General features: G+C 39.1%; 2 protein-coding genes across 2 annotated transcripts; both read right to left on the bottom strand.

Annotated features, from left to right (window-relative positions):
• Positions 1-10,289: 10,289 nt before the first annotated feature.
• PPM1L (protein phosphatase, Mg2+/Mn2+ dependent 1L) lies at positions 10,290-315,699 on the bottom strand. Its single transcript, XM_059920472.1, has 4 exons — positions 314,532-315,699; positions 117,382-117,556; positions 16,655-16,816; positions 10,290-13,505 (listed from the first exon to the last, which is right to left on the bottom strand). The coding sequence occupies exons 1-4, from the start codon at positions 314,928-314,930 to the stop codon at positions 13,159-13,161; spliced, it is 1,083 nt and encodes a 360-aa protein (XP_059776455.1). The 5' UTR covers positions 314,931-315,699; the 3' UTR covers positions 10,290-13,158.
• Positions 315,700-392,642: 76,943 nt separating this feature from the next.
• ARL14 (ADP ribosylation factor like GTPase 14) lies at positions 392,643-393,221 on the bottom strand. The gene has a single exon (XM_059921965.1). The coding sequence runs from the start codon at positions 393,219-393,221 to the stop codon at positions 392,643-392,645; it is 579 nt and encodes a 192-aa protein (XP_059777948.1).
• Positions 393,222-409,542: the final 16,321 nt, after the last annotated feature.

Genomic DNA, 409,542 nt, shown 5'->3' with positions numbered 1-409,542 from the left:
ATATTTTTTGGCTGTGTTGCGTCTTAGTTGCGGCACATGGGATCTTCTTTGAGGCATGTGAGATCTTTTGCTGCGGCACTCAGGCTCTTCGTTGCAGCGCACAGGCTCTTCGTTGCAGCAGGTGGGCTTCTCTCTAGTTGCGGTGTGTGGATTTATCTCTCTCTAGTTGTGGTGCACGGACTCCAGGGCACATGGGCCCTGTGGTTTGTAGCACGTGGGCTCTCTCGTTGAGGTGTGCGAGCTCAGCAGTTGCGGCACGTGGGCTTAGTTGCCCTGCAGAATGTGGAATCATAGTCCCCCGACCAGGGATTGAACCCGCAACCCCTGCATTGGAAGGCAGATTCTTTACCACTGGACCCCCAGGGAAGTCCCTGAAATTATTTTTTTTAATTGATTGCTTTAGAGCAGGGCTTCTCAACCTTTGTACTATTGACATTTTGAGTCAGATAATTCTTTGTGGGGTATGCTTTCTTTGTATTTTGCTTCATTGTGGTCTGCTGATCTTCCTGGTTTTACACATTGATGTTTTTCATAAAATTTGAGAAATTTATGATTTATCTATCTATTTCTTCAATTATTTTTCTGCCCCATTCTCACTCTTGTCTCTTTCTGGTATTTGAGTAACATATAACTTACACTGCTTTATAGTGTCCTACATGTCTTTGTAGAACATGTTCAATTAATTTTCCTTCAATCTTTATTCTTGTCTTTTCTTCAGACTAGGTAATTTGTATTGATCAAGTTTACTCACTTCTTCTTTTGTCATCTCCAAGTTCTTTCATGCTGATCCAGTGAATTTTCATTCCAGTTTTTTTATTTTTCTCTTCTAGAATTTTTATCTTTAATTTTCCATTTCTCTGTTGAGATTCCTTATCTATTTTCTCACTAAGACCATAGTTGCCTTAAATTCCTTGAACGTATTTATTATAGCTGCTGTAAATCTGCTAAGATTAATATCTAGGTGTCTTGGAGTTGACTACTATTGACTGCTGTTTTTTCTTGACTATTGGTCAACTTTTCCTGTTTCTTTACACGTCTGGTAATTTCTCAGTTTTATATTGTACTGGACAATGTGAGTGATATGTTAAAAACCTGTAAATATTCTGGATTCTATTACCTTTCTCTGAAGAGTTTTGATTTTTGTTTTTTGTTCTCATAAGTAAAGTAGTTCAGTTAATTAGCTAACTACCTTGATTATTTTTTTTTCTTTTTTCTTTTTTTTTTTTTTTTTTTGCAGGGGGAGTCACGGGGAATGTGTTATGGTTTGTCTCAGCAAATCTGTAAAAGCTTAAGGTGTTCCCAAGCCCCTTCAATTTGTTGCAACTCAACTTCCCTACTCTGTCTTTCTTACGGATCTTGTCCGCACTTGGTTTTAGGCTCAGTTAGGCTAGATCTGAAGTGGGCCTTCATTTAGAGAGTGGTCCTTATTCTTAATACCCAACCTAAGTGTCTCCACCGGATGTCTCTCTACTCTGCTTGGGCCAGAACTTGATATTCCCCAGCAATACTCAGTCTCTAGTGTTTTTATTCCACTCTCAATCCCATAGCAGCCACGTTCAGTTGAGCCTCAGTGCTGGACCCTGCGCACGCGCAGTGAGCCCTCGGCTAAGGACTCATGAGGTGCCCACACGTAGACTTCCGAGCCTCCCCCTCTGTTACAGCTCTCCACAGACTCCAGCCACATTCCGTATCTTCGCTTCAATCTAGCTCTGCTTGGACTCCAGCTTGCGGTGCCACAACCAGAAAAGTGTCGCCTCACAGAGAGCTGAGGTGATCGCGGGGCAGCTTGTGATCCCTTCTCTCAAAGATGCTATCTTACACTGCCTGTTGTCCAAGTTGTCCAGTGCCTGAAAACAGTTGCTTAGCACAGTTTATCCAGTTTTATACTTGTTTATGGTGGATGGCCCTAGTGCAATACCGGTTAATCTGGGAAAGCTGGAAGAGGAAGCCCCTGTAGACTCCTTGAGAGTTTTTGAGTCTTTAGGTGTGAATTGTTCCCGAGGCCCCACTTAAATACTTATTGCCTTTGGATTCCATGAGGCACCACTAAAATCCTTATATTAAAGTCCCCTTTCTGTTGTTACCATAAAAAAAACAAATAGATTGTCACTAGTGTATTTCTAAAATAAAACAGGAGGAGGGAAAGAGAGAGAATATAACCCATCACTGAAGTGAAGGTAGGGTGTTTGTGGCTCTTGCTTCCTACTTCTCTGGATCTGTGGTTGGTGTTGGAAATGTCCATAATTCTTACTCTAATCCAGATAACATATATTCATCCTGAAATCTCTAATCACATCCTTCATTTTATGTTAGAAATTTTCTATCCAGAGAAAGGAGTGGAAGACCAGAATTTGCAGACTGCACATTCTACTCTGGCTATCAAATATTATTCTTAATGAGAAGGAGAAAAATAATCCAAGGCCTCATTTTTCTGCTTTGTTACACCCAATTCCAAATTCAGCAATCTGGTGATTAACTTTTATTGTTCTTCTTCTAAGTTCCAAGTGCTGTTCACATCTAAGCATTTCATCTTTAGAATACTTAAAAATAGTATTACATGTGTACATGTGTGTGTGTATATATTTCCCTCTGTCTCTAAATTCCACACTCTTCCTTCCTGAATCTTGTGAAAACCTTTGCAGATGGATATTCTCTTCTGAACACTTTTCTCAGAGGTGTGTCATGTCATGTTGCTGGAGTTTACATGTGTGTATAGCTAGTTATCACCTAATACTGGTTACACTATATAAACTTTGTTGCTGTGGTATAAAGCTGGGATAAAGGTTGCGTTAACACTAAACAATTTTTACTGCATACATTTGTATACTTTTAAAAAAAAATAAGTTTATTTATTTTTGGCTGCGTTGGGTCTTCGTTGCTGCGCGCGGGCTTTCCCTAGTTGCAGGGGGCGGGGGCAACGATGCAGTGCGCAGGCTTCTCACTGTGGTGGCTTCTCTTGTTGCAGAGCGCGGGCCCAGTAGTTGTGGTGCACTGGCTTAATCGCTCCGCGGCATGTGGGATCTTCCTGCACCAGGGCTCAAAACCGTCTGCCCTGCACTGGCAGGTGGATTCTTAACCACTGCGCCACCAGGGAAGTCCCCAAAATATACAAATTTATCTTGCTTTGAATCGGAGCCAGGCTTATTCCTATTCCGAATGAGAGCACCTTAAGTCTCGATATCTCCTATATCTCTTGTTTCTGTTACGCTTTTGTCTTATCCTCAGGCCATGAACTGTTTTTCTGCTTTCTATGTGGAATCCCAACTTAACAGCCACTCCAACGTAAAAGCATTGAAAAATTAGAAAATTCCAGCACAGACATTAGAATGTAAAATGAGTTTAACCAAAAGAAAAAGAATAGCAGCAGCTCTATGTATAAAGTCCAATAGCTTTAAAAAAAAAAAAAAAAAAAGTCCAATAGCTTTAATGTGTTTATTTTTGCTTTAATCTTGTCATCAAGGGTGAATTTTTAGCTGTTCATTTTGTATACAACACAGAATCAGTGATAGCATGAACACATTGGTCTCTACAATGCTGAATCTACCCCTAGCACACATCCAAGGGACCTGAGACACGCGCCATGCATCTTGAATGACCGTGCACTGCCGTATACTCTGAGCTCAACATCAAATTGACATTTTAACTTTTTTTCAAATGTCTCTTAGAGACAAATATAGACTAGTAGGTATAAAAACCTCTGAAGAGTACCAAGAGTAATGAGGTTTTGCCAAGGTTTTGTTGTATTTTGTGGATAGTTTTCAGGGACTAACTTACCAGACAGTCTGATTGATTTGAGCAGTCATTCTGACCCATGGTTTAATTATTAAATACAATTGGGAGATTCCTAAAAGAAAGCATTGTCTAATATCTTATGGATCCTGCTATCTTTTTATAAACAAATAACATCTTATGATTTTTAAAATAGCAAGAAAATGCTGATGGAAAATTTTTCATGATGTTAAAATAGGTATAGTAAATGCATATACAAAGTCACTGTTTCAAAATTCAGCAGGGAACAAGAGCAGAGCTTTTGAGATATACCATTCATGAAAAATACTTCTCGGTTATGTGGGGTTTTTTCTCTTACTCCCTCCAACCCGCCTTTCCTTCCTTAATAACTGGACTCCTCCTATGGTTTTAATCTTAACAAATCAGAAACTGGCTTGACTTAATTTGCATTTCTTGTTGTATGTTCTCGTGATTAAAAACAAAACAACAAAAATTCCACTGCTGACCACAATGAGATATTCCCAATCTCTTATTCACTCTCTGTTATTCTAATTCAATAGAATTCTAATATAATTTGGCAAAAGCTAATATTACTTGGATAAAGAAGCAATTGGAATAAACAGAAAGAGATGTCTAGGGAAGATGACCAGCCAAAGATTTTAGAAAGAAGTGATGGCTTCTGTGGTTAAAAATAAAAGTCTGGCATTTAGTTTTGCTTTGCTATGCAGAAAATAGATGTTGCTATTCTTGTTCAAGATATAAAGCTTAAATTCCATGCCTAGAACCTGGAAAGTCTAAAGTAACTATGGATACCAAATTTATGCTTTTTAAAAAATCTGGCATTTAGTCTTCACAATTAAGATCAAGAAATAATTGTATTCCTGAAATATGTTCATTTTCTATATAATAAATTTGCTAATTTACATAATCAAGGAACACTGATGATAAAAACTCTCAGTTCTGGGTTCTCATTTGGGACATGAAGTTGGTACATAGCCTCTTGGGAACAAAAATAAAAACAAGCCATGGAGAGATGTTCTCAGTGTTCCCTGTTTGCCTTTGCTGTAATTCTCTCCTTCCTCCAGAGGACCTTGTAGAGAGAGACACCCTGGCTTGAATCATACCACTGCTGAGCCCTTGCATGGCTGCTGTCCCAGTGATGGCTCCTCACTGGGACAGCCCTACCCCTGCCCTGGTACCCAGAGGCTCCCTGTCTCACCTCCCCACTCCATCCTTGGGAAGGAAACTAGACGACCTAACGTGGAATAATTATCTGATGCAGTTTGCTTGCGTGTGGGCAAGATATTCCGAATCTGTTACCATTCACTGTCTTTTAAGTGTAGGAGAGAATGACTCTAATTCTGCCCTGTCTTTACACATCTAAACCCATTGGAGAAATTCATGAAAGATGCCCATTTTTATCGCATTCAGCCAATACTGAGCATTACGATATCTGTGAAGCCTCCACTGGGCTGTAAGTGCCAAGGCAGGGATGGTGCCCAAGTGCTCACCTCTAGATACACTCCCTTAGGTGACCTGCACTTGGCATATGGTTGGTGCTCAAAAAAGTAATAATAACAATAATAATAATAATGGAAAGAATATACAAGCCGATTTACTTATAGCAAAAATAGTGTAAAGAAGTTCACAAAAAAATAGTGGCTTTCTCAATTAAATCTGTTCATAACGTAGATCAATGTTTTATGAATCCAATGATGCTTTTTTTTTTTAAACTTGTATATTTGGTATATAGGAATTATGTATATGAACATAGTTCACACTGGGGTGTTTTGGAATGAACTGTTTCATTACTATTTTTCAGGCTTGTTAGAATAATCATTCCTCTTAACTCTAAAATGTCATCGTTTTTTGCTTTTGTTTTCTTTTTCCCGGCTGACCAAGGAGGCATTGCAAAATAGATTTCAACCCTTTATAATCTGAACTGAAATTATGTGAGTGCTATAAATCAAAGCCACTGGCTTTAGTAACTGACAGAGTAAACCAAAAACAATGTTGTAGATGTCAGTGTTTCAATGTGAACATGTATTTCTGACAAAATTTTAAAAAGGCAAACACTGCTTTCTAAAATAGGAGCAAAAGTTATTGGATCTTCTCCAATTCTGTATTTATTACTCCATTTTTCTGAATATATGCCTGAGATAAAGGGAAATCAAGATGAAAAATACATAGACTGGTTGTAGTCTTGGAGCCCAAATAGGGGGAGTATTCTTGCTTAATATCCCATGGTTATAGTTTTTTCCCATGTAGCCAGATTTATATCTTTTCATTATTACACTAAGCAGTCACTGTTTGTCTCTGCATATACTGAGACAGATGGGGATATAAAACGTGCACAAGAGACATCATTCTCTTCAGTTAGAGATGTCTAATACAACATTTCTACAGGATTAAAAAAAAAATTATATGAGCAAACATGACCCTTTTCATTATATGGAAAACTCTCTAGGAAGCAGGAACATTAAATAACCCTGTGCTTTGTCTTTGTGAAATCGTCTGTTTTAAATTGAATACTCACTGGTATTCATGTTGGCATTTGGAAAATTACCAGTTTTAAAACTCGCTCCCAGATGTAGCTGTGACTGTGTTCATCTGACTTTAGTTTTATTGGGGCACTCTAAAATGGAAGGTCTATCATTTAGTCTCTCTTACTAAAAAGGGGTATTCCCTCCTTGAAAATGCACAAATTCTAAGGATTCAGGGTAAAACGATGTCTAGCATTTGGAAAGTAAACAGTACCTAGGACAGTAAAAGTGGTTTAGGAGAACAGTAAATAAGACCACATGTATCTATTTTCACTGGGAAAGAATGGAATAGGGATTGTAATTTTACTAACTTTACAAATAACTCAGAATTCATTCTTACTTCAGTGTTATCTCAACTTCAGAAAGAGCACAAATATCAGAAAGCATGATTCACGATGTAATAAAATGTCTTAATTTAAAATATTTTATATTATTCTTCGATTTTTGTCTTGTATACTTTATTTTTTTAATTAATTAATTAATTAATTATTTTTTTTTTTTAAATGAAACTCTCTAGGAGTTAAGCCAGCATTTTTAAAAATTTATTTATTTTTGGCTGTGTTGGGTCTTCGTTTCTGTGCGAGGGCTTTCTCTAGTTGGCGGCAAGCGGGGGCCACTCTTCATCGCGGTGCGCGGGCCTTTCACTATCGTGGCCTCTCTTGTTGCGGAGCACAGGCTCCAGACGCGCAGGCTCAGTAGTTGTGGCTCACGGGCCCAGTTGCTCCGCGGCATATGGGATCCTCCCAGACCAAGGCGCGAACCCGCGTCCCCTGTATTGGCAGGCAGACTCTCAACCACTGCACCACCAGGGAAGCCCCTAATTAATTTATTTTTATTTATTTATTTGGCTGCACTGGGTCTTGGTTGTGGCACATGGGATCTTCGTTGGCGTGTGCAGGATCTTTCGTTGCGGCATGCAAACTCTTAGTTGCGGCATGTGGGACCTAGTTCCCTGACCAGGGATCCAACCTGGAGCCCCTGTATTGGGAGCGTGGAGTCTTAGCCACTGGACCACCAGGGAAGTCCCTGTCTTGTATATTTTCTTGAGAATGCTTTTCTTTACATTCTGACTTTGATCTCACTGGAAATTAATTTTGCATTTTTTTAAAAAAATGTTCCAAATTATTTTGCTTAAATGTTATTCTACCTGTGCCATCAGTCCTAAGAAAAGGAGCTTTAGAATTGTGTTTGTTAACATGTAAGCAAAGCATTAGCCAATACTCTGAATGGGAAGCCTTGAATCTCAATAGGTGAAAAGTGGGGAAAACTGCCTTCTACAGATGTATGTACAGATGTCAGCAATTGCTATTAAATACAACCTATGCAGGTAAAAGTTTAATAATCTAAATTTTTGATAACCTACTTTTTATGTTTTTAATGTCTGAGTATCCTAAAGGTTTTCTCCACCCCCCCACCTCCCCCAATTCCTTGACTATTACTTCTACCTTTGTTTCTGCACGAACACATTTTAAATTATGCATTGTCTAATTAATACAGGAATATGTTGAGATACTGCATGACATCACACTTAACCTCTGAATTTCTTCATGACAAAAGGTGATGGGAGAGTGTGGCTGAAACTTGGGCCCTTTCCTATGGAGGCAGAGACCCAGGCAGACTCCCCTGCCCCCAACCCTCCCCACAACCACAATCTGCCATTGGAGCCCTCACAGTAATCCGCCTGTGCTCAAACCTAGGGACTCTGGTCCTTGGAGGTTTTGAGATTAATTTGGATTTGGCAAATGTCAGAGGGGATTATAATGCCAGATTATAGGATTTCTAGAGTAAATGGAACCACATCTCTAAATGTAATCTACACTTTTGCTACTTGCTTGCTTTTTGGTGGAGTTTTGAACTGTGCAAATGCTTATAATGATCTGCTAAAATGAACAGTTACTCCATGTTTTCTTCTAAGTCCTTAACTTGTATTTACTGAAATGATTGTACAAATGATGGTGTGGTTACTACTAAACACATAAACATGATCATAATCAACCCTTGGTTAAACAGTTTGCAGCTTAACAGTAGTAAAAATAAAAAATAATGGACAAAGCATCAACATTATTAAGAATTAGAAAATAAATTTACATACTAGAAAACAAGTTTAGAGTCACATATCTAACGGAAGCCTTATAGTGTCAACTGTCACTTGCCCTTTGCAATCTGCCACCTAGTCTAAGTGATTTTACTTTCTGTTTTATACTATTCTGGATAACAACCAGAGGGAGGGTGTATTCCTAAATACTGGATAGAATTTTAAGATAATGACTTTATCCTAAATTCACTTTGTACCATATTTCTGACTAGATTTGCTTCCTCTGTGATTTGGGGATTCTCTCTCCAAATAACTTGCCAAACTTAATTATATATATATAAAATGTGAAAGGTGGGACAACATGGGACAGGGATTTCAGAAAGGATAAGAAAAGAGAGTAAGTGTAAATAGTTTACATTTCCATTATTATACAATGGATACATAATTTTAAAAAATCTAGTTAGAATTTAAAAAATGAATTAATACCAAATATGCCATTCCCCCTTTTCTATTATTTTAAATATTTTTTTTTACTCTCACATAGTGATAAAATGTAAAAATATTTATTTGGATTCCACCTGGAAAGCAAAGATACCTTCAAAAAAGCAACTGAAAGCCCTTGGAACAAATTTGAGAAATCCCTAGCTATGGCAAGGCTCTTGCTTATTATTCACGTAAAAAGAAGGGAGCCCATGTTTAGAGTTTCAAGCAGGATTGTTGGGCTTCTGCTATCAATAAAATTAGATTAAATCATACTATTTCTTAATACTGCTTTCACTAACAAATCAGTCTCTTCCGTGAAAGAATTAGTGCTGCTAAATTGCAAACTATACTGCAACTGCTAAGAGTCATAGTGAATGAGAAAACAGTAATATTTCCATATAGCAGAATTTCCCGAAGTGGGTGCTGTGGAACATGAGCTCCTTGGAGTGTTACTAGGTGTTACGCAAAAAAGTTTGCGTGGTCAGATTAATCTGGAAAACACTGGAATTACATTTGTGGTGTTTATTTATTTCCCCTGGAGGATATTTAAATTAGAACCTTTGATGTGCTTATATGTACTAACTTTCTAGGATAGTATGTTCCCCAAACTCATTTGACCCTGGAGCCCCGTGTTTGGAACAGTATCTTTGGAACTTGTGTCCTGTGGAGCACACTTTGGGGAACACTGTATCTCATTACTCCTGCAGTGTTCAACTAATTAGCTTAGAAGTCTAGATGTGAAGGATTCAATCCAGAGTCAATTAAATAGGACCCAGCATGGTATCTAATGGTCATGTCATTTCTGCAGAGCTGGGTCAGGAATGCTGGTGTGATGAGCTAAGGTAATTTGCGGGGAAAATTAAGAGAAGATCAGTCTAATAATGGGTCAAAAGGAGGAAACAATTTTCTGAGGTCATTGGAAAATAAAACCTTATCCAGAGTATGAATTCCTATACTTACAAGTATACAATGAAATGTTGCCCTTTCTAAAGTTTTTGTGTTCCCAGTTGCAAGAGAGTTAGATCTGGCAACAACTCGGGGGGGAAAATGTCAGGAAAATCAAATTTACCTGGCAAAGGAAAAAGCGATCACTCCCTTTGTGAATCCCTCATGTATTGCCAGATATCCTAGCGATCCAATTCAATCGTGTAATCAACTTCCTAGGATCACTTCAAATAGTGTTGATGATGCCATCACTCATGCAATCCTGTTTGCACAAAATGTTCATGGACTTGAAATCATCACAGCTGTATGAAATATGACCTGTTTTAAATTATCCAGATCACATATGCTCCATCACTCTATAAAACACTCTGTAATACTCTTACCACATAGACAAGATTCTAGAGCCCAATGCCTTCAGTCCAAGGCAAGGAATACAATGTAGCCACTGGTTACCAGTAAGATGTACAGTCATGTTGCATTAGAACAGAGACCTCAGAGTTAAGTGCCTTGGGCAAGTTGGTCGTGTGAAATAAATGCCGGTCTTGGGAACTAGCTTTGGAGTTTTCCATATAAGTATTATTTATTCCTTTTATTAGAGAATTGCAAATACAGTGAATTAAAAAAAAAGTTTCCCTGTCTCTCCCCCCACCCCCCAATCCCAACCCATTTTAAGAGTACAAATTGCCAGTTGAGCAGCGGGAGAGCAGTGCATTAATGAAGACCTGGGCTTGGCATCTTGCTGGGGGCTCATAAGCACATGATCATTGGTTCCCAGCTTCATTTCTAAAAGACTATAAAACCATTCCAAAATTTGGCACCGTGGGGGCTATTGGCAATGCGAACTCAGGCTAGGGGGTCTGGGTGACAATTCCAAAGCTTTGGCAGTGCTGTTTAGGGAAGCTGCACATGCAAACTTCTCAAATCAATTTTCCTAACTAGACTCAACCTTCCCTGTCCCTGGAAAATGGGAGCGGCTGGCCGGTGAGCCACAGGCCATGCCGGGTGATGTCTGCAGACCCCCGACAGCTGGAGGCGGCTCAGGGAGAGAGAGCTCCAGGAGGGTGGGGAAAGGGAACAAAGTAGCCTGATTTGAGACATAACTAGTCATCAAACTGCTACTATTTTGCCTAGAACTTCTGTTTTTCAAGAATCTACAAGCCAAAGTGGGAGAAAAAGAGGCAGAAAGGGAGTAAAAAACACACGCACTACTTGATTAAAGTCAGAAATGAATTAATTCTACAAAGCAAAGTTTAGAAGATGCCTTGTGAACCTCAGAGGCAAAGCCATGCACTCCTGCACTCAGCACCATCTAGTAAGACATTTTGCAGGGCAAATAAACACTAATTTACTAACTTAGTCGCTTTTCTCCTTCATTGTCACCAAAACAGTAGTACCGTTTTCATTTTAGACAATCACAATGATCATAGAATTTAAAAATGTCTTTCCATCGTTATTATGAATTTGGGGTTAAGTTAAAAATAAAAAAGGAAAATTAACTGCATACCGTAAAACGCTGACACTGCTTATTCCTGGACTCCGGTTAGAGGGTGGGCTTTGGTAACTCTCCAGAATCAGAACGTCCTAAAATCACCAAGCAAACTCAGGCCTCCTGGCCTGACTGTCCCATCACTGATCACAACCTGCATGTTTCCCACATTCCCTTCCCAACCCCCGCCTCAAATACACACATCCAAATGCTCAGTGTCTCTCAGTAGGCAGGTACTCCAATCTAACATGGTGGCAGGTATTTTGTACTAGAACATTCTATGGCTTAAAAAAAAGAAGGAAAAAAACCCCGAGGTTCTAATTCTCATATTGTAAATTCTAATGTTATAGTTTACCAAAGTAAGCACGTCTCTTGGGAAACCACTATTAATTCTTTCAGTCAAAGAAAGGTTAAGTGCTTAGAGGAATCCAGACAGATTACAGTCCTTGGCAGCCACAAGGGAATCTTTTCATCCTCCTGAGTTCACTCCTAGAACCCGCTTCAGGAAAGCTCCACAGCTGAAGAAGGCAGGGAAGCGGCATGGTGGGCAGGAGGTGGCCAGTGAATGGGGCCTTTGAGAAGCTATAAAGGCAAATGCTCACTCTGGAAGGGCAAAACCAGGTGGACGCCCTGGCGTTTCAGACACAGAGGGGTGGGGATGCAATGAAAATCTTGTTTGGCTGTTTGAGCCCCTCGGCCAGGGAAACAGGACGACCCAGCGTTTTCTGTAATTAACTTATAAAATACTGAGATTGGAAATGTGACTTTGGTGATAAGAAATGAAAAGCGGCAAGTCTGGCCGCAAAAATAACTCAGTAGTTTGCAACCAAATGTTAAAGACTGCTGCCTTTCCGCTGTCTAGCAGGAGCACATCCCAGTAGTTTACCGCCAAATTCCAGAACTTGTCTGCGAACTCTGTACTCGGCTTCAGGGCGCACACGTGCAGTTCTACACCGCTGCTTCTCAGAACGCTGCTTCAGAGACACCTGAAAGCTACTAGAACAGGAGAGGAAAAAATGCACAAAACTGGGCAGCTGGAGCTCGATTCGAGATGGCAACCTCACCAGCGTTCTCTCTGAATGCAAATAGCAGACCTCCCAATGGGCGCTGTGACTTATTCGGCCATGCCTTCCTCTATCTACCCTTAAAGGTGGAAGGAATTTTGGTACTGTGATTTGCTTTTTTCACTTGGTAATGTAAAAAAGTCGTGGTGTCTGGTGGTAAAGTTTAACAGCTGCCTATTACATTAGGTAAGGTGTAGGCCAAAGATTAAGGTCATGCATGATTAGGATAAACACACAAAGACTGGTCAGGTGGTACACAAAGTCTATTTAACTAATAAAGAAAGCGAGGGAAGAAGGTTACTTCTGCCGTGCAAGCGGCTCTCATCCTCCCCACGTCCCTCAGCCTCCAAGAGCAGCCACGGAATAATAAACCATTTCCGAATCTGTTTCTGCAGGGCTGCTGCAGGGCAGAAAACCTGGGCTCAGGAGGGCAAAGCATTCTCAGGACAGCTCTGCCCCTCTCAGCAAAGGGTGTGGCCACATCGGCCCTGACTCACTGCTCCAATGAGAGGACACAAAGTCTGATGCCTGGAGGGCCCTGTAAGGGATCTTGAAAACAATCGTAAAAGGAGAATATATGGCACATATGCCATTCACTTCATACATGTGACTCTACAGCTATATATTTATATATTTTGAACATTGGATGAAAGAGTTGGGAAAACACGAAGAAACCATTTTCCAGCCTCTCAACTACATTGGCCAAGGGCACCCTCTGTTCATCACGGCACATAGACCTAAGACGGCCGGGGATGGGGAACCCCATGTCTGGGATGGATAATCCTAACTGTAACTCCCACACCTTTCACTACATTAAAAGAGACCAGTGTGTTGAAAGTCCTTTAGTCTAAGGCAGCTGCAACCCCAAAGGGTTCACTGCTCTTCTGTTTTGCTGCTATTCCTGAACTTCACCACCATGACTGTTATGTTGTCAGGGCAGCCTCTGTAAAATGACTGTAAAACTATGCTCTTGGCCCCAAAGTGAGGTTCATCCAAGCGGTCCTTGATGAATCGAACAGCTTCTTCGTTGCTGAAAGCATCCCAGAGGCCATCTGATGCCAAGATCATGAACTCGGGTTGGAGCTTGTCCAGGTCAAAGGTCAGGATATCTGGGTCTGGGATGACCACGTTGAGATTTTTCAGCGGATAATCCCCCAGGGATCGAGACATGGCCAGGATTCCCTGGACCCTCCAGGAGCCATTGAAACTGATGAAACCACCTGGAAAGATAGAATGAGCCCATTAGCTTGACCAGCTGCTCTCTCACACCCCGCGTGTGGTCTGCGTGCATCTGCAAAGGGCTGACCTACTGCATGTGACCTGTGTGCTCCCCTCACCCCACCTTGGCGCTACCAGGAGGGAACAGCGTTCCTCTGCATGGCTTGAGGTTTGACGCTTTACGGGTAGATCCTCAGGCCCTCATCCTTGGTATCTTAAAAGCCTTCAAGACCAAATTAATAAGAATATTGAGGGTAGGAGGTATGGACGGGTGAGGGCATCAGTTTTAACTTAAGGACACCTTGGCAGCTCGGTGACTGACAGTAGGGAGCTCTAGGGTGGGGATCCAGGGACAGCAGCAAAACAGCACTGAAAGGCAGGTGGATGGTACCAGAGAAAACCACTGGGATCCATCATTAGCTTGAGGCTGCCCTTGGGTGTGCCTACATCTCAAAACACCTCCCCAGATAGAATCAGGATTAAAGAATGGTGTATTTTAGCACAGTTGTTAAAGGCTCAGGCTCTCGGGTCAGACTGCTTGGATTTGATTCCTGGCTCTGTTACTTTTAGCTTTGTGTGACTTTGGATGAGAAACTCTTTCTGATCCTTGGTTTCCTTGGTTCCAAAATTGGGACAATATCAGTACCTATTCCACTGAGGAGTTGTGAGAAATAAAGGAGTTAGTTATTCCATATTAATCACCTGGCACAGTGCCTGCATGTACCATGCATTCAGTATTATCTATTATTATTTTTTCTTTAAGGGAGCTAGAACTTTGTCCATTCGCATATTATTTGTCAGATATTTATTAAATATATATTCCATGCAGGGCAATTTGCAGGCTATAAAGTTAGACAAGATCCAGACCTTTCTATAAAGAAGTAGACAGCCTGGCAGGAGGGAAAAGCCACCTGTATCAACAGTTACAAGCACAAAGCAGTATTACTTCAGGGAGAGACTAGCACCTGCTAAATTCTGTAGGCAGATGGGGAGGAGGGAGCGAAGATTTCTGGTTGTGATAATCAGGGAGGAGTGAGCGTTAAAGCTGGGCTTTGAACGATGGGTAGGACTTCCATGGGCAGGGATGTACGAGAACATTCCAGGAAGCGTGGTCTCCTGGGCAAGAGCATGGGCTCTGGAGTCACTGTCCTGGGTCTCAGTTCTGGTCTCACCATTCACTAGCTGTGTGTCCTTGGGCACACGAGCCTCTCTGAGGCTCCACTTCCTTGGTTGTAAAATGAGGATAACATTATCAACCTCGTAAGGTAGGGAAAGAGAAAGTATATGTAAAGCGCTCAGCTTAGCTCCCAGCACAGAGCGAGCACACAGTAAATGGCAGCTGACATCACTGTTGTTGTGGAAACAGCTTAAGGAATGGAGACAGAAAGACCAATGTGTATTTGGCCTAAACTGGTTGCAGCGTACTGTCACACAAAACAGGAGGGGGAGAGATGTCCAGAAGGGAAGGCTGAGGTCAGAGAAAACACACATAAAGATAAGAAAACCAATCGTTGTCCATTAAGCCCTGATGTAAAATACACCCTTGACACAACAGGCGAGATTAACGTCCTTGGAGATGCTGTCAGAATTTGCTACTATAATCACTGCGGGGGTGGGGGAGGGTGGATGGGTACGGCAGGGAAGAGGAGAGAGGATAAAATGGGTTGACATTTCAGAAGAGAGGGCTGGATGCTAAGGTGGCATCTCCACCTGTACCGTATACACATCCCTGCCTGTGCTTCCTCAAGAGCAGGCTGACTGTATCCTAATTCCGGGGTCACAGTGGACGGAGACGCTGTCTTCGTAAGGAGGGAAGCTCGTCAAAGCTCGAGAGATGCTCTTAAAACACTGTTCCATCCCATCAACAGAAAACCTGACCAAAGCTTTCATTAAAAATTATTCTGCATCTCAAGCAGTCACTGAAGCAGGAGGTTGTAATAAAATTCAACGCTTTTGGACTCAACAGTATAGCTTCCAACTGTGAAAACTCAAATGTTGATTAGGTTCTGGGCAGAAGCTGATGTGTAGACATCGAGGGTCAGCCTGTAGATTCCCCCAGACAGCAGGGGCCCTTCTTGGGCTGAGACCCAGGGTACCTGAGCTCCCTCGGCAGCTGGGCCTGCAGCTTAGCATGTGACACAGAGGCTACATGCTGTGGTTGTCAGTCTGGGGAGGGAAGGGCTCCTCCCCTGCACGGGTAGAAAAGAATCCCCCCCAAATTGACTATGAAAATGTAATCATCAACTGATAATCTTCCTTCAAGTCTTCGTCCCAGTGTCACCTTAGTGAAGCCTATGTTGACCACCCCGTGACACTCCCCGTTCCCTAACCTGCTTTGTGTCTCTCCATAGCGGTTATCACCTTGTAATATACTAGATAATTTACCTGTTTTTACTTATTTATTGTTAATGTCTGTCTGTCTACTACGTTCCCTACCTGTTTCTCAATTCCAAGATGTAAGTTTGTACCCCCAGCCCCTAGATGTTGAAAAAGTGAAAAAGGGATTCTCCCCCTCCCTGAACTGAAATATGTACTTATATTAGGCACTGAGCTCAGTGTTGGGAGTATAGAGAGGAACAGACCAAGTTCCTGCCTCAAAGAACTCATGGTCAGGAAGGCAAGACAGACAAGAGGGCCAGGTATGTCCACACGTCGTGAAAGGTGACCCAAGAGGTCCACATAGGATGCCGGGGAAAGACTGAAGGGGGTGACAGGGAAGGCTGCCAAAAGGACACCCTTAAACCAAGTCTTAAAGGACAAGGTCGTTGTTACCCACTAGACGGTGGGGACAACACTTGCAAAGGCACAGAGTTATCAGCTCCATGGTTCATTTGGTGGTTAGTAGTTTGGCACGGCTGGAGAGAAGCGGGGTGTGGCAAGCAGGGGCCCAAAGACTCATTAGCCTTTAAACTAAGGGCTTTTTTTGGGATCTTTTGGAATCTGTGGCCACGAAGAAGGGCAAATTCAGTAGCCACTCATTTGATAGGAAATGTTACAAAGTCCAGTCCCAGCTGCCTCAGCAGCAGCCTCTGTACTGATCTACTCATCACTGGGTAAAGGAACATCTTCATTCCCAGGGGCTCTCCCAGCAAGCCACCGTGCCCACTTGAACAAGACAGCACAAAGTCCTCGGGGGCACTCACAAACTCACCGGCTCTCTTTATCCTCTTCCTTTCCTTCAGCTGGTAAGGCTTGTGATCATGAGACAAAGGAATGGCATTCCCGTCCTTGTCACACAGGACCCCACGCGAGTCACCCACATTGGCCACGGTGAGGTCTTTATCTGACAACAGAGCAATCAAACACGTTGTGCCTGCAAAACAGGAGAGAGAGGCAATACAGGAGGTCAGCGGTGCTTTGAGGTTAGGCTGCTTCTTGTGGTTACTGGTTCTTCAGTCATTAAAACTGCTCCTGCTGGGTGACAATTTGACTCCAGCCACTCCGAGAATGACAGCTGTTCACTTCAACAACACGGATCAGATCTGAGAGTCAATTTTCTTAACCATGTTGGAGTCTCACTGAAATAGGCTAGGATAACATTATCATTTTCCCAAATCATTGTTGTCTCTGCTACTCTTGATTTAAATGCATATCACACTTAAAAGGATTCGGAGAGAATCAGAATCAGCTTGAAGCTTCAGACAATTGACATTTATCTTCTGCTGCTTTTTGGTGCTGAGTTTCTGTGAAATCCCTGTTGAAAGTGGGAAGGATGGGGGTCGGGTGGGCTCTTCAAGCAGGAGGGCCTGGAAGGGCCAGTAAATGACAGATGCCAACAACCAGGTCCTGTGGAGCCACGGGGAGCGGTGGGGAGCAGCCTATACAAGCTAGCCTGTATGAAGTCTGACAGCAAAGACCGGCGGCCAGAAACAGGTCGGCGCCAGGGTGTGATGCGGGCGGACTGTAAAGGCAGAGGCAGGAAAACCCAATATGAGGACAGAAATGAGGTCCATGTCGACGGGCAGTGGGGGATTGGGGTGGTGGTCAGAGTCAGGAGGGAAGCAAGAGGGAAGAGCTCTTTGCCTGGAGCCCACACAAGACACAAAAGGACGAGCTCTCACTCCTCATGGAATGAGAATGGATAAAAGCAAGGAGAGCTGCACAGTCAGGTCTAGTTGGAGGCCGCCCTTCTTACCTGCCCAGTGCCCTCTGTCCAGCCCCTCTCCTTTCTCCTCTCCCCCTTTCTTGACAGTGTCACTGAGTATGCAAATACCTGCTGAAACGCACAACCCATTAAGCTCTGGATTCAAACCGATAATGCCTTTCCTTGTTAAAATTATTCATCAATTAGTCTTCATTAATATTTAACCTCCTCATTAAGAAGGTCAGATTCAATAACAGAATGCAAACTGCTTTTTATCTGCACAGAATGACAAAAAAGACTGAATTCTTAAATAGACATAAAGAATAAACACAGATTGATATCAAGAGCGGGGAGCGTAATTAGCATTTTCAGCTATTATAGTCCTATTGGAAATTCCATTCTAAAGCCTGGTTAACTCAAAAGTGCCTTGATCAGAAATGGAAACACATGAAATGCTGGTTAACTCAGGATGTCTGATGTGAAAAGCCTTGTGAAAGGAGAAAAGACTAATCTCAGGATTATCAAAGCAAACAGCAAATCTTTCACCTTAAAAAGAGCTGTAAGAATGAAAATGTAAGCACAAGACGGACAATTCATATGATTAGAAATCATTCTTCTCAGTTTTTGATATTAGTTGCATTTTGGTCTTCAAGCATCCTCACTCTGTCCTCAAGCATCTGATTGTGTTAACCTGTCTATCACAATGAGAGCACAGATTCTCCATAAGGCACACTCTTGGAGTTTGAAAGGTGAAATGGAGACACTGCGTTATTGGATGTTACATGGCTTGGGGGCATTATATCAGTTCAACTCTTGGAGTTGTGTCTCTCAGAGGCCCTCTTCCCTTCTCGCTCTGTGCACTTCGAGAGATCATGGCCCTGACCTTTGCTCCCACCACCATGTCACCTACACCGCTAGCCTGGTTGACACTCCTGGGGTCCACGTCAACTGCCTGCGAGGCATTTCCATTTGCGCGTACAACACGGGATCCAGAAGAGGCTTTGGGGTCTCCATGTGAGGGGGGTGAAGGGATCCACCTGGATGAGCTATAAGCCGTTTCCCCACCCCCATTTCAGCCACAGCAGCGCTACATCCATTGTTAGCTTCATTGAACTGCTGCATGTTCTTTCTGTCTGTCTTGTTTTTTTTTTAAAGAGGGAAGAGGTAATTTCTATAGCTAAAAAAAAAAAACCTTTGAAGCTTAATTGTATATGTGATCAAGAACCACTGAAGGGTTTTAAGCAGGAGAGTGACATGACGAGATCTGTGTTTTAGAAGATCATGTCAGTGGCTTTGTGGAAGATAAACTGGAAGCAGGGGGAACAGGGAGAGTTCATGAGGATCTGAATTAATGTAGGAAACACAGGGATTGAGGGTCGGGGACAGATTACTTAAGAGCAGAATGGATAGGTCATAGAGAATAAGGAAATAAAGGAGAGGGGGAGGTCTAGGATAATGTCCTGGCGTCTAAAAGGGGGGCACTGGGTGCGCCATGGACAAGCACTTAAGGAGATGTCGGCTTGGGCTTTTGGGAAAGGCTTTCTCACTGAAAGAGACATGATGCAGAACACGACCCATTTCTGTGGCCTCCTGTGGCTCCTGTGTTTCCCGGGGCTGTGGCAGCCATATTGCACCACGAGGGGCTATGGCTCAGAGTCAAGGCTCTGTGTCCAGAAGGAGGAGCGGAGAGGTGAGGAACCCGAGTCCCTGAGACATCACAGAACTGCTGAACCAGCCTGGACCCGTCCTGCTCTTGTTTTGCAAGACGCTAAATGACTTGACTACTTAAGACTTTTTACGTTGGATTTTTTATTGTTGTTGTTCCTTGTGGTATCCTAAGTGGTTCAGGGGCTTACAGTTCAATAAGGGGCTTCTGGATGAGAGATTTAGAGAGGGACTGCTTTGCTTCACTCACATGTGAAGATTCATGGCCTGTTGATTCCTCTGTCAAGAACACGATCCCATTGTTTCTACGGGTCTATAAAATCTACCTCCTGATGTGGATTTCAGGAATGTACTGCTTGAGAAAGTGGAAATTGCCTGTGTCAACAATAGACTCTTAGACCAGGCCGAAATGGGTGAGCCCCAGGTGGCAGAAGGAGAGCTGCAGGCTGTGTTTAGGATCACTGAAATGTCACTATTCCCGCTCCATAGACACCTGCCTGCGTCCTGGGTGGAGGCCCAAGCATGACCAAAAACACTGTAAACAACTTATTGTTTGGGCTTTACGGTCTTAGCTCAGGATTACAAGAGACAATTTATAATCTAATCTTACATTACAGCAGAAACTACCTTGTGGCTGAGGAAAACTCCAGAAAAACATTATGCCCAAGAGGAAAGGAGAAAATCACTTTTTCTTTTGTATGTATGAGAAAAAACACTGCCAAGACTCTGGTTATTAGTTTTGAGATAAACTTAGCCATCATAGTACTATTGATCAGAAATACCGGGGTCTGACAATATCACTTAACCCTGAACCTCAGGATTGTCTATATTAATAATTTAATCTAGGTGATACCTTAATTGCAAATCTGGACAATATTCTGGAGCTTTAACCTAATAGTCTGACTTAGATTAAAAAAAAAAAAAAAAAAAAAAACCAAACTGAAAAAGTAAAGTCACACAGAATAGACTTCAAAATCCTAGCTGAGTGAGGGCTGGCAAGTTATTTAACTTTTAAACCTCAGAAAATGGTACCACTATCCACTTAGTTGCTCAAGCTAGGAAACATCCTTAGTTTTTCTCTCTTCCTCATTCCTGACATTCAATCCATCGTTAAGTTCTGTCACTCGTACCCTCAAACACCTCTTAAACCCCTTCCCTTCTCTTGTTCTCATCGCGCTGACTGTTGTGCAGGCCACCCACCATCTCAGCCAGCAGGCTATTTCAGCTCTCCAGGTCCTGCATGATCTGCCCCTGCCCAACCTGTCCAATGTTATGGCATACCACCCTCCCCTTGCTCAAGGCCTCCCTTCTGTTGCCCAAACATGCCAAGCTTTTTGTTGCCCGTGGGCCTCTGTACGCAGTGTTCCCTCTGCCTAGCGTAGCTCCTAGTCCTTGGCACTGGCTGACATGCACGTGGTGATGTCTCAGTTCAAGTGTGACATCTTCAGAGGCCTTCTCTGATGGGGGGGGGTCTCATTTCCTCTTTATGTCCTTTATTGCCCTCCCAACACACAATTATGTAAATATCTTGGGTATTTCTTTAAACAATTTATTTAATGCCAGTCTTCCCCTGTACGATGTCAACTTCACAAGGGTAAGAATATCATCTGCTTGTTTTTCTTCCTATAATGCTGAGGTCTAGAACATCACAGACCTCATATTTGCTGAAGAAACAAATTAATAGAGGAGTGATAAACAATCACACACTCTCTTCCTTGGTCCTGATCTGACATTGTGCTAAGCTCCTGCTGTCTTGCTCTGAGTATGTCAACTCAGTTCAATACCACACTGTACCACATCTTCTAGATATTGCCACAGCAGGGAGATAGCCAACTGTAGCAAAATACATTTTACACATTGATCAAAACATAAGGACCCTCCTGTACATGTATAACCATGCTCACAGGCACACTGTTAGTAAGTGGAGAGAAGTTCCAGCCCAGGCCTGTCCCTAGCTCTTTCCTCCAATCCAGGCTCCTGGAACAATGTTAATGAAACATGAGCAGGACATCCATCCTCACCAGCTTCTAAAGCCGTGGCACCTCAGGAAGCAATAAAAGTGCATCATGGTGGTCATTACATGAACAATCTCTGTCTACGTCTGACCTCAATTTGTACTCGTACAAAGCAGGCACGTTTTTGTGTTGTTCTATTAATTCTTGTTCTCCTTAGGGAAAACACACGAATGCCAATTATTCATCAGTCTATTCCTCTAAACCAGCCTTCTCTCTCTTGATTTAATTTCTAGGATGCAGACAAAGTAAAGGTACACAAGAAAATCTATTCTGGACTTATCTAAGTATTTTCTTTGGATAATATTAGGCAATGAATTCATTGGATGAGTTGAGCTTGAGAAAAATGTAAATCCTAATGAGGATTACGCAGTTTGGGATATCTCAGCCATCTTTTAAAACTCTAGCTAAAAACTTTCCCAGTTCAGTTAATAACAAGGTAGTAATAACAATTTGTTCAATGCTACAAACGCCACGAAGTGGCTAACAAACACACTTGCAGTTGAGTTCCTGACACCTTAGGGTGGGGGAGAGGCAGGTATTATTCTTCCCTTTAAACAGATGAGAAAAATGGGACTCAGCGACTTCGTGTCATACTCATGATTACACTGCTCAATGTGTATGTACGGAATGACCAAATGACTAAAAACCCTGGGAATCCAGAATTATTACTTTAGTAATAATAATAATGATAGACCTACTGCTTAAGCATTTTACTATAATGCAAAACATTTTATTTACATTACATAACTTAATCTGCACTACCTGTGAGAAGGCATAATTATCCCCATTTTACAGATGGGGAAACCAGGTCTCAGACAGTATAGCAACCTGCCCAGGTCACACACATGGACTGACTGATTCCACTGGGCCAAACCTTTGATAATCGACACTCCTTCTTGCTTTAAACTGTTCTCTTCCTACCCCCAGAAGGAATGATTTCTGTGACCAGTTTCTACATTTCTGTGTTTTGAATAGTCCCCATGAACTCCCCCCCTTTTGTAGTATAAACGTGGCGCATGTCACAGAGAAGTTTGTAAACCAGGATAAAATTTGATCAGTGTGATGTGAATTTCCTTTAATATAATTGTGATTCTGGATTAACTTAAACAAAGCTGGTACATTTCAAATTCTCAATAATAATCAATCAGAAAGCACGTGAACCTCTGCAAGTAAAAAAAAACAAGTGACTTGGATTAGTGTCAAGTCCTTTTCACCTTGAATATTTTGCTGGTTTTGAACAGGAATTGTAAACTCCGACGCCTTCGGGTAAGTAGGCCAGGTATAAGAAAAAGCTTATGACCCTCTTGGAGTAGCTTTATCCCTCTACTTTTGACAGAAACATGGGTTCTGAAGATGTTTTTCTACTCTAAGAATGGGCAAGCATGATGATAAGGGACAACTGACATCAGGTTTCAGTGTTGGGTCCACAACAGGGAGTGGTGTGGCTTGTGGCAAACTAGAGAACACTTGCTAAGGGGGCAGCATATCCTCAGCAATGAAGAAAATTGCCATGTGGGAATGCAGGCCCACTGTAACCAGTTACTCAGATTTTTCAAGGGAAGCCATTTTTATGTGAACTCTCCTGACTTTTCAACGTTGACAACTTTTATTTAAAAAAACAATGCAAGCCAAACAAAAGGTAACTGTAGGTCAAATGATTCTTTGACCCATTAGACTAGCAGCTTCTTTTAGGACCAGGGGGATGCCTTATTCATTGCTGTATTCTTATCGTAGTGCTTTGTACCCTGCACAGACCCTTAATGCTGGGAGGGGCGCTAAGGACTGAGGTGGTGGTGAGGAAAGTGGAGGTGCTTTGGTACAACTTGTACTAATTGTAGTATTTGTACAATTCACACCTTCATACTATGTAAATATATATAGTCTTATTTTTTGAAAAATATTAACAAGGTTATCTAGGTGATGGGATGTTAGACCACTTTGTTTTCTTCTTTATGCTTTTCTGTATTGAGATGAATTTAACATTACTTAAAACCACAATGGTTCAGGAGCATATCCACTGCAAAAAGCAAAGTATTCAAGACATAAAACAGAAAATGCAGAATTGACAATCATGGTAGTAGAAGGGTACAGGTAAAAAAAAAGGCCCAGAGGAATAAGGCAGTGACAATGATGACAGCACCACTGTTGACAGACCGTCAAGTTCAGATTCACGTTCGCCCACCAGTGACTATCCATCAGTGACTCCGTGACAGACATGTGAGCCTCGGCTGCCTTCAGGTTCCCCCTGAACAGCCTTACCTCACCTCTGAGCAGTGCCATCTACAAAGAACAACCTGCCCTGAGTGCCAATCAAAGCACATTACCCTCAACCCCTTGCACTCCCCTCCCCCTCTTCCTGTATGCACACAGCTATGATTTAAAAGTTGGAGTCATGAGAATCCTTATTTTATGAAAGTTCAGCTTACTGCAACATTTTCTTACGTGACTGACACTGCAGTTTCACTTTTTCTGGGGTGGGGATGGGAGGCTGGGCAGAGCAGAGAAAGCCGAGTGCAGTTAACATGCCTTAGGAGTCCTGCTTCACAAAGCAAGTGGACTCTCTCCCAAACAGTGAATGCCACTCACTCATGCTAATAGTGATTCCCCTCAGTGACAGAAACTCTTTTGTAAGAGAATAAAGGAAACTGCCATTTTTTTCTTCAGGAAAGAAAGAAAGAAATTGGGGGTGGGTGGAGAAGAGGTGACAAGGGGAAAGGAAGCGGACACACCCACAAAGAAACAGAGAGAAAGAGAGAGAGACAGACAGAGAGAGAATGAATGAATGAATATTTCAGTGAAGGTGTTACAACAGCCTAAAAGCCATTCATTATACCCAGCAAAGGAGATTCAACACATTTATATGATAAGGAAAAATAGGTTTATCTTGAAAAGATTTGACAATGAATGTTAGTTCAATAACACAATTCCAGGGCCTAGATGACATCAAGGCCTGGAAACTGACAGAAATTATACTGGTGTGCAACATATTGGAAAGAGAGCAGGCAAAGCCAGTCATTAATGAAAGCACCATGGGGAATGATAAGATCAGTGCCGGCAGGGCTTCCAGCCGACACTGATCTCCCAAAGCCAAAGCTGTGATGAGCCCTGAAACACAGATAAAGTAGCAGGCAGCTGGCAGGTAAGACTGACTCCCCGTGGCCCCATCCCCTGTCTGCACAATCTCTAAGTCTGCCACAGTCTGACCTGCTCAGACTCTGTTCACCAGTCTTGTAATAATTAATGCCATGGCAGAGACAGACCTGGCTGGGATGATCCAACCTTTGGAAAACTAAAGAGTAAGCTCTAATCTTTCCTTCTTTTTTTTTTTTTTTTTTTTTTTTTTTACTTGGTGTAATTAGAGCTTTATTTTATTTTATTTTATTTTTTAAATTTTATAGCTACTTTATTTATTTATTTATTTATTTTGGGCTGTGTTGGGTCTTCGTTTCTGTGCGAGGGCTTTCTCTAGTTGCGGCAAGCGGGGGCCACTCTTCATCGCGGTGCGCGGGCCTCTCACTATCGCGGCCTCTCTTCTTGCGGAGCACAAGCTCCAGACGCGCAGGCTCAGTAGTTGTGGCTCACGGGCCTAGTTGCTCCGCGGCATGTGGGATCTTCCCAGACCAGGGCTCGAACCCGTGTCCCCTGCATTAGCAGGCAGACTCTCAACCACTGCCCCACCAGGGAAGCCCTAATCTTTCCTTCTTTATGCCTTTTCTCTCATCTATTGCCTGAATCCTTACACTTCCCTGCTCTACATTCTCTTGGAGGCGGGCCCTCTTTAGAATTATATTAACGTGCATGGCTGGAGCCGGAGAGTCACCGGACACAATTGTCTAACTCCATGCAGGAAGGAGGCTACTGAAATAATACCAACTAACAATTCATACTATTAAGTCAGTAGCTCCACTGTGATGAGTCTTATAGTGAGAATCTGAAAGTTATTTTATGCTATGAGAGCCATGAATGGAAAGTGACTGGAAAGAAATCTATGTGTGCAGAGAGACACGTGCGGGCCAAATTGTGGGAGCGGCCATACACCGTCCATTCACCCCATGCCAGGCTCCGTGCTCAGTCCTTGGCATAGGCAATTTCTTTAACCCTAACAGCCTATGAGGTACTATTATTCCCATTTTACAGATGACAAAACTGAGGTTAAGGGATCAGCCCAAGGTCATGTGGCTAGTGAGGGACAGAACTTACCCAGTGTGTTGTCAGAGTGTTACTTTCAACCTTGAAGCAGGCTGCGGCTAGTCCATAGTTACTGTTTCTGGGCAAGCCAGAAAAAGGCATCTCTTCCTCAAGACACTTTACTAGCATCTCCATATAAGGGCCATAACGCATGTTCAAGTTGACGACAGTGTGAACGGCGCCTCCTAGAGCCGTGTAGTCAAACATGTACAGTGATGTAGGCAGCCCTGCTCCTGGGCTATACCCTGCCCCTGCCACCCCACTCCCAGCCCCGGAGGGAAGAGACCAGAGGAGAAGGTCACTCAATGAGGAATTTCTGCAGGACAGCTCATGAGAGGTTGTCTACTTCACACAGAGACTGGCAGCAGCCCTAGAGCCCAAACTGGAAGAGTGAAATACTTTTTTTTTTTCTTTAATACATCGTTATTGGAGTATAATTGCTTCACAATGCTGTGTTAGTTTCTGTTGTACACCAAAGTGAATCAGCCATATGCATACATATATCCCCATATCCCCTCCCTCCCACCCTTCCTATCCCACCCCTCTAGGTGGACACAAAGCACCGAGCTGATCTCCCTGTGCTATGCTGCTGCTTCCCACTAGCGATCTATTTTACATTTGGTAGTGTATATATGTCTATGCTACCCTCACTTCGCCCCAGCTTCCCCCTCCCCTCTATGTCCTCAAGTCCACTCTCTATGTCTACCTGCCTAGCCACTAGGTTCATCAGTACCTTTTTTTTTTTTTTAGATTCCATATATATGTGTTAGCATACGGTATTTGTTTTTCTCTTTCTGACTTACTTCACTCTGTATGACAGACTCTAGGTCCATCCACCTCACTACAAATAACTCAATTTCATTTCTTTTTATGGCTGAGTAACATTCCATTGTATATATGTGCCACGTCTTCTTTATCCATTCATCCGATGATGGACACTTAGGTTGCCTCCATGTCCCGGCTATTGTAAATAGAGCTGCAATGAAATACTGATAGCAACACATCTGAGGCCACATCTGAGTGTTCCTGAGAACACATTAAGGCCTTCTTCCACCAAGACCTAGTAGGATGGCAAACTATCTTTGCGGGTTTCCAAATAGAGGAAGCAGTGATAGGACATACCATATAGGGAGGGAGGCTCATGTGAGGCCCCCAGACCGGGCCCAGAAAGAAGCCCCCCACCATAAATGGGACCCCTTTGGGTCTTCCTTTGCAACCGAAGCTGGCTCAGCTTCCCTTCGTCACATGCTGGAGCGTAGAGTGGCAGGAGTAACATTTTGTGAGAAAAAGGTCTATTACAAATTATAATTTTCTTCTCCTCTCTGAGATTTTTGCATAAGCAAAAAAATCAGCCATTGAGTGGGACACTGGCTGAATGTGAGGCAATCAACTTGATGGCAAACTCTATTATTTTAAACCCTAGTACTAGGAGTCTAATTCCAGATGTAGATCTACTTGGGCTCTTCCTCAGCAAACATACGGTAATTAATAAAATGACTAGAAGAAATAAGAAACAGTGTACAAGTGTCAGAAAGGTCTTTTCCACAAATGAAGTGTGCCACCCTAAATAAGACAAACAATCTATTTTATGAGGTGATGGGAGATCGGGGGAAGAGGTCATAATTCAAGCTTTTAGAATCTGATGGAGAATTCATTAAATTTTCATACTTCACCGAAGTTAAAATATAGATGCATCATCTGATGTTCTTGGACACCATTTTTATTTTTATTTATTTATTTATTTATTTTAATTTTTAAAAATTTATTTATTTATTTATTTACTTTTGGCTGTGTTGGGTCTTCGTTTCTGTGCGAGGGCTTTCTCTAGTTGCGGCGAGCTGGGGCCATTCTTCATCGCGGTGCGCGGGCCTCTCACTATCGCGGCCTCTCTTGTTGCGGAGCACAGGCTTGAGACGCGCAGGCTCAGTAGTTGTGGCTCACGGGCCTAGTTGCTCCGTGGCATGTGTGATCTTCCCAGACCAGGGCTCGAACCCGTGTCCCCTGCATTGGCAGGCAGATTCTCAACCACTGCGCCACCAGGGAAGCCCTTGGACACCATTTTTAAATCGAAGTGTTCTTTAACTTCACACTTCAGCTGCAGTAATGATGTTTACTTCATACTTGAGTGTGGCCTGTGGACACCCTTCTAACCCTTCCTTTTTAGTTCAGTATGAACATGTTAAAGAGAGTCACTTCCTATTAAACTGATCACATGTACTGGGGAGTCTTAGAAGAACCACAGCATGTCCTTTTGCTGCAGGAGCCTTCATCTCTCCTCTCTGGCATGACTATTGTGAGGTACAAGTAAGCACACAAGCTTCTTTGAAGCCCATTAACATACTTCTCATAACTCTTGCTGACATTTAGTTCAGATGATAACATGCTACTGAAATTAATTTCTAATTACATAATCACAACCTGGATTCTAAGTTCAGTATCTTTTAATGGTAAATAAAATTAATTTCATGGTTCTTTGATTCTTCCTACATAAGCCAGAGATGGACTGGCTGTATTTTTTCAAGTCTTCATGTTATTTAAGAATTCTTCAGTGAGATATTTCATTTCTCTTTAGGGTTCCCAGCAAATTACAAGTACTGTTTCTGTTTCTTTATGAATGCTATGGGAGTGAGGTACAATAGGAACTTCTGAAATTGAGCTTTATTAAAAGGGATACTTGCTTTTTAATAAAAGGCAGAGAGGAGAAAGGGCACAGAGAGAAAAGGGGAGAAGGCTGGGAATGAGAGGTGCAGCCTGATTCATCTGGTGCTTAGCAGAGAATTGCACTTTCTTTGACCTTTTTTATCTCAGCGCAGAGTCAACCCTTTTCCCTATTCTTTCCATTAAAAACAAACCTGGTCTTTGAGGTGATTAAGTTATCTTTATTTAAATTACCATACAGCTAGCCATCTATTTAAGCATATGTGTTGGAAGGATGACATCTGGAGATACTAATGAAAGTTCCTGCCCCATGTGTGTACATGACTGTCTTTCATTCAGTGTGAGGCACTCATTGTCCCAGGGAAGATTAGGATTGCTATGGCTGAAGTGCAAAGAGAAAGAAGTAGTCAGGTTTAGCTTTTGAATTTCAAGGAGATTGGAAACTCACAGAGAGACAATATTCTCAAGAGAAAAAATTTTTTGAGCATCCATCAGCCTCAGTTCTGGACTAAACCTCAGGCATATGAAGATGGAGCGAGTTTTCCTGCCCACGGGTCCTCTCTTCTTGCTCCCCTGACACGTAAGGCTGGGCAGGAAGGAGGGTAGTGATGGGGGGAGGTGGAGGGAAGACAAAGAGTCTTTGATGTGTGGATCTCCAAGAATTACATGAAGCTCAAAGCACAGGGGACCTAGACCTTGCTTTCCAAGGCACAACCCAAGAAATCAGAAACCTTTGCCCCAGTATAGAGAGGCAATGGCTGAATGAGCTCACTTGGACAGCCTAACGTGGAGTAGAGAGGACAGCTGAGAACTGCTGGGCTTCTCCTGAGGGAGAAATGGCACCTTTCAGGAGCTTCGGAGCCTTCCAACCACAGGTCCTGGAGACCCTGGGTCATCCCAGCAGGTGCCATCCCAACATCCTGACACTTAGATCACCCCTGGGGAAAAGGGTGGGGGCAGTGAACACATAAGCTCAACTTGGTATTTACACGTAAGAACCTGAGGGAAAATCGGGAAATTACGGTATCTTCATGGAAATGAATACAGCAAGATTTAGTAACAGATCCAATATGGACTCAAAATCTGCTACATTCAGTCCTATGGAAACAAATTAAATTAAACTTCAACACATGTTTATTTTGTAGCTGTGTAATGTGTGTGTGTGTGTGTGTGCAGGTATCTGCCTATCGCACGTTGCACATCTTAAATTTTACCCTGGCATAGACACTAGGAAATTTAAATTTTAAAATGCTACAGCTAGTACCAACAATGTCTGATAACCAAACAAGACTTCCTTGGGCACTGAGTTAGTTAACACATACCTATCACTGAAGAATTCCAGATGGAAGGAGAAATTGTTTCCAAAGCCAAATTTGCCCTTGTGAATGAAGTACACCGTTGGCAGGTTTTGCAGTTACACATAAATTATTTTCAGATGATCTTTTCCATCCAAACAGAACAAAGTCCCATTTAAAGGGACAAAATAAAAGTTGTACAATTATGTTCATTTAGGATAAATAAATAAAACCAAATATGATTTGGGGCCGATCTGATCCAATAATTAATTCTCCAACTTGCTTTCGGCTTAGTGGGCTACAAAATTGACTCTAAAGCTATGTCTCCAGGAAGGCTGCTTCCTCAAAGATCTGATAAAATCCTGACTTTAATTTCATCTGGCCCATCTGGACACATGCCAAAAAAGTGGTATCCCATCTCTATATCTACAGCCAAGAATATACAACCATGTTACTTCTTGAAAATGACCGTCTTTCTCCTCTTTCTCTCTCACACCTATATGTCCTGTACCTAATAACAGTATAAGATTGGAAGGGTGTGTGTATTTTGACTAAATAGTTTTATGGTCTTTGTTCCCTTATTCAGTGCCAACTGTGTGTAAATTACGAGGCTTGGTGCTGGAACAATAAAGATGAACAAGATATAGTCCTTAACCCCAAGCACTTACTGCCTAATGGCGAGATGGAATCAGACACTTAGAATCCAGCATGGTAACTGCTGTGACAGTGCTATGAGAGGCTGGGCATGTGGATGGGGGTGATGGTCTAGGGAGATAGTGGGTGGTGGGGAGAAGTGCAGGGAGGATTACTGGGAAGAAGTGAGACCTTAACTCTCTTTAAGATGCAATAGGATAAGGAATTCACGTAGCCTAATTTGGTTCTTGGCACAAAGGAGGAGGTAAAGAAAGAATCTGTAGGATAAAAATGAATAAAGAGAGTAGGTCTCTACAGGGGACTTCTTTATATTTCATTTCAAAACAAAGACTAAAACAAACACTTGTTTAAACTCTGACTCGACAATGTCAATTCTTGAATTTTATCCTAAGGAAATAATCAGAGATATGAACAGAACTTCATGTATAAGGATTAACCTCACAGAATTAATTTAAACAACAAGACAATAGAAATAACCAAAATGAGTAGATGTATAATGCATCATGAAATATCCAAATAATAAAGTACTGTATGAACATTAAATATAGTGTTTCTGAAGACCATACATTCTTCAGTGCTCATAAGTAAAAAATAAAAACTGTACATAAAATTTCTTTAAAATATAACACATTAGCATTTTACTTGGAAAAAACTGTACATAAAATATTATTCCAATTTCACTTCAATAAATACATATGTGTATAAATGTATGCAGAAAAATGTTAGAAGGAAACAAAAAGAGAAGATTGGTTATTAAAGTTCATTTAAAATTTTTTTGAAAAAATTTTCTGAAATCTTCTACATTTAATGGGACTCATTTATAGAAATTATTTCACTTTTACCAAATTCAGGGCTTTTTACTTTCATGTTCCTTGATGTTAGGCCTTTTTATCCTTCTGAGGGTCTTCTATCATGGTCTGCAATGACTTGACTGGATTTTTGGTTGAGCTGTTTGATTTTAGTCACTGAACCGACTTGGCATTTTAGTAACAAGCCTGAGGCTATGCCTCCCCTGTTTCCATTTTGGCTAATGTAGTTCCAGGAAAAGAAGGAACAGTATCGGGGGAATGCCAGGCCCCAGACTCATCATGGGTATGGCTCAGAAAGCTCCAGGTTTGTGACACCACACTTGTGTGACACCACCATGCTACATGATTAGATGCTGCTGCCCAGAAAGGGACAAGGGATGACCCTAGAGGGCGGAGGGCAGCAGGACCAGGCTGATTCGGACACATTTCCTGCACAGGAAGCCTTGACCACGGAGAGCCAGTTCCTCAAGGCAGCAGATGGTGAGTCTATTCTTCCTACGACCATTGCCGAGTGGGTGTCACATTATTGGAAGTGAGGCTGATGGTGGGTGTGGGGGACAGGAGACAAAGGAGGAGGAGTCTCAGGATGCCAGAATCTCAAGTCACAGAGGGAGATGTCATTAACTAGACAAGCTACAGTGGGCCAGACACTCTGCTTGTTGCTCACACATGCCTGACTTTTTTTTTTCACAAAAATCCTGCAAGGTATACATTATCATTATCATCATCACCCCTATCCCTCCATTCTACAGATAAGGAACAAGAGGCTCACCAAGGTCACACAGCTTTTGAGTGGAGGAGCTGGAATCTGAACCCAGGTCTGACACCCTCAGTCAGGCTTTAAAAATTTTCTCTAAGAAAATTTTATCAGGGGTGTGACAAGGAAGCAGTCAGTTTTGCCAGCAAACAGCTTTATCTAAGGATTCTTTAAAGTTTGTATTTGCCTCCGCTGAAGAACAATACAGGGCGATATACAAACTAGGTATTCAAAGAAATGCTTCTGGCACAGTATGCAAATGATGTATAAAATATTTTTTAAAATTGTTTTTTAATTCATGGCTGAGTTGGAAGATGAGTAGGTGATTTTCTAGAGAGGCTAGAAACAATATGAAGGTGAAAAGCCCAAGGAGTAAGTAAGGGAGAAAGAGCTTCTCAGTTTGGAAACACCATCAGACACACACCTTCTCCCAGGTCTCTGAGGCTAAGTCACTTTGGAAGGGGCTCTGGGGCATTTAGGATGTAATGTTTACAGTGCATCTGAGGGAGGGCTAGATAGTCTGCAGAGTTTGCAAAGGAATACCAAATACGTCTTCTAATGACCCTGCATGATATTAATTTTCAGACGCAGCCTAACCAGAACTTAGGCTGCGTTTCAGCTGTTCAGTCTAGTACTCGGGGCACCTCCCCACAACTGGGGCGTATTCCAGGCTGCTGGCTTGAGCCTCCATTGAATAAAACCTAACGGCTCATATTTTCCAAGTGTGAAAAGAAAGCCTTAGCAGTTATAAGCCCAAGGGTTTAAATAGACACTCAAGGCATCAACTACATGAACATAACTGATAAAGGAGCTGGCCAGGTCAGTTAAGAACAAGGAGATTCTGTAATCAATTAGGAAACATTGGGCTCTAAGTAGGTTTAAATCCCCTCTTGACCCTTGACTGTTTAATATGGGAACTGCAGGAGACATCTTTTGAACTGAAAAATAAGAACCTATCAAGGAGCATACATAACCTCCATTTATCTAAACACTATTCTCAGGACCCCTGGAAAGTCCTCCCTCTGGTTGATAGCTGAGAAATGGAGCTTCTCACAGCCCCACTGCCCTTTGGGACCCACCCTAAGTTGAACTGGCTTCTGAAGGCAGTTTTTTCACTGGTCTCCAGTCTATTTTCCAGGCAAATGTAATGAAGTCAACCTCTGACTTGAATAGAAAACAAGGTTTTTAAACATTAAGTATGATTCATGGAAGTGATTTTGTTTGGGGCTCCTCCAAGGGACTGTTTCCTCTACCTATTTTACTTTTTGGAGTTCCCGAATAAGCAAAAAGTTTGTAGGAGCCACACACAGAAAGTTGGTTGTGGCCTACAGACAGCGCAAAACTGCTAGGCAGCAGGGACCTGAGGTGGGAGGGCATCTCAGCATGTGGTTTCCGTGTTGGTTTGGCCTCATACAGCCCCTGAAGGAGCTCTAAAACCCAGGGTGGCATTGTTGTCGACTTGCTGGGTTTCTGCCACTCTGGCTGCAACAAGATTCTGGCTGAGTTTATAAGTGATGCTTATTTAGCCTCTGAACTCCTCTGCTAGCTAGCCTAGAGGCTGAAGTTATTCATTCATTTAGCAGGCTTTTAAGAAGCACTTTCTGCTGTGCCAGACATTCTGACACGAGCTGGGGACTCAGAAGCAAAAGATGTAGTCTCTACGTGAAGAAGTCACAGTTTAATGGGGTGTCAGTGGGGAGAGAATAGAAAAACAATTCTATGATGGCCGAAGTTGAGAGGCAAGCACAGAAGCCCACCTGCAATCATATGAGGAGCAGATAGCTGAGCTGAGTTTTTTTTTTTTAATTTTTATTTATTTATTTTTATTTTTGGCTGTGTTGGGTCTTCGTTTCTGCGCGAGGGCTTTCTCTAGTTGTGGCGAGCGGGGGCCTCTCTTCATCGCGGTGCGCGGGCCTCTCACTATCGCGGCCTCTCTTCTTGCGGAGCACAGGCTCCAGACGCGCAGGCTCAGTAGTTGTGGCTCACGGGCCCAGTTGCTCCGCGGCATGTGGGATCTTCCCAGACCAGGGCTCGAACCCGTGTCCCCTGCATTGGCAGGCAGATTCTCAACCACTGCGCCACCAGGGAAGCCCATGAGCTGAGTTTTGACTGATGAATAGGAGTTAGCCAGACAAAGTTGGTCGGGAGGAAGGCTTGGATTACGTGTATGTATGGATGCTCTATGTGTCTATGCATGTGTGTGTATGGGGTGGGGGGAGTTGAATAAATAAATGAATGAAAGGGGATTTTTTTCTCTTCTATACTTGAGAAGGATTTTTAAAATATTCTTTTATTATGATGATGACTAGGACATCTGATTTAACATAAGTCCAAATATGTCAAATCTCAATATGGAAATTAGTGACATTAAGAAATGTCAAAGCTCTCAAACATTGTCAAGCTGCAAATATGATTATATAGACCCACATGCTATTTAAGAAAATTATGTTTAGAAAGAAAACATGATAAAGCATTCCCAACTTGACTTTAGAATGTTCACAAATCATCCATATGGAATTTTCTGTGATTACTTAATTAATAGTAAAGATTTCCACCATATGCTATACTGCCCCATTTCAGCACTGTAGTTAGTCAATTACTGTACTTAATTTTGGTCTATTTTCAGTTCATATGTTTAATCTTATAGAGAGTTAGGGAACACGTGCTCTTACTCGCTTGCAAATGTAATGTGTAATGGGAAATTCCCAGCCTTGAAAAACTTAAATTAAGAGCACATGCTATATCAGTCCTTTGTTATGATGGCTGGAAGACATCCAGCTGAGGAGTTCTGAAAAAGGAGGAGGAGTGTTTAAGCACTACTTACTAATTAAATCTCTAAGGCTATGATTTAGAAACAATTTTAAAACTACGTATTGTACTTCAAAATTTTGATTAAAAACTGCTGAACTGTCACTCCTTGAAAGAAATATCTTAATGTAAAGAAGAAAGTAAAGGGTTACCCAGAGGTAAAAGAATGTATTTCACTAAGCACCAAGCCACTGGCCAGCTAAGTTTTCAAAGTATGATCCTGAACTCTGGCACATCCTTGTCGCCTTAGAGAGGGTACACAAGTGGAATAACCCATCTTAGACCCAAACCTGGTAGGTTCATACCCAGTTTCCAAAGGGAGTAGATGTTGCTTGAGATCCAGGACCAACTTTCTGGAAGTCAATGTTTAAAGATCCAAAGGCTTGCAGAAATCAGATTTTAGCATTTATATTGGAGAAATTTATTTAATTCAGGCTCCATTTTGCTCAGCAGATGGGAAGCAGTTTTGTTCAATGCTTTCTACCTAAATTTACCAAATCGTAGAAATTTAAAATACAGTGAGGTATGAGCCTCATAAAATTCCAAGAGAAATTGAACCTTGGAAGTTCCAATGCTAAAATAGCTTCAAATGAAAAAAATCCATGCCTCCTCCTTACAGCTTCCCCACTCAGTCAGTCTGCTTTCTAAGAGGGCAGAGCACCAAGAACCTGGATCATTTTCCCAGGAGAGTCCTCAAGGCTGTCTCTTAATTGATAAGAGGCAGAACCACTGAAGAAAATGGAAGACTTTTCACATGATTTTCAGACTAATTACTGACGAGGAGAAACTGGATTATAATACACACCAAGGAGATGTGCTTACAGTAAAGAATGAAAAGGTGTTAGGATGTAATCAACTTTGCTTTTTAAAAGAAAAATAAAACTCTCAACTATACTAACTGTTATATGCAACCTAAAACTAGCCCTCTGCTATAAATTTATGTGAGGTGATGTGACTTAGCCTCTTGCTGAAGAAATGGACACAAGAATATAAGTGTTAGCCACTTATATTCTTGGCAGGAAAAATGGACTTGTCAAGTATCTTTCTAGCTTTAACAGAAATCCCTTAAAACCATGGATCTCTGCTCTGAAAGCCCTTTGAATTTCCAGTATTAAATGCATGTAGAATGCCCTGACTGGTGACCACAGGTTGATAATAACTAGGCAAAGGGACTGAAGGAAACATGAAAAAGGAGAAAAAAAAAAAATAGATAAACAAGAAGGAATCTATACTCTGCATCAAAAATTCCCCCAAGCTCTGCAATGTCTTAACCAGCAGGAGACAGGCTTGACTTAACCAAACTCTATAACTATCTAGGTAAAATTCACCATTTACTGAAAGATAATAATAACAGCTCACGTTTATTGAGCATCTACTCTGTACCAAACATTGTTCTAAGTACTTTAAACATATTAATTCCCATAGTCCTCACAGCAACTCAACTACTAATACTCTCATTATCCCCACCTTACAGATGGAGGAACTGACACAGAGAGGTTAAGGAATTTGCCCATGGTTACACAGGTATTAAAGAGAGAAGATGGGACTTGCACTCAGGTACCCTGGATCGGAGGTCCACGATATTAACTTCTGCGGGGTCTGGTCTTCTGTACTTAAATCCAAATCTTTAAGTTCCAGTTTCTCCCTATATTACTACTCCATATATGCACTCATAACCAGCCATCCCCAGAGGTGAACAACTTATCAATAAAGATATGTCAAGTCAGTAAGTAGATCGCATAAAGAGGATGATCACGGAATATCTCTATACCCCCTCACTGACTTAAATAATTAATGTTGTCCCAAAAGTAGTTCTGTATTTAAGATAGAACAGGTCAAAGTAGATTCTGATCTTCTCTTCCTTAGGAAATCTGACTCAGCTTGATTCAGATTTCCTGAAATACCATTTCCCTTTTATTTCTGTGGTTTCTGGTGATGAAAATAAAAGAGAACATCACATGTACAGCCTATTAACTGGAGACAACCAAGAAATGTTTAAATCAGCTGGCTGGACTGCCACAACCCTTTCAGAGTGTGTGAGACTATAAATCAAAAAGCACTACAAAAGAGACTAACGTGTTCAAACCTGAAGGATGTCCTGAAGATGGCAAAATCATCCATTAGGATGTCCTGGAACTGGGAAAATGGAACGATCTGTGTAGTCACTTTAACTCTGGTATTCCTAGCAAGAATCGCCATTTATATCCATCCAAGACATGATCTTATTCAGTTGAGAAATACACCAATCATTCTGAGATGAGGTAAGTTTTAGCCTTGTACTTCTCCCATTCATGTCATGAGAATCCTGCATCTCCTATTCTTTTGATTCATTCTTTCAGCAAGTATTTCTCTATCAACAACAAAGAGAAGCTGTAAGTATCTTGCCTTTAAATGATGAGACACAACAAGCCCTCTGCACTTGTGAAGACAGTCAAAACAACTTGCTAGAGACCTGAAAGCAATAGTTACTTCTCTCAGAATTACCTCTTTCCCCTTTTGGCCAAGGGGGCCTGTACCATGTAAACCATGAAAACTCTACATGTGTTACATCAAGTTTGAGAGCTTCCTGCATTGCCTGCCACTTCTCTTAGTTTAGGTTCCTTACCTATTCAATAAGGAGAAGCATGCTCAAGCAAAACTGTGAGATGGCCTCATTTTGTCTCAGAGGATCTCATACTCTCTCTCCTCCTTGGGGGTGACAGTGGGGTTGGGTGTGGGACCTTAACCCCATTCCCCAGCACCCAACACTTTAAGGCTTTTCTGTCTACTGAGCCACTCTACTCGGGTCTGTTTGCACACGGAATGCAACAATGCTCCAAGCCTCCAAAATCTCCCACTTTTCTACCCCTTCCCTTTCCACCATCCGCTCCACCGCCCACCCCTGTCCGCCTTAGGATTTCTATTACCTTGGTTTGAAGATCCTAGGTGTTAGGTGAACACTGAATAATAGAAACTTGATCTACCAACACAAGGTTAGGAATCTGCAATGGTAGGATTTCAGGGATTGTCATATACCAGTAGGATCTATGTATTTGAGTAAGGGAATCTTTCTTGTGTTTTTCAAAGTGTATCAGGTAGGTGATGACTAACTCCATTTATGTCTAAGGACAGTCCTTGTAATAAAATTTTGAGTCACTTTGGGTGTTCACAAATTGCTCAGGGGTGACCTGTTGACTGATGGACAACGAACCAAAGCGAGAGTAGGAACTCTCTCTTTTTTTAAAATTTTATTTATTTTATTTATTTATGGCTGTGTTGGGTCTTCGTTTCTGTGCGAGGGCTTTCTCTAGTTGTGGCAAGTGGGGGCCACTCTTCATCGCGGTGCGCGGGCCTCTCACTGTCGCGGCCTCTCTTGTTGCGGAGCACAGGCTCCAGACGCGCAGGCTCAGTAATTGTGGCTCATGGGCCTAGTTGCTCCGCAGCATGTGGGATCTTCCCAGACCAGGGCTCGAACCCGTGTCCCCTGCATTGGCAGGCAGATTCTCAACCATTGCGCCACCAGGGAAGCCCAGAACTCTCTTTAAAATACTGGGATACCCAACCCAACAGGATGGAATGGAGGCAATTTCATTGTTTCCACTTATGGGCAAAGGGACGGGCTCCACTTTACCCATTTGGTTAAATCTACTGACACTACTACAAGAAAGTACTTTAAAAATTGGCCTCTTGTGTTCAAGCCCTAAAATAAAATGGGCTGGGGGAAAATTAGAGGTGGAAGAGAGACAAAAGGAGAAAAGGCCAGCTCTGTTAGACTTTGCTATCTCTTCCCCTTTTTCCCCCAGGCAGAGAAAGATGCTACTGAAGCACCCTTGTTGCCCAATTTCACACTCCACGGCCCCTTGACAGAAAAGCTGTTTCGGATGTGACGGCACCAGAAGCAGGTGAGCTAAATAGGCTGAACCCTTATCACAGAGCGTTGCTGTTGCTGCTTCAGGATGCAGAACACATGGCTGCCATCAACAAAAACAGGGAAGAGTGTCATGGAAGGAACATGAGCTTTGGATCGGACAGCCTGGCCTCACAGTCTAGCTAAATGCCCTCAGGCAAGTGAACCAAGCTCTCTTGGTTTCAGTAACTCATAGCAAGGCCTGAGAAATTATCTGGCACATAGTTGTTGCTCAGTGGTTGTTTGCTCCCTGTGGTTTCCTTTCCACATCACTACAAGGTCACCTTTACTGCCAGCTTGCACCTGTGGTATCTTCCTGAACTTTCTGCCTTAACTACACCTGACCTCTTGCCTAATTAGACAGATAAAGGGCATCTGATTCTTCCTTAGTACTTCTCAGAAACACAAGCCTCTCACCTGCCTGAATTTCTGCTGTAAGGGACCTCAGCGGTTGCAGCTTATGAAGGTAAAGAAACAGAATGGGGGGTGAATCATTTTGGGTCCCCATTTCAGGAGGGAGACTGGGATATAGTCTTTACGGACGAGTCTACTAGCCTAAGATTTCTTTCTCCTGTTCTTTTACTCGGAAGTCTTGTTTGACATCCTATTCCTTTTCTGAGGTCTGATGGATTACACCAAATGAATGACCTCTGGAAACCTTCCTTTCTGGTTCAAGGCGGGGGGCTGTTTCTATAACCTGTGTTGTGACTACAATATAGTAAGTACATTAGGGACCACCTTTCTTTCATTTCATGTAAGTTAGGATTTTGATATATGGATTCTGTTTATGGGGCAGGACATATATAGCTTTGAAAAACACATTTGGAAGCAAAATTGTTGGAAGCTTGGGCCCATCTACAAGTCTGACTCTAACTGGTGGTTCTCTAAATACCTAAATTCCTACTTCTGTATCTCCTGCTAATAGATATGACTGTAATGGTGACAGGAGGAGGCTGCTGATTGGGAAATGATGGAGAGGTTATCTTAAAATGCAAAACAGGAGAGAGTTTGGAAGGTTTCGTCTGAGATAGGCATGAAACAGCTCATGGTGTGCTCTCATGGTATCAGCGGGCAGGGGCTCAGGAAAGCTTCCCAAGCTTCCACGGGCCAGGTTGGGCCCAGTCTTTTCTCCATGGTTTCCCAGGACCCCAGGGAGGCCACAGGTGGGAGGTGGCGTGGGGTACTGATACCAGGAATATAATCAAGTCACATCCTTTTATTAAATAGTTGCTGAGGCAGAGAGGTTAAAGGCTCACTCTCTTCTGGTTTCTCTTCACCAGTACTGCCCTCTATCCTAGCAGAATAGCCAGGAAGGGAGAAATGCTATGGGGTGTATGTCTGATAGTAGAGTGGGGAGATGGTTTCCACAAAATGGTATGTATAAAAATGAGCTCTAGGGGTAGTGATAAACAGCAAAGTCAAGAGAAAATGGTAATATATTAAAATTCTTTTCTTGGGGGGCCATCAAGAATGTACTTTTAGAGATTATTGTGAAGTGTCTTTTATGCTTTCAGATACTACTTTTGATGTTAATAGTGGAAATTAAAAATATCCTGCTTGCATATAGCTTTCTTGTCTAAGTGCTTTCACGTACCTTATTTATTTGAATGTTATGACATCATTCTAAGGCGTGCAGGTTGATTTCATATGATTCCATTTTGGCATCATTAGTGGAAATAATTAAGCTTTGGCGTGAGATGGGCAGGAGTTTCAAATCTTAGCTCCTTATTTACTAGTTGTATGACCCTGGCCTTGGCAAGCTATTAGCCCTCTGAAACTCAACTTCCTCATTTGCTCACTAAATCTGGCTCTTTCGCATAACTGCCTGAGAGGGTGCTTCACAGGACACAATGAGATAACCTCTGTAAAATGTTGGCCATGAGGAACACTCAATAAGTGTTATTTCCCTTTGTGTGAGACTTCAAATCCATATCCGCCCTTTCACATGTGAACTGCTGTTAGACTGTATAATTAGGTGTTTTGTTTTCTGTGTGGTGGCTCTGAGGCTAGAATTGAGATGAGTAAACAATAAGCAAATGATCACTATAAATGCTTAATGGCACTGTGAGTGTAATATAAAACCACAAGTCCATTCAATGTGATGAATTAGACTTCTATTAGTACAGATGACCTCCCTGAATCCACACTGACCAGAGTCCATCAAGATTACTGCTATTACATGGAGTCGCATGTTAAGGCGTACAATCCCCCCAGTTAAAATTTTGTAGGGCATGCGCACTGACATTCTGTCAGCACGCTGATAATTTTTTATTAATGACCGCCTCAGGCTTAGGGCACCCTCTCCTAACATTCTGCCATCTGGGGGAGCCTTTCTGTCTTTGGTGTCATGTACCCTAGTTTACTCACAGGGGAAGGACGGTAGGAAAAGGGATGGTTATCAGATTCTGCTTTGCAGTATGGCCGGGATTCTTAGTAACAGCTGATGCTAATCTAGCCCCTCTTAATCTGCCAACCTGGAGCTGATTTTCTCCTAGATTTCTGGGCCCCTCCTCTTTTCCTTTCCTCCTTTATCTCTGCTCAGCGTCCTTTTACAGTCTACTTTGCAGAAGTTTCTTCCTCCACTGGTTTCCCAGCATCCTGTCCTTGGTCCCCTTTCCTGTCTTCTTCTGTACTTGCCTAGGATGGTCCCAGCCACATCCCCACCTGCAGCCACACCCGCCGGTATCCTTCTGTCTGCCAAATCTGTATTTCCAGCTCGAATATCCAACCTATCAGGACTCTGCACTCTGTTTTCCTACAGAGACCTCAGAAGTTTATTTTAAACATTTAAAAATTAATTTTAAAATGTCTTTGCTTTACCCTTGCTCCCTATTGATTTAGCCTGAATCAGAGAATGGCATCAACATTAATCCAAATTCAGAGACCTAGGAGTCAACATTGACACCTCCCTCTGTGCCCAGAGCTAATTACCCAGCAAGTCTTGTTAATTCTATCACTTTACTATCTTTGAAATTCCCCCTTTCCTCTTGGCACTCTCTGATTAGGAGAAGAAGAACATAGTGGCTAAAAGCATCAGTTTGGGGTCTGATTCCTAGGGTTTCTACTAAATAGCTGTGTGGTTATGAGTAAGGACCTTAGCCTTTCTGAGCCTTGGTTTCTTCATCTGTAAAATACGGATAACATCTGATTCGTTGCTTAAACGATTAAGTGTTTGGTATGTAGGCCACAAGGAGCCCTCCACATAGTTATGTTTTAATCAGTTTCTCATCTCAGTTACACCAGTGCTTTGACTTGGGTGCACATAAGATTCACCTGGAGGGCTTGCTGAACCCTACATTGCTAGGCCCTATTCCAGAAAATCTGCATTCCTAACAAGTTCCCAGGCGACGCTGACACCGCTGCTCCTAGGCCCACACCTTGACTAAAGAAAGGCCTCTTGGCCTGCAACCTTCCCACTCCCAGGCCCATCTCCACCCCATACACAGCCATCTTTTTAAAACATTATCTCATCTTTACATAAAAATTGCTTGAACTTCCTAGCAATTGCTAAGCACTTTTTCTGTGGTCAGACATACTTCTAAGTAAGTGCTTGACATGAATGAACTTATTTAAAGCTGAGAACAGCTTGTGAGATACATATCTCCATTCTACAGATGAGGAAACCGAAGCACAGAGAACTTAAGGAACATGTCTAAGGTGACACAGGTAGTAAGTTTCAGAGACAGAATTTGATACCAGACTCCAGCCCTTGGCTCCAGAGGCCAGAATCTTAAACGTTATAATCACTGCCTTTCTGCCCTGTCATTTCCTCATCTTAAGATCCTCCAAAAAACAACAGTCTATGGGATTTAAATCCATCCCTTTGCATGGCCTATGTGACCTCCAAGTGTCCTTTTGCACCACTCACTACATTGTTCCCTGACCTCTAGACTGGTTACAAACTGGTTTGTCAAGTACACTTTACCCCGCATGAAACACCTCCCTACCAACTCCTATTCATTCTTTATAAAGCTCAGCTAAGATAGTACCTTCTTTGAGAAGTCTTCCCAGCTCTTCCCCACCAACTGTGGATTAAAAGCCCTTCTTTTGTGAAAGTTCCCCTAGCACTTAGCACTTAGCTCTCTTGAAGCTATTCCACACACACCTGCTTACTTGTTGGACCCTTCACCAAAGAGTGAGCACCCAGTTCAGGGCAGGGCAGACTCTTGTCAGTGCACCTAGAAGGCAGTTAAATATCATCTGTTAATGAGTGAATGTAAATTACATCCAATGGCACTTTCAGGCTCTCTTCTCTTAATTCCTCAGTGAGTTCCTTCTTTGGGCTCCTTCAGGCTTGTGTGAAAACCAGTCTTGATGACATTTCTTTAAAAAAGATTTTATTTATGTTTATTGTTGAGTATTTCCCTCAAGGATAAAACATAAAATGTAACAAATATCCATATACCTACTATGCAGCATTTGTTTGGTTTTTTTTAATTGAAATATAGTAGATTAACAATATTGTGTTAGTTTCAGGTATACAGCAAAGTGATTCAGTTATATATTTTTCAGATTAATTTCCATTATAGATTTATTACAAGATACTGAATATACTTCTCTGTGCTATACAGTAAATACTTGTTGCTTATCTATTTTATGTATAGTAGTTTGTTAGTCCCACACACCTAAATTGTCCCTCCCCCATCCCTTTCGGTAATCATAAGTTGGTTTTCTATGTCTGTGAGTCTGTTCCTGTTTTGTATATAGATTCATTTGTATTATTTTTTAGATTCCACATACAAGTGATATTATATTTGCCTTTCTCTGACTTACTTCACTTAATATGATATTCTCTAGGTCTATCCATGTTGCTCCAAATAACAATATTTCCTTCTTTTTTATGGCTAATATTCCATTTTTTGTGTGTGTGTGTACACCACATCTTCTTAACCAATTGTCTGTTGCTGGGACTTGGGTTGTTTCCATGTCCTGGCTATTGTAAACAGTGCTGCTATGAACACTGGGGTGCATGTATCTTTTCATATTAATTTGCCTCTTTTCTGGATATATGCCCAGGAGTGGGATTGCTGGATCATATGGTAGCTCTATTTTAGATTTTTAAGGAACCTCCATACTGTTTTCCATAGTGGCTACACCAATTTACATTCTCACTAACAGTGTAGGAGGGTTGCCTTTTCTCCAAACCCTTCCCAGCATTTATTATTTGTAGACTTTTTAATGATGGCCATTCTGACCGGTGTGAGGTGATACCTCATTATAGTTTTGATTTGCATTTTTCTAATAATTAGCAACGTTGAGCATCTTTTCATGTGCCTGTTGGTCATCTGTATGTCTTGTTTGGAGAGGTGTCTGCTTAGGTCTTCTGCCCATTTTTTGATTGGGTTTTTTTTTTTTTTGGTATTGAGTTGTATGAGTTGTATTTTGGATATTAAGCCCTTGTCAGTCACCATTTGCAAATAATTTCTCTCATTCAGTAGGTTGTCTTTTTGTTGATGGTTTCCTTTGCTGTGCAAAAGCTTTTAAGATCGATTAGGTCCTACTTGTTAATTTTTGCTTTTATTTCTTTTGCCTAGGGAGACTGACCTAAGAAAATATTGCTACGATTTATGTCTGAGAATGTTTTGCCTATGTTCTCTTCTAGGAGTTCTATGGTGTCATGTCTTATATTTAGGTCTTCAAGCCATTTTGAGTTTATCTTTGTGTATGGTGTGAGGGAGCGTAATAATTTCACTGATTTACATACAGCTGTTTTTGGGGGGCCAGAAATTGGCAAGCTGCTTCTAAAATTGATATGGTAGTACAAAGGACCCAGAATAGCCATGTTAAAAAATGAACAAGTTGGAGGACTCAGACTTCTCAACTTCACAAGTTACTACAAAGCTACAGTAATCAAAGTGCGATATTGGGCTTCCCTGGTGGCGCAGTGGTTGAGAGTCTGCCTGCCAATGCAGGGGACACGGGTTCGAGCCCTGGTCTGGGAAGATCCCACATGCCGCGGAGCAACTAAGCCCGTGAGCCACAACTACTGAGCCTGCGCGTCTGGAGCCTGTGCTCCGCAACAAGAGAGGCTGCGACAGTGAGAGGCCCGCGCACCGCGATGAAGAGTGGCCCCCGCTCTCCGCAACTGGAGAAAGCCCTCGCACAGAAATGAAGACCCAACACAGCCAAAAAATAAATATAAATAAAATAAATTAATTAAAGAAACGTTTAAAAAAAAAAGTGTGATATTGACATAAAGATGGACATACGAATCAATGGAATAGAATTGAGTGTCAAAAATAAACCCTTATTCTTATGGTCAATTGATTTTTGACAAGAGCGCCAAGATAATTCAATGGGGGAAAAGTAGTTTCTTCAAGTGGTGGGACAACTGGATAACCACATGTGCTACAAATAAGATGGATCCATGTGGATCCTTACCTCACACTATATACAAAAATTAACTTAAAATGGGTCATAGATCTAAGAATTAAAACAATGAAACTCTCAGAAGAAAACATAGGGGTAAACCTTTGTAACCTTGTATTAGGCAATGGTTTCTTAGATATAACAGCAAAACACAAGTGCTAGATAAATTGGACTTCAAAATTAAAAACCTTTGGCTTCAAAGGACATCAACAAATAAGGGAAAGACAACCCACAGAATGGGAGAAAATATTTGCAAAGCGTATATCTGACAAGGAATTTGTATCTAGAATACATAAAAAACGTTTACAACTCAACAATAAAAAGACAATCCAATTTTAAAGTGGGCAAACTTTTCTCCAAAGAAGATGTACAAATGGCCAATAGACACATAGAAAGATGCTCAACATTAGGGAAATGGAAATCCACAGTAAGATACCTCTTCATACCTACTATGACAGGTAAAATTAAATAGACAATAACATCTGTTGGCAAGGATGTGGAGAAATTGGAACCCTCATACATTTCTGGTAGGAATGTGAAATGATGCAACCACTTTGGAAAACAGTTTAGTAGTTTCTGAAAAAGTTAAACATGGAGTTATCATGAGACCCAGCAACTGCACTCCTAGGTATACACCTAAGAGAAATGAAAATATGTCCACACAAAAACTTGTACGTAGTTTACATACTGGATATTCATAATATCTCAACAGTGGAAACAACCTAATTGTCCATCAATTGATGAATGGATAAACAAGATGTGGATATCCATACAATGGAATATTATTAAGCTATAAGAAGGAATGGAGGACTGTTAGATGCTATAACACAGATGAACTTTGAAAACATCATTGTGCTAAATGAGAGAAACCAGCCACAAGAGATCTCAAATTGACTCCATGTATATGAAATGTCCAAAACAGGCAAACTTACAAAGATAGAAAGTAGTTTAGTGGTTGCCTAGGGCTGGAGGGTACGGAGGTGGAAGAACAGGGAATGGCTACTAAAGGGTACAGGGTTTCTTTTGAGGGTGATGAAAATATTCTAAAATTGAAGAGTGAACCACTGACTTGGACACATCAAAAGCATATATTTTATGGTCTTTGAATTATGTATCAATGAAGCTGTTTTACAGATAAATAAAAAGAAAACAAGCACGTATACTTCAAGTTACTCTGGCATCTCCTGAGATCCTGAATAATCTTTGCTAAGAAGCAAAATGTGGTGTCAGACACCAAATCTGTTCCTCTAGAAAACTAAATCTGGTAGAAGTAATGTAATTGTCAGCTAGAAGCTAAGCACCCCAGCTGGGAGTCTGTGATGTTTCCTTTCATTGTCTCGCCCTTTCTGCAGCTGTTTACATGGTCCCCCTCAATCTGGACTGTATGTGTTGTGCAGAGGCTGCCTCTCTCTTCCCCCTTCATTCTAGTTTCTGCATGTATGGTAGCACATGGCCACATTTATCCAACTGAAGTCAAATGCAGACGGAGATGCAGACGGTTGCAACATCAGTAATGGTGTCTGTAGTTGAAGCTTGGAGAGCAAAATGATCACTGTGAAGCGAAATGAAAGGATCGACCTAAGTGGACTTTTATGTGATATCTTACGGAGCACAGTCAGGAAAGCTCAATCCTAAACAACAGAATGCCTCTGGGGGCCTCTTCACCTTCTGAATGTTCCCTCCACAGAGGCATCAAGCAATTTATTTCAGAACATTGCTAAGAGGACAGCAATGAAACCAGTCCTTGAGCCAAAGGCCAACATTAAGCTCTTTTCTATCACTGTTTTTATATTGTTTTTGTTTTTTGGGTTTTTTTTTTTTTTTTTTTTAGAAATGCCACCTCTAAGTAACTTGACATAGGTTTAAGGTTTAAAAGAGTAGAAGAAATGTTTGGGTTTGCTTAGTTCTGTGCTTGCTTTTCCTTAACTGTGATCCAGGGACTTTGAAAGGACCCCATTTTAACTTGAAATTCTAAGTACTTGTAAACAAATTCCTTCGGATGGCAGCAACTTATTTTCCTCACATTCATCTAACTTTGGTTGAAATTGCCCAGATATGCTGCTGCAATCTAGAATACGTAATTGTCAGAAGAGCTGATGAGTGACGTCCTGTTGAACGCGGCATTTCTGTATTTAAGACGCGCTGCGAGCGTAAAAAACTCTAATTATAAAACTAGAAGCATCAGCCACGGTAGCAGCTGCAGGCATTAGTGACAAATGATTGTTTTGTACTCCTGCCACTTTTAATGTTTCAGGATGGTGTTTCCGAAATCACATTCAACTGACTTAGGATAAACAAACTCCACCCTTGGAAAGCACAAAAGATATCATCAATGGCCTGGCTCAAACTTACAGGGAAATGCAGGCCTAAACACCAAATCTGCTTCCTCCACAACCTGCTCTCCTTCTACGCAATGATTCATAAATCAGTTTAAAAGAAACTCGTCACTTCTGAACAGCAACTTAGTGATTCAAACAGAGAATCAACCTCTACTGAACCCAAAGATTTTATTTTTATAGGATGCTAATGAGTGTGTATGAGAAAATGGAGAGAGTGGGTGTGTGACCACAGGGAAAGGAAGAGATTCCAGCATAATTACCTTCTTCTCTCTCCCACTCTTGAGCTGCTAGTCGAAGAGCACAGAAATTACCATGTGGTAATTTGTCTCCACCATTAAATAGTGAGCTCCTTAAAAAGACTGCATTGTCTTTATCTCTGCAAGCATGGGACATAGCAGAGCTTCTGCTCAAAAAATGTTCCTGAAGGAAGGGAAGAAAGGGAAAGGTAGGAGAAAAGGAAGGACATTTGACTTGTCTTGCCTAGTGAGCAGTGCTAGTGTCGGCAGCCTGTCTCTGGCACATGATGAGGGTGTTTCTTGGGGAGAGGCGGAGGCAGGATGTCTGGAGTACAGGCTTTAAACTGTGGCATTCTTTTTTCTTTTTCATGATCAAAGAGGATATCAATTCTGGCTTGGACCGAGAAACTGATAACTTTATGGAAATGTGAGAAAAGGAAAGAAAGGAGGGCCAAAACAGGTTGGCAGCCTAGGCTTTGCAGCAGTTAGACACAATAATAGGGGGTGTAGTCATTTTCCCTTGCTGTGTAACAATTTATTGCAAATTCAGCAGCTTAAAACAACACACATTTATTACTGCACAATTTATTTGGGTCCCAGAAGTCTGGGCATAGCTCTACTGGGTCCTCTGCTCAAGAGTCTCCCAAGGGTGCAGCCAAGGTATCAACAGAACTGTGGTTCTCATCTGGACCTTGGTGTCCTCTCCAAGCTCATTCAAGCTGATGGCAGAATTCAGTTCCTTGAAGTTATAGGACTGAGGTTCTCATTTTATTGTTGGCTGTTGGTGGGGTGGGGGTGGGGTCCCTGTCAACTCCTAGAGGTCACCCTTAGTTCCTGGTCACACGGGCCTCTTACAACGTGGTAGCTTCAAAGCCAGCAGGAGTAGTAGGCGATGACTGCCCCATCACCTTGCTCATATGAAATAGCCCAAAAGGGAGCCACTAGCCCAGCATATTTGCACGTCCCTCCCACACTCAAGGGGAGGGAATTATACAGGGTGTGTACACCAGGGTGCTGGAATCTTGGGACCATCTTACAGTTCTGACTACCACAGGAGGTTCTGACAAGTGCCAAAGGAGGGCCAACTCATTCATCACTTAATAGAAAAAGGTATAGACTTTTTCCCTTGTGTTTCAGATTTTTATTGTTTGTTAGTCATTAAAAGATATTTCCCTTATTGTGGGCCAGGAATCCACAAACTTATTTATGGAAGAATTATAGGTAAATGAGATACCAGAGTGATGGGAGTCTGGGCAGTTGCCTGGAGGTTGTGGAGCTTGAAACTCCTCTCTCCACACCAACAAAAGAAGATCCTTTTCTTTTTCTTATCAAGGATACTCAGACCTAACAAAAACGTCAATTAGGCACCACAACAGCCAAAGGCAATCTAAATATCCTACAAAACCAGTGCAGTGCGCTAAGGCTGCACCGCCAGAGTGACTGGGAAGACTTTAGCATGCCCTTCCCTGACCTCCTCCTGTTCCCTCCCACCCTGAAGTTGGTCTTTCCAATTCCCTTGCTTTTCATTACAGTTTAATCACATAAGGATGGCTCTCTAAGGAATATATTGTTTAGTTTAGTCATGTTTTAACTTTTCAAAAATAGAACCCTTCTTTATATATTCTTCTTCAACTTGCTTTTTTCATCTAATATTATATTCTTGAGATTTACCTATGTTGACATATGTAGCTGTAATCCGTTCATTTTCACTGATTTATTGTATTCCTTTAATTGTACATACCATATTTATTTATCCATTTTCCTGGTGATAAGTATTTTTGCTTCCAGTTTTTCTTTTCTAATTATTAGCAAGTGACTACAAATATTCTTGCACATGTCTTCTGATACAAATATACACATTTCTCTAAGAAAAAAACCCAGAAGATGGGTCTGTTGGGTCATGGCATGTGCACATTTTCAACTTTGCTAAACAGTGCCAAATTATTTTTCAAAGTGCTTCTACCAAATCACATGCTCAACTGCAGAACTCTTGTTGCTCCACATCTTTAGCAACACTTTATATTGCCAGCTTTTTAATTTTTGCTAATCTGATATGGATAAAATGGTGTCTCATGGTGGTTTTAATTTGCATTTGCTTGATCAGTAATGAGGTTGAGCAGCTTTTAAAGAGATATTTCTATTTCCCCTTCCCTGAAATGCCTGGTCATGTTAAAATCAGGTTCCTCAATCAGCTTTATCAAAATGAAGCTGTTATTTTGATTGCTACTTGATTGTCTCCTTTGTTTTATTTCTCAATTGCTTATAAAGTTAAGAAGGAAAAAAGTATTGTGTCCCACTGAAGAAATTAAATAATGAACAGGACCAGGAACCAAGATGGCGGAGTAGAAGGACATGCTCTCACTCCCTCTTGTGAGAACACCAGAATCACAACTAGCTGCTGGACAATCATCGACAGGAAGACACTGGAACTCACCAAAAAAGATACCCCACATCCAAAGACAAAGGAGAAGCCACAATGAGACGGTAGGAAGGGCGCAATCACAGAAAAATCAAATCCCATAACTGCTGGGTGGGTGACTCACAGACTGAAGAACACTTATACCACAGAAGTCCACCCACTGGAGTGAAGGTTCTCAGCCCCACGTCAGGCTTCCCAACCTGGGGGTCCGGCAACGGGAAGAGGAATTCCTAGAGAATCAGACTTTGAAGCCTAGTGGGATTTGACTGAAGAACTTTGACAGGACTGGGGGAAATAGAGACTCCATTCTTGGAGGGCACACACAAAGTATTGTGCGCATCGGGACCTAGGGGAAGGAGCAGTGACCCCAGGGGAGACTGAACCAGACCTACCTGCTAGTGTTGGAGGGTCTCCTGCAGAGGCGGGGGGTGGCTGTGGCTCACCTTGCAGACAAGTACACTGGCAGCAGAAGTTCTGGGAAGTACTCCTTGGTGTGAGCCCTCCCAGAGTCTGTCATTAGCCCCACCAAAGAGCCCAGGTAGTCTCCAGTGTTGGGGTGCCTCAGGCCAAACAACCAACAGGGAGGGAACCCAGCCCCATCAGCAGTCAAGTGGATTAAAGTTTTACTGAGCTCTGCCCACCACAGCAACAGTCAGCTCTACCCACCACCAGTCCCTCCCATCAGGAAACTTACACAAGCCTCTTAGACAGCCTCATCCACCAGAGGGCAGACAGCAGAAGCAAGAAGAACTACAATCCTGCAGCCTGTGGAACAAAAACCACATTCACAGAAAGAAAGACAAGATGAAAAGGCAGAGGGCTATGTACCAGATAAAGGAACAAGATAAAACCCCAGAAAAACAACTAAATGAAGTGGAGATAGGCAACCTTCCAGAAAAAGAATTCAGAATAATGATAGTGAAGACAATCCAGGACCTCGAAAAAAGAATGGAGGCAAAGATAGAGAAGATGCAAGAAATGTTTAACAAAGACCTAGAAGAATTAACGAACAAACAAACAGAGATGAACAATACAATAACTGAAATGAAAGCTACACTAGAAGGAATCAATGGCAGAATAACTGAGGAAGAAGAACGGATAAGTGACCTGGAAGACAGAATGGTGGAATTCACTGCTGCGGAACAGAATAAAGAAAAAAGAATGCAAAGAAATGAAGACAGCCTAAGAGACCTCTGGGACAACATTAAACGCAACAACATTCACATTATAGGGGTCCCAGAAGGAGAAGAGAGAGAGAAAGGACCTGAGAAAATATTTGAAGAGATTACAGTCAAAAATTTCCCTAACATGGGAAAGAAATAGCCACCCAAGTCTAGGAAGTGCAGTGAGTCCCATACAGGATAAACCCAAGGAGAAACAGACTGAGACACATAGTAATCAAATTGGCAAAAATTAAAGACAAAGAAAAATTAATGAAAGCAGCAAGGGAAAAACGACAAATAACATACAAGGGAACTCCCATAAGGTTAACAGCTGATTTCTCAGCAGAAACTCTACAAGCCAGAAGGGAGTGGCATGATATACTTAAAGAGATGAAAGGGAAGAACCTACAACCAAGATTACTTTACCTGGCAAGGATCTCATTCAGATTCAATGGAGAAATCAAGAGCTTTACAGACAAGCAAAAGCTAAGAGAATTCAGCACCACCAAACCAGCTCTACAACAAATGCTAAAGGAACTTCTCTAAGTGGGAAACACAAGAGAAGAAAAGGACCTACAAAAACAAACCCAAAACAATTAAGAAAATGGTCATAGGAACATACATATCGATAAATACCTTAAATGTGAATGGATTAAATGCTCCAACCAAAAGACACAGGCTTGCTGAATGGATACAAAAACAAGATCCATATATATGCTGTCTACAAGAGACCCACTTCAGACCTAGGGACACATACAGACTGAAAGTGAGGGGATGGAAAAAGACATTCCATGCAAATGGAAATCAAAACAAAGCTGGAGTAGCTATACTCATATCAGATAAAATAGACTTTAAAATAAAGAATGTTACAAGAGACAAGGAAGGACACTACATAATGATCAAGGGATCAATCCAAGAAGAAGATATAACAATTATAAATATATATGCACCCAACATAGGAGCACCTCAATACATAAGGCAACTGCTAACAGCTCTAAAAGAGGAAATCGAGAGTAACACAATAATAGTGGGGGACTTTAACACCTCACTTAAATCAATGGACAGATCATCCAAAATGAAAATAAATAAGGAAACACAAGCTTTAAATGACACAATAGACCAGATAGATTTAATTGATATTTATAAGACATTCCATCCAAAAACAGCAGATTACACTTTCTTCTCAAGTGGGCACGGAACATTCTCCAGGATAGATCACATCTTGGGTCACAAATCAAGCCTCAGTAAATTTAAGAAAATTGAAATCATATCAAGCATCTTTTCTGACCACAATGCTATGAGATTAGAAATGAATTACAGGGAAAAAAATGTAAAAAACACAAACACATGGAGGCTAAACAATACGTTACTAAATAACCAAGAGATCACTGAAGAAATCAAAGAGGAAATCAAAAAATACCTAGAGACAAATGACAATGAAAACACGATGATCCAAAACCTATGGGATACAGCAAAAGCAGTTCTAAGAGGGAAGTTTATAGCTATATAAGCCTACCTCAAGAAACAAGAAAAATCTCAAACAATCTAACCTTACACCTAAAGGAACTAGAGAAAGAAGAACAAACAAAACCCAAAGTTAGCAGAAGGAAAGAAATCATAAAGATCAGAGCAGAAATAAATGAAATAGAAACAAAGAAAACAATAGCAAAGATCAATAAAACTAAAAGCTGGTTCTTTGAGAAGATAAACAAAATTGATAAACCATTAGCCAGACTCATCAAGAAAAAGAGGGAGAGGACTCAAATCAATAAAACTAGAAATGAAAAAGGAGAAGTTACAACAGACACTGCAGAAATACAAAGCATCCTAAGAGACTACTACAAGCAAATCTGTGCCAATAAAATGGACAACCTGGAAGAAATGGACAAATTCTTAGAAAGGTATAACCTTCCAAGACTGAACCAGGAAGAAATAGAAAATATGAACAGACCAATCACAAGTAATGAAATTGAAACTGTGATTTAAAATCTTCCAACAAACAAAAATCTAGGACCAGATGGCTTCACAGGTGAATTCTATCAAACATTTAGAGAAGAGCCAACACCCATCCTTCTCAAACTCTTCCAAAAAATTGCAGAGGAAGGAACACTCCCAAACTCATTCTATGAGGCCACCATCACCCTGATACCAAAACCAGACAAAGATACTACACAAAAAGAAAATTACAGACCAATATCACTGATGAATATAGATGCAAAAATCCTCAACAAAACACTAGCAAACAGAATCCAACAACACATTAAAAGGATTATACACCATGATCAAGTGGGATTTATCCCAGGGATGCAAGGATTCTTCAATATATGCAAATCAATCAATGTGATACACCATATTAACAAACTGAAGAAGAAAAACCATATGATCATCTCAATAGATGCAGAAAAAGCTTTTGACAAAATTCAACACCCATTTATGACAAAAACTCTCCAGAAAGTGGGCATAGAGGGAACCTACCTCAACATAATAAAGGCCATATATGACAAACCCACAGCAAACATCCTTCTCAACGGTGAAAAACTGAAAGCATTTCCTCTAAGATCAGGAACAAGACAAGGATGTCCACTCTCACCACTATTATTCAACATAGTTTTGGAAGTCCTAGCCACAGCAATCAGAGAAGAAAAAGAAATAAAAGGAATACAAATTGGAAAAGAAGAAGTAAAACTGTCACTGTTTGCAGATGGCATGATACTATACATAGAGAATCCTAAAAATGCCACCAGAAAACTACTAGAGCTAATCAATGAATTTGGAAAAGTAGCAGGATACAAAAGTAATGCACAGAAATCTCTTGCATTCCTATACACTAATGATGAAATATCTGAAAGAGAAATTATGGAAACACTCCCACTTACCATTGCAACAAAAAGAATAAAATACCTAGGAATAAACCTACCTAGGGAGACAAAAGACCCGTATGCAGAAAACTATAAGACACTGATGAAAGAAATTAAAGATGATACCAACAGATGGAGAGATATACCATGTTCTTGGATTGGAAGAATCAATATTGTGAAAATGACTATACTACCCAAAGCAATCTACAGATTCAATGCAATCCCTATCAAATTACCAATGGCATTTTTTACGGAACTAGAACAAATCATCTTAAAATCTGTATGGAGACACAAAAGACCCCGAATAGCCAAAGCAGTCTTGAGGGAAAAAAACGGAGCTGGAGGAATCAGACTCCCTGACTTCAGGCTATACTACAAAGCTATAGTAATCAAGACAATATGGTACTGGCACAAAAACAGAAACATAGATCAATGGAACAAGATAGAAAGCCCAGAGATAAACCCACACACCTAGGGTCAACTAATCTATGACAAAGGAGACAAGGATATATAATGGAGGAAAGACAGTCTCTTCAATAAGTGGTGCTGGGAAAACTGGACAGCTACATGTAAAAGAATGAAATTAGAACACTCCCTAACACCATACACAAAAATAAACTCAAAATGGATTCAAAACCTAAATGTAAGACCGGACACTATAAAACTCTTAGAGGAAAACATAGGAAGAACACTCTTTGACATAAATCACAGCAAGATCTTTTTTGATCCACCTCCTAGAGTAATGGAAATATAAATAAAAATAAACAAATGGGACCTAATGAAACTTCAAAGCTTTTGCACAGCAAAGGAAACCATAAACAAGACGAAAAGACAACCCTCAGAATGGGAGAAAATATTTGCAAATGAATAACGGACAAAGGATTAATCTCCAAAATATATAAACAGCTCATGCAGCTCAATATTAAAGAAAGAAACAACCCAATCCAAAAATGGGCAGAAGACCTAAATAGACATTTCTCCAAAGAAGACATACAGATGGCCAAGAAGCACATGAAAAGCTGCTCAACGTCACTAATTATTAGGGAAATGCAAATCAATACTACAATGAGGTATCACCTCACACCAGTCAGAATAGGCATCATCAGAAAATCTACAAACAACAAATGCTGGACAAGGTGTGGAGAAAAGGGAACCCTCTTGCACTGTTGGTGGGAATGTAAATTGATACAGGCACTATGGAGAACAGTAGGGAGGTCCCTTAAAAAACTAAAAATAGAATTACTATATGATCCAGGAATCCCACTACTGGGCATATACCCAGAGAAAACCATAATTCAAAAAGACACATGCACCCCAATGTTCACTGCAGCACTGTTTACAATAGCCAGGTCATGGAAGCAACCTAAATGCCCATCAACAGATGAATGGATAAAGAAGTTGTGGTACATATATACAATGGAATATTACTCAGCCATAAAAAGGAACAAAATGGGGTCATTTGTTGAGACGTGGATGGATCTAGAGACTGTCATACAGAGTGAAGTTAAGTCAGAAAGAGAAAAACAAATATATTAATGCATGTATGTGGAACCTAGAAAAATGGTACAGATGAACTGGTTTGCAGGGCAGAAGTTGAGACACAGATGTAGAGAACAAACATATGGACACCAAGTGGGGGAAAACCGCAGTGGGGTGGGGATGGTGGTGTGCTGAATTGGGCGATTGGGATTGACATTTATACACTGTTGTGTATAAAACTGATGACTAATAGGAACCTGCAGTATAAACAAACAAACAAACAAACAAAACAACTAATACTAAACTTTCATTGGGTTATTTGTATGGAAATATGTTAATATATATGTTTCAGACATTACATGAAATTTCTAAAAATCTTATATGTTCAGGTGTAATGTTATAAGTCATAATTCTAGTTATTACTTTAAAATGTATATCTCAGAAATAACTAAATTTCCTTGTCAATTGCATTATTATGAACTTTCATCAAATCTTTAACCATGGTCATTTTTAAGTCTTTTGTCATTTACAGACAGTTCTGGGTGTACTCTGATGCTTTTGCAAATATGTTCCTATAAAAGGGTTTCATCTTCAAGGAATTCATGGAAAAGACTATGACAAGTACAGGTTTCTGGTAACTGACTATACTGCTGAACTGAATGAATAAGCATTTTCAGAACTCTAATGGAAAACTGATTAATTCATAAAAGTGCTAACAAAAGATCAAGATGAAAAAAAAATTAGTTACATGGGACTGAGTGAACTGATGAGGATGATTATAATTTTTTGAATTTCTGTTTGAATAAAAAGAATAATGAACAAATTTGACTACATAAGATTTCAGGACTTAAGTACATGTTCAAATAGTTTGAAGCACTAGAATACTTCAGAGTATAAACTTGAGTTATGCAGTATCTTGTCTTTTCTAGGTTGACCACATTTTACAGTTAGCTTGCCTTAAGATTTTAGAAGTTAAGGCCAACTTGCCTTATGACATATTGTCTCATTAATGTGTTATTGTGATCCTAGTGGACATACATCATGCAATAGACGCTCAGCAAATATGAGCAGATTGACTGATGATACAGTATGGCAAATAATACAAACTACTCAAATTTATTTGTGAATTCATTCTATATACGAAACTCTTTCTAATAAATAGTGCTTTGATTCTGTTTTACTTCTGAATGAATTTCCAGGTTTGTAATATTTAAAAATCAGCTACTGACCTCACCAAAAAGTATCCAGAAATTATCCTCCTAGTTTTAAAAAAAACTCAGAATTACCAAAAATGTCTGAATTTGGATTGAGATTTTCAGCATCATATATAGTATTATCTAAAGTTGATAATCAACTAAATTCAGCAAATAGCCTTATCCTACACTCCAGTGTTTTCCAAAGTGGTTTCCATGCAGTACCAATTCAGCTTTACATAAATAGAGGTTATTCACTAAAAGGGTTCAGGCTTTAGTAAGTTTGGGAAAACCAGGTTATCAAGTTAAAACAGTTAAACTCTCAGTCTTTATAGAGCCTTTAATGTACTGTCAAATGGTGGATCCCAAGTAGAAACATGGTTATACAACATACCCCAAATGTTTTTCTAGAATACCTGGGTCCCAAGGTACATACATTGAAAAATGTGCAGCTCTGCTTTGATTCTCTTGTCATCAGCTTCCTATAATAAGATTCTTTGTTAAATTTTTTTCTAACCATTAAGTTGTATTTTTTAAGAAATATTATTCTTGGATTTAAATTTTGTATCAGTTTTATAATAGGCAGTGTGTAATAAATATTTACACTACAAGAAAAATAATCACATTCCTGAAATTCTACACACTTCTTTTTTAAAAAGGTATGATTCAAGTTCATTAAAATGCTACTTAAATCTAATCCTAAACTAATTATTCTTTGTCATCAAGTGTAGTTTGACATTTTACATAATATGGTATCTTAAATCCAAATAATAAAAAAATACCCAAAGCAATAACATTGGAATTTCATTTATAAAAATATCTATGCCATCTTTCATGTTAATAGAAAAATGACAAACTATGAAAGCCACTTGATATTATTACTGTTGAAGAAACAAAATACATTTGAAAATTTCTACTTGAAAAATTCCTGTTTAGAGCCAATTTACTTGTAAAATGAAAAGAGTGCTTTTTAAAATTGACTCATCACGGTCTTTTACGTGTAAAGGCAAATCCTGTATTTGTGATTTGCCATGGAGCATTCTTCTATAAAGACGGTCCTTCCTGCTGCAGAGAACAGGCTTGCCAGCATTTAATCTATGAGGAAGCAAACACATTCACACACAGTCTACATGCAAATTTAATTTGGTTTATTATCTGCTCAGTTTCTTTTAAGATTGATACCTGAGTTAAATAATGCCAGGATATAGACCCCATTCATTCTTATAAAGACAGGCTGGCACCTTTGCACCAAGGACAAAATGGGACACGGCAGAGGATTTAAACGAGCTAATTACCCTCTCTCTTTGACCACTGAAATGTTTTCAACTTCCCATGACAATTCTGAGCTTAGTAAAATTATAACACAGTAGGCATAATGGGCACTTTACATCTGAGGATGGCATATACTTATGAAGATGGAACCCAGTGGACTTTCAATAAAACACTCAAATGTAGGCAGTTCATTACGCTATGTGCTAGAACCTTGAGGGTTTTTGGCGAATAGGAAAATTGGTGAAGAAATGAAAATGCTGCTGAAGAGCCAATCAGCGTAATAAGTTGCGTCAAGATGCTCAGACTCCGTAATTGGGCTGAAAAGAAAATTGTAACCCTGCTCTATATCTAATCTCCCTCAAACTCCTTAGCGTTCCAACAATTTGCTGTTTACTGTCTTCTGTGACATTCCCTTTTCTCTTTAATTTTCACCATGGCATTGATTCAAATGTTCTTTAACTTGAACTCATTTGGGCGAGAGTTTTACCATGTTCCCTGAGCTAGCTGGAGACACACTCTCAACTCCCTCTTTCTAAGGCGTCACATGCAAAAACGAAAGCTATGAATCACCTCTATTCATAGTTCTACTTTAAAAATAATGACATATCCCATAAATCTATTCATTTCCAGATAGAAATACCAGCTGAAATATTTTAAACTAGTTCTTTCATGATCTGGCAAGATAAGCATAAAAAGAAGAAAGTGAATTGTGTTTGGTTCAGACAACATTCCAAACATCATCTTCTAAGAAACTGGGAGATAGACTCTTCTCCTCCAAATGAATACTTAATCCACGGGCATATGCTATACTCTTAAAGATTCATTCACCGGTTAACCCTTCAGAAAGTTTCCAAATCATGGACATATCATTCTAATCAGGGCCCAGTCTAAAGAAAATTGAGAATTAGTAAAGCTGCTCTTGACAAGCTTCCCGTTCCCTAGTCTGGTGTCCTATCACTGTGTCCTTCATGCTCAACCCTTTTTCTCTCCTACCAAAACCTATTTGTACTATGCCTTACTTCTCTGACAGGGACATGATGAAATAATAGTTTCCTGCAAAAAAGCAGTTCCTCATGTGTTTTCTAAGCCCTATTTAGAATTGCCCACTAGACAGTACAACCTGGATGCCCTGTGAGCACCTGAAACCCAAATTAACATCTTTCTCCCTCTCTCCCCTTCCTGCAACCTGTTGCTACTTCAGCGTTCTATATCTTGGTTAGGGCATCATCATTCACTCATTTGCCTCATTTAGAAATCTGAGAGACAATTTATCACATTGTAGTAGAATTATTTGTTTGCATAGTTGTTTCATCCACAAGACTGTTAGTTTTTTTTATTGTGGTAAACTATACATATTTATCATTCTTTTTATTGAAGTATAGTTGATTTACAACATTGTGTTAGTTTCAGGTGCACAGCAAAGTGATTTGCTTTTATATATATATATTCTTTTTTTCAATTCTTTTCCATTATAGTTTATTACAAGATATTGAATATAGTTCCCTATGCTATACAGTAAACCCTTGCTGTTTATTTTATATATAGTAGTATGCATCTGTTAATCCCATACTCCCAATTTATCCCTCTACCCCACTTCCCCTTTGGTAACCGTAAGTTTGTTTTCTATGTCTGTGAGTCTGTTTCTGTTTTTGTAAATAAGTTCATTTCTGCTATTTTTTAGATTCCATATATAAGCGATATCATGTAATATTTGCCTTTTTCTGTCTGACTTACTTCACTTAATATGATAATCTCTAGGTCCATCCCTGTTGCTGCCATCGTATATATATACACCACTTCTTCTTTATCCATTCATCTGTCAGTGGACACTTAGGTTGCTTCCATGTCTTGGCTACTGTAAATAGTGCTGCTAGGAACACTGGGGTGCGTGTATCTTTTCAAATTAGAGTTTTCCGGAAAAGATGAAAAGACCGTTAGTTCTTTAGGGGAATATGATGAGTCTCTCCCAGAATACAGCACCACACAATACTGCCTAATACATGTTTGATGTTGATAGAGATCATAGTCAAACGCAGTTAACTGCATATATATATATATATATATATATATATATATATATATATATATATAATTTTTTTTTTAATTAGCTGCTAGAATGCTCCCAAAGGAATTACAGAGTTGGGAAAGCTTCCATAACTGGGTATCCATTTTGCATGAAACTTTGATAAATGAGTATAAACGGCTAATTCCAAAGCATCTCGGGAAGCCAGATGTATTTCTTGTTGACCTGGCCAACCATGAAGTTAAAACCAGGACAATCCTTTCCATAAGATTCCAAGACTGGAAATTCTGGGCCCTCCTTTTTCCAAGTGGGGATATACTTTCACAAGGGCATGCAATAAAAGGCATACACTGCATTCAGATTGGCTGGGGGTAACTCACAATACCCACCCGTTCTAATGAATAAAAAGGGTACTCAAGTTGTGTGAAGGGCAGTATTTGGCTTGGAGGCTGCCTGCACACACACAGAGCAGGTTTTTTTTTTTTTTTTCATTCAGCAAATGTTTATTACTTAAGATAAATCATATACTTTGTCACAGTCTATGATTTTAATAAGATAGGCTAACATAGCTTGTCACAGATTTCATACTGAGGTATGTGTGTAGTGGGGAGGGCAGCTAATTAAGATGCAGTGTGTTAAGAGCTAAGATATATGTTGTAAAGGGAACTTTTTATGCACAGGGGCATCACTCCATACCTGAGTAGTAGAGAGAAGTGATATCTAGGCAGAGATCACCATCTTCTAAATACTTTGTTAATTAACTGATTATTTGTTGCTTTGCCTTCTTTTCTTTTTTTTTGGCCTTGTGGCGCAGCATGTGGGATCTTAGTTCCCCAACCAGGGATCAAACCCGCGCCCCCTGCAGTGGAAGCGCAGAGTCTTAACCACTGGACTGCCAGGGAAGTCCCGCTTTGCTTTCTTTCTAAAGGCAAAATTGAGCAGGTTTTAATTAGCCACTCCAAATAACAGCTAGCTTGGTAAACTGACTCTTGCTGAAGAAATACAGCAAACCAATAAGAGAATCACTGAATCCAGTTGGACAAAAAGAATTAGAGCTAAAATATTTACTCTGACATGAAACAGAAGGGCCCAGACCGGGCTCAGCTGCATGTCACAAGAAAGCCTTCTTCTGAAGACAGGTCCCAGGTGGTAGGTGTTGGAGCTAACTCAGAAGATTTAATTAGTGAATGCAGTTGAAGGATATAAATAATGACCAGTTTAGCTATGTGGCTGGCGTCTTCTGATCAGTCAGCGCCAGCATTAATAGAACACATCTGCTGGGAAATCCCCTTTAGGGTTTCAGATCACATTTAACAAATTGCTTTTACTACAACTGCGCTATCTCCAGGCCCTGGCACAGAGGTTTTATGAAGAACTTGCACATATCAGTAGCACAACCATATTTCAGTCCACTGCTGACTTCACTGAGGTACCCTGTAAATACCTACTTAGTTTTCCAGTGAGTCTGGAAGCACTGAACTGAAAGAAGGATCACCAGCATTATCTCGAAAATGAGACCGGCTCTGCAGTGGGATTCTAGGCTCAAACTGCTAAAACCTGGAAAGTAGACTCAATATAGTGCATGATTACATTATAATGCTTTTGGTGTGTATGTGTATGGGGGGGGGGTAGAGAATCCACTAACGATTTTCCCCATTCACTCCCCCTTTGCTCTTCTCTCTACCAACTACCTTCCACACACCACACACACCTAGACTTATTGCTCCTTAATTTACAACTGTGACCTCTCCCCAGGGAGCAACTCTCTCCTATGCCAGCTCCTTATATATGGAAGTGGCGTTGCCAGCACACAGCACAGGGGAAACTCAGGCGTACTTATTTTGCTCCAAGCCTGGTTGAATTCGATTGCTTGGAGGTGGTATATTACACCTCCCCACACATCCCCAGCCAGAAGATGAAGGCAAAGACAGAGATAATCTGAAAAGTTAGTGTTTATCCTACTAATCTACTTTCTACTACTATTAAAAATCTTGACTTGGAAAAAGGAAGTGTTATTGTTTGGCTTTGTGAGCCAATGGCATCAATTCCCTAAATTTGAGAATCTGGAGCATAAAAACAACATGGATATTTAACATTTGGGGGTTGATGTGAGAAACAATTCTGTTAAGTGACACATTGAATGTGAATATCCTGTGTAATAGAATTTTAGGGAAAGATAAATCCTGGCAAGCATTTCTTCCTGCGTGTAACTAAGAGGGTGTAGCAAGCCAAAATGTTTGCTTTTAAAGTACAACGGATTCAGTAGGACATATAGCTTGCAGCTGGTTTTGAGCTTTGCTCTTGTGACTTTCTAGTTTAAAAAAAAAAAAAGCTTTGGGAAAGAATAGGAAAGTACAGTCTATATAGTCTTTTTATCTCACCACCTTTTCTGACTCAGACTAATTTGTGGTCAGAGGCAAGGGAGGAAGGTGCAATGAGTGAAATCAATAGGTTCTTACACTGCTTTTTAAGAGGCTGCAGAAAGGCGGTATTGACTTCAGAGGGTGAGAGATGAATGAGAAGAGGGGTTAGGTAACAAATCTGGTCAGACTGAGATGTCAAAACATTTTCATTGAGATGATGTAGAAGGTCGATCTGCATCTGATTTAAAAAAAAAAACAAACACTGCATCTCTAATTGTTATGGGTACTATGTGGTCACATGTTTTTTTAATTTCTGAGTAAATTTATCTTAGCTTTCCATATGTAAGCTTACATAATAATAAATGTTTCATTCTAAAAAGAGGGGAAAAATTGAAACCACCTATGGGGACAACACTGTGGGCAAACTAACCACACACTTCGTTTTACAATTCATCAACACCACCCAAGTACCCGCCAACTGATAAAACACTGCAGAAATTCCTATTAGCATTGACTAATCAAAACGTCACTTGCAAAGGGATATTTTTTGAGACATTTCTCCCCCTTCACTGGCTGCTCCTCAGGCCCTTCAGTTGCTTATTTCCCCATGTCGATGTGGGCACCCTAGGGCTCAAGTTCACAGAACTCTTCCTCAATTACACTTACTCCCTAGCTGGTCTCATCCAGTCTAATGGTTTTAAATATCATCTATCTGCAGATGATTTCCAAACTTTTATTTCCAGCCCTGATCTTTCCACTGAGCTTCAGACTCATATATCCAATTACCTGCTTGACCTAACTCAGCATCTCAGACTTAACATGTCCAAAACTAATATCCTGATATAATCCCAGCAAGTGTGTTCCTCTTGCAGTATTTCCTGCCTCAGTACAGTAACTCCATCCCGATAGCAGCTTGGGCCAAAACACTTGGAGTCATCCTACACTCTTCTCTCTCACCTCACATCCAATCCATTAGAATCCCCACCGGCTCCACCTTCACAAGGTACCCAGATCTCACACCTCCTTGCTACCATTTGGTCTCAGCCACCTTCATTTCGCTCCTGACTTGCCTCCCTGCTTCCCTCTTCTCCCTCCTACAGTCTATTATCTGCTGCCAGAGAGACCATCTTGCTCAGCATTCTCCAATGGCTCCCGTCTGATCACAGTGAAAACAAGGTCCATATAACGGCCCATGAATGCTCTGCCCCCAGCTTATAAATAGTGCTGCTATGAACACTGAGGTGCATGTATATTTTCAAACTACAGGTTTTTCGAATATATATCCAGGAGTGGGATTGATGGATCATATGGTAGCTCTATTTTTAGTTTTTTAAGGAACCTCCCTACTGTTCTCCATAGTGGCTGCACCAACTTATATTCCCACCAACAGTGCAAGAGGGTTCCCTTTTCTCCACACCCTCTCCAGCATTAATTATTTGTAGACTTTTTGATGACAGCCATTCTGACAGGTTTGAGGTGATACCTCACTGTGGTTTTGATTTGCACTTCTCTAATAATTAGCAATGTTGAGCATTTTTTCATGTGCCTGTTGGCCATCTGTAAGTCTTTTTTGGAGAGATGTCTATTTAGGTCTTCTGCCCATTTTTTGCTTGGGTTTGTTTGTTTTTCTGATATTGAGTTGCATGAGCTGTTTGTATATTTTGGATGTTAACCCATTCTTGGTCGCATTGTTTGTTAATCTTTTCTCCCATTCCATAGGTTAGCTTTTTGTTCTGTTGATGGTTTCCTTTGCTGTGCAAAAGCTTGTAAGTTTGATTAGGTCCCATTTGTTTATTTTTGTTTTTATTTCTTTTGCATTGGGAGACTGACCTAAGAAAATATTGATGCAATTTATGGCCAAGAGTTTTCTCTACGTTCCTTTCTAGGAGTTTTATGATGTCATGTCTTATATTTAGGTCTCTAACCATTTTGAGTTTATTTTTGTATATGGTGTGATGGAGTGTTCTAATCACAATTTTTTACATGTAGCTGTCTAGCTTTCTCAACACCACTTGCTAAAGAGGCTCTTTTCTCCATTGTATATTCTTACCTCCCTTGTCTTAGATTAACTGATCATAGGTTAATGGGTTTGTTTCTGGGCTTTCTATTCTGTTCCGTTGACCTATATGTCTGGTTTTGTGTCAATATAATACCATGCTGTTTTGGTTATTGTAGCTTTGTAGTATTGACTGAAGTGTGGAAGGGTTATGCCTCCAGCTTTGTTCTTTTGCCTCAGGATTTCTTTGACAATTCTGGGTCTTTTGTGGTTCTACAAAAATTTTAAGATTGTTTGTTCTAGTTCTGTGAAAAATGTCATGGGTATTTTGATAGGGAAGGCATTAAATCTGTAGATTGCATGGGGTAGTCTGGCCATTTTAACAATATTAATTCTTCCAATCCAAGAGCATGGGATATCTTTCCATTTCTTTGAATCATTTTCAGTTTCCTTTATCAATATCTTATACTTTTCAGCATATAGGTCTTTCATCTCCTTGGTTAAGTTTATGCCTAGGTATTTTATTTTTTTTACACGATTTTAAATGGGATTTTTTTTTAAACTTTCTCTTTCTGCTATTTCATTGTTAGTATAAAGAAATGCAACAGATTTCTGTATATTAATCTTGTATCCTGCTACCTTGCTGAACTCATTTATTCTAATAGTTTTTGTACAGAGTCTTTAGGGTTCTCTATATAGAGTATCATGTCATGTGCAAATAGTTACAATTTTACCTCTTCCCTTCCAATTTGGATACATTTTATTTCTTTTTCTTCTGATTGCTGTGTCTAGGACTTCTAATACTATGTTGAATGGAAGTGGTGAGAGTGGGCATCCTTATCTTGTTCCAAAATTCAGAGGGAAGGCTTTCAGCTTTTCACCATTGAGTATTATGTTGGCAGTGGGTTTGTCATAAATGGCTTTTATTATGTTGAAATATGTTCCCTCTATGCCCACTTTGGTTAGAGTTTTTATCATGAATGGATGTTGAATTCTGTCAAGTGCTTTTTTGTGTCTATTGAGACAATCATGTGTTTTTTGTCTTGTCTTTTGTTAATGTGGTATAATCACACTGATTGATTTGCATATGTTGAACCATCCTTGGGACCCTGGAATGAATCCAACTTGATTATGGTGTGTGATCCTTTTTATGTATTGTTGGATTTGGTTTGCTAATACTTTGAAGATTTTTGCATCTATATTCATCAAAGACACTGGCCTGTGATTTTCCCTTTTTGTAGTGTCCTTGTCTGGTTTTGGTACCAGGGTGATGGTGGTTTCATAGAATGAATTTGGGAGTGTTCACTCCTCTTCAGTCTTTGGGAATAGTTTGAGAAGGATAGGTGTAAGTTCTTCCTTGTGTGTTTGGTAGAATTCCCTAGTGAAGCTGCCCAGTCCTGGACTTTTGCTTGCAGGGAGATTATTATTATTATTATTACTTTTTTTTTCTTTTATAGATTCTATTTCACTTCCAGTGATTGGTCTGTTCAAATTATCTGTTTCTTCTTGACTAAGCTTTGGCAGGCTGTATGTTTCTAGAAACTTGTTCATGTCTTCTAGGTTGTACAAATTGTTGGCATATTCATATTCATAGTATTCTCCTATGATTTTTTGTATTTCTGCAGTATTGTTTGTTATTTCTCCTCTTTCATTTCTTATTTTGTTTACTTGGGGCCTCTCTCTTTTCTTCTAGGTGAGCCTGGCTGGAGGTTTGTCAATACTGTTTATCCTTTCAAAAAGCAGCTCTTGGTTCTATTGATCTTTTCTATTGTTTTATTGATCTCTATATATTTCCTCTGATCTTTATTATTTCCTTCCTTCTGCTGACTTTGGGTTTTGTTTATTGTTTTTCTAATTTTTTTTAGGTGGTAGGTTAGGTTGTTAATTTTTCGTTTCTTGAAGAAGGCCTGTATCACTATGAACCTCCCTCTTAGAACTGCTTTTGCTGCATCCAATTGATTTTGTAAGGTTGTGTTTTCATTTTCGTTTGTCTTGAACTATTTTTTGATTTCCCCTTTGATTTCATCCTTGATGCATTGGCTTTTCAATAGCATTTGGTTTAGTCTCCATGTGATCTTTTTTTTCCCCCTGTGGTTGATTTCTAGTTTCATACCATTGTGGTCAGAAAAAAATGCTTGAAATAATTTCTATCCTCTCAAATTTGTTGAGGCTTACTTTGTGACCTAGTACATGGTCCATCCTAGAGAATGTTCCATGCACACTTGAATGTGTATTCTGTTTGTTTTTTGTTTTGTTTTGTTTTTGAGGTAGTGGCCTGTAGATATCAATTAAGTCCACCTGGTCTATTGTGTCATTTAGGACCTCTGTTGCCTTGTTGATTTTCTGCCTGGAAGATCTGTCCATTGATGTCAGTGGGGTGTTAAAGTCTTCTATGATTGCATTTCTGTAAATTTCTCCCTTTATGTCTGTTAGTATTTGTTTATACATTTAGGTGCTCCTATATTGGGTGATATATGTTAATGAGTATAATATCCTTTTCTGGTATTGATTCCTTTATCATTATATAGTGTCCTTCTTTGTCTTTCTTTATGGTCTTTGTTTTAAAGTCTATTTTGTCCAATAGAAGTATTGCTTCCCCTGCTTTCTTGTCGTTTCCACTTGTATGAAATATCTTTTTACATCCTCTCGCTTTCAATCCATATGTGTCTTTTGCCCTAAAGTGAGTTCCTTGTAAGCAGCATATTGTAGGTTCTTGTTTTTTATCCAATCTGCCACTGTTTGATCAGTGTATTCAGGCCATTGACATTTAAAGTAATTATTGATAGGTATGTACTTACTGACATTTTAAACCTTGTTTTCCAGTTGATTTTGTAGTTGTTCTTTGTTCATTTCTCTCTCTCTTTTTTTTTCCTTTTGTGGTTTGGTGGTTTTCTTTTGTATTATGCTTGAGTCCCTTTCTTTTTGGTTTTTCTGAATTTACTGTATGTTTTCGATTTGTGGTTACCCTAGTTTTTAAGTATGTTGACCCATAACTATATCTACTTACTTTACACTGATAGTCATAAGTTCAAACACATTCAAAAGATCTACATTTTTTTACTCCCTTCCCCCATATTTTGTGATTTTTGATATCCTATTTTACATCCTCATGTTTATCCCTTTGTTGTTCTTTGCAGTTATAATCATTATTACAAAATTTTTTTTGTTTTTAACCTATGTACTTACTTGTTTAAGTGATCTTCAATCCTTTCATATATTTGCCTTTCCTATTGTGATTTTTCCCTTTCCTATAGATTCTTGCTTCTCTTCTATTCAGAGAAGACCTTTCAATATTTCTTTTAGGTTAGGTTTAGTGTTGTTGTAGTCTTGTAGTTTTTCTTTGTTGTTGTTTGTTTGTTTTTGTCTGAGAAGTTCTTTATTTCTCCTATTTTAAATGATAATCTTGCTGGGTAGAGTATCCTAGGTTGCAGGTTCTTTCTTTTTAGGACTTTGAATATATTATGCTACTCCCTTTTGGTCTGCAAAGTTTCTGCAGAGAACTCAGCTGACAGCCTTATGGGGATTCCCTTTTAACTGACTCTTTGTTTTTCTCTTGCTGCCTTTAGAATCCTCTTTATCTTCAACTTTTGTCAGTGTAACTATGAAATGTCCTGGTGTGGGTCTGTTTGAGTTCATCTTGTTTGGGACCCTCTGTACTTCCTACACCTGGATATCTATTTTCTTCTTTAGGTCTGGGAAGTTTTCAGCCATAATTTCTTCAAATATATTTTCGATCCCACCCCCCCTCTCTTCTCCTTCTGGAACTCCTATTATGAATAGGTTGGCATGCTTTATATTATCTTACAGATCTTGTGTGTTGCCTTCATTTTTTTTTTTCATTTGCCTTTCTGTCTGCTGTTCTGATTGGATAAATTCCATTATTCTATCTGCCAGATCACTTATTTGTTCTTTTTCATTATTTATTCTGCTATTCATTGCTTCTAGATTGGTTTTTATCTCAGCAATTGAGTTGTTTAATTTTGATTGGTTCCTCTTTACAGTTTCTACTTCCTTGTTATGGTGATATGCCTTTCTAACAATAATCTTTCTTAGTTCTTTTAGGATTTTTATTACCTCCTTTTTGACTTGGGGTGTAGTAGACTAGTGAGGTCTGTTTCATTATTTATTCTTTCAGGGGATTTCTCTTGTTTTTTTAATTGGGAGTAGTTCCTCTGCTTTTTTATTTAACTTAACTTTCTCTGTCTCTATGAATCTAGGAGAAACAGTTATCTACTGTGGTCTCAAAGGGGTATTTTTAAGTGGGACCATCCCTGTATAGATTGTGTGAGTCCAATATTTTTGGTGCAAGGGCTGTTTTTGGTATGAATGCCAGCCATGTCTTTCCTCAGAGTGTGCTGGCCATTATCCCCTTAATAATGGGTGTGATTGGTATTGTGGTATCCAGAGCCTGAACTGGATTTTGGGCAGGACCTCCTCTTTGCTCTGTGGCTGCCACAGCCCCATCAGGGTGGGGTCTGCTCCCCAGTTGTTGCAGTAGAAACCCTGGGGCCAGATTTTATAAGCCTCCATTGCCCAAAGGAGCAATGCTTTGTCTCAAAGGAGTGCTGAAGCATGTGAGGCCCCTGCAGTCACAGCGAATCTATGTGTTGCTTGTGTAGGTGTCTGAAGTTCTACCCAGAAGGAGTCCAAGGTCGCATCCCTTTCTATGTTGTGTTTGTCCCACACCTAGTGTTAGGCTGGTGCTGGGGACTGGGGCATTGTGGCTGCAGGAATTGAGGTGATTGTGCTGCCGCCTGGGACCTGGGCTGCCTCTGAGAGGGCTATTCTAGGACCTAACCCCCCTGCCTCCCACCAGATCCAGCTCCAAGTTGTGGTGTGAGGTGGGTGGAAGTGGACAGCTCCCGCCAGGAAAGGAGCTGCTGAGTATTCCTCCCCAGAGGCTGTCTGCTGAAGACACACAATTCTGTGATGCCACCTGGTGTATGTGTCAACAAAGTCTGCCATTGCCAGACCCACCCCCCCCAACCCTATTCCCTGCCATGTGAAAGCAGACAATGGGCTCCAAGGTTCAGCTTGGATCACACCCCAGGCACTCTGGGTTTCTCTGGGCAGCTAGACTGAGTCCTCTCTCAGGGCCTGTCTGCCCAAGTTTCAGCACCTAGCTGCTGTGCATACTGGCACCTCTGCTTGGCACACATGTTGAGCTGGGAAGTGCAGTGAGGTGGCAGGTGGCAGCACACTGGTCTCTTTTGGCACTGATTGCTAGCAAGCCAGCATGTGTGCACTCCTTGGCATCAAAATCCAGGCTCCTCCAGCCCCTCTTTCTGTGCCAGTGGACCTCCCAGAATGTGAGGGGCTTCCCAGAGTAAGGGTGTGCCTGTGCAGACACTCCCTCCTTCACAGGTCCCTCCCATGATGCCTTTTTTTCCCCGTCCCACCCAATTATGTGAGGATCTTTCTTGCAGGTTTAGTTGTATAAGAGATCTTCTGCCAGTTTCCAGTTGGTTTGCTGTGAGAATTGCTCCACATATAGATGTATTTTTGATATCTTTCTGGGGAAAGGTGAGCTCCATGTCCTCTTACTTCACCATCTTGATCAGTCACCCCCCACACTGCCCTTAACTATTTTTAGGTATACTTTTCAGTTGTATTAACTATATTAACATTGTTGTATAAGTAGAACTTTTTCATCTTGTAAAATGGAAACTCTACACCAATCGAACAAGTTCCCATTTCCCCCGCCCCTAGCAAGCACCATTCTACTTTGTGTTTCCATAGATTTAACTACTCTGGATATCTCATAAGTGTCATCATCCACTATTTAGCTTATTTCACTCAGCATAATGTCCTCAGGTTGATCTATATTGTAGCATGTGATAAGATTTCCTTCTGTTTAAAGGTTGAATAATATTCCACTGTATGTACATACCACATCTTTTTTATCCATTCATCTGTTGATGAACACCTGAGCTATTTCTACTACCTGGCTATTGTGAATAAAGCTGCAATGAACATGGTTTTGCCAATACCTATTCAAGATCCTGCTTTGAATCATTTTGGATATATTACCAGAAGAGGAATTGCTGGATCATATGGTAATTCTAATTTTAGGTTTTTGTGGAACCTCCATACCGTTTTCCCCAGTGGCTACACAATTTTACATTCCCACCAGCAGTGTACAGGATCCCAATTTTTCCATATCCTCACCAACACTTGTTATTTACTGTTTTCTTTCTTTGTTTTATTTTTTGATAGTGGCCATCCTAATGGGTATGAGGTGATATCTCACTATGGTTTTGATCTGTACTTCTCTAATGAGTAGTAATGTTGCATCTTTTCATATACATGTTGACCATTTATATAATCTTCTTTGGAGAAGTGTCTATTAAGGTCTTTTGCACATTTTTAAATAGGTTTTATTGTTGTTGAGTTGAAAAAGTCCTTTGTAAATTGTGGGTATTAATCCCTTAATAGATGTATGATTTGCAATTGTTTTCTCCCATTGTATAGGTTGCCTTTCCATTCTGTTGATTGTTTCCTTTGATGTGCAGAAGTTTTAAAGTTTTTTTAAATTTTTAAAAATTATTTATTTATTTATTTATTTTTATTTTTGGCTGTGTTGGGTCTTCGTTTCTGTGCGAGGGCATTCTCTAATTGCGGCAAGTGGGGGCCACTCTTAATCGCAGTGTGCGGGCCTCTCACTATTGCGGCCTCTCTTGTTGCGGAGCACAGGCTCCAGACGCGCAGGCTCAGTAGTGTGGCTCACGGGCCTAGTTGCTCCGCGGCATGTGGGATCTTCCCAGACCAGGCTCGAACCCGTGTCCCCTGCATTGACAGGCAGATTCTCAACCACTGCACCACCAGGGAAGCCCCAGAAGTTTTAAAGTTTGATGTCGTCCCATTTGTCTATTTTTGTGTTTGCTGCCTGTGCTTTTGGTGTCATATCCAAATTATTGCCAAAATATGATTGTTTACAAAATACAATTACAAAACACAATGTCATGAAGCTTTTCCCCTATGTTTTCTTCTAGGAGTTTTATTGTTTTATGCTCAAAGTTTACTTTTTAAAAATAATCACATAAGCAGACAGTTAATTATTAAGTTCATCTTTTTTTGATCTTTATTAAATTCTGCAAATTTTTAGTGTTACTTATGGGTTTTTTTTGTTTTGTTTTGTTTTTTTGAGGCAAGGAATAGTGACTTTATTCAGAAAGCCGGGTGTCCGAGAAGATGGTGGACTAATGTCCTAGAGTACCATCTTATTGGGCTCTGTATGCTAGTTTCTTTTATAGAACAGAGAGGGGGAGGAGGTGAGGAAGTAAAGTAAAAAGGCCATAAGTCTTGCAAAACATCTCCTGATTTGGCCAGCCTCGGGGAGGGGGTGTGTTAATTTCTTCTTTCTTGCAGCCATTCACAGGTGGGCAGGGTCAGAATGTTTCCCTATGAGCAACATTTGTTACTTGTAGACTTTTTGATGATAGTCACTCTGACAGGTGTGAGATGATATCTCATTGTGGTTTTGATTTGCATTTCTCTAATAATTAGAGATGCTGAGCATCTTTTCATGTGCCTGTTGGCCAGCTGCATGTTGTCTTTGGAGAAATATCTATTCAAGTCTTCTGCCCATTTATGATTGGGTTGTTGGTTTGTTTTTGATATTGACTTTATGAGCTGTTCAATGTACTCTTTTACTTCATCTGCTAGTGTTGGAGGGTCTCCTGCAGAGGCAGGGGAGGGGGGGGTGGCTGTGGCTCACTGTGGGGACAAGGACACCAGCAGCAGAAGTTCTGGGAAGTACTCCTTGGCATGAGCCCTCCAGGAGTATGCCTACTTACGGTATTTTTAATGCAGTTTTTTGGGTTTTTTTAATGGTAAATTCATCAACCCTTTCATTTACAGCTTCTGGATCTGAGGTCATACCTAGGAAGGCCTTTCCTACCCTGAGATTATAAAACTTATTCAGATTTCTTCTAAGGTTTAAGTTTTTATACTTTATAATCTTTGCTCCTTCTGAAATTTATTTCAGCCTGTCTCATTTTTGCTTGTCTAAATCCTATCTATCCTATCTTTCAGGCCCAGTCTAAAGAATAATAGTTAATCCTTTGTGGAGGACTTATATTATGTTCTAAGTACTTTACATGTCATAACACATTTAATACTCAGAAGAGATCCATAAGGTAAACACTACTATTTTCATTTCATAGATAAGGAAACTGAGTCACAGACAGCTTACTGAGTAACTTGCCCAAAGTCATTCAGTAAGTGACAGTTAGGATTTAAACCCAGGTAAGGCTGGTTGAAGATCAGATTTTTAATCATTATGCTGTGCTAACCTCTCAACTACCACTCTTTCCATAACACTTTCCCACACCGAGCTTGAGATGGACCTCTCCTTTCCCTAAACTCTAGAAAATCTGTACTCCTCACTTTTTAAAATCTTAGCTCATGGTTAGTTGCATATGTTTAATGCCACTTTAAAAAGTAGTAGCTTTCATATCTAGTTCACCTGATATTTCTCACAGAAACTAGTATTATGCAGAAGGCTCAATACGTATTTATTGGGTGAATAAATACATAAATTAGAAAAATGCCTAAAATGTAAATACCTTAGGAGGATTCATATTAAATTCACATTAAGTTATGAATGGTTGATAAGAGATCCTTTCCAATACTAAATAGGAGAAGAAAGGGAGCTTGAGGGCACTGATAGCTAGTGATGTTTTGATAGGAGGAAAAAAGAAGGCCTGGAGGCATCTTTAATTATTTTTAGTATATATAGCTAGCTAGCTAGCTAGCTAGAGAGATAGTTTTATAGCTGGGCCTGATATACAAATATATAGTATAGAGTTTTATATATTTTTCCTATCATTGGGAATAGCTGGTTTTATTTGCTTTAAAACTACAGGGTTTTAGTTCCTAGGGTGTTTTCTGCAATCTAGTCTATAGCATACTCAGAGAATTGGCCAAACAATAATTAGCCTGTGATTCTTAGAAGAATAACAAGTGAAAGGAAGAAACAATTATTGTTATTAGACAATCAGAAATTACAATTATTTATAGAAGATCGTAAATCTTAATAGTTTGAAGTAGACTCAAGCCATGTTACTGAAATTAAATTCTTAGGAAGAGTTTATAATACACCTGGCTTTTAGGAAGTAAAATTAATTCTTCAATGATCTGGAATTTTTTTTCAATTGAGGTATAATTGACATACAGCACTGTATTAGTTTCAGGTGTAGAACATAATGATTCAGTATTTGAATATATTGCAAAATGATCACCACAATAAGTCCATTGCCACACAGTTACAGATTTTTTTTTCTTGTGACGATTTTTAAGATTTTCTCTCTTAGCAACTTTCAGGTATGCAATACAGTATTATTAACTATAGTTGTCATGCTGTACATACCCCTACCTCTACAGCCACCAATCTGTTTTCTGTTTCTATAAGCTTGTTTTTGGTTTTGGGGTTTTTTTTGATTCCTCATATAAGTGAGAAATGATGTGGTATTCTTATCATTCCCTGAAAGAAAGCACCCAGCATAGCCTTTAACATGGTCATTGATGGATTAAAGTCAGATGTATCTTTGAGCTGCGTAAAGTGTTGACAGAAAGAAAAAAAAAAAATCAAATGATTTGTTTAAGAATGTATTCCACACAGTGCTACTGAGGAGAAATTCCTAAAATGATTATTTCTAACTGGTAAATTCCTCTAGCAACTCTTATAAAAATGGCAAAAGACGACATACTGGGAAATAGTTTTTGTTAGAAATCAATGCAATCAATGTAAATAAATGAGAAATGTGAAAAACAAACTACTCCACTGGAAGTGTACTTTTAAAGGCTTCTAATAACATTTTGTTGTTGCTGTTGCCAAATTCACTGGCCTTCTTGCCCTCATTTTTCTTGATTTGCCTCATATATCTGACCCTACTTACTGGTCATGTGTTTGTGGGTTTTTCCTGGTCACTTTTTTTGTGTGATTTTTTTAATAATTTTTTTTAAAATTGAAGTATAGTTGATTTACAATGTGTTAATTTCTATTGTACAGCAAAGTAATTCCATTATACATAGATATATATTCTTTTTAAAAAATATTCTTTTCCATTATGGTTTATATCATAGGATATTGAATATAGTTCTCTGTGCTATACAGTAGAACCTTGTTGTTTATCCATTCTATATATAAAAGCTTACATCTGCTAACCTCACTCTCCTATTCCATCCCTCCCTCAACCCCCTCCCCCTTGGCAACCAGAAGTCTGTTCTCTATGTCCGTGATTCTGTTTCTGTTTCATAGATAGGTTCATTTCTGTCACATTTTAGATTGCACATATAAGTGATATTATATGGTATTTGTCTTTCTCTTTCTGACTTCACTTAGTATGATAATCTCTAGGTCCATCCATGTTGCTGCAAATGACATTATTTCATTCTTTCTTATGGCTGAGTAGTATTGTATTATATATGTACCACATCTTCTTTATCCATTCATCTGTCAATGGACATTTAGGTTGTTTCCATTTCTTGGCTATTGTGAACAGTGCTGCTATGAACATAGGAGTGCATGTATCTTTTTGAATTACAGTTTTCTCTGTATATATGCCCAGGAGTGGGATTGCTGGATCATATGGTAATTCTATTTTTAGTTTTCTGAGGAACTTCCATACTGTTTTCCACAGTGGCTGCACCAACTTACATTCCCACCAACAGTGTAGGAGGGTCCGTTTTCTTCACACCCTCTCCTGCATTTGTTATTTGTAGACTTTTTAATGATGGCTCTTCTGATTTGTGTGAGGTAGTACCTCACTGTAGTTTTGATTTACATTTCTCTAATAACTAGCGATGTTGAGCATCTTTTCATGTGCCTATTGGCCATCTGTATGTCTTCTTTGGAGCAATGTCTACTTAGGTCTTCTGCCCATTTTTGGATAGGGTTGTTTGTTTTTTCGTTGTTGAGTTGTACGTGTTGTTTGTATATTTTGGAAACTAAGCCCTTGTCGGTCACATCATTTACAAGTATTTTCTCCCATCCTGTAGGTTGTCTTTTCATGTTGTTTATGGTTTCCTTTGCTGTGCAAAAGCATGTAAGTTTGATTAGGTCCCATTTGTTTATTTTTGTTCTTACTTCTGTTGCCTTGGGAGACTGTATTGCTCACTTTTTGAAACTCATTTCTTTCCTAGCTTCTGATAGATGCATGTTCTTGAACTGCTTCTAACCTCTCTGAATGCTGCTTCACTAGCTCCTTTGCTACACCACCTTCTCCTATACTTCGTGTGTTTTCTTCAAGGTTCACTCTTTGCTTCCCCATCCTTCACTGCTTTTCTCTTTAAGACATATTTTGAATTACAGCTTCAACTTCAAACTCTTTATTAGAAATGTGTCTGTATGTGTAGTTCTGACCTCTTATCTAATTTCTGACCTCTAACCTCTAATTACTTAAAGAACACGTGTTTTCTTTCATTATCAACTTGCTGTATCAAGGAGCTGTTCCTTTCCATGACCTGTTTATTTAATCATCTGTTCATATAACAAACATTTACTAAATGTCTACTGTGTGCTAGATTATGTGGCTGCCAAGGTGAGCACCAAGATCCCTCCCTGGAGTACCTCAGTCTTGGGAAGGAAAAACACCTAAATTAGTACTTAGAATACAAATACACAAAAGATGTTGAATCCATAAAACTGCCATTTTAAGGGTTACAATTAGACTTCGGCTGTACATCCTCTCTTGATTCTGGGAAGGAGATTTTTGGTAAGACAAATGTAAGAACCTGAGCTTTGTTTTTGGTGAAGTCCTGAGCAAGCAAAATGACCCAAATTATAGAAGCTTCGGGTCAAGACACTGGTATCATAAACTGGGCAGGTGAACAGAACTCTGAAAGTTACTAGGTGAACTCTGAGGAACTACAGGAAGCTATGTCCCTCCTGAGGTCCAAGTTGGGGGATTAAGGTGGCTGCATCCAATACATAATGATGCCTGGCATAGCGGCAACCTCCTAAGAGTACAGCAGATGTGAGGGAGGAAGAAATTTTCCGCTACCTTCTAAGTGCTTCTGGCTGGTCAAAGAATTAAATTGACATGTGACAGATCAACAAGAGAAAATCAAACAAAAGTTTAATAACATGTGTGCATGGAAGAGAGCCAGGAAAACTGAGTAACAATGGCTGAAACCCCTACCTTAAATGCCATCTTCAAGCTAAAAACAAAAGAAGATGTTGGGGTAGTGGCTGGGGACTTCAAAGGGCAGGAAGGCAATTCACATGGAGATGGAAAGCAAATGTTTGGTAAACACATGTTTGCTGGCCTGCAGAGACAATGGGACACAAAATGGACCCTGACGAGTTTCCCCCACTACACCTGACCTATGTTCTTTGCAGATATCTCTGGTGATGGCTCTATTCCAAGAACAGCCCCTCAACTAAATTCTTTTAGGCAGCTAAGGGACAGGTAACAAGAACTTCCTGAGTCTTTTGTTTTTTCAAAAATAATCAACTTAAATTAATCTTTATGCCAAAGAGACATATTTTGGGGTAGCAAATTTTGCTCCCTATACAGAAATCACAGCGGCAAGGTGAGAAGGCTGGAAAGAAAACTCTGAGCACATGTGAAGTGATACCCTAGGAAGCAATAGCTGGGTTTTGAGAGATTCTTATTTCCCTCTGTCTTGTTGGTACAATAATCTGGATTCAAAATGAATATTATGAGTCATAAGCAGATTAGGGCACTGAAATATGGCTTACTAAGTGTAACACAATACGACACAGAGCTTTACTAGACTATAGGCTCTGGAACCAGACTATTAGCAGTAGAAGCCCAGTGTGGCCACTTACATGTGTGTGGTCTAGAGCAAGTTACTCTACCTTTCTGTGCTGCCGTCTTTTCATCTATAAAAATGAACATATTAATTATTCCTTCCTCATAGGGTGTTTGTGAAGATTAAATGAATTACTACATCTAGAATGCATAAAAGAGTGCAGGCACATAGAATGTACTAAAAAATCTAAACTATTATTAGTATATTTGCATTGTACCCCTCATTGCACCATAATTGAGTTTGTTTTGCCAAGAGGTAGCAATCATGTCATATTTTGAGTGGCATTTACTGAGAAAGTGTGGCTCCGTTCACAAGCAGCTTTTTAAAATTTCAATAGAGTCATAAAAACTAAAATCAATTCTCTTATAGGGCAAGGTCTTTATTAAAAGCCATGTACCTTTGTAACTCATTATTAATAAGTGCAAGTATGAAATAACTTTCAGGTCAACCCCATCAGTTCTGGGCTTACTGGGATCATATCACTTTCTACCCACAATGCTTTACGAATTATCCCTGTATTACAGTGATATAAATTAATGGTCAATATTTATTCTTCATAAAAATGTACACTAAAGAAAAGGTTTCTAATAGTCTTGCTAACACTGCCAATGAGTTTATTCATTCTTGCTCAATTTCCTAAAGTGTCACCTAGATGCTCCAAGTCTCCCCAGACATCTCTTCAAAGATGCCTGTCAAAAATCTCCCTCGAAAAAGTCCTTTTGAATTCTGTGACTCTAATGAAGGTGACAACAAAGTCACCTTTATGATTTGCTGTGAAAGAAAAAAAAGGGGAGGGAAGAGAGAGTGAAGTACAAGAATAACAGTAAGAACTACATCAGATTAAATAATATTTTATGTGTTTTGTTCCTGTTATATTAATTTGTACATACTTTTTGCTATTTGGCAAATAAATACATGCTCTAGCAGGGATGATAATAAAAACATTAACAACCAGCAAGGCACAGATGCTGAACAATTAGAACAGATGCTGGCTGTAAACAACTAGAACAGTGAGTCCCAGGTGAAAATCAATCCTGTCGTGCATAAGTATGGCATTTGTGGTCATTTCAAATACAATGTGAGGCACTTTCATTACATTGTTTTTAATGTGGAAACTGGATTGTAGAAATGTCTTCCAACACATAGAAATTTTTTCAGTAGTGTTATTTGTCTTGAATGCAAAAGCTACTTACTTACATATTCAAAGTAATTTCTAAAATAAGAGCCTTTAGTTACATATCACTTTCCTTCTATTATATTTTCTATTATAGCCTTCTATTATATTTTCCAAATAGGCTCTATGATATTCTCTTCTGAATTTTTTCATCAAAACTGTTTCCTTGTGTATGAGACTGGGATCCTGCTTCCTGTGGTCCTGAGCCATTCTAAGTCCTGGTAGGTTCTTCAGGACATGAATAATTTTATTTTGAGATTGTTAGTAATAGGTTTTTATTATTTAATCTAGAAGAGAAGAAGTAATTTATAATACTAGAAAAGCAAAACTGCAAAATATATCTGCTTGTTTGCTTCCTACTTGTCCAACTGATTCTTTTTTTCCCCCCTTTAATCCCATCAAGAGAATTTTAGAGCCAGAATAAAACCAGCTACCAAGACCTGGAATTACTCAGTCTTGTTCCAGACTGATCTAAGGTTTTCCTTAAGATGACAAGTTAGTCATTAAACCAGACCACTTCGCATCTGACAATGTGACTGCTTGGAACTGCCCAGATTATCCTATGCCATTCTTAAATAGCCATAAATGACACACGTAAAAGAATACAACAAATAGTTTCCCAAACTGGTTTCCCCTGACAGCATCCTAACTTCTGCCAACAGCATTATCATTCTCCCTTTCACTCAAGGTCAAAAACTCAAAAGTCATCTTCAGCGGATACTTAACAGATACAGAGATATCTTCATCACTTTAATAATGGGTCGGAGGCAGAGTCTACCTCCTGCTACAGACACTGAAAAGCCCAGACACTCAGTTTCACAGCCTCCCTTGACAGGGAACAAAATGTCAGGGAACAAAATTTGCCACCCCAAAATATCTCTTTGACATGCAAATTATTTGGAGCTGAAAACAATCAAGACCCAAAAGACTGAGGAAGAAACTTCGACCTTCTCCCTAACTGCCTGAAAGAATTTAGATAGAGGGCCTGTTCCTGGAATAGAGCCATCACCAGAGATATCTGCAAAGCACATGGGCCAGGTATGGTGGGGGAAACAGCAAGGCTGAGAAATAGAATCCATTTTGTGTCCCCTTGTCTCTGTATGACCCAACAAACATTTGTTTACCAAACATTTGCTTTTCCATCCCCATGTGAATTGCCTTCCTCCACTTTGAGGTTCCAAACCACTACCCCAACATCCTCTTTTGTCTTTAGCTGAAGATGGTATCTAAGGTGAAGGCTTCAGCCATTGTGACTCAGTTTTCCCGGGTCTCTAAGGACAATAAAAACTCCATTAGCCAGCACATTTGAGACTGGTGGTTGCCTGATATCCAAGTTCCAGATTGTCTTTTCACATAAACCACATCCATCAGGTATTATCTGGAACAGTTCTTTTCAAAATGTGTTCCCTGGACCAGCAGAGTCAGTAACACCTGGGAACTTAACAGAAATACAAATTTTCAGGGCCCACTCCAGACTCACTGAATCAAACCCCAAGGTGGTGCCTAGTTCTCCAGATGATCCTGACTGAAGTTTGAGAACCACTGATCTTGACGATCCAGTTTCAGGTTCTCTAAGCAGAGTAAAATGTCATCCATTTAAAGACAAGTGCAGAAAACAATCTGCGCGCAGAATACTTCTTGATTTTTTATATATTTCTCCCTATTTATTCATTCAGTCAGTCATTCAATAAATGCCACGCATGTTCTAAAGCACTCAGTATTTAAGTTAAATTAGACACAGAAAACTCCTAGCAGAAGGTGTGGAGAAAAGGGAACCCTCCCGCACTGTTGGTGGGAATGTAAGTAAGTTGATACAACCACTATGAGAACAGTGTGGAGGTTCCTTAGAAAACTACAAATAATAGAATTGCCATATGATCCAGCAATCCCACTGCTGGGAATATATCCAGACAAAACCATAATTCAAAAAGATACATGCACTCCTATGTTCATAGCAGCACTGTTCACAATAGCCAAGAAATGGAAACAACCTAAACGTCCATCAACAGATGAATGGATCAAGAAGATGTGGTACGTATACACAATAGAATATTACTTAGCCACAAAAAGAATGAAATAATGCCATTTGCAGCAACATAGATGGACCTAGAGATTATCATACTGAGTGAAGTAAGTCAGACAAAGACAAATATCAAATGATATCGCTTATATGTGGAATCTAAAATATGGCACCAATGAACCTATCTACAAAACAGAAACAGACTCACAGACATAGAGAACAGACTTGTGGTTGAAGGGGAAGGGGGGGAGGGAGAGGGATGGACAGGGAATTTGGGGTTGGTAGGTGCAAACTATTACATTTAGAATGGACAAACAACAAGGTCCTAATATAGCACAGGGAACTATATTCAGTATGATGTGATAATCCATAATGGAAAAGAATATTTTAAAAAAGAATGTAAAAGAAAAAAATACAACTCCTAGCCCCAGTGGAACTGGCATTCCAGCAAAGTATGTTCCAGAGAGCAGCTGTCTTCGTGGGGGTCCAGCTTCCCATGGATGTCCATCGGCATGTTTTACATGGGGGCCAGGAACACTTAGTTAACCTCACAAGTCAATTAAGTGCAGGTTGGTTAGAAGAACCTCCTAAATAAACTTAATTTTTTAAATATTGGCTTATTTATTTCTGATCTCTCATATAATTCCTAATTCATGTTTGACCAATTATTCCTACTGCTGTCAACAGCGAAAAGTAAAAACAACCTGAATGTCTAATAGTAAATGAATGACTAGTCATAACAAATTAAAGGCCATTACAGGGACTTGTTGGAATAACCGAAATACCCCAAATTAGTGGGTGGCTTAAATAAATGATAGTAAAGTTATAAAACAGCATGTACAGAATAATTCCAATTCTATAGAAAATAATAATATATGATTACGTATGTATACCAAAAGGATTCTGGCAAAAAATATATATGATGGTAGAAGCAGTATTTGTCTCTAAACAGAATTATGGATTTTTAAATCTACTTTCGGTTGTCTGTACTTTCTGATTTCACTAGAACAAACCTCTATTGCTTTTATATACATAAGATAAACATTAAAAAATAAACCACACCCCCTCTGCCAAATCTGAGCTTATAGGGGATTTGTGGTATGTTTTCTATTTTAAGTGTTCTAATTCATTTTAAGGCAATTATGTTTTCTTGCCCTTATTTGTTCAATTTTCAATTTTTATGTATAAGGCCGAAGTACATTTAGCTCATTCTGATTTTTAGACAAATTTTTTTTCATTTTTCCTTCTAATCCTTTAATTTGAAGCACTGAAGTTGTTCTGACTAATCATCAGTGGGTGGGTTTTTAGGTTATTACAGGTTATTTTGAACCTTTAGCTTACTACAATTCTTCCCTACTGTTGGGCATATAGATTGTTTGACTTGATGCTAATGCATGCAGCCCAGATACTCCCTTTCTCAGCCTTCCTTGACAGCTGCAACCAGCACATGGTCCAAGCCAGGAAATCAGGCAAACCTGCTCTAGACTCTGAATCCCAAGCAGTCATACAAAGTCCCACAAGGCCCCATGTGGCTGCAAGGAAGGCTGGCAAATATAGTTTTTATTCTAGACAGCATTGTGCCCAAATAAAAATCAGAGGTTCTAAGATATGAGGGTGGGCAGCCAGCAATCCCTAGCCCAGAAAACAATCCCTAAAAGGAGGTTACACTCAAGTTCCCCTAAAAGATGATCATCATTCACAGCATGAAAGTAGAAATCAACCACAGGAAAAAAAAAAGAGAAATGATTACATGGAGACTAAACAACATGCTACCAAAAAACCAATGGGTCAACAAGGAAATCAAAAAGAAAATTAAAAGATACCTTGAGATAAATGACAATGAAAACACAGCCATACAAAATCTGGGGGATGCAGTTCTTAGAGGGAAGTTCATAACAATACAGGCCTTAGAAAAATCTCAAACAACCTAACCTACCACCTAAAAGAAAAAGAAGAACAAACAAAATCTAAAGTCATCAGAAGGAAGGAAATAATAAAGATCAGAGAGAAAATAAATAGAGATTAAAAATCAATAATACTAAGAGCTGGTTCTTTGAAAGGGTAAACAAAATTGACAAACCTCTGGCCAGGCTCACCAAGAGGAGAGAGAACCCTAATAAACAAAATAAGAAATGAAAAAGGAGAAATATCAACCAATACCACAGAAACACAAAAAACCATAAGGGAATACTATGAACAATTATATGCCAACAAATTCGACAACCTAGAAGAAATGGACACGTTTCTAAAAACGTACAGCCCACCAAAAGTGAATCAAGAAGAAATAAATAATTTGAACAGACCAATCACTAGAAGTGAAATAGAATCTGTAAAAATACAAAAAAACAAAAAAAACTCCCCACAAACAAAAGTCCAGGACCAGATGGATTCACAGGCAAATTCTACCAAACATACCAAGAAGAACTTTTACCGATACTTCTCAAACTCTTCCAAAAGACTGAAGAGGATGGAACACTCCCAAAGACATTCTATGAAGCCACCAAAACCAGATACCAAAACCAGATAAAGACACCACCAAAAAAGAAAATTACAGGCCAGTATCTTTGATGAATATAGATGCAAAAATTCTCAACAAAATATTAGCAAAACCAAATCCAATAACACATTAAAAAAAGATCATACACCATGACTAAGTGGGATTCATCCCAAGTTCCCAAGGATGGTTCAACATATGCGAATCAATCAGTGCAATGCACCACATGAACAAAAGAAAAGACAAAAGTCACATAATCATCTCAATAGATGCAGAAAAAGCATTTGACAAAATTCAACATCCATTCATGATAAAAACTCTTACCAAAGTGGGTACAGGGCTTCCCTGGTGGCGCAGTGGTTGAGAATCTGCCTGCCAATGCAGGGGACACGGGTTCGAGCCCTGGCCTGGGAGGATCCCACATGCCGCAGAGCAACTAGGCCTGTGAGCCACAACTACTGAGCCTGCACGTCTGGAGCCTGTGCTCCGCAACAAGAGAGGCCGCGACAGTGAGAGGCCTGCGCACCGCGATGAAGAGTGGCCTCCGCTTGCCGCAACTAGAGAAAGCCCTCGCACAGAAACGGAGACCCAACACGCCCAAAAATAAAATAAAAATAAATAAATTAAAAAAAAAAAATAAGTGGGTACAGAGGGAACATATCTCAACATAATAAAAGCAATTTATGACAAACCCACAGCCAACATAATACTCAACAGTGAAAAGCTAAAAGCCTTCTCACTAAAATCTGGAAGAAGACAAGGATGCCCACTCTCACCACTTCTATTAAACATAGTATTGGAAGTCCTAGCCACATCCATCAGACAAGAAAAAGACACAAAAGGTATCCAAATTGGGAAGGAAGAGGTAAAATTGTCATTATACATAGATGACATGATACCATATATAGAAAACCCTAAAGACTCCACACAAAAACTACTAGAACTGATAAACTCAGTATGGTAGCAGGATACAAAATTACCATACAGAAATGTGTTGCATTTCTTTATACCAACAATGAAATATCAGAAAGGGAAAGTTCTAAAAAAATCCCTTTAAAAATTGCATCAAAAAAGAAAAAAACTTAGGAATAAACCTGACCAAGGAGGTGAAAGACTTATATACTGAGAACTATAAGACATTGATAAAGAAAGTTGAAGCTGATTCAAAGAAATGAAAAGATACCCCATGCTCTTGGATTGGAAGAATTAATATTGTTAAAATGGCCATACTACCCAAAGCAATCTACAGATTTAATGTGATCCCTATCAAATTACCCATGACATTTTTTAAAGAACTAGAACAAATAATCCTAAAATTTATATGGACCCATAAAAGACCCAGAATTGCCAAAGCAATCCTGAGGAAAAAGAACAAAGCAGGAGGCATAACCCTCCCAGACTTCAGACAATACTACAAAGCTACAGTAATCAAAACAGTGTGGTATTGGCACAAAAACAGACATATGGATCAATGTAACAGAACAGCAAGCCCAGAAATAAACCCACACACCTACGGTCAATTAATCTTCAACAAAGGAGGCATGAATATACAATGGAGAAAAGACAGTCTCTTCAGCAAGTGTGTTGGGAAAGTTGGACAACTGCATGTAAATCAATGAAGTTAGAACACACTCTCATACCATACACAAAAATAAACTCAAAATGGCTTAAAGACTTAAATATAAGACATGACATCATAAAACTCCTAGAAGAGAACATAAGCAAAACATTCTCTTACATAAATCATACCAATGTTTTCTTAGGTCAGTCTCCCAAAGGAATAGAAATATAAAAACAAAAACAAACAAATGGAACCTAATCAAACTTATAAGCTTTTGCACAGTAAAGGAAACCATAAACAAAACGAAAAGGCAATCTATGGAATGGGAGAAAATATTTGCCAACAATGCGACAAACAAGGGCTTAATTTCCAAAATACATAAACAGCTCATACAACTCAACAACAAAAAAACACACAACCCAATCGAAAACTGGGCAGAAGATCTAAATAGACATTTCTCCAAAGAAGTCATACAGACAGCCAATAGGCATATGAAAAGATGCCCAACATCGCTAATCATTAGAGAAATGCAAATCAAAACCACAATGAGGTACCACTTCACACGAGTCAGAAGGGCCATCATTAGAAGGTCTACAAATAACAAATGCTGGAGAGGGTGTAGAGAAAAGGGAACCCTATTACACCATTGGTGGGAATGTAAGTTGGTGTAGCCACTATGGAAAACTGTGGAGGTTCCTCAAAAAACTAAAAATAGAATTACTGTATGATAAAGCAATCCCACTCCTGGGCATATATCCAGAGAAAACTATAATTCAAAAAGATACATGCACCCCAACGTTCATCGCAGTGTTGTTTACAATAGCCAAGACATGGAAACAACCTGACAGATGAATGGATAAAGAAGATATGGAACATATATACAATGGAGTACTACTCAGACATAAAAAAGAACAAAATAATGACATTTGCAGCAACATGGACAGACCTAGAGATTATCATACTAAGCGAAGTAAGTCAGACAAAGAAAGACAAACATATGTTATCACTTACACATAGAATCTAAAAAAAGATACAAATGAGCTTATTTACAAAAAAGAAACAGACTCACAGACTTCGAAAACAAATTTATGGTTACCAAAGGGGAAAGGTGAGGCGGGGATAAATTAGGAGTTTAGGATTAACATACACACACTACTATATATAAAATACATAATCAACAAGGACCTACTCTGTAGCACAGGGAACTCTATTCAATATTCTGTAATAACCTATACAGGAAAAGAATACGAAAAAGAATGGATATACGTGTATGTATAACTGAATCACTTTGCTGTACACCTGAAACTAACACAGTATTGTAAATCAACTATACTCCAATATAAAATAAAAATTATAAAGTAATAAAATTATGAATAAAATTATCAATAATAAAATAATAAAATAAAAATAAAATATGACACAAATGAATTTGCTCATATGCATGAGAAAGAAAATGTTCAAAGTGAAATTAACTGAACTGTGAAAGAAAAAGGGGGAAATGGAGGGGGGATTGGCATGGGGCAGAAAAAAGCAGTCTTTGCATGTCAGTCCCTGATGGGAGAAAAATGAGCTAATAAAAGAGTCCGGAATGGCTCTGTCTTCGAAACAAGGGACAGGTGTGAACCCCTCTATGTCTGGAGATACCATTTGAAGGTTGTTTTTATGCCTTGGGTGTGCCTGAACTGCTGCTCTGTGTTCTTACTATGGCATCTGCTCCTCTATAAATCACAGAGGTTGATTATTGTAGTTCTCATGTCTAGCTGCACATCACTTATCCCGGGAATCTGGGCCCCTCCTCATTTACAAATGACTATCTACGAAACACAAACAGACTCATAGAAAACAGACTTGTGGTTGCTGGGGGTGAGGGAGGGATGGAGTGGGAGTTTGCGGTTCGCAGATGCAAACTATTGCATATAGAATGGATAAACAGCAAGGTCCTACTGTATAGCACAGAGAACTATATTCAATATCCTGAGATAAACCATAATGGGAAAGAACATGAAAAAGAATATATATCTATCTATATAAACACACACATATACATATATGTATAACTGAATCACTTTTCTGTACAGCAGAAATTAACACAACATTGTAAATCAACTATACTTCAATTCAAAAAAAAAAGAAAAAAATCATCATTCACCATTTTGTACGTCCTGTTTTCCCTGTCATCATGAAAAGTCTAAGCCTCACTGTCAGGACTCATCCCAATTTGCCTCTAGACATCCCCTAAGCTGCCCCCCATCTCCTATTTCTCCCCTTTGCTATCCCCTTTCTAACCTTTCTACTATGTCCACTGGAACTTCTCACCAGCAAAATCTCCTGATGCTCAGAACTCTTTTTTTTTTTTTTTGCATTTTCTTTGTTTATTTATTTATTTATTTTTAAACATCTTTATTGAAGTATAATTGCCTTACAATGGTGTGTTAGCTTCTGCTTTATAACAAAGTGAATCAGTTATACATATACAATATGTTCCCATATCTCTTCCCTCTTGCATCTCCCTCCCTCCCACCCTCCCCATCCCACCACTCTAGGTGGTCACAAAGCACCGAGCTGATCTCCCTGTGCTATGCAGCTGCTTCCCACTAGCTATCTATTTTACATTTGGTAGTGTATATATGTCCATGACACTCTCTTACCCTGTCACATCTCACCCCACCCCCTCCCCATATCCTCAAGTCTGTTCTCTAGTAGGTCTGTGTCTTTATTCCCGTCTTGCCACTAGGTTCTTCATGACCTTTTTTTTTTTTTCCTTAGATTCCATATATATGTGTTAGCATACTGTATTTGTTTTTCTCTTTCTGACTTACTTCACTCTGTATGACAGACTCTAACTCCATCCACCTCATTACAAATACCTCCATTTCATTTCTTTTTATGGCTGAGTAATATTCCATTGTATATATGTGCCACATCTTCTTTATCCATTCATCTGTCGATGGACATTTAGGTTGCTTCCATGTCCTGGCTATTGTAAATAAAGCTGCAATGAACATTTTGGTACATGACTCTTTTTGAATTATGGTTTTCTCAGGGTATATGCCCAGTAGTGGGATTGCTGGGTCGTATGGTAGTTCTATTTGTAGTTTTTTAAGGAACCTCCATACTGTTCTCCATAGTGGCTGTATCAATTTACATTCCCACCAACAGTGCAAGAGTGTTCCCTTTCCTCCACACCCTCTCCAGCATTTATTGTTTCTAGATTTTTTGATGATGGCCATTCTGACCGGTGTGAGATGATATCTCATTGTAGTTTTGATTTGCATTTCTCTAATGATTAATGATGTTGAGCATTTTTTCATGTGTCTGTTGGCAATCTGTATATCTTCTTTGGAGAAATGTCTATTTAGGTCTTCTGCCCATTTTTGGATTGGGTTGTTCGTTTTTTTGTTATTGAGCTGCATGAGCTGCTTGTAAATCTTGGAGATTAATCCTTTGTCAGTTGCTTCATTTGCAAATATTTTCTCCCATTCTGATGGTTGTCTTTTGGTCTTGTTTATGGTTTCCTTTGCTGTGCAAAAGCTTTTAAGTTTCATTAGGTCCCATTTGTTTATTTGTGTTCTTATTTCCATTTCTCTGGGAGCTGGGTCAAAAAGAATCTTGCTGTGATGTATGTCATAGAGTGTCAGAACTCTTTTTTGACCATTCCCTTCATCTCCTTGTTCCAGCTGAAGCCTGGCTACGTCTTCTCTCACACCCCTAACACCAAAGGATCAAAGGGCAGGGCCGAGCTCTTCTTTTTCTCTTCCCTCAGTGCTGCTTCCACACCATTTCCCTTGCTGCAAACATCCAGCTCCTTGGAAGCACCTGCAGGTAGACTATCCGACCCCCTGCTGTATGTTGCGATCATTTACTACTGTCCTCCTGGTGGACATGAGGATGAGCACTTCTCCTTCTATCACCTTCTCTGCCACTGCCATTGTCACCATCCACATAGAGCATCCATTTGAAGCCCTGCCACGTAGTGAACCTCGAACCACTTCAGAAATCTTGACTTGAAGCATCTTTTTCTCCAACCACCACCTCCTAACTTTCTAGATCATTCTCACTGGCACTTGGACTCCCAAAATTTCTTCAGCCCACCAAAGTTCTGATCCATTAACTCCATCACTTTTTCAGTGTCCCTCACTCCCGCTTAAGTCCTCATATCCCTCTTACCCTGCCCAACATAGAAATTCTTCCCTTGTTCTTCCCTCTGTTGCCTTGCCTGGAAAATCTCCAAATCTGGTAAAATCCAACCCTCTTTTGACTTCATGTGTATACTGTATAAATGCAATCTTCCTGGCTGTCTCACCTTGAATTTATGATCATAAATCTCAGGACACTCATCGCTGAATTTTTACTATATTCTCCTAGTTAATTCAGTCTCAGTCTCTGAGTGGACTATTTCATATATTTCCCTCTTTTCTTAAATTTCCAAAACCACTTTCCTTATTCTCACTCTCAACTCATGACCTCACCTATTTTACTAAAAGAGATGCAATCAGAGAAAATGAAGATATTCTCCCACAATCAATTTATTAACCCACAGAACCAAAAAACCCTTGTCTGCCTTCCTCCCTGTTCCCATCTCTCTCACCTACTCAAGCGTTCTCATCTTGCAATTATTATTCTCTCTCCTGCATCGCCAATTTCTCCCGTTCTAGAGGGTCATTCATTAGCATATCAGTATGTTGTTATTTCTATCATCTTCAAAAAAAATCTCTACCTAAATACCTAACCCTCTAGCTACTGGCACATCTCTTTGCTCATCCCTATGGCACATTGAAAGAAAAACTCATCTTTACTTAAAATTTCTACTTTCTCACCTTCCACAATTTCCCCTTAAACCACTTCAAAGAGGTTTTTGTTCTCACCAAAACTGGTCCTATGGAGGAAATGACAAACTGTATCTGCCCCAACCCAACTGTCAACCTTTGTTTTTCACCTTATACCACCACTAAATAGTATCTGAAATAAGCCTCACGACTTTCCTCATCCCTGCAAACTTACATCCTACCATCCTCTGCCTTGCTCATTCTGTCATTTCTTGAACAGACCAAACTTACTCTTGCTTCAGGGTCCTTGCATTTGCTGGTCACTGGGCTTGGAGTGCTCTTCCTGCAGGTCTGAGAAGGGCTTCACTTCAGCGCATCAGGCCTATGTTCAGGAGCTTTCCTTGCCTGCTCCCCTCGGCCTCTCCTGGGTCCCACCCACCAAGCTCTGGTGCTCTGTCCCGCTTTATTTTTCTACACAGCACCTACCTACATTCTGTGTGCTATCAGTTCATCATCATGTTGTCTCCTTCACTACACTGTAAGCTCCATGAGGGTAGGGAACTTGTCTGGCTTGCTCACTGTTGAATTTCTAGAACCTAGAACTATGCCTGGCACATACTAAGTGCCAGATAACTATTTTTTGAATGAATGAATAAAATTTATCAATATATTTAAGGTTACTTTTATTCATGAATAAACAGAATATTTTCCCTCCAAAACCAATCATGAGTAAGATTTGCAAAAGAGACCAGAAAAGGTGTCAGGATGAATTTGCTCATATGCATGAGAAAGAAAATGTTCAAAGTGAAATTAACTGAACTATGAAAGAAAAAGGGGGAAATGCAGGGGGGATTGGTATGGGGCAGAAAAAAGCAGTCTTTGCATGTCAGTCCCTGATGGGAGAAAAATGAGCTAATAAAAGAGTCCAAAATGGCTCTGTCTTCGAAACGAGGGACAGGTGTGAATCCTCTATGTCTGGAGATACCATCTGAAGGTTGTTTTTATGGCTTGGGTGTGCCTGAACTGCTGCTCTGTGTTCTTACTATGGCATCTGCTCCTCTATAAATCACAGAGGTTGATTATTGTAGTTCTCATGTCTAGCTGCACATCACTTATCCTGGGAATCTGGGCCCCTCCCCATTTACCAAATAGGTCTCCAGGGTTGAGGTCCGTGAGCTATAGTTTTACAAAGCTCCCCCAGCCACCCAAGGCAGGCACTGCCAATGATGCTTTAGAATCATTACCAGAACAATACTTTCCAACTGGCAGACCTGCGGCAGGCAAGAGGCAACTTTTTCTCCACTATTCTAACCCTCTTTAGTATGAAAGGTTGTAGTTCAGCTCCCATATTTTCTTATCCGACTTCCTTTTCCCATACCCAACTCTGCTGTAGCGAATCAGATAATTTATCAAACTCTAAAGTAACAGAGATTAGGAAATCCTGCTCCCTAATTCATCTAATTGCTGACAAGCCTTGGGATATTGTTGCTAGGCATCACCTGAGACCGGAATACTCTATAATAAGTTTTTTGCTTGACATTCATTATTGAGGCAATATCAGAAATATCATTTTTACTTTTAGCATAGAATAATATCAGCTAACAACTACCCTATGCCAGGCACTGTTTATAATTCTATATCCTCATGTATAAAACAAAACAAAGGAAAAAAAAAAACCTCGTCATGACAAAAGTGAACACTGTACCTGGGTCAACAATTCAGTTACAAGTTGGAGACGAAACGGCCTGGAAATACAGAAGTAGTAGCAGTCAGGTTCTGGCTTAGCTTATGTCCTGGAAGCAGTCACCTGTGGTTTTAACCTGTGCAGCGCTGCTTTCCCCTGGGGCGCCACCTGTCTTCTAAGCCATGAGGTCCACGATGTCTGCCTACCTTCCCACGGAGGGCTGAGGTAGATGAGCACATGACTCAGGCTGGCCAATCAGAGTTCTTTCTCCTTGGCACAGCTCTTGGTTTCAAAGATGAGCATGTGACCCACAATGGCCAAAGTCTCCCCCGCGGATAACAGAAAAGAGAGGCTCCTTCTAACTCTGGAATCACAAGCTGTGAGTATTCTTTGTGGCTCCAAGGAGGAAACTATTTGCAAGGGACAAGAATAAGGTTAACATGCAAAGAGAAGCAGAGCTCAGAGAGGGAGAGATAAGAGCTTTGATATCATTTGAGACTTCAATCAAACCATTTATAAATCAAGTGTATCCCCTGGACTTTTTCACTTATGGAACCAATAAATTCCACATTCTATTTTTTTTTTTTCTTTGCTTAAATGAGTCAGAATTGAATTTCTGTAGGTTGGAGAGTCCTGGGCCCCAGTTTTGATGAATTGAATGAAGGTGACATTTGCCATTTTCCCAGTTTTACAGACAGTGCTGTTCATGTGCTTCTGGTTACACTGAAATTAACACTGGGAGTTCCCTGTAGACACTTAAGGAATAAAGCTGTAACAGTTTTCTCAACCATTATCACCTCCAAACATTTAGCTTGATCAGACTTGGGAGCAAGATGTAGTTAAGAGGTGCCTCTTTGGGATTTCTCTGGTGATCCAGTGGTTAAGACTCTGTGTTCCCAATGCAGGGGGCACGGGTTCAATCCCTGGTCGGGGAACTAAGATCTCTCATGCCACACGGCGCGGCCAAAAATTAAAAAACAACAAATAAATAATAATAAAAAAGAGGTGCCTCTTTGTGTATTATGAATTGCCAACCCAACCCATATCTTCAGTCTTGTTATTTCTTAAACATGCATAGTATAATGGTTAAGAACTTGGGTTCCAGAAACACAGACTGCCTGGATTCAAATTCTGGCTTTGCTACTTACTAGTTACAGAACCTTAGGCAAGTTACTTAACCACTTTTTGCCTCAGTTTCCCTATGTAAAAATTCCCCATGTAAAATAATAATACTTATCTCTTAGGGCTGTTGAGAGAATTGAACATGTGAAGTGCTTGGAACAGTGTCTAGCACATAGAAGTGGTCAATAATTGTTGTCATTATTGGTTATTATATTACCCAGGGGAACCCAGAGATGGCACTCTCTTCATAAATTTACTATAAATGCATGTACATATACATACGTATAAATGTTTATACTGACTGCAACATAATGAGATGAATGGTATACATTTTAGAAATTAGACTGGTCACTTTCTAGTTAAGCAATTTGGGTTCTCATTAGTACATAAATGGTTTCAGGTTCCTCTTGTGGGTCTTTCCCATAGGCCATAGCTCTTGGGACTACAGTTAATGCCCAGGTTCCAAGAATTCCACAGAAAATGAGACAGTGTGACCTTCAGGAGATTCTAATAGACACACAGCGGATCTCGATAACTCCTAGAAAGATATATATATATATATATATATATATATATATATATATATATATATATATATATATATATATATAATGTAATATAAAATGTAAATAAAATGTATGTAAAATGTATATATATTATATATATACTTAATTTCATAAAATAGTTACACAATTGCCCAAGATATAACTGACCCCATTTTCTGGGTTCCTTAAAATGGTGATTAGGCTTGAACCAGTATCTGCAATTGGGCGTCTTCTTTGCCTAACCAAATCCTAGGGATTCTAATGAAACTCAAATGGTTTTGTGAAAGCTATAAATTTAATGCACTGTATCTAAACCATCACACCACCTTTCTTTTTTCCTGAGAAGATCTTATGGTCTGAAGGTTCCAATATTTGAAAATGGAACAGTGGCTCTCAACATCTCAAAACCAAAGAAAATGAATCAGAAACATTCAAAATGTACTCAGGAAGACTCATCTCTCACCTAAACTTAATTCTTCACCTTTGTTCCAGATTATCTACAGCACTGGCTCTGAATGGGGGCATTTTGAATATTTAGGGGAGCATTTTTGGTTGTCACAATGACTGTGGGTTACACACACACACACACACACACACACACACACACACACAGATGCAACGGTCAGGGACACTAGAGCTTCTGCAACATGATACACAGTCCTGCAAAACACTTTCCCACATCCCACGCTTTCCAATAACAGAGGTGAAAAACCTGTTTATAATCACATGAGCCTAGACCTTCTGTTTTATGTATAAACAAAAAGTGTCTTTGGAGTGGCTTTATTATACACTGAATTTTCCAGGAATGCAACTACTGTGCAAATTAAGAGGAACTTGCACTCTGTTTTGCTTCAAACTTTATGACGAGTTAGTCCCATCTTGGAAAATCACTTCACCAACAACAGCACCATTCACTGTATTTGAGTTGTCAAAATAATTCAACTGTCAGCCTGCATCTGTAGCTGCTGTACTTATGGAGGTATCGCCAGCATTAAGCGCAGGCATCTGACAACTCCATTATGACTTTTAATGTATTGTGGCCTGAATATTTATATATTGAAATACATGCAATTTTACTATACATTACTTTTCCTTTGTTTTTCCCTTTGTATTAGGGCATTTCACTGAACTTTTAAAACATTATGCATGTAGGTAGATTATATTATCTATGGATTTCATTTCAGGATGGTAAATAGAGTGCTAAAAAGTATTTGTTATAAAAAGAAAGTGCTGGTTTGTAAGGGTAAGAATTACTGTTTTAGGTATTAACAGAGTGGAAAGAAATACTCAAATTGTTTCTCTCTAAGACTTCCCACTGCAGAGGAACTTATTACAGAGTAATCATCATGTTGATTTTACAGGACTTGGTGTAATAAATATTAAAGAAAAAAAAGGAAAACTGGACAGGTAAGTAAACAGATTAAGAAATATTGTTAGGAAAAGCTGACTTCAACATGAGACACTGAAGTCCTTATACTCTTCAGATGTCAGATTTTCCTAAGGAATTGTTCATTTTGTTTCAGTCTATTTTCTCCTTTCTTTCCCTTGACATAAGAAGTGAGTACAGATTGGGATTGACATATATTCACTAATATGTACAAAATAGATAACTAATAAAAACCTGCTGTACTAAAAAAAAATAAAATATACTTTTTCAAACTCTTCAGAAAGTAAATCAGTTAACCCTCAAAAAAAAAAAAACCAGTGAATACAACATTCACTTCAATCAATACATTCTACAAAAGAATCATGCCTTCTCCCTTTCCATAGCAAATATCTTTTTCTAGTAAAGGTCTGATTACCCTTAAAATCTGCTGCTCATGAGATCCACAGAACTAGTTTACAAAGTCACAGACATTCCCTAGCCTCTTCTCAAGCATAAAGAATCGTACAGACATCTTTGGCTAACTGCACTACCACTATAAATTCTATATGAAGCAGGTTAGTAGTGCTTAAATGTTGGCTCCCAGTAAAGTTTTGGTAGTTAAACACTGGCTATTCTATTCTACTCAATTGTTCTGAGATCCTGAAAAAAGTTACTTAACCTCCCAAGTTTGTTCTCCCACGCAGAAAGGAAGATTAGAAAACATTCTTTTCTTTTTTAGCGCCTGCTCTTATAGCATACACACCAAAATAAGAACCATGTTTCCCTTTGCTTACTACCCCAGGATGCTCAGCTAAACTTAACTGATCAGTTTAAGCAGCTTGAGAATCTCAGAGGAAAGATATTTCATTCAGTGTTGCTAATTATTGATAAAAGCCAAGAAAATCTGATATTTAACATCTGCTTCTAAAAGTCGGAAATCTACAGCAGCTGTGAAGTGGTTCTATTGTTTTTGATTTTGCTCAAGGTAGAATCTGTTCTCATTTCAAGAACAAGGTTGATCTCCTCCTATCTTTCACTTACCGCTTAACCTAAATGCTTCCAGACCTCACTTTCTTGTGATGTCATATAAACATAAATAACTCAAATGCCATGCTCTTGATAGAACCTGTGTGTTCCATGGGCTTCATTCACCCTACAGTGTTTTCCCTATTTCTTCTCTCTTGCCCAGGTTCCCCCTATTCACCAGAGTGCTTATGGAAGGCGGTAATATGGTTGCCATTCTTGGCAGTGTCTACATTAGAGATCCCATTATTTCTTCCTCAACCACAAGCTCTTTTTAGATAACTTGCCTATTCCAGAGCCAAGGAAGAGAAGTTCTACTAAATATGAAAGCCTGCACCGTTTGCCACAGCTGACAGGACCAGAGGAATTGATCTATATAATGAGCTGAGCCAATCAGTTTCCCTAGGTCAAGAATCTAAACCAAGAAACAAAGTCAAGATGGTGGTCCAGTGTAACAATTTTTTAAAATGGCCACAAATGCTTTGATACTCCTCCCCCCAAAGAGATGGAGTCTCTGTTCCTTCCACGGGAGCCTGGGCAGGACTTTGACTGCTTCGACCAAGAGAATTTGGCAGAAGTGACTCCCAGGCTAGGTAAGTAAGGCACGCACCACCGTAAAGCAATCATACTCCAGTAAGGATGTTGAAAAAAAAAAAAAAAAACAAGATGGTTGAGACATAGAGGAGGAAATATTACTTATCACAATGTCCTTCATTAAGAAAATAGAAATATATTTTTCAATTTTGCATAAGCATAAATTGCTATAATTTATTAAGAATTATCTATTTTGGTACACATTATTAAATATGTACACAATACTCAATATGCATTTTGACTTATCTTGTTCATTCAAATAAAATGATTTCCCCTTAAAACAAACAAACAAACAAAAAAGGCATGCAACTTCTACCCGGATCTTTTGGAATGATTATTTCTTGGACCTTCCCTCCTAGGACACTCCCTCTCAAAACGCTGCACTGCCTAATAAAAAGTCTATCTTTTGGCCCCCGTATTAATGAGTCCATGTGTAGGCACTCAGGCCAACAGTCCCAAGGGAAGCCCAACCTTTTAGCAGTTGTTACCAAGGTGCCAAAAGTATGCGTGAAGAAGCTACGTTGCAAGTGGCTTCCCCAGCCCCAGCCATTTGAGTCTCCCAGCTGAGGCCCACACATCAGGTGGCAAAAATAGGCCATTCCCCTTATACCTTGACCCCTAGAATCCATGAGCATAAGAATATGCTTGTTCTTTTTTTGCCAGAGAGTTTGGGGTGGTATATTACAAAGCAGTAGTAACTGAAACAACTAATCACGTGAATGACAGTGCCCCAGAATGAAGATCCATACAATCCTATGAGGGTTTCTAGAGCTGCCCTGGTTGTATGACTATTCAGCTCTTCCTTAAATTCCAAAAGATTCTGTTCTTCTAATAAACCTTTTTTCTTGAGATAATTTAAACAGATTTCTTCCTTATAATCCAACATGCTGTAAGGGTATGTCCATCACAAATTGTCCACGACAAAGGTGCCATCTCCCGATGCAACCAAAGCCGCCCATTCTCGAGGAACCTAATGGGTGTCAGGGCGTTCCCAAGCAGTGGTGTGAAATTGGTCCTCTACTGCACCTTGACCCCTCGGTCCTACAGCAGCACTAAGTATGCCCAGAGTCTCCCACAATGGGGACTTTAAATTCCTTTAAATTTCTTACCCAAATCCCTGTTCCCATTAATTTCAGATTAATCCCTGTTCCCATTAATTTCAGATCTAGACTAGGGCTAGGATCTAGGGCTCAGATCTAGACTAGGAGTTAAGCAGAGAACAGACAATATCTGTGATTGAAGGAACAGCACTGTCCAAAAGTGACACTGAGGGCTGACTTTAACTGCTTGGATGATGAGCTAATTAAGGACTAAGGAATCTCCCAGCGGGAGGGATGACCCAAACTCAGCTTTCCATGGTATCTGGAATTTCCTCCTCTAGACTGAGGGGCTACAACTTCCTGTGGCCCAAGGGCTTCAGGGTCTGGGAAGCGGGTATTCCCAGCTAACAACTGTAAAAAGCTGGCATCTAAATCTATATAGTCTGAGAAGTTAATGTGTTCCATCACTGAGAAGAATGCTCTCACACTTGCTTATAGAAAAAGGAAAGTAATGTAGGGTGTGAAGATATGGTTTCTCTACATTATATAGACACCATGATGTGTCCAGTAGAGAGCCCTGGCCACGGGCATACCTCTCTGTGGAGTGCTGGAGTATGGCGAACCTAGACCGTCTCTTGCTGCTAATATTGGCCTTAGAAGTTCTTGCCTTCCCTAGTGAAGCCTCGCTATTACTCCATGCTTTGTGATACTGAGAAACTTGTCTTAAATTCTGGTACATGCTAGGTGGTAACTGAGACAGCATCCCTGGCATGACAGTATCACCACCTCTCCTTTGTCCTCAGGTGCACATCCATCCCATATATTAGGAAGCCATTAAAAAAAAAAAAGATCCACTTCTCCGTCCCTTAGCCAAAAGTAAAATAATAATAATAAATTTTTTAAAATCCCATGCATGTAACCCCTGCACGCTGCATTACACACGTATTATGTCATTTAATCTTAACAGCAATCCTATACTGTAGGTACCATTGTTTATTGGCCCCATTTTATATTTTGTTATTTTTCTAGGTTCTCTGATATTTGGGTATTTGTTAGCTCTTTAAATTTATAATTTGTTGTGGTTTCTTTTCTCATGCTAAATAAATCTTCATTTTACACCTAATGTTTATTCTTTTTTTCCTAAAGACGATTCCGCAAATTGTGTAAACCTCAGTCCCCAGAAACCCTGGGCTTGTCCCCGTCCTGCCTGAGATACATGACTGACCTCTAGAACACGAGCAACCTCTGGGCTCTGCAGTCACCACCACCCCCTTCCTCCCTCCCATTCCTTCTGATTACCCCCCAGCATCCACCGACAGACGCTGGGAGCACAGGCGGCAGAGCGGGTTAGTGACCCAAATATCAGAAGGCTCTCCATGAGTAACACCACACTCTGTTTCTTCAAAGAAGCTGGGTGTTTTCCAGAGTTCCACAACCTGATTTCCACTAAGGTTTTGAGACAAATGTGGAAGAGGACAGTTTTACTGTTTACTAGGCAGGTGTGTGCTGGTTTTTATAAATGGAATGGTTTTTACTATATAATACATCACTGAGAATTGTTCAATTTACCCTGACTGTCAAAAGCCTTGAAAGGCATTTACGGTTTTGGGGGTTTCCTGAAAACCTGCATCATCAACACAGGCATCTGAAATAAAATAAAAAGCTCTACGTTAATAATATTTGGAGAATATTTATTTATTTAGGGTGGCTGTCCATGCATTTTAAGATTTAGTTTTTGGTGGGAGAAAATGGTGAAGAATGGAAGGCAAGGGCAAAAATTCATATAAAATATTCTTAGAGAGGATACTTCATATCCTATACTTTGCACAGCACATCCACTCGGGTAGATACAAATGATGAAACTTGTTCATCCAGTAAAAAAAGATACATGCGAAAACTTCAAGGGAAACAAATCAACAATGTTCCAAACATGCCCCAAATGTTATCTGAGAGAACTTTATCCATTAAAGCTACCAGTAAATACTTGCAATCTCCACTTACTAGAAGGATAGAAAGAGCCAAGGGAAACAAACTTCCAATATGATAATGAGAATAGCAGTCCCTCAAGTTATAAGTACTGGGTTTAGAGAATATAAAACGTTGTTAAAAATTCATTTGAACCTCACTATCATACTATAATGGGACATTGCCCAATACGTCAAAGCACATTTCAATGATGCCCTTTCAGGTACTTTAGTAAGGAAAGCATCTGGGTTGATGCCTAAGCTAGTCTCGCCCTCTAAAAATGTTTGCTCTAAGGTAGCGGTTCTCAACCTTGGCTGTGTACTTGGATCACCCGGGAAGATTTAAAAGACACCGAGGCTTGGGCCTTACTGCTCAGATACTCTGATTTAATTGGTCTGGGTGAGTCTGGACAGAAGCCCCCCAAGGTGATTCTATATGCTACAAAAATTGAGAACTATTGCTCTAAGTTTCTCCACCTCAGCACTATCAACATTTTGGGCCAGATAATTCTTCACTGCAAGGGGCTGGCCTGTGAGCATGTTTAGCAGCATCCTAGACTTCTACCTACTAGATAACACTAGCCTAGCCCTCACTCCCACTCCCCTTCCTCAGTTGGGACAACAAAAAAAGGCCGCTAGACATTGCCAAACGTTGGGGGGAAGAGGTAGAGGCAGGTTGGAAATCGCCCCCAGTTGAGAACCACAGCTGTAAAGAGTATTATAGTAAACTGATTTGATTATCTGGGGCTGGTAGAAAACAATTCCTGACAAATAAAAGCAGAGCAAAAGAGAACCTCACCAAGGGGGAAAAGCGGCGAGGGGGGTGGTGGTGATGTGATGAATTGGGAGATTGGGATTGACATGTATACACTAGTATGTATAAAATGGATAACTAATAAGAACCTGCTTATAAGAAATAAAAAAGAAGATATCAAAAAAAAGAACCTCGTTTGAGGCTTTAGTAAGCAGGACCCGGTGGGTACCAGCAAACAGGGCACTGATCGACAAAGCACAGAATGCAACCGAGCACCCCCAAATGCTTAGAGATATGGGGAAATGCTGAGAATGTCATAAATTCAGTAAAACTTCAAAATATCCATTTAAAAATTAGCACAACTGCAGGGATTTACAGATTAGAAGTGGATTTGACTACATCTGTCGTATTTGACCTCATTCCATTTTGTAAAGCTTTCGTATTACCAGAAAAAAACAAATCTGCTAAAGTCTTGTCAACAGGCAACTATTTTTAGACAAGCTCATTTTCTTTGGTGGCTCTGAAATACTAATTTCCCCTACAGGGGAAGGTTTACAAGGAAGAACAGTCAACCAAAGAGGTTTGAAGTTACTAACATTACAACAGAAAGGGAAAATTAACCCACCTAATTGTACTCTGAGCTTCCTACATTTTATTTGCAAATGCAATTACACCAGGCCCATAACACTTTCAGGTATGATTTTAAAACACATGCAGGTCTTCAGACTAGTAGGCAAATTTGGCTGTTTATTTCTTTCTATTTATATGGGCCAATACTTTTCAAAAGCTGAACCTTGAGTGCAAAAATCAAATGCATCTCTAATTCCGTAACGGCATTTTCATTTTTCCTAGTTCCTTAATCTCAGATTGATTTTCCTGTAGATCAGAAAGCTATCTGAAGACTGGTAGGTTAAAAACATATGAGTTTTCTCAACAATAATGTTTTTCTCAAAACATTTTTAACAAATCTAGCCACAAAGAAACAGTCCCTAGGAAATGAGGGGATAGTTACTTGTTAGTTCTATCCACTTTTTTCTTCCACAAATGCTGACACAATGAGAGACTCACTTGTTCACTGCTGTTTTCTTTAAGAACAAAGAATTTGAGATGGGATTTGGTAGAAAAGCAGAAGACCACAAATAAGGGAAATTATGGCATTGTAAAAAGTGGAAGAGGGGCTTCCCTGGTGGTGCAGTGGTTGAGAATCTGCCTGCCAATACAGGAGACACGGGTTCGAGCCCTGGTCTGGGAAGATCCCACATGCCGCGGAGCAACTGGGCCCGTGGGCCACAACTGCTGGGCCTGCGCGTCTGGAGCCTGTGCTCTGCAACAAGAGAGGCCGCGATAGTGAGAGGCCCGAGCACCGCGATGAGGAGTGGCCCCCACTTGCCACAACTGGAGAAAGCCCTCGCACAGAAACGAAGACCCAAGACAGCCAAAAAAATAAATTAATTAATTAATTAAAAAAAAAAAAAAAAGTGGAAGAGACGGACAAGATCTTTAGTGACTTCTTCATTTTCACTTCTTTACTTTTTTCCTACACAATAGAAGAGACAACCAAGAAGCAATAAAGAAAGAACAGGAAACTTTTTTTTACTGAAGATAACAGCTGAGTTAAATATAAAAACAATTTATCCAGTTATTCTACCCATCCATTTTAAAAACTAACAGAACAAGTCATCAAAATTTTTAATAAATATAAAAATTAAAAATGTAATAAATTTTAGAACATAGCCAGTTAAATGAAAGAAACAAAGAGAAAAATAAGATGAGGGGTGGGGAGTGAGGGATTGTAGAAGGATGAGAGAGAGAAGGAGACAGAGATGGAGAGAGAAACTATTACCATCTAGAGGGAAACACCTGAATTTTGAAGTATTCAGGATACTGCTGTGAAAACTAAACTGCAGTTTCACAACTGTTGAGGTACTGAGTGCTATGGTCTGAATGTCTGTGCCACCCACAAATTCTCATGTTGAAATCCTAATGCCCCATATGATGGTATTAAGAGATGGGGCTTTGAGGGGGGTGATAAGGTCATGAGGGCAGAGCCCTCATAAATGGATTAGTACTCTTATAAAAGAGGCCTGAGAAAGCTCCAGAGCCCTTCCACCACGTGAGCACACAGGAAGTCAGAAGAGGGCCCTCACCCGACCATGAAGGCACCCTGATCTTGGCCTTTCAGCCTTTGAAAACCATGTGAAATAAATTTCTGTTGTTTATAAACCACCTAGTTTATGGTACAGATATTCCTTGACTTACGATGGAGTTACATCCTGATAAATCACCCTCGTAAATTGAAAAATCGAAAATGCATTGAATACATCTCCTGAACATCATAGCTTAGCCTAGCCTACCCTAAATGTGCTCAGAACACTTGCATTACCTACAGTTGGCAAAATCATCTAACACAAAGCCTATTTTATAATAAAGTGCTGAATCTCTTATGTAATTGATTGACTACTGTACTGAAAGTGAAAAACATAATGGTTGTCAGAATCGGTTGTTCACCCTCGTGATCGTGTGGCTGACCGGGCGGCGTGGCTCGCTGCCCCTGCCCAGCATCATGAGAGAGAATCCTACTGCGTACCTCTAGCCTGGGAAACGAGCAAAACTCAAAATTCAAAGTACAGTTTCTTCTGAATATGTATCACTTTTGCACGATCATAAAGTCGAAAAATCGTAGGCCGAACCATCGTAAGTTGGGGACTGTCTATATTATGTTATAGCAGCCTGAACAGACTATAACACTGGACACTGTGTTAAGATGCTCTAGAAGGAAATATTCTCATGAGTTAGAGAAGTCAGAAATGATATTCAAAACATTTAATAACTGATACATTGAGGGCACTGCCTCTGGTCAAATGAAATGAAGCTGCAGGTGTGGGAAAGGATGCTGGGTGTAAATACCCTAAGGCTACTTGGTACTGAGTGCAGGACTCAACATTCCAGCTTTGGATTTAGGGAAGCAGGACGTAGGTAGTGATTAGGAAATCAGAGGAAAAGATGATGATACTAGAGAGAGGAGATAGAGGAGCTGGCAGAGTCAAAGTAGGTATGTTTACAATGCAGACTGTGGTAGCGAGCCTCCAAGATGTCCCCAAGATCACCACCTCCTGGCGTTCATACTTTTGTGTAGACCCCTCCCACAATGAATTAGTGTTGGTCTGTGTAACCAATAGTATATGGCAGAGGGACTTCCCTGGTGGTGCAGTGGTTAAGAATTCACCTGCCAATGCAGGGGACACAGGTCGATCCCTGGTCCGGGAAGACCCCACCTGTCATGGAGCAACTAGGCCTGTGCACCACAACTACTCGGCCTGCACCCTAGAGCCCACGCGCCTCAACTACTGAGCCCACGTGCCCCAACTACTGAAGCCCACATGCTCTAGGGCCCGCATGCCGCAGCTATTGAGCCCGCATGCTGCAATTACTGAAGCCCACGCGCCTAGAGCCCGTGCTCCACAACAAGAGAAGCCACCGCAGTGAGAAGCCCGCGCACTGCAACGAAGAGTAGCCCCCGCTCGCCACAACTAGAGAAAGCCTACGAGCAGCAACCAAGACCCGACGCAGCCAAAAAAAAAAAAAAAAGAAAAAAAATACAGTATATGGCAGAAATTATGGTATCTCACTTTCGGTATCAGTTTATAAAAGACTGCAGCTTCCATCTTGGGTTCTCCTGGGCTCTCTCTCTTAGGTCACTTACACCGAGGGAAGCCAGGTAGGTAGCAAACAGGCTGTGGAGAAGCCCATGTGGAAAGGAACTGAAGCCTCCGGCCAAAAGCCACATGAGTAAGCTTGGACGTCACACTTCCAGCCCGTCTTTAAAGACTAGCTGACAACTTGACTGCAACCTCACGAGAAAACCAACCATCATTCTGGACACTCAGAAGCTGTATGAGATAATAAACATTTATTGTTTTGAGCTACTAACTAATTGGTTATGTATCAAGAGATAACTAACATACAGCATTAGAAAAAGTAAAAACAAATAAACATATAAAAACATACTACAAATACACTAAACTCAAGGAACTGCTTTTTTATCCAGGTCAGGGCAAGAAATGTAAAGGAGGTTGATGGGGTCAGAATTTTGCTGGTTTCTGTTACGTCCTGGGTAAAAAAGAAGGTGATCTATGCAAAGTGCATGATAGTTAATCCTCTCTACCATGAAAGCAATTGGAAAAATACACCTATTTACCAAGCTGAGTATACGCCAAGTAACAACAAATAAGAGAGAGGCTATCGTTGTTAGAGTGTCCACCAAATGTCCATCATTTTCCATATGTTATCTTTAATCCTCATAAAAAGCCCCATAAGGTATAGCATAAGGAATTATCATGGAGCCAGTCTGGCTTCAAGACTGGGCTCTTTCCACTGTACTACACTTCCCTGCCAAAAAAAAAAAAAAAAAAAATCAGTAGAGGTTTGGCTGTAGTTGAGGAAAAAGAGGATCTGAGTAAAAGGCCAATTAAAGCAGCAAGTCAGGTAACTTGTCAGCCACAGGAAGACCAAGCTCAGGGTGAAGCAGAGGCAACTAACAGGAAGTGAGATCAGAATCTGCTGAATTCCCAACAGCTTGCTGCCCATGAATCTTGTTCTCTTTCAGATGAACTTTTTTTTTCCCTGCAATAAGGTCAGCCCCCTCCCTGGACTCTGGGATCAGTTCTGTCTCAGGGCATGAAGACTACCAAGAACCCAGGCGCTCACTGGCACAGTACTGAGTTGGTCTCACAGCTGACCTTCTCTGACCTTGCCATTGCAGTTCCATGATGGCTGGCCTTGTCGCTGAGTTCCTTTCTTGACTTATTCCTTGGATATACATAACTTAGAGGTAAAAAGCTTTACTGAAAACAAGAAGACTGGCTTTGTGCCTTATTCTATTCCATTTCCAGTACTGAAGATAAGAAGAAATGTACTAGGAAGGCTTTGTTTATTTTTATTTATTTTTCATAAATTTTTAAAATTAGACAATACATGGACAAAGTTAAAAATTCAAACAATACAATATGAAGGTTCAGCGAAAAAGCAAGTCTCCTTTCCCAGCTTCTCCTCTCCAGACTAACGACTGCTGTACGTTATCTATGGAAGATAATTATTTTTTACACATATGAAAAGCTGAATTTTACTGTGCCACTCAGGTTGAAGGGCCTAGGTACTTGAATTCATTAGTTATAAAAATGAGGATTAGTTAATTATTTTGGTTTGAGCTGGAAAGCTGCCAACTGTCAAATCAAACAAAGCACCCTCTCCTTTTCTTACATACATCTTCTACTACATGTAAGATTTTTCTCTAAATGCTTTTGAACACTCTGCATTGCCACATGCTATACAGGAGCTTTGAAAAACATGAATAATCATGCTTTTATAGATGGTTGTCACACACGAAATGACTATAAGATGAACTCACATGTATTTCCTATAAAGTTGTTTTAAGATTTCATTTGTTGTGCTTGTATGACAAATCTCCTGCATAGCATTTCATACTCTCTCAGTCCCAGCCACTGGTACGGGGACCAGCTCAGCCAGAAGCAGCCTTTGAAACAAGAGGGAAGGGGGCAGGGCACAACCTTTAAAAGAATGACACAGCCATAGGACATTACAAAAATTGGTTAGAACCAACTACATCCAAGATAGCAGAAGATTCAATTTCCAGTAGACCTTGAGCCTCATTATATACTCATGTAATACATTAGCTAAATGACACACCACCAGTGCCATGACAGTTCTGAGGCTAGCCATAAAAGGCCAAAAAGTGGGTGGTGGCCCATTTTCTGGAAATCTCTACCCCTTCCCTGAAATACTTGGAATAATCCTCCCACTCATTAACCTATGAAATTACCCAGCCCATAAAAAACTAGCCACGTCATATTTCGGGGCCCTCTCGCCTTCTGAGATGGCCCACGCTCTGTCTGTGCAGTGCGTTTCTCTCTAAATAAATCCACTTCTTACCTATCACTTTGTCTCTCACTGAATTCTTTCCACGACAAGACATCAAACACCTCCAATTCACCGGGCACACCTTGGCCTGAACCCTTTATCACTTGCTCCCTTCCCTGGAGCTTCCCTGATGCCAAGGTGTGGAATGCCCCCAGAACCCACTCAGCACTCAGGCATACGTAAGTGCGGGGAAGTTAATGTCTGTGGAGCTACCGTTGACAAACGAGGGGATGGGACTAGCTGCTAAATGCTTCCCCCTTCACCTCCTGGCGACGGTTCTGGGATGCTACTCGCAAGCTCCCTTAGTGGGGTTAAGCAGCAGTCACCCTCAGGGGGGGCCAGCTCCATTCTGTGTCCTCATGGCAGCTTCCCCTTGTTTCTCTTTTCCCTCCTTCCTGGTTCACTCCCAAGGCCCCTCACTCCTACTCCTTCAGCTGCATTCCTAGATTAACTGCCTGCACTCAAGCCTTTTGTTTCAGCCTCTGCTTTTGGGAAACTCAAGCTGAGATAATGTTGCTCAATGTCCAAAGTACAAGGTACCTTGTGAAAAAGTCTCCATCAACTTTAGTATTAGAAGTTGTCTCCAATGAATAACTGTTTCATTTTGTCTGTTCTTTATGGTTAGTGCACTTGTTTCCTTCCACCGTTTTGGCTTTGATTTTCTGTTTCTATTTTAACATTATTACTGTATGTATAGCAAATCGAACTTTCAGGAAGCAAGTAGGATATAAATAACAAACGTGTAATTTGTGTTGCCTCCTTGAATGAGAAGAACTGAGATCAGAGGAATGGAAGGCCCTGGCTCAGGTAAGGAAGAAGCCAGCTAAGGTGTCATTTTGAAGCACCTCTTAGAGAACGGATTTATAGAGACAGTAGTCAAGATTAGCAATAAATTCAAAGGGAAAAGACCTCTGACTTGACTGTCCTTCCCCATTTCTTAGACTCTCAGCACCTAGCCAGAACCCGGCACACAGTAAATGTTTGTGTTGAATGAACAGTGTTTGTCCTAGTGATTTCTACGTAGCTGATTTACAGTTCCCTTGGACTGATTACAGAACTACAAGAGCACATTCAGGTGCCTCTTTAGAGTATATACTGCAGAAACTCCATCAAAACAGCATCAGAAATAGCCTAAGCCACACAGCCTTGGGACAAGGACATTAAGTAAAGAAAGAAACACAAAGAGAATTCCTCTGGGCAATAGAAGGTGGCTTAAAAACAATGCCTTTCAGGAGGCAATTTACCAGATGAGACTGGAATACCTAGTAGCTCGAGGAAGATTGAATTTCACCTTCTTGCAAAATGACATTAAACAGCAGTCCAGCTGCCTATGATTACAGATCTTCCGAGTCTGAAAGTCAGCCAGAGGCTGCATTTTGCTTACATCTCACCACTACAAATGGACAGTCACAGTACATTAGAAATTCTGGCACTTCAAAAACTATCCGATTTTTCCCTACAGACTGAAGGTCTTACCATTAACTTGGATCTCATTAAGATTTATTACAAGCATTCCAACAAGATCTATGGAAACTTGGTTACAAAATTCCCATCGTACAGAAAGGAAGAGATACAGATGGCAGCGGCATCCTGTCTCTGGCTGGCCGATGCAGTCTAAATTGTGACCACCTGGTACAATTATTTTCTTTGAAGTGTACACATTTTCTCCAGGCCTTGTAATCAAATACTACTTTAGAGCAGGTAGTAACATTACTTCCCTTGTGGCAAACAATGACAACTTGATTAGAAAGATAAGCACAGCTCCAGTCAAATGTTTTAATCACCAGAGGCAGCACTCCTTATTCTAAACCTCAGTGTTAGCCAGCAGTTTCCAGTATTCTCAGAAAAGTTCTTTACAATTTAAAATTTTATTTGCACACTGCAAAACTTGGATCAATTTATTCTCAGAGTGCATATGAGGCCTTCTATTAAAAAGATAACTTGAAGTTGGAAAATGTGATTTTTAAAAAAATAACTCCCCATCATATCACTTTTACAAAATTTAGCCTGCATTATCATTTCCTTTTTCTGCGGCGGGAGAGATCTCATAAGAAAACAGGTGATGCTGATAAGCATATTAATATAAGCTAATTGATGTAAACTAAAATTAGTTGGACAGCGACACTTAGAATGTGGAAGGTGATGTTACAGCAGAGGTTAAGAATAGGTTTGTAGGGCTTCCCTGGTGGCACAGTGGTTAAGAATCCGCCTGCCAATGCAGGGGACACGGGTTCGATACCTGGTCCGGGAAGATCCCACATGCCGCGGAGCAACTAAGCCCGTGACCCATAACTACTGAGCCTGCGCTCTAGAGCCTGCGAGCCACGCCTACTGAAGCCCACGCGCCTAGAGCCCCTGCTCCGCAACAAGAGAAGCCACCGCAATGAGAAGCCCGCGCACCGCAACGAAGAGTAGCTCCTGCTCGCCGCAACTAGAGAAAGCCCGCGTGCAGAAACGAAGACCCAACACAGCCAAAAATAATAAATAAAAATAAATTTATAAAAAAAAAGAATAGGTTTGTATAGATGGCCAACAGACACATGAAAAGATGCTCAACACCACTAATTATCAGAGAAATGCAAATCAAAACTACAGTGAGGTACCACCTCACATCAGTCAGAATGGCCATCACTGAAAGTCTACAAATAATAAATGCTGGAGAGGGTATGGAGAAAAGGGAACCCTCCTACACTGTTGCTGGGAATGTAAATTGGTGCAGCCACTATGGAAAACAGTATGGAGGTTCCTCAAAAAAATACAGATAGAGTTGCCATATGATCCATCAATCCCACTCCTGCGCATATATCCAGAGAAAGCTAATTTGAAAAGGTGCATGCACCCCAACGTTCATAGCAGCACTATGTATAATATCCAAGACACGGAAGCAACCTAAACGTCCATTGACAGATGAATGGATAAAGAAGATGTGGTGTATATATATACAATGGAATACTACTCAGCCATAAAAAAAGAATGAAATAATGCCATTTGCAGCAACTTGGATGGATCTACAGATGATCATACTAAGTGAAGTAAATCAGACAAAGACATATAAATATAATATGATATCACTTATATGTGGAATCTAAAATATGATACAAATGAACTTATTTACAAAACAGAAGCAGCCTCACAGACATAGAAAACAAACTTATGGTTACCAAAGGAGAAGGATGGGAGAGGGATAAGTTAGGAGTTTGCGATTAGCGGATACAAAGTACTATATATAAAATAGATAAACAATAAGGTCCTACTGTATAGCACAGGGAAGTATATTCAGTATCTCATAATAAACCATAGTGGAAAGGAACATGAAAAAGAATATATATACATATATATATAAAACAATCATTTTGCTATACAGCAGAAATTAATACAACATTGTAAATCAACTATGCTTCAATTTAAAAAATTAAAAAAAAAAAAAAAAGGTCTGTATAAGGCGCTGGCACATCACCACAGTTACTGAGCAAAGAAGAAAAAAAGCATCACTCACAATAAACCTGCCTTTAAACATGCAACTGACATTCAAGACAAACAGTTCAAAAGATTTACGGGTTCTCTTATGATTTTCTGATTTATTTAAGAACTCTTTCTCAATCCCAAACCTAATTCATTCCTCCTCTACCCATTCATTGTCCTCTGAACACACACTCTGTAGCACTAATTCCACTGCACTCTAGTTATCTGTTTCTACCACTGTCTCTCTGTCCTCCCACTCCCACACAGACCTGCACATGCACGTATGCATGTGCGTACACACACCTGGAATGAAGGGCCACATGGGCATCTGGGCATTCCCAGTGGCAGGCACCGTGCCTGGCTCCTAGGCACTCGGTCAGTGTTTACAGAGTAAATAACTGAATGCACCAATGAGTGTTAAATGAACTGAGCACAAAATCACACACATTGTTAAAGCTGGGAAAGACTTCGGAAAATATCTAATCCAATGTCGTTTTTTACAGTCGACGAAACCAAGCAAAGAGAGGCGTAATGTCTCGCCACAGACATAGAAACCAACTCCAGGGCTGGTGAATCACATATTTGGGTACCTTCAAACAGCCGTGGTGGATACTTTTCTAGTTTGTAGATGGCAGAGTCACTCTGTTTAGTTGCTACTCCCCCCCCCCTTTATCTTTTGACTTTTTAAATCTATGATATAAAGGGGGAAATATAAGAATGATAACTGAAACTCAAATCAGTTTGGTTAAAAAGATTGGTGTTACTGGCCAGAAAGAAGTTATCAGTTTATAAGTGGATTTTCACTACCTCTTTTAGTCCTCTGCTCCCACTGCTACATGACTAATAATTGGCTGCATTACGGAAGTCTTCATTATGTTTTTGTTAATCATACCACCATTCTCATCTTTTCACAGATAAGAAACAGACCTCCAAATTCAGGGATTCTATATGGTGACAAGAAATGAAACACGAATAAACGAGAGGGGCCATGCTGAAAATGTTACAAGGTTATGGGAACAATAACTGTGGCATATCCATTCAGTAACATACTGTGCAGTCCTTACGAATTACTTTTGAGTAGCTTGTAAGAGCATTGAGAAATATGATTATATTTCAGTGTTAAATGAAAAGAAAAAAGGTATAAAATTGGGCACAAATTATTAAAACCCAGCAGAGGAAAATGACTAGAAGTAAATATACTAAAAGATGGTGGTTATATTTTGGTGGTGGAATTAGAGATTCTCTTTCCCTTTTCTATTTTTCCATATTTTAAAAATGTTCTAAAACGTATTTAAATTACTCTCATAATGGAAAAATAAAACAGATTTAACTTTTTACAGAAATTCAGAAGTTGCTGTCAGAGGTTACACAACCAATATTAAATTTCCCTTTATGACGTTTTTCTTAAGTTTCCCTGTTTTTCTCTTCCTTCCAAATCCTGACAGAAAGCCTCTGGTGAGCACATCTTTTGAGCCCAGAAATAAGGTCCTGATTGAAGATATAAATTAAGGAAACCTAAAGCCACCTCTTCCCTTAGGACCTGTTTGAGAAACAGACTGAGAAATTCACTATGTTTGTTAGAGTGAAGAACGTCCTGCAAAGGCCTTTTACTGAATTTTTTATGTTCTTAGAAAACCTGAAAGGGCCCTAAATAATTTACAGTGTCTTTCCTGGGTTTGGTTTCTCGATGTGTGTTCAATTTTTTTCTCCATGACAGTAAATGGTTTTCCTTTTGAGATCACTGATTACTCTGACACTAATGGCTCAATTAAATCAGAGGTGTAACTTTTAGGTACCATCTATATTAAGAAGAATAAAATAAGCTCAGTAGGAGGGAACCCTCCAGCTACTTCCTAAATTGCTTACAGCACATTTGCCACCCTTTTAAAAAGCTATTTCTCCAAAAAGTACAGTACAGTACTTGGTGTCTCTTCATGACAGGTAGCTTTGCTTGGGCTCAGCTCTCATGCATTTCTAATGTCAGGCTGCATCAGGCAATCACCAAGCAAAGGCTAACAAATTAATGCTACTCCTCCTTCCTCACCTCCTCTGGGAAAATCCTACATGATTGCCTGACACCTGTCAATGGATGTGCAGGCACCCAGCTTTAACTGATGCCCAAATGAACACAATAAACAGCTGGCTGAGTTTTCTCCCTCATCTGCACTGTCTGGTCTGCTTTCTACTCGTAAGTGTTCTTTCTACGTGGTAGAAACATGTGCTCATTGGAAAGCTGTCTGGGTTTCTAGTGAACTGTAAGAACAAATAAAACCTTTGCTGGTCTTAGGTTTAACTCTGAGAAGGAGATCAAAGCAGCAACTTAGGCAACTATCCTGAGACTCGAAGCAAGATACCACCGCTGGACTGTCCACCCTCTTACAGGCATAGCCAGCTCTTCCCAAAGGGAGAAGGAGGCGCTTTCTACTTCCGTTTCCCATGCCTTAGGGTTCTGGATTGTGCAACAGAGAGTACCACTGTCAAATAAATGGGCCTACTCTCCTCACAATTCCCTCAAACACAAGGCATTACAAATCACACTACTTTAACAAGGGAATGTGTAGATTATTTATGCCCAAACTTAAGAAAAAATTATAAACGATTTGAGACTGCTTAGAGAAATATGAATAATGTACAAGCATAAAAATAAATAATGAGAGAAAAGATTCCCTCTCGGGCTATTTCAACCCTTCAACTTTTGCCCACTATGACAAATTATAAATATTTAGGTTCATGATGCTCTCTGAGACAGTGTGAAATGCTATTTTGATCTCTTCAAGTCACGCAACTGTTTTCCTTGGAAATTTCTCTCTGCTAAACCCAGTCTATTGAATTGTGTATGAACTTGTGCTCCCATTCAAATAAAAACATTAATGGATCAAATGCAAACCATATCTCCTCATGCTAGATTTTGCTTAGCATTAGTAAGTGCTAATAAAAATATCTAAGCAATCTTAACAAGAATCCATGAACGATGGCTCAGAACCTTTCCTTCCAAAATCTAGTTTTGCTTCACTCATACAGTCTCACTGCCCATCCCACCAACAAAAGCATGCCTGGGCAAATTCATGTGCAGATTCCAGGATAGCTAAGCGGTGGTCTTCTTTTAGTCAGATATTATAAACAAATTACATGGGCTGTCTGGGGAGAGAGGAGAAAAGCAACAGAGAAAGCAGAAGATTCAAGAAGAAGCTAAGTGCAACCTTGCAGAAACTAAGGCTACCTGAGTTTTCCACTGTCAAGATACCAGAATCATACTTTTAGAAATGGAAGACATCGATGAGATCCTGTTCATACGTTCTATTTATAGGGAAATAGGCTTTAGGGAGGTTTGGTGACTCATTCAAGGTCATATATCTGGTTGGCAGCAGAGCTAGGAATAGAATCTGGGTCTTTTGGCTCCAAGACCTCTTTCAATTATATTACAAAACATCTTTACTCCTATTAACAGTCAAACTTAAAAATAAACCATTTGGATGAAAATCTTTATAAACTGGTTTATACAATCCCTATTTTTATATACAGAATATAATTAACATTATTGAACCGTTTCTCTGTGAATGAAGGCCACCGTTATGGAGATCAATGATGTCAAGTCTGTAATACAGGGTCTGTGAATGCTGATCTGACTTAGAGTGTAGTGCAATGCTGGGGATACGATGACTACTTTTTATGGATTTCTATGGATTTGCTCTTTGCTCTTATACCTTGCTGCTCTGTCTGCTCTAAGTATCATCCCCTTCCCTCACCTTCTAATTCTAATTCTAAACCCACGTTTTCTAAAGTCTGTTCCCTAGAGTCACATGAAATGCAGACAAATGTATATATTCATTGCAGCATTACACATAGTAGCAAAAACAAAACCAAAAACCATAATTGTCCAACATAAGAAACGTTTAGTGAGTAGTACTTTCAAAGAACAGATATTATGCAGCCATTAAAATTACCTTCACATGAAGAGGTTTTAATAAAATGAAGTGCTTAGCTAATAATGTTAAGTGAAAAAAGCAGGATATAAAACTGCAAGACATGAAAAAATGCTCAAAATCTCAAATCTCAAAAATGATTAGAGTGAGGGAAATATACCCAAAATGTTTACAATGGTAGGATTACAGATAATTATTAGTCTCTTATTATACCCTTCTACTTATTTCTATTTATTTCTGCAATAAAAGTGTAACACTCAAATTCAGAAAAAGAATTTTTAAAAAGAAAATGTCACATTGGAAAATATAACCTAACTGGTCAGAACTATATAAAATAATAATATATAAATCCTAGGTAAGAATCTATAGCCTCTGTGACATGGTATGGTTGCATGTGGCTTTAGCTTTCTTCCCATTTTTTGCTGGATTTCAAGTATGTCAGGTTGCTGGAGAGTTGAATTGTGAATGAGTGAAGCATTAAGATATATATGTATTTAAAGGGGGCGAGAGGATACTGAGAGAGAAAGAGAAAGGAGGGAGAAAAGGTCGTGAGCCAATGCTTTTAGACAAGCATCTAGGGATTTTTTTTTCACTAACTGTTTTTAGAAGTTTAGAAGCCACAGATGGTGGTAACTGTCATTAAGTCACTCAGGCTGATTTATCAGTGGATGAGCATTAAAGACAAATTAACCTCTCAAGAGACCAGGATATTGTCTAATTAACAATTAACTACTTCCTAAAACTCGGAGAGCTGAATTAAGAATGCAAGGAAGTAAAGCTGGGAAAACATGGAAAGAAGCTAAGCAGTTTAAAGCAAATGAGTGGCTTAGTGTAAGATGTTTGTATCTGAAGTTATTAGATATTATTACCAATTTTCTGTCCTGATTCCTTTGTATCATGATGAAATTGTTTTCTGTTAGATAGTAATAACTTCTGATATTTTCTCCTCTTTTTTGGAATAAAAGCATTCATATGTTCATATATGGGTAGTGGAGGAGAAGGCAGTGTTTTGATTTCACAACTCACAGTGACATTCATGTGTCACCTCATGCAGGAATGACCAAGGGCAAACGGAGCCTGGAGCGGGTGATTTAAAGGTAGTTGTTGCCTGACTTCTCAGAGCTTCTGAAGATATTTTTAAGAATTTGCCTCTGTCTCCCCAAACACTGCATGTCAAGAAAAAACTCAACTAGCACTTTAAACTGGTCTCAGTGGTAGACAAGATCCAAATCTGTTCTCATTCAGCACTAGTAGCATTTGCAATATGAAGGACTAAGGACTTCCTCAAATATAATATATTTTACTATCATAATAACCCTGTGAGATTTTATTAGCCCAACTTTATACATGAAGAAACAGAGGCTCTAGGCATTAATCATACCAGTATTAAGCTAGAGGAAAGGCTGGGAATTTAGATCCTCTAACTCTCAATCCTGTAGTTATTTCCACTATTTCATGCTGTAGAGTTTATTGATAGATTAATTCCATGGCAAAGTATTTGTTCCTAAGGGTCACGTACAAATGTACCTCTGCAGATTAGATTAATCATTGCTCAACAACAGTGCAGATGAGTGGAAAATTATTCCTGAGGAAGGAAAAGTTGAGTGGTGGGAGGTTGCAGCTGATGTTGATTCCCATCTTGGCATCCCCTTGGGACCCTTCATCACATGGACTGCATCTCTCTTCTCCTCACAAACCCATGTTCATTGTTTGTCCCTCAGGGTTTAGGCAAATGCCTCCCCTAAAGAATTCCATTGAAAACTTGAGCCACTTTCATTATTCCTTTATGCCACATCCCCTCAGCTTAACTTAAATAGCTTGTGCATATTACAGAGCATACTTATTTCAAAATCCTCAGGAATTTTTCTTCAGAAGTCATATATCTATGTTTCAGCGCCCACCCAGACTTCATTAAGGAAGGTCTGTTTTCCTTTTCTATACTCATACCCCTTTCTTCCAACTGCCTAGCATATTGCTATGCATTCAACAAATGACTACTGAGTGAATGAGAACCTGCATTAATATGGTGAAAGCCCAGCTTGATTAGCAATGAGGAGGTTGGAGTCCCAGCTCTACAACTAAGTAACTGTGTTACTTCAGGCAAATCTGTGGGTCTCAGTTTTCTCATTATAAAATGGTTATGGGTAATCCTAATATTTATATGGACCCATAAAAGATCCAGAATTGCCAAAGCAATGCTGAGGGAAAGAAAAACAAAGGAGGAGGCATAACCCTCCCAGATTTCAGACAATACTACAAAGCTACAATAATCAAAACACTGTGGTATTGGCACAAAAACAGACATATGGATCAATGGAACAGAATAGAGAGCCCAGAAATAAACCCACACACCTACAGTCAATCTTTGACAAAGGAGGCAAGAATATACAATGGGGAAAAGACAGTCTCTTCAGCAAGTGGTATTGGGGAAGTTGGACAGCCACATGTAAATCAATGAAGTTAGAACACTCCCTCACACCCTACACAAAAAATAAACTCAAAATGGCTTAAAAACTTAAACATAAGACATGACACCATAAAACTCCTAGGAGAGAACAAAGGCAAAATATTCTCTGACATAAATCATACCAACGTTTCCTTAGGTCAGTCTCCCAAGGCAATAGAAGTAAAAGCAAAAATAAACAAATGGAACTTAATCAAACTTATAAGCTTTTGCACAGTAAAGGAAACCATAAACAAAATGAAAAGACAACCTACGGACTGGAAGAAAATATTTGCAAATGATGCAACCAATAAGGGATTAATTTCCAAACTATACAAACAGCTCACACAATTCAATAACAACAAAAACAACCCAATCGAAAAATGGGCAGAAGACCTAAATAGAGGTTTCTCCAAAGAAGACATACAGATGGCTAACAGGCACATGAAAAGATGCTCATCATCACTAATTATTAGAGAAATGTAAATCAAAACTACGATGAGGTATCACCACCTACTCCAGTAAGAATGGCTATTATTAAAAAATCTACAAATAATAAATGCTGGAGAGGGTGTGAAGAAAGAGGAACCCTCCTACAGTGTTGGTAGGAATGTAAATTGGTGCAGTCACTGTGGAAAACAGTATGGAAGTTCCTCAAAAAACTAAAAATAGAGTTGTCATATGATCCAGCAAGCCCACTCCTGGGCATATACCCAGACAAAACTATAATTTGAAAAGAGACATGCACCCCTACATTCATAGCAGCACTGTTTACAATAGCCAAGACATGGAAGCAACCTAAATGTCCACTGACAGATGAATGGATAAAGAAGATGTGGTACATAGATACAATGGAATATTACTCAGCCATAAAAAAGAACGAAATAATGCCATTTGCAGCAACATGGATGGACCTAGAGATTATCATACTAAGTGAAGTAAGTCAGAAAGAGAAAGACAAATACCATATGATATCACTTATATGTGGAATCTAAACTACAACACAAATGAACATATCTACAAAACAGAAACAGACTCACAGACATAGAGAACAGACTTGTGGATGCCAAGGGGGAAGTGGGGTGGGGGAGGGAAGGATTGGGAGTTTGGGATTAGCAGATGCAAACTATTATACATAGGATGGATAAACAACAGGGTCCTACTGTATAGCACTGGGAACTATATTCAATATCCTGTGATAAACCATAATGGAAAAGAATATGAAAAAGAATATATATATATATATAACTGAATCACTGCTGTACAGCAGATATTAACACAACATTGTAAATCAACTATACTTCAATAAAATTTAAAAAGTGATTATGGGGTCAGGAAGTAGATGGACTATTTGACTTCTATGATCTCTGAGATGCTATGAAAATTTAAATATTATTTTGATTGGGCTGATCATAGCCTTACTTTACTCCACTGGGGATGAGAGAGGAGATGAATGAGAATTCCAAAGAGAAGATTGTTAAACACAAGAAAAATACGGAGACCAAATAAATAAATACCCAACAGGCAGAAGAGAGCCATTGTGTCTGGAAAACATAATAAAGCAAAGGAGAATCAGAGAGAGTAGAGATGTCCTGGGTGAGGCTAGAAATGGGTATCTATCGTGTGGATGTAAAGAGGTTAAAAGGTTGAATGAAAATGTGGACAGCTTAATAACTAGAAAAACTGCATCAGTGGTTAGGCATGTGCAGCATTTTTTTAAAAATCTGCTCTTCTGTTTGCTATTCAAGCTTGAAATCAAATGTTAAGAATGTCAGCATTGAGACTGTTTAGATCATGTGAAAGAAAATAAGATGTAAAATAACAACTTCCTTGTAGAAATAAAAACAGAAGCTCCTGGTATTAAAAAGGAAACTAATACTACCAATGTTTGACCATTAGAAACCTATTTTCCCATACTTTTTTCTCCATTTCTGGGGGGAGGGGGGCAGGGGTGGTATGACAATTTTAATCAAGATATTTTTCCTGAATAAGTTTAATTTTATTAAAGATTTTAATAATTCCAAGTAATACTGTACTGGTTTCATTAAAATTAGGTTTTAGCCGACAAACCATGTAATAGATAAAATGGTGTTGTAAGGAGGTCTATCCAGGCCTTCGTTAATAAGCTCCTTCGGATAATATGAACTTATGGAAGGCAGTGAACCGACGTGTCCAGTGTGGTGTTAGGGGCTAGGATTCATCTGAGGAGCTTAAGGAAAAGAAAGTCAAGTTCAGCTTGAAACTTCAGGAAAAAAATGGTACCTCTTTAGAAAAGAAGATCTCTGAAATTAAAAAATAACACTTGAAGCAACTAACGGTTCTTGGATTACTGGATGTAAAAGTTTTCAGCTGGTATCCAAAATTGAAGTGACACTTTAAATGATTAAATCAACAGGAGCACATGGTTGATAAAAGGGCAGAACAATTCCATTTAAAAAAGAGCCAAAATTTTAAAGGGATTTGATATTTAAGAGCCATTTTTAGAAATCTCCTGATGAAATCTTGGATACTAAAACTGCAGAGAAGAAATTTACTGTTAATCCATGTTATATAACTTTGAATCCAGTCTGCCCTTCATCTTCTATCAAAGTAAAGGACCTAATTTAACCAAAATCTAAAAAGAAATTTTTTCAGGGAAAAAACATTGTGTGTGTGTGTGTGTGTGTGTGTGTGTGTGTCTATTAAAGACCAACATACCTGCTTCATCATAGGATACAGTCAATTTTTCTAGCATTTCTCGGTCAATTGATAGAATCTGCTGTTCGAGGATGGTCTGGTAAGACAATACACTATTTTCTTTGTCTTTCTCGTAGTCTTGAAGATGCTGTTTAAGGGCCTCTGGGAGTCGAGATTTTACATATTCAGCTGCCGTCTGCAGATAAAACAAGTAGAGAACCCCATTAGTATTTCTCATCTTAGGCTTTTCACTTCCCCTCAGGTGCTGTAGTGAGAACTCAAAGTACTGTGGAACCAGCCCTTTAGACAATCACATCTTTGTCACTGTTGTCATTTTTAGACTCCACTGTACCAAGTAAGGCTGATCTTCAAATACACAGAATTACAGACCTCTAAGAGTTTTCTATCAGGTTTAAAGGTACAAAAGATGATGGATTGGCATTCATGGAGTTGAACTCAGAGTTTCAGCTATTCCACTGAACCCAGAGGGCCCTCTGATAGTGATTTTACTGGATATAAATCTGACTCGCCCTAATCTAGAATGCATAAGCTAGTAACTCATCTCAGCAGTAAGCCCTCCTATGCTGTGGCATCCAAACCTCTGCTTTGCTTTGTTGTTCTCTGCTCATTAATGCTTATGCAGGAACTCTTGTGAAGTAAATAAAAAGGAAAGCCCTCTGCTAGGGCTGATAACGGAATCATAGGAGAAACAGAAAACGAAGAGACCTAAAACAAAGATGCCTCAACCTGAAAAGAACTGTTCACCACTTAAATATCTTGGCCTTTATATATATTATTCTTAACTTTTTTTCCCCTGCTTCTACATTATCTGCACAGTTTACTCCCAAGTAGTAACATCTGAAATTACACAGTGACTTTCAACCAGGTAAGCAAGCTTCCCTTGGAGGTAGGAAGGAAGACATCTGTACTTTGAAAAAGACCTTCCCCAAGATTCTGATACATTCTTCTGGTGGACTGGGGCCACAGCACACTCTTTTCCCTTCCAGTTAAGAACCACAGTTAAAGTTAAATAGAACTTTAAGGGAGAAATTAAGTAATACGGCAGCATATATGACTCAGGAGAATTGAAATTCTTAAAACATCTCTCTTGAGAATGCCAAGAGTTTTGGCATCTTCTTACACTGCGGTCCTCCATCATATGTATAGGGTCTAAAGTTGATAAATAAATGAAGGCATACATCTATTGTTTAAAGTTATACTCACAATCAGTAGAAAACTAAAATAAAAGAAACTGTTAAACAGGATTGTCTCTGGGGTATGGGCCCAGAATAAGGTGAAGACACATCTACATAGTTTAATATTTTTTTTAAAATTCCTGTAATTAAAAAAAATTATCTTTAAAATATGTTCTTTTGGTAAAGAACCTTCGTAGTTTTCCTTCTAAATGTTAGCACAGTTTAGGATGAAAAGAAACTTGCCAGAACAATGACAACTGACTTCTCAGGAAAAACTCACTGGGAAGTGGTGGAAAAAGTTATATTTCAGTCTTCAGAGTAGCCAAATATAGCACACAACACTTCATTTCCAGATTTATATTTGGATCCCCTAAGTCGGTTGCTGATGAAATTACAACTTTAAAATATCACCAGTATATCAACAGTGAAATAACACTGTTCATTTTCTCTGCCAGCCAGCTAGTGCAGAACAAATAAAATTATTCCATAGAATGTAAATGGACTCAGCACATTAGCACAACATATTTAATTCTAGAGCTTAACAACAATTTTCTCCTGACAATGGAAAATGAAGAGACATACTGCAGAATAACTATTTTAAAATTCACACTACCTTGCTATTCAGTGTAACACGTGTCTTTAATTTTTTTCCTTGGAAATATCTATGCAGTACAGGAAATAATTCCATAATGCACGTTTAACAAATATTGGTGTATTCAGTATAACTGAAAGCATACCACACATTTCCTTCCTATTGTGTTCACTGATTTACTCTTTTAATTCAAATCATGGTGGAGGTCTTGGAACCGGGCCTATATTTTTTACTACAGTGGAGTTAAATTTTGGCATTTCATTTCTAAAACAGTATAACTTCATGTATAGTCAGCCCTCTGTATCTGCGGGTTCCACATCTGTGGATTCAACCAGCTGCAGACAGAAAATATTTGGAAAGAAACCCTGCCCCACCAGCCCAGGTAGGTGCCCTCAGCCAGAACCAGAGCTTCTCCAACGTGGCCCTCAGCCTTGCCCATCCCATCGGGCACCCTTGGCAGGCACCGGCATCCCCCCAAAGCGGCTCCCGCCCCAGGGGTCAGCCCTGCACACCAGAACACCTGCAACAGTTGTAGCCAGTCCTTACAGCCAGCTGCACTGGGGGCCAGCCCTGCACACCAGTGTGGCCTCAGTAAGAGGACCATTTTCTTACACCATATACAAAAATAAACTCAAAATGGATTAAAGACTTTAAGGCCTGAAACCATAAAACTCCTAGAAGAAAACACAGTTAGTATGCTCTTTGACACTGATCTTAGCAATATTTTTTTTGGTTCTGTCCCCTCAGGCAAAGGAAACAAAAGCAAAAATAAACAAATGGAACTACATGAAACTAAAAAGCTTTTGCACAGCAAAGGAAACCATCAACAAAACAAAAAGGCAACCTAATGAACAGGAGAAGCTATTTGCAAATGGTGTATCTGATAAGGGGTTACTATCCAAAGTATATAAAGAAGTCATACAATTAAATTTTAAAAATCCATTTAAAAAATGGGCAGAGAACCTGAATAGACATTTCTCCAAAGAAGACATACAGATGGCCAACAGACACATGAAAAGATGCTCAACGTCATTAATCATCAAGGAAATGCAAATCAAAATCACAATGAGCTATCACCTCACACCTGTCAGAATGGCTGTCATCAAAAAGACCGCGAATAACAAGTGTTGGTAAGGATGTGGAGAAAAGGGAACCCTTGTGCACGGTTGGTGGGAATGTAAATTGGTTCTGCCACTATGGAAAACAGTATGAAGTTTCCTCAAAAAATTAAAAATAGAACTACCAAACGATCTAGCAATTCCACTTCTGAGTATTTACCCAAGGGAAAAAAACCCCACTAATTCAAAAAGATATATATACCCCTATGTTCACTGTAGCACTATTTACTATAGCCAAGATATGGAAGCAACCTAAAAGTCCAGTAATAGATGAATGGATAAAAGAAGATATGGTATATATATGTACAAAGGAATATAACTCATCTATAAAAAAGAATGAAATCTTGCCATTTGCAACAAAATGGTATTATGCTAAGTGAAATAAATTAGGCAGAGAAAGACAAACACTATGTGATCTCATTTATATGTGGAATCTAAAAAACAAACGAACAAACCAAAGAACACAGAAACAGACTTATGGATATAGAGAACAAACTGGTGGTTGCCAGAGGAGAGGGAGTGGGAGGTTGGGTGAAATAGGTGAAGGGGATTAAGAGGTGCGAACTTCGAGTTATAAAATAAATAAATCATGGAGATGTAATACACAGCATAAGGAGTATATAGGCATCCCTTATTTTATTGTGCTTCAATTTATTGCTTTTGTTTTTGTTTGTTTGTTTTTAAGAATTGAAGGTTTGTGGCAACCCCACATTGTAAGATAATGGTTAGCATTTTTTAGTAATAAAGTATTTTTTTTCAGAAAGTCTTCATTTTAAGCCATGAAATTGTTTCTGCAAATCTTTTTTTTTTAACTTTTAATTTCATATTGGAGTATAGTTGATTAACAATATTGTGTTAGTTTCAGGTGTACAGCAAAGTGATTCAGTTATACATATACATGTATCTATTCTTTTTCAAATTGTTTTCTCATTTAGGTTCTTACATAATATTGAGCAGAGTTCCCTGTGCTATACAGTAGGTCCTTGCTATAAACCCTGTAAAAGGACTCAATGGATGAAAAAGATAAAAGAAGCATCATTTGGTTAGCTATTTTAAATATAGCAGTGTGTACATGTCAATGGCAAACTCCCTAACTATCTTACTCAGTGGACTCAGCGGATGAAAAAAAATAAAGTATTTTTAAATTGAGTTACATTACATTGGTTTTTTAAGACATAATGCTATTGCACACTTAATAGACTACAATGTAAAAATAACTTTTACACGCAATCGGAAACCAAAAAATTCGTGACTCACTTTATTGAAATATTTGCTTTATTGCGGCGGTCTGGAACCAAACCCACAATATCTCGGAGGTATGATTGTAGTCGATAATACTGTAATAATTTTGTATGGTGACAGACGGTTACTGGACTTACTGTAGTGATCATTTTGTAACGTATTTGATTGTCAAATAACTAGGTTGTACACCTGAAACTAACATAATACTGTACATCAACTATACTTCAATTTTTTTAAATTCCAAAAAAATACCAGAGTTCCCAAAAGCAAAAAGTGAATTTGTCATGCCAGCAACTATTTACATAGCATTTACATTGTATTTAACCACTATTTACATAGCATTTACATTGTATTAGGTATTATAAATGATCTAGAGATGATTTAAAGTATATGCATAGGTTATATGTAAATATTACACCATTTAATATGCAACTTGAGCGACTCATATTTTGGTATCCAAGAGGGTCCTGGAACCAATCCTCTGTGGATACTGAGGGACTACTGTATAGAGGTCTTTCCTCTGGGAAAGATTTTTAAGAGGAATAGAAAGAAACAACTCTAGCAAAATACTAGCTTCTATCAAGATATTTCAAGAAATCACCTTTATACTGAGGTGATTCTCTAAATGTATTCAAATGTCAGTCAAAACCTTATGTTCAAGCATAAACCTATGCCAAAAAACAGGATGTCATACAAATACCTTATGATCTCACTTACATGTGGAAAATAAAACCAAAACCAAAACACAAAAACCAAACTCATAGATACAGAGAATAGACTGGTGGGTGCCAGAGGTGAGCAAAATGGGTGAAAGTGGTTAAAAGATATCAAACTTCCACTTATAAAAAAAATAATAAGTCCTGGGGATATAATGTACAGCATGGTGACTACAGTTAATAAGGCTGTATTGCTTAGTTGAAAGTTATAAGAGAACAGATTTTAAATGTTTTCATCACAGGGAAAAAATGCATAACTATGTGTGGTTAACTAGATCTTACTGTGGTGATCATTTTGCAACATATACAAATATTGAATCATTATGCTGTACACCTGAAACTAAGATGTCAATCATAGCTCAATAAAAAACAGGCTGTCATATTATTAACTGAGATTGGAATTATTGCACAAGTGATAGATAATACAAATAGCAATTTAAATTTTAAAACTTCACTAGAATTCTAAAAATGAAGTGAAAAACAAAATTAAAATATAGGATTACTTATCTATTCTTTAATCAATGATAAGTGCTACTAGAAGTTTAAGTCCTAAATTGCATATTCTTATAACCTAACTATTCCAGAAACAGTACTTTGTTACCATTTTCAGTGTCTTGTCTTGTGCGGTACTTTATACTTTTCTGAGCAATTTATGCTGTTATCATTCTGTATCTTCAAAATAACTTTGAGTGAAAGTAGGCAAATTATGGATTTGGCCAATCCTTCACATCCTTCAAAGTAGGCTCAAATGCTATAAACTCTGTTAGTGAACCCACGTAATAGCAACCAACAGTCTTTCAAGTATTTATAGAGGTACAGGTATTTTAGCTCCCCAGTCTGGCTGATGTAAGACTGTATCTTAAACATCTTGTGTTCTCCCAGCACCCAGTTCAGTAGTTTCTACCATAGAAGCTTAATATCTTCACTGTATCCAAGAATCAGGGACTTTGAGATAGCTTTTAGAGAAAACCTTTGGACAGTTCATAATTCTTTGCCTGCAATCAGAACTTCCTTTCATGATTCTAGAAACAGCATACAAATCTGGTTTTCTACTGGCAAATGGAACTACACCTGGTCTTCAATCATTATTGGAGCCATTATTTTAGGAAGTAAACGGCTGAAACCCAAATCATCATTCACATGCCAACATGGTAAATTATGTACTTCATATACAAAGCTGTATATGAAGCTTTATTTAACGACTTCCTCTCCATAATTGTTTGACCTTTTCCATTCTTGCCTTTATTTCGTCATTTGGCAATGAACTCAGTTCTGCTAGGGACTCTCTGAGCAGTCATGCAGAATGCCTCAGAATTGTGTCCGAGGGAAGGGTTGCCTTGAGGGGTGTCAACTCCTCCTGGGCATTCAGGTTTTGCTTGTCTGAACTGCTGAGTAGGTTCCCAAACATACCCCAGGTGGTGGCAGAGAAGCCTCAGGACAGAAAGGGGAAGACACAGGTTCGTCAGTTCTTCCGGTTACACCTGGGAAGATGGTGAACAGCTAGAATAAAAAGATGAGCTAAAAGCTTGAGGTAGAGCACAAGAGGTGCCCAAAGCACCTTCTTACAGAATGTGCATACATTCATATTACCCATGCCAACTGCAGTCTGGAAGACAGAAAAGGGCTAGAGTATAAACCCTGTAAAAGGACTCAATGGATGAAAAAGATAAAAGAAGCAGAACGATTGAGGATCTAAATTCTGGGAACCTAGTGGATAGAATGCTGACCTAGTAGGTCATTATGCTAAAACGCTATTTACTATAACAGTTGAATGTTCTTTAAGAAATAACCAATGTATATGAAAGAGTGATGGGGGACAGGGAGGGAGAGTGCAAAAAAAAAAAGTGCATTTCAAAAGCTGCTAAACGCTTCACAGTTCATCTTAAAAAGAAAACCTGTCAGCCAGCCAATTCTAATTTATTGAGCGTCTGCTGAGTGAAGCACATTAGATTTGACACTGTTGGGAGAACAGACCTCTGCCATCAACCTGCAGTTTTAGCATGCAAACAGCACACACAGGTGAAACACTGGAAAAACACATTTTACAAACCAATACAAAAACAGACATGAATCTTGAGGTGAATTTTGTTTAACATATGAGCTACTGTGAGTGCTGAGCGGCCTCTAGGGAGAGAAATTAAAGAGGGCACAAGAAAAAGAATCAGGACATCATTTCGGCAGAGTTTAAGGATCAGTTTCGAGGTAAGAAGTTCTTGCTGGAGGAAAGAAAAGCAATCTAGAAAGTAGTGAATGTGAGTTCACGGGGAGAAATCATAAAAGAAGGTGATGAAACTAGGAGTCTGAGAGAGCTGGCAGGTGGAGAAGTTTTAACTCCCTGTTAAACCAGGGAGCTTTGATTTGTAGCAGTAACAGGAAACAACTGAAACATCAAAAAGAGTGAATAAATTATCAAATCTTGTCTGAGTAAGAATGTGCTTGGAGTTGAGCTTAAAATGCACTGAAAGAAAAAAAGATTAAAGCAGGGAGACAAGTAAAAAGTCTGAAGGAAAGGAAAATGGCCTTCTACACTGTGATTGGAATATAAATCGGACACTTTGGGGACAGCAAATGAAAAAAAGTAACAAAAACGTAAAGTAATTTACACTTTTAACCTAGTAATTGTCTTTCCAGGAAGTTATTTTAAGAAAAAGTTAAAGATGAGCATAAAGACTTGTGTAGCAAACATGTTTATCAAAGTATTATTCAAGATAATGAAAGTCTGTCTACAAATTGGTTGATTACATCATGGGATAGCCAAGAAATGGAATACAATGCAGCTATTAAAAATCATGTCATGAAAGAATACTAATAATGTAGGAAAACGTTCATAATGAAGAGCAGATTACAAAGCAGTTTGTTTACGACACACATGAGGGGGAAATGGTTGAATTATGTTAATATGCATCATTAGTTATGTCAGACTAGTAAGAGTTTGGGTGATATTTTTTCTCTATGCGGTTTTCTTCATTTTCCAAATTTTCTAAAATAAAAAAAATAGAAAAATGATTGACCACTTTCTATGTGCCAAGCACTGTGCTGAATGCTTCACATGTGTTCACTTATTTCACCCTCACGAAAACACTTATTGGTTTTCACAGATGAGGAAACAGACTCAGAGAGGTTAAGTAATTTATCCTTGGTTACGCAGTGAGTCGTGGATTGGAGCAGGAATCACCAAATGCTTTTGAACCAGAAAAGAAAAAAATTTTTGTATTTTAAAAAGAAGGCAATGCCTACTGTGGTCCCTTCTTTTGTAGGGTAAAGCAGACCCAGACTAGGATAAAGCCGTTGAGAAGAGAATAAAAGAGCACATGAGCAAATCTTGGTGACAGATGGAAAAGCAAAACCCATAAAATGGCTTCAGTGTTGCAAAACTGGAAGCTAAAGATGATGGAGATGCTATTGAAAACAACGGGAAAACAGAGTACAGTGAAACAAATTAAATTTACTTTGAACACTTAACTGTAAGCCTGAAAACCATCCACCTCTCTGTATTTTATGGAATATCCACCACCCCTTTAAAAAAGAAAAACCTCTAGGAGGAAAAAGTATTATTTTATAGAACTCCAAAGAAAAATATCATACTAATGATTTTGGTTACAAGTTCCAGGGAGGCAAAAGCTATTTCCAAGAAAAGATATTAAATGATATTAAATTAAATTCCAATAGAGCCTCCATTAGAGAAAGATCAGGAGTAAATAAGAACTATGTTCAAAACACTTTTAGTATTTTTCTCTAGGACTTTGCAAAGGGTAAGTTACTATTCATTTTAACTTTAATAGATTTAAAATAAAAATAGGCTTCTGATGTCCTTCACTATGAAAACATGCCTTACAATTTTTATTTAGTACTGCATATTTCATAGTTGTGGGAGGTTTTTATGCCCCCTTCTTTTCAATCAAATGTTCTATTTTATTACCAAGTCTAAGACCTAGTATACAGTATACAATTTTATATTTTAAAAAATTAGGTATGGTATCCAAAGCAAAGAAAGCTTCCCCTACACTCAATAAATTCTTACTTAGAAGATATTTTTAAAATCAAGGAATGGATTTTATCATTAAGTTTGTAATGAGTGGTTATAAATGTTGATCCTGATGTAAAGACCCAAGTTCAAAGCAAATTTGAAAAACCAACAGATGAGATTCTAAGATTACAAACCTGGAAAATTCATCTTAAGAAGAATTATCACTTTTGCCTCAAGGATGGTACAGGCTGTGCTTTGCCAAGATAAGAAGTTTCAGGATTTTAATATCTTTCCAATTATCTGATTTTATAAATTACCCTTCCCCCTTCATTTTACTTAATGTGCACACACACACACACACACACACACACACACACACACACACACACACAGAGTAATTTGGCAGAGAGACATCCCCAAGCTCCACTGAAATGAATGGGACGAATAATTGATGGCAGCGCCTTTCAGTTTATATTTACACAATATATGCCTGGCTTGGAACGCACAGTGCTGCTGCTTCTGATATGAGTGTCGATTATGAATGGACACAGGCTTCTAAGACTGGATCAAAAGGAGACTAAAGCAAAGGGGCTGATCCTGGGACCCATGCTAAGGCTAAAGTTAACATTGATGCCACACACAATAAGGTGCTATATCTGGCTCCGAGGGCATCTGATCAGTGACCCTCGGAGGAGAAGCAGATTTTGACACTGAGGAAGACACACAAGGGAGGTTAGGTGGGAAATCAATTCTGCAAATGCTGAGTAGAAAAGAGCTGAATTTTAGGAAACAGTACCTCAGGGATGAATCGCTAGGTATTCAGGAGATAAAAGAGAGATCATAAAAGAGATCATTCAAAATTCGTGCCACAGGACGACAGAAGAGAGAAGGGAGTAATATTTTTATTGCAGACAAGGTTGCCCTGCCCTTGAAGGGAGGTGATTGCACATGTGCTGAGTTGACAGCAGCCAGCATGGAAGGCATGTGAATTTACTTAGGTCCACCTTGGCATCCATCTTTCTTAGGGTAACATATCATTAACTTCTGACAAGGGCTCTTTGGCTCCAGGCACTTCAAAACAAAGTCAGAGTGAGCGCCCTTGCCCACCAGCAAGAGGGCAGAGGCAAGGGAGTTGTTCTTTTCTCTCGCCTGCCAAGAGTGTCATTTCTTTCCATTTTTAGTCTTTGCCACTTCTAACCTGGAGGGGTTATTTAAATAAGAAAAACCTCTTAGAGAGGACCATTTTGCACTCCTGAATTCATAATTCTGCCTCAAGAAGGCAAATTTGATTCCTTCAAGACACACGGCATCAGGAAAAAGTCTCAGACTTAAACCTGAAGTGTGTCAATGCTATCCTATGCTTATTATGGAGATTTGAGATTGCTCTGGAGAACCAAAGCTGTGGACGTGCAAATGCTGGTCAGTTGTGTGGCACAATGACCACCACAGAGGGCATAACACTCAGCATGGTAGGGACTCAGAGCCATATAACCTAACCTACTTAATATGGAGAGTGAAGTTTTCATTTAGCTTAAACACTAAGATGACGACTGCTAAGTTATAGGTTCAGGACAATTCCTCCGGGATTCCTCAAGGGACAAAACTTTAATAACTCTATCAGTCATCTGATCCATATGTAATCTGAGGCATATTCACATGGTAGCACCAAGCATGCTCTAGCACGAAAATATAATTAAAACTCCACTTCTTGACTGATGACTTCCCTGACAGCAGATGGAGGCTTTATATATATATCTCTCTCACAGTATGGCGGTATCAAATACTGTTTAGCCATGTGGTCCATTTTCCTAATCTTATTATCTTGGTGAAATCTACATTCAAACTCTAAGGGATTAAAAATTTATCTTTTTACAGTCTAAAGAAAAGTTGAGGTTATTTCGCTACTACTACTACTAAAGTGATGATTAATAAATTCTTTGGTCCTCAGTTGGTCCAGGAAGATCCCACATGCCACGGAGCAACTAAGCCCGTGTGCCACAACTACTGAGCCTGTGCTCTAGAACCCGCGAGCCACAACTACTGAGCGCGTGTGCCACAACTACTGAGCCCACGAGCCACAACTACTGAGCCCATGTGCCACAACTACTGAGCCCGTGTGCCACAAGTACTGAAGCCCGTGCGCCTAGAGCCCGTGCTCCGCAACAAGGGAAGCCACCGCAACGAGAAGCCCACGCACTGCAATGAAGAGTAGCCCCCGCTCGCGGCAACTAGAGAAAGCCCACGCACAGCAATGAAGACCCAACACAGCCATAAATTAATTAATTAATTAATTAATTAAAAAAAAAAGAAGAAGTGCCTTCAAAACCAGTATGAGATTTAGGCTCCTTGTATGTGCAGTGGGGGGCTGGAAAAGGGTTCATCTTTCTGTCCAGGAATCTGGTCTAACAGAGAACCCGAAAAGGATCCCTGCCCCCAAATCATTTTACCTTTTGGCTTTGAGCCCTAAAATTCTAACATTACAGCTTGCAATCTCTGGTTTATGCCAGTTCTTCCCCTTCTCAAAAGGCAAATATTTTAAGGAAGAGTAATACACCAAGAAATGGTCAGTCTTAGTGTGGACATGTTGATCAGATTTTTACACACAGGGAGGGGGAATGAGAAGCAGGAAAGCACCCAGAGAAATCCCTGGGAATAAGGTGTAAAGTTGGCAAGTAAAGGTCAGGAAAGACAAATGTTGTCTACTCTGAAATTTAACCCTGTATAGAGGAAAACACAAAAATCTGTACTGCCTGAAGGTTTTATTTAGTCTTCACCACCACTGGCTCTACCCGCAAGACCAACCATCAAAACTATTTTGAGGTTAACCTGAGAAGGAAAACGTAATTTGTTGCATTTCACACATAGGTCAATAAAGAATACATTCGGTAGCCATCTACCGTACATTGTTTTTCTTTTTTTTCACGTACTAAATTTATATTTTACCCCTTTCCAGACAGGATATGAGGCAACTGATCATAACACGGTACTTTCTATGTTTATTAATTTATAACATTGAAACTAAAGATGGAGTAACTTTAATATATTCTAAATATTACATCTTAAGGAGCCTTCACAGTGCCTTTTATGTTAAAGGTGCACAATATATGTTTTTTATATAAATGAATGAATGAAGTCAAACAACATGACCAATCTCAGTGGCACATTGTTTTAAAACTACTCCTGTATGGATAGGAGTCAGCGCTTATGTTGCAAACGTTATCTTCCAGAACAAAAGCTATTGTTGCCTCACCAGAGCTGCCACAGCACTGCCCTTCATCAGACCTCTACTACAGCTCTCTACCACTTAATTCTTAGTGTCTCCATCTAGTCAACTATTTGCCTCCTCACTAATTTATGAGCAACTAGCAGGTAGGACAAAGTTTTTTCACATATGACGGTTTCCCTAATATCTAGCCCAGTGCAGGCATGCTGGAAGAAAATGATGGGGAGGGGGTGCTTTAAAACTAGGCTTAAAACCCTGTGAGTGATAATTCTATATAGCCACAAACATAAAAGAGAAAAGGACCAGGTCCCCCTGTGATTCTTTCTATCACTCTGACATTTGCCATAAGGCATATAGATGTCATACTATTTTATATTTCTTGGGCACCAAATCTTGTTTAATACCACAGAAACAGGATGGCTGGTTTAGGCAGAGCCAGAGTTTGTTTTATCTCAAACCAAGAAAGTGTTTCTTGTAATTTATGTATAATTTCGAACCTAAATGAAAATCTGATGAGAGCAATGGATCCTCTTCCCAGAAACACACACAAAGTATCTAGTGTCCCATTTTAGGAACCCAGGTATAAAGTCCATGAACCGGCTCACCCTGAAGTCTTATTAGATCCAAGCATGAAGAGGGCACTAGGTACAGGGCTGTAGTTTTTCCTACAAAATGATGTGGTCAGACGTGATCAGTATTTCTCAAGGGTGGTACTCCAACCAACTGCTTCCAAAGCACCTGGGAGTGGGGAGGGGTGTCTTAAAAATGCAGAATATGGGTCCTGCTCCATAGTTAGTAAATCACAATTTTTCAGGTAGGACCCTAGAATCTGCTTTTTAAACTTGTGCTACATTTCAATAAGCTCACTGAAGGGTGAAACCCACGGTCTCTACCCCTTAGAGTTCTGATTTTATAACATCTAGGCACATGTGTTCTTACAAAGCTAGACAACAAATTCTGATGTACATCCAGAGTTGTACCAGACTCTCCACAATAACAGCCCTCTGCATCCCCCAGGACTCAGTTTGGCAAATAAACATCTTTAATTCTTGTAACAACCTTGACTGTGTGCAGCGACATTCCCACACAACCTGTCTACCCTCAGTGCCATGGGCATTTTTTACGGCATCAAATTGCCAATCTGCTCAGCCTCTGAAAGGGTGAGCCCTCCCTAAAGCAACCTAACTGACCTTGAGTACTTCTGATACCAGGAGGACCTGGAACCCTTTTCCAACAGCTTGTGGGCAATCAAGCAAATCTCAGCAAGCTGTGTGAAATAGGCCACAGGATGACCTGTAGCAAAGCACCTTGAAAACACAGTGATTTCCTCTTGACCAAGCCCGGGCATGATCAGAGCACTAAGCTGACCTCTGCCGGGGACGGCCAATGGAATTGTGAAGCCTGGATAAGAGAAGCAAAATGCAGCAGAGAGGAAAGCAAATCAGCATTCCCAGCAGTGTTGCATAACTTTGCATACAGAGTTTGAAAGGGTATCTTATTTTAGCAAGAGAAAAATGGGATACCTAATTGTGTGGAAAAGCTATAATTTCAGCAGTGAATGCACCTGCTTGTGTAAATATAAAACGACACATTTTAAAATCTGAATGGGCAAATAGTTCAGAGAAAAATATACCCTTTCCCAAGTCCTGCTTCACCCCCAAAAGACGACAGCAGTATGAGCAGGCGTGCAGTCATGGGCTAGAACTAATCCTTTCAATTAATACTTGAGTGTCTACTATGTGTCAGGCACTGTGCTAGCCGCTAGGAATAAATGGTGGGCACAAGTCAACATGTCTCTGCCCTCATGGGCCATTAAGCCCAGAGCCACCCTGAGAATCCTTCTCAATACAGTATTCCGGGCAGCAACCAATCAACCAAAGTTAGCGTAGGAGATGAAACCCGTTCATGAGCCTTGGTCTAAATCCAGGGTGGCCAAATACAGTAAAAACACCTGTTTTTGTGAATAAAGTTTTATTTGAACATGACCCCACCCAATTGTTCACATATTGTCTATGGTTGCTTCTGAACTTCAACGGAAGCATTGAGCAATGAGATAGAGTCTGTATGGTACACAAAGCCTAAAATATTTACCGTATGGCTCCTTACAGAAAAAGTTTACCAAACCCTGGTATAGATGAATTGCCAAACTAAAGCAAAATTAGCAGACGTGTGTGTGTGTGTGTGTATACAATTGACGTTGTTTAGCTTGCATTTATTATTTGCCCTCATGTATTGAGCACTATGTTGGGTTTCAGGTGTACTAAAATCAGTTGTACAGAGTTGTCACCTTGAAAGAACTCACAATCTAGCTACAGAAATGACTAAACAGATAATCACAAAACAATTTGATCAGTTCTAAAACATAAGTACATACAATTCGCTATGTAAACCCAACAAAGTGATTGAAAACTCTAACACCCCAGAGAGATTTCTTAAGCATTCTATTGCTTTCCACTTGACCACACAACCTAAAAAGTCAGGGAGAGTCTTGGACATTGCAGTCCTGTGGCAATCCTCAGAAGAAATGAGTGGATAAAAATGTAGCCAGACAATATAAAGAGTGGCTGCTTGAACTTGATGTAACATTAAAAATGAAAAGGTCATTAGGCATTCTAAAAACAATGGGAAACTGGTGATGCCTCATAAAAAAACTAACTTTAGCAACTTTGGATTCTCCAAACTGTCGTTTGTCAGGAACCACATAATCAAGAGAAAATGAATAAGGTTCCAAAGAGACATGTAAAGTTTGAATTAGGATTCACAGTAGACTGGCAGGGACATAATAAATTCATAATTATAGTAACCCACAGCTGCTTCAACCTTAGAAAATAATGAATTGCTTAGTGAGGGCTGCTGTCTCTGAAATGGCAAGCAAAAGCCATCTGCTATGGAACAGTGTCCTGTCTTTAGGTCCTATATCCAGACAGTCGATATCCAAGGGAGACCCACCTCGAGATTTACTGTTGCAACAAGCAATTTCCAAATGTCATAAATCAGTATGGAAATTGTTACACAAGAAAAAATATAAACTTTGCCGTTCACAATACTCAATTATTAGTTTCCTTTTATTCCCCAAGGTAGTACCTGTGATTCTTCTTCAAAACATATTGATCTGAATGCCCTAGGATAAAGAAGTCATTAAATAAGTCAACATGACTTATGACACCCACTCAACAAACCAAGCTTTCTTTTCTAACACAAATCATATGTCCACATTCAGGCAATTAAATAGTGAAGGTTAACAGAATGTTAGAAGACAGGTGGCTGGCCATTTTTGCTTTGGATAGCTATTTATAAATTGAGTTGCCAGCTCTGAAATCATTCTTTCGAGAGATGTATGAAACAAAAGTTTATATATAACACATTTTAACTTAACACTTTAATGGTACCCTTCCAAAGAACTAGATAAATTCTCAGGGCCCTTTTTTGGTTCTTCAGTTAAAGAGAAAATTAAATTTGGATATATATGTGTGTGTCCTATGTAATTTTTCAAATGAAAGTTCTATAAATGATAGCTCAATTCCGTAATACCTCATTTAACAAGTGCCATCAGGGAATGAAGAGTTCCACATAAATGAATGTCCCATTTAACTCAACTTTACTACTCTAAATGATGAAAAATTATTTTAACCTCTTTTGATGGAAATGTTTCTAAATTGAAACACATACTTCTGCAGTTTTTCAAAGAGAATGCATGGAAGAAAATTCAGCATTTGGGGGGTTGATTTAAGGCCATTTTTGGAACATGGAGGGAGGGTTGTAACGTACATGTCTCCTGCATATGAAGTTGATTCCCACACCAAATCACCCTGGTTACTGTAAGAAGCTCTGGGTTCTCCTTCCATAGGCAGATAATGCTGCTTCTAAGTGGCTACTTTAGGCACAATTATCTACCCTAAAGACTTGGAAAATGTTTAACTTTCTTATTGGAGAAAGGTGCGTGGGCTTTGTGATGTTTCCCCTTAGTACTTTTTTGTTAACCTCCTGGTCCATTATAGTGCTCCAGATAGCTGAAATGGAAAAATAAGGTCTATCCATCAGATAAGTGGAATATAAAAAGTCAGCAATGTGAATATTGAATGCATATCTATACTTTTTATTAGAAATCATAAAGAACTTCCCTCTAGATTCATATACTCCAAGAAAATCCATCAAAACGGCATGAATAAAACTGGTATCTTTTTTTATATAAATTTATTTTATCTATTTATTTAGGCTGCGTTGGGTCTTCACTGCTGTGCGGGGGCATTCTCTATTTGCAGCGAGCGGGGGCTACTCTTTGTTGCGGTGCACAGGCTTCTCATTGTGGTAGATTCTCTTGTTGCGAACCACGGGCTCTAGGCACATGGGCTTCAGTAGTTGTGGCTCACTGGCTCAGTAGTTGTGGCTCACAGGCTCTAGAGCACAGGCTCAGTAGTTGTGGCACACGGGCTTAGTTGCTCCGCAGCATGTGGGATCTCCCCGGACCAGGGATCGAACCCATGTCCCCTGCATTGGCAGGCGGATTCTTAACCACTGCGCCACCAGTGAAGTCCCCAAAACTGGTATCTTTATATCTGTGATGTTTATAATGCACATGGATGGGTCAACCAACCTAAGGGACTCTTATGAAAATCTAAATGGTGTTGGTATGATTTGTCTTATGAAAACTTATATAGCTTTACATTCTTACCCAAATATTCATTAATTGAGCCAAAATTGAAAATACATCTTTCATCTCTGGTTCTTTAGCAGTTTGTACAATATCAGGCATTAGGTAGGCACTCAAATGCTTGGTGAATAAATGAATCAAAAGACTTCAGTGTCACAGAAACATTTTAAAAATTCAATATCCAAATTTTAGGTAATCAGTTTACTTTAAATCACTTAAATTACTAACTATATCTTTCTCCATTTTATAAGAAAAAAAATCATATGCAATCTCAGAAGTTAGAGCTGTATACACTGGATGGACCATTTGCTCTAGTACCTGTGCTACTAGTTTTCACTATTCTCTATATGAGCTAAAGCAATTAGAAAAGCAGTTAGAGTCTGGAAAGTTCCTAAAGTCATAGTTTAAATATTTTTATAAACAAGCATTATAAAACTTTCCAGTTCTATTCTATTACATACTGGAACATATAAATAATATTTAGTTCCATACATCTTATTTGCCCAATGTTTGAAAACATTATTTGTGATTGACCAACTTCTTAAAATATTAAGAAAACAAATGTACAGGAACGAAAGAACAATACCAGGGAGTTTTTCTTGACTCTTTTTCTGGAAACCAACATGAAACAGTGGAAATCTCATATAAAGGAACAGTAATCATCCTCTGTATGGTTTTAGTTAAGCATGAACCTGTAGTTACCCTTTTCTTCCACCAGATGGCAACCATGAATCAAGTGAAATAACTTTCATGATACTCAAGAGGGAAACTAAAAATGTAGTGAGGGATGGTTGTCCTCGGGTAGACTAGAGGAGCAATTGCTAAAACTCAGTTATGAAAAGCGGATAGCTGCCTGTACTGGGCTGCAAAGCAACCTTAATAATTCATTCAAGTATTCATTCCTTCAACATAATTACTGAGTGTTAACAATGCTCCTAGCGTTGCGCTGAATATAGAGAGCAAAAATAAAGTCCTTGCCCTCAAAGAGCTTATGACTTCAGGAAGCAGGTGAGCGGTAAAGAGATAACTACAAATGAGTACAATAAATTCTATAAGTGAGAAGCCTTGGAAACACCACGTCACAAGAGATACATGAGCTGAATCTTGAGAGATGTAAGCGAGGAGAAGAACAATGGCCTGGGTAGCAATCCAGGCAGACAGCATAGCCCATACAAAGACAGAGGCATGAAAACGCCCGGTATGTTTCAGGCGAAAATTGGGTGGTAAGGCTAGAATGAAGAGTGTGTATGTGTGTTTCAAGGGGGGAGGAAAAAAATGGAGGAAATGGAAGATGCAGAACTAACAGCAGGCTGGAACCAGGTATGTATACTTAGAATTTTATTTCTATGATAATAAAGAATAGTGATAGCTAATACTTATTGCAATTTTTTATATGCTGAACACTAGGCTAAACACTCAAATGTAGTCTTATTTACTTCTCATTATGACACTCAAAAATATGTACTACTTTTATACACATTTTTCAGATAAGGCCAAAAATATTACTTAACTTGCTTAGCTTAGTAAATGGTAGAGCTGGAATTTCAACCCCAAGTCACTATTTGATTCTATGACCAAATTATTAAATCCGTAGCTTGAAAAGAAACTTCTTGTAGAGTCTACAATACAAACAAATCCCTAAAGTGTTTTAAACAAAAGAATGGACCACCAGGTTTGTGATTTAAAACAGCAAATGGGGCAGCAGTGTGGACAATGCAATGATACAGGAAAAGTTCAGCAAGAAGGAGATCTGAGGTAGATATACGTACTAAGGTCATCATATTAAATCAGATGGAAACAGAAATTATTTTCAAACACAATTGCCTAATAAGGCCTTAAACTGTCTTTATCATGTTGAGATTAAAAATTTTTTTTTTTATATACAATTTCTAGGCTGCAAGGTTAACTATACTTTGGGGCCTTATAAACTAAATATTTCTCAGAGAAATTCCAAGGTATGATTGAGTCAAGTTTCAGTTGTTCTTTTCTTCAGCTTAATTGAGGTATAATAGACATATAAATTTGTAAGCTATTTAAAGTGTATATCATGGTGATTTGACATACATTTACAATGTGAAAGGATTCCCCCCATCTAGTTAATTAACACATCCATCACCTCATGTTTTCCTCCTCTTTCTCATTATCCCCCTCCTCCTCCTCCTCCTTCTTCTTTTGTGGGGGTGGGAACATTTAAGTTCTACTCTCTTAGCAAATTTCAACTATATAATTCAATTGTTCTTTAAGTAGGCAATAATCAGGGAAGGGATGACATAAAATGACCTATATGATAATTTACTTTTCTAATACACTTGGTGGAAGAATGAAGAAATATAACATTCTTGTTGAGCTATCTCATGGATTTGTGCAGCAAATGTGATAGATGGATCTAAGTTTGAGAATGTATGAAGAAATGCAGTTATTTTCTCTATGACTTTAAAAGAACAGTTGAACCAATTTATAGATGTTACTTCAAAAAATAAATCTCCCAGCTAATTCCCAGCATTCTAAACAATGTGTTGGAGCATTGCCATTGGTCTGTCCTTAGGTTCCCACGGTGGACCGGCTCTAATAACAGTTTCTCCTGCCACCCACCTACTTTCAAAACCTTTGGAAATGGCTAGGCATGCTTTCCTTGGGCAAGTCATTCTATGCCATAGTAAACTGTGGGACAATAAAGTTTTCCATTGCTCTAGCTTCTTCTGGAAGGAGTCCCCAACAGAACTAGGAAATATGCGTTCCAGGTCACACTGCAATTTGCCGCCTCTGTTGGCTATGTGCTCCTGCACACACTCCTTAACCTCTTGACCTTCAGTCTCCTCATCTGTAAGACAGGGGAGTGGGCTGAAGGGAAAATACTGGGTTGGAGGATCTTCAAAAATCCCTTTCTGTCTTAAATTTTATTCCACGAATTTTTAAGCTGTCTGTATGTTTGTATGTATTTAATATTTCCCTCTGTCACACCATCCTACTTTGGAGGTGCTAATGAGTAATTTAAGGCAGGATACAAAAAAATCTATAAAACCTATGTAAGTGTAGAGCCTGAGAATTAACTATAACTTGATAGACTAATCACAGAGAAAAAAATAATAGTTCACAAGTTGCTTATATCTGTTTTGCAAACTTTCTGTTTTGCAGGTATCATGCTAAGTAGTAATCTCTCAAAGTTAAATTGCATAAGCCTAATGAACAGAAGGCATACTGATTATCCAGATGGTTAAAAATATGCTTATATTTTCATGTATCACTGGAACAGAAGTTTCTCCAAAACCTCTATGTTAACTTCAGTGACTTAGCAGCCATCAGTTGGCAGTGTGAAGCCATTACTGAATTAACAGAACCAACTCAGAAATCAGATGGCTTCAAATTCCTGCTGTCACATTAGCAACAATGAACAAATCCATTTATTAAATAACAGCAATTCTCTTGTTGAGTCTTAACGAAGGCAGCAAAAACGAGACCTAGTGTGACTGATTTTCAATACTACAAGAGTATGGTGTTAATAAGCAGTCATGAGTTAAGAATCAAGTAGGAAAACACGTGTTAAGAATTCTAAAAACACAACACTTTAGGGCAAGCACCCTTGATGCCAGTTTAAAAAAAAAAAAAAGATTGACATATCATCAAACTTAAACCACACACTCTTTATTTTATGTATATCTATACCTGTAAAAATAATATTCAACAATAATTTAAATATTGAAATACACACACTTAGAAGGTATCCTGAACTTGTGGCATAACAGTTTCTACAGTTCTATGACTCTTTATGCTAATTCACTGCCCTTTGGAGCATAAAACATTTGGATGAATCTAGAATTTTAAAAATAGTACAAAGTGTTGAAGTGCTTTAAACAGACAATAAGCATTTTATTCCTGTTGTGTCAAATATTTCCCTCATGTGGTTTTGCATTCTTTTATCATTAAGTGAAATGGATGATAAATGAGAAGAGTTTTAATTCAGAGATGACTATGAAATGAATTTAAATTATTTTACTAGCTCCTGGGAAACACATTTTATTAAAATTTATTCAGAGTTTACTTTTAATTCTGTGAGACTCTGTAAATACTTGGAGATTTAATTATTTCAAACAAAAACATATGAGCTGCTATTAGAGATTAAAAAGTGAGCTGAAATATTCTGGAAAACAGAATGAAAATGTTCACAAGCGCAAACATTTTTTGAGCATTTACTATGGGCCAGGCACTGAGCTAAGAACCATACATGTATTCCCACAATGAAAGTAAATAAAACTTGGGAAGAAATAAAATCCACTTGGCCAGCCCCAAAATTACACTAGATTGGCTTTCTTGAGTGAAATCATTCCACTTCAGAGTTATTCTATCAAACGCTGCATAATTATTACTCCATATGGGAGCAATATTATTTCACCTATGTGAAATAATAAAAAAATAAGTAATTTAAAAGGTCATGATCAATAAAATAATTATGGTGACCAATAAATTAAACTCTCCTAAAAGGGAAATAAAATAATATTAGGCAGGACTTATTAAGTCCATTTGGGAAACATAAATCTCAAACTATTTCTAATGCTTCATATTTTAGGTTGTTTTGCATTATAATGGACCTGCCATTAGATCAAAGTACCTTGTATGTTAAGAAACAATTCTGTTGGGGCTTCCCTGGTGGTGCAGTGGTTAAGAATCTGCCTGCCAATTCAGGGGACACGGGTTCAAGCCCCTGATCCAGGAAGATCCCACATGCCGCAGAGCAACTAAGCCCATGCGCCACAACTACTGAGCCTGCGCTCTAGAGCCCGTGAGTCACAACTACTGAAGCCTGCGCGCCTAGAGCTTGTGGTCCACAACAAGAGAAGCCACCACAGTGAGAAGCCCTTGCACCACAACGAAGATTAGCCCCCGCTTGCCGCAACTAGAGAAAGCCCACGCACAGCAACGGAAGACTCAACGCAGCCAATAAATAAATAAATAAATAAATAAAATCTATTAAGAAAAAAGAAACAATTCTGTTAATGCTGCCACCATATTTCAAAACACAAGACAAAACACACCATTGGGAATACTAAACAGCTGAGAAATTCTAGTCACTTACAGCTGTTTAGAGAAGACACTGCGTAAGTTCTTCACGTGTTGTTAGAATGATACTTAGGGTTGAATGAATCTTGAGCCATTAAAACAATGTCAAAAAATTCAATGAAAAATTCTCCCTCAATTCCCCACACATGACAGTTGTAACAGAGGAGAGAAAGAAACAGATAAACAAAACACCTAGGTCAAGGATCCACCTCAAATTTGACCCAGATGAGTTTTAGGTTATTGCTGAACCTTCGAATATGTTTCTTTTACAGGCCTTGTTGGCAATGGTGAGAGCACTTGGAGAGCAACGGTGGCCTAGGGCACAGCAGCTGGCACCTCCAGCTTTACTAAACATTTACTAAAATGTTTCTCTGATCTTTCTACCGGGCAATAAAACATGAACCATTCAAAGGGAAAATGCATTCTTTAAGGGCTGATTTAGCACAAGGGTCTGATGACATTTTCCGGCAGTGGTGCAGCTAGCAATTAAATATCAAGGGGTTAATGACCTGGCTGACTCAATGAACTCTGATTTGGTGCAATTAAGACTCCTTCACTGAGGCTCCTTCTTCGCTGGGGTTCCTGAGGTGCAGAGCTCAGGACGAGTAGCTGGGAAAAGCAAAGGGGAGCAGCAGCTTCTACTGTTTATGCAACACTACTTCAGCTCTGCCTAAGCGTACACTATCTGCACATTTCCCAACGTCTCTGCTGCAGTGCAGCATTCCTGGCCGGCCAAACTGTAACTGACGGATCACTATTCTTTCGAACACACGAAACACCAAACACAAGAAAGACGCATTTATATACATATACAGATGTCTGCGGCCAGTCACTCACTAGCCTCCTCCCTGCCAGAAAGGTTACCCCAGCTGTTGCAAATCACACCGTTATTCAAAGACGGAGCTTGAGGAGAGATGAGATTAATAGATTAGAATCTAAACTACATCCTGCAGGATGAGAGAATTAAATGATTGTCAATATAAAGTTCATAGGAGTCGTTATTTATAATTAAAAGGAGTTGAACAGTCCTGCAGACTACACATTCTCATGACTTTAAAGAAAAAAAAATTGTATATAAGTTATCTTGTACACTTTGAGCAATGATAGCTGAGAAACCCTCTCCCAAGGCTTTTTTTTTTTTTTAGCCACCAAGGAAGCAAGGCACCAGGCACGAAAAAGCAGAGGTGGAATAGTCCAGACTTTCCTCAAAGTCCTACCATTTCAGTTCCCTGCACGTCCCAGCAGCCTGGCCTTCAGTGAGCTACACCCAGGTCCGCACAGGTGCATGGATTGTGCGTGGATCCTTACACGGATTGTGACTTACCATCAGGGTTTGGGGTGTGAAGCTTTTGTCTTCAAAGAAATATTTTGTCCCTGTCTGGACACATTTATATGATAGAGAGAACACCATACAACCAACAAAAATGATGATGTAAAAGAAGTTTTAATAATGTGAAAAATTTATAGTATTGCTCACTGAAAAAACAAAAGTTTACCAAACTGTCGCTCTGGTGTGAACTCACACACAGATAAAATAAGGATGTACATCACTACACAGAACTACTATCAACAGTGGCTCTCTCTGGTGGAGGAATTACACGTGATTTTTTTTCTTCCTTACGTTTTTTGTATTTTTAAGGATTTCTACAATGAATACATATTACTTTTGTAACAAAAAATCTTGGATGAAAAGAAGGGAAGAAGGAAGAAAAAACAATAGGTGGATAGGTGGTACCACCTCTTTCTCCCAGAGAAGAGTAAGCAAGGGAACACTAAATGTGCAACATCTTAAATTTACCCCTTAAATGTTAACCTTCCCTACTTTCCAATCATTTGACTCTGGTCTCAGCAGGAAACCTACCAAAAAAGCATTTGGGGTGGGGAAAAGCAGAGCAGGCACAGATGTAACCAACAGAAAATCAAGGTCTAAAAATAGAAGAGGCAGGAAGAAGTCCTTGTACACTGTATAATAGCACAGAGGGGGATGCCATGAGGCATGCATTTTGAACATGGCTTAATGGTTTCTGCTTTTTAAAAAACTGATCATCTAGATCTCTTATTTTTCATATCCTCAATTTGCCAACTTACATTTAAAATGAATAATGTGCTAAAGTTGAGAACACTCTTCTTACCCACTAGCTTCAGAAGAAAAAAAAAAAGAAATTCCCTGTAGGAATAGGATTAATGACATATGGTAATTACACCATTAGGTTGAAATATCCATAACAACATAAACCTCCATTAAACACATTTCTCAAGAGGCACTTTTATTAAAGAGAAATTCAGCCATTTAAAATTCATAAACAGAAGGCTTTGCGTCAAAATCTTTTTTTCTGTGATCAGATTGTCAGAAGTCATTTGTTCCACCATTCCTGGCCCAGAAACATTTCAGATAAAGAGAGAAAGTTAGGTTACAGCCCAGGCAAGAGACTTGCAGATGCAATATCTGAAACTCTGAATTCAGGAAAAATTGTCAAGGCAACAAAAAGAATGTACACTTTCTATCTGTGTACTATGAATTCTTGGTCAGCTGTGGGTCATTTCCCACCACCTCCCAGGCTCCCGAGTCTCCCATTCCTGCAAATGATGAGTGGCCTGCGCAGGGAGGGAGGGGAGGACACTCAAAGAGGGACAAGGAAAACTGATGGTCGAATGACAAGAAATGCAACACAGTAGAGCCCTTGCTCTCCTCTTTCGGAGGTACTTTGCACCACGTATCATCAGGTTTCTGAAAATACCTAACTCCTTTTCTTTTGGTTTTCTAATAGTTAAAATTAATTTATTCTTTTTTTAAATTTTATTTCATTTATTTATTTACCTATCTGCTTTTCTTATTTTTGTTCCAACTTCATTTTTAATTGCTTTGTTTTCTATTGGGCTTAATTTTGTAAACCATTTTAAAACTTGTCTTAAAATAGGTAAGATATAAACCCCACATAAACAATAAAAATCATTTATTCAGGTTATAACATTTCAAATGGTAATAAGATAAAAATAAATTGCTTCCTATAATATTTCTATCCAACAGCTCTACTCAGTTCATAATCAGTATACAATACAAAGACTACAATGTTTTAAAATATGATGTTATTAGAATCCCTTTTAAAATTCTATCAAAAATTAAAATAAAATACTTAGGAATAAACCTGATCGAGGAGGTGAAAGACTTATATATTGAGAACTATAAAACGCTGATAAAGGAAACTGAAAATGATTCAAAGAAATGGAAAGATATCCCATGCCCTTGGATTGGAAAAATTAATATTGTTAAAGTGGCCAAATTACCCAAAGCAATCTACAGATTTAATGTGATCCCTATCAAATTATCCATGACATTTTTCACAGAACTAAACAAATAATCCTAAAATCTATAGGGAATCACAAAAGACCCAGAATTGCCAAAGCAATCCTGAAGAAAAAGAACAACGCTGGAGGCATAACCCTCCCAGACTTCAGACAATACTACAAAGCTACAGTAATCAAAACAGCATGGTACAGGAACAAAAACAGACATATGGATCAATGGAACAGAATAGAGAGCCCCCCCCCCCAAAAAAGTAGAGAGCCCAGAAATGAACCCACACACCTACGGTCAATTAATCTTCACCTAAGAAGGCAAGAATACACAGAAAAATATGGAGAAAAGGCAGTCTCTTCAACAGATGGTGTTGGGAAAGCTGGACAGCCACATATAAATCAATGAAATTAGACACACCCTCACACCATACACAAAAATAAACTCAAAATAGCTTAAAGACTTAAACATAAGACATGACACCATAAAACTCCTAGAAGAGAACACAGGCAAAACATTCTCTGACATAAATTGTACCAATGTTTTCTAAGGTCAGTCTCCCAAGGCAATAGAAATAAAAACAAAAATAAACAACTGGTACCTAATCAAACTTATAAGCTTTTGCACAGAAAAGGAAAACATAAACAAAACAAAAAGACAACTTATGGACTGGGAGAAAATATTTGCAAATGATGCCACTGACAAGAGCTTAATTTCCAAAATATATAAAACAGCTCACACAACTCAATAACAAAAAAACCAAACAACCCAAGCAAAAAATGGACAAAAGACCCAAATAGACATTTCTCAAAGAAGACATACAGATGGCTAATAGGCACATGAAAAGATGCTCAACACCACAAATTATCAGAGAAATGCAAATCAAAACTATAATGAGGTACCACCTCACAAGGGTAAGAATGGTCATCATTAAAAAGTCTACAAATAACAAATGCTGGAGAAGGTGTGGAGAAAAGGGAACCCTCCTACACTGTCGGTGGGAATGTAAGTTGGTGCAGCCACTATGTAAAACAGTATGGAGGTTCCTCAAAAAACTAAAAACAGAATTACCATATGATCCAGTAATCCCACTCCTGGGCATATATCAGGACAAAACCATAATTTGAAAAGATACATGCACTCCAATGTTCACAGCAGCACTATTTACAATAGCCAAGACATGGACGCAACCTAAAGTCCGTCAACAGATGAATGGATAAAGAAGATGTGGTATGTGTGTGTGTATATATATATATATATATATATTTATATATATATATACACATACACACAATGGAATATTACTTGGCCATAAAAAAAGAATGAAATAATGCCATTTGCAGCAACATGGATGGACCTAGAGATTATCATACTAAGTAAGCCAGACAGAGAAAGATAAACATCATATCATTATGATATCGCGTATATGTGGAATCTGAAAGAAAAAAAGATACAAGTGAACTTATTTCCAAAACAGAAAGAGACTCACAGACACAGAAAACAAACTTATGGTTACCAAAGGGGAAAGGGGGGTTGGGGGAGGGATAAATTAGGAGGCTGGAATTAACATATACACACTACTATATATAAAATAGATAGGACTTCCCTGGTGGCGCAGTGGTTAGGAATCTGCCTGCCAATGCAGGGGACATGGGTTTGAGCCCTGGTCCAGGAAGATCCCACATGCCGCAGAGCAACTGAGCCCGTGCGCCACAACTATTGAGCCTGTGCTTTAGAGCCCACGAGCCACAACTGCTGAGCCCGTGTGCCACAACTACCGAGGCCCGCGCACCTAGAGCCGGTGCTCCGCAATGAGAGAAGCCACTGCAATGAGAAGCCTGCGCACTGCAATGAAGGCTAGCCCCCACTCGCCGCAACTAGAGAAAGCCCGCACACTGCAACGAAGACCCAACTCAGCCAAAAATAATTAACTAAAAAAAGAAAACAAGTGCAGATGTGCCTCACTTTCTCAGCTGCAGCAAAATTTTAAATGACGCTGAATTTGTGTTATCATAACCCCTCATGAATGCTTTTATAGAAAAAAAAAATCTGTTTTGCAAATACTGGGATTCATACTGTTTTGTTTTGTTTTGCTTTTAAGGGGAAGAACACTAGCACTTATTAAAAGCCTATCATAACCAGCAGTGGGTTAGGTGCTTTCATCATTTTTATCACTTAATGCTCAAAGCCATTTCACAAATGAAACTGAAGCACAGGCAGAGTAAATTCCCCTAGGGTCATTTAGCAGTGACAGCTGGGGCTGAAATTCACACCCAGTTCTTCTCTGCTTGGAAAGACAGACTTTTCTAACATGCGTGACCCTCAGGAATACCTGCATTAGGAGCAACCATGTCAGAAAACGTTTACCCGATCAGGTACACGGGCAAGATGTCATGAACTCTGGCCTCAGGATAAATGAACTTGGGAAGAAAATTTAGGCTAACATCAGTCATAAGCACAAAACTCAAAAACAGACAAATGGCAACGATAATAATTTATCAAATGTGAAGGTTTTTATTATCAAAGAACATTTTAAGGTTTCTTCACCTATCCCCACAACACTCCTGAGAGGCAGTGAGGCAGGTACTAGCGCTACCCTCCTTCTTGTAGCTAGGGACACTGAGGAATAGGGCACCAAGTGACTACCCAAGAATGACCATTAGTCAGGGGCAAAACAGAAGCCAGAAACCAAGTTCCTTAATGTGGTGTCCAGCGCTACTTCTCCTATGTCATCCAGCATTCAGGAAATGGTTTCTATCAAAATGAAACTGACAACCGATAGCCTGAACAGGTGTCAAGCGTTCTCAGTAGTCCACACTTTAAGCAGATATTGCATCGCAGTGGAAATACAGTGGAGTTTCTCAATTCATCCCATTTCTGTCTGGCCAAATTGTTCTATGTCACAATATACTCATTACCATATTCATTTTCTTGCTTTCTTGAAGAAAACCTCAGGTAATTTGTCTTGGAGAAAACATTGTTATTAGTAAACTATTCATAGCCAAAAAGGCTTTCCTCACTCATCCTACTGACCCTCTCCGTTTCTCTGGGATCCCTGCTTTGAAGTAGAATAAATAAACAGAGGGATTAACGGCTTAGGATGAGAAAGCAGAAAACAAAATGACTCCTCTGGGAGAGCTCTTTAGGTTTCTGATAACTAGAAGCTCTGAGAGGGCAGAACTGACCACCTAGAGAAAATATTATACACAAACTTCTATTCCGGTAAACATGGATGATTCCCAAAGTAGTCTTGTTAAACAAATTCTAAGCTCTACTTGGGAAAACAGTCAAGCACCATCTGAAGAAGACGACAACATTTTGGAAGAACAGACTTGAGTCGTGCTCCTGTAAAACACTACGTCCTAACCAAATGTAATACTTCATTTAGCATTAGTGACTACTGCTATTTAATTAGGGATACATGTGAACTGCAAACTTGGACAAATAGTGATACCTACCCTTCATACTCCCTCTGTCAAGAATGCCTCCCCAACCCCGAACTAAGGTAGGTGATCCTGCCTCCCCCAACCCCATCCTATCATTTTTCTTATCCTATTTGCAATTGTACACTTAAGTGTTTGATGTTTGTTTCCACTACTAGATTGTAAGCTCTGTCTGTTTAGCTCACCCCTATAGACCTAGTGGCTGATGTAAGTGCCTGGGGAAAACAGTAGGTGTTCAGTAAATAATTGCTGAATAAACTTAATAGATGAAGGAGGACTTGTGAATTCCAAGGGGCAAGTGCAGCTTCCCACTGGATCTCTACTTTTCTATAACAATTTTTCCAACCCTTGAATGAAGAAGGTTCTTCTCTGAGTGAGGTATATAGGTTGGTCAATCAGACTGTGCACCTTGGCAAAGTACCACAACCACAAAAGTCTACGCCGAGGGTGTGGACATGGCATGTATTAGTACAGACTGCAGGCTGCTGAAATTAAAAGGGAGAGAAATGCTGTCTCCCTGGGTGACTCTCATTTTTCATTTTAAATGTTTGTCCCCCACTGTCTTGATTACTGCCATTTATACATTTAGTTAGGAGAGCAACACAAATTGGAAGCTATGTATTATTAACAATTCTACCTTAACTAAATAATAAAGCATGCATTAACTAGACACAAAACAAAGTCCCCTGGAACAACCTATATAAATCTGTTGGAAATGTTTGCCTCTTCAAGGACAGTTTATTCTCTGCTCTGGCTCATTCAGTCCCTGTACCTCTTCAGAGCAAAGGGAGTCAGTTCCCTACACTTGTATAGCACTTCATGGTTTACAAAGTACTTTTTTTTAAGGTCTGCTAAATTGAAAGTTTCAACTGAGATACCATGGTCATGAAATTCCCACTTGAAGTTCCAGGCCCACAGGCAAATTTGTAAAAGAAACATTTAACAACCCGCTTGTGATTCTAAATAGACCTAACCCACGTTCAAAATGAAAGGGTCAAAAAAAAAAAAAAAAAAAAAAAGAAAGGGTCAAGAGAATGACAATTAAGGGTTTCCGAGGAAGATTTCTTGGGAGAGTGCTGTTTTGTGTGTCCCTTCCCACACATAACACAGAGGGCAGGGTGCAGGTGGTGGATTCATCTCCCTTCACTTCATGTCAGGAAAGAGGGGCTTCAAAAGGACCATTCGGAAGGCCTAGCATGTGTCCCTCAGTTTGGAGTTCAGGGGATGAATGTCTGGCTTCCACCTGGGAGAGCTAAGAGCACAAGAGCTGAAGGAGAGGTGGGAGGACAAGGTGACCATGCTGGACGAGCCTGCGCCCTGGCACTTGTGCGCCCTTGAGTACTTCCTGTGGACAGATGTGGGCCACACGGGGAGAGAGCTGGTGTGACAGAGAAGCCACTGGATATGTCCCTGGAGGATGGCCTGGAGGGGTGAAAGGACTCCAGACAGAGTCTGTATGGAATGGATTGCTGAGAACCAGGAGGTAAGGAAAAGGCACTGCTTACAGCACGACTAAGTAAAATGTAGGGGGCAGGGGAGTGGCTGAAAAATTCACAAAAGTGGCCAGGAGAGAAAGAGGAAGCACTGAAAGCGTGAAGCCATTTTGTGTCACCATCAGTCAAGAGCACTTCCCTGCCCCTCTCTTTCTTTTCCTCCCTTTTCCAGCTTAGACCTTGGCAAGATCAGAAACTTAAGGTAGGGTTCCCAACTGCAAAGGTCTTACCTGGGAGAGGGAAGCAGGAAGATTTACTTTCAAATCACGTTTGAAGTTGTAATTACTTCATCAAACTGGCCATTTTACCCTCTGATCTGAGCCTGTATTTGCAACTTAAAAGTCCCCGTAATCAAGTATATTACTTACAAATTGTCAGAAAGTCATAGGACTGCCCGAGCTTTCATCCTGGGGTAGGGGAAGAACTTCCTCTCCTGAATACATTCTAATTGGACAGTGAGAAACAAAAATCAAGATGCTTTCTGATTAGATCCCATGAACCTTGTCTGTGGTTACCAGACTAACTGAAACTTTTTCAGTAGCAAGTCATATCTGAAACCCAACAAAATATCTGTCATGGACTCAGTTGTATCCCCTAAAACTTGTATGTTGAAATCCTAACCCTCAGTGCATCAGAAATGTGACTGTATTCAGAGATAAGGCCTTTAAAGAGGTAATGAAGTTAAAATTAGGTCATTAAGGTAGGCGCTAATCCAGTATGACTGGGGTCCTTATAAGAAGAGATTAGGACACAGATTCACACAGAAGAAAGACCCTGTTTAGACACAGGGAGAAGACAGCCAGCCATCTGCAAGCCAAGGGGAGAGGCCTCAGAAGAAACTAGTCCTGTCAACACCTTGATTTTGACTTTGTAGTCGCTGGAATTGTGAGAAAACAAGTTTCTGCTGTTTAAGCCACCTAGTATGTGGTACTTTGTTACCAGCCTATAAAAATCACATAAAGTGTAACAGTTTTGCCACCAGCATGTGTAAGTCTCCCACTTAAAAAGAAAATTCATCAGCATCAGAACACAGACACAACTACAAAGTAAAGGCTGAAAACAAAATTTTAGGTAGGTTATTTTTTAGGCCTTAAATGTGGTTGTTCAAACAGTTCCTCTGTATATCACTGTATAATTCTCCCTATTTTAAAAATATCCACAGTATGTATTAAATACCTATGATACCACACCAGACAACTTCAAAGACACAACTGGAAGTTATTCTGCTTTTCCAACTGTACTTTCCGGAGAGCTTCTGGTTAGAAGAGATAACACAGCCTGGCTTTGATTCTGGGCCTTTACTGAGGTTGGTTTATTAAAGTGACACAGGTTAGGGTTTTTTTAGCTTTACTTTTAGGCATGAGACGTTCCTTATACACACATCTGGCAAAGGCAAAGATGCAGAAAAAGGCCTCCTGGTCCATCATCTTTCAGAGCATCTATTTGCACGACACCAACCCATTTGCCTCAGGTAGGAAACCTAACAACTCTGGCTTTCTTGATTCACCTGCAGAACAGAAATACTTGCTGTGAGGCATCCTGGGAGGATCAATGATTATTTATAGGGCTATAACAAGCTCCTTGGAATATACTTGAAATAAAACAAGCACAAGTGACTTGCCTCTTAAAGAAGTGCCTCTATCAGTTCATGCTCTACCCATGCAATATTCAAAACAAGTCAGGAGGGCTCAGGAGAATGTCGTCACGAAGCCCATCTATTTGGGTCAGAGTGCAGGCCTGTGACATTAGTATTTGATTTTTTAACCCATCACCTACAGCCACCATTGCCACAGCAAATTCATAGCAGAGCCAGAAAAGAGCGTTCTCAAACTGAGACAAATATCCCCCTACTTGGTTGAAGGAGGCCACAGCCAGCACAGCTAGCAGAATTCTTCTGCTCCAAAGTCAACTCAGTATGCACTTCCATGACTGGAATTTTTCAGCACTTGTGTAGCTATCTTGGGGAGATCTAAGAAGTCCTCGTCCTCAAAGAGCTTAAATTCTTGGTGTGGAGTCGGCCTTATTGAAATGAAACTACAGAGAGCAATCATGTGGTGGAAAGAGATATAAAATAGCTCTGGTTCCAGGCCTACTATTTATTAGTTGTCTCATCTCAAACATGTCAGTTTCCTCACTCCACTCACCTTTGAACAAAGGGCCTGGCCAGATGGTCTGTAAACTTCAGTTCCCAAATTCTAGAACTCTAATCAAGCATCAAAATGCATGGTACAACCTATCACGGTTCAGAAGTCATAAAGGGAGGTGCCACTGCAGCCCTCTAGAAAGAGAGGGATTCATTTGAGTTATGATATGAATTAGCAGAGAAAAAGAAACCAGACGAACAGGGCAAAGGGGCACTAGTTACAGAGCCAGCCTTTCTGGCTCCATCTGCATTAGGTCCCTGAAGGAGACCCTTAGTCAGGACCCTTGTCTCAAAGGCTCTCTCTCTCTCTCTCATCCTGCTTCCCTCACCTCTGTCTCCACTTTGCTATCAATAGTATTCCTGGCTGCTAGGTTTGTGAATCCAGAGGTTTATGGCTGTGAGGTTAGCTTGCCTTACAGCTTGAGTAGGCTTAATCTTCTACCACCATCAACCCTGGCAAGAGCATCCTGTAAAGAATGCTAGCTCCCTGTAAGAGTGGGAAGAGTAGAACTAGAAGGTGGGATTTCTGTCCTCTCTGGCCCTACGCTTAACTAACTCTTCAACCCTGGACCACCAGTCACTTAACCTCTCTAGATTTCAATTCCCTCCTTCAGAATATCTGCTTTAGTTATATCTCCACTTTCATTTGAGGAACCTACATGACATGATAGACAGGACTAAACCTTAAGGTTCTCTAAAAACTTAAGGGAGTTATTTTTTTTTTCTTATTATTAATGGTACAGATGTGAGGACTTACTGAGATGATGAATTAGTAAAAGAGTTTGGTATTCTTACTTCCAGTAACAGCGGACTAGTTTACAGCAAAACAGTCTCCTGAGAACACAAGGACTCACTTACTAAAAACACTTTACAATTGCTGTAAAAGTTGAAGACCACAGATTTTGTTAACAATGACTAAATTCAAATAATATGCCCAACTCATCTGAATTGTTGCTTTGATCACCAAATGGATAGCTTAAAGTAAAACTGTATTGCATTTCCATCTGTGTGCTCTATAATATACACATACTAAATAAATTAAAAACCTCTCAAAAATGTCATGATTCCTATTTCCAAAACTCACTGGCAGCATGAATTGGAATGAGAAATTCAATTTTATGCATGCAAATGTGACACTTACAAATAGGGGTTTTAGTGAACTGGTAAATCAGATCTGCAGAACAGCAGCTGTTGCAAATGGCCATGATGTTCCTTGTTTGATAACAACGTGTGGTTTCTACATTGAGAATTCTAAGCTGATTTCAATGATTAGAAGTAGCTTCCTGATTTTCTGAATTTTACAAGTTGAGTTTGTTTGGACAGATGCAGTTTATGCTTAAAGGGAATATAAAACAAACAAGAGGAGATAGTCATTTTTCCTACTTTTGCTGAACCAGGTCAAAATGGACTTCCAGCACTTCTACAATGAAGTTTTATGTCAATAAACAGCTGACAGAGGATAGCAGACCTGAAAGAAAATCTAAATGTGAATTACTTTGTAGCATCAGACATGAGTCAGAATTTAGCTTGTCACCTTGCAAAAAATGTCGTAACTGACCTATCTTGGTCCCATATGGAGAAGTCAGCCTAACTATTATATGACTGCTCTGTGCTTTATGGTATGCCACAAGGTGCTATATATTACAGTTAGATTGTGGCGGGCATATGCCAGTACCTGTATCAAGCCTTGAAATAGCAAATGTTTTCCAGGCACCAACTATGCTGAGGATGCTGTATTTTTCTAACACTTAAGCCCCATGGCTTATTAAACTGTTTTATTCTGTCCTTGAGAACAATGTATAGGTAGGTACTGACTTCCACATCTAGAAGTTGCCCCATTCATTATAAGGGTAGATTTGGCTGGTTAGACTTGATTCTCTCTCTCTCCCTAGGATAGAACTTGCCAAAACTAAGGATGATTTCCTCTCTGGGCTAGACCTTCCTTTAATTCTAGAAGTTTTAGAATATAAAGAGATGAGGAACAGCCAAAAGTTTTTAATGTTCCTCTCAAATACAATATTTAACTATTTCCCACACTGCTTTAACCCTCTGCAGAAGATTGGATTCTTCAATGTATCCAAAATTTCTAGGCTTCAAGTTGATGTGGCTGGGTTTTTCTCATAGCTCATAGCCAAGCACTGTGGGAGTCATCAATTGACTGTTCCAAAGAGGATCATGATTTTCCCTAGGGCAGAAATCATGGCTCAATGGCAACACCCAATCACATCCTCTTTTGTCATTTAGGAGAGAGGTTAAACCTTAACTAATTTCCTTTCTAAAATAAACAGAAACAGTGAATCTAATTTCTAAAGAGAGACTTTTAACAAGGCATTTGCAGAAAAATGTATACCTTCTTTGCTAAAGTAGCTCATCCTCTGGGAAAGGGACACACAGATCCTGGTTTAACTTGCCTAAGAATAACAGAGTTTGATAATTCCACCCACTTCTCCTGAGAAGAAAAAAAAAAATCATCTTCTGAAGGTGTCAGGAGTCCCAGAATCCACGAAGATTGTCCTGAGACTTTATCATGCTCAAAGGTTCAAATGCACCCTTACAAGCTTTGTTGAAAGACTATTTTGCCCAGCAGAGAATCATTCTTAGATCATATCAAACAAGGGTAAGCCCCTACACTGCCTGAATTTCTAACTCAGCCTCAATATTCAATTAAAAGTGAGGATGACTGAAGAGGAAACTGATATTTCCTTATGGCTAACTACTTTTCTTTTTTTCTTGAAGTACAGCTAACTAGTTTTCTATTTAATATTCTAGCACTCAGGTCAATATTCTTTGATGTCACATGATTTGAGAGCAGTGGTGAGACAACAAAGCTATTTCCCAAGTGTTGTCATGAGTTAAACCCACTTAATAAACCAGTTGTATATACTATGCAATGACCTAAAACTTGATAAAATAAGGCCACATTTTCTAAGTCATCTTTTTTTCTTTTTAATAAATTTATTTATTTATTTATTTATTTATTTGCTGTGTTGGGTCTTCGTTTCTGTGCGAGGGCTTTCTCTAGTTGCGGCGAGTGGGGGCCACTCTTCATCGCAGTGCGCGGGCCTCTCACTATCGCGGCCTCTCTTGTTGCGGAGCACAGGCTCCAGACGCGCAGGCTCAGTAGTTGTGGCTCACGGGCCCAGTTGCTCCGCGGCATGTGGGATCTTCCCAGCCAGGGCTTGAACCCGTGTCCCCTGCATTGGCAGGCAGATTCTCAACCACTGCGCATCTTGACTGACTAACTTCTAAAGCCCTTTCTTAAGAATCAGGAAATACAACATGGTTCTCATGAAGCTCTTCCAGAACGATAAAGTATTCATTCAAAAAAAATATCTTCAAGTGGAAATAAGGCAGGAATCAGCCTAACTGGGCTCTGTAATGTGTGACTCATTTCAATTTCCTGACTGACTTCAAGGCGAGCTGCCCAAACTCCTTATGATCAAGCTTTATTGTGACATCTAAAGTGAGATCTTAAAAGGCAGAGTAACTTCATTTTCAAATAAAGCTCATCAGTGAATAGGGAATACATCGATTGCTTTTAGAAGTGAACTTTCTCCTTTGTTCCATGAGGTTACTCTTGATATAACCAGACACAAATTGTAGTTACTTTGCTAGTAAAAATAAATAAATAAATATAAAAGTTAATTTTATAGCAACTCCAATTGGACAGGCATTAATTTCACTTCAGAGAAGGGGTAAATTAGTACCTTTAGTAGTTTATTCATTGGCGATTTATTGGCAATCAGTTTATTTACTGGCAAATCAGGCCCAATATACAAATACCTGTCCTTATATTACCCAAATTTCACTACTAGGATATGGTCAACCTCACTTTATCACATACTTTATGAGGAGAGAATCCACAACTGTCTTAACTATGATTGTATTCCTTTTGCCTAGCACAGAGCCTGACATATAAGCAAACTATATAACTTTTATTTTTTAAGAACCATCTAAGTTTGCTTATCTGAAAATACCCAAAATGCATAAATTCTTTCAGTTTTTACTGCTGTGGGAATGACTACATAAGAGGTGACTTCAAGGTAGATACTGAGATATCCAAATTCAATCTATATCATTTAAGTATTGTCAGCGTTGTATGGTCCTAAGAATAGGAAAGAATATAAGATCCCATCTAGTTTGTTAGACTTAGACGGAAGAGCCACTTACATAACAGGAACCAAAAAGATGCAAGCCATGAACCTGGTGGATGATGGAGGCTTTTGGATCGTGTTATAGTCAGTTTCTAATGTATGAAGAAAGTCTGGGGGATGAGTAAAATAAGTTTATAAGATTAGCATTCCAAGACAAAGATTCTCTCACCACCACTTTGATTGCTAAAAGAGATTGTCCAAAACTAATATTCTCAGTCTTTAAAAAGTGTGTGTGTGTGAGTGTGTGTGTGAGAGAGAGAGAGAGAGAGAATGGCACACCAGTCTTTTTTTTAAGACTATGTGACAGCCACACACTTGCAAGGCATATAAGACCCTGAATTCTTAAGCTGTAGAGCATGCATGATTAGCCTTGCAGAAACTTGGGTGGGGCGGGGGCGGGTGGGATGTGGGTGACTGAGGATTTAATGTGGCAGGATATGAAAACTAAATGCATAAATGCAACTGCTGGGTTTCAGCTGTCTCAACAAAATATGCAGTTCATCCTTGGGGGATGGGAGACCACATACTGCATTCCTAAAAACTAAGACCTTCTTACGTACCGAAAAGTAAATGGGCTTTTGTGGTCCTAGAGTTTTATCCATTTAGAGCTTCCAGATGGGTCATAAACCTCATTGTGAAAGAAAAGGCCAAGAAAAGTCCTTCCAGAGTGGAGGTACCAGGAGCCTGGGAAGGGGGAGGGGCAGGCTGGGGGTGCAGTGGGTCCCTTAAGTTGAGTCTGGGGGGGGTCTGGCCCTTACTTCCATAAGGCCTTCAGACCTCTTAGCAGGGTGACCATAATGAGTATTCTGGCTCTGGAACATGCTGCCCTTGGCTGGCACCATGGAGCCTTCCTGCAGGGACAAGGACCGTGGGCAGGCACTTCAGAGAGACCCTCACAGTGAGAGACGCAAGCAGTGGAGCGCCACTTCCGCCTTGGCAAAGTAGACAGAAGAAGCCATGGTGACCATGACGACAGCTCAGGGCCAGACCTCTCCTTGTGTTCCCAGGACCATTTAAACCCTGGACGATATAGTGTGTGTGCACGTACGCAGCAGTGAGTGGGGGAGAACGCCAATAACAACTGACATCAGATTCTTCAACAACCCTAACAAGAAGAGCTCAAAAATCAATTTAATTTGAATGATAAAAAAGACAAGTAATGTTTTCTTGAGCCCAAGTTTCACAGAGCAATTCACACCAGCTACTCACTTATTAACGTTCTAACACAAAACAGGAAAAGGCAGACATATGACATTTGGATTGCAGCTATTTCTGACAGGGGAAAACTTTTTCTTCAGTCTGAAAACAAACTATTAAACTTTTAGCTTTTGTATAGCAAGTAAAACAATATGTATAAGACACCCTCTCCCTTTCTAAGAGCCTTCTCTATGCCTGAGCCTAGGAGGGTACATACTGTAGGCGGCATGAGAATACAGCCCGGATATACCTATTATATCCATTGGTTATTTTTTTATCTTTAAGACAACACTGTCAAAATGGTCACAACCAAATATCCTATTTAGGAAGAAAGCCCAGTTCTTAAGTGGCCTCAATTATAACCTCAGATAAATGAAAATGCAGAAGAACACAGTGGTCACAGGCCAGATGGAGGGGAAAAGAAAGGAGGAAAAGAAGCCCTTGGAAAAGGCTTCTCAGTCTGTCCTCCTGCTGAATCAAAGGGTGTACAGAGCTGGCCCTAAAAATAACCCGTCTAATCCGACTCTTCCTGTATTTAGTGGGTTTCACCAATTTTATTCTAAAACTAAACAGAATAGTGGTTATGATTCTCACGCATACAAAAAAAAGGGGATTTCAAAGCCATTATCCTAGTCTGAGAAGATTTCACAATCTTTTTCATTAACCACCCAGGGTTTAATAACCCTTCTCCACAATCTCTGTTTTATTCCTGGCACTGCACTTTAAACCTGTCTCCTCTTCATTGGTGTGTATCATTGTGCTTCCAGGTCTAACGACCTGAACACGGCATTTTGAAATTTAATGCTTATTGCCTAATGTTATCTATGGCCATCTAATTTCTGATCATTAGCAAACTTGTTAGGAATAAGTTTTGTCTCTTTTCTGGATTCAAATTATTCCAAACAACAGTAGTTTATTAGTTACTAGATCTATGAAATAACATATTTCTTATTATTCTCTTTCAGCCAAGTCAATGGTGAACTATTCATAGTCCCTAAAGTATCATTTTCCAAAATATTTTTTAATTATAGAAATATAATCTATCCAATTGTGTGTTTTGATGTGGACATTTTTAATATCAAACAAAAACTGTTAAGGAAAGATACATTTAATCTATAATTTGTCTATTATGTTAGAATATTTACGCATGGTACCGCTTTTTATATTCAGTTTTGTTTTTCACATCTGAAAGACATCCCCGATCCTACTCTGAATTCTTTTTTTTTTTTTTTTTTTTTAGATTGCTTCTCTCTAGCTGCAGTGTGTGGGTTTTTTCTTCTCTAGTTGTGGCATGGGCTCCAGAGCACATGGGCTCTGTAGTTTGCAGCACGCAGGCTCTTTAGTTGAGGCATGCGAGCTCAATAGTTGTGGCGTGCAGGCTTAGTTGCTCCACGGCATGTGCGATCTTAGTTCTTGGACCAGGGATCGAACCCGCGTCCCCTGCCTTGTAAGGCAGATTCTCTACCACTGGACCACCAGGGAAGTCCCCTAATCTGAATTCTTATCTGCTGTGATGCTTTGCAAACAGATTAGAACACACATTTTCTAAAGGTTTGGGCATGCTGGTTTTCCAAGATACTATACAGACAAATCTTGGCTACCCAGAAGTTATTCTGGACTCATTCACATCTGTTCAGCCATTCATTTATTCAGGAACTATTTGTTAAGCATCTATTCTGTGCCGGTACTACTGTGCTAAGTGCTGGGCGTATACATCAGTGAATAGCTTTTGGTCTGGTGGGAAAGATGAGCAAGTAAACAGGCAATTACCATATGGTGTTGTGAATGTCATAAGGATACATACAAGAAAAGGGTACTCAAAGGAGGGGCAGCAAACCAATTTTTCCTAGGGAAAATGCCCTTAGCAGGTGAGGGTAAGGAGTTAGTGTGCATGCGTGTGTGCGTGCAGGGGATCGGAGGGAGGGCCCAGAAGCATTAGGACAGGGAGCAGGGGAAAGTTTACCTGATGGTCAAAGGCCTTAAATCTTGATGTATAACAACTTTTACTTAATGATTTTGGTTTGAAATCTACCTAGAATTTTATTACAAAGAACAAAAGGATGATAATTTAATATATTCTTTATAACTCAGGGCCATCACGTTGTTGGTATGCCTTATATCACAGGGATGTCCTTGGGGTTCGTTGGGACTTGCTACACCTATACTATATGGTCCCAAATTGGCTTTGAAATCACGTCCTTTTTTCATATGGTGGTCTCTTCCTCTGATCTGCTGTCACTGTTTCTGAATGTAGGAGTCCCTCACCACCCCACCTTCCTTTTTGCTTTTAATATCTGTGGACATGGAAACCAGAGAACCAGACTTATGAAAATCATGTTTAATAGAAAACATAAACTCTGAGTGAAGCTGGAAAGGACTTTAATGATATCTATTTTAGTCATCCAGGGATCACTTTGCTTACTGTCCACTGATTACTTATATTCAAAGTAATCAAGGCCAGAAATGCAAGTTCTAGAAAGGTCAACAATTTCTAAAAGAAGAGACACTTTCACTGATCTGTAACTTTATAGTTTACATAACAATGTAAGTTTAGATGAATCCAGCTAGAACAGACTATTTATAATGTCAGTAGACTGGGAGGTTTCTTTAATACCTTTCAGCAACTGTGGGCCTGTGAGACCAAATGTGTCCCACTAACGCACTTGCAGAATGCCTACTCAATGTCACTGAACCAAATACTGTCATGTAAGCCTCTAAGTCAACGAGAGCAGATGAGGATAAGTTGCAGAAGGAACAGAAACGAATGGCATTAGAAGCATTCAAGAATCCTAATTCCTTCTCTTGTCCTCAGCATCTGTTCTCTAAGTACTCTTGGGAATTATGTCTGTGTTGTCCACCATTAAGTTAAGCTTAGACCCATGCACAGAGATGGCACGAGAAACAGCTGATGAGCAAGTGTCCCTATAGCTTAAAAATTAAAGTCACAGACGGAAAGAGGTATGGCGCATTATGTTTCTAAGTCACTTTTTAAAAACTGGTAGTGGGCAAGTTCACTTTTCCCTCCTATATGGAGGGCCTGCTTCCTCCAATAAGCTCCATGAACTTAATCATGCACATAACCAGCCCAAATGCCTTTCTGATACCTAGAAATGGAACAAGAAGCATATGGAGCAAAAAGCAGTAGCTGAAGTTGGAAGCATATGTTTTTCAAAGGTGTTGCCAGAAAAAAACTGGAATGTGAAATTAGAACTCAACTGGCAGCTGTCTAAAAAAATATACTTTTTAAAAAAAGGTGGATTCCAGAATGTACTGAAAAGAGACACATAGGCAGACATCTTGTTTGAAATCTGAGATCATGAAAGTTGAGGATGACAAAAAGTATTTTTAATCTATATTTTTCTATTATACTCAAATGAGCTACAACACAGCAAATGTGCTACACTTTAGCATCCAGACCAATATTTTTATTTCGATTATGCATTGAAACCACTACTGTGGCAAGATTTTCAGTAATTTCTAGTAGCCAAAAATTAGTTTCAGTATTCTTGGTATCTGATAAAGAATTTATATCCAGAATATATAAAGAACCATTACAATTCAATAAGAAGAAGGCAAATAACACAATAAAAAAAAAAACTGACCGAAGACTTGGGCACTTCACAAAAGATATATATAAATAGCCAACAAGCACATCATTAGTCATCAGGGAAATACAAATTAAAACCACAATGATATACCACTACACACCTATTAGACTGGGTAAAATTTTAAAAGAATCACCATGCCAAGTGTTGGCATAGATGTGGAGGAACTTGAATTCTCATTCACTGCTAGAATGAAAAATAGTACAACCATCTTGGAAAGCAGTTTGTCAGTTTCCTATAAAAGTAGACATATACTAAATATACAACCTAGTAATTCCACTCCTAGGTATTCACCCAAGAAAAATGAAAACATATTTCTGATCAAACATTTGTACATGTAAGCAACCTAAGTGTCCATCAACAGATGAATGGATAAAGAAGATGTGATATATATATATATATATATATATATATATATATATAAATATATATATATAAAATGGAGTATTACTCAGCCATAGAAAAGAATGAAATAATGCCATTTGCAGCAACACGTATGGACCTAGAGATTATCATACAAGTGAAGTAAGTCAGACAAAGACAAATATGACATGATATCACTTACATGTGGAATCTAAAAAATAGACAAATGAACTTATTTACAAAATAGAAACAGACTCACAGACATAGAAAACAAACTTATGGTTACCAGAGGATGGGGAGAGAGGGATAAATTGGGAGTATGGGATTAACAGAGACATATTACCATATATAACATAGATAAACAACAGGATTTACTGTATAGCACAGGGAGTTATATTCAGTATCTTATAATAAACAACAATGGAAAAGAATTGAAAAAAAAAAGAATATAGATATACCAAATCAGTTTGCTGTACACCTGAAACTAACACAATATTGTAAATCAACTATACTTCAATAAAAAAAATTTGTAGGGCTTCCCTGGTGGCGCAGTGGTTGAGAGTCTGCCTGCCAATGCAGGGGACATGGGTTCGAGCCCTGGTCTGGGAAGATCCCACATGCCGCGGAGCAACTGGGCCCGTGAGCCACAATTACTGAGCCTGCGCTTCTGGAGCCTGTGCTCCGCAACAAGAGAGGCCGCGAGAGTGAGAGGCCCGCGCACCGCAATGAAGAGTGGCCCCCGCTTGCCGCAACTAGAGAAAGCCCTCGCACAGAAACGAAGACCCAACACAGCCATAAATAAATAAATAAATAAATAAATAAATAAATAAATAATTCCCATTTAAAAAAAAAAAATTTGTACATGTATGTCCATAGTAGCTTTATTAATGGTAGTCAAACATTGGAAACAACCCAAATATCCATGAACAGCTGAATGGATACATACTACTCAGCAATGAAAAGGAATGAATTGCTAATATACAGAACAACATGGCTGAATCTCAGCAACATGCTGAGCAAAAACAAGCCAGGCATAAAAGAGTACACATTGTACAACTCCACTCAGATGAAATTCTAGAAAAGACAAATCTAATCTACAGTGACAGAAAGTATCAGCAGTTGCCTGGGGCCAAGAATCAAGGTAGGAAATAACTGAGAAGGGGTACAACGGAACTTTTTGGAGTGATGAAATGTTCTGTATCTTGATTGTCGTGGTGATTACACAGCTATACAAATTTATCAAAAATCACTGAAATATACTTAAAATGGGTTTGTTTTATTGTAGGTAAATTGCACCTCAGTAAAGCTGATTTTAAAATGTTTCATGCTAACAAAACTAAAAAGTATTACTGAAATCATATTTTCTTCAACCTCTCACAATACAGTTCCCTGTCTACTTCTAGATAGCCTAGGTCCCTACACTTACCTGGAATATAGAATTTATCTATTCTGCAACCTCATAATTTCACTTTTTGTACATTACCTCCTTTAAAACTCATTAATCCAACTCTACTAGCTGTTGAGAGGCCAAGAACTCTGTGTACTCTTATTTGAACCTCTGATCTTCTTCCTCTTAAACATAGCCCAGGTATATCTCATCTATTTTGAAAAATTCATAAGTCGTTTGCATGGAATATTCATATGTTATCCACAGAACATTTTAGCTACAGGACATCCCACTAAACAGCTCATCTGTCCCCTGAAAACCTGTCTCATATTCAAGTTACCCCATCACAGCATATAATGCCGCCAAATACACATCTCAAAATGGTTATCAAATCCAACTTTTACAAAAGGAAACTCAGAGTTATCTATCTCACTATTCTTCATTTCCCACAGCCATTCTGTTTCCCAATCACCCTCTCTCTCTACCGGAGGGTCCTGTACTACATTATAAAATCTTTTGGGAAGGAATCATTTATTATTTTGCACTTTATCCCTCACAGTACCTAGAGCAGTGCCCTGAAGTTCACAAATTCTTAATAACTGTTTGTTGCATCAATTAGTACATCAAGCTATCAAACAATCTGCTATAATTAACACTTCTTCAACAATTTCTATCTGACACACTTCAATCTGAGCAAATAACTCTCCAGCATGGATAGTCACATTGTTATAGAAGGTGACAGGAGACTCAGAGAAGTAAATTGGTAGAATCGGTGAAATTTCAGGTCTTAGTAGAGGAAAGGGAATGCCTTCACAATCCCGCAGACAAGTGCCTCTTAGTATCTTTTTCCCTACTTTTAAGAGTTTGTTCTCCTAGTGCAGAATCCTGTTAACAGAAGGCAGCTCCGAGGTGGTATAAAGAGCACCAACCCTGAACAAGGCTTTGCTCTAAGTGCCTCAATTTCTCCCTCTGTGATTAATGGGTAGGCTTAAAAGTTAAGATAAGAGAAAGCTCTTTGAAAATGCAATACCAACAATTATAAAGGATTATTGCCTAACAAGTAAGAGGTGAGGAGGCATGGATTTGCTCAGAAATGGCAAATAGATCCTACCTTGCATAATAATTTGCCTGACTGAAGCACTACTTTAGGAAAAGCTTAAGTGAGGTTTGTCCTTGGCCCAGGAGGGGGCTTGAAGACTAAATACCCCAGGTGATCTCTAAATTTCACTCAACTTTCAGGGTGTGTGAGTCTAGCCTTAATAAAACCACACATCTTATGGCTTTGCACACATCATTATCCAGGTCTTCCCAAGCTTTTTAAATCCCAACTATCCCTTCTCACTACTGCCCCTGATTTAACACAGATTAATCTCATAAACTGAGAAGTCTTTTCTACCAGCTTCTCTGCTTTCCTTCCTGAATGTAGAGATACAAACAACCCTCAGGGGTTCAAGACACCCCCTCCATCATCACAAGCAGCAGAATCGGTATTGCGATGGGATTAAAGCCAAATGGTCCGCACGTTAGGAAGTGGGACAGATCATAGCTCTTGGTCCACTCTGCATGCCCCTTTCGGATTCTTCTGTTAGATAGAGTCTATAGAGGTTGCCGATCCGCCTTTGAAATGCCTCCTCCCATGTGTAATAAGGCTGCCTCTTGCTTGGTAGGACCCCTGCCCTGTGAAGGCCTAGACTAGAAAGTAATGCTAGTGCACTCTTCTTTCTCTTCCCTGGGGTTTGTTTTCCCATACCACAGGGCAAGAACCTAGGATAAAAAGTGGAGGATTGGACCTAGTGAAAGGAGTGGAGCCCCGGGAGCCTTCTTTTAGTCGAAGTCATAGATGAGACGGATAAAATGAGTACTCACAAGCGGTAGAGGCCAACCCACCAGAGGCAGGCCTTCCACAGAGGGCTTTGGGATCAAAGCCCACCAATAATGAACAATGTGCATTTGCTAGGAAGGGCAGCACTGCAGAGCTCCCTGAAGAACCGACGGTAGTACGAGATGGCTGGGGTTGACAGCTGGGGTCCTGCCTGGCCACCCCTCCAACCCTCTCCATTGGAAACATACAATACAACCTTCCTCTAAATGTCATCACCCTAATAGTGAGGTATACTCCTACTAATAACACGCTCAACGACATTCATCTTTATTCAGATCCCTTACTTGTATTCTGCCAAACCTAACAGAGAGGGAAAGGGTGAGGTTATTTGTATTAGAACAGTACAGTCATGGTAGGAAAATACCAATAAGAACCCTAGTCGTCCATGAAGCTACAGATGTACAACCCTGATACTCAACCATCACACATGACAGCTATTTTTTTTTCCTCATTATAAATGATTGGATGCTAATCTATCCTGTTTGGTTAATCTCTTTAACCTTCAAACTCTATAAAAATACCATAATGTTGAAGCACTTTATAGAGTAAGTTCAAATTTCAGCTCCTGAATCCCTGAGTTCAAAAAATGCCTTTTGAGTACCATAAGAAATGGCTCACCATAGTGTATATCATCTTGGTTACCTGCTGCAGCCTGCAACCAAGATGCAACATTAAATAATGCTATTTCAATGTCTCTGAAAAAACAAAAACAGAAGCACGAAAACCAAAAGAAACACATCATAAGAGCTCACTTAGCACACGCAGTTGTTAAGAAAACTTTTAAACACACATACATAAAAAAATTAAATTAGTTTAGGAAACAACTGAGTTTAAAAAAAAATAAAGATAGAAAAGCCATGGAATTAAACTGAAAGATGCTTGGAAAGTTTCAAGTTTTGATTATATTTTGAGATTGGGAATCCATAATAGAGAACATTATTGTTCTTCCTACATGTTCAAGGTTTTAACAAAACAGCCAGATTTTTCTTTTACTTGTGGCTTGAAGGGGAAAATAGTTAATTTCCATGACAAGATTTGACACCACATGATGGGACCTATCATGACAAGAAATGGATTCTTCAGCCACACGCCCTTCTTTCTTCCCAGGACTAAGGGGTATTAACTAGGCCAGAGCACCACCTCAGCTACAGGGATTCCTTCATGGTTTTTAGAGAACCACTGGTTCTCTAAAAACTCCTGCAGATGCTGAAGATCCCCTCACCTACCTCTATGGGCAGAATTTAGAGCTCCTGGGAAAAAAGAGCTGATTTGCAAATTGCTATAAACAAAGCTCTTAATGTTGCATTGTTGACTTCTAGCACTCCCTCCCCCTGGCTTCTATGACAACTGCAGCTCTCTGATTTTCCTCCGAACTCTTTAATTTCTCCTTCTCTGTCTTCTTTATGGCCTTTGGTCCAACCTCTCTTTAAACAGTTCTCTCTTTAGCCATTTCTTCACCCTGAACTCTCTCCATGGGAGAGAACTCATTTATTCTCATGGTTTAAAAAATCACCTTCAAGCTGATGTTCCCAGATTTCTATCCTGAGCCCAGGCAACTCCTGAGCTCCAAACTCCAATCGGTCTAATGAATATCTATATGAGACCAATGCTCCAACACCTCAAACTCAAGAAGTCTAAAATTGAACTTAGCTTCCTTCCAGGGCCAGGTCTTTGTCCTCTATTGCCTGTTAGGTGACAGCAATCATCTCAAATGAAAATTAAGAAGCCCTCCCCACATCTATTATCAGCACCTATGATGTGTCATATCTGTGGTTCCCATGCCATAGCCTACATGCAAATCCCTCCTCATCCTTCCTGCACTGTTGCCAACAACAGCCTCTCTGCACCATTCTCTGACATCTCAAGTTGATCCCTTAACTTTACCACTATTTATCTCCCTTTCCAAAAAAAAAAAAAAAGTCCTTAGAGGCTATTTAGAAAATTTAAAGTTCTTAGCAAAGCACTCAAGGACCTTAACAATCCAGCCTTATTCGCTCTTGCTAGACTAATCTTTTATCAAATGTTTCTGAGCACCCTTTACTCTTGTCATTGTTTGTACATATAGGGGTTCACCCACCTTCACATTTATATTTTTATTCATTTGTGCCTCTTTCATGCCATCCCCTGAGCCCACAATGAATTCCCTCTCCTCACTGTAACATCATATTCACTGTTCAAGCCCCAGCTCAAATACCAACACCTTTGTGATCACTCTCTGAACTCTTGTAAAGGAAAGCAGAGAGCCTATACCTCTAACAGAGTACTTATGGGACCCTGCCCATCACTACAGTTAATTGTTCATGCATTTAACTGCCTTACTTGGTGGTGAACTGTTTGAGAGCAAGGACTCTGTCTTGGTAATCATCATATTCCTACACTATTTATCTCCGTGCATTCACATTACGTAGGCAGGCCTCCATAAATATTTGGTGAGTAAATTTCATCAATCCTCTTTGCTTCTCTGTTATGATTACGGTTTCTAAATATAAGGCATGCTTTTTAAAAAGGAAAGTAGTGGTAAGTGGATTACATATAGTCTCAACTTCTGTCAAGCAGACTTTCTTCCCCAAGTTTATGGGTGTTTACAAAATAGCGCTCAAAGAAACTGATAAACAACTATCCAACAAAAATTATTTGTTTGTATAAACATGACATCCATTTCTTATTGCTCCAATAAGAGCAAGAGTAACAAGGATCCATACTTCTTCTTTGTAAGTCATTTTAAGGTCAAACATCCACAGTAAAAGCAATTCTTAGGTCATGACTTTCACCATAAATAGACCCTAATATAAACATGATCTAATACTTAGAAAAGAAAAGCTAAGGCCAAGTTTCTTGAGTTGACTGTAACCATTAAGGGTCATTCAAGTTTAAAGACTAGCAAAAAGTCAAAACTTTTTAAGGTAAACAGTGGATACATTCAAATAGGTTCATATTTCAAACAAGGACAATATAAAGAAATAAAAAGATTTTCCTTCTTTGCTGAATATTCTCCTTTTGCCCCTCCAGAATCATCCTCCAACTTCTACAGTGCTCTGCCCTGAAATGCTGATCTGTACAGCCAGTGTCAACTGGACTCCCTGCCTCCTGGCCTCTCACTGAGTTTGACTAATGGGAAGTAGGAGATCAGAGGGTGAGAGGACAGTTAGGTTGAGACATTTACCTCCTTGGACACCCCCCTGCCAGACCACAGACTGGCAGTGGCTCTGTTCCTGCTCCTGTTGAACAGTCCCCCTCTCATATCTTCAGCTCTTGCTGTTTTCCAGGAACACGATACCTCTTCCCCTTAAGGCTTAGGGGTAGTAACAGCCTCCCACTGTTGCTAGCCCAGAAGTCCTTCACCATCCCTTTTTGATTTCTCTTAACTCTGTCACACTTTTGTAAATGATCCTTCCATTAAACATAGTGACAATACTTGGAAAGGAATTTGGCAAGATAGTTTATGACGAAGAAGATAATCGCATCTTAGCAATAAATACAATAAAACAAAATATAATACACACATACCTAAGAGCAAAAAGACTACACTGCCAATTCAGAAAAATGAAGAAGCACAGAACAAATGAAACTATAAACTTGAGAGAAAAAGAAGAAAGCATGCAGATACTTTTTAAATTTTTATGATAACCTCATATCATAAAAAACCTTTTTATGATAATCCAACAAAGGCCCTCTTCTGAATGAACATGTTAGAAAACTGGAATATACATATTCATCCTTGTCCACCTTTTCTCGAAACTTCTTTAGCTGTTTATTTTGGCTGAACTTCAAGTTTTGAATTATGTTCTCAAAGTATTCGTCTTCCCTGTAGCTCACTACATTAATTTAAAAGATTTGGGGAAAAATATTAAAACCTGTATCTTCAAAGTTTTTGCTAAATAACATTAAGAGATATTTTCTTAAATTCTATCACTTAATAAAGTTAACAGAGAAAATTAAAACTTGCCAAAGAAAAGTTAAGTTCCAGCTAGCTTAGTTCCATATTACAGATCACTGCTGCGCTGGCTGAATCACTACTTCAGTCTATTCTTTTGTAATGAATCAAATGAAACTAAATGTCAAACAAGCTTTTCTATATTCATATTAATCCTTACAGGACAGACAAGATAAAAGCATTCGTATTTAGTACCTACTATGTTATAAGGACACTGTTATAAGAACTTCATATATCACATATATGATATAGGATATGATAACCTCCTAAATATTATTGCTTAATTATTCTTAGTTTTGATGTGATTTTTTTCTAAGTAGACTGGAATTAATGTTGATAAGAAAGTTTTCTTTAATTTTCATCCTAAACTACTTATTTCTCATTATGTATATTTTTACAAAGCCCTGCTACTGTTCTAGTGTTGTAACCCAAGATATTATCTCAAACCTGTCTTCCATCTCTGTTCTATGGAAGCTATGCTTTTGTTGCATCCAACTATGTATTATGTTATGTTCCCAACATACATAGAGTCGTATGTGGCCCCAAAGAGTGCCCCCAGTAATCTCTGCCTCCTGGTATTTATGCCCTTGTATAATCTCTCCCCTTGAATGTGGGCTGGACCAAGTGACTTGTTTCAAACGAATAGAATATGGCAAAAGTGATGCTTCTGGAGTTATAAAAACACTATGATGTCTATCTTGGGTACTCTGTCTTGCTCTCTCGCTTGCTTGCTCTGAAAGAAGCCAGTGCCATGTTGTAATCTGCGCTATGAAGGCCCATACGGCAAGGAATTGTGAGAAGCCTCCAGGCAACAGGCAGTGAGTAACTGAGGCCTTCAGTCCAACAGTCCACAAGGAGTTAAATTCTGCCAACAACCACATAAGTGAGCTTGGAAGTGGATCCTCCCCCAGACAAGCTTTCAGGTGAGGCTTCAACATCAGCCAACACTCTGACTGTAACCACATGAGAGATCTTGAATCAGAAGCACCCAGGTAAGTGGTGCCTGGATTCCTAAACCACCAAAACTCTGAGAAAATAAATGGTTATAAATGGTTAAGCTATAAACTTCTAGGGTAATTTGTTATGCAGCAATAACACAATACTAATACACATATATCACCAGATATGTAAGTCAGTTCTTTTTTGTTTTTTTAATTGATAGCGCTATAGACATACAATCTGCAGAAACTAATAGCACCAAGGGAAAGATATAAAATTTTAAAACGTCAGAACATATGGTGTTTCCTTAAAATTAATATTAAGAAGCAGCAGGAAACAGAAAGAAATCTAGCTAAAATTAGGGATTATTCAATGAATAGAAGCCCAATAGGAACCCCCTGAGAAATGAGAGGCTAAAACTGATTGATAAAGGAAAACTAGAACTAAGATTTTAAAAGGCTTAAATGAGAAATTAAAATGTAAAGCACTCAAATAAAGAGAAAATTGTCTTACAAATACTGTGATAGTTTAAGAAGATTTAAAAATATGTTTTCTCTAGTTCTGTTTTTCCCATCAAAAAGCAATGGGAATAGGGTTAACCAATACTAGAATATTAAGAACAGAAAGCTGTTCTTAAAGGGAACCAGGTCTAAGAAAGAGAAAGAATGAAAGATAATACAAAAAGCTACACAGATTCCAATCTGTAGATTTGATGACTTGCTCTTAGGATACTAAAAGAAGGTACATAAGTCTCTTGATGACCACTTGTCATAACTGTTTAAAACAAAGTATCTGTAATGTATATAAATTATAAATATGACTGTGGTTTTGAGTATGACTATTAAAAGAAGGTAATCCTAGAAGTTACTGATTTGTAAGTTTAATTTCAATGATGGGGGAAGGGGGAGGAGTCACAAAAAAACTAGGAAAATAAAATAGAGTTCTTGGGGCTTCCCTGGTGGCGCAGTGGTTGGGGGTCTGCCTGCCAGTGCAGGGGACGCGGGTTCGAGCCCTGGTCTGGGAGGATCCCACATGCCGCGGAGCGACTGGGCCCGTGAGCCACAACTGCTGAGCCTGCGCGTCTGGAGCCTGTGCTCCGCAACAGGAGAGGCCGCGATAGTGGGAGGCCCGCGCACCGCGATGAGGAGTGGCCCGCACTGCCGCAACTGGAGAAGGCCCTCGCACAGAGATGAAGACCCAGCACAGTCAAGAATAATAAATAAATTAATTAATTAATTAAAAAAAAAATAGAGTTCTTGGAACTATTAAATAGGCACTCAAGTGACTGGAAGGTCAATATTCCACATTTATCAGTGAATCAGTGTCAGCCTGTAAGAACATAATGGTCCAAGGTGAACAGGGTTCAGTTTGGAGTGTAATGAGATTGAGAAGGACCGATAGACAGGTCATGCTCTTTATAGTTGGAGTGGTAGGGCCACAATGAGAACACTTATTCAGAAAGACATTGTTGTATATTAGAACTAGAAGGAAAATGCAAAAAGAAATTCAGTAGAGTAACCTTATATGAAGTTAGATTAGCAAATCACACAGTCAAAATTACCCTGAAGATCCTTAGAAAGGGTCATGGAAATACAGACAGTAACATCTCTGTGAGTCTAACTCAGCCAGTCTTTCCTCTAGCCCTGGAACAGACCTTTATTTTTCTGCTGTGAACGAGATGAAGAAGTTGGAGCATGTTGCACAAAATCACATATCTTTCAACACCAAAATCACACCCATCACGGCAAAAGGCTCACAACTTAATAGTCATTAGGCAAGCAAGATGACTGAGGAACAGCAGGGTCACATCTCACATCACAGGTGCACTCCAGGAATAGCACAGGGGAATCTCTCGTATCATGAAAGATGTCTGTCTGTCTCTCTCTCTCCTGTCTCTATCTCAATCTCTCTCTCTCTCCTCTCCCTCCTTCCATTTCCTTCTCTCCCTTTCTTCCTCTCTCTCTCCACTCCCATAATATCATGTGCACATGACAATAAGCTACTGCAGTTGAACATGGTGGAAAAGATCTAGTTATAATGGCAGCTGATAGCAATGCAGCACTGATACTTTTAAAAGATAAGGTCAGTTAAGAATTTGGCCCAATGACTTGAGCTCACCTTCCCAATGCAATAGACCATAGTCTTGCCCTTATCATCTTTCCCTCTTCTACACTAGGATTATACTAAGTACCCTACAACAGAGGATAGACACACCAAGGGGATGGAATCAACACTGCTCTAAAAGTCGAGAGACCTGGGCTCTAGATTGGTTCTATCCTACACTAGTTGTGTGAACAGGAACATGTCCCAAGACTTTTCTTGGTCTCAGCTTTCTCTTTTTAGAAACATAAGTATATTATCCTAGACAATAATCTCTCTAAGGTAATTTTCAGCTCTGGATTATGTCTTTATTTCCCATATATCACGTTTTGAAATCTTTTTTTTCCTAGTACATAATGAATCTCTTGTGAAGTGTTACAGCCTAACGCTTAAGAGCTTGGGCTCTGAAGTCCAATAAATCTGGGTTCAAATCCCAGTGCTGTCACTTTCTAACTGTGGCAGTGGGCACGGTTGCTAACCTCTCTGAGCTTCTGTTTCCCCTTCTAAAATGGGGACAATAATATCCCTTTTGCAATAGGATTGCTATGAAGACAAACCAGATAATATATATAAATCACCTACTACAGTGTCTTGTAAACTCTAAATAAATGTTATTATTGATGATGATGTTGTTACTGGAATTAAAATGTATTAAATGTCTGGTTAAAATGATGCCCCAGGCCTTACCTAAAGAACAGGAGAATGGGAAGCAAATGATTCCTAGGATATCAAACCAACACCCTTGCTTCATTAGCTCCTTGTGCCAATCCACAAAGCTCTCCAAATCAAATCCTGTCCAAGGTATCATGTCTATTCTGGCTTCATAGTCTAGGATAGGCTTCCAAAATATGGATAGTGGTCTATACTTAAATGGAAGTAGAAACCTGTTTAAAACTGAGATTATTTGCATGTATGAGAAAAAGTCAAAGAAGGTTATCTGGGATTTTATTCTGCTATAACAATCACACATACCCCTCTTATCAATTTTTTTTTTCTTAAGTTTAAAAGGTATATTTTAAAAGGGAGAGGAAAAAAGAGGTGAAATACCTAGAATTAAAATTCTGCTAATAGAAAGGTTGAGGACAAGAATTTGCATGCCATACAAGACAGTTAATTAAAAACAAATTATTTAAAAGGTATTATGATTTTTAAAAACCATAATTAGCGTGTTTATTTTAGTTAGCTTCTGTCCATCAAAGACAAATTTAATCCCAAAACACAGAACTACTTCAAATTCAAAAAATGTAACTTAGTGACATTGAAATGAATAGTTTTTTTTAAAGCCTGTTCTTCTAATAGATATTAACCTAAGAAAACCCTGCTCTTACATGGTATGTACTATATATCCAGTTTGTATAAGAAAATGGATTCATTTGCCTGATAAATTGCTTTAGCTGATGAGTTTTCCATTCATATCAGTTTCTGGAACACTCTGAGTTTCCACTGTTCTTACTATTTCATCTAAGTAGCATTGTATTTCAGTATATTTTATCCACAGCTTGTGCTGCCCTAAATCTCAATGGATTTTTGTCCTCAAACGCCACGTTCTTGATTTTTGTTGCTGTTGTTGACTTTCACTTCGCCACAGCTATTGGAAAATAAATATGACTTCAAAGGAAAAAAAAGATGAAATCAAATAAATGTCTTAAACACTTATCTTGATTTGTCTTACCTTTGAAGGTAAGACAGGGCTCAGTAAAAAGTAATTGCTAGAGGACCTTGGTTCCCTAGTCTGATTCTAAGGCCCCCCAAAAAGGTTTTATTTGCCAGTACAGGGTACCTAGAACTAAGAATAAATAGCAATGGGGTGTGATAAACAAAAGAGCAAAATAACCACAAGACAATTTTTAACTAATTAACAATTTTAACTAATTAATATTAATAACCTTTGGATAATTAAAAGGAAAACAGAACAAAAACATCAACAAAAGTCTTCCATGAGTAATTTTTACAATTTGTCAGTTTGTTGACAGGAAAATCTGAGCACGTATTGTTCCTGCAGATAGAGTTCTGAATCTAGAAGACCTGATTCTACTTCTGACACTACCTTCACAGCCTTTAAACATTTATTTAAGTTTTATGCCTCACATTCCTTTGAACCTCTGATCAATCAGACAGAGTAAAAAGATACAAAATATCCCCTTCCTATAATACATATATAGTAAAGACTTTCAAACAGAGCAAAAAACAGAGAGGAATACTACAGATATTAAATTTCAAGTTAAGGACCACTTCCTACAGAATAATGGTTCTCAAATTTTAGCATGCATCAGAATCACCTGGAGGACTTCTTGAAGGAAGAAGACTCCCTCCCCAAGTTAAATTTGCCTCCTAACAATTTCCAGGTGATGCTGATGTGTCTAGTCAGGGGACCACACTTTGAAAACACTGTTTCAGAATTCGGGATGGTAAGCCACATCCACTATCCCCACTGTCGCCCTACCCAGGAGAGTTGGGGTAGATAACCAACAACCAAACAAATTCTAATCCATTCACATAATACCCAGTTATCTTTCTCTCTGGCTTTCATTCATTCACTACAAAACAATCTTATAATACCCGAGAGATCCTTTCATTATAAAGTGAAAGATAGAGCCTTTCATTATCCATCTTTCCTATAAACTCTAAGCAACAAGTTTCTTAATAAAGCTCATTAGCTTTTGGTAGGCAGCCTCTCTTTTATCCATTACTGTCAATTCAAAAATCTCACGAAAATTTATACATGGTGCCTAGCTTTCCTTTTCTGAATTTAGTAACGTCAAATGCTGCAATACTTAAATACCAAGACAATTTGTAAATATGGGTAGTTTTCATGTTATTTTATACAAACTTGTGTATTTTGCTTAACCATATATTATATCAAAGAAACTTAACTGCTCCCCTTCAATTCCATATATGTTTTTCTGATATATAAGTAATAGGAGAGAATTCTGATAAAATGGCAGAGTAGGGAGCACTGGAATCGGTCTCTTCACCTAGACAATAATTGCACCAGCAGAATCTGTCTAATATAATAACTATTTTGGAACTCTAGACTCTGTTGAAGGATTGTAATTTCTAGAGGAAGACTTGCAGAATCAATATCAGCTCTTAACATAGTAACACTTGCCCATCTCTCACCCCCAGTCACATGGCAGGCAGCTGTACACCTGTTCCTGAAACAGCTTACACACAGCTTGTGGGAGTTAGGATGAGAAAAAAGAACCTTGTCTTCCAAATATTGGGGATCTGTGGACTGATTGCTGCTTGCTGCTTGAGATCACAGAGGTGCAGACAAAAAGTTGGGCAGCCATTGTTGTTGCATCTCTCCCCATTCTTGTAAGCCACTCCCCCTCCAGCAGAAGTGACTTTTGGGGGGATTTAAAGGGCTAGCAACCTTTTCCCCCCTTCATTTTTAACTTTTTCCTCTTTTGGAAGCCAGACATTAAGAACTAGGGCATTAAAAAACACAGGGAAAATTAGAAAGTGACTGCACATGCCCAGGGAGAGGCTCAGAAAAGACCTAAGAAGACATTACGTTTATATCTCCTGATGATACTTGGCAAAGAGACAGCCTACAACTATCAAAGAAAACAATAACAAAAAACAGCAAACTCTTGGGAAAGGGGAGAATCTGATTTGAGTTACCACATTATTAGTTTCAAATGTCCAGTGTTCAACAACAACAACAAACAACAAAAATCACAAGGCATTCAAATAAATAGGAAAATACGGCCCATTTAAAGGAAAAAAATAATAACAAATCAATAGAAACTGAACCTGAAAGAGACCTAACGGAAGATATACTAGATAAAGACTTGAAAACAACTGTCTTAAATATGCTTAAAGAACTAAAGGAAGATGTGAAGAAAGTCAAGAAAAGGATGTGTGAATAAAATGGAAATATCGATAAAGAGACAGAAAACCTAAAAAGAAACCAAAAAGAAATTCAGTAGCTAAAAAGTACAACAATCAAAATGAAAACTTCACTAGAGGGATTCAAAAGGCAGGCTTGAGCAGGCAGAGAAAAGAATTACTGATCCTGATGACAGAACAATGAAAATTATTTAGACTGAGGAACAGAAAGAAAAAAGATTACAGAAAAGTGAACAGAGCCTAAGGAACCTGTAGGATACCATCAAGTGGAACAACATATGCATCATGGGAGTTTCAGAAGTAGAACAGAGAGAGAGAAAGGGGCAGAGAGAATACTTGAAGAAATAATAGCTCAAATTTTCCCAAATTTGATGAAAGACATGAATATACTCAGCCAAGGAACCCAAGAAACTCCAAGTAAGATGAAATCAAAGAGACACACACTGAAACACATTTTAATCAAACTTCAGTAAGACAAAGACAAGAGGAGAATCTTGAAAGAAGCAAGAGAGAAGCAAGTTATCACATACAAGGGATTTTACTACAATTTTTAAAAAAAGGGAATAAAGTAATAGACATTCATATTAAAAAATTTAAGAAACACAAAAACATATAAAACAGTCAGTCAAAACCAACTATAATCCCTCCACCTGAAAATAGCTACTGTGAACTTTTTGAATATATTCCCTTCCAGTCATTTTCAATGCATATAAATAACATTTTATATTAATTTTTGCCTACCTAACAAATTGTAAGAATTTTAAATATTCTTTTAGAATGACTTAATAACTTTGTAATATTTTATCATATGGATGAGCCATAATTTAACCGTACGCAATAAAACCCATAGAGAAGTAGCACTTTAGCCTTGGTACACACAGGAAAAGTGTTTTATTCATGCATTGCTTTTGAAGAGGGTCTTTGCAATACCTTTGTAAACCACATAGCTGCCTGACACACTATAATAATGGTTGGAGTTCATGTTTGCACCGACATCGACCATTGCTTATCCACAGTAGGGTCATCCAAGACAAGTTTTTTCTTCCCTCCAAAACAGGGCAAAGATGGAAACAAGGCCTGGCTAATTAAATGGATGAATGGATGAGTGGATGGATGGATATATAGAATTTGTAAAGATAAACATAAGTATAGGTATAAATATAAATATATACCAATAGCATACATATATATTTTATAGTGTTATATATCTATCCATAATTCCTAGTATATTATAATTTCTCTTTGACTTGCTGTCTCTCCCATTAAAATATAAACTCCTACAGAACAAGTGGCATATCCTATCCTTATTTATCCTCCCCCACCACATATACCTAACACGTGCCTGATATATGGTAAACGCTTAATAAATGTTTAGTGAATTAAAAAATGATAATCAAAGTAATAGAAAATATCATCCTTAAAAACAATAGCTACGGAGCTTCCCTGGTGGCACAGTGGTTGAGAATCCGCCTGCCAGTGCCAGGGACACAGGTTCAAGCCCTGGTCCGGGAAGATCCCACATGCCGCAGAGCAACTAAGCCCATGCACCACAACTACTGAGCCTGCACTCTAGAGCCTGTGAGCCACAACTACTGAAGCCCGCGTGCCTAGAGCCTGTGCTCTGCAACAAGAGAAGCCACTGCAATGAGAAGCCCGCGCACCGCAACAAAGAGTAGCCCCCACCCACTGCAACTAGAGAAAAGCCCGCGCACAGCAACAAAGACCCAATGCAGCCAAAAATAAATAAATAAATTTATTTATTAAAAAAAACAAATAGCTACCATTTATTAAATATCTACTAAGATGGTTAAATTTTATATGCCTACTTGACTAGGTTATGGTGCTCAGTTGTCTGGTCAAACGCTAGTCTAGATGCCACTGTGAAAATATTTTGTAGATGTGATTAACATCACAATCAGTTGACTTTAAGTGAAGAAAATTACTCTCAATAATGTGGTGGGCCTCATCTAATCAGTTGAAGGCCTAAAGAGCATAAACAATTTCCTCAGAGAAGAAGGAATTCTTTCCCAAGACAACATAGAAATCCTGCTTAAGTTTCCAGGCTGCTGGCCTGTTCTACAGATTTTGGACTTTCCAGCCCCCATAATCACATGAGTCAGTTCCTTAAAATTAGTCTCAATACACACACACACACACACACACACACACACACACACACACACTCCTATTGATTCTGTTTCTCTAGAGAACCCAACACGCCTACTATTTCGTACCTTACCTTAGGCAATGAATCTCATATACATTGTCTCCAGTCTTCACAACAGTCTAACAAGGTGGGTATATTATTCACCTTTTTACAGATGTGTAAGACTTAGAAAGGTTAATTAACTTGTCCAATGTCAGACAAGTGAGTTCACAGGTAGCAGGGATGAGTCCAACCTCCAGTTATCTGATTCCAGAATCCATGCCCTTTCTTTCATGCTTTCTCTCTTTTCAGAGCAAGTGAAATGTTATCTAAAGCCCCTCAGTTCTTTAACTTTGCAGACTCTGGTATTCAGTGTTAGCCTAGCGATGTAAAAGCCTTAAATGGCATATACATGAAGGGCAGAAGAGGAAGGAGCATCAACAAGTAACACAGGAGAGATGCAACTCAAGGTTTTCCACACAAATACAAAAATGTCTTCTGCGTCTGATGATTGAATCTAAAAATGTTGGAAAAGAAACTAAATGTGTAAAAAAGTAAATCAATAAAATTCTTTTTTAAAAAAAAGAGCTGTCTCCTTCCAAACTTCATTTTTAGGACATGCTAATTCCATCTTCAGAAAAATCACAAAGCATGCAAAAAATTACTATTTAAATTCTCAGCATCACAAAATGGTTTGAGTGTGAACTGTCTCCAGAAATCTAGCCAATGTAGAACACTGGCTATATATATATATATACACACACACACACACACACACATACATACATATACATATATATATATATACACACACATACACATATACACACACACAAACACAATAACAACAAAGATGGAAAAGTAAAATAGGTGTCATAAATAGGTACAGTTCACATACTATGTGAACTGTTCTAACAGTGCCTTTCAAGCTCTCTTATCAACCATTTTTTTCTATAGTCTCCAGAAAATGAAGGAAAATGTTATCTTTATAACATTTCTGAAGAGCTGCCTATCCTTCTTTTTTCCTGTACCTGTGTTCCTTACCCTGAATTTTCTAAGATATTATCGGGGAAATACCTAAGATGGTTTTGGAGTATGAAACAAGAAGATTAAAATACTCTACTCCTAAGAGATACCACCTAGGAACTATGCTTCCACCATTCCTAACAACTGTGTTTCTGCTATATATTCATAGCAATGGTTTCAAATACCAGGGCTGTGGAATTACTGCAAAAGGTTCTGAAAATCCATGCACACCACCAAGCATTGTCATTAGACTTAACAAATTAAAACAAACATACACACTCTGAGAAATATTTAATTTTTCAAATGGATAGATATGTTTGGAATTGGTTAAATCCAAACTCATTTTATGTATTTCTGTTTTAAAGATTCAGAATTGAGCTATACACTTACCTCCCATCCTTCTAAGAAACCCTATGAAAATAAGACAAATAATAATTGTAAGCATAAATATAGCATTGAAAAATCAATTCTGAGGAAATTTTTGGAAGATATGAGTAAATGAGATCAAACTTATCCAAAACAAGCACAGAAGAGTTTCCTCACACCCTATGAAATAAGATGACCACTTTTCCCCAAAAGATTCTTAAAAATTGGTCTGATCAAAGTTCTAAGAAAAAAAAAGGACATAAAATTTTACACCAGTCATGATAAAAATCACTTTTCAATGATGCACAGACATCCGCAATATGTATTAAGGAACTACAACTCATGAGACACGGTCCAAGCACTGGAAATAAGGTGACCTATGAGCAGAGACCAGAAGGAAGTGAAATCTGGGGGAAAGCACTCAGGTGGAAAGAAGAGCAAGTGCCAAGGCCTGAGAATAAATATTGATATATGCTTGCTGTGAAAGAAGAACAAGGAGATCAATGTGGCTAGAGAAAATTGCGTGAGGAGGAGACTTTTAGGGGAAGATGAGTTTAGAGTAGGGTAGGTACAGATCTTGTAGTCCATTACAAGGATGTGGACTCTTAGTGGAAATGGATGCTGACTGGCTGCTGTGGAGAATGGGCTGTAGAGGGCCAAAGGCGGAAGAAGAGAAACAGCTAGGAGGCTACGCAAAAATAGCAATAGATGGTAGTGGCTTAGACTAGGCGGTGTAATCAAAGAGATGTCTAACTATAGATATATTTTGGAAGGTAGAGCCTACAAAACTTTCCAATGAATTTGATAACCTCAAGGTTTTTGGTGTTTTTTTTAACATCTTTATTGGAGATAATTGCTTTACAATGGTGTGTTAGTTTCTGCTTTATAACAGAGTGAATCAGCTATACATATACATATATCCCCATATCTACTCCCTCTTGCATCTCCCTCCCATCCTCCCTATCCCACCCCTCTAGGTGGTCACAAAGCACCGAGCTGATCTCCCTGTGCTATGCGGCTGCTTCCCACTAGCTATCTATTTTACATTTGGTAGTGTGTATATGTCCATGCCACTCTCTCACTTTGTCCCAGCTTACCCTTCCCTCTCCCCATGTCCTCAAGTCCATTCTCTACGTCTGCGTCTTTATTCCTGTCCTGCCCCTAGGTTCTTCAGAACCATTTTTTTTGTGTTTTAGATTCCATATATATGTGTTAGCACACGGTATTTGTTTTTCTCTTTCTCACTTACTTCACTCTGTATGACAGTCTCTAGGTCCATCCACCTCACTACAAATAACTCAATTTCGTTTCTTTTTATGGCTCAGTAATATTCCATTGTATATATGTGCCACATCTTGTTTATCCATTCATCTGTCGATGGACACTTAGGTTGCTTCCATGTCCTGGCTATTGTAAATAGAGCTGCAATGAACATTGTGGTACATGACTCTCTTTGAATTATGGTTTCTCAGGGTATATACCCAGTAGTGGGATTGCTGGGTCGTATGGTAGTTCTATTTTTAGTTTTCTAAGGAACCTCCATACTGTTCTCCATAGTGGCTGTACCAATTTACATTCCCACCAACAGTGCAAGAGGGTTCCCTTTTCTCCACACCCTCTCCAGCATTTACTGTTTGTAGATTTTTTGACAATGGCCATTCTGACTGGTGTGAGGTGATACCTCATTGCAGTTTTGATTTGCATCTCTAATGATTAGTGATGTTGAGCATCCTTTCATGTGTTTTTTGGCAATCTGTATATCTTCTTTGGAGAAATGTCTAGTTAGGTCTTCTGCCCATTTTTGGATAGGGTTGTTTGGTTTTTTGATACTGAGCTGCATGAGCTGCTTATAAATCTTGGAGATTAATCCTTTGTCCGTTGCTTCATTTGCAAATATTTTCTCCCATTCTGAGGGTTGTCTTTTCGTTTTGTTTATGGTTTCCTTTGCTGTGCAAAAGCTTTTAAGTTTAATTAGGTCCCATTTGTTTATTTTTGTTTTTATTTCCATTTCTCTAGGAGGTGAGTCAAAAAGGATCTTGCTGTGATTTATGTCATAGAGTGTTCTGCCTATGTTTTCCTCTAAGAGTTTTATAGTGTCTGGCCTTATACCATGTTCTTGGACTGGAAGAATCAACATTGTGAAAATGACTATACTACCCAAAGCAATCTACAGATTCAATGCAATCCCTATCAAACTACCAATGGCATTTGTCACAGAACTAGAACAAAAAATTTCACAATTTGTATGGAAACACAAAAGACCCCGAATAGCCAAAGCTATCTTGAGAAAGAAAAACGGAGCTGGAGGAATCAGGCTCCCGGACTTCAGACTATACTAAAAGCTACATTAATCAAGAGAGTATGGTACTGGCACAAAAACAGAAATATAGATCAATGGAACAGGATAGAAAGCCCAGAGACAAACCCACGCACATACGGTCACCTTATCTTTGATAAAGAAGGCAAGAATATACCATGGAGAAAAGACAGCATCTTCAATAAGTGGTGCTGGGAAAACTGGACAGCTACATGTAAAAGAATGAAATTACAACACTCCCTAACACCATACACAAAAATAAACTCAAAATGGATTAAAGACCTAAATGTAAATAAAACCTCAGGTTTTATTTTGCCTGATGAACTGGATAACTCGAATGTTTTTTGGCTCGAGCACTGGAATGTTAGATTTGCCACTTAATAAAATGAGTAATACCTAGGAAAGTTCAGGTTTTCAGTCTGGGGGCATGTTATGTTTGAGATATCAAGTATACAATGGGAGAAGGGCATTCACAGGAGAGGCTGAGCTAAAGAGGTAAACTTTGGGTTTATATGGATGGCACTGAAAGCCATGAACCTGGATGAGATCACCTATGGAATGAGAGTAAACAGAAAAACGAGAGTTGAGGAGTGAGCCCTGGGACATCTCAGTATAAAGAGACTGGGGAGATGAAGATAAACTAGCAAAGAAGTAATATCCAGTAAGCTCAAAGGAGAATCAAAAGAAAGGGGCATGCATCTTAGAAGCCAAATGAGACAAGAGAAAGCGATCATTTGTCAGTTGCTACAGAGAGCTTAAGTAAGCTGCACAAAAAGAATTAATTGCAAGGTATAGCGATAGCAAAGTCACTGGTGATACCAATGATACTGTCTACTCGTTTATCCCTTCTGGAAAAATTACTTGAGGGAATGCTTCAGCCAAATGACAAATTAATCCAGATTTAAAACTCAAGAGGCCTTCCTTGGTGGCACAGTGGTTAAGAATCTGCCTGCCAATGCTGGGGACATGGGTTTGAGCCCTGGTCCGGGAAGATCCCACATGCCGCGGAGCAACTAAGCCCGTGCGCCACAACTACTGATTCTGCGCTCTAGAGCCTGTGAGCCTCAACTACTGAGCCCGCATGCCACAACTACTGAAGCCCTTGCGCTTAGAGCCCGTGCTCCGCAACAAGAGAAGCCATCGCAATGAGAAGCCCGCGCACCGCAATGAAGAGTAGCCCCCGCTCGCCGCATCTAGAGAAAGCCCATGCACAGCAACGAAGACCCAACACAGCCAAAAATTAATTAATTAATTAATTAATTTTTAAAAATAAAATAAAATAAAACTCAAGAAATGGATGTTATAACAGGTATGAAATAGTTGTGAGCAATGAATCCAATAAAGCTCAAAGTTAAATATATGTAATTATTATACTGTAGCTGTAAATGTTTATATAATTTAAAATAAGAAAATATTTTTAAATAAGAAAAAACATAAAGATATATAGGTTAAATACACCTGTATGTGTAGTGATGTGGAAATAAAATTTTAGATTATTTCTATAAAATATTTGAAGTTTTGCAGGAAGGGGGCAAGAAGAAAGGATAAATTAAAGCATGCTAAATAATATGTTCATTTAGAGGTTACAGATTTTTTTTATTTTGATATTTATAAAGTATATATGTATTGATTAAAAGCCCACCACTAGCAGAAAAGTAAAAGAATATATAATTTTCAAGCATTTTAAAAAAAATTAATAAAGTCAAAGAGAAAAGGAAGCTAAAATAAAGCACACCAAAAAAGTATCAGAAAACACAAATAAAATGGCAGGCATTAGACCTATCATATCAGTGATCAAAACAAATGTTAATTGGTTAAATTTTTTAAAAGACCATCTGACTGAGTAGAGAGCTGTTAATATAAAAGACAACCCTAAAACCAAATAACACAAAAGGGTGGCCACAATGTATCTGGTATACAAACAGATTAACTATGACAATATTCATAATACTGTAAATTTAAAGCAAAAAAAAATTAAGTGGAGCAAAGATAGATATTTTACTTTGATAACAGGTATAATCCAAGAAGATATAATAATCACAAACTTTTATATACCAAAATACAGAGCATCAGATTATATTAAGTAAAAACTGAGAAATATGAGAAGAATCTCATGAATCCAAAATACCAGTCGGAGATTCTTGTCTCAGAATTTGTTAGCTCCTCAAAGAAAAAATATGTGAGGATCAGAGTAATCCAATTAATAAACCTGATTAATAAACAAGTTTGTACTTTTGACTCTTTAGAAAATTCATCTACATTTGAATATTCTTTTCAAATATCCATGGAATATTTCCAAAAGTTGATAATTTAATAAGCCACATAGAAAACTTTAATAAATTCCTAAACTAAGAATGATTCAATGATGTTCTCTGACCCAAAGACAATACAAATCAAAACTGCTAAACAGATAACAAAAATTCTAACCAATTAGAGATTTTGACACTAGAAAATAAGTCATGAGCCACTGAGAAAGATTTAATTCAAACTATTTGAAATTAATAATAAAAACATTATACTCTCAAATCTAAGGAAAGCAGCCAAAGCTATACTCAAGGGGAAGCTAATTCCTTGGTCTGAAATGTGTCTCCTTTCATTCTTTGTAGTTTGAAATCCAATTCATTAAATGCCTCCAGCTTATCAGCAAAACAGTTCTAGACTTTCTATTTGACGTTAATTTTCCTAACTCTGTACTTCTCAAGCACCTTTTAAAAAATCACTTAATTTCACATTCACATCATTCTGCTTGGCTTTACAGACACTTGAGTTCATGTCCACCTCAACCCACTGGACTTCCTGCTACTACAGTATAGGGACCATGCTCTTATCATACTTCTACCAACTCAGGGCACAGCACAGTTGGAGTCACTGTCTCTAATGGTAAGAGCATAGGTTTGGAAGGTCAGGTAGACCTAGGTTAGAATCCTAGCCCTGCTGTTTTCTAGCTGTATGACTTGGGCAACATGCTTAACCCTCTAGGCCTCCTTTCTCATTAGTAAGTGGAACTAGTATCATCTATTTAGCAGGTTTACAGAATAAAACACCAAGCACAATATCTGAAACATAGCCAGTGCTAGATAAAGGGAAGCTACGGGGAACACTGAGAAGTTAGATGAATAAAGGAAAAACCTAAGGGATAGATAAATAGTGGAAAACCATGGCTACTGAAGCCAAACACACCTATCAAATCTGGTTCGGCCAGTTACTTAACATCTCTGAGTCTCCTTCCGCACATCTCTAATTCTGTACGGTTGTTGTAAAGATTAGAAACTGGAAATACAAGACACTTAGTAGGGAGTCTGGCATATATTAAGTGCACATAAATAGTAGCTCTTGTCATCACTCCCATATTGCCTCAATTATAGGTCTTCATCAATGTCTGATGAATTGAATTAGAACTGTACTGTCAGAATCTCACTTGGGTTAGCCTGGTCCCCTGATAACCCAACAAGGACGAGAAATGAGAGCAAGCTATCAATTTAGTGAGGCAAGTCCTCAAAACTCTGCCCCAGTATGTGACTGTGGTTCAACAGGGGTCAGAGTAACTGAGGCCTCAGGATTAAAAAACAATCTCAGATGAGGTTGTCTTGCTGAATAATTTGTTAGGAATCCTTTTCATGAAGTTAGATCATTAAAATTGGCACCAGAGCAATCTATGAGAGAGCCCTAGGCAGGTCTCACTCCTCATTAATATAAATTAAATTCCTCAGGAGACACTGAGTCTTCCCACCTGACAAACAGTGTTGACATTTTGCTGGATTTCCCTCTGACCTTTCTGGACTTAAGAAATATCTCCAAATATTAGCTATGAATAAGCTATTATTTTGGTTTTTACTTCACCACTATCCCTGAGAGTAAAGCAATTTTGTCTACACTTTGTTTTTTAGAATGACCCTTCATTTAATGTGTCACCTTCCTATTATGCTTACACTTGAGGTCCTGCATGCCAAGAGAGGAGCAAGCGTGAAGGGAATGACAATTCTGAGGCATTTTCTTTATTGGAGATCTTTTTTCCTCCATTAAGTAAAGACAGGTGATTTTTTTTCTTCCTTAAAAGTCAAAGCTAAAAAATCTTTCACTTGGTTTCCCAAATCCTAGAAATATTAAAGGTATTAAAATATCACTGTTACTCCGTTTTGTTGGTACTAATGGATTTCATTAAATTACACAGTTGTAAAATGTTAAGGGGGAGAAAGGTTCTTGCTAAGTGAGTGATTGGGTGGAGGTGGGATGCTGAGAATATTGTTATTAAAATATGCAAAGATGAATGTTCACCAGGGATAGTGCAGACTGGAACTTTTAGCTCTGCCATTTCCCTGTACCCAGCTGTCAGTCTATCTAATTATCACAGTGCCACTCTAGCAGATGAATTTTGATGAATTATAGAATCTTAGAGTCAGAGGGATCTTTGAGATCACCTAATATAACCCACATATTCCAAATCAGGAAAATGAAGTCTGGAGAGGAGAAGTCATTTGCTCAAAGCTTTAGCTGTCAGAGCATTAGCCAGCATTGAGCTCTCTTGGTCTCTTTGCTCTATTCCACGTTCCTTTACATTAGGATGAAGGTAAAGACTACCTCCACTCCAGAGGTGCATGGTGGGGTCATTGCAGAAGACTAAGAAAAGCAAAAAGGGACTATCTAGTCAGAGACTTCAGAGGCATCATCTGATAATGAATCTCTACAAAAGTCAATAAAAATAGAAACGTCAGCCATTCACTGTGACTAGACTAGTAATCATCACAGGTATAAGAGGTGTTAACAGTCAAAGAAAGGGTGCGTATAAAGCTACACTCATTGTGAGCACCCAACGGTTAAAACACAAAAAATAAAGCACTATTTCTGCTTGGTCATGGAGCCATCTGATTATCTAAAATTTCGAAATGACCTTCTAATAAGGGTGGACAAGACCATAATGAAGTGATTCCCATTAATGTCGACTTGAGTTATGATTCTGTCAAAATTTCCTTCAGAACTCCAGACAAAGCTATCAGAAACACAAGGCTCTCAGCCAATAAATATCTTTTGTTTTTGACCATAATATTGTAAAGAATGATTTTTGTCACTTTAAAACACTCTGGTAGTGGAAAATGAAATGTGAAGCATCATTGCTCACAACGGCTCCTATACTTATTTTTTTTTTTTAATTTTATTTATTTATTTGTTTATTTGTGGCTGTGTTGGGTCTTCGTTTCTGTGCGAAGGCTTTCTCTAGTTGTGGCAAGTGGGGGCCACTCTTCATCGCGGTGCGCGGGCCTCACACTGTCGCGGCCTCTCTTGTTGTGGAGCACAGGCTCCAGACGCGCAGGCTCAGTAGTTGTGGCTCACGGGCCCAGTTGCTCCGCGGCATGTGGGATCTTCCCAGACCAGGGCTCGAGCCCGTGTCCCCTGCATTGGCAGGCAGATTCTCAACCACTGCGCCACCAGGGAAGCCCTATACTTACTTTTTAAAGGGGGTAGGAAGGTTACCATCTTGAACATGTCATCAATCTTCAAGATAACACATTTTTATCCTAAGAATTGATTTCCTATGAGTAAATGGAAGTAAACTTCCTTTTAAAAAATAAATATAATTTTTGAGGAATTATCTGCCCAAGATTCAAATATGTCTTTGAAAACTTAAATATGATCACTAGCGAAAAAAGAAAACCATGAAGGAAAAATAAGATTAAAAATTTAAGCTTTTAATTTAAAAAGTACAGCTGAATTGATTTATAAAATAAACTATAATCCTCTAAAATACCACTTTTTTTTTTTTCAACCTCTGAACTTCCAGTTAATATACTGAAAGGCACTGGAAGTTAAAGGTATTTTTCCCCACACTATTGCTTAACTCTAGGTAAATAATTCAAAGTAACATTATACAGAAGGAATTCAGAAACAATGCTAAAAAATGCATTTTCCCCCAAGATCAATCTAACAAATATGACTGAGCAACTTTCTCCTAGATGTTTCATGAAATCAGTCCGTGAAGGAATTTTCAGTCTAGCTCTGGACTAAATTAAAAAAATAATAATAATAACTATGATACTCAACCTAATGTGGGAGGGGAGAGGTGAATCAGAGAAGCTTAAAGAAACAGCAGCATTGGAGAGGGGACTTCAGGGGAGGGCAAGATGTTGACAGATAACAGAGGGCAGCAAAGAGCAGAATGAAGCAATGTCTTGGTCCTAACATAGCAATTAAAAAACTTTGGTTGGGGGCTTCCCTGGTGGCGCAGTGGTTGAGAATCTGCCTGTCAATGCAGGGGGCACGGGTTCGAGCCCTGGTCTGGGAAGATCCCGCATGCCACGGAACAACTGGGCCCGTGAGCCACGATTACTGAGCCTGCGCATCTGGAGCCTGTGCTCCGCAACGAGAGAGGCCGCGATAGTGAGAGGCCTGCGCACCGCGATGAAGAGTGACCCCCGCTTGCCGCAACTAGAGAAAGCCCTCGCACAGAAACGAAGACCCAACACAGCCATAAATAAATTAATTAATTAATTAAAAAAAAAAAAAAACTTTGGTTGGGGGGTAGGGGTGTCGTACTAACAATATTAGACCACTTTACACTGTCAATTTATATAAAGCATTTTCTCCCCCTCTTCTTCTTCCTTAACAGATATTGGGGGGTTGGGTGACACTCTTGATGTCCCTACTAAGACAACATACCCAAAGGATGAAGAGCCCCAAACAAAACAAGGCACTCTTTTATAAATTTCTCAGAAAAGCTATGAGTGTCCCATTCTAAGATACAGAATGGATAACTATTATTCCCATTGGTCTTTCACGAAACAGATTCAGAAGGCACAGTGAGGACCCAAATGAAAACCAGAGGTGAAGAGTAGCACTGCAGGAACTCGGACAGGTCTTCAGAAATGATGAATAAAGAGCTTTTCCCACCAGGCTCACCAAAGTGAGGACAAAGTTCAGAGTGAGGCTGTACACAGTAAGGTCCCAAGATACATCTAACCCCTGTTCTTAAGCAATAATGTGAATGTAACATCAGATAGAAGCTATGAAAATTGCCTTTTCTTCCCCAAGGCACAGTATAATAAAAGTCATAGGAGAAAAAAATAGAAGACATGTAGTTTAGCAAAAAGAATTTAAAAAGAAAATAATAAGTTAACAAGGTTTTATGAAGTGAATTACAATACCATACTAATCTAGACTTTCAAAATCATTAGATCCACACTTCTAAATTGATCATGATGCTTGATTATGGGAAAAGCAAATCTCCTGAAGGCAGATTTGTTATTCGTTGAGTATACTTTTTATGCAAAAAAAAAAAGAAGAAAGAAAGAAAAGGAAAAAGAAAGGTATACTAACAAAATGGGCAAAGCCAACATGCTTTGTGGTTGTTCGCCTTGTTGCTAAATAAGATTCCACATCTACTGGACTGAAGAATGAATAATAAGCCAGGGATCTGGGGATTAGATGGTTCCTATCTCAGCTCCACCACTAACTAACTGGCTTTGTAATCTTGGGCAAGGTACCTCACCTCTCTAGGTCTTTGTTTCTGATCTGAAAAATGAAGTGATTCAACAGGATAATATTTATGGGTCTTTCTTCTCTAATTGAGTCTATTAATTACTAAGCGTTTGGACATATGTCAAGGAATTCAAAAGACTACATGAGCCATTTTCCCTTAACAGAATGTTATAAAACTTGTACACGCGAAAACCTAAAATGCACACAGAACAGGTAAGTCAAGCTCCATGAAACCAATATAACACCCAATACTTACACAGAACTTTGCTGTTTCAAAGTACATTTTCATGTATCTCCCACACCTTGAAGACACACTCATATTATAAGTACTTGGAACAGAAACAGAAAGCAATCTAACTCTTTCTTGCAATGCTGGAGATATTAAAATGGCAATAGAGTTTCAGCGTAATGTTTGTACAGGTGCTAGAAGTATTTGCTACAATGATTATCCAAGGCCTATAATAATTTTACTTTGGCAAAATTTACAAAACAAATTACATAACTCAGCTAAAATGTCCTCCAAGTATGGTATATTGTCTTAAACAACAATGAAGGTTATAGATGACTTAGAAACTCATAGGGTCAAGCCTTTACTTTGGGATCACTGACCAATCTATTGGGGCATGGAGGGCAGGGTATAATCTTGGTCTATTGGTTTGATTTAGGAAGCTCTGTAAATAAAAACAATTTCATTCACTTTCACCTTCATATTTTGACATCTGGAGACCAGTTTGTGGAATCAGGAAAATGACAGATGAGACTGAACAGGAAATGCTATTTGGTTCATGTCCCAGGGATCTTATTTAACAAAAATGTTGAGTGAGCTATTTCAATAGCTCAGCTAGAGGGAAGGCATTCACTACATGCTATTTATAATGCTTTTAGAAACATCCCAGGAAGTATACATTTTGGGAACTTATACACATTCCTTTAGGCATTTCCCTATGTTGGTTCCCTGCCTTCTACATAGAGAAAATTTTTATCCATAACAAAAAGGAGAGATGTTATAATTTCCAACAAAAAGTATCAATATATGCATTTTGATGATGATAAGAAAGCAAGTTCAGTATATTTCGAGGTACTCAGTCAGGAAGTGAAGATATCTCACTTCTGAGAATTACTGAAGACAGCCTTCTTTGGTGTGCTCTGTGATACTATATTTAACATGCATTGATTATATATATACATAATGTATATGTATACATTTTTATAGTTTTACACATTATATATGTATAAATTATATGTATATTATACAGTTTTACCTGAAAACTATTAAGAAAAATTACCATGGGGATCTTTTTCAAAATACCACACACTTAGATTTAAAAAAGAAATACAGTTATACAGCCAAAAGAATAGTGATTTCTACTGAAATGACTGATACCTATTATCCTATTATCAATAAATTCTAGGAATCTAATGATTAATTGTAATCTCCCCTGCTTCCAGAAATGATGACATGTGGTAAAAACTTGAATTCTATCTTCTTTCTGATCTTTTTAAAAAGTGCTAAGAACTTGGGGCTTCCCTGGTGGCGCAGTTGTTGAGAATTCACCTGCCAATACAGGGGACACAGGTTCGATCCCTGGTCTGGGAAGATCCCACATGCTGAGGAGCAACTAAGCTCGTGCGCCACAACTACTGAGCCTGTGATCTAGAGCCCATGAGCCACAACTACTGAGCCCGCATGCTGCAACTAGTGAAGCCCGCGTGCCTAGAGCCCGTGCTCCACAACGAGAGAAGCCACCACAATGAGAAATCCGCACACTGCAACGAAGAGTAGCCCCCGCTTGCCGCAACTAGAGAAAGCTCACGTGCAGCAACGAAGACCCAACACAGCCAAAAATAAATAAATAAATAAATAAATAAAACCTATTAAAAAAAAAAAAGTGCTAAGAACTTAAGAAACAAAAGAAACATTCAAAGAGAAGTAATATTAGTTGTTGAGCAGATCCTTGATAATTCTAAGCCAAATTATAAATTCGTTTTACTGACATTCATTTCAGAATATCAAACCTCAGTCTGCAGCAGAAAGTTTTCTACACTTTGCATTTTTGGTTTGAAGATACATTAATGTGAGTTTAAAATATTCATAGGGAAGTTAATTAGGCTTAGAAATAAACTTGTAAATTCTAAAATATATTTCCTTCACATGATAATAGTCCAGGCATGTTACAGTCTATTCCAATGATCTGCTGCTATTCTAGAGGTGGTCAATAACCTACTTGGCCTTTGCTTCCATGTTTATATTTATATTTTTCTTCACAACTTTTTTTTGGTGGGTGGGTGGGCAGGACATGCGGCTTGTGGGATCTTAGTTCCCCGACCAGGGATTGAACCCAGGCCCTGGCAGTGAAAGTGCCGAATCCTAACCACTGGACCACCAGGGAATTCCCCACATCTTTTTATAAAAAATTTATTTATTTATTTATTTATTTATTTATTTATTTATTTATTTATTTATTTATTTATGGCTGTGTTGGGTCTTCGTTGCTGCACGCAGGCTTTCTCTAGTTGCAGCAAGCGGGGGCTACTCTTCGTTGCGGTGCACGGGCTTCTCATTGTGGTGGCTTCTCTTGTTGTGGAGCATGGGCTCTAGGCACACGGGGTTCAGTAGTTGTGGCGCTTGGGCTCAGTAGCTGTGGCGCACGGGCTTAGATGCTCTGCGGCATGTGGGATCTTCCCGGACCAGGGCTCAAACCCGTGTCCCCTGCATTGGCAGGTGGATTCTTAACCACTGCGCCACCAGGGAAGTCCCTCCACAACTTTTTACTAAGGTTTTTCTTATAAAAGTTTAGCAATTAGGGATGAGGAGAGTGAGCCTTAACTGTTCATGCAACTGACAGAATGATTTATGATACCTTAGGTCTGGTCAGAGAAGGGGTGGAGACAGGCAGTGGGAGGCTGGAGGCGTGGACGGGAGATAGCAGGACTGCCAGAGCCCACATGCTCCTAACCTTCTGAGTGCCTGTCTCACCCCTGCCCTGCCAAAAGTCTGATGTGCTGGAAGGGGATACAGGTAAGGGAAAGGATAAGTAGAGCATCTGCTTTTGACAAAGCTCCACAGGTAATAAGAATACTGACCCTGATGACTGGAAGAGAACATCTTGGGGAGATGTTAATATAAACTCGGGGAACAAAGCGTTCTGAGGCCCTATAAGCTCAGGGAATGCTACACATCAAATCTCCCTCCACGGGACTCTGCATATTGGCGCAGTAAACTTTCCAAGGTTAAGAGTAAAGAAATCTGTTTTACCTTATTTAGTGGTGTTAAAACTGTATTCATCTATTAAGCTTTCCCTCAACCCTAATTTGGGAAGATAATTTAGAAACTCTGAAATATTTATGAAAATGGCCCAATTCCATTGTATGGGGGCTCTGTGCCAGATTCTATTATGTGTATGGGCACTTTAGTAGAGTGACCACATTTTTAAGAACATCCAGCAAAAACTAAATTTCATTCAAGTACAAGGTTATTTACTTGGTAATGGTGCCACAGTGATTACTAAACGCATTAGTCTACTCAAAAGCCATCGACAGCATTGCTAAAACTATCTGTGCCACTGGGTCCCTTACAACACACAGGCCACAAAGCAAAATGGCTGCTTAATTGCTACTCTGGAGAACTAAGGCCACTTGCTATTCCTTAAATGTCTTTTCTTTCCCATCTCCATACCTTTGCTCTTGCTTTTTGCTCTGCTTGGAATATGCTCCCCACTATTAGGTCTCCAAATGCCAGTCTTACTAACTCATGTAGACCTGCCTGTCTAAATGCTAGCTCCTCCATGAAGCCTTTCCAGATTGTCCACAACTGGCTGGCTTCTGCCTCCTTTAAAATATAACCCCAACCACTGTGTATATCTCTTAAAGCAATAATCATAGTCTTGTTACATGACCATAGTTCTTCTAATCTCATCCTCGAATTAGATGGTAAATTCTTCAGAGATAGGAACTACATCTTTCCCTTATATAGGTAAAGAAAAATGCAGCCATTTGTCTAAGGTCACATAACTAGTACATGGCAGTGTTGGGATTCACACCAGATCTGTCTAATCCTAAAATCCAGGCTCTTTCTCCTATCCTCCGTCGCCTTACCACCTCTTAGACAGCAAGGCAGTGGTTCCTATGGCAACAAAAAGAACATAAGTCTCCTCCTATTGGACACAGGCAGCATAAAAGTTCTACCTTTCTGCCCTAATTCATTGCCTGGCTTCTGATTCAATGTTTTAACTCTACCTTCTGCTTTTAAACCTTTATTTCTCCAAGCATATTCTGGAAAATAACAGTAATGAGAGGTATAATTGTTTTTTTTTTTAAAAATAGCTTTATGGGAAACTGTAGGCTAAACAAAGTTAGACACGTTGGTTGCTTACTGCAGGACTCTGCAGATCATTTAATATGCTACTATGCAGCAATATACACAGTTTTTGTATATATATTTTATATTTTTAGAAGGTACAGGATATTAACACATATTTTGTTTTGTATCAATGAACAAAACTATCCTTCATAAATTTCATCTAATTCAATATAGCTGTTACTTATTTTAACAGCATCATTTTCACAATATAATACATACATACAATACATAGCAAGAAATTCATTTCAAAACCATTTAATAACATATTTTAATAAGAAATCTCACAACCAAATACTGCAGGATTTAATGTTACTAGTATTTAAAACTAGCAACAATCTACTTTGTGCCAGCAAGTGAGTGATTAAGTGCTACCCACACAATGTATGACATTTAATGAGGGAGTCACATGGATATAGAATATGTTTCACTCAATGATTAATATAGGCTCACAGTATTTAGTTTGTACTTGAACATTTCATCTTTTCTTCCCCATCGCTGAACCCAGCCGAGGACATGGGACAAATGTGATGACTAAAATCAGGAAGTTTTGATGAATGTAACAGATGAGAAAAAGACTGACTCTTCAAGGAGCAAATGAGACTTTCCCCCCGTTATCATTTTTAGACTAGATGCATCTATTTAAAATAAACTAAAATAACATTGGTAACCTCTGAGGAGGGCAACTGGGTGACCTGGGGACAGCAAGAGAGGGAAACTTTTCATTTATACACTTTTACATCTGTATGGATAGAACTGTATCCCCCAAAAAGAGAGACGTTCAAGTATTAATATCCCCGATATCTGTGAAAGTGAGGTCACAGTGGATTCAGGTGGGCCCTAATCCAATGACTAATGTCTTTATAAGAAGAGAGAAAATTGGATACAGACACAGAGGGGTGCACAGGGAGAACCCCATGTGATGACAAAGGCAGAGACTGAGGTGATACAGTTTTAAGCCAAAGAACACCAAAGATATCACCTAACCAGCAGAAGCTAGAAGGGGCAAGGAAGAATTCTTTCCTAGAGCTTTCAGAGAGACCAGGCCCTGCCAACACCTTGATTTCAGACTGGTAGCCTCCATAACTGTGAGAGAATAAATTTCTGTTGTTTAAAGCCACCCACAGTTGTGGTACTCTGTATGGCAACCTTAAGAAACTAATACAATACCTTTTAAATTTTACACAAAGTGACAATACCATGTATTCAAAAATAAGTCAAATTAAGATAAAGTAAGCTCAAGGGAATGAAAACACAAGCCACAGACTGCCAGAATAGCAAAAGATATACCTGATAAAGGACTTAACTAAAATATACAAAGAACTCTTAAAACTGAACAATAAGAAAACAGACAATCCTACTAAAAACGGGCTAAAGACCTTAATAGATACTTCACCAAAGAAGATATAGAGATGGCAAATAAGTATATAAAAACATGCCCCACATCATACGTCCTCAGGGAAATGCAAATAGGGAGGGTGGGAGGGAGGCTCAAGAGGGAGGGGATATGGGGATATATGCATGCATATGGCTGATTTACTTTGTTGTACAACAGAAACTAACACAGTATTGTGAAGCAATTATACCCCAATAAAGATCTATTAAAAAACAAAAAAAACTTGGAAACAGAGAAAACAACAACAACAACGAGATACCACTATACACCTATTAGAATGGCCATAATCTGGGACACTGACACCACCAGATAAATGCTGGTGAGGATGTGAAGCAACAGGAACTCTTTCATTGCTGGTGGGAATGCAAAATCATACAGTCACTTTGGAAGACAGGCAATTTCTTACAAAACTAAATGTACTCTTACCACACAATTCAACAATCGTGCTACTTTGTATTTACCCAAAGGAGTTGAAAATTATGTCCAGACAAAAATCTGCACGTGGATATCTATAGTTGCTTTATTCATAATCACCAACACTTGGAAGCAACCAGGATGTCCTTCAGTAGGTAAATAAATAAATAAACTGTGGTACACCCAGACAGTGGAATATTATTCAGCACTAAAAAGAGATGAGCTATCAAGCCATGAAAAGCCACGGAGGAACCTTAAATGTATATTATTAAGTGAAAGAAGCCATTCTGGAAAAGTTATATACTGTATGATTCCAACCACATGACATTCTGGAAAAGGTAAAACTATGAAGACAGCAAAAAGATCAGTGGTTGTCAGGGATTAGGGTGGAGGGAGGGATGAATGGGCAGAGCTCAGAGGGGTTTTAGGGCAGTGAAACTGCTTTGTATGATACTACTATGGTGGATGCATGTCATTATACATTTGTTCAAACCCACAGAAAATACAACATTGAGGAGTAAACCCTAATGCAAACTATGGGCTCTGAGTGATGATGTGTCAGGGTGGGTTCATTAGTTGTAACAAATGTACCATTCTAGCGGGGGGGTGTTGATAATGGGGGAGGCCATGCAATGTGCAGAAGCAGGGAGTATATGGAAAATCTCTGTACTTTCCACTCAATTCTGCTGTAAATGTAAAACTGCTCTAAAAAATAAAGTCTAATAAAAAATTGTTTTAATTATTAAGAAGCCAAAAGTTCTACCCTTTGTGATATTATAGTTTAGTAACCATCTTGAACCCATGACTAACATATGCATACTTTTCCTCAAAGCTTTTGATGTTCCGTTGTTTGTTCATTCATTCACTCAAACGTCAACTAAGTGCTTACTTTAGGCCAGATGTGGTAACCTGGGAAAGGTTCTAGAGAATTCAGAAATCAGATACTTCCTGTCCTTTTAGGATGATATCTACTCTTAAAAATAATCATAGAGGAAATATATCAACTAGTAGTAAAAGCATTATTCATGTATCTTGGGGAATTAAGATTAAGATCAAATTTTCAAGTGCTATTCAACCATGTATATGAGACGGATTCTATTTCTCTTTCCCTCTGTTCAAAGATTAATGATATCAAATATATATTATTTACTTGACTGGTTCAAGAAGCATCTTGGGAGATAAGACAAAAATTACAAGAGGGCTTCCCTGGTGGCGCAGTGGTTGAGAGTCTGCCTGCCAATGCAGGGGACGCGGGCTCGAGCCCTGGTCTGGGAAGATCCCACATGACACGGAGCAAGTGGGCCCGTGAGCCACAACTGCTGAGCCTGCGCGTCTGGAGCCTGTGCTCCGCAACAAGAGAGGCCGTGATGGTGAGAGACCCGCGCATCGCGATGAAGAGTGGCCCCCGCTTGCCACAACTAGAGAAAGCCCTTGCACAGAAACGAAGACCCAACACAACTAAAAATAAATAAATAAATAAATAAATAATTAAAAAAAAAAAAAAAAAATTACAAGAGAGTGAGGTCATTGGATATGTACCCTGGCATGGAAACTCTATCAAGAACTCTGAAAAAGGAAGAATAAATATTAAAAACAAAACAAAACAAAAAACCACTCAAGAGAGTAGTTGAAAATGGAAGCAGACTCTGAAATCACTAAAACTCTAGTGTTAAGAGAATGAAAACTGGAGATGAATGAGTCATATGACGTTGGAGGATTCTACTACCTTAAGAAAGAAGGGGAGGAACGTCTTAAAATTATTCTGAAAAGATACAGGTCAAGAACAGAATTATGTACAAATCAGGCTCAACTGTCCTCCCCTACCCTCTGTTCCTATGCTCTTGCCAAATTAAGAAAAAATTGGTAACTCAGTTTCCAGAAATTGACAGTATAATTCAGTCGTTTCCTCATCATGAAAAAAACATTGGAAGAAAACATTTAAAAGAAATGGTGCCCTTTCTTGGAACCAGGTCCTCAACCTTCTTAGAAGTAAAAATACAGCAAAAGTAATGGACATCATGTAACATGCATCTTCACATCCAGACGATTACTGCCCTGTAGTGAAAACCTTTGCAAAAAAATAGTACATTCCTCCTTAGTGCCTGATTAGTTGTACACATTGGTATGCTTCAAGATAGAATAACATTACCTTAGAGAGAGAGTGGTATTTTTTAAATGCTGCTGAAAAAGTAGGAAAAAAATAACAAGCTGCTGTCTATATTAAGAATCACATGCAAGTAGGCATTTGAAAAATTACCATAAAGGAAAACAAAGAACTACTGTCCTATGAAATGCACACCAAGTTTCACTATATCCCCAAATCCTAATATCACTATATTTGGGGAGTTGAATGTGCATCACTGGAAGAGAATGGAGGAAAGGGATAAAGCTGCAGAATCTGGGTTGGAGGTGAGTAGGACTGTTGGCCTGCACCCCGCAGGCCTACAAGGCCTATGCTTGCCCAGCTTCAAAACTGAAGAAAGAGCCCAGAGTCAGCAACAGAGACATCAATGGTTTAACGGATGGGGGAGCTTACACATCTGAAGCAAGGTCCTGGAGCAACACCCCACCATGTGAGGCTAATGGCGGGCAGGACATGGTAGCAGTCTTCGCTCCCACTCCCAGGGGTAAGGAGAAATTACCAGTTATAGGGGAACTGACGTCAGGTGGGCTCATTGGTTACCAGGGAAACCAGTAGAGGGGCACGCCCCTCACCGCCTCTTTGATAAGAATGATCACTAGCTGGGACCTGGGGCAAGTCCATAGCAAAGTCAGTCTTGTGCGTAGGGTATCCATGAAGCAGACACTGGTTGTGCAGGGGACGTAGAGAGCCAGAGAACAGCCATCTTGAGTGGCCTGACCCTACAAGGACTAGTGGTAACGTGTTCCTACTCAAAATGCCCAGAATCAACTTCATTAGATCAACCTTAAGTTATTGGCAGATTAAGAGCTGGTTTTAGGGCTTCCCTGGTGGTGCAGTGGTTCAGAGTCTGCCTGCCAATGCAGGGGACATGGGTTCGAGCCCTGGTCCAGGAAGATCCCACATGCCGCGGAGCAACTAAGCCCGTGCGCCACAACTGCTGAACCTGTGCTCTAGAGCCCGTGAGCCACAGCTACTGAAGCCTGTGCGCCTAGAGCCCTGCTCTGCAACAGGAGAGGCCACTGCAATGAGAGGCCTGCACACCGCAACGAAGAGTAGCCCCCGCTCACCACAACTAGAGAAAGCCCATGAGCAGCAATGAAGACCTAATGTAGCCCAAAATAAATAAATAAAATAAATTTTTTAAAAAAAGTTATAAAAAAAAAAAGAGCTGGTTTTAGCAGAGGACAGAGATACTGTAGGAAAACTTTTTATTCTGCTTGTAGTGGTATTTGATAGAAACTTCAGATGCATTTAAGTAAGGCATCAAATGCATTTAAGTAAAGATTCCTTGCTTTAAAAAAAAAAAAGAAGAAGAAAGAAACTGCAGAATGCTGTTTCCCAAGTAATACAAAGTAGTAGGAATACATATTTGGGAATAGAATCCTTTGAATTGCTACTAACTTAACAGCAATGAAACCTCCCACCACTTCGCTGCAGTAAAACATTACGGCAAACCCCCTTCTAGAGGATGGGAAACTGTTATTGCATGTCTTCTCCAGGAATGTATATACACAATCAGCAAGTGTTCTTCTCAAGAGCACCAAATAAGCCCTTGCAAGGAAGCTTGTTGTTTGAACTCTTCACCCTACGTAACTTCTGAATTTTTCTCCTCTCCATTTTCCTAATTTTAACTTAATTGGGTATGAATCCCAAAACACAGTGTTTCCTATTTGCATTTGGCTGCAGAAAAAAATTCTTAATGTACTTTAGGGAATGTAGGTGTGAATGCTGGAAGTAAGAGAATGGTAAAAGAGAAAATAATAATGGCTAAACAAAACCAAGAATACTGTTTCTCTCCTTCTACTGTTGCCAAGAAGACGGTATAAATTTCCTCTCCTTGTGGAGAAGTATCTAATTATAGGAAAAAGCAGGCTCTCTGCTCATGATATCAAAAGTGGATATTTTAGAGTGCTACAAGCTGTCCTCTTAAAATGGGGCCAGAAAAAAGAAGCGTGGGTACTGCAGCACTTGGGGCAGGAAGCGCCATCTCAGTACACATCAATCATACCTTTGTCATCACCTCTCTGTTCCCTGATCTCCTAGAGCAGCAGTTAGCAATCACGGTCTCCAGATCAGCAGCATCAGCACCAGCTGGGAACTTATTGGAAATCCAAGTTATGGGGCCCCACCCTAGACCTACAGAATCAGAACTCTGGGGGTAGGACACAGGAGTCTGTTTCAACAAGCATTCCATGGGATTCCGACTTGATTAACCATGTCCTACAGAAACTTACTATCTTTCAATTTATTCTGGCTTTTAATCACAAGTGACTGGAATTGTTACTAAACATTTTCATGTGTATACATTCTCCAACTAATTTATACGATCCTTGGGGCAAAAATTCTCTCTCTCCCCTTGTCCCCTTTGCTTTCCCTCGCCCATCAGTACTTTACATAGAGCCAGTAAGCAAAAGGAAACATAATGAACATTCATAATGACAGGAACGGGGGAGAGGTCCCTGGGGAGAGCTCTCTTTTTGAATATGATACTCCCATCTACCTGAGATAGATCTATTTCTCTTAACTATGATCTAGGAATAAAAGGACCCAGTTCTCCAATATACAGTCTAGAGAGGATTCATTCATTCTACAGATAGAACTGCTCACCCTCAGAATTTGGGTAATCCAACTGAAAAACAAATTAAAAGTTGCACAAAATATTTCCCCCAAAGGCTTGGCAACCCTGAATACCGAGGGAAGAAAGAAGAGGTAGCACTTCTTTTTCAGAAGCACACAGTAGGGGTCACATACATGGGAATGTTCATTAGTTACCCCTGCGGCTAGATATAACCTTCCAAACTCTTTTAATATGAAAATGCTATTCTGTTTGCCTGCTCTTTCTTTGATATGTCCAAAACATAAAAGGTGATTAGTTCCCCTCACACACAGGGTACCCTCACTATCCCTAAGCAAAGTGGAACTAGTGGCTCATTTGCTAATGATTCAGGTTCTGAGTTTAATAAATGTCGGGAGCTTAGTGGTGGTTCCTGGGGAGGCTTTAACCACATGGGAATTCCTCCACCTAACATGAATAAATGAAATTTGTTCAGATGTGTTTGTTAGATTTGAGCATGTATCCTATTAAACTGAATGTGCAGAGATGTTCCACATTATGATAGAAAGGATCACCTGTGCCTCCCCTGTCCTGGACCTGTTTTTTTTCTTGGGGGGTGGGCGTGGGGATTTGTACAACTTTTTTTTGGTAACTGAAGTATAGTTGATTTATAGTGTTAGTTTCAAGTGTACAAAGAGGTTCAGTTACATATATATATATATATATATATTTTTTATATATTTATTTATATTCTTTTTCAGATTCTTTTCCATTATAGGTTATTACAAGATGTTGAATATAGTTCCCTGTGCTATATAGCATGGACCTGATATTTTTAAGACGTGTCTGCACACTTAAAAGTAAGGCTTCTCCTAGGTTCTTCCACTTCTCAAATTAATACATCTGTAGGTATCCTCTTTTGGACTAAATGTTTGTGTGCCCTGAAAATTTACATGTTGAAACTCTAAGCCCCATGGTATTTGGAGGTGGGGACTTTGGGAGGTAATTAGGTTTAGATGAGGTCATGAGGGTGGGGCCCTCGTGATGGGATTAGTGCCCATAAGACATCAGAGAGTTTACTCACACATAAGCTCTCTCTCCCTCCACCATGCGAGGACAAAGCAAGAAGGCAGCTGTCTATATACCCGGAAGAGGGTTTTCACCGGGAACCAAATCTGCTAGCACCTTGATCGTGGACTGCCCAGAACTGTGAGAAATAAATATTTGTGGTTTAAGCTACCCAGTGCATTGTATTCTGTTACAGCATCCTGAGCAGACTAATATAGACCCCAACCGTGAACTTCCCTTTCATGGCTTCTAGCTAGACCTCTGGTCCCAAATCCTTAGTAAAGATAGGAAAACCTTTTGTTTGCATATGCCAGTGCATGTGTGAGCTGACTCATCTGCATGTAGTCCAGCTGGACCAATGTGAGCAGTGACCTCTGGAGAGGAGACGGTAGGCACTGGGTGCCTAGACTCAAAAAACAAAATAATTTCCATGAGCCAGGCATAATCAGAAGCAACAGAGGGCTGCCAGACTGAAGAGGAAGTGTACACTGAGGCAAGAGGTGTCTCAGCAGAAACGACTGCCATCCTCAGCTTGCCAGGAACTTGGAGTTGGGAAGAACTCTAAAACTGACAAAGGTCAAATTTCTCTCCACCCTGGTGGAAATGGGGAAGGTACTCTGCTGAAAATTAAGCTATCCAAAAAGAATTTTTAAAGGGTGAATATTTCTAACTGACCTGAGTTTGAAGACAGATTTATACCCGTGACACACATGGCTCATAATAAATAGCCCCCTTAAAGGAGTATTCGTGTCAAATCTAGGTCTCTGCAGTGAAACACCAGAGCAAATATTAGACTTAAAAAGTAATGCAAAGCTTTGTCCTTGGCTGGATTCTTGCAAACCTAGATGCTCTAGAATGTGGCAATGTCCATTTCTCTTTGGCTACTTAGTAGAACTTTCCTTTTCCTCTCTAGTTAGGGGTCTTTAGCCTATGATTGGTTGCCTAGGTGCAGAAGTCATTCTCAAAGAATATAAAAAGAGCAAGAGCTTTTTGTCACATGCTAGGTCCAGGTTGCTGTGTGCAAGACAAAAACAACATGAAGTCTTTTTTCATTCCCTTCTCTGTCATTAGGGAAAATGGGACACGCCCACCTCCCAATAAGGCAACTTCGACCACTGTAGTTACGCCCTCACAAAACCTCTGTATTAAAAGGACTTCTGGTAACTCGATTCTGAGTATTTAGAAGTACTGAGCTTCCAGGGGCTTGTTGTTTGCTAGTAAATCAATTCCTCTAAGTATAAAATTCACTGGGGCTGACATACGTAATAGCATAGCGTCTGCAGTAATATACAGGAGCATTTCAGAGAGGAGATTTGGGCTTTGGTGAGGAGCACAGAGATGAATTTCTTCTAACATCTTGTTTGCCAATTTTCTCCCATAAATCATCTATGCTGAGGAAGCTAGGCAGGATGTACATATTAAAAAAAACACTAAAGTAATCAGGATCTCATTCAATATCAATATAATTTTCCTTGTTCTCCTTCGACTCTATGTCAGCATAGTTTGCTGACATCATTTCAGGTAACAAGCGTGGCAGGGAGAGTGCACACACACGCAAGACATACAAAACAATAGTCTCCACGTCCTTCCCTCAGAAGCCTTCAAACCCTTGAATTACTGTCACAAGTCACTGAAATTTGAAGTATCAGAGGTAGAAATCTTCTACTGGAAATACTTAACAATTAGTGTCATCATGAAGGGTAAATTATTTTGCATGATTTGTATACAACTTGTACACTTCCTACAAAAAGCAGACTTGATTCAGAGAATTGCTGGACACAGGTGCCACAGAGGTCGTCAAGATCCCCATAAAACTTATGTTCTCACACTTTTCCTAAAAACGGGGAGCCCCTTAAAGCACATCAAGACCAGGGCTTAGAGCAAATGGGAGAAGGTGTAAAAAGTGTATCTTTGATTCTGAAAGGGAAATGCTCAAAAAGGGCTAAAATTTGTGTGTGTAGACACTGAATATAGGGGTCTTAAAGGTAATCCAGGACGAGGAAGAGGAAGAAATGAGCTAAGATACTGAAGCATCACTCATAGCCATTCTGGCTGTACAGCATGATGGTTACAAATACACTGATCCTGGAGATACACACAGCCCTGGGTTCAAATTCCAGCTGCTAGTTCCATGACCTGGGCAAGTTTTCCTTATCCTAAATGTGCTTTCTCACTTATAAAATGGAGTGAGAGGAATAAAATCCACCTCATAAGAGTGTTGTAATGATTAAGTGAGAAGACCTGGAAGCACTGAGCATAGTGCCTGGCACACAGTAAATCCTCAGTAACTTTTGCCTCTTTTTATTTAATTTCTAAAACTCCCTCCAAATCCTCTTCTGTTAAGTGGGCATCCAACCCAAAAGAAGAGTTTTCATCTTACTTCTTGAAAGGTGTGTTAGAATCTTAATAGGGGGAATGAATTGACATTTAGAGACATATACGCAGGGCACTGCCAAGCAACATTTTATCATGACCACAATGGAATCAGATGTAAAGCTGCTACAAATATCCAGAAAACTAATATTTTTAACATCTCAATATTGAAGATAGCCTTGATATTTTATAAAGCTCTATAATGTTATTCCAGCCAAGTAATTCTACAAAAGACCAACCAAGTACCACTCTCTTAATCTATAAAATGCAAAAGGGGGAAACTAGATCAAAAAATTCATTCCATATCAATAACTCTGTCTTTTAAGAACCTGAAAGCATGATTCTATGCTAAGAGTTGCAACTCAGGTGTTCTGGTTTGAATATTTATAATAGCCATAGTTCCGGATATATAATGCTGTATAATACACCCAAAGTGGCTTCAGACAATAGCAATGTTTATTTTGTTCATGAATCTGCAATCTGTACAGTGCTTAACAGAGACAGTTTATTTCTGCTCCACTCAGCATCTGCTGGGCCAGCTCAAAGACTGGGGGCTGAAATCCTCTGAAAAGCTTACTCACTTATATGCCTGTACATCATCTAAACTGGGAAAACTCAATCAGCTAGGAGCTGGAACAGCTGGGGCTCCTCTGGCATTCCCCCTCTAACTCTGTGTAGTCTTCCATGTGATCTCCCCTACAGGGCAGATTCAGGGACCCTGGACTCAGGACTCACAAGGCACAGGTCACAAGAAAGGAGGAGAACCAGGAGAAAACTGTATTGTCTCTTATGGCCTCACCTTGGAAGTCACCCATCAGTAATTCCACCACATTCTATTGATGCACCCAGGTTTAAGGAGTGGGAACAAAGATCCCCCACCTCTCACTGGAGGACTGTGAAACGACAGTGTTTCTGTAAGCTCTTTCCTGTAAGAAGAGCATACAGGATAGGATATATATTAGTGGGACCATTTTTGGAAAATGTAATCAGCCACAGTTAGCTTTCACACAATGAATCAGTCAGGGTAGTTGGTTACAAGCAACAGAAACCAAGTTTAGCAGACTTCAAGAAGAAAAAAAGAGTTGATCTGAAGGGTATTGAGAATTCTAAGACTTGAAGGAAAAGCTGGAAGCCTGGCCTGGAAATGAGTCAGAATCAAGCAAGGCTGAAGGGAGGCTGAGAAACAGGAGTCTGAGCCACAGAAGAATTCAGCTAAGACACCTTTCTCACCACCAGTCTTGACTGAACAGTGATGTTGGTGAGCTCTCAACACCACAACCACTAACAAGAATAAACTGTCTATGATTCTTTGAATCACACCCTCAAGATTCAAAATTCTGAGTGATTCTGATTGGCTTAGCCTAAGTCACGTGCCTGAGACCTGGCATCAGGCACAAGGAGGATCTGGTTCTGGAGGAGGAATCCTGCCTCCCACAAGGGCCCGTACAGTAAAGAATTCATCCCAAATAAGAAGAGAGGTTCGGTAGCCAAAATCCCAACAGATGTCTGATACACACAGAAAATTAACAGTCCTCTACAGCTTTGAATTGAGGGAATTCCCTGGTGGTCCAGTGGTTAGGACTCCACGCTTTCACTGCCAAGAGCCCGGGTTCAATTCCTGGTCGGGGAGCTAAGATCCCACAAGCTATGCGGCGCAGCCAAAAGAAAAGAAAAAAAAAAAAAACCGCTGCATTGCGAGATCATGCCATTTTCTGGCAGTAAAGAATAAGAATGGAGCCTGGTTAATAACCAGGTTTCAACCTGGAATAAAGGCCAAATCCTCAATCCACAATGCAATCCACGAGGATAAGAAAATTCCTCACAGTGAACCGTATTAAGTTAACTAAAATCATAATTCTACTGGAGCAAGGTTGAATTCTAACACCATGGATATCCTACACATAGAAATGTGCTTATTTTCTTCATAGAGGATAGGCTTGTACATACCCAGTGCAAGAGTGGGTAATATTTCAAAGTCTACCTATAGGTCAGCTGTTCTGAATTTAAAGCAAAATTTTCCAAACAATGATTAAATTTCCAGGTTGGTACATAAGCATCTAATTAGTCTAAAAATGTCTGCAGCTGACTAGAGCCAGTAATATTGTCTACAAAATGTAAGCAGTATTTAGAACATGGCTTGTACATGGGAGGGATGCCCACATGCTTGAACACCCTTGCCTTAGTCTTGGCAACAGAAAGACTCTCCTTGCCTCGTCTTTACTAACAGCAGGAAAGGAGGTGCCCTGTTATGGTAGGACAAAAAGATTTTCCATGCCAAGGTGACTGTTCCTTTGGAAGGAAATTTCGCACATTGATTTTTTTAAAAATCATGTTAAACACCACCTAAATATTAAGATAAAGGAGCTATCGAAAGACTTAATAACTTTTGAATGCAAATGTTGATAAATAATGGATTCTCCCAAACCCTAAACAGTACCGTCGACCCTCTGTGTCGGTGGGTCCGCATCCGTGGTTTCAGTCAACCGTGGACTGAATTTCTGAATCCGCGGTTGCGGAACCTGTGGATACGGAGGGCCAACTGTACCATGCCATTCTATATAAGGAACTTCAGCACCCACAGATTTTGGTATCCGTGGGGGTCCTGGAACCTGGAGTGACAACTTATAGCTAATATCTTTATTGAATATGTAAAACTAGTAGTATATTTAGTGTTTTCTTATATTAAAAATAAATTAAAACAGTCGAAATATTTACTGTGTGCTATGTCTCAGGCACTAATTCTAGTTATTCCTTGTCCTATAAGTGAGCACAAAATAACGGAGAAAACATCACCTCTATGAGGGTAAGGACCTGACCTGTCTGTCCTGTTCACTGCTATGTGCCCATTTCCTAATATGCAGCATATGGCGGGACTCAATAAATACCGAGTTGTTGTTGCAGCTTTAAAGAGATGGAAGAGAGAGAGGATAACAGAAAAAAGAAAAAATAATAATAATGGATTATTTTTTAAAAGATATTCAGGCCAACAATATCGTCTGTAAGGATTGTTCATTCATTTCTTCTGGACAGGTGGATGCAATAAACAACGCCCTAAACTATTCTCCTCCAAAATTCAGATGCCTCATCTCTTTGCCCCCCAAAAGGACAGAAAATGACCAACATATACTTCTTAAATCCGAGTGATTGCCAGCTGTTAGCTTCAGTGCATACTAAAAGCCCGTATAGCCTTTCAATACTACAGGAATTCTCACTTTGGGTAAAGACTTATTTCTCTGGAAATTGTTCTGAGTAAGATGGAGAAAAGATCTGTGTTACATATAACATAACTTTAGTGTTCAGGGACTGCTTGAAAAAATAAATAATAGATTAAGAGGATGCTTTAATTAGAACACAAAAGTGGACATTTCCTGCTCAATAAAAATATTCCAATTATGATATCTAAATATACCCCATGAACCATAGTAAAAAGGGACACTTTAACATGAATTTTTTAAATGACACCTAAAGGTAAAATACTGTTCAGTATTATACAGAATAAGAAAGGGGTGGGGGGAGGAATGAAGGGAAGGAAATAAGCACATAATTTAGCTACAGAGCCTGCTGAAATAAAATAAATCACTAAATTTTAGGATTAGAGATAAGCTTGAGACATATCTGACCATCCCATGTCAGTTTAAATACTATCCAGGGAGATTCAATATTCTACAACCTAGTCAGGTTAATAGGGTAGAATTATTGGTATTCTTAGTCTTCTTTAGATGGTTGAGGTACTTCGTTTAATAAGCAAGTATTTCTAAATGATTTCCTTGTCTAAGCTTAATCTCTTCATGTCTCAGTCTTAAAATCATTTCCTTTTATTTTGCCCTTAGCAGAGATGAAGAACAACTAATCCCCAAAGGCTAAAATCAAGACACTTCATGTGTATGAAGACTTTTACGATAACATATCACCTTTCTACTCTCCCTTCTCTGGAATAAATCAGATCTGTCCCTTCAACCTCTTTTTGTTTTGGTTTTTAGATCCCACTGCTAAATACTTCTTGATTCTTCCAAACCATCTTCTCTTCCCACTCAAGTTCAAATCCAAAAAGGATTAGAACAGTCCAATTATAAGAAAATAGTTTAGACAAGTGTAGCAGCAGACTTTGAAACTCAAGCCGTGACATTTATATATAAATATATTTTTAAGTATATATTTTAAAGCTGGGGTAAAACAGGAATAAAATTTCTAAAGCATCCCAGAATAGATTCTTGGATTTCAAACCAATTACTCTGAAGTTATCTATTTAAATTTCCAGCTCTGGATTCAGTCAAAGGGTAATGCTATTTAATTTCTGAGAAATTACAAAGGTGTGCTCAGTACATGAGTGGGCGGGTCCCACTCACCTACCGAGATTTAAAAATAACTACTCTTTCACACAGCTGCCTTCACTCTTTTATTATTGTTATTATTATTACAGAATTTGCCAAGAGCTAAAACCATGCCACAACACTTTTTAAATGAAATATTACAAATATAAATTTAAATAATGCTCTATTATTCTGTTTTCATAAACTATGTGTAAATGCCTATCTTATGTGGGAGGACCTCAGGAAGTCTAATTACCAGCTTCAGACAACAAATTACAATCTTAAGCCTTAAGAATCAATGGCTGTAAAGCCATTACCTGCCCAAATACAGAAATGACAAAGAACTGTCACAGTTCATGAGTTACCATGGAGACACACCAGTGTTCTGTGCGTGTCCACCACCTGGTCTGTATTGTGGGCCTTAGGCCACTGTGATGTCATCAGCTAATGATTTGTTGGTGATTACTATGCCCTGCACCAGAGCCTGTGGCTCTTAATTATTACAGTGGCAAGACTTTTTAAATGTATGATGAATTTAAACTATTTAGACACTTGTGGTATCTTGACTCCCCAAAAAACTATCTTGTATTATATTCTTATATTCTTGGGTTACTTTAGGAGGATGGTTGCTTGTTGGCCTTTGACCAACCTTGACTCAGTTTTGGCGAGGAGGGCAGGACAACTTCTTACTGTGATGAAGAGGTAGTTACAGCACTCTGCCCTGAGAGTCTTTACCTGGTATTTGAGCCTTCTACTTTGTGGCCTGATTTACAGGGTTCGTCACCCTCCTCCCCCTCTTTCTCCTATACTTCAGGGCAGGAGCTGGCAAGAAATACTCATCCAATCCTCAGGGGCAGATTCTCAATTGTTGCTACTACAAAGATAGCTATCAGGAGGGACCGAGTTACAGTGACAGCTGGACAAGAACAGCATGTGATTCTGGCAACAATGGACAAGGCAAGACTAAAGCACCCCACAGCAAGACCTGAAGTACATGCAGGGCTTCTGAGCTCTATGCAACTACACTCTTTCTAGAATTTTCTTGACTAGAGAAAACATTCACATACCCAATGATGTCCGCAATATCCTTCTTTTGAGTACTGAAAATAAGCCCAATTTACATCCATACAAACATTTGTATACACAAACACACACACCCAACACCAAAGGCAGGAACTATAAAAGAAAAGATTCATATTTTATTTTATTGAATATGACTTGGTTTTTTCACATTTTCACATCTCTAAAAGCAATATATGTCATCTAATCATGGTTCTCATATCTGAAGAAAAACAACAGACCTCATGAAATGAAAACACAAGTTTAAGTTTCTACATGGAAGAAAACACCATATATACCGTTAAAAGCAAAACAGAAAAAATATTTACAACATGCCTGACATAAGGTTTATATCCTTAATACATAGGAGCTTTTACAAATCAAACCAAAGATGAGCAAACAACAGGGAACTAGGCAAAGGATATGAACAGGAAATTCACAAAAGAAGAGGCAGAAAATTTTATGTCTAAATATATAGTTGTGTTGTTACTATTATGATCATTTTAAAGCCCTACCTCTACCCTAATGCTCCTAAAAATCCAGTTATTAATGTGAGCTGGAGAAAAGGGAAAAAAGAAAGCACCTTCTCTGTCCCAGGCACTGTACTACTACACTTCATGAACATGAGTTCATGAAAACCTCACAACACCCTGGGGAGCTGGATATCATTGTACAGATGAGGAAATCTAGCATTAGAGAAGCTGAATGATTTAAGCAAATTCTCCAAGCAAGTGTGGTAAAGCCCAGATTCCAAGTTCAGAGCTCTGATACAGCTTCTGCTCACAGCACAACTCTAGAAATCCTATTCCGACAAAAGAGTCCCCCCCTGAGAACAAGGGGCTGGACCTCAGAGTTTTAAACCCAAAGCACTAACTTAAGGCCAAAGGCATCAAGTTTCATAAATCTGAAATGTTTGTATCCAGCTACATAGGAGATTTCTTAAAGTCCTGTTTGCAATTTTCTCACTTTAGAAAAGGAGAAATTGTCATACTAACTATGTTTAGATTCAAAGATTGTGTGTTTGATTTAAAATATAGATAACTTTGTACTAAGAGTGAAACCATGACTTGAAAAACACAAAACAATTCTTAAGTGTCACTAAACTTTGTCCACATCAGTTAAGATAAAGCAGTTGCAGTTACTAGATCCCTATTCCTCACATTTAGTTTTAGATGGAAATAAGCCAATGGGGGGAAAAAAACATACTTTTATTGACACACATTCAAGGAAGAGGGGCAGTGACAATTAGGTCCTGCTCTGGTGTCCAGGAGGGAAGGAGTGTTAATGAATGGGCTGAAACAGGCCAGGACTCCTCGAGTGACTGTTGTGGCCATGTGGCACAGGTGAGGCCTGAAACTTGACCTTAATGCTCCAACTGCCCCCGCACTTGTCTTAGGAGGGTGCCTTGAAGACAAGCCACGGTCCAGGAAGTCACCAATATGGCATCTGCTGCCAGCCACCTCTCTCACCAGGTGAAAAATGACAGAACCTTCCTTCTGAGTCCAGAGTTAGGAGAACAGAGGAGACAGGCAGGAGGTGTCACTTGCGAATCTGTCCACTATACAGAGAAAAATAGGCCTCCTACCCTTTTAAAAAATATCAGGTATTAAGGGTGCTCAGTTTGATGCATGTGACTGGATTACAGAGGATTAAAACAGAATGCCTCCACTCCCTCAGTCTTAGAAGCCATTCTACAATATCAGCCTAAGGCTTATATAATACTTCTCAACTTCCATTAAAGATTGGTATTTCTCCATAGCCTTTTTGTAGACCAGCATGCTCCTTTAAAAACCAACTCTGTTTTTTTCTGGACAACCAAAATGTAATCCAGTAGGAAATCAAATAGTTTAGGGTATTTAGCCTGAATTCTGATCATTTTTGAGAATATGTTAAATATGTTAAAGTGTCATAGACATTCTGTCCTGGAACTCAGCCTCCAAAAAAGTGGCCAGTTAAAACGACTAAACCAAAATGACTCTTTTCAGCCCAGCTGCTTAACCTTTAGACTGATGGCATGCCACCAACTGCACTGTCAGCCACATTTCACCATCCATTCATCAAAACAGTATCATTATTTTTTTTATATAAATTTATTTATTTATTTTTGGCAGCATTGTGTCTTCTTTGCTGGGCACGGGCTTTCTCTAGTTGCAGTGAGAGGGGGTATTTTTTGCTACAGTGCGCAGACTTCTCATTGAGGTGGCGTCTCTTGCTGTGGAGCACAGGCTCTAGGCGCACAGGCTCAGTAGTTGTGGCTCGTGGGCTCTAGAGCACAGGCTCAGTAGTTGTGGCGCACGGGCTTAGTTGCTCCACGGCATGTGGGATCTTCCCGGACCAGGGATCAAACTCATGTCCCCTGCACTGGCAGGCAGATTCTTAACCACTGCGCCACCAGGGAAGTCCCAAAACAGTATCATTATTTTTTAACCATCATAACAAAGGAGAAAATGAATGCTATTTTCAAGTACTTCATCTACAAAGATGAAGTTTACAATTGTCTGTTTGCAATACTGACTAAAAAATATTTTAGGCAGGACAAAGGTTTCTTCTAGATTTAAACATCTAAGGAAAAGGGAGTGGAGGGAAGAAGGCCAGGAAATATGAGGTGTCAAGGAAACTAATATAATTCTAGTTACATCATAACGGTGCAAAGTGTGTGTTGGGGGAGGGAGGGGTGAAGACAGAGAACCTAGGGTAATGCTTAGATACGTGTCCTCAAAATCTGAAATAAAAGGATAGAAATGCAAACAGCTTAACAAGCCTGTTTGCCCTCCGGTAAGAAATAGAATATGGAACTGATTTTAGGCCAAAATGTAAATAGGAGTCTTATTTTCAGATTCCTACTAAAACAATTAAGGCAACAGGTACTTTTAAAAGTTCATGAAAAATTCAAGAACAGTCAGGTAATTTCCAGTAACAATATATTATTTGCTGATCATCTTTTCTCTCAGTTCTTTTAAAAGCTGCAAAATAAATGGATTCTAAGAGTCTAAAAAGACAATGAGAAAAAGCTTTTGTTTGAGTCTAAAAATTAGTCTGAGAGATTATGAATGAGAAAAAGAGAGGTAATCAGATGTCTTATTAGTTGCTCAAAATACCTGATGAATAAAAATAAGGCACCTAAAATACAAGGGGGAATGAGTTCTTTGGGGACAGATGGTTTACCATGAATATCACACTTCCAACTTTTAAGACAGATCTATTAAAGTGGTTTTAAGCTGAAAATCTTAAAGACAGTCAATGCTTATATTATATGGTGATATATATCATTATTTCAGTATTAATATTCTCATCAGGAGCACATCATCATCTACAATATGAACTAAGGCTTCAGTAGCTTAAGCCTATGATAAAATCTAGCAAACAACTCCACCGGCCTCTATAATTTATAAAACTAATAAAGTTAAATCATCCCATTAATATTAAAATCCCAAAGAGTGTGTCTGCATGACCATTCTGCATAGCACTAAATACAAAGCAGGTATTTTGTAAATAGAAGGCTTTACTCTCTTGATATTCAGAAGAGCTTTAGCTAAGTACCTTTCTGGGCATGGAGAGGACAATTCCCTGACTATGTCTGATGGGGGGAGGAAAAAAGCCACAGCAACTGTAATAGTTCAGGGTAACATAAGAGATGCCTTACTGAATGAGACTAATGTCAACTTGGTATTCTGTCTCTGACAGAAATATCAAAACGCATTTTAAAGTGCTGGTCGGCAACGTAAAACAGATAGCTAGTGGGAAGCAGCCGCATAGCACAGGGAGATCAGCTCGGTGCTTTGTGACCACCTAGAGGGGTGGGATAGGGAAGGTGGGAGGGAGGGAGACGCAAGAGGGAAGAGATATGGGAACATATGTATATGTATAACTGATTCACTTTGTTATAAAGCAGAAAATAACACACCATTGTAAAGCAATTATACTCCAATAAAGATGTTAAAAAAACAAACAAACAAGAAAAAAAAACGCATTTTAAGAAAAAATACATTGGCTTTCCATGACAACTTCTGATGCTAAGAGACACACATGTAACATTGTCTATTTCTTTAATAATCCACTATGAATCTACCATCCACTACTTAATGGATATTCATTTAATAAGTCCGTATCACTCACTGGAATAAAGAATTTCCTAGTTGTATCTTAAAATCTGCTAAAAGACCCATTTACCTTATAATTAAATTCAGAAAAAGGCAGAACAATTTTGAAACTAATCCAAGGGGGGGCTAATTACCACAATAGCAAAAGATATTTATCCTAAAATGGTTTCATCTTAGGCAATCTTACAGCTTAGACTTTAAAGCCAACAATAAAAATACAATCCCCATGACTTTTCATCGACCCTAAAATTACTTTTTCAAAGGTTTAAAATGTTTTCATGATTTGAGGAGAAAGTTTGTTATTTGCCCTATTCACGTACTTCATGATTTTGTAAACCTGGATCATGTCTCCTCTGGGACTTCGTCTTTCTGGAAAGTCAGTCTTCTTGGTTAGTCATTATACTGAAGCTACTTTAAAGCCTCAATTACTGACTTTTCCAGAACACCTCAGCTCTATGCTTTACGATATTTGGCATCAGAACTGGATACATTAGAAACAAATTATGGCTAAGACAAAAATACTAGAATTTTAAAATTTTTCCTCTTTTTTTCAAAATCCCTTCTTTGGCTGGTTTTTACTAGCCTGTATAAATCTACCATGGGTCATCTTCATCTACAGACAACACACAGTAGATTAAAGTGCTAGACTTTTACCTGAAGCTTAGACACTTGACAGGTTAAAGTCCATCTTTTTGGATTTTTCAGTATATGCATTTCTTTAAACTTGCAACTCTGAATTCATTACCAATTTTTCTACCCACTCATAAGATATAAACTTCCTACACAATCTTGGTTAATACTTTATCCAGAAATTTCTGCAATCTGCTACCTTTAATTTCCTGTTGAGAATAAATTGCTCTAGTTTCCCTGATGAAGACTCAGCCTTCCTTAGGCCTTTCCCTGGAGATAGGAAGGGTCTTTTCTGGAAATGGCACCATGTCTGTGGTGATGGTTTCCATGAGGATAAGACTCATGTCTTATTGATCCACTTATGCCCAGCACCAGCGAATAGTAGTTGCTCAACAGTAGTTGCTAAAAGAATTGATCAAGATTTGAAATCAACTATGATGAAGTGTAAATAAATGGATTATTCTGGAATTCTGATTTTTATTTATATATCCTTTGACACCTACCTTCTGGGGCAGTAGCAAATGGAGGTCAAGAAAGACAGGGGGGGAAATGAGGTTCTAAGATCTCCTTGGAACATGATTTTTTTAAAAAAAGAGTCAGTTGGACCGCTATAGTTCAATATAGGGTGGTAGCAAATCTAATAGAATTCTGAGAGAGGGAGGTAGAGACTCTGAGATGGTCTGTCAGGTAACTTTCAGGCACTGCTGCAATCAGCCTCCTCACCTTCTCAGGCTTCCTTCCTCTCCTCACATCCATCCAGCTGCTTTTTCCAACTCAAATATTACAATTAGATTAGTTAACTTCCTCACAGAATGAACATTCTCACCCTGAGTTCTCCACAGGAGCTTTCAGGGAACTATGAAATCCCTAGAACTGCACCCTCGACACCTGGAAGAGACGAGTTTTCAAGGGGAACCGGGGGACATAAGGTTTCAGGCAAAAGGAAGAACCGCTTACTTGAAGAATAGGGCTTGTGTGATCAAGAAGCCAACTATTGATTATAAACTGTTAAGGTTCAAACTGCAGCAACATACTTGATAGCTGTCCAACCTATACGGTGCCCCTCCCAATCTAATAACTTCAGAGTCACACTTGATGCAGGTACTGGACACTTTTCACAATAGCACATGACCTCAATCAGGTCCAGGACCAGGGGTTGGAGCTTTAAGAAGAAATGTTAACCTGTTTCACCACTGCCTGATGAGAGCAAAGCTTTCTCCAGATGGCAATAATGATGGATGATGTTAAATTTCTGTAGGAAACTATAATTTAATAATAAAAGGCAGTTAGTGAGGGGAAGGGGAATATACAAGTGCCAAGCAGAAAAGAGTGAATTAGCTGACTGGCAGACAGCACTGGATATCCCAGGAGCTGAGAAAGAAGGCTGGAAGGCTAAGGTAGAACCAGATACCTGAGGACCTCTGGTTTGCTATAGAGTGCTCTGAACGTGGTCTCCTCTCCAAGTCTGCATTTGTAAAATGCTACACACTTCATCTTAAAATCACTATTTTAATATGTAGTCTTTTATTTGAAGTTAAAAAAATTTTAATTTATACTTGTCAAAAATTGACAAAAATACCCAATATGTGAAAATGTATTAGTGGAAGCATCTGGCAAAATAAAAGCCATGCAGGTACTGTGTCTGAGAAAGGCTAGTAAATGAACACATTGAATGACTGTCAAAATTAGTAGAGTATCCTCCTGCTGTATACCAATTTGTCTGACTTGTGTTTTTAAAGGAAATGACAGTCTGTTCTTTATTTTTCTCCTTAGCAGAACTATAATTTAAAATAAAATAGAAGGAAAATTAAAGCAAGAGGTATTCTTTACACTAGTGTTTTTAAAAAGCTAATCATCATTTTATTCTATTGCCACTTCACTCAAGCTTTTTTTTTTTTAACTACTTTCCCGAATATAACCTCTTCGTTTTTATCCATAGTTTTCCCTGAAAACTAAGACTCATGTGGAAATTTGACAGTATTACAGTTTCAGAATTCTGTGCGTGTGTGTGTGTGTGTGTGTGTGTGTAGAAACAAGGATAGAGACTAAAACTTTCTGTGCATCTTCTGTGTAAGACTGTCCCCTCATTTCAATATTTCAAATATAATTATTGATCCTCTGCTATGAACAATTATTTTATCTCATTCTAAATCAAAACCCACCTGTCCTGTTTCACATCTCCTCAGCACCTCACTTGATTTTCCTAATAGTCACTTGTGCTAGACTGATAGTTCGTTTCTTTCCAGAAAACATAATAGTACTTTGCTGGCCTTTCAATGCCTGAATCAAAAGGATGACTAATGTAAACATTCCATGGGTTTCCAGGCAACCCAGTAAAGGAAGACATTTTTGACTGCAGGGTAAAGACACTTTTATCAAATCAGAAGTTCAATCCCCTTATCAGGCCATCCGTGCTCTTCTTACATGTTTTGGGATAGAAGAGCTTATTTCCTTCAATGAAATACTAGAAGTAATTTTGGGAGTAGTTGAAATAATAATAGTAGTAACTATTATTCCTCATCAGCTTCATTAGTATCATCATTATCAGTGTGGTAGGCAGAATAATGGTCCCCAAAGATGTCTAAATCCTAATCCCTGACACCTGTGCATGTTACTTCACATGGCAAATGGGACTCTGCAGATGTGATGATGTTAAGGGTCTTGAGATGGGAAGATTATCCTGGATCTTCTGACTGGGCCCAAGATAATCACAAGGTCCTTCTAAGAAGGAAGCAGGAACGTCAGAGTCAGAGGAAATTTAATGACAGAAGCAAAAACTGAAGTGACGCCACTGCTGGAAGGGGGCCATGAGCGAAGGAATGTGGGTAGTCTTTAGAAGCTGGAAAAGGCAAGAAGCAAATTTCCCCTTAAAGCCTCTAAAGGAATACAGCCTTGCTAACACCTATTAGCCCCATAAGATCCATTTTCAGAAGTGTGACCCCCAGAACTAGAATAATAAACTTATATGGTCTTAAGTCACTACAATTTTGGTAATTTCCTGCACTAGCAGGAAACTAATGTAATCAATAGGTACATCAACCCTATAAGGTAGGTGTTATTATCCCCACTTTACAGATGAGGAAACTGAAGCTCAAAGGCACCTCAGACAGCAAGTAACACAGCCAGGAATTGAATACAGAACTGTCTGGCATCAAAATTCACCTTCTAAATATATAATTACACTATAATGCCTATAAGACCAGCTGGCATGAAGAAAAGAATGATTTAGCATTTCTTTATATCAGCCACTAAGCACTTGATGAGCCAGCTTAGGTAGGTGACTACCTAACCTATCTAAATGGTCCAACATCTTGGCTTTTCCGTGTCAAAGCTACCAGTATCTTCAGAGTTGTATCCATCCAATAGTAGGGAATTACACTATATTCTGCCTAGTACATAGTTGGTCCTCGTTAAAATCCTTACTCTATCATTAAAGCTTCCATTGTTATCTTTGGGTTGATGGCACAAGAAGGCTGTAATGGAGAAGAAAGAACACTGGCCTTGGAGTCAGCAAATAAACATTCTACTCCTAGCTGTGCTACTGACAATATACTATGTAACCTTCCACTTTGATTCAACCTCTTATCTGAAAAAAATCAAAGCCAAATGATGTCTTAAGGACCTGCTATTGACTGAATATTTGTGTCCACTGCTCCCCCACCCAAATTCATATGTTGAAGCCCTAATACCCATTGTGATGTTATCTGGAGGTAGGGCCTTTGCGAGATAATTAGGTCATGAGCATGGAGTCTCCTGAATGGGATGAGAGCCTTCAAAAGGGTCATGAGACACCCTGCTTCTTCTCTCTTTCTGCCATGGGAAGCCACAGCAAGAAGGCAGCTATCTGCAGGAAGAGGGCCCTCATCAAGCATCAAATCCACCAGGACTTCCCATCCTCCTGAACTGTGAGAAATAAATGTTTACTGCTTGAGCCATCCAAGTCTGTGGTTATTTTGTTACAGCAGCCCAAACTGAATAAGACAAGATGCTTTGAGATACAAAGTTCAATGACTTCATAACTTCTAGATCTACACAGGGACTCCATTCCTTCCACTAAGTGCTATGCCTAAATCTGCAACTTCCGATGCAATGATTCCAGATGGGTGTCTTATCACCCATCATGGGTCCCTTATCAATCTGCCTCCTGTTAATAATACCACCACTGTCCCAAGTCTCTCAGATATATTTTTACTCTATATTTTTACCTATCTTTCATTCCCTGTATTCTATCAGTCACCACATTCAGCTGCCTTCTTCATGTAATTAGGGTATGTTATTTTCAGGAAGATAAATATGGCAACAGGAATTTGGATATGGAATAGACTGGCATCCACAAGGTAGGTCAGGAGTTTGTACTGGTTGTGGGAATGAAGAGAAAAGAACAAAGTTCAAGAAATGATCTGGGGGAAGATACCTGGAAGTGGTAACTGACACTCACTTCTTTAAACAAGTTTAAACTCCTCAGGCTGGATTTCAAAATCTGAAAGTAACTTTATATCTAATCTTATTAGATATTTCCCAAATTTGGTCTTCACTGTTCCGACGGTTCCAACCCAGTCCAGTGTCTTTTATCCAGAGATGTGCATATGACCCAGTGCACTACCTCCTCTGGCCACTGTGGTTGGTTAGAGTTGACAGGCAACCCAGGCTGGATGAATCAGAAGTCAACTTCTGGGCTTTGTCTGGAACTGTTGAGAAGAAGCTTACTTTTCAATAAGGTTCCTTATATTTCCCAATCTGTTGCTTGTGGCACAATTCATCAGTGAAACTCACTGAATAAACTAGGTACATTCATTCCTAAATGATTTCAGCCATCATCAGGTTTTATATGCAAACTGCTTCCACACACATTATACCACATCATCCTCACAACAACCCAAACATCTGAAAGATGAGGGAAGTTTACAAGACTCGATCAAGATTACCTGGGCTTCTGCATCCATGTTCTCCCTCTTCCACTTCACCACCTCATGAACCCTCTCACAAATGCTTATAATTTTTCACGCATCCTTCAGGTGTTCTCTTTTTCTCCATTCTCATGCAGTATTCTTAAAAAGTCATCTTCCCAAAATGCTCATATTAAGCTAGGGGTGGGGTGACTCAGAAAGGGATCATTTGTGTATGTGATTCAGAACGGGATAATTTCTCACATCAAGCAGAGTTTTGCTTTTCTTTTTTGTTTGTTTTATTTCCGAGGCCCTAGAGAGTACAACTGGACCAAAGGTGGATAAGAGTCACAGAAGGTGAAGTATGCTATAAAATAAAGATAAATGAGATCAAAATGTAGAACAACTACTCTTGACCTTCCACTGATATTTCTCAGATGGGGAAATTACTTCTCCTGTTAGACAGTGGTTACTTGTCTAACCTCAATCAATCAAAGTAATCTAACTTGCATGCAATACAGGAAGGCAGAGAATCACAGAATGTGGACATGGAAAGGCTATGGTGGTTAACGAACCCAACTGAATTAGCCTGGACCTTGCCATTTGCATGTGACAGAAGAAAGGACAACTCAAACTGACTTTAAAAAAACAACAACAAAAAGACTTTATTGGTCAAATATCTGAAAAGGCAGTAGCAGATCCAAGTATCTACTGGGTCTGCTTTCCTCCATAGAGGTTCCATCTCTACTGCTCCTCATGCGGAGGTTTCTCCACAATTCCAGCCTTCCATTCTACTTAACTTAGGAACCTTACTGAAAAGTAAGTTTCTTCTCAACAGTTCCAGACAAAGCCCAGAAGTTGACTTCTGATTCATCCAGCCTGGGTTGCCTATTGATTCTACCCATCCACAGCGAGCGGAAGAGGAGGTAGCAATTAATTGGCTGGGCTGGGTCACATGCACATCTCTGGATAAGAGGGACTGGACCGGGTTGGAACCATCTGAACAATGAGGACCAAATCTGGGAAAGCAGCAACTCCCTAAGAATAGTGAGGAATGGAAGCTGAGCAGAAAAAACAAATGTTTACCACACCGACCCCTTATTAAAGATGGAGAAACTGAAGCGCCCAAGGTCAGAGGGTTAGGACTATCCTTCACTCAGTAATTCATTCAGAATTTAAAGAGATAAATTAATACCACCTACACTGACAATCTTGGATTTTATTTACCTGTTCTGCATTGTTTAACAAACACTCTCTTAAGCCTGTATTTTTACTCAAAATATAACTAATATAAATAAAGGGAGAGACTTCCCTTTAAGGGTAATTTATTCCCTTTCATTTTAAAAAACAAACATAAGAATAAAGAGCTAAGATTCTACTATGAATCATTACACTTAAAGCTGCTTTGAAAGCTATTTGTCCTAAAATTGAGGCACTGTTTTACTTAACTGCATATACGTGTGTGTGTGAACTTACATATATATCTGGTTCCATATTCTATAAATAGCTCACATTATATAATATGGATAATTTTCCTTTTAGGACCCTAGGCTCTGCCATTTTTCATATCAACTGTGATACCCTAAATGCTTCAAAAATAATGAGACACATTATTTTTCTCTCTGTTAACACTTAAAGGCAAAGCTGGGATATTAGAGAGAGCTACCTAAAGAGTCAGGAAAGGGAGAAGACACAGGAAAAGGCTTTCACACCTAAAATGAGGAAACCTGGAGCAGAAAAGAATAAGCAAGCAATATCTATATGTGTGTATCTGAAAAAAGGGCTGAGAGACAGGAGAAAAGATCCACAGAAGAAAATAATCAGTTGGGGAATGGGGGCTAGAGAGTTTAAGCCACAAGGAGGACTTTGTCTTACCACTATAACAGCATTTATTATTTTAGGCTGTAATTATTTGTTTATATGCTTGCCTCTCCCACAAGCCTGTAACCTCATTAAGAACAAGGATCATGCCTTGCATTTCTGTATTCACAGGACTGGCACAGAAAAGATACTCAATATGAAAGAATGAATGAATAAACAGAATATAAATGAATGGAGTCCACACAAAAAAGGACTGTTATACATATGAAGTACAGAAAACAATATGGTCTCAGTTGTAAGACAAAAGACAAGAGATGACTGGGTGTTGGCATTACATTTTTAAGGCAGCCACTTTAATTACACGACTCACTCACAGAGTCTACCCTTGACGATCCAACCAGAAACAGAACCAAAACAATTTTAGCTATATATCAAAGTTGGAGTTCTGTTTTGTTTTAATTCGAAACTTGTGATTTTTCTGAATGATGGTTTAAGACCTAAGGACTGTTAAGGCGAAAGATCAAATGTGTTGAATTTTATGAAAAGTACATTTAAGAGTTATGATAGTACAATTTTCAGGGCCCACACGGTCAGAATTTTAAAGAATGTAATTAGAAAGAAGAAACCATGACCTTTTGGAAGCAAAATTTCCATATTTTGTCTGGAAACAAAAGGCATTTTTTAAAAAGAAGTATAACATCAAGAATACTGACCTCTTTCTTTCTTGCTTTCTTTCTTTTCAAGTGGTAGAAACTCTCAAAGTTCAGGGTTTCTTTGTTACTTTTGGCCAAAAGAAAAAGGTGGGAAATTTAGAATCAAGCATCAAAATACACTTTTGGAAAGGAGTTTCAGAAATTTGTTTAAAATTATAGAAAGGAAAACACTACTGAAAAAGCAACTACAAAAATAATCTAAGTAAATCCACTATTATCTAAGAGGAAATAAATAGGGAGAAATAGATTACATGAAGGCGTAGAGGATCAGAAAAAGAAGAAAATCCACATTTCTAAGCCCGGTATTCAAGGCTTTCCATGATTAGGATTCAAAGAATGGTTCCACCCTTAACTTTCACTGTTCCCTGCAAATGCCTCCTGTGGCACCCAGACAGGTACTATACTCTAAAAACACCTTACCCTGTACATTTACCCCCATACACAAGGAATGGGAAAACACCACCCAGACAAGAGTCTAAGATCAGACCCCAGAGATATACCAACTGGCTCTGGCTCCTTCAAATGAGTTCCTGCATTTCAGGTAAACATGGGCAACAGGGCAATTCTTCCCCAGAACTCAGTCTTCATTTTTTTTAAATTTATTTTATTTTATTTTATTTATTTATTTATTTATTTATTTATTTATTTATTTATTTATTTATTTATTTATTTATTTATTTATTTATTTATTTATTTATTTATTTATTTATTTATTTATTTATTTATTTATTTATTTATTTATTTATTTATTTATTTATTTATTTATTTATTTATTTATTTATTTATTTATTTATTTATTTATTTATTTATTTATGGCTGCGTTGGGTCTTTGCTGCTGCTCGCGGGCTTCCTCTAGTTGCAGCGAGCGGGGGCTACTCTTCGTTGCTGTGTGCGGGCTTCTCATTGCAGTGGCTTCTCTTGTTGTGAAGCATGGGCTCTAGGCATGCGGGCTTCAGTAGTCGTGGCTGGCGGGCTCTAGAGCGCAGGCTCAGTAGTTGTGGCGCACGGGCTTAGGTGCTCCGTGGCATGTGGGATCTTCCCGGACCAGGGCTCAAACCCGTGTCCCCTGCATTGATAGGCGGATTCTTAACCACTGCGCCACCAGGGAAGCCCCCAGTCTTCATTTTTAAATTAACTAAACCACATGATGGGGGTCAAGCTATCTATCTGGTTTACATGTCTCGGACATTTCTACAGTCTGAAAGAGAGATCTCTCTGAACAACTTGGTACTGCCTGCCTAGCATGCCAAGACCACCTGAAAATTCAGTAAACCTTACTAGTTGGGCACACACTAACTTGACACTGCTGTCAGCAACTGATGTGTGTGGATTCATAACTATAAATACCTGTATGCATAGGGAAAGTCCAGGTATAGGCAGAGAGAGGTTAACAAAGGTTTGACATTACATGCTCTCTTCTTTCTTAGTACTACGAAAAGGAGAAACGTTTTGTTGGCATCTGTCAAAAATGAATTAGGGCTTCCCTGGTGGCGCAGTGGTTGAGAATCTGCCTACCAAGGCAGGGGACACGGGTTCGAGCCCTGGTCTGGGAGGATCCCACATGCCGCGGAGCGACTAGGCCCGTGAGCCACAACTGCTGAGCCTGCGCGTCTGGAGCCTGTGCTCCGCAACAAGAGAGGCCGCGATAGTGAGAGGCCCGCGCACCGCGATGAAGAGTGGCCCCCACTTGCCGCAACTAGAGAAAGCCCTCGCACAGAAATGAAGACCCAACACAGCCATAAATAAATAAATAAATAAAATTTTTTAAAAAATGAATTAAACTGTAAACAAATCCAGTGCAAACTACCTTTACTTTCACAAATACTTTGTATCAAAATACTCCTGCTACCTTGCTCATAATGTATGCACCTTGTGGATTATTTCATTGACAAAATTTCAATCCCAAATAAATTATTTTCAACACCTAGTCAGCATAACCCAAATGTACCCGTTATCACTCAATACTTCCAGGTGTATAAATTATGGTAAAAATGATTTTTTATATTTTAATGATTTTAGTATTTTTATACTTGTATAGTTAACCAAGATCAAATATAAATGGTACTAGGATTATCTTCCTTTTCATATTTTCTATTTTTAATTTCACTAGTGTGACCTATAGCATGAAAAATTAAATCTAGGTTGATTACTGGGAAAGGTTAAAAGTTCATATTTTCATCTCTATTTAAATCTATTCAAAATTTAGAAAGATTATGATGGTATATTCCTAACGTAGGTAGAATAGGTAGATTGAACATTCCAAGTCTTACAGACCAATAAATAAGAAAGAACAAAGTACTTTCTTTGTCTGAATGATGGCCCCCCAAAAGATACGTCCACGTCTTAAACCTGGGAACATGTGACTTTTACCGTATATGCAAACGGTGTGATTAAGGATTTTAAGAAGAGGAGTTTACCTTGGATTATCAGGGTGAGCCCTAAAAGCAATCAGAGGGGATTTTCAGAGGAGGCAATATGACCATGGAGGCAGAGACTGGACCGATGTGGCCACAATCCAAGGAATGCCAGGAGCTTGCTGAAAAGGCAAGGAAAGGATGCACCTCCGGAGCCTTCACAGGGAGCACCGCCTTGCCAACACCTTTATTTCAGACATCTGGCCTCCAGAACTGTGAGGGAATGAATTCCTATTGTTTTAAGCCACCAACTTTATGGTAATTTGGTAACAGCAGCCACAGGAAACTAATATAATACCCTAAAGAATATGTTTTTAGTTAATTGGGGGAATAACACTGGTTTTGGTGAGCCCCAAAGAAAATAGATACTATTGTATTATAAACATAAATTCTATAATAAACCACCTGAAGTGCCTACCTAAGTATCCATAGGATACAATTGGAAAAGCACAATATTAAGTACAGTCAGCATAGTTGCTGACTGACTGACAGTGAAAAGCTGGGACCCTTCCAACTAGCTTGTTCAAAGGAGATGAGCTGATTTTTGCAGCATAAGGGTCTGACTTTGTGCATTTGGGTCACATGCTTCATTGGATGAATAAGGTCAAGATAAAATTACCAACCCACTGAATCCTGAATCAATATATTACTCAAATGTAAAGATTTTATTTGAGGGGAAAAATAATAAGACAACAATTGGGGGAAGCTCTCCCACTGGTATCCCTTGTCATTGATCTATCTCCTTCAGGAATTAACATGCTTCATTAAAATAGAGTAGGCTTTTAAAGAGTAAATACTTTCCTTAATTGCTTTGCGAAGAAGACTATACAAATACATGTTTGTTTGTTTTTTTTGTAAGACAGAAGACTGCACAAGAAAAATGTAGTTGTCCCATTTGCCCTTGATTGTCCTGGATGCTCAGATGCCCCAGCTTCCCTTCTGATGTTGCCATAAATCTTACTTCTCAAAATGGTTTCTTATCAACAATTTCCTTCTGAGGAGCGATAATAGACAGCATCTTCCTTTATGAAACACTTGTCATGAACATTAAACTCACAGAGTTTAATACATCCTAACTAATCTCCATTTGCCCTGAAGATTAAAGCTGAATTTCACTTGATGGTTCAGAAAATGATTATCTATTTGCCCTCAAGATTAACGCTTGAATTTCACTTGATGGTTCAGAAAATGATTATCTATAAAACAGATTATAGGACCTTTTCTTCATCAGAGAGTTCTAATGATCCATCCCTTGAGGGGGAGAAATCGACATGATGTCAAAACAACAATGAACTCATTGCTTTCTATGAAGAACAAAACCAGGGTTTATACTTGTAAGAGAACAGAAGGTCTTGTCTCAGAGAATACAGGCTCCAGCAAGCCTCACTCTAAGGAATAATGGTATAATGTCCTTCCCACCCTCCTGCCCCTTTCCTGGCTTCCTCTCTCTCCATCCCCCGAATATCTGATCTTTCCCTCTAGCTAACTAATGTCCTACTAAACACTTTACCCAAGATATCTGCTTTATAAAACGTCCTGTTCTCTAAAATTTATCTCTTTTCCTCCCCCATCAAAGCTTCATGTTATGGACCTAGAGAATATTATGCTTAGTGAAGTAAATCAGACAGAGAAAGACAAATACATATGATATCACTTACATGTGGAATCTAAAATACACTACAAATGAATTTATATACAAAACAGAAACTGATTCACAGACATAGGAAACAAACTTATGGTTACTAAAGGGGAGTGGAAGAGGGACAAATTAGCAGAATGGGATTAACAGATACAAACTACTATACCTAAAATAGATAAGCAACAAGGATTTACTGTATAGCACAGGGAATTATACTCAGTATCTTATAATACCTATAATGGAATATAATCAGAAAAAAATAACTGAATCAGTAGGCTGCACACCTGAAACCAACACAATAGTGTAAATCAACTATACTTCAATAAAAAAAGGTTTTAAAAAAGCTTTATATTAGATGTTCAACAAATGCTTTCATGATTTTAATAAGCTATTTTTCTCAAAGATAATGTACCTCTTCCAGGAATATCTAACTTCCTAAAAGGAATAATTAACCTCAACTTAGAAAGCACTGGACTGGAGCAAATTACCCCTGCCAAGCAGCCATGGAATCCACTGGCAGAGGTAATTTATTTCTATTTTTTTTAAAAAAAACGGCATTTGAATTGCCGATTTTCACATAGTTTGGGCTTACCTTTGTACATAGCCCTAAGCTTTTCGAAGAAAAGAATAGAGTCACTGCTTTGATGCCTTTTTTTAACCCTAGGTGATAGACAATCAAAAACGCATCTACTTAGGTAAATAGATTCATGAGAAGCAGGTACTGTCTTTAATTTTTTTTTCCCCACATCTTTATTGGAGTATAATTGCTCTACAATGGTGTGTTAGCTTCTGCTGTATAACAAAGTGAATCAGCCATATGTATACACATATCCCCATATCCCTTCCCTCTTGCGTCTCCCTCCCACCCTCCCTATCTGACCATTCTAGGTGGTCACAAAGCACCGAGCTGATCTCCCTGTGCTATGCGGTTGCTTCCCACTATCTATCTATTGTACATTTGGTAGTGTATATATGTCCATGCCACTCTCTCACCTCGTCCCAGCCCACCCCTCCCCCTCCCCATGTCCTCAAATCCACTCTCCACGTCGGCGTCTTTATTCCTGTCCTGCCCTTAGGTTCTTCAGAACCTTTTTTTTTTTTAGATTCCATACATATGTGTTAGCATACAGTATTTGTTTTTCTTTTTCTGACTTACTTCACTCTGTGTGACAGACCCTAGGTCCATCCACCTCACTACAAGTAACTCAATTTCACTTCTTTTTATGGCTGAGTAATATTCCATTGTATATATGTGCCACATCTTCTTTATCCATTCGTCTGTCGATGGACACTTAGGTTGCTTCCATGTTCTGGCTATTGTAAATAGAGCTGCAATGAACATTGTGGTACATGAGTCTTTTTGAATTATGGTTTTCTCAGGGTATATGCTCAGTAGTGGGATTGCTGGGCTGGCTGTCTTTAATTTTTAATCATCTCTGATGGAAGGGGCTACACATCTGATTTTCTAAACAAGATTCCATTATCCCATTCTCCTATTTAAAAAAAAAAAAATCCTGCCTACAAGATAAGTGAAATTTAACATCTCTCAGGACTTACAGCTGTGTAATATTTCAAATCCTTTGTGACAGAAGGAGGAGAATAAAAATAATGTGCAAAATAACATATTTACAAGGATGTCTCCTTAGGAATGGGGACTGAAGGGATATAGAAACACTTGCAGGAATGATTAGGAAAGAAATTACTCTCTGACGAGTATGGGGAAGGACAGAGAAAGGATGATGATAAAAAAGCAACCTTCCTTAAAGTGCAGTAAGCTCCCACCTCTGGTGGATTCAGCAGTGAAGCCTTGACATGGAGCTACAGACTGAGGGCCGGCTAAGCAGCCCTGTTCCCTGCACAGCCCAGAGAAAATTGAAACTGTCTCCAATTCCAGCCCAGGCTCTGGGACAACCTAGAAATTGCAGGTTGGGACTTCCCTGTTGGTGCAGTGGATAAGAATCCGCCTGCCAGTGCAGGGGACACGGGTTCGAGCCCTGGTCCAGGAAGATCCCACATGCCATGGAGCAACTAAGCCCGTGGCCACAACTACTGAGCCTGCACTCTAGAGCCCACGAGCCACAGCTACTGAGCCTGCATGCCACAACTACTGAAGCCCGCGTGCCTAGAGCCCATGCTCCACAAGAGAAGCTACCGCAATGAGAGGCACGCACACCGCGAAGAAGAGTAGCCCCCGCTCGCTGCAACTAGAGGAAGCCCGCGCACAGCAACGAAGACCCAACGCAGCCAAAAATAAATAAGATTAAATCTTTAAAAAAAAGAAATTGCAGGTCTCCTGGACCAGAGGCCTCTGCCTGCCACTCAAATACAGGGTAATGCCGAATGTGAGAGAAGGTTTGGAAAATATTCCCTACTGGACATGCCATGCGGCTCTGGAAAAGACTCGAGACTTTCTAGGTCTAGGGCAGCCCAGAGAATTCTAGGGCAGTCCAGGCCAGCCAGGAAATTAAGAAATAGTACATGGAGAGGTGAGGAAAAAAAATATAGAGTGATTCCAGAAATGTCAGGGCCAGAAAACGGCACAAATATTTATGTTTAATAACTGCCCACATAACTGATAAATCGTTTATTACTAACCTGACATAAAAAATGAAGTCACTGGGCTGTAGGGTGTCAATTTCTCCACTCCCCAGATGCACTCTCCACTCTGCAGAAGTACTGGAGAGAGAAGGCAGTAGTTTTGGAATAATGAAATTAATTTGTAAAATGTCTGGGAATAAAATTGACAGGTCCTCATGGGTAATTTGAAGGGGATAACTGAGGACGAAGGATCTTGGAGAACAGCTAGGTTTCTAGCTTCAGTACTTGAGTAGATGGTGGTTTCGACAAATGAGGGGGGGGAGGATATAGAAGAAAAATTAATTCAGCAGGAAAGAATGAGAATTTCATTTTACACATGTAGAATCTGTGAAGCTTTGGGCTATCCTGGTGGCAGTGCGAAGGAGACAGGTGGCAAGATTAGAAGCATGCTCACTCAAGACCCCAATCTGGGGATTATGGTCAGAGAACAGAAACAAAGGGAGTGGTTGAGATGCCCCTCTGTGTACACAAAAGGGCAGGAGCCCAAGACATAACCTGAGGACACCAACAAAAACTTAAGATGCAGTCAGAGGAAGAGGAGCCTGTGGGGATGTGATGGTTGACATCAGGAGACGTGGGAGAACACACTGTTCCAGAAAGAAGAGAGTTAAGAGCTTCAAAAGTGGAGAAGTTATAATAGTGTCAAACGCAGCAGACAGCTCTAGAAAAATAAAATGGGGGGGGAAAGGTACACCAGATTTGGAAAGTGGGTCATTGTTGACCTGGCAAGAGCAATTTCAGTACTCTGTTGTGTGCTAGAAGCCTAACGACAGCGCACTGAAGAGGGAATAAATGTACAAAAACTCCATTTATCCTGAAATTAAAAAAAAAAAAAAATCTACCAAGCCCCCCAAAACAGAATTATCTGTACTCCACAAATCACTGTCACCCAGAATTCATTCATTAATTCAAGAAAACATTTAGTAAATATCTACTATGTGTCAGAACCCATATGATGCACCAGGATATACAGATGAATAAAAGATGAGCCCCGCCTTTGAGGAGTCTACAGTTACAGAGCCACACATCCATTATCACCTCTTTCAACTTAACCACACTGCCCTAGACTCCATGACAATACATAGTGCTAATTACAGCAACAGAGCAGGAAGAAAGTACCTGGAGAACATAGCAACAGGGGACACCAGGACAGAAGTTACACATGTACTTGGAATGGAGGAAGGGGTGGGGATGGGGGGAAATAGGAAGGGTCATGTGGGGTTGACAGTGGGGGCATTCCAGGCAGAAAGGATCTGGAAAGGACTGAATATTGGCCCAGATCTGGGAGATACTTAGCATATCATGAAGGGATTTTATACCAACCCAAGAATTTGGGGGTAGGATTTGGGGGTTTGTTGGGTTGTTTTGTTTCTGTATGTGTTTGTTTGGTTTGGTATGCCAGAACTTCATCATTATTTCCAAAGCAGAAACACCAGTGGCAAAGAGAGAACATGTACTAGGAAGGGTAGAAGGGTTCCTAGGATCAGATCCCCTATAACTGAGATCAAGAACAACGCTTATTTGAAGTCCTACGTTGTATTTCATGCAAATTCTGCATTCTACCCCATGTTCGTTTTCTATATTAAGCAATGTTTTTAAATTAATATAAAATATTGGTTTTCCTCTAAAATTTTTAAGTATAATTGATGCCACAGCAGATGCACCATATTTACGCCCCTCACATACATACCCCTACCCACCCACCAGTTTCAATATACATGACCCTGAATGAGTCTCATATATTAACTTGAAACATGACTTTTGACTGTGGGAATCAAGAGGGAGTTTTAAAGAGGAAAGCACTGTGATGTGACTTTTCACGAATATAATTCTGGATCCATGATAGAATATGAAACACTATCAGGTTAGGAGTTTTAAATTTACATACTTTGCTTAACAGCAACATTACATTAGCTTCAGTCTGAGTTTTTGGTTTATTTATTCCTCCCTCCCCACTAATGTTTTTGATCTCTTATATCATACTGAACCTGTTATAATAAGTCTGTTATTGTAAACCACCTCAAATCTATTTTGAGGTAAACTAGGCATATAAAATTAGCAAAAAAATAAGTCATATGAGATTGGCAAATAATCAACATCATGATGTTCTGGAATTAGATACTAGTGATGGTTGCACAACTTTGTGGATACACTAAAAACCACTAAATGATACATTTTAAAAGGGTAAATTTTATGGTATGTGAATTATAAAATTATATGCCAATAAATAAAATATTTTAAAAAGAGCACAGCAAAAGCACTATGCACACAGTTAATGTCAAATATACTTTATAACTAACCAACTGATTTCACTGATAACCCACATACAGTTATATGGTAATTCTCAGTTATTCAGCTATCCTAGGTAACAGGAGGTTGTTGTACCTTTAAAAGCTTATCTTATATGTCATAATCATTTTTTGAAATATATCTTTCAAACTGAGCAACCGAACGATACAAACTTTTAAAGGAACCTGATGAGGTATAAAGTATCTAATGCATGACTGTAAAACTTAAGAGACAATGAATAATATAAAACAAATATAAAGTATCTGCAGAGATTTCCCAAGACAAAAAGGCCAGACTTTTATATAACAGAAGTTTGTCTTAAAGCAAAATAACTGCAAAGAAAGAAGCAACAAAACCACATGGAAAATTTATATTCTATTAATGAGGTGTAACTTCACCATATGTCCACCAGCTGTTCACAAACCACCTAATTAAAGCCATGGACGAACAAAGTTCCAGACAAAAAAACTTGAAATACGAAAAGCCAAGTCTTTTTTATTGTGGTTCATTATTCTAGCTTGAAGACTTTAGAACTTTTAAAATAATATATGTGTTTCATCTTCAAGGAGAAACTTCCTTTCCATTTTCTTTACTGGGAGATAATCTTATCAGATGAGACAGTTAAATTTTAACCTAAGAATTGTATTTGAGATCAACAAATGGTACTGACACAACTGGACACACCTACAAAAATTAACTCAAATGGATCACAGACTTAAATGTAAAATGTAAAGTTATAAAACTTTTATAAAAAGCATAAGAAATACAATGAGTAAATTCTGAGCATAAATGCACAGCGTGGTGACCACAGTTACCAATATTGTATTACTTGAAAGTTGCTAAGAGAGTATATCTTAAATGTCACTACAAAGGAAAATGATAATTATGTGAGGTGACAGGTGTTAACCAACCTTACTGCAGTAATCACTTCACAATATATATGTATATCAAATCATCATGTTGTATACTTTCAACTTATACGATGTTATACGTCAATTATATCTCAATAAAGCTGGAAAAAAAATTTTAAGTGTTAGAAATATTTATACCATGCCCAAATCTAATTGAAAATGGACCACAAACCTAAATCTAAATGTAAGAGTTAAAAATATGACTCTTAAAAGAGAACACAGGGACTTCCCTGGTGGCACAGTGGTTAAGAATCTGCCTGCCAACGCAGGGGACACGGGTTTGAGCCCTGGTCCGGGAAGATCCCAAATGCCACAGAGCAACTAAGCCCATGTGCCACAACTACTGAGCGTGCGCTCTAGAGCCCACGAGCCACAACTACTGAGGCTGCATGCCATAACTACTGAGCCTGCATGCCACAACTACTGAAGCCTGCGCACCACAGCCCATGCTCTGCAACAAGAGAAGCCACTGCAATGAGAAGACCACACACCACAACGAAGAGTAGCCCTGCTCACCGCAACTAGAGAAAGTCCACGCGCAGCAACAAAGACCCAATGCAGCCAAAAATAAATAAACAAATAAATAAACTTATTTTTAAAAAAAGAGAGAGAGAACATTGGCGTAAATTTGTGACTTGGCTCAAGCAATGCAATCTTAGACATAACAACAAAAGTACACAAGAGACAAATATATAAATATATATTTTCCCAATGGATTTGACTGAAATTAAAAACCTTTGTGCTACAAATGATACCATCAAAAAGTGAAAAGAAAGACAACCCAAAGAATGGTAGAAAATATTTGCAAATCATATATCTGATAAGATAATTATACCCAGAATATATAAGGAACTCTTACAACTCAACAATAAAAAGATAAATAACTCAATTTAAAAATGGGCAAAGGCATAAAAAGGAACAAAACTGGGTCATTTGTAGAGACGTGGATGGACCTAGAGACTGTCATACAGAGTGAAGTAAGTCAGAAAGAGAAAAACAAATATCGTATATTAACGCATGTACGTGGAACCTAGAAAAAATGGTACAGATGAACCAGTGTGCAGGGCAGAAATAGAGACACAGATGTAGAGAACAAACGTATGGACACCAAGGGGGGAAAGTGGCGGGGGGGTGGGGTGTGATGAATTGGGAGATTGGGATTGACATATATACACTAATATGTATAAAATAGATAACTAATAAGAACATGCTGTGTAAAAATAAAATAAAATAAAATTCAAAAATTTAAAAAAAAAATGGGCAAAGGAACTAAATAGACATTTCTTCAAAGAAGATACGCCATATCTTTTCATGTGCTTATTGGAGATATATATATATATATCGGGGTCAGGGAGCATGGGTAGGGAGAGAGGGATTCTCATTAGGGAAATGTTAATCTAAATATATCTCAATGAGATATCACTACACACATGAGATTAGCTAAAGTTAAAAAAAAAAAAAGTGAAATACCAATTCTGGTGAGGACTCAGAGAATGCAAAGAACCTGGTCTTACTTTGCTTATAGGAATGTAAAATGCTACAGCCACTCTGGAAAAGAGTATGGCAATTTCTTATAAAAGTAAACATACACGTCTTACACTACCTAGCAATTACAATCTTGGACATTTATCCCACTGAAAAGGAAACTTATGTTCACACAAAAACCTGTACACAAATGTTCATACCAGCTTTATTTGTATTAGCCAAAAACTGAAAACAATCCAAATGTCCTTCCAAAGGGTGACTGGCTAAACAAACTATAATATATTCATACCATGGAATACTACTCAGCAATAAAAAGGAATGAACTATTGATACACACAACTTGGATGTATCTCAAAGGAATTATACTGAGTGAAAAAAGTCAGTCTCAAAAGCTTACATATACAATAATCACAATAAAAATAGCAATTAATAAAAAATTCATGCATATCAGATTTATGTATTTTCTTTTTTTTAAAGATTTTTTTGATGTGGACCATTTTTAAAGCCATTATTGAATTTGTTACAATATTGCTTCTGTTCTATATTTTGGTTTTGTGGCTGCGAGGCATGTGGGATCTTAGCTCCCCGACCAGGGATCGAACCCGCACAGCCCCCTGTATTGGAAGGCGAAGTCTTAACCACTGGACCGCCAGGGAAGTCCCAGATTTATGTATTTTCATGAACATCTCTGTGAGGTAGGGAAGCTATCTAGAGCCTGGAGGATTAGCTGTTCCTTGTCCTTCTCTCTGTGGTGAATGACTAAGACTTAAACAGAGGTTCCTAGGCCCAGAGTGTTTACCAAAAAAAAAAAAAAAGATAACATACTGCATGGTTCAATTTATATAACATTCTTGAAATGGCAAATATGGAGATCAGATAAGTGGTTGCCAGGAGTTAGGGAAGAGGAAAGGAAAGAAGTAACTGTGGCTAAAAAGGGTAACACGAAGCAGTCTTGTGTTGACGGAACTGTCCTGTATCCTAACAGTGGTGTGATCACATATACATGTGATAAAACTGCATAGAATTACACATGCATACACACACACTCACTCACTTACAAATGGGTACATGTAAAGCCAGTGAAATCTGAATAAGCACTGTAGATTGTATTATAGCCAATTTCCACATTTTGTGATATTATACTATAGTTATTCAAGATGTTACTTTTGGGAGAAAATGGATGAAGAGTATAGGGCATATCTCTGTATTGTTTCCTACAACTGCTTGTGAATCTACAAATATCTCGAAATAAAAATCTTTTAAAAATTCAGTTGAAAAACCTAAATGGATGGTGAAAAACAGAAAAAATCCAAGAGTTTTTGCAATAGCACATTTTAGTACATGAAAGAATATTTTCAGATGTGTGATCATTTTTACATATTTGTTGTTACTGTGATGTGGCATATATTTTACTGAGTCTGACTCTCGGAGTTCTAGAGGTGATGACTAGTACAGGTATTTGTGATGGCAAAGCAGAAACTAGCACTATGTGTATGTCAGTTGAGGCTGTGAGGTGAGGCACTGTTGAGATCATACCCCAAATTCTAAGACTTCACTACTGTAAAAAGAAATAATGGTAATATTAGATTGAATGATTACAAACAAAATCTTAATCTCTTTAATTGCAAAGTGAAAATGCTTTATAGTAGATTAAAAACTAAGGGTAAAATATTCTACATAAGAATATCAGTGAAATGAAAACACATTTATAGAATATTTAAGATGATTATACGTCCATGAGAAAAATATCACAATTGGTTCTGTTTCCATGGGGACACCGGCCTAAGACACAGGAGCATAGTGAATGCCCTGGCAGAGGCTGTTGGCTATCCATCAAAACCTGATCTTCCCTCTTCCATGGTAATGGCTACGCAGGGAGGAGACTACATTTCCCAGCTTCCACTGCAGCCAGGCATGACCACGGGACGAAGTTCTGGCCAATGGGATGGAAGTGCATTATGTGGTAGTTTCCTGGCACCTCCCTTAAAAGACAACTCTGATCCCTAAGGCTTTTTGTTTGTTTTTTCTCTCTTCTAGCTCAAGATCCTAGGCTCTGAACACATCCACATCCTACAGGGTAGTAGGAAAGGAAATAAAATACAGGAAAAAGAGGGGCACAGCTAAAAAATCAAAAATTAATTAAATTAAACCCACCCAAATCCCACCAACCACTATAATAACAGCTACTATTTTACAGAGTGCCCTGAACAGACGTAGCATTGTACGAAATTATCTATTTTTATCTCCATAATAACCCTATAAGGTAAGTATTATTCTCCATTTTAAAGATGAAGAAGCTGAGGCTCAGAGACAACAAGGGCTTGGAATCTGAAGAGACATAACCCTTAACCCCCCTTTTTACCCAGAGACTCTCTCCACCTCCTCTAGTCTGTATCCCAACAGGTCTCAGAAGGATTCTAGGCTGAGACGCCCTTAAAAGTCTGTTTGTGTTTTTATCCATACTCTGCCACTGTGATTCTCGGAATAAATTCCACTTATATAGAGACAAAAGAACCTGCTTTAAGTTCTACCCATGGAACTCAAAAAACGCTGTGTCGTAGTAGTAATACGTTCAGGTCACCCAGGCAGTGAGTGGCAGAGGGAGGATTAGAAACCGGATTTTTCTGGCTCCAAAGCTTGCACTATGATCTACTTATACCCACACCACAACTCCTGCTGCTAATACTGACACTGTCCTTTAGAACTTAATTTTAGATGTTTAAAAGTCTAACTTCCATCAATGCCTCACACTTCAAAAAAAATTCCATTCCTATAATTTGTGAGATATGAAATAGGAGGGCCAGGAATAAAATTTTTTTAAAGAATTGTCACCTAATATTTGGAGAAATTCTTTTTATAAATATAACTTTTTAAGTATACTGGAAGTCAAAGACTACTCTAGGAAAAAAAATGGAGTGCAGAGGAATCTAAATATTCTTGGCTCTGAGTTATATGCCTTTTGAGTCTGAAAGAGCCAGACAAATATTTAAGCAGAGAAGGAATAAAACATATACTTTTAGTTAACTGGTGAGTTATAACTAGGCCACATCTCATTTTTATGTCCCAAAGTGCTTAATTTAGAATCGGATTTTAAAAACAATCCTCCACAGGCCAGGTCTGGCCCTTCCAGTTGGCACCTGGACATCAAACTCATGACAATCTGGAACAACTGAAAATAGCTCTGGGCATTCAAACTATCATACAGTAAGGAAGGTCAAATTTGAATTAATGTATTTTAAGCCTGCAAAAAGCGTTTTATACAAGCCTTAAATGAGAACAGGAAAAATAGAGAGAAGAATGACTATTAAGCAGCCAACCCAACCTACATCCCCATCAGCAGCAAAGCCAGAGCTTGCTCACATTTTCACCACTGTCTTCATCATAAGGCACCTCAGTTCCTAGCTGTGTGCTGTCGCTGCTCTAACTACAAAGCCATTTCTTGCATTTTCTACTTATTCTTGTCCAACGACCTTCACTATTTATACATTTTCTACCGAATAAAGTCCAAATTCCTTTGTCTGGCATTCAAACCCTTTCTGACTTGAATTCAACCTACCTTTCCAGGTTTATTTCCCATTATTCTCCTTCATGAGTTCCCTATTAGAGCCAAACAGGTCTACTCACTGTTGAAAAGGCAGGCACATTCCAGCCCAGCCGCCTTTGGTAATGCCACCAGCATCCCTCCTACACTTCTCCACCTGGCTGAATCCTTCCCATCCTCAGGGACCAGCTCAAGGTCCAGCTCCTGCACGACTCATCCCCAGCCACCCCAGGATGCATAAAAAGTCTCTCTCCCTCTGAAATCCTATGCCAGTTATGCAATATTCTAAACCACTCGTTTGGGACTCATCATAAACTCTCTCATAGTAATATTTCTTTATCTTATTTCTATGTTTTAATTCCTCAAATAGATCTTAAGTTCCCTGAGGGAAAGAACTTTAGTCTTCTTTATCACTATATTTTATATTACCTCTAACCAGGAACAAATTAATGTTACATGAGCTCCAGCTAACAGGATTTTAAAGCATTCACGCAAGGATGCTAAGCAAACTGTTATTTGTAAGCCAAAGAGGGGAATATATATCATCAGAAAATTTCAATATTTCATTGTTTCCACATTTCATAATATAAGACAATAGTTTCTTTAATCAAACTAAAACTAAAGAAGTCCTAGTGTGTTATCAAGCCAGGAAAGGGTAACTACTGAAGACAAAGCTATTTGCACTTGCTGAAAAAAGCAGCAATAAGTTTAATCGCAGCAAGTAGGTTTCTCTGCTTGACTCCACATAAAATATGACTGTGCTGCACCCTGCAGTCTATGGAAGAAAAGGATTACAAGAAAGCCTATTCAAAGATTAATCAATGTTTGGGCAGGAAATAATTTTCCTGCTGTTTTAAAAATACTAATCAATTTTCCTCCCAATGTTGTCATTACACACTGAGAATACACAACTGAGTTGTACCTGCAATCACCATTTCATATATGGAAATAGAGTTCTGCATTCATTTTCCTTATTCTAGAACCAAAGAAAGTGACATGAGTGTCTATAAAACCACAGTACTTTATAATATGACCTCTGATCCTCTGAAAATAATCTCAATAGTTAAACCACCGTGTTCACCGAGTCCTCCCTGTGAGAATACGGCTGAGTTCTGGGATAGGCCTTAATAAGCAACCTCCCAAGCTCCCTTTTAAGAAATATGCTATCAGGAGAAGAAATATACAGATAAAGGAAGTCTTGGACTCTGGGAATTCCACGCTGACCCACAAGTGTAGAACCAAATTCCCAAGACCAGATTGCCAAATTCCATTTCTGCCCGGGGTCCACACTGGGATAATTCCAGGTTCAAAGACCTTGTAAGCAAATGGTCACACTAGGCCTTCCTATGGATTCCAGAACACTCAGGTAGACCTTATGGAACCCGATGCAAACTGGGATTCAACAAAAAGTCCCCAAGATGAGTAGACACACATTTTCCCCCCCAAGAGGATTCCAGAAATACCTCAATATCAGTGCATTCTTAAGACCATGTTTTGCAAATATTTCATGGTGTTTTCCAAAGGTGCTGCCAAAGGAAACATTTTAAAGGTACCATTAGCAAATGAAGTTGATGTTCCTACTGGAGACCACTCGTAGGAAGATGGTATGTGGAATCTAAAAAAAAATGATACAAATGAACTTATTTACAAAAGAGAGAGACCCACAGACATAGAAAGCAAACTTATAGTTACCAAAGGCGGGGGGGGGGAGGGGTGGGGGCGGGTAAATTAGGAGTGTGGGATTAACATATACACACTACTGTATATAAAACAGATAACCAACAAGGACGTACTGTATAGCACCAGAACTCTACTCCATATTTTGTAATAACCTATAAGGGAGAAGAATCTGAAAAAGAATAAGTAAATAAATAAATAAATATATGTATCTCTCTGAATCACTTTGCTGTGCACCTGAAACTAACAAAACATTGTAAACCAACTAAACGTCAATAATAAATAAATAAATAATTTTTTAAACAAAGAAGATGAAATGCTCTGGGAAAAATCCTCTTAAAAGAAAACAATTTACCTTCACTTAAGCCAGCATTTCCCCAGCTTATCTGAAATCCTACTAATATTTCTCTGGGGCTATCCCTCTTCACCCCATGGGTTTTATGCACTATATGTCTCATCTCTACTACTAAAGAAATTCAAATAGGAAAGATGCATACATTCAAGTTGTGTATATATATATATATATTTTAACATCTTTATTGGAGTATAACTGCTTTACAATGGTGTGTTAGTTTCTGCTGTATAACAAAGTGAATCAGCTATACGTATACATATATCCCCATATGCCCTCCCTCTTGCGTCTCCCTCCCACCCTCCCTATCCCATCCCTCTAGGTGGTCACTAAGCACTGAGCTGATCTCCCTGTGCTATGCAGCTGCTTCCCACTAGCTACCTGTTTTACATTTGGTAGTGTACATAAGTCCATGCCACTCTCTCACTTTATCCAGCTTCTCCTTCCCCCTCTCTGTGTCCTCAAGTCCCAAGTTACATTTTTGGTGTCACTTAGGGAAAGGCGTGCCAAGGCGCCTCCCAAAGTGACATTCATTACTTTCGCAAATTTGCCATAGTATAGAGTCCATGCAAATTCAAAACTGAATGCATCAGCACACCAGAGATTCCAGACTTCACTGGCAGATCCACGGTAACCACAGTCGTAAGTACAAAACCAGAATGTCAATTTATTAAATTACAATTAACAATAAGTACTCACAGAAACACCTACATTCTAACCTGCAGAACCCATGCATCTCCTTCCTCTGCTAGATTCACTTGGGAAGCCAAGTCATAAAAAAATGGTGAGCACACAAACAGGGGAAAAAAGTGGTTAGATGAACTGCATTTTTAATGGCATCAGACTAAGAAAGGGAGCCTGATGTGCCCATCTCATAATGTCTTGTTTTACCAATAAACCATAACAGCAATGAGCAAAAGATTGGTCTGGGGGTAAGAAGCTTTTACTCCTCTTTAATCTCTAGCAGCCCTAAAGCTCTTCTGTCCATTCCTGCAGATGGGCGGTTGCTGCCTTTTCAATCTTCTCTAAAGCGTAGGGAAAAACATTAGAAAGCTGAATTAATTTTTATGATCTATGTCATACAATTTGAGTAAAAACAGTGAGTTTACTATGCAAACACAGCTCCAAAATAGGTCTCCTAAAACCAAGCCCCCTTTTAACCCCGAAGCCCCTCCAATATAGAAAATCTGGAACTCCTTCTGTATCATAATCCTCAACATCCATTGGCAACTCTGGCCCTAACTCCATCTCCTTACTAGGGATGGCCTCATCAAAGATATTAAAGTTAGGTCCATTACTATGGCTGCCTCCCCTAAAACAGTAATTTGGTCACTTCCCATGTTTACCTTTAGAAAACAAGGTTTTTGGGTTTGTTTTTTTTTTGGCTGCGCGGGCTTTCTCTAGTTGCGGCGAGCGGGTGTTACTCTTCGTTGTGGTGCGTGGACATCTTATTGAGGTGGCTTCTCTTGTTGTGGAGCATGGGCTCTAGGCGCACGGGCTTCGGAAGTTGTGGCACACAGGCTCAGTAGTTGTGGCTCGCGGGCTTAGTTGCTCCGCGGCATGTGGGATCTTCCCGGACCAGGGCTCGAACCCGTGTCCCCTGCATTGGCAGGCAGATTCTTAACCACTGAGCCACCGGGGAATTCCAAGGGTTTTTTTAATGTCTATTTAAGGATTGAAATGAATTTGACATGTTTTAGTCCACACGGTATTTTTCTTTAATTGGAAAATGTCACAGTCAAAAACAAATCAAGACTTCTGGCTTCTGACTTCAACTCTCCTCCTAAAAAACCTGGAGAGTTTAGCCAAATTGGACAAGGATGCGGCTAAACACAACAAGCTGAAGCAGAACACAGCTCTTCCTTTACATGGGTCATGCTTCCTCTGGTGCTCACCCGGACTGCCCACCACTCCCTGCTGCCTTACGGTCACTCTTGGTGGATATCTACACTTGCCAGCCCCTGCTTGATCCAGCATGGGTTGATTTCACAATTTAATTCACAGAGCCCAATCTTACTGCACAATGTTTTCAAGTTCTTAAGGGTGAGTTCACTGCATTGCTCAAGTTTTCCTTATATAATTTGCCATTCCCTCTGTTACTCTATAACCATGAAAGGAAGGCAGGAAGGCAGAAAGGCAACCAGTCTGCCTAGGAGTTTAAGGCAAAACGAATCCTGGAATCCAGTGTTGGATCCTTTAATCTATGAGCTAAGGTCAATCAGAAGGGACCTACCACGTAGTACCCGAAACCTCCTTCTTGCAACTCATTTCTAGTTTTCACTCTTCCATTTCTACCCCATGAACCTAAATTATGACGCTTTCTGTAAATATCTCCCTACTCTACCCCAAGAACTAGCTATATTTGCAGAGCCCAGTGCAGAAGGAAAATTCAGGGCCCTTTTTCACAGATTGTTAAAAATTTCAAGATAGAGACAGATGAGCATTAAACCAAGTACAGGGCTCTTCTAAATGTGGGAACCTGGGCAACCACACAGGTCACATGCCCATGAAGCCAGCCCTACTCTCTTCCTTCCTTCTAACCAAGCTCTACAATCTGTTTCTGGCCTCCAAGGATCCTGCCCTTGGCTTGGCAATCTGAATCTGACCTCATTTGCTTCTGACTCTGCTTCCTGCAACAAAGACAAGAATTCCTTTCCCTGGCAAAAAGACTGGCCTTCTTGACAAGATGTACAGCACAGCATTTACATCCACATGGTCTGTGACCCCAGTGCTATTCAATGAAGCAAGAGTCATTAAAAAAAAAAAAGAGGGCAAGCATTTAAGGCCCAAATGAAATGTCATTTTGTTAGACTTCCTTCTTTACATGCACAATTTTACCTTGACAATAACAGGGACTTGAAGTCAAGGAAACTCATTTGTTTGTCTTTTATAAACTCGTGTTTCCGCTCTTATTTATCACCTATATAATTTATACACTTATGACAATATCATTTTTATTTACCTTTTTTTATTCCTCCCTTCTTTTGCCATTCAACCAACAGACCCAGATGGTCTTACATAAGGTTTTCCAAAGCACAGCACATACACACGAGATGTTTTTAGATGACATAAGGGTCTTATTTTTATATGTAGTTAATGACTTTAAAGTGAATTGGAAACAATATAATGAAACAAATATGTAATGAACAATTTGAACAAATATAATGAACAATATAATGAAATCAACCTGTGAATAGAGTTATTAAAACTTTTTAGTGTATTTAAGTAAAATAAAGTCAATTTAATGAAAAATATTAAGAAAACAACAGTAGGAGTGGAGCTCAGAAAGTAAAAAATATCAAGATGGGACTCAAATAATTAAATGCAGAAAATACTGCCTTAGATTATAGGGCAAGAGAACTCTGTTTCTTAAGATAAAATGAGCATTTGTGTCTTTTTCCTCCAGTGAAGCTGATATCTCCTTAAGAGCAGTGGAATACCAATTTGCATTTAGAGAACATTATTTGAGGTTTCCATAATCCTTATCAAATGAGACTGGTAAAAATCCACAGAGAGGTCAAAAAGAAACCAACCAGCCTAAGGACCTTAGAAATGCTTGGAATGTACATGGTAATAACCAAGAGTGCTTCATTGACTAAAGCTGGGCTGACCAGAGGAGTCCATTCAGAAAGCACAGAAGGTGTCCAACCTCCACTAAGCTAGTCTACTAGTCATGTACAAGGCAGGTGCTACAGGGACACCTATATGCAACAATGACACTAAACTTCCAGTGCTGGCCCTGTCATGGGTGAATCATGTGACCTTAAGTGCTACGGAGGGAATGTTTGTATCCCCCCAAAATTCCAGTGCTGAAGCCCTAACCTCCAATGTGATGATATTTGGAGGTGAAGCCTTTGGGAGGTAGTTTTAGAGATGAAGTCATGAGGTGGAGCCACTATGATGGGATTAGTGCCATTATAAGAGGAAGAGGAGGAGACTGGAGCTTTCTCTCTCTCACTACCAAATGAGGACACAGCAAGAAGGTGGCCATCTGCAAATCAGGAAGAAAGCCCTCATCAGACACAAAATCTGCTGGCAATCAGACACCTTGGTCTTAGACTTCCCAGCCCTGGTCATCATTTCCCAGCCAGGGATCACTAGGAGTTAAGGAGAGACTACCAACACTGGCTTGGAACATGTCAGGCACTGCGCTAGGTGCTTTGGATTTAATCTTCACAACAACCTATAGATTTAAGTACTACGATATCCATTTTACTGATAAGAAAACCAAACCTCAGAGAACTTAAGCTTTGTTAAGATAACATAGGTGGCAAATAAGAGGGAGCTGGGACTCAAATCTAGATTTCTTATATCTCTGCTCACTGCTTCACAGATTCTAAGCTTCTCACAAACAGCCTGTCTGACCCTGGAAGGTGGCCTAACAGATTATTGGTGGAAAAAAACAAAACAGTTCCCATGAACTAGCAATGCAGAGGGCCTTAGCCACCTGGCCCTCATCCTTTCTGTACACAGCTTTGTGTAGCAGGGGTCATCCTAGCTTGCTTAGATTAACTTGAAATAGTATTTTAAACAAAACATCTTATTACATAATTTTGAGCTCTTTAAGCTTAATTCCACTCAAATTAGATCACGATACTGGGGTATCCCAAAGGACTGCTGGCAAAAAGAAAATATATAAACAAAGCCTCTATTGCCATCAACTCATATTTGAACCACACCTAATACTCCCTTGCCCCCAACTCACCACTGATTTTTATTAAAAAGTTAATTCAGACCATACACAGGTTGATTTTTAATCATGTGGCCACTAATGAAAAACCCAGATTCTTCCTGGCAACACATGAACCATGTTTAAACAAGTGCATTCCAATGCATCTAATATTAAACCCTCTTGGGTGCTGTCCAAGGTAGGTGCAGGCTATAGCTGATACTGTTTGACTAAATTCCATCCCCAACACCTAACACAGTTCCTGGCATGGAACAGGAATTTGCAAAATGTTTTACTGATTTGTAATCTGTGCTAAAGTGGGCAATTAGAAAACTTCTTTAAATAGTTCTTAAATACTCTTAGGTCTGCTACTGCTGTAACCTTAGGCATGCTTACAAGTAGCAAACTTAAGGCTATTTTTAAACTACTTAAACTAGTTTTGAAATTGCGTGAGAAAATATAACATCAAGACTCATCAGAAAAAAATCTGGAGTATAGTTTTTAGGTCTTAATTTTCCCCACTATAGAATGTGTAACTGTAGATTGAGGATAGAATCTGACCTATCAATCTCACATGGATCTTGAGGTCAAAAAATTCATTGATAAATGCAAAGACCTTAGAGTCTAATTTCCAGAACAACAAAGTATAAGTATGATTTGACTTATTTCTCTTCTATATGAGTCCAAACTCCTCTAATCCATTTAGAAAACAAAAAACTAAACTTTCAGGGTGGCATGGGATTACTATAAAGTCCTCTCACTCCCAGGAAAAAGTTTATAAATTACCTCCCTTCGTGGCTTTACCCTACCTCAAACTCATGCCTCCACAGGAAAATTTATATGGTTTTTCTTTTTTTTTGGCTGCATTGGGTCTTTGTTGCTGCGCGCGGGCTGTCTCTAGTTGTGGCGAGCGGTGGCTACTCTTTGTTGCAATGCACGGGCTTCTCGTTGTGGTGGCTTCTCTTGTTGCGGAGCACAGGCTCTAGGCGCGCGGGCTTCAGTAGTTGCAGCACACGGGCTCAGTAGTTGCAGCACACAGGCTCAGTTGCAGCACGCAGGCTCTAGAGCGCAGGCTGAGTAGTTGTGGCGCACAGACTTAGTTGCTCCACGGGCATGTGGGATCTTCCCAGACCAGGGATCAAACCCGTGTCCCCTGCATTGGTAGGTGGATTCTTAACCACTGCGCCACCAGAGAAGTCCCTATATGGTTTTTCTTTCTGATCTAGTACCAGATTGTGATTTAAAGCTCAGGGTCAATCCTTCCTGGGAAGGTTATAGAAGGATTAAATGACCTAATCCACGTACATCATAAGGACCACAGCTGTCTCAGAGTTGACATTCAATAAATAGCAGCTTTTATGACAATGACCAAAAGGATAACAAGGATGAGAATGATGATGAGAACAGAAGAAAATCTTTCAGTTTCATTTTAAATTAAACTAAAAACCACTGTACCCAGAGAAACGCCTAACAGAGAGGAAGCTAAGTGCACAAAGCCAAGATTCATCACGCCAGGCTTTTGAAATTCCTTCCTGTTTTCTCAACTGCCCAAAGGATTTCAGTCCTGTTTATGTGACAGGTCAATCCACTTGAGTTTCCCAGGGCTGAGAAGCAGCTGTCAGGCTGCACCTTTGCAGGCTGAGGTGCAACATGTGTAAAGGACACCCTAATGTGTTTAAGGAACAGGCCAGAAAAAGTGTGCAGATGATGGACCCAAAGCTTGAGATTTCTGCTCTCATTAATGAACTGGAAAATATCTGTATATTCATTCTGTACCTCCCACCCCCTGATAAACCAAAGCTACTGCTCCCGTAATAACTCTACCTCCCAAACCCCTCTTAAAACTCAACCAGATCTCTGCCAGCTGACGAGTAGAGCTGACAGGCTACAAATGCAATCCTGTTCCAGTCTGTCTACCTGCAGGATGCGAAGGGAGTTAGTGAGGCAAGAAGGGAACAGAAGGCCCCCAATAAGGGAAAAATAAGCCATTTTTTAAAGGTAGATGGAAAAGAGTAAACTGTATTTGACGTCCACTTCAGAAACATGAAAGCAAAGGAGCCTCCGTCTCTGGTAGTTGAGTTAGTTGTCTGGCAGCCTCCTTAACCATAGCTTTGCCTTGTTTTATTTTTTTTTGTTTTGTTTGGTTGGGGGTTTTTTGGTTGTTGTTTTTTATTTATTTATTTATCTTGCCTTGTTTTAATTAGAGGAATGTGAAAGGAAGGAGAAACTAAGACAAGTCAAAGGTGGTACAAAACCTGGAAATGCCACTTCTACCAGCTATTTGTGGACTGGAAAGTGAGGTGGGTAAATGCCAGGTGGCCTCCCCTCTCTCATCCCATTCACTCATTCATGTAGCACACATTTATTGGCCACTTACTGATGCCAGATACCACAGAAGCTGTCAAGGACACAGAGATAAAGAGCTGGGTCCCGGGACTTCCCTGGCGGTCCAGTGGGTAAGACTCCACGCTCCTAATGCAGGGGGAGCAGGTTCAATCCCTGGTCAGGGAACTAAGATCCCACAGGCTGCGTGGTGCGGCCAATAAATACATAAATAAAGAGAGCTGGGTCCCTATCCTCCAAGAGATGGGTGTTTTCATAAACAAAAACAAGAAAGGAGAGCATTCCAAGTTTAAAAACAAGAGCAACACTTAACTGGTAGGGGAAAAAAAGATATGCAGAGGTAGGCAGCAAGTGCAGAGCATGTTCTGGAAGACTGAGGAGACCAGAGTCTTCTACTACTCGCTCTTCGTTGGGCCAGTAAATGACAACATGTACCATGTTCTCACTGTGTGATATCCCTGCCCTAGAATTGGCGCTTTCTTCTAATCACTGGTCTCCTTTGTTAAGGCAAGAATGGCAATGCTATTGGAGGTACAAAGATTCAGACTCAAATGCTTGAATTAAGAGCTTTTTTTTTTAATTACACAACTCTCTCAGGGTATCTAGATACTTATTACTTAGTTGTTTTAGCCAACTTGGCTATAAATAAAAGGTGTTTGGGGTTGTGCTTTGGTTTAGTTTTTAGTGGTTCTACCTAACTCTGTATTATGAAAGGTTTTCTTTTCTTGAGGTCAGAGCAGGTTATGGAATCTACGGAAATAGTGCAGGAGACTCAAGAGCTATGGGTGGGCAGAGCACAGAGATGGTATCACGTGTCCCAGGTATGAATATGGCTCACTCCCTACCAAAAATTACAATTCCTACACACCCCCAGCAACATTTGCTGGCCCCTTTCTATATGCTTAGTTTTCTCCCTAGTACCCATCACTATCCAACTTATCCTACCTTTTTTTTTTAACTTATTTATCTATTTATTGTCTATTTCGCCCTTCAGAAGATGAGGGATTTTGTTTTATTCTATCACCACTGCATCCTTCTCACCCATAATAGTGCCTGGCATACAGGAGGCATTCAGTAAGTACCCACTGAATGTATGAATTCTGTGGGATAGTCCCAATTCTAAATGCTTTGTCACACTGTCCCTGTAAACATATCCCTACTTACATCATGTGTCATGATTTAGAGTTTGGCAATTATGGTCAAGCAAGACACAGAATATGTACATGTATAGGTAAAGTAGTTTAATATCTGCTATTCATAGTTCAAAGTATCTTATTACCTGCTATTTGTAGATACTTAAGTATCATCCTTACATAGCATCAAGAAGTACTAACCTACTAACCCACATGGTTTCTACACACATTAATCTACACTTAATTAATCACATTAAGTCATTAGTCAATTGGATAAGGTGCAGAAGCCTGTTTGAAAACACAGTCTAAAAGCCAGCCCTTCGTCAGCCACTGTGATTTGGCCACATTTATACTTCCTGTGCTACCTCTCCAAGTATCTTCTTTAAAAGTAGAAGTCTTTCTGGATACTACAGTATGCAGATATTTTCCCCAATTCTGCCACTCCTACCCTTGGAATTGAACACACACACACATCTTATACCAAAACTCTTCCCCAGTAGGCATTCGGTATATGAAGGCATGCATACTCCTAAAAAGGGGGAAAGGAAGAGTGTAACAAGAAGAAATATTCCTGTTACATCTAACGAAGCCTCTTTAAACATTAAGATTTTCAAAAGAAAAAAAAAATCAGCCTGTGAAAAAGAATCTCAGAGGAAAAGAGGATTCTGCTGGAGGCCAGCCCTTGCAGAGGCTGACCACATTTGTAGATGCAAAATTCCATTACCTCCTCAACAACCTAGCCACATTAGTCTCTGGTCAAAGGACCAGAGGGGGAGGGAGGGGGGCTGTCCGCCGTTCTAAATGGGGAAGGAAAGCAGCCAAGCAAAAAGAGTCTGAGAAAGAACAATGGCCTCCTGGTGAGAAAGCGTGTTATGTAGGTCAGTATTGGAACCGCATTTTGTTGCACACAAATCCATCACTGTTCCTTTGTATTTTCTTTTCCTTTTCTTTCCCCCTTCTTTTCTCTCCTCTGCCCTATTCACTATAACTGTCATCTTATGTGAGTTTTTTTAAACCATGATATATTTGTTCAATTATCTGTAGAGCTAGAGCCTCTTCATCAAATTAGCTGATCTCTATTTATAGCTGATAATTCTGTACAAAGAATCTAATGAAAATTCCTGAGAGTGATAAAACTAAGTCAAATTTTGCATTGCTGTTTTTGACCCAAGGATTGTTGCCACTATCCAAAAATTTGTTCCAATGAGTGTTATAAATATACATTTTCTTTTAAAGATGGTACTTTCCAATAAGAAAAACTAGGCTGAGTAGTATCAGGAGATGACATTTCCACAATTTCCTTCACGCCTTGCTCCAAGATCACATTATCTTAAAAAATTAACTTTGAGAGACAAAAAGACAGAATAAATCTAAATAGACTTTGAAAAATGATTCTATCAGGGAGGGAATTCATCTATACCTGGTAAGTATAATCACAGAAAATGTGCTGATATATTTTTAGCAATTAAAATGTAAAACTGCCAAAGAAACTCATCTATGCTCAGTTCTCTAGTGTGACTTTTTTGTTGTTCCTATTAACACATTTCCATAGTCATTAGTTACACAAAACATTTTATTTCATTTACTATACTTGACTTACCAATTGCCCTAATGGCCTCTAATGATATTAAAAAGTGTCATAAAGAAAAAATTAAAACATATAGTATCACTAAGCCAGGGTCTAACAAAGGCCCCAAACCATGTTCTGAGCCATGGATCAAAACCTACGTTAAAGCCCGAGCTGCAGTTCATCATAACTCTTTCAACAATTAAGGTTAAAACACCTAAATGCCAGTGCACTCCTATGTCCATCGTAAGACTCATCTCAGAAGCAAGACTAACACTTTTACCTACGGTGAGACCACGTCTGAAAACAACGAATCCTGACAGTCAAGTCAAGGCGTGGGTAGCCAGGCTAACCAGGAGGGTCAAGACTAAGCATCCTCTTGCAGAACAGGGTCCAGCAGATTCCACAAGACTAGGCAGAAAGTGATCAGATCCATGCAGATCAGCTAGGCAGTTAGGAGCAGCTGGGTTTCAGAAGTCTAAGCAGAGGAACTTCCCTGGTGGCACAGTGATTGAGAGTCCGCCTGCCAATGCAGCGGATACGGGTTCGATGCCTGGTCCGGGAAGATCCCACATGCCGCAGAGCAATTAAGCCCGCGCACCACAACTACTGAGCCTGTGCTCTAGAGCCCACATGCCACAACTACTGAAGCCCGCACGCCTAAAGCCCGTGCTCCACAACAAGAGAAGCCACTGCAAGGAGAAGCTCGCACACTGCAACAAACAGTAGCCCCCCGCTCACCACAACTAGAGAAAGCCCACACGCAGCAACGAAGACCCAACACAGCCAAAAATAAATAAAATTAATCTTAAAAAAAAAAAAAAGTCTAAGCAGAAAGGCAAGCTCTCACCTAGAATATTCAAAGGTTGGCAAAAGCAACCAGAATGAGAAGTAATAATAAACCCTGCTCATACGGCAGAAGCTGGCTGCATCCTGCCCTGTTTTATAGCAGTTACTGGGTATGAGTGTTAAGGGTTCACAAATATCAACCAGAGCTAAAAAGAAGCCAGGAGCCTTTATGCATTTCTCTTCCAACTAATGATAAAATTATTGCACAACACCAATGGCTCAAAAAGCGTCAAAAATGATTCTGGCTCAAAAGTGTCGAAGCTGTTTTAACAGTCAGATATTCTCATCTTCCGTCTCATCCTGTCAAATTCTACTGACTCAGTCAGCACTGCCAGCCAAAATAATGAGGGGGTTAAACAGCTAAGAGTGCTGCTCTCAGTGACTTTGAAAAGGTTACTTAACTTCTCTAACCTATTCCTCTGTCTGGGAAATGGGGAAAAATAATACTTGTTTCACTGGGTTGGAGGATGCAGTAATGCATGAAAGCACTTAGGGCAGTCCAGGCATATAGTACAAGTAATCAGTACAAGTGAGCTGCTATTGTTACCAGCATTTTAGGTTAAACCATTAAAAATGCCATTTGGGGGACAGCTACATGCAAAAGAATCAAACTGGACTACTTTCATACCATATACAAAAATAAACTCAAAATGCTTTAAAGACTTAAACGTAAGACCTGAAACCATGAAACTCCTAGAAGAAAACATAGGCAGTATGCTCCTTGACATCAGTCTTAGCCACATATTTTTGGATACACCTCCTCAGGCAAGGGAAAGAAAAGCAAAAATAAACAAATGGGACTACATCAAACTAAAGCTTTTGCACAGCAAAGGCAACTATCAACAAAACAAAAAGGCCACCTACTGAATGGGAGAAGATATTTGCAAATATCTTAATATCCAAAATATACAAAGAACTCATATAACTCAACAGCAAAAAAACAAACAACCCAACTAAAAAATGGACAGAGGACCTGAGTAGACATTTTTCCAAAGAAGACATACAGGTGGCCAACAGCCACGTGAAAAGATGCTCAACATCATTAATCATCAGAAAATACAAACCAAAGCCACAATGAGATACCACCTCATACCTATCAGAATGACTATCATCAAAACAACAACAAATAACAAGTGTTGGCAAGGATGTGGAGAAAAGGGAAGCTTTGTGCACTGTTGGTGGGAATGTAAATTGGTGTAGCCACTACAGAAAACAGTATGGAGGTTCCTCAAAACTTAAAAATAGAACTATCATACGATCCAGCAATTCCACTTCTGGGTATTTTTCCAAAAAAATAAAAACACTAATTCAAAAAGATATATGCACCCCTATGTTCAATGCAGCATTATTTACAACAGCCAAGATATGGAAGCAACCTAAGTGTTCATCCACAGATGAATGGATAAACAGGATATGGTATGTATACATACACACACACACACACACACACACACACAATGGACTATTACTCAGCCAAAAAAAAAGAATAAAATCTTGCCATTTGTGACAACATGGATAGACCTAGAGGGTATTATGCCAAGTGAAATAAGTCAGAGAAAAACAAATACTGTATGATTTCACTTATATGTGGAATCTAAAAAACAAAAATAAAACGGAAACAGACTCATAGACACAGTGAACAAACTGGTGGTTACCAAAGGAGAGTGGGTGGGGGGGATAAGTGAAATAGGTGAGGGGATTAAAAGATACAAGCTTCCAGTTACAAAATAAATGTCATGGGGATGTAAGGTACAGCAGAGGGAATACAGTCACTAATATTGTGATAATTTTGCATGGTGACAGATAGTAACTAGACTTACCATAGTGATCATTTTGTAATGCACAAAAATATCAAATCACTATGTTAGGCACCTGAAACTAACACAATTTTCTAAGTCAATTATACAACATTTCAAATTGAAATAGGTTTTCCAATCTACACTGCTCATGAATAATTACTATCATGATGCTCAATAAAGTTTGGAAGAAAGTCTAATTATGGAGAAGCAATAGGCAATTTTTTTAAAAGACAGAGACTTTTAAAGAATCTAAAGATAATGGCGTTACATTAGAAAGTAAATGCACAAACCAATTTTTTTTGGACCTAGAAACACTCTTGTAATATATAAGCATATATATATAAATTACATATATATATATTCTAATGCATATAAAATATCCTTAGGAATTTTTTCCTTTGAGGACTATAATCATGGCAGGTGTCCTGTAAGGAATGGCAATAACTAAAGAAGTAAAAATGAGAAAAGATAAATATTTTGGTTTATTCAAATGATAGAGCTCTTGAGTCCTTTCTTTAGAACCAGAATCCAGGGATGACTTCATATTTTCAATAAAAAAACACTTATTTCTTTATACAAAGAATATCTCATTTAAAAGAAGCCAGCTTTTAGAAAGAGAAGCTAAAAGATTTCAAAAGAATGACAATTATGTTGGGTGATTTCTCCTCAATGTTAGATAGCTTATAATTAACACTGTTACCAAAAAGTACAAAAATAAACATATACACACAATATTATGAATCTCTTTCAAATTTTATTTTTTTTAAAAAAAGCCCAGAACTTTAACACCCCACTTGCATCAATGGACAGATCAACCAAAATGAAAATAAATAAGGAAACAAAAGCTATAAATGACACATTAAACAAGATGGACTTAATTGATATTTATAGGACATTCCATCCAAAAACAACAGAATACACTTTCTTCTCAAGTGCTCATGGAACATTCTCCAGGATAGGGCATATCTTGGGTCACAAATCAAGCCTCAGTAAATTTAAGAAAGTTGAAATCGTATCAAGTATCTTTTCCAACCACAACGCTATGAGACTAGATATCAATTACAAGAAAAAACCTGTAAAAAATACAAACACATGGAGGCTAAACAATACACTATTAAATAACCAAGAGATCACTGAAAAAATCAAAGAGGAAATCAAAAAATACCTAGAAACAAATGACAATGAACACATGACAGCCCAAAAACCTATGGGATGCAGCAAAAGCAGTTCTAAGAGGGAAGTTTATAGCAATACAATCCTACCTCAGGAAACAAGAAACATCTCAAATAAACAACCTAACCTTACACCTAAAGCAATTAGAGAAAGAAGAACAAAAAAACCCCAAAGTTAGCAGAAGGAAAGAAATCATAAAGATCAGATCAGAAATAAATGAAAAAGAAATGAAGGAAACAATAGCAAAGATCAATAAAACTAAAAGCTGGTTCTTTGAGAAGATAAACAAAATTGATAAACCATTAGCCATACTCATCAAGAAAAAAAGGGAGAAGTCTCAAACCAACAGAATTAGAAATGAAAAAGGAGAAGTAACAACTGTCACTGCAGAAATACAAAGGATCATGAGAGATTACTACAAGCAACTATATGCCAATAAAATGGACAACCTGGAAGAAATGGACAAATTCTTAGAAAAGCACAACCTTCCAAGACTGAACCAGGAAGAAACAGAAAATATAAACAGACCAATCACAAGCACTGAAATTGAAACTGTGATTAAAAATCGCCACTAGATGGCTTCACAGGCAAATTCTACCAAACATTTAGAGAAGAGCAAACACCTATCCTTCTCAAACTCTTCCTAAATATAGCAGAGGGAGGAACACTCCCAAACTCATTCTACAAGGCCACCATCACTCTGATACCAAAACCAGACAAAAATGTCACAAAAAAAAGAAAACTACAGGTCAATATCACTGATGAACCTAGATGCGAAAATCCTCAACAAACTACTAGCAAACAGAATCCAACAGCACATTAAAAGGATCATACACCATGATCAAGTGGGGTTTATCCCAGGAATGCAAGGATTCTTCAATATACGGAAATCAATCAATGTGATACACCATATTAACAAACTGAAGGATAAAAACCATATGATCATCTCAATAGATGCAGAAAAAGCTTTCAACAAAATTCAACACCAATTTATGACAAAAACTCTCCAGAAAGTAGGCATAGAGGGAACTTACCTCAACATTTAAAGCCATATATGACAAACCCACAGCTAACATCATTCTTAATGGAGAAAAACTGAAACCGTTTCCACTAAGATCAGGAACAAGACAAGGTTGCCCACTCTCACCACTACTATTCAACATAGTTTTGGAAGTTTTAGCCATGGCAATCAGAGACGAAAAAGAAATAAAAGGGATACAAATCAGAAAAGAAGTAAAACTGCCTTTTCTTTAAAAGTAAAACTGTTTGCAGATGACATGATACTACACATAGAGAATCCTAAAGATGCTACCAGAAAACTACTAAAGCTAATCAATGAATTTGATAAAGTAGCAGGATACAAAATTAATGCACAGAATCTCTTGCATTCCTATACACTAATGATGAAAAATCTGAAAGAGAAATTAAGGAAACACTCCCATTTACCATTGCAACAAAAAGAATAAAATACCTAGGAATAAACCTACCAAAGGAGACAAAGACCTGTATGCAGAAAACTATAAGACACTGATGAAAGAAATTAAAGATGATACAAACAGATGGAGAGATATACCATGTTCTTGGATTGGAAGAATCAACATTGTGAAAATGACTCTACTACCCAAAGCAATCTACAGATTCAATGCAATCCCTATCAAACTACCAATGGCATTTGTCACAGAACTAGAACAAAAAATTTCACAATTTGTATGGAAACACAAAAGACCCCGAATAGCCAAAGCAATCTTGAGGAAGAAAAACGGAGCTGGAGGAATCAGGCTCCCTGACTTCAGACTATACTACAAAGCTACAGTAATCAAGACAGTATGGTACTGGCACAAAAACAGAAATATAGATCAATGGAACAGGATAGAAAGCCCAGAGATAAACCCACGCACATATGGTCACCTTATCTTTGATAAAGAAGGCAAGAATATACCATGGAGAAAAGACAGCCTCTTCAATAAGTGGTGCTGGGAAAACTGGACAGCTACATGTAAAAGAATGAAATTAGAACACTCCCTAACACCATACACAAAAATAAACTCAAAATGGATTAAAGACCTAAATGTAAGGCCAGACACTATCAAACTCTTAGAGGAAAACATGGGCGGAACACTACATGACATAAATCACAGCAAGATCCTTTCTGACCCACCTCCTAGAGAAATGGAAATAAAAACAAAAATAAACAAATGGGACCTAATGAAACTTAAAAGCTTTTGCACAGCAAAGGAAAACATAAACAAGACCAAAAGACAACCCTCAGAATCAGAGAAAATATTTGCAAACAAAGCAACTGACAAAGGATTAATCTCCAAAATATACAAGCAGCTCATGCAGCTCATTATCAAGAAAACAAACAACCCAATCAGAAAATGGGCAGAAGACCTAAATAGACATTTCTCCAAAGAAGATATACAGATTGCCAACAAACACATGAAAGGATGCTCAACATCACTATCATTAGAGAAATGCAAATCAAAGCTACAATGAGGTATCACCTCACACCAGTCAGAATGGCCATCATCAAAAAATCTACAAACAATAAATGCTGGAGAGGGTGTGGAGAAAAGGGAACCCTCTTGCACTGTTGGTGGGAAGGTAAATTGATACAGCCACTATGGAGAACAGTATGGAGGTTCCTTAAAAAACTAAAAATAGAACTACCACATGACCCAGCAATCCCACTACTGGGCATATACCCGGAGAAAAGCATAATTCAAAAAGAGTCATGTACCACAATGTTCATTGCAGCACTATTTACAATAGCCAGGACATGGAAGCAACGTAAGTGTCCATCGACAGATGAATGGATAAAGAAGATGTGGCATATATATTCAATGGAATATTACTCATCCATAAAAAGAAATGAAATTGAGTTATTTGTAGTGAGGTGGATGGACCTAGAGACTGTAATACAGAGTGAAGTAAGTCAGAAAGAGAAAAACAAATACCGTATGCTAACACATATATACGGAACCTAAAAAAAAAAATGGTTCTGAAGAACCTAGGGGCAAGACAGGAATAAAGACGCAGATGTAGAGAATGGACTTAAGGACACGGGGAGGGGGAAGGGTAAGCTGGGACGAAGTGAGAGAGTGGCATGGACATATATGCACTACCAAATGTAAAACAGATAGCTAGTGGGAAGCAGCCACACAGCACAGGGAGATCAGCTCGGTGCTTTGTGACCACCTAGAGGAGTGGGATAGGGAGGATGGGAGGGAGACGTAAGAGGGAGGGGATATGGGAATATATGTATACGTATGGCTGATTCACTTTGTTATAAAGCAGAAACTAACACAACAATGTAAAGCAATTATACTTCAAGAAAGATGTCAAAAAAAAAGCCCAGAGACTATGGGATGAATACAGGCTTTGCAGCCAGAAGACCGCAGTTCTAATTCCACCTTTGCCTCTTTACTCCTAAAGCTATCAAGGGAATTAAATAAAATTACATAGGTAATATATTTTGTGCAGTACCAGACACCTAGTAAGGGCTCCATAAATAACAATACCGTAACCATTAAAAGAAGCACATTGAATACGTAATTCATTTTGTACCCTCCCAAAATTCTTCAACAACGCTGGAATCCAAATGAAAACTTAAGTCTATAGTCTACCTCCACCAAGTGGGTCTTATGACTCAGTTTCTTATGCTATATTAAATGACTCTATATAATGTCACTAAACCATACATCTCAGTGTACATTAGAAAGTTCCATTTTTTAAAAAATTCTTATAATTTAAAAGAATAAATTTAGACCAATGGAAATTGAGCAATATGTCTGAAATCAGACCTGTTAAAGACTGGTTTAGAATCTTAGACTCAGAGAATATAATTTTAGACTCAGTGCTACCATCTACCATAATTACAGTACTCAGTTTATACTATGGTACATTTCTTTTCAGCTGCTGTTCAACTTTGCCACCAAGGTTGTTAAACACCAATATATCTATCACTTTTGACCAAACTCTAAATATCAAGGCAAGACTTCTGGCAGCTCACCAAAAGAGACAGGGGAACAGAAGTTAGAACTGTGCACAAGTAAGACAAAGGAAGGCTTGTTTTTGCTTCTCCTGAAACATATCGGAAGATACCATCAAATGAGAGCAGAAGAAAAGCAGTGTGACAAGACCAGTGGAAGCTGAAAGGCAAAGAGAATCAGATTTTTAATAGTAAAACTGTTGCATTTCTCTGTGGGCTATAATTTTCAGAGTTTAAAAAACTACCAATTGATTATTTTAGTCAGTATTTTGATGTACAAGAAACACTACTAAATGGGATAAGGAGTTGAAAGAATTGTAGGGCAGTGAGCTCAATAACTCAGTTGAACATTAGATCAAAGGCATTTCAGTTTACTAGACCTATGTTGCAAAGGCTTACTTAGGTAGACAAAGGCTTTCAAATAAATATACTGTCCCAGCGGTCTGCATGAAGCACTAACTTTATACAAAACATATCCTGGATTATTCTTCTTCTTAAGCTTAATAGTTTCAACTTCACCACCAACCGTTCTTAAGCTGCAGTCCTGTCTTTGCTCCATAACCTTTCCTTTGTGTTGCATATTACTCTTGAAGATTTCCTAACTCTAACAAATCCAGTTCGCTTTGCCATCTTTGCAGCATCTGGCAATATTAAACTTTTTCTTCAAACTCTTTCCTCCTTGAACTTCCCTGACTTGTACATTCTGGTTTTCTCATACTACGATTCCATCTCTCTTTAAATATTCCTTTTCCTTCCATCTGCTGACTATTCCTTGATGAACAGACTGCATTCCATGATTTTAACCAACAACTCCACACAGTTGGTTCTCAAATCTCGTGTTCCAGTCCCTGTTTCTACCACCCATTCCAGGCTATAGCCAATAAGAGACACTCATCTGGCCAACTATCTCCTCAACCTAAATACTTATGTCTAAACCTGAACTCCCTCTTCCAAACCATGCCCCTCCCTCACTCAAACCAACTCCCTTTCTCAACTTCCCTGTCTTCCTCAATGGCACCACAGCTCTCTCAGTTACTAAGACACAGATATTTAGAGTCACCTCTGCCCCTATGTGTACTTCAGTCCATTAAGGTACTGAAGTCTTTACTTACAGAACCAAAATTAGAACATGATCTACAAAAATAAGAAAAAAGAAAAGTGCCACCACAGAAGTAAAGCAATTAAAGAAAAACAGTGTGAATATTAAAATATTGGGATTTCCCCCAAATTACTACAGTTTGAGGAACAGAATATCTGAAGTACATGCTATGTAAAAATCCCGATGTATGGTTACCATACACATCCAATGACCGTCACCCCTATTTTAGCAATTCTTGTCTTCACAGCCATCTCTTCCTCATTACTAACCAACACCACTGCTCTAGTTCAGGCTTTCATGACCTCCCATCTCAATAAGTCTTGCCCCTCTTCCAATCCATTTTGCCCAACAACCTCTGACATCAATCAGTGCCTAATATTTATTATGCCATTCATTTACCCGAAGACCATCAACGACTCCTCAAGCTCCTCAGTCTGGCATATAACTGTATATCCCCCTCCTGGTGGTGGGGTCGGGGAGCTCTTCCACTTCAGATATATCCTCACAGTTCACAGTTCTCATGCAGGTATGCGATCAAGAAATAACTGGTAGATTCAACTCGCATCTACAACTTCCTTTTCATTTTCTTTCTCTCCTATTTTTCTCTTCGCAACTTTTCTTTTCTACCACTTTCTTGTACTTAATTTCTTTTTCACCTCCTTCCCTATGCTGATGGCTCCAACTGGAATTTCTAATCCCTAGGAACGCTAAGAACTAAAAAGATTATCAATAATTGTTCTAATCAATAGTTAAGAAGAAAGACTCAGAACAGAATGGAAAGTGGAAGGAAGGAAATCTTGGCTCTGGAATAATTGTGTCCCCCAGGTTCTCACTGAAATTCTAAAACAAAGTCAGGAGTGAGGCCATAAAGCTCTCAGATCTGACAATGGAGGCCTCTTTGAGGATGAATGGTATGGCTTGCTGCCCTTTTATTCAGGAATACAGAGTAGCATGAACAGAATTCTTCTCATAGTTTTCTAGATTTTCCCCTATCTCTCATCAGAAGCTAGACAGAGCCCTGGGCTTTCCTCTGGTATAGATACGTATCATATGGAAAAGAACTCAATATAAAATTAAGGAATCTTGGGAAATGTATACACTATACGTTCCTCTCTCCCATCAAACCAAGGATATCTTATCCTTACAGAGCCTGTAATTAGTTGGGGTTGGGTTAAAAAAAATACCTTCTCTGCCTTTCTTAAATCTCAAATTTTAACTGCATTTTCTTAGGCCAAATTTACATCTTCAAAGGAAAGTGAATTTTCTTTCCTTTATAAAATGCTCCATTTTTCACAGAAGAGAAATACAACAATTCTCACTGTACTCACAAATATTTAAAGTCCCAATCAAAAGTCTGTGGGTTCGCCTAAAAATGAAATTGCTGTTCACTGCAGATATACTCACATATACACACAATTCTTTCTCCTTGTCCCTGATACTTTTTACTCTAAAGAAGGAGAAGTCAGTTCATTGACACCTAGGTATTTTAAAACTTCTCCCTTCCTCTGTCTCTTCTTTCACTGAAGGAAAAACTGGGGGCTCTGTGCAAAAGGGAAGGTCATTTTTATTCCAACAGCATATTTCTGTGAGAATGCAAAGAGTACAGGAGGAATGAAAGATGACGTCCAGGTAACAGAAAAGGAGTGTTTACATTTAGGATTTCTCTTCCTTTCAGCTCTTGGCATTTAACTTAAACACGCTCTCCTTGCTAGGGAAAAAGGGCCCAAAATAATTATAACCTTTCACGGCTCCAGTATCTGTCCAGAGGGTTCAGTGTATGCCCAGCCCTGGGCAAAATGTAAAATGTTTGGTTTGTTTTAGCAAAAGTCTTTTTTCTGCATTCTTCATCCTTCCCTTTCTCTTTGATTATAACTATATCTCCCAGAAATCTGGTGCTTTCTGCACAGGTCCTGGGAATAATTTCTAATGGTAAAATGGCAGATATTATATTATGAGGTTATAAGGCCAGTTAGTCATTGAACAAATGTTTATTAAGCACCCATTATGGGGCTTCCCTGGTGGTGCAGTGGTTGGGGGTCCGCCTGCCAACGCAGGGGACGCGGGTTCGAGCCCTGGTCTGGGAGGATCCCACATGCCGCGGAGCAACTGGGCCCGTGAGCCACAACTACTGAGCCTGCGCGTCTGGAGCCTGTGCTCCGCAACAAGAGAGGCCGCGATAGTGGGAGGCCCGCGCACCGCGATGAAGAGTGGCCCCCACTTGCCGCAACTAGAGAAAGCCCTCGCACAGAAACGAAGACCCAACACAGCCAAAAATTTAAAAAAATTTAAAAAAAAAAAAGCCAAAAACTTGATAATGACCCCTGCCTCTTTAGCTCTGTAACCTCCCCTCCAACTATGCACCTCTTCATTTAAAAAAAAAAAAGCATCCATTATGGACAACTTGGACCTTCCTCAAAATGTCAATCCTTGTTCCTGGGAGAGAAAGGTTCTGTAATCAAAAGGTTTTTTTTTTTTTTTAAACATTGGATTAAGCAGGTTTCTCAGAACCTTTAACATGCTAATGAACACCTGGGACTCTTTAAGAGGCCGTTCAGGCACGCAGGGGCTCCCAGGCTTACTGACCAGCACTACTTTTATTGAGCACCTATTTGCAGCTCTGCAAAATGGTTTGGGAAAAGTTGTGCTTGGAGAATTCAGGGACGGCAGAGAGCATCTACACTGGAGTAGAAGATTTAGAAATAGCCTCATGGAGGACCATTTGAGCCAGGTCCTGAAGGATGGGTAAAATGTGACTGCGCAGAAATGGGAATAGGATGCCAAGTGCGGGGAAGCCCTGAGCAGTGCCCCTCTGGTCACTCCCTTTGGGTCATCTACCCACTTCGCTTGGGCTGAAGCTAGTCTGCCCTGTCCCGCGCCCCAGGCTGAGGGAGTGTCTAATGCTCAGAGCCCACCAGGCCCCAGCCGCCCAGACAGGCATGAAGACCCAGCTCTGAGGAGGAGGGGAAGGCAATGAAATGTGAAGGTGGAAGGTTGTGAGTTTACTTCTCATCCCTCCCCGACCTCCTTCCAAAGATTTCCTTATTTTAACTCTCTTTTGGTCTAAGCAAGTTAATATATCTTGCCAGTTAGTTTTTAAAATATAAAATCCTTGAGAATAAAAAACCTTTACTTTCCTTTGTATCTCTAAACAAAATTTCTCAAATGTGTAAACTATACTATTGCCCCATTTTATTTGTTTCAGATGTAGAGAGCTGTATGGCAAGCTGTCAAAAATTATTGCTTTCTAGAATAAAGTAGACGTATAGTGTGTGCAGATTGCTCCATTGACTCAAACTCACTCCCTTCACTTCTGGCTCTCTAAGGCAAGGGTCATTAGAGAATAATATTTTTGAATTTAAAAATAAAAATATGTGGCTTAAATGCAGGCATGAAGCTAAACCAATGGGCTGCTACAGAAGTGTGAGGGGGTAGGGAGTATTGTTAGTGTTTGTAGGACTGTGCCAAAAATAAATTGTTTTTATCTGATTATAAACGCAATGCCTATTTATCATTCAAAAAAAAAAAAAAAAAAACAAGCAACAACAACTTAGAAATGTAAAAAAGCCAAAGAAGAAAATTAAAACTACCAAGAGATAACTTCTACTTAATAATTTCTTTAAAACTGAATTCTGGTAATTTAAAAGAGACTTTTAAAATTATGGTACAATACACATAACAAGAAATTTACTCTCTTAACCATTTTTAAGTGTACAGTTTAGTGGCATTAAGTACATAAAATAGATTTTGATGTCCAGAAAACTTGGGTTTCTCAAGCCGTTTCAGGAAAAAAAAGCCATTTGGCCCTTAAACAACAGCAAAATGCTATTTATTAACACTACATAAGGGGATAAAAGGGATATCCTTACAGAATATTTAAGTAACATCTTAATAAAGCCATTCTGTCTTTGAAGGAAAAATGCTACATAAATAAAAGGCATTATAAACATGACCTACTTTCTCCTAAGGTTGGCAGGGACTTTCTCACATTCGCGTTTCTTCACTTCCTGCCAAACACAGCTGTGTCCTACAGGTGCAGAACCCTAATTTAGCATTTGCTACCTGTAACCAGAGTGTTAGAAATCCTGGCCAGCAGCCCCATCACTGACGTCACACACTAAGCACACCTCTAAGGCCACACTTGCCAAGCAGTCCCACCCTTCCAGGAAAAGGAGAACAGCCTTATCTTTGCACACCCTCTTGGTTACACTGCTCAGAATCTCATAGATTAAGTGCAGTTCTCCAAAGGAATCATTCAATTAAACTTGTCCTTGGAAAATCAAGCAATGTATAACTACACAATCAGAGAACCTCTCGGCCCCTATCATTTCAAAACAGCAAGCATAAAGAAGACTTTTTCTAAAACCACACCCATGACTTCAGCCTCCACGGAAAGGTACCCAGGCACTCTCTTCCGAGAATGCAATGCTTCTGAGTCTTCCTGGTATAGAACAGAGATGTCATCTATTTCATTTTATGAAGAAAGAAAAAGGAACAACAGTTTGAGTCCCCTGCCTGGAATCACTTGGAAATCACAGTGACAACTTAGGAAAGGGACAGTTAAGGATCATATTCTTTTTGACCCAATTAATGGACACACTGTCCTTAAGGAAAAGCAGGAGGAGAGAAGAAGGAAGAAAGAACAGTTCTTGGCCACAAGTCACCATCAAAGGCTCAAATGTTCACACGTATTTGGCTAAGTGCCCAATGCTTAGACTCAAAGACACAAACATCTCTGGGCAGCTGAAGGGCATGGAAGGCACCAAAGTAGTGAGCTGAGAGAAAAGTGTCCTCCACAAGGTCTGAAGCAGGGACCAGCTTAGGAGGAGCAACAGCAATGCCACAGTCCAGGGGAAGCTGCTTTGGGATTGAAGGGATAAGGTGATGCCCACCCAGTGCCACGCCAAGTGCCTGGAACGTCCAATTTGCCCATTTGTAGACAAGCCTGCTGCGTTCTTTTTACAGGTCTTCACGGGCTTTACAGATGGTCGAGAATTATTGTTTGCTATGATCCTACTAAGTGCAAGGGTGGCGTTACCACACCCTGGGGAAGCTGAGGCTTAGAGGAGTAAAGTAACTTTCCTGAGGTTCTCAGGTAGAAAGTCACACAGCCAGGATTCAGAACCAGGTCTGCCCGGCTCTGAAGCCCACACCTTTTCCACTCTTCCACTGTGCTGACCTCACAGAGGACACAGGTTAGGCCGTTCAACTGAAGCTCATAAAGAGAAATATCTTATTCATAATATATTAAAACAGGAGTTGGCAAATAGAAAAAATTCACTTTTGTTTTCTCTTACAACCCTTCAAAAACATTAAAAGAAAAAAAATTCTTAGCTCATAAGGCTGTGCCAAAACTTGGTACAGGCCCAGTTTACCAACCCCTGGGTTAGAAGACATGGTCCAGGCAAAGCTCAGTGATTCTGATGGATGAGAACTGTATCACTGACTCAATCTCTTGATTTACCTAGGCACTTTTCACTTCAGAATGGGGAGAAAAAGAGGAGGCTAGAAGAAGATCAGTACTCAATTTAGTCACTTCTTATACATTCCATTATTAAGTGTAAGGAATAGCGGTCCCTTATATAGACTCCTTCATTAGAATGGTTTTAGAAGCTATCCAGCATTCATTTCATTTATCTCCTCATTCTATTTCCACGCTTTTGCATATTCCAACTTAGGCATTAATCTGTCACTGAGAATCAATGCTTTCTGCAGCCTAATTAAAAGTGACTATTTCAGGGGCTTCCCTGGTGGTGCAGTGGTTGAGAATCTGCCTGCCGATGCAGGCGACACGGGTTCGAGCCCTGGTCTGGGAAGATCCCACATGCCGCGGAGCGACTAGGCCCATGAGCCACAACTGCTGAGCCTGTGCGTCTGGAGCCTGTGCTCCGCAACAAAAGAGGCCACGATAGTGAGAGGCCCGCGCACCGCGATGAAGAGTGGCCCCCGCTTGCCACAACTGGAGAAAGCCCTCGCACAGAAACGAAGACCCAACACAGCCAAAAATAAATAAATAATAATTTTTTTAAAAAAAAAGATCACCTGGAAGCCTTGTTAAAACACATTAAAAAAAAAAATGTTTAAAAAAAAAAAGTGACTATTTCAGAGGGCCATAACATAATGAACAGAAACCTAGGGAGATTCGAGTTGACCATGGGCTCTTTCAGTATGATCAAAGACCTCTCTGGGGTTCTGCTATTTGAAATTATAGAAAATATTTTCCATTCACTTTATGACACTTGTAAAACAGGCGTTTGAACACTCCCTGCAACTTGCAATAATCATTAAGTCAACCTAACAGATGTTGCAAACTGGATCCAGTTCATCAACACTAGAGCACATATGAGATGCATTTTAAATGACATTCAGATTTCACTATGCAAGCAAAAATAATCTACAATTTATGACCTCCTTAATATTCTCGTTAGATACTAAAACTTGCATCAAGGATTTGCTCTCAGACCATCCTTAAGCATACACTAGCCATGTGCCTTGTCAGTTGTTGGCTGGCCGACCTCTGCCTTGGTCTGGGCAATACAACTTTAGTGCCAGGTCCAAGTGTCTCTGGTTAAAATATTTTCAACTCTGCTGATTCATGCCCAGCTGCTTGGTAGCTACAGAGTGGAAACAGAAGATGGCCACCAGAGACCAATTCAACAGCAACAAATGTTATTTTCACTGCTGAGCTAAACATGTTGGTAACCAGAAGATTCCAGATTCCAAAGGCCAGGGCCTAATTTCATAAGTCTGCATGTAGAACCACACAGCCTATCCTACAGGTAAATATATACAGCCCAATTTTGATCACAGGAACAGCCAGCAAACCAGGACAGAAGTGAGAGCAATAAAAGCAGCTCCCTTCTTGAATTTTGCCCCTTTTGTCCAATTGCATAATACCCTCTTATGAAACCCAGGACAGACGGGAAAAAGACCTGGCCCAAGACCTACTAACACAGATTAAAACAAGACTGGAAAAAAGTGACCAACTGCAAAAGCCAATTAATTACAAGGCGCAATGAAACAAGGAAAGTGCTTCCTTGTCTACAAAGCGCATGGCAACCTCGTTCATGATGAAGACTCCCAGCACCTAAGGGCTTGGAAGTGTGCATTTTACATACAGTATATCGTATAATCATCATTAACTTGTAAGATAGGAAATAGCACCCCCATTTTACAGACGAAGAACTGAGGCTGGAAGAAACACAGCCAAGATCACACAAGTAAGAAGGCCAGGCCAGGGATTCAAACTGCGTCTGTCTGGGATCAAACTCGCCCTTTCATTTCATCAGGCTTGTTCTCCCACAGGAAAAATAACAAAGCAGAGCATGGAATAGAGAACATTCAGGAGTTATACAGACAAGTGGTATTAGTAAGCAGCAGGGCTCCAAGCTCAGGCCAGGACTCTACCATTCCATGGGAGAGATGGCAAAAGCAAGCCAGGATGCAAGGGCCATAGCTGCAAACAACGTCATACTTGGCACCAATCATCTTCCCAAAGTCAGTTCCCAACACCCAGCACTGTCAACATGAAGCTAGAAACCAAGGTGAAAGTGCAGAGAGCTGGGACTCAGCGCCACGGGAGTCACCTGTCTGGAAAGGTAAGATGGACCCCACCAACCGAGAGGCTGAAGCTGTTTAAGTACTGTCTGTCTTGGCTCCAGGTTGGTCCGGCAAGTAACGTTGAGCCTTCAGGTGAGAAACTCAAGACGGAGAGGAAGAGGGAGAGGGCAGGGGTTATGACAAAGGACTGGCAATTTTTAACTCAGGACCATGGCAAATACAATCAACTTTCCTTTCATTTCTTCACGTCAATGACCTTCGCAGAAGGCCAAGTCTCTGCAATCAAAAGAACAGAAGGGGACTTCCCTGGCGGTCCAGTGGTTAAGACCCCGCGCTTCCACTGCAGGGGGCACAGGTTAGATCCCTGGTTGGGGAACTAAGATCCCGCGTGCCACCCGGCGCAGCCAAAAAAAGAAAAAAAAGAAAAAAAAGAACAGAGGGAATCAGAATAATGATCTAAGCAAACTAAAAAAAAAAAAAAGTATTTTGCCAGAATTACATCAGAATTTTATATTTCCCAACACCAGCCCCGTGCTGGCAGAGCCGGGCCTCGGGAGCTGATTCCGAGAGAACCCTGGCGCCAGGCACACCAACATCAGCAGCTAGCATCCCCTCCCCCCCCGCCCTTGCTACCAGCACTCTCACCCTTCTGCGGGCTACTGCCACACTTCCTACCCAAGTCATCCAATCAAACATATAAAGCCAGTCCTGAATTGTGGGAGGTGGAAGGCAAGGAAGCTGGGCGCAGGGGTGGTGAACAGAAGGGGAGGTGTCCAGGAAGGTAAAATAACCTTCCTCTTCTCTCCAGAAAGAAGCTACTCTACAAATACAGGGGGGAAGGAAGGGGCAGGATTTCAAAATTCAACCCCTGATTCACTAGGCTATGACTGAGGAGAGATCCAGCTGAGTGCACTGGGCTGACTAGATGATTAATCAGTCCCCTTCTCTGCTCTGTGACGGAAGCCACTGTCTCAAGACTTGTAATTACATCCCAGGTGTCCTCAGGCACCTGAAGGTGACAGCCAGGCCTGGCAGAGCTTCGGGTCTGGCCCTTCTGGGCTGGGTGCCTCTCCCTCCAGGTCAAGTGACACCACTGTCACAGGCCTGAGAATAAGTCAGGCGGGGTCAAGGGTGGGGCTGGAAGGTGAGGTCAAAGGTCCTCAGGCAGCCCCACTAACCTGACTCTATCCCGTTAATAGATTCCTGCATCTCTCCAGAAGCCCAGCACCCCACTCACTCCTCCCACAAGGAGGAGAACCCCAGCGAAGGGAGAGGGGAACAACCAGATCCCTCCCCTCTACCCTCAGCCCGAAGAGGGAAACAGAATTGAACAGAAAATCTTTAGAACATCTAAAATCCTACACCAATAAAGTGCAATTGCTGGATTCAATCTAGATAAATCAACTTTCTCAGTGAGATAAATGGGCACTTTGAAAAAGATCACTTGCTTCAGATACAAAAGATTAATTGGAAGAGATTTTTTTTTTTGATCATAGAGATAAAACAAATCTCAACAAGTTATCTGGTCAGACAGGCAGTAGTCAATCTTCTTCATAAAGCTCTCCTAGAAAAGAAATCCCACGGTTAATACCACTATCTAACAGCCTTTGTAAACAAGAAATGATTCTTTAGACATAAATCTCTAAAACTGCTTTAACTTTACACCAAATGCCTACTACTTCATTCTCAGTGGAAACAAAAGATACTATCCACAAAAAAGTATCGATACAGAAATTTCTTTACCTCAGTCTATTCTTCTCCAAAATAAAGACATCCCAATTCATAAATGTTTCCTCAATTCTTTCACTATTTTCTTTCTTTCTTTCTTTTTTTCCTGAACCCTCTCCAAACTAATTATGAGCTCAGGACTGATCATTTAATTATTAGACAATACCGCTGGTGATAGTTTTCACCAAGTTAAAATGGTTTTTATCTCAAGTGTGTTTTCCATGCAACACCAGTTAATGTTTTGTTTTTGTCTATTTTCCAACTAGATGTCCCAATATAAACAAGGAAGAATATGCAGAAAAGAGAAGCAGTTGGTGTTGAAAACTCAACAAACGCCTAAGCTAATTTACAGAGTGACTGAAAAATAATCCACTTGAATCTTAAATCAAAATGCAGTAAGCTGGAAAATGGCACATGACTACACAACATAAACTACCAAAATTATAAAAACTGTTAATGTACTGCAATAACGTTGCTGCTTAGCTGTTTGTCACCATTACAGCTTGCAGAATTATTTCACTGTTGCAGGAGAAACTGATTTTTTGAAGACAGGCCTCAATTTGTTTAAACACCTATGTGCTACCACAGTTAAATAAAAATGTTCATCGCAGGTGGACTTTCCTAAAATCATCACGAGATGTTCTGATCCAAAACTAAACATCATGGCAAATTGCTTTTCTTAGTCACATGTATTAGACCAGTTTCTCTCAACCTTGGCTGCACGCTGGAATCACCTGAGGAGCTTTAAAAACTACTCATGCCTGAGCCCCACCCTCAGGGATTCTGATGTAATTGGTCTGACATTTTTTAGAGCTCTCCAGGTGATTCTAATACGTGGGTAAGGCAGAGAACCACTGCCTTAGACAATATTAAACATATCAATTAAAAATAATGTATTACAAGCTTACTGTATGCCAAGAATTGTGAGTTACTGAGTAAAAGGAAAAGTGTAGGACAGACCCTGCCCTCAAGACCCCCAGTTTAAGGGGGAAAAAGACATGTAACTCAACAGTTACCGCAGAGTGTGCTAAGTGCTATGACCAAGGAGCAGAGAGCAGTGAAGGGAGCCCAGCAGCAGGGCATCTAACCCAACCAGGCAGAGAGGGAGTGGTGTCAGGGGCAGCTTCTCCAACACCACCATCAGGCTGGGTCGGCCAGGAGGAGAAAGTGTGGAAAGGCATCTCAGGAAGAGTGACCAGAATGTGCAAATACCCGGAAGCTCTCCTTGGAGCTCTGCATTTGGTTCTTTACAGGTGAGGCAGAGGGTGGATGTGAAACCAAGAGGGAAATGAGGCCGGAAGGGTTTTCCAAGGTGCCAAGAGGCCCCCAACTGGTAATATGAATGGACCAAGTAGTCTGAGTGTAAGGCAACAGTTGGTGTAGCACCTGGCCCAACCCAAGGCAGAGCAGGGAGGTGGGGGGAAGGGGGCGTGCAGGGAGGAATGGCTGCTGCTTCTTAGCTCCAGTCAATGTGAGAATAAAGGCTTAATATTGACACATCTTCCAGATTCTCAAGGGATGCCAAGAATCTGGTCCTTAAGTGAAATCTGCAGGTTTTAAAACATGGAGCAGGAGAAATAAACAAGTCTGCAGGCCAGATACTGCTCACAGAGCTGCAGGTATGGGCCACACCTTTTCACTACATTATGGAAAATGACTTAAGGATTTTAAAGGGGTGAAGCCAGCAGTATCCAATTTAGGTTCAAATACATGTTTAAACGTGAAATTGAACTGCAGTGTTGCAGATAGCAATCTGATAAGTCCAATCGCATAAAGCTTTCACCCCACAGTAATGCTAGTCAAGGTGCCACTGTTCTGAAATTAGGCCCCCTACTTTTTCATTTTTCAGATTCAATACAGGACCTTCTTACTTTTCACTGTAGAGAGAAAAAATCTGGTAAATATTAAGACCACACTTATTAGGATTCAAGGTAATGTAAATTATAGTCAGATTTGAATTACATATGCAGCTGGAGTACAGAGGTGGTAATCGAAAATCACAGATGATCTGCCACACTGGGCTAGGGCTCTAGGTCCCGGGCAGGGATCCTCTGTAGGCTGGGAACACAGCCAGCTGTCCAAGCAGGAGTGGAAAACCCAGATGCCAGGAGAAGGTCACCCAGTCCCCAGAGAGGACTTTGCTTCCTTCATTTGGGCACCACCTCGACCTCCTCCCCAAAGTCAATTTTGCAAATGTAAGCGAAGAGGCAGATCCCTTACACAGGGTGATCAGTTGTCAAATACTGTAAGGGCCAAATGCAAACAGGAATTCTCCACACTCTTAGTATCCATTTAAAGTCACAAGGCAAAAGCTCCATGTGAAGCAAACAGAGCACTCATAGAAGATTCTCAAAAAATCTATAAAAAGGCACTTGGCTTAAACGTCCCAAAGGTATATTTTACAAACATAGTTGTCTATAAACAAAATTAGGAAGTGAGAACATTTGTATGACGTTATAGATTTTTAGGAAAAAAAAAATCCTAAATCAAAAACTGGGCAGTGGTAAGAACACATCACAGACACATGGCTACAAGTGATTCTCAAATCAAATAAATGGACAGAAGTACTGTCCAAAGAAAGACAGACTGTTTATCTAGTAAAATGCTGTTTGATTTTTTTCCTTCAGGTTTTAACAAAAAGAGAAAACATATCATTACCATGTCTGGTAAAATGCCTGTAGTCTCTGCATGTCATTTCTAATTTTAGATATGGAAATGGGATTCTCTCAGGCATTCTGACTTCCAAAGAGCGGTTGCTGAGCTGTGAGATATTAGACTCTCTGAAAGCTTGGAAATTACATAATAACATTTATAATTCAGCAAAAACAATGGTCCTTTCTTTCACAGGAAGAGGCTGTTTAAAGTTAAATTACATTTAACAATCTCTACACTGTCTCTCAAGCACTTTTTAAAGATTAAATGTTACATAAACTCATAAAAGACCTCTAAAGGCAGAGAAGGGGAAATACCTTTAACTATGAAGACTCAAAACTTAATTTGGAAAATTGTTCTCCATCCATCAATTGTCATGCACAATTAAACAGCTAAATAAAGAAATCATAGCAGTAAAATCATTAGAAGAGTTTCTTTTTTCAGCAAGAAAATAGTCACCTTAGTGAACCCATAAAGCATGTATTAGAATGTATTATATGTTAGAATGTATCAATAACATGAACACTTCATTAAGTCCTATCTAAACACATCCAACATACAATTTTAATTTTTTCCTTGATATAGAAACTAATATTTGTGCAAAGTTTTACCAGTGGTTTCTTTAAAATATGACACAAGTCCTTAATTTCTGAAGTTGTTATTCAAAGAGGATGTAACTTTGATTAAACAAATCATCAGATGCTGAAATAGGGATGGTCCTTCCAAGGAGAGGGGCCTAGATTAATGACACCACGTAGGGAAGAAGGAAAATGGATTGTATGAGTATATGACTGCCTACTGGGGATGGAAGGGGGACATACAAACAAACATACCTCTTTCTACTGGATTAGCTTTTGAGAGCAGCCTAAATTTCCCCTTTGCGTATTTTACACTCAAGGGTTACCACTTTAATGCTGCAGCCAGACCAGCTGGCCAGCACTGTTTCTTCCATTTTCACCTGTTTGGGCTTACTGAAAACTCTACGAATCTTGCAGTTAATCCATGAGGGGATTTTGCCATTCTCTTTAATAGAGTCAGTGTTCTACCTCCAAAGGGCCTGTACAATCACACCAGTGGTATGAGTAGTGAGATTTTTTTAATTGTGTTTTTTTAACCAAAACTCTGTATTTGTTTCTTTAAAAAACATAACTTTCTAAAACTGCTTTGCCCCAGGAGGACTATTGCTTTTGCCTAGACAAAAGTGAGATTTAAACTCAGGTCTCTGTGACTTTCCAAAGCCCATACTATACCATTACTGTCTTTCTATCATACCACACTGTCTTCTAGTGTGACTTTATTAGGCATATTCAGAATTTACAATATAAATAATGTGTGCATATATTTGTATCCATATGCATGTTTTCCTAAATACATCTGCCACTTACTTGCTCCTCCACAGGAATACTGAGGGCTGAATGAGAACAGGGCTCTATAAACATTCATGCTCTTCCCAAGACCTAGTCACCTACCTTTTAAATTGAAAGAATCTAATGAAAGACTGCTTCCCTGGGCTTCCCTGGTGGCGCAGTGGTTGAGAATCTGCCTGCCAATGCAGGGGACACGGGTTCGAGCCCTGGTCTGGGAAGATCCCACATGCCGCGGAGCCAGTAGGCCCGTGAGCCACAATTACTGAGCCTGCGCGTCTGGAGCCTGTGCTCCGCAACAAGAGAGGCCCGCGCACCACGATGAAGAGTGGCCCCCGCTTGCCGCAACTAGAGAAAGCCCTCGCACAGAAATGAAGACCCAACACAGCCATAAATAAATAAAATTTTTAAAAAAGAAAAAAAAAGATTGCTTACCTGCACAGAATCACATCAGCATCTTTAAACCTCATTTCTGAACTCTGGCTCATAGATTTCTAGCCACTTGCTTAGACGGACGGCATACCACAGCCTAGCCACACGACCACCACAGCCTTCTCTCCTAATCACACCACCAGGCACTACCACAGACCCCAGAGAACACCTGTGAGATAGGCTGATACCTGGGATCCTCTACCAGAGTGACTGCACCTGGACAAATGTCTTCTCAAGCAGCAGAATACAAAGAAACTTTAAGGGACTAAAAATAACTGCACACGGGGACAGCTGGGGCAATTATGAACAGTAAGATGCAAAAAGGCCACAAACCAACTGCCATTTCTGAGGTGCTGGTAGCAAAAGCAGGGTACTGCTTATGATCCCTGCACACAGCACCACCAAGGGGCGGGGAGACCACCTAAGCTACGCCTCCTGCCCAACCCATAGAGCGGCCTCTGTTGTTACCCCGTTTAAGGACCCAAGCACCTCCTCTCAGGGAGAAAGCAGGGGCACCTGTTTCTTGTTCTCGCTCCCTCATGCTGCAGCATGAGCCCTGATAAAGCCTTATCTGGAATTCTCACCTGGCCTCTTATCAATTTCTATTGATTAAAGGGTCCAAGGGCCTGGTTTGTAACACCTGGGGTGAGTTTGGGGACCCAGGGTAAGAGAAAGTAGGGCAAAACCATGAGGGCAGAGTTGTGAGAAAACTACAGCTTTCCAAAACATTATAGAACCAAAAAGACAAAGATGAGCCTTTCCAATGTAAGGAATCAGTTCAGGGAGGAGGACAAGGCATCCTAGGGGGTGCCATCTAAGTAGAGGATGCTGTCTTAATTCCCAAGACAGGACGTCTATGGAGGGGATACTGGCAGAACACGATGAGACACCAAGGTGCCTTCTGTGAAGGGACAGGGAAAGCACTTCTGAAGCTAAGGATGGGAGGGGAGCTAGAGCTTGCTTTCCCAGTGACCAAGGCAATGGATAGAAATAGCTCCAGCCCAGATTAGACAGTAGAGGAAAATAAGAAACTGGAAGGGGAGCTGGAAGTGACTATATAAGTTCAAACCATGTGTGACATGGAGCCAATGAGAAGTGAGCAATGTGAATCTATATAATATTCTAATTTGCACAGAAGTCCCCAAGTTCCTGTACACTATAGAGAGTTAAATTATCTCAGGCTGAGACACTGTGGAAGAGGGAAAACACTAAAAGAGAAGTGCACTAGAGGCAGAGGACACCGCTTGGAAGGGAAAAACAAAAACCAAAAAAACACTGCAGAAGTCACCTGAGTAAATGCAGGAGCATACAAGTTACCTCAGCACAAAGAGCCAGGCACTGCGCTGGAGCTGTGTCGAGTGTCATCACATCAACACAAGAAGCCCTTGGCACAGGGATCATTTGCTGATGTACAGGAAACTTAGAAAACGTCGATGGTTCTGCTTTAAGCACTCCTCCTCATGCGAATGGCCAGGGACCGACAGTCTTCAATGGACAGTGCTCTCCACCCAGGTTGCAGAAATTAAGTATTATTACTTCTCCAGCACTGCAAGATATAAAATCTATTTACTTAAATTTTGCTTTGCTCCAAGTGCAAAATGTCCTTCAAAGCAAAGGCTTTACGTTCATATTCAGAAAAGGTTATTTGGCCCTAAAATGGATAAACCTCCTAGATAAAAATCACCGATGTTTGAGATGATCTAGGTAGGTACGATAAGTAACCTGGTAAATATTTTTGCCTTTTCTCTCATCATTACTAGAAGGGAAAAAGAAAGTGCCTTATGAATATTACTAAACATTCAGTAAATGTCATCAATCCCACATTGAAAAGACTTATTTGTAGGTCCATGTTTTCTCAAATAAATTGTGAAAACTGACTTATAGCAAAGTATAACACTCGCTGGATGGGCTTGATACACAGAATAAACAGAAAATTAAAACTGTATGCAGTCTTATTTAAAAAAAGAACGGAACTTGTGAACTAGCTCATTAAAAAAAATCTATCTTATCAAAGTTTATTTTAAAAATTGTTTAAACTGCTAATCACTCTTCCCTACCCAAAATAAAAATACAGAAAATATGTGAAAGCCATAGACTGATAAGGATACAAGATATTCCTGTCTTTAGAGTACTTTGTTAACCCAAAAGAGTCTAGGTGCAGAATCAGAGGTGAAGCATCAAATAGGGTGGAAATAAAACAGCATCTTAGGTGAGAGTTGTAATACATGGCAAAACACACGTCTGGCAAGTGAAACTATCAGCAGAATTGCTAAAATAAAAATGACCACAACTCTGGTTGTTTAAATATTGCATGCTATTCTTTCAGGAGTAAACAGAGAAATTTTTTTTTTTAATTCAGCAGATTTTTTTCCCCACAATGGCCCACTGGTTTTTGGCCACAAAAAAATCTTTTGATACTGCTTTAGGTTATTAAGAAAATCTGCCTCAATAGATCATGTATTTTCAGAAAAGAAAAAAGTACTGGGATTTTGACAATCAGCTGAAGGTCACAAAAAATTGATGTAAGTAGAACATAGGTCTCTCCCTGTTTTCCCAATCCACCACACAACAGTGACCTACAGACAGGAATGTTAATGATACAATTAAAAGTTCTCTAAAATTAATACTGTATGAAGGGAAAAAGCCTCAGAAGAAATCATATTTTAATATAAAAACAGTGAAGGCTAAAAATGGTTACCTCTACATTGAATAATATTTTGAGGTGATAACAATGAGACAATTTAAATATTTTAACTATTTTTAAAATCAGTACACATGTTTTTTCTTGAAAAACTGAAGGAAAATTAGCATGCATAAAAAATAATATTCAATTATTCATGCAATAAATAATTTGAATAAATAAATGTTCATTGAGAACCAAATCCAGGCCAAGTATTGTCCTAGGCACTGAGCATAGAGCAATTAACAATGAATCCCTGTCCTTAGGAGGTTTATTTTAATGGGGGGAGACAGATAATACAGAAACAAAAATGTGCCAATAGATGCTGAGTGGCATGGAGAAAAATAAACAGGGTAAAGGGGATGGGAAATACCAGGAAATAGAGGGCAAGTCCTATTTTATATATAATGGTCAGAGAAGGCTTTTCTGATAGGTGACATATGAATAGAGACCTGAAGGAAGTGAAGGAGTAAGCCATGTGGATATCTGGGAAGCACAGTCCAGGCAAAGGGAATAGCAGAAGCAAAGGCCCTGGGGCATGAACATAATTGGGGTGTTGAGAGAAAGGGTAGGCATGGTGACGGGGTGGGGGGGTGGTGATGGGAGATGTCCTTTTGTTTATTCTGGATTATCCAAAGCATTTAGAATTAACTGGCTTCAGAAGGTAAAGGGTAAGAAAAGCAGGAAGTGAGAGTGAAAAGACAGGAACTACATTTCATTGAGCTCCTACTAAGTGACTGATAAAGGACATTATCTCATTTAACCCACTCCTATTACAGGTGTTGTTACAAATGAGGCACAGAGAAGTTAGGAGACAGCTAGTAAGTGGCAGAACCTAATTTAAATGCAGATCCTTCCAACTCTAAAGTTGAAGTCCTTAATCATTATGCTTCTCTGTTTCCTTTAGACAGCCAAAGGTATCAGCTGTAAAAGGGAGAATCTTCAAACTAACTGAGGTCCCACAAAGGGAAAAGCAAAATTACACAGCTGACACCCATGCGATACTTCTATGTGTACATTCTTGTCAGCGTTTATTTCTTCAGATCACACAAAACAAGGCACATAACATGCTAATTGACGTCTTCAAAAACTGAGGATGAAGGTTGAATTAGGAATCGAAGTAACAGAGTTGCAGCCCAAAAATACCTGTCACCGAGTCTAGGCAGCTCATTCTTCCCCTTTCCCAGGCCCCACCTCTACCTCCATCTCCTTGGCAGATGCAACCTCCCAGAAAGATAGTTATAAATATGGAAACCCAAAAGGAAAAGATGATGGAGGCAAGAGATGCTTGCAGCTTTTCTTTTGCTTTACTCCATTTTTACGTAAGGGCACCCATGCAAACACCATATACCTTTGTCTACAACGTACATAAGCTGTTCAACGAAAGTAGTAGAAATTTATTCCTTTTAGTATTTCCAGACCAGCCTTTTCCTCAGCTCCCAGATTTGAATGAGGAGGAGGCTGAGAGGGGGAAGTCTTTGGTTGCTGGTTGGTTCCCTGATTGAAAAGAAAATATTCCCACTCTCTGCTGTAAGTTCAGATTTAGGGGAAAGTAGTAAAGGGATTTCCCTGAGATCGACCTCACCAGTTATTTCTCTAGGGAATGTTTTGCATATAGTTGAAATCACTAGCACTGGTTAGCAAAGCCACTGTGAGATCAAAGAGCTGCAGACAAAAACTGCTGGGGGAGCCCTGTGAGCCTCTGCAAAGAGGTAACTGGGGGAAAGTCTGCAGTTTTCCTAAAAGTAAAAAGATAACAAGAATACAATTAAGCAGTGACTGAAGACAGTTTAAATTCACCTGGGGAAATATGTACTTGTAAATATGATTTGGATTACTTTAAAACTGTTCAACATTGTGTCACGATAAATTTGCTATACAAAGTTATTCATTAGTGTTTTATCTTCTAAATCAAACCCGGAAACACCACAAATGGGCACAAGTAACATCTCTCATTTTGCAGCTGGAGGAAAGGAGACTGGTGGTGATGCATGGCACTGCCAAGTTGCACATCATGGTCAAAAGTGGGGACTGAAGACTGTTTTTCTAAATTTAGAGCAGTGGTTCCCACCTAGGGGCAATTCTGCTCCCCAGAGGATATGTGGCAATGAACACAAACAATTCTGTTTGTCACAACTTGGGGTATGAGGGTTGAGCAGAAGCCAGGGATGCCGCTAAACATCCTACAATGCACAAGACAGTCCCCACAACAGTAAAGGATTATCCAGCCCCAAATGCCAACAGTGTCCAAGTGGAGGAATCCTGGTCTAAAGTTAATTAGAAAGGGGGAGTATCTGTTGTTTAAGGGGGAAAAAAAAGGCAAAGTTGGGAAAATTACTGGGGAAAAAATACTTCTTGATGGATCAGAATTTTGAAGGAAAGGTATGGCCATACATTACACAGTCTGCTATCCAGATGGTACTTTCCCATTTTCCAATCCATAAGTGATATTTCTCCCTAGAAGTGTTATTCCCTGCAAGTTTGGTGAGGTTCAGCAGCTATAGCAGAAGCAGCTTTTCTTTTCAGTTAGTTATGGACCCAGTCAAGACAACCAATGCTAATCTCCCAGGTGCAGCCACTGCCTCAGATCAGATCATTTTACCAATCATCCCCTGGGTTTCTTCTTTCCATAAAGTGAAAATACCACTCTTGCTTTCAGAGGGTGTTGTTTGGATTAATCAGCCCCTTAAGAATGTCATGTTTGGGCTTCCCTGGTGGCGCAGTGGTTGAGAGTCTGCCTGCCAATGCGGGGGACGCGGGTTGGAGCCCTGGTCTGGGAGGATCCCGCGTGCCGCGGAACGACTGGGCCCGTGAGCCACAATTATTGAGCCTGCGCGTCTGAAGCCTGTCCTCCGCAACGAGAGAGGCCGCGATGAAGAGTGGCCCCCACTTGCCGCAACTAGAGAAAGCCCTAGCACAGAAATGAAGACCCAACACAGCCATAAATAAATAAAATTAAAAAAAAAAAAAAAGAATGTCATGTTTTATAATGAAAACAAAAGGGGCTAAGTGTTTTTAGATGTTACAAATGATGCTGCTTGGAGCACTTGAAGGAAAAATAATAAAAAGATGCAAATCAAACTACAAGGTGAATAACATCTCTTCCCACCCCCAGACCAAATGCTTTTCAGTGAATATTCTGACTTAAAATTTCATATGATTTGCATACGGCTGAAAGCTAGAGTTTTATCATGAGGAGAGCTGTTTGCAGAAGGACACCAGTCACGGTAGGGTTCTCAAATCCCTCAGCCAACTCAATGCACTTTTCCCCACTCTGCAACTATCAGATTTAATACAGTGCTCCTCTTTTCTCTTAGTAGTTCTACAAGTAATTTGACATGCCAGACCACAGAACCTGAACATATATAAAACATTAAGACAATCCTCCCATAAGCCAAAAGTTGAATCTTCCCAGAAAAAAACAACAAAAACAAGAATCTCCAAATTCAACATCTATGGAGTTCTTTCAAGGAAGAATTAAATTTCATGGAAACAAACGTAGGGGAGCAGAATTTGCCATCTCAAAATGTGTTTCTTTGGTGCATTAATTATTTTAAGCTGGTTCTTTTCTAAGAAACAGCAGACATGGGGAAAACTCTGAAAATGAAGTAGGAGTTACCCTTTTCTAAGAAACGTTTACATTTGTAAGGCAAATTTCCATCGGTAAGGGTGTCTTCCTCAATGTACCATAAAGAGGAGGATGACCAAATCTCTAGAAATTTACCAATGGAAAAAGCAACAACTTAAATCCGCATCACAACCTTACCTGTGTTTACCAAGCTCTTCCTGGAGACCTCCCAGAACTCACTCTCCTCACCCTCAACATCCTCTTTCCTCTTTAGCTGAGGACAGTATTTACATCAGGGCTTTGGCCATTTTGGAGAGTTACTCAGTTCTTCTGAGTCTTTCCCATGTTATAAATGTTATTAACCTTTTGTTTAATTTTCTCCTATTAATCTGTCTCATGTCAATGTAAGTTTTAGATCAGCCAGAAGAACCTAGAAAGGCAGAAGAAAATCTCCTCCTCCCAAACATAAACGCGCACACCACATTATCACCATATTTTCTATCACAAAACCCATGAGAAAGCTGGGGGGAGGGGTGGGGAAGAGGGGGATGATGACAGCTTTTTATTTGGCAGGGTTACCGTAGGTTACTTCACACCCCACCTATAACAATCTGAGGCAGAAACCTGTAAATGCAGCACTTGAATCATCAAAATCCCTCTCTCCAACAGTGAACTCTATCATCTATCAGTCTCCAACTCTATGGCCCCTCCAAGTTTGCTTATCTTAAGAAAGATCCCACTCAGCTCCCAGGATTCCACTTTTCTAACATTTGAAAAAATTAACAGATTCTTAAAGACTTACAAATTTCAAATCTTTTCTTTCTATCAAAAATACCATTATCTTACTCCATACTCAAGGTGATAGAGCATAACTCCCCACTCCTTAAGTGTGGGCTACACATAGTAACTGCTTTCCAAACAGTACAATATGAAGGCGGGGGGGGGGGGGGCGGGCAGTGGTGGATAACTTTACAGTGGAGAAAACTGATAAACACTATCTCACCTGATGATTACGGTCAGAATCAACAGTCATAAGTCATATTGGTTATGTACCCTTGATATGATGGTGCAAAGGAAAAAATGTTGCCTGCCATTCCAGTTCTACAAGGATCAGACCATTAGCCACTGCAGCTGCCCACCAACAGTGTCCCCTGAGGGGAGTACAGGATGAAGAAAAACAGGACGCATTCTGTGCTTTGGATATACCAGCTCCTAGATAGTTAAGATACATATCTAAGGAAAAATGTCAATGACCCCAGATTCTTGCATCTTCCCATACATAGCAAAGCACTAAAGTCATTAAATTCAGATGTCTGTTCTTTGTGATTAGCAGTAATCTTTTGATGTCCAACTACTTTTTTTTTTTCAGCCAAAAAAAAATTATATATATATAATTTTATATATATATATATATATATATATATATATATATATATATATATATCTCTCCTGGTTCCTTTGGGGCAGTTCCTCAGAGCTATCTGAGAGGCTATCTCCTGGGCTAGAGTCCTCAGTAAGGTCCCTGAATAAAATTTAACTCACAACTTTTATGTTGTGCATTTTTCTTTCAGTCTGCAGTTTTGGCAACCACGAAGAGACCCAGAGCAGACATCTCTCCTTAACCTGAACTCTACAAGGATCCAGAGCCTTGCTAACAGCAAGGGCCACTTGTGCCCGTCCGCCTCCTCACTGAGTCCAGATGACTGGGTGAATCTCTCCTGGGTCTTGGATCTCCCATTATTAGCTGATGATCCTAAGTTTTATTTGGTGGTGGATAAAAAACTGACTCCTCAGTTGAGAGACACTGAGGAGGATATACCCAGTTGAAAGACACCAAGGAAAAGTGTCCCAGTTGAAACATTAGATTAATTAATGTTAATTAGGTTAGCAAGGGAACAGGAAGAAGCTGAGAGGAAAGTCAAGTGACTTCTTCCCAAGAAGGTGAAGTCCCAGCAAGATGAAAATCTTTACATGCTTATTAGGAAACAGGATATATAAAACAGATGTTGATGGCATTAAAACAAAGGTTTTAATACAATATTACCAAAGGTTGGGTGGGCCAAAGGAACCCCCTATTGGTCCTCCTAACATTAAAGGGCCCCAAACAAGCCCACTCTTTTTACTCTATTTTTAAAAAAAACAAAAAAAATTAAGGCTATTAAGGCTAGAAGAAAATTACACTGAGATACCTGACCCGTAATTGATTTGCACCATTAATCAAGGTAAAGATTGACCAAAGGGCTTGGGTACCTTGGCTCAACCCTTCACTGGGGACCCCAAAGCCTTTTATACAAACAGATAAAATGGCAGGGAATAAAAGGAAAGTTTCTGGGACTCCTTGTAAGACCAAGACTTGCTGATGGGATCCTAATGGAGGCTAAAGTTAAAGGTATAAGAGTTGATAGACGTAAGATAAAAGTTTATTAAAAATTGGTGTATTTGAATGGACTTTATGTAAGATGGTTACGTCTCTTTTGCCTGATTATACTGTGGGACAGACATTATATCTCACTGGGGAATGCATCCCCTGCCTGCTGTTATAAGACAGGGCATATAAATCTGCCCCTCAGACAGTATTAGACATACTAAAGGAAACCAATAGGGTTACCTAAGCCCACACAATATGAAGTTAAAACTGGGGTCTAATATTCAGGGGCTAATAAGAGCAATAATGGAGGGTTTTTTTTAACCTCTAGGGAAAATTGGTCTGCGTTTGACTTGTACACTCAAAAAGAGGGCCTTTGTTGAATGCCTTGCACAAACTTTTGAAGGCATGATACATTGAACCCTGAAGTTCTAGAACATAAAAATCTTTTGATTTCCAGTTTGGTTGGAAATCTTCTCACTGATAGAGAGAAACAAAATTTTTTAAATGTGGTTAGACAAATCAATCTTTTGATATCATTTGGGCAATAACCCAGTTCTTTGGGGAATTTAAAGCACCTGTCTTTAACTTGCAACTATCTACAAGTCAGAAATGTAAATACAGTCCACAATGACCTGAGACTGAGCTTAATTAGTTCAATCAGGTAGAACCTGAAACCAAAAAGAAAAAAAAAAAAAAAAGAAGGGGGGAAAAGGCCTTTTTAAACTCAAAGTGTTGAAAAGGCTCCCTCACCCAAAATCTAATTCACAGCCTCCTTAAGGATTCATCAAGAACAAATACAAATCATAAGTCTCTTCTGCAAAGAGTAAAAAGCCTTAGTCATTTGAGCAAATAAATTTAACTTATTCCAGCTGTTATTTACAAACTAGTAAGTTTTGTATTAAAATACCTGACTCATGACTAAGTTTTAAAATGAAGCTATGCAATCTCTGGTTATGTCTGTTTATATGTTTGTGTGTCCATTAGAGATATACCAATATTATGTCTCTAGCTCCAGATGGTATTCTCAAAATTAACTTGTAAAAGAGCTCTATTTAATTGACTTAAAAGTAAGTGCTTATACTTGAAGGAAGTATTGAAATTATTATATGCCATTCAATTTGCACTATTCAAAATAAGTACAGCTGGTCCTTGCCTAATCATGTATTCTAAACTATTCAAATTGTTTATTCCTTTAAGATCTAATTCAATTTCTATCTATCCAAATAAAGAATAATTCAACAACTGTTTGAAAAAAAAAAGTAAGTGCTTATAAATTAAATATTTCTAAATGTAATAGAAACTAACCCAAATGAATTTTGAGTTCATGTGATCTGGGAAATATTCAATATTAAAGTTTAAATTTGTTGGTTTAATTAATACAGACGTCTTTTACTGCACCTAGGTTTACTAAAAGTCAAATAAGGTCATATTATCTCTGTTATCAAATTTATCAGCAAGAAAAATAGCTTGGGATGAATGATGACTTGGTCAAGTGCCTCATGAAATTTTCATGGGTAATCCAAACATAATCGTTGGGAACAAGTAAATTAAGTAAATATAAATGGAGTAAGAGCTTTTAGGTGAACTCTTTAAGAATAATTATGTTTTATGGTATGCCTACTTAAAAATAGTTTCTCCAGAGTTTTAGTAACTTGAAACTTTAGAAATTTGCTAAGTTAAATGATGGAAGTTTATTAAATACCTAGATCATTTCCAAATAAAATGAGATACTGAAACATTAATTAAGGAACAGAGGCTTCCTTTTACAAAGAAACTGAAGATATTTAGTTTAACATTAATAAATATGTTTGGTGCCACAATGAAAATTGTTCTAATAAAAACACGTTTTTAGAAATCATAAATAGTATTTATAAGTTTACCAATCTACAAAATGCTAATGTAAAAAACGGTTCATAATTGCTTACTTTTTAGTTTTCATTAGAAATTAAGGTTTTTTTTTAACCTTTCTTTAATTAATTAATTTATTTATATATTTTTTATTTTTGGCTATGTTGGGTCTTCGTTTCTGTGCGAGGGCTTTCTCTAGTTGCGGCAAGTGAGGGCCACTCTTCATCGCGGTGCGCGGGCCTCTCACTATCGTGGCCTCTCCCGTTGCGGAGCACAGGCTCCAGATGCGCAGGCTCAGTAGTTGTGGCTCACGGGCTTAGTTGCTCCGCGGCATGTGGGATCTTCCCAGACCAGGGCTCGAACCCGTGTCCTCTACATTGCCAGGCAGATTCTTAACCACTGCGACACCAGGGAAGCCCAGAAATTAAGGTTTTTAAAGGTTAAGAATTCTAATTAATATATGTAATTAAAACTACTAAATTAGTGAGGAAAACATTTTTGTATGTAAGAAACAAAAAAGTATAAGGAAAGGAAATGCATTTTGTTAAGACAGAGGAAAGTAATTTTGTCCTGGAGAAAAATAAAATAAAAGAAAGGGAAAGCATAGGGCAAAATCTGAAGGTAAAAAAAGGAAGTTATAAAAAAAAAAAAAAAAAAGGAAGTTATAGAAGGTCTGTGGGAAAAGAACTCTGAGAAAAGAGTTTTGTGCACAGTCAGGACTCACTAAGATTAGAACAAAACTTAATTGAGTAAATAAATTTTAATATTAAAAGTAGGCTGATACAAAAGTAGGGTTTGGTTTTCTCTCTGTTTTCTTAGACTATTGACCTGCTTTTGATAACCAACAAAAAAAATTTCTCTACCTTTTAGAAAGTTACTCTACCTTTTAAGTGATCTGTTGTAACTTTCTGTATTTGCCTTTAAAATCTTTATTGTCACCTTGGTTAAGTAAATAAATATTGTTTCACAGTGACCTATGATCCTATTTGACCAAGTGTTTTAAAACTTTTTGATATCTTTGACAAACTTCCCCGAAGTCAAATTCTAAATGAAGTTCTTTTGACCTCGAGCTAACTCTGGGATGCTTCAGAGGGCCCCTGAAACATCCCAAAGAGAGATATTAAACTAATTAGATTTATTTGGTATGTGAATTACATGGGAAACATTGTCAACAAAGTGGTGATAAACCTTCTTAGGGTATATTGTATGGGTAAATGTCATTAATATAGGTATTCTAGAAATTATATGGAATTCCTAAAAATCTGGTGTGTCCTGTATGTTCTGGTATAATGTTATCAGTCATAGTTCTAGTTATTATCTTAAAATGTTGTGTATCATAGAAATAACCAAATTTCCTTGTTAATTGCACTGTAAGCTGATCTTTAACCATGTCATGTTAAGTCTTTTGTCACATATAGACCAGTCATTGTTTTCTCTGACGCTTTTGCAAAATGAAGATCTTCAAGAAGATTTATACAAAGAACTTTTTGACAAATATAGGTTTCTGATGACTTTTAGATCATACCACTAAACTGGGTAAGAAATTACAAAACTCTACTGGAAAACCTGCTCACTTCATTCAGATCAACAAGAATTAATTACCTGGGACTGAATAAACTGATAAATATGATTTATAATTTTATAAATTTTGTCTGAAATATTACTGGCTTTTAATCTTTGTTTTCCAGAAAACCTTTTCTCTTAACGCTATGACCTACAGCAAGTTGATAAAGTATACCTTTGTAAATTTAGATGAAACATTTATCTTTTTCTCTCTACCTGATCCCTCCAGAATTTGGCTTCTCCAGCTGGCTCCCCTCTAGACTTGATGGCTTATCGAGATCCAGACTGCAACTATACTAACAATTGTTTAATTTGTTCTCTCTTTGTTGTTTTCAAACTCCTTACGCTTTGTGTCTCTCTCTGCTGTACTATGACCTTATTAATGTTACTGGCTATATTACTTATATCCTATCTATTTTATAAGACTGTTCTCTCTTGTATTACCTGATGTGTAACCAGACCTCCGACAAAATTAATGATAGCTAAACGTCTTGAGGCAATCAATCACATATATAACTCTATATAAAATTAATTGTAATAGTGCAACTCTAGATATGGGAAGAAGCAACAGGAAAAAATTTCCCCTGGATCATAACAGACTAGTAAGACAGATGATCCAGAGAATTTTAGGTTATTAAGAGGGCCTAATCCAGACAAAGCACGGAGGAAGATCCTCGCCTGACTGGGAATAAGCGTTCCTAGTGGTGTGGGACAAACTGGTCATGAAATGCCTCCCAGACATTGGTAGAATTTATGACCAACAGGGCCACTATAAAGAAAAAACTACTGCCTGCCATTCCAGTTCTACACGGATCAAGCCATTAGCCAGTTTGAATGATCCCAGATTCTTGCATCTTCCCATACATAGAAAAGCACTAAGATCATTAACTTGAGACGTCTATTCTTTGTGATTAGCAGTAATCTTTTGATGTTCTTTGACTATATGTTTTTTTCCAGCAAAAAAAAAAAAATTCACCCTGGCTCCTCTCTCACCTCTTCAGAGCAGTTCCTCAGAGCTATCTGTGGGCCTGTCTCCCAGGCTACAGTCCTCAGTAAGGTCCCGAAATAAAATTTAACTCACAACTTTTACACTGTGCATTTTTCCTTTAGTCAACAATAGGATAAGAATGGCACTTTAACTCTGTGGTCTTCTTCCCAAAAAAACCATAACCCCAATTTAATCAATCATGAGAAAAACATCTGACAAACCCAGATGGAGGGACATTCCACAATGAGTTTTCCTGGCTGGTAATCATCTATCAGTGTGCCTGGAAGCTGATGCATTCTGGGGCTATGGAAGCTCCCCATTTGGGACACTCCCAAACCTCGCCCTAGAGACCTGCTTCTCTTCATTGGCTACTCCTGATTTGCATCCTTTATAATAAAGCTGTAATCACAAGTACAGCACTCTCCTAAGTTCTGAGTCATTCTAGAGAATTATTGAACCTGAGGATCTAGTGGAAACCCCTGGATTTATAGCTAGTTGGTCAGAAACACAGATGGTCTGGAAACCCCAGAGCTTGCAACTGTGTCTGAAATGAGAAGAGTCTCGTGGAGGACTGTTAATAATAGCAGAAACTGGATGTGGAGTATATGGAAACCCTCTGTACTATCTTTGCAACTTTTCTGCAAATCTAAAACTATTCTTTAAAGTTTACTTCTAAAAATATACCTTTATCTTAATTCTAAGCTACCATCAAATATAAGTGATGTTCAGTACAAATTTGTTACCTAAGTGGTCATACTTTTTATATCATGCCACAGTATCTCAAGAATTACTATAAACTAAATGGCAGTAAGAAAAATAATTAAAATTTAATTATATGAGCATATTACTTTAATCACCTCTCATTAGCTAACACAAAAATTAGTTATGTGTATTAGGCCTCACTTTGATTTTTAATCCACTTGCTTCACTATATTAAGATAAGGCTCTCATTCTCATTCTCCCCAAAGGATAATATTATGTATATTATCCGGGTGCATGCTGAGATTTGACTATCACCACAACAGTTCAGCCATGAAAATTAACACATATCCATCAATCTCGGGCTTAGAAGAAACTGCGAACTCCCCTCACACTGAACTCCAGATGCTGGCCTGTGAGGTCCCTCACGATCTGGCCCTTGTCTGAACACCTCCATCCTTCTCTTCCTGGAGCATAACAAGTTCACTGCCACGTTTGCACTATCTTGTCCCTCTGCCTGGAATGTTCTTCCTCTAGATCTTAATATAGCTGGCTCCTTTTTGATATTCAGGTCTCAGTAAAATGTCACTTAATCTCAGAAGACTTTCCTGTCCATCCAATCTAAAGAAGCACTTCTAACACTCTATTTCTATTTCTCCTTGTTTATATTGTTTATCATGTTGCTAATCACCACCTGATATTTTCTAGTTTGTTTTTTTTATCTCTTTCTCCGTACCTAGAACGCAAGTTTCATTAGAACGGGGACCTTGCCTACCTTGATCTATCTCTAATCGCAGCCCCTAGAATAGTGCCTGATACAGAGTAGGCTCTCAATGAATGTTTTCAGAATGAACAAATGAATGAAATGGAACTAGACTTAAAGAAAATCATGCAATAAAACTAAATCAGAAGCTATCAAGAGAAAGGAACTTTATTAAATAAATAAATTTATTAAATGCTAATTATGCTTCAGGTTCTTCAGATACCTTATCTCATTAAATATTTACAAAATCTTACAAAGTACATAATATTATCCCTATTTACTATTCACAGATGAAGGGTAGGAAAAGTCTAATAAGCAGTTCAGTGACAAAAGTGACATGATTTCACATCTGACTGATAAGCCTGTGCTCTTTCCATTCTTTCATGTATAAACCCAACCCAATTCTTCACTTTATGACCCTCTTTTAAAAATGGTCTCATGACAACTAGGAGTCTAGTGGAATGCTGATTGCAGTGACTGGGACCTTAAGCCTGATAAAACTAGTGAGCGAGACCAGAAGACGGAGTAGCACTAATCCAGCTGGGCACAGTAAATGAAAATACCGTGAGCCGGTGAGGTGTTTACAAGTCAAAGACCTTCTGAATTGCTCTCCTGGCCAAAACACTCAGCTCAAATTCAACTGAAAGATGACATCCTAGAGCCTAGAATGCTCTACGAACACCGAACACCGTACAATCTGAAAATAACTCTACCAGGTCAGCTTAACTCTGACTAACCTAATCCTTAATCATTTCCTTCCCAAGTCAAACAGACACACTTTGACTATCATGGATGAGAAAATACAAAAGTTGTTACATATGTAAATCTAAATGCCAACCCTTAAATGACTCAGATTTGGCTGGTCTCCCATGGCAGGCTCTGCCATCCCTCAGTGATTTCCCTGAAGCTTGCTTGACTCTTGTCACTCTGTCCCATCTCCCAAAAGAAGATCCAACTGCACAGGGCATTCTCAAGTAATGTAACCCTCAGCAAGATCTCATGACAGTAATACATCTTGTCCTCAGGGCATTTCCACCATGTCACAGGCTCTCCCTCATGTCCCTCTGCTTTCCAAAATCTATGTTCCCAAATGGGACCCTCTCCACTAGGCAGAGCCTACGCAAAAAAAGATACTCAGCTCTCTGGATTCACTGCTTCTCTGCCAGGCCAGTTTGCCTTCCCCAGCTTACCTTCATCTTATTATATATTTACATATAACATATTTGCAAAAAACTGCATTACGTTTTTATCCTGAAAAATTCTTATAATTCTTATAATGTGTAAACATTATAGTTAAAGAAGCATACCTAATTTCTAAGGTGCTACAGAAGAATGAGAATACTAGCAAAACTTTAAATGCTAAAGATGATCATCTGAACTCTCAAAAACAAACCAATGTCAAATATACAAACATCATGTCATTAATTAGTGTTAGACTTCATCAAAATAGGTTAACAACAGTTCATGTAACTAAGAAATATTATCAAAGCTCTATCTCACAAAGCACCAGGCCCATAGAATTATACAGATGAATTCTACCAAATCTTCAAAGGAAAGGATAATTCCAATGTTTGCAAGTAAAAGGTAAAGAGATTTAAAATTCTTTGTATAATGCCAGAATGACTCTGTTTTAAAAAAGATAAAAAAACCATAGTGCCATCTCACTTATGGATATCATATGATTCATACTGTTATTCAGATTAAAATATCAGTACAGAAATCCTGATGAAAAATGAATCAACAGAATCCATCAATACTTTAAAAGAATAATACATGCATGCTCATGTGAGGCTCATACCAGTAAGACAAAGATAGTTCAATATTAGGGATCTACCAGTGTAGTTTATTTACCTCATTAGCAGGTCAAAGGAGGAAAAAAAAAAAATGATAATGTTTATAAATATGAAAACATGTTTGATAAAACTCAACATAAATTCCTAGCTTCAAAAATTCTTAATAAAACAAAAAAGTATATGTAAGTTCCTTAACATGATTATATATGTATATATGTAAATACAGACATAGTCCAAAGCTTATATCATGATTAATGATTAAATTCTAGAAACAACCCTACTAAACTCAGGAACAAAACAGAGATGTACACTATCATCATTATTATTTAACATTATTCTAGAAGTCTAAGTCAATGCAATTAGAACAGAGGAAAAAAATGAGAGCTATAAACAGCAAAGGAAGAAGCAAAATTATCAGTATTTACAGCTAATATAATTAAATAACAAGAAGACCTATAAAAATCAACTAGAAAAACTATAACAAAGAGTAAGAGAATCCAGTACAGTGGCTTTTCTGTATATAAGAAAAAAATTAGAAAACATTATGCCATAAAAGATCTCACTTATAAGAGTAATAACTAAACAAAAAATCCCTAAGAATAAATTTAGTAACTTATTCTTAAATGTAAAAGATCTATATGAAGAACTTTAAGACTCTAAAAAAGCCATAATAGAAGTCTCAAATAAAGAAGTATCCTGTTCCTGGGTATTGTAAAATTATCGATTTATCTCAATTTAAATTGTAAAGGTAATGCAATCTTGATAAGAATACCAGAAGAATTTTTGTCATTGTTGTTTGCAACCAGATAAGCTGATTCTGAAGGTCAGATAGTAAAATGAAACACACTAAAGTAGCCAGGGTAAATTCTAGGTTTTAAAACATTATAAAGCTATAGTAATTAAAATAATTTGTACTGGGTGCATGAAGAGCAATGAAATAGAAAAAAGTCCTGCAATAGACCCAATGTATATTAAAAACTTAGTATACAATAAAATTGCACTTCAAACTAGTAGAGAAAAAAATGGATTATTCTAGTAGGCTGGAAAAACAAAACTAAATTTCTATCTACGTCACTTCTCATAACAATTTCTGATTGATCAAAGGTAAAAAGAAAACAGTGTATAATCTCTATCTCTTCTAAACGTAAATGTGCTTCCTAAGTGAAACACAAAAATTCCAAAACTATAAAAGAAAATAGCTAAATTTGACAGCATAAGAATTTGTTTTAATCTATAAAGAAAAAAATGCCATGAGTCAAAACACAAACAACAAACTGCAAAACTATAATGGCAGCACATATGACAAAGGGCAATTTTTCTTATATAGAGAGAACTCTTATAACTTGGTCAGAAGACTATAATGCAGTAGTAAAAAGGCAAAGGACATGAACCAGAAGTTCACAAAATATAAATACTAACAAACAGCTTTTATCCAAAAAATGCTCAACTTTAGTCATAGTTAAAGAACTGAAAATTATAATGATATACCATTTTCACCTAACAGGCAAAGGTCAAAAAGTTTAAAAATACACTGTTCTGGTAAGAACGTGGGGATTCAGGAACTCTTACCTAGCACTAATGGAAGTATACATTGGTCAGCCCCCAGGGAGCTCCTTTTGACAATAAATATCAAAATTAGAGCTACAGGGACTTCCCTGGTGGCGCAGTGGTTAAGAATCCGCCTGCCAATGCAGGGGACACGGGTTTGAGCCCTGGTCTGGGAAGATCCCACATGCCGCGGAGCAGCTAAGCCCGTGCGCCACAACTGCTGAGCCTGTGCTCTAGAGCCCGCGAGCCACAACTGCTGAGCCCGTGTGCCACAACTACTGAAGCCTGCACGCCTAGAGCCCGTGCTCCGCAGCAAGAGAAGCCCACGCACCGCAATGCAGAGTAGCCCCTGCTCACCGCAACTACAGAAAGCCTGCATGCAGCAACGAAGACCCAACGCAGCCAAAAATAAATAAATTTTTTTTTTTTTAAAAATTTGAGCTACATACTCTTTGACCTAGAATTCACAATTCACTTAAAGGAATGTATAAAGATACACACATGGGAAAGAGATATCTTAAAAAAAAAAAAAAAATCCAGTGTAGCATAGTCTATTAGAGCAGAAACCTGGGGAAAACTTAAATGTCCACCAGCAAGGAATGATTAAATAATGAATAACAGTTCACCCATACAATAGACTATTGAGCAGCCAGTTTAAAAAAATGCAGTAGATCTGAAAAGCACAAGGATCAGAAGAGTTTATATAATATGCTCCCATTTGTATGAAAAGGGGACTGGAATCACATAGATATGTTTGTACATGCTTAAAATATTACTCAAAAGATGCAAGAAAAACTGATAATGATAGTTGCTTCTGGGGAGGGAGTTTAGAGATCAGGAATAGAAGGAAATTTAATTTTTTATTAAACACATTTTTACACTGTTTGAATGTTTCAGCTTGGGTATTTTTAAGTTAAAAAAATAATATAACTTTTATTTTACTTTCAGACTTAAAGTACTACAAGTCACTCACCAATGTTGCTTTTAGATAAAACTTTTCTTTTTTTTTGATTTTTTAAAAAAATTTTATTGGAGTATAGTTGATTTACAATGTTGTGTTACTTTCTGCTGTACAGTAATTTTTTTCTTTTTAAATAAATAAAATAATCATTTACTATTTCCTTTACAAAGCTTAAAATTATATAGAACATTCAAAATGTTCCAGAAACTGAACTTCTAAAATTCTTTCCTCTAAAAATGTGGATCCTTAGACCCTTAAGCATAATCCTAATGAGTTAACCACTGGTTTTGAATACATAACACACTGGTTAACAAAGAGTAAGCAAACACTTTATAAATGCTTGTTGGATGTGATAAAGAAAAAATAAACTAGATGAAACAAAATATACCCCCCAATACTAGTCTTCAAATATAAGCAGTAACTTTCTGATTATATCAAAGGCTTGGAGAGTTTCCAGTCACCCTCAGAACAACCACAGAGCCAGATATACTGGTCAGAGTGGTTTCTTGATGATACACTCTTTCCCAAGCAATTGCCACTTTTGTCTTTCCACTCAAGCTTATCGAAGATCGAAGATCGGCACATCTTTTCTTCAGCCTCCCCTTAGGTAAGGTTTATCTGGGACAAATAAAAGAAGTACTTTCCTTTCAACTAACCCAGCTGACGACTGATCTATCCAAAATTCAGTGCTTACTATATAGTAGGAGCACAAATAAGGATTTGTTAAGATACATTAATGATTGAAAGGGAGATTACACAAGGCAATGAATTTGCCTTTGGGTGAGAGAGCATGTGGGGGCGGGGGGGGGGGGGGACAAAAACAATGTTTTAAAATACTATTTAATAAGTATTAAGTTCAACTTCTTGTGAACTGTTAAACACACAAGGCAAGCTTCAGAGCCTTCACAGGCCGTCTCTGTTTTATTGGGAAAACAAAGTATGTGTAACCTGACCTCATTTATACTGTGTGGGTGTTTTTTTGTGTGTTTGTTTTTCCCATTTTCTCTTTCAGTAGTGAGTGCTATCTAATATCCATTAAGGCTCCAGATTTTTCTGCAAGGTACTCTTTATACCTGATTAACCATTCATATAGTAGAAGATGGTTTGCTTAACCCTTTACAACTTTTTCCAGTCCATTATCAGTATCAAGTTCCAATAGCCACATAACTCCAGCAAATGATACTATATATGAATGAAACAGTATGGCAGAGGAAACAGTATTAAACTATTTTAAAAATACAGTGAAGATACATATACATTAAGTATCCTAAAATTAATTTGCTACAAGTTACCCTGGTAGAATGAAAACATTGCAAGTTCGAAGATGCTACATCCATTATTAGGTAGTTGCTCAGGCAATAGCTGAATCCAACTTGTTTATTTTAAGTAGTAGTTCACATACAGTATATATTCTTTCTAGATACTTCTGACCTAAAATAAGTGTAGGATTCTCTTCCAAATCCCTTTTTTGGTACTTAAAAAAGCTTACTGCTAGAGCCATCTCTTTACCTGTAAGGTATTTCTTGGGTCCAATACCTGATTCCCAAGAACGAAGTTCTAAAGTCAAGCATCCCTACACAATTACACACAGTCTGGGAAACTCTAGGAGACAGTGCAGAACACTAGGATTCAAGAGTGAAAAAGGAAATATGACAGAGAAACGCTCAAGTGAACATTTCAATAAAAATATGTGTACTGTTTTGTCCAATAAAATATGTAAGAGATTTTTTTTAAACGAGTGAAAAAGGAGAGACATTTAATATCGGGAGGGGGGTGGTTTCTAGTGAATCCAGTCAACTGCGGAATTTTGACACCTCCACTGTTTAATTTCTATACACAGTATATGATAAATACCATTATCTTTCTGAGAATTACTAAAACGTGTGCATGTACAACTTCATCACCATGATGAAATATCTGTGCCTGAAGAGATGCAGTGAGAATTTGGAAGTCATTTGGTCCTGAAGCCTTTGGACAAAAGCTGTTCTCAGAGAGGAGGCCTCTTTAAGAGTTCTGGACTCATGCAGCCTTCTTTGATGATAAACAGACCTAGCTTTGGAAGTATGTACATTTCCATAGTTGCTCAGAAGTTCCACTGGACCATGAACAAGTCATAGTAATTTTCAAGAAAGATTACTTAGAGTTTTGTTTTGTTTTTTAGCAATCACCACTTTAAAAAAAAAAAGTTTTAAACCTTCCAGAAACTTTAAAATAGTGTTAAATTATAGAACAACACAATTCAATAAACAACTGCACTTCTGCAGTATATTTAAAAATTAAGAAAAAACTGGAATATGATCAATAATATTGTAATAACCTTGTATGGGGACAGATGGTTAGTAGACTTATCATGGTGATCATTTCACAATATATGCAAATGTCAAATCACTATGTAGTACACCTGAAACTAACATAATATTGTACATCGAATATTTCAATTTTTTAAAATATTGAAAAAATCTTTGAAAATAAAAATGTTAATGATTGAAAAGCAAAAAAAAATTAAGTAAAAATTAAACAGGTTATATGATTAGACATAAAAATACTTGAAGCATAAACTCTATAGAGAGGGAGGATGACAACTCTTTTTTCACTTAACTCTTCTAAGCTCTGTACATGAAAAAAAAAGGTTTTCAACTAAAACATATTACTTTTGAAATCATAAAAATACAGATTCAAAAAGAACTTTTAATCTAAATGAGGTTTTTAAAATAGGTTAATCACATTCATTTAGAAACAGTCTATTCTAAGCCTTCAGAAATCAACTAAGAGTTAATACAAATACATCTTACGCTTTTTTTTTTTTCCAAAAAAAAACGTTAGTCTAAGAAACAAATAAACCTAAACCTTTCCACAGAGGCCAGAAGAATTGGTTTCTCAATCCATTAAACTCTTAAAGCACAGGCCCAGCTTTGGCAGATTATCAGAAGTCTTCACCATGCTAGTTAGTTTTGTAGAAGCCACTCTGTTGTTCATACGCACTGAAATTTTCATAAGTGATTGTGACTAACATACAGTCATTTTATGTCCTATAACAGTTTCAGTCAACACGTTGTTTGTGGTAGTGCTGAAAAATGCACCCCCAAATCAACTTTATTTTATTTATTTATTTTTGGCCGCGTTGGGTCTTCGTTGCTGCAGGTGAGCTTTCTCTAGTTGCGGCGAGCGGGGGCTACTCTTCGTTGCGGTGCGCGGGCTTCTCCTTGCGGTGGCTTCTCTTGTTGTGAAGTACAGGCTCTAGGCGCACAGGCTTCAGTAGCTGTGGCACACAGGCTCAGTAGTTGTGGCTCGCGGGCTCTAGAGCACAGGCTCAGCAGTTGTGGCGCACGGGCTTAGTTGCTCCACAGCATGTGGGATCTTCCCGGGCCAAGGCTCGAACCCGTGTCCCCTGCACTGGCAGGTGGATTCTTAACCACTGCACCACCAGGGAAGTCCCAAATCAACTTTAGAACAGAAGTTAGGATGGGGCAAACCTCTATGTGAAATGTCACACAACTGTCATGACACCCTGTAGAAGAAAGACTTATACAAAAAAAAAAAAAAAAGATAATAAGCACAGCATTTATCTGATAAAACTAAATAGAATGAGGCTTCTCATGGCCACAGGGTTTCTTCTTGGGGTAAAGAAATGCTCTAAAATTAGATGGGTGATGGCTGCACAACTTTTATGAATATATTAAAAACCGCTGAACTGTATACTTTAAAGGGGTGAATTTTATGGTATGTGAATTATATCTCAATTTAAAAGAAAACTAACTAAATAAATAAATCTCAAGAAATAAAATACCAGCCAAATATGAGGAAAGACGTTCTGAAATGCATGTACAATATTTTAGCAGAGCCATTAGCTGGGCCCAGGAAGTTAAACAAGACACACAAGGCAAGGCTAACACACTGGTGGTTTCAAAGTTAATCTGTTCTGTACTTTGATTTCAAAAAGAAGATATATAAAGAGCCTCAAACTCAACCCCCGAATTTTTATTCTTCTTCTGAGAAGCTGCCTTCTGAAAAACTACCATTGGTTTTCTGAATGTGCCCAGACAAAAGCAGGGTAAACACACTGCAGCCCATTACTTCCAGAAGTGGCCAGTCCTTCAGCCTAATCACGTCGTTCGATGGCAAGAGATGAGGGCCTACAAGTGCACCCAGCATTGTGCAGCCTTCCTCCATCACAGGATTTCTTTCATGTCCCCTGAACTCTATTGAATGTGGAATGCTTTTAGAGAGGACATCTAAGAGGTCCGTGTGGCTGAGCCATTCTCCTTTTCTTTTAGTACAATGGACTCCTTTTTGGTTTCAATGGACTTTTACAGTATGGACAAATAAAAGCAAAGAACACATCACCTATCTGCAGAGGAAGAGCTACAAGATCACTCAGTCTATCCATGTCCAAATATAACAACCCACAGGACTGAAATCCCTTTCCAGGAGATGTGCTCTTGAAAGCAAAAGAAAATAAAGGCATATAATAAGGCCATCCCTAAGGCTGTAACTGTCAGTCATACCTATTAAGAGTTTACATAAAGCCATAAGGGAAAAACTTTTTTTTTTTTGCTAAAAACTAAAGGATAATGGCCAGAAGGGAACATGAGTGGGGCACTGGTAAAAGTCTGTTAAGTGTTGATTGCATGAGTGGGTTCAGTTTGTGAAAATTCATCAAGCTATAGAATCATGAGTTGCACTTTTTTTAATGTGTGTATGTCCATAAAAGTTAAAAATAAAAAATAAAATAAATAAAAGGGAAATCGAGTTGCTGAATGAATAGTAAAGACTTCCTTTCTAAACTAAACCAAACCATAAAATTTAAGAGTAACGATGATGATGATGATGATGGTAATGACAACTTCAGCTAACTCATAATAAAGCACTATAATGCCAGGCACTATGCTAAACGCTTTACCTACAATTTCCCTTATAATGAAATAATATATTCTTGCATTTTAAGAAAGGGCTGCACCATGTATGACCTATAAATATGTCTGTCTAAAACACAATACCTGGCAGGAACTGGTACAACCCGATAGTTCGTTTCACAGTAAATTACCTTTGAGTGAGTCTAAATCCCCTATACTGTCTAGAAGGACAGGACCCCTTCACCCACCCGGCTACACGTCCACACCCCAACGATGCACGTAGAGTTTGAAAAGAATTAAACTTCCTGCTGTTTCTCCGCTTCCTCTCCACGGAGGGTAACTTCATGAAAGCTGGACTAGAAAAACAACTGTTTCCAATCCAAACCTCCCTCACTGCTCCATGCATTCAGTCACTCTTATAATTCCACAGAATCCTGGCCTCTTCTAATTTGGCAGAAGTCTGGCTAGGACTGCAATTCTTTAAGCACATTTTTTAACAAGAATCCAAAGGAGTCTTTGCCAGGTACAAGGAGGAAGCAACAGAATGACCAGTTTCCTTTTTGCATCCTGAAAACATCTTAAGATCAAATCCCCACTCATTTAACTTCAGGAGCTAATGAAATTTTGTTATAATGGCATTATATTATAATACACTGCTACTAAAATTTAAATGTTTAAAAACTAGTCCTCAAGCACCGTCTATTTGTTAGACACTACAGGGTTCTTTACATCCTTCATCTCAAATTAATCCCCAAAATAGCTAACACTTACTGAGTGCCTACCATGTGCCAGGCACCGCTTTAAGTGCTTTACATGTATTAATTCATTTAATGTCATAACAGCCCTATGAGGTAAATACTATTATATTTCTTCCCATTTTTCAAATGAGGAAACTGAGGCGTAGAAAGGTTGAGGAACTTACCAAAGGACACACAATGAGAAGCAGCAGAGCAAAGATCTGAAGGCAGGCAATTAAGTGTGCGGGTTCACGGCCTTAACCACTGCACTCCACTGCCCCTCATCACTCAGTGAAGCGGATATTATCCCCCTGGCAGAGAAGACAATACTGAGTTCAGAGTATATAATTTATTTGCCCAAGGTCAGACAGCTAGTAATGGATGGGCTTGGAATCAAATCCGGGTCTACAGGATGTCAATGTTCATGCTATCGGGTTGGCCAAAAAGTTTGTTTGGGCTTTTCCATAAGATGTTACGGAAAAAAACCTGAACAAACTTTTTGGCCAACCCAATATTTCCATTCTCCTCCCAGCCTACTGGAGCGAGTGATAAAATAGAGCTGGCACCCAGCTTCTCTGCCGTGAACGAGAATGGTAAGAAAGCCATCTAAGACATCTTTCCCCAACACCACTGCTTTCTTCCTCTAAGCTTCAAGACCTTTTGTATAGTAATGTTTGCTTTTTTCTGAGTTTACACAGCTTTTCTACAGCACAGAGTGGCAAAGAAAAGAGAACACAGTAACAGGAACATGTGAGCTATAAGTGACTGCAATACAAAATAAAACCAGGAAAAGCATTTTTAGACAGTTTACTGCAAAAAATTTATAGTAAGCAGACCAACTAAGTCCTCTTATTGGGCATTATACAGAAAAAAGAAAATATTCTTTTTCATGCCTATTCTTTAACCAAGCATAAGCTTCACCGTGTTATCCAAGTGCTTTGGATGTGTTTGAGAGAGTCTCTGGGCCCAAAGCCTTTAAAGTTCTCTAGACAGGTTTTCTTCAAAGTCTGGTTCCTGAGGATAGGGCAAGGTTTCTCTCCTTTTGGTGCTATTAACATTTGGGGCTGGATACTTCTTTATAGTGTGGGGCTGTCCTAAACATTGTAGGATGTTTAGCAGTATCCCTGGTCTCTACCCACTAGACACCAGTAGGACAACCTCCTCCCATGCCCCCTGCAGTTATGACAACCAGCATGTCTCTAAACATGCCATAAGTCCCCGAGGGGACAAAATCATCCCATGTTGAAAACCACTGGGACAGGTCTCCAGTTCTAATAACTCAAGTTATTCTCACTTTTGGCCCCCTTTCACTGGTGTTCTTATCTATATTATTCTCATCTGTACTTGCTGCTTTATAAACATTCTTATTTGTTTTCCATATTCAGACAGGGGCCATGTTTATATTTTTATATCTCCCACAGCCACAAGTAATTCATTCTGTTTAGAAGGCTCAACAAAAATGTCAAGAAACCTAGGTGCTCAGTGATTCTGAATAAAGAGTATGCAGAGGCTCCCCTGGTGGGGCAGTGGTTGAGAATCCGCCTGCCAATGCGGGGGACACAGGTTCGGACCCTGGTCCGGAAAGATCCCGCGTACCACGGAGCGAGCGGCTGGGCCCATGCACCACAACTACTGAGCCTGCGCTCTAGAGCCCGCGAGCCACAACTACTGAACCCCGTGTGCCTAGAGCCTATGCTCCGCAGTGAGAGAAGCCACCGCAGTGAGAAGCCCCCGCACCGCAACAATGAGTAGCCCCTGCTCTCCGCAGCTGGAGAAAGCCCGTGCGCAGCAACAAAGACCCAATGCAGCCAAAAATAAATAAATAAATTTTTTTAATAAATTTAAAAAAAAAGAGTATGCAGGAGTTCCTTGTACTAGTCTTGCAACTTTTCTGTAAGTTTGAAATTATGTCAATATAAAAAGTTACAAAAACATTACTAGAAATATGGGAGAAAATATTTCAAATCATTTATCTGATAAGGGGTTAATATCTAGAATATAAAGAACTATTAAAACTCAACAACAACAACCAAAAATATATAACCTGATTTAAAAACGGACAAAAGACTTGAACAGACATTTCTCTAAAGATGATTTACAAATGGCCAACAAGTATATGAAAAGATACCCAAGATCACTAATCATTAGAGAAATGCAAATCAAAATATGAGCTATCACCTCACACCCATTAGGATGGCTACTACTTAAAAAAGCAGAAGTGTTGGTGAGGAAGTGGAGAAGTTGGAACCCTTGTGTACTGTTGGCAGGAGTGTAAAATGGTGCAACCACTATGGAAAATAGTACGGCAGTTGCTCAAAAAATTAAAAACAGAACTACCATATGATCCAGCATTCGCACTTCTAGGTATATAATCCAAAAAAATTGAAAGCAGCATCTCAAAGACATATTTACACACCCATGTGCATAGGCGCATTATCACAATAGTCAAGAGGTGGAAGCAACCCAAATATCCACGTTCTACAACATAGATGAGTCTTGAGGACATTTTGCTAAGTAAAATAAGCCAGCCACAAAAAGACAAATACTGAATGATTCTATTTATCTGCATTATCTAAAGTAGTCATTCATAGAAACAGGAAGTTGAATGGTAGTTATAAAAGGATTGAGGTAGACAAAAATGGGAATTACTGTTTAACAGATACAGTTTCGGTTTTTCAAGATGCAAAAGTTCTGGAGATCTGTTGCATAACAACATGAATATACTTAAGAGTACTGAACCGTACACTTAAAAATGGTTCTTCAGATGGTAAATTTTATGTTATATGATTTTATCACAATTTTAAAATATTTTAAAGAAAAGAAAATATTTTAGAAATTATTTAGATTAAGTTCTCATTCTAAAAGAAGTAAAAAAGCAACCAAAGAACCTTCATAGTACTAATCTTCTCTGATTCCCTGATGAGATTAATCTGATAAACATTTATGGGGTACCCACTCTGTATAAGGCACCAAGGTAGTACAGTATATCTGAAAGGAGACATACAATAACTAAAAGGTAAAAACAGTCATAATGCTAACCCAAACATTCACAGCCATAACTTCTACCCAATCTCAGCAAGGTAAAAATGTTTTTCAACTCAAATTCAACACTGCCAAAGGGAAATTTAGTCAACTGCTTGAGGAAATATCAAGTTTTCATCCTTTAAGACCTCATCTTTCTCTGGAATGGTGCTTAGTGATAACTGCATGGGTGAAAAGAACCACAAAGCAACTTCTGTTTCCCCATGGTTGGAGGAGCTGAGAAGGACGTAGCTAACAGTTACCTGTTAAGAACTGAGTTACTTTGGTTTTCAACATGATTCAAAAAGCTCCCCAAAGTAGAAAATGTCCATTTTGTACGTGAGAAGTCTATAAACTCCTCATGCTGGATGTTTCCTAAAATGCCATTCCTTCTACTCAATAATTAGTATAGAGGAGACATATATTTTGATGACATTATGTAGAATAAGATAAAGTTGATGACATTTATTCCTTTCTAAGGTATTCCCACACAATCAGTAAGCTATTTTCTGTTCTGTCATGCAACTTATCTGACACGTCTCTCCTTTGAGTACAAACCAAGAATGTTTGAGTTCCAAATCTCAAGTCTATGAATCACCGTTTCTACCCCCAGGCAGCCGAAATTGTTCATTTATATTTCCCTACTCTTTGATACTCACTAAATACTATGTATAATTTTATTTTGCATGATGCTTTTGGGAGGGAAGTTATAGATTGAACTTTTTTTTCAGTTGAGCTCTAGGATGTTCTTTTGTACTTACCTTTGAAAACTGAGGCATGCCTAAGGCCCTAAAATCCATAACAACCCAACCAAATAATTGAACCGCCTTTGGAAGGGCAGACTGAGTTAAAGCAGAGACTGTTGCCTAGTCTCCTCTGAAGAGCCAGCTTCAATTCCCAAAATTCCTGCCTTACAACCAGAAACAGAGTCACCTGTCAAACTGATGAAAACCACTTGCCTAGGCTAATCTTCAGAATTCTATATATTTAATCTGCATTTTCTTTGGTCATTATTTAAAGGGCTTCTGGATGGACCATACATTGCACAAGCCACGAGAGTTGATGAGAAAAACAAAGAGTAAATACAAGTGAATGGTGTAAATAAATTACTTTATCTCCTCAACTTGATTCCATTCCCATGTACTTGAAACATTTATTACAAATAATCTAAAGTGTTACAAACTGAGTGCTAACAGTACCTCAGAAATAACCCCCATGTGAATGCTTTGCCAAACCTTGTCCTTGCCTATAAAGACGGTGTGGCACAGAGAAGAGGAGGGCTTTGGAATCAGGGCAGACAAGGGAAATATTTTCATCCCAGCTCTGCCACTTGGCAGTTGTGTAACCCTGGGCACACAGTAGTCTGAGCTTCAGTTTCCCCAACCGTAAAATGAAGATAACCACACCTGTCTCAAAGGACCATGAGGAATCAGTGAGAGAGCATCAGCGAAAGCACCTGGCAGGTTGCAGCCACTCAACAGTCAGAATGAGCAGGGCCCTGTAGTTTCCAACTGATAGCATGAAAACAAACGCAGTCATACAACTTGGTGTTTCCTTTCCATTTTCAAGGCATCATTATTTCTAGAATTACTGTAAGGCATTGTTATTATCAGAATGCAAGCGTCTGGAACAGTGCAGGCACACCGGAGAGACTTCACAGAGGCATGAAACTCAAGGAAGTTGAACTCTGGCTGGAGAGAAAAAGTACCTTAAAAATGAGTCATAACACAAAATGTTCAATTGTCTGTCACAGATCATAAGTTCAAAGGAGGGAATGATTACTTAAAGCTGACTTACCAAGCAAGAATTCGTAGAAGAGCAGGAAATTGAGGGAAGCCTTGGCATAAGGACAAGACATAGCTATGGGGGAAGAGGAATGAGAAATCTCTCAGAGAATGGAATAGAGCTTTTAACAAGTAGCAGCAGTGGGCATGTGTACCCATCAGGTATTCGGGAAATAATAAAGAGACCAATTTTGCTGCAGTGCAGAGCTTTGTGTAGGAGAGCAACAGAAGATAAGGTTGAGTAACGTAAAGTAGTCAGGGATGCCATTAGGAGAACTCTGCAAACAAATTTCAGAGAAATAAATCATGGTTGGTAGAAATCACAGACTTTTTAAAAGAAACAGTGTACACCCAGTGAGTTTAGAAGAATGATCTATCAGAGACATCAGTGAGTGGATTGGAAGGGAGAGTGACCAGAGACTAAGTGACCAGTTATGAAGCCACTGTCACAATCCTAGCAGGACGTGATGAAAAGCCTGAATTAGGATGGTGGCAGCGTGACTATAAAGATGGAGACAGAGATGACAGGTATGACGCAGTCTCACAGACTTGAATGAAGAGGGAAGAAGCAAAGGTGACATGGTAGTTTCAAGAGTGGGAGACTGAGAAAAAGCACCATGACAGAAAGAGACAAGTCTGGAGATGAAATTAATCTATGAACACAGGAGGCAAATTCGGTTTCAGACAGGTTGTTATGGAGGTGACACCAAGAAAGGAAACAATAAGTCAGCATGCAAAGATGTGGACTCTAGATGGGAAGGAGAGCCCTCTGCTCAGAAAGGATGGCTGAATCCATGGAAGCTGCAAAGATTCTGGTGCAAAGAAACTAAATGGCACCAGCACACTGAGTATAGCCGTCCTCAAAACCCAGGTTCATAAGGAAGTGAAAACCTAACAGAAGTCAGAGGAGGAAAAGAAAAACATACGTGTGTCACCAAGGCTGGGGAGATGAGTCTTAAGAAGACAAAGGTGGTCAAGAAAGCCAGATCCTACAGAAAAATCTATGAAGATGAGGGCTGGAAACAAGCCATCACACGTGGCAGTTATGAGGCCTCTGGAGACCTGCAAAAAAACCAGGTTTGAAAAAGAGTCAGATGATAATAGGAAATAAATAAGTAGAAAGAAAGCAGAAGCAGTGTCTACAGTCTCTGTTTTCAAAGGCACTTTTTTAAGAGAAGTCTATTTCAGATTTTTCCTTTGGAATACAGGAACATGTGGTTTTAAGAACATGAAAGAATCTGATAATACAAACTGTCCTTAGTGGTCTCAGGCCCTGGTCTTCTCATGAACTCTCCTTGTTTCATCTGATTTCTTGGTTACCCTGTGCAACCTCTCAATGCCTCTTATTTTTGGCTATACTCCTAGCCTCTCTCAGTAAGAGAGAGTCATGTCTAATCACTCCTACCCCTTTCATTTCTTATTCTCTTTTTTCACTCACAACATAGAGACAAGGATAAAAGTCAGATTTTACAACCATCCTCTTCTGTGCTTTCAAAAGAAGACCATCTTCCCAAAAGTACATTAAAAAGATACTCCACATCATTAGTCATTAGGAAAACGCTAACTAAAACCACATTAAGCAACCACTTCATGACTATTAGAAGTACTAAAATTTAAAAGACTGGCAAGGATGCGGAGCAACTAGAACTCTCATACACGGAGGATGAAAATGTAAGATAGTACAACCACTTTGGACGAGAAGTTTAGCAGTTTTTTTAAAAGCAAATATACACCTACCGGGACTTCCCTGGTAGTCCAGTGGCAAAGACTCCACGCTCCCAATGCAGGGGACCCGGGTTCAATCCCTGGTCAGGGAACTAGATCCTGCATGCCGCAACTAAAAAAAAAAAAAAAAAAAAAAAGATCCTGCCTGCCGCAATGAAGATCCCACGTGCCGCAACTAAGACCCAGCACAGCCAAATAAATAAATAAATAAATATTTTTTAAAAAAAAAAGAAAGAAAGCTAATATACACCTACCATACGATCCAGCCATTCTACTCCTAGGTATTTACCCAAGGGCAATGAAAGCAAAAGTCAATACAAAGACTTGTACATGAATGTTCACAGGCAAAAACTGGCACCAATTCAACTGTCCAACATCATGTGAATGGATGTCCAAATGTTGTTATATCCATACAACAGAATGCTAAGCAATAAAAATGAATTAACTATTGACAGATGCAACAACATAGATGAATTTCAATGATTATGCTGGGGTGGGGGGCCGGGAGGGAAGCCAGGAAGAAAGGAAGTACATACTGTATATTCCCATTTATATAAATTCCATTTACAAAATGCAAACTACCTCTATAGTGACAGAAAGCATATTAATGGTTGCCCAGTGATGGAGGGATTGGAGGACATTGAAAGAAAGGTATTACAAAGGGGCATGAAGAAACTTTTGAGGGTGATGGATATGTTCATTATCTTGACGGTGGTGATGGTTTCACGGGTATATATGAAACTCATCAAATTGTATATATTAAATATGTGCAGTTTACTGTATGTCAATCATATCTAAAGCTGTTTTTAAAAAGAACAGTTGGGACAATCAGCAAAATTGGAATAAGGACTGTGTATCAGATAATATCGTACCAATGTTAAATTTTTTTAAATGAAGAAAGTGGATATCCTAATCTCCATTAACAGACAGTCACCATGAAGGCTGGAGATGAGGGCTTCTCTCTGGTAAAGTGGAAACATCACTTGGGCACTCCCACTGTTATCCTATTTTTGAGAGAGAGAAAAAAAAAGAAGTAGCTGTCCCTTCCATCAAATAATTCCCTCTTATGCGATATTTCCAAAATACATGCCTGCCTGTACTCTTTCATGTCTAAAACTGCTTGCGTTACATAATCCTTTGGGGATAAAAAATTTCCATCGCTATGTGGCTCTGTGGACCAGAGCAGGGTCTATGGCTCTAACAGGAAAATGTAAAGAGCTTCTCTGGCCACTGTCAGGATCCCAGTTCTTTACTCGTGTGATTTCTTCATCAGCAGCCACTTGGATCTCATAGATACTTAAAATACAAGCTTCCTTTCCAAGAATTCCTTGCTGCTCAAAAAGTCTCACTCTTAGACAAACCCAGGACCAGACATTTATCAAAAGAGTTTAGGCCTGAGGTACCATATCAGACACTCAGGAGAGACACCAGGAAAGTGGGAAAGGTCAGAATTCCTGATTGGTCTCTCTTCTGAAATCGCTGGAGAATAAAATCCCCCAGGGTCTCAAGCCATAGGCAAGAAAGAAATAGCAAGTATAAACTACTTCTATGTATTTATGAATACAAATCACCAGGCTGAGTGCCCATCTCTGTATTCCCATCTAGCGTCAAAGATATGGCTGGCACTTAGATTAAAAATAAAGTATTCAATATGGCATTATAATTATCTCTCTAAAATTAACTTTCAAAATAATCAGGATAAATTAATCTTACTCCTAACTCCAAAAAGCCACATGTTTATTCTGCTTTGTACTTTTAAAACTTTAAGAAACTAAATTTTCTCAAAGTGATCACACAGAAATATATAACATGCTCTCTCTAAAAGAAGTTCCTGTTGTCACCTGAAAAATCTCAAAATATTCTTCAATTTCTTATTCTATTATCTTACAGAAGGTACAGTGAAATGGTACTATTTACAAATTTACACAAATTCACGATACTCTTTTATATCATTTAAAACACCTTAAAACTATATTTTACCTGCACATACTGCATTTTATTCTATACTATATGTTACTTGGGATATTACACATTTATAACTACATATTGCCCTACAGAATAAGAGGTACAACATCACATACACTGTTCTTTACAGTCAATTTGAGGGAGATTCCAGGGAGATTTTGGTTATACATGACCTTGTTTTTTTACACCAACTTAGGACCTAACCCCCTCAGTATGAGACTCTTCCACAATCAGCTGCCGTTTTCTTACAAGACATGTAGTAGAAATTAGGGCAAGAATCTTCTTGAAGTCCCAGGGGAAAAATAAGGCTAACCTTCACCAAAACCGGCAGAGGTGCCAGGGGAAGATGGCTCCAGACCTTCCACTCCTCTGGAACCAGAAGGAGGGATTCCTACGTGCATCTAATCTTGCTAGGTCTTCCATAACCTGCAGAATCAGTACCCTGTACGTCACATACTATGCCTATTGTTTAGACTACTAATGCTTCCTAGGACATTTTCATGAGACGGACCTAGTGATGACAATTTTTCCCCAAAGAAGAAAAGACAGTGTTCTTTGCTTCATGTAATCAATGCACTCTGGTTTTCAGCATCATATCTACACTCAGTTCTAGTCCTTTCTTATGATTGTTCATTCTCTATATTACTATCCCTGGAATATCCTTTCTTCTTTGGCTCTTACTTTACCATTGGTTTTCATCTTTCTTTATATCAGTAAAGAAACTTTAGCCCTATTGTCCATAAACTGAAGCCATTTCACATTCCCCTCACCTCAAACTTTTTAAATCATCTCAAGTACAAAAACATGATAACACCCACTATCATGAGTATTACAGAACATTGTTCTGTTCTAACTAGTCCATTGAGGCAGGAAACAAAAACAAAAAGTATAACTATTTAGAAAGTAGGAGACACAAGTACATTATTTGTAGATAATATGACTGCATATCTTTATGGGGGAAAAAAATGTAGTGAATGAATCACCAGAAAAGCTACTAAAATTAAATGGGAAGTTTAGTCAGTAAGTGCTTCTACTGACTAGCAATAATCAGTCAGGAAAACAACAAAAAGATGTCCTTGTAATCAATTTATAGCAGGAGCAGTAGGATGAGTACTCTAGAGGCACACACAGAATTTATTCCAAGTGCATTCATTTGTCCTACAGAAAAATCTGAACACTTTAATGCCCTCCTTTCTCCCTGTAGCCTAGACCAATGCCAGAATGCCCTGCTCCAAAATGCGTACAAAATTTTGAACCTCTCAGGAATCTCCTCTCCTTGGTCTGGAGTAGATTCAAATATTTTTAAACAAAATAATAAAACTTAATGACATTTAATAATTAAGGGACAAAAATCCTACTGAATTTGACCAAATTCGTTTTCTGAAACAGAAAGATGGTAAAATAGAAATGGATAGCCAACAAAAAACCTGCTGTGATACTTCCACATTTATCAATAACATTAACTATACTGAACACACAGTCATATATTAGAGAAAAAAAAAAACACCTGTTACTCTCCAAACACCCAGGTCCCTCCTTGTTGTGTCTTTACAGAGAACAGAGAGAAAACTTGAATTATTTAGAAAACTACCTCCTCATAGTTTTTCAAGACTTCCTGGAACCCTAAAATACCAAATTTATATCTCAGCTTCCAGGCAAAGTCATCCCTAAGCCAATTCTAAAATAAGATGGTTTACCCTTTTCTAAAGTCTTCTAAATTTCCCCCCCACCATGTCAGTGTTATATACTTTACAGCAACATTCTTCAACGAGGTTGCAAATGTGTAGACAAGAAATGTTCCAGGCTACCTTCTCTGAACCCCCTTCCCACCTGTGGGGTCCGACCAACAACCATTCCCACGTCCCTTTCTTCTAGATAACAAAACTCTAGTTTCGTTCACCTTTCTAGGCTGTCATGACCTCCAGAGGCAGCTGGGCTCCTCCCCAGACATGGGGTGAATTATGTTGGGTCAGAGTTCATCATCATGGTGATGGTATTCCCATGACCAAGCCATTGGTTTAGACACGGACACAATTCTGGCCTAGGAGATGTGAGGGGTAGTTTCTAGGAAGGTTTTCCTCAGGCTTTAAGAACGCAGGACAGGTACAGTTTCTTTTTCATGTCTCTGGATGTAGTTATATAAAGACTTGAAGTCACTGAGCTGCTGAATTAACCGACCTTGGAAACACGTACTTCCAGGCCATTTGTTATGTGAGATAATAAATGTCCCTAGAGGGCTTCCCTGGTGGCGCAGTGGTTGAGAATCTGCCTGCCAATGCAGGGAACACGGGTTCGAGCCCTGGTCTGGGAAGATCCCACATGCCACGGAGCAACTAGGCCCGTGAGCCACAATTACTGAGCCTGCGCGTCTGGAGTCTGTGCTCCGCTACAAGAGAGGCTGCGAGAATGAGAGGCCCGCGCACCGCGATGAAGAGTGGCCCCCACTTGCCGCAACTAGAGAAAGCCCTCGCACAGAAATGAAGACCCAACACAGCCATAAATAATAAATAAATAATTTTTTAAAAAAATAAATAAATAAATAAATGTCCCTAGAGTTTAAGCTGCTTCCACTTGAGTATTCTGTCACTTGCAACCAAAAACTTTCAAATAATGCACCACCTAGATGTGCAGCTCAAATTTACTCCAGCTGAAGCGTTTAAGTCTCTGACAATGGACATAAAAGACAAAACCAGTCAATCTGTAAAACTGGAAGAGGACATTTCCTTTATTGCCAAACTAGCTCTTTACAAAAAGGAGGCATTATTGATTATCTGGAAACATCATTCTGTCTTCGGTTGAAATTATCTTGTATCTCCTTTTTCTGAGATGAGTACTTCTCCCATAAATTTGATGTATCTATTTAATATGGGGGGAGGAGATTTTTGATTACCATAATCTTACTGATTTACAAATGGTAACAACTTAATCCTAAATTATCTCTGTTGAGGCCAGACTAAAAGAAATAGGCTTAAACCAAAGGGATGTAGTTCACATATAAAGACGATTTTCCTGAGAGGATTATAGAGAAAAAAATTCTCCAGGACCAATGTGGAATCTCCTTGATGAAAGTCTTTAAAAATAGATTATTCATGTAGCTGTGAAGCCTTAGGCACTATATTTGGATTATATGACAATTGAAGATCCCTGCCAGGCCTATCTAAAGAGAAAATTTATCTTCTTTCTAAACAGAAATTTAGAAAAACATCTAAGTGTTAAAATAAAAGCAAAGTAAAAACTTCTTAATCCCAAATTCTGGGACAGTTATATTTATCACATACCTGTGTAACTCAGTTCTTATAGCAAATTCATCTCATTATACTAAGGATCAAAAAGGTGAACAGTATGATCGAAATCTATGCCTCAATTTCTATAAAATCCTGACAGTGTCAGTTAAGAGGCTTATTGGCCAGAAAATGTCCAGTGACTAATTTAACTAAGAGTTAATTTATTTAATTAAAAAGAGAAATGAAAGCACTTACTAGATTAAAAAGGAAATGGTATATACTTATCAGAATAAAACAGTTTCTGACCTATGGCAATTCTATAACTAAGAGAATAAAAATTTTGTAATGTTTTTAGGTTTAAAACTTTACTGCCCAAGAGTAGTGCTGAATATACACTGTCCTGTTAAAAATACCATTTCAAATATTTAAGATTTATTACTACAGGGCATTAAACCCCCATTCACATTTATAATGACCAACAATGTTGAAAAGCAAATGCAAATAAGTATTCACTTCTCTAGAGAAGTCATAAGGTTTGCTGCATAATGTGCAGTGGATAACTGGTCTTCGGCTTAGCAACTAATACACACAGATTATCTGTCAGCTGCTCACACAGGAGCAGAACAAGGAGGGCAACAATGATGGATGGTATAGTAAAGAATGTGAGTCTCAGAAATACAGCCTGGGCTTCCCTGGTGGCGCAGTGGTTAAGAATCCACCTGCCAATGCAGGGGACATGGGTTCAAGACCTGGTCCAGGAAGATCCTACATGCCGCGGAGCGACTAAGCCCATGTGCCACAGCTACTGAGCCTGCGCTCTGGAGACTGCGATCCACAACTACTGAAGCCTGCGCGCCTAGAGCCCTTGCTCTGCAACAAAAGAAGCCACCGCAATGAAAAACCCACGCACCACAATGAAGAGTAGCCCCCGCTCACCACAACTAGAGAAAGCCCGCGCGCAGCAAGGAAGACCCAACGCAGCCAAAAATAAATAAAATTTAAAAAAAAAAAAGAAAAGAAATACAGCCTATTGCTATGGTGACTTACTTACACTTTTGTAGAAATTATAAAAAGGCACCCTTTCCAAGTGATTACAGGCCCAGAGATGCCTAACTTGCAGATTTATATTAAAAACAGATTATAACTAGCCATCACTAAAGACTGGGCTTGACTAAGAGAACAAAGTATTAGGTAGTCTTCTGCAATGGAAACACAAGACGTAGCATCTACTCAAGCTAAACATACCAACTCAGTATTATAAACAAATGAAAAGGGACTTCCCTGGTGGTCCAATGGTAAAGAATCCACCTTCCAGTGTAGGGGACTCGGGTTCGATCCCTGGTCGGGGAATTAAGATCCCACATGCCGCGGGGCAACTAAGCCGTGGACCACAACTACTGAGCCTGCGTGCCTCAACTAGAGAGAGAAAACCCACATGCCACAACTAGGGAGAAGCCCACGCACCACAACGAAAGATCCTGTGTGCCACAACTAAGACCCGACACAGCCAAAAACAATAAATAAATAAATAAACAAATGAAACAATAATATTTTGCTCTTTTAAATTTACAGTCATTTATGTATTAGGAAATTATTTTGGCCCTCAAAAAAAAAAAGGGGAAAAAAAAAAAAAACAGTGCTTCAGTATAAAGAGAAATGACGCAAATATACACACACCCCTACATACTTATTCTAAAGTCAAGCCCTTGGTACTTTAAAATAAAATATAAATCGTTATTGTTTATTGAGAATGGCTACGTTAATGCCACCATAACGTCTATGCAAGCCTTTCATGAGTCAAGAGGCAAAAACGTCAGGGATTCTCTGTAGTGGGTTAGAGATTCTGCCAGCAAAGAAGGGGAGTGGCTGAGAACGGCTGTTTAAGTGTGAGTCACCACCTGCTCTGACTTCTGACCTCTAATTTTTTTAACTTCAGGACTTTCTCAGGTAATTATAAGATCTACCTACCAAGGTTCCAGTGTAGAGTTTTCAAGAGCAACATGTCACAGGGACACGGGGACACAACTGTCAAAGAAGAAACACCAAGTCTTACTGACTAACACAAGAAGACCAGGCAGGGTCCACCTAACAATGCTATCTGCACTTTATTGCCCAAATTATGAGATTTGTAGAACTCCAACCAGAAACTGATAGCACAGGCTTTGGAGGTAAATAGCTCTAACTTTGAATCCCAGTTTCAAATCCTAGTTTCACCATCTATGAACTGTGGACAGTCCTTGGGCAAATTACTTAACCTCTCAGTGCTTTAATTTCTACATATGTAAAATGTGGATAACACAGTACCTACCTCAAAAATTGTTATGATAATTAAAATTAGATAACATAAGTAAAGTACTTTAAACACTACCTGGCATATTATACATATTCAATAATTGTCAACCATTATTAATATCATTACTACCAATAATAGTGGTTTCTTTACTTCTCTTCTGATCCAGAAATCCCACTTCTGGAAATCCACCCTGGAGAAATAATCCAAACTACAGTAAAAGCACAAAAACACATATTACAATGTTATTTATAACGGTGAAAAGTTAGAGGAACCTAAGTGTATACCAATAAGGAAGCAATTGAGTAATTTATCAAATATCCATTCAGTAAAATATCACTCCATCACTAAAAAATACATTAGAAATATAATAAAGAATTATGGAGCAAAATAACTAAGGGTTTACAGGATTATACAAAGTGAAAAAAAGCCAAGATTTAAAGCTATATGTATAACAATGTAAAATTATATTTTAAATGCATATAAAAAAAGACGAGCAAGTAATACACCAAAATCGTAATAGTGGATGTGACAGGATAATGAAATTTGGAGTGATTTTTCTTCTTTTCTATATTATCTATCATGTAGTCATATTACTCTTATAATTTTAAAATTAATTTATTTTTAAATATGTTTAATTTGCTGCAGATTTACTTTCATATTTATTAAATAGGATTATTAAAATCGTAATAAAAGTTAAACCACAAAACTATATTACTGAAGTAGTTCAAGATTAAAGTAGAAATTAAGAATAAAACAAATGCTTCAAGTATTAACATTCAAAATTGAAATATCACTTTTTAAAAATCTGAGTCCCTGACGAATTATGTGCTTACATTTAAACTGAACACAGCCCAGGGAACATTTTCATCTGAGACTGAATGATATACATATTTTTTATTTTAAAAGCAGTGTCAAGGAAATGAAATCATTTAAGAGATATGAAGATATAGTGCTGTTTTTTAGTCTTGGGAAAACCATACTTCGTAACAAAGCCTAAATTATTCCTGGTAACAAAGTAAAATAGTAATAAATGCCTTTCCATTTGAATAAATCAGATATTACATACAATGTATATTTTCATTGTTTTAAAATGTATCCATTTAGATAAGGTATGACAGAAATAATGTTTTACAAATTGGGGAGCTAGACAGTCAACAAACATTTTATGAATCCAAAAGAACATCTAAATATACAGGGGAAAAGGGAAACAAGTTTACAGCCAAACTCACACTATTCTCACTACTGCCCAAATTTGCTCTTCTATCAACCGCCCTCTATCATGTTGATGCTGTCACACTGGGGACCCCCACAGCAGTCTTACTACTTCAGAGGGTCTCTAATTCATCCCTTCCCCCTTTTCAGCAATGGCCCACACCCCTGGGTTTCCTCTTCACTGCTCTGGCCCAGGCTTCCCCAATTGACACCCCCCACACACACACCCTTTCTATCTTGTTCATTCACATCAATCCTCTATATAGATTAGAGGAACAGAATTACTAAAGCATGGATTTAAAAGCCATTCCCTTGCTCAAAAATATCCAGTGGTTCTCCAATATCTACAGCACATGGCCCAGGCTCCTCAGTGTGGCTTTCAGTGTCAGTGCTGACAAACGTCCCAGCAGCATCTCCAACTCCTCACCTGGGTATACCGTAAACTCCAGGCTAAGCCTCCTCAACTGTGGGTCCCAGCACACATGTCACTGTGTATCCTGTCATTGTAAGTAGTCACAGTTTGTAACCAATAATGGCTCAAGTACCAAAACTTATGAATTATTTACTTTTTAAACTAAGCTAGAAAGGATTCAGGTTTACGCCTATAATGTCTTCTCATGTACCTGCGTTAGAAATGGGGGTGGAATTTCTGCTAGAACACTGTGAACTGCCTATCATTCTGGGTTCCCCATGGAGGTGTGTAGCACATGAAATCTTATCTGTCACATGAGTCCACACAGTGGAAAGCTGTTCCAAACCAGGGTTACTCAAAGAGTGGCATCGCCAGAGGTACCTTCCACCTGCGAAGGGAACGAGCAACCTGCCTCACTTCAATTTAATTGGTCAACAATTAAATTTTAAAAGCCACCTTTCTGCTCATGAAGAGCCAGGGGAGGGGGACAGAAGGACTCTAGAGGCAACCAGAGACTAGGAGAAGAACTTTTTTAGAATCGCTCTACTCCATCAAGATGGAGATAGATTATTAGCAAGTTGGAGGCCAAGAATTTCATTTTATGGACTTTCTACTCACAGTGCTGATATGAAGTTTCTTTTTTAAACAAATATACTTAACTTTAAAAAAATAGATATCTAAAAAACAATATGGGACTTCCCTGGTGGCACAGTGGTTGATAGTCTGCCTGCCAATGCAGGAGACACAGGTTCGAGCCCTGGTCCGGGAAGATCCCACATGTCACGGAGCAACTAAACCGGTGCGCCACAACTGCTGAGCCTGCGCTCTAGAGCCTGCAAGCCACAGCTGCTGAGCCCACGTGCCACAACTACTGAAGCCCACGCACCTAGAGCCCGTGCTCCGCAACGAGAAGCCACCACAATGAGAAGCCCACACACTGCAACGAAGAGTAGCCCCCGCTCGCCGCAACTAGAGAAAGCCTGCGTGCAGCAACGAAGACCCAATGCAGCCAAAAGTGAATAAATAAATAAATTTATAAAAATAAATCAATAAAAAACAATATGAAGTATATCATAAAACAGAAGGTACTTAAATATGGAAGAAAAATGAGTGGGCTTCTAGATTACAGCATATGGAGAAAGCCTGCTCTAAACAAATAGAGCTACCTGCCTTTCTTCCAGCTGTGACTGCATTTTACTTCCTCTGATCCATTTTCACACTTTTTCTTCCACCTGTGATGTCATCTTTTCATCCTCCCTCCACCCAATCTCTGTCTACTGAAATGCTAGGATATAGTCAAATGTCAGTTCCTCTTCAAAATTATCCAAGACTCCCCAAGCTCCCTCAGTCAGGCCACCACTCTCTTGTAGGTGGTCCAACTGCATCTTGTAGTTCTGCTATTTTTTAAAAACTCATCTCTTCAAGTAGACGGAATGCTCCCTGAGAACAGAGAATATACTGATTCATCTTTGGGCATCACAGAGAGCATAACTCTGTTATGCCACAGACTATACAGAAAATGTTGGTTTAATTAAACTGAATTTCTAAACAATCTGTTCAGAAGATGCACCATGGTCAGCAGTCAGGTTCCTACATTCACCTACAAACAGCTGCTAAGCACAGGACAGGGATGGGTTATTAAAGGGAAACCACCGGGTTTCCCTGGTGGCGCAGTAGTTAAGAATCCATCTGCCACTGCAGGGGACACGAGTTCGACCCCTGGTCCGGGAAGATCCCACATGCCACGGAGCAACTAAGCCTGTGCACCACAACTACTGAAGCCCGCGCCTAGAGCCCGTACTCCGAAACAAGAGAAGCCGCCGCAATGAGAAGCCCGCGCACTGCAGTGAAGAGTAGCCCCCGCTCATCTCAACTAGAGAAAGCCCGCGCACAGCAACAAAGACCCAACGCAGCCAAAAATAAATAAAAATAAAATAAATAAATTTATTTTTTTAAAAAAGGGAAAGTGCCTCCTCCTTTTGGGGCAGAAATGTTAATGTGCCATTTTAAACCAAAATAACCTGAATTTTCTCTTAAACCATAAGGCATTTGTCCACACTAAATCTACAGGCTTCTTGTACATCAGTAATGTGGGAGCCCAACATTTACTAACGTCAGTTGTAACGTCTGGAAGGCAGATCATTCATTATGCCACTCATAATTTATTTATTTGGAACTAGCATATCTTATTTCAGAGAGGAGCCAATGAAACTTACATAAATACATATACCACAAGATAAAATGACATATCTAAGAGGAGAAAGAGAAAAATGGGACAAAGGAAAACTAAATGTAGGAAATATAAGCTGTCCTGGGAGTGAGGTTCATGTACCAAATTAATAAAATTCTGCACACTTGCTGGAGGTAGGTCAGAGGTTTGGCTCTAACACTTCTGGCAGCCAACAAACACAGGATGATCCAATCAGTTACATGATTCAGCATCCTTAAGATAAAAACAAAAAGCTCTTAAGAGAACTCTCTCTTCCTTGGTCCTCATAAAGAGGATATTATATACTGTAACAAATAAAGTCCTCAGGGACATCCCTAAAGTTGATGTGTCAGAGAGCTTTGGGAGACCGTCCCTCATAACAATCCTCACAAACAAATGCCAGCACACAAGTCAATAAATGCAAAATGACAGAGAGGAAGGAAGAGGAAGGCAATCAGGGCAAGGTGGGGTCCGGGTACACAGCTCCCTGCAGGTCTAGATTTATCAGAGACAGATTTTATTCTATCTAGACTAACCTAAAATCCAGAGGCTTCAGGCATCTAATTCTCTTTGAAATTATAAACAAAACTTGATGCTAATGTCCATTTTTCTGGGGGATATGTCGGCAGTTTCATAACAGCCTCAAAGAGAAGCATGACTCAAGAAAAGTTAAGAACCACTCATCTAAAGAACTAGACTGTATATATCCTTCAGGCAACCCTCCATAAGCAGTTTTTCTTCTGAGCTTCTGAGAAGTGCTAAGCCTCAAGACTATAGCCCCTGACAAGCACCGGAAGTATAGCTTCTCTCTGATGTGAAGTGTGGAACTCTAAGCTTAAACCGTTGGCCAAGTTGTGTGTCAATTTTATGATACAATGATATATGACCTTTAATACAGTAATGTCCATAAGCATATGGAACACATAACAATCATTCTTCTATATAACTTTCAGCCATGAACATTGACAAAGGTGCCTCAAATGGTCAGTGATATTTCTTCTAGCTAATATAAAAAGTTTAAAACAAAAAACACATTTTGCCTGTGGATAAAAATTATAGATAAGTACCAAAAACAATTTTCTTAGATAAACAGTATTTTGTAATTTTAAAAATAACCTTTCCACATTAGTTGATACAATCTAAGCTATTTTTTTCCTTTTTGTTATTTTAATTTTCATTATACAGCAAAAGAGTCACTGTCATAGCTTTAGACACACACACACACATACACACACACACACACACACACACACACCTTCAACCAACCACCCATAGTATGGTGGTTAGAATGTTACCAAGGGCCCAAGGGAATCAAGTAAGGAAGCTAGCCCATAGCACCTCTAAAAAAAAACATGGCTCATTAAGATATCATCCATCTGGAAGTCACAGCCATCCAGAGTCTGGTCCTCAGCATAACAAGTCTGGAGACATAGCTTTGTTAAAAATACACAGTTGAACAGACTCAAGAGAACTAACTCAGGTTAACAACTCAGAAGAGGCTGAAGTACAAGTCAGAATACCAATTCATTAATTAATCATAAAGAATATTCCTTTTCACTAATCAGAAAATTTGCACCTGAAGCCAGGATGCTACTTCCCCAATGCTAGGATACCTGGAATCCTAAATTAATAATCAGTTCACCGGAAGTTAGAACAAACAGTGATAGAGAATTCGGTGGATACCTAATGAATTATCTGTATCCAACATACACCTTTCTAGTGATCAAAGTTGTGGCTTTCATGCGTAGAGTCTCTTCCCTTCCCTTGGATACTGCTGCCCCAACACTGCAGACTTCTTGGTCTCTAAGCTTTCTTCTTCCACATCTTTCTCTCCATCAAATATTTTTCTAGATAGGGTATTAACACAACTGATGACGGTGAACCTCACATGCATTATTATGCATATTTTTCAGATTAAAAACTCCCAGATAAAGCTGCTTAAGCAACTTGCCCAAGGTCACAGCTAGTTTAAGGCAGAGCACAGATTCAAAGCCTACACTTTTAACCTTGCAGTAAATGATGCCTTCAAGGTGTCTTTCCCAGGGCCTCGCACCTTCCAATTTGATTTAAATGACCCTCTTCAGTATTCCAATAACACCCTAAACACACAATGACTATAATTTCTGGTATACAGGTCTATCTCTCTCACCACACTGAAACTTTCTGAGAATGGGAATCATGTCTCATTCACCTCTGTATCCCTAGTGTGCTATCTATTTACCTAGGTAAATATGCAAACTAATTTGTCCACTGGTTTAATATAAAGCTTATCAAACTGAAGGCCTTGAATAAGCCATGCAGTCTAAGGAAGGTCACAACTTCTCCTGCCATCAATAAACATCTCATCTAAAAAACAGAATGAAATAGATATAAAAGGTGGCTTAGGTTCCTTCTGTATCTAAAAGCACTACCATTGTACATGGGTCCTGATTTTTAATAGCCTATCTTATTAGTTTGAATTATTAGAAATAAAATTAAATTCCTCATCATCTTCCATACCACACTACGGACAACATATATGTGTATGTAGAGAGTTCAGAAAAAGCTTCCTCTTTTCTGAAAGGTGATAACTATCATCTACACCAAAATCAAACAGTGGCACCCTCCTCTGGTGAATATTAAAGAAGCTACACAACACAGAAGACAAGAATTAGATGGTCGGATTTTCTTTGAATGAAAGAAAAAGGACGAGAGAAATACCTAAGATTATTTATCATCACATTCGCAATAGCAATTAAATAGCTCTTTTTTATAACTCCTTATTTTGCCCTAAAACAAAGCTAAAATTAATGAACTGGCTATGCACTGTAGGATGTTATAGACAGAACAATTGTTCTGTTTTTCAGGGTACTGATAATATTAATTATTTTGCAAACAGCAAGCTTTTTAATATAAGGCACAATGAAACTCATTTCATAGTTTAGCTAACAATGATGATCTCCTTTATTATTTAAAACTTTAATGAAAAGCCCTATACATGTAAAATGTTTCTAGTTAAATAAAAGCATTTTGCATGTCCCTTTTCTGAATGGTACATTTGCCAGAAGATAATACTGGAAATTTTTCAACCTGAAATCTGTTGGAGTCTTTAATATTCACTTTTTAGAATATCAACTTAGAAGAAAATTTAAAAATACCCATTCACTTACATGTGCAGGCTCAAAACAGCCCAATACAGCACACCCAGACGAGCACAACCCAGAGTTTCACAACATTAATAGTACATCCAGACATTTAAGTTATGAATAAAACTGTACTTTCTAACACAAGAATCAGATCATCATCTGCCGACAATTTTAATGTTAAGTATATAATAAATATAAGCTTTATTAAATGGTTTACAACTGTCGAGGCACATAAAATGAAAATATAGACATTCTCAGACCAGGAAACAAATCAGCCATTATATTGGCAACCTTATCTTTCAGATATGTTTTTTACCCAAATACACAGTGTCCCTTCCCTCAATTAACCTCACATCTTTCACCTACCGAAGGGGAAAGGAAAGAACCCCATACTACACAAGAGGCTACAAATTTACAATCAGTGAGAAACCTTCCTTTTGAAACACAGAATATAGAAAGGGCTAGGGTGGATGGAAGATAGCAAAAACTGATTTCAGCTCTACCAAATAAATTTTCCAATCAAGTTTGTCATTCCTGGCAAAGTTGGTTCTACCAGGTAGGTACATACAGTACGTGGGAAAGATTAGCAGAGTGGTGGGTGAAGTGACCTTGTATCAAAGAGAGAATGCAGTTAAGATACCCAGTTCAGAGCGTTCTCAATGGTCACCCAAAACAAAGGCCAAAGAACAAGCTTGAAAGAGAATGATATCCCCTACAGCCCACCCAGAGATCAGAAGCGCCAAGAGAATTTAGGGGGGAAAGTTGGATGGGAGGAGGGAGCGGGGGAAGGAGGAAATGATGAAGAAGGGGTGGTGAAGAGGGGGTGTGGGGAGTAAGAAAGTATGCTTTAAAAAAAAAAAAAAAGTATGCAGCAATGAAACTCTTTTCCAAACTGCCAAGTTTAGAGAGATGGGGTGGCTGGCCTGCTACTCTTTGGAGCACCGCTCTGGAGCCACATTTGCCACTCACTTCGCCTGGGCCGATGCCCAAGGACCAAAGCCAACTCTCGCCCCGACCTCCAGGAAATCTGAGCCCCGACAAGCAATCAGGGTGCCGCAGAAATGCGGGAGAGGGACTTGAACCGGCCTCTAACCTTATCTCTTGCTCCCACATGAACCCCAAATAAAGGAATTTAGAAGCAGGGAGACGTCTGTGTCCCACGCCGGCCAGGGCGCAGGGGCGAGATCTGGGCACCGCTACCTCTGCGGGGATTGCCACCTCTGCAAAGGCCAGAGGCATCTCGGTCCCGCGCCTCGATCCAGCTAAAAGCAGGCGGCCAGCGAAGCGCTGCTGTCAAGTGGCCGGATTGCACTTGCAAAGTTAATGGAATTGGGAAGAAGCGCAGCGCTGCCCCTCGGGTTCCTCCTCAGGGTGAAAGAGCTGGAAAGGAGTCAGAGTTTCCTTCATCCTCACTAAGTCCTCACTGATTTGGCTCTGCAGATTTTATCTTTTTCCTAACGAGAATCAAAGATTTCTTCCTTCTTTGCGCCTAGCTCGGCCTCAAACCCCAGAACAGGGGCGCTGAGGCCCTGGGCCAAAGTTCACTGTAGAAACCATTAACTCTCCCAGCAAAACTAACACAGTCATTTGCTGGGCTCTGGCCTTGGGAAACTTCATAAATTATGAGGCACGAAATAGGTTATGGATGACCCTTCCTCCCCCACACTGGACCCTCAGTACAAGAGGTCTGGATCCCGCGGTGTTTCTGGCAACTTGGCCACGTTTGGAACTAGTGGCTTTGTCCAGTCCGACACCAGGTCATCACCACGCCCCTCGCGCTCAGGTGCTACCCGACACGCACACCACGTCCTGTTGTTTACACATACACAAACACACACACACACTCAAACAAAGCCCCAGAGAACTCCTACCTCGCCCCCGTGCCCGTCGAAGATCCCGAAGATGGACGGATGCGTCTTATTGGCTAGGTCCGTAAGAACTTCAAAGCGGTCCTCCATGTGGTCTCTCCGGCCCTGGATGGAATACACGGCAACATTGTGGCTCTTGAACTCCCAGGTCTTGGAAAACTCGGCCTCCAGCACGTCGAGTCCTCCCAGTCGGTCGTTCTGCATGATCTCGGCCACCTTGCCCTTCACCATCTTGACGGCGTCCCGGCTGGACTTGACGATGGTCTTCACCTCGTCCGTGTGGAAGAAGTAACTCCACAGCGCCAAGCTGATGCACAGCAGGAAGAGCGTCTCAGGTCTCAGCAAGAAGTAGCGCATGATGCGACCCAGTAGAGACAGCAAAGTCATTGTATCCTCTATCATTTATTATCGCTAGAGCCCCAACCGCCAGCAGCGACGCGCGCCCCGAAAGCTCGCCGGGTCCCGGAGCACTGCGGGGACAGCCCGCGGGGAGGGAGGCGGAGCAGCAGCCGAGGGTTAGGGGGAAGAGGCTCACAGAGCCGGGCGGGAGACGGACGAGCAGGCAGCTCCGAGCCCGCACGGTGAACAGAGGCAGTTTCCCTTTTGTCTCCCGGCCTCGGCGGCCCGGAGGCCCGCGCCCAGCACACCGACGTCTGAGCCCGCCGCCCGCGCCGCCTCCCCTCCCTACGCCCCTTTGTGAGGCGGCGGCTGCCGAGACGCCGGTGGTGGCAGCAGCAGTCGCGGGTGCCGGGGCTGGACGAGAGAAATCAAGTTAAAGTTGCGCCGGGCGGGTCTGCCGCGGTGGGCGGGAGAGTTCCGGGGCGCTGGCGCCCGCGCGGCTCCTCCGCGGGTGCCCCCTCGCTGCTCCGGGGAGCGATCGGCAGGTGAAGAGGCACGAGGCGCTAGAGCCCCGCGGGTGAGGGATGCACGTCCCCTTGGTCGCCGCCGCAGGGGAGCGCAGAGCGGGCCGAGCCCTCCGAGTCCTTCAGACACCCAGAGGGCCCCAGAGAATAAAAGTTTTGCGGGAGCCTGGGCAGAGGCGGGGGTACGCGGAGCCCGGGGACACAGCACGATCGGCGCGGAGCCGCAGGCGGCCGGCCGGGCTCTGCCTGCCTGTCCACAGCACCTCCCTGCTCCGCTCCGCTCGGCTCTGCTAGGCTCGGGCGCTCCCTCCTCGCGCCGCCGCTCGCGCTCGCCCCGCCCAGCGCTCGCTCGCCCCGCCTCGCCCCGCCCCTTGAGCCGGGACTCGAGGCCTGGAGGTGCTCGGGCCGAGCTGTCAAAGGCCGAGGCAAATCGGCGGCGGCTGGCGCGCTTGCAACTGCGGGCGGTCTGGACGAACCGAGGGGGGAGGGAAGGGGCGCGTCTGCAGCCGAGCTCGAGTGGATGGTCTTGTCTGCCGCTTGTGCGAACTCTCAGGACAATATAATACTGACCCTGGTAGGCTGAACGGTGGTTTCGCGGGATCCACTGCTACCGGCTGGAAAACAGAGGGCCGCACGTGAGCGTCCCCCCCTCCGGCTGGCGGCACGGTAGTGCGGTCCCCGCCTCGCCCGGCATAAGGCAAGCGAGAAGGGACGCACTTCTCCTGGCTCGCAAAGCGAGGCAGAGAGCTCGGACCCTTGGTTTTCTGGGACAGAGGCCTGCCGGAATCTCCCGAGAGGCTGAGAGCGAGCGTCGGGCCTAAAAACCTCGCGACGCGAAAAGACCTCCCGAGAGCAGTGGGATGTGAGGACTCAGAGCCACGTGGAAGTGCGCTCTGATGATAACCTCGGGAGCGATGAGGCTGGGCTGGCCTCTCTGCGAGCTACACGCCCCTGGAGCGGGGACATAGCCACGAAGTCTTTCCCGGGTCGCATCCCTTCCATAGAGAGACACGGAGCCTCCTAGTGGAGCCCCCGGGCGCTCCTGACCCTGCGGCGGGGCGAGGGCTCCGACTCCGCTGTTCAGGTTTGCAGGTCCCTTTGAAGCTCCGAACTAACGGCCTCCTACCACCTCCTCAGTCACCGCAGGAGAAGGTGAAATGGGGGCAGGAGTCTTTCGTTAAGCAGAAGTGAATGGGCTTCCAGAAGCCATCAAGGATAACTTGTTGAAGCATGGGGCAGGTGCCGGTGGCCCTGAAGATGCTGGGGGGAAAAGAGAAGAATGTAAAAATCAGCTTAGAATACGGAAACAAGTGAACTTTAAAGGAAAATATTCACTCTCGCTACCCCTGTCCAGGAAGAAGAGTGCTGATCTGCAGCTTCCAATTAGCTAGACTCGAGAATAGAGGCTGCCTGATTCCCAGCCCAGCCAGAGGCTGTCTCCCCAAACATTGTGCTTTGGAGTGATCCCGACTAAGTTTTAAAAAAAAAAAAAAAAAATGAAATTAAAAGGAGTAAAACACTGGAAGGAAATACACCAAGATGTTAACGATGGTTAACTACAGTAATAAACTGTATGTGATTTTCATTTTCTGATTTGAGCTTTTATCTGTTTTCTACAACTTTTCCAAAGTTTTTACAAGTCATAGATTGCCATCTTAACCAGAAAAAAAAGGAAACTTTGACATTTAAATGGCATGTACAATATGATCTCAATTATATACATAAGCATAGAAAAGGAAGGAAATGTGAAGAATTGTTAACAGCGTGTTATTTTTGACAACTAAGATATGGTCTCCTGTTCTACTTTGCACTTTTTGGTATTTTCCACCTGATAAATAGAGAAAATAAGCAGTTTAGAAATAAATGAGATCGGGACTTTCCAGGTGGTGCAGTGGTTAAGAATCCGCCTGCCAATGCAGGGAACACGGGTTCGAGCCCCTGGTCCGGGAAGATCCCAATGCCGCGGAACAGCTAAGCCACAACTAAGCTAACTAAGCCACAACTACTGAGCCTGCACTCTAGAGCCAGTGAGCCACAACTACTGAGCCCGCAAGCCGCAACTACTGAAGCCCGCGCGCCTAGAGCCCTTGCTCTGCAACAAGAGAAGCCACTGCAATGAGAAGCCCGCTCACCGCAACTAGAGAAAGCCAGCACGCAGCAGCGAAGACCCAATGCAGCCAAAAATTAATTAATGAATTTTAAAAAAAAGATTGCCCCTTCGTTTAAAAACAAAAAACAAAACAAAAAAATAAATGAGATCATTCTGTTCAAAAGTCGTTAAGTGATGAGGTTCCAAAATGAGCTAATGAATTCAAAGGTTAGGAACTATAAAGCAAAGTGATGCATTAGTGTTATTATGAAGATAAGTTTATGATATTTCTTACTGTAAATTAGCAAATGGATTTAGGGTGCATTATCAGTCTCTCTGTACATGAATCTGTTTCTCTGTGGCAAAGGCAACTTGCAGATAAGCTGATCAAGACCTCAAAACTACAAGTGAAACCAGGCCCTGGGGTAGAAAAATTCCAAACCTAGGGGTCAATCCAGCCTGTCCACAACATTACTGCATTGACAATAGCAGCGAATATTCATGAGACGCATGACTTCTGTTTCTTCCATACCTAAATAAAGAAGAGAAAGGACCGTACTGGTCTCTGGAGGTTAAATAACAAAAGGAGGGCTTGACTTGATTAATAAATCTAGATATCCTGCAGATTCTGTGGAGATTTGCTTTGACATTTACATCTAAATAGTTCATTTGTGTGAAAATCAATAAAATGATTTTTCAAGCAGACCCTACAGGCATTTTCTTATTTCTATTAAGAAATTAATCTAGTTTCATAGTGATTTCTTAAACACCCTAAATGAGCTTTTTGTTATAGTTTACTGTGAATTTTTTTAATCTTTATAAATCCATTGTTTACTGTATGACAGAACTGAGACCCTTTATGAAATAATTATTATTTTAACCTTATGTCTTTTTTTTCATTTTTATTGGAGTATAGTTGATTTACAATGTTGTATTAGTTTCAGGTGTACAGCAAAGTGAATCAGTTATACATATACATATATCCACTCTTTTTTAGATTCTTTTCCCATATAGGTCATTACAGAGTATTGAGTAGTGTTCCCTGTGCTATACAGTAGGTCCTTATTGGTTACTTATTTTACATATAGTACTGTGTATATGTCAATCCCAATCTCCCAATTTATTCCTCCCCCTGTGAATTTTAATATGTATGAGAAATAAAAAAGACCTTCCTCTAGTGACAAACATTTGCATATTCCTTGGGAGGGATTGTAAAGGTTTTTCATGTATATCAACTTATTTCCATTCTAATAACAATTCTATGAAGAAGACAGAGGAGCTATTATCTCTGTTTATAAATTCAAGGAAAGTGAGGCACAAAGATGTTAAATGATTATCATAATTCATCAAATATAAAGTTGGAATCTCAAACTCAGTTCTTCTGACCACCAATTCAGTACCCTAACATCCATTGATTGCTCAATGACACCGAGATGATTAGTCTAATTTTTATACTTCTCTAGTAACATTTCAGTAGATGTCTGTTATAGAAACCTCAAAAAGAATGCACAGGTTCCTTTTCCACAATTCTGACTTAAACCTTTGGGATAAGCACTGCACTATGAGTATTTACCTCACCCATCAAGGATATTTGTGGGACAAAAGACAAGTGCAAGTAAACTGTCCTTCATCTTGACGTAGAAGTCTAAAAGATTTGTTGCTAAAGTAAAATGCTATCTGAATTTCAGAGGGAAGAAAAGAGTACCATAGACTATACATTATGCAAATACTTTACCGTTACAAGTGACATGGTAATGAACGGAGAGCTAATTGCAATCCTAGGCTTTCATGAGATACAATAATAGTGATAAATGGTTACCAGGTAATTACCATTTTCAACTATGCAATTAACTCATGTCAACCTTGCGAGTATATAAAGAACATAAAATATGGTGTATTTTCAGAAAAAATTTCAGAGTTGTAGCTCTTAGGTTTAAGAAATCTTTATAACACAGTTTGATAACAAATCTATGTTCTAGTGTGATGTTGATCCATGATGTCCTCATTTCTTTTTGTTTTTGCCACCTGTTGCAAAGTTATAAAAATCAAATATGTCAGCTGAGCCTCTGAGTGATGAATGTAATAAAAATTCCCTGAAATAAATTTTAAATGAATCTTTTATATAGAGAGAAATTCTCTGCACATCTTAAAATTTCCCAATTACCAGTTTGATTTGTATTCTTAAATTGTTCCTGCCATCTGTATATAAATATGTACTGAGTATTAAGTAGGACTCTTACTATTATTCTATCAATATACATCCATATATGTATAACCTTTTAAACTAGACATACAAAAGAGTGCATGAAAGTATTGTTATGAAGCACAACAACCATGAGTACTACACCCATAAAACTGACCTAAAACTGGGCTGTGACCAACCTTTGTACTAACCTAGGAGTTCTTTCCCTATCCCGCCTCCCTACCTGTCCTCCACAGGTAGCTACTAGCCTGAGTTTTGCATTTTATCATCCCTTTGTCTTTTTAAAAATAATATCATCACATATGTCTGCATCCATAATTAATATATTTTTTAGTTTTGCTTGGTTTTGAGCTTTATAAAAGGGTATCCTACTGTATATGGTCCTCTGGTACTTGTTTTTTCACTCAATGTTATATTTCTAGATCCTTCCATATAGTTCAAACATTTCACTGCTATATAATACTCCACCTTGTGACTGATCTATAATTTATGTATTCATCTTCTCTGGTCATTTGAGTTTCCAGGTTTTTGCTATTATGATCAATGATTTCATGAATTATTTTTATACTATCTCTTGGTGCATATATGCAAAAGTTTCTCTAGGGTATATAGCCAAGAATTAAATTAATGGATAGTTGGGAATGAAAGTGTTCAACTTTACAATTTAGGGCCAAACTGTATTTGAAAATACATTGTTCCTGGGTTTCCCTGGTGGCACAGTGGTTAAGAATCCGCCTGCCAATGCAGGGGACATGGGTTTGAGCCCTGGTCTGGGAAGATCCCACATGCCGCGGAGCAACTAAGCCCATGCACCACAACTACTGAGCCTACACTCTAGAGCCCGCGCACCTAGAGACCGTGCTCTGCAACAAGAGAAGCCACCGCAGTGAGAAGCCCATGCACCGCAACAAAGAGTAGCCCCCGCTCGCCACAACTAGAGAAACCCCGCGTGCAGCAACAAAGACCCAACACAGCCAAAAATAAAATAAATAAATTTTTTTAAAAAAAGAAAGAAAGAAAATACATTGTTCCCATTCACATTCCCACCAACAGTGTGATCAAATCTCCTTAATATAATATAAGGGACCATTACTATAAATTCTGTCTTAAAAGTGATTTTCAAGATTGGTCCCTTTGGAAAATGGTTAACGATGATCATGACTATTAACCATTTTAAATATTCAACGCTTCTCAAACAACCTTTCTAGATGCAAAATTTAAATGCTCTTTACAAAATGAATCTGTTTTAGAAGTACAACAAAGAAAATAAATCCATCATTTAAATAAGTATAATAATATGTCAATCTGGACTTATAATTTTAACCTTAAGTGTTCTGTCAAATGGAGCTAATGTGACAGACACCAGTCATGTGTAATATCGTTTTATTTCACTGTTCTCCAAAAGCACAACATCCTTTTCTACAACCCAATTTTTTGTATTAATTACAGAGATATATTAAGGATACTTGTTTCCTGAATACTTGTTTTGTACCACTGCACCAAGTCTGTTTACAAAAACCACATTTATCCTAAGAATCCTTCATCTAATTGCCCTAGGCTTCTCTATGATAATTTTCAAAGAAGCTTCCTAAATTATAATGTTAATCTAAAGCATTACCTAAATTTTTTATTCTAATTAGCGCACATCAACACTCTAGCTAATTCAAATGCGAGATATTTGAATAGTTGAATAATCCTGCTTAAAACCCTTAAATGACTTCTCACTGCTCTTAGAATAAAGACAAAAAAGTCTTAACTATCTCCTTCTCAGCCTTATGCCACCTGCTGCCTCAGCCCATCCACTTCAGCCACATTTGCCTTCTTACAATTCCTATAAAGCACGGAGCTCCCTCTTGACTGGGGTCCTTTATTCATGCAGTTTCATTTAGCTGGAATGCTGGCTTTTCCCAAGCCCACTCTCCCACCCACACTCCTCCTAGTTAACTATTATCCCTCAGATCTCAGCTCATATATCACTCTCTCAAGAGCCCTTCCCGACTCTGTGGTCTAGGTGAGGTTCCTCTTCCCCACTCTCATGGCACCTTCAGAGTGTTCATCAAAGTTGTAAATATATTTTTTGTGTGTGATTTTTAAAAATTAACGTCTGTTTTATCATAAAGAACAGATTTGTGGTTGCCAAGGTGGGAGGGGTAGGGGAGGGATACACTGGGAATTTGGGATTAGCAGATGCAAACTACAGGATGGATAAACAACAAGGTCCTACTGTATAGCACAGGAGACTATATTCAATATCCTGTGATAAACCATAATGGAAAAGAATATGAAAAGGAATATATATATATGTCTAACTGAATCACTTTTCCATACAGCAGGAATTAATACAACATTGTAAATCAACTATACTTCAATAAAATAAATTTTTAAAAAATCTATGTCTGTTTCCCCCCACTCTCATTGTAATTTATATGCTCCACAAGGGCAGGAGTTGTGTTTTGTTCTCCATTATAACTCCAGCACCTAACACGATCCCTGGCACACAGTAGGTATACTATAAATATTTGTTCCTGAATGAACAAAGGTAGTTATTTTAAATCATTATTCTAGCCCTGGTAATAGGTGAAACTAATCAATGTGCCTTTCAATCCTAGACAGCAATAAAAAGAAAAGTCAAAAAATAACTCACCCATGGATAGTTGAAAATTGACTTTACTAACAGATAGAAAACATTAAAACCCATTCAGATTTTTTTACTTTTTTTTTCATTGTTGCTTATCTTAAGATCATACTTTCATTATAGACACAGGGAAAGTCTTCGAAAGAACAAATATCTTTACAAAATGAATGTCCTTTGTCCATTTTTCTACTAGGGTATTTGTCTTTTTTTTTCTGAAGTGTGAAAGTTTTTTATATATAAGGCTGATATTTTATGTCATTCAAGTTGTAAATACATTTCCCATCTTGTCATTTGTCTTTCCATTGTTTATTTTATTTTTTTAAATATTTATTTATTTGTTTGTTTGTTTTTGGCTGTGTTGGGGCTTCGCTGCTGCACGTGGGCTTTCTCTAGTTGCCATGAGCAGGGGCTACTCTTCGTTGCAGTGCATGAATGAAGCTGGCTTCTCATTGCGGTGGCTTCTCTTGTTGCAGAGCAAGGGCTCTAGGCATGCAGGCTTCAGTAGCTGTGGCACGCGGGCTCAGTAGTTGTGGCTCACAGGCTCTAGAGCGCAGGCTCAGTAGTTGTGGCGCACAGGCTTAGTTGCTCCGCGGCATGTGGGATCTTCCCGGACCAGGGCTTGAACCTGTGTCCCCTGCATTGGCAGGCGGATTCTTAAACACTGCGCCACCAGGGAAGCCCCTTTCAGTTGTTTATGATGCTTTGAAATATAAAGAACTTTATTTGATTTTTGTTTTTGTAGCTTATATTTTATTTTTATAAAGTCAATTTTATCTTTTCCTTATAATTTGTGTCATTTAAATCATGCTTAGAATGGGCAAGTAAGCTTTTTATTCCTCCATGCACACCAGAATCTGCAATGCACTAAGGGTACATTTCTCCAGCCATTTTTCCTACCACCCCCAAGACAGTATAGAGTATAACCACTCATTTACTCACTCATCTATTTATAACTTTATCATTTATTCAGCACTGTACTAGGAACTAGGCAAAACTGACACAATTCCTATCTTCATGGAGCTTATTGTGAGAAGTTCTTTAACATGCAATCATTCATAAATATACTACAGATGGACAAATGTTTCTTAACAAAAGCGTAAGAATGCAGTATATACTTCCGGTGGTGAACTTGCCAATTGTAAAGTCAGACAACAGAGCTGGCAACCCTTCTGTAATGGAAGAGATTGCCATTCTTGGATTGGTTCTCCCTGAGCTGGTTTTCACTACTTCCACCTTGTTGATCTCTTGTCACTTCCACCGCCAAATCACGTGCTCATCTCCACCACTCAAAACTCACTGTGGGGCTGGGCAAGTTATTTAACCCCTTTACACCTCAATTTTCTCATTAGAAAAAATAGATATAATTATCACACCTATTCCATAGGTCAGTTTAAGGATAATAGGAGCTAATATACATGAAATGCTTGGAACAGTGCCTGGCACATAGTAAGCACCCAATAGATGTGAATTATTCTTAGTTGAAGGGGATGAAATAAGTTTATAGGCAACTCTTACAAATAGAGAACAGGGTATGATAAGACCCTATCTGACACAAGACATTGTGGGGATTTTCAGGAGAACAAAATTATATCTGGTAGTAGGGATCAGGAAGGCTTCATGAAGGAGGGAATGTGAGGATGTGGGATAGAAGGACTTGGACATACAGAAAAAGAGGGTTAAGATAAGCAGGATAGAGTTCCAGAAAGAAAAAATGTCACTCACTCTGTTTATTCACATAGTCTCAAAGAAAAGAAAGCTTAGAAGACTAACAGGAGATAAAGCAGCATTGATCACTTGGCACTGTATTTTGAAGAACTTTGAATAATAAGTTTGTATTATTTCATTGGCTACACAGAGAAGCTGGCAGTTTTTGAAAGAGGAACAAGATCAGAATTATGGTTACTAGAATATGATTAAATCCACTCAAATTCATCATCATATTAGGGAAAGATGCCTCAAAATTTAAACCTTGCATTTGCACACCCATTTTCAGAGCAGCGCTATTCAGGATAGCCAAGAGGTGGAAGCAACCCAAATGTCCATTGATGGATAAGTGGACAAATAAAATGTGTTCTATACATACAATGGAATACTATTCAGCTTTAAGAAGGAAGGATATCTTTGTTAAATGCTGCACAGTGGATGAACTTTTAGGACATTACTTAGTGAAATAATCCAGTCACAGAAAGACAAATACTGTATGATTCCACTTATTTGAGATATCCAGAGTAGTCAAATTCGTAGAAACATAAAGTAGAAAGGTGGTTGCCAGGGGTCGTGGGGAGTGGATAATGGGGAATTACTTTTTAATGAGTATAGAGTTTCAGTTTTGCAAGATGAAGAAGTTCTGGAGATTTGTTGCACAAAAATGTGAACATACGTAACCTATTGAACTGTACACTTAAAAATAGTTAAGGTGGTAAACTTTGTTATGTGTTTTTCAACAATAATTTTAAAAAGACTTAGTCCTTGCTCCTGGTGACTTCAGCATTTCCCACTAGAAAACTGATTTGGAATCCTTTTTGAAAGAAGAGTCAGCCTCATCAACATTTATTTATGTACGAATGGTGTCAGGTCCATCTTTTATGCAAAGTCTTCCTTTAAAACAGACTGATCACATCTGGACTTAGTGCCTCCACAGTTACAATTCTATGAAAGTCAAGCTCAAACCAATGAGACTTTAGCACCAGAGTACCTAGAAAGACATTAGTGACCTCAAAGGTTGTGGCATCCAAACATGAAGTGACTTCATTTAGAATTGATGTTGAAATCATGATTACCCTTTTGGGAAGAGAAAGGTGTGAGCAGACATAATGTCAGTATAAAATATCACTCCACTGTGATTGTAAACACTTACTGCTCAGTGAAAATGTCTTTTGATAAGAATCCATGCTTGCTAGATGAGACCCAGTCAGAAGTCAAAGAGAAGGCCTGATTGCTGTGATTATATGTTTGAATCTAATTTTGAAATATCTGTAATCCAACAATAGAAGTATCCTGAGGTTTGGGAGCTTAAGAGGGGAGCACATTCTTATCTGGGATTCATCCCAAAGATTTACAGTTACTGAACAATTAAGCCTCATCATTCACGCAGATGATTCTCATTGGGAGTAAGCAGAGAGGAGGAGAGAAGAGAGCATATATAAGAAGCAGATGAGAGAAGGAAGGATGTGGTTTGACAAAGCCTATTTTTAAAGCTTCTTTTTTATTTTTTAAAGAAATACAAATGTAACAGGGTAGGTTGAAAAGAAATCTTTTTTTTTTTAATTTTTTTTTTTTTTATGTTTTCCTCTTTTTGCCTTGGGAGGAAAAAAAAAGTGGGGGAAGCAGTTTCTGTGTTCCTCTCTGTGAGGAAGAACCTCCAGACCTCAGGCTCTAGATATCTGGGCTCCCTTACCCAGGGAAGGTGCTAACAGCTTAGTCAGAGGTATGGCGGCTGTCCAGCAGACCACCCAGGTTGGTGTGGAAGGTCTGTGCCTGTGAGAGAGAAGGAGCCTGGAACTGGAAATGGGATGGAGAGCTTCTGGAGAGGAGGAACACCAAGGGGTCGGGCCATAGCACCCTTGGGGCCTGTGTGAACTCCTGAGGACTGAGGACCAGGTTCATGACCTTGGGAGTCCAGGTCAGGCTCAGAGGCCCAACCTTGAGACAGAAGGAGTGCAAGCCGTCATGAGAGATCTCCTGCTGCCTCTGGGGCAGCTAGGTGCGAGCTGACCTGGACACAAAGCCAGGCCAGGGAGACCTGCTTCAGATGGGCAAAGACTGGATGGCTTCAAGGAGAGGCTTCCTTTCCAGTCAGGCTTCCCTGAGACTCTGATCTACGGGGCTGCTTTACAATTGTTATGATCCCCAAGCACTTACTTTTGGAGACCCCACCTTGCATCATATAAAACGTAATGAAATTTCTTTGGCCAAAAATTTTTTTCAGTTTTCATTGTTTTGCTTCTGAGATTATTTTCGTATGCCTACTTCATTTAATTTATGCCTGGCTTTAATTTCTGAGGGAAATATTATACATACAGTAAAAAAATTTTTTTTGAACTGTTTTCAAATGTGACAGTTTCTTAATATTAAATTTACTTATTAATAAATATGCAACAATAGAACATTTTCCAAAAATTTAAGTAAGCATTTATTCATTTTGATTTGGCTGGCTTTTTAAAATTTAACATCTTTATTGAAGTATAGTTGATTTACAATATTGTGTTAGTTTCAGGTGTACAACAAAGTGATTCAGTTATATATATTCTTTGTCAGATTTTTTTTTTTTTTGGCTACGGCTTGTGGGATCTCAGTTCCCAACCAGAGTTTGAACCCAGGCCACGGCAGTGAAAGCGCCAAATCCTAACCACTAGATCACCAGGGAACTCCCTAAATTCTTTTCCATTATAGGTTATTACAGGATATCGAATATTGTTCCCTGTGCTATACAGTAAATCCTTATTGTTTATCTATTTTATACACAGCAGTGTGTATCTGTTAATCCCAAACTCCCAATTTATCCCTCCTCCCACTTTCCCCTTTGGTAACCATAAGTTTGTTTTCTATGTCTGTGAGTCTATTTCTTTTTTTTTTTTAATATTTATTTACTTATTTATTTATTTATTTGTTTATTTGACTGCACCGAGTGTTAGTTTTGGCATGCGGGATCTTCGTTGCAGCATGCAGGATCTTTAGTTGCGGTGTGCAAACTCTTAGTTGTGGCATGTGGGATCTAGTTCCCTGACCAGGGATCGAACCCAAGCCCCCTGCATTGGGAGCATGGAGTCTTAGCCACTGGACCACCAGGGAAGTCCCTCTATTTCTGTTTTGAAAATAAATTCATTTGTATCATTTTTTTTTTAGATTCCACATATAAGTGATATCATATATTTGTCTTTCTCTGTCTGACTTAGTAAATAATCTCTAGGTCCATCCATGTTGCTGCAAATGGCATTATTTCATTCTTTTTTATGGTTGAGTAGTATTCCATTGTATAAATACATACCACATCTTCTTTATCCATTTATCTGTTGATGGGCATTTAGGTTGCTTCTATGTCTTGGCTATTGTACATAGTGCTGCTATGAACGTTGGGGTGCATGCATCTTTTTGAATTAAAGTTTTCATCTTTTCTGTATATATTTGGCTAGTTTTTTTTTTTTAAACGAGTGATCGTTTTTCATCTTCAGTACTTAAATAGGCCCCTGAAAAGCTTGTGGGTCCTAACACTCTGACTCTATGGTCTAATGGGTAAAATATACCTGGATGTGTCCTAGGAAAAGGGAAGGGGCTAGAAGGATGACCACATTCCATATATTATCAACCTTGCTGAGTAGAAAGCTCAAATCAGGTTTAATTGAGGGTATTAAAGAAATGCAGCATTTCTCATCTCCAGGTGTCATAGAAGTATTCATGCCTGAGACAGACACTGAGGAGAATAGCTATAGGGGGTTGGGACTTAAAAGTCTGAGAAACCCTGATGTACTCAGTTCTTGTTCCAAGGGTCTTTAGCAGCACCAAACAAGGAAGAGAGCGATTGGTGACTGCTGATATGAGGTGCCCACGCACCAAATGGGGGCTATTAGTTCCAAAACTGTTTTAAAAAACTGCACAAACTTTGAAGTGATTAGCCTCCAAAAGTAAATGTTTTTAAAGACAAAACTCATTTAGCTGAATGTTTGCTAGTGTGCCTAATTTTATTTTATTATGTTATGCTTATCGCTTGTGCTCTTGAGGTACACATAGGATAAAATGCCGATTTATAACAGGATGTTTTAAGTTAGCAAGCTGGCTGTGGCATAGCTTTAATTTTCTTTGCAAAATGTAAATTTGCGTACCACATAAAATGAAGTGGTGGCTTTGTCTAATGGCAAGGACATGAACTAGGTAGTCTTATTTCTCCAACTCCATTTACGACATTCATTAAGATGTCTTGATAGCCTACTACACTAGGCACCAACATTTCCTCCACTTTGCCCCCAGTGTGTGCTAGACCCTGCCACCAGCAGGTTACGCTTCTTTGTAAGAGAAAATGATATACTGTCTTATCCTAGGTCCTCTAGAAAACAGAGCCTGAGGCAAAACTGATGTGCCAACACTTTATTTGGGAGGTGCAATACCAGGAAGCAAGAGCAAGGGGAAAAGGGAAATGAATCCAGAAAAGAGGGAAAGCAAACACAACGTGGTACATTACCAAGCTGGCCACAACTACACCACAAAACACAGCTGGGTGCTCGTCTCTCAAGAAACTATATGGGAACACTGCATCTCAGAACAGTGCACAGGCAGAAGAGGAGAGCGATGGAGAAGTATTTGTTTGCCTGCTTCTTCACATCTACACTTTCTTATTGGTCAAAGTTCACCCCAAGGGGCACGAACTCCCCCCTACTTCCCAGTTGTTACCTGGCCCTCTGGGCAGCTACTGGACATGCCAAAGCCTATGTCAGCGGAGGCGGCTTCCTCTGAGTGAGTTATAGAGCAAAAGAGAGCCAGCAAGAACCAGGAACACTCTCTGCCTGCCCACCTACAGCCTCACAGGTTGTATGGTCAAACCAGCACATGTCATGGGGGCTAAGCAGGTCCTGCAGTGTGTTGTGCCTCATAGTGACAATGAGGCCCCAGGGGAGCAGATAAGAAGAGTGCGGGGTGAGGCGTGAGGTGTGGTGCTCATGAGTTGTGCTGTGAGCAGAGGGGACTGGAGGAACTTCTACAGAGAACCCCGCTGCCAACCTGGTGAAAGGCCACAGCACAACTTTCCAGGTGAGTTCCTTTTGTGAAATCTCTTTGCAGCCTATAAGAATGTGCTTCGTGCCAGACGATCTTCCCAGCGGGTCATCAGTTGCATTGAGCAAGAAGCCATCTAGGAAGGTTCATAAACTAAGTCTAGTCCACACTCAACTAGAAAACAGAGATCAATGCAGGGCAGCATAGGTATATGCCACAAAGCATCTTCCCAGTCAGCATATTTCTGGTAGGATGCCTTTTGATTTCAGTGGTCTTTACTATACTCACAAGGTTGTGCAACCATCACCACTATTTAATTCCAGAACATTTTTATCACCACCAAAGAAACCTTGCAGGCATTAGCAATCACTCGCATTTGCCCTTCCTCCAGGCCCTGTCAACAACTAATTTATTTTCTCTCTCTTTATTTGCCTGCTGTGGACATTCCGTATAAATGGAATTATACAGTATATGGCCTTTTATGAATGGCTTCTTTGACTTAGCAGATGTTCAAGGTCCATCCATGTTGCAACATGCATCAGTGCTTCTTTCCTATTTATGGCTGAATAATATTCCATTGTTTGTATATACCTCCATTCATCGATGCTGATGGACATTTTGGTTGTATCCACTTTTTTTTTTTTTTTTTTGTATCCACTTTTTGATACTTCTTGATTTGAACACTCAAGCTCCATACAATGTCATATCTCTTGAAATAATGTTTTTCAATAATGTTTATATAGGAAAAATTTATATTTCCGTCCTCAAAACTTAATACAACATTTTAAACAAAATGATGTAGGAGAAAAGTAATGGTTTATATTCTAAATAAAATTGGTAAAATGTCAGAATCACACATAGATATTCTGAAAAGCATGCTGAGTGTCAGTGAATGGGAGGTCCAGCTGAGATATTGCTGGAGAAAAACATCATAGTCACCCATGGTGCGTAAGGTTTATGGTAAAAAGTTCCTCAAAAGCAGAAACCTAAGACAAGGATTCAAGTGCAGGTACTTTATTTGGCTAATGATCTGCGAAATACCGGTAAGGAAGTCAGTGTAGAGCATAGGCCTCAGAGTAACTCTGGGGGGAGGGGGAGTGTATTAAGGGTATTAAGGGGGTTATTAAGTGGTCTTTATCCACCCACTCCCATCAGTCATTGGGTGAGGTCTGCTCCCAGAGGGCATTAATTGGAAGACAAAGTCCTAGTGAGCTAGAGCAGCCTGTGAAAGCCCTCAGGCAATCATCTCAGGTGCTGGCTGCTGGAAATCAGCTGGCTGCTGGAAATCAGCTAGCTGCCGGAAAGACCAGAGAGATATGGGCAATCACAGACAATGCCTGCTACTGTCTTAGTCAGGGTTCTCCAGAGAAATAGAACTAACAAAGCCAATATATGAGAATATACAGGAGATTTGTTATAAAAATTGGCTCACATGGTTATGGAGGCAGAGAAGTCCCACGGTCTCCCATCTGCAAGCTGGAGAAGCAGGAGGAAAGCCAGTGGTGTGTGTTAATGGTTCATTTTAGGAAATGCTTAAGCACTGACCAATAGCCATTACAGTTTTTCCCATTTAAAATAATGGCAAATAGGACCCCGGTTAGTGTTTGCTGCGTATAATATCTGATTTTCAGGATTGGAGTACTCGTGTTCAGAGGGAGATGCCTGTTTATATAATCAAGTGCTCTACTCTAGGTCAGATCCCATAATGGAAAGAGACATCCTTGTACACTGCTGTAGGTGGGAAGCGCCTCACTGGAACAGCCTGAGAGGAGAGTGTCCAATGAGGAGGAAAGCAGAGGGGCCGTGACTGAGGTGTGTGGGGGTGAGATGTATTGCTGAAACCCCCTGCGATGTAGCTAGCCAGAGTGTATTGAGCTACACTTCACCCGCAGGCATTTCAATTTGTCTTTTGCCGAAATGGTCTTGGGCCCACAGGAACTGGGGTCTGTCCATATGACCATAGGAACTGTTTACCAAACAGCTTTGTCCCTGAATTTTCAGGACAAATTACAGATACAGACATAGCAATTTATCAGCTACTGAATAACTCTATAACAAATCCTTAGTAAGCCATTTATAAAATATCATTCCCAACAAGGCACTCCTAAAATGAACATCAAAACAGAAGATATGTTTCTACAGAAGATATTTTTCTATTTCCCAGGTCCTCAGCCCCTTCCCCCACCTCAGAACAAGTGAGGGCCACGACACACCCCGCCAGCCTCTGGCAGCTGGGCAGCGCTTCTTCCCTGGGCAGCAGGTCCCCACAGCTGCTAATGACATCTTGAGTTGGGATGGAGGGGCTGGGGCTGGAGGTGGTGGAAGATGCAGAGAGGCAGCTCCCCAGGTGATTCAGATATCCGCTCTGTGGCCAGGAGACCACACCTCTCCAACTGCCAACCACCCAGTAATTGACCAGGGACCCCTCGCTGAGGTCCACGGCTGAGCTTGTGTGGAGGCCAGGCTTCCCTTGAGCTGTTCCCAGCCCATGACTGAGTGCTACAGGGACACTAAGTACCAAGACAGGCCCTGCCCTGGGAGACATGGGACTTCCCTAGCCAGTGACTTCAGCTCCAGGATTCCCTGATAGCCTTGCTGAACCTTCCTTAGACCGTAGGTGATCTGGGACATTTCCACCTACCCTGCATCCTTCAGAGTCTGCATCCTTCAGAGTCTGACTTACATCACAGTTTGACAGCTCTCCCAGCTTATCTGCCTTCCTCCCCATTTTCTCTCACACAGATGTTTCCCTTAATAAAATCCTTTCGCATCTAATCCCATTTTGGCGGCTGATTCACAGAGGACCCAAAATAACACACTTTCCTAGTTTATCACCACTGATTTAGACTCTCTTTACCCAGAGTTTCTCGCATTGCTTCAGAAATAGAAAGCTTATAATACTCTGTTGTGAATTCTTCAGAATATTCCTCTAGCCAAGTGGCTGGTTTTCTATGAAGTTACCTGCTACTCTTTACAATTTGCCCTCAAAATAAGCCCTTCTAGGCTTACCTCCCCAGCTTTAATTCAACTGATTAATAATTATTCACTAAATGGTGCCATAGTCACAAAAACTGAAAGAAAAAAAAAAAAGCCGTTGGTTTCCTCTACACTTCCCTTTTAAAAGTAAGACAATCAAAAACATATTTATTTCTCTGTTACATTTTTGCTCACCGAGATTTTAAAACAAAGAATTCTCCTAGGTTCTAAAACACTATTCGCTGATGCGGTGTTTCTCAATTTTTACTGGGTTTAGAGACCCTTCAGGGATCCAGTACTTGCCCCAGGAAAACGTACATAGGCAAAATTTTACACAAAAACTCTAAGCTAAGTGTCTTTCTCGGCTAAGGGGCATTTCAGAATATCCTAGTTACTGCTTTTTTTTAAAAGGATTGATTGATTGATTGATTGATTGCTATGTTGGGTCTTCGTTTCTGTGCGAGGGCTTTCTCTAGTTGCGGCGAGCGGGGGCCACTCTTCATCGCGGTGCGCGGGCCTCTCACTGTCGCGACCTCTCTTGTTGCGGAGCACAGGCTCCAGACGCGCAGGCTCAGTAGTTGTGGCTCACGGGCCTAGTTGCTCCGAGGCATGTGGGATCTTCCCAGACCAGGGCTCGAACCCGTGTTCCCTGCATTAGCAGGCAGATTCTCAACCACTGCGCCACCAGGGAAGCCCCTAGTTACTGCTTTTAACGAATATTTTTTGCTTCCTAGTCTTAGCTGCTTTTGAAAAGAGAAAGTCAAATTTGCCCACGCTAATTCCATGGAATCTGTGTGTTAGTCAACAAGTATAAGCCTATATAACTTAAATTTAACTGTAATAACCATTTTTTCACAAAATCTTCCTGTCTGAAGCACAGAGTTTATAGAGGAGAGTGCAGAAGATAATGTGGGAGTATGGAATACAGGCCCTGGAGACAGACTTCCTGGGTTTAAATTGCACACCGCCATTCCTTAAATATACCAAGCACTCTCCCACATCAGGGCTTTCGCACTTGTTGTACCCTCTTCCTGGACACTTCTTCTCTCAAATACTTCCATGGCTCATTCCCTTACTTCTTTAACTCATTTCTCAAGTGTGACCTTATAGAGAGGAGCCTCCTCTCCCTCACTCTCTATCCTGACTCTGCTTTCTATTTCTTCATAGAACTTAACACCACCTAACATATCATCTATTTATCTACTGTCTGTGTCCTCCTGAAAGGATATAAACTCCATGTAAGCAAGGATTTTACCCGTGCACACACATGTGCACGCACACACACTCATCAACCCAATGATAGAACAATGCCTTGCACATGGTTGGTGCTCAGTAAATATTTGTTAAATAAATGGTAGAACCAGGACTTCCCTGGTGGCTCAGTGGTTAAGAATCCGCCTGCCAATGCAGGGGAAAACGGGTTTGAGCCCTGGTCTGGGAAGATCCCACATGCTGTGGAGCAACTAAGCCCGTGCACCACAACTACTGAGCCTGTGCTCTAGAGCCCGTGAGCCACAACTACTGAGCCCACGTGCCACAACTACTGAAGCCCACGCACCTAGAGCCTGTGCTCCACAACAAGAGAAGCCACTGCAGTGAGAAGCCCGCGCACCGCAACTAGAGAAAGCCTGCGTGCAGCAACAAAGACCCAACACAGCCAAAAATAAATAAATAAAAATTTTTAAAATAAATACATAAATAAATGGTAGAACCTTCACATAATATACATTTTGGAATGTCTGTACAGAACGAAGACTACTTCTAATACAACATTCTAAATTACTTTTAACGAATATTACGCTCTATCTTCTGATAAGATAGTTAAATGACTTTTCAAAGCAGATACTTTTGTCTACAAATTTATATAGTATGGAAGTATATATTGATTTAGTTATCTTGGGATTCCAATAAAACTTCCTTCAGTAAATGTATCTGAACATTCATAAATAATTACAGCTAATGCTAAATAGTGCTTACTACTTCAAATTCTCTATATATGTTAGTTCATTAAATCCTCTAACAGCCATGACACAGGTACTTATTATCCCCACTTTACAGATAAAGAAGCCTAGGCACAGAAAAAGTTTATAATCTATCTGAGATCATCCAGTTAACAAAAGGCAGAGCCAGGATTCAGCAGTCTGGTCTAGATCCAAGCTCTTAACCACTACCTTATACAGCCTTTTAGGTACATGAAAGAGGAAAGCTGGAGTTTATGTCTGGGGAAATATCAATGTTTTCCATCACTTGCACTTTCTACTTACAGGGAGAATACAGTACTGCAGTGGTTTTTTAAAGTGCCCAAATTGTCTTCTCTAGAAATTCGAATAAAAATAAAAGGTTAATTGCTCAAACCACAGACAATCTCAAAGAATTAGTAAAGAATTATCATTGGCTACCTCTTTTCGCCCCATCATAAGCAGCTTATTTATATACACATTGCACCACACTGAATTTTCAAAATATTATTGCAGTTCAGTCCAGGAATACATTTCCATAATAAAAGTAATTAGCTTGTAGAATTGCTTTCTAAGAAAAAGTAGTAAAGTCTTTATAGCTTTAGGCATGAATAACCTCATCTGACTAGGAATGTTTCTGAGGGGAGAACCCGGGGTAAACCAACCCCAGGACCACAGCTTCTCCATTTCTAGTTTGTGCAGCTCTGGTCAAAGTGATAAGGACCTCTTATCAGGTCCTGCCCATGGGGCTCCTTTCTGAGGTACGTATCACCCTTTTTTTTTTTTAAATTAATTCCAGATGTCCAATGAATTTGAGTAGATTTACTCTGATCTATAATCTTGTACAGTGGGTTGGAATTTTTGCCAAACCCATCTGAGAAAACAAGTTGGCAGTATTTCCAGGTTTCAAAAGCAGGTGTGAAATAAATTAAGGTTTACAAGGTGATGAACACCTAAGCCAGGCTCTCAGATGACCATGGTTTACCACTGAGCATCATGTGCCAGGAACCCTTGCAAACTTAGGCTGTGGATTTCAAGTGTCTGCAAATAGCTAGTTGTGTATCCTGCTAATTGTGCTTCATTTTCTGGTGCAAATGACAGCTGTGCTAGTAAGTGTCTGTGGATTTGACTGAATTGCATTGCATTCTTTTTTTACACTAGTAATTTGGATTTCAGAAAAGTGAAGGCGTTGAAAAGAGTTCATAGATTTAAAATTTTTTCATTAACATTTTTAAAGAGCAAAGAATTTGACATTACTCCTGAGGCAGCTGTTTAAAATCACATTTGATTGCCTTGACATCTAGTTTTGGAAATAAACAGAAGTCCTATCTCACCAATGTTCAAACCAGAAATTAGCAGAGTTTCTCAGAGAAACTGAGAGAAATTCCCAAAGAGCTCACCAACTATTGTGCTTTATTGGTAGAGTATAAATAAATTCCAAACACATTTTTAAAGTTCCTTTGCATTATAATTCTCAGTCCATGGAATGGACACTTCATCGTTGGGTCTCAGCATTTCATTTCTCCTTTCCAATCTCCAGTTTCCACTTAGGGACCCATGAGCTTCTAGGAAATGTGATTCCATCCTCAGCTCCTGAAATTGAGCATGTGACTTAGGCTAAGCCAATCAGAACATTTCAACCCTCTGGCCAATCAGATGCCTCAGCCAGAGTTTGTGGGCTGTGGAAATGTGAGGCCTGAAACTACTGCAAATGTCTGGCTACCTTGAAGAAAACCAACCTGAAGAAGAAACCAACTAATTGGAGGACAGAGCTGAGAACATCAGGCAAAAAAAAGCCAAGTTACTGAAAACATCAGGAACTTCTAGATCAAAGCCCCTGAAGCCTGCCCTACTTCTAGACTTCTCATTTATATAAGCCAATGAATTCTTTTTCTTATTTAGATGTGAGTTGTGGCTTCTGTTACTTGTCATTTAAAATACTTTTAGAAATAGTCTTTTGCAAGGCATAAAATGGTACACAGAAGCAGTTTCTTAATACTGGAACCCTATCTTCCCCGCTTTATGAAGTAGGATGGTTTTGGCTACAACCATAGAAAATCTATCTAAAAGTGGCTTAAACAATGAGATCCAGGACCATGGTGTTATACGATGTGAATGGTTCCCCCTGGAGTTATGCAACATAGTAGTCTGATAAGGCTACTTATAATATTGAAACAGAGCAGGACCCTCTGATCCTCCCCGCCAGGTCCTCCACTTACCTTTTGTCTGTGGAAAAACTTTAGCCAAAGAATAAGTTTAATCAGAGAAATGAGAAAATACAGAAACAAAGGAAAACAGTCCAACAAGGCTAAATAATAATAGTTGAGCCATGAAGCAAATTCAAGGACCTTTAGTTCCTCCTCAAGGGCTATAGATAATATTCTGAGCCATATCCTGTGAGCCATCTAAAAGATACTGAAACCTCCACCAGGTGGAAGAAGGTAACTACATGGTGACCGGACCATAGCCATGACATAAGCTGCCACAATTCCGAGAACTGGCCTCAAAGAAATGCAAACAAACTGACCCTGGAACTGAAGATTAACTGTACTTAAAACAATCAAGATGATGTTGGTCAGACCATGGATGACCAATTTCAAGATGTCTGTCAGAGCTGACTGTGCTGTTTCTGCATGTAGCCCCCCTCCCTCTGTCTATAAAAGCTCTTGCTCCCTGATTGTCAGGGAGGAGTCAGCCTTTGGACAGGAGTCCGCCCTCCCCACCCAGTTGCCAGCATCCAAAATAAAGCAAACTTTCCTTTCCACCAAGCTTGCCTCTTCAATGGCTTTTGAGTGACTTTTGGTAACAATATCGCACGACAAAAACTTCAGAGGGAGGCCTGATGCAAGGTCGATTAATTTAACACCTCAACAAGATCATTAAAGACCTAGATTCCTTCATCTTTCCATTCCGCAGCCTCAGTGGGTTGGCTCTGTCCCTCGTAGTCCCAAGATAGCTGACAAGGAGGAAAACTTTCTCTCAGAAGTGCCCTGCAGACTTGGCCTCATATGTCATTGACCAGAACTGGGTCACCAACCTATACAAAAACGGAAATAAAAAAGATTGAGCAAATTATAGTTTATATTTTGGGGCTCAGGAGGAATCCCACCCTTCCCTGTGTACATTGCCAGCTGATAATCTGAGAAGAAATTAGGGTTCTTAAAAGGCCGCATTGGCAACTAAAAGTATTTGCCATATCCACCAAGAATATGATCAGAATATGTGTTACAAACATGTTTATGTTCTACCTAGAGAAAAAATTTTCTATCAGAACGTTCAAAGTGCATTCATACAGTGAAAAGAAAAGTGACATTCAGATTCAAATTTTTTAAATTTAATTTTATTTTTTTATACAGCAGGTTCTTATTAGTCATCCATTTTATACACATCAGTGTATACAGGTCAATCCCAATCGCCCAATTCATCACACTACCACCCCCACCACCCACCACTTTCCCCCCTTGGTGTCCATACGTTTGTTCTCAACTTCTGTGTCTCAACTACTGCTCTGCAAACAGGTTCATCTGTACCATTTTCTAGGTTCCACATATATGCGTTAATATACGATATTTGTTTTTCTCTTTCTGACTTACTTCACTCTGTATGACAGTCTCTAGATGCATCCATGTCTCTACAAATGACCCAATTTCATTCCTTTTTATGGCTGAGTAATATTCCACTGTATATATGTATCACATCTTCTTTATCCATTTGTCTGTTGATGGGCATTTAGGTTGCTTCCATGACCTGGCTATTGTAAATAGTGCTGCAATGAACATTGGGGTGCATGTGTCTTTTTGAATTACAGTTTTCTTTGGGTATATGCCAAGTAGTGGGATTGCTGGGTCATATGGTAATTCTATTTTTAGTTTTTTAAGGAACCTCCATACTTTTCTCCATAGTGGCTGTATCAATTTACATTCCCACCAACAGTGCAAGAGGGTTCCCTTTTCTCCACACCCTCTCCAGCATTTGTTGTTTGTAGATTTTCTGATGATGCCCATTCTAACTGGTGTGAGGTGATACCTCATGTAGCTTTGATTTGCATTTCTCTAATAATTAGTGATGTTGAGCAGCTTTTCATGTGCTTCTTGGCCATCTGTATGTCTTCTTTGGAGAAATGTCTATTTAGGTCTTCTACCCATTTTTGGATTGGGTTGTTTATTTTTTTAATATTGAGCTGTATGAGCTGTTTATATATTTTGGAGATTAATCCTTTGTCCGATGATTCGTCTGCAAATATTTTCTCAATTTCTGAGGGTTGTCTTTTCAACTTGTTTATGGTTTCCTTTGCTGTGCGAAAGCTTTTAAGTTTCATTAGGTCCCATTTGTTTATTTTTGTTTTTATTTCCATTACTCTAGGAGGTGGATCAAAAAAGATCTTGCTGTGATTTATGTCAAAGAGTGTTCTTCCTATGTTTTCCTCCCAGAGTTTTATAGTGTCCGGTCTTACATTTAGGTCTCGAATCCATTTTGAGTTTATTTCTGTGTATGGTGTTAGGGAGTGTTCTAATTTCATTCTTTTACATGTAGCTATCCAGTTTTCCCAGCACCATTTATTGAAGAGACTGTCTTTTCTCCAGTGTATATCCTTGCCTCCTTTGTCATAGATTAGTTGACCATAGGTGGGTGGGTTTATCTCTGGGCTTTCTATCCTGTTCCAATGATCTATATTTCTGTCTTTGTGCCAGTACCATATTGTCTTGATTACTGTAGCTTTGTAGTATAGCTTGAAGTCAGGGAGTCTGATTCCTCCAGCTCCGTTTTTTTCCCTCAAGACCACTTTGGGTATTCAGGGTCTTTTGTGTCTCCATACAAATTTTAAGATTTTTTGTTGTTGTCGTAGTTCTGTAAAAAGTGCCATTGGTAATTTGATAGGGATTGCACTGAATCTATAGATTCCTTTGGGTAGTATAGTCATTTTCACAATATTGATTACTCCCATCCAAGAACATGGTATATCTCTCCATCTCTTGGTATCATCTTTAATTTCTTTCAGCAGTGTCTTCTAGTTTTGTGCATACAGGTCTTTAGTCTCCCTAAGTAGGTTTATTCCTAGGTATTTTATTCTTTTTGCTGCAATGGTAAATGGGAGTGTTTCCTTAATTTCTCTTTCAGATTTTTCATCATTAGTGTATAGGAATGCAAGAGATTTCTGTGCATTAATTTTGTATCCTGCAACTTTACCATATTCATTGATTAGCTCTAGTAGTTTTCTGGTGGCATCTTTAGGGTTCTCTAAGTACAGTATCATGTCATCTGCAAACAGTGACAGTTTTACTTCTTCTTTTCCAATTTGTATTCCTTTTATTTCTTTTCCTTCTCTGATTGCTGTGGCTAGGACTTCCAAAACTATGTTGAATAATAGTGGTGAGAGTGGACATCCTTGTCTTGTTCCTGATCTTAGAGGAAATGCTTTCAGTTTTTCACCATTGAGAATGATGTTTGCTATGGGTTTGTCGTATATGGCCTTTATTATGTTGAGGTAGGTTCCCTCTATGCCCACTTTCTGGCGAGTTTTAATCAGAAATGGGTGTTGAATTTTGTCAAAAGCTTTTTATACATCTATTGAGATGATCATTTGGTTTTTCTTCTTCAACTTGTTAATATGATGTATCACATTGATTAATTTGTGTATACTGAAGAACCCTTGCATCCCTGGGATAAATCCCACTTGATCATGGTGTATGATCCTTTTAATGTGTTGTTGGATTCTGTTTGCTAGTATTTTGTTGAGGATTTTTACATCTATATTCATCAGTGATATTGGTCTGTAATTTTCTTTTATTGTAGTATCTTTGTCTGGTTTTGGTATCAGGGTGATGGTGGCCTCATAGAATGAGTTTGGGAGTGTTCCTTCCTCTGCAATTTTTTGGAAGAGTTTGAGAAGGATGGATGTTGGCTCTTCTCTAACTGTTTGATAGAATTCACCTGTGAAGCCATCTGGTCCTAGACTTTTGTTTGTTGGAAGATTTTTAATCACAGTTTCAATTTCATTACTTGTGATTGGTCTGTTCATATTTTCTATTTCTTCCTGGTTCAGTCTTGGAAGGTTATACCTTTCTAAGAATTTGTCCATTTCTTCCAGGTTGTCCATTTTATTGGCATAGAGTTGCTTGTAGTAGTCTCTTAGGATGCTTTGTATTTCTGCGGTGTCTGTTGTAACTTCTCCTTTTTCATTTCTAATTTTATTGATTTGAGTCCTCTCCCTCTTTTTCTTGATGAGTTTGGCTAATGGTTTATCAATTTTGTTTATCTTCTCAAAGAACCAGCTTTTAGTTTTATTGATCTTTGCTATTATTTTCTTTGTTTCTATCTCATTTATTTCTGTTCTGATCTTTATGATTTCTTTCCTTCTGCTAACTTTGGGTTTTGTTTGTGCTTCTTTCTCTAGTTCCTTTAGGTGTAAGGTTAGATTGTTTATTTGAGATGTTTCTTGTTTCTTGAGGTAGGTTTGTATAGCTATAAACTTCCCTCTTAGGAATGCTTTTGCTGCATCCCATAGGTTTTGGATCATCATGTTTTCATTGTCATTTGTCTCTAGGTATTTTTTGATTTCTTCAGTGATCTCTTGGTTACTTAGTAATGTATTGTTTAGCCTCCATGTGCTTGTGTTTTTTACGTTTTTTTCCCTGTAATTCATTTCTAATCTCATAGCGTTGTGGTCAGAAAAGATGCTTGATATGATTTCAATTTTCTTAAATTTACTGAGGCTTGATTTGTGACCCAAGATGTGATCTATCCTGGAGAATGTTCCGTGCGCACTTGAGAAGAAAGTGTAATCTGCTGTTTTTGGATGGAATGTCCTATAAATATCAATTAAATCTATCTGGTCTATTGTGTCATTTAAAGCTTGTGTTTCCTTATTAATTTTCTGTTTGGATGATCTGTCTATTGGTGTAAGTGAGGTGTTAAAGTCCCCCATTGTTATTGTGTTCCTGTCGATTTCCTCTTTTAGAGCTGTTAGCAGTTGCCTTATGTATTGAGGTGCTCCTATGTTGGGTGCATATATATTTATAATTGTTATATCTTCTTCTTGGATTGATCCCTTGATCATTATGTAGTGTCCTTCCTTGTCTCTTGCAACATTCTTTATTTTAAAGTCTATTTTATCTGATATGAGTATTGCTACTTCAGCTTTCTTTTGATTTTCATTTGCATGGAATATCTTTTTCCATCCCCTCACTTTCAGTCTGTATGTGTCCCTAGGTCTGAAGTGGGTCTCTTGTAGACAGCATATATATGGGTCTTGTTTTTGTATCCATTCAGCGAGCTTGTGTCTTTTGGTTGGAGCATTTAATCCATTCACGTTTAAGGTAATTATCGATATGTGTGTTCCTATGACCATTTTCTTAATCGTTTTGGGTTTGTTTTTGTAGATCCTTTTCTTCTTTTGTGTTTCCCACTTAGAGAAGTTCCTTTAGCATTTGTTGTAGAGCTGGTTTGGTGGTGCTAAATTCTCTTAGCTTTTGCTTGTCTGTAAAGCTTTTGATTTCTCCATCGAATCTGAATGAGATCCTTGCCGGGTAGAGTAATCTAGGTTGTAGGTTCTTCCCTTTCATCACTTTAAGTATATCATGCCACTGCCTTCTGGCTTGTAGAGTTTCTGCTGAGAAACCAGCTGTTAACCTTTTGGGAGTTCCCTTGTATGTTATTTGTCATTTTTCCCTTGCTGCTTTCAATAATTTTTCTTTGCCTTTAATTTTTGCCTATTTGATTACTATGTGTCTCGGTGTGTTTCTCCTTGGGTTTATCCTGTATGGGACTCTCTGCGCTTCCTGGACTTGGGTGGCTATTTCCTTTCCCATGTTAGGGAAGTTTTCGACTATAATCTCTTCAAATATTTTCTCGGGTCCTTTCTTTCTCTCTTCTCCTTCTGGGAACCCTATAACACGAATGTTGTTGCCTTTAATGTTGTCCCAGGGGTCTCTTAGGCTGTCTTCATTTCTTTTCATTCTTTTTTTCTTTATTCTGTTCCACAGCAGTGAATTCCACTATTCTGTCTTCCGGGTCACTTATCCGTTCTTCTGCCTCAGTTATTCTGCTATTGATTCCTTCTAGTGCAGTTTTCATGTCAGTTATTATATTGTTCATCTCTGTTTGTTTGTTCTTTAATTCTTCTAGGTGTTTGTTAAACGTTTCTTGCATCTTCTCGATCTTTGCCTCCATTCTTTTTCCGAGGTCCTGGATCATCTTCACTATCATTATTCTGAATTCTTTTTCTGGAAGGTTGCCTATCTCCACTTCATTTAGTTGTTTTTCTGGGGTTTTACCTTGTTCCTTCATGTGGTACATAGCCCTCTGCCTTTTCACCTTTCTATCTTTCTGTGATTGTTGTTTTTGTTCCACAGGGTGCAGGATTGTAGTTCTTCTTGCTTCTGCTGTCTGTCCTCTCTCAAATTTTTATGTTCATTTTATTGTATGTCAATTATACCTCAATAAAGTTGTCATTAAAGTGTTCAAGTTATTGTTAGTAATGATATCATAACTGTCATGCCTGATCCATGTTTTAATATTAAGACCAAAATCCCTGGGTCTTGTGAATTAAACATCAAAGATATTAAACAGAAGAGGATGCTGAATTAACCTGTTGTGGAAGCAAGGTGTATCAGATGTGGAAGTTAATATCTCTCAATATCTTCTCTTACGGAAAATAAGTTGGGAGCCAGACAGTAACTGAAATATCTGTTTCATATACTTGTGATTCAAGATATAGTATTGCAAAACCAAACCTAGTTGTGTTCTTAAGACTCAAAGCAAAGTTTAAGCAACAATAACTTAAGAAATGACAACTAGGAGAAATAGAAAAAATTAGATAGGGAAGGGAAAGGAAATTGAACTAAAGAAAAAGGGAAATAGGGAATGGGGAGCAATAAAAATAATTATTTTTCAAAATTTGTATATGCTTACCATAAAAACTTATGTATACTTACCCAAATATAAGTGATATCTATGTTTTCAGAGATACTGCTATTCATTTAACACTTATTTGAGTTTTTTAATACCAACAGTCTCTTATTATAGAAATTACATTTGCCATGGCTCATTATTTATTCTGCATTAAATTACTCTAGCAAAAATCACAAACATACTCTTGGTTTCTGTGAATATTCTGATGTATCATTTCTGTTATTTTGATTAGTATGGTAGTTTTCCTACTACCGCAGAATGGTTTCTAGTAATGGAGAATTTGACTTTGGCTTAATAGTTAATACTTTCATTTTTCTAATAACATCCTCTTAGGTCCTACTTATTTCAATACACATCTTGCCTTTTTACTGTTTCATTGTTTATAATGTCTATTGCAAACTCTGTAGGGAAAAAAATGGTCTAGTATAGAGAAATTCTGTCTACAATTATCATGGTATGTAGTAATAACAATTGTATTAAGGCTTCTCTTTGATATCATTCAGTTTATATTTGTTAATCAGAAGTTTAATAACAATATGTTGCAAATTGTTGTTTCTGGTATGCATCATCTTCTAGTGTCACATCCTCTACATTTATCTGTCTTTGACGGGACTTAAATTGTGACATATTTCTCAGGGTCCACATCTGCTGGATGGGTCCAAAACTGTTGCTGCAGTAATCTTAGGTGAATTTTTTCAATGGCATTTTAAATTGATGCTTCAACTGGAAAAAATCTGAGGTAATGGCTGTGATAGCTTCTAAAATAGCCCCTAATAATCCCTTCTTCCTGGTATTCATGAACTTGTACAGTCCCTCCCTTTGAGTGTGGGCTGGACCCAATGACTCACTTCTAATGAGTAGGATATGGCAAAAGTAATGGGATGTCACTTCTGAAATCGGGTTACAAAAGACTCTTGGGAAAGCCAGCTGCCATGTTGTGAGTACCCAGTGGAGAGGACTACTTAGCCAAGAACTGAGGGAGAGCTCCTACCCACAGCCAGCAAGTAAGGGAGACACCTCAGTCCAACAACCCATGAAGAACTGAATACTGCCACCAACCACATGAGAAAGTTTGAAAGTGGATTATCCCCATCAAGCCCTTAGATATCACCCTGACTGCAACTTGAGCCAGAGCCACCCTGCTAAACTTCACCCAGATATCTGACCCAGAGAAACGTGTGATAATGAATGTTTTGTGTTTTCAGCCTCTAAGTTCTGAGGAAACTTGTTAAGCAGGAATAGATAACTAATATAGTGTTCAATCCAGTCCTCCCCCACCCTACCCCAAAGGCTGGATTGAGAATATTGGGAAATGGTCTATCAACTCTGAAAAAAGGAGAGTGGTTCAAGATTACCAACTTACTTTTTGAAGTAGTCCCACTCCCTTCATTTTAATGGAGAGTTAGGGGTGGAGGGAAACTATAAGATAACTGTCTGACTTCACAACCCTGCAGTCCATCCATAGTCAGTGTCTGTTAAGTGTATTGGGTGGGCCAAAAAGTGCCTTCAGTTTTTTAAGTAAAAATAAAAGACACATTCTTCGTTTTCACCAAGAACTTTATTGAACAACATATTCACACTTTTGTTCTACTACCTTTTGCCTTTTTTCAGGCAACTTCATAATTCCATCTTCCCCAAACTTTTTATCTTTTTGAGCAAAGAACTGGTCCAGGTGCCTTTTACAGTCTTCCAGGGAATGGAAATTTTTTCCATTAAGAGAATTTTGTAAAGACTGAAATTAATGGAAATCCGAAGGTGCAATGTCTGGTGAATACGGCAATGAATCAGAACTTCCCAGCCAAGCTGTAACAGTCTTTGCCTGGTCATCAAAGAAATATGAGGTCTTGCGTTATCCTGATGGAAGATTATGCGTTTTGCGTTGACTAATTCTGGACGCTTTTCGGCAAGTGCTGCTTTCAGTTGGTCTAATTGGGAGCAGTACTTGTTGGAATTAATCGTTTGCTTTTCCGGAAGGAATTCATAATAGAGGATGTCCTTCCAATCCCACCATATACACATCATCTTCTTTGGATGAAGACCGGCCTTTGGTGTGATTAGTGGTGGTTCATTTCGCTTGCCCCACGATCTCTTCCGTTCCATATTGTAGTGCAGTATCCACTTTTCATCGCTTGTCACAATTTGTTTTAAAAATGGAACGTTTTCATTATTTCAGTAGAGAATCACATGTGGAAATATGGTCAAGAAGGTTTTTTTTGCTTAACTTATGTGGAACCCAAACATCAAAGTGATGAACATAACCAAGCTGGTGCAAATGATTTTCAACGCTTGGTTTGGATATTTTGAGTATGTCGGATATCTCCCGCGTGGTATAATGTTGATTGTTCTCAATTAATATCTCGACTTGATCGCTATCAACTTCAACTGGTTTACCCAACCGTGGAGCATTGTCCAGCGAGAAATCTACAGCACGAAACTTCGCAAACCACTTTTGACACGTTTGATCAGTCACAACACCTTCTCCATACACTGCACAAATCTTTTTGTGTGTTTCAGTTGCATTTTTACCTTTCTTGAAATAACAAAGCATAATATGCCAAAAATCTTGCCCTTTTTCTTCCATCTTCCATCCAATATTAAGATGGCTACACACAAATTCACCAATTTTGATAAGTCCTTTTTTAAATGCATGCTGATATGACAGCTGTCACATACAATCTAACAAAATTGTTTCGAATGAAGTTAAAGACAACTAAGTGCTACTAAAGCCATCTTATGGAAAAAACTGAATGAACATTTTGGCCCACCCAACATTACAGTCCATTCTTCATTGTCTCTTTCTTGAAACAGGCTTGAGGCCACTTATATTAAAGAGCATAAATACAATAACATCAATATTGAAATAGAAAATCAAGACCATAAGCGGGAGAGTGCATTGCATTTTTGGAGTGTGATGGTAGTAGGTCGGATAATGTTCACCCAAAGATGTTCACGTCCTAATCCCTAGAGGCTGTGAATGTGTAATGTTACATGGGAGTGGGAAATTAAGGTTGTAGATGGAATTAGATTTGCTAATTAGATTAACTGACCTTAAAATAAAATAAGGAGACTATCCTAGATTATCCAGGTGAACCCAGTGTAATCACAAGAGTGCTTAAATGGGGAACAGGAGGACAAAAGAGTCAGAGCCACAAGCCAAGCTAATAATTTCAAACTCCTTCAATCTTCTGTCCTTTTAGGATTGACTCACCATGTATTTAGAGAGGCTGAAATTTGTGTGTAGGAAGGTCCCAGAAGGGTGGTGCCTGGTGTCAGTGCTCGACGTAGGTTCCCTGCTTGGAGAGGCTCAGCTCAGCCTCTAAATCCACACACCCCACCTACTCAGCAAAACAAAAGACCCATCACAAAATGAACCATACAGACCTACATATCTTAGAAGAAATTTAGCAGTAATTTGTTGCTCCTTGAGCAAGCCTCCTTGGAGGTCTCATATCCCACACCCATCACCTTCTTAAAGTGCTCTGATGCATCTCCTTCCCCGTCTTCCTCCACTCCAGCCGCAATGGCCTCTTTTCTGTTCCTCAAACAATCCTGCATGTTCCTGCCTTGTAGCCTTTGTGTTTGTTTCCTCTTTCTGATATGTTCTTCCCCATTGCTCTCTTTAGAACTCTGCTCAAAGTCACCCTACCAGAAAACTCTTCTCTCTCCACCCTGTGTAAAATGCTCTTCCCCATCACTCCGTCCCCTTAATCTGCTTCACTCTTGTTCATAGCTCTTGTCACTCCCTGAATTCTTCTGTATCTATTTTATATTGTCTATGTCCCCACCTAGAATGTAGTCTCCACAAGAGCTGGGGCTCTGGCTTTTTGTTCACTTCTTATCCCCAGCCTCTAGGACAATGCTAGGCACACAGAAAGCATGCAGTGAATTTTAGTGAATAAATGAATGAATGCTTTCCAACTACCTATAGTCCTCTCCCCCAGAGAAGTTTACATAAATCATCGTGTTACATTTTCACAGATGTATATACAATCCAGTACCTTGGGGAGTTCTCTGGCACCTGGGAAGCTCCTTGCTGGCCCTCTGCTTGACTGGACTTTGAGCAGCCACAAATTTGACCTGTGTTTGCTTGTTAGAGTGTCAGTAACATCTCTTCCATTCATCCAGAACTTTACTTCTCCCAATTTGAATCTAGTTCTCTAATAAATAATAGGTTTCAGTGCTGTTGTTTTCATACTTATTTTAGCCCCAATCCCTTTGTTCAAAGGATAACATGTAAAAACCAAATAAAGCAGCTAGCTCCATTCCTGCTCCAAACTTACCCCTCCACTGCCTACAGCTCCCAAGGGGGCTCCACCAACTCCCCACTCTTCTGAGATCACATAGTGTGAAGACATTTGTCTCTGGACATATATTTTTCTTCTTGATCCCTCAATTCAGGGCTCAATAACAATAAAATCTCCTGAGCATTTATTACCAATTTACCACTATCAGAGTCATGGGAATATTCTAGAAGGTAAGAATTTATGGAGTTCTTCTGTCCCTTTCTTTTGGCAGAGATGTCCTCTAGGTTTAGGTGATTCATGGTCTGCTAATCCTTTCTCAGATTCCACAACATCTGCCTAAATGCTTAAGATGTTTGAATCCAGTCAGCATTAATGACATGAAAGTTCTACATAGGCTGCTTTTTTCTGTCACAAAATTTCCTCTCAATTATTGTAAAAAAAAATTTTTTTAATCAAACAATACAGAAGTGAATGAAATAGATACGACCCACTTCACCAGTTTGAGGTACAAGCTACAGTAACATCTCTTTCATTTTCCCATAAACACTCGCACCCCCTATGCACCTATAAGCAGGAAGCCCAGTGTCTCTTTACTGAAGCTTCCTCTCCTTCTTCTCATTTGTCCAAGAACCCTGGGCTCACTCAGGCTGCTTCCAAACAGGACACTGTCACCAGTGAATAGCCGACCGCTTTTTGGCTGATTTTCTCGAGTTGCTGCCACCCAGGATGGCTGAGAGAGTGGTGGTGTGCTGCCCTTGAAGATCCACACTCTTGACAAAGTCCGCAGGGTCCTTGTATCCTTCCCCAGCAATGCGCACATTCACCTGACACACAAGGGACAAAGTACGGCCATTCAGGCAGGGAGGAAAGACCCAAACAAGAGCTACTCCATAGAGGAATTCCTAATCTGGGGCCCACAGATTATTTCATTATAATTAGTTTTCTTTGAAAGTATATATTTTAATTTTATGCTCTTAAAAATGTTATTCTGAGAAAGTGTCCATAGGTTTTACCAGATTGTCTAAAATGTCCACTGTACAAAAATGGTTAAGAACCCCTTGAAGAATGCCAATTCCCTAGCTTAAAAAAAAAAAAAGTTAAAGTTCTGTATCTTTGGACACCCATCACATATAGTACATAAAAAGTACAAGTCTCTTGCAATTCTGCTCTTCATTCCTTCCCCCAAGCCTGATTCTCCTCTAAGATTTCCTATTGCATTTGGGGATTCTTCCTTGACCCACCCCCAATGCCAACTCCTAAATATTTCTTGAATCCATCCACTTCTCTATCTTTCCATGGTTACCAAAATAAGCCACCATTCATCCCTTGCCAGGAGTATTGCCATGACCTCCCAGTAAATCCACTGTTCCCCTACTACTGCCCATTCCTGCCCCTGAACTCCTAACATTTGAGCAGAGGCCTGAGGAGGCGAGGGAGCAAGTGAAGTAGATGGTGGGAAATCTAGTAGGGGAATCGTGTCCAGGCAGAGGGAGTAGCAGGTGCATGGACCCTGAGAAGGGAAGATGCACAGAGACTGGAGAAACAGCAGGGATACCAGTATGAAAGGAGAGGAATGAGTGGGGGATGGGGAGGGAGGGTGAATGCTAATAAAGTAAGGGAATGTGGACACGACATTTAGTGTATTGAAAACCACCGTAAGTACTTTGGCTTTTACTCAGAATAAGATGGAAGCCATTGGAAGGCTCTGAGCAAGGGAGTAAATGATTCATCTCCTGGTTTTTGTGTTGAGAATGGACAGCTGATGAGCAAGGTGAAATCAAGTAGGCCAGTTAGGAGGTCTGGATTGCAATAATCCACTGACCCATGGTGGTAACAGAAGCAGTCAGATTCTGTACATAGTTTGAAGATAGAGCACACAGGGTGTGTGGATGGAGTAAATGTGCAGTGAGAGAGATAGAGAAAAGTCAAGTATGACTCTTAGGTTTTTGGCCCTTGCAACTGTTAAAATGGAGTTGCCATTCACTAAGATATTAACCACTAATAACAATGATATCTATCTTTCTAGATTTGTTCTTTCAAAGCACAGATAACATGTTTATTTTAAAACAATAGGATCATACTTGATTTTAAAAGTTCCACCATAAAAGTAACACATCCTCCAGGTAGAAATTCAAACAGGAGAGACGGACATACATTGAAAAGCAAAAGTACTCCCCAACCTCACATTTCCACTCACCAGAGGCAATATCTTTCAAGATTTCTTTTTATATAATTTCAGAAAAAATTTTTTGCAGCTACAAATGTTTGTGCGTATGTTCTTTTTTGCATTAATAGAATCATACTATTTGAACATTTTTTATACTCATCTTGCAATAATATCATATATAGATTTACCTCTTTATTCTTAATGTCTGCATGATATACCACTGCATGCAAATACAATTATCCCCGACATAGATAGACATCTTAGGTTAACTCTGGTGTTTTACAACTTAAAAAAAATGCCTCCACTACAACAGCCAGGTGATCAAGGTCAGCATCAACAGTGATAAATCATGTTCACAGTATGCACACTTGGTACGATATGTTCAAAATGATACTTTACCTCTGCGGTCTTCCTTCAAAAACCCATGACTCCAATCTGATCATGAGAAAAACATCAGACAAATTCCAGTACATGAGTATCCTACAAAATACTTGACCAGTACTCCTCAAAACTATCAAATAATCAAAAACAAGGAAAGTCTGAGAAACTGTCACAGCCAGGAAGAGCCTAAGGAGACATGATAAGTATGTGTGATGTGGTATCTTGGATGGGATCCCAGAATTAAAAAAAAAAAAAAAAAAAAGACATTCAGTAAAAAATAAGAAAAATAATTATCTATATAGGATGATGGATTTAGCTGAACCTATTATGGTAATCATTTCACAATACTATATGTAAATCAAACTATCATGCTGTGTGCCTTAAACTTCTACAGTGATGCATGCCAATTATTTCTCAATATAACTGGGGGAAAAAACCAATTAATCTGAATACATTATGTTCTTTAGCTACTAATAAAGTAAAAATATCAGTGCATTAATTGTAACAAATGTACCATACTAATGTTAAGATGTTAATAATAGGGGAGCCTGGGGGAGAGGGTTATGGGAACTCTATGCTATCTTCTCAACTTACCTGTAAGTCTAAAATGGTTCTAAAAAATAAAGTCTATTTTTTAAAAAAAGCAATGCTTCAAAGAATAGACTTGTATATATCTTATAGTTAATTAGAAAAGTGAAATATATCAGTGCAAGCATTTTTGCATTTAAATTAAAAAAATTTTTTTCTTCCAGTTTTTTGGAGATATAATTGACATACAGCACTGTATCAGTTTAAGGTGTACAGCGTATGATTTTATTTACATACATCATGAAATGATCACCACAGTAAATATAATGAACATTCATCAACTCATGTAGATACAAAATAAAAGAAAAAATATTTTCCCTTGTCATGAGAACTCTCAGGATTTCCTCTCTTAACAACTCTCATATATAAAATACAGCAGTGTTCATTATATTAATCATATTGTACATTATATCTCCAGTACTTGTTTATCTTATAACTGGAAGTCTGTACCCTTTGACCATGACTCATTTATTTTGCAACTGGAAGTTTGTACCTCTTAATTTCCCTCACCTGTTTCAATAATCCCTCAACCTTCTTCCCTTCTGGCAACCACCTGTTTGTTCTCTGTATCTATGAGTCTGTTTCTATTTTATGTTTGTTCATTTGTTTTGTTTTTTAGATTCCACATGTAAGTGAAATCATATGGTATTCATCTTTCTTTGTCTGACTTCTTTCACTTAGCATAATATCCTCCAGGACCATCCATGTTGTTGCAAATTGCAAGATTTCGTTCTTTTATATTCCATTGCCTTTATATACCACGTCTTCTTTATCCATTCATCTATCAGTGAACACTTAGATTGCTTTCATATCTTGGCCATTGTAAATAATGCTGCAGTGAACATAGGCGTGTATATAATTTTTCAAATTAGTGGTTTTGTTTTCTTTGGAAAAATACCCAGAAGTGGAATTGCTGGCTCATATTTAGTTCTATTTTTAATTTTTTTGAGAAACCTCCATACTGTTTTCCATAGTGGCTACATTGATTACATCCCTACATTCCCTTTTCTCCACATCCTTGCCAACACTTGTTATTTATTGTCTTCTTTGATTATAGCCATTCTGACAGGTGGGAAGTAATATCTCATTGTGGTTTTTACTTGAATTTCCCTGATGATTAGTGATGTTTTCTTTTCATATGTCTGTTGGCCATCATATGTCTTCTTTGGAAAAATGTCTATTCATATTCAGGTCTTCTGCCTGTTTTTAAATTGGATTGCTTGTTTTTTGTTTTTGTTTTGATGTTGAGTTGTATGAGTTCTTTATATATTTTGGTATTAACCTCTTGTTGGATATATGATTTGCAAATATCTTCTCCCATTCAGTACGTTGTCTTTTCATTTTGCTGTGCAGAAACTTCTTAGTTTGATGTAGTCCCATTTGTTTATTTTTGCTTTTGTTTCCCTTGCCTGAAGAGATATACCCACAAAGATATTGCTAAGACTGATGTTGAAGAGCATACTTCCTATATTTTCTTCTAGAAGTTTTATGGTCTCAGGTCATACATTCAAGTTTTTAATCCATTTTGAGTTGATTTTTGTGTGTGGTGTGAGATTGTGGTCTAGTTTCATTTTTTTGCATATGGCTGTCCAGTTTTCCTAACACCATTCATTGAAGAGACTACCCTTTCTCCATTTTATGTTCTTTGCTCCTTTGTTGTAAATTAACTGTCCATATATGTGTGCATTTATTTTTGGCTCTCAATTCTGTTCCATTGATCTGTGTACCTGTTTTTCTGCCAATCTCATGCTGTTTTGATTCCCATAGCTTTGTAATATAGTTTGAAATCAGGGAGTGTGATAGCTCCAGCTTTGTTCTTTTTTCTCAGGGTTGCTTTGGCTGTTTGGGGCCTTTTGCAGTCTATAAACCATATAGATTTTAGAGTTTTTTGTTTTACTTCTGTGAAAAATGGCCTTGGCCACCATAAAGTCAATGCCTGGTGTATTTAAGAAAGGCAAGGAGACTGCTCTGGGAACAAGCAAAGAAAAAAATTCTAGGAAAATAATTCAAAAAAAGCAAAAAGTAAACAACAGAAGAGCTAGGTCATGTAAAAACAAACAAACAAACAAAGCAAAAAACAAACAAAAAAGAAAAATCGGGCTTCCCTGGTGGCGCAGTGGTTGAGAGTCCGCCTGCCAATGCAGGGGACACGGGTTCGAGCCCTGGTCTGGGAAGATCCCACATGCCGCGGAGCAACTAGGCCCGTGAGCCACAACTACTGAGCCTGCAAGTCTGGAGCCTGTGCTCTGCAACAAGAGAAGCCACGATAGTGAGAGGCCCGTGCACCGCGATGAAGAGTGGCCCCCGCTTGCCGCAACTAGAGAAAGCCCTCGCACAGAAACAAAGACCCAACACAACCAGAAAGAAAGAAAGAAAGAAAGAAAGAAAGAAAGAAAGAAAGAAAGAAATTGTATAACTTAAAAAAAAAAAGAAAAAAAAAAAGAAATGCAAATTCTCCAGCAAAAAAAAAAAAAAAAGAAAAATCGCCTCAGAATTTTGATAGGGATTACATTGAATCTGTTGATTGCTTTAGGTAATATGGAACTTTTTCCAAAGAAGACATACAGATGGCCAACAAGGACATGAAAAGATGTTTAACATCACTAATTATTAGGGAAATGCAATTCAAAACCGCAATGAGATATCACCTCATGCCTGTTAAAATGGCTATTATCAAAAAAGCAAGAAAAAAACGAGTGTTTGTGAGGATGTGGAGAAAAGGGAACCCTCATACACTGTTAGTGGGAATGTAAATTGGTTTAGCCACAATGGAAAACAGTATGGAAGTTCCTCAAAAAATTACAAACAGAACTACCATATGATCTAGCTATCCCACTTTGGGGTGTTTATCCAAAGAATATGAAAACACTAATTTGAAAAGATATGTGCACCCCTTATGCTCATTGCAGTATTATTTATAATAGCCAAGATATGGAAACAACCTAACTGCTCATCAATGGATGAATAGATAAAGACGATGTGGTGTGTGTGTGTGTGTGTGTGTGTGTGTGTGTATACATAAAATGGAATGTTAGTCATAAAAAAATGAAGTCTTGCCATTTGTGACAACATGGATGGATCTCGAGGGTAGTACACTAAGTAAAATAAGTCAGACAAAGAAAGACAAATACTGTATGATTTACTCATATGTGCAATATAAAAAGCAAACAAAAATAAATAAATGAACAAACCAAACCAAACAAAAACAAACATGTACATACTGAGAACAGAGTAGTTGTTACCATGGGGCAAGGGCCTGGGTGGGTTGGGGGTATGGAGGGAAGATGAAATGGGTAAAGGGGATCAACTGTATGGTGACAAATGAAAACTAAATTTTTGGTGGTGAGTACACTGCAACATACATAGAAGTAGAAATATAATGTTGTACATATGAAACATATACTGTTATAAACAAATGTCACCTCAATAAAAAATAAATTAAAAAAAAAAGAAAGAGAAAAATATGATTGCAAAACTGTTGTCTTGTGAAGAGGAGATCAAAGTGTTTGTAGCCAAAACATAAATGGAAAAAGTTATCCTAGAGGTGAGTGAGGCAATTAGTTAATAAGCATCATATACCATTTTCCTAGATTTTTATGATATTTATAGTATTTTTAGTCCTAAAATATTGTCATATTTGAGATTTTATCCTCTATCTAAATAAATTTTCATTTGTATAACCTAAAAATTTTTTTTAAATAAATATAACCTAACTAACCTTCAGAAAAGCTGTACAAATTTACATTGTCACCACCAAAGTTTGTTTCCTCACACTGCCCAGTCTAACATAAAAAAAAGACATTTCACTTTAATTTGCATTCCTTTGATTGTTCCTGAGTCTGAGGCCTTTTCAAATGCTTATTGGTCATTTGCATTTCTTTGAATTGCCTCTTCATGTCCTTTGCTCATTTATCTATCAAGTTGGTTACCTTTTTCATAATTTATTTGCAGAAGCTCTTTATGCATTAAGAATATTAACTTTTTTTTCTGCCATATAAACTTAACTTTTTTCCCCAATTTTTCATTTTAGCTGCTTTTGGTGTCTTTTGATGCACTCAGAATTGTCAATCTTTTCCTTATGATTTCTGGTTTCGGTACATGCTAACAAAAACTTTGCTTCAAAGATTATATTTTCTAAGATTTTCTCCTATTACTTCAATGTTTTTACTTTTATATATAAAATTTCATGTTCTTCATAATTATTTAATATATGATATGAAGTAGGAATATATATATTTCTATGGATATTATACATATTTCAAATGGCTAATCAATTTACACAGCACTATGCATTGAAAAATCTGTATTCTCCCATTGACTAGAAATAGAAAATATAATATCTTCATCATATACTTAATTTATTTGTATATATTATATATATATGACTTATATTTAGAATATAATTTCTGGATTCACTTTATTGATTCCTGGATTAGTACCACACTGCTTAATAACTGTAATTTAAAATATAACAATAGGTTTTGATATTGTGTAGGGCAAGTCCCTCATCGTTAATCTTTATTTTCAAAATATTCATGGTGTAATAAATTAATTAATTTATTTTCCCATTGGAATTTTAGAATGCATATTTCATCCCTCTTCTCATGTCTCCCCAGACTCTTTTTGAGGTTTGGGCAAAGATTTCACTGAATTTATTGGGGAGAATAGTTATGTTGAATCCCCTCATATGGGAATATGATATATTTCTCAAACTATTTATTATTTTTATTTTTTATTTTTTGGCCATGCTATGCAGCCTTCAGCAGTGAAAGGGTAAAGTCCTAACCACTGGACCACCAGGGAATTCCCTTGTCTTCTTTTAAACTCAATATATTTGTGTCTTAGATATTCCTTGGTAAGTTTATTCCTACACATTTTATAGGTTGTTATTGGGAATAGAGGTTTTTTCCCATGGTTTCTTAGGAATTATAGCTAATGAAATGTTTTTGCATAACTAATATTAGTTTGTGCGTGCATGCATGTGTGTGTGTGTGTGTGTATGTGTGTTTGTGGTATTATCCTAAACTTTATCAAGTTTTGTGTTAATGTTACGGCAGCCTTTAGTGCTAGATATGTATATCACTGTTCGCCTACCTATAATGCTTGTTTAGTCCATCTGGCCATGCTATGCGTCCTGGGTTTTTAAAAAATATTTATATCATATCTAGATATCTGATCTTTCTATTGGTCTAATTTTTTTTTTTTAACTGTAAGTTCTTTTAGCAATTCAGGTCTAATATGTTTTTAAGTTGACTGTCCTGATTCCTAGGTAAATAACCAGATTATATCCCCTGCAAAAAATAATTTTGCTTTTCCTTTCCGATAGCATGCTTTTTGTTTATTTTTCTTATAACATTGACTAGAACATTCAGGAGAATGTTAACAATAACAAAAATGATAGATACCTTTGTCTAATTTCTAAACTTAATAGAAATAAATATAGTCTAGTATTTCACTCAAGTACAGTGTGTGTTGTTAACTTCTGGAACATAATTTTGATGTTATTAATGTAGTTGTTTTCTCCTAGTTTACAGAGTTGATTTTAAGCTTCTTTTATTGTCTTTTTTTTTTTGGCCATATCATGCTGCTTACGTGATCTTAGTTCTCAGAGACGGAGGAATGAACTCAGGCCACCGCAGTGAAAGTACCGAGTCCTAACCACTGAACCGCCAGGGAATTTCCCAGAGTTGATTTTAGGAGTCAGAATTTAATATTTAATTTTATCAAATGTATTTTTTTCACATATAGTGATAATTATTTAATATTTTTTCTTTAATTTGTTGATGTGTAATAATTGATTTTGTAATATTGAAGCATTCTTCCTTTCCCTTGAACATTCTCACTTTTGCTCCTGGGCTCCTGGTTGACCCAGGACCCTGACCCCCTACCCCATCTAGTGATACATATTGTTACCTCCCCATCAACAATGTCTACTTGGACCAGTAGATAATACCTGATCAATGTACTTCAATTCCAGTATCTATGCATTATATGACCTGACTTTTAAAAAATGAGTTCCTAATTTCAATTATCATATATTTTAATTCTAGAATTTCCATTTGCTTTGTATGCATGTGTGCACTTTACGGGTCTCTGCTTAAATTTTCATTCTTCTATTATTTTCTTGAACATACTGATGTAGCTAAAGTCCACAAGTGATAACTCCATTATCTAGATCCTCCATGAATCCATTTGTACTGTGTGTTTTTTCTCTTGGTTTTGAACATGTTGCCTTGTATCCTAAAGATCCTTGTTACTAACACCAGATAGTGTATATGAAAAGTTGTAGGGAGAATTTACGTTTATTTCTGGTTGGTAGCTGGAGACACTAGCAATTCCAGATCCCTTTAATTCTTATTGAGATGATTTAAAGCTGGGCTTCAGTCCCTAGAGAATCACTCTATTTCAGGTTTACTCATAGGGTGTAGCCCTTCCAGGTCACAGTCCAAAGACTGGGGTGTTTACCAAGTCTTCCTTGCTTGATGGGATTTGAACTATAATTTTGTCCTTCTAACCTCAGGACTCTCTCAGAAGTTCTGCTGAGTTTCTTGTCCTTTGACTGCCCCTTCTAGAATTGATAGATGTCACCAGGAAAAAGCAGCCCCAAATGGGCTTACATTTCTCTCTATGCATCTAATCTATCCTCTGCAAAAGAACAGAGAGGAAGAAAGAGAGAGAGCGAGAGAATATATATACATTCTATTGAGATTTTCTAGTTGTTCTCAGGAAGAAGTTTATATCAAGGTTATACCAAAGTTTATTACCTAGTTCATCATTACTGTTGGCTCCTTGTTTTAAATATGTACTCACATTCTCTTCCATTTTCCCTCTCTTCCTTTTAGAGTTTTTTTTTTTTTCTTCCTACTGCTTACTGATATTGAGAAATACAGCTTCAAGATAAAGCCATAATCTTATCCGTACCACTCATTTTTGCCCTTCACTATAAAGACGAAGCTTTATATTCCATTTTTATCCCGATTGTATTAACCTTTAAATGTTGAAAAAAAGTCCAGTTTAAAATTTCTGTGTCTTTCTCCCAAGAACACAAAAATTTTATAATGCTTTTACTTGCCCTTTTTCTACTACGCTTCTCCCCACTTCTACAACGTGCCATTTCTCAGATTTTCTTTTTAAAAATCTAAAATTACAGACTCTTATTTTTAAGCTTTTACATTATTCTTCTTCTGTTTCAAAAATCCTCTTTAACTACAACATAACTCTACAACCACAATTCAATTACTTCAATTTAATTACAATTCTTACTGGTTTTATTGCTCACGATTTCTTGTATACCACAGTTCTTTCTTTCCTTTTTTTCCCCCTTGAATTATCTTCTCTGACTCACACTAATTTGACTGAAACAACTTCCTCAAGTACACTTTTCTTAAGGGAGATATAAATTCTTGCATACTTTTAAAGTTCCCTTTTCCTCCCCCAATATGAAATCTAATACCAATTCGATTCACTTTGCCTTTCATGGAACTCTCCCCCAGATATCAATATAGAACCTGCCTTCTCTTCCTTCAAGTTTTTGTTTAAATTTAACCAGCTCAGTGAGGAATTCTCTAACTCTTTACATTGCAATCTTCACATCATCTCTATCCCACTCCTTTATTTTCTTTTCTTCTGTAACACTTAACCTCCTAACATACTATATAATTTATTTTGTTTAATGTATGTCTCACTCCACTAGAAAGTAAGCTTCAAGAGGGTGGAGAGTGGTTTTTTTTTCCCTTCAGTTTTATCCTACCCATGAGAACTGAAACCTGGCTCTAAGCCTCAGCATCAGGAGGCTGCGTTTTTGAATTGTTAGGGATGCCTTTGATTAATTGCCTGGTCCTAAAACTTTCCAAGGGATATGCAAGCAGGGAAAATGTAAAGAATATTGATTTCCTGATCCTTAACCTCCAGAGGTACTCTTTCCCAAAACTGATGTGCCAGAGAATGTGCCTCTGTTCACATCAGCCCTTCAGGCACTTTTTAAATACAGGCACACCTCTCACCCATCCCGTCTTACAGTGGAGCATTTCTTAGAGTAAAAACCTCCAGGGGACTAAACAAAGGAGTAGGCTCCTTTAATCAGGACATAATAAACCCTTAGAGTTTCTTGTCTTTCCCAGCTTTATATATATTTTTGCTAAGAGTAAAGCATTGTGTTACAAACAGAGTTTTGGCCTTAGGTTCTGCTATGTAGTAGTAAGGTAGTGGGAATATGAAAAATTCTCATGTAAGGACTTTGCCTTTTCTATTTTCTGTCTACTTGCAAATAAATAAATAAATAAGCATTATTATGGAACAGTCCATGAAAATAAAGCAAAGAAAGAAACAATGAGGGACTTCCCTGGTGGTTTAGTGTTTAAGAATCCGCCTTCCAATGCAAGGGACACAGGTTTGATCCCTGGTCGGGGAACTAAGATCCCACATGCCACGGGGCAACTAAGCCCACATGCCGCAACTACTGAGCCCATGCGCTCTAGAGCCTGCGCGCCACAAGTAGAGAGCCCACGCACCACAACTACTGAGCCCGTGAGCTCTGGAGCCCATGCACCACAACTAGAGAGAAGCCCACGCGTCGCAACTAGAGAAGTGTGCCGCAACTAGAGAAGCCCACACACCACAATGAAGAGCCCGTGCACTGCAACAAAAGGATCCCACATGCCGCAATGATGATCCCACGTGCCACAACTAAGACCCGACACAGCCAAATAAATAAATAAAAATAAATAAATACAAAAAATTATAAAAAAAGAAACAATGAGATGTAGTGAATGCTTAAGAGAAAGGTTCCCCTGCCCCCATGTTTAAACACAAAGCATTCTTTTCAGATATCCTAATATTGTCTTCTAGGATTTGTAATTATTTACAAAGAAAAGCACCTTAAAACATCCAAAGCTGAATAGATTAATGTATTAGTTATCTATTGCTACACAACAAATTACCACAAATTTAGCAGCCTAAAACAATACACATTTATTATTTCACAGTTTCTGTGGGTCAGGGGTCTGGTAAGAGTTCATCTGAGTCTTCTGCTTGGGGTCTCACAGGGTTGCAATCAAGGTGTTAGTTGAGCTGCATTCTCATCTGGAGATTTTACTGGAGAAGGATCCACTTCCAGTTTCACTCAGGTTCTTGGCAGAATTCATATCCTGCAGTTGTAGGACTGAGGGCCTCAGCCTCTTTCTGGCTGTCTGCTGGCAGCAGTCCTCAGCTTCTTGAGGCCACAGTCAACTGCTAGAAGCCACCCACAGTTCCTCACCACATGATCTTCCTCAATATGACCAATTCCTTCATCAAACCAGCAAGGAGAGGCTCAGAGTGTTTCCTAGCAACACAGAGTCATATATGACTTTACATAGTCAAGGAATTACTTCCCATCACCTTTGCCATATTCTGTTGGTTAGAACCAAAGGGAAGGGATTACACATGAATTCCAGATGACAAGGATCATAGGGGAGTCACCTTAGACACTGTCTACCACAGTTAGTAACTGACTCTTAATGTGACTAAAATGTTTTCTTGAACTACCAAGATTTTAAAGACTCAGTGGATAAAAATTACACATAAAACTTTACAAAGTTTTTCTACAATGAGGTATCACCTCACACCAGTCAGAATGGCCATCATCAAAAAATCTAGAAACAATAAATGCTGGAGAGGTTGTGGAGAAAAGGGAACCCTCTTGTACTGTTGGTGGGAATGTAAATTGATACAGCCACTATGGAGAACAGTATGGAGGTTCCTTAAAAAACTAAAAGTAGAACTACCAAATGACCCAGCCATCCCACTACTGGGCATATACCCTGAGAAAACCATAATTCAAAAAGAGTCATGTACCACAATGTTCATTGCAGCTCTATTTACAATAGCCAGGACATGGAAGCAACCTAAGGGTCCATCGACAGATGAATGGATAAAGAATATGTGGCACGTATATACAATGGAATATTACTCAGCCATAAAAAGAAATGAAATTGAATTATTTGTAGTGAGGTGGATGGACCTAGAGTCTGTCATACAGAGTGAAGTAAGTCAGAAAGAGAAAAACAAATACCATATGCTAACACATATATATGAAATCTAAAAAAAAATGGTCATGAAGAACCTAGGGGCAGGATGGGAATAAAGACACAGACCTACTAGAGAATGGACTTGAGGACATGGGGAGGGGGAAGGGTAAGCTGGGACAAAGTGAGAGAGTGGCATGGACATATATACACTACCAAATATAAAATAGATAGCTAGTGGGGAGCAGCTGCATAGCACAGGGAGATCAGCTCAGTGCTTTGTGACCACCTAGAGGGGTGGGATAGGGAGGAGATATGGGGACATACGTATATGTATAGCTGATTCACTTTGTTATAAAGCAGAAACTAACACACCATTGTAAAGCAATTATACTCCAATAAAGATGTTAAAAAAAAAACTTTACAAAGTTTTTAAAGAATTGGAAAATTTTCAATATGGAGTTATAATCTATTTTTATCAAATCAATGAAATATTTACTTCAATTGCATTTTATCTTAAAATGTTTAGTATTTTCTTTTTGAAAAAATAAAAGCTGATGGACTGATTATTTTTAATAGTACTATTTATATTTCTTTTTCTTTAAATATATAGGAAAGCTTGATCATGATGTCTAACAAAATTAGTGGAGTTAGTTCTAATTTTATATATGATTCTTATTTAGTTAATCCTAGAAGCTGAACACCAGCATCTGAGCATACTTTTTATCATACTCTCTATCCATAAATAAGTAATATTTTAAGCTACAAATTACACTGCACCATTATAAACTACGTAATGAGAAATAGCATTTTGATTTACTACCTTTTATAACTTGTTATAACATTGATGAATTAACTGTTAGATCTACATCATTTAAATCTTGACTGCTCTTAGAAATCTATTTTATAAAATGTGTTCTATAACCTTTTCCCAGTGGTTTTTATGCTATTTTTGCAAATGTATAACATATAAATTAAACTGAAAAATGAGATCAGAATTTTTCTGATTGACAGTAATCTGATTGGGGCTGATGAGACTAATAAAGATGACTGGTTTGCCAATAAAACCCTTCTGCTATCCAAATAAAGAAATTTTTCAGCTCCAGTATTTAGATGAAAGTATGTTTAAATGATGTGATAAGATGAAACATATTGTATAGGCAAAGGTATAGAAAATAAGCAATATTTCAATTTTTCCAGTTATCTCAAAGTAAAAGAGTAATAAATATAATTAATAATCATTTGTTAAGTTTTGGTAAATTCTTTTCAATATAATTCCCAGAAATGTTGAGGAACCGAATGCCTCTGATGGCTGGGCAACAATCATTTTGCAAGTTGTGTAGTTTCCAATTCATTTCTTTTGCCAATTTGAAAGATGATCTAATTAAATTGTCAGTTAATAGATGAGGTAAAATAATTAGTTATTATTATTATTATTTGGCACATAGTTCAGAAGGAGCTCAAAGGATTGAGTGGCATTGTTATAACTTCTTCCATTTTTGCTACTTATTTATAAGAACAATATTTCTTAGCACATTTTTCTGAAAAAATGGAAAAGAGTAATAGAATTAATACAAACTCTGTCTCATTCCAGCAATAAGTAATAATCATTCATAGATTCATGAACTAATTGGAGGAAAAAACCCAGTTATTTCATTGAGAATTGGATTTCCAACAAAACTTTATATTTATTGATTATTTATCAAAATTTATTATCTTTATATTGTTTTGATTATGTACTGATAATGGTTATAATAACTCAAGCCAAAAGAAAAATTTGTTAACACTCAGTCTTATAGTTATTGTCAAGGAGACAATATAAAATTATATATATGTATATATATATATTTTTTTTGCAGAAAAGTAGGACAAACAATAAGACTTTCATGCTTAAAAATGTATTAGTTGAGGGTTAAATTCTGTGAGAGAATTAAAATGGAAATGTGAGTTCAAGGAGGAAAAAAGAAATGTGCAAATTTCCAACCATTTTAAAAGGACTTGTTCATGAATATGTAAAGACGTGGTAGTGGATATCAAATCATTATAATATTTGGATTCCACTGTGATTGAACAGTTTTATTTTAAAATGTTAACATACTACAAAGTGTCCAAAATTACATCTTTTGCAATTATTTAAACTAGCGATGAAAAATTTTAGATGCTAACTTAAAAATGTGTAAGGAGATTCATAGTTTTTCAAAATTAATTTTGAAGGTTTTTTTAAGCTAAAAACTTAAAGACTACTGCTCTCTACAGCCAACAAATGCCAAGAACTGCTTTTGTTCCCCATAAGGCCTCTCTCACACAGGCACCTTGATGGGATGCCATTGACATTCACTCAGATTAATTTTTTTTTTTTCTTTTTGGCCGTGCCCCGCAGCAAGTGGGATCTTAGCTCCCCGACCAGGCATCGAACCCACACTCCCTGCAGTGGAAGTGCAGAGTCTCAACCACTGGACAGACAGGGAAGTCCCATCACCCCTCAGATTAGATACCTGTTGATCACCCCTCTAGAATACCAGGCCAATCACAAAAAGGAACAGACCACCTCCAGCCTCTTTTCTCTTTGCCAATCAGAGTGGAGCGTCTGCTCCCTCCCTGTTCTATAGTAACTCAGCTGGTGCAGTACCAGGCAAAAGCAGGGCATGGACTAGGTCCCTGAAGAACTGGTCTCTTGGGCAGTTACCAAAACCTCAGACATGGCTGGGTCAAGATAAGGACCCACTTATGAGAATATGAATTAAAGACAAGGACTTTATTTCAGAGAACATGAAAGGGATTTATTATTAGGACTAGAGATAAAAGATCAAGGTGACTTGATGCAAAATAGTCATGATAAATGCCTGGGGCTCCTGAAAGGCCACCTGGTTAAGAACAGGATTTTCCCCCAGCAACTGGAAAAGCAGAAAGCCTACAGAAAATTCTGAGAGATGTCCGCCTGACTTAATGGTCTAAAGGACTTCAAACCTAAGACCTCCTGACTCCAAGGCCTTCTGTAATGGGTTGGATTGTGTCCCCCATAAAGATATGTTCAAGTCCTAACCCATGGAACTGTGAATGCGATCTTATTTGGGAATAGTCTTTGTAGATTCAATTAAGATATAAATTAAAATGAGATCCTACTGGATTATGGTGGGCCCTGATCCAATCTCTGGTGTCCTTATAAGAAGAGACACAGAGATACAGACACACATAGAGAGAAGACAGCCAAGTAAAGACAGGCAGAAATTGCAGCTAAAAGCCAAGAAACACCATAGATGTTGGCAACCACCAGAAACTAGGAAGAGGCAAGGAAGGATTGTTTCCTAGAGCCTTCAGAGGAATCATGGCCCTGCCAACCCCTTGATTTCAGTCTTCTAGCCTCCAGAACTGGGAAAGAATAAGTTTCTGTTGTTTTAAGGTACCCAGCTTGTGATCATTTGTTACTATAGTAACGATTTGTTACTATAGTCTCAGGTAATCTGCCACTCACCTACTATTTGGTTTTATGCAAGTTACTAACCTTTCTAAAACTCAATTCAATTCAGCCAAACATTTACTCACTGCATACTTAAAGCCTGTCATTGCACATTATGTGCTTGCATGATTTTTACAATGGTGAAAAAGACAAGACACACCAGCTCCTGACTCCATGGAGTTTTCAGTCTAGAGAGGTAAAGGCTGTAGGCTAAACAAGAAATTATAAGAAATAAAGAGGAAGACTTCATGTCCTTTCAATGTCATACTTGGTCATTATTTAATCAGGCTGCCCAATAACTGATTCCCTAGAATGTATCTTTGTTTGACTTTCCAATTTGCTATTTGATTAGAGGCCCCAAATTATGAAGTTACATATTAATTTGTAGATTGCTGTCCAGTAAAAAAATAATAATAGCAAAGGTTACCATTTTATTGTCTGTAGACATTAACAATCTTTTAAAAATTCCTTTCCTGGTATGCTACATAATCCCCTCTTCCTCAAATGCTCTTGGAAACCAACTCTGCCATCTTACTAGTTCCATCATTTATTAATTAGTTGAATATATTTTTGACATACATTCATTATATTTTTGTGTGAAAATCATGTTTTTAACTTTTTGAGAATTGTACTTTCACGTAGAACTATTATAAAGCCTAAATGGTATAATATGGAAAAGATTAATATGGTTCTTGGGATACAGCAGGTGTTGAATGAGTGTGAGCTCTCCCTTAGCAACTTAGAAAAGCCTGGAAGATTCAGGAGAAGCAACCTCTTAAGCACTCTCTCCAATGCCAGGGACTGGTGTACAACAATGCAATTGTGTATGTGCCTCATTCTTTTCTTTATTTCTTCCTACCTGCTCATCTTATTCTTGTCTTTTATTAAGGCAGACACCTTAACTGAGAATTTTTTAAGTTCTTAGGTCTTCTCTGTTGAGAAGCTGAAATCTGTAAACATTACTCCTTCCTCCTACTCTGAGCTCCCGCTTCCCCACCTCAGGAATTCACTCATGGTCCAGCCACCCAGCCCTATGGCTTCTTATTAGTCTTCTGTAGGGACCCCTTGATTATAAAAAATCTGCTTTTATTTAGCGTTCTTTTTCTTAATCTCTTGGACATAGTTTATTTAAAGCTACAGGGCAAAATTTATGCTAAATCCAGAACTGTTGGTAAATTTTAGACAAGTCTTGGCAATCTTTGCCACAGTGCAAAAGTAGTGAAATCCAAGGAAGGTTTCTGTAAGTTAAAAAAAAAGAGAGAAGAAAAAATGCAGGGACAGTGCTCTTGGTTTCTAAGACACTCAGGAAATGTAAGTACTTTTGAAAAAACTAGGTAAGTTACCCTTAACCTCACTGAGACACCTTCATCCCTGAGCTTGAACACTTAGTAACAATTTTAAAGAACACTTAGTAACAATTTTCTAAAAATGGTGCCCTTCTTCAACAGTTAATATGACCAGAAACAGTGATGAATTCCAGCATCCACAGGACAGTATAAGAAGCACAATGTATAGTTTCTGCACAGATAGAGGTGGCTGGAGAGAAGATGGGAAAGAAGCAAGCCACTGAGAACCTAGAACCTGTGTGACTTTCTAACTTTTGAGGGCAAGACACAGGGCCAGGTGTACTGGAAAAGCCCAGCGGAGTGACTTTGGGTGAACAAATTACATAGCTAGGCACCATATGGGGCAGGGATAATTCATTTGTTTATCTAACATTTGCATAGAGGGCAAATTTTATTTGTTTCAGAAATTTAGTAAACACATGTTTTCCAAATGCTTTTTAAAGCAAAATTTACAGTGCCATATCTAATAATATTAGTGAAAGTAGATATGTAATTGTACTTTTTCTCTTCCTTACCATCAGTGTATTATTCTCTCCTTGATATAGTGGTTTTAAAAATAGATTTATTCTATTCACAGGTCAGTCGATGAAGTTGTGTGCCTGAGTCCCACGCGTAAGAAAATGGGACCATGGTAATTGCTGCCACCTTGTGGGACAGAGAAAGAAATTCAAGATATCGTTACCTCCCTCAATGCTTCAGCACCCTCTGATTCAAGCACTCATGCGCTGGTTCACCCTTGCGTTTGACATTTACTCTTTGCCAGGCCCTGGCTGATAAGATAATCAAGGTATGTAGAATGCAGAATGCAGTCATCCAGGGACAATTTACTGTTAAAATATTGTCCCAGGAAAGAGCACCCTTCTTGGGTGGGGGAAGTGGAGGAACCCAAAAGACTCCCAAAGAAGCATAATCCAAGATAGCCAGCATGCATGGCCAGGCCGACTCTATTCTATGTAGCTTTCTGTTATGAGACTAATTTCCTACGCAGGAATTTTTTGCCCGTTCCTACTGGTTCTTTCCCAGTAATAAGAAAGGAGAAGAGAGATTGGGAGTTTGGGATTGACATGTACACACTGCTATATTTAAAATAGATAACCAACAAGGACCTACTGTATAGCACAGGGAACTCTGCTCAATATTCTGTAATAACCTAAATGGGAAAAGAATTTTTTAAATTTAAATAAATAAATAAAATTTTTTTTAAAAAAAAGAAGAGGGAAGATGCAATGCTGACCAGCTTCAGAACCTCAGAGAGTATGTGGAATACCTTTCCTTTGCTTCTCCAGATACGTCCTCCACCCACCTCCATCCTGCTCCGTCCCCAGATGGCTGACCAGTGCGGACTGCCTCCATCCCCTCTCTCACATACTCACTTAGAGTTCCGTTCAGAGAATATTGGTAGAGAGGAGACATTGGCAAGAGATCTGCCAAAGGAAGAAGAATTCGATCATGGTATTTATGCCCAGATTCACTCCCATCCAGGAGGGGATCCCACAATGAAAAGTCTCAGTTTCTCTCCCCCACTTGGCCTTCCAGACCCAGAGGTGGTAACTGGGCCCAGCTGTTGTTAGCTCCAGAGGGCTGCACTAATCCTTGTGGTTTTCCTACACTCTGCCCACGCCTTTGTAAATAATCCCTTTAAATCATCCTGATTTGAATGTGCCATTGGTTTCCTGCTTCCCTGGCTGATATAAAAGAAATTAATAAATAAATTTTTGAGTATATAAATTCTATGTAAATGAATGACTGACTTCAAAATTGAATGAATAAAGGCATGAATGAATGAATGAATGAGTACTGGGATGAGTGTGTGAGAACTGATTACAGACATGTAGAATATATTAATATTTCATGCAGGAATAAGCGCATAATGACTAAGCAAATGAATGATACCCACGTGAAAACATGAATGGACGCATAAATGAAGAATGAGTTCATGAAAACATGAATTGAGACCAGTTTGAACAAATCTGAATGCTTGACTTCATCACCTCCCCATACTCCTATCTGCTAGAACACATGCAAAGAAAAGGAATGATGAGCTTCTCCCTAAAACAGGGCTATTACATAGAAACATGGTTTAGAGAAAGGCACTCGGAGCTTAGGTTAGGAAAAAAGATTCAAGAAAAGAATAAGTTAACTTTTAAAAGGGCAGAAAGTAAAGGTAGAGATTTCCTTAGAGGGGCAGAAAACAGAGATGGAATAGAGAGGAAGGATTAAGATCCTTTGCTCTAGAGGGAAATCAACAGTTCAGAGACTCAGAGACAAGGAGCCATGGGATTGGTAGCCGGCCAGCAACTATTGCCAGGAGGATCGGTTAAGCTATGAATGGGAAAAATGGAAGCATCTAAATGCCACATCTGGGTGCCAAGGTGGGATGATCAATGAAATATATTTCTTAAGACTCAGATATCATCCATTAAACTATTGGGTCATGTTGCAAAAACCTCTTTCCAAAGGATCATGGCCACTCGTACAAGGTCACTGATCTAACTCACTTGTTCTGAAAATGAGACCCTTGGTGGAGATCCAGTGCTGCTGTGTTCATGCTAAAACATACAGATGATGGAATTAGAAGCAATTTAAGTCGAAAGCACCAAATGATAATCTGAGCCCATGTTTTCTAATTTCCTCTCCCCCAAGTTTAAATTCCTATTTAATAATTAAAAAGAGATAATAGGAGACATCTGTATTTATAAGTATAGTTCAGGGAGGACACAAGTCTCATGCTAGAAACTTTAGGTAAATTCTGGAAAATATAAAAAGTATCATTCGGGTAAGGGGTCATGACAATTGCTCTAGAAATTCAATTTCTAAGAACTTTCTTAAGAAAATAATCACACAGATATAAGAAAATATAGGGGAAAAGATGTTTACTGCAGTATTACACAAGCTAAAAAAAAACAACAGTGTAAATGTCTATTATTAGGAGACTGTAAAGCAATAGCTAATAATAGGTAACTCTTGTCAAGCATTGATCTAAGTATATATTAACTCATTTAATCTTCACAATAATCTTAAGAAGTAGATAGTGTTATTATACCGCTTTAGAGATGAGGAAACCGAGGTATAGAGAGTTCAGTTTACTCTCACAAAGCTAGAAATTTGTGGAACTAGCACTTGAACTCAGGCAGTCTGGTCCAATGTCTAGGTGCTTAAAACCATGTCATGCTGCCTTTACATCATCAAAATTCTCATGCATGTTTATGTTCATTGATAAGGAAAGATGCCTACAGAATATTGATCCAAAAAAGTTGGTTACAGAACAGCACATACAGCCAGATCCTATGCATGAAGAATTAAAAACAAAAGCAGAGAGATCTGGATGAACGGTCTCTCAAATGGTATTTTTTTACAATTAATATGTATCATTTTAACAAAAATGATAAAGCTAATGTCACAAAATTAAGCAACACCTCACTTGGACACTCATCCATCTCACACGTAGGAACACCGTCATCTTTCAGCCATTGCCGTAGATATTGTAGGCTAAGGCCCCCTGCAGCACTCTGGCCTTGCTGCAGTAGCTACACCATTTTGCCTCTGATACTTAAGTGCTATTTTCTAGCCTCTGCCATTCTATTAATAGAATCCCGACATCTCCACTGATATCGAGTTCCATTTCATGACAGTGACTACACAACTTGCAGAAAACTGTGATTACCAAACTTTTCGAGTAAATGTCAGTGGCTTCTCACCAATGCATTTCTTATTATCTTAGTAAAGAGAATGTCTGGCTGTCCTGGATAACACAGGTTAAGAGTCCTTAGGCCTTCCATGATAAATGTATTCTAACATTTCCTATGTCAAGGAAGTTCTGGAAACTCCACTTCATTTACTGTAAGCTTTCATTATGTCTAGGGTTCAATGAGCCATCAGAAACAACACTTAAACCAATTCCAGTGTCTCTGTCAGATATTAAGTCCTGAGTCATCAGTATCTCCATGTCAATGAATTCCCTTTCTCCCTATTCCCATGGTAATAACACCTGCCAGATCCACTCACATATCTTTTCCCTCATTCTTTTCTGATTGTATTAGCAAAGTTCTGCAACTCCTTTGGTAGGTAATTTATGTGTTCCTAGAATAGGGCTCCTCTTTCACTTCTAAGGTTGGGCTTAGCACTGATTCTATTTATTTATTTATTTTAAATTTATTTATTTTTTGACTGCGTTGGGTCTTCATTGCTGCGCGCGGGCTTCAGTAGTTGTGGTGCACGGGCTTAGTTGCTCTACGGCATGTGGGATCTTCCCGGACCAGGGTTCGAACCCGTGTCCCCTGCATTGGCAAGCGGATTCTTAACCACTGTGCCACCAGGGAAGTCCCTGACTCTGTTTATAAGCCTGGAGGTAATAAGGGGTTGTAGGGGAAGGTCTTGAGGAGAACCAACATCATCTTATAAGGTACGGGCTTCACATAGGGTCATTGCCCACCTCCAGGTAAGAGAGGGACAGAGCTGTTTCTGACAGGTGGTAAGGCTCAGGGAAATCTGAGGTTTAAGGGTCTCAGACTCATCCACCCTATCCCAGGTCTCAGGGTCCCTTTCTTTCTTATCAGGGCCCTGACTTTGACATAGGAGACTGATGAAGCTGTGCATCTAGTCTTCTTGGAGCTCTGCCACCCTTATAATCAGATCTGAGCCTGATTTTCAGGACAGTCAGTAGAGATAAGTCTACTTTTGAGCTGCCATAGAAGCCTTCTGGTATTCAGGATCCCCTTGATTGGGCTATGTGAGACTGACTGACTCAGGTTAAAACCAGATCAGCTATGGCTACATTCATCAGGGCTGTGGCTTAATATTTCCCTGGCACAAGTCTGGGACTTTGCCTTCTCCCAGGCCAGGACTCAGGAAGGATGTTTAGATGTGAGTGTGAAGGCAGTACCTCTTCCTGTAGCAGCCTCTGCTGGAGGCTGGAACAGGACACATTCAGAGGGTACACGGGGGCAGGGGACACTGGGAGACCCAGGGCTTTGCAGCACACACTACTGTGGTTCCTTATGCTCTGTAGGACCCAGCCACCCTCAAATTTTGGCTAAGCTCCTAATTAGCTGCTTATACTGTTGAAGCCCAGCTTTTAATAATAGCCATCCTGCAGAGTTATTTGGAAAATTAGAGATTATAGATATAGATATGTTACAGTATATAATAAAGTATTAATAAGAAAAAGTTGCTACAGTTATTTTTGTCTGGAAAAGAAATAGCAGCCATGAGTGGTGGAAGGGCAATGCTGCGCCCAACAATTAATACAAAATTTAAAAAAATCATTTAGAGTGAGAGGCATTTCTGGCACCCACAACTCTCATTAGGTGTTGTGTTACCCAACAAACTGGGTTTACCTCTTTGTGCGTGTTGAGCCAAAAGATACAACCAAGGCAAAGAGTGGGAGAAGGGAGGATTTATTACTTTGCAGCAAGTAAGGAGAACACTGGGATCTTTCCCAAAGCAGTGTCTCCCAGCAAAATTGGGGAAGTTTTAAGCTAAGGGTATGTGTATATTCATAAAGGGGGTTGGGAGGTGTATGCATATTCATGAAGCGGGGGCTTGTGCAGTATATGCATATTCATGAAGGGGCTTCAGCAGAGGAGAATTCAGGGTAGCACTGGGGCAAAGGTTGATAGAGTCCAGGCTCTAGCTGACTGAAGTCAGTAAAGTCGACATCATCATTCCTTTGGTTCCAGATAGTCTGGTGGTTGAGTGTTCGAGGGGGTTTGGATCCTGCAAAACAGCTCAAGAGTGTGCTTCATGCTAATCTTTACCTTCAAAACAGAACTGGGAATCTTTGCAACTGATATATTATCTTCATTATGGTTAAGTTATTTCCCTGGCCTAATAATAGCTGTTTATTATTACATTCTTTTGTTTCCTGAACTTTCTTTCCTTCATTAACTACTGAGACCCAGTCTCCTGCAAGAGCAAGCATTGTGGCCAGGCTTAGATCCCAAAATGTCTCAGGGCTAAAATGGCTTCTCTCATGTCAAGAAAGTTATGTCTAGTTCTTTTCCTCCTGGGACCCCCTACCCTACTGGCCTACAGTTGGGGGTACGGTAGCCAGGGTCTTTCAGGGCTCTGAGAGCTGTGAGGACAGCCTATGAGTTGGGGAATGGCCCTGTTCTCACCAAATTCACAAGTTTGGTGTTAGGAGCCTGCTGCTGTTGGCGTCAGATCATAGATCTATACCCACACCACCACCACGACCACCACTCCCCAACACTCTGTCAGCCAAACTGGTGCTCAGTACCTTTGCATACCTTTGACTTCTACCCTGGGACTGCCCTTAGGTGGCTCCTAATGGGGCGGCTGAGGGCTGGAGCCTGGAAAGGGGGTGAGGAAGTATTGTTATGCAGCCTTAAAGAGCCACCTCTGGGGAACCTGCTAGAGGTGTGCGCAGTACTCAGAGAGACCCATGCATCTACCCCGTCACATGCCCCTGTGGTTCTTCTCTCCTTCCAGCTCCTCACCTCCTACAGGCTCCAGCCCAGAACCACCCACCATCCAAATTGCTGATTCCCATCTGTGCTCTTCTTGAAATACTCCTCATATTACCTCTCTATACAGTCCCTACACACTATTAAGGCATTGGTGGGGTTCAGGACACACTACCCCAAAATATGGCACCTTGGCATATTAAATGACTTCAGCTGAGAAAACTTTTAAGATTGGTAGGAAGTTCACTCTGATTTCCCCCTGTTTCCCCTGCTTCCCTGAAATAGGTCATAGAACTCCCATGTGAAAGGTACCCTCCCTGTACTAGCAGGAGGGAAGACATTCTTATTACCAGAGATGGGAATTTGGAGCCAAGAAATCTGTCCCGACAAACCTTATTAAACTCACCCTTATCTTCTTGTTACTTCTACACCACTTACAACCTCTAGCCCAAACCCCTTTGTCTTGGCAATTCTTCACAAATTTATTGTTTCTCTGTCTGAAAGGTATGAGTTTCCTGCTCTGGTCACTTATTCTGGCCCTTCATTTTCTTGTGAAGGCTCCCATGTACATGCAAAAATTCAATAAAATGTGCATGCTTTTCTCCCCTTAATCTGTCTTTGTCAGGTTAATTTCGAGACCCAGCCAGGGACCCTAAGAGGGTGGAGGAAAACTTCTTCCTCTCCTACAGCATCAAAGGGACGGGACTCATAGGAGGGGCATATTTTTTGAAGAGGAAATATCGGGAAGGGGTAAAACAGAATAGAAATGGTGTGTTGGTATCTAGGGGAAGATGATGAAGGCTTTTCTTCCCCATTTCTTTCCTTCTTTCCTCCTTCCTTAAGGATTGGTCTTCATTACTGGGTAAGAATTGCTTACGATTAAATCTGTTCATGAGTTCCATAGTGCTAGAGGCACTGTGCATCCATCCATCTCCAAAGACTTGCCTGAGGGTTATTTATTTATTTATTTTACTGAAGAAATTTTCTTTATCATTCTATTGCTCTTGCTCTTCCCACACCCTTTCTTCCAGTTACTTGGCTAAGTTTCTCTATGACAAACAATGCCTCAAATTTTATCTTGCTGGTCATTACAGTTATTTCCCTTTAACAAGAAATTATATATATATATATATATATATATATATTGCTTTGGAATTGCTAAAACAAAACAAAAATCATCCTAAAATGATTGAGAATATATCTTAGCCCCAAATGACCAAATATCAGTGAACTGATTTATCTTTTAAATTGTATCACTAAAGGATCTATATTGTTTAAATGTAAAAATCGTGATTCTCATACAAATATAAAATGACATATGTGTCAAAGGTTTTACTTAAGTATGTAATTCATTAATTAATGAAGGAACCAGTAAGATATTATAACTGGTTCAAAGGAGAATTCAAAGTGACAACTAGACAGATAAGGAATACCGACATGAATTGACAAATAGATGCAAAACTGGCTTTTCCCACGAGGGTGGGGAGAGAAATCAATCAGTGTCCCTCCACTGGACAGAATTCAATTGCACATTTATGGACAAGAGTCATTTGCATTGTTTACAGTATCTACCATTTACAGAGTTATAAGTAGCTCAAAGAAACTCAAAGGAGGAGGTAATCCAGAGGGATGCGTGAGATAGAACACTCAGTAATCTTTTTTTGCCATTTCAAACTCTTGCACAAATTTTACTGAATGGTAAGTCAGGATACTTAATTCTCTGTCCATAGTATATAGTTTGTTTTTGTTAAAAAATAATCTGGTATGGCTTTTTATTACTTATTCAAAATTATGAGGACAGGAGTCCTAGTTTTGTATTGATGCGTGCAATTCATTACCTATAAAATTCATGTTTGACAAAAAAAAATTATCACTGTAAAAACATTTTTTTGCTAGTCTGACTGTGTTTATATAAGTATATGTTACTGAGGAATATGACTGTTGGATATATCAGTGTTAGGGTGGCCAAATAAAATACAGGATTAATTTTTTTAGTGTAAGTATGTGTGAAATATCAAAAGGAAAAGAGGAAAAATGGCTGTTGGGTAGACAACTACTACTTCTACATCACTAAGCTAGGTCTTACTTTGATTTTTCTACTTATAAAATAGATGGTAGTATTAGGACATAAAATAAGCTGCAAAAATTTTTTTTAAACTTTACTTTTATTACCTATTATAGGGGAAGAAAAAGTTTCCCTCAACCTTCTTAGGGGCCCTGGCTGGTCTGGAAATTAAACTGACAAAGACAGATTAACAAGAGAAAAGCATAAAAATTTATTTAATAAAATTTTTACGTGACACAGGAGTCTTCATAAGGAAATGATGACCCAAAGAAAGGGTTTATCTGGAGTATTTTTATGCTAAATTGGTGAAGAGTAGACAGTCCTAAAGAAATATACTAGGTCAAAGAGTCTGAGGTAAGTGTAGTAAACTGGGGCAAACTTAACTTAGCAGGGCCTGTTCGTTTGGATTCTCTCTGTCCTTTTGTCTACAGAGAAGGATGCTCCTTTCCCAGTAGAGGGAGAACACCTCTCACAGGAGGGTCTGATGACCTGTTTCCAGGAAGAAGTTGGGGGAAGGGTCCAAAGTGACCTTCCTGCTTCTACTGTTTTCTCAAACTTCTTCAGCTTAAAATATTCATTATGCCGAGGTCATATTTGGAGGTAGCACATCCTGAACCCCATCCAACACACTGCTAAGAAATAGTTATGACTTGCATTTCTGCATGAACATCACCAGGCCCAACTGTCCCGAGGGGAGTGCCCTGACCACCTAACTTTCCGGAGGCAGGAGTGCTGAGCCTGTGGTGACAACCCATCACACCTTGCTTATACCACTTGAGACAGTCTTCATTATGATAACTAATCACAACTTTCTAGCTCAATCAAGACACTGAAGGACATATTCGCCCTCTTTTCTAATAAAAACTAAATAGCTAAGCAAGCATAACTCTTGGATGCAGAAGAACACCTCACAGGAATTTGACAAATATGACATGTTTTCTTCCCTATTGTATTATCATAATTTATCTTTTTGGACAGGGTCACACTGGTTTCCTCAAGTTTGTTATTTCTACTGCTCAGCAAAACAAAGGAAAAAGCCATAATGTGATGAAGGAAGAGTGTTTCCCATAATATCAAACAAGGCCATAATAGTGTGAATAAAGAAGAGGGTAAAATTCTAGAAAAGTTTCAGAGGTAGAGTCAATAGGTTGATGTGTGATTAGATAGGAGAAATAAATTGGGACACGAGGGGAGAATGATGCCCAGGCTTCTGGGCTTTGTAGCTGAGTACACGGCAAGGCCATCACTGAAACGGAAAATTGGGGAGAAGCAGATTTGGCTTTTATGTAAAAGAGACTGTAAAGGGGGGATCTGAATTTCATACTTTACCGTTTTGCACATTTTCCTTCCATTCAACAGCTTTTCCGCATTCTAAATAATTTCACTTAGCAAACTGCAATAAATTTCAGTTCATTTTTTCTTTTAAAAAACCGGATACCTCTGTCATCTCATCAGAGCTTCTGATCAGCCTGAGATGATCAGTGTTCTCATAATGAGTTCTTTTAAATTCCAAGCCAAAGAAAATAAACATGGAATTTTAATCACCCTATTCAGCCTTGTTGAGCGGAAATGCACAGTTTGCTGTTAGGTGTTTTGACATACTGAAAATAGCTTCAAGGTTCCCCCTTCCCTTCCCCTCCCCCACCATATGCCTGATCATGACTGGTACCCTATAAACAATTGCTGAAAAATAAGCAATTTTTTAAAATAATAAATAAAAATAATCTTCTTTAATATCTCATTTGGCTCTAATGTATAATTCTAAGGTCTACTGGAAACTCCTTTAGTTCATAATCACCTACCAGTAGCTGGCATATGTAGATTTTGATTAAGTATGTAAGGTTTATTTTGGTCTATTTACATAGCTAATGTTGTCCGGTTAGTCACAATTTTATCTATAACAATGCTAACAACAGAGGACCACTTCACAACTCTATTTAAAAATCTCTGTTGGCTTCCCCCGTGGAATAAGATCCAAACTTTAAGTCCCTTGATGATATGACTCCTGCCTATCCTTCCAGCTAATCTCATTTGTATTGTTTCCAAACAGAATTTGTTACCCGACCAAACGTGGATCCACCTCCCAATCTACTGACCCTCGGTTGTGATGAAGGAAAGCGCAGCATTTATTGTAGGGTGCTGTACAAGGAGTCCAGGACAGCTAGTGCTCAAAAAGTCCGAACTCCCCATGGGTTTCAGCAAAGCATTTTTAAAGGCCAGGTGAGGGCGGGGCATCCCAGTGTATGTGATCAGCTCGTGCACAATTCTCTGATTGATTGGTAGTGAGGTAACAGGGCGGTGTCACAGGGGTTAATGTTATAATCCTTAGGCGCCGGTAGGCCTGGGGGCCACATGCTCATTATCATCAAGGAGTTAATTTCTTCCATTTGGTGGGGGTTTTCATATTTGTAAAACAACTCAGGAAATGTGCATCAGATACTATTATCTAGGTACTTCAGAGAGGAGCTAAAGCAGAGGATATGGGGAAGGGGTGTGTCCCAGGAAGGCCCTTTAGGGTCCTGCTCGGTTACAAATGTACACCTCCGCCTGAAGTGCCAGTTTCTCTCCTTTTCACCTACTCATATTCTCAGTCCACTCATATTGAAAGCCAAAACTCAAATGTCACCTCTATCAGGTTTTATTTGGAATCCTCCAGCATCCTACATAGAGCCTGCCCAAAGATAAGTGCAAAAAAATGTCTGCTAAATAAGTGAGTTTTTTTAAAGTTTCATTCCAAGTATCTTAGGTTGAATTATTAAACCGAAGTTCCTTTACTAGATTGCAATTGATCTAGGCATTTAAAAAAAAAACCACTTAGCATCCTTGAAAAAAACACCTTTGATAATAATCCTTTGGACATCAAGCACAGAAAGTATTTTTTTATGCCATTTTTCTTTAATCCAAAGTATTTTTCACCTAACATAACCAGATATATTTTATAACGATCTGATGAAACACTTGTTTTAAATAATGAGATTTGTTACAATTAACTACTTGAATGATAAAGCCCCAACTAGGGGATGAATAACATGCTCAACCCATTAAGTGTTCTACTAGCTGAGAATACAGCAGTAAACAGTATAGGTAAGGGCTCTTCTCACTGAATTTACATACTTTCATTTTAATTGGGGGTGGGGAGATGGACAATAAACAAATGAGGGTGTCATGTATCAAAGTGCTTAAACAGATGACTGAGTGGCCACTTTAGAACGGAGGGTCTGGGAAGGCTCCTCTGTGCAGGCAATTCTCAAACTGAGATCTGAAGATTTTTAAAAAGGCAACAATGCAAAATTTAGGGGAAAGAGCGTTCCAACCAGAGGGCCCTGCAGCACAGCAGGGAGATGGAAAGTGGTAGATGAGGTAGGTGAAGGGGCATGTGTAGATCATGCAGTTCTTTGCAAGCAAGCATAGGGACTGTGGATTTAAATCTCCAAGCAAAGGAGAAGCCATTGGTAGATTGTAAGAAGGGTAGCAATATAATCTAGATTATACTTTTTGTCATTTTTTTTTTTTTTGGTTTGGTTTTTTAAACGATCCCTTTAGAAGTGTGGAGAATGGATTGCAGAGGGGGTGAGGCCCACTGGAAGGCAGCAGTGCGATCCACAGATGATTTCGGCTCAGAGTAAAACGGTGTTTGTGAAAATGGAGAGGTGAATGCAATTTTGTAAATTGAGTCAAAAGAACTTGCTGATCCATTGGATGGAGAAGTAGAGGAGGGAGAGCTGTACATTCACTTCAGAATATAGACTATTTATGTTCCTTAGGATTCTTTGTAACCTCTTGCATGTTCCTCAGTAAGGAGTTAAACTCTTTTGACACGTTTTCATTTTATATTTGTATATTTGCATGCAAATATATTTGTGGGCTTTCACCTTTTAAAAATAACTAATCTTTAACAGATGAAATGAGTTTAAGAGTGAGTGGGAAATGAGAAGAGGAAACACTTGTATATAACTCCTTAAAGAAGTTTGGATTAAAGGTCTTGTTCTTCTCTCCAGAGAGGCAGCACCTACGTTGCTCTGAGGAACTACCCAATCACTACTGCGTGCCGACTCAGTGCAATCGTCAGACAAGATGCCCCTTGGTCCAGATATGTCCCTTCCAGGAGGCCAAAGCCATCGATTACTACAAACTGCTGTCACACTGACTCCAAACGAACACCACCGCCTGCTCCTCTTGCAAACTGCCTTTGGAAGTCTTCGCAGGCAAGAACCCCCACGCGGGCCCACCAGCGCCAGCGGAGGCGGAGAATAGTGTGACGTCAGTGCGTCGCGCCGGCCAGGGGCGGGGTCTAGCTTTGCCTCGGCTCCCGGGCGGCTGCGGCAGGGGGGCGGAAAAGTGCCGTGACGCCATCTCACTGCGCGGGCCAAGGGCCGGGCTTCGTCCCCGCCCCACGATTGGGTCGTGGTTCCCTCCAGGTGTGAGGGGGGCGGCTGGGCGCTGTGTTCGTTGTGTGTGCGCGGTGTTTTTGGTTGCTTTGGCCTTCTTTCTAATCTCTGGTCCTTCCGCCAGCCTCGAGCCCTCACCACTCTCGGTGTAAGTAGTATTTTAAAATTGAAGGACTAAAGGCACGGAGAGGTGAAGTAACTTGCGCAGGATAACACAGCAGATTTGGATTCTAGATAGTCTAATAATTCTCTTCACTGTAAAAGGAACATAATCGTCGCTTACTCATGGAATGTTTTGAGAGGTTGCGTGCAAAGCTCCTTACATGCTCTTTACCTATGGTGGGTCTATCCATCCACTCCAGAGCAGGGACCGATTTTGCTTTCTAGCTGGCGCCCCACCGCCTCGATACAAAGGACAGAGTATCCTGAGCGAAGGGCCTAAAGCCCCGATTGCTGATCTTACCCAGCAGAGGGTGAGGTCAAAATGTAGGCGTCTCAGCTGCACTCTACCAATTACACACGTAGGCACAAATCCAAATGTGCACCTTCTCATCTCTCTCTCTCTTTTTTAATTGGCATTACCCTTCCTACACTGATCCAGACTGAAAATCTCTAGTCATACTGCTCTTTCACACCCTGCACATCTGATTACTCACTGACTCCCGTCTCCTGTTCCTTCCCTGCTCTCTATTTCTACTAGGTAAGACTTCATCAGATGATCTCTTACTCTCTCGAATTGGTTCATTTGTTCAATTAGTAAATATTAATCATGAATAAAAATTAATCATCACCAAACACTGCCAATTTTACCCCTCCTCAGCTCATAGTGGGATTATACTTCCTGGTCCTGATCCATGAGGTGTGAGTGGATGTGACCCCTGTCACTCTCAGACACAGCATTTTTTTTTTTTAAATAACATCTTTATTGGAGTATAATTGCTTTACAATGGTGTGTTAGTTTCTGCTTTATAACAAAGTGAATCAGTTATACATATACATATGTTCCCATATCTCTTCCCTCTTGCGTCTCCCTCCCTCCCACCCTCCCTATCCCACCCCTCTAGGTGGTCACAAAGCACCGAGCTGATCTCCCTGTGCTATGCAGCTGCTTCCCACTAGCTATCAGACACAGCATTTAATTGCTGTTTCGAGGCGCTCCAGAACTCTTTTCCCTCTTGCCCAGAAGCAGGCAACGTTTGAAATGGTGGTAGCTTCATCAGCCTGCATCCCTGAATGGTTAAGATGAGCGGAGGCCCACGTTGACCCTAATGAACATGTAGCATGGGAAAGAGATAAACTTCTTTTGTTTTAAGGCACTGAAACTTTTGGTGCTGTTGGTCACCACAGCATAACTTAGCCTGTTCTGATTGGTACAAGTGCCTGTGGGAGTGAGCAAAACCAAATTTAGTCTCTGTTCTAGTGGAGCTTATACCAGAGGTATCTCTATAAAATATAAATCTGACCCCCTTCCCTGCTTTAAAACTTTTATTTAAAAATATCTTCCCATTGCTTGAAGGATAAAGTCCAAACTCTTAGCCTGGCGTTCTAGGCCCTTTACCACTAGGCCCCAAATTGCACTTCCATTACACTTTTCCATCTATTTTATGGTCCAGCCAAACTATACTACTGGCTATTTACTGCCTTAATCCATATGCTTTCAAACCCCTGCCTGAACCTTCACCCATGCCATACCTTCAAACTGGGATGCTCTCCGCCCATGTTTGCATATGCTGGTTTACTCCCCTGTGCTCACTAAATACCTCATGCCACCCCCTACTAACCCTTTTAGAACCCTCATAACAATCTTAATTACATGTCTCAGTGATTGTCTTCCTCCAGAGCTGTAAACCCCTTGAGAAGTCCATCTTATTCAGCGTTGGGTCAGGCAGATATAAGGACTACACATTTGTTAAGTGAATGAATGGCTTGTTGGATCCCTCAGGGTTCACTAGAAATGCTGTCAATTCCATGTATTAGTTTCCTATTTCTGCTATAACAAATTACCACATAATTAATGGCTGAAAAAACATAAATTTATTACTTTACAGTTCTGTAGGCAGGTCTGTATTCCTTTGCAGAGGCTCTAAAGGAGAATCTGTTTCCTTGCTTTTTCTAGGCACTAGAGGCTGCCCACATTCCTTGCATTGTGGTCCCCTTATTTCATCTTCAAAGCCAGCAATGTTGCATCTATGAGCATTCTTCCATAGTCACATCCTCTAACTGTGAACTCAGCAGGGAAAGTTCCTCTGATTGTAAGGATCCTTGTAATTAGTTTAGGCTCACCTGGATAATCCTGGATGATCTCCCCATCTCAGCATACTTACTTTAATCATGTTTTCCTTCTTGACATGTAAAGTAGCACATTCACAGTTCCGGGGACTAGCACAAGGGTATCTGTGGGGGGGCCATTATTCTGCCTATCACATTGCGGAGCCTTTCCTTGCTTCTCTCTCTAACTTGACATTTACCCTTCAACATCAGCCAAATGAACTCTTCCCTAAGGAGCATCAGGAGTCTCCTTGAAGTAGGGTAACCAAATATGTGCCAAACTTAGACACTTTTAAGAGTGAAAGGGAGTACCATAAACAGGTCAACAGGTGTACACTGGTCTGACCAGATATGGCAGAAAGAAATGGATGTGTGACCTGCAGAGGCCCTACCCCGAATTGCAGCAACATCATTATAGACTTCTACCCTCCAACCTGGTCTCTTAAAAATCAAGTAGATGTTGGGAGGTTTTACTTTCCTCAGAAGATTTATGCTTTAGACTGGAGATGGGATGCTTTATCTGGCTCAGCAGGCTAAACAGAATCTTTTTCCTTTACAGTTTTAACAATACATAAATAACAATATATAAACAACATAATATTTATATTAGGGACATGAGACTTTATGATGTATATTGCATATATGTACATCAAATGTATATGCAAGTATATATCAAACTCACAATTTGACATTTGTCTTTCGATTTTGTTACTGATGAAGCCTCTTTTAATGGGTAGTTCCAGTATACCTTGTAGCCACATGACAAAAGATGAAAAGAATTCAAGGTCAGGAAGCTGAGGATTGTACTTGTAAACGGTGATTTTCAGCTTTGGGGAGAAAGGAAAAAAACATGCTAAAGTAGGGATCCCATAGCTTTTCCTAAACCTTTATCTGATCAAGGTTTTCCATTTCAGAGTCTCTTAATCCTAGATCACAGATAAAGCCAGAAGATATTTCAGGAAATCATCTTGTGATCCTATTATACAAATAAATTGAGTGTTGTACTCAAGGTTAGTTATTACTTTGCAGTTGTAAAATAGTGGCTTTCCAATTCTATCATGTCCTTGATATTTTTCTCTGTAAGAGATCCTCCCCCTGACCCCACACCTTTTCTTTTCTTTTCAACTTCTTAAATTTTTTTTATATACCACCTTGGACTTAGAGTTTTTATTTTTATTTATTCGATGTGTTGTCATCTGTATTCTTTTTTGATGCCCAGATTGTCTTAGATTTGGCCAGTGGGAGTCACTTTAAGCCACTACTTTTGACCTATCTCCATCAGCCTTTGAGTTCTTTCTTACTTCCTGGCATAAGATATTTCAGGCTCACTTGTACTTTACATGCCCCAGATCTGAACTGCCATTTCTCCGAGGAGCTCTGGTTCCTTTCAGTGAGGTATCATATTTAGAAACCAAGATCTGGGCTCTAGGTGCACTAGTTGCTACTGGGGTGTCATTGCCTCTTAGCCCTTTTAGTTTCCCTTTGGCATGCCCCCTTTTTCATTCTTTTGTTTGGCTGAGTAGTATTTCACTCTGGGAGTATACCTTTTTCTTTTTTAACCAGTCTCCAATGGAAGAACGTTCAGGTTATTTCCAGTATTTTGTTATTACAAATAATGCCACAATCAATAACCTTCTACATATGTTGTTTCAGATCTGTGATTGTCTTCAGGGAAAGATTTCTACAAGTGAGATTGCTAGAGTAAAAGGTAAGTGCACCCAACTGGATGAGATTAACTGTTTTGATCAATTGTCTGCCATATTTAAAAGGAAATGTCTAATTTGAAAGATTTAACATAAGGAGAAGTTTAATAAAAAGTTTCAAAAGAAGGTAAGTGCAAATGTAGCTTTGTTGGATAATGCAAGATTCTCTACAGAAGTCATATTTCTTTTTCCAACAGCACTGGAAGAGATTATTCATTTTCCCACAGTTTCAACCAACAGAATTACAGAATATGATATCAAACTTTTAGATTTTTGCAAACATGATAGGTGACAAGTGGTATCTAAATGTAGTGTTAATTTGCATTTCTCTAATAGTGAAGCTGGAGATTTTTTTTCATTTGTTTAAGGATGATTTGAATATTATTTATTGTTAACAGTGTGTGTGTCTTTTGTACATTTTTCTACAGAGTTTTGGTTCTTTTTCTCTTGATGAGTATTCTTTTAGGGACATAAGATATTTTTGTATGATATATATTGCAAATATTAACACACAGTTTGATAATTGTATTTTGACTTTGTTTATGATGTTTGCTACAACATTCATTTTTATGTAGTCGAATTTATCAATATTTTCTTTTATTATGTCTGGATTTTGAGTCATAGTTAGCAAAAACTACTACAAATTTTGGCATTAATTTTTTCCTGTCATGAGTGATTTGAAATTTACAAATTTAACTACCCAAACTACTCATGTTGATTCTTCAACACATAAGGCTGTAGTCATCAGTCATCTAATAGCTAAACGTTTTTACATCTCTTTTATTCCTTATTTTTAAAGAATCCATTTAGAATAACCTGATTTTGACCTTTTAGAAAGCAATTTGACAGTATGTATTGAGGCATAAGACTTTGCAACCTTGAAATACTATCCTAGGGGAAAAAAATCCTAAACCCAGAACCTAATACAGTGCCTGGTATTTATTAAGTATTCAGGCAATAGTTGCAGAATAGGGGAATAAATATGAGGGAGGGGAAATACACGCATGAAGATGTTTGTTGCTGAATTATTTACATGAAAAATTGGCTGCAACCTAAAAAACCAATAGTAGAGAAATGATTAAATAAGCTATGGTTTACCTACTTCATTGAAAATGATGTAACACTGAAATGGTGGTTCTGAAAGATATATAATAATATGGTAAAGCTATATAATATATGGATGTGATGATAGATGAAAAAACAAATTACCAAATTATCAAAAAAGATCTATTGAATATATACACACATTGAAGAAAAATAAAGACTGGAAGAAAATGTAGCAAAATGCTAACAGAGAGTTGTATTTTCCTATTTTCCAAACTTTCTATTTCTGATGAAAAACTAAAAATGTTTAAATATTCATTGTCCGCTCTCTAGCTGTTCTTAGACTCTGAGTGCAACAATGGAGAGATCATTTGAGAATGTGAAGTAGGCCTTAGAAGAGAATTACACAGAGGTACACTATAGAATTCTCTCCAAACAACTGGCAGTAGGAGCTTGATTATATACAAAAGACCACTGTAAATGCTTTCACAATTTTAGGTGGCTGTGTGGCTTTGAGTCTCAGATGTCTTAAGTGAGGATAATAATGGTACTATCCCGTAGAGTTAATATAAGGATGAAATGAGATAATACATATAAAGGCTTAGAACAGAACCTGGCTGACAGTGAGTGCGCACTAATGTTAGCTGTTTTGGTTTTTGGTTTCTGGGTTTTTTTCTTAAATTATAAAAACTTGGTTACAATGCCCCCATGTGTCTGTACATTGCAATATTTCTGGTCATTAAAAGGATTTCTTATTACTTTAGATCAATGCATTTGAAATGACAGTTCTAGGGCCATGCATTGTCCACTCATGTTTTATATAGACTCTGAAGATTAAACAGCTCTTTTGAAAATAATGTTTTATCCCCTGAATATAAAAGTAACACATGCTCACTATATAAAATTTGGAAAGTACTAAGAACTATAAGGAATTATAGCTATCTATAATGTAACCACACAAACATTTTGGTGTGTTTTTATATTTTCTATGTAAATATATATACATATATATTTATGTGTGTGTATGTGTGTGTGTGTGTGTATATATATATATATATATATATATATATATGCTTTATTTTTACAAATTCAGGGTAGTGTATTTTTTTACACAGGAATAAATTTTAGCATAAATGTAAAATGTATATTTTACTTTAAAACACGAACAGAAATGTAACTATGTAGATAATGGAGGTTATCCCATGGTAAACAGAGGATTGCATCTCGCTGTCACCAGTCTCTCATGTTTCCCATTAATAGTAGGTACATTGAACTAGAGTGGAAAGATGCCTTAAAAAAATGCTATAAAGTGAAAGAAAATCCAACCTGATTTAGAAGTACGATGCCACTTATGTATAACTTGAGGAGGGAATTATGAGAATCAGTTTGTTGTACTAAGGAGGCTTTCCTCTTCTTTTTTTTCAAAAATTTATTATTTATTTATTTATTTTTTGGCTGCACTGCGTGGTATATGGGATCTTAGTTCCCTGACCAGGGATCAAACCTGCATTCTCGGGCTTCCCTGGTGGCGCAGTGGTTGAGAATCTGCCTGCCAATGCAGGGGACACGGGTTCGAGCCCTGGTCTGGGAAGATCCCACATGCCACGGAGCAACTAGGCCCGTGAGCCACAACTACTGAGCCTGCGCGTCTGGAGCTTGTGCTCCACAAAAAGAGAGGCCGCGATAGAGACCCGTGCACCGCGATGAAGAGTGGCACCCGCTTGCCGCAACTAGAGGGGGCCCTTGCACAGAAACGAAGACCCAACACAGCCAAAAATAAATAAATAAATAATAAAAATAAAGGAATTCCTTTAAAAAACAAAAAACAAAAAAACCCTGCATTCTCTGCATTGGAAGTGTGGAGTCTTAACCGCTGGACTACCAGGGAAGTCCCTCCTCTTCTTTAATGTAATAATGAGTTGGTAGCAAATCTCTATTTTAAAATTATTTCTTCTCTGTATATAAAATGTGGCATTTTGTATAAGAAATAGGAGAAAATGAGAATGTAATTATATGTATTTGATTAGTTTTGCAATGAGAAAACAAAAGAAGGGTAAATCAGAAACTAATGAAAATAGTTACAGGTTAGGGACAGGTGGGAAAGGCTAGGATGTGAGCCAGACTTCTCTGAATATAACTTTTCATACAGTTTTCACTTCTGAGGCATGTAAATGTTCTATGAATTTGAAAATTAAAATTAATATTAACTCAAAAGATAAAGAAGAGTCAAACCTTAAAATTGAATACAAATAGCAAAAATCAACCAAAATCAATATCATATTTATAACATAGGCACAGAAAAAATTAATTAAAGTAACTTTTGAACACAGCACTGAGTAAAAACAGAAAGAACTAAAAAGAAGTCTTGAACTTTCTTGAGTGGGTTTCTCAGAGATGGCAGTTTGGTATAGTGATTCTGGAAGTATTTTGTTGTGTTGTAGCATAAGGCAAATGAGTAACTGTACTGATGCTTTTTAGAACCAGAGTTCTTTGTAGGAGAAGAGGGATACAAATAAAAATGGGGAAGATAAGGAAAAATCCTATGGTGTTGATTCAATCTGGAGGTATCAATATTATTTTTAAATATATAGGTATTTCCTTGCTTTTAAAGATATATATAGTATGTTGTGTGTGTGTATATCTATATATTCCCTTGCTTTTTCTATTGAATGGGCCTATAAGCAGTGACACCCCAGTAACAGTGAGCACAGCTAACACCATTATTCAGTTTCTAAATACCATTCCCCAGTGAAAGGCACCAGGACTCCTGGGAGAAATGGTGAATTCCAGGTCTGAGGCAGCTGTGTAGGGAAAGTACAAGATGACTCAATGTCCTCCCAAACAAGGAATTACTCAAAGACAAATAGGGACATGTCAACAGAATACAGACGCTGGCTTAAAAGAGCTTCTCCTGGGCAAGTTTGGGACAATTTGAGCATTAGAAAGAATTGGGACAGAAATGGATCATAACAGTGTCAGTAACAACACAAATTCCAGGAACTTAGCTTCATACACCTCCACCCCACCCACCCCAAATATTCTGACAAATAGGTCTGGGGTTGGGTTTGAGAATTTACATTTCTAAGCAGCTTGCAGGTGATGTTGCTGCTGCTGATCTGTGGACCTCGGTTTAAGTAGCACTGGATTATAAAAGTTTGAATTCAAAAAGTATCTATGAGTCTAGGGCTTCCCTGGTGGCGCAGTGGTTAAGAATCCCCCTCCCAGTTTAGGGGACATGGGTTCGAGCCCTGGTCCGGGAAGATCCCACATGCCGCAGAGCAACTAAGCCTGTGCGCCACAACTGCTGAGCCTGCGCTCTAGAGCCCACGAGCTAAAACTACTGAGCCCGCGTGCCACAACTACTGAGCCTGCGTGCCTAGAGCCCATGCTTCACAACAAGAGAAGCCACCGCAATGAGAAGCCTGCGCCACAACTAAGAGTAGCACCCGCTCGCCGCAACTAGAGAAAAGCCCGTGCACAGTAATGAAGACCCAATGCAGCCAAAAATAAATAAATTAAATAAATAAATTTATAAAGAAAAAAGTATCTGTGTGGATTAAAATGCAAAATGCAATCTACTGTTTAAAAAGTATCTATGAGTCTATAATGAGAGAGAAAGGGGAGGGGGAGATTGATTGCTTGCTTATGGAGAAGAGGGATTAAAAAAAAAAGTAAGCTCTTTTTTACAAATGAATGCCAGCTCATAAATGTACAAGGAAAAACAGGTTTAGCAAATCACCATTTTGCAGTTCCCTGTGTAATAACTGACTCAGGAAAGGATCATCAATGTATGATAAAACCATTAAGAGAAAGGCTTTGGGGGAACAGAATGTTCATATGATCTCAAAATATCATACTTACCATATCAAATTACTTATTTAGAACGGAGGGGAAAGTTATATTTTTACCATGGGGAAATCTAGTGGGCACTATCGTAAAGGAAGTGATCAAATGGAGCGTCATCAATAATGGGACAGTGTGACCCTATGTGCCTCCTAATGGATTTAGTGGGAACTGTAACAACACCTAAGGAATATTCTTGCCAAAAATGTTTAACTCGAGTTTAATCATGAAGAAACAATCAGACAAATCCAGATTGTGGGACAGTCTTTAAATTATCTGGACTGGACTCTTCAAAAATTTCTAGGTCATGGAAAAATAGGAAGAGACAGTGGAAATATACTAAATTGAAAGTAAGGACCAAATGCAATAGATCAGAGAAATTTAATGGTTAAAAACTGTTAAATTTAAATTGTTAAATTCATTGTATGATAATACATGAGGTTTTTAAAAAAGATCTTGGAAATTGGAGGACTAGGTTCAGTAAGTGCTTAATCAGTTCCTCATTTCTTTAAAATAGTGTTGATAATATTTGTTATGCTTCCCCATAAGATTTCATGAGAACAAAATGAGATAATGTTTGTGAAAATACTACCCATATGGTTATCATCCAAACTTTTATATTTGTGTGGTATTTTCAAGGTAAAGTGTGCTAATCTAATCTACTGCTAGTTAACACTATGCTAAAAATCTGGTGGACACTATATCCCATAATACGTTAAAATACTATTAGTCCTGCCAAAAGAGAGGTCTCTCTGGCTTCTGTCTTTCTGCTTCTTAGTCTCTGTCTGTCTGTCTGTCTGTCTGTCTCTCTCTCTGGAGAGAGAGCTCCTGCAAATAAGAGCAGGCCAGCCTGTAAGCAGGGCTTACAGAAGACTGACAGGTGATGTTTCCTGGGTTGTTCCTCCACATACTCAACACACTGATGCCTCTGCAGATTGTCCCTTGGTGCCACCTACGAGGGACAAGCACTTCAGGACACTCCATCTGAAATTCCCAGTCTTCCTTGGTTTGGCAGAACCCAATTTATTCATCATCAGAACATAACAATGTTCAGCTTTTTAAAATGACAAATTAATTTTAACATGTATCAGTCACTGCTGCCGCTTTGTTTATTTGCCATTCTTTATTCTTAGGCCCTGCAGGCAATTTTTTTCACCTGGGAATACTTAGAAAATCAGATAGAAATATTTAACTGGTATTTACCTTTCAGTCTATAAATCTTTAACCAAGGAACATTTCAGAAGTGTGATTTTGGTTGCTACAGATCCATGGCAGCATGCTACATTGATAAATGTTTTGCCGTGCTACACATAGATAACAGAGAATAAAATGTATGACAATAATAAATATCAAGGCATGCATATTCACAGCCTCTTTCCTCTCACCTGCTAAGGAATATTTTGGTGTTGTCCATCTAACCTTTTTCCCTTCCTTTAAATCTGGCCTTAATTAGGTAGAGCAGAATGAAGAGTGTACTCTGTGTATGTGTGTGTGTGTGTGTGTGTGTGTGTGTGTCGGAGGGTGTAGAGGAGCATGTTGGGAGAGCAGAAAGGAAATGCCTAAGAAAGGAAAGATTGGTAAAATTTACATTGAAAAGAAAGCAAATGACTGAGGAAAGATAGATTGGATCCCAGGGAAGAAATGGGATAAAGCATGAGAGTGTTTAAGTTTGTTGGAGAATATTAGTAGAGATTTTGAGGAACAGCTGCTTATGGGGGAGAGATGTTGAAATGACAGATAGGAAAAAGCTACTTTGTAAGTTTTGCTCTACATTAAGGATGTATCTGCTCACCACACCCACCACACACACTCAGTTTTCTGAAGTAAAGATTTTAATTGCTTTTCATTATTTTTTGGGACTGTTTTCTTTGAATTTTACATTATGCTAAGACTGGGCCACAAAGGGCTTGACTTAATTCAGACTACCAAAATAGTCAGGAACACCAGGATACATTTTCTATTCTGACATTTTCTATAGACATAAGCTAGTGACCCCTAATTTTAAGATTATTAAGAAGGTTGTTTTTTACTCCCCCGCCAGTTTTACTGAGAAATAATTGGCATACATCACTGTGTAAATTTAAGGCACACAGCATGATAGTTTGATTTACATATATTGTGTGAATGATTACCACAATGGCTCAGCTAACATCTATCATCTCATATAGATACAATAGACAGAAAAGGAAGAAGAAAAGGAAAAAGAAACAAATTCTTGTGATGCAAACTTTTAGGACCCTCTTAACATTTGTACCTCTTGACTACCTTTCCGCAATTCCCCCTCGCCTCATTCTCTGCCTTTGGTAACCACAAGTCTGATCTCTTTTTTATGCGTTTAGCTTCTGTTTTTTGCTTTTCTAAGTTTCACATATGAGATCATACAGTATTTATCTTTCTCTGTCTGATTTACTTCACTTAACATAATGCCTTCAAGGTCCTAGGAAGGTTTTTTAAAAATCAAATAGGGAAAATGTTAAGGGACGATGCATTTTTTTAAAAAGATGCATATTTGCAGTTTTAATAATCTCATGACATTTAGGAAAAACTCTACTATGAAGCATTTAACATTGCCACTCCCCTGAGATCTTCCTGAAATCAGAAACTCTTTTTGCCACAGTCTTTCAGCATGTTTCTTATATCTGTTACTGCACTTAATTCATTCTGCCTAGCTTGTTTTTCAAAGAAATTTCTTACTATAAAAGCAGTATATGTTGGCCTAAATTTATTCTCTTTCCCCCCAGCTTTACTGAAGTATAATTAACAAATAAAATTATAATATATTTTCTAATATGTATATAATAATATATTAAAGTACACAGCGTGATGATTTGATATCATATACACTGTGAAAGTATTCCCACAATCAAGTTAATTAACACATTCTCCATCACCTCACATAGTTACTTTTTTTTTTTTTTTTGGTGGTGATAGAACGTTTAAGGTTTACTCTCTTGGCAAATTTCAAGTATATAATACAGTATTATTAACTATAGTCACCATGATGTACATTAGATTCTCAGAACTTATTCATCTTATAATTGAAAGTTTGTACCCTTTTACCAACCTCCCCCATCACACCACCACCACCACCACCCCTTGGCAACCACCAATCTTTCTGTTTCTATGAGTTTAGCTTTTTTAGATTCCACATATAAGTAAGATCATACAGTACTTGTCTTTCTCTGTCTGACTTGTTTCACTTAGCATAATGCCAAACTCCAGGTTCATCCATGTTATCACAAATGTCAGGATTTCTTTCTTTTCGTGGCTGAATAATATTCCACTGTATATATATATATATACCACATTTTCTCTATCCATTCATTCATCAGTGGACACTTACATTGTTTCCATGTCTTGTCTATTGTGAATAATGTTGTAATGAACATGGGAATGCAGATATCTCTTCAAGGTAGTGATTTCATTTCCTTTGGAACTACACCCAGAAGTGGGATTGCAGGACCATATGGTAGTTCTATTTTTAATTTAGCTTGGATTTATTTTTTTTTAATTTTTAAAAATTTATTTTTATTGAAGTATAGCTGTTTTACAATGTTGTGTTAGTTTCAGGTGTACAGCAAAGTGATTCAGTTATACATATATATATATATTTTGGGTTTTTTTTGATGGTTTTTTAATACAGCAGGTTCTTATTAATTATCTATTTTATACATATTAGTGTATATATGTCAATCCCAATCTCCCAATTCATCCCACCATCACCACCCATATCTTTTTTTTTTCAGATTCTTTTCCCTTTTAGGTTATTACAAAATACTGAGTATAGTTCCCTGTGCTATACAGTAGGTCCCTGTTGGTTATCTGTTTTATATATAATAGTGTATGTATGTTAATCCCAAACTCCTAATTTATCCCTCCCCCACCCCCTTTCCCTTTTGGTAACCGTAAGTGTGTTTTCTATGTCTGTGGGTCTATTTCTGTTATGTATATAAGTTCATTTGTGTCATTTTTTTTCTTTTAGATTCCACATATAAGTGATATCATATGATATTTGACTATGTCTGACTTACTTCACTTAGTATGATCATCTCCAGGTCCATCCATGTTGCTGCAAATGGCATTATTTTATTCTTTTTTATGGCTGAGTAATATTTAGCTTGAATTTATTCTTAATTGAGCTCATTGAAGACAGAGGCCATACCTTATTTATAAAACAATATCATGGCAATTAACAGCACAGGACTTGAAGTCAGACACCTGAGTTTGAATCTTGGCTCTGCCACTCCTCACTTAAAATACCAAATAGTTTTCTGCGGTTGTTACTGTTGTTTAACTTTGTTTAGTCTCAGTACTCTCATCTGTAAAATTGAGATAATTATGCCTATTTCTCTCAGGGCAGTTGTGAACATTAAATGAAAAGATGTATGAAAGCATTTAACACAATTCCTGGCACACACGGTATTCAACCAATGGAAACTATAATTAACTATATGCCTACTTTATTATTTGAATCCCCAGCATGTAGCACAGAAGGATTTATTGCTGAACAACAAATCATGGCTAAGGTGAGAGAAGAAAACTATGGAGGAATCCAGGGGCTGGCAACCTTGCTTTACTATACCTTTATTTTTCTCTGTGACCTTAAGATTTGGAGTCCCAGGGTGTGTAGTGGGGTTTTGGGGCCTGCTTCTAGCCCAGATGAGCCTTGTTGGAGGTGGGCTAGGAGGAAAGAGTGTCTTCTGTTAGTACCAGGGCCTCCCTGGGCATTCTGAGCCTCTCAGGGGAATTGCAATTCAATCTCCAGTTCCTTCTCCCCTCCTCGCCTCCCCCCACAGTGTCTCTGGAGAGTCTCCTGGTGATGGGAACTTCCACTGACTAACCTGCATCTTCAGTGGGGTCCCCAGGAGTTGGGGACTCCCTTAAACACCACCTCCTGCACGAAGCACTTCTTATTTCTCCAGGTCAGAAAGAGTTTCTCCTGTTATAGCACGTAGTACTTATTCCCCTGTTATAGCTACTGGCTTTGTGTTGTTTCCCCTGTGAATTGCCAGGTGTCTGAGAGCAAAGTCTGGCTCTGGTTCCTGTTTGATCAGTACAGTGAGCTGTACATATGTTCCCAAGTAATAACTGTTATATTGAATTTTACTGAAGCCAGTCTTGGGATTGCAGCATCCAGCTGAGCGATAAGCCCAGACCTTGCCCTAATATCTAAGGTGCTACCCTGATCCCAGAGCTTTAAGATACAAACTTCTGCTCCCTGTAGGAGAACACAGCCTCTGGGCAATTAACAGCGTAGAGTTCATTATTTGACTCATTGTAAGAAGTTCCTAGCAATAGATTTCAAAAAGCTAGCAGGAATGCAGAAAAAAACAAAAACAAAAACAAAAACCCTTTATTTAGGTGATAGGGATTTACAAAATATTAACATCAAACATTTTCCTCTTCATAATTTAAAGTTCGTTTTTTTACACCACCCAGCTATTACACAGGAGCATGGTGGAAATTCAATACCTATAACAGCTGGAAACAGTCTGAAAGAATTCTGACTCTATTAGCAGAAGAATTCTGACTCTATTACTTAAACTTTGTTCTAGTAGTCATATAAAAATAATAAGACAAGAATTTATTTGGTCTCAAATATGATTATTCTGAATCATCCAACATGCACAAAATTGTAAAATTTTCATTCTCAATTATCATCACTACATAGTTTGCTAAAGTGCCTGACCCCAAATAATATTTTCTAGATATTATTCTGAGTTGTTTAATGGAATATAGGTGAAATAACATTTCAAGAAAAGTTTGCCAACTCGGCAACTTGCTTTTCTCACTTGGCCTGGAGAAAAAATTACCCTTTCAACTTCATCAGCATCTCTTTCCCCACTTGGACCTCAGTTCTGCTTGAAGAATGCTAATATGTGTCCTCTTGATTTCATGTGGCTTTTCACAAATCCAGTTAACTTCCGGAACCCCTCCATCAGCCCGTCCCCGGTGACAGCACAGCAGGGCTGCACGTACCAGTTCCGGTCACTGCAGAGTTGCTTCACTTTGAACATTCTGGTGATGTCCTCGGCACTCAGAGCACCAGGCACGTCTTGTTTGTTGGCTAACAGGACAACAGGCACATTTTTAATGTGCTCATTCTTCAAAATCTGCTCAAACTCTCGCCTGGAGTCTTCCAGTCGCTGTGTATCTGTACTGTCCACAACATACACCAGCCCATCGGTGTTCTCACAGTAGAGGCCCCACACAGTTCTCATTTTTTCCTGTCCTCCAACATCCCAGACCGTAAGTGGAACACCCTTTTCCAGCTCAATCATCTCCACGTTGAAACCTACTGTTGGGTTGGTCACAATATCCTTAGCAAGTTTTAATTTGTAAATGAGAGTAGACTTCCCAGCAGCGTCAAGTCCCAGAAGAAGAATTCGGGCTTGCTTGGCTTTGGGGTTTTTAGAATTCAATAGGCCCATTTTAGGCTTTTTTTTTTTTTTCTTTGAAGACCTTTTCTTTTGGCTGGAGCCAGTGTTTCCTCTCCAGGTCTTGCATGAAAATGTTAAGAGGAAAGAAGAGAGCAAATGCTTCATGTTATAATCTAAGAATAGGAACTTGCGTGCATTTATGTTGTAGCTTATCAACTTGATTATGGGCAAACAGTGTTTCATTTGCAGTCCCAACCAATCCTGAGGAATCTGCGATGTGAGTAACCAGCCAGTGTCATAGAAGCTCAAAGGGGAAATTCTTTGTGAGTGAGTAGGACTTAGGAGGGGCCTGCCTGTGTGACACTGCAGCTTGTTCTCTTCCAGATGTTGGAAGTCTAGGGTAATCAAAGGTTTGGATATGCACGGGAACATGGTTTGGTAGTGGGATAAAAACTTAACTTTACGAATGGTTTGTAGAAATTCTGTAGTTATTTGACTATTTATCTTATCCCAGTTGTAAATAAGTAACCAGACTTCCGAAGCCATGAAGAGAGAGTTTACCTCACACTGCCCTGAGCAGTATCTTTAGTACTTTCCAGATTACTCAATAGGAAACTTTAAACCATCCAAAGTTATCTGAACCTCTCCCATAATCATATAGAGAATCACTTCTTTAATCTTCTAGATAGAAAATTTACACCATTCACAAGACCAAATTTACAGGAGGGGAAGTTTGTTACACAAACACTTTTAAAATTAAGCAGTCTGATTAAAGGTGGCAAATGAATACATATATTTATCTCCTCTCCTTCTCAAGACTCCACCAAAATGATGGTAAAGGAATAAAAAGAACATATAAACTCATATCTAGAGCAGGAGAGTCCATCAGAGGGTGAGAGATTTCAACAAAATTCTGAAACGTGGAATATAGATAGAAGATGAATGGTAACTAATGCAGCAGGATAAAGCTGAGGCTTGGAGTACTGATACACAGGATACAGAGGGAAGGGGCAAAATGAGCAACTAAAAACAGAGGGTTAACTGAAAGTCTGAATAAGGAACAGAAAACACATACACACACACACACACACACACACACCTCTGCTGGGTGACAATTCAGAGTGAGATGTTACACCCTGGGCCAAAAAAAAAAAATCTTTTCTAAAGAAATTGTATGATGTCAGAGAAGAGACCTTCATGTTTTGACAGTTGGGAGTTTCCACCTCATAATGCCTAACTCAACATTTAATTAACCTATAGTCAACCTGGCAGTTGGCAAACCTCACTCATGTACATGGAGTTCCCAGTCAGCTTTCAGTGCACAGAGGTTTTCATACTTAATACATAACATGCCTCTAATATAATAAAAGACCAAGATAAAAATAAGAAGGTTTTAAGAAAGCTTTAACAGAGGTAATGCAGGGAACAGAAGAAAATGTTCAATAAGTTCTAATTAATATTTCCATAGAGATTTGCAAAGATATTGCATCCATAAAACAAGAAATGGATGCTATTTAAAAAGCCACTCAAAAAACAAAAACAGAACTCTTGAAAATTAAAAACATGGTTTCCAAAATGTAAAAAGATCAATAATAGGTTAGAAGAAAATTCAGAAGTTTCAGAGTCTGACTTATAGGACTTTATTCCAGAAAGAACAGAAAATATGCAAAGAGGAAATTATAAAAGAAACAATATAAGACTATATTCAAAGCTAAAGAATAAACTCTCCAGACTGAAAGGCTTCCCTCAATGCTTAGCAAGTTGATTTTAATTTTTTTTTAAACTTTAAAAAAAAAAAAAAAAAAAAAAAAAAATATATATATATATATATATATATATTTATTTATTTATTTATTTATTTGGCTGCGCCGGGTCTTAGCCGTGGCACACGGGATCCTCGTTGGGACATGCAGGATCTTTAGTTGCGGTTTGCAAACTCTTAGTTGCAGCATGTGGGATCTAGTTCCCTGACCAGGGATTGAACCCCGGCCCCCTGCATTGGGAGCACAGAGTCCCAGCCACTGGACCACCAGGGAAGTCCCAGCAAGTTGAGTTTTAAAAGAGCTATATATACTAAGGCATAAAATATACATGTTTTATTCTTATTAAAACTAAAATTTTATTTTTTAAATTAAGTAGACTATTCTGGGTGTAGAAAGTACACTTATGAAGAAATTATGTAAACCTTTAAAAAACTATTAAATTCTTAACCAACTCCCTATATCTCAGAAACCAGAGATAGCATTCTCATTCATTTATTCATCCATCCATTTATTCAGCAAATGTATTTATTGATCGCCTACTGTGTGAACTACCATGTGCTAGATTCCAGGGAGGACACAAAGATAAATTAGACCTTCCCTTAGGTGACTTTCACTGGGGAGAAGTTTAAAGATATGTGAACAAAAATAATAATACAAAGTTTTAAAAAATGTAAATGCTATAAGAAGAAAAAAGCCAACATATTCTAGAAATTCAAAGATTACTTCAGGATGGAGGGCATCAGGGAGATCACCCTAGAGAAGTTTCGACCTCAAACCAGGCCTTCTAGAGATAGGGTGGGGGAAGGGTATTTATTAAAGAGATGGTCTGTGTAAGCAGAGTCTCAGAAATGGGAAAACATAGGATGTATATGGAAAAGCAACAGGATACAAATATGCACATGTAATGGGGTTTTTTTCCTATAAACACGTTTAACTATCATGAGAAAACCATCAGGCAAATCTTGATTGTAGGACATGCTACAAAACAACAGACCTGAACTCTAAAATATGTCCATGCCATGAAAGGCAGAAGAAAAAAAAAGAACAGAAGAAGAATGATCTAAATTAAGATACATTTAAGATACGTGATTGGATCCTTTGTTCAAAAAAATCGGTTATTACTATAATTGGGGACATTTGATGATGATGATTATTCATATATTATTATGTATATGAACTGTATATTAGATGATGTTATTTATCAATGCTAAATTTCTTTTTTTAAATTTTTAAAAATTTATTTTGGCTGCATTGGGTCTTCATTGCTGCGTGCAGGCTTTCTCTAGTTGTGGCAAGCGGGGGCTACTCTTCTTTGTGGTGTGCGGGCTTCTCATTGCAGTGGCTTCTCTTGTTGCGGAGCACAGGCTCTAGGCGCACGGGCTTCAGTAGTTGCAGCATATGGGCTCAGTAGTTGCAGCATGCCGGCCCTAGAACACGCGGGCTTCAGTAGTTGTAGCGCTCGGGCTCAGTAGTTGTGGCACACAGGCTTAGTTGCTCCACAGCATGTGGGATCTTCCCATACCAGGGATCGAACCCATGTCCCCTGCATTGGAAGGCGGATTCTTAACCAACCAGGGATCGAACCCATGTCCCCTGCATTGGAAGGCGGATTCTTAACCACTGCGCCACCAGGGAAGTCCAATGCTAAATTTCTTGAGTGCATGATGATATTGTAGTTACGTAAGAGGATGTCCTTGCTCTAAAGAGATATATGTTAAAATACTTAGGGGTGATACCAGCAAGTTAATTTCAATTGGTTCAGTGCGCACACACACACACACACACACACACATCAGAAATATGGCAAAAGTCAGCAATTGGTAGTTTATGTGAGGGGTTTTGGGTGTTCACTGTACTATTTTTAAACTCTCCTGTGGGTTTGAAAATGTTCAAAATAACACGTAGAAAAAAAGAATGTAATTGAAATAAGCTAATCAAACTAGGCTGCAGTCTGCAGTAATGTAGAGAATAATTCAGCTTACACATGTGGTAAGACCATATTTCCCAAGATGAATTTAGGGACTGTGCACTACCACGTGGGCTCTTCTCCATCCATCTCTGGACTTTCAATAGATTGAATTTTAAAAGAAAAGGTTTAACACTTATTTCATTTTAAACTTGATACAGTCTTTATGAGATCCACTGTCCATACTGGGGTAATACTTTAATTTGTTTTGCCTATAATGAGGATAATCATACATATATATGCCTTCACTCTGTTTCCCATTTGACCAATTATACCTTGTTTTCAGATAGTCAACCAGATGAGGGGTTAAATTCTGGATGAATATTATATCCAAATGAAAATATGACTCTTCTGTAAAAGGGAGTAATTTCTTTCTCAATGTTAATTTTCCTGAAAAATTCTACAAATGTTTCAACATCCTTTTCTACTGTCTTACAACATTTATGGATTCATTTGTCCTGGCCAAACCTGAGGGAAGGCAAGGTGTTTGTTTTCTGTGAATCATTCCGAGATTATGCAAATAAAGGCAGGATTGTGAGAGAGTTACTGGCAAGCTCTGTGGTATCATAGGAAATTTGTTTTAAAATGCAGGAATGAAAGAAACATTTTTTTTAAACCTCTTACCTTGGAGATGGGAGGCAAAAAGCCCTTACTTAGAAACTCAACCATGTACTGACCAAGTAAAGATATAGAAACTCATCTCTTGGAAGAAAGTGGCAACTTATTCAATTAACTTTATTTTTTATAACTAAAGAAGAAAGAATGGGGAGGTCGTTGTGTGACTTGCTTAGTTTATGCAGACTTGGAACATCCCTGCTTTTCCTATAATAACTTTTTGTTTGGTCTTTTTAAAAATGAACTTTTGGAAAATGGAAGTATAACATACGTAGATAAAAATGCAAAAATCATAAATGTATACAGCTCACTGAGTCACAAATTGAAAACATCCATGTATATACCAGTGAAACCAGGCTTAATTTTTTTTTTTTTAATTAATTTATTTATTTTTGGGTGTGTTGGGTCTTCGTTTCTGTGCGAGGGCTTTCTCTAGTTGTGGCGAGCAGGGAGCCACTCTTCACCGCGGTGCGCGGGCCTCTCACTGTCGTGGCCTCTCTTGTTGCGGAGCACAGGCTCCAGACGCGCAGGCTCAGTAGTTGTGGCTCACGGGCCTAGTTGCTCCGAGGCATGTGGGATCTTCCCAGACCAGGGCTCGAACCCGTGTCCCCTGCATTGGCAGGCAGATTCTCAACCACTGCGCCACCAGGGAAGCCCCCAGGCTTAATCTTTAATTTTCCATTTTTGTTGCAAGTAAAAATTCTAGACCTCAAGCGTCTCTACCCTCAGTTGTCAGAAATATACTCTGTTCTCGAACATGTAATGAGAACAACAGGTGCTCATTAACCTAGTTGAGATTCTTTGGTGCTGTGGAAAATGGTATTCCAATCCACGAAGCTTTTCCAAGTGCCGTTTTTTTCCCAGGACAGAACCAGCACTTTCATGCACATCACCAAATGTGGAGCATATGGGTAGACCACTGGATCTGAGTTCAAATCTAGCCTCTGGCACTTACTAAGTGCTGAATGGTGACAAAAACAGGGATGTTGTGATAGCTTATTATATTACATATAATAAATGTGAAAACACATATCACAGAACCTGGCACATGATTGATGTGAATTTTCTTCCTCTCCTCTCACAAGTTTTGTATATTAGCTAACATTTAAAAATACCTGCAATTCTTACTTATCATGATAATCATTTCATGACATATGTAAGTCAAACCATTATGCTGCACACCTTAAACTTGTACAGTACTGTATGTCAGTTATATATCAATAAAACTGGGAGAAAAAAATTACCTGCAACTCTTGGTTCTGGAGAACCTAGGGGCAGGACAGGAATAAAGACGCAGACGCGAATGGACTTGAGGACACAGGGAGGGGGAAGGGTAAGCTGGGACGAAGTGAGAGAGAGGCATGGACATATATACACTACCAAATGTAAAATAGATAGCTAGTGGGAAGCAGCCGCATAGCACAGGGAGATCAGCTCAGTGCTTTGTGACCACCTAGAGGGGGTGGGATAGGGAGGGTGGGAGGGAGGGAGACGCAAGAGGGAGGGAATATGGGGATATATGTATATGTATAGCTGATTCACTTTGTTATAAAGCAGAAACTAACACACCATTGTAAAGCAATCATACTCCAATAAAGATGTTAAGAAAAAAAAACCCTGCAACTCTTAACCTTTTCCAGACAAGGAACAATTAGGTGATTACCATCAGAGTACTGTATTCCCTTGGCAGAATAAAGCACTGTGTGCTGAACCCCTTCTCCAACACCCCAACGTTGTTATCCCCCTTCTCCCAAATAAGATTAAAATGAACAAGGATACAATACAATACAATTAAAATGAACAGAGGGACCGTCTGAGGGCTATGTCTGGAACTTGGAAGGGGCATTCACTCATTTGCCTTGGTGAAGACAGGCATTTATATAAGGACAGATGATGCAGATATCTTTGGCCCCAGCTACATGTGAAGCTCTCAGTATCCTCTGTCTGCCCAGCCAGTGGCAAGGGGACCCCAAAGAACTGGGCCATGCAACCTGGCCACCATGAACCGAACTGGCTCCTTTTCATGACAGTGATCCAAATCATAGGTTTGCATAGGTATGCAAATTCTTTTTAAAATTATTTTAAGGTCTCCATTCTTTACAGCCTCTCATTTCTCTTCTAACTCACAATAAATTTGTGATTATTCATTATTCAATATTTATTGGGTACGCATGAAATGGCAAGCACTATTTGCTGTGAACAGAATAACTGAGATTCACCCTTTAAGAAGTAACTGAGGGTTGAACCATTTAAAAAATATATATTTCAAAAATACTCTGCATTACAATCTTGCTATTTAAAAAAGTATATTGTTATAAAAACAGTATTAAAAAAATTTTAAATCATCTGAAACATTTAAAAATCTAATGTGACTAGGAATTTACTTTTGTCTATTTTCTTTCTGTCTTTGTTTATGTACATATATAATTTTGATACGCTTTATTCATCAAGCTTGTATTGAGCACATACTATATCTGGATTTAATGCAAGACACTGGTGATATGTATGCAATCAAAACAGTCTCCATTTTCAAGGAACTAGTAGTCTAATGAGGGAGACAGATACATGGCATGCATATTGTTATAAATAAGGTAACAGAACCTTAAGGAAGCACAGAAGTCATCAAAAAGAAGGGTGAAATAGCACATTGTATCCAGGGAACTGGAAGCAGTTCCATAAGCGGAGTTGAGAAGTGTGAGGACAGCAGAGTAAGAGGAGGGGAGGCTGCAGGTCAGTGTCCAGCAAGCATGGCTCATGCCTGGGGTGCCCACGTCATTTATCATCCTGGACCGTTTTGAAAGTGGAAGGGGTGCCAATAATGAATATACCAGAAAACACGTGTAAACAGGACAGTCCTGGAATAACTAGGCTATATGGTCACCCTAGTATAGGTCACATGAGGCTTGCCTGGCTTCATGCGAGGACACTTGAGCCAGTTTCAGGATGAAGGATCAGAGTGCCAGGTCCGCATATCTACTTCTCAGATACTTCCACTGTCACTCGCTGACATTCTCCTTTCCAGTTTTTCTAGAGAATAAATTAAGAAATCAAAGTTGTACACTGGAGAAAGCTGAATCATAGGCTGTCAATGAGGGAAACCAAAATGGGAAACCTACTTCATGCAGCAGAATCAGTCCTCAAAAACTCAGAAATAGACAGTATCAAGCCAGAAACTAGGGTAAAGGAAGATAATTAAAAAGCTGAGACCTTGTCACTAGAGTTGACAGGTAAAATACAGGACACCTAGATAAGTGTGAATTTCAAGTGAACAATGAATAACTTTTTAGTATGAGTATGTTCCAAATGTTGTACAGGATACACCTATAATAAAAAAGCATTCATGGCTTTTCTTCTTCTTCTTCTTCTTATTATTATTTTTGGTTGAGCCTCGCAACTTGTGGGATTTTAGTTCCCTGACCAGGGCCCTCGGCAGTGAAAGTGCAGAGTCTTAACCACGGACCGCCAGGGAATTCCGCACTGCTTATCTTAAATTCAAATTAGGTGGGTGTCTTTTATTTTTATTTGCTATATCTGGCAACCTTACTTGGAATGGACACAGCCCCAGGAATGCTTCTCTACAAAGGAAGGAGAGAGGTGTAGAGAGAGCAAACACTGGCTTCTCCCATCTCCCTTCCATGTGAGTTCCTAATGGTGTGTCCTATTAGCAGAATCTAACTGGAAGCCAGTTGGCAAAAAAAGTCTGGGAAATATTGTATTTTGGGCCCCTAGTCACAGCATTACTGAGCAGAGGATAGAATGAGGGGTCTGGGGATAACAAACTGTAAGTAGATAGCCAGCAATCTCTTATATGAATGATGTAGAATTTTAGCTTAAGATACTTATAAATATGAAGATGCATCTTGGTTAATATCTTTCTATAGATGCTTTTGGTTGCCTACTTTGATGCTCAAACATTTTGACTGCTTCCTTTGAGATGGACAAAAAATAGCAATGATAAATGGAATGTGAGGTGTCATAAAACAAGTACCACACTAGAGGTCCACTTGGAAATGCCACAGGAATGCAGAAGGAGGACTGTTCATTCTAACCAGGGGTCCTTTACAGGATGAGTGATGTTCGACTGAGACTTCATTTGCATAATGAAAGAGGGGGGAAGGGAAAAACATACCCAGATGGACAATGAGATCAAAACCAGAGGAGAGAAAGTGTGCAGTGTGTTCTGAGAATAGCCAAGGTTTGGTGCAGCTGAGTAAAGATGACATGTGGGTGTGGGATGGAGGTTGAGTCTTGTCATGTGGGAAGAGCACCTCATTGGAGGATTCTTGAATACTGAGCTAAGAATTTGGTTTTTACTCTACCATATGATGCATAAGCAATGGGAAGTCATTCCAAGACACTGAAACCAAGGAAAAAGATTTGAACCAAGTGTATTTGAGGCCAGATTAATGGATGAGATTTCTCAGGAAGCAAGTATAGAGAAATGGGTCTTAACCTTGTAGAACCCATGGCTCTTATTGATAAACAAGTAAATACTCACAGATACCTACCCTGGGGGATCTTTATGACACCTACTGTAAATCACTGCTTTCTTCTGCTTACCCCAACCAAACCCAATTTTGTCAAACTTTCTTCTTCTAGTATTTTGAAAAAGAAATTTTCTCTCCTAAATCAAAATATATAATTCCAAAAGTGTTTTGCTTATCAAATTATATTAATGTCACACTCATAAGCTATTTGAGGTAAATTTAAATTATTAAAGTTATTTCATGAACAATTTGGCAGTGCACATTATATTTCATTGCAATTTTAAAAAAAAGAAATCAAAGTTGTAAGAGGACAGGATGGGATAATAACATCTACCTGATATAGTTGTTATGACTTCGTGCTGCCTCCCAGGAGAATGAGCAGCCACGGGGAGGGGTGATTAGGGTAAAGGTCATCTCTCTTTCCACCCTCCTACCCTCCTACCTCCTTGCTTCTCTGCTTTTCCTTTCCTCTTTCAATTTATTTCTTTCCTATTTCTTCCTTTCTTTCTTTTCTCAGCAAATGCATAGTAGTTGTTATTATTTTATTATTGGTCATGGAGATAGCAAATAGGTTTATATTTGCTTGGCCAAGTGAGAATTATTGTTAGCAACTTTTTTGAGTGGGAATATAAAGTTGTATCTTGGCCCCTTGGGAAAGAGTACTATGCTCCATTACCAATGTCTGTGTGATGGTTAATTTTATGTGTCAACTTGAGTGGGCTAAGGGATGCCCACCCAGATAGCTGGCAAAACATTACTTCAGGGTGTGTTTGTGAGAGTTTTCCTGGAAGAGATTAGCATTTCAATCAGTAAACTGAGTAAAGGAGTTTGTCCTCGCCAATGCAGGTGGGCATTGTCCAATCATTGAGGGTCTGGTAGAGGGCCTGGTAGAACAAAAAGGCAGAAGAAGGGTTCCTTTCCCCTCTGCTTCAGCAGGGGTGCCCATCTTCTCCTGACCTCGGACATCAGATGAGGACTTACACCATTGACTTCCTTGGTTCTCAGCCCTTTGGGTTTGGAATGGAATTGCCTGCAGACAGCAGATCATGGGACTTCTCAGCCTCCATGATTGCAGGAGTCAGCCCCTCATAATAAATCTCTTTCTATATATTTATATCTATAACTGTTCTATTTCTCTAGAAAACCCTGACAATTACAGTCTGTTATGAGGATAGCAGGGGCATATTTCCATATTTGCCGTTCTTAATTGCTGGTATCAGACAAAACATGGTTCCCAAGCCTTTAATCCCTCCCCCTACCATGGTTGAGGCCACTTGATCCTCTTTTAGAAGCTAATTGTAGTCTCAATCCTGATCTGAGACATCAGGTACTTAAGTAGCTCCAATCTTCCTTTGTAAGACCCAGCACAGAGTCACCCTAAACACTAACCTAGTCATAATTTCAACTAGACAAATGTCTTTTTAAATTTAATTTTATCTCATTTTATTTTTATTTTTTGCCTTTCAAAATAAGTCCCAGTCCAGATTGTTAAACCCAGGTCTGGTAACTAAGTTTCTTGCACTCCGGTCTCTTTCTAAAATAGGTATCCTGACTCACATTTGCCATACTCTTTCCAAAATTAGCATCCCTAACCCTTGAAATCTAACTTTCAGGATTAAGCCCTTTTTACCCATTGAAAACTTCTGTATTCTCCATCAATTTTCTATCTAACTATGTGTTGGGACATCTTGCTCCACCAACCTTTACTAAATACTTGCCAAGTCAAAAATATACACATAAGTTTGCATAAAAATACTTACAGAAATCTCAGCATGAAATGTAAATGCCCAGAAGTAAGTAAGACCTAAAGTTCACAGAGAGATTATAGGATATTTGGCTTTCTCTTGAATAATATGGACATTTTTGATTTTTTTTTAACTTTGTAGGTTGACAGAAATCAAATGTATTCATTCAAAAAATACATATCTTTATGTGAGGAATTAGACAAATATTTCTGAATTGCCATGTGCCAAGCACTGTTCCAGGTAGTGGGAGGGAGTGGGCACAGAGGCTACTAAGAAGCCTAGTGGAAGAATCTGTGACTCTGTCTTAGGTCAAGGGAGCCCTCCCAGGGCTGCTGTGTGGTGCTGAGTCTAAGGCCCAATGAGTCATGCTGGTTAGAGGCAAAAGGTAACCCATCATCCTCCAAGATTTGGAGAGTTCAGATCGTGGGGGACTTCTCTTCATGGAAGCCACACCTTTCTTTTCCATCAAAATATTCCTCCCATGGAGTGCTGCTTCCCTGGGGATTTGGGCAAAGAGGGCCCTGAACAGAATCTTGATACCGTCTCTATGTCAGCTACCCTCCAGAGTTCCTATTTCAGGTTGGAGGAGTGCCTCCATTCCTTGGATCACGTTTTGGAGCTAGCTGGCCAACATCAGCCAGTTTGATGACCTGACCAAGTTTGTCCCCAGATTGGGTTATTAGCTTCTTGCTTTTCCCCAAATGTTTACTGATGATTTTCCCTCCCACCCACATATAAGTGGTCTCTAGAATCCTACCATTACAGGCTCACAATAACCCAATGTCTGACATAGCCTACAAATAACAGACATCAGTTTCACTAAGGAAAGAGGAGGGACTTATCCTCTCAGCTGAATACCAAATAAGTACATTTGTAGTATAGAAATGTTATAAAATATTAATTTAAATAACATCCAGGGAGCCCAAAAATATAAGACAGTCATCCAAGAATCCCAAGTCAGAGGGAAAGGCAAGGAAATTTGTAGACATGACTGTGTACCTAGAAAACTCAGAGAACTGGATGACAAACTGGCCAAGACGCAAGATCAACATACAAAAATAAGTAGCATTCCTCTTAGCCAGCAATAACTGAGAAAAATCCCATTCTCAGAAGCAATAAAAACTGTAAAATATCTAGGAATAAACTCAATAATATATGTACAAGGTCTGTATGAAGAAAATATTAAATCTTTGCTGCTGGTCTTTTAAAAAAATGCCAAATAAAGAAGGAGATATAACATTGTAAAAATGCCAGTTCACTCTCTGTAAGTTAAATTCAGCCCCAGTCAAAATCAGTAACAAATATTTGTAGAACATTTAATTGAGTCAGTTACTATTTTAAGCAGTGGAGGTACAGTGATGAGTGACACAGACAGAGTCTCTGCCCTCAAGTTTACATTCCAATGCAAGGTGGGAGGGGAGAGATAAATGTATAAACAAATAAACAAGATGCAGAGTTTCTTTCCTCATTCTGGGACCCAGGCTAATGGAGCAGCCCCTACCATGAACATTGCTGATCACTGTGGTATAGGAGAAAGAGCTGTGAAGGATCTTACATAGTCAATTAAATGTTCTGGGCCAGAGGTGCACCTACAACTTCTACTCACAACTCATTGGCCAGAATGAGTTTCATGGCCCCATGTGACCACAAGGAGGCAGGAAGTGCTGTCCCACTGTGCACCCAGAAAGGGAGCAAACCAGATCTATCTGGCAAATGGTATGAATAATTACCTCACCCTATCAATGGTCTGATATTTTTATTATTCTGCTTTTTAGGTTTAGATTTTTAATGTCTGGAATTTCTTTATGAACAGTATATCTGGTTTTCAAGTGTACAGTAAATCTTTTTAATACTATTGATTTAAAAGACCCTTATTTGTTAATAATTGTGTTTGGTTTCAAGCAATAGACACCAAAAAAACCCTAGTGAGTTAACAAATTAGAGGTTTTATTTTGCTCACACATGAAGAATCTAGAGGGAACAAAGCAGTTTAGAGATGGTGCCTCTAATGTCATCAGGCACCCAGCCTTTTGCTGACCACTTCTACCTACAAAGGAGAGTAGGATATATAGGGATTTTTTTTTTTTAAGAATAAGGACATACTACCATTACATGAAATTTCTTAAAATCTTATATGTTCTGGTATAATGTTATAAGTCATAATCCTAGTTATTACTTTAAAATGTATATCTCAGAAATAACTAATTTTCTTGTCAACTGCATTATTATGAACTTTCATCAAATCTTTAACTGTGGTCATGTTTAAGTCTTTTGTCATTTATAGACAGTTCTGGGTGTACTCTGATGCTTTTGCAAATATGTTCCTATAAAAGGGTTTCATCTTCAAGAAATTCATGGAAAAGACTCTGACAAGTATAGGTTTCTGGTAACTGACTGTACTGCTGAACTGAATGAATAAGCATTTTCAGAACTCTAATGAAAAACTGATGAACTCATAAAAGTGCTAACAAAAGATCAAGATGAAAAAAAAGATTAATTACATGGAACTGAGTGAACTGATGAGGATGAGTATAATTTTTGTGACTTTCTGTCTGAATTAAAAAAAAAAAATCCCACAAGGACTCAGAGGCAAAGAATATACAAATCAATTTTCACTGTAAAGTAAAGGAGCTGTTACAGTGGAAAAAAAAAAAAAGAATAAGGACATATTACCATTACCAGTAAATATATTTGTGTGTGTGATCAGATTCAAGATATTTTTTGGAGGCAGTAGCCACAGGACTTACTAATGGCTTAGGTAGGGGTGAGAAACAGCACCCAAGAATACTCCTAGGTTTTTTGACTAAACTAGGAGGAGAATGATGCATTTACTGAGAAGAAGGAAAACAGGGCTTTAAGAAGAAAAACCATAGTTAAAATGTAAGTTCTTTAATAAAACTTGCAAGCTGATTGAAATTTGGCATGGAAGAGAAAATGGGCAAACCCCCCCACAAATAATCATGAATAATAAGCAATTTAAAAAAAACTACAGAGAAGGAGGTACAGAAACAAGTTTATATACACACAGACACACACACAATGTAAGTCAACTCACAATGGATGGGTAGCATAGGCATGAAAATAAACAGTTCTTGTTATAAGCTACCAAGATTCTAAGTTTGTTACTTTTGCGCAACCTAGCTTATTCTGGTTGATACACTGTGAAAGCACACACACAAAATAATGAGATAGGTATCCCCATGTACTTACAGGGAAAGTTTGCTAAGAGGTATTATTAAGGGAAAGAAACAAATTCTAAAATAGTACAGTTGGTATAACATCACTTACGTGATATAATATCAACCCCACCCCACAAAATAGCAAACTATATATTTCTCAGATATATGTATGTTAATGCATAGAAAAAAATCTAGAAATATACACCTGAAACCGATAAGAGTTTATCCTCCTCTAGGGGGAGGCTTAGTTAGAAGGCGATTTTTGCTTTATCTATTATTAAAATTTTTTTAACTTTAAAAAATGTGAAACATCACAATATGAAAGAAATTATATACTGTTTATGCACATTTTAAAGAAGAGAAGTAAAAGTGTAAATGGTTATCAGTGTCTCTCCCACCCAGCTGAGAAAATAGAACATCACCTATACCAGTGAAGACCTCTGGGGACCCCTAAATGATTGCTTCCCCCGCCTCCCCCAGAGAAATAACCATTAACCTGAGGCTAGTGTCACTCACTCCTTGTTTTTGGTTTAAGTTTTTTTCTATGGAAAAAAAATTTACAGTATTATATAAGTAATATATAAAAATAATACTTATTACTGTAATAAATAATGTTATTACTTAAGTAATATATTGTTTACTAAGTAGTAAGACTTAAGTAATATATTATGAATGTATAAAAAGTAATATATATATTTCTAAGTAATACATCATTAACTTTATTTTCTACTTTATCAATTTCTGCTTCTCTTTATTATTTCCCACATTCTGCTTTTTCTGCTTTGTCCCCTGTTGTTTTTGTTGTTGTTTGTTTTTTTATAATATCTGAAGGTGAATTCTCATTTATTCTCAGTCTCAGTTATTATCATTTTTTCTTTTCCATATAAGCATTTAAGTCTGGAAGTTCCCCCAAAGTATCACTTTAATTGCATGCCACACATTTTTTTACTCATTTTCTAATTACCATTATAATTTTTTCTTTGATCCATCAGTTATTTAGAAGTATTTTTCTAAATTTGCAAATATATAGAAGTTTTAAGTTATTATTTTATTATTTATTTCTAACTTAATTTTATTGTGGTCAAAAATACTGGTTCTTGGACAATTATTGAGATACTTTATGTCCTAGTACATGGTCATTTTTTTGTCAAAGTTCCACATACATTTGGAAAGAATGTGTATTCTCTAATAATTGAGTACAATATTCTGTATCTATTAGGCCAAGTTTTATAATTGTTTATTCAGATCTTGTCTGCTTGAACTATTGATCAAAGAAGGAAGAATGTTAAAATCTTCAACAGTGACATGATCATTTCTTCTTGAACTTTTGACGATTTTTGCATCCCATGTGTTGAAGCTATCTTTAGTGCTGACAGGTGTAAAATTTTTATATCTCGTGATTGGACTGGATTTTTTTTCAATAGGTAGTGACCTATTTGATCTCTAGTAATATTTTTTTCTTGAAGTTGAATTTTTCTGTTTCTAATATAGCCATCTCAATTTCCTTTTGGTTAGTGTTTACTTGCCTTCCTTTCAACCTTTCTGTGTTCTTATGGTGAGATGTGTCTCTTCTTAATAGCAAAGAGTTGAACTTTAAAAAATTCAGTTGACACTTTTTGACTACATTAGAAGAATGTAGTTTCTTGATACTGATTGTGATTTATTTATCATTTTATTTTTATATTTTCTGTTTACCCCACTTTTCAGTGTTTTCACTCTTTTCTTTGTTTTAGTTGACTACACTTTTTCTTTCCCTTATTCTTTTTTCACCTTTATTGGTTTGGAAAGTATGGAATCTAATTGTACTTTTTAATGGTTACTGAGGTAGGCAGAATTCTGAGATAGCCCCCCAAACTCCCATCCTGTCATTTATAATTCCCTTTCCATGAGTGTGGATGGGACTGTGAATATAATGGATATTACTGTCTTGATTAAGTCATATGGCAAAGGTGAAGGAATTTTGAAAGTATAGCTAAGGTTCCACTTTAGTTGATTTTGATTTGATCAAAAGGGAATTTACCCTGGGTGAGCTTGACCTAATCAGGAGAACCCTTAAGAGGGACTGGGCCCTTCCAGAAAAGGGAAATTTGAAGCAGCAGATTTATCTTGCTGGCCTGGAAGAACACAAGCTGTCATATTGTGACTTGCCTAGTGCGCAGCCACTGGTAGCTGAGGCCTCTGGCCTACAACCACAAGAAACTGAATTCTGTCAGTAACCTGAATGAGCTGGGAAAGGACTCTGAGCTCCAGATGAGAATCCCAGCCTGGCCAACACTTTGACTGCAGCCTTGTGGGACCCTGAGCAAAGGATTCCACTATGCTATGCCTGATATCCTGACCCACAGAAGCTGAGAAACAGATATATGTATTATTCTAAGCTGCTAAATTTGTGGGAATTTGCTATAAAGCAATTCATATGAATGAATATAGTTACCTTAGAAATTTTAACATTTATATTTAACTTAATGTCTGAAGAATAATCAATGTGGTTATCCACATTTAGGAAAAAAAAGAACCTTAGAATGTTTTAACTCCCTTTACCACTCTTGCATTATACATTCTATTGTTGTCTAGGTGTGTCTAGCTTAACTTTTTTAACCATCAAAGTAAACACTAC

Source organism: Balaenoptera ricei, chromosome 4 (assembly GCF_028023285.1).
Source record: "Balaenoptera ricei isolate mBalRic1 chromosome 4, mBalRic1.hap2, whole genome shotgun sequence".
Taxonomy (NCBI): Eukaryota; Metazoa; Chordata; class Mammalia; order Artiodactyla; family Balaenopteridae; genus Balaenoptera; species Balaenoptera ricei.
Note: the sequence above shows the minus strand (reverse complement) of the source record. Positions and strands in the feature narration are given on the sequence as shown.

Excerpts from the sequence above, each read along its gene's own strand:
- PPM1L (XM_059920472.1), bottom strand. The coding sequence starts at position 314,930 with ATGATAGAGGATACAATGACTTTGCTGTCTCTACTGGGTCGCATCATG. Across the intron at positions 117,557-314,531 it reads TCGACGGGCACGGGGGCGAG|ACGGCAGCTGAATATGTAAA; the intron begins GTAGGAGTTCTC and ends TTTTATCTGCAG. Across the intron at positions 16,817-117,381 it reads TGTATCCTATGATGAAGCAG|GCACAACGTGTTTGATTGCT; the intron begins GTATGTTGGTCT and ends CCTGTTTTGCAG.
- ARL14 (XM_059921965.1), bottom strand. The coding sequence starts at position 393,221 with ATGGGCCTATTGAATTCTAAAAACCCCAAAGCCAAGCAAGCCCGAATT.